The following is a 547,307-nucleotide window of genomic DNA, read 5'->3' as shown; positions in this document are numbered from 1 at the left end:
AGTTTGAACTCCCAAAGTTTGATCATAGGGCTTACCATCAGACTTCGAATCCAGACTGGAAGTAGCTCCCAGGTAGGTCCATCAGAACTGAACGGTTGCAAGTGGAGGATTACTTATAATTGTTATGCACATTTTGGGGGAAGCTGCTGAATGTCAGGCAGATATGGATAAAATGAAAAGGGGAAACTTGTATCTTAGTCCTCTCTGTGCTACAGAATAATTATGAACGTCAGAGTCATGATCACACCGGAAACTATTCTGTTCCGTATTAATCATCTGCTATGGATAACATATTTTTCTATAAATTCCACCACATTATTCTGCTAGTATTTGTCTAAACCTTTTAAGACTTGTCTTCAGTTGCCTCTTGTAACATGATGTTATACAGAATAACAGCTGGAAAGGACCTTGGAAGTCTTCTCTAGTCCAACCCCATGCTCAGGCAGGAAACCCTACAGCATTTCAGACAGATGCTTATCCAATCTTTTTAAAAAACATCAGTGTCGGAAAAAGAAGGAAGAAAGGAAGGAAGGTAGAATAGCTGAATAACAGTTGGAAGGGACCTTGGAGGTCTTCTAGTCCAACCCCCTGCTCAGGCAGGAAACCCTATATTGTTTCAGCCAAAAGCTCTTGAAGCTACGGAAGAAATTTCCCTTAGGTAAGGCTGTCCCCACAATGGATTTTCTTTCTCCTGGTACCCAGGCCTATTCTGTTGCTGCTGCTGCTGCTGCTCGCTCACCACTGTCACCTATTGCCTTCACCACCACCTATCGGCGGTTGGATCGGCCTCCCAGAATACCGCCACCACCGCTCCAGGCAGCGGGGATTGCAGCCACTGCCTGTTGCAACAGGCAGTGGTGGTGATAGGTGGCGATGCCACAAAGTTTATAGCTTGCCAAGAAGTAGGTTGTGGTCTACTTTATTGAATGCTTTACTGAAATCTAAATATACTATGTCCACAGCATTTCACTGATCCACTAATTTAGTCACTGTCAGAATAAAATAAGATTTGTTTGGCATGATCTGTTTTTGATAAACCCATGTTGACTTCTGGTTATAACTTCGTTTGCTATTAGGTATTCACATATTTGTTGCTTGATTTATCTTTTCTTAGTTCTTCCCAGGTGTTGATATCAGGCTGATTGCTCTGTAATTTCCTGGATCTCTTTCCCCTCTCTTTTTTGACAATGGGAACTACATTATCTCTTTTCCAGTCCTCCTGAAAGATATATTTCAATGTTTCTGAAATCACGTCTGCCAATTCCTTCTGAATGCTGGGATATAGTAGTTCGTCAGAACCTTGTAATTTGAATCCATCCAGAACAGATAGATGTTCTCTTACCTTATGATTACATATTTTAATTTGCATTCCTAACCTGTCATTTATGGTTCTGTTTTTGGTAAGTTGAGTAGTGTTTTCTTTTTGCATGAAGACAGATGCAAAATATGAATTAAGTAGTTCTGTTTTCTCTCTACTGCCTGTTACCTCTTTGCCATCTTCTCCCATTAGTGGACCAATTGTTTCAGGCATTGCTGAGGATAGTCCGAATTTAAACTTCCTCCCAAGATTCCAGGGGAAGAAAGGCTGGTTTGGAGAAGGTTTAATTTTAATCCATTGTCGTGTCCCACTCCTCCGCTGACGGCCGGGTCGGGGAAGTCCGTATCAGACGTGCCTCTGCAGCTCTGCCAAAGTCCTAGCAAAGTTCTCAAGGCAGGCAGGAGACCAGGAAGTACTTCAGCAATATAAGGTAGACTTTGCCTGACTCAGAGAATGCCAGAAAGCAGATCCTTTATATAGGCCATGGGGTGTGGCTCCATGACTCAGCACTTATCCAGGCCTGCCCCACCCTTCCTTCTGTTGACGCCACCTATCAATTCTCCTGAAGCGAGGGTCGCTCCAGGCTCTAGCTGTTGGTAATTGACCTTCCTCAGGCTCACATGCTGTGGGGGAGGGGGAGGGGTCTAGTTGCTCCGTTTGCCTGGGCATGGAGCCAGGGCTGGGGGCTGGAGGCACTTCTTCCTCGGCCTGTCTGGGCATGGTGCCAGGGCTGGGGCCTGGAGGCATGCCAGGACATTCCTCAGCGTTCGGAAGGAGATAAGACGGGCCTGGCTGCGGGGAAAGCAAACAAGACACAACATCCATGGTGATCCAAGAGACTGGTTTCCTATTTCTCTACTAAACATTCTGAATGGTAAGAGGATGATTCTAGTGAACACCCTTCTCATGCTGTAGTAGGTTTTGATAGGCAAAGAAGTGTTGCCATTGCCAGCTGGCGATTAGTCATCTGAAGGCAGGGAAAAGAGACGGATCTTCCTGGAAAGCAAAGCAATAGCAATAGCACTTAGGCTTATATACCACTTCGTAGTGCTTTTACAGCCCTCTCTAAGCAGTTTACAGAGTCGGCATATTGCTCCCAACAATCTGAGTCCTCATCGAAAGAATGTTCAATTGTGCACCCAGGTCATAATGGGCAAGGTATTCGGAAAATGGACTGGAGAAGCAAGACCATGTTGATTATCTGTGAACTTTTCAGCAGTTGAGAAGTCCACATAGTTTGTTAATTTTTTTCTAGGTAGGTTTCCTACACCAGATATTCAGGACAGGATCGTTCAAGGGGCTATTCTATTGGGGAAAGGGAGGGGAGGAGGATCAGGCACTTTCAGAAGGTAAGGTAGAAACCTTGTTTTGTTCAGTATTCAGCATTCATGACAATAGCTGAATGTTTAGTATGTTTAGATATAGCCCTGATTTTTTCACAAGCCTAATGTTAAATTCAAGAAATTGACTCCAGGAGAAGCTCCAAGTCTTTACTGAATCCTTTTCTCATTCCTGCCCAGCATACATTATCAAAATCTGCTGCCGAATCTCCAACCAGGCCTTTCTCTGACCTCTGCAGATCCAATAAGAGCCCAAGACAAGTGTATGGCTATGTATAAATGCCTTCATTGAGCTATTCAACAAATTCCTGCATCTTCACTTGTATTCAGAACTAAAGGTATTAAACAGCCACAGCAACCTATAAACTGATTCACACAAGTTCATAAAAATAGTTTACCAACCCTAGGTAAATGTTTATACCTGGACCCTCAGTTTGCTAACCTTCCTCTCTTTCTTCTTGACAGGTAATACAACACAAGTCCTACATTTGGGTCTGAAATCAGTAATATGCTGGATGAAAGCCAATAAACTTGAATTCAAACAAGATAAAAAGTACTCTTGATGAAACAATAGTTTTGTTCAGAGAGTGTTCAGGTCTTCTGGATGCAGAATAACCCTCTCCCTGAAGGGTCAGTCTTGCAGTCTGAAAATGTACATCCAGCTGGCTTTGCCAATAGGCAACCAAGCATCATTTGGAATATGGAGCCTCTTAGCTGCCGAGGTCACCCCTTCATAGGGATTGGGAAGTGTGAAAGAAAGAAAGGAACAATAAAACATGCATAGTCTCATGCAAATGCCATGACTTATGTATTTATATTAGACATTGAGCTGCAAGTACATTATAGCGGCATTTATGTGATGGTGTCACTGTGCATATCATTTTGGTATTATGATTTGTCGCAGATACTGCTGTTCTCATAGGCAACAATAACTTGGTCGTCTCCAGAAGGAATATTTTGAAGGATACAAAAATGGGCAGGAATTCAAAAGGCAGTACTCTGATTATAAAACAGGCTCTGGGAAAATCTTTGCTTGTCCTTAAACAACATCATTAGCTTCCAAGTGATTACAAAGAGAGTTCTACTGTTCTCTCTAAAGCTTTCCAAGTATTCTGGCAGAAGCAGCTATTCACTCTTCGATTAGGTTGCCTGATAATATAGCCCATTTTCTGAACCCTCTCTCAGGTTTATTTCTGAAATGAGTTGGATAGTAACTTGATCAACAATTTTGTCAGTTGTGAAATTCCTTTAGGCAATTTCCCTTCATCCATCACAGGAGGCCTGCATATTCATCTTTCCTGAGGAAATCAAAGCCTTTTTTTCAATGCATGACTTCAATATCTTTTATTACTCTATTTTCACATGGGTAAGATATCCTGAGGATGGGTCTACGTTAGGCATATACATTTTTAGAACAAAAATACAGCAGAGTGGGAAATCACTTACTCCTTAATGGGAAGCTTACGTAGGGCAGTGAGGTAAACGTATCTCTCTTAATACTAAGGACATTCTGCAAGTAATTGTTGATTCAGCTTGACTGAACAACTCAGTCTCATAAATTTATTGCTCATTACTTTTTAAAAATACCTAATTGAATGCATCTCTCTATTAGAACATTCCGCCCATCAGCATTATCCATTACAGATCCCAACTTAAATCAAATTGAATCAGTTTATAGTTGTTAATGTTTTTCCCCCTCCCACACAGGGAATTACTAAAATGTGCCCTTGCCGAATTTAGTTATACTGAAATCCTTAAAATCATCAACTGTTAGTCTTGAAAGGTAAGCTATTCCTTACTTCATCAACAAGAAACAATGCAAGGACTTTGAAGAAAAATGGAATATAATCAAATGATAAGGGGAAGGGGGAAAGTGACTCGTCTTCCTGTTAAACTTACTGTAGCTGAAACACCTGTTTTTTTAGAAATATAAATTAACCCTGCCAAAGGCAGACTGTAATTAATTAATGTTTTATAATTTGATAAATAAAAACCAGTTCTGTGAACAAATTATTAATCACAGGAGCATGCAGGCTTCCAGTCTTTTGGTTGAACTTCACATATTTCCATCAAAGTGTGGGTTGAAGAAAAATACAGTTTCCATCAAGTTAACTGTAGGAGGTGGCAGAATTATTTTTCCTTCTGTGGGACTGAACTCTTTATTCCTGCGCAACTATTTTCAAACACTGCCGGCCTACCTCAGTCACCATGTCAACTGCAATCCATCTGCTTCTCTGTATAAAACCTCTGCCATCTGTTTGCTTTAATGTAACAAAAAGAACTGAGCCAGCCTATTTTTATTTGCCATCTACAAATACAGGAATACATACTCTGGTGCAGGAAATGCAATAAACAATCCCTTGGCTGTAACTGGCCACTTGAGAGCACCTGAAAACCTCCCCAACCTCCCATACAAACTAATAATAATGCCCATGGAACTTCACAAATATTTAAAGATGATATGTCAACACTCATCAGTAAAGAATATAAAACATGAGGACATCATGTTTTCAAGGCTTCAAGAATACTTCAGCCAATGGATAAAAAGATACGTTTCCAGTAAAATGTTAAATCTGAGATGAGAATCTTTTCATTCTCTCCTCCATTTTCTGTTTGCTTGGGAAATTATTGGAGAATACAGGCTTATAATTAATTACAGAGATACAGAAGAATTATTGAATCTCTCATCTGCACCTCTATAACTGTCTGGTTTGGTTCTGCAACCCAACAAGACAGAAACAGACTTCAGAAGACAATTAGAACTGCAGAAAAAACAATTGCTACCAAACTGCCTTCCATTGAAGACCTGTATTCTGCACGAATCAAAAAGAGGGCTGTGAAAATATTTACAGATCCCTCACATCCTGGACATAAACTGTTTCAACTCCTACCCTCAAAATGACACTATAGAGCACTGCACACCAGAACAACTAGACACAAGAACAGTTTTTCCCCGAACACCATCACTCTACTAAACAAATAATTCCCTCAACACTGTCAAACTATTTACTAAATCTGCACTACTATTAATCTTCTCATCATTCCCATCATCCATCTCCTTCCACTTATGACTGTAACTTTGTTGCTTGTATCCTTACAATTTATACTGATATTGTTTTCTGATTGCTTAATTGTAGCCTTTGACTATCATTAAGAGTTGTATCAAGTGTTAAATTTGTACCCTATGACTATCATTAAGTGTTGTAAGTGTTGTACCTTGATGAAGGTATCTTTTATGTACACTGAGAGCATATGCACCAAGACAAATTCCTTGTGTGTCCAATCACACTTGGCCAATAAAAAATTCTATTCTATTCTATTCTATTCTATTCTATTCTATTCTGTTCTGTTCTGTTCTGTTCTGTTCTGTTCTGTTCTGTTCATCTACAAATTAGATAGGAAAAGGAAAACCTGAAAATAAACCAAATGCCCATCTTTGACAGGCAACAATTTGGTTCAGATGATGAGTCCTTGGTGCTCTCTGAGCTTGGCTGTTTTCTTGCAGACGTTTCATTACTCAAGGAGAGAAGCAACTTGGAGCAAAGGAGAAACTTCCTTTGGTTGGTCATTGCTCCCTCTTTCCCTGCTCGGTGATGGCGGGGGCCGGGTTGGGGCTGCCGTGGCTGGTGTCTGCCTTGCTGGTGCTGAGTGGGGTGTGAGGTGAAACATGCACAAAACCAGTTATTTCTCCATCCTATTATACTACCTCAGATACTGTTATTTCTTCTGAAACCATCTTTGTTGTTGAGATCTCCCTCACCTGTAAAAATGGAGCCCAAAATGTGGCCCTCTATGCAGATGTCAATGGCAAGCAATTCCCTGTTACACGATGTTAGGATGTTGGTCGCTATCAGGTTTCTTGGAGCCTGGAACATAAGCTGGCTCGCTCGGGCACCTATGAGGTGAAGTTTTTTGATGAGGAGTCCTATAGTATCTTGCGCAAGGCTCAGCGCAACAATGAGGATGTCTTGGAGATCAAACCTCTTTTTACAGTCAGTGTGGATCATCGGGGTGCCTGGAGTGGACCATGGGTATTGGCAGCATTAATAGGTATATTATATGGCATTCACTGCTAAGAGCAACATCCAAGCATAAAGCACTTCAATAAACTCTCTATACCAACTAAAAAAAAAGAAAAGAAAAGAAACTTCCTAACAGTGAGGACAATTAACCAGTGGAACAGCTTGCCTTCAGAAGTTGTAGGTGCTTCATCCCTGAAAGTTTTTAAGAAAAGACTGGACAACTACCTATCTGAAATGATATCGGGTCTCCTGCTTGAGCCAGGGGGTTGGACTTGAAGACCTCCAAAGTCCCTTCCAGCTCTATTCTGATTGAAACTAGGTAACATCATCATCATCAAGAACCCTTCCTTTCAACCCCTTGACCTACAAAATTTTCCTTTATTGATTTGGTTCAACTCTGTATGTTGTATATATGAGTAGATATGTATATGACTGCGCTGATGGATTGTGTGAATAAGCTTTCTGTTCTGTTCACCCACCATATATGGTCATAGCCATATATGGTCATAGGGAACCTTCATCCCTTTATCTCGAGCAGACACGGCCAATAAGGGATGTTGATGGATGCTGACAGTTTCTTCCAGTTGTCTCTACTACTAGTGCCCAAATATGTACTTCAGCAATATCTGGAGGCCACAAATTCTTCATCTGAAATTCTTAGATCTACCACCAATGAAAGTAATTATTTAATCTTATAATTTCTAGATGTGAAGGATCCTTGGTGCTCTCTGAGCTTGGTGGTTTTCTTGTAGATGTGTCATTACCCAAACTAGGTTAACATGATCAGTGTTACATCTGCAACATCTGCAGGATGAGGACCCCTCATTTCAACCTTGAGCTACAAATATTCCCCTTTATTGGGGCCTTCTAGATGTTTTGGATGTAACTCCTTTCTTGTTATCAAAACTACTGGTTGATCTGATTGGTGATGGGAATTTCCAGAGAATACCAGATTAGAAAAAAGATATTGGTTTGCCCAGACTCTTTCTATTTCAGTATTATTCCAATATTTAAAAGATAATGTTTCATTTTCTATTTCTTGAAACTAAATTTTTAACCTTAACCAATTTCTGAGTAAGCTTTTATCTGGTGACTAAAAATCAACACCGCAAAGGCAGTCTCTGCAAACATTAAACAGTACTATACAGTACACCTGTTTAGATGGTGAATATTATGTAAACCCATTATGATAAAGACATTCAAAATGAAAGTTTAATCACCCAGGGTTGGGTTCAATAAAAATGCAATTCCAATCCCCACATGACAGAACAAAGTAACTCCTTAGGATATAGAAACTAATTATTATTTCTCTAGTTTATTCTTTCTTGTAAATGATACTATGATAAACAGCCCTCTAATATAAGAGAAAAACATATTCTGACGTTGACAATGATGCAAACAGACCAATTTCTCTGTCAGCATGTGGAAAAAACCCTTGTTTGCTTTTTGAGTTCTAGTAATTTTCATGAACATAGAACAGTCAAATGATTTTTAGGATCTCAATCTCATTTCAATGTTTTAAACTCCCTAAAGGAGAACATCTGAATTTCACTGTCTAAAATTTAAATGATTGCTGAAAAGCTTGATGGAGCAGTATTCAGGATTAATAATAATTCAGGGCAACTTTAAGATCTGTGGATTTCAATTCCCCGAATTCCCCAGCCAGCCATGCTGGGCATTATGACAATTGAACTCCACAGGTCTTAAAATTGTCAAAGTTGAGAAACATCAGTTTATGTTAAAGCATTCTGCAAAGTAAATATTGCAAGGTTCCATAATGAATTCTGGTTAGGCTTCTCATCCTAGGCAACCTCAGGTCAACAAAGCAATGCATATTGAATTGCAAGTAGGCAATTATAATATACCTGTAACCCTTTCAGTGCTACTTTGCACCCTAGACTGTTTCTGTTAATCTGGATTTTAAAACAAGCGATTCATCATATGCTTAAAAGCCATCTGAATGACTGTGCAGATCTGATATTTTTCCTAAACACAAAACTTGCATTTTGCATGGAGGTGCTCAAGATATAACAGAAAGACATGGTTGTCCAGCAAGAACCACTCTCCTATCATGGGAATCAAAGAATAGAATAGAATAGGATAGGATAGGATAGGATAGGATAGGATAGGATAGGATAGAATAGAATAGAATAGAATAGAATAGAATTTTTTATTGGCCAAGTGTGATTGGACACGCAAGGAATTTGTCTTGGTGCATACACTCTCAGTGTACATAAAAGAAAAGAAAAGGAAGATGGCAATCAATGGAGAACATGGTATACATTTTAATAGATAAACGGAATCATACATGTCCTCTAATTAATTTCCAGTATGGCTGTCCAGACACCAAGTAGAATGATTCCTGAAGGCAATTTGGCATGATTTCAAGTGTGGATGGAAAAGCATGGGAAATCAGCGGGATGCCTGGCAGTAGGAACCAATTAAGTGATGGGAAGTAAGAGGCGATCAGTTCAGCGAAGTAATTGAAGAGATAACTGTAATCTTGGTGGACAGTGTCCAGGGGCCACATCAAAGGAAACCCAGAGATTTCCTGAAGGGACTCCCCCTCCTCCTGCATTCAGAAAAGCAGCACCCTCCTCATCTGCAGCAAAAACAAACAAGCCACACGTCTATGGAAATTCTCAGTCCTCCAGGTGATGGTTGTCCCAAAAGTGCTTTTTCCAAAGGCAACTAGACTTTGTTTTTCCTTGAAGACATTTAACTTCTCATCCAAGAAGCTTCTTCAGTTCTGACTTCTTGAATGAGAAGCGAAACGTCTTCAAAGAAAAACAAGTCCAGTTGCCTTTGGAAAAAGCACCTCTGGGATGAGTAAGCCACTTCTTAGGACAGAATGGGATAACTCATCACAGCCAACTCATTGTGGTCAACTTGTTGTGGGACAACTCATCGTGGCCAACTCACCACGGGGCAACTCACTGCAGGAAAATTCAACAATTCAATTTAATTATTTAAAATAATTTTAAAAATATTTTCATTTTTATAATTCACATTTCATTTTGCCCCTCCTTTGGCATCCTTTCTTTAATGATTCTATTCCACTATTTCTTCGAGATTAGGGTAACTCTTGTCCCATGTAGAGTTGTCCCATGGCAAGTTGGCTAGGGCGAGTTGTTGTAGACAAATCTTCTTGCCCAAGACTAAATCCCATTAAATCATGCTCCTTTCTAAATAGGACTTAGGTTACAGGTAGTTCTCAACTTACGACCACAATTGAGCCCAAAATTTATGTTGTTAAGTGAAACATTTGTTAAGTGAGTTTTGCCCCATTTTACAACCTTTCTTGCCACAGTTGTTAAGTGAATCATTGCAGTTAAGTCAGTAACACAGTTGTTAAGTGAATCTGTCTTCCCCATTGATTTTGCTTGTCAAAAGGTTGCAAAAGGAGATCACGTGACCGTGGGACACTACAACTGTCATAAATATGAACCAATTGCCAAGCATCTGGATTTTGGTCACATAATCACAGGGAGGCTACAAAGGTTGTAAGTTTGAAAAATGTTAGTAAGTCATTTTTTTCACTGCTGTTGTATTGCAACTTTGAACGGTCACTAAACGAATTGTTATAAATCGAGGACTAATCCTGTAATCCTCAGTTCAAGGGGTGAGCTCATCATACAAGAATATTTATTTCTACATTGATTGATGTACATACGACTAATGTTTCCTGTCCTTTAAACTTTAGCTTTGTGTTGCAGCCTTAAATATTACAAAAAGTGGTTAAATAGGAGGTGGGCAGCATATACAATCAATCAATCAATCAGATAAGTTACTTTCTCGCTCATTCTAAAAGCTAGTGTGGTAGACTAAGTCAGGGGTCAGCAACCTGCTGCTCTGGAGCCGCATGTGGCTCTTTCACCCCTCTGCTGTGGCTCCCTGTCACTCAAAATATGCATCACAACCGCCAATGTGATGGCACCTGCTAGCATGTGATTTATTGAGCTTTTCAATCCCCGGTAGGCCAACCATGGATAATTCAAGAAAAGAAAAAAGTTTCAGAAGAAAGCAGAATGTTTACTTCAACTACATATGCTAGTTTTGTGGCCGCTGAAGAAATAGTCAGGCACGGGAAGGGTTTTGTGGCTTCTGGTGTTTTCTTTTCTATGGGAAACAGGTCCAAATGGCTCTTTGAGTGTTTAAGGTTGCCGACCCCTGAGCTAAGTTAAGACTACTTGCATTCCCCTGTTGATTCCCCTCTTCTAAAGTTTCCTCGGAGGTTCTCACTTTCACCTTCTCACTTCATAGCCCTGAATTCCCACTTGGTCCCACTGCAGGTCCTCTCTTTTGGGGTGTGGATGGGGATGGGAACTAGAACAGAAATTTTTTTTATTGGCCAAGTGTGATTGGACACACAAGGAATCTGTCTTGGTGCATATGCTCTCAGTGTACATAAAAGAAAAGATACCTTCATCAAGGTACAACACTTTCAACACTTAATGATAGTCCATAGGGTACAAATAAGCAATCAGGAAACAATCAAACAATCAACAAACTATGTCGTCTGGGACGCATTTTCACTTCCCGCTTTTTTTTTCCCTCGACGGCCGGTTCCTAAATCCCATCGTGGGAGGAGGAGGAGGAAGAGGAGGAGGACTTGCAAACGGCAGACGGAAGGCAGCGATGCTTCGCTCCTCCGTGCCACTTACTACTCCTCGTAAAGTACTCGCTTCCCCTCCCTGCGGCGGGACAGGGCTCCAAGCTCTCCTCCGCCTCCCGCCACTTCCTCGTCGCCCCAGCCTCAGCCAACCTCCCAGGTGTTCAGTCCACCCCGAACTCGCTTGGAAGGAAGGAAGGAAGGAGAAGGCCGATCGTGGGGTGAGGGGGGTCCCTATCCGGCTCGGGTGCGGGGCTAACAGGACTGGACCGAAAACTGCTGCTCTTCAGCCCGGCTCGTCCCCCTGATGCCCCGGGCGCTCGCCTCTCCATGCCCGGAGCCGGGGCTGGTGGGAACGACACGCTCTTCCCCTTCTTTTCGGACTTCAAGGACGCGGCCGTCCGCCTGGGGCTGAGCATCGTGGAGACGGTGGTGCTGGCGTCGATCTTCGCCCTGGCTTTGGCGGCCAACGCGGGCGCCATCCGGCTGGTGCTGCGTCGCAAAGGCCGGCCGGGCGCCGCCAGCTGCCTGGTGCTCAACCTCTTCTGCGCCGACCTGCTCTTCATCAGCGCCATCCCCGTCATCGCGGTGGTGCGCTGGACCGAGAGCTGGACGCTGGGCGAGGCCGTCTGCCACCTGCTCTTCTACCTGATGAGCTTGAGCGGCAGCGTCACCATCCTCTCCCTGGCCGCCGTCAGCCTGGAGCGGGTGGTCAGCATCGTCCGGCTCAAGCCCGCCAAGCCTTGGAAGGGACGGCTGGTGGCCGCCTGCCTGCTGTCCGTTTGGGCCTTGGCGGCTCTGGCCACCCTCCCGCTCAGCCTCTTCTTCAGCGTCCAGCCGCTGCCCACCAAGGGCCCGGTGAGTTGATCTTGGTGGTGGCCGGGCGGCCCAGCAACCGACCTGGGGGGGCCGTAGGACCCCGATGGGGCAAGAAATGCGGTGGCAGGTGTACAAAGGCATAACTTTATGACTCGTGTCCTAAGCACCACTTACTTAACGCTCAGGCATTTAACAGATGAACAGAGTTGGAAGGGACCATGGAGATCTTCTAGACCAGGGCTCACCAACCTTTTGGACCTCAGGGACCACTAAATTAATAATTTTAAATCCCGCGGACCACTAATATGACTTTTTAAAAAGATAAATAATATTTAGTGCAATATAAAAATGCAAATAATTTTTCTGTGGCCCACCAAAATTTTCTCACGGACCACCAGTGGTCCACAGACCACCAGTTGGTGACCACTGTTTTAGACCAACCCCCTGCTCAGCCAGGAAACCCTATACCATTTCAGACAAATGGGTTGGCCAAGCTCTTCATTGTTGAAAGTTTTATTTCTTTCTTTCTGATTTTCTCTAGTTATCTTCTCAGCTTCAATAGTGTTGTTTTTCTTGCTCTCCACTGCCTAATATGCAGGCAGCCCAAGTACGAATCCGAGGAAGGGTATGGCTAGCTGATGAAAACTAAAAAGCTTGAAATGATCTATACTAAAAGGTAAAGGTTCCCCTCGAACATACGACTCTAGGGGGGCGGTGCTCATCTCCGTTTCAAAGCTGAAGAACTAGTGCTGTCCGAAGACGTCTCTGTGGTCATGTGGTCGGCATGACTCAACACCAAAGGCGCATGGAACGCTGTTACCTTCCCACCAAAACCAGAAGTGGTCCCTATTTTTTCTACTTGCATTTTTTACATGCTTTCGAACTGCTAGGTTGGCAGAAGCTGGGACAAGTAATGGGAGCTCACCCCGTTACATGGCAGCACCAGGGATTCGAACCGCTGAACTGCTGACCTTTTGATCAACAAGCTCAGAGTCCTAGCCTCTTGAGCCTCCATGTCCCTTAGATCTATACTAGTCTCCCTTTATTAAGGGGGGCGCATAAGTGCACCAGCGTGCCTACCATCCCTGTCCTAATGTTTTCTTTTATTCATACTCTTTATGTGTGTTTATAAAATACATGCTTGAAAAAATACATAAATAAATACTGTTATGTTAATGACAAGTCAAGATTGCTGAGTGAGCTTCAGGACTGAATGTGGGTTAGAACTGGGCTCTAACCCTGTGTTAGGTCAAGCTGTAGCCAAATTTCCAAACAACAACATTCAAATGGCCCAGTGTGAAACTTATAGCAGATTTCACTTAGAGTTCAGGTCCTTCTTAGAGATATTTAAGCAAAGGCTAAGGGACTGTCCATCTGTCAGATGGGCTACAGTGTCATCCTGTGTTGTGGTTCACGAGGCTGACTCAACAACCTCCAATGTCCCTTCTAAATCATTCTATCATTACTAGAATAAGGCTGCCCGGTGAGTGCGCACCACATTTTGCATTACATACGATGTTGCACACAATTCAAAAGATTCTGCGGAGCAAGAACATTCAACAGACTCCAGGATGTTGAATGCTCAGGGTGTACTTTGAGAACAGGCTACAGCTAAATTGGGGTCTCAAGCTGCTTTGCCTGGCTCACTCTGTCCCTACATCACCAACCCGCCATGTGTCTGCCTTAGACCTTGCCAGACGTCCTGCATGTTGAGCACAGAAACCAGGCATCCTGCTTGGCAGGGGGATGATCTTCTTTAGGCATCTACTGCCAATTTATTGTGTTTCTTTGCTGAATGTATAGAAGGTGAAATCCTTTGCATACGCTGCGAAGAAATAAGCAGGAGATAGCCTGAGTTTCTGCATTAGCTATGAAAGGAGATTCATCAGCTTCCATTTATCATCCAACCAAGGGCAGAAAGAAAGGATCTTCTTCTGTTTCATTGCAGGCCTTTTTTGTGTCTTTTCTGGGTATATGACCTCTCATAACTTCTCCATGGGATTCTTGAGCTTCTGAAGGAAGAATAAAATTCTCCATATTTTTTAAAGTAGTCTGCTATATGTTGGCCTTGCTGGGGAAAAGAAGTTTCTTACCCAATTTAGTATAAAGCAGGGGTAGTCAATACCACCCACTTTTGTATCTCTGTTAGTAGTAGAATTTTCTAACCGCCCACCAGTTCCACAGTAATACGCCATGTATCGTCATCTGCGCATGCGTCTCGCGCATCGTGGATTGGGTTTGGGGGGGGCGCCAGCTACCAGCTCTGCTTGTCTGTTACAGCTGGGTGGTGTGGGGGGAGATGCGCGAGCTATTCTGAGACGAGGTTATTTTGTTTGCGGTCGCACTATTAGCGCCATTTAGTTTCACTTATGTAACGTGAACTAAACTTATGCGCAGGCGATACAAATAGTATATTTTCAGAAATTTAAATTGTCACGGGGAATTTTATGAAAACCTAATGAAAATGTTTTTAAATAATGCTATGAAGATTTTTTAAAAAGTCAATTAAATTAAAAAAAAGGAAAGTGCTTCAGCATCGGACAAAACCCCTACCGCCCACCATGAAAGCTGGAATGCCCACTAGTGGGCGGTAGGGACCAGGTTGACTACAACTGGTATAAAGGATAAACTTTATAGCCAAAATTTGCATCTTCTTTTCTTGCAACATCGTCACTTACCTACTAGAAATTCTGAGTTCTCTTCTATGGCAGCCAAAACAATTTTCCCATAATGAACTAGCAGATCACCAGGATGCAGGGGTGACTCTGCGTTTTGATCTTATAGGTTTCCTGCTATGGAGATTCCAGATTCCAATTTTGAACAGGAGAACTCTGTGGAGGATGCCGAAACAGAGTTTAAAAAAAAATCTCAGTTAAAGAACACTTTTAAAACAACATTTATAAATCTCAGCCTTTTCTGTGAGAGTACAAATAACATTATGGATTAGCATGCGTCTCAAGTGAATTGTCACCTGATTGCTTTTCCTTCTGTCTCTTCTTGTGTGGCCAGGATGAGAAAGAAGCCAACTTTATGCGCCAGTCACCAGCTCCAGTCCAAGTTTGATTTTATGATTTCAAAAACAGAGTAACCAGCATGAGAACGACATGCGTGATCGATTTTTATTTTCCAATAGAAGGGGGTGAAATTTGCAGACCCAGACTTGTTACTGAGGGGATAAACTCTGTCTAGGATCTATGACATATATCAGGGGTCTCCAACCTTGGTCCCTTTAAGACTTGTGGACTTCAACTCCCAGAGTTCCTCAGCCAGCTTTGCACGATGGAGGTTTGGAGACAATATGTTAAATTCTGCTTTTTTTATAGTGAGCCTTGTCTTTACCTGTGAGTTTGGGAGAGACTTATATTACATTTGCAGGCACAGATGCTTCTCCTCAGAATTTAACAACTGCCATGCTCCAGGAATGCAAAAAGATAAGTCCCTGCCCCCAGTCCATGTACTTATTTATCTATTTGGTAAATAATATCGACAAATAATGTCAATATTTTCAGGGAGGAAACCTGCCAAATTATAGTTAAAAATTACAAATAGGGATGCAGAGAGCTTGAAGCGAGGTACCTTTCTATGTCTTTTTCTAAGACAGTTAATGCTGTAATTATTGTTTTTGGATAGAATTAGAGAACCACAGGCAAATGCCTTTCTCAAGGTACTGTGATTGGAAAACCTCTGGTAAATCAGTCTGTAAGATTTGAAAGTATACTTGTCAATTGCATAAGTTCAACCATCTTCCTTCCATCTCTTCCCACCTTAGCATTTTAAATGTAATGTCCCCAGAAACCTCTATGATTTTGTGAGGCTCTGAAAATGCCAGTATGTATACAAAAGTGTTCTGGATGTTTTTCTTCAGTTTGGTTTACTTAATAGAGATTCCAATTTATCTCTGGAATGTGATGCAACTGAATTCAATTCAGAGAATTTCATCTCTTTTATCTGTCTTTTACCTATCATCTATCTACATCTATCTGTCTGACTTCTATCTATCTATCTGTCTGTCTGTCTGTCTGTCTGTCTGTCTGTCTGTCTGTCTATCTATCTATCTATCTATCTATCTATCTATCTATCTATCTATCTATTCATCCATCCACCCACCCACCCACCCATCATATATATATTTCAATTGTGCATCCCCTGAAATATAGTAAAAGTTCTGTAGCACAGAGGCCAAAATTGTAAGCTGTTCAGATCCTGCTATAAAACATTGCCAATTACTTAGTTCCATACTCAACTGTATTTGTTTGGAAGGATTGGTGAGATTATTAATTTTAAATACTTTGAAAAGTTTGTGAAGATGAGATACTGTGATCACGAACTGATGGAAACTGGAACAAGACTCCGGAAAGTCCTCTGAGATTGAGTTTGATTTCATTTTTGGAATAGATTAAAAAGCTTTTATATGACAAAGCTATTTGCCATGTGTGTTTGTGCACCCACAGCATGCAATACCGAAACGTTTATCAGCTGCTATGTTACATTTTTTGTTTGTTTATACTTATTGCATTTTATTGTTCTGATCATAATCTGCTTTGATGTGTTGGCTGGAGAGCATTTAAAGAATGATTCAAATTATAAATGCTTTCATTATCATAATGGGGTTAACGATCTTCAAGCAATTACAGCAAATGAAGGAAAGATCTATGACAGAAAGAAGCTTGACAGTTGGGGAGATTCATCCACAGTGAACAAATTCCCTCTGTCTGTTTCTTGTTCAGATCCAAGCAAAATATTACATGTTGGCCAAAAAAAGTAAAACAAAATGTGGCATTGCAAATTGGAGAGCTCAGCTTGGTTCACCCCAAAAGTACAACTGACGTTAGCTGCCTATTACCAGGTTCATGGAGTACTTTACAGTCCTAAGAGTACATAGTGTAGGCGTATCAAAGAGATTGCGTAGGCTTTGATTTAGGGATTTTGAGTTATGCAAGGTATCTTGATCATCTTGCAATGAGTGAGCAAACAAAAACAAAGAAGGAAGAAACTCTCTCTTTGACTTAATAAGTGAGGTATAGAATAAAACTGGAGGAAAGTTGAATATGTTGTCTAGAGCAAGATTTGGGAAGATCCTGCAAGTCCCTTGGATTGCAAGGTGATCAAACCGGTCGGTCCTAGAGGAGATCAACCCAGACTGTGCTTTAGAAGGCCAGATCCTGAAGATGAAACTTCCTAATGAGAAGGAAGGACTCACTGGAGAAGAGCCTAATGCTGGGAAAGATTGAGGGCAAAAGAAGAACGGGATGACAGAGAACGAGGTGGCTGGATGGAGTCACAAAAGCAATAGATGTGAGCTTAAATGGACTCCTAAGGATGGTAAAAGACAGGAAGGCCTTGAGGAACGTTGTCTATGGGGTCGCGATGGGACATGATTCGCAACTAACAAAAACAACAAAGATCATGGATAAGCATTTCCTCAGGAAAAGCAGGATTGAGGTAGACATTCTTTAGCCTCTGAATCTCACCATTTTAAATTGCTGGAGCTCCCATCCACCAGATTGTTAAACAGGCTTCAAATAAAATGGCCCATGAGCTTGATTGCTAATGACTCCAAGGAGACCACCTCACAGTTTTTCTGGCAACAGCTTGGACATAATCTGCCATTTCTTTCCTCTAGGTTTTGTTTATAGACCTGGGCTTAGTTCACAGCCTGCAGTTCTGCAATTTCTTAGTGATCTCCCATTCGGGATCTATCTAGATCCAATCCTGATTAGTTTAATGTGACCGTCTCTCACTCAGCTTTGCAGATACAGTAGGTTTAAGGCAGATCCAAAGCAAATAGTCTCTCCGGACACATTGTTCTTCCTTGAAAACACATGAAATGCCCTCTCCAGACATTCCAAGATGTCCACCTCAGTTGGATACTGAGAGGTGTGGACTTTAAAAAATTAAGTTTTAGAAGCAGAATAAAATTTTATGGGTCCTTCAATACTAGAGTATGCAGAAATATAGCAAGATACAAATAGGGATTGATTTTATATTAAGGAAGAAAAACATTTCCACAGAAAGACTTCTTGCTTTGTGTGGGGGTTGAGTGGGGGAATTCATGCTTCATCATGTTTATAACAGAAAAATTTACATTCCTAACTAATTTGATCAATTGATGTTAGTATATCTACTTTATAGTAAAGGTAAAGGTTCCCCTCGCACATATGTGCTAGTCGTTCCTGACTCTAGGGGGCAGTGTTCATCTCCATTTCAAAGCCAAAGAGCCAGTGCTGTCCGAAGATGTCTCCGTGGTCATGTGGCTGGCATGACTCAACGCCAAAGGCTCACGGAACGCTGTTACCTTCCCACCAAAGGTGGTCCCTATTTTTCTACTTGCATTTTTTACGTGCTTTCAAACTGCTAGGTTGGCAGAAGCTGGGACAAGTAACAGCTGCTCACCCCGTTACGGGGCACTAAGGATTTGAACCGCTGAACTGCCGACCTTTCGATCAACAAGCTCAGCTTCTTAGCCACTGAGCCACCACACCCCTTATCTGCTTTATACTGTCCACTAATGTGATCACCATTTGTGACCTTCTCAGCTGGTTTCCAATGAGGAAGCTGGATTCACCTGAACAATCTCATGATTCACTTAAAAGCTGCAGTGCTTCGCTTCACAACCGTAATTTTGGTCATAACATTGGACATGACAAACTTAACAACTGCCTTGATTAGCAACAGAAATTCTGCTCCCAATTGTGGCTGTAAATCGAGGATTATCTGTAGGGTGATATGGTCTTGATGCTAGTTTACATGGGTAATGCTGGCTGGAGGAACCAGTCCAATAGAAGTGGCCTTTAACTTGTTGATCTTGAAATAGGCTTCTCTGAAATGTTGGGTTGCATTACCCATGAATGCTGCCACTGCCAGTGATCCTATAGATCAGGGGTCCCCAACCCCCAGTCCATGGATAGGCACTGATCTGCGGCATGCCAGAAACCGGGCTGTCCAAACAAGCGAAGCCCCATCCGCAGGATGCAGGCAACACATGACTTAAGTTCGACCTAAGCTTAGTACATAAAATTATCTACCACAATGTCCTACCTGTCAATGACTACTTCAGCTTCAACCACAACAATAAACAAGCAAATAATAGATACAAACCCAAGGGAAACCACTCCAAACTCGATTGCAGAAAATATGACTTCAGTAACAGAGTGGTCAATGCCTGGAATGCACTACCTGACTCTGTAGTTTCTTCTCCAAACCCCCAAAACTGTAAGCTTAAACTGTCTACTGTTGACCTCACCCCATTCCTAAGAGGTCTGTAAGGGGTGTGCCTACCTGTCCTAATATTTCTTTTTACTTACTCCTTTCATGTATCCAAATTATGTTTATACTTTTACTTGTTATCTTATATATGATTGACAAAATAAAATAAAATAAAATAAAATAAAATAAAATAAACATGAACCATGTCCCTTCTGGTCCATGGAAAAAAAATATCTCCTCATAGAACTGGTCCCTGGTGCCCAAAAGGTTAAGGGCCACTGCTATAGATGTTACTGAATCGCATCGTTCATTGTTAACTTAGCTGGTTGGGATTTCTGAGAGTTGTAATTCAGCAATACTTTAACTACACTTTCTTAAAAAAACCCTCCCTCATGTTTTCAACTTTGCCAATTATAAGAAAATATGGCATATAGAAAAATGTGCAGAAATGTACATATTACGATGAATGTATTATTTAGATGTTATAAAAGTCTTTGCTTTCCTGTGCTTGAGCAATATTCCTGCCTGTTATATCATGTCTAGAATGCAAAAATAAGATGAGAAATCACTCGATGGCAACAAAGAGTTAGAGCAGGTGTTGTGACTCCAGCCCCCGAACCTGGTCCCATGCCCGAAAGTGACTCTGAGAGGGAGGGGGAAGGGCCGGTAAGGCTTACCTCGGGAGCACCAATTCCTTTGGCCTGGCTCCAGGAGCCAGAACCAGACCAGTCGGAGGACGTAATGAGGCCGTCATCCCCTGATTCCTCCCTTCCTCAGGCTACGCCTTCAGACCCAGATGATAATAATAATAATCAAACTTGGATCGACCCGCACTTCAGAAGATTAGAGAGGCAGCGTCATCAAAGGGAAGGGTAGGGCAGGAGCCCCACCCCACAGGATATATAAGGAGCTTTGGGACTGCTCTCATTCCACGGGAAGCAAAAATTAGCTGAACCGTTTCAAGAGAGCTGAAAGTCTTACTCTGTGAGTTATTTGTTTGAACTTTGGCAGGCAGCTGCGATTTCTCTGCCAGGACTGATAAGAGCCGTGAATCCACTGGCTGAAGGCCAGCTCGTTGCTCCGAAGTGGGGAAGGAGACAGAACAGCAGGGGTCCCCAACCTCCAGACTGCGGCTCACTACCAGGCCATGGCCTGTCTGGAACTGGGCCATGCGTACGTCTGTGCACATGTAGCTCAACTTGTGCAAGTGGCGGGCCGGTGTGCACATGGGCAGCTCGACTTGGATGATCGGTGGGCCAGCACACACACGCACAGCTTGATTTACGTGAGCAGCAGACCGGTTCCTCTCTTCCCTCCCCCACTGAGCCACCAAGCTGTAAAGATCAGGGACCACTATGTTTTCTGATTCTCTTTGCTGCCATCAAGTGGTCATCTCAATTTTTGCTTGCTGCCAGATACAGTAGCCTTGTTCTTTTGAAAATTTGATCTACTTTCCTAAAGAAATAGGCTTCCCTATAGAACTGCAAGTTGTGTAGACCTGTTGTGTCCCCCTCCCCCTCCGACGACCGGGTCTAGAAAGTCTGTATCAAGCGTGGCAACGAAGCCTCTGCAGCTTGTCAAAGTCCTTCGAGGCTTCTCAGGGCAGGCAGGAGTCCAAGTTGTGACTTTTTTTTTTTTTGCATTTATATCCCGCCCTTCTCCGAAGACTCAGGGCGGCTTACACTATGTCAAGCAATAGTCTTCATCCATTTGTATACTATATACAAAGTCAACTTATTGCCCCCCAACAATCTGGGTCCTCATTTTACCTACCTTATAAAGGATGGAAGGCTGAGTCAACCTTGGGCCTGGTGGGACTTGAACCTGCAATATTGCAAGCAGTTGCTGTTAATAATAGGCTGCATTAGCCTGTTGCGCCACCTTCAGCAAACTAGATGAGACTTTGCTTGACTCAAGGTTGGAATGCCAAAAGCAGGTCCTTTATATAGGCTGTGGGGTGTGGCTCCATGATTCAGCATTTATCCAGGCCTGCCACTCCCTTCCTTTTGCTGGCGTCGCCTCTCAGATCTCCGGAAGCGAGGATCCTCCCACTTTGAATTCTCTTCAGCTGGATCTGCTGTCAGTAATTCTAGCACGTGGCTGGCTTCCTGCTCACACGCTGTAGGAGTGAGGTTTATCAGGTTTGTTTGTTCATACCTGGAATCCTCTCCAGGCATCGGGCCAGGGCCAGGGGCTGGAGGCATGATAGGCCGTTCATCTTCATTATCAGACTCGGAGTCTGATAACAGGCCCGGGTGTAGACGGGAGGGGCCCGGCTGAGGAGAGGAGGGAGGACGAGGCACAACAAGACCATAAGATGAAACAGGAAACAATACAGGTAGTCCTCAACTTATAACAGTTCATTCAGTGACTATTCAAATTTACAACGGCATTGAAAAAAGTGGCATGTTCATTTTTCACATTTATGATCATTGTGGCATCCCCTTGGTCCCATGACTTATATTCAGATGCTTGACAACTGATTCACATTTATGACGGTTGCAATGTCCCCGAAGTCACATGATCCCTTTTTGCAACCTTCTGACAAGCAAAGTCAATGGGGAAACCAGATTCACTTAACAACTGCGTTACTAATTTAAGAATGGCAGTGATTCACTGGTGAGAAAAGTCGTAAAATGGGGCAAACTCACTTAACAAATTTCTCACTTAACATAAATTTTGGGCTCAGTTGTGTGGGCATAAGTTGAGGACTACCTGTGATCATCAGGGAATAAGTACGTATCATCTTTCACTTCTAACTTATAGCTGGTATTAACATAGTAGGATTGAGCTCATAACTTTATTATTTATTTTATTTTATTTTTCGTATTTTTATACTTCTAATGTTTGCCAAGCTATTCAGTTCCACTGATGCGATACTTTGGTTCAATTTTTCCCAGGAGTTGATACACCTTTATTTGGATACACACCATTATTTGCCATAATAAATAATGTAATCATTTGCTGTGTCGTAGCTTATATTTGGTGAGTGATTATGTCACCCGGAAGAGTGAGATGGATTTTTCTGAAAAGCTATGTTGAAAAGCCAATGAAGTACTTACGTAGGTTTTGTTCTTTGCTTACAGGAAGTGTATATCTGCACCTTGGTTTGGCCCAGCATTGCAGGAGAAATCGCTTGGGATGTCTCCTTTGCCACCCTGATCTTCCTTGTACCGGGATTGGTCATTGTAATTAGTTATTCAAAGATCTTACAGGTATTTTCCATAGTTTTTACTTTAAAAAAAAAATACAACACTAAGAGTTGCCAGCTGTTTAAAACGCAGACAGTGGTATTTCAAATGGAATTTCATTTTATAGACCACAAGAATATGCTGGATTTTCATTTTAGCAGACCACAAGAATATTCATCGAAGGAAGTTGAAAGGTTGAACCGCCCTGAGTCCTTAGGGAGATAGGGCGGTATATAAATTTGAAAAATAAATAATAATAATAATAATAATGCAGTAAGCAACACATAACTTAATCATCTCAGTAACATTTATTGATAAAACATAAGAACATAAGCATTGCCCTGCTGAATCAGATCCCATCTAAGCCTAATAACAGAATAACAAGAGTTGGAAGGGACCTTGGATTTCTTCTAATGTTTTGGGTACCAGGGACCAGTTCCATGGAGAGACCAGAGGGGTCTCTTTTCTTTTGGACCAGAGGGGGCGTGGTTCGTGTGCTGTCTGCATCCCGCAGACGGACCTTCGCTTGTTTGCACGGCCCAGTTTCTGGCATGCCGCAGCCCACTCCTGGTCCATGGGGTTCCCTGTTCTAGTCCTGCTCAGGCAAGAAACCCTATACCATTTCAGACAAATGGTTGTCCAATCTCTTCTTAAAAACTTCCAGGGTTGGAGCAGCCACAGTTTCTGGAGGCAAGTCGTTCCACTGATGAATTGCTCTAACTGTCAAGAAATAAGTCTTAACAGTCTGTTCTCACGGTGGCCAACCAATTCCTCAAGGAGGCCTATTAGTCTCCCAGCAGTTGGCCTTCAGAGATGGTCCCATTGCTGTGGAGGCTAATAACGCTTGATCCTCCTGACTTTGTGAATTATCACAATTCTTTTCTGAAGCCAGTGAAGTTGGCACCCAAGTTCACATCTCAGCATAGCAAATTCCAAAGTGATAAATGAGAGTGACATTTATTTATTCAACCTATGGTACAGTGGTGGTATTCAGCCAGTTACATCTGGTTTAGGCGAACTGGTAGCGGCGGTGGCGGTAGGAGGCTCCACCCACCTGCCCAGACGTCATCATGTCCTGTTTTTGACACTCTGCACATGCACAGAAGGTCCTGCGCATGCGCAGAGGTGGCACTCACATTTGTGAACCGGTAAGCGAAAGTAAGTGAATACTACCCCTGCTCTGGTAGCAAGCTTATTGCAATGGAACTAAAAATACAGCATACATTTAAAACTACAATGTACAAAAAAACCCCGCAATGCATGAGCTTATAATATAAAAATCAATATATCAGAACGGAGAGAACATTAGCTAAATCTGGGAGAAGTTAAGTGTTCAGCTTCTACCTCAAAGCGGAAAGAGCAGGAATTAGGTGTGGTTTGGGCAATAAAGGAATTGCTAGGTAGGGAGTGAATTTGAAATGAAGCTGCTCAATCTGTGTTTGTAAGCTAGGTAGATTTATGAGTAAGCAGGAAATCTTTTAACCCATAGTTAAAACAGCTGGTAGATGGCAGCAAAGGGATAAAGAAGACATTCAGATCAAACTTTAATACAATCATAGACCAATGCAGTAGGAAAGTACTTGCTCTCTGCTTGCTGATTTCTGAAATCCTGGATCTGGTGGCCAACATTTGGGCTTTACAGGGCATAATATAAATCTTAAATTAAATCCAAACCAGGCTGGTAATCAATGCAGCCAAATTAATCATTGCTATATGCCTGACCTCTGACATCCAGTTAGGACTGTTGATGGTCCCAACATGTCTGTGAGGTAACAGCTTAAAGAAGGCTATTGTAGCAGAAACTGCTGCTTTTAACAAATGCTTCAAGTAGATTTTTAATTCAAAAATTTAAACACGTCTTTAGGACTTACAAGAGTCGTGGTGGCGCCATGATTAGAATGCAGTACTGCAGGCTACTTCTGCTGACTGCCAGCTGCTGGCTGCCAGCAGTTCAATTCTAACCGGCTCAAGGTTGATTCAGCCTTCCATCCTTCTGAGGTCAGTAAAATGAGGAGCCAGATTGTTGGGGGCAAGATGCTGACTCTGTAAACCACTTAGAGAGTGCTGCAAGGCGCTATGAAGTGGTATATAAGTCTAAGTGCTATTGCTATTGCTATTCTGTTTTTCTGTCCAAATAAAGGAATAGCCAAATGAGAGAACATCCTGGCTGGATTTGCTGGAACTATAGTTCAGCAACTCATAGAACACCAGTTTTCTGACTTATAACGTACAGCATCTTTAGTGATTGCAATATTGAGAAGAAACCTCCTTTCCCTTTTCTGTCATATCAATTATTTTCCTAGACCAGGGGTCTCCAACCTTAACCACTTTAAGACTTGTGGACTTCCAGTGTTCCTCAGCCAGCTTTGCTGGCTGAGGAACTCTTGAAGTCCACAAGTCTTAAAGTGGTCAAGGTTGGAGACCCCTGTCTTAGTCAGTCTAAACATTCTTCAGATGCTTGGAACTTCATGCCCTGTTTAGAACGGAAGTTTTCTTACTCTCTCTGCAGGAAAAAAAATATGACCAGAATCTAACATGACATCATATAGCTAGTCCTCAACTTACCGTCATTTGTTTAACAACCGTTCAAAGTTACAACATCACTGAAAAAAGTGACTTGCAACCAATCCTCACGCTTATGGCTGTTGCAAGGAGCATTCCACGGTCACATGATCACATTTTAGGCAAATGGCAAATGGCATGTATTTACAATGGTTGCAGCATCGTGTGATTGCTGCTTGTAACCTTCCCAGTTGGTTTCTGACAAGCAAAGTCAATGGCGGGGGGGGGGGGAAGCTAGATTTACTTAATGGCAGCATGATTCGCTGAACAACTGCAGTGATTTGACTAACTGTGGCAAAAATGGTCATAAAATCGGGCGCAACTCACTTAACAGCCAACTTGCTTAGCCCCAATTGTGGTTGTAAGTTGACAACTACTTGTAAAGGAATAGACTTCTTTGCTAAGGGCTCTCATATTTGATTGGCACAAACCCAGACAGCCACTAGATGGCAGCAGATATACAGAAAATTAACAATTTGTTGTCAGCTATGGTCACTTGGACAGCGCTGGCTCTTCGGCTTTGAAACGGAGATGAGCACCGCCCCCTAGAGTCGTGAATGACTAGCACATATGTGCAAGGGGAACCTTTACCTTTACCTATGGTCGCTTCGGGTGAGACATGCTGGCTCAGTGGCTAAGATGCTGAGCTTGCAATTGAAAGGTCAGCAGTTCAGCGGTTCAAATCCCTAGTGCTGTGTAATGAGGCGAGCTCCCGTTACTTGTCCCAGCTTCTGCCAACCTGGCAGTTCGAAAGCACATAAAAAATGCAAGTAGAAAAATAGGAACCACCTTTGGTGGGAAAGTAACAGTGTTCCATGCGCCTTTGGCATTTAATCATGCCAGCCACATGACCACGGAGACATCTTCGGACAGCACTGGCTCTTCGGCTTAGAAATGGAGATGAGCACCACCCCCTAGAGTCAGGAACGACTAGCATAGATGTGCGAGGGGAACCTTTACCTTTACCTTTATGGTCAGTTCAGTGTTTGCAACCGAGATATGTTAGCTCTATCAGACTCCCACAAATTCAGGGGGTTCATTCCCATTTAAACATATAAATCTAAACCATCTTTTTTGTTGATAAAGCATAGTATGTCTCAATTCTTTCATATTGACTTTGTCTATATCAGAGACTGGGTCTAAAGTTCACACGTGGAACGAACTTTGCGAACCATTAATACTATGTTGATATAAGTTTGATAGGTGTGATAATACCTATTTAATGCTACATTATTGCCATGCTGCAGTAATAATAGGAACATGAATTCTTTTCTGATCTACATTCCATCGAGATTTCTTGAGCTTCAGGGGTAACAAAAAACAAACAAAATGGGAGTCTGGTCCCTACCCCAGCTATTTATTCTTTGATGCCTCAACAGCGTTTTCTCAATTGTAGTTGTGCTGCTCTATCTATCTCTTCTTTAAATGATCTATTGTAGGGGTCTCCAACCTTAGTAACTTTAAGGCTTGTGGACTTCAACTGCCAGAGTTCCTCAGCCAGCAAAGGTTGGAGACCCCTGATCTATTGTAGGGTCTCCAACCTTAGTAACTTTAAGGCTTGTGGACTTCAACTGCCAGAGTTCCTCAGCCAGCTTTGCTGGCTGAGGAACCTTGAAGTCCACAAGTCTTAAAGTGGTCAAGGTTGAGACCCCTGATCTATTGTAGGGGTCTCCAACCTTAGTAACTTTAAGGCTTGTGGACTTCAACTGCCAGAGTTCCTCAGCCAGCAAAGGTTGGAGACCCCTGATCTATTGTAGGGTCTCCAACCTTAGTAACTTTAAGGCTTGTGGACTTCAACTGCCAGAGTTCCTCAGCCAGCTTTGCTGGCTGAGGAACCTTGAAGTCCACAAGTCTTAAAGTGGTCAAGGTTGAGACCCCTGATCTATTGTAGGGTCTCCAACCTTAGTAACTTTAAGGCTTGTGGACTTCAACTGCCAGAGTTCCTCAGCCAGCAAAGGTTGGAGACCCCTGATCTATTGTAGGGTCTCCAACCTTAGTAACTTTAAGGCTTGTGGACTTCAACTGCCAGAGTTCCTCAGCCAGCAAAGGTTGGAGACCCCTGATCTATTGTAGGGTCTCCAACCTTAGTAACTTTAAGGCTTGTGGACTTCAACTGCCAGAGTTCCTCAGCCAGCTTTGCTGGCTGAGGAACCTTGAAGTCCACAAGTCTTAAAGTGGTCAAGGTTGAGACCCCTGATCTATTGTAGGGTCTCCAACCTTAGTAACTTTAAGGCTTGTGGACTTCAACTGCCAGAGTTCCTCAGCCAGCTTTGCTGGCTGAGGAACCTTGAAGTCCACAAGTCTTAAAGTGGTCAAGGTTGAGACCCCTGATCTATTGTAGGGTCTCCAACCTTGGCAACTTTAAGATTTATGGACTTCAACTCCCAGAGTTCCTCAGCCAGCAAAGTCAAGGTTGGAGACCCCTGATCTATTGTAGGGTCTCCAACCTTAGTAACTTTAAGGCTTGTGGACTTCAACTGCCAGAGTTCCTCAGCCAGCAAAGGTTGGAGACCCCTGATCTATTGTAGGGTCTCCAACCTTAGTAACTTTAAGGCTTGTGGACTTCAACTGCCAGAGTTCCTCAGCCAGCTTTGCTGGCTGAGGAACCTTGAAGTCCACAAGTCTTAAAGTGGTCAAGGTTGAGACCCCTGATCTATTGTAGGGTCTCCAACCTTAGTAACTTTAAGGCTTGTGGACTTCAACTGCCAGAGTTCCTCAGCCAGCTTTGCTGGCTGAGGAACCTTGAAGTCCACAAGTCTTAAAGTGGTCAAGGTTGAGACCCCTGATCTATTGTAGGGTCTCCAACCTTAGTAACTTTAAGGCTTGTGGACTTCAACTGCCAGAGTTCCTCAGCCAGCTTTGCTGGCTGAGGAACCTTTACCTTTACCTTTACCTTTACCTTTACCTTTACCTATGGTCGCTTCGGGTGGGACATGGTGGCTCAGTGGCTAAGATGCTGAGCTTGTCAATCGAAAGGTCGGCAGTTCAGCGGTTCGAATCCCTAGTGCGGTGTAATGAGGCGAGCTCCCGTTACTTGTCCCAGCTTCTGCCAACCTGGCAGTTCGAAAGCACATAAAAAATGCAAGTAGAAAAATAGGGACCACCTTTGGTGGGAAAGTAACAGCATTCCATGCGCCTTTGGCATTTAATCATGCCAGCCACATGACCATGGAGACATCTTTGGACAGCACTGGCTCTTCGGCTTAGAAATGGAGATGAGCACCACCCCCTAGAGTCAGGAACGACTAGCATAGATGTGCGAGGGGAACCTTTACCTTTACCTTTATGGTCAGTTCAGTGTTTGCAACCGAGATATGTTAGCTCTATCAGACTCCCACAAATTCAGGGGGTTCATTCCCATTTAAACGTATAAATCTAAACCATCTTTTTTGTTGATAAAGCATAGTATGTCTCAATTCTTTCATATTGACTTTGTCTATATCAGAGACTGGGTCTATTTGGGAAAACCCGAATCTGAAAGTTCCTGGGTTTTCTCCACCCAAAAGAAAGTCAATGACCCATCCCCTGCACCCACATGTCTGTCACATGATCACATTTTAGGCAAATGGCAAATGGCAAATGGCAAATGGCAAATGGCAAATGGCAAATGGCAAATGGCAAATGGCAAATGGCAAATGGCAAATGGCAAATGGCAAATGGCAAATGGCAAATGGCAAATGGCAAATGGCAAATGGCAAATGGCAAATGGCAAATGGCAAATGGCAAATGGCAAATGGCAAATGGCAAATGGCAAATGGCAAATGGCAAATGGCAAATGGCAAATGGCAAATGGCAAATGGCAAATGGCAAATGGCAAATGGCAAATGGCAAATGGCAAATGGCAAATGGCAAATGGCAAATGGCAAATGGCAAATGGCAAATGGCAAATGGCAAATGGCAAATGGCAAATGGCAAATGGCAAATGGCAAATGGCAAATGGCAAATGGCAAATGGCAAATGGCAAATGGCAAATGGCAAATGGCAAATGGCAAATGGCAAATGGCAAATGGCAAATGGCAAATGGCAAATGGCAAATGGCAAATGGCAAATGGCAAATGGCAAATGGCAAATGGCAAATGGCAAATGGCAAATGGCAAATGGCAAATGGCAAATGGCAAATGGCAAATGGCAAATGGCAAATGGCAAATGGCAAATGGCAAATGGCAAATGGCAAATGGCAAATGGCAAATGGCAAATGGCAAATGGCAAATGGCAAATGGCAAATGGCAAATGGCAAATGGCAAATGGCAAATGGCAAATGGCAAATGGCAAATGGCAAATGGCAAATGGCAAATGGCAAATGGCAAATGGCAAATGGCAAATGGCAAATGGCAAATGGCAAATGGCAAATGGCAAATGGCAAATGGCAAATGGCAAATGGCAAATGGCAAATGGCAAATGGCAAATGGCAAATGGCAAATGGCAAATGGCAAATGGCAAATGGCAAATGGCAAATGGCAAATGGCAAATGGCAAATGGCAAATGGCAAATGGCAAATGGCAAATGGCAAATGGCAAATGGCAAATGGCAAATGGCAAATGGCAAATGGCAAATGGCAAATGGCAAATGGCAAATGGCAAATGGCAAATGGCAAATGGCAAATGGCAAATGGCAAATGGCAAATGGCAAATGGCAAATGGCAAATGGCAAATGGCAAATGGCAAATGGCAAATGGCAAATGGCAAATGGCAAATGGCAAATGGCAAATGGCAAATGGCAAATGGCAAATGGCAAATGGCAAATGGCAAATGGCAAATGGCAAATGGCAAATGGCAAATGGCAAATGGCAAATGGCAAATGGCAAATGGCAAATGGCAAATGGCAAATGGCAAATGGCAAATGGCAAATGGCAAATGGCAAATGGCAAATGGCAAATGGCAAATGGCAAATGGCAAATGGCAAATGGCAAATGGCAAATGGCAAATGGCAAATGGCAAATGGCAAATGGCAAATGGCAAATGGCAAATGGCAAATGGCAAATGGCAAATGGCAAATGGCAAATGGCAAATGGCAAATGGCAAATGGCAAATGGCAAATGGCAAATGGCAAATGGCAAATGGCAAATGGCAAATGGCAAATGGCAAATGGCAAATGGCAAATGGCAAATGGCAAATGGCAAATGGCAAATGGCAAATGGCAAATGGCAAATGGCAAATGGCAAATGGCAAATGGCAAATGGCAAATGGCAAATGGCAAATGGCAAATGGCAAATGGCAAATGGCAAATGGCAAATGGCAAATGGCAAATGGCAAATGGCAAATGGCAAATGGCAAATGGCAAATGGCAAATGGCAAATGGCAAATGGCAAATGGCAAATGGCAAATGGCAAATGGCAAATGGCAAATGGCAAATGGCAAATGGCAAATGGCAAATGGCAAATGGCAAATGGCAAATGGCAAATGGCAAATGGCAAATGGCAAATGGCAAATGGCAAATGGCAAATGGCAAATGGCAAATGGCAAATGGCAAATGGCAAATGGCAAATGGCAAATGGCAAATGGCAAATGGCAAATGGCAAATGGCAAATGGCAAATGGCAAATGGCAAATGGCAAATGGCAAATGGCAAATGGCAAATGGCAAATGGCAAATGGCAAATGGCAAATGGCAAATGGCAAATGGCAAATGGCAAATGGCAAATGGCAAATGGCAAATGGCAAATGGCAAATGGCAAATGGCAAATGGCAAATGGCAAATGGCAAATGGCAAATGGCAAATGGCAAATGGCAAATGGCAAATGGCAAATGGCAAATGGCAAATGGCAAATGGCAAATGGCAAATGGCAAATGGCAAATGGCAAATGGCAAATGGCAAATGGCAAATGGCAAATGGCAAATGGCAAATGGCAAATGGCAAATGGCAAATGGCAAATGGCAAATGGCAAATGGCATTCTTCCTTCAAGGAGGCTTTTCAATTGCAGATCGCCAAGGCCTCAAGGAGACGCCTGCAGGTGGGCATGGCCTACTCAGAGAGGCACCACATTCGCATTTCCCAGCAAGATTTCAAATTATTTCGGACTCTGTTTCTCCTCATGATTTCCTTCTTTGTCATGTGGAGCCCCATCATCATCACCATTCTCCTCATTTTAGTACAGAAGTTCCAACCAGATGTGAACATTGCATCGTTTGTTTTCTTCTGGATAATGGCGTTTACATTTTCCAATTCAATCGTCAATCCGGTTTTATACAACATAGTCCAATTTAGACATGGTTGGAGGCAAATCTTTTTCTGTTGCCAAAATCCCTTTGGGGAAAAAGAGACTACAATGGACACGTCCATGAAGCAGCAGAATGGGAGACATTTCACAATATCTGTTATCACCAGATAACCGTGTGGTATTCCTCGTGAGCAGAAGGTCAACAGTTTTTAAGAACTGGAGTAAGCAGTTGAGAAAACAATTCTGTACAGACAGTGGTGGTTTTGTTTACCTTGGTAAGAAACATGGGTGAATAAATCTGATAGCAATAAACATGCATTAAAACAGTTTAGCTGGGAACCTCTCCATACTATACCATCCTAAACTAATTAAAATAATTATTTCTTCAGGATCTTAAAATCTCCTTTTGTATATCCATGACCTAACAACAGGTTCACACAGGACTGTTGATTTCATAAGAGTGAGAATAAACTTGAAAAAAGGGCCAGCTACTGGGAGTTTTCACCACTTAAGTAGGATTATACCAGGGGTGAAATGCTCCTGGTTCTGACCGGATCTCACGATCTGGTAGCGATTGTAGCCGGTGGTTCGGCGATCCTGTAGCGATTGCTGAACCACTGGCGATACCTGCTGCCCAGGTGTCATTACTTCCTGGTTTTAACCAGGAAGTAATGTGTTTTTTACCTTCTGTGCATGCGCAAAAGGCTTTGCACATGCGCAGAAGGTTTTGCGCACGCACAGAAGGTTTTGTACATGTGCAGAAGGTCTGCGCATGCATGTGATGTGCGCACACAGCGTGTGGACTTCCAAGCCAGTAAGGAAGGTAAGTAGATTCCACCCCTGGTTTATATCAATTTTAACATGCCAGTTTTCCTTTTGAATGGCGTTTGTCATCCTTGACAACTTTAGATTGCATGGATTACAACTGCTAGAATTCCCCAGTTGAAGTCCACACAAGTTAAAGTTACCAACATTGAGAAACACTGTTCTATCGATAGGACAGACACAATCAGAATTTCTGACCACAGACTTATTTTCATTGATGGCTATAGAGAATGAAAGAATCAATTCCTGATTGCTCTGTAATTGAGCCTGGCTGCTGATGGATTCTTCCTTCAAGGAGGCTTTTCAATTGCTCTTTTTTGGAGGAACTAATAGCAGCCTGGCCAATCGGGAACCAGTCCTCTTGGAATGTCTTTAAAATGGACCATTGAGAAGTCTATCTAGAAGAGAAATCAACCAAGAAGCAGCTTTTTTAGACTCCTGTGACATGGGCCAATCAAAGATCAGTTTACAAGCTTCAACTACGAAATCGTGGGCGATGTGTCAGAGTTCCAAGTAACACTCCCAACTAAAGAAGACTCCAAGGCTAGCAAGTCCTCAAAGATCCATTTTATTAGAAATGTCATATTGGCAAATATGGGTATATTTGGGAAAACCCGAATCTGAAAGTTCCTGGGTTTTCTCCACCCAAAAGAAAGTCAATGACCCATCCCCTGCACCCACATGTCTGTCACATGATCCAATCAATCCACTGTCTGAACTGGAGACAGCCCACTCCTACCCAGGTGCATGCTGAACGTCCTTGACTCTCAGAGAAAAGAATGTTGTTATGGCTATATATCTTCACCAAATCCCCCGTCCCGTTTTCCCAGGCACTTAATGTGGCAGCCCTGAAGTTCCAAAGAAAAGATGGCCTCCAGGGCTGACACGATGTCCATTTTTCTGTCTGAATTCATTGTGGCCTAACCCACCATAAGTGGATTTTCCTGCCAATGGGGTTGTCCCATGTATTTTACCAGGAAATGCAAACAGGGCAGACTTGAAAAGTAATTGCCCTCTTAAATATACCCATGCACTCCAAATTCGTGGACAATATCCATTTTTCTGTCCAAATTCATGGTGGCCTAACCCTAACCCTGTGGATTTTCCCACCAACGGGATTTTTCCATGTTTTTTACAATGAAATCCAGAAAAGCCAGACTCGAAAAGTATGTGCACTCCTAAACATACCCATGCAATCTGAATTCCTTGGTGATGTCCATTTTTCCCTCCGAATACATGGTGGCCTAACCCTAAGTGGATTTTCCCAACGAGATTGTCCCATGTATTTTACCAGGAAATGCATATAGGCCAGACTCAAAAAGTAAATGCCCTGCTACACGTATCCATGCGCTTCGAATTTGTTGGCGATGTCAATTTTTCTGTCTGAATTCATGGAAGTCTAATCATAACCTAAAGTGGATTTCCCCCCAATGAGATTTTCCTATTTATTTTATAAGGAAATGCAGAAAAGCCACTCTCGAAAAGTATGTGCCCTCCTAAACATACACATGCCCTCCAACTTTGTTGGAGATGTCCATTTTTCCCTTTGACTTCATGGAGGCCTAACCCTAACCCTACATGGATTTTTCTGCCAATGGGATTTTTTTATTTATTTATTTACATTTATTTTATAAGGAAATGCAGATATGCCTGTCTCGAAATATAGATGGCTTCCTAAATATACCCATGTGCTCCGAATTCATTGGCAATGTCCATTTTCCTTCCAATGGGGGATTTTTCCATGTATTTTACCAGGAAATGCAGATAGGGCAGACTTGAAAAGTAATTGCCCTCCTAAACATACCCATGCGCTCCAAATCCATTGGCGATGTCCATTTTTCCTTCCAAATTCATGGTGGCCTAACACTAAGTGGATTTTCCTGCCAATGTGATTGTCCCATGTATTTTATCAGGAAATGCAGATATGCCTGTCTCGAAATATAGATGGCTTCCTAAATATACCCATGCAATCTGAATTCATGGTGGCTAACCTAACCCTGTGGATTTTTCCATGTATTTTAACAGGTATTAAATGCAGATAGGGCAGACTCGAAAAGTAAATGCCCTCATAAGATAACCGTGTGATCTGAATTCATTGGCAATGTCCATTTTTCTGTCCAAATTCATGGAGGCCAAACCCTAACCCTATGTAGATTTTCCTTCCAATGGGGGATTTTTCCATGTATTTTACCAGGAAATGCAGATAGGGCAGACTTGAAAAGTAATTGCCCTCCTAAACATACCCATGCGCTCCAAATCCATTGGCGATGTCCATTTTTCCTTCCAAATTCATGGTGGCCTAACACTAAGTGGATTTTCCTGCCAATGTGATTGTCCCATGTATTTTATCAGGAAATGCAGATATGCCTGTCTCGAAATATAGATGGCTTCCTAAATATACCCATGTGCTCTGAATTCGTTAGTGATGTCCATTTTTCTATCTGAATTCATGGTGGCGTAAGCGTAACCCTAAGTGGATTTTCCTGCCAATGTGATTGTCCCATTTTATCAGGAAATGCAAATATGCCCGTCTCGAAACATAGATGCCTTCCTAAATATACCCATGTGCTCTGAATTCGTTAGTGATGTCCATTTTTCTATCTGAATTCATGGTGGCGTAAGTGTAACCCTAAGTGGATTTTCATGCCAATGGAATTTTCCCATGTATTATACCAGGAAATGCAGATATACCTCTCCATGTGCTCCGAATTCATTGGTGATGTCCATTTTTCTGTCCAAATTCATGGAGGCTTAACCTACATCCATTTACCCTCCAATGGGATTTTTCTTCCTTGAAGATGCCAGCCACTGCTGCCAGTAAATGTCAAGAAATCAGAAACTATGACCATTCAGCCACAAGAAAAGATTTTCAGCTGGTCAAGATGCGGGTATACTTTCACTATCAATGAGCTGAAGTTCTGCCAGCACAGTAATATTTATGGATCATTTGTAGAATGAGAAGGGACACAACACATAATTAGCTCCGACAATTTGGATTTATAATTTTTAAACACGGCAAAGACAACATGCTAATTACATACCCCAAATGCATAAATACACGTTCACAACACAATCGTGGTGCTATTACACTGATTTCAGTTTATTAACTGGTGGAAGGATAAATGATAAATTACTTATCTGTAATTCAGATAAGTATACTTAAAATCCAAATGAATCCACGAATGAATTGAATTGAAATGAAGGACTTCTCTCGAAACAGTACATTTTAAAAGCTTTTAACTATTGAGAATACGCTTTCCTGCTTTCAATAGAGTATTTTGTCTTTAGTCGCAGAATTCTAAGAAAGAAAAAGAGAAATTAAATCTGCTAAAATTCCCAGAATGCATTACAAAATAAAGAGAACTGGTTTGACTTAATATGGTATAATAAGGTTCTAGAACTGGCAGATGGTACAAACCAGCCTACTAAATTAGAGTATGAATGTCCATTTAATTTCACTCTTGATGTCTCAAAGAATAATACATACGTCTTAAAGCTGAGGAGTCTGAGAAATACTGATCTAGGCAAATCTTCCATGAGTAATATGTTAAAGCTTTTTGCGGGACAGGCAATATTGTGTGAATGAGTATCATGACAGCTGCTATAATGTTAAACGGAGCCTAGGTACTCTGAAGTGGGGGAAAGACATGAATTTCAAGATGGAAAAAGAGATATTCTGTGGATTGCAGAAATGCAGGAAGAGATTTCCTAGCAAAAAGAGAGAACAATCCAAATTTAAATTAAGAAGCCAGATTGCCTTTATTTGCAAAAGGACTGGAGAGGGGAGAATGCACTACCTGACTCTGTGGTTTCTTCCCCAAACCCCCAAAACTTTAACCTTAGACTGTCTATTGTCAACCTCACCCCATTCCTAAGAGATCTGTAAAGGGTGTGCATACGCGCATCAGCGTGCCTACCATCCCTGTCCTAGTGTTCCCTTTTATTTGTATTAATTTCATGTATTCAGAATCATGTTTATACTTATATCTATTATCTAATACATGCTTGACAAAAATAAATAAATTTATTTTATTTTTAATTATTTATTTTATTTATTTATTTTTGTCACACAGTATATATAAGCATAAGCATGAAATAATTATACAATATATAAGCATATATATGAGTATGTAATAACTATATTAATTGGATATAACGAAAGGAAACAATAGGACAGGAACGGTAGGCACGCTTGTGCTCTTATGTACGCCCCTTACAGACCTCTTAGGAATGGGGTGAGGTCAGTGGTAGATAGTTTTTGGTTGAAGCTTTTGGGATTTTGGGAAGAGACCACAGAGTCAGGTAATGTATTCCAAGCATTAACAACTCTGTTACTGAAGTCATATTTTCTGCAATCAAGATTGGAGCAGTTAACATTAAGCTTAAATCTATTGTGTGCTCGTGTATTGTTGCAACTGAAGCTGAAGTAGTCTTTGACAGGAAGAACATTGTAACAGATGATTCTATGAGTTAAACTCAGGTCATGTTGAAGGCGGCATAGATAAAATAAAAAATATAGCAATATCTGAGAAAACTGGTAGATAGCAATGAATTAATATGGAAGAGCAGAAATTCCTCTGGGCTTCCTTTTTTTTCGGTTCCATTATTTATTAAAACCACCCAATGTTTAACTCATGGCCAAGTTTGTTTTATTCCTTTCATGAGCCTTCTCATGCCTAATTTGCTTTCCAATTCCCACTCCTTAGTCCCCTGAGATTCTGGCCTAGGTAGACTTGAGATCACAGCAGCTGACTGGAATTCAGTGTGAAAAACAGTGGCATTCCGGAGGGATAAATAGGTTTGTAAGTTTGTTTCTAGTATGATCCACTCCTCAAAACTGATTGCACCTCTTAAACTTTATGTATTAGGATTTGCCATGAATATAACTTGAACCATATGTAACAGATGTCTTAGACATACAAATTTCTCAGCCACTGGGTTGTACTGGTTAGAAATTCTAAGAGTAATAGCCCCAGCAATCAGATTGGTGAAAGCTAGTCTTAAGGCATATGATGATCCAGACCAGTATTTCTCAACCTCACAACTTTAAGATGTTGCCTGGAGAATTCTGGGAGTTGAAGTCCATGCAACGCAAAGGTTGGGTCAGATTTAACAGATTAACAGAGTTGGAAGGGACCTTGTCGGTCTTCCAGTCCAACAACACCACCATCTGGCCAAGCAGGAGACCCTACACCATTTCTGACAAATAGTAGTCGAATCTCTTCTTGAAAATTTCCAGTGATGAAGCTCTCACAACTCCCAAAAGCAAGCTGTTCCTTTGGTTGATTGTCCTCACTGTCAGAAAATTTCTCCTTATTTCTAGGTTAAATCTCTCTTTGAGAGAGATTTAGAAACACTGATCTAGACAAATGTATTAGGAACTTAAATTTTGCCCATTCAAAGAGATACATAATCTTTCACTCATAGTATTATTTTCTTCCACAATCTCTTTGGAAGAAAGGCCCTGTATTATCAAGGATCTTAAGGTGATTATGTCATCTGTGTGCCACTAAGAATTCTAACTGCCCCAGAACTAGCAGTTTTGTTGTTTCCAATCTATCCCATCCCGAGCCAGATTTCCTGTAAAATTCTAATAAAATGTTCCTTACCATTGTGTACAATACGCCTGTATTGCTTGTCTAGGCAGATTTCCACCTGCTTTTGCCTGACAATTCTTTGTGCTTCTGGTGTTAGCCCATCTGGAGTCCGGGAAAACAAAAACGAGTAGCTATCACCGCAAGTCCCATCTTCAGTAATATTCCGGCAGGAGTAGTGTAGAGCATACGTATCATAATCCGTGGCCATAACCCAGTGATCATCATCTAGGATAAAGCATAATGAAAATTCAGTATCACTTTACATGTAGGCCTCAACATATGATAACTATTGGGACCAGAATTTCCTAAGTAAGGGGGGGCTGTTCAGTGAGTTGTGCCTGATTTTATGATTTCTTTACCAGGATTGTTAAGTGAATCACTGTAGTTGTTAAGTCCAACTTAACAACTTTTCACAAGATCCCAAGATCCTGCAACGGTTGTAGATTCGTGCTGGTTGCCAAGCTCCCAAATTTTGATCACGTCACTGTGGGGATGCTATGATATTTGTAAGTGAGAGGACTGGTTATGGATCACTTTTGTCAGTCCTGTGGTAACTTTGAACGGTCACTAGTTGTAAAACGAGGACTACCTGCATTTTTTATTCCACCAAGCCCATTAGTTCAGGATGACATATTGATCCACCGTTACTCACTTGAAAAGCAATGATTTCACACATTCTTTCTTCGTGAACAAAGCCTGTTTTGTAGGCATCTACTTAGCAATGTAAAAGGTATTGCCGTTCAGGTACTGAACTTTATCAGCGAGGAGATTTAATTTTGTATTAGAAAATGCCAATTATTTAAAACCAATTCTGAAATGTTTAAATCAGGAGTGAAATGCTCCTGGATCAGACCGATCGCGCAATCTGGTAGCGATCGTGGTCGGTAGTTTGGCGATCCGGTAGCAATGGCGGAGCAAAACTCATTGCTTTTCAAGTAACGGTGGATCAATATGTCATCCTGAACTAATTAATTAATTAATTAATTAATTAATTAATTAATTTATTTATTTATTTATTTATTTATTTATTTATTTATTTATTTATTAAATTTATATACCGCCTTCTCCCAAAGGACTCAGGGCAGTTTACAGCCAAATAAAACAGAATTACAAAAATTAAAAACATTTTAAAAATCTAAATTCAAATAGGCTGAAACGAATAAAACTATAATAAAACCAATTAAAACCCCCATTTAAAATACATTAGGCCAGCCCTGCACAATAAAACAAGAAGGTCTTAAGCTCGCGCCTAAAGATCCGGAGGTCGGGGAGTTGCCGTATCCCCGGAGGCAGCACATTCCAGAGGGCAGGAGCCCCCACAGAGAAGGCCCTCCCCCTGGGCGTCGCCAATTGACATTGATTGATTGACGGTACCCTGAGGAGGCCCTCCCTATGGGAGCGCACAGGTCGCTGGGAGGCTATTGGAGGCAGTAGGCGGTCTCGTAAATAACCCGGTCCTATGCCATGGAGTGCTTTAAAGATGGTGACCAACAACTTGAATTGCACCCGGAAGACCACTGGAAGCCAGTGCAGTTTGCGCAGGAGAGGTGTTACATGGGAGGTTCGAGTCACTCCCTCTATTACCCACGCAGCCGCATTCTGGACCAGTTGGAGCCTCTGGGTGCTCTTCAAGGGGAGCCCCATGTAATGGGCTTGGTGGAATAAAAAATGCAGGTAGTCCTCGTTTCACAATTAGTGACTGTTCAAAGTTACCACAGGACTGACAAAAGTGATTCATAACCAGTCCTCTCACTTACAAATATCATAGCATCCCCACAGTGACGTGATCAAAATTTGGGAGTTTGGCAACCAGCACGAATCTACAACCGTTGCAGGAACTTGGGATCACCTGCCTGGGTGTCATTATTTCCTGATTTTAACCAGGAAGTAATGTGTTTTTTACCTTCTGCCCATGCACAGGTTTTGCGCATGTGCAGAAGGTCTGTGTGCGCATGTGACACACACATGTGCACTGCTGAACTGGTAAGGAAGGTAAGTAGATTTCACCCCTGGTTTAAATACACGGGCAATTTGGTTGCTTGCATACATCTTTATGCTGTATGTATAAAAATTATGAATAGAAACCAGATTTAAAACCATTATTTCAGAGGCAAATGGCTTGCGGCTCAACAGGCTAATGCAGTCTGTTATTAACACAGCTGCCTGCAATTACAATTACTGCAGGTTCGAGTCCCACCAGGCCCAAGGTTGACTCAGCCTTCCATCCTTTATAAGATAGGTAAATGAGGACCCAGATTGTTGGGGGGGCGGCAATACAAGTTGACTTTGTATATAATATACAAATGGATGAGACTATTGCTTTACACAATGTAAGCCGCCCTGAGTCTTCGGAGAAGGGCGGGATATAAATGCAAATTTTTAAAAAAAATGGCAAGTCAAACTGGTGGACACAACAGTGAGAATGGTTTTCAGAAATGTTGCTAATGGTATTTTGGTGCTGAAGAAGCCAAACATTTAACATCCCTGAACTGGCCCGGCTTAAGTGATAAAAGTCCTGAAATTTACATAGGAATCAACATTAGGAGTACATTATCTTTAAAGTTATCAAATAACTTGAGGAGGGTTAAGGACTTCTAAGAGCTTCCTTTCTAAAAGAGTGGAGCCGGTTTTTGATAAGATACAATGGAAGGGATGTGCCAGATTTAGTGTTTAACATGACCCAGACAAGTACACCAGCCTTTGGACTCCCGAGTCCTTAGGAAGCAGCCTGTTGTGATTTCGTGGCAGACCAAAGGTTGAATATCTGTTGAAGGTGGAGGTGGGAAAAAAACCAGCCCTGGAGACAAATAGCCTTTCCAATAATTTGATGATTTCTGGAGTTAGTCTGTTCTAGCCAAAAAAGGAGAGAGAGAGAGAGAAAAAACTCTTAAAAAAGCAGGCAGTTCCATCTGCCTTTTTTGAAGACTTCAAGGGAAAGCTAAAACCAGATTTTCAGCAGCTTAAGTAACAAAATCATTCAAACGGTAATTATGTCAGTCTATTCTGAGCAACTTCCTTAAATATAGCTGGAGCTTCAGTGGGCAGGTGTGGGAGATTTTCTTCTCCTTTCATCTACTGTACCTAAGGAGATTTGACCGATATCTCTTCACAAAGTAAAAGAGATTAGCTATATAACCTTCTCCCCCAACCGGGTACTTTCCAGATGTATTGAATTTTGGCTTTGAGAAATCAAAGGTAGCAAGGGCTCTTAGTAACTAGCTCTCCTCCTGGTATACTCACTTCCTTTCTGGAGATACGAGGCCACACCCCAATATTTCATTTTAAACTTGGCAGGATCCTCTGTCTCGGTGAAGGTGCCAATCATATCAGCACACATGTCCCAGTTACTGAAAAGGAGAGATGGATTTAAGGTCATAGTTGTAAATCTGTAGTTATTTGTGCTTACCAGTAAAGAATAAAAGAGTGTGAGCAGGTAGAAGAGAGGCAAAAACTGCAGCAGGCTGGATCACATCATTTTTTGACTTGAGAAATAACAATTTTTCTTCTTCTGTTGAACCTTCCAACACAAGTCAAAGTGTATAATAATCAAGGCCGGATGTGATTTTTGGCATAAGATGGAAACTACTACCACCATCACTATTGGATTGTCCCCTGCCTTGTCCTTCTTTATTGCAATAGTAATAAATTCTAAAATCTACCAGCTTGATGTCCCAAGGTATCTAAGAAAGCAACCTGACCCTCTTGTTGTGGTCCGCCAGCAGCCTGCGGAGCTGGCAGCGGAGTCGGATAGCAATGAGGCTGAGGAAGAACATGGGCCAATCCTGGAGGCTGGAGAAGGCCCGGATTAGGACTCTGCGTCAGAGGCAGAGATGAGGCCAGGGCCACTGGGGAGTGATGTGCGAACTCCAGAGCCTCCAGAGGCTGACCAGAGAGGCAGAGGAACAGGAGGAGCCTGTTCCTAGTGCACACATGAGAAGAGCTGCCAGAAAGTAAGAGCAGCTAAAGCAAAGAGGACGACCCGGGAGTAGGGCCAAGAGATGATCAAAAAATGATCAAAAATCGTATCAAAAATGTTAACAACGACTTAACTCAAATAGACTCAACAGATGATAACAACGACCTATCACATATAGACTTCACAGAAGATAATGTTGAAAAAGCCCTTCGCAACCTGAAACCATCATTATCTATTGGACCAGATGGACTATGTGCATACTTTTTAAAAAAACTTTCAATTAATATAGCTGAACCCCTAAGCATAATCTTCAATATAGCCTTCAAAACTAGTTCCCTTCCAAAACTCTGGTCTCTAGCCACAGTCATCCCTATCTTCAAAAAAGGAGATCCAAGCCTTGTTGAAAATTACAGACCTATCTCTCTATGTTGTGTCTCTTGCAAAGTAATGGAATCCATCATAAACCAATCCATTACACTCCATCTCGAAACAAACAACCTTCTCTCTAATAAACAATTTGGTTTCAGAAAAAAATTGTCTTGTAACCTACAACTCCTCCACTGCAAAAACATATGGACTACCAACCTTGATCAAGGAAAAACAATAGATGCAATCTACATAGACTTCTGCAAAGCTTTTGATTCAGTAGTACATGATAAACTACTCCTCAAACTAAAATCCTACGGCATTTCGGGACCTCTTCACAATTGGATAAATGCCTTCCTGTCAAATAGACAACAAGTTGTCAAAATTGGCAACGCTATATCAAATCCTGTTCCTGTCAAAAGTGGCGCTCCCCAAGGTAGTGTTCTTGGACCAACACTCTTCATACTATACATAAATGATCTCTGTGACCTCATCTCAAGTTATTGTATTCTCTTTGCTGATGATGTCAAACTATTTAATACCACTAATAATACTTCTACCCTTCAAGAAGATCTCGACTTAATTTCCGATTGGTCTAAAACTTGGCAACTCCAAATCTCAACCAGCAAATGCTCAGTCTTACATATTGGAAAAAAGAACCCTAACATCAAGTACAAACTTAATGGACATTACCTAACTGACGACCCCCACCCTGTCAAAGATCTTGGAGTTCTTATATACCTTATACCAACAGACTTGAAATCCTGGGATTAGAAAATTTACAACTCCGTCGACTCCGACATGACCTGTGTTTAACACACAAAATCATCTATTGCAATATCCTTCTATAAAAGACTTCTTCAGCTTCAATCGCAATATTACAAGAGCAAAAAATAGATTCAAGCTGAATGTCAACCGCTTCAAACTTGATTGCAGAAAATATGACTTCTGTAACAGAGTTGTTAATGCTTGGAACTCACTACCTAACTCCATAGTCTCTACTCAAAATCCCAAAATCTTCAACCAAAAACTGTCTACTATTGACCTCACCCCATTCCTAAGAGGACTATAAGGGGCGTGCATAAGAGCACAATAATGCCTACCATTCCTGTCCTATTGTTCCCTTCATTATATCAAATTAATATTATTGATGCATATTTTTACTTATATATTTTCTTCAATACATGTTGTTTTATCTATGACAATTGTTTGTGTATACTGTTGTGACAAATAAAAATACAAATGATTGGCCCCTCCCATAAGGCTTAAAAGATCAGCAACGGCTCTTGGGCTCTTTGTCGGAAAACAATGTTGATAGACTTCTTTCTTGTCTTGCTGCATTTATTTCTTGTTGGAGTCTTCTGCTTCTGAACTTTTGCCAAGAAAAGCCTTTGGCAGTTTGCCTAATTAGACCAAGGTTGATGATAAGACTGAAGAATTGTGTTAAAAAGCATTTGTTTTGAATTAGTTTAGACTTCACTGAGAATGAGTTTAATTCTCAACTGTTCTAATAAAGTCTGTTTGTTTTTGAATGGATTGTGTTTAATGATACCTACTTGGGCCTGGGTCACAACACCCCCCTAATGATAGAGTTGGACCTTCCGTGAAGGAAGCTGGATTTCAAGACTCACCCGAAGAGCACGACTCGGCCTCTGGCAGTGGCAGTCATTTTATCATTCTCATCCACAGTAAAGCTGGCCACAATGTTATCCTGAAGAAACAATCCTTCAGGGTCTTTCTTGGCTATGGCATACCAGTTGCCTGCGTACTGCCAAAAAGAGAAAAAAAATCCTTAGCAGATCTGTCTAAAGAAATAGGTCAATATGAGGAAATGAAATGCCAACAAAGAAAGTTTCAATTACAGCCATGTTCATCTGTCATTAACATCTGCAACAAAAATGAAATTCCAAATATGCTGTGCAAGGATGAACTTCAAGAAACCCTAAAACATTTTGAGGGAAACTGAACAAACCCTGATTCTCAGCAAATGTTGCTTAAAATAAAATTCCATATTAAGTTGGTGAGTGCTACTTATAAGCCATATTTTGGGACTTCTGAGGATAGATGTACAAATTCTGATTATAGGCCTAAACATATCTACCCATGTAGCAGGACTATATTGATATCATTATTCTCATCTTCTTATCTTTCACATCTTCTCATCATTCCTACTACCTTCTTCTATTGAAATCTATGATTTATCATTTGTTGTATCTTGCGATTAATGATTGCAACTATGATTTATGATATATGTCCTATTACTTTGTTGTTGTATGTACACTAAGAGCTTATGTACCAGAGACAAATTCCTTGTGTGTCCAATCACATTTGGCCAATAAAGAATTCTATTCTATTCTATTCTATTCTATTCTATTCTATTCTATTCTATTCCATTCCATTCCATTCCATTCCACTCCACTCCACTCCACTCCACTCTACTCCTTTGAAGAGGGGTAGACTATATACAATAACTATGCCAAACTTAATAATTAACTTTTGTCTTATTTATCAGATAGTTCTTATGTTATTATGAAACCAATGGGAAGGTACAAATATATAGCATTCCAGGGTGACGCAAATTATCCACCGATTATGACCCAATAGTCAAAGGAAAACACTAGATTGTGTACATCCATACCTTTTCCCTACATATCTAAGTTTGATTTCCTTACTAACCAGGAAAAGTGATAGGGAAAGTTGCCTGCCAGTAAGAAACATCCAATGTCAGATTTGTCTTTCCTAGAAAAATCAAGATAGAAGGATTCTCTGCAATCTTACAAAAGGAAGTCTATAATATTTTATGACTGTTGCCTTTCAGAGTCCTAAAAATCTGTGCCTTATATTTCATGAAATATGCTCGTCTGCATCTAAAGTAACTTGTCTCTCTATTTTATTTTTACTTATTTGTTAGGTTTTATCCCACCTTTATCTGGGGTGAAATGCTCCCGGTTTGGACCAGATCGGCCGCTCTGGTAGCGATGGCGGCGGGTGGTTCAGAGAACCGGTAGCAAAAATCCCTGCTCCCCGCCCATGCCCACCCAATCACCCAGTCGCCCACTTGCCGCTTCTTTTAAAAAATGCTTTTAAAAGGTAAAAAAAAAGGCTCTGACGATCGCAGCTGAGCCATGCGATCGTCAGAGCCTCTTTTTTTTACTTTTAAAAGCATTTTTTACAACCTATTTGGCCAAATAGGTTGCAAAAAATGCTTTTAAAAGTTATAAGAGGCTGTGACAATTACAGCTGACCTGCCTGATCGTCAGAGCCTTTTTTTACTTTTAAAAGCATTTTTTTACAACCTATTCGGTCGAAAAAATATAAAAAAATTATTTTAAAAGGTAAAAAAAAAGATCGCGCGCCACAGCTGATCACCCCCCTGCACCCTATTCTACTTACCCCATGCCTCTTTTTGGCATGCACTGTGTGCAGGCATGTACCTCACATTTGGTGCATGCGGCACACTGCGCATGCACAGCCAGAGAACCGGTAGTGAACTGGTTCAGATTGCACCACTGATCTTTATCCAACGTTCAAGGCAGTTTACAGCACTGAAAAAGGCCCATTTCAAAACGTAAGAATAAAAGCTATATCGTTGAAGTCAAGCCAAAATTAAGATCAGTATCAAAAATAATTGCTATCCATTGGAAGTGATCTAGAAAGCTTTTCCTTTTCCTGTCGTCTCTAAGACGGGTAAAGCGAGATAAAGTGGATTAGATAACTCAGCCTTGTGGAAATTACACATAAATGATTTGGATAACGAATTGGAGCCAATTCTCTTCCCCCACCAAAAAACCTGTCTCAGTCTGTCAATAAAAAAACCTTGAAATCTAGCCTTTATAATAGAAGATAACTCACGTTTACACGCAGGTGAAATATCTACATACGTAGGCTGTCTTTGAACAACAATAATTCTCCAAACCACCCGCCGCCATTGCTACTGGATTGGCCGATCCGGTCTGAGCCAGGAGCATTTCACCCCTGCCCTATACAATTTCAGACAAATAACTGGCTGTCCAGTCTCTTCTTAAAAGCTTCCAGTGATGAAGCACCCACAATTTCTGAAGGCAAGCTGTTCCACTGGTTAATTGTTCTCACTGTTAGGAAATTTCTCCTTAATTCCAGGTTGCTTCTCTCCTTGATTAATTTCCATCCGTTGTTTCTTGACTTGCCTTCTCATGCTTTGAAAAATAAGATGACACTCCCCTCTTCTTTGTTGGCAGCCCTTCAAATACTGGAATGCTGCTATCATGTCCCCCCAGCCTTTCTTTTCTCTAGGCTAGCCATACTCTAGAGCCATACTCCAGGTTTACTGTATGGGCAGCTAAGAAGAGAATCTCAGATTCTTTCAAGTATCTGGGGAACATTTTGGAAAGTGGGGAGCAGCAATAAGTGCAGAATGGGCTGTAGGGGAGCAAACTAGAGGAAGGAAAAGATGAGGGCAGGATACTTACTCGATATTTATCAAAGTTTTCCTGAACCGTGAAGCTGCTCACTCGGCAGTCCCGCTGAGCTTGACATCTGCTATCCAATAATGCCAGGAACCCCACCAGCATCAACCAGGCAAGAGTTGGACTCCCGAAAGACATCTTGCTCCTCTGTGCCTGCAACAAAAATCAAATACCAATCATAACATGGGGAAAAAAATGGAAGACTGACCAGAATAACCTAAAGGAAGGATGAAGAACAGGCTCTTTTAAGCATGTGGCAGATGAAATGGGAGGTCTTAGGAAGCCCTCTAAGGAGGGCACTAGAATTCCTCTAAAAGGATCTTTCTGAATCAAGGTAGTATTGGGACTTTTTAAGGTCTTCTGTATATCATAGGCACCAGAGAAAAAGGGGCTCAAATAATTAAAGAAGTTACTTGTCTGCGGAAGAGAAATGCAGACCCAGCTAAGTTCTAAAGCAAACAGGAAGAGGACATGAGCTTTATAACCTTGGATGAGGTTGGCGGAGAAGTTTTTTTTTTTGTAAACCCATGCAGTAGAATTGGGAGGGGGAGGCAAGCAGAGACCAGGTGTTAGATTAATTCCAGCTGCTAGCCAAACTCTCCTAACAAAGATCTTGCATAACTCTGCAGCAGGAGGCTGGGGAAGCAAACAGCAACGATCTTTGATCCCCAGCCACCGGCTAGATGGGGGTGGTGCTGGTTAGAGCACATACTCTTCCCTGGATTCTGGACCAAAAGAGGTCTCTCCAGTTTATGTAACACCATCTGAGCAAAAGCCAAGTCAAGAAAGCAGGATTCATGCAGCAGGCTCAGAAGAGGGCTTGATGGCTGCAGGTGTCTATGAAAACTGTTCTTGTTTTCCTGTTCATTTGGGCATGGTTAGAAATAATTCATGATATTATTGATATTATTGTTAATGCAAAAAAGATTCTCGTTCATTTAATGTTGTTGTCGATTCTTTGGGCCTCCTTAATATTTTTTTTTACAATGGAATTGTGATAGGAAAGAAGACCCAACACAGGGGTGAAATGTTCCCAGTTTGGACCGGATCGGCCAATCCGATAACGATGGCGGCAGGTGGTTCAGAAAACTGGTAGCAAAAATTCCGGATCCCCCCGCTCATGCCCAACAAATCGCCCACTTGCCCGCTTGCCACTTCTTTCGGCTTGCTCGCTTTTCCCGCCCGAATGGTAGGAATAGGTTGTAAAAAATGCTTTTAAAAGGTAAAAAAAGGCTCTGATGATCACAGCTGAGTTGCATGATCGTCAGAGCCTTTTTTTTTACTTTTAAAAGCATTTTTTTACAACCTATTTGCCCAAATAGGTAGTATTTATTTATTTTTCAAATTTTTATACTGCCCTTCTCCGAGGACTCAGTAAAAAAATGCTTTTAAAAAAAGTTTTAAAAAAGGGTCCAACGATCGCGTACCACAGCTGATCACTCCCCCGCGTGCTGTTCTACTTACCTTCCTTCCCATGCCTCCTTTTGGCATGCACTGTGCGTGTGTGTGCACACCCTTGCATTTGGTGCATGGTGTACACCGTGCATGCGCGAGCGCAGCGCACATTTGGCATCAGAGCACATGTGCAGCCACCGAACCAGTAGTAAACTGGTTCAGATTTCACCACTGACCCAACATCCATTGTATGACAATATAGTGATTGGATTGTTTTTCCTCTATAGACCAGCCTAATTATCTTGTTTTTAAAAGGTAGAATATATATCTTACATGAGAATGTGAGACACAGCAGAAAATGGAATTCCTGGGGATGAGCTGCCTTTCACATAAAGTATCTCAGCAACTCGATAGTTCTGGAGAACAATTGATTTTTGGGACTCCATCTTCTCTGTGGTCAACACGTTCTTATAAAGGGTCTAAGAATATGAAGCAGTTGTATCATTAGAGATATCTGCCAAAGCAGTTATAGAAACTGAAGTTGGTTATGGCATTCATTAAATTTTTTTTTTTAAATGTTCAAAATATTTTACATCCAATAATTGAGTAATTCCTCAAGGAAATGTGTCTAAAATCAGGACACTTCCGTATTTTTTTTATTATCAAATTTGTTTGCTACCCAACTTGTATTTCGAAGCGACTCTGAGCAGCTGGAGTTTTCATCTGCAAATCCTTCCTAGCCATTTTATGGACATCCATGTTGGGTTGATGGGGAAGTGGGGCAGGGAAGTAATTCATGCATATTGTGATAGCAAGACGTCACTGACTTATATTATACAGTCCTCCCACTTACAAGCACAACTGAGCCCCAAAATTCTGTTACTAAGCGAGACAATTGTTAAGTGAATTTTGCCCCGTTTTACGACCTTTCTTGCCACACTTGCTAAGTGAATCACTGCAATTGTTAAGTTGGTAACATGGTTGTTAAGTGAATCTGGCTTTCCCCCATTGACTTTGCTCGTCAGAAGGTCCCAAAGGGTGATCATATGATATGACCCAGGACACTAAAACCATCATAAATATGAGTCTGTTGCCAAGCGTCTGAATTTTGATCACATAACCATGGGGTTGCTGCAATAGTTGTAAGTGTAAAAATAGTCATAAGTGACTTTTTTCAGTGCCGTTTGCAAGTTTGTTCATTAAATTAACTGTTGTAAGACGAGGACTACCTATAATTCATGTTGTCCAATGATATCATGGTGCATTAGACTAGCATGGTGGAAGGTGGGGTTTCTGCGAATTGAAATCCACCCATCTTCAAGGTCCGAAGATTGAGAAATACTGGATTAGAAATTGCTACAATTTCTAGCAAAAAGCCTAGGGTAGGCACAGCATGTATACCAGAGGTGAAATGCTCCCGGTTCAGACCGGATCGCCCAATCTGGCAGCAATAGTGGTGGGTGGTTTGGAGAACCAGTAGCAAAAATCTCTCCCCCCTCCACATGCCCAGCTGAGCCACACGATCATCAGAGGGTTTTTTTTTTCTTTACTTTTAAAAGCATTTTTTCTTCGGCTGAAAAAATGCTTTTAAAAGTAAAAAAAAAAAGCCTCTGATGATCACGCAGCTCAGCTGGGATCGTCAGAGCCTTTTAAAAGCAATTTTTCTACAACCTCTTCGGCTGAAGAGGTTTTAAAGGTCTCTGACAATCCCAGCTGAGTTGCCTGATCATCAGAGCCTTTTAAAAGCATTTTTTAACAACCTCTTCGGCCGAAGAGGTTGTAGAAAAATGCTTTTAAAAGTAAAAAAAAAAGTTGGCCATGCCCACCCAGTCACTTTCCCCCCCCCCCACCAAGCCACACCCACAGAACAGGTAGTAATTTTTTTTACATTTCACCACTGATGTATATCATAATGTTTGAAGGTTGCTAAAGTATTTGTATCTGAGCAGCAAGTATAATCTAATGCTAAAAAGCCATCAGCAGAACTTATGCAATCACATAAGGCAGTTTTTGCTCATACCTCTTCCTATGAAAGCTCAAATGTTGAGGTCAGGGCGAAGGGCTTACTCAAAACCAAATGAAGTCTCTCTCTTGTGAACAAAACAACGATCATTGTACCTGATTGTGTACAGATCTTTCCTAACTTGATACACTGAGGTTATATCCAGTCATCTGAGAGGTTACCCAGCAGCAGCCCTTAGAACTGTGATGGCGAACCTATGGCACGCGTGCCACAGGTGGCACATGGAGCCATATTGGTGGGCACATGAGTGTTGCCCTAGCTTAGCTCCGGTGTGCATGACCATGCCAGGCATCTGATTTTCAGGTCTTCTAGGCCCACTGGAAATGTGGAAACAGGCTGTTTCTGGCCTCCGGACGGCCTCCGGATGGGTGTGGAAGGCCGTTTTTGCCCTCCCCAGGCTCCAAGAAAGACTCTAGAGCAGTGGTTCTCAACCTTTATAGTGCTGCGACCCCTTTAATACAATTCCCCACGATGTGGCGACCCCAACCATAAAATTATTTTCGTTTTGAATTTATCAGGCCTGAAGCCGTATTGGCTAGCGATCTGAACTGCTTGCGATTGCCTTGAGGACGGAGGCATTAAAGCGGAGACTCCTCCCCTATTAAGTTTATCGCGCCTGAAGCCAGATGAGGCTAGCGATTGGGAGTGATTGCAGCTGGCTTGAGAGGGAGACATCAGAGCAAAGATTTCTCTCTTTTTTAATTCATCGCGCCTGAAGCCGAATTCGGCTAGCGATTTGAAGAGCCTGCAGCTGGCTTGTGGAGTCAACCATTGCAGCGCGATTCTTCGACTCGCAAGTATACTTCCCATATTTCCGATGGTCTGAGGTGACCCCTGGCAAATCATCATTCGACCCCCAATGGGGTCCCGACCCACAGGTTGAGAACCGCTGCTCTAGAGCCTGGGGAGGGCGAAAAATGAGCCTACCAGGCCCACTGTGCCATTGCATGCTAAAACGGGGGGAGTGCAGGGGCGATGGGGCGCATTGAATTATGGGTGTGGGCACACGCGTGCACGCCCCCCCCGCTCCCCCTGCTTTTGGCACGCGACAGCAAAGAGGTTAGCCATCACTGCCTTAGAACATATGATAACACAATACCAAAAAAACTCTTAAGTGTTTACAATGAATCATATCATTGCGTGTGGAATATATGGATTTTATTTTAAACTGTTTTGTTATATACAGTATGAGATGAATGCCATGTTACCAGCTCTTGATATGCCATACTTTCAAGATGGCACCCATTGCTATGAAGGTGCAATCAGAATACTGCTTTGGGTTTTAGTCAACAAACACAAGAAGGATATTAAAAGGTATGACAAATATAGAAGGTGGTCCCGGAGATCAGCAAATCAAAGTCTTTAGAATTTACCACACACCCCCTTCCCTGTCTCGTTGATAGGTTTGTTTCATTATTATATAAAGATTTTTTCCCCTTCCTTTTCAAACAATTGGCATTTCCTCAGAGTCAATATTTATTCTGAAGTTTCAACATGTCCATACCGTAATCATTTAAAACAGCCTGTTAAATATTCTTTAAAGAGGTAGCCTCAGCTAAACAACACAGAACAAGCTGAAACTAGATGAGGCTCCATATTTGGATGGAATGACAATTCTAGCAACAATGGTGGAAAGGTACTGCAAACAAAAATATCCAGATTATGTTGTTAATCAATTCCTTCCTCTTTCTTTCATTAAAAATCCTAAACCCTGGACCTGGACAGGAAACACATATTTCTTTGTTGCTTGGATCAATATTTTAGTCAAATCAAATAAGTTTAAAGAACAGAAATAAAATCATGAGGAAAGCCCATTTAATTTTTTGAGAAACATGTCAGAACTAGAGGTGCTATTCAGCAGGTTCTGACCAGCTCTGGAGAACCAGTGGCAGAAATTTTGAGTAGTTCAGAGAACCGGTAAATACTACCTCTGGCTGGCCCCACGCCCATCTATTCTCTGCCTCCCAAGTCCCACCTGATCGGAAGGAAACGGGGATTTTGCAGTATTATTCCCCTGGAGTGGGGTGGGAATGGAGATTTTATAGTATCTTTCCCCTGCCATGCCCACCCAGCCACGCCCACAGAACCAGTAGTAAAAAAAATTGAATCCCACCAGTGGTCAGAACTCTTTATAATTGACTTATTCGACATGTGATGCCATGATTTGTTTTAACCATGGTTTCTCAAGCAAGCCAATATGTCTTTATGCACTCATCATTTTAAGCCATGTGGGGTATTATTGAGTGTTCTCAGTGGTTGTATTCAAAAAGAATGCTCACTCAACATGAAGCAAATCATATTAAGTTCAGCACTAAGTGAACCATTAGTTTTCAAATGAGGGTGAAGGACCATATATAAAATCCAAAGCTATTTTTTTTCCCTAAGGGAGAAAAGGTTTTACAGAAGCAACTTGACTTCTGATATGCGGGATTTTATACAGATAGCCCTTGGTTAACAATCACTTTGTTCATTCAAAATTATGACAACATTGAACCAGTTATCCTTATGATTGGTCCTTGAAATTCCATCCATCCCAACACCCTGTCACATGATTGTAATGACAGAAATCCTAGTCCCAGTTTTGGAAGAAATATCCATCTGAGTTCAGTTCCAAGTGGAGACGAAGACACTGGAAACATGGAGACTGCTTGGAAAGATGGTTTAATGGTGGTCAGGATCACATGGCTTGAGTTCCTGAACAGAAAAGGGCTGAGATCCTGTGTGCTCCCTGGCTTTATGCTTTTTCTGAGCTTTGAACTTTCTGGGGCACAGGAAGAGTGTCCTGATTGGTTGTCAAACTCCCAGGTGGTCTAGGGGGTCTTAGCTAACATTGTAGGTTGTCCCTCAAGCTTGCCTGAGCCTTGCCATGTGGTGAGTTTCTGTTGCTAGATGAGTTCTATTATGTTGCAGATGATGATGGCCCATTGTCAAAGGTGGGGAGAATGAGTTTCTACCTCTGACCCATTGACAAAAGTGGGGGGAAATTAGTGAGCTTGGTTGAGGCTTTAATGGCCCATTGACAAAGGTGGGGGGTGACAGAAAGTTGCAGGGAGCTGCTTTGTCTTTAAAACATGTTTCTCCATTTCTCATCCTGGGAAATATATTCTGCCTTTTAAATATTTTCTAAAATATTTCATTCTTCTAGGAGGGGGGGGTGCTAAATTCCTACACCAGTTATCACCCAATTAAGCAAGGACTGTATATCAGGTCTGTAGACATTAAAAAAGCGACAACTATGTGTTTAACTATGGAGGTGCTTAACTATGGAAATCTTCTTGCTGCTTAATTTGAAAAAAAACCACCCATATTTGGAATATGATAAAGGTAAAGGTAAAGGTTCCCCTCGCACATACAGGCTAGTCATTCCCGACTCTAGGGGGTGGTGCTTATCTCTGTTTCAAAGCCGAAGAGCCAGCGCTGTCCAAAGACGTCTCCATGGTCGTGTGGCCGGCATGACTCTACATCAAAGGCGCACGGAACGGTGTTACCTTCCCACCAAAGGTGGTCCCTATTTTTTCTACTTGCATTTTTTATGTGCTTTTGAACCGCTAGGTTGGCAGAAGCTGGGACAAATAACGGGAGTTTACCCCATTACACAGCACCACTAGGGATTCAAACCGCTGAACTGCCGACCTTTCGATTGACAAGCTCAGCATCTTAGCCCCTGAGCCACCGCGCATATATAGCACCATAATTCCAACTAAACTATGGAGTTTATGCCACAATTTCAAATTTTCCTACTTAAATATCACTATTTAAGTAGTGAAATCATAAGGCAATCCTTATGATTTATATTGATATATTGACCATCAATTGTGTTGTAAATGTTGTACCTTGATGAACGTATCTTTTCTTTTATGTACACTGAGAGCATATGCACCAAGACAAATTCCTTGTGTGTCCAATCACACTTGGCCAATAAAAATTCTATTCTATTCTATTCTATTCTATCTGGCAAAAACTGACAAAGTCAGCAGTGGTTGGTTTGCCCCGGATCAGGAGAACCGGTGGCAGCAGTGGGAGGCTCCGCCCACCCGCTCAGATGTCTCTGCGAATGCACAGAATGAACCGGTAGCAGACAAAATTGAAACCCACTACTGAAAGTCAGTCGCTACAAATTTTATTGGAAATAAAATTATATTTGAAGTTGAGCTAGTTCAAGCATTTAAATGGTAAACAAAGATCCTTTTTCAATGCTCTGGATTGGTGTCATTCCTTTTTTAAAAAAAAAAAAAAGTTAGATCTTTTCTTTGTTCAAAATATAAACATTCATACAGCATAAAATGCAAAAGGAAACTTAAGAAGCTCTTCCTTTTCAACCTTGCCGAATGCTGAAAAAGCAGTGAATGAAGTATTCAGCCCTTCTTGGTTGATCAAATTAACCTTAAATATCTTGTCAAAGGTTACACTGATAACATGACAAAACCCGGGTTTTTTTGTCTTTCTCTATTAAAAAAAATGTCGCCATTGGGGATAAGTAGGAGAATGAGTTGCTATCGCTATGGTTACAGTATTTAAATGTAAATACTGGATGAGCAAGTAGAACCTCATAAATACCTTTGGCATTTCCCTGGCACTTGAAGCTATTTAAATAATCACTTGCTCATCTTTTATCCTTCTTAGACTATCCACGTACTACAGAAGCTCAAGGCTGAGGCATCACTAAGAATGATTCCATAAATAGTTGCTTTTGCTATAGTAACCACAAACATCAAAGGCAAAAAAGCAACCTATGTATTAAAATAACATAGCTCTAGTTCATCACTTCTTTAAAATTCAAATTTAATCATGATGGTTGGTGGTAGGGAATGTGCCAAAATGTCTCACCTGAAAACAGAATCAAACACATAAATTTCCATCTTCTCCTTAAGAATGAACTGCTGTCGTTTTGTTTTGTTTTTTGTTTTGCTAAGAAAATTATAAATGGATACAGGGATTTGCACACATTTGGAAGATGACTATTCTGGTAAACATGCTTTTGAGGCTATTTGGAATTAACTGAATAAACAGACCAGAAAAAAAGAGAGAGAATGAACTCCTAATGTTCCTCTTATAATACCATGTTAATAAAATAATTCTTCACTACTGATGTTCACTTAACTTGGTTATTTATTTTCATTGCTGTTATTTATGGATAATTTACTTAAAAAAAAAAATAGATTGTATAGATTTGTTTTGTTATTCGTTGTTTTCCTGAAAAGCGCCCCAATTATCTTGGGCAAAAGGCTGTACAGCTATGCATTAAATAAACTAACAAATATTTGAAATTGGTCTTATTAAATTCTAAGAGACTTAGATCTCCGTAAACATGCATAACTCTTAAGGCTTTTTCCACTGCAGCCTTAAGCAGCTTTTAACTCCCTTGCGTAAATAGGCTGGAAATGAAGTCAGCTTAAGAAACCTCTTTCCAGATTTCAGCCCCTTCTTGCGCTTTGGCCCTTGGGGATAGCCTGAGATTCTGTCTTTACTCCTCCCACTGTTCTAGGAAGGCATCTACCAATTCCATTTCTTTTCATGTATGGGTCTTTGAGGACATGTGGCGCTCATTGATAAACCTTTACGTCAGCCATCCTCCATTGACACTGTCTTCTCCTTGGCACTTCCCCTGTGATGTGTTTTATCGGTGGCATGGTCTAAGCCACAACAAAAACCAAGCATGTTTTATTCTCCTTCCTGTCCCTTGTGTTAGAAAGTGAAAATTAACAGAACTCTTAGTCAATTTCGCCTGATTTTAAAACTGCATCTCATTGAACTTCAGTGAAAATTTAAAGAAAATGAAATTTCAGTGAACTTAACCAAAAGAGAGAGAGAGAGAGAGAGAGGGCGAGCTGATCCTATATTATTATTATTATTATTATTATTTAAAATCTAGTGTTTCACCAATCCAACAGTCCAATTCTTTCTTCTTGGTCTTTGGTTTCTTTTCTATCAAAACTCATAACTGACCACTGATCACCAAATGGAACAGTGTTAGAAGAAATATCCATCTGGGTTCAGTTCCAAGTGGGGACAAAGACACTGGAAACATGGAGACTGCTTGGAAAGATGGTTTAATGGTGGTCAGGATCACATGGCTTGAGTTCCTGAACAGAAATGGGATGAGATCCTGTGCGCTCCCTGGCTTTATGCTTTTTCTGAGCTTTGAACTTTCTGGGGCACAGGAAGAGTATCCTGATTGGTTGTCAAACTCCCAGGTGGTCTAGGGGTCTTAACTAATGTTGTAGGTTGTCTCTCAAGCTTGCTTGAGCCTTGCCATGTGATGAGTTTCTGTTGCTAGATGAGTCCTATTGTGTTGCAAATGATGGTCCATTGACAAAGGTGGGGGGATTGAGTGAGCTTGGCTGAAGCCTTAATTGCCCATTGACAAAGGTGGGGAGAATGAGTTTCTACCTTTGACCCATTGACAAAGGTGGGGGGATTCAGGAAGCTGCTTTGTCTTTAAAACATGTTTCTCCATTTCTCATCCAGGGAAATATATTCTGCCTTTTAAATATTTTCTAAAATATTTCATTCTTCTAGGAGGGGGGTGGGTGCTAAATTCCTACAACAGAAACAAGGGAAAGAAAAAAAAAGCTGACCAGTGCATATCCAGCCATTTTGTTTAGTTTGTTTTCTCCTGTGAAAGAATTACAAGCCCTGAAGATTTACTGATTTAACAGTCTACTGTGAAAACAAAGGAGAAAAGAGAGATTCACTGGTCAAAGTTCCTTGGTCGCTTTGGTTGATGATCTCTGGAGGGCCAGGGATAGGGGTTATTCCTCTGCCCTGGTCCTATTAGACCTCTCAGCGGCTTTTGATACCATCGACCATGGTATCCTGCTGCACCGATTGGAGGGATTGGGAGTGGGAGGCACCGTTTATCGGTGGTTCTCCTCCTATCTCTCCGATCGGTCGCAGACGGTGTTGGCAGGGGGGCAGAGGTCGGCCCCGAGACCTCACTTGTGGGGTGCCACAGGGGTCGATTCTCTCGCCCCTCCTGTTCAACATCTATATGAAGCCGCTGGGTGAGATCATCAGTGGCTTTGGGGTGAGGTACCATCTGTACGCGGATGACACTCAGCTGTACTTTTCCACCCCGGGCCACCCCAACGAAGTCACGTATCTAAAATACTGCAGGTTCTCCTGCTTGAGCAGGGGGCTGGACTAGACGACCTCCATGGTCCCTTAAAGACACAGACTTCAGAGGATAATTAGAACTGCAGAAAAAATAATTGCTACCAACCTGCCTTCCATTGAGGACCTGTATACTGCACGAATCAAGAAGAGGGCCGTGAAAATATTTACAGATCCCTCACATCCTGGACATAAACTGTTTCAACTCCTACCCTCAAAACAACGCTATAGAGCACTGCAAACCGGAACAATTAGACACAAGAACAGTTTCTTCCCAAACGCCATCACTCTGCTATACAAATAATTCCCTCAACACTGTCAAACTATTTACTAAATCTGCACTACTATTAATCTTCTCGTCGTTCCCATCACCCATCTCCTTCCACTTACGACTGTAACTTTGTTGGTTGTATCCTTACGATTTATACTGATATTGATTGTTTCCTGATTGCTTATTTGTAGTCTATGACTATCATTAAGTGTTGTAAGTGTTGATGAACACTTGATGAAGGTATCTTTTCTTTTATGTACACTGAGAGCGTATGCACCAAGACAAATTCCTTGTGTGTCCAATCACACTTGGCCAATAAAAAATTCTATTCTATTCTATTCTATTCTATTCTATTCTATTCTATTCTATTCTATTCGACTTCTCCTGGAACAAACTGATTGTGCGGAGTAACCCTTAGTGTCAATCTATCATGAGAGATACAAGAGAATGTAGAAGAATTTCTCAAATCATGTGCATAGATGAATTTTCCACCTAACTTAAATGGAATCTAGTTTATTTTGATCTTACAGTGACTTTGAATACAAAGTCACATAATACACTTTTAATCGTATGTCCATATTTACGGTACTAAATTTAAAAAAATACAGCTAATTGTACCAATAGAAGAGAATATTTGTAACTCAAGGTTGAACCGTGAGGTTCTTGGTACTCTCTGAGCTTGCTTGTTTTCTTTCAGACATTGCATTACCCACCTAGGTAACATCATCAATACTAGAAGGAAATGAGGTTTGCAAAAAACAAACAAACAAACAAACAAAAAACAACCAAGCTCAGAGAGCACCAAGGACTCTACAGCCAATTTTTAAAAGTTCCCTTAATTCTTTATGTGTTTGTAGAATGATAACCTTTACTTTACTTATATATATATATATATATATATATATATTCTTCATGATATGTTTTTTTACTTTTGACAATGTTTGACAATGTATATTGTTATGACAAAATTAAATAAAAAAAACCTAAAGTACTTTATTGACCCTTCCTATATATTTCAGTTTTTCGGCTGGTAGCAATTCTTCTCTTTTCAGAGCTGGATAGCTGAATGGTTGGTTGGTTGTTGTTGTTGTTGTTTTAATGTTTTGATGCGTTTGAGCATCAGCATTGATTCCTGACTGGACTAGTTCCTACAGTTCTGTTGCCAAAGTTTTTCAAAAATGATTTGTTTCCTTCCCACAGGGTTGAGAGAGAGTGACTGGCACAAGGACATCTAGTTGGCTTCATGCCCAAGGAGGAACTAGAACTCATGACCTCCCACCTTGTAGCCTGATGCCCTAATGCAGGGGTGGGCTTCAAAAATTTTAGCAAGGGGTTCCCAGTTGCTGGGTAAGTGTGGCCATTTTGGGCGTGGCCTAGTCAGCCTCCTGCACCATGGTGGAGGGGCAGTTATTGGCCCGATGGAAAGGTCATTGGGCATTCTCCTGGATGGACGGCTGTCTTTTGAAGATCATTTGACGGCCGTCTCCAGGAGAGCTTTTTACCAGGTTCACCTGGTCCGCCAGTTGCGCCCCTTCCTTGACCAGGATGCCTTATGCATGGTCACTCATGCGCTCGTGACATCTCGCTTGGATTACTGCAACGCTCTCTACGTGGGGCTCCCCTTGAAGGGCATCCGGAGGCTGCAGTTGGTTCAGAATGCAGCTGCGCGGGTAATAGAGGGAGCCCCTCGTGGCTCCCATGTTACACCAATCCTGCGCAGACTGCACTGGCTATCTGTGGCCTTTTGGGTGCGCTTCAAGGTTTTGGTTACCATCTTTAAAGCGCTCCATGGCATAGGGCCGGGTTATTTACAGGACTGCCTACTGCCACCGATTGCCTCCCACCGACCCGTACGCTCTCACAGAGAGGGACTCCTTAGGGTGCCGTCTGCCAGGCAGTGCCGACTGGCGACACCAGAGGAAGGGATTTCTCTGTGGGGGCTCCCACCCTCTGGAACGAGCTTCCCCCAGGGCTGCGCCAACTTCCCGACCTCCGAACCTTCCGCTGCGAGCTTAAGACACATCTATTTATTTGCGCAGGGCTAGCCTAGGGTTTTTAGTTTTAAATTTAGTTTTAATGGGGTTTTATACTATTTTAGTGATATTTTAATTTCAGCCTAATTAATAAGTTTTTTAATTGTTGTTTTACTTGTATTATTTTTATGTTTTTTATTTGGCTGTACACCGCCCTGAGTCCTTCGGGAGATAGGGTGGTATAAAAATTCGAATAAATAAATAAATAAATAAATAAATTCAGAAGAAAACTGGCATCCCAAGACAAAAATAGCTTTGGAAGGCAACATTTAGAGCAGAGGTGGGATTCTGCTGATTCTGTCCGGTTTAGGCGAACTGGTAGTGGCAACTGCAGGAGGCTCCGCCCACCCGCCCGGACCTAATGTGTGAGCACTGCGCATGTGCTGAAGGCCTTGCGCATGTGCAGAGGAGGCACGTGCTCACATTTGCAAACCGGTAGCAAAGGTAAGTGAATCCCACCTCTGATTTAGAGAGGAGGGGAGCATTCCTACCACATTCACATTGGAGTGGAAATAGTCACCTTCAATGAAGTGAAGTGAAGCACTTGAACCAAACAGTGTAATCTCTACCAGCTTCTATACTTATATACTTATAAATAGAGCTGGAAAAGACTAATAGAAGTTGGCCTCCAGGTGGGCTGGAGACAGAAAGAGGGCAATATTGGAGAAATGGCTAATGGCTCTTATGGACCATACTTCACATCCTGGACATAAACTGCTTCAACTCCTACCCTCAAAACAACGCTATAGAGCACTGCAAACCAGAACAACTAGACACAAGAACAGTTCCTTCCCAAACGCCATCACTCTGCTATACAAATAATTCCCTCAACACTGTCAAACTATTTACTAAATCTGCACTACTATTAATCTTCTCGTTATTCCCATCACCCATCTCCTTCCACTTACGACTGTAACTTTGTTGGTTGTATCCTTACGATTTATACTGATATTGATTGTTTCCTGATTGCTTATTTGTAGTCTATGACTATCATTAAGTGTTGTAAGTGTTGATGAACACTTGATGAAGGTATCTTTTCTTTTATGTACACTGAGAGCGTATGCACCAAGACAAATTCCTTGTGTGTCCAATCACACTTGGCCAATAAAAAATTCTATTCTATTCTATTCTATTCTATTCTATTCTATTCTATTCTATTCTATTCTATTCTATTCTATTCTATTCGACTTCTGCTGGAACAAACTGATTGTGCGGAGTAACCCTTAGTGTCAATCTATCATGAGAGATACAAGATAATGTAGAAGAATTTCTCAAATCATGTGCATAGATGAATTTTCCACCTAACTTAAATGGAATCTAGTTTATTTTGATCTTACAGTGACTTTGAATACAAAGTCACATAATACACTTTTAATCGTATGTCCATATTTACGGTACTAAATTAAAAAAAATACAGCTAATTGTACCAATAGAAGAGAATATTTGTAACTCAAGGTTGAACTGTGAGGTTCTTGGTACTCTCTGAGCTTGCTTGTTTTCTTTCAGATATTGCATTACCCACCTAGGTAACATCATCAATACTAGAAGGAAATGAGGTTTGCAAAAAACAAACAAACAAAAAACAAAAAACAATCAAGCTCAGAGAGCACCAAGGACTCTACAGCCAATTTTTAAAAGTTCCCTTAATTCTTTATGTGTTTGTAGAATGATAACCTTTACTTTACTTATATATATATATATATATTCTTCATGATATGGTTTTTTACTTTTGACAATGTTTGACAATGTATATTGTTATGACAAAATTAAATAAAAAAAACCTAAAGTACTTTATTGACCCTTCCTATATATTTCAGTTTTTCGGCTGGTAGCAATTCTTCTCTTTTCAGAGCTGGATAGCTGAATGGTTGGTTGGTTGTTGTTGTTGTTTTAATGTTTTGATGCGTTTGAGCATCAGCATTGATTCCTGACTGGACTAGTTCCTACAGTTCTGTTGCCAAAGTTTTTCAAAAATGATTTGTTTCCTTCCCACAGGGTTGAGAGAGAGTGACTGGCACAAGGACATCTAGTTGGCTTCATGCCCAAGGAGGAACTAGAACTCATGACCTCCCACCTTGTAGCCTGATGCCCTAATGCAGGGGTGGGCTTCAAAAATTTTAGCAAGGGGTTCCCAGTTGCTGGGTAAGTGTGGCCATTTTGGGCGTGGCCTAGTCAGCCTCCTGCACCATGGTGGAGGGGGCATTTTTGCCCTCCCCGGGCTCTGGAGGCTTTCCTCAAGCCTCCAGGAGGATGAAAATGGCCTCCCCAGGCTCTGGAGGCCCTCTGGGGGCTGGAAACGGCCCCGTTTCCAGCCTTCCCAAACTTCTGGTAGGCCCGTTTTTCACCTTTCCTGAGCCTCCGCGCGTGTTCTGCACTTACCTGCATACAAAACAGGCTGCAAGGGGACACCTGGGAAGGGAGGGGCAGGGGAGTGGGGCCAGCCAGGAGTGCGATTTGGGGGTTCTCCGAACTCGATGGAATCTTACCTAGAGATTCTCCCGAACCCTTGCGAACCCCCAGCAGCCCACCTCTGCCCTAAGCCTTGCACAAACTGGCTCTCTTATTTGGTATATGAATTCCGTGCTAGGCTTTTTAGCCCTACATAGTTCCTTCCCAGGAGAAAGCAGCATCAATCCTTTAAAAGCATCCTAGCTTGCTTTGTGTATCCAAGATCGATGAATCGTTTATACTGAAAAGAATCAATGTGGGAGAATACAGTTCTCCAAGAAGCAAAAGATTGTCTATGCAAATCCTCCATGGGAAAATTAATAACAAGACAGAGCAAGCAAAAGCAAGTGAAAATATACACGCACAGCCTTATAGGTATATTTTCTATTCTGTGCGTGAGAATTCTATTTCTCACACTGTGCATGTTGTAGCAACGGCTAGATGGGTTTATCATGCTAAAAGTCTGATTTAGAATAGGCAAGTTAAGAGTGCTGAAGGATTTAGTGTCCTGACATCTCTTTAATTAGCAGTCACTGGATCCTTCACTTAAGAAGGCATAAGCTACTGGACTGCTGTCATACTTCAAGGGTTTTAGAAGGTTGGAAAGCCCACAGAACAAATCTAGAGTCTATAGGTGCTGGAGATATAATGAACAACATACCCTTTTCCTATTAGAAGCAAAATCAGACTTTTGCTGGGTTTTGGTGGGGATGCAAGAGTAAAACAACAACAACAACAACAACAAACAACAATCTGCCAAAGAGAAACCAAGCAAGATGGGTGAAATCAATAAAGAAGATGTTGAAAAATATTTGGACAACAACCCACAATTTGCCAAGGAGTTTTATGATAAAAGACTTCGCCCAGAAGCATTAACGAACCTCTTCAGAGTCAACACTGAGAATTTGAAGGAAGGTATCTCCTTCAAAGAGATGACTAAGATAGAAGAATGTGAGATACTTTTGGAATTGCTTTCTGAAATCCAGGATGACGAAGCTGCTATGGAAAAGATCTCACATAAAGTCTTGCAAAGGTTGGCACAGTTACTAGCAGCCGACAAGTGTAGCATGTTTGTTTGCCGTTCCCGCAATGGTACCCCAGAGTTAGCTAGCAGACTCTTCGATGTCACCCCTACTTCCAGTTATGATAACAATTTGGTGAATCCTGACAGAGAAATTGTTTTTCCTCTGGACATGGGGATAGTGGGTTGGACTGCTCATACTAAGAAATCATTTAATGTTCCGGATGTAAAGAAGGTGAGTAGGAGTTTCTTCTACATTTGGAGAATTGATAAAGTCATTTTATGTTCTGGAATTGTGTAAAAAGGTTTTTGTTTTTTTTATTAGGGGGCTATAGAACTAGAGAGACTTCCTTAAATTTGCCAAGTCTCTGAAACGGCTAGCAGAACGTAAATATTTTTTTCAAACAGGAAACTATTTAACAATTCATATTCTTCAGCTCTTAAATGAGATTATTTTAGAGCGCTATTTAAACTGTAGACAGAAGAAGGAAGGTCTGTTATTTCTAAAGCAAACCCATATCTGAAATAATTGAGGTCTAATCTCCTACCTAATGCCCCTCCTGATTTCAAACTGGGCTGAAATTAGTTTTATTTATTTAATAACACACAGGTATTGGTTTCTGTATAATTTGAGACAATCGCCCTATTTTAATTTGATGGAATTCCCTATATCATGAATATTAGAAGTACCATGCTAAGTCCAATGAGGTAAGATTGTTCTTGATCTCTTTGGTTTATTTTCCTGTAATCTACTTTATGAATTAAAAGGATTATCTACCAAGCTGCCTTGTTGATAGCAACAGGCAATGCATCAAATATCGCTTGATATTTCCCAGGGAGCACCTGGGTTGATTTTTGTGCTGCAGAGAGATATTTGATGAAAACAAACCACCCTCGGTGAATTCTAGTCTGTGACCATAATAAAGATTGATTGAATCACAGTAGGCTTGTGGCTCAATAAATCTAATTCTTGGCTGGGTGGTTATGTTCTCCTGCAATTATTTCTGAACAAGGGGCATAATCCATTAAGAATTTTCTCCTGGAGAAACAGACTGAAATAAATAGGAAGCATAGCATTAAACAAGAATCTAGAATATGATCCGCTTTCTGGGAAACATCCTGAATTGTAGCCAAAGTGAATTCAGCGGTTTTGATTTTCATACTATGTCTGTAATAAATTTGGAAGAAATTTATTGTAGAATTTAAAATCCTGACATCTAGTCCTTTCCTTTCCTCCTTTCCTCCTTTCCTTTCCTTTCCTTTCCTCTTCTCCTCCTTTCCTCCTTTCCTTTTCTTCCCTTTTCTTCCCTTCCCTTCCCTTCTTGTGGGTGCACTGCAGTTCATGCCACTTATGAACTCCATAATCAATCTGATCCTTTTAGTCAGGTATACCTAAAACTAATCCTCAATAGAATTAATCTATGAATTTGATTCACCCTACTATTTTTACATATTTTTTTGTCTTAAAAAGCAGTTAGATGTAATTTTTCATTGATGCAGGGACATTTTTCTATTTTGTTTCTATATCCTCTAATTTAAAGAACATCACTTTGGAAAATTTCCTATGAATTTATTTTTTATTTATTTATTTATTTTTATTTATTTTATTTTGTCACAACAATATATGTAGGTATCAATCTTTTTGTAAAAGATTATATAGTAAATAAACACATATATGAGTAAATATAAGGAGGTATAAGCATATATATAGGAAGAAGAAAAGAAAAACAATAGGACAGGAACGGTAGGCACGTTTGTGCGCTTATGAACGCCCCTTATGGTCCTCTTAGGAATGGGGTGAGGTCAATAGTAGAAAGTTTTTGGATAAAACTTTTAGGATTATGGGAAGAGACCATAGAGTCAGGTAAAGTATTCCAAGCACTGATGATTCTGTTACAGAAGTCATATTTTCTGCAATCTAGATTAAAGCGGTTGACATTAAGTTTAAATCTATTAGTTGCTCTAGTATTATTGCAATTAAAGCTGAAGTAATCTTTGACAGGAAGGACATTGCAATAGATGATTCTGTGAGTTAAACTTAGGTCTTGTCGAAGGCGACGGAGTTCCAAGTTTTCTAAGCCTAGGATTTCAAGTCTGGTGGGATAAGGTATTTTATTGTTTTCAGAGGAATGGAGAACGCTTCTTGTAAAATATTTCTGGACACGTTCAATTGTATTGATGTCAGAGTTGTGGTGAGCGTTCCAAACAGGTGAGCTGTATTCTAGAATTGGTCTAGCAAATGTTTTATATGCTCTGGTTAGTAGTGTGGTGTTTTTGGAAAAGAAGCTATGCAAGATTAGGTTTACAACTCTTAGAGCTTGTTTTGCTATGTAGTTGCAGTGAGCTTTGGCACTTAGATCATTTGACATGAAAACTCCGAGGTCTTTAACGGGATGGGGGTCGTCTGTAAGGTAATGTCCATCTAGTATGTACTTAGTGTTTGGGTTTTTTTTTCCTATATGTAAGACTGAGAATTTGCTGGTTGAAATTTGGAGTTGCCAATTTTTAGACCAAGCGGATAGATGATCAAGGTCGTTTTGAATGATAGAAGTATTGTCTGTGGTGTTAAATAGTTTGACATCATCAGCAAAGAGAACACAATTACTTGAGATGTGGTCACAGAGATCATTAATGTATAGTATAAAGAGTGTTGGTCCAAGGACGCTGCCTTGAGGAACGCCACTCTTGACAGGAACAGGATTTGTTAAAGCATTGCCAATTTTGACCACTTGTTGTTTGTTAGACAGAAAAGCAGATATCCATTTGTGGAGGGGTCCTGAGATGCCATAGGATGTTAGTTTTAGGAGAAGTTTATCGTGTACTACTGAGTCAAAAGCTTTGCAGAAGTCTATGTAGATTGCATCTATTGATTTGCCTTGATCGAGATTTGAAGTCCATATGTTTTTGTTGAAGTCCATATTAAAATGCAATTTTGATTGCATTTTAAAGATTCTTCTACAGAAAGTGTGTATCTGTTGAACTAGCTAAGAGTTGGATTGTTTGATTCTAACGAAAGTAAAAAAGAGGAGTTAGTAATTAATGTAACCTATGAATATTATAGTACCACCCTGTCTGCATATCCAGTCCCCAATACAGATTTTGAATGTAAAATTTCAGACATTTTTAAATTCAATTGTTGTTGTTAGTTGCGAAGTCGTGTCCGACCCATCGCGACCCCATGGACAATGTTCCTCCAGGTCTTCCTGTCCTCTACCATCCTCTGGAGTCCATTTAAACTCATGCCTACTGCTTCAGTGACTCCATCCAGCCACCTCATTCTCTGTCGTCCCCTTCTTCTTTTGCCCTCAATCTTTCCCAGCATTAGGCTGGGAAAGATATTTCATAATCAATATTAGCACCCAATTATTGATCTCTTCCTTCCGATATATCCCTTCCTGTTGATATAATCCTGCACTTCTGAACTGTTTCATTATTATGATTGTGTTATAATTTTGATACCACCACTATTAATACCAATAATGTCCTGTTTCATTCTTCAGTCAAAACTCCCTCTGCCATCATCCTTACATTTACATAAGCAAATTCTGAAAATATACACTCTTAATCAGCATCATCATTGGAAATAAATTTTATTAAGAACTGCTTGATTGAAATCACTTTTAGACTTTTTTCAAAAAAGAATCTCTGTGTAATTCATATGCATATCAGAGATGGGTTTCAGCAGGTTCTGACCAGTTCTGGAGAACCGATAGCGGAAATTTTGAGTAGTTCGGAGAACCAGTAGTAAAAATTCTGACTGGCCCTGCCCCCATTTATTCTCTGCCTCCCAAGTCCCAGCTGATCGGGAGGAAATGGGTATTTTACAGTATTCGTCCCCTGGAATGGGGTGGGAATGGAAATTTTACCGTATCCTTCCCCTGCCATGCCCACCAAGCCACGCCCACCAAGCCACGCCATGCTCACCAAGCCATGCCCACAGAACCGGTAGTAAAAAAATTTGAATCCCTCCACCGATGCATACATATCAAAGAAAGATGTGTTTTTGGTTAAGCACAGAGCATTTCCATGTTTTTCTTGTATCACCGATGATTACACTACAGGTAGTCCTCAACTTACGACCACAATTGAGCCCACAATTTATGTTGCTCAGTGAGGTTTGTTAAGTGAATTTTGCCCCATTTTACAACTTTTCTTGCTGTAATGTTAAGTGAATCCCTGCAGTTGTAAAATTAGTAACCTGGTTGTTAAGTGAAACCTGGGTTCCCCATGGACTTTGCTTGGCAGAAGGTTGCAAAAGATGATCACCTGACATAGGGACGGTGCAGCTGTCATAAATGCGGGTCAGTTGTCAAGGATGCGGCAACAGTCATAAGTGTGAAAAATGGGCATAAGTCGTTTTTTTTCAGTGCCGTTGAAACTTTGAATGGCCACTAAATGTACTGTGGTAAGTTGAGGATTACTTGTATAAACTATTAAAAATACAGCAGAGGCACCAGCCAATTAACTCCATCCCCACTTTTTTCTGGGAGTAGGGGGAGTGGACATACTCTAAAACAGGGGTCTCCAAACATGGCAACCTTAAGACTTGTGGACTTCAACTCCCAGAATCTCTAGTTGAAGATGAAGCCATCTATTATTGTTGTGTCTGGACGGGTAGTCAGTTCCACAGCGATTGATTCAGGTGGGGAAGTGAGACAAAAACCCTTCTCTTCAGTTCCTTTCACCCCTTTTTTGTCCTGCATGCATCAGTGAAATTTGACATGAATAGAGAAATATGTTTTGGCTGATATAAGACTAGAGTTGAAGGCCACCCTATCCAGGTGATCTTCATTCCGAAAGTCCATCTTTTTGCTTTTATTGTTTCCCTGTTCCTTACTGAAGATTATGGAAGCTTGAGAAGAACTCAGGTTCCCTTGGACCCTCATGAAGATATTGGCATTTATCCTTCAACATTTGACATGCCCCGGCCCCCTCTCTGCTTCCGATTCAGAGCCCTGAGTTTTAAGTTTTATTGGGAGGGGTCAATCATCTCCAAGCCTTTCTCCAGAGTCGCCCCTTTTGTTTTAACTGTTCTTGCCTTCTGGCAGCTCTGTGCATGCACGCACTGGGAACAGGCTCCCCTGTTCCTCTGCCTCGCTAAGGTCTGACTCTGGAGGCTTCAGAGGCAGCACATACCTCCCAGATGGCCCGTTCTCTGCCTCCGATGCAGAGGGCTCGCCTGAACCTTCCCCAGACCCCAGTTGAAGTCCACAAGTCTTAAAGTTGTCAAGGTTGGAGACCCCTGCTCTAAAACCAGTGGTAGCTTGGAGAAAAACATTGATTGGATGATGTTCTCTGCGTGTTCCTATTAGTCAGTGGGAGGGAAACAAGATTATCTCTGATTGCATAATCTCTGTAGGTGGTATGTGTCTTCCTCAGTCTTGGGCCTTCTACCAAAGGCCTGGAAGTTTGAGACCTCTGCACAATATCTTAGTTATTTTTAGCACTGCAGTCTTCTGGGCAATAGAGCTCTAATGTTGTTCCTGGGAACTGGTGGGAAAGACTCTCCCAGTTTAGGGGTCACAGCCCCAAGTGCTCCTATCACCAATGGGACCACTTTGGGTTTTACTTTCCACATCCTCTTTAGTGCTTCTTTCAGGCCATGGTGCTTCTCCAGTTGCTCATACTCTTTCGTCCTTTTTTTTTTTTTTTTAAATCCCCATTTTCCAATTTACATAACAATAAACATTTTTTAACAGTGCTGTATCATGTGTCCCTTACAGTTATTTACATTTATTTCTATACATTTTTGTTTCTCTGTTCTAACCAATTATACCACTTATCCTACACCTCATAAAAGTCTGTTTCTTCCTTGCTTTTCATTTCTAATGTGAGCTTATACATCTCGGCACATTCTAATATCTTATGTATAATCATCTCCTTGGCTGGTATATTTTCAAATTTCCAACATTGAACAAAACAATTCATGCTGCTGTTACTATGTGTAAAATGATATATTGGAGTTGCTTCTTTATCCTTTGATTAATTATTTCTAATAAAAATAATTCAGCTTTAAATTCAATTTGTTCTCCTGTTATCTCCTGTAACCATCTCCTTATCTGTTCCCAATATTGCTTTGCTTTGGGGCATTGCCACCACATGTGATAAAATGTTCCATCCTTATATTTACACTTCCAGCAGTCCGGTTTCATATTTGCGTACATTTTGGCCAATCTCGCCGGTGTTAAATGCCACCTATAAAACATTTTATACTGATTTTCATTCTTTATATGCAGTCGACAATGTTAATTTACAGTTTTAATTTACATACTCCTTCTTCCTGATGTTGTTTTCAACAATACTTCTATCATCAGCTCTCTCTCTCTCTCTCTGTTTATGTATGTTAATTGCAAAAAAGTATGCTCTTTCTCGCTCATTAGAATTTAACGTGAAATTACCCAGACAAACAGTAATATTCAACTTTTAGAAAAATCATCTTAGGAGGCTCTCCAGAGACAAAGCCATTCTTCTCCAAAATCAACTAAGCTGTGGACACAGGAATTCATCCTGTGTGTTTATTTAGTTTCTTCTTTGAACATCCAGAAATAAGCAAACATTTAAAAAATAATTGAATTGTATCTTTTACTCTCTGCTTTTATGAAAAAAATTGACATTACACATTGACTTGATAATTTCCTAGTGGAAGAGACCATGCATGGATTCGAAAATTACCCTCAGCTCAATTTTCTATATCGCTTAATGGACATGCAGATTTTTGCAGCCCAGTATAATAATCCTATCTGGAGGAGAACAAGAAGCATTATACTTAACAACCCCTTTTTAATAAAACCAATATTGAAATCTCATAAGAAATCCCCTTTCTTAACAGGGGAAGATTAAATTTATGGCAACTCTAGTTTTACTGCACGTAGAATGACAAGAATTGGACTGTAAAAATTTGCATGACAAATTGATGATAGCAACCCAGAAATTCTAGATCTATCCAAATCAGATCTCATATATGTTAAACTCAGAACAATCTTTTATTTTAAGCAGGTATATCTTGGGAGACCAATTAATGCTTTTCATTGATACTATCCATCCTGGCCTAATTAGTTGCATTTCAAATGAAAATTCCCACCCTGAAGCCTAGGAAGGAGTGGGAAGCATATCAAAAAAAGACAAGATGGTGGTCACTCCACAAATAAAGCCCCTTTTACTACCTGCTTTTTAGCCTCCTGTAAGACGGGCCTCAATGTGTAAACTACAACTTCACTAAGGCTAATACATCATGTGATAACTTCCTTCTGGTTTAGGATTTAAAAATGGCTGTTTGATGAGGTATTCCAGGCTTCACCCAAAGTTTTGCTATAAAAAGTAGGTTATTGTCCTGAGGTAAGTGACTCTTCCTGGAAACAGGAAAGAGAGTGTTCTCATAATAACAGCATTGTATCCACTTCTCGTTTGTGGAGGAAAGCAATAATTCCTCTTCCAAGTGGATGAGGTTTGGCGATTGTCATGTGGGAATCCCTTATGGGTGCTTTTTCCACAGATGACTGGACATGAGAACCAGTCCATTAAGATGAGCTCTAGGGATGAGTTGGGATTGTTACAGTTGTACCAGCTCCTCTGCTACATGGCAACTCCCTGCCTGAACACCTGGATTCCATTTTTGGGTTGGTGGTGGAATTCCCTAGACTTACGGTCTTGGATTATTTCAATCTGTCTTCTTTGGGCATGGGATCTGAGATAGTTTGGGAGCCCATGGCTATCCTGATGCCATGGGCTATTCCTGATCATCCACAATGACACAGGTGTTCTTGTCGGATCTGATCTGAAATGGGGGAGCTCTTAGTGTCTCCCTTCTCATGGTCAAATCACATCCTGATTAGCATTGTATTCTCCAGAGCCACTGACCACTGCAGGGAGGCTGGATGCACTAGATTGATCTGCCCCTGGTGACGCATTGACCCAGATGGGTTTCAGAGGGAGCGGGGAGTAGCACCTGCTAGTTCAGGGGCTGTCAAACTCGATTTCTTTGAGGGCCACATAAGGATTGTGTTTGACCTGGGGGGGGCGGGGTATGTGTGGCCAGAGTAGGTGTGACCTGCTTGATGTCACTCATTTTGGGGGCGTCTGTGGCAGCACAAGTGCTCTGCCAGAGAAAATGGCTCTTGAGCTTCATATCCAGCTGCGAAGGCCTCCTGCAACCCTCTGCCAGCAAAACAGAGCTCCATTTTCGCTGGCAGAGGGTTGCAGGAGGTCATCGCAATTGGAAATGGAGCTCAAGAGCCCATTTTCGCTGGCAGAGGTATCGCAGGCCAGTCCCTCACTGTTTCCAGAGTGGCCCCACAACCCAGATCTAAGCACCTCACCAGCCAGATCCGGCCTGCGGGCCTTGAGTTTGACACCCCGTACTAGTTGCTGCACAGTGCAAGAGGCCTTGGTTTCCACTTGGAGTAGGAGGGCTGCTGAGGCTTTTGATAGGATTGCACCTATCCAATTTCTCCTCTCTTGTGGATCCTGCCACTTGCTGTGGTTCATTGATGAGCTGAGGGAGATGAAAAGATGAGAAGAAACATCTAGTGCTCAACAAAGGGCAAACTTGACCGAGCATGGGTTACAGATGCTATTAAGGCCTACCTTATGATGTTAAGAGTAGCAAAGCATCAATGCTTCTGCATCCTTTTTGCATCCATGGCCTTGTTTAGAGTGAACATGCCATCTTGGGAAGAAAGAGCTCAGAGAACCTCTTGCAGAAATGTGCAGGATAATTTGTTCAGCATCTATTGGACAAAGTTGCTTAAATTTCTTGGACTCCAGCCTTGTTGTAGGTCCAGAGAAGATGCCTAGAGAGGAGCCTTGCCTTGTTATTTGTGATTATTTTGAACCTCTTGGGCCTGAGGAAATGGACAGGGTCCTTAGGACTATTTTCTAGATGCATGCACCTCATAGCTTGTTAAAGTAGCCTGCGGGTGTCATGTGAGTGGACTCATTAGTGGTGAACTGCTATTGGACTTGAATGTCCAATAGCAGAGCGGGTATGTATATGTGGTAAAGGAGAAGTCGAAGATATCTCACATGTCTTATTGTACTGTGAGTTACACAGAGTATGTAGGTCAATATATATTCTCCACTTACTAGCGAGATTGCCAGGGAGGACAGACAACTTTTATGTAGACTTTCTCCTCCAAGACTCAAATCCGGCTATTACATGTGCAGTGGCAAAATTTTGTGTCGCTGCAATGTCCACAAGAAAAAAATTGGTTACCGAATTATAGATGTCAACTGATGCCAACTTTTTGGAGATATATATAATAGTTATGGGAAAAATAAATTTACTCACATACCTGATGGTTCTCCATGCATGTAAATTAGGAAGGGACCCTATTGGTTGAGATCATGTATTTTAATTATAGGAAAGGTACTAGACATGATTGATGTCAGTAGTATTTTAATTTTAAGTTATATAACAGATAACTGGTTTTATCATAGATTTTATTTGATATGTATTATTTTATTCTTGAATTTTTAATTATATATTTACTGAGTGTTTTTTATTTGTTCTGGCCTATGGCTGTAATAAACTTACTTACTTACTGACTTGAATGTTCTTTACCTCTTAAAATGGATTTGGTTTGCCCCCTCCTCAGGATGTCATCACTGGGTTCCACTACGCCGGGCAATTCTCATCCATTATCTAACATCCACTTTTTGGGAAGGTGATTAAGAAGGTGGTTATGCAGAAGTTTTAGAGGGCCTTGGACGAAGTGGGTTATCTGTTTTCCTTTCAGTTGGAATTCAGATCTTGGTATGAAATGGAAGTGGCATTGGTTGCCATTTTAGATGCTCTCTGGCAAAACAGGATGGGAATCATCCATCCATCCATCCTTGCCCTACTTAATCTCTCTGTAGCTTTTGATTCCATTGAACATAGTATCCTTCTGGATTGTCTCAGGGGACTATGAGTATGTAGCACTGTGTTGTTGTCGGATCCAGTTGGGGTGTATTCAGGGAGGAGAGATCCTGCCCAAGAACCAAGTATGTGAGATGTCCCTTATTATTGACTTATTCAATAATCATGTGAAGCTGTTGGGTGACTTTGTCTGTCACCATGAGGTGAAGTATCACAGACCCAGTGCACAATCTGTGGGCCTCCTAGACTCAGGACTGCAGATGGCACATGTGGCTAGAAAGGCCTTTGCACAGCTTTGTGTTGCATACCAGTTCCACCCATTCCTGGATCGGGTATTCTGCTCACAGTTACTAATGCCCTAGTCACCTCCTGATTGGATTACTGTAATGCGCTTTACACAGGGCTGCCCTTGAAGATTATCTGGAAGCTTCAGCTGGTGCAAAATACAGTAGGATGAGCAGTTATATGTGCTAAAACAGCACGTTATGTCTCAGCTCTGCAAGATGTATTAGTTCTCAGTCTGCTTCTGGGTCCAATTCAAAATGCTGGCTTTGATTTCTCAAGCCCTTCATGGCACGAGGCCAGGTTATTTGAGGGACCATGTCCCCCCAATTACATCCGCTTGTTTCATCAGCTCCAACAAGAGAGGCATGCTGTCTCTCGGTAGGCCCAAGGATTGGGGGGAGCCTTCTCTGTTGTGGCATTTGTCTTATGGGACCTTTTCAACCCTGAAGGGAGATCAGCTTCATTCCTCATTTCCCAGAAATCCCTCAACATCTGGCTTTGTCATCAGGCCTGGGGGGAGGGAGGTCTCAGGGAACTGGTGGGATCTTGAGGTGGCTTTATTACTGAGAATCTCGTGTGTGTGTGTGTGTGTGTGTGTGTGTGTGTGTGTGTGTTTAAATATGACTGTGTTCAACGTGTTTATAGTTTGCATACTTTTTTTTTTTTTGCTTAATACCACCTGGAGTCACTTCTCATAAGATCAGGGACTAGACAAATTTGATAAATAAAGAAATATTTTTTCCTTCATAAGATGGTAAAACTGCTTCTATAAGCGGGCCGATATAGAGTTATAGGCCAAAGTATTACTTGCATTATGTATGTTTAGTTTTGTTTTTCAATGACAAAGGATATATTGAAATGTTATCCAATCACTGTTTCATATTGTGAACTGGGCAAAATGTACATATGTTGAAATTCAGTTTATATTCTACATATTTATATTTAAGAAGGTTCAAATAGCTGTAGCATCTATGGGACAAACTGTACTTACAGTGGAGCGGGGCATACATCCTGGTGCTGCCACCACTATATTGCCCATTTTGGGAGAGAGAGAGGGAGGGAGGGAGAGAGAGAGAGAGAGAGAGAGACTCAAACAGACACAGTTGCAGATAAATCTGGTGCAGAGGTAGAGAGACTGGTACCAATCATGCCTCCTAACCAACCATCAGAAGGTTTTATTTATTATATTTATTTATTTATTTTGTCACAACAGTATATATAAGCACTGACATGTAACAACTATATAATATATAAGCATATATATGAACATAAGTATGTAATAACTATATTAATTAGATATAATGAAAGGGAATAATAGGACAGGAACGGTAGGCACGTTTGTGCTCTTATGCACGCCCCTTACAGACTTCTTAGGAATGGGGTGAGGTCAATGGTAGACAGTTTTTGGTTAAAGCTTTTGGGATTTTGAGAAGAGACCACAGAGTCAGGTAGTGAGTTCCAAGTGTTAATAACTCTGTTACAGAAGTCATATTTTCTGCAATCAAGATTGAAGCGGTTTACATTAAGTTTAAATCTGTTGTTTGCTCTTGTATTAATTACATTAATACAATTAATTGTATTAATTACATTAAGTTTAAATCTATTGTTTGCTCTTGTATTGTTGCAACTGATTGTATTGTTACGATTGATTGAATATGGAACATTCCCATACAGATTGTATGGAAATGTTCATATGATCCTCATCCTGAAATTAGAAGTACTTTGTTATGCATGCATGGAGATTCATGGGAAAACAGGTTTAGTTATCTGGGAACTGAAGGTGGGGTTCAGTTGGAATAATTCCATTTGTCTTCTCGATGTCTCCACAAAATAAAAGACCAAAGCAGAATTGAGTACTTTAGTAAAATGTTTTTTTGGGGGGAGTGGTCCATGCAGCACTTTGGTTCTGAAGGTAAAGGCTGATGTGATGAAGTTATCTGGAAGATATCTGGAGAAAACCTGGAATGGAACTAATTAGGATATCGTGCAAAAATGACAAAATATGTTGTTACATTAGAAGATCATCCCTTTCATGCTTGGGTTATGATACCACATGCAAACACAGTATATAGATGACAGAGCTTCTGTTGCAAGAACAGAACAGAACAGAACAGAACAGAATAGAATAGAATAGAATAGAATAGAATAGAATAGAATAGAATAACTTTATTGTCACTTTGAATGTACACTAACTGGCATACATTAAAAATAAAATTTAATTGCATACAACTCTTAAAGGGTCACTACCTCCAATTTTACACTACATGAACATGATAAGATGAATAAATAAATAAATAAATAAATAAATATGTATATACCCATATATATTATATGACACAGAGAAACAACACAGTCTAGTTTGGTTGTATACATGTTTATGGCAAGAAAAATGAATCTTGTGAGTGTACCAGACAGATAGCATAGAGAACAAAACTGTTACAGAATCTGGTAGTACTGCTAGAACTACTTTGAAGCCTCCTCCCAGAGGGAAGCAACAGAAACAGACTGTGAAGTGGGTGTGTGGGGTCTCTAACAATGCTTTGAGCTCTAAGCACATAGCGCTTATAAGCAGCATCCTGAATAAAGGGAAGTGAGATTCCTATAATCTTCTCGGCTGTCCTCACCACTCTCTGTATGGACTTTCTATCTGAAATGCTGCTGCTACCAAACCAAACAGTGATGCAGTTTGTTAAAATGCTCTCAATTGTGCCTCTGTAAAAAGTGGCCAGGACAGAAGGAGAAAAATGTGCTCTCCTTATCCGACACAGGAAATGCAAACACTTCACTGAGGATGACATCTGGAGAAACCAGTTCAGATTGTTAGTTATCTGCACCTCGAAATACTTAATACTGTCGACCACCTCTATAGCTGCATCTTTGATACTGAATGGGGTGTGACTACGCCATCTCTTTCTAAAATCTACAATGATCTCTTTTGTTTTATTAACATTTAGAACCAGGGTACTTTTATTGCACCAGTCCACCATAGCCTTCACCTTTTCCCTATAAACATCTTCATTGTCATCCCGGATAAGACCCACCACTGCCGTGTCATCTGCATGCTTCACAATAAGATTCGTGTGTTTTATCACTTGCCTCCCTATATCCCTCTTGCAGGTGTCATTATATAACTGTGCCATTCCCTCAATACACTTCTCCGTGTTAAGGGATAAATTAGACTTATCTCTCGGGGGTGTCAGAGACAAGCGGTAATAATTCAGTTCTTTGCAGATGAAATGTGTCTTCAGGATTATCCTAACTCATACTTGAAAAGTAAACTAACTGTTCCTGTTTGTTTCAGAATAATCACTTCTCTGACTTTGTGGATAAGCAAACTGGTTATACGACCAACAATATGCTCACCATTCCCATTGTGCAAAATAAGGAAGTTCTCGCTGTTTTCATGGCACTCAATAAACAAAATGCCTCTGAGTTCACTAAAGAGGATGAAGATGTAAGTACGGATTTCTTTTTCCAGAAAACACATTGCTTTGCTTAATCACGCCTCTTTCGGTTAGCAGCTTGAGATCATCTTACATTTTAGTGTTGTTGAAGCCTAACATGGGTTCTCTCCATGGATTTCTTATGCACATCAGAGGAGAAACTTTAAGAAGAAAGAGGTGTATTTCAACTAAATATATTCACAGTAGATGCCACTTGCCTAACAGAAGCATCTGCAAGTGGGAACAGGGGAGTATCCAAACGTTAAGAGGAAGTCTTCAACTGTGTGATTCAAGCCCTGCCAATTAAAATACGTTGTTGTACATACGATGCACATAAACAAGAAACGGGCTTCCATCCGGCTATCGTGGCTGCCATCTTGAATTTTGATTTCACTGTGGACGCCATTGCTCCCTACAATACTGATGGCAAGCAATGATTTATCACATAAACCAGGCAATGTTCAATACTTTTCAAGATAGATATGTTTCTTTCTACATACTTTATGTATTTTATTTGTTTTTGACTATGGTTGTATTTATTACCTTGCCATTCTTTTAGTATTATTTACTTCTACTGTGATTATTTCAAAAGCAGGGTATATGATAGCGCTAGATTTAGCAGGAGCAATTTTTTTACCCTGCTTTTTTTTCCTGAGGCTAAAACTTGACATGCCAAGCAGCATTCCCTCAAGGTGTAATTTATATCTTAAGCGCTTGAGTCCCCCACCCACCCCCAAAAAAGAAAAAGTTGAAAATCCTAATTTGAGTGATGACTTTAAGAGTTGCTGAGAATCAATTTTTTTTTAAAAAAAAAAAGCTTGCCCCCCTCCATCTGGCCCAAGTGTCAGGTGCAAAAGACCACACATGAAGGTTCAATTTAACTGATTTGTTGCTAAAGGCCTATACACAAGAATCTTTTCAACTAATGGTTGTACTTGATATGAGTTAGATAAGGGTCACTGTCACTCAAGTGGGGGAGGGGTCAGACTTAATTCGTTGGGTGCTGCATAGCGATTCTAGGCTGGTCCCTCATTTCACCCCTCCCTCTGGCTCTACCAAGCCTTCTACACCAAGATCCTGATTGCCTTCTGTCTGCAGGCCAAATTTTTCCAGTAAGAGTCAGGCAACCATGAGGTTAACTTCCCTGCTAGCTCATTATCTAGCTCTCTATCATCTATTTATTAAGTTTATTTGCCACCCATCTTTTTCTCATGAAATTGTAATTGCATAAATTTGGTCTCAGCATTGACAATTTAAAAATGTATGGACTTAAACTCCCAGCCAGGTTGGCTAGGAAATTCTGAGAACAACAACAACAACAACAACAATTTATTATTACAGTCTTAGACCAGAGACCATTCTGGGAATTGAAGTTCACATATTTTGAAGTCACCAAGCTTGAGAAAACACTGATAGCGTACAATAATTTGTTGTACATTTATTTCTATTTTTTTTTTGCAGGTCTTTAATAAATATATTCAGTTTCTTGCACTTGCTGTGAAACAATGCCACATAACATACCTGTATAACATTGAACTTAGAAAGAGTCAGGTAAATGATTATCTTCTTTAATAGTCAACTAAATGCTATTATTTTGTACAGACAGTTTGGTTTTATCTTTTCTTTTGCCAAGAGGACATGTTAAGCTGCCATTGCCTATATTTGGTAACTATGTTAGTTCCAAACGTCCTATTATGTCATAGGCCTTATCAGATAATATCACAAATGCCTTGAATGTTTGAACAGGCGTTATCATGTTTTTTTCTATCTCTCATCAGCCACATATTAAAATACTACCATCACCCCCATCCCATCCTACCTTCTTTTCAATAGATACTTTTATGGTCTGCCAACAAAGTATTTGAAGAACTTACAGATATTGAGCGACAGTTTCACAAAGCCATGTACACTGTTCGACAACATTTAAATTGTGAAAGATATTCCATTGGTCTGCTGGATATGACCAAAGAGAAGGTCAGTATAATTTTATTTACCACCAGAAAACAATTTAACTCCTTATCATGCCTTGCTTCCAAGGAAAGCCTCTTGTCATAACTGAGCCATAAACAAAAAAATAAAAATAAAAATGAAAAACACAATCTTTAAAAATGAATTTTATTGAACCGTGGGTTTCTTGATGCTCTCTAAGCTTGAATGTGTCTATAGAGGTTCTCAGCCATCCGGGTCATGGTAGTCCAAAATTGCTTTTTTATATATAAAGGCAGTTGGACTTACTGACTTTTCCTTATGACATTTCTCTTCTCATCCAACAGCGGGTGCAGAGGCAGAAGCCTCTGATCCAGCTACTCTGGAGGCTGAGGCTAGCGGATCGCTTGAGCTCAGGAGTTCTGGGCTGCAGTGGGCTATGCCAATCAGATGTCTGGACTAAGTTCGGCATTGATATGGTGATATGGTGATATATGGTGATCCCTGGGGAGCCGAGGGCCACCAGGTTGCCGAAGGAGCGGGTGAACCAGTCCAGATTGCTTCTCATGCAAAATCTTCTGAACTGAAGAAGTTTATTGGATGAGAAGCGAAATTTCTTAAAGAAAAATCAGAAAATCTCTGAGCTAGGTGGTTTTCTTGTGGACATTTCATTACCAGACTAGTTAACATCATCAGTGCATGATAATATCGGTAGTGCTAAAGTTACTAGACTGGTAATGGAACATCTGCAAAGAAAACCACCAAACTCAGAGAGCACGGAGGCCCCCGCTGTTTTAACCATATTAAGTGTTGTCCTGCCTGGTCCAAATGTTCTGATAAGGGGTTCAAAAATAGACTACAGAATGAGAGAAGCCCTGCCCTCTTTTTACATGCGTTGGGTATACAACGCACAAGAGAAAGGATTTCCATTTCATAATAGCCACAGATATTATTCTCAGTCATTCGACAATAGTCCAGACAGGAAACCAAATCCATGAGTACTAACACTATTTTTATTGTAAGGTTACAGTCATAGAACCTTGCATGTTTGAAAGCATTTCCCTTCTCCCCTGTCTTTACTTTCTAGATAAATAGGGAGGGTCTCTTTTGAGATGCTTTCTGCATCTCCATTCCATGTGCAGATTGAGATTTCTCTTATCTGACCAATGCCCTGGCTATAGCTCTTTGTTCTGACCTAGGCTTCCTGAGACAGTAAAAAGCACACAATTAGTCCCAAAAACCCTATTTTGATTTCAACGGCTGTGAATTATGTTCATTCCCAGCTGTGATGAGTCACAAATAGTTTGTAAAGAGTCCAACAGAAGTCTGCCACAATCCTTCGGGATAAAGCTGATAAGTAACCACCTTTCCCTTGACACACTGCCAAAGACCTAATTGGTAATTAGCTTTGCAAGGCCACATGGAGCACAGAGTCAAAACAGAGCTTCAGAATTTAAACCGACCAGCACGAACAAAGTTGCTTCCTACAAAGGCTCACGTGCCTTTGCTCCTCCTGTATTTCTTATGGGAGGGGCCAATCATCTCCAAGCCTTACTCCCAAGTCGCCCCTTTTGTCTTAACTGTTCTTGCCTTCTGGCAGCTTTGCACATGAGCACACTGGGAACAGGCTCCCCCTGTTCTTCTGCCTCGCTGATGTCAGACTCTGGAGGCTCCAGAGTCAGCACATAACTCCCAGATGGCCCTGGCCCCGTCTCTGCTTCCAACGCAGACCCTGCATCCGAACCTTCCCCAGACCCCAGGACTGGCCTATGTTCCTCCCCAGCCTCCTTACTTTCCAACTCTGCTGCCAGCTCCACAGGCTGCCGGCAGACCACAAAACTCTTCCCCCATCTCCCAAGGTTATTCTTGCCACCCATTGCATCTGTCTTGTCCTTCTCTGTGGATGCTGCTGTGTACTGAGCTTACAGTATACTCAGTTGAGTTTTCTAGGAATTAGGCAACCTTTTGGATACAGATTTTCTCTTATCCAATGGCAGAGGATGAGAATTGAAGTCCAAAATACTGTATATGGAGGACACTAGGTTTTTACAAGCTTCTTTTATTCAGAAGCCCCTTCAATAATATGTAATTATTTCCAGGAATTTTATGATGAATGGCCAATTAAATTGGGAGAAGTAGAGCCTTACAAAGGACCAAAGACCCCTGATGGTCGGGTGAGTAGATACATTTCATCTGTCCAAATTATAATTTGTGGAATGTTGATACATTCTAAGATTCTTGTATTGCTTTTCTCCCTTGTGTTTAGGAAGTTAACTTCTATAAGATTATTGATTATATTCTACATGGAGAAGAACAAATCCAAGTAATTCCGTAAGTGCTTCTTATTAGGTACTCAAATAGTAAATAGCTGTAGGAGTTCATGGTATAATATGAAATGATGGTTTTTATCTTGTTCTCTGTCTTCAGGTCACCTCCTGCAGATCACTGGTGTCTTGTCAGTGGCTTACCAACTTATGTTGCTGTAAATGGATTTGTAAGTTCAGGATGTTACTTCTCTACCATTCTTTCTGGGGCTATATGTGTTTTGTGTGGAAATTCACATAGTTCACATTTGAACTAATCATAAGAATTAAGCAATGTTTCCTTAAAGGAGCAGCTTTACTGGCTGACTGTAACTTTGTTGCTTGAATCCTTATGATTTATATTGATATCGACTGTTTCCTAGTATGTACCCTATGACTATCATTAAGTGTTGTACTTTATGATTCTTGACGAATGTATCTTGTCTTTTTATGTACACTGAGAGCCTATGAACCAAAGACAAATTCCTTGTGTGTCCAATCACACTTGGCCAATAAAGAATTCTATTCTATTCTATTCTATTCTATTCTATTCTATTCTATTCTATTCTATTCTATATGGGAAGGAATAACATTGTGATGCAATTATCTGTGACCCTCTTTTACTTCATTTGTACTTAGGCTGTTTGACTGTGATCAAATTAATTGTGTTCTGTGGCACAAAAATATACCATTTGTCTATTTAGCTTAATGTTCTCCACACTGAATGACAGTAGCTCAAGATTCTAGATCAGGACTTGACTCAGTTCTATTCATGAAAAATTGTGGATTATGCTTAAAGCTGTTGGCTTTCAAAGCCCTACTATCTTACTACAGCCTTCCTGCTCTAGCTTCTAGATCAGGGTTTCCCAAACAATGAAGTTTACCTCCCTTGAGGAGCTGCAAGCCGAGTCCAGAGTGGTCTGTAGTTGTACACTCTTACAATAAATCTACCTTTCCCAAAAAATTCATTGTATAGCTTTTCTCCCTTGTGTTTAGGAAGTTAACTTCTATAAGATTATTGATTATATTCTACATGGAGAAGAACAAATCCAAGTAATTCCGTAAGTGCTTCTTATTAGGTACTCAAATAGTAAATAGCTGTAGGAGTTCATGGTATAATATGAAATGATGGTTTTTATCTTGTTCTCTGTCTTCAGGTCACCTCCTGCAGATCACTGGTGTCTTGTCAGTGGCTTACCAACTTATGTTGCTGTAAATGGATTTGTAAGTTCAGGATGTTACTTCCCTACCATTCTTTCTGGGGCTATATGTGTTTTGTGTGGAAATTCACATAGTTCACATTTGAACTAATCATAAGAATTAAGCAATGTTTCCTTAAAGGAGCAGCTTTACTGGCTGACTGTAACTTTGTTGCTTGAATCCTTATGATTTATATTGATATCGACTGTTTCCTAGTATGTACCCTATGACTATCATTAAGTGTTGTACCTTATGATTCTTGACGAATGTATCTTGTCTTTTTATGTACACTGAGAGCCTATGAACCAAAGACAAATTCCTTGTGTGTCCAATCACACTTGGCCAATAAAGAATTCTATTCTATTCTATTCTATTCTATTCTATTCTATTCTATTCTATTCTATATGGGAAGGAATAACATTGTGATGCAATTATCTGTGACCCTCTTTTACTTCATTTGTACTTAGGCTGTTTGACTGTGATCAAATTAATTGTGTTCTGTGGCATAAAAATATACCATTTGTCTATTTAGCTTAATGTTCTCCACACTGAATGACAGTAGCTCAAGATTCTAGATCAGGACTTGACTCAGTTCTATTCATGAAAAATTGTGGATTATGCTTAAAGCTGTTGGCTTGCAAAGCCCTACTATCTTACTACAGCCTTCCTGCTCTAGCTTCTAGATCAGGGTTTCCCAAACAATGAAGTTTACCTCCCTTGAGGAGCTGCAAGCCGAGTCCAGAGTGGTCTGTAGTTGTACACTCTTACAATAAATCTACCTTTCCCAAAAAATTCATTGTATAGCTTCATTCTTCATGATTTTGGAGTTTAGATTTTTAGAAGCTGATGTGTATATTGAGATTACACTAAAGGGAAGTGGATGGCAAAAAGTTATTTTTTCTAGTTAATGTATTTTATGAGTGGTTAACAATCATCTTCAGCCATTACAGGTAGTCCTCAACTTACAATTGAAATTGAACCTGGAATTATAGTTGCAAGTCATGCTGTTCATTGAGTGGGGCACAATGTAACTGTGCCCAATTGTACAACTTTTAGTTAGTTGTAAGTAAGAAAATACTGGAGTCATTAAGCCAGGGGTGTCCAAACTTGGCAACTTTAAGACTTGTGGACTTCAACTCCCAGAATTCCTGAGCAAAGCTGGCTGAGGAATTCTGGGAGTTGAAGTCCACAAGTCTTAAAGTTGCCAGGTTTGGACACCCCTGCATTAAATGAATCTGTTGTCTGTGGCAGCCTTTTTTTGGCCAGAAACCGGAAGTAAAGACCACTTTCCAGCAAAAAAAACCCATCCTAAATCATGGTCTCGTGTCTGTGGGATACTGCAAACAACTGTAAATGTAGGCCAGCTGTCCAGCACCCAAAGTGTGATCATATGGCTGTGAGAGGAATGGCTGTCAGAAAGGATATTTTCAGGGGGAAAGCCATACCAAGGCATGGAGTGTGGAACTGTGAAGCCACATCGTAAGTACATTTTGGGGAGTCCATTGAACTTCGAATGGTTGCAAAGTAACTAATTGTAAATTGAGGATTATACTGTACTGCTTTGTAGACAGACCATATTGGCAGTAACATTTTCGTTCAAAAACCCTGAAGGACACGAAGGCATTGAAGGCTTATGTAGGCTAAAAGGTAGGTTTGAACATTATTGTACACTATTATTTTTCAAGTACAGGTAGTCCTTGACTAACAACAGTTCGTTTAGTGACCATTTGAAGTTAACAATAGCACTGAAAAAAGTGACATATGGCCATTTTTCAAACAACCCTTTCAGCATCCCCATGGTGAGATGATTGACATTTGGATGCTTGACAAATGACTCACATTTATGACGGTTGCTGTGTCCCGCAGTCCTGGGATTCGCTTTTGCGACCTTCTGACAAACAAAGTCAGTGGGGAAGACAGATTCACTAATTTAACAACTGCAGTGATTCACTTAACATATGTGCAAGAAAAGTCATAAAATGGGGCAAAACTCACTTAACAAATGTCTCACTTAGCAACATAAATGTTGGGCTCAAGTGTGGTCATAAGTTGAGGACTACCTTTTTCATTATCCACTTTCAGGTGAACCCAAAAATGGCAGTTCCAAATAATTTTATTTTTTTTTTCATTTGGAAAGCAGAGTCTCATTCACTGAATTTTATAGGGCGGTCATTAGTTTCCTTTCAGCATTCCCTAAGTTCTCACGACTTCTTCTAACTTTTTTCATATCACAAACTAAGTAATAAATACCTGTTAAGAAAGGTAAGATGGAAAAAGAGTAATGAATGCCAATATTTATAAGTAGGAACTAATCTTTATCGTATATTTTCTCCCCTAGATTTGTAATATGATGAATCCAGCATCAGATGAATACTTCAATTTTCAGGTAATACCATTTTTACTGGGTCATTTTAGTAAGCAAGTAAATAGATAAAAACATTAATTCTTATTTTATATAGATTGACCCTCTGCCTTTTTCCTATGTACATGCACCATGCATGCTGTGCTGGTCTCCTTAAATTACTTTTATAGCCTTTCTTTTCCTTTTCCTTTTGTTTAGAAAGAAGCTTTGGATGACTCAGGCTGGACTGTCAAAAATGTCTTATCTTTACCTATTGTAAACAAAAAAGAAGAGATTGTAGGCGTAGCTACCTTTTACAACAGGAAAGATGGCAAACCCTTTGATGAATATGACGAACAGATCACTGAAGTAAGTTCAAAGTTGGCAGGTTTTATCAGCTTACAGCCGGGCACTGGAGAAAGGAAATTCTCATAGAAACAAATAACTATGTATACTTGTTAATGTGATCTGATCGTCTCTGCTGCAGTCCTTTAAACAGAATTTAGAATCAGTGGCTTACCTTGCAAGGAAGGAGTTAAATATCTTGAGTGTGTCCTTAGGTACAACTCATTGTTATAAACAAGGATAATAAAAATGATAGAATACAGTAGCTGTTAGTATATTGGTAAAAGTACCATGAAAGTTAATGTACCATCCACAACCTCACTATCTGTCAAATCTGCCTCAGCTTGAACCTCCATTTATTGAGCAAGATAGTTTACTGGAAGTCAAGTGAATTATAGCCAGAACTGAAAATCATGCACCAAAATCCCCAAGTCTAACTTTTCCCTCCCTTAGTTGCCTCCCATCATTGGGCCCACGTGTCCAATCAAATTCAAACAAGATGTTTTTAGAACAGTCACATCCGGCATAATTTTGATATGCAGCTGCTTTCCATTCCCAGACGATTGTCCTTGAAACCCATCTCGGGGAAATACAATGAAGTTTCCTTTCCCTCGAAGCATTCCCCCTCCCATCAGTCCAGAGGTTTCAGCAGGTTCTGACCAGTTCTGGAGAACCAGTAGTGGAAATTTTGAGTAGTTTGGAGAACCGATAAATACCACTTCTGACTGGCCCCTCCCCCATCTATTCTCTCCCAAGTCCCAGTTGATCAGGAGGAAATGGGGATTTTGGAGTATCCTTCCCCTGGAGTGGGGAGGGAATGGAGATTTTACAGTATTCTTCTCATGCCACGCCCACCAAGCCAAGCCACACCCACCAAGCCACGCCCACAGAACTGGTAGTAAAAAAAATTGAAATCCACCACTGCGATCAGTCCCCTCAGAATTCATGGAAGCTGATACTGAATGGTTGTGAAGCACAAGTGTGAGGTGACAGCTGATACTATCCATCATTAAGAGATCATTGGAAGTCCACTATATGGCCAAGAACCCTTCATTCTACCCATGGAATGGGCTAGCTTGTTGGGAATCATATAGTAGTAGCAAGTTTCATCTGTTTCCTTTGAGTTGCATTGGTTAAACTAGTTCGTTTTTTAGCTAAATGCATATTGGTGCTCATATTAGGATCATCAGTGTGTGTGTGTGTGTGTGTGTGTGTGTGTGTATGAAAATAGTCAAGATGACAGAAGCAACTGGCAATCAAGGGCCACCCCTTTTGTATATGTAAACATCAGACATATATAAAAGGGTTGAGACATTGATAATAGCAACTGCCATCTTGGGTTTTTTGCCACCTTCTCTCCCAGGCATTACTGGTTATTAACTTTGACAGGGAGGGCATGGCACTCCCTACATATCTTTGCCCATCCTCTACTTACTTCTGCATCTTCCTGAAGGTAGGTAGATAGCTACAAAATTTGGCACTTCCCCTGTAGCTCCACTGACTCTGTGGCATGCTCTCCAACAAATATTTGAAATGTAGTTTTAATGTAATCACATAAACTTTTATTGTATAATTGCTGCAGGCCACCATCCAACCATCCAAAATGGTACAACCTGTCCCTTTTCTCCCAATCTTTCTGTAGTTTCTTCCTCTTAGCCTGCTCCATTAGGATCCCTACCTTTGAAGTCCTAAAACAGATGAGAAGGAGATCCATTCTCCTAATGGTGTTACTTACATGGTATGCCTACAATAGGGCATAGAAATTTCTAAATAGAAATTATGTATAAGCTATACATAACATGCCATAATCAGACAAGACTCTTGTACAGACATGTTGACTTCCTCTCCAGCACACATACATACAGAGAAATGTTCATTGTACATGTGAAAACTTACATATGATAAAACCTGGAGCAGGGGTCTCCAACCTTGGCAACTTTAAGACTTGTGGACTTCAACTCCCAGCTTTGCTGGCTGAGGAACTTTGGGAGATGAAGTCCACAAGTCTAAAAGTTGCCAAGGTTGGAGACCCTGACCTGGAATATATGATGTGTAAAGGTTTCTTGATGTGTAACATACAATATGAAGCCTAAATTGGCGCTATGGAGTCTAACTAATAGAATGGAGTCTTTTATTTCTTGTTAAACATATTTGGATGTGTTTTTAAGAAATCCTAAAGAAAAGCATAAAAGTATTATTGGATATGTGCCTTTCCAAAATTTGAAATACATCGGACAAGTCACACTGAAAACCCTAAACAGTTCTACTTCTTTGTCAATTCAGATGCTCACACAGTTCCTTGGATGGTCTGTTTTAAATCCTGACACGTATGAGAAACTGAATAAGATGGAAAATCGGAAGGATATTGCTCAGGAAATGCTCATGTATCAGACAAAAGCAACAACTACAGAAGTTAAAAGTATACTGGTGAGTGTTCCTTGCACATCCTGGGTGGAAGTGTGAACCTTATTGTTGGATGAACCAAACTTAATTGTTTATTTCATTTGCCCCTTACTTTAAGAAATGCCAAGAAAAATTGAATCAAGAAAATTTTGAAGACTGTGATGAGAAAGAGCTTCTTAAAATTCTGGTAAGTAACCTGTTGTAAGTCAAAGACTGTCTGTTCCTTGATGAACGTATCTTTTCTTTTATGTACACTGAGAGCCTATGCACCAAGACAAATTCCTTGTGTGTCCAATCACGCTTGGCCAATAAAAATTCTATTCTATTCTATTCTATTAAATGTCAACTTTAAGCCTATATACAAACATATATATATATATATATATATGTGTGTGTGTGTGTGTAGGTCTTTGGTTGTTCGGGTTTTCTCCCGTGTAAAATTGGAAGTGTCTTGGCGACGTTTCGACGAAGTCTCATTCGTCATCTTCAGGCTTCAGCTTCGTGCTTCTGGGAACAAGAAGCACGAAGCTGAAGCCTGAAGATGACGAATGAGACTTCGTCGAAACGTCGCCAAGACACTTCCAATTTTACATGGGAGAAAACCCGAACAACCAAAGACCTACATACAAACACCCGTGAAAACCTCAGAAAACAAATATATATATATATATATAAAACAGATTATAGGGAAATGTTGTCAGAACTGCTACATTTTGCACAGTTGAGTAAATTAATCAAGTTTAATTTCTTCTACCTGTCTTAATTAGAACTAACAAGAAACCAGCTACATTTCTGTAACCTCCCAAATAGGAGGATGCACTTTTAACCATATATTTATAATAATAACTTTAAAAATGGTAGGATGGTAACTTGCTTCCCTAGCTCCTATTTTACCCTTTGCTCTGCAGGAAATATTTGAGATTGATTATAAATTATAAATAGTAGCCATACAAATCTTATGAATGAATGAATGAATGAATGAATGAATGAATGAATGAATGAATGAATGAATGCATAACCACATAGGAAACCAGGATGCCATTTGCACCAACTGTACCAATCCTACCATAGTTCTGCCTTGATAAATGGTGGGCCAACAAACATCATTAGAACTTTCTGTCCCCAAGTATTCTTCAGTTTGAATTGCAAAAATTTAAATTTAATGCATTGGATCATTTTTTAAAATTTTTCCTTTCTCGGGTTTAAAAGGCAGGATATGAATCATGGTAAGAAACTTATATGGAATGGACATAAATGTTTTCGTAGCAAGATCTATGGTGCAGTGCCACCAATAAAGGCTTTAATCTCTAAGAAAGTTTGGAATAAATGGAATAAAGCAGGTGTCATTTTATGACTGCCATCTTTCTGAGCAGAACTGATTCGTAGCCCGGAGGTAGCCTCAGAATAAGTATCAGGACCGAGCAGTTGCAAAATGAAACAAGAACCTGGCTTGCTTACACCCATACACTTCTGTTTTCCATCAGCAGATATAGCAGGAATATTAAACCAGCGGTTGAATTTTTAACAGCTTAGGTCAGTGATCGCTAACCTTTTCTGGACCGAGGGCCCAAAGCATGTGCGCGTGCCCGAGCTCCCAAAATGCAATGAGTGCATGGCACCTGCATTCCTTCCACCCCTGGGCTCAGCCCCCCTGCATGTGCCCCGCCCCCTGCACAAGCTTGCGTGGCCCCACACACACCCGCCCCCCCACCCATGTGTGTGTGCTCCCCCCACACCCCATACCCCCCACATGTGCGGCAGAGACCTAAAGACCAGCTGGCTGGTGGCAGGTGTGTGCATATGCGCGGCAGAGCTGAAGTGGGGCGATGGCTCACATGCCCACAGAGAGGGCGCTGCGTGCCACCTCTGGCATACATGCCATAGGTTCGCCATCACGGGCTTAGGTGAAAGGGAATAAATTGAGAATCATTCCAACTCTGGGAGAATAGAATTGCCTACTCGTCTGAATGAGTCGACTTCATTCTGATTTGGATTGGTTTACAAGGATAAGGGTGCTCCTTAAACTATTGTAGTATGGAATAGATTAGCTGTATTCACCAGCTATAATTCTTCCTGGATAGAAATAGTTGGCTTCACTAATCTATGTTAGAGTAACTTCCAGCTTAAAGTAACTTTACCACTTTCTCATGTGGGATGGGAGGATATTATGAGCCTATGGTTCAAACTTGCAGTGATTCCCAATTCCCAATGCACTGCCAGGCCCTCTGTTAAGTACTCTTTTGATTTTTAAAGCTTGAACTCAGCATAGGTAGTAAGTAGACACATACACAAACACTGCTCAAATATATATTCATAATTTATAATCTGCTTCCTGTCCACCTGGTTTCTTTGACATTTAATTCTCCATATAGTTAGTCCTCAATTTACAACTGGTTGCTTAGTGATTGTTCAGTTATGATAGACCCCCCCCACCAAAAAAAAGGTATTTAATATCTGGATTCAAAGTTCTGACCATTCTTCCACCCCCATGTTCATGTAGTCACATTTTGGAGACATTCTTATGGTCCTTTACAGTGTCCTGTAGGCATATGACTGTGATTTTTGATGTTTTCTATAACAAGCGGATATTTATTTCTGATTTCCAGCCAAAAGCATCTCATTGTAGATGATGGTTTTGCTTAATGATTACCTCATTCGTTTAACAGTCACCATGTTTGCTTAACAATCACCACAAAAAAATGTTATAACATCTAGTTGGTCACCTTGACGTAACGACTGTCATGGCATATGACAGAAATTCCAGGCTCCATTATAGTTGCAAGTTGAGGAATATCTGTATACATAACTCTCATTTTACTAGTGGGCTACCTCTATTGCTATATAATGTTCCATTTTATCCTGTTCTTCTCTGCCTAGTATCACATTTCAGTGTGTTTCCTCTCCTTTGGGCTATAAACTATATGTAATTCACAAATGTACCATAAACAATCAGTAAGAAACATGTTCAGTTCCTAACGTTATCAATTACCTGTAATAGCAACCTAGGGATTCTTCTATTGCTGCCTTTACAAAGTAGACTTTATAACATGTGGATGTTTGGTTCCCTCTGCCTCTTTCATGATTGCATGATTTTCAAAGCAGTATTCTAATCTAGCAATAGCATTAGAAATAGCACTTAGACTTATACTGTATACCGCTTCATAGTGCTTTTACAGCTCTCTCTAAGCGGTTTACAGAGTCATCATGTTGCCCTCAACAATTTGGGTCCTAAATTTACCAAGGGTGGGTTCCAAATCCCGTCGCTACCTGTTCGTTCGTGTGCAGAAGCGTCTGGGCAGGTGGGCGGAGCCTTCCACCACTGCCGCTACCATTTTGTCCGATCCGGTGCAAACCGGTTGTAACCCACCACTGGATTTTACCCACTTCGGAAGGATGGCTGAGTCAACCCTGAGCTGGTGAGATTTGAACTGCCGAACTGCAGCTAGCGGTCAGCTGAAGTAGCCTGCAATGGTGCACTCTAACCACTGTGCCACCTTGGCTCATAGTTGAATCTAATTGAATCATTGGGTCCAGAGTATGTCATTCATATTGGACCTTCCTCTCTAACTCTATTTTGGTAAGTCACAGGATTGATATTGCTCAGGTTGTATTGATTATATAGTAAAACCTCTTGAACTTAGGATCCCTCCAAAGAACATATTTAAATGTTTCAGTGTCACTATGAGCTGACTCGATTAAGTCAATTCTAGATGGGCCATTCACTGAATGAAGGTTATACTCCTTCCATTCACAAAGACAACTGGAACAATAGCACCAGTTGAATCTAGAAATCTAGAAATCTTGTCAATAGCACTGTTGAATCTAGAGATCTTGTCAGAATAATGGGCATGCATTTCCTGGAACACAGACTTTCTTAGGTTATTCAAGAACCAACTGTGTCTACACCAAGTTAGCTTGGTGCCTTAGGCTCATGCTTGTGACATCATGACTCATGTATTAAGGCGGCAGAAATTGCATTATGATCTGTGTTTCCTCATTTTATACCCTCTTATTGTCTTCTGCTGGATACATTTTTACATTGCTTTTCCCTTCCTTTGAATTCTCATGGTGTTCTTGTTTTATACTGCACTGGTAACACCACCCTTGGAATACTTCATCCAGTTTTGGTCACCATGAGGGGAAAAAAAGGATATTGAAACTGTAGAAAGATTGCAGAGAAGAGAAACAAAGATATTTTAGGAGGCTGGTGGCTAAATCAAATGATGAATAGTTATGGGAACCAGGAATATCTGGTCTAACAAAGAAAGGGACTAGGGTGACATGATAGCAGTCTTCCAATATTTGAGGAGGACATCAACCTATTTCCCAAAAGCACCTGAGGGTAGGACAAGAAATAATGAATGAAGGTTATTAAAGAGAGGCCCAAACAAAAATTAAGGAGAAATTTCCTAACAGGAGAACAATTAATTAGTGAAATTGTTTGCCTTCAGAAGTTTTGGGTGCTCCATCACTGGAAGAGACTGGAGAGCTGTTTGTCTAGAATGGTATAGGATCTCCTACTTGAATAGGATTAGATTAGAAGACCTTCAAGGTCCCTTCCAGCTCTGTTATTCTGTAATTCCAATTAGCAACATTTGACAGCTGGAGAGCATGACCTGGAAAGTGCCACTAATCCCTTGCTTGTCAGGCTTCTTAAAGCATCAGACTGCTCATTGTAATAAGAAACCAGATTAGGGAGCCCTTTACACTTATACAGAATCATTTGCTCAGGAGGCTAGTCATAATTTTCCATTCTGCCTCTTTTCCTGAAATTGCAGACCTTAGGGCTAAAGGCTCAATCCATGCACAAACAGGGTCTATATTTGATGAGCCAGATTTTATCCGAAGGGGCACTGATTTAGCCAATTTGTTGTAAAACATATCTATCTTACAGCAAATGATCTGGATATTTCAGACGATTTTTTCTTTACGTTATATCTCACAGAAACTACCAGGTAGCAATACATTTCGCTACCATAAAATATTTTCCTTGCAAAAATAAATCATAATTTAAGGACCCAGATTGTTGGGGGGGCAATAAGTTGACTTTGTAAAAATATACAAATAGAATGAGACTATTGCCTTATACACTGTAAGCCGCCCTGAGTCTTCGGAGAAGGGCGGGGTATAAATGTAAACAAAAATAATAATAATAATAATAATTATCAAATAGGTTAGTTTTTTCAGACATGCCTCATGAAACCTGAGAGTTCTCCATAGGTGATCATTCCAAGTGGCCAGTGAGGCACCGCTCCCCCTAATAATAAATACTGAGAAAGATAATAAATAAAAAATACTCACAATCTCTTTTACCTGTCCAACTGAGGTTATTTCGCTTTTTTCTTTCAACAGGCAGAAGAATTGCCAGAGCCAGGCAGCGTTGAACTCTTTGAATTTCGCTTCAGCGACTTCCCCGTTACAGATCATGAATTAATCAAGTGTGGCATACAAATGTTCTTCCAGTTAAAAATTGTAGAGAAGTTCAAAGTACCACCAGAGGTCAGGTTCATTTTGCCTCCCCCCCCCATAAAGATGGTTCAGGATGAAATCCATGACATGTGATCTTTGCCAATGGAGATTGATTTCACAGTAGCACAGTAGGCCTACCTGAGGGGAGAATGTACCAGAAAATACATTCTAGACGTGACATAAAGGGGTCCCTAATGAGACCCCCACTGGGTTTTAGAAGGAATTTGGGGTTATTCCTAAGGCTCTAATGCATGATCCAACGCCCTATTAGTCACGCCTTGGAATGAGGGGATATGACGGCCTTACATGGGAATGTGCCTCAGCAGACTCCTACTGCATGTGGATATAGAAAAATCCCGGGATTTCAAAGGCAGTTGGGGAGATGAATTTTTCAAGAGGCAGCTGGACTTTCTGGTTTTTGTTTGAGGAACTTCTTGGATGAGAAACGAAACGTCTTTAAAGAAAAACCAGAAAGTCTAGCTGCCTCTTGAAAAAAAAATACCTTTGGGACAACCATGACCTGGATGACTGAGAATCTCCATAGACATTTGGGGAGATGAAGCAAAAGATTATCTAGAGTACTGCAAGAGGGAGAACAAAGAGTGAATCCAATCAAACTTTTATTTCCAGTTGTTGGTAGGAGGGGAGAGATATAGCCTTAGACTCTTATTATATGAACTCCCTCATGGTTCTGCGCACTCTCCACTCCTATTTAATATTCACATGAATCTACTGGGTGATGACCTCTATTGGCATGAGGTTAAGTATATCAGTATGCAGAGAATAATCTGCTACACATCTCTGCTCAAGTGATGCTGATGCTGCACAAGTGATGCCACCAAGGCTCTTCCTAGTGTTGGGAGACTGCTAATTCTAGCAAGTCTAAGGTGCATGTGGGGTAATGTGCCCCCAGGATCCTAGGGGCTTTCCATGTTTAATTTTGGATGGCATAGGACTCACCCAGACAGAACTGGTGGGCTTCTCTTGAGCTCTTGGCTCCTGTTCGAGCAACAACTGGTAACACAACCAGGGGACTCTTACACAAATCCATCTTCCCTCTATTGCTGGATTGGGATGTGGCCGTGACCTTAAGAGACAAAAGGAAGAGCTGCAAACTAGGTAACGGATAAGAGGCAGCTGAACCAGCAGAATGAATATGGTGCAGCAAACATCACAGAAGGGATCTTCCTGGGTTTTTTTGGGACTATGAATGTCAGGAGGGAGAGAAGTACTTTCAGACTTGCAAGATGCTATTAATGTAAGCTTAAAATAAAGTCAGAGCTCATACTCCTACGTGTAATTCTTGCCTGGACTATCTGGAAAGGTTGACTCAATTTTGTGAATCTGAAAGTACATCTCTCTCACTTGCCTTATCATTTCACAGTGACCATTAAAGCTGTTATCTTATACAATGTTCACAAGTACCATATAATGATAAGAGAATGGAATGTCTCCATTGTTCACAGGTACTCACTAGATGGATGTACACAATCAGAAAAGGATATCGTGACATCACTTATCACAACTGGCGACATGGATTTAATGTTGGACAGACTATGTTTGCTCTTTTAATGGTATCTGTTGCTTTTTTTGGATCTAAGCCTTAATTTCCTTTTCATTATGATGGATGGATACATAGGTAGACAGATATAGATAGACATAGAGATAAAGATATAGATAGATAGATAGATAGATAGATAGATAGATAGATAGATAGATAGATAGATAGATAGATAGATAGATACGATACGATATACTGTATACGGTAGAGATATAGAGGTAGGTGTGCAGTCAATGTAGATATAGATATATACTATATAGAGATATATACATATACATGTAGATATAAAGAAATGATTTTAAAAGACTCTCTTTTTATAGACCGGTAAATTAAAGAAATATTACACTGACCTAGAAGCCTTTGCCATGGTAGCTGCAGCTTTCTGCCACGATATTGATCATAGAGGAACCAACAACTTATATCAAATGAAGTGAGTGGTACATTTCTTTGTATCTTCGATTAGTAAATAATGTGTTATTTCATGTCATTATAAAACATTTCATGCTTAAACTAGCATTCTTGTGTATCCTTGACTAGAAAGAGTATGCAATGCTCTGGGAAGGCCACAAGTTGGTCCAAACAATTCTGTCCAGTAGAACTCTATAGCCAAACTCAATACGTATTAAGGGTGGAAATCCAGAGCTGCTGAATGTAGAGTTTTACTTAGCTACTGCAGTAGTTGATAGTCAGGGAGTACAAACCCTCACGTGACTTTTTCTCTTTAAGATGGAATGGGGATGGTGAGACAACTTGTTCGTCTCCCTCATTCCTGAAAATGGAATATGAAAACCTACTATACTTCACCAAAGGCTTGATGCTTTTATTTGTGGCCTACTATAATAGTACTGCGGCGCCTGCTTTTAAATGTTGGGTGTAGCATAGAAATAGCTTTGACTACCCTCAATCAATAACTTCTACTAGGAGAGGGACACAATGAGAGCTGGACATTGGGGCAAGCCTAGATGCTGATCCTCTTTGATCCCTCAGTGGTCTTTGAGACCCCTGAGAAGGAGATATTGTTGGACTGTCTTAAGGGTATGTGTGGAACTGTAGGGTAGTTCCATCCTTACCTGCAGAACTGCCCCAAGGTGTGGCAATAGATTTTTACTTGGCCCATGCCAATTTGTGGATCCCACTGGATTCAATTATCTACCCTTTGTTATTTGATTATTTACATCTGTGCATCCTCAGATCTGGAGTTCAATGTCATCAATATGCTGATGATTCTTAGCTCCATCTCTCCTTTCCACCTAAATGAGGAAAGGTTGTGCAGTTCAGTGGTGGGTTTCAAATTTTTTTACTACCGGTTCTGTGGGCATGGCATGGCTTGGTGGGCATGGCAGGGGAAGGATACTGCAAAATCCCCATTCCCTCCCCACTCCAGGGGAAGTTTACTGCAAATTCCCCATTTCCTCCAGATCAGCTGGGACTTGGGAGGTAGAGAATAGATGGGGGCAGGGCCAGTCAGAGGTGGTTTTACCAGTTCTCTGAACTCAAAATTTCCGCTACCGGTTCTCCAGAACTGGTCAGAACCTGCTGAAACCCACCTCTGGTGCAGTTGCTTGACAGTGGTATGAAGACAATGATGGGTGAGGCTCTAGGAACTGAAGCTGAATCCATATCATAGAAGAGATGTATGGATAGATGGAATTTTGAAGTTAATCTGCTTGGATAAGATCATACTCCTTCTGAAGGAACATGGCAAAACTGGGGCTCTCTCCTTTGTATTCTCCAATCCATTCAGCTGGAAAAGCCCTGGGTTTCAGCTTTCTGGTAGCCAGAAGGAGAGATCTCCACAACATCTTTATTATATAACTCTTTCCTGAAAGATGCTTAGCTGGGAATCAATTTTTTTAAAAAAAGTTAAAACTTTTAACCATCCTCTGAGGAATTTGTGAGGTAACCAGTCCAAAGCTGGATGAATTTTAGATTATTTTAAATTTATTTTAAAGAAGGAAGCCACTATTAATTAATTTTCTTGCCTCTCTCTCTCTCTCTCTCTCTCTGTGTGTGTGTGTGTGTGTGTGTGTGTGCACTTATGCCTGTGTAATTTCTATTTTAAAAAATTAAAAGAATAAAAACAATGCAAACTCTGAAAGAGAAAAATAACGAAAGCAAAATAAGTAAAGAAAAAAGGTGGAAAGAAAAAAAAACAGTTATAAAGAAGCCGGTTGCTCTTCTTAACAGCAATCCCATTTATATTTTACCTTATTTCTCTTCAGATTGTAATGCAATTACCTTCTTTCATAGGTTTTTCTAAACATCAAGTTCTTTGATCGCAATCTGGTTTTATTTATTTCTTAAACTTCTCTGAGCTTCTCTGGAAGTGAGAGAGGTAATAATCATGATGAAGGCAATAATAATTTTTAAGGGGACTTTTTATTTGCTGAATTAAAAATAACTGAAATGAAAATAACTTGGTATTAAGGTTGTTAATATAATCTGATACATCAGTTACATCTCAGAGGTTTGCAAATGGTGGAGAACCGGCGAAGGCCAATCTAATAGTCACTGCTGGCCCAAGATAATTGTCTCTGGGGTTTTCAGCGGTAATTGCTGAGATCTTCTGAGCTTTTGGCAATTGTCCATATTGAACTCCTCTGATTACAACAAAATACCTTATGCCACCAGACTTGAAATCCTGGGTTTAGAAAATTTATAACTCCGCCGCCTTCGACATGACCTGAGTTTAACTCATAGAATCATCTGTTACAATGTCCTTCCTGTTGAAGACTACTTCAGCTTCAATCACAACAATACACGAGCACGCAATAGATTTAAGCTTAATGTGAACCACTCCTATTTGATTGCAGAAAATATGACTTCAGTAACAGTGTTGTTAATGCCTGGAATGCACTACCAGACATTGTGGTCTCTTCCCAAAATCCCCAAAGCTTTAACCAAAAACTATCTACTATTGACCTCACCCCATTCCTAAGAAGTCTGTAAGGGGCGTGCGTAAGAGCACCAATGTGCCTACTGTTCCTGTCTTAATGTTCCCTTCGATTGTATCCAATTTCGTATAGTTATTACATACTTATACATATGCTTATACATCGTATAGTTATTTCATGCTTATGCTTATATATACTGATATGACAAATAAATAAATAAAAATAAATAAAAAATAAAATTGCCCATATTGAGCTCAAAAGTTCTGGAGTCAGAGACTGACTAGCAGGAAGATCTGTTGTTGGGACTTCGCTGATAAGAAACCATGAAAAGCTCTATACCAGAAGTGGGGAATTTACATGTAAGCAAGTGTAATATTAAATAAATACATAGATGCTGTTGGACGGGTGTAAATGACCTTTGAAAAATGGGCAAATTGTTTTGCCACATAAAGACCATTGGAAGTCAAGGGACAGAATATAAGTCATGGGCTTTGCAGAACTGAAAGCACCTATTTTGTTCCTCAAAATCTAACAGATCAACTTGCTTGGGGATTAGGTTTCCATGAATTTTAAGAGATAAAATAAGTATGTTAGACAAGGCCTCAATGCAGGGATGTCCAAACTTGGCCCCTTGAAGAGTGGTGGACTTCAACTCCCAGAATTCCCCAGCCAACAACTTGCTCATATTTATAGCTTATGCTGGCTGGGGAATTCTGGGAGTTGAAGTCCACCACTATTCAAGGGGCCAAGTTTCGACACCCCGCCTTAATGCATCTGTTTTGCCCCTAGTCTTCTCAAATAAGGAGATATTCCAAGGACATTCTGGGTATGCAAAATGAGTGGTGTAGTGGCTTAGAGGTAGAGCTCTCGCCTCAGGAGGTTGTGAATTCGATCCTAGGTAGAGACAGATATTTCTCTCTCTGGGAACAATGAGAATGTATCTGTTGAACAAAGCTCTGCGTTGGTGACAGGGAGGGCATCCGGCCAGTAAGTACTCAGATCCATTCAGTTGCCCAGACTCCACCCTGCAAGGGATTATGTGATCGTTAAAAGATGATGATGTTAATTCTGGGTATGCAAAAATAATGCTGCCTCTATTCCACAGGTTGTTCACTACTGTTCTAAAATGTGCAAAGATTTGGGCAAAAAAACAAAACAAAACCCAAAACCTGATAAATTCTCAATCCTCTAATGTTTCACCAGGACAGCAGCTCCATTGGCAAGACTCCATGGCTCTTCCATTTTAGAAAGGCACCATCTAGAGTACAGCAAAACCCTGCTACAAGATGAGGTCCGTGTTTATTTTCATTCATTTGGTACATAAAATATTCCTACTAGCTATAGCCAAACAACAGCATTCCTACATGGAGGAAATGCTATTTTTCTACTTTGGAAGCAATACTGACTTGCAAAAAAATCTTTATTCTGCAGAGTTTAAACATCTTCCAAAATCTAAATAAACGCCAGCATGAAAATGTTTTACATATATTTGAAATTTGCATCATAGCAACTGACTTGGCTCTGTATTTCAAGTAAGTCCCTTATTTCCTATTACCAAACAACGAAGTCTTCTTATGCCCATTACCATTACTGCATTTTTTCATACTCTAATTTTAAAGACCCCTTTTGTTTTGCTCTTATGTGGTTTTAATCATTGTCAAAGGCAAGTTAAAAGATAAAAGACCTTAACAATTGAATTCATCTGTAACTATGTACAGTTTAAATGTTTGCATATCTACTCATCATAAAAACAATTGCATTCCAATTTACTTTCTGTAATATTTCTACTTAAAAACCCAATGTAAATACGATACTGAGATTTAATAAGAAAACTCAGTATGACTCAAGCATCAGGGCACTATATGATACTTAAAATATAGCTTGATAAAACATTATTCCAGGGGTGAAATATAAAATTTGTTACTACCGGTTCTGTGGGTGTGGCTTGGTGGCGGGTGTAATGTGACTGGGTGGGCGTGGCCACCTTTTTTTTTTTTACTTTTAAAAGCATTTTTTGTACAACTTCTTTGGCCGAAAAGTAAAAAAATGCTTTTAAAAGCCTCTGATGATCAGGCAACTCAGTTGGGCTCACCAGAGGAGCCTTTTAAAAGCATTTTAAAAATGTAGAAAAAATGCTTTTAAAAGGTTCTGACGATCCCAGCTGAGCTACACGATCATCAGAGGCTTTTTTAAAAAAACTTTTAAAAGCATTTTTTCGGCCGAAGAAAAAATGCTTTTAAAAATAAAAAATTAAAAAACCTCTGATGATTGCATGGCTCAGCTGGGCATGGGTGGGAGGGGGGGCAGGGATTTTTGCTATCGGTTCTCTGAACCACCTGCCGCTATCACTACCGGATTGAGTGATCCGGTCCGAACTGAGAGCATTTCACCCCTGCATTATTCTTTTCTGCCTTGTCAACTAATCTATTGGCCGGGCTCCTGAAATCTATGAATTAAATTCAGTGGTGCAATTCTGTTGACTGACTTGCATCTATCAGGAGTTTTCACATATCTCTCAATTGTGGACTGGCAGATTTGGATCATCCACAGGGAACTGGAAGGGAGGGAAGGTGAAAGTTTAAACTCTTCACACAGTACTGGATGTTGAAGCTGACCCACAAAAATGTGACATACGTATTACAAAAGTTGCTGTTTTTCTCAGGAAAAGGACTATGTTTCAAAAAATAGTGGATGCCACTGAAAAAATGGAAGATGAGAATGAAGCAATTAAATACATAACTATGGACCCTACCAAAAAAGAAATAATCATGTAAGTAGATTTAATGTTTCTCTTCCTGCAACATGGAATGTGCTGATTTTTTTTAAAAAAAATGTCTAAATCTATTATTTTTATTTAAAGGGCTATGATGATGACCGGTTGTGACCTTTCTGCCATCACTAAGCCTTGGGAGGTGCAAAGTAAGGTGGGCACCATAAGAATCAAGTAAAACTCAGAAAATAATGTTATGCTCTTCAGTCTATTTGTTGTACTTGCAAAGCAATTTAGATATAATGCAACATAGGAGAAATTTGACATGTTTTTTTAAGGAAGCAACATTCCCTTATGAGGCCTTCCAGTTCAGATCAAAGCCCAATCTATCCCTGAGGTACACCATCTATTTCAGACTAAAGGCCATACTGGACTCTAAATGCTGGCAGCTGTATTACGCCAAATCAGATCAAATTTTAATTTGGTGTTAATACAATGTAAGTTAATTGAACTTAATGCAGACAGCATATTACTATTTGTATATTTTAATGATTCCCCCCTTTGGGTCAATTTAAAATTACAAATAAATGGCAAATTTTAGTTGAGCTGAGAGAAGGGAAATGTACACACAAACTTTTAAAGATCTGCCTGTCCGTAGATATCTGTCATCAAACATTTCTGCTAAGCCCATTGTTAAGAAAATCACATCTTTTTTTTATTGCCCCATTAAGTGTCAACTAAGCCTGTCTTTGGCCATTTATCTACCTGTCATGTCCAATCCCCCTTTCGAGCTATTGATCGCACAACTATGACATGCAGCAAATTGTGTGGTGAGGACCACATTACTTATTAATCTGGAACTTGCTTGACAATCATCTGATCATGGTTTACATGGGGACCTATTTTTAGCAGTGGAAACAAGGAACACATTTATTACTTAGATTTACATCCCCTTAACATGTTCTGCTTAAGAAAGACTCTCCACCCATGTTTACCAACCATTTCATCACTTCTACAACTATTTTCTTTTTGTTAACGTTTTCTAAAAATAAAAACAAGGTTCTGAAGCAGCAGTCCCCAATCTTTCCTGAGTGGGTGCCCGGCGCAAGAGCGGTGGGAGCGGGGATGGTTTATGCCTTGCTTATGGGCGAGTGAATGAAGCTTCACATGCGGGTGGAAGCACCTGCCACTTGCATGAGTGGAACAGCTCATGCCCACACTTGCTCAGCTGCCACTTGCGCAGCCCAGTTCTGAACGAGATGCAGCCCGATAGTAGGCTGCAGCCCTGGGTTTGGGGACCCCGGTTTCTAAACAGTTAGCATTTTTCCATAGAAAAAAATCCTTTTCTCTGTCCTTTTCTACAATATCCTTTTACATGGAGCAATGAATGCTTTGATGGAGGGTGTGTCTAATTACTCTACTAGCTGACACCTATTGCGAAAAATATAAAATTAATTGTTATCCATTCTCAGGTTGCTTTGATGGTTGCAAGTGAATTTTGGGAGCAAGGTGACCTTGAACGAACTGTCTTACAGCAACAGCCAATTGTAAGCATCTTACACAGCATGTATTCAATCTTAAAAAATAAGATTACTTGCCGACTAATTACTTTCTTCAACTCTTTCTAGCCTTTGATGGACAGAGCCAAGAAGGATGAATTACCTAAGCTTCAATGTGGTTTCATTGATTTTGTATGTACCTTTGTGTATAAGGTAAGAGATAACTTCATATCATTCCATTCCAATCTTATATTTTGTATTTCTACATACAAAGAAATACAAAATATAAGATTAAATCTGCATAGATCTGCTTTTGATGAAAAGACAAGATGTTAATTAAACAACCAAGCAAATATATTGTACATATACTCATATATTTGTGAATGCCCTGAAATGTTGAGTCTCCGAAGTATTTCTTACAAGTGTTAATACATTTCCCAGTCAAGTGTCAAACCACATGCATTACATTCAGCAGAGCCAAAATATGCTTGCATTAAAATAGAAATAAATATTTAGGAAAACATGCCCAATTTCCAAAGCTACATCTTCCTTTTGACTGGCGAGTTCAGTATTTGATGCAGTTTGAGACTAACTGGCAGTAGAGATACATATTATCTCCTGTATTTTTATATTAGAAATGTTAGCATCATTCTAGCATTGTGTGTGTGGGAATCGACAATAGTACCCAAGAACAGTGAACTATAATAAAGGAAGGAATTCTTTAAGTGCCAAAGGAAAACCTGCTGGTATAAAATGAATGAGCTGGAAGGGACCTTGGAGGTCTTCTAGTCCAGCCCCCTGCTCAAGCAGGAGAACCTATACTATTTCAGATAAGTGACTGTCTAAAATCTTCTTAAAAACCTCCAGTGATGGAATGCCCATGATTTCTGAAGGCAAGCTATTCCACTGATTAATTGTTCTCACTGTTAGGAAGTTTCTCCTTAATTCCAGGTTGCTTCTGTCTTTGATTAGTTTCCAACCATTGTTTCTTGTCCTGTCCTTCAATGCTTTGGAGAATTTGGTATAAAGTTATTTATATAGGTATAGGTATAAAGTTTTTTTTTTGTAATATATGTAAGAAATGCATCCCTGAAGAAAAATATTGGGCTGATAAGATTTTTCAAGCCTCTTCGTTATCCAATAAAGATTTTTCTATGTATAAAAAGGCATGCGTTACTATTGCTAATCTTCTGTTTCAATGGTAAATATATGAAGCTCCACTATTTCTTTAGGAATTCTCAAGGTTCCATAAAGAAATTACACCAATGTTTGATGGTCTTCAAAACAACCGAGTGGAATGGAAAGCTCTAGGTGATATTTATGATGCGAAGATGAAAGCTCTCGAAGAAGAAAAGCAAAAGCTAGAAGGAGATGGCAAGAAAGGTCAGGCATATAGAAATGTGCTGATTTAGGCAATCCATGGGTACATACAAACATTTCCATAACATTGAGAATTTTTGCTGAGTTTGGAACTTAAGGTACCAAATGTAGTTTTAATTAATATAATTTCATGGTCTGCAGTACATTCCATCAGTTCTTTGCTGTAACAGATTAACCCAGCTATCCTTAGGGATTAGTGTAAATAATGACGAATCATAATGAACAAAATCTAAATATCCCAGGAGTCCACTAAATGAAGAGAGTTTAAATTGGTTTAGACAGAAAATTCTGGAACAATATGAAGCAATAAAGCAGAAAATCAGCCAAAATTCACAATCCCTTGTTTTAAAGTCTCTGCTAGATTGCAGAGAAGGAAGGAAGGAAGGAAGGAAGGAAGGAAGGAAGGAAGGAAGGAAGGAAGGAAGGAAGGAAGGAAGGAAGGAAGGAAGGAAGGAAGGAAAATACTAATTCACTTTGGGGAGAATCCATCTGAATGAAATCCTAATATAGTATATTTTAGAGGGACAGTAAAGCAGCAAATTAAAAAAGAGTCCAGAGAAACCAAACTATAGAAATAAGGTATACCAATTTTGAACCACTGTATTTTTACCGATCATATTTAAATAAAACACAGCTGAAAAATGTTATCTGTTAACCATTTTGAATCAGTCAGCTTTCTAAGTTCAAAAAGTTAAAATTCTAAATTAGTCTAGGTTTAAGGTTGTGGAACTTAAACTATGAAAATAGTATAATTTAATGAGAATGAACTTGCTGAATTAGTTTCAATTTGTGATACTACAGTTTTTTTAATATTTCATTTTTAATTATTATTTTTTTACTGTATCTTGCACGCGTTTGAGGCCATAATCAAGACTATCCTGAAAATGCAGTTGGATCTCTATAACAATGGCTGTAATTTACTTTGACATTTTTCATACTGTTAATGACACTCATAAAAAAATCCAATCGCCCCAATCCAACCAAGGCTTTCCCATAAGTAGCCCTATTTGTTTACTTTGGAAGCATAAATCAGCCACCAGTAAGAAATCATCAATTCACTTATCTCTTTTTGTTATGAGTAGATGTTTTTCTGAAGTACATTATTTCCCTGGGCATGATCTCCAATTATATTTCCACTTGGGTGGTATGTAATTGGTGTTAGATTAAAATGGTAGGCTGGTAGCTGAGTTGGAGAATAGAATGGAATAGAACAGAACAGAACAGAATAAAATAGAACAGAATTTTTTTTTTATTGGCCAAGTGTGATTGGACACACAAGGAATATATCTTGGTGCATATGCTCTCATGGTACATAAAAGAAAAGATACGTTCATCAAGAATTTTAAGGAACAACACTTAATGATAGTCATAGGGTACAAATAAGCAACCAGGAAACAATCAATATAAATATAAATCGTAAGGATACAAGAAACAAAGAATATAGAAATTCAACACTAGCATTGTCCAGGGCTCACCATCAAATCCTCCTCCCCCATTTTTGTGGAACATCTAACAATCTTTCTGAGAAAGGCTGATATGTACTATAAGTACTATTTTGATAGCTTCCATACTACATATTCCGTCCTTCAACCACTGAGCAGCAGGTTCTATGCAGCTGCTAAAGTTAATGCCCCGTATATACGTTAGTTATCTAAAGTACAAAGGTTTATTTTCTGGTTGTTGGTTTGAACCCCACAGAATAACCATAGGCTACCCACACCTGATAAGGCCCAAATAGGAGGAAACCAGTAATGTAGTGCTTCTTGCTATTAATGTAATTATGTTCTGCAATGCATACTCTTTAAAAATAAATAAAATACAGCTGAATGGACCATTACAACAGGAAGTTTGGGAGAAAAATAGATAAGTAAAGCACCTCAAAATTCAAGTGAAAATTATACTGTTAATTATACTTCAGCATTTCAGCAGGTAGGTCATGGATCAAGTTTCCATACAGATGAAAAGGAACAAAAATAACATAGTAACATGGTGATCCCCAGTTTTCAAATTTAAGTTTAATTGTAATGTTGGTAATGCTAATGTAAGTAAATCAGAAAAGAACTATTTATCATGAAAAAAAATCATAACAAATACAATCTGGTGTAATCATTTCAAATCAACTAAGAGAAAAGCTTATATTGGTCAAGTACTAAATAGGATTATATTGTCCTATCACTTACTTTTATGTTCCAAAATGTCCGTTGAGACATGTTGCATTATGTTTTATACATCTGATAATTAACCATTGGTTACAGTGGAAAAATTGCACCAGAGTGCATTCAATGTTGTCAGAAGTGAAAATGGGTTGAACTTTCAAATGATAAATGATTCTTTCTGATGCTAAGGTAGATACCAATAAGCCATTTCAAAAATTAAAATGCCTGCATATTTATGCCTATTTTTTTTGCATTTTATTAGAAGATGATGGAAATGCAGAATCAGCAGATGGCAAATCAAAAACATGTGTAATTTTATAATTAAATACAAGAGGATTTCTACTAAAATCAAGAAATCTATCAACATTTTCCGTGAGGTCAAGGATTTCTGTCAATCTAATGGAGCATAAACTGTTCAGTCTTTATTCATCTACAATGGAAGTGGAACATTTCCAGCAAAGGAAAGTGGAACATTTTAAAGAAATGGATAACCTGAGATTACTTTGTCCAAAGTGATTATGGTCTATTCTCAATTAACAGTCTTTATTTAATATATTAAACCCTGTGAACTTTCAGGAAACTATAATTTTACACAACTTTCACTTAATTTCATATGATAAAAATTCTGTATTGCACAATACAGAGCAATGTAATTGTAGCACTGTAATTATTAATGCACAGAAGTAAGTTTTATATTATGTTTAGTTAATTCCCCTGGAATAATTGATGTTCTTATACTTTTACTATTACCAATAAAGTTATAGCTCATGTCATTTTGAAAGTTCTATTTTTGGCATAAGCTTATGGCTAGAAAGAGGCTTACTTCAAAAAATATATCTAAATCCAGCAAAAGGATTCTAATACAGAGTGTTCAATTTACGACCATCATTGAGCCTCGAATTATGGTTGTAAGTCATTGTAGTCGTAAATCGAGGCATCACACAATCAGACCTGATTTTTCAATATTTTTTTCGCAGCGGTTGTTAACAGTGTGATTGTTAAGTGAATCCATTTTTCACAATCGGCATTTTTGCCAAAAACTGGAAGGAATGTCAGAAACTGTTAAAAAACATTGCAAACCATGGTTATGTAAGTGGGGGATGCTGCAAAGAAGCCATAAAAGTATTTTGGGTGATTTTTCAGTTTAGCCTACAAATGTTGTATTGACTCAGGCAAATGAATTAAATCTTTTATAATTATATCTACTGTATATAATTGTCTCTTTGATAGTAACTACACATTATTTCCACATTAAGGGTGTTTAAAACAATCCAAATGGAAAATTACTGGTACAAGCTGGAAGTTTTTCAATGGTAGATTTGTCTTTCCCAAAACTAAAAAGAATGGGAAAACCTGCTAACCGTTATTAGCTGCCTGCTCGTGAAATCTAAGGCCATGAAATCCAATAACGGATTTTTATGTCTCCATATTGATTGAATTCATCACCCAATCTAAATGGATGGATCATTTTCAGAGACAGTTTAAGACAACTTAGGGCAATGGAGAGAAATTCCACTACGATCGGCTCTGTAATAAGTCTCCCAGTATAAACAAGATTACAGAAATGATAAGACTACCCAAGCAAGGTAATACCTAAAAGTTCTGCCATTTTGTTTTTCTATCTTGAAATATAGAACATGTCCTTTAGAATAAGGATGGAAGTATTTCCCCCTTTCATGAAGGTCAGCTAAATGTTTCCTGTATATTTTAAAGATAATGACCATGGGTAACCAAATTCTGTTCCATTAATTTGTTGCTGTTGTAGTTCTATACTTATTTCATTCGTTCATTCCTTTATTTGTAAGCTGCCTCATCTAATGATTCTAGGTGGCTGGGACAAGATAACTGTATAATGTAGAATTAAAATGCAACCAAGATACAAATATCCACGTTTTTCATTACAAAATATAGATACAAGAGGCTATTTGCTCATACATGATTGAATTAGATCAGCAGGTGCAGATCAGAGGTGGGTTTCAGCAGGTTCTGACCACTTCTGGAGAACCGGTAGTGGAAATTTTGAGTAGTTTGGAGAATCGGTAGTAAAAATTCTGACTGGCCCCGCCCCCATCTATTCTCTGCCTCCCAAGTCACAGCTGATTGGGAGGAAATGGGGATTTTCCAGTAACCTTCCCCTGGAGTGGGGAGGGAATAGAGATTTTACAGTATCCTTCCCCTGGAGTGAGGTGGGAATGGAGATTTTACAGTATTCTTCCTCTGCCACGCCAACCAAGCCACACCCACAGAACAGGTAGTAAAAAAAACACTACAAAGTTCTACCAAAAAGTTAGCCTCCAAAACAGACAGATGTTTAATAGGGTTTGGATGAGCAGCTATTGCAAATAGCTCTTGTAAAGCTCTTGAGAGACCAGTTAGATAGATGTAAACAGGCTGCCGCTTATTGGATCTGACTACCATCTTGCAACGTGTCATAGAATTAACCTTTAAATCCATCTTCTTATGTAAAGAATCCCTCAAAGAAGACTACCTTTCTTTGCCATTTGAGGACATCCTAGTATAGCCTTGCTTCACCCTTACTTCTGTATGCATGATCTGTGAAAAATGCAGTTTATTTTAAGTAGCACTTTGAGAGTCAGTCCTTTGAGAATCTGGGTGAGGAAACAAAGTCCGCAATGCCACTTTACTTCTTGTAGGGTATATAACACATCAACCGTTTGCCAGGGTTTCTCTCTGCTCCTTCTTACCCCATACAGAATCAAAGCAAAGTTATTCTCAAGTCTATTTCTCACCCTCACTCCCTTCTTAGGACTAAAATATCATTTACTGGCTTGTTAATCTGCTAAGAGCTCATCAATAGCCAACGTTATCTGTGGTTTTCTCTGCATGGAGTGAGATATTTGAACATTCATCCGCGTTCTGCATTATATAAGAAGGATGGAATCAGGAATCTGATTAGATGGCACATTCAACTGTTAGCTTTTAAAGCAGGGGTAAAATCTAAAAAATTTCCCTACCGGTTCTGTGGGCGTGGCTTAATTGGTGGGCGTGGCTTGGTGGTCAGATGGCTGGGTGGGCGTGGCCAATAACAATAAATAATAAAAATAATAAACAAAGTATAAAAAATAATAAGAGGTACCAAAAACCAACTTTCATACTTTACACACACACAACACAACTGACTCACACACAATGTAAAAGCAGCTGCACTTCACACTTCACAGCCACAAAAAGCTCAAAAACCAACTTTCACACTTTACACACACACAACACAACACAACTGACACACACACACACATACACAAAATACCACATACAGCTTTCTGAGATTTTGTGTATTTGTGTAGTTAGAGTGAAACACTACAGAAACACACCAAATCTCAGAAAGCTGCACAAATATTTTATTTTATTATTAAGGTTTGTGGACTTCAAATCCCAGAGTTCCTCAGCCAGCCAAGCCAGCCAGCATTAGTTACTCAGTGATGAAATAGATTAGCTAAATTTAGATTAGTTCTGTCTGGTGCTGAAAGTGAAACTGGGGCTTTCGGGCTGGAAAAAAAGCCATGAGGTTGATCAGTAATCTTAGTGCCTTAGAATCTCTTAAAAGGAGGTTTTCTACATGTTTTCTACAGAAAACATGTTTTTTAAGGTTTTGCTGATGAGGAACACAAGTGAGATCCCCAGAGTAGCCTTTAATTTTTTTTTCTAAGTTTAAAGGCTCTGCCAATCTCAGCTGAGGGGCGGGATCCTCAAAGGCTTTTTTTTTTACTTTTAAAGGCATGTTTCGGCTGAAGCAAAACCTTCTTTTAAAAACCCTCTGCTGATGGTGCAGCTCAGCGGGGGGGGGGGGGGGCAGGGCCAGGGATTTTTGCTACCGGTCTTCTGAACCAGCAGCAGCCATCGCTACCGGATCACGCGAGTCAGTCCGAACTGGGAGCATTTCATCCATTTTAAAGTGATAGTCACCTTTCTTTTGAATACCATTTTATGTTCACAGATGTGCCCTATGTTGATTTCAAGTGTAATAAAAGCACTTCATCTCACTTTGCTCAAGATACTAGGGCTGTGTGAAACATTCAAAAGATGGGCTTCACATCAAGGAAAGTACCCCTTAGATTTTGCTGCAGTTGTCAGCTCCACTTTTGCCGAGACATCTTCAATTTGCTATTCTCTCCAGGAAGTCACATGTTTCCAAGGTTTATGCTTGGAAAGGTTTCCAAAGTTTCCAGGAAGGAAACAGTTGTGTCAAGGAACTGCAAACAGGGGCTATGTGATTTGTCCCCTAACCTTCCATGAAGCACTGGTTTGCCTTCAAGACTGAAATGCTGGAGTATTAATCACCCTTTAATGGAAAACTCAAGTACAATGACTGCCAGTACAATGATAGCCAACACAGAGTGGCTGAGAAACCAGAGGAAACAATCAAAAGAAAGAAGCATATTCACCTGAAGAAAAGTGAACAGGAAATATGGTGAATACTGGCAAAAAAAGGTACTGGTATTTATACACTTATTTATAGATTTTTTTTAAAAAGGTTGATGAAACTAACTACGATTGTTTATTACTATTATTAGGGAACTGCAGGCTAAAACATATGAAGAACGGTTACAGGAAGTGGGCATGGCTAGTCTAGTGAAGAGAAGGACCAGGGGAGACATGATAGCCATCTTCCAATACTTGAGGGGCTGCCACAGAGAGGAAGGGTTCAAAGCACCTGAAGGCCAGATAAGGAATAATGAATGGAAACTGTTGAAGGAGAGATTCAACCTGGAAATAAGGAGAAATTTTCTGACAGTGAGAACAGTCAACCAATGGAACAGAAGTTGCCTTCAGAAGTTGTGGGAGCTTCATCACTGGAAGCTTTCAAAAAGAGACTGGACTACCATATGTCAGAAATGGTGTAGGGTCTCCTGCTTGGGCAAGGGTTTGGACTACATGATCTATAAGGTCCTGTCCAACTCTGTTATCCTTACTTATTTTGTTATTATAATTCACAACATGAAATTGCAGCTTCCATTTCTGGAATTGCTGGTATTGGCCTTCTTATGCACTGAGTTCTTCCCCAAAACCTAGGGTATCATAATGCAGTGTGGCCTTTTGTAATTCACAGAAAGAAAATTTGCAGTGTGCCTATTTTCTAAAAGCTATTTAAGACTTTTTTAAAAATAATTTTTACTGAGTATTTTACATTTTTAAAACCAAAAACATAATAAAAAAAGACAAAAACCGGGAAAAAAAGGAAATACATACACATACATCAAACATTAAAATACAAAATACAAAACAAATATAACATTATATAATATATTACAATTTTCTGCATCGACAGTTTCCTTGCTATTAAATTCAGTCTTTCTAAATAATCCCTTATTCTTGTATAACCATATTCAGCATTTTTATATGTAATTTTGTTATATATACTTACTTCCTGTATATTGACATAGTCAGTATTTTATCCTTACCAATATTCAATACTCTTAAATTTCAGTTAGTCAAAATTTACATTCTTATTACTCATTTCGATTTCTGTTTTCTAGCCACACATAGAATCTGTTCCACATTTTGTAGTAATCCGAATCATCTTTTTCTTTAATCTCCATTGTCATTTTATTCATTGTAGCACATTCGAGGATTTTTTTAATTACTATTTCTTCCGGTGGTGAGTTAATCTGTTTCCACAATTGTGCCAGAGCAATGCTGGCTGCTGTTAATATGTGCAACGTTATATAATACACTTTTTTTTCTTATCAATCATTCCTAGAAGAAACACCTATGGTTTAAAATCAATCTTTCTCAATCTATTTAAGACTTTTGATATGACACCCAGTGTGCAGATAGCCACTGAGACCATCACAGCTAGTTTATGCAGTAATTTTTCCATTTCAATTTGTAGTTCTCAATTCTTTTTTGTTCTTGTCTAATTCTTTATTTTCTATTCTATCTCCTGGTATTGCCACAACAATTATCCACACTTTCTTCTTTTCAACCAGTTAAATCTGTGTGTTAAGTGTCAAGACTGTATCCGTTTTTATTCAGAAATTTCACAATATTTTAACCTGTTTATCTATGATTACTTTTTCAACTATATGAGCCTACCATTTTTCATTACTGGCACTTGATAATTTTTACAGATAGTGCAAATCAATCAGGTTGGTGACAATATTATAGCGTTATTTATAATTAATCTTCTTAGACAAGCCAAGTATAAGATCTACTGTTTCTTCTGCTACTTTGCACAATCTGCACTTCAAATCACTTGATTTTTCATTTCTAGCTTTGATTGAATTAGTTCAAATAGTTTTGTCTTGAGCTGTTGAATTCAAGGCTGGAGACACTTTTATAAATGTTCTAACTGTAAGCCATTGCCAAGTGTTATCTTTATCCAACTTCTCCTCGATCTTTTGTAGAAATTAATCATGTAATGGCATTCTGCTTATTTTTATTACATCATTTCAACATTCCATGTTTTGTTTCCTGTACGTTCAATAAGTTCCTATTTTTAATTTGCATCAATCATTGTTCCTGGTTGTCTTTTACATAATCAGTCAATGAATGCTTTTTCTTCTATGACAATTTGTTTGCCTTGAAATAAACCTCCACCTCTATTTTTGTGAAGAAGGTATAAAATTTATAAGGAAGTAATTTATAGTCAATATTCATTAGTTTTCTTGTTATTTAGTCCCAAATGTCCATTTCAGTTGGTGTCTAGTTAATTATTCCAGCAGTGTTATCACATCACAGCTATGGCTCAGGTATTAATGGCTTTGATGGCGTTTTCACCATTCAATTCTGTCTTTAGCAGTTTTCTCAATCTTTGCATGCATTCTTTACTATTCACATTTTTAACTTGCCCATGCTTGATATTATTCAGATATAAAATGCCTAGATACTTGTAGGTTTCATCCTATTCCTTCTTGATGGTTTGGTCATTTGGCATTTCAATTCTATTTCTGTTTATGATTTTACCCCAATTTATTGTCCCTGTAGTAGATTTATCTAAACCAATTTCCATTTCTACATCTGTGTTAAAAATGCTGACTGTATTTATTAATGACTGGATTTCAATTTCTGGTTCTTTACTAAGCTTCAGATCATCCTTTTACCTTTTTAGCTAACATCAGCTTCTCTAAACTGATCCTTTTTTCATCATCAGTAATACTGAATCTTACTGAAACTCTGAATTACAACTGATAATCATTTTTAAAACTTGGCATGATTAAAAATAAAAACTCCTACCCAAAGTTTTAATTTAAACTGACACTTACGGGTCGATGTGAAAGAGACACAGGATAATTCCTGTTTCCTATTCAAGTAAAAACATATATATTTTAAAAAACATATTTTAAAAAACATATTGTGAATGAAATGTGAAAACCTGTTTTTTATTTACAGATTTTGAGGAACATGAAGAAACAAATTTCAGATTTGGAGATCTCATTTCAGAGAAACAAGTCTTGAAAGTATTCATCAAATTCTTCTTCCCTATAAAATAAAGGAAATACATGAGTTATTGAATCAGAACAAGACTATAGCAGTTTTTATTTATACATGCAGGGAATGCTTTACAGCAAAAGTTCCACATTTGACAAATATACCAGCAAGGGTGTGCTGACAATATTTATCTGTCTAGGCAACTCAAGCTTTAGGGGTTTCTCATTAGGTAAAAATGTATTCACTGCAACCATCCTTTCTATTTCTAGTAAGTAAGTAAGTAAGTATATCCATGAGCAAAAGCAATCCCTGCTCTGGAGATTAAGTAGCAAGGAAGAAGTTTGACAGAGACTTTTGTTCTTTTGAGTTTTCTAGAATTGTGGAGAACGAAGTAAAGGAATCCTAGCACAAATAATTCTGAGAATAAAAAAATGACCCATCCAATCTTCCAGATACAATGAATAATTATGTAGAGTGGCTATAAGGCTCGGATTTATTTTGTACATTCTCAAGCTAAGTGCCTATCTTCCTTCAAAAGTAGTTTTTCTATGAAATCTAATCATCTTAGACAGGCTTACTAAATCACGAAGAAAAAAATACATGTGTTATCAAAGTAAAGAAAACGCATAGTGTTTTTTTAGATGAAAGAATGCAACAAAAGAAAAGAAAAAGGTATTATAGATCAGTTTAGCTGTAAATAGTTACAATTCTATATATAATTATCTAATGCAATTATTCAAGCACATATGTATTTCTCTCGTATTTTTACTTCTCAAAGACACACACACACACACTGTACAGTACCTACATATCGGTACTTTATGTCTGTGTGTGTATAAAAATAAAAAACAATGCTTTTGCGTCCTAATTAAAATTTCTCTTTAGATAAACTTTTAAGGAAGGTCACAGGACAGACCTTGTTTTTTCTTCTGCATCCTTTGGTGGACCCCTCCAGAAATCTGCCTCGGAGGGACCATCTTCCTGATCATCACCATCTGAGTCTGTTAAACAAGATAACAATGTTTAAAATAAAATGATTTTAAGAGCATTTTCCCATTTTGAGCTAGACTTCCTTAACACATTTTTTTAAAGCATAAAAATAAAATGGGTTTCTTTTGAACTATACCTTGTGTTTATTCTGGGAAGTCCGGGGTGGGGTGGGGGAGGGAGGAGGATGGTTTTGGAGGGAGGGGGGAGGGGTTGGAGGGGAGGGGGAAAAGGGGGGTGAAATGGTTCTATAGCAATAGATTTCTTACTTCTATGATGTTTTTCTCCAGATCATTTTTTCCTGCTTCGCATATTTAGATGATTCTACAAGTTTCTTTACTGAACAGAAATGATTTCCTACAATTTTTTTAATACTAACCTTCACCATTTTTGTTCGATTCTTCCAATGACCCTGGACCTAAAAAAAAAAATCATTTCAGAAATAATGAGTTTACATTTGTGTTCCATCAAGTGCACCTCAATTGATGATAACAATAGAACCCAGGGTTTTATAAATCATTGCGGTCATAAGTTGAGGTACTCCGCATGAGCGGATTCGATTTTACAGCTGTTTCTATGATGGTCAAAAAGCAAGTCATCATGGTTGTTAAGCGAATATGCAGTTGTTAAGCAAATCCAGCATATCCAATGGGAGCTTTTTACTTGTAAAGTTGAGCTGGTTTCCAAGTGCTTGAAATACGATCATGTACCGGGGGGAGGGGGGAAGCAGCAGTCATAACTCTGAGGATGGGTCGTAAGTAGCTCTTTTGAAGTTCATCATAACTCTGAATGGTCATTAAGCAACCAGCTGTAAGTCAAGGACTACCTGTATTGTCTTAAATCTAAATTTAAATTGTAACCTCACAGAGTCAGATATCACTATTTTATAAAATGTAAAATGCACCTGTTATTTAGTTAATTGTGAACCCAAAGGGAATCTTAAATCTTGAAATTTTCTTTTTACCTTCATGGACCTTTTTTTTCTTTGCTTTGTGCCCGTGTGGTGAAGATGCTCTTGACTTTTTACCCTTTAAAATTTCCGAGCTTTGTTCTGTACTGTTTTGCTTCTTTCCTGGTTTGACCTCCCTTTTCCTTTATAAGAAGAAATAAATAACATGTCAGTCCAGCTTCAAAAATGTATAAAAATGGGTTAGAACTATAATAGTTTTAATACATATTTGCATATAATAAATTAACCTTCTCTAGATGATAATTTAAATATGATTTTTTTAAACTGCCCAAATTTTGTTTCTAGCCTACACAAAATTAGAATAAGGAATATATACTTTTTTCTGTTTGTATTACAGATAAATGTGACCCAATCTTTCTGCTTTCAAAAAGTATCTGAATTCAATTGAACTGATATGTGCCGAGTTGATTCTAAGCAGAATTTACTGAATTTTAACCTCAAAAATGTCTGGGAATGTTAGCACTTAGTCTTTTGATTAGGAAACAGGAGTCCTGGTATCTATCAATCTGATACCATGTTGGAAAAAAAAGACTGACAATTTATTAACCACAAAGACTATTGTCCTTATACAATTAGAGATTATACACATACAGGCAAGCTTGTGCACTTGTGTATTTCTAGTTCGTGAGCAAGCAATGGCTACCTACACACAGTTTCTCTGACAAATTGGTATTAAAAATACTAATTTGCTTCTTAAACATGGATGGATGAATGAATTGTAATGGTGTTACCAATCAAGTAATGACGCAATAGAAATAAAGGCTCTGCTTATCTTTCAGGTAAATTCTCTACTAGTTTTCCTTAAATTATGCAGCAATAGGTTGGCAATTATGCAGCAATAGGTTGGCAATACAAAACAGGATATGGTGGAAAATGGGCCAGAGTCAGAGGAGGTAGGAGCTCAGAGAGCCAAGGGACAAAGAAGCTTGGGATGTCTGGGAGGCAGGAAGAGGATGGAGGAAGCAATTTGCAGGGTGTATCTAGTAGTTATGCATATATGCTCTTTAGTCTGGCAAAACTTCTATAGACTAGCAACAATTAAAAAATTATTCTGAAGAAACTCTTCATGTTGTTCTTGGTTCCTTGGACTTGACGTAGGCTTAGCTAATGTGGCGTTTTACAGCTGTGATGATGAAGCTTGTAGGTTGGTTTCTGAACATTACGTTACCAGGCTAAGTAACATCTTCAGCGGAGTTTAGGGGATGCTCCTATTCTTCTGGTTATAAGGGCTTCAGGTGTGGGTGTGTCAAGTGAGGGTCTTGTGATGGGTTTTGTGATGAGTCAGGTATGAGTCATCAGTGTTGTGACGGATCTTGTAATAGGGAGGTTACATCAGGTCAAGGACATTGGGAGGGGAACTGCTGGTGGGGGGGGAGTTGCCTGGGTTGGTTGAGGGTCGGTGCTGCCTCTGGTTGGCTGGGAAGTTGATTTGGATTCTGAGGGGTTCATAGGCTGGTTGTAGGTCAATGTGTCTGTTAGTGGAATGTAGGGTGTCAGGCTTTGATGAACTTATGAGCGTGGCGGGTGGTTTTACAACTGTGTTAAAGTACACTTCTTTTACTCATACTAGCTAGGATTATTAAAGTGGTAATCAAACATATCTGGAAATAAAATTTAAATAGTAAATGGTAAAAGTAATAATAACAAAAGGCCAGGTGGCTGGGAATGGTTCATATACTATGCCAATACCTTACATCATCCAAGGTTCTTGTAAAGGACTAAATGCACATGAAGGCCAAGATCAGCTAAAAATTTGATAGGTGTGATTTCATATTTTTGTATATATAAAAATAATATCAAGATCTAAAAACCAAAGGTTAAAGATTATGGCATAAATCAGCAGTGGTGGTCCCAATGGTTATCAACACACTGGGTGTCCTACCAAAAAGCTTGGATGGCAATTAGAAAATCTGGGCATTGACAGAATTTCTGCTTGTCAATTACAAAAGGCCATGTTCATTTATATACTACACTGATATAGTACAACATACACAATGCACATGAAGGCCAACACTAGCTAAAGAACTGGCAGCTGTGATTTCACATGTTTGTGTACATGATAATAATAAATGCCTTGGGTGCAATCCCAAAACATCAGGAGACCCATTTGTAAACATCGGCACTGATAAAATCGCTATTAGTCAATTGCAAAAGGCAGCCTTATTTGCAACCTGAAACAATTCCTTTAATACCATCAAACAACAGCATCCCCTTATCCCAGGTCCTTGGGAAGCACTTGATAGATAGATCAAAATGCCAAATCTAGTCTAAACATCTGGCTGACTGTGTGACAAACCAAAATAATATTCATTGAAAGGTGCATTACCTGTGATGAAAATTTAATTTGAAAGAGCATTCCGGACAGAGTCCTTTAAAAAAGAAAAACATATTTTATTTATATGCACACAGAGACACACACATAGATTGGAAACTGCCTACAAATAGGAGGGATACCAATAACTGTCATTAAATGCATACCTAATTAAAAATTAATATGATTTTGAGAGCCTATATATAGTAGTTAACAGCACTGGAATAGAAAAACCAGGAAACAGAGTTTTAGTCTTGCCTTGGACACAAAGACAGCTGAGTGACATTGGGCCAGCCTCTCTCATTCAGCCCTAGGAAGCAGGCAAGGGCAAATCACTTCCACTAAGCTGGTCAAGAAAACAGCACTGGCTTGTCCAGGGTGTTTTCAGGAGTCAACATTGACTTATCGGAGCACAGTGGCTCAGTAGGTTAGGATGCTGGGCTGACAATCAATAGGCTCGCGTTCAAGACCCAGTTGCTGCCTCATGATTGAGGTGAGTTCCCATCACATGCTCTAGCTCCTGTTGTCCCAACAGTTTGAAAGTGGGCAATTGCAAGTAGAGGGCAACTGCGAGTACATAGATGTGTACTACTTTGGTGGGCAATTTAATGGGGCCATCAAAGGAGCCCAACTGCGTCCCTGGGCAACGGTGATGTCACCATTCAATCCTTTCAACCCAGAAGCACTTTGGGGCTCTCAATATTAATATAGTAGTAACCCTGACTTGAAGGCACATATATACACATATAAATGTTATTTTATACTTTGGGATTGCCATATATAAAATTTCACTTTGCATTTCTATGGGCTAACTAAATAACTCAAATTGAAATAAATCAATAAATTGAAATAAACAATGCAAATCTCTATAGGAGAAAAAAAATCCCTAATGCTAATTTATAACAAAAGTGCGTAAAATCAAGGCTATGGTTTTCCCGGTTGCAATGTATGGCTATGAAAGTTGGACCATAAGAAAGGCTGAGCGCCAAAGAATTGGGGCCTTTGAACTATGGTGCTGGAGAAGACTCCTGTGAGTGAGTCCCTTGGACTGCAAGGTGAACAAACCGGTCAATCCTAGAGAAGATCAATCCTGACTGCTCTTTAGAAGGCCAGATCCTGAAGATAAAAGTCAAATACTTTGGCCACCTAATGAGAAGGAAGGACTCACTGGAGAAGAACCTAATGCTGGGAAAGATTGAGGGCAAAAGAAGAAGGGGACCATAGAGAAGGTGTGCTGGATGGAGTCACTGAAGCAGTAGATGTGAGCTTACAGTAAATGGACTCCAGAGGATGGTAGAGGGCTGGAGGAACGTTGTCCTTGAGGTTGCAATGGGTCGGATACGACTTCGCAACTAACAGCAACAATTTATAACATGGAATCAAAGTTCTTGGGTCATCTTTGGTCAGAATGATTGTGTATCTACTTAGACTGTGTGATGGCTGAAAGTCAGCTGACTAATTAACCTTCCTGATGCCCTTCATTTTCAAACTTTTCCACAAATAAGGAAAAAGTAGCAGTTTGAGCCACATGGGGGTGCAATTTTATGCACCAGAAATTAACTGTCAATCTATCATGAATGGACCTAACTGTACTTTCTTTTGCATATGTTGTAGTTGAATTTCCCTTCATCTATATTTTTAAAACTCCTAATGTTATTTTTCTACACATTTAAGATCCATTGAAAAGGAGATAAATATTGACTACACGACAGACTTACTTAATTTAACAAGTGCATTTTTCTTTTGCCCATGTTCAATATAACCAAAATTCACCTCCCAGCTCTTTAAGCCTTCTTTTTCATCACAGTGTTTGCTTCCACAAGAAAACTGCCCTGGAGAGAAATTGATCAGAACATTAAATTACCAAGATCATAAGAATTTGGTAATATTCTTATATTACCAATTTTTTGGGTAATATTTGATACAATATTTACAAGTAAATAACTTGCTCAGATTTTAAGGGTATTATATTTAAGGATATTATTTAAGGATATTGTATTTATTAAATGCTACAAAGCATTAATAACAGAGAAAAAACTAACACTGATACACTCATATGCATACACTTTAGTCTGATCTCTTTGGTATTTTGCACAGGTGGGGAAAGAAAAAAGAATTAGAAATAAAAGGCATTATATTATTTACAGTTAGTTATAAAAAATGGGGATGAGCCTGTTCCACAGGTGTTTCTGGATAGCTCCCGGCACTATAAATAAGAATACATTGTCAATTCATTTAACTTTTTCACTTTAACACCTTTTTATCTGTTGTTCCAAGGTTGCTGGCACTGCTGTGAGATGGGATATTTTATACAAAACAAGTCTTGTCTGGAAGCACTCTTAAATTCTCCATAATTATTTCCTTAGAGAAACATAATTGCCATATTTACAATGTAGCTTACAATGTAATTTATCAGAAATTAGCTTATTGAAATGTATACAAAATAATAATTTAGCATTCTACCTGCAGGAACAGGCACTTATGACTATGATCCAGATCAGTGCTTCTCAATCAGCTGGATGTGGTAATAGAGAAATAATCTGTCACGGATAACAGAATACGGCTGTATTCGGGTGTGTGTGTGTGTGTGTGTGTGTGTGTGTGTGTGCGTGTCTCTGTTTGTGTGTGTTCCAGCATAACTCTGGAACGTCTGGGCTGCTAAAATGAAAAGGAATGAATTATATCTATAGTGTCAAATCACAGTACTTTTGATAATGATAGTGTGCATTTTGTATTCAAATTCTGTTAAGATACAGCCTCTTGTGCCTTAAAATGGCTTCTAATGTACATCACAATGGAGTTGCCATGGAAACGGCTTCACAATACTCCACAAGGGGGCTCCCTCTCGTAAGGGGGATTGGTTCTTAAAGAAAGAAAGAAAGAAAGAAAGAAAGAAAGAAAGAAAGAAAGAAAGAAAGAAAGAAAGAACCCCTAGGCCCTCAGCTTCAAGCAAAGAGGGCAAATTGTTGGGGGAGGTGCCTGCTAATGCAGATAATTACCTCAAAGGCTGTTCTCTGTAGAACAGCGGTTCTCAACCTGTGGGTCGGGACCCCATTGGGGGTCTAATGATGATTTGCCAGGGGTCGCCTAAGACCATCGGAAATATGGGAAGTATACTTGCGAGTTGAAGAATCGTGCTCCAATGGTTGACTCCACAAGCCAGCTGCAGGCTCTTCAAATCGCTAGCCGAATTCGGCTTCAGGCGCGATGAATTAAAAAAGAGTGAAATCTTTGCTCTGATGTCTCCCTCTCAAGCCAGCTGCAATCACTCCCAATCGCTAGCCTAATTTGGCTTCAGGCGCGATAATTTTAATAGGGGAGGAGTCTCCGCTTTAATGCCTCCGTTCTAAAGGCAATCGCAAGCAGTTCAGATTGTAGCCAATACGGCTTCAGGCGCGATAAATTCAAAACAAAAATAATTTTATGGTTGGGGTCACCACATCGTGGAGAATTGTATTAAAGGGGTCGCAGCACTATAAAGGTTGAGAACCACTGCGTAGAATTTTTCCCTGGCTGTTGGCCAGGGCAATTAGGTCTCTAATTCTCACCACAGTGAGCGATGGCTTTTCCTGTCTAATATAGGATTGGGATAAATAAATACCTGGGCAACGCTGGGTTATCAGCTAGCGCTACATAAAGTACAAGCGATATGCGGCCTCTTGGAGGGATTCATCTGGATGCCTTCAGAATGATGCTAATTTGTATTAAGAGGCTCACCACCAAGCCTTTTTTTTTTTTTAAAGATTAACCTCAGACTGTCCGGCTTAGCTGGATTGACAATATTCTCAGATACTTCCATTCTGCGGTATAAAACCAATTGTAATCCTAAACCTTACACCAAAAGGTACAGAACTAAATCATTTTCCCCCCCACCAAATAACGTTAAGTTCTTGTTAAAAAGAAAAAAATATTGAATCAAAGTCCTGGGTTTTGAATTTCTCCCCACAACAATAACTACAAAGGAATAGTTTATTTTAAGAACCAACAGCAAATGAGTTGTATTATTAACAGATAGCAACCCATACTAATGTGAAAAGCTGTAAGATACATACAAAGTAGAACAACCACATATATTTATTGGCAAACAGTAAGGAAAGAAATATGAACCAAATGATTTTTAGAAAAATACAGTCTTCCTAATTCTAGCAATGGCTTCAGCTGCAGCTCTAGAAGCAACTTTGGGGAAATTCAGCAGAAAGGATTTATTTATGGGATTAGCTGGTTACATTTTTGAGGTGGGAATGTATGAAGGAATTTTGATCAGCTTAGCTAATATCCCAAAACTGATTAACTTTCACTTATAATTATGCAACGTAACATCAGAATATCACATTAGCACAATAACCAATAATCCACAACTAGACATGTAAATAATGCACGTTAATAAAAAGCCCACCCAATAACCCAGAATTAGACATGTAAATAACTGTCAGGATCTGGCAATTACAAAAATATTTGGTCTTTGTGTCTTATTTTTATTTCCTCTCTGGCTGCTCAGAATATATGAACATTGCTTGTTGCTTTAAACAAGCCAGGATTATTTGCTGCAGAAGTAAATTCAGTATGCATTAATGTATTGTGATGTGTGATTGTGATAACACTATTGTAAATTGGACAGTGTGCATTCATATAAAGAATGGTTGCTGGAATTAGGTATGTCTAGCTTAATGAAAAGAAGGACTAGGGATGACATAACAGCAGTGTTCCAATATCTCAGGGGTTGCCACAAAGAAGAGTTGGTCAACCTATTCTCCAAAGCACCTGAGGGTAGGACAAGAAGCAATGGATGGAAACTAATCAAAAAGACAACCAACCTAGAACGAAGGATAAATTTCCTGACAGTTAGAACAATTAACCAGTGGACTAACTTGCCTCCAGAAGTTGTGAATGCTCCAAAACTGGAAGTTTTTAAGAAAGCGTTGGACAATCATTTGTCTGAAATGGTATACGGCTTCCTACCTGAGTAGGGGGTTGGACTAGAAGACCTCCAAGGTCTTCATTCTCCAGCTCTGTCCTTATGTTAAATAGTGAAGTAGATTGGTTTAAACCAGAGACACTGAGATGCAGGTTACTGTTCAATTGTGAAATCCACTAAATCAGGGGTCTCCAACCTTGGAAACCGTAAGCCTGGTGGACTTCAATTCCCAGAATTCTCCAGCCAGCAGAGCTGGCTGGGGAATTCTGGGAGTTGAATCCACCAGGCTTACAGTTTCAAGGTTGAGACCCACTAAATCAGGGTCTCAACCTTGAAACTGTAAGCCTGGTGGACTTCAATTCCCAGAATTCTCCAGCCAGCAGAGCTGGCTGGGAATTCTGGGAGTTGAATCCACCAGGCTTACAGTTTCAAGGTTGAGACCCACTAAATCAGGGTCTCAACCTTGAAACTGTAAGCCTGGTGGACTTCAATTCCCAGAATTCTCCAGCCAGCAGAGCTGGCTGGGAATTCTGGGAGTTGAATCCACCAGGCTTACAGTTTCAAGGTTGAGACCCACTAAATCAGGGTCTCAACCTTGAAACTGTAAGCCTGGTGGACTTCAATTCCCAGAATTCTCCAGCCAGCAGAGCTGGCTGGGGAATTCTGGGAGTTGAAGTCCACCAGGCTTACAGTTTCCAAGGTTGGAGACCCCTGCACTAAATCACCTTAAGGCCAACACTATTATACAAAAAAGCGCAACACAATCCCCCCATGCACCTCTTTTTTGAGTAGCATACATTACAGGTAATCCTTGATTTACCACAGCTTGCTTAGTGACTGTTCAAAGTTACAACAGCGCTAAAAAAAAAAGTGGCTTATGACTGTTTTTCACACGTGTGACTGTTGCAGCATCCCCATGGTCATGTGATCAAAATCCAGATGCTTGGCGGCCGACTCACATTTAAGATGGTTGCCGCATCCTGGGGTCATGTGATCAAAATCCAGATGCTTGGCGGCCGACTCACATTTAAGATGGTTGCCGCATCCTGGGGTCATGTGATCAAAATCCAGATGCTTGGCGGCCGACTCACATTTAAGATGGTTGCCGCATCCTGGGGTCATGTGATCAAAATCCAGATGCTTGGCGGCCGACTCACATTTAAGATGGTTGCCGCATCCTGGGGTCATGTGATCAAAATCCAGATGCTTGGCGGCCGACTCACATTTAAGATGGTTGCCGCATCCTGGGGTCATGTGATCAAAATCCAGATGCTTGGCGGCCGACTCACATTTAAGATGGTTGCCGCATCCTGGGGTCATGTGATCACCTTTGGCAATGTTCTGACAAGCAAAGTCAATAGGGAAGCCAGATTCATTTAACAACTGAGTTATTAAATTAACAATTGCAGTGATTCGCTTAACAATTGTGTCAAGGAAGGTTGTGAAATGGGACAAAACTCACTTAATAAATGGCTCACTTCACAACAGAAATTTTAAGCTGAGGACCACTGCTGTAGAATTTTTCCCTGGCTGTTGGCCAGGGCAATTAGGTCTCTAATTCTCACCACAATGAGCGATGGCTTTTCCTGTCTAATATGGGATTGGGATAAATAAATACCCGGGCAACGCTGGGTTATCAGCTAGCGCTACATAAAGTACAAGCGATATGCGGCCTCTTGGAGGGATTCATCTGGATGCCTTCAGAGTGATGCTAATTTGTATTAAGAGGCTCACCAGCAAGCCTTTTTTTTTTTTTTAAGATTAACCTCAGACTGTCCGGCTTAGCTGGATTGACAATATTCTCAGATACTTCCATTCTGCGGTATAAAACCAATTGTAATCCTAAACCTTACACCAAAAGGTACAGAACTAAATCATTTTTCCCCCACCAAATAACGTTAAGTTCTTGTTAAAAAGAAAAAAATATTGAATCAAAGTCCTGGGTTTTGAATTTCTCCCCACAACAATAACTACAAAGGAATAGTTTATTTTAAGAACCAACAGCAAATGAGTTGTATTATTAACAGATAGCAACCCATACTAATGTGAAAAGCTGTAAGATACATACAAAGTAGAACAACCACATATATTTATTGGCAAACAGTAAGGAAAGAAATATGAACCAAATGATTTTTAGAAAAATACAGTCTTCCTAATTCTAGCAATGGCTTCAGCTGCAGCTCTAGAAGCAACTTTGGGGAAATTCAGCAGAAAGGATTTATTTATGGGATTAGCTGGTTACATTTTTGAGGTGGGAATGTATGAAGGAATTTTGATCAGCTTAGCTAATATCCCAAAACTGATTAACTTTCACCTATAATTATGCAACGTAACATCAGAATATCACATTAGCACAATAACCAATAATCCACAACTAGACATGTAAATAATGCACATTAATAAAAAGCCCACCCAATAACCCAGAATTAGACATGTAAATAACTGTCAGGATCTGGCAATTACAAAAATATTTGGTCTTTGTGTCTTATTTTTATTTCCTCTCTGGCTGCTCAGAATATATGAACATTGCTTGTTGCTTTAAACAAGCCAGGATTATTTGCTGCAGAAGTAAATTCAGTATGCATTAATGTATTGTGATGTGTGATTGTGATAACACTATTGTAAATTGTACAGTGTGCATTCATATTTATTTATTTATTTATTATTTAAATTTGTATACCGCCCTTCTCCCGAAGGACTCAGGGCGGTTCACAGCCAGATAAAATAGACAATAATATTACAATATAAATACTATTAAAATACAATTAAAAAACTTATTCAATTGGCCGAAATTAAAATTTAGAATAAATAATAAAAAACCCATTAAAAAACCCACAAATTTAAAAACTAATCCAGTCCTGCGCAGATAAATAAGTGCGTTTTAAGCTCGCGACGGAAGGTTCGGAGGTCCGGGAGTTGACGAAGTCCTGGGGGGAGTTCGTTCCAGAGGGCGGGAGCCCCCACAGAGAAGGCCCTTCCTCTGGGTGTCGCCAGATGACACTGTCTCGCTGACGGCACCCTGAGGAGTCCCTCTCTGTGAGAGCGCACGGGTCGGTGAGAGGTATTCGGTAGCAGTAGGCGGTCCCGTAAATATAAAGAATGGTTGCTGGAATTAGGTATGTCTAGCTTAATGAAAAGAAGGACTAGGGATGACATAACAGCAGTGTTCCAATATCTCAGGGGTTGCCACAAAGAAGAGTTGGTCAACCTATTCTCCAAAGCACCTGAGGGTAGGACAAGAAGCAATGGATGGAAACTAATCAAAAAGACAACCAACCTAGAACGAAGGATAAATTTCCTGACAGTTAGAACAATTAACCAGTGGACTAACTTGCCTCCAGAAGTTGTGAATGCTCCAAAACTGGAAGTTTTTAAGAAAGCGTTGGACAATCATTTGTCTGAAATGGTATACGGCTTCCTACCTGAGTAGGGGGTTGGACTAGAAGACCTCCAAGGTCTTCATTCTCCAGCTCTGTCCTTATGTTAAATCGTGTAAACTTAATTTTCTAACAATACTGGATAACTTATATTATTTATAAGTAACCTTTGTTATCATTTAAACCACTCAGTAACTAGAGTTCTTGCAGACATTGCAGGGTGAGGTTTTAGAATTTATAAATAGGCTAGCAAAATTGTGTAACAGCAAAATAATTACATCTGAAATGAAAAATAACAGGGTTGCTTAATGTAAATGATGGCAAATAGTTAAAGTCATAATAGAAGCATATCATATTATATGTTAGGCTGAATGCCACCACGTGTTTACTGGACCCGTGCCCCTCCTGGCTGGTGCTGGCCACTCGGGAGGTGACACGAGGCTGGCTCCAGGCGATTACGATCGCTTCTTTGGTGGAGGGCGTCTTCCCGGCCGCCTTGAAAGAGGCGGTGGTGAGGCCCCTCCTTAAGAAGCCTTCCCTGGACCCGGCTGTTTTAGGTAATTATCGTCCTGTCTCCAACCCGCTCGCGAAGGTTGTAGAAATATGGTGGCATATCAGTTTCCCTTGCACCTGGATGAAACTGTCTATCTAGACCCGTTCCAGTCGGTTTCCGGCCCGGTTACAGCACGGAGACGGCTTTGGTCGCGTTGGTGGATGATCTCTGGAGGGCCAGGGATGAGGTTGTTCCTCTGCCCTGGTCCTATTAGACCTCTCAGCGGCTTTGATACCATCGACCATGGTATCCTGCTGCGCGGTTGGAGGGATTGGGAGTGGGAGGCACCGTTTATCGGTGGTTCTCCTCCTATCTCTCCGACCGGTCGCAGTCGGTGTTGACAGGGGCAGAGGTCGGCCCGGGCGCCTCACTTGTGGGTGCCGCGGGGTCGATCCTCTCGCCTACTGTTTAACATCTACATGAAGCCGCTGGGTGAGATCATCAGTGGTTTCGGTGTGAAGTACCAGCTGTATGCGGATGACACCCAGCTGTACTTTTTCACACCGACCACCCCAACGGTTATCAAGTGCTGTCCCGTGTCTGGAGGCCGTACGGGTCTGGATGGGGAGAAACAGGCTCAAGCTCAATCCCGCCAAGACAGAGTGGCTGTGGATGCCGGCATCCCGGTACAGTCAGCTAAATCCGCGGCTGACCATCGGTGGCGAGTCAGTGGCCCCGATGGAGAGGGTTCGCAACTTAGGCGTCCTCCTGGATGAACGGCTGTCTCTAGAACAGGGGTGTCCAAACTACGGCCCGCGGGCCAACTGCGGCCCGCGGGTCAGTTTTTATTGGCCCGCAGCAAATTCTCGGTGGACAGTGGGGTGCGGCCCCCGTCCTGGCCCCAAGGAAGCCGCCGCTGCCGGTTGCAGATGCGGAGTGGCTCCGAGCGCCGGCGGAGTCCGGCGGCGTGTGGCTGCGGGCAGGAGCCTGCCTCTTGGCCTGGGCGGCCGTTTGCAGCGTCCGGCGGCGTGTGGCTGCGGGCAGGAGCCTGCCTCTTGGCCTGGGCGGCCGTTTGCAGCGTCCGGCGGCGCTTGCCCACACCATGCGCCTGCAGCGCACCACGGTAGACTGTCACGGGCTGGGGCTCCGCGCTATTCCTAAGAACATCCCGAGGAGCGCAGAGGCTGTAAGTGTCGCCCGGACCGAGGCGCGCCGCTGCACCGGGAATGCTTGCGGCTCGGAGGTCGAAGGGCCACTTGGGAGGCGTGTGATTGCAGCGTTTCGCTGGCGCCGCGAATCTCCGCAAATGCTGGTCGTGGCGCTTCCTCCGCCCCTGACAAAGGAGCCCAGGCGCACTCAAAGCCTTAGGACGCCTAGCTCCATGGCCTTCGCCACGGTCCCAGAGGTGGCGAGACAAAGGTCCTCTGGGGAAGTCGGAATGCGGGTGGAAGTTGGGCGAACTCGGGCAGCGTCCGATTCGGCGCTCCTCAGGGGCTTCGGGAACAATCCTCGGTTGCCTTTGTTAGGCAGCCGTGGCGCGCTCCGTGCGGCTATGCCCCCATCTCAAACCTCCGGGTCTGCACGGCGGGAGCCTCCCATCCTCCCTTCTGCATCCGCGGGCAGCGGGTCGGGTCGAATCGGATGAGGAGCAGCGGCTCCAGATGCTTGGCGGCCGACTCACATTTAAGATGGTTGCCGCATCCTGGGGTCATGTGATCACCTTTGGCAATGTTCTGACAAGCAAAGTCAATAGGGAAGCCAGATTCATTTAACAACTGAGTTATTAAATTAACAATTGCAGTGATTCGCTTGACAATTGTGTCAAGAAAGGTTGTGAAATGGGACAAAACTCACTTAATAAATGGCTCACTTCACAACAGAAATTTTAAGCTGAGGACTACCTGTATATTTTAGAATAGAATTAGAATAGAATTTTTTTTTTTATTGGCCAAGTGTGATTGGACACACAAGGAATTTGTCTTGGTGCATATGCTCTCAGTGTACATAAAAGAAAAGATACGTTCATCAAGGTACAACATTTACAACACAATTGATGATCAATATATCAATATAAATCATAAGGATTGCCAGCAACAAGTTATAGTCATACAGTCATAAGTGGAAAGAGATTGGTGATGGGAACTATGAAACGATTAATAGTAGTGCAGATTCAGTAAATAGTCTGACAGTGTTGAGGGAATTATTTGTTTAGCAGAGTGATGGCCTTCGGGAAAAAACTGTTCTTGTGTCTAGTTGTTCTGGTGTGCAGTGCTCTATAGCGTCGTTTTGAGGGTAGGAGTTGAAACAGTTTATGTCCAGGATGCGAGGGATCTGCAAATATTTTCACGGCCCTCTTCTTGATTCGTGCAGTATACAGGTCCTCAATGGAAGGCAGGTTGGTAGCAATTATTTTTCTGCAGTTCTAATTATCCTCTGAAGTCTGTGTTTTTCTTGTTGGGTTGCAGAACCGAACCAGACAGTTATAGAGGTGCAAATGACAGACTCAATAATTCCTCTGTAGAATTGGATCAGCAGCTCCTTGGGCAGTTTGAGCTTACTGAGTTGGCGCAGAAAGAACATTCTTTGTTGTCCTTTTTAATGATGTTTTGATGTTAGCTGTCCATTTGAGATCTTGCGATATGATAGAACCCAGAAATTTGAAGGTTTCTACTGTTGATACTGTGTTGTCAAGTATTGTGAGAGGTGGAAGTATGGAAGGGTTTTTCCTAAAGTCTACCACCATTTCTACGGTTTTGAGTGTGTTCAGTTCCAGATTGTTTTGGTTGCACCACAAGGCTAGTCGTTCGACCTCTCGTCTATATGCGGATTCGTCATTGTCTCGAATGAGACCAATCACTGTTGTGTCATCTGCGAACTTCAGTAGCTTAACAGATGGATCATTGGAGATGCAGTCATTGGTATACAGAGAGAAGAGAAGTGGGGAGAGCACACAGCCTTGGGGGGGCCCTGTGCTAATTGTACAGGTATTTGATGTGATCTTGCTTAGCTTCACCTGCTGCTTCCTGTTTGTTAGGAAGCTTTTTTTAGTTGGCAAAGCTAACTAAATTACATATCACTATCAAAACTGCATTTAGCCCTTGAGAAAATAATTTGAAGTGGCAAAGATACACGCATTTCCTAACAATATAACATCTACTTGGAAAACAAACAAAATACCTGACATTTAGTGTTACTTAATAATGGAAAAGTTCCATTGCTGGTTTCCACCTGTTATTAAAGTGAGACTCTTATCAAAACAAAGACTATTTAGCTTAATGGATTAATATTTCAATCGTGTAAACTTAATTTTCTAACAATACTGGATAACTTATATTATTTATGAGTAACATTTGTTATCATTTAAACCACTCAGTAACTAGAGTTCTTGCAGACATTGCAGGGTGAGGTTTTAGAATTTATAAATAGGCTAGCAAAATTGTGTAACAGCAAAATAATTACATCTGAAATGAAAAATAACAGGGTTGCTTAATGTAAATGATGGCAAATAGTTAAAATCATAATAGAAGCATATCATATTGTAATGATATTAATACAACCATTTACATTACAGGCAGCCCTCAACTTATGTCCACAATTAAGCCCAAATTTTTCATTGCTAAGCAAGGCAGTTGTTAAGTACGTTTTGTACCATTTAACAGCCTTTCTTGTCACAGTTGTTAAGTGAATCACTACTAACTTGTTAAGTCATTAACATGGTTAAGTGAATCTGCCTTCCCATTGACTTTCCTCACCAGAAGGTCTCAAAAGGTGATCATATGATCCTGGGACACTGCAACTGTCATAAATGCTAGTTGACAAGCACCCAAATTTTGATCACATGACCACGGGGATGCTGCAATAGTCGTAAGTGTGAAAATGGTCATAAGTCACTTTTTTCAGTGCTGTTATAACTTTAAATGATCACTAAACGAATGGTTGTAAATTAGAGGTCTTTATATATACACACACACACATAAAAAGAAACTCCAGTAATACATTCAAGAAAACCTACAGCTGCATCTCACAACAATCTTGCATGCTTATGCCTCTTAGTGGTAAACTATATTATTGCTCTGTAACAATGACGTTTGATGACTATAACAATCTTAGCAAGCCTGAGGTCATTAAAATCACAATTTACAAAACAGTAAAAATCAATTATTGTATGACTAAATTATGGTATATCAGAAGGCTACTGTACAATTAACAACAATAAGCTCTGGGGCCTGAAATCAACGCTATAACTGGTAATATAACTAGAAACTGGTTTTTGTAAGTCTGCGAAGATGCTAGATCAACACCTGATGTTAGGAAGGGCCAACAAGCATAAGATGAAACCCATTTTTACTTGCAGTTCTTCAGCCTTCAAAACATCAGATTTTGGGACCCTGAAGTGGCTGCAGTGATAGGTGAGAAAAACCCATTCCATAACAGAATTCTGCCCATGCTCATCTAAGTTAGATTCCAAGACTCAATAAGGAACAAGAAGAAAACTTGCCTTTTCCCGAGACAACTTCTTGCTCGTGTCTCCATCTAAATCCAAACTGTTGGAAAGATTTTACAAATACAGTTAGTATTTTGGTTTTACAAATTCAGCAAGCACAAGGAAAAGTAGCCTCTATATCCGTGATGGCGAACCTATGGCACACATGCCTAAAGTGCGTGGCGTTGCCCGTTCCTCTTCCGGGTTTCTGGCACACATACGCACACGACAATCAGCTGGCCTTTGTGCGTGCAGCAGTGCCAGAAACTGGGAGAGTTGGTCTTCCGTTTCCCAGTGTGAGCATGTGTGCTGGCTAGCTGATTGGCGCGTACGCATGCACTGCACTAACAGGAAGACTTGCTGGCCGGCGCTCATGTGCGCGCCAGAAACCAGAAGTACATTTTCTGGTGCATGCATGCCCCCTGAGCAACTCCTCTTCCTGCTCGTGGCCCAGACGAGCGCTGCACGAAGTGCTCCCTTTTCAGCACTTGGTGCCGCCCGCGCACACACTCCCTTTTCAGCACTCAGTGCTGAAAAGGTTCACCACTGCTCTATATTTAGAAGACTATTTTTTTTAATTAGTGTAAGCAATGAACAGCAATGATCAATTATGAAAATGAATGTCACGTGATTCCATAGGTTGATTTAGGAATGAGGTGCGTGAAATAAAAAATGAATATAACACAGTTGTGCTTTATAGTAGGCTTTTTAAAAATTACTCATGTCTTTTATTAGGCTTTTTTTTAATCAGCTGAATTTTGGATAGTCAATATAAAGCATCAGTAGATCAGATGACTGTGCGAGTTCTATGGCAGCCAGCATTTCAAGGAACGGTCATGAGTACTCCTTGTTCAGTGCCATTGTAATTTTGAATAGTCACTGAATGAGCACCATCAACTGAGGACTACCTGTATATCGACATAGATTCAACAGGCTGGCCATTCAGCTATATTTCCTTTTAATCATCCATCACACTGGAATGGTTTTCCGAAAACGATCAACTGCTAAGAAGCATTGTAACCATTTAAATTCATAGGCAGGGCTATATCTGTTTTCATCTGTGCCAAAGGCTAATTTGAAGTCTCTCTATTGATTTCAAGAGGATGAAAGAGAGGAATGCAGTCATGTCATTCTCCTCCCTGGTTTTGTACTTAAGAAATGTGCTGGATCAAACTAATGCTATATTTCAATGCCTCTTGCCCATTATTTGCTAATCTCTCTGAATTTTAACGGCTGCAGACCATCTGTGAGCAAGAACTACGGCATTCTGACTTTTCTTAAGGACAATCACAAGGAATCTGTGGAGCTACTTTTGGAAACAGAATTTTCTGCTACACGGTTTGCTCCATAGATGTTCATCCAAAGAAAGCATGAGTTTGCCAGTTCCAAGCATAGTACCTACTCATTAACATAGTAGCTGTCTCAAATATTTGCTACGGTTCTGCAACAGCCATTGGGAACAAATAGATCAACATTGCTTTGTTACCTAAACAAAATCTCAAAAAGCAAGGTATAAGTTAAGTCCTCAAATATTTGACTGTCATGCACTGGCCACGAACAATAATGCTTTGGTAAAACAACTCTCTATATTGTCCCATTCCCTGAAGCTATTCGCTAAAGAACTAAAATTATCTTCAAAACTTTTGGCCAGAACCTAATAATTACCTTGTTCTCTTTGTAGTTTCTCAGATCTGCTATACAGTATTCTTTGAATAATTTATCATAGTATTTCTTGCTCAGCCTCTTCTCCCTGAAAGATAGAATTATTGATTGAACAGAAGAAAAAATACAAACGGACAAAAAGAGGAAAGGTATTCTGCTTTTAACAATGGATAGGCAGAAATGCTAACAAGCTTATTTGCCATTAAGTATTAGTTGCAACAGAAAATTTTAAAAATGGTTGGCATTTATTGTTTAAGTAGCTTGCTATTACTTTACCGTTATCATGAGCATGCTTTGTTACAGAGTGTATTATTTCACACTTCCTAAATGTCTGAAGCTATCTTTTCGGGGGAAACAAAGGTCAATATAGTTTAGTGCAGTGTTCTCCAATCCTTCTGGCTTTGCAGATTGGCATGGGGAGGCGGGGTAGAAGAAGGGATGGTTCCACATGAGTGGTGGGTGAGTGCGTGCACGCAGCTCCATTTGTGCAAGCAGCAGGCACATGGAGCTTTGTGCATGCTCATCTGCCACTTCTACAGCACAGTTCTCAACAGGCCATGGCCTGGTAGTGGGCCATGGCTGGAGGGTTAGGGACCCATGGTGTAGTGGTTAAAATATTATTAGGCTAGTCCAGGGGTCGGCAACCTTAAACACTCAAAAGAGCCACAAAGGTCCTAACCAGAAGCACCCGTTCAATTCTGGAGCCAACCGGAAGTTCGGTTCCCCCATCATAGTTTCCTCCTAACGCGGTGTCTTTTTTCCTCTGCTGACCGGAAGTCCGGTTTCCCCACCATACAGTCTCCTCCTAGCATGGCATCCTTTTCCCCCTGCCAACTGGAAGTCAGTTTCCCCACCATAGAGTCTCCTCCTAATGCAGCATCCTTTTTCCTCTACCTGTCCTAACCAAAAGCCCTATCAATTGTGGAGCCGATCAGCAACAGGGAGCCACAGCAAAGGGATGAAAGTGCCACATGCAGCTCCAGAGCCGCGGGTTGCTGACCCCTGGCCTAGTCACTGGGAGAGTCTCAGTTTCAGTCTTTCCTGCCTTAGGGATGAAGACAGCTGGGTGACCTTGGGGCCAGCCACTTTCTCTGTCCTAAGAAGCAGGAAATGGTAAACCACTTCTAAAATCTTGCAAAGAAAACTACAGCGACTTATCCAGACAGTCGCCAGGAGTCAAGAGTAACTCAAAGACACCAAATAAATAAGTAAATAGAAATATTCAGTACAGGAGACTTAAGAATTAAAATGTGAGTGTGAGGCCACATTCACACAGTTTTGACATGCTGCTATCCCATTCAGGCCCCCCTAAATCTTGCTGACCCCATATATTTTTTTTCTCATATACCTGGAATGGGTCTGTGCTATACTGCTACATATACAGTTTTAACAGGCAACACCCTAAGAGCCGTGACTTCTGTTTCCATCGGCAAAACTCCAGCCCCATCCTATGTCATTCAATATATAAAAGGCCTCCTCTATCCGGCCCGCATAATATTATGGCTACGCAATGCACTGCAATTTTTTTCCTTTCCTGTTGCACAGAATATGATGTACATATGGAAATGTATGACTACGTTTTTTTTCTTCTCCTAACTACTTGTATAAGGATTATTCTTTAGATTATTAATGTTGTTTTATATTCTTGTATGGACTGCACCAGTAGAGGCTAAACCAATTTTGTTGTATACATGATGTACACCGACAATAAAGGCTTTGAACTTTGAACACTGAATTAATTTTTTTATTCTTCTACTTCCTTGTAATTATGGCTCAGCTGGTTGACTGTCGACTGCAACCATGAGGTTTCTTTTAAATGTCTTCTTGACTGCCAGCTAGGGGCCACTGGGATTTGCGCAGATGAAATGTAGGCATTATTTAAGTGCTGCTGAACATTAGGAGGGTGACAAAGGTAAGACTTAGTTAGGAGCAGGGGTGAAATCCAGCAGGTTCTGACAGGTTCTGGAGAACCAATAGTGGAAATTTTGAGCAGTTTGGAGAACTGGCAGCAGAAATTTTGAGTAGTTCAGAAAACTGGCAAATACCACCTCTGGCTGGCCCAAGTGGGATGGGAATGGAGATTTTGCAGTATCCTTCCCCCAGAAGTGGGGAGGGAATGGGGATTTTGCAGTATCCTTTCCCTGAAGAGGGGTAGGAATGGAGATTTTGCAGTATCCTTCCCCTGCCACGCCCACCAAGCCACGCCCATAGAACCGCTAGTAAAAAAAATTGGATTTCACCACTGGTTGGGAGAATCTGTAAAATATCCTACAACATAGGGTGATGAGAAGAGACAAGAAGCTAAAGCTTTCTCTGTGGGAGCAGCCGTACTGGAAGGGAATGCCTGCCAGTCAGGTCACAGCAGCTCAGTTAGCATCCTTTCAATTGCATGTCTTAACCTGGAATGAAATTAATCAATTTTAAGGCCTGGAGGCTCCAGTTTACCAACCCATTTTTTTTTAAAGTATCTGCAGAAAGTGGGAACACTGATCTGCCTTTAGGCTGGTCTATAACCATAAGATGATTTGAGTTGATCTAATCTGATCTGCCTTAGAGCCAAAAGAAGACTGAGAAGGTGAGCAAAGAGGTCAGGGATTAGTCTGAAGGAAGTAATCCCAAAGGAAATCAGGAGAACCAACCAGAGTCACAAAACTGCTGGCATCGATCATTTCAGTCAACACACAGAAATTTTATTTCAGATTGCTTCCCCAGTGCACACCAGTGGGCCCTACATCATCTGCTCAGAGCATATGAGGTAGGACAGGGATTTCAAGCTTGATTTCATTGAAGGCCGCAACAGAGTTGTGTTTGATCTCAGGGGGCCAGGGTGGGCGTGGCCAGGGTGGGCGTGGCCAGCTCAATGTCACTCGTGTCGGGGGTGCCTTTGGAGGCCCGAGTGCTCTGCTAGAGAAAACAGGCTCCCGAGCTCCGTTTTGGACTGCGATGGCCTCCTGCAACCCTCTGCCAGCGAAACCTTCCCTGTTTCCAGGGCAGCCCCGCGAGCCAGATCTAAGTACCCCGTGGGCTGGATCTGGCCCCGGGGCCTTGAGTTTGACACCCCTGAGGTAGGACATAATTGAGTGGTTTTATTACTTGTTATTTTAATATTCGGCCTTATGGTTTCAGATTTTTAAATTTCAAATATTGTGTTTTAATTTTTGTATATGTCTTTTTAACTTGGCTGTAAATGTAAACCGCCCTGAGTCTTCGGAGAAGGGTGGTATAGAAATGTAAATAAATAAATAAATAATAAATAAATAAATAAATAAATAAATAAATAAATAAATAAATAAGGAAACACACACCACTTCTAAATGACCACATCTTAAGCCACCTTTGGGGCTTTCACAGGATACTGAGATACAGGGGGAGACAAGCAGACGTGCTTCAGTAAGGGTTAATGGGCTGTCCTTGGGCCAGACCAAAGAGGTTGTGTGAATTGGTTTGCCCCGACAGAGAAATAAAGAAAAATTGAAGTTACCAGCTCATATCAACTTCATCCTCTTCTCTCCACAAGAACCTGTGGTTCTCCCTTATAACATCAAGGTCAGTTTTATCGTTTTCTCTGTTAAAAACAAACAAAAGTTGGGGCTAATGATCAAAAGAGTTGCTTTTAATTAAAACCAGTAATAAAAGCTGTTCATTTTTTTGGTCAAATTCTTTAGCACATCAATTTTTTTTCCTAAAAAGGAGCTCTTTATCAAAAAAACACATCCCTGAGACTCCCTTGCACGGCATCAAACTGCCTCTCAACTGTGCTCAGATTCTTTTATAACTTAGCAATGTTGATTTTAGTAAATATAATGTTTATGCAGAAATACTATCGACTACATTTAATCTAGATGATACAGTTGAAGTGTGCTTTTTAATTCAAAACATAGAATCCAGTTCAACAATATTCTATTTATATATATCAGTAGCTTTCTATTTTTAGTTCTGAATTACACAATTGGCATAATTAAAAGAATTCGTATTTCACAGTTAATTCTTAAATATATGATAGAATGCTCTGCTGAGAATTAGTTTAAGCATTACTACCTCTTATAGAAACTATCATCTCCAGATAGGAAAAGTGTGTGTTTATTTACATAGGAACTTACTGTACTTTTTATCATCAACTTATTCAGCATGAACCAGATAAGTAAAATATAATAAGGAAGTAGTTTTTAATTATCCAAAAATTACTCATGCATAATTTAATCTTATAAATATTTACGTATGCCAAATAAATTTTGATTCTATTTATCTTCCATTATTAATGATTTCAGCCTTTCTATTGTTTAGAAATAAAGTTCTATAAATAAGATGGTACTTACCCTGAACGTCTGAAGTCTTCTTTCTTACCACCGTAGTATAAAATGTAATCATTTACAAACTTCTTATGTCTTGCATACTAACAGAATTAAGAAAATTAATAATGTTTCTCTTTAATGATTGCCTAGTAACAACTTCATCTTAAAATCAATTCATAAAAACTAACCCCAAAACATTTCTATAATACAAGGTGTAAGAAAGATTCTAAAGTGATAATTATTATTAAATGATAAGTTACACAGTTATTACAACAACAACCTCTATCAAAACTGAAGGATACCTGCAGTAGTTGTGAGACCTGGAAAACCCCTACAACTGTTTTAAAGAGTTGCTGACCGGTGCTGTATTTACATTGAGTGTCTTGAATAATTTATTCTAAATCAAAACTGAAACACTGCAGAATTATATAAATGTGCATTTTATAGTGCTGCAGTTGTTATATAGTTGAATACATACACACAGAGATACATAGACATTAATCATAGCTCATACAGTGTAAGTATTACTGATAGCTTCAGAAATGGAGGAACCATAGTTACAATTCTTTGCCTTCTTTTAATTGCTCATCTTAATTAACATTTGGAAAACACAGCCTTATGACTGTACAGGAAAGAGAAGGAACATCTAAGATATATAATTAAATAAATGTATCTGTGTATAGGCGAGTAGCAAAGAGAAAACAGTTTTCTCCTTATTAAATTACATTTTCATATTTTGAAATATTGAAGTCATAGCTTTGAAAATGCATCCTATTTATCTTCCAGACTGATCTTTTGACAATTTTCTAATGTAATTTTAGTGTCCACCAGTTCAGTTTCCTTACTATTTTCTTTTCATTTAAAAAGAAACACCAATCTAACCAGATATCCTGTTTTTCCTCCCTTCCCACAAAATCAAGATAACCAGAAATTGTTCATGCTTGAACTCTGCCTTAAGAAATATAATTTAAACCATACTTGAAGAAAACCACAAAGACAAAAATAAAACTGTACTCAAAAAAAAAGAAAATGCTTGAGTGTTCAGACATAGGGGTTTTTTTAATATTAGAGTACATTTTTGCTTTTAATTAAAATATTAAAGGATACGGCATCCATTGCTATTAAATGGAACCGTCTATTTCTGGCTTCTTCCCTAGAAAAAGGAAAATGTTATTCCAGTAATTAGGATGCTGAGGTGCGATTTTGACAATGTTACACTAGTGTGACAAAGTACCTGTCCCACTCATCCATTGCCACCTGTCTGTGGGCCACTTTGTCCTGCTTCTCCTTCTGGAAGGGCTTTTTGAGAATTGCATCTTCGCTGGTTGGCAGGGAGAAAGGAGAAGAAAAAAGAAAGTATTTCTTAGATATTGCATGTACTGTAATTTTTAAAATCTCTCTTTTGAAAACTACGAACTGGTACATATAGTAATTGTAAAGTAATAATAAAATAAAAATCGGATAATAAGTAGAATCAAGAATGGTAACTAGAATCATAGCTTCCTTGGAACACATATTCGGATGCCGGGGTTCACATACCTACAAAGATCAAAATTGTATAGACTCTGGTTTTTCCCTGGCGCTCTGTGAAAGCAAAAATTGGACTTTGACAAATCAGATAGGAAGATGATTGACCCTTTTGGATCATTGAACAAATCCACCCATAATTCCCACATAAATCACAAATTGAATAGCAGATTCAGATGATCATATTTCAGACCCATTATTCCAGGGATGGGGAACTATGGCCCCTTTGTGACTTGTGGACTTCAAATCCCAGAATTCCTGACCCAGCCATGCTGGGTCAAGAATTCTGGGAGTTGAAGTCCACAAGTCATAAAGGGGCCATAGTTCCCCACCTCTGCATTATGCAAAGACCTAGCTCTCTGGAGAAGGCTCTAATGCTGGGAAAGATGGAAGGGAAAAGACAAAAAGCAGCAAAGTGGACAGACTCAATTACGGCAAACAGTGACTACACACGAATCAATCAGACTCAAGACTTAAATATCCTAGTCAGAAAATCCCAGTGTAATGGCTACTTCTTTTTTCTTTCTTGATTAGCAACTGAGAAGCCAATTGGTGTTCTTCAAACAGCAAGATCTGACCTTAGGACTTCTAGTTGCCAACCCCTAGATTACAGCAAACTTGTTTATTTCATGTAGTCCGTTCATGTGCAAATGGAAGGAATTAGGTTGGGAAGACCAGGTGGGCTTCAAAAATTTTAGCAAGGGATTCTCTGCCTGGTTGCTGGGTAGGTGTGGCCATGGTCTAGTTGGCTTCCTGCCCCATGGCGGGAGGTGGTGGGTGTTTTTGCCCTCCCCAAGCTCCAGAGGCTTTCCTAAAGCCTCTGGAAGGGTGAAAATGGCCTCCCTAGGTTCCAAGACCTTCCCGAACTTCAGGTAGGTCCGTTTTTTCCCCTCCCAAGCCTCCACGCATGCCCTGCACTTACCTGCATCCAAAACAGGCCATGTAGGGACTTCTGGGAGGGGCAGGGTAGGCAGGTGTGGGATTTGGAGATTCTCCGAACTGCACAAAATCTTAGTTAGAGGTTCTCCCGAATCCCTGCGAACTCCCAGTAGCCCATTCCTGGGGAAGACTGCTTGAAATATTTGGGACTATGTTCAAATCCCCATAAGAATCATTCCAATAGGAGCAAGTGCCACAGGAGCAGGAATGCAGTGCTTATCTGCCTCTCTTTAAACCAACTGGCTACTCTAAAGAATTGCATTAAAATGTTATATGTTGCTGAATCCAAAGCACCGCATAGCTTTAATGAATGTTTTTTTTACTCTTCGGGGCAAGTGAAATTCTAATGATATTTTAAAAAGATTGATAACCATAATATTCTCCTAGATAACCATAATATTTTCACAATGAAAATATTATGGCTATCCAGGAGGAGTTGTTTAGATTCCATTTTTTATTTTTTTGCGATTTTCTCATTTCACCATTTTTATAGGTTTTCCCTTTTTTTTTTTTTTTTTGCATTTATATCCCACCCTTCTCCGAAGACTCAGGGCGGCTTACACAATGTCAAGCAATAGTCTTCATCCATTTGTATATTATATACAAAGTCAACTTATTGCCCCCAACAATCTGGGTCCTCATTTTACCTACCTTATAAAGGATGGAAGGCTGAGTCAACCTTGGGCCTGGTGGGACTAGAACCTGCAGTAATTGCAAGCAGCTGCTGTTAATAACAGACTGTCTTACCAGTCTGAGCCACCAGAGACCCTTTTTTGTCTATTTCCTAAGCAATCAAGATAATGGTCCTGAATGCCACGTTCAATACTGGTGTTACCTGAATTTTTAAAAATCAGCATAAATGAATGTACCTTTTTCATAACCTTACTCCCAAACGATGAGCATAGGATTGCAATACATGTCACTTCCCACTCAGGTAGAAAAATCTATCTGTATGGTCACTAGGAGTTGAAAAGGATTTGATGGCTAGTACACTTTAAGGTGTTGGTTTTGACCTTTAAAGCGCTCCATGGCTTAGGACCTGGGTACTTACGGGACCGCCTGCTGTTACCATACGCCTCCCACCGACCCGTACGCTCCCACAGAGAGGGACTTCTCAGGGTGCCGTCCGCCAAACAATGTCGGCTGGCGGCCCCCAGGGGAAGGGCCTTCTCTGTGGGGGCTCCCACACTCTGGAACGAGCTTCCCCCGGGTTTACGCCAAATACCTGACCTTCGGACATTTCGTCGCGAACTCAAGACTCACCTTTTTATCCGCGCGGGGCTGGCTTAAATCGGGATTTTAATCTTAAATTTATTAATTTTAAACGGGGTTTTAGTATGGTAAATTTTAATCATTGGGCTAATTTAAATAAGTTTTTTAAATCGTATTTTAAATCTGTATATTGTATTGTCGGTTTTTTATTATGCCTGTACACCGCCCTGAGTCCTTCGGGAGAAGGGCGGTATAAAAATCAAATCAAATAAATAAATAAAATAAATAAATAGTAATCAATCAGGCCTCCCCCCCCCACCCCAATAAGGACAAGTTGAGAAGAAATAATAAGCAACAGTTACACTTCATTTCTTTCCAGCAAGTATCCTTTCCCTCCACTTCCTGGCCTTGACTTCCTTTGATTTCTTATTCAGTACAGGTAACCTTCGACTTATGACTACAATTGAGACCGCAAAATTTGTTGTTAAGCGATGCGGTCATTAAGCAAGGCGTTACAGGACCGTACCAGATCTTACAACTTTTTTTTTAATGATCATTAAGTGAGAACTGATTCCCCTTATCAAAAGCTGGCTGTAAGATTGCAAGTGGTGATTACACGACACCCCACCCCCCCGGAGGCTGCAACTCTTGTAAATGTGATCCAGTTGCCAAGCCAGACTGCGATCATCTGCAACAGTTGAGTGATGACTGATCGTAAATCACATTTTTCAGCATCGTCATTAACTTTTGTAACTAAATGAACTGTCATAACTTGAGGTCCACCTTTTGCTTGACATAGCAGGGGATCGCTAGCCAGCCTTTAGTGGGGCTCTGCGTCTTCCGAGCTGAAGCTCAGAACTGCAGGTAGTCCTTGACTTACAACAGTTCATTTAGTGTCCGTTCAAAGTGACAACGGCGCTGGAAAAATGTGACTTATGCCCATTTTTCACACTTTATGACCATTGCAATGTCTCGGGGTCATGAATCCCTTTCACGACGTTCTGACAAGCAAAGTTAATGGGGAAACCAGATTCACTTAACAACCATGATTTAACAAGTGCAGTGATTCACTTAACAACTGTGGCAAGAAAAAACAGTAAAATGAGGCAAAACTCACTTAACAAATTTCCCACTTAGCTACGTAAATTCTGGGCTCAATTATAGTCATAACTCAAGGACTACCTGTACAAAAAATGGGATGGCAAACAGCCATAAAATGGATGCCACAGTATTTTTTTTTACTGTTGTTTCGAGACAAGATACTCTGCTCACAAGTTTTTTTAAAAAAGAAAAGTCTGCTATATGCATACATACAAATTATAATGCTACCAGAGCGATATGTTACCTATTTTTCTGCTGGCAAGATTTCTCCACTGTTTCATCATCGCTAAAATCAGAATCATAGTCTCCATGGCCAAGTATCTGGAGGAAAAAACATACAACATGGATTCTGGGAAATTTATGGATTATAAGACACTGGCTTCAAAGGCAATTTCCATACTGAAGTAACCAGAAACATATTTTGCAGGGGGAAAACATGAAATGACAAAAAAAAAGAAGAAGAAGAAAGAAATGAAATTGGCTACTGGCTTCATAAACAAAGACTTGGTCTGAACGACGGGAAACATCAGCAGATTTCGTTCTATCCCGCTTCCCAGATATGCAAAAATCCATGATCTGCAATCATAAACTTCAATGTACAAAACAGCGAAGAATAACAACTTCACAGCAGGAGTGGCCAAGAATCTCTGTCTGCATGTACAAACAGTTCTCGATTTACAACAATTCATTTATGACCTTTCAAAGTTACAACAGCACTGAAAAAAGGGACTTATGACCATTTTTCACACTAACGTCCATTGCAGCATCTCCGTGGTCAGGTGATCTAAATTCGGACGCTTGGCAAACTGACTCATATTTATGCCGCTTCCAGTGTCCCAGGGTCATGTTTTATGACCGTTTGACAAGCAAAGTCAATAGAGAAGCCAGGTTCACTTAACAACTGTGTTACTAATTTAACACCTGCAGTGATTCACTTAACAACAGTGGCAAAAAAAGTTGTAAAATGGGGCAAAATTCACATAACTGTCTCGCTTAGCAACAGAAATTTTGGGCTCAATTGTGGACATAAATTGAGGACTGACTGTACTTCTCCCTCTTCAGGCAATCGTATATCCCTTCAGAGCAAAACGAGAAGAAGGTTCATAGAGTAGACCGAGGTGGGCAACTAGGACAACTTTATAATCTGTGGACTTCAAATGAAGTCCACAGGCCGTAAATTTGCCATAATTGCCCACCTCTGGAGTAGACTAGCAAAGGGTTAGTCTTCTTTTCCAGAGCATAGGGGTGGGGAAAAAAAATCTGGGACCATTGCAATGGCTGTAGGTTTCTGCAATGAGGTGCCCCACTCCAAACAATATGTACAAGTAGTCCTCGACTTATGATTATAAGGAAACCTATTCATTACGGCTCATAAGCCACAATGGTCTTAAAGCAGGTCATCACATGATCAACCCCCATTTTGTGTATTTTGCAGCAATTGTTAAGCAAATCCCCATGGTCATTATGTGACTCTGCGGTCGTTAAATGAATTAATTATTCACTATGGGCATTTTTGCTGAAAACCGGACGTAAATGCCGGTTTTTTTGGGGGGGGAATGTCGTAAATTGTGATCACGACCACAGGACATTGAAAATGGCCATAAATGTGGGCCGGTTGAGCATTCAAAATGGATTGTGAGTGGGGGTGGCCATGGTAACTTTAAACGATCAATAAGCGACTGGTCACAAGTCAAGGGCATGTTATAAAATGACTTCAAGGCAGCCACTCTTTCAAGGCACCTACTCAAATCGCTCACATTTTTGCTCAGGACAAATTGCATGCCCAGATGTATTCTGTGTATTGGGAACAATTTAAAAAGTCCACCCATGACTTCTTCAGATCCTAAGGTCCTAACAGTTGTGTGACTAACCAAAGTTTGTTCAGCAGAAAACTCTAATAAAAAACATAATTGACGAAGCTATATTTTAGCTTTATTTAGCAAAGTATAAAAAAGACCATTCCATGCTATGCATCAGACAACAAGGCACCAAAGGGCAAGATTCTAACATTTATTTCCAATTTCCTCTTTCACCCAAGTAGTTACGGTTCTTTTTTTAGCAAGGCATATAATCCTGATTTAAGTTCACGAGGGGAAAAAAATTTAGCCAGAAAATATGGGATTTATTAAATAGGGTGTTTTTAAGGATTGCATAATATCCCTTTCTTACAAATACTTCAGCATCCAACTTCAGTTTTGTTTATAAGAAAAGGAGCTTTTTTCCTTCTACCAATGTCATTTTCTGTAATTTCAACTTTCAAGAGCGATTTCAAAAATGTCAGACATTCCTTTTACAATTGTAAAAGTATATAATTTTTCCCAACTTACTTTGCAGATTTATGGGTGAAAGTGGCATTTCTAATCACTAACTTTTATTGTTGTGGTCCTCCAGCAGCCTGTGGAGCTGGCAGCGATGAGGCTGAGGTGAGGCCGGGGCCATTCAGGAGTGAGGTGCGGACTCCAAAGACTGATAGTTGTGAGGCAGAGGAACAGGAGGAGCCTGTTCTTAATGCACACGTGAGAAGAACTGCCAGAAGGCAAGAGCAGCTCAAGCAAAAAGGACAACTCGGGAGTAGGGTCAAGAGATGATTGGCCCCTCCCATAAGGCTTAAAACAGACCAGTAACGGCGTTTGGGCTTTGCCAGAAAACAACGTTGGTAGCTTCATCTTCTGCTTCATCTAGGTTTTGCATTTATTTTTGTGACTTCTGAACATTTGCCAAGAAAGGTCTTTGGCAGTTTGCCTAATTGGACCAAGGTTTATGATAGGACTGAGGAATTTGTGTTGGGAGGAATTTGTTTTAATTTGAGTTGAACGCTGGGAATGAAATAATTCTCAGCTGTTCGAATAAAGTTTGTTTGTTTTTTCACGGACTGAGTTTCCTACTACCTACTTGGGCCTGGGTCACAACAATTTATAACTGATTATAGAAAACAGTCATATTAGTTATTCCACGCTGATGTGCTTTGAATACAAGGGTGATATCACAGCAATTGGAATTGGCAACTAGTTTCTAACGGAAGTTTTGGAATGTTGACAACTAACGAAGAACATGGAAGAGCCATGAATGTTTTCTAATCTCTGATTAAAAAATTGTCTTCCTCTTGCAATTTACTTTAGAACAGGTTTTCAACCAACAATGGCAAACTATCGAAATGATACGTTATCTGCAGCACTTATGATACAGGGATATATTTATGATGGGGACAAACACATTTACTAGCCATAAACATTATCTAACGGGTCATTATCACCGTGCATACAACAGATTGCAAAATGGACCAAAATAGACAGTTTCTTCAGCCTTTCAAATTATGCACACAAGTTATTTTCTTATCTGCCTTAATAGTTACAAATTCAAAACCAGACAAAAGAGTTATCTACAGTTAAAAGTAACAAAAAAAACTGTAACTGCTATAAAACTACTTTTCTGACTAAATTGAATAATTTGATGGAGAGCAATCTATTAATTTTATTTTAAAAATTGAAATAAAAAATAAAATAAAAGTAAAATGATAATACATGGGGAAGGACTCTTCGGAAAGAAAAGCAATTTAAGTAAATAATAATGATCTCCCAAAAAGGAAAGCATCAGGCAACTATAGACCAAACGCTTGATTACCAACAACTTTCAAACTGCTAACTGGTGTGTTAGCTAATGCAGAGTAATAGCATCTAACTGAAAACAAGTTCTTTCGATCTGAGCTGAAAGGAAACTGCACATATCAGCTCCTAACTGACAACATTATTTTGAAAAATTTTATAAGAGAAGGAAGACCAACTTCAAAGACCAACTTCGACTAATTACAAGAAGACATTTGATTCCCTGCAACATGATTGGATAATGAAGTGCCTATAAATACGGTAAAAGAAGTGAATAGAAACATCAGAATCTTGGTGCAAAAATGAATGGTACAATGGAAGACATAGCTTTTGGTCAATGGTGATAGACTGAGAGACATTAACATCAAGGGAGGAATCTTTCAAGGAGACTCAATATCACTACTGCTGTTTGTCATTGCACTGATTCCTCCATCAACACTAGTGAACAAGTCAAGTCATGGCTATGAAACATCAAAAACATATGCCAATCTATCCCACCTCCTTCACATGGACAAACGGAAGCTGTATGGAAAAACACCATCTGAAATCGGATCAATGCTGAACGCTGTCCACATATAAAATGAAGATACTGCAATGGTGTTTGGACTGAACAAATGTGTCACCCTTATTATCAACAGGGGAAAAATAATGAAAACTGAAGGAATCAAAATGCTTTATGGAAATAACATCAGGAGTCTGGATGAAGACAATCGCTCCAAATACCTGGGCATCCTTCTTCATACAAGTCAAGAAGAAGATTAATAGTAAATATATCAGAACAGTGAAGAAAAAATTTAGTCCAAATTCAGTGGAAGAAATACCACCAAGGCAATTAACACCTGAGCAGTTCCAATCATTAGATGCACTGCTGTAATAGCAGACTAAACTCAAGCAGACCTAAAACACCTGAATAGGGAGATCAGAAAAATAATGAAAATAAATCATGCCCTTAAATCCATACAATGATATTAACAGACTCTATTTACCAAGGAGTATAAATGGGGGTGGGATGTTGCATGTACACCAGAGAATTGAAAAAGAAAAAAGAGCATTGGAATAATATCTGAAAGACAGTGAAAAAGCTACACTGACTGTATGACCAAAAATAAACTGATTATCAACAGTGACATAACACTGTAGCCAAAATTATTCACTAAAACATCTGTAAAAATGATCATGGGCCAGTAATGAAAAATTGGTGGGCTCAAATAGTTGAAAAAGTAGTCAAAAATGATCAGGTTAAAATGATGCAGGAATTCCAAAAAGAAACTAATAGATTTGGTGCATACATAACACTGTGTTTGAAAAGAAGAATATGTGGATAATTGATGTGGCAATACTAGGGTGTAGTAGGATAGAAAACCAAAAAAAAATAAAAATGAAAAAGATCAAGAAGTATCAAAATCTGAAAATCGAAATTGAAAGATTATGGCATAAACCAGTCATGGAGGTCCCAGTGGTTATTGGTTCACTGGATGTCATACCAAAAAAATCTTGGACAGCGCATAAAAGATCTGCACAAATTTTCCATCTATCCATTACAAAAGGACACACTGTTTGGATCCACACATATATTATGGCACTACATTACGACATCCTAGATTCTTGGGAAGAATTCCACACGTATGAAGGCCAACACCAGCTAAACAACTGGCAGCTGTGATTTCACATAGTTCTGTATATAATAAGTTCATATCACTTTAGTTCTGTATTTGATTGAATGTTGATGTGCTAAAATTATGCAAATTGTATGCCCAATGTTCAAGACAAGCACATCTTTTTTTCTACTTTTAACATAAAGCTTCAGAAAGGATTTATTATGATTAAGCTGCACAATTTTAATATATGAACTATGATCTAGATTGCAACTATCACATTCAGGTGAGGCAGAGTTTTTTCCCTAATTTGTTTCTGAGATTTACTCCCTTATGTGTAAGGTATATTATGAGAAGCAAGTAGTTGGGAGATTCCCTGCACATAATGAGACATTAACTTACTTTGGCATAAAATAAACAGAAAAAGAGAGATTCAGATATGATAGAGCCTGTACAGTGGCTGAATTGACTGTAAATGGAGGGATATGCTCACCTTGGCTATACATTTCTGATATGGTTTTATGATTCATATAAATGCACTTTTAAAAAAATAAAGATGCCAATAAGGGCCATGCCATTTGCAAAATTTCAATACATCGTCTTTAAATAGTTTTGATTCATCTCTAAGCTTGCCTAGGCTTACAAATGACACTATGATAGTCTAAGATGTGGAACCCGTGTAAAACCAAATGCACTTACTGAATTTAATAATCACCTCAGCTTATAGATTATTGATGAGCTACCATCTAGTAAACTCCATTCAAGCACAATACTGTGCTTGAATGGAGTTCCTATTAGTGTACAGTCCTATTCCTGGCCAATGTACACTTCACAATCAAATTATTTATTTATTCATCAAACAAAAATTACAAATTCAAAGTAACAAAATGAAAAAAATAAAATGTGAAAGGGTGGTAGGCATGTTAGTGCCCTTATGCATACCCCATTAGGAATGTGTTCAATATGGGATGAGGTCCACAGAAATCACAGATATGATTTTAACATTGCAATAAACGCTCTGGGGTCCATGGAGATTCTCAGTCATCCAGGTCATGGTTGTCCTAAAGAAGCTTTTTTCAAAAGTCAACTGACTTTGTTTTTCCTTGAAGATGTTTCCCTTCTCATCTGAACTGAAGAATTAGAAGCAAAAATTCTTGAAGGAAAAACGAAGTCCAAGTTACCTTTTGAAAAAAGCACCTTTTTGGAACTATGGGAGTAAAGTCCTCACACTCAATCTTCAGACTCAAGAAACGCAAATACAGGTAGTCCTCGGCTTACAACAGCTCACTGAGTGACCGTTCAAAGTTATGGCACTGAAAAAAGTGACTTACGACCATTTTTTACACTTAACGACCATTGCAGCATTCCCCCACGGTCATGCGATCAAAATTTGGCAACTGACTCATATTTATGGGGGTTGCAGTGTCCCAGGGTCATGTGATCCCCTTTCGCGACTTTCTGACAAACGAAGTCAATGGGAAAGCCAGGTTCACTTAACCACCGTGTTACTAACAACCCCTGCAACGATTCACTTAACAACCTTGGCCTGAAAATGGGGCAAAATTCACTTAACCAACCTCTCGCTTAGCAACAGACATTTTGGGCTCGACTGTGGTTGTAAGTCGAGGACTACCTGTACTATCCCCGCAATTCACCCTCCTCCTATAACCCGATTTTTAAATTCAGCCGAACATTCTGAAAACGCATCCAGCGATGATGCCCGGGAAGGTTTTCCCTGCCGGAACAACCAGCGCAGCGCCGCGCCGGGGCGAAACCTCTCGCTGCCCCCGCTCTCCCTCCAAAGCGGAGGACCGCTACTTACAGCCCTGGGCAGTTTCCTCTCAGGGGCCGCCATGTCACCCCCCCAATCAGTCCGCCTTCCCCGGCTCGGCCTCGTTCGCGACTTCGCCGGTGCGCCTAGAGACCCCTCCGCGGCGGCGTCCCTCAGCAAAAAAGATTCGGTCGGAAACTGCGGCGGAAAAGAAAGGAGCCGTTTCACAGCAAAGCGGCCGCGTCCCTCGCTGATTCTTCAGCCCGGCGCTCCCTGATCGGGGTGGGTGGGAGAGGCGAGCGGACCTTCTTATGCTCCCTTAATAGGGAGAAAACGGGTAGATGGGGAGCACTGCAGAGCCATTCTTTTGCAGTTCCCGAGAAACCGAACCTAATGCTCGATCTCTTGCGTTCTCTTAATTTTTTGGAGAAAGGGATTCAGATTCATAAAACAGGCAGAGACTTTCTGATCGCGTGTGATCTGGAAATGAAAAAAGGGAGGTGGGGTAACTGTGAGATATAAATTTCATTCAATATTGGACGCTAATTGGTTTTTGGTTTTGGCCCTCGAATCGAAACCCAGCCTTTGAGATGGGTTGGGTTGGGGTTGGGTTGTAAATCAAAAGACAGGCTCTGTTGGTGCTGGCTTTTGGGCAGAGTTGGGATCTTGGACACAAAGCAGAGCAAGTATGAAGATCCGCTCCGATCTTGATTGCAGAAAATATGACTTCAGTAACTGAGTTGTTAATGCTTGGAATACACTACCTGACTCTGTGGTCTCTTCCCAAAATCCCCAAAGCTTCAACCAAAAACTGTCTACTATTGACCTCACCCCATTCCTAAGAGGTCTGTAAGAGGCGTGCATAAGAGCACAAGCGTGCCTACCGTTCCTGTCCTATTGTTTCCTTTCGTTATATCCAATTAATATAGTTATTACATACTCATATTTATATATATGCTTATATATTGTATAGTTATTTCATGCTTATGCTTATATATACTATGTGACTAAATAAATAAATAAATAAATAAATAAATAAATAAATAAATAAATAAATAAATAAATAAATAAAATAAAAATCTACTCTAGACTAGCCTAGAGTATTCAGGTGCATGGAAAGCATAATACAGGTAACTCTCAACTTGCAACAGTTCGTTTAGTGACCGTTTGAAGTTACAACATCACTGAAAAAAGTGACATGGCCATTTTTCATGTTTACGACCATTGCAGCATCCCCATGGTCACGTGATTTACATTTGGACAGTTGACAACTGACTCACATTTATGACAGTTGCAGTGTCCTGGAATCATGTGGTCCTCTTTTTGTGACCTGACAAGCGAAGTCAAGGAGGAAACCAGATTCTCTTCACAATCGTGTTACTAATTTAACAACTGCAGTGGTTCACTTAACATGTGGCAAAAAAAGTCATAGAATGGGCAAAAGTCACTTAACAAATTTCTCACTTAGCAACACAAATTTAGGACTCTTCTATGGTTGTAGGTTGAGGATTACCTGTATAAACCAAATTTAAAATAGTAAAGAGGTAGTGAATTTCTGCTGAATCATCATTTGTATCATCATAGATAGATAGGTAGAATGCATTCTTTATTGGCCAAGTGTGATTGGACACACAAGGAATTTGTCTTGGTGGATATGGTCTCAGTGTACATAAAAAGAAAAGATACATTCGTTAAGAATCATAAGGTACAACACTTAATGATAGTCATAGGGTACAAATAAGCAATCAAATCTTAGTACAAATGTATGTAGTCATACTACATACTACACATACAAATCATTTACATGAAACAGGGCTAGTAATGTAGGACACTAGGTGTTGCTGGTGTCTATAGTTTCTTGTGTCCTAGCAAATACAGATAGTCCTCGATTTATGACCACAATGGAGTCCAAATTTTTTGTTCCTAAGTGAGATATTTGGTAAGTGAATTTTATTTATTTATTTATTTATTATTTAAATTTTTATACCAGGCAGATAGATGATCAAGGTCCTTTTGAATTGTGGATGCATTGTCAGTGGTGTTGAAAAGTTTGACATCATCAGCAAAGAGAACACAGTTACTTGAAATATCAATACAAAGATCATTTATGTATATTATAAAGAGAGTAGGTCCAAGAACGCTGCCTTGAGGAACACCACTCTTGACAGGAACAGGATTTGAAAGAGCATTACCAATTTTAACTATTTGTTGTCTGTTTGACAAAAAAGCAGATATCCAGTGGTGTAAGGGTCCTGAAATGCCATAGGATTTTAATTTTAGGAGAAGTTTATCATGTACTACTGAGTCAAAAGCTTTGCAGAAGTCTATGTATATTGCATCTATTGATTTACCTAGATCAAGATTAGTAGTCCATACGGTTTTACAGTAGAAGTTGTAGATTGCATGATAATTTTTCCTGAAGCCAAATTGTTTATTTGAGAGAAGGTTGTGCATTTCTAAGTGTAAGGTAATGGATTGGTTGATGATGGATTCCATAACCTTGCAGGCGACGCAACATAGGGAGATAGGTCTATAATTATCAACTAAGCTGGGGTCGCCTTTTTTGAAAACTGGAATGACTGTGGCTAGCGACCAGAGACTGGGAAGGGAACTGGTTCTAAAGGCTATATTAAAGATTATACTTAGGTTTCTGCTAGATTACTAGAGAGTTTTTTTAAAAAGTAAGCACAAAGACCATCAGGTCCAATGGATAGAGATGGCTTCAATTTACTTAGAGCTTTACCAACATTTTCTTCTGTAAAATCAACAATTGTTAAGTTGTCATGCTCATTGATTGTACAAATTTGGAATGTTGGATGAGTGCCATCACTGTTGACAAAAACTGATGCAAAGAATTTATTAAAGAGGTTTGCTCTAGATTCTTCAGCATTGTATTCATTGCCATCAGGATCTTTTAGAGGTGGCATGCGTCTAGAGTTTTTTAAGCTTGTTGTTGACAAAATTATAGAAGGCACGACTGGAATTTGTGCAGAAGATCCTCTTCTTGCTTGGTGTGGTAATTTGTGCATTCAGTTTTATTTGGTTGCATATAGTTCTGTAGCGTTTTTAAAATTAGCTACATAGCCCTTTGTTTCTTTTCCAGAGGATCTTTTTAGATTGAAGCTTTTTATTGATATGGGTAGTTTGCTTTTCCTAATCTTGATGGTAGTTAGTGGTACATATAGTTCGATGACTCTGTTGATTTCAGTAGAAAAACTCTATAGTGGTCTTCAGCAGTTATACAGGTTGAGAACAGATTTTGCCAGTCTAGAAATGAAAGATCATTGTTTATAGAGTCATAATTGGCTTTTTTGAAGTTGTAAATGGGAATGCTATTGATATGATGGTTTAAGTCACAACGTATATTAAGATGGAAGTCAATCATGCAATGATCACTGTTGGAAAAGGGTTCTCTTATTTGTAGTCCATAAATGGTATTGTTATTGTTGCAGAAGATGAGGTCAAGGCAGTTGTTTAGTCTTGTATTATTGGTTACAAGTTGTTCAAGACCTAGGTTAGTAACAGCGTTGTATATTGTTGTGTGGATTGGATCAGTTGTACTTTCGTTAGTTATCCAGTTGATGAGAGGTAAATTTAGGTCACCCAGGAAGATGAGTGGATATGGGCAAGAGGCAGCCCAAGTTAGTAATGAGGTTAAAATATTAGCATGAGTAATATCGTAGTCGGGGGCTCTGTAGCATAGAATGAATCGAAGTGCGGTATTAGATGATAGATCACATACAATAGTTTCAGGAAGAGAAAGTTTGTGGGCAACTTGTATGTTTTTTAGATTAAGTGACTTTTTATAGAAAATAGCCACTCCACCACCTCTTGGTTTTCACGATCTGAGCAGTGAACTTGATATTCTTTGTTTAAAATGATGGAATCAGGGATGGAAGAGATTAGCCATGTTTCAAATAAATATAATGTCAAATGTACCACTGTTTAGCAGGAGGATAAATTCAGGTAATTTGTTAAGAATACTTCTTGCATTCATCAATTTACATTTAAAATCTGTAGAAAGAGGTGTTAAAGAGGTAAGAGGCGTGCATACCTAGTTTTGAATGTTAGTTGGTTGAGGGATATGTATAACTGGTGGTTGTATTGGAGGTTGGATGGGTGGATGGAAGTTTTGGGTAGTGAGTGCTTGGATGTTGGGTACTAGACTGTTTGTTGATAAGGTTTGTTGGATGGATGGTTGAAAGGCTGGTTGGAAGGTTGGTTGGATGGATGAACGGATGGCTGGTTGAATAGTTTGTTGGATAGCTGTACGGATGGCTGGTTGAATGGTTTGTTCGATGGCTGATTGGATGACAGTTTCGATGGATGGTTGGCTGATGGGTACTTGATTGGTTGTTGGGATGGCTGGTTGGATGTTATGGGTGATGGGGGGTTTGGTGGTGAATTTTTGATTGAAGGATTTAATTTTAATGCAATTGCACGGTAATCAATATATAGGTTTGATTCACCATTATCTTGTCTTCGTTTAAGCTCAGTGCGGAGTTCACGAGCGTATCCGCTGCAGGAAAGATAGATCAGGCGTGATCTAAGTTTACTGTAGGCAGGATTAGATTTAGCAATAGAGTTGATGGTATATATGAACTTCGTTTGCTGTTCTCGTTTATGCAGATGACTCTGCAGAATCTTGGTGCTATTGATCCGTCACTGTTTTTATATTCAGGACCATCTCTGGAGACTGAAATAATTTCATTTGGGGAGATGGATGATGAATTATAATTTCCAATTAAGTTTTGAATTTTGGTGATATCGGATTCATTTGTGTTATCTAGACCAAATAATATTGCATTATTTATTTTTTGGCCTCTCTCTAAGGCATCTCTAATTAGTTGGTCAGTAGTAAATTGTTGTTTAGGTAGGGTTGAAGGATCAGTATTATGTAAAGGTAGATGAGTTGGGAAGAGATTTAGATCAGTCGAGAAATCATTTTTTTGTGTTGTAATTTGTTTTATCAGATTGGTGAAGCTTTGTTCTATAACTGATAGGATTTTTTTTTCTAAGTTTTGTTCAATGGCTAGTATTCTTTTTTCTAGGTTTTGTTCAATAGCAAGTATTCTTTTTTCCAAGTTTAGTTCAATTGTAGCTATTATTCTTGCTTCTAAGTTTTTATCAGAGTTGGATTTTTTGGCTGGCATAGTGATAGATAGATAGATATATTTAATATTATTATTTTAAATAAATTATGTGATAAGTAATGAAGAAGTATCTTTCTTATTATTTCTATTTTAATTATTGAATAATTTTATAATTATTTTAATTATTGAATAATTTTTATAATTATTCGATAATTGAGGAAGTATCTTTTCTAAAACAATCTTTCTCAATTACTATTTCACTCTCTTTCACTTACACTGGAATAAATTTGGAGTAGGGATACTGGAGGTGCAGAGAAGGAAGTGATGTGAAAATGGAGTAAGCAGGGATAGCAATTGTGGATGCTGTGATCCACTATGTTTATGGTGGAGATTGGTGGGAGATTTAAAAAGACCTTTGGGTATGGAGGAGGAAGTAGAGTGGGCGGTGGCGGCGGCTGTTAGAATCGCTGCTTGAATAGCTGTTTGCCGGTCGTGTGTACACCGGCAGCTGAGGCGGCGGCGGCAGCAGCCTCTCTAATCAGGATCTCCTGAGTCCACTGGGCCACCAGAGAAGAATCAGCGGGGCCAGGGGGTGGTCTGACGGCTGTCAGAATGCGGATGCGGCGTGGGTCAGCGGCGGGCGGCGGCAGCGGCTGTTTGAATCAGCTGTTTGGCGGTCGTGTGCCCACCGGCAGCGGAGGGGGCGGCTGCAGCAGCAGCCCCTCAAATCCAGATCTTCTGAGTTCACCGGGCCACCAGAGAAGAATCAGCGGGGCCAGGCGGTGGTCCGACGGCTGTCAGAATGCGGATGCGGCGTGGGTCAGCGGTGGGCGGCGGCGGTTGTTTGAATCAGCTGTTTGGCGGTCGTGTGCCCACCGGCAGCGGAGGGGGCGGCTGCAGCAGCAGCCCCTCAAATCCGGATCTTCTGAGTTCACCGGGCCACCAGAGGTGAAACAGCGGGGCCGGCGGTTGACCAACGGTCGTCCGTATCCCGGCAGCAGTGAGGGATGGGGCGGCAGACGCTCAAATCAGGATCTACTGAATCCACTAAGGTCGTCTGAGTCCTGGTAGCGGTGAGGGGGGCGGCGGCAGTGGCAGCCGCACAGATCAGGTCTCCTGAATCCACTCGGTCAATTATTTAAGCGGTTATTTGATCACTCAGATTTAGGTTAGATTTCTGAGAGCAGCCGTTACAAGATGGAAGTGGTAACGGCAGTTGAGTGGTAGTTGCCGGTGGTTTTGGAGGAGCGGTAAGCTAAAATTATCACTCTTGAAATATATCGTAGGGATCCTCAGGACCTCGTTTAATTGGGGATACCTGTTTATCCTGGTAGCGAGGGATATTTAAGCAAAAGATGTCATTTGACAATAGGTCTCAGAGGAGCTTCCCTCTTTATCAGCTGCTCTCGTGCTCACCGGAACCGGAACCCTTTTTGGAGAAAGGGATTCAGATTCATAAAACAGGCAGAGACTTTCTGATTGCGTGTGACTGGAAATGTGGGGTAACTGAGAGATATAAATTTCATTCAATATTGGACGCTAATTGGTTTTTGGTTTTGGCCCTCGAATCGAAACCCAGCCTTTGGGATGGGTTGGGTTGGGGTTGGGTTGTAAATCAAAAGACAGGCTCTGTTGGTGCTGACTTTTGGGCAGAGTTGGGATCTTGGACACAAAGCAGAGCAAGTATGAAGATCCGCTCCGATCTTGATTGCAGAAAATATGACTTCAGTAACTGAGTTGTTAATGCTTGGAATACACTACCTGACTCTGTGGTCTCTTCCCAAAATCCCCAAAGCTTCAACCAAAAACTGTCTACTATTGACCTCACCCCATTCCTAAGAGGTCTGTAAGGGGCGTGCATAAGAGCACAAGCGTGCCTACCATTCCTGTCCTATTGTTTCCTTTCGTTATATCCAATTAATATAGTTATTACATACTCATACTTATATATATGCTTATATATTGTATAGTTATTTCATGCTTATGCTTATATATACTGTGTGACAAAATAAATAAATAAATAAATAAATAAATAAATCAAATAAAAATCTACTCTAGACTAGCCTAGAGTATTCAGGTGCATGGAAAGCATAATACAGGTAACTCTCAACTTGCAACAGTTCGTTTAGTGACCGTTTGAAGTTACAACATCACTGAAAAAAGTGACATGGCCATTTTTCATGTTTACCACCATTGCAGCATCCCCATGGTCACGTGATTTACATTTGGACAGTTGACAACTGACTCACATTTATGACAGTTGCAGTGTCCTGGAATCATGTGGTCCTCTTTTTGTGACCTTCTGACAAGCGAAGTCAAGGAGGAAACCAGATTCTCTTCACAATCATGTTACTAATTTAACAACTGCAGTGGTTCACTTAACATTCCGCAAAAAAAGTCATAGAATGGGCAAAAGTCACTTAACAAATTTCTCACTTAGCAACACAAATTTAGGACTCTTCTGTGGTTGTAGGTTGAGGATTACCTGTATAAACCAAATTTAAAATAGTAAAGAGGTAGTGAATTTCTGCTGAATCATCATTTGTATCATCATAGATAGATAGATAGAATGCATTCTTTATTGGCCAAGTGTGATTGGACACACAAGGAATTTGTCTTGGTGGATATGGTCTCAGTGTACATAAAAAGAAAAGATACATTCGTTAAGAATCATAAGGTACAACACTTAATGATAGTCATAGGGTACAAATAAGCAATCAAATCTTAGTACAAATGTATGTAGTCATACTACATACTACACATACAAATCATTTACATGAAACGGGGCTAGTAATGTAGGACACAAGGTGTTGCTGGTGTCTATAGTTTCTTGTGTCCTAGCAAATACAGATAGTCCTCGATTTATGACCACAATGGAGTCCAAATTTTTTGTTCCTAAGTGAGATATTTGGTAAGTTAATTTTGCCCATTTCGTGACCTTTCCTGCCATAGCTGTCAAGTGAATCGCTGAACTGTTCAATTAGTGACACAGTTGTTAAATGAATCTGGATTCCCCCTTAACTTTGTCAGAAAAAGGTCACATGACAGTGCATGTGGGACACTGCAACCATAAATATAAGTCAGTTGTCAATCATCTGAATTTTGAAACCAGGGGATTATGAATTCTAATTCCATTTTGGGCATGAAAGCCAGCTGGGTGACTTTAGGCCAGTCAATCTCACTCAGTTCAACCTACCAGGGTTGTTGTTGTGGAGAAATAAGAGAAAGAAGCAGAAGAGGTATTGCGTTTGTTCATTGCCTTGAGTTACTATTTATAAAAATAAAAAGTGAGATATAAATAAATAAAAATATAAAAACATTTAGTGACAAGAACAGATTTCAGAATATAGATTTGCTCAAAACACAGCAATTTAAAAAGGGTCTCCGGGAGAAAAATGATAAACACTGTATGCATGACTCTGGATAAATCTCAAGATTGTATTGTTGGATCCCCAATTTAGAGGAACTTTGATATAGAATGATCAATTGATAGATTATTTGCCATCAAGTCATTTTTGACTCTTAGCGACCACATAGATAAATTTTCTCCATTATGATTTATCCTTAACCTAGTCTTTCAGGTCTTCCAACATTGATGGCGGTATAGGAATACAGTATTGCCAAAGATTATTGATATCTCAGGGATAGCCAAGATGGTGGTATTGTTGGAAAAGCTCTGTAGACACACCTGTTTTCAGAAATTGATAGTTTTTTATGTATTGCGAAAGCCACTTTTCTGTAATACTGTATAGCTGCCTGTATCCTTTCCTATGCTGATACCATCACATATCTAACGATCTAAACTGGTTGGCAAGAACCTCCGGAAGGCATGAGGATTGAGAAAGTTTGAGTTTATACAGGGCCTCTGGTGGCTCACGGGACCGCCTACTGCTACCGAATACCTCTCACCGACCCGTGCGCTCTCACAGAGAGGGACTCCTCAGGGTGCCGTCGGCGCGACAGTGTCGTCTGGCGACGCAATTACTGTAGGTTCTAGTCCCACCAGGCCAAGGTTGACTCAGCCTTCCATCCTTTATAAGGTAGGTAAAATGAGGACCCAGATTGTTGGGGGCAATAAGTTGACTTTGTATAAATATACAAATAGGATGAAGACTATTGCTAACATAGTGTAAGCCGCCCTGAGTCTTCGGAGAAGGGCGGGATATAAATGCAAATAATAAAATAAAATAAAATAAAATAAAATAAAATAAATAAAAAGAGAAAAACAGCTGTGTTTTTCTTTGAATATTTTCCATTGGTCAGGTTCTACAGATTTCAGAAGGAAAAAAAAAAGTAAGAGCTTGTCCATTCTTGTTTGAAATTCTCAGCAGCCTAAAAATCAGGGTTTCCAATTCTCTGTGATATTTCAGTACTACTGCTTTATATAACCAGAACAGTTAATCAATGACATCAACTGCATCTTGCCTCCAGCCTATTGGTTGCCTGACCGAATCTTGGAATCTGTTTTGCTACTCCTGGCATGACACTAGTAGAAAATGTGTGATTATGAGCATCTCCTTTTTGTTCAGCAGGATAATTATTTGCAGAATTGATGTTGCAATGTTAATAGCTAAAAATCCCAGCCAAGACCTACCGCCAGATAAACAGCTACAATAGGGTTTGACTTATACTAAATGGGAAATTACACTATAATTAATACATGCATACCGATATACACCTTATAGCAGTGGTTCTCAATCTTAAGATATGTGGACTTTGATTCACAGAAATCCCCAGCCAGCATGCTGGCTGGGAAATTCTGAGAACTGAAATGTATGTGTCTTAAAGTTTTCTAAAGTTGAGAAACACTGCCTTATAGAAATGTGCATATTATTCAGCATGGTGCTTTGCTTACATAGAACACACACACAAAAGAAATTGGGAAAGCCTACAAGCTGTATCAGACATGTAAGCTGTGATTACTTCTTGTTTTCAAAAGAATCTCATTCAAAAATAAAGCCCCCTTTCAAATAATTGGTAGAAGTCCAATATAGGTAGTCCTCTACTTACAATTTAGCAACCATTCAACATTAGAGTATAGGTAGTCCTTGACTTACAGCTATTCATTTAGTGACAGTTCAAAGTTACAATGGCAATGAAAAAAGTGACATGACTGTTTTTCACACTTATGACCATTGCAGCTTCCCCATGATTATATGATCAAGATTCAGATGCTTGGCAAATGATTCATATTTATGACGGTAGCAGTGTCCTGGGATCATGTGATCCTCTTTTGTGACCTTTTGACCAGCAAAGTCATTGGGGAATCCAGATTCATTTAACAACCATGCTACTAATTTAGGAAATGCAATTATTCACTTAACAACTGGAGCAAAAAAAAAAGGCCATAAAATTCACTTAACAAATGTTTCACTTAGCAACATAAACGTTGGGCTCCATTGTGGTTGTAACTCGAGGACTGCCTCTACAAAAAATGGTATTGGAAAAAATGACTTACAACTGTTTTTTACACTTAAGACTGTTACACCATCCCCACAGTCATGTGATCATAATTTGGTGGTTTGGCAACTGGCATGTATTTACAACCTTGCACAAATGGGGGAGTGTGATATCTGAATCCACAACTTTTCATTAAAGAAGGCAGGCAACCGAGGTATAAAAACTTCATCTGAAAATATGCACAGGAAGACATGGCCAGAGGAAAACTTTTTTTTTTTAAAGTCACTGATAATTTTGCACAAATTTGCTCTAAATTAACATGGCTGAATAATTTCAGCATTGCATTGTTGTTCTCTGTATGTCTCTAAAATCTAAACCAAGTAAGAATTGGTGGGAAGTAAAATACGTTGCATTTCAGATTTCCAAATTTTGTAGTTCATAATTTCTGGGGACTCTTCCTGCCATCTTTTCCTGATGTCTAGTAATCTTCGTAATCTCAGCAGAACTTGCTGGAGTTTTAAAAGGGGTTAGTTTGTTTATTGTGGCTGAGATTAAACAGAGCCTCAGTTAAACTGAGTCTGATGTTTGTTATAAAAGTATTGGCAAGAATGTGAACTCTTAATCCTGATTGAGGTTCTTGAAGGAATTTCTGGTTTCAGAGTTCTCGTTTTAAAACCAGATTTGCCAAAGAACACAGCAATCGGGTCATAATTGTAATAAGTAACGATTAACTCTAAATAAGGTAAAGATCAGTTTCTACATCAGTTTCTACCATTTAATACAGTTTCTCATTTCTCATCATGTACTGTTAATCTCTGATGTAGCTTTTTGGGTTCTGTGTGACCTGTGATTCAGATAGAAGATCCCTTACACAACTAACTTCTCTTCTAGATTTCTTTCTAGGAAGTTGTCTTTGTTTGCCTTTCCCAAAGTTTTGCTCAGCTTTCAGTATTATTTCCTAACTTATTGGCATTTCTTGAGCGTCTAAATGTTTTATGGCTGAGATGACCATTTTAGTTTCCCTGGCAGAGTTACTTGATTTGACACCATATATCTGATCCAATAGTTTGTTTCCCCTGGAAGATTTCTTTGGGTGTGGCTTTTAGCTCAGTCCCTAAAATTCTCTTTCAGGCATGCCAAAAAAGAAAAAAAAGAAAAACCCATAAAAGTAAGTTGAATGCAACAAGGGAGGAGCATTACGAAATTAAAAGAAGTGTAGTACAGATAGTGCTTGACTTACAACCACAATTGAGCCCAAAATGTCTGTTGTTAAGCAAGGCAGTTGCCCCATTTTACAACCTTTTTTTGCCACAGTTGTTAAGCAAATTACTGCAGTTGTTAAGTGAATCATGCGGTCATTAAGTGAATCTGGCTTCTCCCTTTGACTTTGCTTGTCAGCTGGGAAGATTACGAATGGTGGTAACACAGTGCATCTATCATAAATACAGTATATGCCAGTGGCCAAGTATCCAAATTTTGATCTTGGGACCCTAGGGATGCTGCAATGGGATAGTGTCGAAGAGGGTATTTCAATAGTCTCAATTCTCTAGATGAGATAACTCATAGGAATGTGAGGGAAAGCAATTAGTTATTTCAGCACTGTGTTACAGTAAAGAAGTATTTCTATAAGCTATGAGCCATTGTAACTTCCAACAGTCACTAAACAAATGGTTGTAAGTTGAGCACTACTGGTAAAACAAGAGGACAAGACTGAACTGGTACTGGATAAATGCAGATTGGAAGTAACAGGTCCCCCTAAAATATGTTGGTTATATACAAAGAATGAGGCCAAAAAACTATGAAGCAAGAGGGAGCAGATCAGGGATATCAAACTCAATTTCACTGAGAGTTGCATCAGGTTGTGTTTGATCTCAGAGTGTGTGTGTGAGGCCAGGGTGGGTATGGGCAGCTCGATGTCACTCGTGTTGGGGGCACTTGTAGTGGCCTGAGTGCTCTGCCAGTGAAAACCAGCTCCCAAGCTCCATTTTCGGCTGTGACGGCCTCCTGCAACCCTCTGCCAGCGAAAACAGAGCTTGGGAGGGCCATGTGTGGTCATCGTGAGCTCCATTTTCAGCTGTGACGGCTTCCTGCAACCCTCTGCCAGCGAAAACAGAGCTTCGGAGGGCCATGTGTGGCCCTCATGAGCTCCATTTTCAGCTGTGACGGCCTCCTGCAACCCTCTGCCAGCGAAAACAGAGCTTGGGAGGGCCGCCCGCAGCCCTTGCAAGCTCAGTTTTCGCTGGCAGAGGTACCGCGGGCCAGGGCGCTGTTCCAGGGCGACTTTTGCTATTTCCAGGGTGACCCCATGGGCCAGATCTGAGCAACCCACAGGCCAGATTGCCTTGAGTTTGACACCCCTGGAGTAGATCAAGAGCAAGGGGAAGATACAGATGAACATTTTATAAAACCCAATATATGAGTAAATACATTTATTTATTTGTTTGTTTGTTTGTTTGCTTGCTTGCTTGCTTATTTAACTGCCCATCTCCCTCCAAAGGGGACTCCAGCAGCGCACAACAATAAATAAAATAGATAAAAGTCTGAAAGCCACAGTAATAAATAGCATAAAACCAATGTATGTTGTTAAAATGCATTAAAATGTATTTTAGATTGAAAATAAAAACAATGTATGGACATATTACAGTACAAGCAAGGGCACATAACCCTGCAACAATGCAACTGTCATAAATACATGCCAGTTGCCAAGTGCCTGCATTTTGATCGTGACCATTATTATTATTATTATTATTATTATTATTATTATTATTATTATTATTATTATTATTTCAATTTTTATACCGCCCTTCTCCCGAAGGACTCAGGGCGGTGTACAGCCAAGATAAAACAAAGCGATACAAAAATATACAATTAAAATACAAATTAAAAAACTTATTATATAGTTGGCCTAAAAACTTTAAAAGTATATAAAACTAAAAACCCCATTAAAATTAGTAATAAATTTAAAACCAATAAAATTTAGGCCAGCCCCGCGCGAATAAATAGATGTGTTTTCAATTCGCGGCGGAAGGTCTGAAGGTCAGGTATTTGGCGTAAACCCGGGGAAGTTCGTTCCAGAGGGTGGGAGCCCCCACAGAGAAGGATCTTCCCCTGGGGGCCGCCAGCCGACATTGCTTGGCAGACGGCACCCTGAGAAGTCCTTCTCTGTGAGAGCGCACAGGTCGGTGGGGGGCATGAGGTAACAGCAGGCGGTCCCGTAAGTACCCAGGCCCTAAGCCATGGGGATGCTGCAAGTTGTAAGTGTGAAAAATGGTCATAAGTCAAAATTTTCAGAGCTGTTGTAACTTCAAACAGTCAGTAAATGAATGGTTGTAAATTGATAACTATCTATAAAAAATAATCCTCTATACAAGACTAAAGCTATAGTGGAGAGCTATAGTGAATGGTATTGCTGTAAATGAATTTTAGCAAAGCTTCATTTTTATTTTCTTTCATATGCTTTTAATTTCTTTAGTTTACTATGTTCTGCTCCTTTTCTGCACTCTGCAAACCATAAGTTACCATTAAAGTGAATAATGTAATGGCTGTAAAAAAAATAAATGACAAATCAGCAAGGTTTCAAAAATCTATTGAAAATCCTAGGAAATCTTTCTAATGAAAATATTCCTTTGTATAGAGGAAGTGTTTCTCAATCTTGGCAACTTTAAGAACTTTGGACTTTTAGCTCCCAGAATTCCCCAGCCAGGCTGTGCTAGCCAAGGAATTCTGGGAGTTGAAATCCACCCATCTTAAAATTGCTAAGGTTGAATATCACCAGTACAAAGTATAGTATAAGGATAATGTTTGATTGGTGCTCTTGTTTCAATAGACTGATTCCTTCTTCATGTATGGCAAATAGTTCAGTTGGCAGATATTCAGAATCAACTGCCAAAAACAATTTTGTAAGTACATAAAGGCTAATTCCAAACAGCATGGCAATCTAGCAAAAAAAAAGGTCACAAATATAATTGATCAGAATCTTCTAATGTCTACAAGAAGCTACTCATAATTTAACTGAAGACTTACAGCTTCTGACAAATGGGAACTAACTAAACATGTTTTAAATAATAGAAGCACAGTGATTATTGCTGAAACGGAACCATCACTTCAATGAGACAAGAGGAAGGCCTAAACCTTGAATAATACAAACTGGGATATGAAAACAGCTTCATGAGGTTTTCTTTTCAGTTTTGAGCAAGTATATTTGAAAGGCAGTAAATGAAAAGCCATATGTCAGCTTGTTAGGAAGCTTAGGGGAACCAGAAGGCCTGGCAGAATGGAAGTTTTTCATTGGATTTCTGCCTTCCGCCTCAAAAAACATTCCAGAACTCTGTTGGTTGGGAAGGAGGAACCTGGAGACGGGTAATTCTGTCCAGCTACTGCTGATTTGTAGCAACAAGCCAACATTTTACTACCCAGCTTCTCGGTGGTCTCACCTTAAAGCAACTTCTCCTTGCTGTAAGGATTTCCAGTGTTGACTTCAAGAAAACCAGGATGGTGTAATAGTTAAGGGAGTGTTTCTCAACTTTGGCAAGTTTAAGATCTGTGGACTTTTAACTCCCAGAATCCCCCCAGTCAGCCATACATACAGCTTTTCATCCATGCTGGGCTGGGATCCTGGGAGTTGAAGTCCATAGATCTTAAATTTTCCAAGACTGAGAAATACTGAGTTAAGAAATGGCACAGGCGCTGTCTAATGTCAGGCATAGGAACTCACAGTGGTATTCGTCCTAGTCAGTTCCTGTCAGCCCAACCAAAGGGATATGAGGGACAGAAGGATTGCTAAATTGGTCAGCTGAAGGAAAGGCAGGATGTAGTTTAATAAATATACAGGTAAAAGAATTCAAGTCCTTTGATTTAGCGCAGACTTTACTCAAAATTTCCCAACTGGATAGTCGCACCTCCCCTCTTATACATTCAGATGGACTAGGGCCAGAAGCGAATGGAAAATTGGAAATCTGCCCCTGGCATAGATATTACACATTTTTGTTCTTGGGTTGCCTTCCAGGCAGAAGAGGTTTAACTGAAATGCAGAGAGAAGCAAGTCTATTTCTCTAAGGAATAAAGTAGTCTATCTTACTCTTTTTATTTCTAATGGATGTTTCAGGACATAGTAGTGCAACTGGGGGTGGGGAGATAGGGAGGAGGAGAGGGTAAGCAACCGAAGTGTGCTTGCCAAAATTTTGCTCTTCAAAAAGCAAAGGCTAACATTCATAAGGAGAGGTGATAGCCTAAATGTTAATAGGATTTGCAGAATTTACGTGACTGCATATTTCTGGTTGCCAGGTTACAGTGATTACCTAGCTGCCACAGAGAGAGAAACTAAAATGTAGGCGGGGGTGGGGGGAATCAAATATAACGAATTCAGGATATAAAATTAATATTCACTTCCAAGGGTCCTGTATTAAGATGCTCATGTGTTCTGTTATTCTAAGCTTACCTGTCAGGTGATTCTGATGCTGTCCATTGACTGGCCTTAACCCACAACAGCAGAAGAGGCTGATAAGACTAGTTTTAGATTTTCTGTGTTCTGTGGGAATCCTGTGCAGCTTGCCTTTCCGCAAAACAAAAACTCCACAACTCTTCTTCCCTAATCACTGTGTTATCCACCAACACCTTCTTTGTCACTAATTACAAATAAATGGATAGAAAGCAGGAATGCATCACTCGAGTCTTGGAAGAACCTTGGTTCCAAGAATGCTTCTGAGCCCCAGATGTTACTTGAAGGCATTGGTAGAAGGCATTTGATAGGGTCCAAAATCTTGCTTGGAACTACTGTACACATGCCAGATCAAAAGAGAGGTAGTACTGTAGAATATTCTGGGAAGTGAGTTTTCTTCCTAGTAGCAGAGTACATTGGCTAGATTCACCATGGCGGTCATTCTGTAAATGTGCTTATGACAAGCTCTCAAAATGCCAAATTTGCTAGTGATCTATTAAGATCTCCTGTCCTAATTCACGCAGAGATTCCTACAGTAGAGTTCAGCTCAGTCTAGAAGTTATTCCTGTGCATACACATTCTGAACCTTCGCAGCTATATCTGAAACTACTAACCAAAGAAGAGAATGTAACAAATTGAACTGGTTACTGAAAAGACATTAATGCAAGAAATGCCTTATACATTGTAAGCCGCCCTGAGTCTTCGGAGAAGGGCGGGGTATAAATGGGCCTCTGGTGGCGCAACAGGCTAATGCAGCCTATTATTAACATCAACTGCTTGCAATATTGCAGGTTCAAGTCCCACCAGGCCCAAGGTTGACTCAGCCTTCCATCCTTTATAAGGTAGGTAAAATGAGGACCCAGATTGTTGGGGGGCAATAAGTTGACTTTGTATATAGTATACAAATGGATGAAGACTATTGCCTGACATAGTGTAAGCCGCCCTGAGTCTTCGGAGAAGGGCGGGATATAAATCCAAACAAAACAAAAAAATGTAAACAAAAAAAAAATCCTTCTCTATCATAATTGGCATCATGCCAGAAAAGATCTCCATCCCATCCTTAGATGGATTCAACCTCATCAGGCAATTCAGTTTAGATCTCATCAAAGTACAATAAATGGCTAAACTTTTTATTTCTCTATATTGTATATATACTGCTGCCTCTATTGCTTGTCTTGGAAATGACTTCTTGATAAGATGGAGGTAAAATGCTATTAATCCTGTTCTTTTAACACAAAAGTTCCCTTCAATGGTAAGATGGGCAGGAAAGGAAGGAAGGAAGGAAGGAAGGAAAAGAAAGAAAGAAAGAAAGAAAAAGAAAGAAAGAAAGAATGAAGAAAAAACAGTATTTGACAATCCTGATCAAAAGGGAGTTTTGTTACGGGAGTGCTGGGCAAGTTTCAATCTTTGGCCTAATTCAAAAATTGGAGGTTCACATCACTTTCTATACTAGGTTTTATCAATGGATTTATTTCTCTCTATAGGTAGTCCTTGACTTACGACCACAATTAAGCCCAAAATTTCAGTTCTAAGTGAAACATTTGTTAAGTGAATTTTGCCCCATTTTATGATTTTTCTTGCCACAGTCCTAATTAAGACCCCACCCACTCCAGGGTGTACAAGTAAAAATTAAGCTAGGGTGGGTATGGGGGTCTGTCCTACTACTTGCCTTCGGATAGTTGCAGGCAGGCCTCGGACACCTCAGCCCATTCATATACAAGACAGGGTGTTATTTTCTGGGAAACATGGTAGTTCTCTTCTGAATTCCCAAAAATGCATCAGGGTTTTTTAAACGATCCTCGGTAAAGCCTCTGCCTTCAGCAGAATTCTGAGTGTAAGTGGACTTTCTTAAAACACCCACATTTTTATCTTGTATCTGAAAAATTGCTGGGGCAGAGAAATAGCCAGAGAATTCTGAGCATAAAAACTTCTAGCCAGGCTTCAGTCAATTTGTTATAAACAAATCTAATCTGTTCCAGTTCCTGTCATATTATCCTGACTGCTCAGTTCTTGGAATTTCACATCATTCTTCTGACTATTTTTAATTTGAAGTACATTTTTATTGAACGACAATTGATTTGCATTTTCTTATTTTTCTGTTATGTACCCTGAAAGTCAACACATAATCTACCAAAACTGAATTATCTTGCTGTCTGTCATCTCCAAATGAAGGTTTCTTCTCTGTATATACCAGATAATGGTACTGGACAATCTAGTTTATAATAACTATACTATAGTTCACTCGCTCCCTAATGTAAACTACAGAGCCTTGCAGAGTTTTAGAAAAGAGGTCATGAGAAAGGTCATATGAATGACTTTAAGGAGTGACTTTCTTTCTTAAAATAAACTCTGAAGACAACCACTTTTCAATAATGTAAAGTGATAACTAAAACTTTAAGATTAGATCCTAAAGTTAGATCAGCTTCAGAGCACATTCAGCTATATGAAGGATGAAAATTACAAATATAATTTCTTTGGGAGGAGGATATACTTTGGGGAAACAGCCATAATATGCTACTCAATGATCCATAAAACTCATTCTTGATCTGGGTTTAAGACATCAGAACAGATCCTCAATCTGATTTATCTGGATGTTGGACATATCAATGTATGAGCCCTCTTTAATTTGAGCTAGGAATTGTGTCTTCTATTTACAGTAGGATTAAGAAATTTCTATAGTTATGGATGAACCGCAGAATGTCAAGTATAATGAATCCTGTTTCAAGAAAATCAACTAGGTACCTTTACATTGGTATTAATAGAAAAGTTATGCAAATTGAAGCTGAAGATTTCTACCATTTCATCAGATTTCTAGCAATAAAGCTTAAATAAGCCACTAACAATCTCCACAATTCCTAAAATTGTATAATCAGATTAATACTAGAACAGAATTCTACTCAGCAGAAATGATGATGCAAGATCAAATTTATTAAGAATAATAAATTGCAACATTGATTTGTGGTTAAACCTGATTGTATAAGCCATCTCTTCAACTCTGAAGTTCCAGGATAGAGAATATTAGCATTCTGTTTTCTCAAGCATAAACACAGACATATTTAATAAAGACACGTGGGTGTATTTTCTTATACATACTCAGGCACATGCATAGGGATACTAAATGTGGAAAATTCATGTGGTGGTGGAAAATGTGGAAAAAAAATCTCATCATTAAAGTGACTATGAACTACATAATTGACTCCTAATTCTCTCAATCAAAAATATATTCCATCTTTTCCTCCTTAATGGACCTTCTGATCAGAATAAAGAGAAAGGGGGAAGAGGATGTTGTTTAAACCTTTAAACATACCATGAACAGAGGTAATTCAGGTAATCCTTGACTTATAACAGCATTTTGTGACCATTCAAAGTTACAACAGCTCTGAAAAATGTGACTTATGACTGTTTTTCACTTATGACTGTTGTATCTTCTCCATCATCACATGATCATAATTCAGATGCTTGGCAACTGACTCATATTTATGACGGTTGCAGTGTCCCAGAATCACATGGTCACCTTCTGAGACCTTCTGATAAAGTCAACAGGGAAAACTAATTCACTTAACAACCATGTTGCTCACTTAACCACTATAGTGATTCAACTGTGGCAAGATAAAATGGGGCAAAACTCACTTAACAAATGTCTCAGCAACATAAATTTGGGGCTCAATTGTGGTCGTAAGTGGAGGACTTGAAAAAATCTTATTGTTGACTTCTGCAATCGATTTTTGAAATTGGTTCTTCCTATGGTTATTTGAGCTTTTCATTTACGGCCAATTGCAGTGAGCTGTGGTCACATGATTGCAATTTTAAGTGTTTTTTCGGCTGGTTTCTGGTCTTTTCTTCCAGTTTCTGGCAAAAAAACCTACCCATTGAAAAAAATGGATTCATTTAACAACTGCTGTGTTTTCTTAACACTCCACTATAGAAAAGGTTGTAAAATCAATTAGAGTCACATTGTGACACTCTTAACAACTATCATGACTGAAAACTATAAGTATGGGCTCAATTATTCTCTGTGGGGGCTCCCACACTCTGGAATGAGCTTCCCCCGGGTTTATGCCAAATACCTGACCTTCGGACCTTCCGCCGCGAACTGAAGACACATCTTTTCATTCGTGCGGGGCTGGCTTAAATTTTATTGATTTTAAATTTTTTATTATTAATTTTAAGGGGTTTTAGTTTTATATATTTTAAAGTTTTTTTAGGCCAATTATAAAATAAGTTTTTTAATTTGTATTTTAATTGTATATTGTATTGTCTGTTTTTACTTTTGGCTGTACACCGCCCTGAGTCCTTCGGGAGAAGGGCGGTATAAAAATCGAATAAATAATAATAATAATAATAATAATAATAATAATAATAATAATAATAATAATAATAATAATAATAATTACAGTCATAAGTCAAGGACTATCTGCACACCTATGGTAGGAATGACTGTTTTACCTTGAGCTGGGAATGAGATGAGGCTAGTATTGTGCAATCATGGGAAAAGGGTGGGGTTGTTGGAATATGATGGAGTTGTGGTAAACCACAACTGTGGAATGTAGACTAGATTCACAGAGCACATTAAGAAGTGTTTGCCAAGTATTTGTGAATGTTGGTAAAATGTGGTAGGCTAGCTTGCGATTCAGTGTTATCAAATGAACCTCACAGCCATTGTTTCTGTGGACACTTCCACACTACCAGCATGAGAACACACACCACACTGCAGTCTCCACAAAGCAATATTTAGTACAGGTAGTCCCTGACTTACAAGAGTTCACTTAATGACCAAAGTTTTAATGGCACTGAAAAAAGTGACTTACGGTCATTTTTCATACTTATGACCGCTGCAACATCTCCATGGTTACATGATTTACATTCAGATGCTTGGCAACTGACTCACATTTATGACGTTGCAGTGTGCCAGGATCAGGTATCCCCTTTTGCGACCTTCTGACAAGCAAAAGTCAATGAGGAAGCCAGAGTCACTTAACAGCTGGGTTATTAATTTCACAATGCAGTGATTCCCTTAACAACTATGACAGGGAAAGTTGTAAAATAAGGCAAAACTGAACAAATGTGTCACTTAGCGACATAAATTTTGGGTTCCATTGTGTTCGTAAGTTGAGGACTACCAGTAAACGGTTTTGACTGCCACTAAGAGAAATTCTAAGAACTGGGTGAGCCAACCAATCCTTCCTTTTGTCAGTGTGACAAACAAGGTTCAGTCAGCTGTAACATCTCCTGTCTACACCTTCATGTTGTGGGAGAGATGCTAAGCAACTAAGACAGGGATCAGCAATCTGCGGCTCTAGAGCCACATGTGGCTCTTTCATCCCTCTGCTGTGGCTCCATCGCTCAAAACAGGCATCATAACTGCCAGTGTGCGACAACTGCCGGCATGCAATTTATTGAGCTTTTCAACCCCCAGTCGAAATCCAAGAAAAGAAAAGTTTCAGAAGAAAACACAATGTTTAATTCAACTACATATGCTAGTTTTGTGGCTGCTCAATAAATAGTCCAGCACAGGAAGGGTTTGTGGCTCCCAGTGTTTTCTTTTCTGTGGGAAACGGGTCCAAATGGCCGACCCCTGAACTAAAATATTACCACTGTGTAGCAGTGTTTCTCAATCTCAGCAACTTGAAGACAGTGGACTTCAATTCCCAGAATACCTCAACCAGGTATGCTCTATCTACAGTATTGCCTGTAGCTGCTGTACCTTTATGAGAAGAAAGGGTTCTGGGGAGGGAGGTGAAGAGATTTGAGAAAACTGAAACAAATGAAACCATTGCTTTCTTTTTTTTTATTTTGCAATTTCAGTGTACATGGCAGCTGAGCCAGAAATAGCCAGACAACGATGGGAGGAATCACAGGTATATGGCCTGAGTGTTCAGGTGAAGGTGCTCCATGTTAAATCTTTGCAAGATACCCAGGGATCTCCTTAGCACATGGAGCATGCTGTTTAGTTGGAATTTTAAAAGAGTCGTAAAATAAGTTATTTACTAGAAGAAATTGGCCCAGCATTTGGAATAAGGAATTTTAATTTTTTAAAATAGCTTTCTTTCGCCGTGATGCAACATTTTTATGTGTCAGATGCACAGTGAAAATATTGGCGGGAGCAAATAACAAATAAACCCTCCAGTGCTTCAAAACATTGTGGCTGCACTTTGCACTTTCCTTGCTTTCGATCTGTCTAAATTACACTGGTTCCTAAAAAGAGGTTTCCAGAATACAGCAGCACGGATTCAGCTGGTCTCGAAGCCCAACTATTGCCCGTTAAGGAAGGGCTTGAGGACGGGAAAGAAGACGAGAGAAGCATTTTCATTTTGCCGGCTGGGTCTGAATGTGGCCGCTTGCAGATACGCTCGGTTGATTTAAAAAGAGGCTGCGTGGTTGGTGCCCGCGGCGTCCGTTTGTTTTTGCAGCGGTTCCCAGCCAGCCTGTGCAATGAAATCGCAGGCCTCACACCTACGCCAACCAGGTTTTTATTCAAATCCCACAACGCACAAACATTTCCATACAGCCCTTTGGATGTTTTCCCTCGCTTTCTGTCCTTCACGCAAAGCCGGCTTTTTCCCCCCTTTCGGCTGTCGCCTGGCAGATGCAAAGCCCCCTAAGGGAACATTGACGCGGGTGGAGAGAGATCCTCCTACAAGCCTGTTTGCTTGCTTCCCTCCTCCTCGTCCTCCTCCTCCCACGGAGCCCCCACTCCACCCACCCCCACCGCCCGCCCACGCAGCCGCCACCACCAGCCAAGCAGAAGGTGGTCCTATTTTTGGCCGCGAGAAGGGGGCCTCCCCTAAGAAAAGTGAAAGCCGTGCCTCGGCTCCGCGGCGTGCGTCACACTTTGCAACCCCGAGCAGCAGCAGAGCAGTAGCAGCCGCCGCCGCGCGCGCCTGTATGTGTGTGTGTGTGTGCGTGCGTGTTTCTGTGTACGCGTTTTCGCGGGGATGCTAGTCTCTCTCTTTATTTTCCTTCTCCTTTTTTTCCTCTCTTTCGCCTCTCCAGCTGGTTGGGTCCCCCCGTTCTCCTCCTCCTCCTCCTCCCCCGTTTTCCCGCAGGTCCCTCTCGCCCCTCACGGCTGCCTGGCGAATCCTCAAACAACCGACGGCTGAACGGCTCGGAGCCTTTCAGCTCTCCTGCCCGACAGCGCGGGGAAAGGAAGAGGAGAGGAGAAGAGAAGGAGGAGGGCTGGCAACGGGGAGAACGAGAGCCAGGGAGGAGGGATGAAAGGGAAGCCGTCTCGTCCGGGGTCTCCGCGCAGATCTTCCTCAGCCCGGTAAAAAAAAACAACAACAACGCGGAGGTTCCCGCCTGTCCGTTCATGATTCGGGCTGCGCTTCTTCCTCTCGTCCTCCTCCTCCTCTTCCTCCTCCTTCCAACCGGCCGGAACCAGAACGGATCCAAAGGATGGGGCAAGCCGGCCGGCAACCCCTTGGAAGACCCTCGGCAGTTGTCCTGTGCCTTTTCTCCGCCCTGTTGCTGACCGAAGGGAGCAGACCGGGGAAGACCGCCTGCCCGGCTTCGTGCACTTGTACCAAAGATAACGCGCTCTGTGAGAACGCCCGGGCGATCCCGCGCACCGTGCCGCCTGACATTACCTCCCTGTAAGGGGGCTGTGAGCACTTGGGAGGGTTGGAGGGTTGCTTATCGGTGGGTCGGCGGGGAGGGAAGCAGCTCCGTCCAGCGGGAAGACCCGCTGGGATTGCAAAGGAGCCGGGCTGGAGAAGGAGAAAGAAGGGGTTAGAAGTTGGATCCCTCTGCGCGTTTCTCTTAACGCGACGCCGTCTGTTTCTCGGCGGTGGCGATCCTTCCCCTCTGGAAATTGTCACCCTTGTTGACGGGAGGTAGGTGGGTGGGTGGGTGGGAAACGGGAGAGGTAACCAGCCCCAGAGCGAGGTTGACAAAACGACTCCCCGACCGGCTCCGGTGCTCTTAACCTCCGCTTTGCTTTCTTTCTCACTCCACCCCCCCCCCATCCCTGTTTTCCTCTTCCAGATCCTTTGTGAGATCTGCTTTCACGAAAATCCCAGAACGGAGTTTCATCTTCTCGTCCAATCTGCAACTTCTGTGAGAACGGTTTATATGGTGATTGCTTGTTACGAAACGGGTGTCTTTTTTTAAAAAAAAAACAACAACACTCCGCTAATGGGCTTTTAAGTACCAGTACTTGTTTTATGTGGAGGAGCTAGTGCAGAACTATTATATAACAAAATGCACCTAGTGTTTCCAGTGGAAGTAATGAAAGGTGTGTCATACCTAGCAGATTATTATAATGACTATTATTTTTCTTCGCTGTGTTGATCTGTTCTTCTAGTGCTGCTTAAGGTCTGCTTTAGCATCATCCCTGCTCTTGTTAGAATGCTTATTTGGTAAATGTGAATTCTAGTTAGGGCAGTGACACCATGTTCCCATACCGTGTACCGCTCTGTCAGGTACTGTCTTTTCTGAGGCTGGATAATGGCTCATCATAAATCATTTCTCCACACTTCCAGAATTAGTGCTGTTGAACGTTAAGAGTTGTGGCTGATTAAACAAACTTGCTTCTCTCGGAAAGGAACCGTGGATTTCAGTGGGGAAAATTTATCAGCGAGCTTCTCGTGCCAATGATAGGAATGGATCTTTCCTATTTGTGATCTGTACAATTGAAAGCTGTTGGTTGCAGTAAACCCAGCTGAGAAATGTTTCTTCGGCTAGCATCCTTTGATCCTGAAGACAAAACCCAAGTTTTGTGGGGAAATGTGATCCATAAATTAAGACACATCTGATTCAGAGACCTGTCAGGAAATACAACTTCTTTTTTTATGAAGAGCCTTAAATATGCAGGCTCACACATGGTGGACTGTATGAGTTGGCCTAGGGCATAATTTTGCTTCAGCGTTAAGCATTATATTTGGCTGCTCATTATCCACTTCTGATGCTGATACTCTTGTCAGTGAGGTGATTTCCTTTTCTTTCTCACCTTGTATGCTTGGAGCTGATCAGGAGGCATGTGCACTCAGCTGGGGTTTGAATCCCAAACAAACGAGTAAATATAGTTACCATGGGAACTATACAGTCTCCCGGATCTTTTGCAGAATAAAAAGAACATAATCGGGAATAGGGCAAGAATCTCACCTTACCATCCAGGGAAGAAAAAAAGATGATGAAAAAAGATACGTTATTCTGTAAAGGGGAAGGCCCTTGGTGGCTATTTAGTCATGAGTATGCCAGTGTGCCATCTCAGAAGACTTTGTCGTGACCTTTTTGTAGATGGAAATGGTACGTTTTAATATGAGTAGATATAAATCGTACCTTTTATATATAGATGTACAATTTGGGTCCAGAGCCTCATTGGGAACTTGAGAAACGCAGATAGGTTGATATTTATGATCTGTAACTATTGATATTCTAGGGCATCTCAGGATACCAATTTTCTCACCTTAGTTTTGTAGATGTTGCCACATTATTTCTGATTCATATTCTCTCTGTTCAATGCAAAATAGTAGCTCCTTTGTGATCTTTGTAAAGTAAGGATGTTATTGAAGGAGAGGTGGGCTTTTGAAGCCATTTTCATATGTGCCTTGTGATGTTATCATTTCTGCATTGGTGAACTACTGCTCCCACTTCCCAAGAATATTTGTTTCAGGAAAGCATGTTCAGAATATTGAAGCTCTGGTGGCAAGGCTAAAAGGCAGAATGTAATTCCCAAGGAATATAGAGTATAGATCAGCTTTCTTTGACTTAGCATCTTCCAGCTTTGTTGGACTACAGCTCCCATATACTCCTAACTGGCATCTTCATATGGCCTAATAGTTTTTTTAATGGGGTTTTTTAATAGTTTTTAGAATTTTCAGCCTATCTAACTTAATCTTTTAAATTTGTTTTTAATTTTTATATTTGTTGTTCTTAGTTGGCTGTAAACCGCCCTGAGTCCTTCGGGAGAAGGGCTGTATATTTATTTTTATTTATTTATTTTATTTATTTTATTAAATTTTTATATCGCCCTTCTCCCGAAGGACTCAGGGCGGTGTACAGCCAAAATAAAATACAGAATATATACAATTAAAAGAATTTAAAATGAACTATTACTAAATGGCCGATAATTTAAAAAATTTAAAAATTTAAAATATTACTAAAACCCCAATTTAAAATCAACTATTTATGCCAGTATAGAAATTGAAATAATAAATAAATAAATAAATAAATAAATAAATAAATAAATAAATAAATAAATAAATATTGCTATAAAACATATAGTCCTAAGATCCCAGGAAGGCATTAGCTTGATGAAGACTGATGACAATTATAACAGGTGGAGCTACTCTTAAGGGAGATGTCAGGAACGCAAAAAATGTGAGCAAAGTTAACATTTGTACAGGTAGTCCTTGAGTTACAACCACAATTGAGGCCAAAATTTATGTTGCTAAGTGAAACATTTGTTAAGTGAGTTTTGCCCCATTTTACGACTTTTCTTGCCACCGTTGTTAAGTGAATCATTGCATTTGTTAAGTTACTAACATGACTAAGTGAATCTGGATTCCCCATTGACTTTACTTGTCAGAAGGTCACAAAAGCTGATCACATAACCCCAGGAACACTGCAACTGTCATATATATGAGTCGGTTGCCAAGCATCTGAATTTTGATCATGTGACAATGGGGATGCTGCAACGGTCATAAGTGTGAAAAATGGTCATAAGTCCCTTTTTTTCAGTGCCATTGTACCTTTGAAGAGGCACTAAATAAACTATTGTTAAGTCAAAGACTACCTGTAGTTAGTTCCTGCTTCCTGATTGAGTCTAAACTATTTTTGAAACCACTAGTATGAAAAAGGTGAGTGGGTTTTCAGGAATCCCCCTCTCCCAATGGAAAGGCTGAAATTAGCCTTGAACACATCAAGAGGCACAATCTGGTCCACAGTAAGTCACAATTAAAAAACAGACACAGAAAAGGACAGAAGATTTGTAATAGCTGTCCACTGAATACACATTGAAGGCTTCAAAATTGGGGGAAAGACCTCTAAAATCAGAAGCCGTGTATATCTTGAAAATTAAAATTTTCAACAGCAGACCCTTAATCATATTCTCCATAATATTCTTGTGATTACTCTGTTTTTATAACCTTTTTATTATCAGGGAGCAGCATGTTTCCTTTTCTGACTCCTCTTACATTTCAAACAGGGAGATGGCTTCTTCAGTGGGTTTTTAAGGAGCACTTGGGGATCTAAAGGCCCTCTGGGCAATGAGTAAAACAGATGTATACAGAACTTCTTTAGAGGGGGAGAGGGAGGATGGGAGGGAGGGAGGGAGGAAGAAGGAAGGAAGGAAGATATCTTGTGATATCTCGTGTTGTCTATCTCCTGAAGAGTCATCTTAATCCTGAGAGCATTACTGCAGGAGGGAATTGCAGAATGGATGACCCAACAATATCCATCCATGGCTGCAATTGATCTATCTATCTTAATTCTCATTGAGAATTGATAGATCTGATGAAACTTTTATTCGACAAAAGTTAAGTGACTAAGATAAAAATCATCAAGCAGGGAGGGAGTGAAGTAAAATTCTACTACCAGGAGCTCTTGGACATCTGGATGATGGCCAGAACCAAATTTTCTTTCCTTTCAGTGATGAAGAAAAAAAATGCAAGACATTAGTAAAATACTGCTCCAATAGTAGAGATTAATGCTTCAAGAAAATTTTAAAATAACAAAACGCTTCTTCAGTATTTTTATTTCTATTGCTGTGTTTTAAATCTAGTCCCATTATACATCCCGACCTTTAGGGTAAATAAAACTATAACAAAAAGTCTTAATATTTATCATTTGGAAGCATATATTTAATTTTTTTAAAAAAGAAACTAAAAACATTGAAACTGTATTTTTTAGGATATCCTTTATAGAAATTCAGTCAGACTTAACAAAATATGCATTTCAGCCTATTTTTAAAAACTACTGATCACAATCTTAAGTTATAAAGACTTTCTTAAGTTTACCTTGCTTACTTTAATTTATTTATTAACTCTTTAAATTATATTTTATTTAGTATAATTTGCTTAAACTTAAGTACAAAAGAAATATCGGAAAAATAATGCTTAAATTTAATATATCACATTTAATTATAAAGAAGATAATAGCTGTAACGGGTACAGAAAACATTAAAATATTACTCCATCAATCATGTAACTTACATTGGTCCAACGGGTTAAGTAGCATGCGTGTTGTAAAAGCCTTTTCAGGTACAAATATCAAGTTGATAGGAGCATTTGCTAAAAATAGAAATGGCTATAACCCTCTCATCCAGTTGAGGTTTCCTTAAGGAATGAAGTTTTGTGCTATGTAGGGCTATATGTTATTGCTTAAATGTGATTAACTACATCTCTAATTTGGCCCCATCATATTTTTGGGAATTTTTCTATAATTCTAAGAAGTATAGAAGAATGTACGATATCATGATAGCGTATGAATTGGGGAGGATTGTACTTTTCCATCTTAGATAGTTACAGAAGTAGGTTGTACCTTTCTCAGTTTTTCACAACTGGAGCAGCCTATAAACTAATGAAATAAATAAAATACAGTACATGTAAGTATTTCCTTTCCATCTCCTTTCTGAGTATTAAAAGATTAAAAAACAATCTGCTAGTGCCTCAGAATTATTTTTTTCTCATTTAAATTCCATGTTTGGTGGGGAGAGGAACATTCTTGAGCCTAAGTGAGAAACAAAGTTTTAACTTTAAAGAATCAGATAAAGAAAAGCAGGGAGCAGATTCTGTTAAGAATTGCAAATATCTAGAGGAGCATAGTATGACCTCCTTGCTGCCTTCTGGTGGTGGTCTGGATTTTTGCAGCCCAAAATAGCAATTCTAAAATCGATATCCTATTCTTTGTATAGGAATACATAGAAATCAGGAATCATACATAGAATACATAGAATACATAGAAATCAGGAATATATAGAAATCAGAAGACCTGAATTCTAGTGCCCCTTTAGACATAAAAGCCAACTGGGTGACTCAGGGCAGATCTCAACCCAACCCACCTCACAGAGACAACATTGGCTTCCTTGGCCAAGAAATAGAGATGAGCACCATGCCCTAGAGTTGGACACAACTGGACAGGGAAATCTTTTATCTTTATTCCACACGTACACATAGATATAGAGTTGATGTTCATCAAAACCACATGGATTTGTGGTTCATTTAAGGAGGGGAAAAAACCACATCATTTTGTGTGTTTGATGTGGGTCTAAATATGTTCCTTTTGTTGGAATGAATAGCAATGCTTATCCTTGCAAAAGTTCCATATGCAGCTGAGAATAGTGTTGGCACTCTCAAATGGGGAGCTATTATGTAAATTGCAGCAATTTGCATTCATCGTCAAGCATTAGAGGAAAATATAATTTTGAAATGATATTTCTGACTGCAGTGCATTTATTTCTTGTAGAGGCAAACTCTAGAACTTTGAAGGAGATATTGTGGAAGTATAGCAAACTACTCAGAAATGCCACTTCTTTAAATTATGGCATATTTAATCAAAACCATTACACTGTCTCATATATATTAAAACATATATTTATGTCTTGAAGAACTAGATCAATGTAGTTCTAACACATCTTGGAGGATGTAAGGTTGGAGAAAGATAATCTAGACTCTATACGTGTATGTGTATTTCATTTTGTTAGGACATAGCAGAGTAGAAAATACAATCTTCATCTCTAAAAATAATCGAGCACTGTGAAAAATAATGTATGTCTAAGACCGTGTCACATTATTATTTGTCTAATATTTCTTTCTACAGATTATTTACTGCAAACACATTTGAGACCATTAGTAGCGATGCTTTCATGGGCCTTCCTCATCTAGAATATTTGTGAGTTGAAATATTTATGGTCCAAGTTTTTTTTTTTTTTGGAGTGAGTTGAATGCCTGAGATTAAGACAGCTTTGACCAGTTGTGTTTGTAACCCCATTACAGGTTTATAGAAAACAACAACATCAAATCACTTTCCAACACTTCTTTTCGCGGGCTGAAGTCCTTAATTCACTTGTAAGTATGTTTGTTTGTTTAAATTTATTGGCCATCCAACTCCAATGTACAAAACCAGGGAAAATATAAAAGTATCTAAAAGCATTAAATTTCAGAGGCCCCCAAACTAAATAGATAGCAAAAGCAAAAAAGAAAACAAAACAGGTACCTTTGAACAAATACTAAACTTCAACCCCAGACTTGGGGCTGATCCAGGTTTTCAAATCTTTCCAGAAGCCCAGGAGTGAGGATGTTTTCCTTATTTCTGGGGGATGCTGCCACAGAGAGGGTGCACTTCCTAGGTTGCACAAGGTGGCAGTGTTTACTGGAGAAGTCCTGGAGAGCACCTTCTCTGTTGGAACATACTGGGTGAGCAGAAATAGTTGTAGATAAGCAGGCTCTCAGATACCTGGGCCCTATTCCATAGAGGACTTCATAGGTAATAATTGCACCTGGAAGCCAGCTGGCGGTCAATGAACCTTGCGTAGCAATGGTGACACATAGGCATACCAACAGGCATCTGTTAATGCTTGCACTGCTGCATTCTGAACCAGCTGGAGCTTCCGGGTGGTTTCCATGTAGAGCGTTTTGTAATAATCCAACCAGGGCATGAATGACTTAAGGAAGGGGTGAAGTGGTGCACAAGAGGAACCCGTGCAAAGCCTCACCTGGCCACAGCTGACATCTGCCCTTTGAGCAGTAGCTGTGAGTCCAGAAGGACCCCCAAGTTACATAACCAATCTTGACTGGGGAAGTGCAGCCAGGTTTGCATCCAAAACCAAAGATGCTGACATCAGCAGAAGCCACAGCCAGTCAGTCTTAGTAGGATTGAACTGAAGTCTGTTCTGTCCCATCTAGACCTTAACAGCCTTCAGACACTGAGTCAATACATTGATAGCCCCTTGGGTTGAGATGTAAAGTAGGGTATTGTCACCATACTGGTGTTACTGCACCATGAATTGGTGGATGTCCTTGCCTAGTGGTTTCATGTAGATATTGAACAGGGATGGGGACAGTTAGTTGTGAGGTACTCTAGTCAAGAGAGGCCATGGAGTTGATCTTCTCCACTCCACTGGCCGCTGAGGAAGGAGATGAACCACTTGAGCATAGAGCCTCCCGCTTCTAACCTCTGCAGCACAAGGATACTGTGCTGATGGTATTGAAAGCTGCTAAGAGATCTTGGAGCTCTAGGATGGATACACCATTCCAGTTCCATCAAGTGCGATCAATGCTGCCTCTGTACTATACTCTGCCCGAAATGGGTCCAGATAATGTGTTTCTTCTAAGATCCTCTTAGCTGTCATCCAACCCACCTTTTCCACAACCTTTGCCAGAAAGGGAAAATTGAAAATTGGCTGATAATTCTCCAGCAGGTAAAGATCCAGCCATGACCTCTTGGAGAGTGGTATACCACTTCCTCCTTCAAGGCTGGTGCGACTACCCCCTCTCTCCTAGAGGTCAAAACCACCACATGAAACCCATCCTGTGTTCACCTCCCAGGCTGCTTTAATAACTCAAGATCTAACAAAGATTTACTCTTTGTCCTGTGTGCACTAATAGCTCACAGTCAAGGCCATCCTACTTGCCTTTGTTTAGAAGTAGACCCCCATTGCATCCAATGGGAGTTGTATAGGAGCATTTGCGGCGTCCTAAAGTTACCATTGTTGCTGACTTGGAGGCTATACATTTATGTGTAATGTGTGTATTTATTGTAATACACACAAAGGCACAGTAAGGGGAGAAACTTCATCACTGTCATTCTTCTAGCTGACCTGGAGCTTGCTGGTCCTCTCTCCACCATTAGCAATGGGAAGCTCTTTAAGTTCTGAGCAGTGACACAGAGAGAGAAGTGACTCCCTGTGGCTTCTTTCTTTGCTCTAGTGACTCTGCTTCAAAGTGCTGCCTAATATTGGCTCAGCAGGTTCCTTTGATCAGATAATTGACAGGAGAAGAGGAGGGCCTTTTTACAATTATATAAAGCACAAAGAGGGTGACCAAGAGCACAGGTGGGCTTCTTAATATGTAGACTCCGAAGGTGAAGGGGATATAATTGACATTTTTAGTTTGAATGTTAATCAAAGTACAGTAAATCTTTTTAGTTTATTAGATGTCTGGTCATTCATCAATGGATCAAACACCTCTGTGGAGCTGAAAAGCATTTTGTAGCCAGGCCCTGCACATTTTTTTAACTCAAGCTTTTTTGTGGGGTGGGGGGAGGGACATGTTGGAGATGCAATCATCAAAAGGGAGCCAGATTGGAATGCTCATCCCTTTTAAAATTAAAATTATTTTGAAAAGTAGCCAAATTATGTTCCGACAGTGGCAACCTCTATTACCAGTTTGTTTCCTAACTGATGACAAAAAAAACCCCACAATTGTGGGCACCTTGTAAGAGCAAGGGAGCAACTATTGTTGCACACATCACCACTTCATCAAAACGATGTAACTTTTGTCCGTAATATGATGAATGCAATAACATCATTTGCACAGTTGCGTTATGATGCATAGAACTTGTCCTGGATACCTGCAATCCTGATATTATTATTCGGCATTTTCCATTGTTCAGATTTCAAGAATATAATGGGCTTGAAGGCCAAAGTGGTCCATAGTCCACAGAATGCTCAGGAATTAGTGATAAATATATTACCCACCAATCCAAGGAATCTTAAATCTAGTTTTGCACTTGGGCAGGTGGTGTTGGGAGTTTTGAAACATCCAACTATTCACCAGCAGTTGAGATAATCTCCAGAGACTTTTTACCATTATTTTCCTGGTTCAAAAAAGTCAAGATGAGACCACAAACTCTTAAAAAGTGGAACTATTACTAGTATTATTATATTTTGCTAATAAAGGGGTAAAAAAAAAATCAAGTCCTTGGAATTGGCTTGTGGACAGACCTTCAGTGATATGTTGGAACTGAGTCAATGTTATACAGGCATTTTTTTTTGCATAATATATTGTTTAGTCATCTTTTCTTCCCATTTAAGACTATGAATAATAAACAGCATGATGACAGCAAATGTATTACTGTTACTGTTTTCTTGGACTATCCTGGAAGGTTTTGATGGGATGGAAACCTTCCATGCTAGTGGAAGGGCATCCATGGGTGGAAAACAATTTGAGGGTAATCATAGATGCCTATGAGACAAGCCATGGCTACAAAGCTATACAACTGATATTCTTGAGCAGTATTTCTCAACATGCCGGCTGAGGAATTCTGGGATTTGAAGTCAACACATGTTAAAGTTGTCAAGGTTCTACTGTTCTGCAGGTAGAACTGCTATTAAGATAGAATTTAAGGAAGAGAATGCATAAAATACCCTGAAATTGTTTTCATTGTTAACAATAACAACAAAAACACAAGGGATCCTTGATGCTCTCTGAGCTTGCTTGTTTCCTGCAGATGTTTCATTACCCAAACTAGGTAACAATCTCAGAGCACTGGTGATGTTACCTAGTTTGGGTAATGAAACATCTACAAGAAAACAAGCAAGCTCAGAGAGCATCAAGGACCTCTCATTTCAACCCTGAGCTACAAATATTCTCCTTTATTGGTAAAAATACAAGGATTATGATCAGCAGAGACCTTAGAACAATACGGAGTGTGTGGATGTAATATTTAAACAGGAATTTTGAGTTATAATAAGTAAATGTATTCCCTATCAATAATATTAGCATTACTGTATTGCAATTATAACTAATTACAATAGTGAATCAAATCATAGCAATGCATGTGCTATTATTTGCCATCCTAGTGATTCATCAAATGAGAAAGAAAGAATGCAAGATTAATCTAACCCTAATTATATTTTTTTACAGGAGTCTTGCAAACAATAACCTCCAAACGCTCCCTAAAGACATATTCAAAGGATTGGATTCACTAACAAATGTGTAAGAAAACCTTTTTGATATTCCCTTTATGAATAAAAAGGAAAAAAAAAGCTCACAGATACTTATTGTGGAACAACTGCTCATACAATGAGCCTGAAGTAATCCATTTTATATCCACTTATCACCAATTATCTCATTCATCTAATAGCATTTTTTTCCCCATTTAGGAGCATTCCTCAAGGCAGTTTTCTGCAAGCTGGCAGCTTCCAAATGTGCCCAGATTGTGGAAAGGTGCCTCAGAACATCTAAAATAAGATTGTCCCGTACAATAATATGTTTTTGTGGCAGCCTTACCTCACAGGCAGATTTTCTTAAAATTATATCTGAGTGCATTTTTAAATAGTTTATCGAATTGCCCTGCAAAAGAGAGAAGGAGGAAGGGAGAGAGAAAGAAAGAAAGAGAAAAAACTACTTCGTATGCTTGGAAATGACAATCTGTGTAAGCTTTCATAGAAATGGGAATGGAATTAATTTCTCAGCCATCTCTACTGAGAACATGAGCTGTTCTCCTTGAGCTCATTTAGCTGCAGCCATTCCCACTGTCAAGAAAGCCAGCTGCTCTAAACAATTTGCTCTGCACCGATAAAAGCTGTGGCAGTGAAATCAGGAAGCCAGGCCCTACCAGGGAGTCCTCTCCCCACCCCCGCCCGTTTGCTTCCTGGACACTGAGAGACATAGAACATATGGCAAACTGTTGGAAGAATTTGCATTTGAAAATTGGAAAATTCTTACAAGAAGTCACATATCTTTTTCTTGCAATTTTTCATGGCACAAGCATGCCTTCCTCTCACATCTTGCCTACCTGAGAATGAAGCAGACTTAACTGGCTCTGGACTATTAATGAATATTAAGTATATTTCCCCTCTTAGAATAAGGCCAAGACCAAGGAATATTTGAGTTGTAGTCCCACATGAGACATGAAGCCAGCTAGGTTACCTTGGGCCAGTCAGTCTCTCTCAACCCTAAGGAGGAAGCAAGGGTGAATCACTTCCTACTGAGAAAACTGCAATGATTAATCCAGGCAGTCACTATTATACCAAACTGGTTCTATTTTCCCTTGGATACTGTTAGAATTAGAGGGAAAATATTCTAAATATACTAAACAGCTAAGGGCCAATTAAGTGTGCTTCATTCACAGGTAGGCAAGATATGGAGTGAAGGCCTATTTGTGCGATGAAAGGCCCCCTGACACCTCATTTTCTCTTTCTGGCACCTGCTTCTCTCTTTCCCAAGGAACTTAGGCCAAGAGCTGCATCTGGATGTAAGACAGCAATTTGTCCATCTAACCTTTATGGTTGTGTATTGAGGGCCTTTGAGTTAATACTGACTCCTGGTAACTCCCTGGACTAATCCCTGCAGTTTTCATGGCAAGGTTTTTTGGAAGTGATTTGTCATTTCCTTCTTCTTAGGGCTGAGAGAGAGTAACTGGCCCAAAGTTACCAAGCTGGTTTCGTGGCTAAGGCAGGACTAGAACTTGCGGCCTCCTGGATTCTAGCCTGGTGCCTTAATTACTAGACCAAACTGGCTCTCTTTATGCATAACAATACTTCCCTTTTATGTATATATTTTCCAAGGGAGGCAAGTGCTAGTCCTATACAGTACTTCCATTTCATGCAAATGTAACTACATGAGAAAAACATCAAAGGATAAAGTTATGTCCATCCACCCCAAATAACTTAATGATTACAAGAAATGTTCAAAATGAGACAGACACCCCCTCACAATAAAGTAATCCAGTGTTCCATCAGAAAATGTGCTGAAATGTGTGCAATAAAATAAAACTACATGGAGAAAAGGCATTTTCTGTAGCATCTGGAAACATATTTATGGTTGCACAAAGCAAAATACGTCTATCAAGATCCAGATAACAACTGAGGAGAATAAAATGAGCTAGGTTTATTAATGAGAAGGATGTGTACCCAAGTATCATCTATCTAAATCAGTTGGATTTAATTTCCTGAACTTGGCTCTTATTTTAGCATGAAAGAGGAACCACAACATTTGAAGGTATTTTTGCTTTTAAAAAGCACATTAATACAATTGATATTATTTATATGACATCTAGAATAATGAGCTGGAACGTCACATGAAAAGTTGTTTTCAATTTGTTTCTTGTAAACTTAAAATGAGTTTTTAACAGAAAAGAAAGTTTTGCTTATTGGACACTACAGCAATTATTTAATAAAAAATTAGTTGCAAGTGCTTTTCTGTTGGATATATATTTTGGACATGGAATATTAATTCATATGATTTGAATTATGAATGATTTGAGCCCTGTTATTATCACATTTGAACTGAAATATACAGAGCTGCTCCTGTGACTCTGGAACAATTATGTGTTTAAAAAAATGCATTATTCTTGGCGATAATTCTGGCCTTTGGAATTTAGCAAGACATCAAAAATTGTGGACCTTGTAGTATGGAGACTGGCTAACAAATACTAAGGCAAGATGGAAAAGAAATATCTACATCTGATATGGGGCAGTGGATTGTTGATAAGCATTGTTGGTCAAATTATGAATAAGAAAGAAGCAAGGAAAAGACTTTTTGGCACCAGTGTTCAAAGTTTTTAGAGTTGTTCTGTGGGAATATTATTTTCCAGACCTTTTTCTTTACTATTTTTAATCTGAATATGTTTTAAGGTAACATATTGTTAATATTATTGTATTCTTCTTCTTTAGTAATTTGTTTCTAAAATCAGTTAAAAGAAGTAATTTTACATTTGCGAAGAGGAAAGCTAGCTTAAAGCTCTTTTGCTGTATTAGAGGATTTTCTTTCCAGATCCAATTTAAGCCTGGAGGAATTACTCAACTAAAATAAGATTTCAGGAAAAAAAGAGGCAGCATTCTCCATACATAATCCAGGCAAAAGCATCTGCAGAATTGGATGCTTTCATCAAAATAACAAAAACAGCATTGCGTTGTCATTCTACAATCTCCACCCTTTTGTACATGGATGTAACACCATAATTCACATACAAAAGAGAAATATAATAGAAGGATGCTTAATTCAGTGTAAGATTTTTACTTTCCTTCCTTCTCTCTCTTAAGAAATTTAATATACAGTTGCTTTTTTAACCACGAAGGTTTTTTTTTTAAAAAAATATAGGCTTGCTTTCTTCCCTAAAGCACATTGTTTTTCATGCAATAGTGATCTCAAAATATTATAAACTGATAACCGGGTTGTTGTTTTTTAAACAAATGATAATATATTTAAAATGTAACATTTCAAAAACGTTGTTTCTGTCCAGAGACCTGAGAGGAAATGCTTTCAAATGTGATTGCAAAATGAAATGGTTAATTGCATGGATAAGCAGAACAAATGCAACAGTGGAAGACATTTATTGTGAAAATCCACCAGAATATAAGAAACGCAAAATCAACAGCCTCTCTCCTAGTGAATTTGATTGCATCATTACACGTAAGTCTTCTGTCTTCTGTTTCTTTCATTCCCTTTCTTTCATTCAAGGGTGATTTCTTTCAGTGGAGCAAATTGTTTTCTACTGGGTTAATCTATACATCTACCTAGCCTGAATATTGCCTGCCTTTATTCACAGCAACTTTCGAGATCTCTTCTCTATCGTGTTGTGATTTTTCTCTCCATTCTTCTCTGTAAGAGAACGAACCTACACAATAGTTGCCCCAAAGGTGCTTTTTCAAAAGGCAATTGGACTTTATTTTTTATAGAATATTATAGAATAGGATAGGATAGGATAGGATAGGATAGGATAGGATAGGATAGAATTTTTTATTGGACAAGTGTGATTGGACACACAAGGAATCTGTCTTGGTGCATATGCTCTCAGTGTACATAAAGGAAAAGATACCTTCATCAAGGTACAACACTTACAACACTTAATGATAGTCATGGGGTACAGATTTAACACTTAATGATACAATACTTAATAATAGTCATAGGGTACAAATAAGCAATCAGGAAACAAGGAGATGGGTGTTGGGATTAACAGTAATGTAGATTTAGTAAATAGTTTGATAGTATTGAGGGAATTATTTGTTTAGCAGAGTGATGGTGTTCAGGAAGAAATTGTTCTTGTGTCTAGTTGTTCTGATGTGCAGTGCTCTATAGGATCGTTTTGAGGATAGGAGTTGAAACAGTTTATGTCCAGGATGCGAGCGGTCTGTAAATATTTTCACAGCCCCCTTTTTGACTCATGCAGTATGCAAGTCCTCAATGGAAGGCAGGTTGGTAGCCGTGTTTTTTTTTGCAATTTTAATTATCCTCTGAAGTCTTGTTGGATTGCAGAACCAAACCAGACAGTTATAGAGGTGCAGATGACAGACTCAATAATTGCTCTGTAGAACTGGATCAGCAGCTCCTTTTGCTTGAAATGAAGAAGCTTCTTGGATGAGAAGCAAAACGAAAACAAGGAAAAACAAAAGTCCAATTACCTTTTGAAAAAAACATCTTTGGGATAACCATGACCTGGATGACTGAGAATCTCCATAGACATCTACACAATAGTTATGTGGCCTGGTTCATTTAAACTGAATGAGATTCCATTGGTTTTGGCTTAGCCTCTTGTGTGATTATCTGTGACTTACTTTCAGAAGCCATAGTGAAGCAAATGATAGTTCAGTGTGAAATTCCTTATGGTGTAGAAGTTAAACAAGCAAAGTTGGGTAGGAAATCTCAACTATATGGGATGGTTTTACTATATACGGTCTAACAGGGCAAAACTGTTCTGTTTGAACGCATGCTTGGAGAAGATCAAGATTTCTCATTCCATATTGACTGAAAGTATCTGATTTGCAGTATTACACCCTAATTACATTTTATGAAAATCAGTGTGACTGCTACATTCATAATTTTCATCCCAAGAAAAAAAAGCCAGTTTGGTCTAGGGGTTAAGCTGCTAAATTAGAACTGGAAGGTCAAATGTTCTAGTCCAGTGGTTCCCAACATGGGGCCCATGCCCCACAGGGGGGCAATTTGGTTTTTAATGGGGCAGTTTGAGCCTTGTTTAAACCAAGTTAATGGCCTTTTAGGCTTCCTCCGCAGTAGAGTTCCCTTTTTGAGTAAAGTAAGAATTATATGTCCACGGGGGGGTGGGGGGTGTCATCATGGATTTTAGAGATGCTTAGGTGGGGCATAAGGGACAAGGTGGCTCAGGGGCTAGGACGTTGAGCTTGTTGATCAAAAGGTCGGCACCTCAGTGGTTCGAATCCCTAGTGCTGCCGTGTAATGGGGTGAGCTCCCGTTTCTTGTCCCAGCTTCTGCCAACCTAGCAGTTTTGAAAGCACGTAAAAATGCAAATAGAAAAGATAGGGACCACCTTTGGTGGGAAGGTAATAGCGTTCCGTGCACCTTTGGCGTTGAGTCATGCCAGCCATATGACCACGGAGACGTCTTTGGACAGCGCTGGCTCTTCGGCTTTGAAACGGAGATGAGCACCACCCCCTAGAGTTGGCAACAACTAGCACGTATGTGCGAGGGGAACCTTTACCTTTAGGTGGGGCATGGCCAAAAAAAGGTTGGGAAGCCCTGTTTTAATCCTACTTTAAGCCTGGACCCCAGCTTGGTGACTCTAGGCCAGTCACTCTCTTTCTCTCTCTGCACTAGGAGAGAGAGAAGGTATTGGCAAGCCACTGCCAAAAATGTTGCCAAGGAAACTACAGGGATTTATCCTTGTAGTCAGCAGGAGTCAGATGTGACTTGATGAACCGTAACAACCACAGTAGGAATTAGGCTAATTAGAATCAGTTATGATTCAAGCATGAGTGCTATTCTCTCTTAATAAACATTTTCATCTTTTTTTCTTGTTGACTAAAGTCTAATAAACAGGAGAAATAGATTTTACAAAATGCCTTGTACAAGCAATCTACTTTTTACAATAACATTCAAAGGAGTAAATACCAACTTTTAGTATGTACTTTTTCAGAATTTGTCGTATTTCGAAAGCTGCCCTATCAGTCCCTGTCAGTGGACACTTTCTCATTCATGAATGATGAATATGTGGTTATCGCTCAGCCTTTTATCGGAAAATGTATCTTTCTGCAGTGGGACCATGTGGAAGGGACATTCAGGAATTTTGATAACATCACAGGTATTAACAGCTCATTTCTCTGAACGTTGTGTTGCCTTATCGTAATGCCAGTTGATGATACGCTTTGTCGATCTTTGTGCAGGGACTTCGGTGGTTGTCTGTAAGCCGATTATTGTTGAGACTCGCTTGTACATCATTGTTGCCCAGCTCTTTGGTGGCTCCCATATATACAAAAGAGACATTCACGCAAATAAATTTATCAAAATTCAGGACATTGAGATCCTTAAGATCAGAAAGCCTAACGACATCGAAACATTCACCATTGTTAAGGATGCATACTTTGCAATAGCGGATAGCTCAAAAGCTGGCATCACCACTATCTACAAATGGAATGGAAATGGATTTTATTCCGACCAGTCTTTGCACGAATGGTACAGAGACACTGATGTGGAATATCTTGAAATAGCCGCCAAGCCTCACCTGATCATCTCAAGCAGTTCTCAACACCCAATCCTGTATCAGTGGAACAGGGGCACAAACAATTTTGCTGACCCTGTTGATATTCCAGATATGGAAGATGTTTACGCTGTCAAACACTTCAAGGTGAAAGAAGATACTTATGTTTGCCTAACAAGATTCATTGGGGATTCCAAAGTAATGAAATGGACAGGCTCCAAATTTCTGGATTTACAAAGAATGCCATCCAGGGGGTCCATGGTATTCCAGCCACTTCAGATAAAGAATTATCAGTATGCTATTCTTGGAAGCGATTATTCTTTCACTCAAGTCTATTTCTGGGATGCAGGAAAAGCCAAGTTTGTTAAGTTTCAAGAATTAAATATTCAAGCGCCAAGATCCTTCACTCATGTTTTTGTTGACAAACAAGATTTTCTCTTTGCATCAAGCTTTAAAGGAACTACAGTGATCTATAAGCACATCATAATTGACTTAAGTGCATGATACATATTTACACACACACACACACACACACACACACACACACACAGTATGGAAGTCTGTTGTGAGACTTCTTCCATTAATAACAACAGAGACCTAACGAACTAGAATGCATGACAATGATTCTCTTTACTTCCAGTCTGCAAAATGCCTTTAACAGCTGAGATTGTTAAAATAAAGTGCTACAACTAATATCTTCAACCATAAATGTCAAGTCTAGTGCTGTTTGAAATTGCAGTTTTAAAAGAAGAACAAATTAAAGCATTAACTATTATTTGCAACAAACGGTGTAAATAGCTAGCAAAGCTCCATCCCTCCTAAATGAGTTGGAAAGCACCAATCAACTGTAATTTTCCATTGTTCACTGATCTGAAGATTGCCAAATAAAATGTTTACGTTTTCTTTCCTATTCTCAAATAGCTTTATTTATATAACCATCCCACAGATAGTTTTTGCTCATTTTGAGTAGTTTCCTAGGGTCATGAAAGTTCAATATTATCAGAAATGTTGTATTGCATTTTGATTCAAGTCTATTGCTTACACTTTTAAACAGAAAGGGACTGTTTGATCCAACACGAGCAGGTAATTTGTATGCATTCACATATATGGAATGCGCAGCTCATTTATTTCCATGACCTTCATAAGGGAAAAAAAAGCAACTGATGTTTTGTTCACAGTATGTAGAGCAGGGGTCTCCAACCTTGGCCATTTTAAGACTTGTGGACTTCAACTCCCAGAATTCTAGGAGTTGAAGTCCACAAGTCTTAAAGTGGCCAAGGTTGGAGACTCCTGGTATAGAATATTGACAATTTCTGTTCTGATGGGAAAGATACCAATTGCCATCTTTCCAAAGCAATTAGAAATATAAGACTCTGTTGGCATATAAATATTAAATATTCGGGGCTTATTTTTCATAGGTATGAGTTAGCCTGCAGTACTGCATTCTAACCACTGCACCATGAGCCATGGTGGGGCAATGGTTCGATTCTGACCGGTTTAAGGTTAACTCAGCTTTCCATCCTTCTGAGATTGGTAAAATGAGGACCCAGATTGTTGGGGGCAATATGCTGACTCTGTAAATTGCTTATCGAGAGCTGTAAAGCACTATGAAGTGATATATAAGTTTAAATGGTATTGCTATTTGTGGATACAAACACGCACACACACGCATCCAGTACCACTAAAATGCCAAACATGGTACTATTACTTTGGTACGAGTTTTTATGCATCACCACATAGGCAACATTTCTCTGACTGGTGTTTTATAATAGAACTTAAGCTTGTATCACCCACACACTCTGATCAGAGCTCTCCTGCTTAGAATAGTTACGGGTTTTAAAATATTATAAAATGGCTAATATGACTTCCTTACCTGGAGGTGGTTTTTTTTCTAAATGCACTTTTTGTAATCATTTTTCAGCAGCAACAGTATTGCATATCTGATCATTCGAGAAGTGCTGCACAGCTACATAATGGTAGATATTGGATAAAAATATTATATTCTAGAAGAATCACCCCTTACATGGCCATATGTATTATATTAGCTTCAGTGCTTATTTTCTCCCATTCTTCTTTTAAAGTCTTGAACAAATAACCAAACTAATTCTCTGTCTGTCTCTCTTGTATCTTATCAATAAGAAAAAGAAAAATCACATGGGCATTTTAAGATTATCATGACAACAGAGATAAAATAAGAGTGCATCTCCTTGGGATAAGCATGTTTATATTTTGTAGGAAACGCTAATATTTTAAAAGTAAAAAATAAAACGAATATCACTAATAATGTCCCAAAAGTTCACTGACCAAGCATACACCTTTCTGCATTTTATGTTTTCATTATAATATTAGTGAAAGGAAATGTTGCGGTAATCATTACCCCACCCTCTAACGCATCGTTTGAGTAGTAATTTGGGAAACTTGGCTAATGTCCATCATCAAAAGCTTCCTTTCATCGATGGAGAGATTTGAGTTATTTTTATGTACAGTAGATCTTTGCAATTTGATCATCGCTAAAAATGTGTCCTTTAGCAATCTGATTGCAAAGCTCATATGATCCCTATGTCTGTTTGAAAGCTGCTCATCTAAACATTAATCGTGAGATCTCTCCAGCATATTCGTGCAGCAGGATTGTATCTGAGTTTACATTTATCTCAATAATAATCAAAGATATTTATTGACCAAAATCCCCCACAACAATGACCTCCATCACTGCAGGCAACTTACAGAAATATAACTTTAATTTAACATGCTTTCACATAGAATATAGAACAAGGCACATTCTAGTTCTAAATTAATTGTTCAAGCATGTTGAAAAACTTGAGAAAATTGATGGGCTGAATATCAATATCCATATATTCAGACATGAATCAGAAGCAAGAAGACTAGTTTCTGACATAGAACAAGGCTTGTTTTTTTCCTAGATAATATTGAGCAGAATGATATTGGCTTGATGTAGCCTCCTTCAACTTGGTACCATCCAGATGTGATGGACAACAGCTCCCAGTTTTCTTAGCCAACATTTGTCTTTCAATGCACCTAGCAGCCAAAGTAGTGGGAGATTGTCATGTCATACATAGAGCTACTTGTATAATTTCAGCAAGCCAAAAAATTATACAGCAGGGGCCTTTATACTAGAGGAATGAAGCAGAATTATCTCCTGTAAGGTTGGTGAGAGTTCTTAATGATTTAACTTTGTATTTAATTAAAAAAAAAAAAGAAATACGGTACATTGCAATATCGGGGACAATAGGATCAAACAGGCCTTTTTCTGAAAGAAATGTTCTTGCCATTCTCTGGTGATAACTAACCAAGCATCCTTGGAAACTGCTTTTGAATAGCTTGAATATCAGAATGTATTGTTCTGCCACAAGATGATGTAGCACCACAAGAAGCGTTATGTCTTTGGATTCTGCATTAGCAAGACCAAAGTTCGGGGTAACCCTGATGATTTGACTAGCTGAGAGCAGCTGGAATGATAATGCATGCATTTCCTACTTAAGTCTAGTTACATATTTAGATAGGCTCAATAAAATAGGTCTGTGCTTCTGCTTAGTCAATCCTGTTTTAGCTTCCTCCCAAAGCAAGGAACTAGCCTTTGGTCCTTGCACAGCATAAGCCTCTCCCATCCCCATCCCCCAAGTTCCCTGGGACCTCGTTTGTTTTTTCCCAAGGGAAAGCAAGCAATCTGGAGATATTCTTGTATTATAGATAGAATACAAGAAAGTAGTCAGTTTGAATCCTTCATATGTGAATCTGGTTGCTTGCACCTGACAGCCCATCACTTCCTAAGGTAGCCTCTTCTATAGTTGAGCAACTCTTACTTAGAGACTTTTTCTGATCATTCAACCATACCGACTTGCTTATTATTTAAATTCCTTCTTTCCTCTTCTGTAGCAACTCTGAAGAATTCCACTCCATTTTTAAAAACATGGCAGCCCTAGATAGACTTGGACAGTTACTACTAGTACAGGTCTCCTTGCGTGAGCAGGGAGTTGAACCAGATGACCTCCAAAGTCCCTTCCAACTCTGTTACTGTTACTTCTCCCTACTTTCTTCTCTTCTTCAGACTAAAATGTATGCCATATCTCCAATCGTTCCCATTAAGCTTACCTTCCAGACTTTTTACAACGTTGGTTGCTATCCTCTGGATACAGCCCAACAGTTTAATCTAGAGAGGCAGCCCTTGGTGGGACACTTGTCTCAAGCTGCCAACGGGCCTTGGGAAGCCAGAGTTGGGTGGAGCCCGTTCAATAGTTAATGTGAGCGTGTGTTGTCACTGAGTGGAGTGGGGGGGTTATTATTTTATTATTTTGTATTTTTTTTTTATTCCTTCCACATTGTGTTTTTATTTTCTGTAAGCTGCCTAGAGTCATGAGTGAGTGGTGGATATATATATACCTCCTTATATTTACCCATATATGTGTTTATATATTATATAATCTTTTTGTATGATACCTACATATATTGTTATGACAAAATAAATAAATAAATAAATAAATAAATAAATATAAATTTTCCTAAATAAATTAATAAGTAAGTAAGTAAATGCCAGAAAAAAACTGCCCACAACCTCTTCAAAGCTATAATGGTTCAAAGAAGCATTTGCTCCATTTGCAAAGAATTGCAGTAGTGTTGTAAAAATTTGATCCAGCTCTCCAAAATAATCCACGTTGTGCAATAAGGGAGGACCAGATCTGTTTTCAAACTGGTGTAAAGTTCTTGTGCAGTATTAGAAGAAAGCTTGAATAGAATATTTCTCCATGCTTGTTCTGAACAGTTAGTTCTTTAATTTAATATGTTGTATGGGCAGAACAAATAAATTTTATAGATGTAATACTTCCATGGAATTATTTTTGATTTCAGGCCAAGGATCATGTTTGAAGACATCAATGTTAATATTACTTTTGTATGGCCTTCGGGACGCGGTGGCTCAGGGTCTAGGACATTGAGCTTGTCGAATGAAAGGTCGGCAGCTCAGCGGTTTGAATCCCTAGTGCTGCCGTGTAACAGGGTGAGCTCCCGTTACTTGTCCCAGCTTCTGCCAACTTAGCAGTTTCGAAATCATGTAAAAATGCAAGTAGAAAAAATAGGGACCATCTTTGGTGGGAAGGTAACAGCGTTCCGTGCGCCTTTGGCGTTGAGTCATGCCGGCCACATGATCACGGAGACGTCTTTGGACAGCGCTGGCTCTTCGGCTTTGAAACGGAGATGAGCACTGCCCCCTAGAGTCGGCAACGACTAGCACGTATGTGCGAGGGGAACCTTTACCTTTTACCTTATGGCCTTCTATCAGTATGAAACACTGCTCACACTTGAAATAAATGCTTTTTTTCCTCCCGTTACTGAAATATGGACCATTTCTTTGCTTCAAAGGATGATATGTTGAAGTAGGAATGGTGTCTTGAGGTTCCAAAGTGAGTTTGCTTTACAGCGATATATTACTTAGAAGTTGCAAAGGTTCATGGTACAATAAGCAAAGCAGAAAGTTATTAATGGATAAGACTGCAGACCAATTTTCTTATTCAAAAATTTCTCTTTGCTATATTGTACTTTAATGTATTGGCTGTAAGAGGCATTAATTCATATACCATTAGCTTTCTTACCTAGTAGAGTATTAATTTTTAAATAACGTCTATTTATAAATTGCACAAACTTTGTTTTCCTCCATCAGTTAACAGTGGAGCCAGAATTTTTATTTATTTATTTGTGTGTGTAGTATGCTTATGTATGTGTTGGTATTGACACATTCCTACATTTACCTTTTGAAGACCCTGCTCAATAAAACTGGATCACTTCTTAGGTAAAATATGAAAGAGAGAAAAATGGATGGAGCTTGAGGTTTGAGTATGTTCAACCTATAATTTGGGGAAGTTGTGTCAATTTCCGAGAGAATACGTCCAGTGGCTCAGATTGCCTTAATTCTAAGGGCCAAAATACATAGCACACAACAATTTATATCATTTTGATTATGTAACTTGTAGGAAGGAACAATAACTATAAATGCTACGTGCAGGGAAGGGAGACTTATGTTATTACTGCCCAGAAGAATATTCTCTGTCTATTCAATTGGAAGGCAAGAAATGTTGCAAAGAAACCCATGGTGTATAAAACTGGGCTATTTTTAGATCTACTTTTGCATTTAGAGTTTCCATTTTCTCCGGAAGCATTCACTGTGTGTAATTCGGAGCTTTTGATCTGAAAGGAATTGCTGCGAGAAAGAAAGGTCTGTTGCTTTCTTGTCCTCCGAGTCCATCCCAAAGCATTGTTTCCCCAGTACTATTAATAGAATTAGGAGAAATGGGCTATCTCCCCAATGCCCTGTAGTACTCTAAAAGTTTAAAAATAGCTCAGCCCCTGTCTGGAATTCCTTGTCTGTCAATGCTTGTCTTTTCATGGCAATGCCTGAAGGCATACGCTACTGCATAATTTTACTTAAGGGCACACTGATGCTCTTGAAAGAACTGATACTGCAGAATGTACTCATTAGCCAGGAGAGCAGCAGTGGGTGTCATAACCAAGCCATCCCTTTGTGTCATCTCTGCAGAGATACTACGAATGAGATGACATTCCTGTTCAGAATAAATGGCTGAATAAAAGGAGAGGAAAAGCTATTTGAGGTTCTTAACAAATAGGCTATTTGAGGTTCTCTTCTTTGTGGCAACCCCTTCCAATATCTAAGGAGCTGCCACAAAGAAGAGCGGGATCACCCTATTCTCCAAAGCACCTGAAGGTTAGACAAGAATAGAACAGAACAGAACAACAGAAGAGTTGGAAGGGACTTGGAGCTCTTCTAGTCCAACCCCCTACTCAGGCAGGAAACCCTATACTATTTCAGACAAAAGGTTGTCCTATCTCTTCTTAAAAACTTCCAGTGTTGGAGCATTCAAAACTTCTGCAGGCAACTTGTTCCACTGATAAATTGTTCTGTCAGGAAATTTCTCCTTAGTTCTAGGTTGCTTCTCTTCTTGATTAGTTTCCACCCATTGCTTCTTGTCCTGCCCTCAGGTGCTTTGGACAACAGCTTGACTCCCTCTTCTTTGTGGCAGCCCCTGAGATATTGGAACACTGCCTAATGTCACCCCTAGTCCTTTTTTTCACTAGACTAGACATACCCAGTTTCTGCAACTGTTCTTTATATGATTTAGCCTCCAATGGATGGATAGAAACTATATATCCTAATGGATAACCAAGGCGAGAACCAACCTTGAACTAAGGAGAAATTTCCTGACAGAACAATAAACCAGTGGAACAAATTGTCTCCAGAAATTGTGGGTGCTGCAACACTAGAGCTTTTTAAGAAGAGATTGGATAGCAATTTGTCTGAAATGGTATAGGGTTTCCTGCTTGAGCAGGGGGTTGGACTAGAAGACCTCCAAGGTCCCTTCCAATTCTGTTATTCTATTGTTCTCTTATTATTCTGATAACATAGGGAATTTTTTGCCAAAAATTCTCTTTCTTCCAAACCACTTGAAGCTGTCTTTTATAATGATCATCTTAAGAAATCATGTTCAAATTCCCTTAATACTCTTCAAGCAGTACTGTCTCCAATCAATACGCTTAATGAAGAATAAATTCTGCAGATCTCATAGCACAATAATCTGGTGTGGCAAGAGAATGCTCACATTTGAAATAGTTATTAGTCTGTCTTTCCTAACTTGTTATTTTCCAGATGTATTCAATTACGACTTCCATTACTGACAGTCAATATGGCCCTTTGGCCTTGCCAACTGGTAATTTTGAGCGCTACGCTCCATCACATTTCGAGGGCATCAGTTGGCGGATGCTGAAGTGCTATGAATATAAAATGCACATCTGTTCCACTTATGTCCATATTATACATGTGCCATTGCACAATCCTCAAGCCACAACAAACTTTGAAAAAAAAAAAGAAAAAGCAGCCAGAGGAGACTGGGAGAAGCCAAAGACATGTTCTAAAGTGCCAGGAACCTAAGCCTTTTGGCAAACTTGCTTCAACATAGTTTAAGCCAAGTTAAACAAGAACTTCAGCTAAATCCAGCTATAGAACTTTGGAGAGACAAAACATTCCAGTGAAAAAAACCAAGAAGGCGTCTTTTATTGTGTATAACTCTTGAGAGTATTTTCAAGGGTCTTGAAAGATATAGATAGCTTGATCTTTCAAGGAAGTAAATATTTGCTTGTGGCAACAATAATAAGGAGAAACAGGGAAAAAGGTAAACAGTGGGAACTATGTTAACAAAGAACAGGTTCTTCATAAGGTGTCAGTGACACCCTTTGTCCCAAAGCACCAAGTATTCATTTTTTAAATTAGCCATGAAACAGAAAGAAACAATTTCAAGGTATTCGTGGAAAATGTATCTGCTACTCTAATTTGGAGTTCCTTAGGTTTTTCTGCTTCTCCAGTCTACCTTCTATTAATACTGTTAACAGAGAGAACTGCAAAGTTTTTAAAATCTTTCCCGAAGAAAAATTGTTGCGGTGGTGAAAAGGTACAGGAAGTCTTCGATTTACAATAGTTCATTTAGTGAATGTTCAAAGTTACAATGGCATTGAAAAAAATGACGTATGACCATTGTTCACACTTACGACCGTTGCAACATCTCCTTTGGCCATGGGATCAAAATTCAGATGCCATTTATGACAGTTGCAGTATCCTGGGATCATGTGATTCACCTTTTGCGAGCTTCTGACCAGCAAAGTCAATGGGGAAGCTGGATTCACTTAATGACCGTGTTACTAATTGAACGACTGCAGCAATTCACTTAACGACTGTGGCAAAACTCACTTAAAAACTCACTTAGTGGATGACTCACTTAGCAACATAAATTTGGGGATTAATTGTGGTTGTGAGTTGAGACTACCTGTAGTTTTTATAACACGTCAACTGATTTTTATTTTGCCTAATGAGATTGCAGAAAAGAAATATCAATGAAAGGTACCATACTGATGCTTAAGGTGGAACAGCAAATACGGGAGGGGGGGACATTCCAGTGATGGGTTGTAGCAGCAGTGGTGGGAGGCTCCGCCCACCCACCCGGACATCATCAAATGCGCTCTGCGCATGTGCAGAAGTGGTGCACGTGCGAGCAAAGCAAGCATGCATGTGCAAGCGAACCAATAGCAAAAGTAAGTGAAACCCACCACTGGAACATTCCCAATCTCATCTGAAAGAGAAAGGTGGATGAGAGAACATAGGAGAAGGAGGCAAAGCAGGATAAGAATATGCCCAACAACTAAGAATTAAATGTTACTGAAAAACCTGATCTCCAATTCCACTTTTTAAATGTAAGAATGCTAAGGTTGTGTGCCCTGTATTTACACTTCATTGGATGCATATAAAGTTAACGCAAATGTTCACTGTTTTAAAAGTGCTAAAAACGTCCTTTCAATTGGACAAAACATTGCAACAAACACTGTTCTTCCCAGTTTTAGGTGCATAAACCTCTATTGGCAGGTCCCCAAGTATAAACCAACAATGATGGCCCATTGGTCCTTCCACTATTTAATTGAAGAGGCATCAAAACTAAGTGCTGAAGGTGAAGCAAGAGTTTAAAAATTTAGTTTTCTTTTAGGCTATCCTCCAGGCTGGGTCTCACAACTACATAAAATATAAACTTTTTATTTACGTATTAAATAGCCATAAACGAATTATTTGCTTATAATTAGGGCAATAGAAAAAATGCAAATTTTCAACACTTTTTAATACAATTGTTATAGGAGGAAAATACAAAACAAAAAAATGGAAAACTAAAAAGTGTTTATCGAAATGTATTGAGAAAAGTGAAAAGAGTAGCAGTGAAAGAGTTAAGGGTGTGGTAACTAGGGGTACTCCCTTTGGGGGGAGGGGGATATGCACATGCTGATTTTACTTAATGGTTAAAACACAGCACCTGGCAACCATGCTTCTTTTCACCAGTCAGCACTGCTCATGACATGAGGGCAGCATGGCAGAAAATAGAGGCTGCTGGAGTGTGTTTTTGTCATGGTTAGGTGCAAAATGAATACAGCTGTTAAGCTTTGTGCTTTGTAGTTCTTAATGTGAGCAGCAGATGGCGCCAGCTATTTTTTAAGTTCTTTGTGCAGCTTTGTTCTGTGAAAAAATATTCTCTAGTGAAGATACCAACTAAGTTTATCTTCATCAAAAGATATTTTGTCTGTTCCCATATACATGCATATCCCATATTGCAAATACCTGGCATATTGCATAACTGTCATTCATATCGTAATTCCATCAGTATCAACATACAATAATAGAATAGAATAGAATAGAATTTTATTGGCCAAGTGTGATTGGACACACAAGGAATTTGTCTTGGTGCATATGCTCTCAGTGTACATAAAAGAAAAGATACCTTCATCAAGGTACAACATTTACAACACAATTGATGATCAATATATCAATATAAATCATAAGGATTGCCAGCAACAAGTTATAGTCATACAGTCATAAGTGGAAAGAGATTGGTGATGGGAACTATGAAACGATTAATAGTAGTGCAGATTCAGTAAATAGTCTGACAGTGTTGAGGGAATTATTTGTTTAGCAGAGTGATGGCCTTCGGAAAAAAACTGTTCTTGTGTCTAGTTGTTCTGGTGTGCAGTGCTCTATAGCGTCGTTTTGAGGGTAGGAGTTGAAACAGTTTATGTCCAGGATGCGAGGGATCTGCAAATATTTTCACGGCCCTCTTCTTGATTCGTGCAGTATACAGGTCCTCAATGGAAGGCAAGTTGGTAGCAATTATTTTTCTGCAGTTCTAATTATCCTCTGAAGTCTGTGTTTTTCTTGTTGGGTTGCAGAACCGAACCAGACAGTTATAGAGGTGCAAAATGACAGACTCAATAATTCCTCTGTAGAACTGGATCAGCAGCTCCTTGGGCAGTTTGAGCTTACTGAGTTGGCAGAAAGAACATTCTTTGTTGTCCTTTTTAATGATGTTTTGATGTTAGCTGTCCATTTGAGATCTTGCGATATGATAGAACCCAGAAATTTGAAGGTTTCTACTGTTGATACTGTGTTGTCAAGTATTGTGAGAGGTGGAAGTATGGAAGGGTTTTCCTAAAGTCTACCACCATTTCTACGGTTTTGAGTGTGTTCAGTTCCAGATTGTTTTGGTTGCACCACAAGGCTAGTCGTTCGACCTCTCGTCTATATCGGATTCGTCATTGTCTCGAATGAGACCAATCACTGTTGTGTCATCTGCGAACTTCAGTAGCTTAACAAATGGATCATTGGAGATGCAGTCATTGGTATACAGAGAGAGAGAAGTGGGAGAGCACACAGCCTTGGGGGCCCCTGTGCTAATTGTACAGGTATTTGATGTGATCTTGCTTAGCTTCACCTGCTGCTTCCTGTTTGTTAGGAAGCTTGTGATCCACTTACAAGTCTGTTCCGGTACCTGTAGCTGGTTTAGCTTAGTTAGAAGAATGTCTGGAATGATGGTATTGAATGCTGAACTAAAGTCTACAAAAAGGACCCTTGCATAGGTCTTTGGAGACTCAAGATGTTGTAGGATGTAGTGCAGAGCCATATTGACAGCATCATCTGTTGATCTATTTGCTCGGTATGCAAATTGCAAGGGGTCTAAAGCGGATTCGTGATGGTTTTCAGGTAGGAAAGCACTAGCCTTTCAAAGGTTTTCATGACTACAGATGTTAGAGCAACTGGTCTGTAGTCATTCAGTTCCTTGATGGTGGGCTTCTTGGCACTGGGATGATGGTAGGCGTTTGAAGCAAGAAGGAACATAGCACATCTCTAGTGATTTATTGAAAATATGGGTGAAGATGGGGCCAATTGGTCAGCACAGACTTTTAAGCAAGAAGGAGTTATCTTGTCTGGGCCTGGAGCTTTTCCTGGCTTTTGTCTGTGAAATAGGTCCTGCACTTCCTTTTCTGTGATCACTAGGGTTGTGAACCCAATGAAATGGGGTCAGTTGTAGGAGGCTTGGCTGTTGTTGGTGTGTCTGAGATGGGGTTGTGGAGATAGGTGGCTGTAGTTTCCTTTCAAACCTGCAGTAAAACTCATTCAGGTCATCTGCCAGTTGTTGATTACCTTCAGCCTGGGAAGGAGGTTTGCCATAGCCGGTGATATTTTAAGAGTTTTCCACATGTTTGCTGGTTCATTTGCTGAAAATTGATTCTTTAGCTTTTCAGAGTAGCTTCTTTTGCTGCTCTTATCTCCCTTGTTAGTGCATTTCTGGCCTGATTGTACAGCATTTTATCACCTTTTCTGTAGGCTTCCTCTTTGGAATGTCGTAGCTGCTTAAGTTTAGGTGTAAACCAAGGTTTGTTATTACTGTGTATTCGCAAGTTCCTTGTAGGTACACATAGGTCTTCACAGAAGCTGACATATGATGTTACAGTATCTGTGAGTTCATCCAGGTCTGCAGAGGTATCTTTAAAATATTCCAATCAGTGCAGTCAAAACATGCCTGTAGCTTTAATTCTGATTCCTCCGTCCAGGTTTTCACTGATTTAATTATTGGTTTTATGGCTTTAAGTCTTTGCCTGTAAGCAGGTACAAGGTGAATCATGCAATGATCAGAGTGTCCTACAGCTGCACGTGGTAAAGACCGATAGGCATCTTTTAGTGTTGTGTAGCAGTGGTCTAGAGTATTCTTGCCTCTGGTGGGACAATTGACATGCTGAAAGTATTTTGGTAGTTCTTTCCTTAAGTTTGCCTTGTTTAGATCTCCCAAAACAATGGCCAGTGAATCAGGGTGTTTGGCTTCAGCCTCCATGATTTGGTCAGCTAGAGTTCGTAATGCCTCGTTTACACAGGCTTGTGGTGGGACATAAACAGCAATTAGAAGAAATGAGGAAAATTCACGAGGCGAATAGTAAGGTTTGCAGTTGATAATTAGAGTCTCTAAATTGTTGTCACAGAATTTGTAAATTATGTTAAAATCTTGACACCAGGTTGAATTAATATATAGGCATAAGCCTCCTCCTTTCTTTTACCAGATGTTTCTGGAATCCTGTCTGATCGTTCAATTTGAAATCCTGGAATGTTCAGGCTGCTATTTTCAATTGATTCATTTAACCAGGTTTCAGAGAAGCATAGGACTGCTGAATTGCGAAAATCAGAATAGTATTTGTTTAAGAGGAGTATTTCATCCATCTTATTTGCAAGTGAGCGTATATTTGTTAGGAAAATTGAAGGCAGAGGAGTTTTAGTGCGAGTTCTTAGCTTGATTAAGATCCCAGATCGTTTACCTCGTTTCCTTCGTTTCCGTCGTTTGGTTTTTTTAGTAATCCATGGCTCCGTGGGAATTGCCTCCTCCTGTGTTAGAATCTCCTCCGTGTTTGTAAAGACAGGCGGGGGTGAGATTAAAGAAAGCTGCTCCTTAAAGAAATGTTCCTTAATTTTTAGCAGATGGTCTCGTGAGTAGGAAATCCGTGGTGAGTCACAGAGAACAATTAGAAATAAAGAAACAATTAGAGAGCATTTCACCGAGGCAGCCTTCGTCGGCGCCATCTTAGGTTAATATGTTGTAATATGCTGATAGATAGATAGATAGATAGATAGATAGATAGATAGATAGATAGATAGATAGATAGATAGGTAGATATAGATAGGTAGGTAGGTAGGTATAGATAGGTAGGTAGGTAGGTAGGTAGATATAGATAGGTAGGTAGGCAGGTAGGTAGGCAGGTAGGTAGGCAGGTAGGTAGGCAGGTAGGTAGGCAGGTAGGTAGGTAGAGATAGATAGATAGATAGATGATAGATAGATGATAGATAGATAGATAGGTAGTTAGGTAGGTAGGCAGGTAGGTAGGTAGAGATAGATAGATAGATGATAGATAGATAGTGCCGTGTATCGGGTGAACTCCAGTTACTTGTCCCAGCTTCTGCCAACATAGCCGTTGCAGGTAAAAATGCAAGTAGAAAATAGGACCACCTTTGGTGGAAGGTAACAGTACTCTGTGTGCCTTTGGCGTTTAGTCATGCTGGGCACATGACCATGGAGACGTCTTCGGACAGCGCTGGCTCTTTGGCTTTGAAATGGAGATGAGCACCGCCCCCTAGAGTGGAGAACAGCTAGCACATTTGTGCGAGGGGAACCTTTACCTTTAATATGTTCATGCTTTTGTAGAGATGAATTTCTTACATTAAATTAACATACCTTAAATCGGGGACAGTATTTGGCTAATACAGGACATACATACATACATACATACATACATACATACATACATAGATACATACATACATACATAGGCCTACATACATAGGCCTACATACATACATACATACATACATACATATACATACATATTCATATAGTATAGGTTAAGTGGAATTGCACATCTGGCTGACTGGGAAATGTCGCAGAATTCTGGGAGATAAAGTCCACATATCTTAAAATTTACCAATTTACCAAGTTTGAAAAATGCTGGCATGCTTTATGAGGGTATCCTGATGAAGAAAGAACAGTGCTAAGGAGGATGGCTGGGTCTGAGTGCCCTATTGGAAGGTTCCCTCTACTGGGAAAGGCAGAAGAATAGAATAGAATAGAATTTTTTATTGGACAAGTGTGATTGGACACACAAGGAATTTGTCTTGGTGCATATGCTCTCAGTGTACATAAAAGAAAAGATACCTTCATCAAGGTACAACCCTTACAACACTTATTGATAGTCATAGGGTACAAATAAGCAATCAGGAAACAATATCAATATAAATCATAAAGATATAAGCAACAAAGTTAAAGTCATAAGTGAAAGAAGATGGGTGATGGGAATGATGAGAAGATTAATAGTAGTGCAGATTTCGTAAATAGCTTGACAGTGTTGAGGGAAATATTTGTTTAGCAGAGTGATGGCGTTCGGGGAAAAACTGTTCTTGTGTCTAATTGTTCTGGTGTGCAGTGTTCTGTAGCATCATTTTGAGGGTAGGAGTTGAAACAGTGTATGTCAAAGATGTGAGGGGTCTGTAAATATTTTCACAGCCCTCTTTTGACTATCCAATCTTCTGATGCGAGGGTCACACCAATCAGCAGCTGTTGGGAATAAACCTCCTCAGGCTCACATGCTGTGGAGGAGGGGGAGGGGTCTAGCTGCTCCGTTTGCCTGGGCATGGAGTCAGGGCTGGGGCAGGAGATGCTCCTTCTTCTGCAGTTTGTGTGGGCATGGAGCCAGGACTTGGGCCGGGAGGCATACATTCCTCCGTGTTTGTAAAGACAGGCGGGGTGAGATTAAAGAAAGCTGCTCAAAGAAATGTTCCTTAATTTTAGCAGATGGTCTGAGTAGGAAATCCGTGGTGAGTCACAGAGAACAATTAGAAATAAAGAAACAATTAGAGAGCATTTCACCGAGGCAGCCTTCGTCGGCGCCATCTTAGGTTAATATGTTGTAATATGCTGATAGATAGATAGATAGATAGATAGATAGATAGATAGATAGATAGATAGATAGGTAGATATAGATAGATAGATAGGTAGGTAGGTAGGTAGAGATAGATAGATAGATAGGTAGGTAGGTAGGTAGGTAGGTAGGTAGGTAGGTAGGTAGATATAGATAGGTAGATAGGTAGGTAGGTAGGTAGAGATAGATAGATAGATAGATAGATAGATAGATAGATAGATAGATAGATAGATAGATAGATAGATAGATAGATAGATAGATAGATAGATAGTGCCGTGTATCGGGGTGAACTCCAGTTACTTGTCCCAGCTTCTGCCAACATAGCCGTTCGAAAGCAGGTAAAAAATGCAAGTAGAAAAATAGGGACCACCTTTGGTGGGAAGGTAACAGTACTCTGTGTGCCTTTGGCGTTTAGTCATGCTGGGCACATGACCATGGAGACGTCTTCGGACAGCGCTGGCTCTTTGGCTTTGAAATGGAGATGAGCACCGCCCCCTAGAGTGGGGAACAGCTAGCACATTTGTGCGAGGGGAACCTTTACCTTTAATATGTTTATGCTTTTGTAGAGATGAATTTTTTACATTAAATTAACATACCTTAAATCGGGGACAGTATTTGGCTAATACAGGACATACATACATACATACATAGATACATACATACATACATATTCATATAGTATAGGTTAAGTGGAATTGCACATCTGACTGACTGGGAAATGTCGCAGAATTCTGGGAGATAAAGTCCACATATCTTAAAATTTACCAATTTACCAAGTTTGAAAAATGCTGGCATGCTTTATGAGGGTATCCTGATGAAGAAAGAACAGTGCTAAGGAGGATGGCTGGGTCTGAGTGCCCTATTGGAAGGTTCCCTCTACTGGGAAAGGCAGAAGAATAGAATAGAATAGAATAGAATAGAATAGAATAGAATAGAATAGAATAGAATAGAATAGAATAGAATAGAATAGAATAGAATTTTTTATTGGACAAGTGTGATTGGACACACAAGGAATTTGTCTTGGTGCATATGCTCTCAGTGTACATAAAAGAAAAGATACCTTCATCAAGGTACAACCCTTACAACACTTATTGATAGTCATAGGGTACAAATAAGCAATCAGGAAACAATATCAATATAAATCATAAAGATATAAGCAACAAAGTTAAAGTCATAAGTGAAAGAAGATGGGTGATGGGAACGATGAGAAGATTAATAGTAGTGCAGATTTAGTAAATAGTTTGACAGTATTAAGGGAATTATTTGTTTAGCAGAGTGATGGCGTTCGGGAAAAAACTGTTCTTGTGTCTAGTTGTTCTGGTGTGCAGTGCTCTGTAGCGTCATTTTGAGGGTAGGAGTTGAAACAGTTTATGTCCAAGATGTGAGGGATCTGTAAATATTTTCACAGCCCTCTTTTTGACTCGTGCAGTATACAGGTCCTCAAAGGAAGGCAGGTTGGTAGTAATTGTTTTTTCTGCAGTTCTAATTATCCTCTGAAGTCTGTGTCTGTCTTGTTGGGTTGCAGAACAAGACTGTCTTGCTAAAGCAAAGGAAGGAAATAAACATCCTAAGAAAGGTGGGATTTGCGCAGTTTGTTTACCACTCCCCTTTTTATGACTTTTTTCCCTTAAGTAATTCAGGGTAAGGTCGGGGTGACTGAATGGAGCTGAGCATTTACTTGCCGGATGCCCTTCTTGATGCCACGTGGAGTTCACAGCAGATTTTTTTTTCTTTGCGCCCAGGGAGAGAAATATCTGCTGCTACTTAGGATTGAACAACCTTCTGAACAGGAGGCGATTAGCTTCATCACTAGGTCACCATGATGTTCAAACTTCCCCTTTAAATACCTTTTGTGGCCATGGACCATGGCCACAGACCATCAAGACTTAACTCAAGATTTAAATCATAACATTTCTTCAAGCCTTTGTGGGATCCCCTTATGATGACATCACAGCCCCTCAGAGGTCTGTGGACCACAGGTTGAGAACCACTGATTTAGTAGATAAAACCACTTTAGATAAAGTGTTAAAAATATTACATAGGCTTCTAGAGATAAACCACATTTATACACCATTCAGAAGAGGTAATTAAAAACCTAGGAACAAAATGAAAGATTGCAACACATTCCCTTTAGTAGCCAAAATTCAGATAAGCAGAGATCAACATTAAGCAATTTGGAAGAAAACAATATTATGATTAAGGAACCATCAAGAAGGAAGCCACAATCCCATCAAAACAGGCAGGGCAGTTTACCAGGCATGAACAGGCAGCAAACTCACACTGACAATGTTATCTAGTTGGGTAATAAAATGTCACAAGCATTTCATGTCAGAAGCAAATAACCAAGCTCAGAGAGCACCAAAACTCAGCAGTTCGACCCTGAACTACAGATATTCTTTTTTATTACATTTTATAATAAAACGGAGTGATGTTGATATTCGAATTAACAAAAAGCACTGCCACTAAGTGATCAAAATGGAACGGCTGGATTTTACCAGTCTTGCCAGTAGCTTTTGTTTTGAAATATTTGGGCTGCCCCATCCAGATTTTCTACCATTTTAATGTTTATTCCCACAACTCATGTCACACTCAGGCAGCGGAACATTTCATTTCTCCATGCTGCTTTTCAAATTAATGCACAAAGATTCTGCCTTATTAATTTCTATACAGAAAACTTTCCAAGGCTGAGTCATATGTACTTATGATGTCAAGAAGTTCAAATTACAATTTTCCTAGACACTAATCTTGAATACAGTTATACAACAAAGTAGAAACAACAAAATAGAAAAAATACTGGTGTTTCAAGCACAGGCATGCTCTGCTGATTGGGATGATGCCAAGTCACAGAAGAAAATAGACTTGAAACTTTTGAAAACAGGAAGTTGACAGAGTTAAAAGTAATAAAAGTAATAAAAATTTACATGTCCTATTAACAAATCAAATATGCATTGCAATTTCATTACGCAACAGTTCAAATGTGTATGTGTGTGTATATATGTATACACACACACCAGGGGCGGGTTCTAGTTACCGTATATACTCGAGTATAAGCCGAGTTTTTCAGCACGTTTTTTGTGCTGAAAAGCGCCCCCTCGGCTTATACTCGAGTCTACGTCTCGATGTACTTCGGGAACCCCGCACAGGAGACGCCAAAGAGGCGGCAGATCGTCCGCGGATTTGCCCAAGGCTGAGCAGTTCGCGCGGACCTGAGCCAAGCCGGTCCCAGTCCAGCCGAACGGTGAAAGCGACATGCGGCGCGCTCGCTTTCACCGCTCGCTGGACTGGGACCGGCTTCCAGTCCGCAGTAACTCCGCCAGGCTGTGCCAAGAAACCATTTAAAAGCCCGCCAGCTTTCTTTCTTCTCCTCCGTGCTTCAGAAGTTGGGCTTTTAAATGGTTTCTTGGCACAGCCTGGCGGGAGTTACTGCGGACCGAGCCAAGCCGGTCCCAGTCCAGCCGAACGGTGAAAGCGGAGCGCGCCGCATGTCGCCGCCACCGCTCGCTGGACTGGGACCGCTTGCTCGGTCCCGCGGGGCGGGGAGCCGACTTTGGCCCTTTAGCAAGGAGGAAGGTGGGAGGAAGCGGAGCTGCCGGCTGTGGCGCTCGCCGAGCCGCCGCCGCCGCCTGGAAGAGGAGGAGGTGACCTTCACGCGGAGAGGGTGGGGATGGGGGTTGAGGCGTGCAAGAGGAGCGAGCGTGGAGGAAGAGGAGGAGGCGACGGCCCCGCTGACAGCGGCTTCTAAGACCAGCCCACGCTCCAAGAGGGAAAGGGAGCGAGTGGGTGGGTGGCTGGGACGACCCCACCACAAACACACACACAGCCGGTCGGACGGCGCGGTTCCTTTCTCTCTCTCTCGCTCTGCGTCAAGGCGCTGGAAGGGGCGGAGAGCGAAACAGCAGCAGGAGCAGCCGGCGCTCGCCTTCGCTTCCTCCTCCTCCTCCTCCTCCTTTCGTGGCGGGCTGCTTCCAAGTCTGGAAATCTGTTTTGGGAAGTGGTGGTGCAGCGCGGCAGTTCAGCCCTGTCGGCCGGGGGAAGGAGGCGGTGGATCGGATTCTCGCGCCACAATCAAGTCGGCTGGAAAGCTTGCTGCTTCTTCTTTTTTGCTTCTCCCCCCCCACCCACTCTTTTCTGCCCTCTTGCACCGTTGCTGCAGCTCCTCGGCTCCTTTTCCCGGCGCCCCAGAAGGCTCGAGCCTCTGCTGCCGATTGAATACTAAAATAAAATAAAAGAGCGGAGAAGAGCAGGCGCCGCTTTTGGTGTCCGCGTCCTGTCGCCGCCCGGCAGGACGCTAAAAAAGGGGCGGGGGAGTTGAAAAGAGGCTGCCTCTTCGGGTTACCTCAACATCCATTCCAGAGCCGCTAAAAGAGCGGCTGCTTGGCCCGCCCTGGTTGGGGAACGGGCACAAAAAAAGGGTCCCTGGTGACCCAGAATTCATCCTAGCCCCATTGACTGGCCCCTTTGACTCGATAGGATTTAGCTGACGGGATTGTTAAACAGCGCTCGCACCTTTCTTCTGGGGAGAGAAGTCACTCTAATAAATATTGGGAGGTGTTTTCAAGGAAACATAGGGTCCACCTTCTGCCCACAAGAAATGTAGGGAAATGCCACCATTCCCAGCCTTCTGAGCACATCAGCTTATCCTGGCAGAGGATGAGGAAAGTCGCATTTCAAAGCCTTTGGAAATCACCAGCTTGGAAAAAGCTAAATTATGTAGGGCTATTCAGCTACAACTTCGTGTTTAGGTTTTGTCTTTGAAGCGAGATAATGATAGCTAGCTAGCTAGCTAATTAGATAGATAGATAGATAGATAGATAGATAGATAGATAGATAGATAGATAGATAGATAGATAGATAGATAGATAGATAGATTAGAAAGAAAACAGAACAAAAAAACAGAATAATAGAGTTGGAAGGGACCTTGGAGGTCTTCTAGTCTAACCCCTGCTTACGCAGGAAACCTTATACCACTTCAAATGCTTATCCAATATCTTCTTAAAAACTTCCAGTGTTAGAGCATTCACAACTTCTGGAGGCAAGTTGTTCCACTGGTTAATTGTTCTAACTGTCAGGAAATTTCTCCTTAGTTCTAGGTTGCTTCTCTCCTTGATTAGTTTCCACCCATGCTTCTTGTCCTGCCCTCAGGTGCTTTGGAGAATAGTTTGATTCCCCCTTCTTGTGGCAGCCCCTGAGATATTGGAATGTTCCTATCATGTCACCCCTAAACTAGACATACCCAGTTCCCATGCTCCGTGAGACGCCTTGCTTGCATGTCACCCACACGCACCGCTCGCTGGGAAAAAAAAAAAGGATGGATGGATGGATGGAAGGAAGGAAGGAAGGATGGATTGATGGATGGAGGCGACCGCTTTGAAGCGCAACCCTTCTCCCGCAACTAAGGGGGTCAATGTTTTCCCCAATCCTAGGGTGTGGGAAACAGTCATTCTTTCTTCCCCTAGTCTCTCCCGAGATCGCACTGCAGCGCCCATCATCCCCAGCCGGCAATCTGAGCTCGTGCCATCGATGTGGTCCTTGAACTTCCCCTCCTTGTTTCTAACCCAGCCTAGGATGGCCGGGCGTGGAGGGTATGGTGGTGGTAAACGACCAGGAGAAAGCTTTCGCTCTTTTCGAGAGGTCCTCTTGGAAGGCTGCCTTGGAAAGGGAAAGTGGGAGGGGCAGAGATTTCTCCTCAAAGGTCCCCTTGGAAGGCTGGGTTGGAAAGGGAAAGTGGGAGGGGCAGAGATTTCTTCCTCGGGTCCCCTTGGAAGGCTGGGTTGGAAAGGAAAGTGGGAGGGGCAGAGATTTCTTCCTCGGGTCCTTCTAGAGTCCTTGAGAAACTGATATCATACAAGGTTAATAAATTATACTCCTCCTCCTCATTGATGAGTTTTCATCCTGAAATTGATTGAAACATTGTACCATCATATGCTGCCATAGTATAGTGTTAACAACATCTGTAAAGATGATATATGAGCATGACACTAAGTTTTTCTATATTTCCCCTTTATTGAAAAACTTCCATCATGCTTCTTTCTGAAAACAAAGGTCATTATAATATACCTCATTATATATTTGATTTGATGATATTTCAGTTAATAAATACCATTTAAGGTGTTAAGCTTCTTTTCTTTTTCAGCAGCAAAGTGAATTACAACTTTAAAGAACTTTATTACTTTATATTCATTTATTTTAAGTATAGATTTTAGATTTTTAAACAAATATGTTTAGAGCTTTTATATCTTTCAAGTTATTCAAATTATCCCCTCAGCAGGTATATAATGGCATCCAATTCCAATATCATGTTGGGGCTTTTGAGCAAGGGAGGAGGAACACGAGCACTCCGGGATTCCGGGATTTCCCTTTGTTTAGAGCTGGGAATCCTCCTTCCCCCTTTTGCACTTTTATTGTTTTTCGTTCAAATAAATATTCATGTTATTTTACTTGGCTCTATCTTTATTTTTTACATTGACCAGTAGCTGCCTCATTTCCCACCCTCGGCTTATACTCGAGTCAATAGTTTTTCCCAGTTTTTTGTGGTAAAATTAGGTGCCTTGGCTTATATTCGGGTCGGCTTATACTCGAGTATATACGGTACCTTTACTACTGGTTCGCAACTGGAGCATGTGTGCGCATTCTCAAATCATCAATTATGACATCCGGGTGGGTGGGCGGAGCGTCCTGCTGCTTTTACTATCAGTTTTATAGAACCGGACAGAACCGGGAGCAACTCACTGACACACACATAGATATATTACATACAGACAAAGAGATGGAGAGACACACATTTATAGTGTAGGACTTGTCATTTAATGGGATGAAAATTAATTTTTGCAATTTTTTTTCAGTGAGCAGTTCTAAAAATACGGGTTTTTACACCAAGAATTCAAATCTGCTGTTATTTTTGCAATTGCACAATGTTTAGTTTGGCATGGTAAATCCACATCTGATCATATATCCCACAAAAGTCTCTTGTAACCCAAATACTGTTAACTTTATCTTCTCAAAATTACACCTTGTGCTTCAAAAATTAAAGCTTTTTTCCCCTGCCTGAATCTTATCTAGCGAAGCGAAAAATAATCCATGCAATTATAAACTAACATCAGAAACCAATTATCTGAGTTCCAAAAATGTTTCAGTGACTTTCATCAAGTCTTGCTTCGATTCGTACTTTGACATCAGCCGCCAACTTGCTTCTTGGCCTCTGATAATAACCCTCACATTTCTCATGGGTATACACTCTACTTGTTGCCTCTCTGACCTATTTCACACGTCTCTCTATTGATTGAACATGACAGGGCCACTGTGATACTTGCACTGGTTCGTCAATGAACTTTATTTCCACCGTAGTCAGTTTCATGTCAAAGGTGGCTCATATATATCTTCAGATCAGTCAATCAACACGAACAGAGTGGATGCTCTGGCTTGACCTCTACCCAGTGCATGACACCATCTTCACAGCCAGTATTAATATTTCTAGAGTCTCCTCCAATGGCCTTCAGGTTTTGGCAATGCCTTTCTTCTTCATGTAATACACCAAATTATCTGCAGGTTTTCCTGTTTTTGAGCCTTTCTCTGGCGTGAAATGATAAAGTTATCTTCTACCCGGCTCACTGTGCACAGAATAATGTTCTTCTTTAGTACTGGGGAATTGCTGGTCTGAAAAGTTATGATATTTATGTAGTTATTTACCAAGCACATCTAAATTATGTTAAAGTAAAATATCTTTACAATCCCTAAGGCCTGTTACAACTTTGGAGCATCACGAACATTTGGAAATTGAAAGCTGAAAAATTTGACCCGCCCTATATACAGGTAGCCCTTAAAACCACAACTGGTACCATTGCTAAACAAGGCAATTGTTACGTGACTGACACCGAATTTTACAACTTTCTTTGCCACAGTTGTTAAGTAAATCATGTGGTCATTAAGCAAATCCAGCTTCCCCCCCATTGACTTTGCTTGTTGGAAACTGGCTGGGAAATTCGCAGGTGGTGTTTCACACAATCCCAGGATGATGCAACTGTATAAATACATGCTTCACAAGTGCCTGAATTTTGGCTAATCTTTGGCTTTGTGTTGCAGCCCTAAACATTACATAGACTTGTTAAATAGGAGATGGGCAGCATATAAAATCAATCAATCAATCAATCAGACAAGTTACTTTCTTGTTCATTCTAAGTCAGCATGGTAGACTAGATAAGCTGTTGGCCTACTTGGGAGGCCTGCGTTGAAGTTCACTTCCATTCATGGAAACTATCAATTTCATCCCTGATCCAGGGGTGGGTTCTACTTACCTTTACTACCAGTTCGCATTGTGCCTGTGCGTGTGCTCTCGTGCGCTCTTCTGCGCAGATCACTTTTGATGATGTTTGGGTCAGTGGGTGGAGCTTCCCACCAGTTTTACTACCGGTTCCATAGAACTGGTCCGAACCGGGGGCAACCCACTTCTGCCCTGATCTACCCCAAAAATTCAGTTATCATAGAAAAATTAGAGGAGAGAGTTCTAGGAAGCTACCATGAAGCAGTAAGTGGTATTTTTACTGGCATTTATTTGTATATAATATTTGCAATATAATACATTTTCTTTTTTTGTCGGCCCCCCTCTTGGCAAGCATCATGATCCCTTACATTTTTTCACCTAGGCACCCCCCAGGGGCCCATAAGGGCTCCAATTGAGAAATCACTGCTTTGTATTACTATTGTCTTCCTCTCTTTACAAAAATGGCAAACAAACACAGCTGAATGAGATGCCTGTGGGGGCCTAGTGGTTTTCATAGCAGAGGCAACTCTTTAAAGTGGTCCACAATTCTGGGTGGCCATATGCCTGCCTGCCTGCCTGCCTATCTACCTACCTACCTACCTACCTACCTACCTACCTATCTATCTAATTTGCCAACAAATACAAGAAAACAAGTAACAGAGTAGACACAGACATGGACACATGAAAAAATTTTGGCACAAAAAAAAGGATATAAATTGACAAAACATAGCCATAAACACATAGAATGATTACATATAATTGGGAACAGTAGGACAGGGATGGTAGGCATGCTGGTGCACTTATGCACGCCCCCTTTTCCACAAGGTATTATTTAATGCAGTGTTTTTCAAACATGGCAACGCTAAGATATGTGGGCTTCAGCTGGTAGGATTTTTCCAGTCAGCGTTAAGGGGCGTGCATAAGAGCACAACCGCGCCTACCATTCCTGTCCTATTGTTTCCTTTCGTTATATCCAATTAATATAGTTATTACATACTCATGCTTATATATTGTATAGTTATTTCATGCTTATGCTTATATATACTGTGTGACAAAATAAATAAAAACATGTTGGCTGGGGAATTCTGGGAGTTTAAAGTCCGTCCAGCTTTAACTGGCTATGGGATTCTGGGACTTGAAGTCCATCCACCTTAAGAATAGAATAGAATAGAATAGAATAGAATTTTATTGGCCAAGTGTGATTGGACACACAAGGAATTTGTCTTGGTGCATATGCTCTCAGTGTACATAAAAGAAAAGATACCTTCATCAAGGTAAGAGCGGCCCAATTCGAAAAAAGGCTGATTTAATAACCGATATTCTCAAATATTCGCTTTCAAATTTAACTCCAGATTCCACCTTTCCACTCTCGGAGCTGCAAAGCAGCAGGGAAGCCTCCCATTCAAGGGGCGACCCCGTGGTGAAAACACCCTGCCAAGGGCCCCACCCGCCCGCCAATAAACTCCCCGTGGGAACCAGCCAAGGGAGGCGGAGCCAAAGCGGCCTTGCCGCATGCGCACTAAAGTTGCCGGCTCCTCGCCGGACGGAGCCGGCAGGCAGTTTGAACCGATCCTGATGGTGCAGCATCAGGGCGGCAGGGAAGAAACGGCCGGTCCCACCGCCGGAGGGTCAGAGGCAGCGGAGCGATGGGAGCGATGGGAGGAAGAAGCCGGGACTCGGGAGGAGGAAGAGGAGGAGGACGGAGGTGCCCCGGAGCAGCCTTGCCCTTTTCAGGTTCACGACATGGAAGCGACGGGCGCTGCCAAGCCGGGCGACGGGAGCTCCTGTCTCGGGACCTGCTGCAGGATGCCCGGTGGGTGAGGAGGCAAAGTGCCGCTGGCTTTTCGGGTGACCCGGTTTAAACGGCGCGCCCATCCCTGCGCTCTTCTGCCGCTTCTGCCCTTGACCTCCGCCGGGGGGGGTGCCGAGAAACGGCGTTCTTTTTTTTAAGCTGCCCTCCGGCTAAGGCGAGGCTGAGCCGGCGCCGCTTCTGCCCGGGCGACGGGCGAGTTGCAGCCCGTGCCCGAAGAAATGCCCCCCGCCCACCCGCCTCCTTCTTAGGTTTCCTCCAACTTTGGAAAACTCCCGTTAAACATTTCGGACGGGGCTCCCCCAAAAGGAGTAAAACGAGGATGGCGGATCTTAAACGTTGAGTTTAAAAAAAAAAAAAAAGAGGTTTCTCTTTAGTTCCTTGAGAATAACAACCACCACAAAACAACAACAACAACACATTATTTCTGAGTGGATCGACCAGACTGGTAGGATTAGAGTGCCACGAAACGGAATGATTCCCAGCGTTTTGTAGCACTTTCCTCCTAAAAGCCTGGCAAAAGCTGTGCATTTTTTAGATTTTCATTTTTCATTCTTATCTAATTTTATAACATGTGCTGTCCTTTTTGTTCTGGAAATATGCAGGAGGAGGGGGTCTATCTGTTCTGTATTTATTTATTTATTTGTCAATCATATATAAGATAACAGGTAAAAGTATAAACATAATTTGGATACATGAAAAGAGTAAATAAGTAAGTATTGTAATCCATTTATTCAGCACTCTTATGCCCAGAACTACAGTAGTTTAAACAGAGTTTAGTGTCCCTTCTTCACACAAAGTGGTAAAGGAAAACAGAAACCTCCCTTTAACTGTGTAACAACTCATGCAACTTAATTTAACACGTGCCTGACCTTATTCCCTAATGTTTCTCATCCTTCTAATGGAAAAAATAATGATGTTTGTTTGGAATCAGAAAACTTTAGTTCCAGATTGATTACTGTAAAAGTTACGATTACTATTATTTAATTTGTAAACTAAGTTTACACATGTTATCTTATTTAACAGATTTGGAAACTACTCAGAGTCACTTTGGTGGGATCTACAGTAATATGGAATATGTTACAGAATAATGGTATTAAGTAGCCTGTTTTCTCATTCCTTGTAAATATAATTATTTGTATACATTTATATTAATATACATACATATATATGTACATATATATGCACATATATGTACATATCCATGCAAATTCACATAAACATATTTTAATTGATATTCAACCTAAGCATATTACTATAGAAAAGCAGAAACTAATATTTTACATTCAATTAGCTTTGTATAAATAATATATTAAATCATTTTTAAATAATTCTAAGTCACAGGCAAAGAACAAATTATAACATTTTATATTAGAGCAGATCAACTTCTACTTTTTTTTTAGGAAATGCAATTATATTGTGTAAACTTTAACACCAAATAAATCCTCATAGAACCTTCAGGTTTTGTAAAGCATCTCAGTATATACATACCCTGTTTCTCCCAAAATAAGACATCCCCTGATAATAAGCCCAATCGGGCTTTTGAGGGCATGGCAATAAGGCCAAGCACTTATTTCAGGGTTCAAAAAACATATAAGACAGGGTCATATTTTCGGGGAAACACGGTAGTTCCTGAAGCCTCTTGGCAGATAGTTCTTGCGGACACAATTATCCTTTGATTAAAAAAAAACCAGAGGCACCATTTTCATTGTTCTCTAAGATTAGAATTTAAGAAATAGCATCTTTCTATATGCATCTGGCATATAGCATCTTTTTTTTAACCTTGTGTGATACCTTTGAATAGCTTGGCTTCATTTTCAAATAGTAAACAAAATATCTGGATTGTACCATTTCAGATTGCAAGTGGAGACCGAGAGCAAAAATGGCACCAACCTTCCTAATCCCATAACTGACAGTTTAATCTTGTTTGATAGTGACTGAGGACTATATCTGGTTTAAGCCTGACATATAAAGTAGTCCTTACTTAACTACAATTGAGCCCAGAATTTTGGCCATAAGTCATTGCAATTGTTAAGTGGATCACAGTGTGAACTGACTTGATTTTTATGATCATTTATACAATGCTCATAAGGCAAATCACCATGGTCATTAAGCAAAGCACATGGTTGTTACGCAAAGCCATTCTCTTGAATGGATAGTTTTTGCTGGAAACTGGCAATTTGTAGTGATTGTGGGATCAGCGTGGGATGCTGCAACTAGTTGTAAATGCGAGCCAATTGCCAAGTGCCCAAAATACAACCATGTAACTGTGTAGATCTCTCTCTCCCTCTCCCTTTCCCTCTCTGTGTGTGTTGTAACATTGAGGATGGGTTGTAGTAACTTTTAGGGGAGTTCACTGTAACTTTGAACACTCATTAAGCGACCAATCATTAAACAAGAACTACTATTTGTAGTTTTGTTCACTATTACCTGACACTGCTCTCTACTATGTAATACCTATAAGAGGTAGTTTTATGTTTATACATAGACTTATATTAAATCTCTGCTGGTCTGTGACCATGCTAAAGATTTGACTTAACATCAAACCTTTCTATAAAATATGTATAGGTTGGAGTGTGAATTGAATGCATTTCCTATGTGAAGAAAACATATTTTGGATGCAGGCCTATGATGTTAGCATTTTGTGCTTTTATGTATAATAATGTATTCTTTCACACACAAAAATATGTTAACTTCTGTCAGTCTCTAGTCAGACTTCTTCCTAAGTAAAAATGACACCTCTGTTCCTCAAGTCAACTTGAATTTAAAATTCCTATCAAGGGTATAATGTTGTCTTTTCAATGCTGTGTTGAAAGTATGATTATATTTTAAGATCCAATGTCAGTAGAACATTGTGCTTGAAAAATATTCTTACTCCATTCTTAAAGTTTACATTGAAAAGACAGATGAAGGAAAAAGTGTAGCAATTTTCTGAGCTAGATTAAAAAACAGCTGAATGAGAAGCTCCTTTATTTTATTGTTTATTTTGGCAGTGTGAAGCAATAGCATAGTCTTTCATCTGAGAAAATATTAGCAGATAGATTAATCTCCTGGCAGAATGAATAAAAAGAGCATGCAGATGCTGCATGGAGCTGAGTGAAAGGAATTCTGGGAACTGAAGTTCACACATTTTCAAATGCCCGAAGTTGAGAAACATTGCTATAGAATACGACAGAAGTGTGTAGGAATCATGCTATTGGGAAGGATGAAGAAGGAAACTTTGTGGAATGGTGAAGTGGAAGAGACTGTGGATGAAGAAAAGTGCAGATAAAAGAATGACTGCTGCAAAAAAATGAGGATTAGAGGAAGATGTATGATGTGTATACAGAGATAGTTTAGAACAGAGTTCCTGAACTACCGCGTTTCTCGGAAAATAAGCCCCCCCAAAATAAAGCATCCCCCAAAAATAAGCCCTCCCCCAAAAATAAGGCCTTCCAGAAAATATTTAACCACATGCGCAGCCGGTCCCTACCATTTCCTCTGGTTAGAGTTAGGGAGACAGAGCTGGAAATCAGGTAAGATGGCAAGAGGAGCCTCGTCTTGCTCCACACACCCCAAAATAATAACTCCCCAAAAATAAGGCCAAGCTCTTATTTCAGGGTTCAAAAAATATAAGAAAGGGTCTTATTTTCAGGGAAAGAAAGTATTCTCGCTTTGTAAACTGGCAGGGCTGGTGTGGGGGGAAAGAGGGGATGGTTCTGTGTGAGCAACTGGTAAGCATGCACATTAAAATAGATTTAAACTTAATGTTAACCGCTTTAATCTAGATTGCAGAAAATATGACTTCTGTAACAGAATCATCAGTGCTTGGAATACTTTACCTGACTCTGTGGTCTCTTCCCATAATCCTAAAAGCTTTAACCAAAAACTTTCTACTATTGACCTCACCCCATTCCTAAGAGGACCATAAGGGGCGTGCATAAGAGCACAAACGTGCCTACCGTTCCTGTCCTATTGTTTTTCTTTTCTTCTTCCTATATATATATATATATGCTTATACCTCCTAATATTTACTCATATATATGTTTATATACTATATAATCTTTTTGTATGATACTTTTATATATTGTTGTGACAAAATAAACAAACAAACAAACAAACAAACATGCACAACTCCATTTGCACGAGTGGCAGGCACATGCTTGCCCGCTGCTCATGCAAGTGGAGAAATGAGTGCATGCTTGCCTGCCCGCCACATCCACAGCCCAGTTCTGAACAGGTCAGTAGTGGGCTGTAGTCCGTGGGTTGGGGACCCCGTGGTTTAGAAGAACATTCAATGAGAACAGAGAGGGATTAAGATTAAAAGAGGTGCAAAAATTGAGCAACTTTAATGGAAAACATGTTTTGGAAGTAAGTGAAGCAACTTCCAGAAAATGGAAACACTGGCTGATCTCCATTGTGCCCCCATCTTCTCAGCCCTGGATCTGGAGGAGAGGCAGTTCTTCCTCACCTCCACTGGCCAGCTGCAGCTGTGTGCACTCTGTGTCCCTTCTGTCCCTAGCTCAGCCAACCGCTTGTCCGGTCTTTTTTTTTTTTTTTTTTGAATTTCTATCCCGCCTTTCTCCGAAGACTCAGGGCAGCTTACAATGTGTTAAGCAGTAGTCTTCATCCATTCGTATATTATATACAAAGTCAACTTAATTGCCCCCAACAATCTGGGTCCTCCTTTTACCTACCTTATAAAGGATGGAAGGCTGAGTCAACCTTGGGCCTGGTGGGACTTGAACTTGCAGTAATTGTAAGTAGCTGTGTTAATAACAGACAGACTTAGTTTGTTGAGCCACCAGAGGCCCCTTTCCTCCTGTGATTGCTCCGCAGCACTCGGCTTTACTACTCCTTTCTCAGAACATCTGTCAACCTCCTGATGTTCCTCCACATCCCTGTTTGATGTGCCTGGAACTGGTTCTTCCTCATCCGAACGTGCGTCTGGGGAGGCGTCCAGGGAAGGCATTGCATTGACTGCCTGCAAACAACAGTGAAGTATGGTGTTTCCTTGCAAGTTTGGGGCAGCATTTCTGACATTTAGGATCAATTATTTCCTCGCTGAGAAATACAGGCAGATACTTATCCATCAGGCCATACCATCAGAGAAGCACATGACTTGGTCCAAATTTACTCTACAGCAGGGCAATAGCCCCAAACATACATCCAATGTCATTAAGCATAAAGAAGTACAAGAAATCCTGGAAGTGATGGTTTGCCCCCCCCTCCCCAGCCTTGATCTCAACATCATAGAGACTATTTGGGATTACATGAAGAGTCAGAAGGATTTGAGGCAGCCTACATCCACAGAAGATCGATGGTTCTCCAAGATGTTTGGAACAACTTTGACGGAAACTTGCTGAGTTCCTTCAAAAAGTGGGTGCAGGTCAGTAGTGGGCTGTGAAGAATTGATGCAATTTTGAAAGCAATTAGGCAAAGGGCAACCACCCCAAATATTGATTTGATTTGGATTTCTCTTCTGTTTATTTACTTTCTGTTTTGTTAATTGATAAAAAATAAAACTATTAACACTTCTATTTCTGAAAGCATTTATAATCTACATCATTTTTGCATAACTGCCTAATACTTTTGCACAGTACTGGATCTGCTGATAATGTAAGGGTTTTCTCTTTGTTAATTGTAGTAACAGGTACTCAAGGCTTTTGATAGAGAAGGAAGTTTCAAAGGCTTTTACCATATGGCAGAGTTTTCTGACACTGGCAGTTTAAGATGCATGCAGTTTGGGGAATTCTGGGAGTTGAAGTCCATGTGTCCTAAAATTGCCAAGGTCAGGAAACCCTGCCATATTGTGCTTCGGAGAAAGAGGCTTGGACTTGCAGTTCCTTGGATTGTGATCCACTTTAACTATTCCACTATTGATTTTGGCATCTTGTTTTTCCGATAATCAGGTAGTCTGGCTAAACATTAACCTGATGTTTTATTCTTCAAGGTCAACCTGATTTGTATTTCTTTCATAAGCTGTAGTTCATTTTGAGCATCCCTGCTTTAATATAATGTGAAAATAAACAGTACCCATTAACGTGGGCCTTTATTGTATAATGAGAAAACTAGGAAAATAATGCAATTGAGATCAAAACAAGTTTGCAGTGGGTATAATTAATCAGATGTCAAATGGTCTATCTGTTCCTGTATGAACAATCCAGATTGAAATGACTGTGATTAAACTGAGATGTGCACATGCAATTCCAGTTGTAATATGCTGGAGATTCAAGATGTCTTGAAAAATCAATCAATCAGCTCTTTATATATGCTATATATATGCTGTGTGTGTGTGTGTTGTGCATGGCTTTGATTTTGTTTTTGTATTAGAGAGTGAGCTGCCCTGAGTGTAGGACAGAGAGATGACTGGTGGTTGGAAGAATTCTGAATTTATTACGGAGAAGGTACAGTCTGTGTAAGTAGGTTAAGGGCCAAACTGTTTGCAACTACAGCATTTTAAATAAAAAGAAACATGCATGTGAGTGGGAGCTCACTGCTTCTTTTTCCCAACTGAATATAGTTGAAATGCAGGGTGACTGCATGTATGTGTGTGTATGTATGTATGTGATTTATTTTCTATCCATCTTGTTTTGAAACGACTCTGTGCGGCTTACAGCATTAAAAGGCATTAAAACCATGAAATACAAATATAAATGAAATATAAACATTTCTAAAATGATAAAAATGGAATTACAATTAAGATAGAATTACAGTTAAAAGAGAGGGAGGGAAGGAGCAGGATGTCTAGGCAGGGAGGTAATTGCCCACCCCTGGTTTAGAGGATTAGATGTTTCTTTTGCAAACCATTTCTTTCTATATGTTCCAATAGAATAGAATAGAATAGAATAGAATAGAATAGAATTTTATTGGCCAAGTGTGATTGGACACACAAGGAATTTGTCTTGGTGCATATGCTCTCAGTGTACATAAAAGAAAAGATACGTTCATCAAGGTACAACATTTACAACACAATTGATGATCAATATAGTGACTCCTTATCATATCAATGTTAAGATTTTATTTTAAAACAATTTTAAATACTGTTCAAATGCAAGACATAACTCTGCTAATTAAAATTTCTAATTCTAATTCAAAGTTTTCCAGTGGGGGTTAAGCTTGGGGTGGGTAAAACGATGGTAAATAAAGGCTAATGTTTTAATAGTGATACAAGTAGCCCTTGACCTATGACCACAACTGAGCCTGAAATTTTGGCCATAAGTCAAGACACAGCATGATTGGACTTTTATGCCCATTTTTATGATGATCATAAAGCAAGTCACTGTGATCATTAAGCAAACTACACAGTTGTTAAGTGAATCGATCATAGCCAGTGGGTGTTTTTCAGCTGGAAAAGGGCAAAAAAAAGGTCACAAATCCAGTCACATGACTGCGGAACCCAACAACTGGTCACAAGTGTGAGCTGGTTGCTGAGCACTCAAAATGCAATCACATGACCATGGGGGGTGCAGTTATAACTTCGAGGACAGGTCATACATACTGTACCTTTTAAGAATCAATTGTAACTATGAACAGTTGTTAATCGTAAGTCAAGAACTTCCTGTATCAGGTCTTTCAAACATTAAATTTCTCTTAAAGAAAAACTAGGTTCATTTTAAACAATTCAGATGTAAATTTATTATCCAATAAGTCTCCAAATGCAACGGTCTTCTAAGATAGACAAAAAAGTAGCTTGTTAAGCTCACCTCTTAGTGACTTCATACGGTAGACACCTTCGGGTATGGAACTGATTTGCCCTTGCCTGCTTCTTCAATGTTTTTTTTTTACTTCCTAGATTGATAAAATTCAAGTAATTATTTTTAATGGGAATCAGTCCTGCGTAAACTATTGTCAGCATAAGATCTCCCTCAATCCATATTTGTGGTCAAAGGAGAAATGCTGCTAAAACATGCCAACTAGTTGTCAATTTTCTGTAGCATGCGTTATCTTTTTTTTAAAAAGATGAAAATAGGTGGTGGTGTCCTCTGCTAATCTCAATGCTTTTATTTACATTAACTGCTGCATCTTCATTAACTGAATAAACTTAACTGAATCTCTCCAATCCTACCACCCAAATAGACTGAACCTTTCAATCCATCATCCTCTGTAAGGATAATAACACCATCCCTCCTGCAATTTTCAGATGTTGGAAAAGAAACAGGCTCTGGTTTCCAAAAGGATTTCTCAAATGTAAATATTTGCACTTTACTAGCAAACATAATCATTTACTTTCAATTTATTAAAAAGTGTCACTGATCTACCTGATAATTATGAGATTTTACATCTTAACTCTCTATGTATTCAGAAGAACCCTAACCCTGGCAAGATTTAATGTTCCAACCACAATTTTTGAATGGAAAGTACAGAGTATCATATTGTGGGAAAGGAGTTCCTGAAACATGAACCCACATTTTGCTGTATTACCCTTATTATAAAGATGCCTGGATACAGTTATCAAGGAGAGAAGCCTCCTAGAACTAAGGAGAAATTCCCTTACAGTTAGAACAATCACTTAGTGGAACAAGTTGCCTCCAGAAGTTGTGGGTACTCCAATAGTGGAAGTTTTAAAACAGAGATTGGACAACCATTTGTCTGAAATGATACTGTATAGGGTTTCTTGTCTGAGCAGAACTAGACTTCCAAGAAGACTAGAACAGGGGTCTTCAACCTTGGCAACTTTAAGCCTGGCAGACTTCAACTCCCAGAATTCTGGGAGTTGAAGTCCACCAGGCTTACAGTTGCCAAGGTTGGAGACCCCTGGACTAGAAGACCTCCAAGATCCCTACCAACTCTGTTTTTCTGTTATTCTGTCAGTTAACCCATTTAGTCTGATTTCCAGGTTAGCCAGATTCAGTTTATATAACATATAAGGGCCTCTGGTGGCTCAACAGGCTAATGCAGTCTGTTATTAACAGCAGCAGCTTGCAATTACTGCAGGTTCAAGACCCACCAGGCCCAAGGTTGACTCAGCCTTCCATCCTTTATAAGGTAGGTAAAATGAGGACCCAGATTGTTGCGGGCAATAAGTTGACTTTGTATATAATATACAAATGGATGAAGACTATTGCTTGACATAGTGTAAGCCGCCCTGAGTCATCGGAGAAGGGCAGGATATAAATGCAAAATAAAATAAAATAAAAAAAACATGGTCTCTGTCTGATCAATGTGATTTTATTTCTCTGAACATCGCTAAGTTTTGTTTTGCTATTTGTATAGTAGACCACATTTTGGCCATACTGGTTTTTATTATTATGCTTTACTGTGGTTTTTGTTTGCTGCTCAGAATGTGTTTTTGTTTTTGAATTGGTCAGTGACTGTAGTATGACTGCCTGTCATTTTTGTCTTCTGTTTTGTTTCTTGAGATTTGGACTAGTGACAATGCATTGATTAAAAAAAGAACACAATATTTATTTATTATATTTGGCTATCTAGCTATCTATTGTATGGCACATTCACATCATATTTCAGTAAAAAGGAACATGGGGTAAAATACAAAACATAGAATATAAAACCTACAGACATGTGTCTAAGTTGCAAATGTAATTTTTTACTTCATTTGTCACAGACAGGAAATCAATGAAATCTCCATAATAACCTCTGTTTTGACACTCTGTCACTATGTGTTGGATAGTTGTTGTTGTTTTTTCTTGCCCCACAGTCACAATTTGGTGACGGTATTTTGCTGCACTTATAGAGGGGCTTCTGCACATCTATCACAACCAGTGTAAATTTCGTTCAGTGTTGTCCATATCACCTGGGGCTGCTCAAATACAGGTGGTTTTTCTGAGATGCAGAGAAAGCTTCAACACTGGGGGGGGCAATCTTTTATCCACTGTTGTTTGCACATGTGTCGGTCAAAATAATCTTTACAAGTTCTAGATAGCTGGATGTCTAGATCTCAGCCCATTTTCCTCCAAGCAGGCCAAGTCGCTCAGTATTGGCAACTGGGAATTATCAATAATCTTCAGACTTCAGTTATTAATGAAAAGGGCCTTTTTTGAATGCTGGAAAAAGGAGAGGAAATAGTTGAATGTGCCTATTTTTATATTCCAATTATATCATTTGGCAGTTTGTGTGTCTCTGATGAGAAAACCAAAATAAAACACAACGTATGAAGACCTCTCCTAATCAGACTAAAGAAATTATCAATGCAGGGCAGCATTTTATTGTCAGATTACTTAAATCTTCAAGTTGCCTCTCACAAAACCTCTAAACAATTGCTTTTTCTGAACCACTAGTTTTTGACATAAATGGATATAAATGGCAAAAGTACTAAGCTAATGTATAACACAATATTTTTACTCTTTTTACAGTAGGAAGACTTCAAAGACTTTATCCCCAGCTTTATTTAATTGAATATATAAGAACTCAGGGACATTTGTAAAAAAAAGAGATCAAGAGTCCCATCCCCATATATAAAATCGATGATATACAAAAGGGGTGGAACTTGTCATTGACATCTTGACTTTTTTGACTTTTCCACATACCACCTGTAAGAGATACAGTACTTGTTTTTCATTTGTTTGTATTGGAATACATGCTAGCTCTATTGAATCATGTTACTGAAAAAACCCATGTTTGATTTCTCATATCAAGCACAGTCATTTATCTTAAACACATTAGTGTCACCAGTGATTCGAGATTCAGTCTTTTCAAAATGGAAAGTTCCCTGCTGGTTGAAAGCTGATTTTAGCACTGATCTCCATGATCTGAAATGGCTAGGTCATGACCTTCTATATTTTGTCACCTTAGAGTCACAGCTGTTCAGTATTAGAAAACAGCGATTCTCAAGTTTCAGGTTTAAATCCTCATTGCCTAGCAACTGATAGAAGCACCTCATCATGCTTTGTTTCAGTCACTAAATCCTGAGACATATCTTTGGCTTATTTAATCACCTTAGATGAACTAACCCAGAATAGGGGAGAAAAAAATAATAATAATCGCAAAGCAATTTAAATCCTAAGAGTACTGTATGCAGTTCCTGGAAGCATCCAGGTCCCAAGAAAATTCTTGATTATCTTTTCTGTCATCAGCAAATTCTTTAGAAAGAAGAAAAAGATGCATGAGCTGTCCCAGAATTCTTGTTTCTTTTTACTGTTGGGTGTTGGGCATGTATTAATTTCTTGGTCCTGACCACCTTGGGTCCTTGAGAATCTTGCAAGATTCTGTTAATGGAGCCTTGCAATAAAGTAGAATTAGTTCATCTATTTGTATTTCCTGACCGGTTTATTTGGGAGGTCTGACATCAGTTTTGCAAAACTAAGGTACAGACTTATACAAGTTTCAAGGTACAGCTTGATCAATTAAGGTGGGTCCTTTCTAAGTTTCTTTCTCTGACCCTTAAGTCACTGGAGGTTCCTCCCTCTGTTATCTGACGGCTTCCTAGGCAGCATCACTTCCCATCCTCCCCCAAGGTCATCCACACATTCCATTACAGTTAGCCAGAAAAGATGCTAACTCCTGAATTTTTGTTGCCGCTATAAATAAGCAAGCTCTCTTCCTATATAGTTCTGAGCCTATGCCTCCTGAAGTTACCTCATATCAATTCTTTTAAATTATCCATTAGCAACCTTGAAGTAAAGCTCTTAGTATTTCTCTTGTAATCATTCTAAATGACTCTGGTGGCATTTTTCTTCTGTTTTTCCTTTCTAATTATTTTAGACCAGGAGAATATTATAGTGATTAACGTATTGAGGAAGGAAAAGGGAGAGTCAAGTTTAAGTCTACCCTTGGTGGAGATTCAGGCCAGTCACTCTTTGTGCTCAATTTATCTCACAGGATTATTGTTGTGGGAAAATGATGGGGGAAGAGGAAATGCTACATATCTCACCTTGAACTATGGGATATAAATTTAACAAAATATACTTTGTGTTTCTGTGCTTCATTTGGCTCACATAACTATTTGGACCTTAGTATTTAGTATTAGTGTGTATGTAACTCTGTATTAGTGTTTCTCAGCTTTGGCAACTTGAAGATGTGTGGACTTCAACTCCCAGAATTCCACTGTCAGCACATGCTGGCTCAGAAATTCTGGGACTTGAAGGCCACACATTTTCAAATTGCCAAGGTTGAGAAACACTGGCCTATATATTGAAGGCGGGGTGTTATAAGACAACCATTTTCCTTGGTATATAGTGAATAATTGGGTTTTTTCCTTTTTATTGTTTATTTTATGAATATGAAAATATTGGTTGACTGAGTTATTTTCTTCTGTATGAAGGTCATGACATTAACTGGCCTTCAACATTTTTGACTCAATATTATCAATCTAACAAATTTTCCCCAAACGTATAAGCCAGAAGTAATTATTTTTCATAATAGTGTATAAATCCACTATGTATGCTCCTTATTTCAATTTTAAAAATATCTATACTAATAATATATGTGTATGTATTAACATTTGCATGTCTATAGAGATAGGAGCTCTCAGGCAATATAGAACTGCAATGTATTCTCCCTGAGTATTACTTGTTCAGATGTCAGCCTGCATGTAAAAGAAGACTTTTTAATTTTTTAATTATTCATTGCTAACTGGAAATTACAATTATTCCATTCTAGGAATAGAGAGGAAAAATGAATGTCAAGGGCTTGGATTGTTCTATACATTATTATCTGCCTTCCTGTTCTCTGTTGCTTCTTTATTTCTAAAGAAAATCGAAGATGTTCATTCAGTGGAAATCAGTGCTATTAGATGTGTTTTTCAAATAATATTTGTACTTCCTGGATTAATATACGTCAAGTGAGTATTCTCTTTCTTTTGCATTAAAAAAAAACCATCATAGAAGATTAAGATGCACAAAAGATGTATGGGATGGATATAAGTATGTCTGTGGAGATTCTCAATCATTCAGATCATGGTTGTCCCAAAGGTGCTTTTGAAAAGGCAATTGGATTTTCTTGGTGTTTTTTTTCCCTTGAAAATGTTTTACTTCTCATCTAAGAAGCTTCTTAGTCAGAACCGAGGACACTTCTTGAATGAGAAGTGAAATGTTTTCAAGAAAAAAACCAAGAAAATCCAGTTGCCTTTTCAAAAGCACCTTTGGGATATGTGGGATGGATAAATATAACTAGAATAGAATAGAATAGAATTTTTTATTGGCCAAGTGTGATTGGACACACAAGGAATTTGTCTTGGTGCATATATAGTACCATAATTATATAGTATGTTGAGTTTTAATCAGAATATTATACAATTGTATACTTTTTGCAGTTAACATGACTTAATTCCATAATATTTTAAATCGATAGAGGGATGCATGACATGCATTTTACAAATCTGGAGCAAAGCTAATGTGATGATAGCAGAGTTAAATCCAATTAAGGTGCTGTCAGATCTGTGTAAAACAGGATTGGGGGGAAAGAAGATTAATATTGTAGCTTAAGCAGGCAGAACCAGAATCCTGACTTCTCCCAGGGTTGGCTTATTTATCATTTTTATATATTTATACATTATTTATATTACTGTATAATTTATCTTGATGGGATTGAGTGCCTTATTACAATGCAGCGGTCACCAACTGGTGGTCCGTGGACCACTGGTGGTCTGTGAGAAAATTTTGGTGGTCCGCAGAAAAAATATTTGCATTTTTTATATTACACTAAATCAGGGATAGGGGACACGGTGGCTCAGGGGCTAGGACGTTGAGCTCAGTGGTTCGAATCCCTAGTACTGCCATGTAACAGGGTGAGCTCCCGTTACTTGTCCCAGTTTCTGCCAACCTAGCAGTTTCGAAAGCACCTAAAAATGCAAGTAGAAAAAATAGGGACCACCTTGGTGGGAAGGTAACAGCGTTCCGTGTGCCTTTGGCGTTTAGTCATGCTGGCCACATGACCACGGAGACGCCTTCGGACAGCGCTGGCTCTTCGGCTTTGAAATGGAGATGAGCACCGCCCCAATGACTAACACATATGTGCGAGGGGAACCTTTACCTTTACCTTTAAATCAGGGGTTCTCAAACTACGGCCCCTGGGCCGGATAAGTGCAATGAACTTTTGTGTTGCTGCAGAGAGTCTCTCCCTTTGGGGTCTTTTTGTGTGTTGGTCGGATGGGGGGAGAAATTCCGACTTGGGGTCTGCTTCAGCCTCCTGGTGCGGGGCTTTGGGCGAAGGCTGGAGGGAAGTGCCACTGGTGGTGAAGGGTGGAGGGCCTTGTTCCAGTGGGACTGCATCATGGCCTGGAACTGGCTGACCATTTCAGCCCGCTGAGCCTCCAGGCACCAGTACCTGGCCTTGCACTCCCATTGGTCTTCCCTCGGTTTGGAAAGCCTATGCTCATAGTCCTCAGTGAAGTGCTTCTGCTGAGCCTCCTTGGTCAGATCCAATTTGAATTGAGCCAGCTATTTTGCCATCTCTTTCTCATGATGGCTGCTTAGCTCCAGCAACTGCTTCCTGATGGGACGCTAAGGAGCCTGGGTGGGCAGGCAATGAATGGGTGGGAGGGGTGGGATGAGTAGAGGCTGGCAAGGCACCCCTTGAGTGACATTGAGTTGGCCACACCCATCCAGTTATATGACCACCTAGCCATGCCCACCCAGCCGGTCATTAGGAAGATCATATTAGTGGTTCGTGGAATTTAAAATTATGAATTTATTGGTCCCTGAGGTCCGAAAGGTTGGCGACCCCTGGCTTAATGTATAATGCATTTGCCCATATGATAGACAAGGACCTCACTAATGTGTGAGGTTGCTATTGAGTTTGCAGTTGGGAGACAGTTTGCTTCAGGAGATGACGGCAGTAAATCAAGAGAACTGACAATTATACAGATGTATGATGGTGAAAGCATCTGGCTCATCTCTTCCAAGATGTGAGACTACCAGGGAATAAGAGATTCCATTTTATGATTATTTTAAATATTGATCTTTGTTGTTGTTTTTCCCTGCCTGATATTTACATTATTTATAATTTTGTAATATTGTTTTTATTCTGTTTTTAAGTATTGTTAGCTGCCCAGTATTGTGTATTGGTGATGGGTAGCTGTATACATACATATATACCAGGGTTGTAGACCAGACTGGGAAATTTGAATTTGTAGTATTTGTTTTAAAATTCATAGTGTGATGTTAGGGGTACTGAAGTATGATTATTGACTCTCAGGCATAAGGTACATATGTTCTCTCTCTCTCTCTGTTTTTTCTTTCATTTCAGAACAGGATTCCTAGGACCAAAGGACAAGCGAATAGTTCTTTTCCTCCGAGGATTCCTTGGCTCCAGTGCAATGATCCTTGTTTATTACTCTTTCCAAGTGATGCCTCTTGCTGACGCTACCGTCATTACATTCAGCAGCCCAGTTTTTACATCCTTCTTTGCCTGGATCTTCCTCAAAGAGAAATACAGTCTCTGGGACCTTCTTTTCACCCTGATTACAATCACCGGAGTAGTGTTTATAGCAAGGCCCCCTTTTTTATTTGGATCCAATGTTCTTGACATGGAAGAAAGTTACTCAGATCACCTTAAAGGAACCATAGCAGCCATTGCAAGTGCAGTAGCCGCTGCCTTAACTTTTGTAATCCTAAGGAAAGTGGGGAAATCGGTCCATTACTTTTTGTCCGTTTGGTATTATGCAATAATTGGGTTAATTGTGTGTATAATCACGCTTTTTATAATCGATGCGTGGAGTTTGCCCAATTGTGGTATAGACAGATTTCTCCTAATCTTAATTGGATTGTTAGGACTTGGTGGTCAGATATTTCTTACTAAAGCACTACAGATTGAAAAAGCTGGCCCCGTTGCTATAATGAAAACCATGGATGTGGTGTTTGCTTTTATTTTTCAAGTCCTTTTTCTTAATCATATACCAAGATGGTGGACAGTGGGAGGTGCTCTTTGTGTGGTAGCCAGTAGTTCTGGAACAGTTTTCCGCAAGTGGTATCAAAATTCCAAAAGAAGCACAGAACAAAAAATTTAAACCGCTAGGCGTTCTGTCATTGTTAAATAGAACAAAGTATTATGATACTTATTTTAAATAATTCATCAATTGGCCAATTCTTTTGACTCTGCGTTCATTATCTAGGTAAGAATCCTAACCATAACCAGCTTCTTTTATATCAGGGATGAATCTAAACAAGAAGAAAGATTGTTTTTGTGTGCCAAATTTGCCTTGTTGGTAGCAGCCTTTGTGCCTTGCAAATACAGCAATTACATGACAGGTTATGAGTATTTATTCTTTAGGTAAAAAATGTTGCAAAACCAAAGCGCCACAAGGTTTGCCTAAGTATTTAGAAAATAGGTTTTGCAACCTAACTCTAACTTCTTATGTAAGGCATCCCTGTTACATGTTTTCATAAAGTTGATTGATCTCTTGGCGCCAATGTATGCACTATAAAAACTATGAAAAAGGAAGCACTGTGAAGTTGCATATCCTCCTTCTCCATCTCTCTTATAACTTGAAAAGTGTAACCAAACTCTTAACTTCTAAACCATTCCAAAAGTGGGATTTGTGAAGTATAGAATTATGTCTTATTTCACAATTTAAATAGAAATGGATGCAATTTTGGTTTCACAGTGGAACTGGGGAAAAGTCAGTTATTTATGCTGTGTTTCCCAATTTTCATTCAACTTGAAATGTTTGTTGCAACAGCTGAACATTGTTTTTAGTCCATTGACTTCTACAGGGTAAATATAATTGGCTGTAATATGCCAATTGCAGCAGATAATGAACTGTAAGTGCTTTGGATATAAACATGAGGTGCTTCCACTGTGCCCACTTTGAATTTTAATTTAGGTCACTTTACATTTATATAAACTAATTTGATTGCATATGATATTGTATCACTGAATCACTGCATTGCAGCCTCATAAACTTTTAAAACATAAAGTAGAATTACATAAGACTGTACAAAAACTTCTTTTTACAATATTCAAAGCAGTTTTACTATTTTAATGTAGTACATTAACTAAATTCAGATTGGTCTCTTTTGAGCTGCAAAATGAATTCTTGTTTCTTTTTGTCCAATAAGTCTCTAAAGAGCAGATTTTTTTTTATTTAAAAAATTATGAATACTACTTTTTATATAATTATGTCTTGTATTTTGTTTAAATAGATTTTATTGTATTTGCAGAAATGTAAACTATTTTTGTGTCTTAAATATATTATTTCTGAGTAGAAGGAGTAGAAGCCATATTGTGCTTGGGTTGTGTACAACATTCTGTGCCTGGAACAGTTGCTTTTGAGAGGCTCATGCCTGAGCTGACCCACTTTGAGTAACCCATTTTGGGGTCTGTACATGGAAGACATAAAAGGCCATTTTGATTCTGGGAAAAGGAATTGTGGGTGGGGATGGGGAGGCCTGGGGAGGAGGCCAAGAATGGAGGCAACTAAACAACGGGAAATGGGAAGCACAGATTGGACCAGCAGAAAGAGAAAACCCTTGATAGGGCAGGAGGGCTAATCAGATATTCTATGCTAGAAGCTGATGAAAAAGGGAGAGAGGAAAGGACACTGGCTTCCCTATTTACCTTCAATTTCATCTAAGTCAATCAAAGTGGCCCAGGGTTTGGTTCTACTCAAAATGGTCCAGAATAGTTCAGTGGAAATTCCAGAATGTGGAAGTTTGTTCTGAGTTTGAAAGCAAGCATTTCCTTCTTTTCATGCATACCTTTCTACTAGTATTCAACTACTAAAATTCAAGTCAAAGAATAAATTGAATGAAATCCTTCAGCATCTATTCGCCAACAGTAGGGTCACCCTTAATAGAGCATTCTCTCTGTCCTATTACAACTCCCTCTTCTATCCCCCAAAGTTGCACTACAGATAGGTACTGAATAGGGGGAAAAGATAGAAGAAATTACTTGGTCAGGAAGATGTCTGCTGGCTCAGTGCATAGTGGAACCCAACAATTACTTGTATAAGGCCAATTCTTTTCAGAGAAACGAACTGTAGCTGCTGCCTTCTGCAATACTATGCATTTTTTAATATTTTAGTAGTATTCCTGTATACTTAAAGCATTGTCTGTTTATCAAATGTTCCATTTAAGATGGTAATTTTGTTACATATTAAAAATAAATACAATATTAAAAATATGAACCAAAAGCTTACAGCCTGAAAAAAATAAATATTATCCTCAAATCATATTAAAATTGCTGCATGACGTAGTATGCAGATATGCTATTGAATATTATTAGGATTGTTGTATGTGTGGATTGAAATCCAGTTATTCTAATTGATTGATTAAATGATTGATTTAGGCTCAGTTTATGTTTCCTGATAACTCCAGGAGGGTAATTGTAATCTAGTAGTAAAAGTGTCCCATTTCAGTTATTATTCTGAAGATGTGAGTTTGTATAAGGATCCCTTTCAAAAAAGAAGAAAATGTTGATAAAGGTGTTATTCGGACTGAGTATTTTGTATACATACATAAATTAAAACCTGGGCTTAGATTAAATGGGCCATATCCGCAGAGCTAGGACCAAGAAGTTATACTGAACTTTATTGCAAAAGACATCGTCTTTACTGTGGGGCTCTGTTGCGTGACCAGCCCACATCTGAGGAGGATTGAAGCTGGATCCTGATGGGGTTTTCCATGTGACTGTGTTCCACGGAGGAGTTTTCAGAGGATTGGCAACCTGCTGGGCTGTGCCCACCTGGCCTCCTTCAAGAGCATCCGGCCATAGCAACCTGTGCCTCCATGGGCAATTTTGCTTTGGCTGCCAGAAGGATGGGTCACCTCATCAGCAAAGCTGATAGAATGAGACTATTGCCTTATACACTGTAAGCCGCCCTGAGTCTTCGGAGAAGGGCGGGATATAAATGTAAAAAAAAAAAAAAGCCTGTGTCTCTTACAGGTAGTCCTCATTTAGTGACTGCAATGGGTCATGGCAAAATGGTTGTTAAGCAAACCACATGATACAGAGAACTGAAGAAGCTTCTTGAATGAGAACCTTTGAAATATTTTGAAAGGGGGGAAAAACCCCCAAGAAAGTCCAGTTATCTTTTGGAAAAAGCACCTTTGGGACAACCATGACTTGGATGATTGAGAATCTCTTTAGACATTCTGTCTCATTCAGCTAAAGTTCTCCCCTATAGTATCCTGTGCCTGGCCCCCCCCCACTTTTTTTTTCCCCATTGCAGGGTGTGGAAATTATTCAAACAAGCAATCTCTTCCTGAGCTGCTTTTTTCCATAGTGCCCTCCTCCTTCAAACCTGGGAGTTAATAAGCTCAGCCCTGTGACCTTGTTTAGTTGAGTAGAATCTTCTTCCCAGCTGGCAATGCAGCCTTAAACCGAGTAATCGGTTTCACATGATGCCTTTTGTTGTGCTAAATGCCTGCATTGGTTATATTTGTACAGGGTTACTTGCTTGTACTTGTTGGTCTGTTCATTTGCTTGCTTGCTTGTTAGAAGGCTGGCTGTACACGGAAGAGTGATTGCACATAGCAGGGGTTTCCAACCTTGACAACTTTAAGACTTGTGGACTTCAACTCCCAGAATTCCTCAGCCAGCTTTGCTGGCTGAGGTATTCTGGGAGTTGAAGTCCACAAGTCTTAAAGTTGCCAAGGTTGGAGATCCCTGGCACATGGAACAGGAGGAAGCCAGGAATTCCATCCGCACACAAAACGGCACTCCTGCTAAAGGTATTACAGGATTTCAGTAAAGAAATTGAAGTTGGCTGAGGTGCACATTAAAAAGAAAAAACTTTCTTTTTAATTTAGGAATATCAGGCACTGTGGGAAGCATTTAAATAGCAATAGCACTTAGATTTATATTTCGCTTCATAGTGCTTTTACAGCCCTCTCTAAGCGGTTTACAGAGTCAGCATATTGCCTCCAACAATCTGGGTCCTCATTTTACCTTATTTCCACACCCTCCCAATTCTTGTCTTTTTCTTTCCCACTTTTGCTATCAGAGAATCACCCAGGAAGGAAAGCAGGAAGTTTTCTGGCCTTTTATGCTATGATTGCAGAAGAGCCGGTTTGCTCTGCCCACCGTTTTCTCTCAACTCCTGATATTTGACAAGAGTCCTCTCATCCATTTGCTCTAAAAGATAAGCAAGAATTCATTCACAGGGATTTCATAGTTCAGTTCTTATTCTACATAGGTTGATTGTACAGGTAGGCCTTGACTTAACAATCATTCATTTGCTGACCAAAGTTACAAAGGAAATGAAAAAAGTGATATTTTTTTTATGGCTTTAAGGCTGGTAGCATCCTCATGGTGATCAAAATTTGGATGCTTGGCAATTGGTTCATATTTGTTCCAGGATCATGTGGTCATCTTTTGCAACTTTCTGACAAGCAAAGTCAATGGGGAAGCCAGATTCACTTAACAATCATGTTACTATTGTAACAACTGCAGTGATTCACTTAACAACTGTGGCAAGACAGGTTGTAAAATGGGGCAAAATTCACTTAACTGTCCCAGCAACAGAAATGTTGGCCTCAATTGTCATAAGTTGAAGACTACCTGTTTTCAAGTTTCACTGTAAACATTAGTAACATGTAGTCAGGCTGGGGCTTTATTTCAAAATTCAGATATTCCCCAATGCAGCATAATAAAACCAGTCTAGTTTATTTATTTATTTATTTACTTGTTTCAATTTCTATACCGCCCTTCTCCCGAAGGACTCGGGGCGGTTTACAGCCAATTTAAAACAACATGAATATACACAAAGAATTAAAACATAATTAAAAACTAATTTTGAAATTTGGCCCAACAAATTAAAACAATCCTAAAAACTTCATAAAACCCCCACTAAAATTTCATTAGGCTAGCCCCGCACGATGGAATAAGAAAGTCTTAAGCTCGCGTTTAAAGGTCGGGAGGTCGGGGAGTTGACGCAACCCCGGAGGCAGCTCATTCCAAAGGGCAGGAGCCCCCACAGAGAAGGACCTCCCCCTGGGGGCCACCAGTCGACATTGTTTGACTGACGGCACCCTAAGGAGGCCCTCCCTGTGGGAGCGCACAGGTCGATGGGAGGCAATTGGTGGCAGTAGGCGGTCTCGTAAATAACCTGGTCCTATGCCATGGAGCGCTTTAAAGCCAACACCTTGAATTGCACCCGGAAGACCACCGGCAGCCAGTGCAGCCTGCGCAGAAGAGGTGTTACATGGGAGCATCGTGGTGCTCCCTCTATCACCCGCACAGCCGCATTCTGGAACAGCTGGAGTCTTCTGGTGCTCTTCAAGGGGAGCCCCATGTAGAGAGCATTGCGGGAAGTCCAGGCGGGAAGTGACAAGGGCATGAGTGACCGTACATAGGGAATCCCGGTCCAAGAAGGGACGCAACTGGTGAATCAGGCTCACCTGATAAAAAGCTCCCCTGGCGACGGCTGTCAAATGATCTTCTAAAGACAGCCGATCATCCAGGAGAACGCCTAAGTTGCGAACCCTCTCCCTGGGGGCCAATGATTCGCCCCCAACAGCCAGCGATGGAATCAGCTGGCTGTACCGGGATGCCAGCATCCACAGCCACTCCGTCTTGGAGAGGTTGAGCTGAAGCCTGTTCTTCCCCATCCAGACCCGCTGTCGTGTCCCACTCCTCCTCCGATGGCCGGGTCTGGGAAGTCTGTATCAAGCGTGGCCACGAAGCCTCTGAAGTTTTGCCAAATTCCTGCCAGAGTTCTCAGGACAGGCAGGAATCCAAGGTGTGACTTCAGCAACCAGATGAGACTTTGCTTGACTCAAAGAATGCCAAAAAGCAGATCCTTTATATAGGCCATGGGGTGTGGCTCCATGACTCATCACTTATCCAGGCCTGCCCCTCCCTTCCTTTTGCTGATGTCGCCTCTCCATTCTCCGGAAGCGGGGATCCGTCCACTGTGTCTTTCCATCCTCCTGGTCTGCTGCCGGCAATTCTAGCACGTGGCTGGCTTCGTGCTCACACGCTGTAGGAGGGAGGTTTGTTTGCTCATTCTGTCCGGGCATGGTGCCAGGACTGGGGGCTGGAAGCATGCCAGGCCGTTCTTCATTATCAGACTCTGGCTCAGATAGCAGGAGATGGGAGGGGCCCGGCTGCGGAGAGGAGGGTGGGCAAGGCACAACACCCGCACGGCTTCCAGACACCGGGATATCACTTCGACGGCTTCGTTGGGGTGGTTAGGGATGGAAATGTACAGCTGAGTGTCATCAGCATACAGATGGCATCTCACCCCAAAACCACGGATGATCTCACCCAGCGGCTTCATATAGATGTTGAACAGGAGAGGCGAGAGAACCGACCCCTGTGGCACCCCACACATGAGGCACCTCTAGTTGTGGGAAAGCACAAGTGTTTGACATACGTATTTTAAATATCTATTTTCATAGACATAACCAAATCTTTCTGATTTTGCCACCAGCTCCCTGTTCAGAAATTTTCTGAATAGTAACATGTCTAGGGGCAGTGTTGAAACGATTTGTCTTTCGGTAAAACCGAACTACAAAGTCAGTAATTCATAAGATTTAAAGATCACCAGATTAGATAGATGTAGATTTTATCTAGCTGTCAAGGTCTCTGTTTTTTGCCTGCTTTTTTGCAAACTCAAAATGTCTCTTTTTCAAACTTTGGGTTTCTATTTCAAGGCAATAAAAAAGCTTCAATCAAAAAAAAAATCCCTCTGGAAAAGAAACAAAAAAGGCTATGTTACAAACTTCAGAAACCGCTACAGAAACATATGCAACCAAATAAAAACTGAATGCACAAATTACCACACCAAGCAAGAAGAGAACCTTCTACACACAAATTCTAATCGTGCCTTTTATAATTTTGTCAACAATAAACTTAAAGACTCAAGATCCATCCCACCACTAAAAGATTCTAACAACAAAGAATGCAATGACGAAACAGTCAAAGCAAACCTCTTCAACATTTTCTTTGGCTCAGTTTTTGTTAACTCCGATAACACATATCCAACATTCCACAAACGAACCAGCAATGACTATGATGATTTAACTCATATAGATTTCACAGAAGACAATGTTGGTAAAGCTCTTCACAACTTAAAACCATCGCTTTCTATTGGACCTGATGGACTATGTGCATATTTCTTAAAAAAACTTTCCATTAATATAGCTGAACCCCTAAGTATTATCTTTGATAAAGCTTTCACTACCAGTTCTCTTCCCAAACTATGGTCACTAGCCACAGTCATCCCCATCTTCAAAAAAGGAGACCCCAGCTTAGTCGAAAACTACAGACCGATCTCCCTTTGCTGCGTCACCTGCAAAGTCATGGAATCTATCATCAACCAATCCATTACCTCACACTTAGAAACTAACAACCTACTCTCCAACAAACAATTTGGTTTCAGGAAACAGTTATCATGTAACTTACAACTTCTCCACTGCAAAAACATATGGACTTCAAATCTAGATCAAGGCAAATCAATAGATGCAATCTACATAGACTTCTGCAAAGCTTTTGACTCAGTAGTACACGATAAACTTCTCCTTAAACTAACATCCTATGGCATCTCAGGACTCCTCCACAAATGGATATCTGCTTTTCTGTCTAACAGACAACAAGTGGTCAAAATCGGCAATGCTTTATCAAATCCTGTTCCTGTCAAGAGTGGCGTTCCTCAAGGCAGCGTCCTTGGACCAACACTCTTTATTCTATACATTAATGATCTTTGTGACCATATCTCAAGTAATTGTGTTCTCTTTGCTGACGATGTAAAACTATTTAACACCACAGATAACACTTCTATAATTCAAAACGACCTTGACCATCTAACCGCTTGGTCTAAAAATTGGCAGCTCCAAATTTCAACCAGCAAATGCTCAGTCTTACATATAGGAAAAAAGAACCCTAAAACTAAGTACATACTAGATGGACATTACCTTACAGACGACCCCCATCCCGTTAAAGACCTTGGAGTCTTCATGTCAAATGATCTAAGTGCCAAAGCCCACTGCAACTACATAGCAAAAAAGCTCTAAGAGTTGTAAACCTAATTTTGCGTAGCTTCTTTTCCAAAAACACCACTACTAACCAGAGCATATAAAACATTTGCTAGACCAATTCTAGAATACAGCTCACCTGTTTGGAACCCTCACCACATCTCTGACATCAATACAATTGAACGTGTCCAGAAATATTTTACAAGAAGAGTTCTCCATTCCTCTGAAAACAACAAAATACCTTATCCCACTAGACTTGAAATCCTAGGCTTAGAAAACTTGGAACTCCGTCGCCTTCGACAAGACCTAAGTTTAACTCACAGAATCATCTATTGTAATGTCCTTCCTGTCAAAGACTACTTCAACTTTAATTGCAATAATACAAGAGCAACCAATAGATTTAAACTTAATGTAAACCGCTTTAATCTAGATTGCAGAAAATATGACTTCTGCAACAGAATCATCAGTGCTTGGAATACTTTACCTGACTCTGTGGTCTCTTCCCATAATCCTAAAAGCTTTAACCAAAAACTTTCTACTATTGACCTCACCCCATTCCTAAGAGGACCATAAGGGGCGTGCATAAGCGCACAAACGTGCCTACCGTTCCTGTCCTATTGTTTTTCTTTTCTTCTTCCTATATATGTTTATATGTGTATATACTATATAATCTTTTTGTATGATGTTGTGACAAAATAAATAAAATAAAATAAAATAAATAAAAGGCAGCTAAATTTTCAGGCCTTTAAAGCAGGGGTCTCCAACCTTGGCAACTTTAAGCCTGGAGGACTTCAACTCCCAGAATTCCCTAGATTCTGGGAGTTGAAGTCCTCAAACAAAGATACAAGAGACCCTGCTTTAAGTAAATGTTAAAGTTACTTTAGGCAATGGTAGAGTTTATAAATAAGGATGGATTAATTGACTTGTATAGCCCAATTTTTAGAGACAATTGAGCATTTGTGACTGGATTTGGATTTCTTAACCCATTAGATATTTCCCCTTATTGTTTGTTAACATTTAATGTGTGTGTAATACAGTTATATTATACAAACAGCATTGCTTAATCTTCATTTAATGAGAAATGAAATGAGAGCCAGTTTGGTTAAGGCTAGAAAACAAGAAACCATTTAAGTCCTCTCTTGGTCATGAAAGCCAACTTTGTGATTTTGGGTGAGTCACACACTCTCAGCCCAATTTACCTCAGAGGGTTATTGTAGGGAAAATACGAGGAGGAAGGTGTATCAGAAAGTGTGTTGGATATGTTTGCCTCCTTGAGTTATTTATAAAAATACTATCGGTGGTATATAAATAATAGAAAATTAATAAATTTTCTGAAATTCGCTGCAAAGATAATGTGACTTCAGTTTGGATATGCTACATACCTTTTCAGTTTTGTAGCTTTGTTTTGAAATACTTATTTCAGTATTTTTAAATTTTTAATTCATTATAAGTTCCTATTTTATAAAACATAGCTGTTCTCGATTTGTATTTCTTTTGTTTAAAAGTTTTTCAGAAAAAAAATTAAAAAGAACATTCCTTTTAGATGGAAAGGTGTTTTTTTTCATGTCACATAATATGAAAACAAGTTTTTTATTATTTTTTAAAACAAAACAAAACATACAAATCTTTGTTGAACAAGATATCAGTCGGGTACATACTTTAACATATTTCAGATTTCACCCTCTCATTGTATCATTTATCCAATTTTTTCCCCCTCTTCAAATTTATAATAGCTCTTTTCTTTTAAAACCTTTGTTCCATCCCTTTATCCTGGAAGATATTTAATCAAATCAAATTAGAATAGAATAGAATAGAATAGAATAGAATAGAATAGAATAGAATAGAATAGAATAGAATAGAATAGAATAGAATAGAATAGAATAGAATTTTTTATTGGCCAAGTGTGATTGGACACACAAGGAATTTGTCTTGGTGCATATGTTCTCAATGTACATAAAAGAAAAGATACATTCTTTTACCATATTACATATTTTTGTCCCTTTTGTTGCCCCTCCCTTTTTCAATAAATACAACTCCATTATCTCTAATATTTATCAAAGACCTATAGCCAAAAAATAAAATAAAAACAAGGTCAAATTCTCTCCTGTCTTACATCTCACCTTAATTAAAAGGTCACCCATCACTTATTTATTTCAAAATCCCATTTCACATAGAAAAAAGATTTTTTTTAAAAAGAAAAACGTTGAAAACAAAAATCTTTCCTATCTTAATTCTCACCTTAATCGAAAGGTCACCCATCACTTATTTATTTCAAAAGTCCCAATCCAAATAGTAAAAAGAACATGTCACATAATATGATTGTTACTCAAAAGTGATTCAGTGTCTGGGAAAACTAAGTCATCTGAATGTTTTCATTGCCAAATTGGTCCAAAATTAGTTTTGCACAGCATATGTTTTGTTTTTATGAACCGACATTTTTGTTGGCGTTTATTTACTGTTATTTTAAATATTATCTATTTCCTTCACATAGCATCAAAGTCTCTTGGGAGACAGTAACCGCATTCAACTACCCTTGGTTAAAATCCAATCCACAAAATTAAAATCTGGGGAAGGTTGAGAAACTAGGCTGGCCAGTTGTAGGTCATTCCTCCCTACGCTTCCTGAGTCAACATGAGACAGTGATGGATAGACAGCCAAGTCCTATGTGTAGTCTCTATTAGTAATACCTGAAGAGGGCTTAAATAACAGGCATATTAGTGAGTACTGCAAAATACTTCATGGCAAGTCAACACAGTACAAAAATTATAATAATAAATGAGACATTTTAATCCCTTCTAACGGTGACCTTGCAAACAACAACTTCCATTGAAGTCCTTAAAGTTTTATCATGTTAAAAATGAAAAATAATAGGAAAGCCAAATACTGCCTTGCATTGTTGCACAACTTGGTTGAGAATGTGTTCTGGTTAACCAGCATTTTAATGGAAAGCACCTTCCCTTCTAACTGCACACTTCAGAAACTACACTTTCCCTTATGTTTTCAGTTTCATTTTTACTGCGGTTTTAACTTTTATGTCCTTTCTTTAGATAGAGGTTATGATGAAAAAAAAAAAAAATGTTCAATATCATAGTTTCCAGTAACTTTTAGCACTGAAAAGTTCTTACGTGCACAATACTGTGGCATTCTTGGTACAGCCTATCCAGCATTTCATGCGAATTTGTATGTTCTATATAGCTTTAATTAATATATATGCTATCAGTGAATCACCTTTCAGTGTAATTGTATGTATAAAACAGATATGAATGATAGCTTTTTTATTGTCTCTTCTAATTTTTCTCAGAAATGTGAATAGAAAGAATAGCACTTCTCTGATTTTGTTTTTTCACTGAATTTAATTTAGAGAAATTTTTCCTAATCTATACTGGTTTAATTCCCAGATGAAGAATTCTGGGGGTTGAAGTCCACACATCTTAAAATCCCCAAGGTTAAGGAACACAGAACTAGAAGACTGATGGTCAGGTGAATTAAATAGACAGTTTAAGTTATTTGTAAACATTTCTTTCCAGAGGTAAATAGCCAGCTAGAAATCATTTTCCAGAAACTTGTTTTACTGGACTCTTGTTTGCTATATCCATATGTAGTGATTGGGCCTTGCAGTTTGGCTGTACTGCTGAAGGAGAATAATTACCATTACATATGGTGGCATAACAAAACAACTAGCTATCTCAATGAAAAAGGAACATGGTAGATAGTGAAGAATTTGTCCCAATATATTATAAAATGCTTCTGTGATATAATAAATCTATTACCTACAGATTGGAATATCTCAAAGTTGTATTTTATCTACGCAATATTTAACAGATTAACAGAGTTGGAAGGGACCTTGTAGGTCATCTAATCCAACCCCCAGCCAAAGCAGGAGACCCTACACCATTTCTGATAGATGGCAGTCCAGTCTCTTCTTGAAAGCTGCCAGTGATGAAGTTCTCACAACTTCTGAAGGCAACTTCTGTTCCACTGGTTGATTGCTCTCACTGTCAGGAAATTCCCCTTATTTCCAGGTTGAATCTCTCCTTGTTCAGTTTCCATCCATTACTCCTTTTCTGGCCTTCAGATGCTTTGAAAAATAGCTTGATCCCTTCCTCTCTGTGGCAGCCCCTCAGTATTGGAACAATGCTATCATGTCTCCCTTGTTCCTTCTCTTCACTTTTCATTTTGTGTGTCATTGTATTGCCAGCTGTATTGTTTTATGTGCTGAAGTCAACAGCTAGTAAATTGCTGCCTATCTCTGAAGATATATTACTTACTGGAATTACTGGAAGTCATTTGAGAATCTGAGATTTTGCAATATATCAGGAAATTAAACAAGACAGTCCTTGCCCTAGTTTCAGAATCTTTAGTGCACGTTGTTAAAATATTTTTGTAGTTCCAGGACTTTAAAGTAGATCTGTTTTTAAAATAAACATTAATTCTTGAACCTTAGAAATGGAATAAATATTTTCATATCAGGTTTATATGAAATAAAATAGGTATAAACAAACACAAAACTCTTGTTTCTTTTCATTAATACCCCAAATATTCTCAACAATTTGATGAAAATATTTTTGTTTAAAAAGATTTATTTTAACATTCTTATCCAATAACATATCCAATAACATATTTAATGTACCATCATATACAATTAATCGGATCTGCCCGGTCACCACCCCCTTCCTTTTACTCTCCTTCTCTACCTTTTCTACTTTCCACAACTATCCTCCCCCTCTCTTATCTACATCCTCTCCTCCTTCCTCCCTACTCCTTTCTTCTCCCTCTTCTATCCCTCTTCCTTCCATTCCCCTTCCTCCTCTTCTCTTTCCTACCTCCTTCTCTCTTCTACTTCCTTCTTTCCCATCATTCTGAAGTGGTAGCCGGGCAGCTCCGATCTTACATTAATTATACATCTTCAATCATCTTTGTATATTAACTATCAATCCATTTTCTACCCCTCCCCTCCCTTCCCTTCCTCCCCACCCCCAGGACTTCCGAGAACCGAATACAGGGTATAAAACTAACAACAAAATTAAAATATAGCACAAATCATAATCCATAGTCACTCCTTAAAACCTCACTCCTTCCAGAGACAAAGAAGATACTTTTCTTCCAATCCATTATATATCAGACCATTCCACTCCTAGAGTTCTCAGAAATTTCCGATTGAGTTAGTGTTTGTTCTTGAATAAAGTACATAGTTTTAATATCCAACCTTCATCAATCAATATCAAAACAACGTTCCATCTTCCAATATTCACCAAGGTTCTTCTAAAATGTCTTTCTTCCTTAAGCAGTCTCTCAAGAATAGTTCATATTTCCAACTTAATTTCTTTAATTTTCTGTCCAACCTTCAAGGGTAAACAATAGTCCATCTTTTCACATCTTTAACATTTATATACCACAAATAATATTACAAATATCCAATATATCAATTGTAATAATTAAAATCTTCACTTTACCTTACTTATATCAAATAACATTATTAAAATTACACCTATAACTTATCCAAAATATATCTATTATAACAATTACATTCTAATTAGCCATATAACAACATTACATCCATCTCTTAAATATAATATTTAATCCAAATTCCTAAATTTTACTATCTATCCTCCAAAATTAAACAATATTCCATCTTCCTATTCCTTTATACCTTAAATATATCAAATAGTACCCCTAAAATTACACATTTATATCCACAATAAATCATTTACAAAAATTAACCATAATCATATATAATAAAGTTAAACATTCTCCTCCTTCTTCTATCTTACATTTTCCACCATCTATTCACCATTCAACTTAACATCTATTAATAAAGAATTCCCAATCTTTAATACATTAGTATAAAAATCTCGTGCTTTACAAATTGTATTGAGAAAATACTTTCTTCCTTTATAATTCACTGTTAAACCAGCTGGAACCTCCCATCTAAAATATATCTGATGTTTCTTAAACTCATCCACCAAAAAGGCAAATTCTTTTCTCTTTCTTAACATTTTAGGAGGAATTTCCTTCATCATTATTATATCTTGTCCTAATATTTGAAATTTATTTTTATAAAATGCTTGCAAAATTCCATACCTAATCTTCTTATTTGTAAAATAAATAACCACATCTCTCGGTAAACACTTCTGCCTTGCCCACCAAGAATTAACACGATAAATTTTTCAATATTAACTTCAAAATCTTCTGGTTCCATTCCCTCTATCTGAGCAAAGGCCTGAATAAAATCTCTTTCAAATTTTCTTCCTTACACTCTTTTAATCCTCACACCCTTATAGCATATTCCATTAATTTATATTGTAATATAACCCTTTCTTCATCTGCCTTATCAACCTTAACCTGAATATCATCTATTTTATTTTCTAAATTCAAATTAATTTGAACTTCATCTATTTTCCTTTGCAAATCTAAATTAATTTGGTTAAATTCATCCAGTCTTTCTTCTGTCTGTGTGCTAGATAACAATAATGGGGTAATTGATTCCTTTAATTTTTTCATCTCCCTCCTCTGCTCTTCCACCAAATCTTTAAAATCCAGTATTTCTTTCTCCATTTCATTAAATTTTTGATCTATTTCTGAAAGATGAGCCTCCATAAGCTCCTGTAAAAAATTCCTTAGACTTTCTTTAATATCCTCTCTCAATTTCCGTACCTGAAGTGAAGAAATTTCCAATATTTTAGAAGTGGTTAAATCTCTTTGCTTAAAGGCCATTTTTAAACTAAGTAATATCAAGAAGAAGAAAAAAAAAGGAATAAAAAGAAAAAAAATCAATAAATTTTTCTTCTTAAACACTGTAAGAAAAAGATAATAAAAAAAAAGAAGAGATTAAAAAAAAAGAATTCCATTTAAAAAAAAATCTTGTTATATTCTTCTTAAAGGTTCCACGCCAGCAATTGTAATCAGCATTTCCTTAGCTTTCGCTTATCTTAGCTTTCACTTTCAAGACACAAAACACCATCTTTCATCTTCTCCACTCTTAAATACAAATACCTTCTCTGTCAGGGAGTTAAAATCATCTTACAATCAAATGCCAGCCCTCTTGTTTTCGACTCTTTCCGTGTTGGCAATCTATCAATAATCCTTTTCAGTCATGGAGATGGACGCTGCGTTTTGTTCTGCTTTTGCAGAAGCGTTCTGGATTCTGGAGCTTTTTTCGAGCTATAGAAGGAGCGTTCCCAACAAACCACCAGAAATCATTCTGGGGCTTTTCTTGGGGGCTCTACTTCAGCTCAAATGCTCATCTCCCCCTCTTTGCCCGAGGGCAGAGATAACTTGATGAAAATATTGACCTGCACACAGATTATAACTATATCTCAGATTTCTGTCATGGAGCAGGGACTGTAAGGAGAACAAAATTCATCCTCAGTGAAACTACATGTATTTGGTACATTTCCCCCCCAGATTATGAGCAAGTTGTTCAAGATTTGTGGGAACAGTCTCAGCTAACTACACTAAAATCTGTTATAATAGATCTGGATGCAGCTTGAGGGTGAAGCTGTTCATATTTATTCCAAATAGGATGCTATAATTATATGATCTGGTTATTCATAAAAACACAGATAACTTGAAAATTTTTACTTTAGCCCAAATCCTTAGCCCCTCAGTTTTTGTCTGATATATATGAAACCTGGAGAAGAGACATAATTATTCCAGAGATTTGGAATAATTCATATCCAAGATGTTCTATTGGGAAGCATTCAGTGGTGACACCTAATTAGGTGAGACATTTTTAATCCTTTCCTAAAAATGCTCATTTTGCCCCCATCTGTGAAAAAGAAAAAAAGAAAATGTTGCTATCTAATAACAATCACTGTCTTTGAATGTGTTTTTTTAAAGGAAGGTAAATCATAAACTTGTCCTTTTGATTTATTTCATTCTAACTTTAAAGTTGAACATAATACCAAAATGGCTTTTATTATCATCATTTAAGACTATTGTCAGAAAAAGGATGTTGATTTTCCCACAATTTTAGTGGCTTTTGGCCTTATTCACAATGGTGTCCTCTGAATGAGTCAGGGATTACCAGTAGTTATCTTTTGTCGCAGTAATGCGGTTTTAACTTGATATGGTCATTTCCAGTTATACTGAAAAAATCTCTTTGGCTTTTGATCATAGGGTCTCACGAAGTTCATTCTATCCATCCTCTATCTATCTGTCTGTCTATCTAATCTATCTGTCATCTATTTCTTCATTTGATTTGGGATAAATTGTGCAATTGACAACAGATATCCATTGAAGGAATAGGCAGAGTGAGATATAACTAAATCTGAATTCCAATCATACAATAATGTGATTAGTTTGTACCAAGAATTATATAACTCATTTAGAGATGGTTTTTATTACTCCTGAAGGAGCAGACAGAGAATCTATACCCAATTCTAACATATTCCTCAGTTATGGGTGTTTCTTGAAAATGTATCTTGGCATTAATTATTTAGCCTTCAATTATTTCAGCTGGATTTGTGTGGTTCTTTTAACAAACAACAGCTGATGATCAAATGAAGCAACCAAGTGAAATCACATGATACTGATTCTCAAACCACCCTGTTCCCTGCTTTTGAGCCTGTGGCCAGATTCAGTCACAATTCATTGATGAATAAAGTCCTGGATATGTTGTGAACCAAATATTTAACAAAGCGTACCAGCTGATCCGTGATTTAAAAGCCTCTGGAAAACCTTGCTTATGGACTATTCATGGGAATGGTGGACCGCAGATCCCAGATGAAGTTACTGAAATGGCAGCACCCTGATTATATAATTATAGTCAGTCAGGCTTTATTACTTTAATCTGCTTCAAAGATTTTTCTCATTGGGGGATTATTCGTGCAAATCTTATACATGTGTCTGTAAAACACTGCCCTTTGCTCTTTTATTAATAATTAATTAATTAATTAATTAATAATTGTGATATAAAGTATCATCATCATCTAGAAACATAATTTGGTGTCAGAAAACTTAAATTTGTTAGAATGAAGTTGGAATTCACCTTATGATCTAAGTTCTCTTAGGTTCTGCCAATTACCTTAAAGTGTGCTGCTTTATATATGCCAAGTTATAAAAATGTTGAGACATATTTAAAACAATTTCTGAGTTTCTGTACACCCAAGGACTTTTCTTATCTCAACTGCTGATAAGAACTTCGATTTCTCCAATCTTAAGGACAGAGGTCAAAGCTTAGGGAACAGAGGCCTACTGGAATGGAAGGAAAAGTTGAATTAGGGGAAGGGTTTTTACTGTTTTATTGGATTGTTATATGTGGCCCTGAGTCACTTTCTTTGAGATGGCTGCTATATAAATTTGACTAATAAATAAGGGACACTGTACAGGGGCAGATAATTTCAAGTTCACATATTATGATGTTGCTTTCATCTTTTCCTCAGCCTATGGGTGAGATACACTTAAATTGCTCTTAGATGTCAAAAGTAGCATCTTCTTCTTTGGCCATCATCCAAGTGCAACCTCAAGATGTATACAATCATTTAAGGCTTCATCACTCACTGCCTTGGATGAAATTCAGATGAACGCAGTGACCTGAAATGGAGACAATAAAACTAAAGTGGGTTTGACAATGAGAACAACACATTTGTTACTGCCATAGTTTTTTAGCAACTTAAGAATATGTGAAAATGTTAACTTGGTATTGGGGAAAGGCCTGAGGGATGGCTCAGTCTCAGTGACTTCATAAAAATATCTCAGAGTTTCAAGCTAGGCAGTATTCAAAGCAGAGGCACAATTTGTGATAATGGTACTCTATGCGTCCAGCCATGAAGCCAAGATTGCAGTGGTCCTTCTTCGAATCATAGTAGCTACCAAAAAGAGTTTTCATGTACCCCGAAAGCCACTTCATGCCGGCTGCAGAATTCTGGGAGTTGAAGTCCACATCTTTTGAAGTTGTCAAGTTTGAAAAACACTGCTTTAGTGCCATCCAGTGGTGTAAGTAAACAATAGATGCAATCTACATAGACTTCTGCAAAGCTTTTGACTCAGTAGTACACGATAAACTTCTCCTAAAACTAAAATCCTACGGCATTTCAGGACCCCTTCACAAATGGATATCTGCTTTTCTGTCTAACAGACAACAAGTGGTCAAAATTGGCAATGCTCTATCAAATCCTGTTCCTGTCAAGAGTGGCGTTCCTCAAGGCAGCGTCCTTGGACCAACACTCTTCATACTATACATTAATGATCTTTGTGACCATATCTCAAGTAATTGTGTTCTCTTTGCTGACGATGTCAAACTATTTAACACCACAGACAATACATCTATCATTCAAAAAGACCTTGATCATCTAACCGCTTGGTCTAAAACTTGGCAACTCCAAATCTCAACCAGCAAATGCTCAGTCTTACATATAGGAAAAAAGAACCCAAACACTAAGTACATACTTGATGGACATTACCTTACAGATGACCCCCATCCCGTTAAAGACCTTGGAGTTTTCATGTCAAATGATCTAAGTGCCAAAGCCCACTGCAAATACATAGCAAAAAAGGCTCTAAGAGTTGTAAACCTAATCTTGCGTAGCTTCTTTTCCAAAAACACCACACTACTAACCAGAGCATATAAAACATTTGCTAGACCAATTCTAGAATACAGTTCACCTGTTTGGAACCCTCACCATATCTCTGACATCAATACAATTGAACGTGTCCAGAAATATTTTACAAGAAGAGTTCTCCATTCCTCTGTAAACAAAAAAATACCTTATCCCACTAGACTTGAAATCCTAAGCTTAGAAAACTTAGAACTCCATCGCCTTCGTCAAGACCTAAGTTTAACTCATAGAATCATCTATTGTAATGTCCTTCCTGTTAAAGACTACTTCAGCTTTAATTGCAATAATACTAGAGCAACCAATAGATTTAAACTTAATGTCAACTGCTTTAATCTAGATTGCAGAAAATATGACTTCCGTAACAGAATCAACAGTGCTTGGAATACTTTACCTAACTCTGTGGTCTCTTCTCATAATCCTAAAAGCTTTAACCAAAAACTTTCTACTATTGACCTCACCCCATTCCTAAGAGGACCATAAGGGGCGTGCATAAGCGCACAAACGTGCCTACCGTTCCTGTCTTATTGTTTTTCTTTTCTTCTTCCTATATATATATATATATATATATATATATATATATATATATATATATGCTTATACCTTTATATACTATATAACCTATCTGTATGATAGTTACATATATTGTTGTGACAAAATAAAAAAATAAAAAAATAAATAAGTTGAGAATTTAGAAGATGCTTTTATAGAAGTGATTGGATATTCTAGTTTTTCTTTCTCTCTTCTTCTGTTTCTCTCTCTCTCTTTCCCTCTCTCAGCATACACTGAATAGATTTGCTAGAAATTACTTCGGAAGAATCACATGGCGTGAAATATATTGTTGAAATTACTGGCCTTTAAAAAGCCCAGATCACTTCTGTTTCCTATGATCATTATAAGATGACAGAGTCATGTTAGTCTAAGATGGGGTGGGGGTGGGAGTCAGAAGTCTGCTAGGACCTTTTCCAATCAACATATTTTAATAAAAGGTATAAACTGCAGCTCACGAAGGTTTATGCCTTTAAATAAAAATTGTTAGTTAAAAAAGTGCAAACACATTCCTGATTTATAGATGCTTTGGTAGACTTATCTTTAAGGTATATATTTCCTTTCTGTGGATAGATTCTGTGCAATTTTTCCCAAATTACAACTGCTATGTATATACTACAATATATTGTTCACTTATTGTGATGTTGACTTTAATATGGTTAATCCATATTGCATCAGATCAGGGGTACTCAACCTTTTTATATCTACCACCCACTTTTGTATCTCCGTTAGTAGTAAAATTTTCTGACCGCCCACCGGTTCCACAGTAATGGGCCGTGTATCATCATCTGCACATGCCTCTCGCACATCATGGATTGGGTTTGGGGGTGTGTGCCGGCTACCAGCTCTGCTTGTCTGTTACAGCTGGGTGGTGTGGGGGGAGATGCGCGAGCTATTCTGGGACGAGGCTCTTTTGTTTGCGGTCGCACTATAGTGCCATTTAGTTTCACTTACGTAACGTGAACTAAACTTATGCGCGGGCGATACAAATAGTATATTTTCAGAAATTTAAACTGTCACGGGGAATTTTATGAAAACCTAATGAAAATGTTTTTAAATAACGCTATGAATTTTTTTTTTAAAGTCAAATAATAAAAAAGGAAACTGCTTCAGTATCGGAGAAAACCCCTACCTCCCACCATGAAAGCTAGACGGCCCACTAGTGGGTGGTAGGGACCAGATTGACTACCACTGCATCAGATGAATGAATGTACATAATCCTTTATTTTATGTATATCCTACATTTATTATTTTTATACATAACTCAAGGTGGCAAACATACCCAATACTTCTTCCTCCTCCTATTTTCCCCACAACAACAACCCTGTGAGGTGAATTTGGTTAACTGGACCAAAGTCACCCAGTTGGCTTTCGTGCCTAAGGTAGAACTAGAACTCATGGTCTCCTGGTTTCTAGCCTGGTGTTTTAACCACTAGACCATACTGTTTTTGTTTTGCTTAACAACAACAAAAGATAAAAAGATTGACACTGAAATTACTTGTTTTTCTACTGTATAGATTTTGCCTATTCTTGCTATATCCAGAATAGATATTTGTTATTTTTACCATTTTCAAAAAGATAAAATCAGACACTGTATCTTTTCTTGACCCCAAGTCTATTAGATAATAAAGCTAGCCTTAGAATGTAGTTTGGAAAATTCAAAATAGCTACCTGATGTAAGTTCTGGACTCTGCCATATAACTTTTTAAACTATTTGTATTTTCAGAGAGAGTATGTTTGATTTAAAAAAAAACCTTAGAAAAATTGAAGTCTACATTTTAATTTAAACAATAAATGAATAAAATGTTCATTCTCTTTCTAAAAGTTGTGTACTTTCAGAATTATGAATTCCACAGCTGCAAACATTAACAACAGCAAATTTAATATCTTTAATCACAATTTTAAATGCACTGCATAATTCTATGTCCATGTGCGTACCTCTTTTACCTTTTACCTATAACTTACAAATCAGTCCTTCCCAATCTAATGTCTTTCGGTAAGTAAATAAGTCAGTAAGTAAACCTTTATTATGGTCTTTGACCACCATGTGAACACAAACACATGTAAAAATTATTTAGTATGCATACATTCCATATATACCCATATGTATATACATATTACATACACATACTACTCATACACATGTATATGTATGTATAAATATGTATGTATATATAAAATTCCCTGGGAATTATAAGAGTTCAGGGTGAACATGTTTGAGAGCACCAGTCTGGGAAAAGCTGCAGTTGATTACCCATAATTGGTAAGGGGAAACTATAATTAATATTGTAGCCCATTTTTCTTTCTTTTTAATGGCATATATTCACATATTTTTAAAAACCATACTTTGGCCTAATATACTTCATATCAATATCCATCATACTAGATACAGGAGACTTCAGGACTCCTTAATCTTTAATAAGTAGGTAAAAAAGGAAATTGAAACTCTCATTTCTATCTGACCTTCCAGAGGTAGGGACACCACATTGTTTTTTGGATTTTCCAAATCTTGTAAAACTCGCGCATATACACTCAGGGATGGTGAAAATCAGTTTCTTTTAGTTCACAAGAATGGTAAGACTCATCCATGTTTTCCAAAGAGAGTATGTCAGGCATGAAAGATCAGATCCACAGTTGAAGGTCCAGTTAAACTGATTGATTGTTACTCATGACTATGCACAGGAATCTTCTCTACTGGTTGGCACCAAGGGTGAAATCCAACAGGTTCTGACAGGTTCTGGAAAACCGATAGTGGAAATTTTGAGCAGTTTGAAGAACTGGTAGCTGAAATTTTGAGTAATTTGGAGAATCGGAAAATACCACCTCTAGCTGGCCCCAGAGTGGGGTGGGAATGGAGATTTTGCAATATCCTTCCCCTGCCACGCCCACCAAGCCATGCTCACCAAGCCACACCACACTCACCAAGCCACGCCCATAGAACCAGTAGTAAAAAAATTTGGATTTCACCACTGGTTGGCACCTACTTGGAGTCAGACAAGAGTTAATGAAGTTCAAGGGAGGTTGGACTTAGTCCATTTACCCAGGCTCCTCCTATGTAGTCCACTGGTTACATACTGTAGGGTTTCTAGACTGATTTCTCTTTTAACTCCTCCCCCATGTTCTGCCACTCCTCCTACAGAATATCCCAGGGGAAAAAAATTTCTCTTGCCTTTTTGCTTGGGGAAGGGTAATGCCCATAAATAAGAAGTAGCATTAACCAGACTTTGATTTAAGTTAACCATATAATTTTTGGACTCCCAGATTTTTGAAAATTACTTGGGATACTAAAAATGATTTAATAGAATAAGTACTTTGAATACTCCGCAGGAATAAAAGCTTTACATTTTATTGGAAAGTCCAATGTTTGTACAATTCTTCCAGGAAGAAAGATTTGTTTGTATTTGCAATGTAGAAATCCTGCTTGTTCCAGTTTTAAATAATTTCAGATTTTATATTCAAAAATAAATTGTTTAGATGATGAAATCAAATGTCTGTGGAACAGAAATAATAGCAATAGCACTTAGATTTATATATCTCCCCATTGTGCTTTATTGCACTATCTGAGCAGTTTACAATGTCAGCATGTTGTCCCCAACAATCTGGTTCCTCATTTTCCCAACCTCAGAAGAATGGAAGGCTGAGTCAATCTTGAACTAGTCAGGATCGAACTCCAGGCTATGGGCAGAGTTAGTCTGCAATGCTGCATTCTAACCACTACATCACCACAGCTCCTATTGATGCTATTAACATACCTGAATGGACAAAATTACCTTATCTGCTGCAAGTGCTTCTAGCAATTATTTTTGTGGCCAAGAAATAAAATGTGTTTCAACAAAGATTATTTCCTAGAGTTTTTAAATTTTTGAGCCTGTGCATTGGCAGACAGGGGAAGGTATGACAAATATTGAAATGTGCACTATGATGTTGGGACAGAGACCCTACCCCTTTTTTATTTGTGCTGTGATGTCCAACACATTCAGGCAGGTAAAGAATGGAACTTCCACTGTGGTATCACAACACATTTCATCACTTGTATTATGTTTTGAAAGGGTAACTTTTATGTTTGTTAGAATAGTCCTTTGCCTCAATGTATTAATATTATATTGTAACATTTGACTAAGGTAACGATCCTTCAGATATTTACATTTCACACACATCCATATAATCCTGAAAATTGTTATGAATGTCTTGGATTATAAATAGAACAGGTAATCCAATGCAGATGAAGTAAAGACAGCTAGTTTCATGTAGTGGTTAAGAAGGTATCAAGTTGAAACCAGGAAGGCCATAAGTTTTAGTTCTGCCAGTGGTGTAGAGCCAGTTGGGTGATACTGCACCAGTAATTCTATCTCAACCCTAGAAAGTCGGCAATGACAAATGATTTCTGAAATCTTGCCAAGCAAACTGCAGGGACATATTCAGGCAATCACCAACACTGACTCAAAGAAGCAACAACATCAACAAAAAGTGTCTGTATAGGTGTGTAGGGGTAATTTTAAACCCAATGCTTGGAAAAATCAGAGGCAATTGCAAAGGCAGGCTGGATACAGTAAAGTAATGACAGAAGAATAAGCTCGCAAAAACTGAAAGAAACAGGTGCCGATAGATAATCCTGGTGAAATTACATCTGTTACAAAAACTGAAGTTTTGCGCTAAAATGTCATACACTTTAAATGCAGACACAAAGAAGATAAAACAGGAGAAGCAAATAACGGCAGGTGTAAACATGAACCTGGCTCAAATTTCCCTTCTGTGGACACATTATGCAAAGACCTGTTGTTGTTAGTTGCAAAGTCATGTCCGACCCATCGCAACCCATGGACAATGTTCCTCCAGGCTTTCCTGTCCTCTACCATACTCTGGAGTCCATTTAAGCTCATGCCTACTGCTTCAAGTATTCCATCCAGCCACCTCATTCTCTGTGGTCCCTTTCTTCTTTTGCCCCCAATCTTTCCCAGCATTAAGCTCTTCTCCAGTGAGTCCTTCCTTTTCATTAGGTGGCCGAAGTATTTGAGTTTCATCTTCAGGATCTGGCCTTCTAAAGAGCAGTCAGGGTTGATCTCCTCTAGGACCGACTGGTTTGATTGCCTTGCAGACCAAAGAACTTGCTTCTCCAGTACCATAGTTCAAAGGCCTCAATTCTTTGGCACTCAGCCTTTCTTATGGTCCAACTTTGACAGCCATACATTGCAAATGCAAAAACCTAATGCTCTGGAAAAGACTCAAATGCTGGGAAAGGTAGAAGGGCAGAGAAGAAGAGAACAACTAACAGCATGATGGATGGGGTTGGTTGCAGTGGTGAGGGGTGTACTGTTGAGCCAAGTTGGGGACAAATCCTCCTGGGGAAAGTCCTTTCGTGGTTGCTAAGAGTCAACACTGACTTGATGGCAATAAATCAATCTATGAACAAGTACAGTGGCACACTATGCAAGCAAACATCTTATACAAGGTCTGAAATTAAATATTAGCTGTGCACACAGCTCATTTATTATCCTACCTTTACTTCGTACAACCCATGGTAGTGTATATGGCACTTCCTCCTTCTATTTTCCCACAGCAACAATCTTGTGAGATGGGTTGGGCTGAACTCAAGGTCACTCAACTGACTTCTGTGCCCGAGGGAAGACTAGAAATCAAGTTCTCCCTGTTTTCTAGTCCAGCACCTTAAACTCTGCACCACTGCCCGCATATTCAGCCGGTTTATCCCCACTCTTTTATGGGAAAGTTTTAACAGGGCTTCTAACCTGAACACGAATGAAGTCTTGTGACCAACTGGAGCACTGATAAAGCGGGATTTTCTACCCACATGCAAATGAAAACGGGGAGAATCAATTTTCAATCTTCATTTCCCATAGCGTTGATGGAGGCTTAGCATGGTCTTTTATTCCAACAGTTCTTTAATCTTTCAGATAAGCTGCCTGTGGTTCCTACACGGGAAACTGGCTTGTGTGCAAATACTTGGGATTTTAAAAGGTTGGGAACTGCACCCTCAGGTTGCATAAAACAGCTTAACTACACATAATAACTTTTTAGTTTACTTTATTTTTGCAAAATAGAGAGGGAAAAAGAATGATTAATCTGAATGTCAGATTGAAAGGTTGCATTTTTATTCTAAACCCATACAGGCAATGTATTACTAAAGCTAATAAAGGTATTGTGCCTATGGATTTCGGAATCTTTTTCCCCTCATAGCTCCTGCAACTATTATTTTTTCATCCAATAGGTGTCACTAGCATTCAGTGGTTTAGGAACCGTGGCTCAACATTTTTAAAAACCAAAGCACTTTAAGTCTGGTGATGGATGATGGTGATACATGTTTCATTGGCATATTAATTAAACATACCCTGTAAATTCTTAATGATATTCATCAATGTCAGTTTTTCTGATTTTTGAAGTGCAGAGATGGAACTGTAACGCCTGTTAGTGGTGGTGTAACTTTGAATGGTCATTAAACAAACTATAGTAAGTTGAAGGCTATCTTGTATTTTTTTCTCCAGTTTGTCATTCCTCCTGCCTCTTCATTCCCCTTCCTGAAGTTTCATTTTCTTTTCTTTCTAAACAAAAGAAGGAATAATGGCAGGAGATTTTAAGCCTTTTAATTTAACAATTAAAGGCATTGCAGAGCAAAAGGTGCCACTATACTAGTGTGCCAGTAACTGGAAGCTCTGCAGATGATTGTCTGTAATATGTCCCTGGCAGCATTTCTTGTAAAACTATTGTATTTGACAGGCTTGCACAGATTCAGCTATACCTAATCTGCCTATGGAAGATGAGCTTAGAGAAGGGTTCCCCCCCTTGTGGTTAATCAGTAATCCCCTTTCAACATAATATGAAAACACAAATATGCAATGCCTTGTCTTATCTGCCATTCACAGAAAACTGCTCTGACTAGTCACGAATAGGTTTTTATTTTATATCCGAGGGAATGAAATTCATAAATCCATGTGACCCAGTTAATTCTCAAGGCCACATTCTTCTTTGTTGCTAGACGTGTTTTTGTTAACCCTCATTCTTTCCCAAGAAATGTAACCATACTTTTTGTGGTCAGGCTTAGCTTGCACCACAAGAAAAGCAGGTTGCTGTATCCTGCTCAGGGAACTTATTTCTTCTCGAAAGGCTAAATATTCCCCAAAGTCTTTCGGGCGCTTCTGAGTCTCCTAAAAGAGGTGCTGGTCTCTGGAGAGGAGAGGCCGGTGTTTTTAGATAAATAATTCAAAAATTCAACATGCTGCCTGTCCTACACCTACTTCTCCGGTACATTCTGGGGTCAAACATAGCAACCCTGTGAGGAAAAGGGAGAGTAATTTAAGAGTATGTGACAGGATTCTTAATCTGGATAATGGATCAAGTCAAAGCTGTGGCACTGAATTTGCTACTGATACATCATTCCAGCCTGTTTATTCATTGTCTATATACTATAGAGTCAGAAACATACCCCAATGTTCTTTAAAATTAAAGTAGCCATTAAGTTAATAAAGAAAGCTATGACCTAAAACTCCAAGACCTATGACCAAAGAAAGAATGCAAACGAATATAAAGCATCAATCAAATCACCTCATGTCAGGACACTGCAAGGTGTTTGTCTGGGCCTTTCGTTCAGTTTTCTGACTCCTAGCAACCACCTAAACTAGTCCCTGCAATTTAATTAACAAAGGGGTTTTGTTTTTTTTTGGAAAATGGATTGCTCTTGCCTTCTTCCTAGGGCTGCGAGAGAGTGACTGGCCCAAGGTCACACAGCTGGCTTCGTACCTAAGGCGGGAGTAAAACTCACAGTCTCCCAGTTTCTAGCCTGATGTGTTTAACCACTACACCAGTGGTAGGTTTCAAATTTTTTTACTACCGGTTCTGTGGGTATGGCTTGGTGGGCATGGCATGGCTTGGTGGGCGTGGCTTGGGGTGTGTGGCAGGGGAAGGATACTGTAAAATCTCCATTCCCTCCCCAGTCCAGGGGAAGGATACTGTAAAATCTCCATTCCCTCCCCACTCCAGGGGAAGGATACTGTAAAATCTCCATTTCCTCCTGATCAGCTGGGACGCGGGCGACAGAGAATAGATGGGGGAGGGGGACAGTCAGAATTTTTACTACCGGTTCTCCAAACTATTCAAAATTTCTGCTACCGGTTCTCCAAAACTGGTCAGAACCTGCTGAAACCCACCTCTGCACTACACCAAACTGGCTCTGGACGGCCTACACTGCAAGGTAGGATATAATTAAAAAATAAACAGCACATGTAAAAACGCGAACATATTTATACTATATGCCCTCAAAAGGGCAGACTTGAGAGTCCTAAAGCAACAGGGCTGCAGAAACAAAAAACCCTGATCCTGAAATAAATCATCAGAAAAGGACTTTTTCTTTTTTTAGAATAGAATAGAATAGAATAGAATAGAATAGAATAGAATAGAATAGAATTTTATTGGCCAAGTGTGATTGGACACACAAGGAATTTGTCTTGGTGCATATGCTCTCAGTGTACATAAAAGAAAAGATACCTTCATCAAGGTACAACACTTACAACACTTAATGATGGTCATAGGGTACAATTTAACACTTAATGAAACAACACTTAATGATAATCATAGGGTACAAATAAGCAATCGGGAACAATCAATATCAATATAAATCATAAGGATTACCAGCAACAAAGTTACAGTCATGCAGTCATAAGTGGAAAGAGATTGGTGATGGGAACAATGAGAAGATTAATAGTAGTGCAGATTTAGTAAATAGTTTGACAGTGTTGAGGGAATAATTTGTTTAGCAGAGTGATGGCCTTCGGGAAAAAACTGTTCTTGTGTCTAGTTGTTCTGGTGTGCAGTGCTCTATAGCGTCGTTTTGAGGGTAGGAGTTGAAACAGTTTATGTCCTGGATGTGAGGGATCTGTAAATATTTTCACGGCCCTCTTCTTGATTCGTGCAGTATACAGGTCCTCAATGGAAGGCAGGTTGGTAGCAATTATTTTTTCTTTCCTTTTTTTCTTTTTCTTTTGCTTTCTTTCTTTTTTTTGAGGGAGGGATGGAGGGATGGGAAGGGCAAAAAAATATTCCTTGTCAAAAATCCTTTGTTTGGGAATGTTTTCATGGTCTGTGATGCAAAGATGAACTATAAGAAAGCTCATCGTTTTGTACTATTGTGCTATTATAAGTGTGATTCTGAGTCTCTTCCACCAATATAAAATGAGTGTTTCCTATGCTTCCATGTGAGTCTTAACAATAGCAAATCAGGGAAGTGTTCAGCGTGTGCTAATAGGCAATGCAGGCGAGCAACCTCAACCACATTTCTAGCTGATACCCAACTTTTCAAAACCTGCATCATTGGCAACTAAGATAACTGCAGGTGTGTTGGTTTCAGTTAGAAATACAAGGTACCATTACAGAAGCATTTCTCCAAACATTTAGTAGGGCATATCTTTCTGGAAGGAGCAAATCTTTCTTTTCAGACTTTTATTTTCTTCACAAACACGTGGCATGTTGTTCTGCAAGATTTTTAAAAAAGATTTGTTTTCATTTGTTCCCTTCTCTTTCCTATCAGATTTATCCAGATATATGGATCTGTTAATAAAAGTTATTCTGTAATCCCTATTAACTTCTCCTGAGGCTAGATTTGCATCATAAATGTTATTATTACAATTTCCAAATCACCTGGGTTGGTTTCAGCTTAATAAATTTTGTCAGAAAACAAATAGGCATTTAACTGGGATCTTCTGCAGACCAAAGACTTTTAAATGCTCAGCAGACTGAATTACTAGAATGGGGAAGCAGGAGTATTTTGTGGATTATTATTATTATTTTGGATAGCCCACACACTATGCCATTGCCCAAATACACTTCCAGGAGATAGGAGAAGCTTGTGATAGGGGAGGATGTTATTCTGAGAAAACCTCCACCATATTAATAGAATAGAATAGAATAGAATTTTTTATTGGCCAAGTGTGATTGGACCCACAAGGAATTTGTCTTGGTGCAGAACCTTTGTCATGGTCAGATCACTCTCTCCTTCGCCTAGACTTTCTGACCGCTACCCAACACCGCAGGGAGACGGAACCACTACGTTGGTACCGTCCCAGGCGCCTGATGGACCCGGAGAGGTTCCAGACGGAGCTTGGGCCATTTCCTGAGGGTCTGGCTCACGGCACGGCAGAGGAACTAGCCGCAGCCTGGGAACGGGCTGCGGCTGGGGCTTTAGACCGTGTCGTGCCTCTGCGGCCTCTGACCCGGCGCAGATCCCAACCGGCTCCTTGGTTCTCCGAGGAGCTGAGGGGGATAAAATGCCGGAGAAGACGCCTAGAGAGCTCTTGGAGGTCCAGCCGTTCAGACGCTGATCGGACACTAGTTAGATCCTATACTAGGACCTACCTAGTGGCAGTGAGGGAAGCGAGGCGTTGCTACACCTCCTCCCTCATTGCGTCGGCAGATAACCGCCCAGCTGCCCTGTTTCGGGTGACCCGCTCCCTCCTTCACCAGGGGGAGCGGGATGACCCGTTGCAGGGACATGCTGAGGAGTTTAACGGTTATCTATACGATAAAATCGTTCAGCTTCGGGATGGTCTGGACCAAAATTGTGGCGATTCGGATGGGGCGTCTGAGGGCGGTCTTGGTGATATTGTCTGGGATGAGTTTGACCCTGTGGCTCCCGAGGACATGGACAGGTTGCTGGGTAGATTGAATGCCACCACGTGTTTACTGGACCCGTGCCCCTCCTGGCTGGTGCTGGCCACTCCAGGCTCCAGGCGATTACGAGCGCTTCCTTGCTGGAGGGAGTCTTTCCGGCCGCCTTGAAAGAGGCGGTGGTGAGGCCCCTCCTCAAGAAGCCTTCCCTGGACCCGGCTGTTTTAGGTAATTATCGTCCGTCTCCAACCCGCGGCAAGGTTGTAGAGAGTATGGTGGCATATCAGTTTCCCCTGCACCTGGAGGAAACTGTCTATCTAGACCTGCTCCAGTCCGGCTTCCGCCAGGTTACAGCACTGAGACGGCTTTGGTCGCGTTGGTGGATGATCTCTGGAGGCCAGGATAGGGGTTGTTCCTCTGCCCTGGTCCTATTAGACCTCTCAGCGGCTTTTGATACCATCGACTGGTATCTTGCTGCGCTGGTTGGAGGATTGGGAGTGAGAGGCACCGTTATCGGTGGTTCTCCTCCTATCTCTCCGACTGGTCGCAGACGGTGTTGACGGGCAGAGGTCCCCGCGCCTCACTTGTGGGGTGCCGCAGGGTCCATCTCTCGCCCTTCTGTTCAACATCTATATGAAGCCGCTGGGTGAGATCATCAGTGGCTTCGGTGTGAGGTACCAGCTGTACGCTGATGACACCCAGCTGTACTTTTCCACACCGGGCCACCCCAATGAAGCTATCGAAGTGCTGTCCCGGTGTTTGGAAGCCGTACGGGTCTGGATGGGGAGAAACAGGCTCAAGCTTAATCCCTCCAAGACGGAGTGGCTGTGGATGCCGGCATCCCGGTACAGTCAGCTGAGTCCGCGGCTGACTGTTGGGAGCGAGTCATTGGCCCCGATGGAGAGGGTGCGCAACTTGGGCGTTCTCCTGGATGAACGGCTGTCTTTTGAAGACCACCTGACGGCCGTCTCCAGGAGAGCTTTCCACCAGGTTTGCCTGGTGCGCCAGTTGCGCCCCTTTCTTCTGCGCATGTCCAAGATGGCGCCGCCCTGCTGATCGGGGACGCGGCGACGGGCCTTTCCAGGCTCTTTTTGGGTCTGGGGGGGGGCCTTAATACCATCATAGGCCCCGCCTGATGGAGGAAGATCAGCCACCCGTAAATAGGGTGGCTGGGCGCTGTCGCGACTCAGCGGGCGTTGGGAGAAGCCCGAGTCACGGCGGAGTCACGGCGCCTCAGAGGAATCCTGGCGGCCTAGCGGTTGCCGAGCCGCCGCCAGCCTTTTTCGGCGGTTTGGCGGCGCGCGGCGGGCGCGGGGGTTGGCAGCGCCCCCTGGACCCCTGCCTGGAAGACTTAGCCAGTGGAAGTTGAGGTTTGGAGTTTGGGCGTCTCCGGTGGCGATGGGAGGAGCCGGAGGCTGCGCTAATGAAGATCTGGAGGCCGCCCGGGCTCCATCGGCCTCTTTGAACCTGCGGTGGCGAGGCGGCCTGGCCCTTCCTCTCCGTCGGGCGTTGTCACTGGTGAGCCCTGGGTCTGCTGGATTTGGCGACGGGTGTCCCCTCTCATCTGGGGAGCTCCAGTGGCCTGCTCGCGGTGGCGATGGGGCGTTCCAGTGGCGATGGCCTGGCGGAGGCGGTGGCGGCGGCCTGCCCGGTGCTGAAGTGGCGGATGGCCCGATAGGCCCAGGGTGGCTGTGACCTTGCCCTAGTGGCGCGGATATGTGACAGCGCGGAGGAAGACCAGCGGGTCCAGCGGACACCCTCCACTATTTACCATCTTTATAACATCCCTACCATCGTGCCTCTCCCTTTCTTCCTTAGCCCACCCCAGGTCGTTTGTATGGGGTGGTGAACTGACTGAGTCAGCGGTTTTGTCATCTACCGCACATGGATTATCTCGAACTATTTCCCATCAGGACAGACTGGTCATGGTCATTTTATCATCTGTTATGACTTTTGCTGCCAACTTGACCAGCCCAGGATGGGCCTTGCCGGACCGTCTCAGTGATGCGAACATTTACTGCGGCTGACCTTCTTGCCCTGCGAGATGCCCTCTCTGGGTCTGGCCTCAGATTATCGAGGCCCACCTTGAGGCAGGCTTTGGAGTCCCGAGAGGTGGCATCTGAAAAATAGGAGGCTTAGGGTTTTAATTGGCTGTTTTAATAGATTTTTAAGGGAGTTTAAAGGGATTTTAAGGGGAAGGAAACCGGCGGGCTTGGGTTGGGGGTGGGAGGAAGGGGTGGGTGTTGGGGTAACCCGTCGAGTCAGTTCCTGCACATGCTCGTGGCGGGGGTTGGTGGGTCCGAGGTCATGGGGAGTCGGTGTTCCATTGGTGGAGGTGGTGCTATTTCCACGGTAAGGGGAGGGGCAGATATGGCGGAAGTGGGGGCTCATATCGTGTTAGGTCTTGGCTCGATGCTTACAGGCGATCGCGCCCGAACCTCAAACTTCTCCCGTTCCCGGATGGTCAGGATCCTCAGGGCCCTGGCCTTGGCTGATGTTATGCAATGCGGTCCGTGGCCAATAAGGCCCCCTAATTCACGATCTTATTCAGGGGTGCGCGGACCTTATAGGCGTTCTGGAGACCTGGTTGGGCCCAGAAGGCGTGCCCTTGTTCAGATGTGCCCACGGGTTTCCGAGCATTTCATCAGCCGAGGGCCAGGGTAGGGGTGGTGGGGTGGCGGTTGTGATTAGAGAGTCTAGAGCCGAGGAGACCACTGTACCTCAGATTGCCGGGTGCGAATCCTCTTGTGAGATGGGGTCATAGATGTCAGATGGGCTTGCTGGTCGCTGCACCTGGCTCCTTGTTACGTGACAGCTGCCCTGCCCGAGCTCCTGGAGGTGCTGGGGTGGCAGTTGAGACCCCCAGACTTTTAGTCATGGGGGACTTTAACTTGCCATCTTCCGGCTCGTCATCGACGGCAGCTCGGGAGTTCATGGCTTCCATGACGGCCTTGGACCTGACCCAAGTAGTTGATGGCCCTACTCACATTGGGGGTGGCACTCTGGACCTGATTTTTGTCTCTGGTCAGTGGTTGAGAGATCTGGACTTAAAGGAAATAGTCATTGAACCTTTGTCATGGTCAGATCACTCTTCGCCTGGACTTTCTGACCGCCATTCATCACCGCAGGGAGACGGAGCCGACGCTGGTTCCGGCCCCAGGCGCCTGATGGACCCGGAGGGGTTCCGGACGGAGCTTGGGCCATTTCCTGAGGGTCTGGCTCACGGCTCGGCTGAGGAACTTGTTGCGGCCTGGGAACGGGCGCGGGGCCTTAGACCGTGTCGTGCCTTTGCGCCTCTGACCCGCGCAGGTCCCAACCAGCCCCTTGGTTCTCCGAGGAGCTGAGAGGATGAAGCGCCGGAGAAGACGCCTAGAGAGTTCCTGGAGGTCTAGCCGTTCGGAAGCTGATCGGACACTAGTGAAGTCCTATACTAGGGCTTACCTAGTGGCAATGAGGAAGCGAGGCGCACGCACGCCTCCTCCTCATTGCATCGGCAGATAACCGCCCAGCCGCCCTGTTTGGTGACCCGCTCCCTCCTACATCAGGGGAGCGGGATGACCCGCTGCAGGGACGTGCTGAGGAGTTTAACGTTTATCTATACGATAAAATCGTTCAGCTTCGGATGGTTTGGACCAAGATTGCGGTGATACGGGTGAGACGGCTGAGGGCGGTCTTGGTGACATTGTATGGGATGAGTTTGACCCTGTCGCTCCCGAGGACATGGACAGGTTGTTGGGGAGGCTAAATGCCACCACATGTTTACTGGACCCGTGCCCCTCCTGGTTGGTGCTGGCCACGCAGGAGGTGACACGAGGCTGGCTCCAGGCGATTACGAGCGCCTTTGGTGGAGGGAGTCTTCCGCCGCCTTGAAAGAGGCGGTGGTGAGGCCCTCCTCAAGAAGCCTTCCTGACCCGCTGTTTTAGGTAATTATCGTCGGTCTCAACCTCGCCACGGCGAAGGTTGTAGAGAGTATGGTGGCATATCAGTTTCCCTTGCACCTGGATGAAACTGTCTATCTAGACCCGCTCCAGTCCGGTTTCCGACCCGGTTACAGCACGGAGACGGCTTTGGTCGTTGGTGGATGATCTCTGGAGGGCCAGGATAGGGGTTGTTCCTCTGCCCTGGTCCTATTAGACCTCTCAGCGGCTTCGATACCATCGACCATGGTATCCTGCTGCGCCGTTGAGGGATTGGGAGTGGGAGGCACCGTTTATCGGTGGTTCTCCTCCTATCTCTCCGACCGTCGCAGTCGGTGTTGACAGGGGCAGAGGTCGGCCCGAGGCGCCTCTCACTTGTGGGGTGCCGCAGGGGTCGATTCTCTCGCCTTCTGTTTAACATCTACATGAAGCCGCTGGGTGAGATCATCAGTGGTTTCGTGTGAAGTACCAGCTGTATGCGGATGACACCCAGCTGTACTTTTCACACCGGACCACCCCAACGGTTATCAAGTGCTGTCCCGGTGTCTGGAGGCCGACGGTCTGGATGGGAGAAACAGGCTCAAGCTCAATCCTCCAAGACAGAGTGGCTGTGGATGCCGGCATCCCGGTACAGTCAGCTAAATCCGCGGCTGACCATCGGTGGCGAGTCACTGGCCCCGATGGAGAGGGTGCGCAACTTAGCGTCCTCCTGGATGAACGGCTGTCTCTAGAAGATCATTTGACGGCCGCTCCAGGAGAGCGTTCTACCAGGTTCGCCTGGTGCGCCAGTTGCGCCTTTCTGGACCGGGAGGCCCTATGCACGGTCACTCACGCCCTCGTGACGCCTCGCCTGGATTACTGCAACGCCTCTACATGGGGCTCCTTGAAGGGCATCCGAGGCTACAGTTAGTCCAGAATGCGGCTGCGCGGGTGATAGATGGAGCCCTCGTGGCTCCCCGTGATAACACCCATCCTGCGAGGCTGCACTGGCTACCTGTGGCCTTCCGGTGCGCTTCAAGGTTTTGGTGACCACCTTTAAAGCGCCCATGGCATAGGGCCGGGTTATCTACGGGACCGCCTACTGCGACCAGATACCTCTCACCGACCCGTGCGCTCTCACAGGAGGGACTCCTCAGGGTGCCGTCAGCTAGGCAGTGTCGTCTGGCGCCCAGGAAGGGCCTTCTCTGTGGGGCTCCCGCCCTCTGGAACGAGCTCCCCAGGACTCCGTCAACTTCCGGACCTTCGACCTTCCGTCATGAGCTCAAGACACATTTATTCATCTGTGCAGGACTGGCTTAGATTTTAAATTTTATAGGGGTTTTAAATTGATTTTAATATTTATATTTCTATTTTTAATGATAGGGCATTGGAATAAGTTTTTTAAAGATTATTTTAATTTTGTGTATCGATGTTTTATATGCCTGTGAACCGCCCTGAGTCCTTTGGGAGATAGGGCGGTATATAAATTTAAATAATAAATAATAAATAAATAAATAAATAAATAAATTCTAGACCGGGATGCCTTGTGCACAGTCACTCACGCCCTCGTGACGTCTCGTCTGGATTACTGCAATGCTCTCTACATGGGGCTCCCCTTGAGGGGCATCCGGAGGCTTCAGTTAGTCCAGAATGCGGCTGCGCGGGTGATAGAGGGAGCCCCTCGTGGCTCCCGTGTGACACCTATCCTGCGCAGACTGCACTGGCTACCTGTGGCCTTCCAGGTGCGCTTCAAGGTTTTGGTGAACGTCTTTAAAGCGCTCCATGGCATAGGGCCGGGCTATTTACGGGACCGCCTACTGCTACCGAATACCTCTCACCGACCCGTGCGCTCTCAGAGAGGGACTCCTCAGGGTGCCGTCGGCGCGACAGTGTCATCTGGCGACGCCCAGGGGAAGGGCCTTCTCTGTGGGGGCTCCCGCCCTCTGGAACGAACTCCCCCCAGGACTCCGTCAACTTCCGGACCTCCGAACCTTTCGTCGCGAGCTTAAAACTCACTTATTCATCTGCGCAGGACTGGGTTAGTTTTTTAAATTTATGGGTTTTTAATGGGTTTTTTATTATTTATCCTAAATTTTTAATCTCGGCCAATTGAATAAGTTTTTTAATTGTATTTTAATTGTATTTATATTGTAATATTATTGTGTATTTTTATCTGGCTGTGAACCGCCCTGAGTCCTTCGGGAGAAGGGCGGTATAAAAATTTAAATAATAAATAAAAATAAAATAAAAATAAAATATGCTCTCAGTGTACATAAAAGAAAATATACCTTCATCAAGGTACAACACTTACAACACTTAATGATAGTCATAGGGTACAAATTTAACACTTAATGATACAGCACTTAATGATAGTCATAGGCTACAAATAAGCAATCAGGAAACAATATCAGTATAAATTGTAAGGATACAAGCAACAAAGTTACAGTCATAAATGGGAAGAGATGGGTGATAAGAACGATGAGAAGATTGATAGTAATGCAGACTTAGTAACTAGTTTGACAGTGTTGAGGAAATTATTTGTTTCGCAAAGTGATGGCCTTTGGGAAAAAAACTTTCTTGTGTCTAGTTGTTCTGGTGTGCAGTGCTCTATAGCATCGTTTTCAGGGTAGGAGTTGAAACAGTTTATGTCCAGGATGCGAGGGGTCTGTAAATATTTTCACAGCCCTCTTTTTGACTCATGCAGTATACAGGTCCTCAATGGAAGTCAGGTTGGTAGCAATTGTTTTTCCTGCAGTTCTAATTATCCTCTGAAGTCTGTGTCTGTCTTGTTGGGTTGCAGAACCAAACCAGACAGTTATAGAGGTGCAGATGACAGACTCAATATTTCCTCTGTAGAACCAACCTTCCAGTACTGAAATGTTCTATTAGAACCCACCCATTCCAAAATACTTATTGAACTGGCTTTCAGAAGGACAGGCAACATGGATTCTGAGCTACAATGCATGCCAGCCCATCCAATGTACTCAATGCTAAGGGATGTTGGAAGCTGTAGTTCGGCAATAAAGGTGGGATATAAATTAAATAAATAAATAAATATTTCATTTCATTTTCATTTCATTTCATTTATTGAATGAAGGACTCAGGGTAGTTTACAGCCAATAAAACATAATATATAAACAGATTAAAAAGACAGTATAAAAATCTAATTCTATTAGGCCGATATCAATTAAAATTATGCTAAAACAATAATAAAACCCCATTAAAACGATTATAACTTAGGCCAACCCTGCACGATGGAATAAGAAAGTCTTGAGCTCGCGACGGAAGGTCCGGAGGTTGGGGAGTAATTGTAACCCCGGAGGAAGCTCGTTCCAGAGGGTAGGTGCCCCCACAGAGAAGACTCTCCCCCTGGGGGTTGCCAGCCGGCATTGTTTGGCTGACGGCATCCTAAGGAGACCCTCCCTGTGGGAGCGCACAGGTCTATGGGAGGCTATCGGTGGCAGCAGGTGGTCCCGTAAATAACCCGGTCCCATGCCATGGAGCGCTCTAAAGGTGGTTATACAGGTTATACAGGTGGTTATACAACAAATATACAGGGCACTGTAGCTTTTCCTTGAAAAGCAATGACTCAGAGCTGTATAAAGCTCCCAAAATCTTATCTACTACTATATTACTCTTAAAAAGCCATTATTTGTGTATTTTATATATAGTATTTCCAATTAATCCTCGACTTATGACCACAATTGAGCCCAAAATTTCTGTTGCTAAGTGAGACAGTCGCTTAGTGAATTTTGCTTCATTTTACAACCCTTCTCACCACAGTTGTTAAGTGAGTCATTGCAGTTGTTAAGGTAGAAACACCGTTGTTAAGTGAATCTTGCTTTCTTGTTGACTTTGCTTGTCACAAGGTCGCAAAAGGTGATCCCATGACCCTGGGGCACTTAATGCATTTTATGACTTTTTGCTGAAAAATGGCCTATACCAAAACTTTGGATTGCTTAATGACCACCTTTTTGGTGGTCATAAAATTGGGTCATAAAATTGGGTCAGTGACATGGACTCACTTAAGACCACCACGATTTAGAACCATGATGGGCAGACTCCATTACAGTCATAAGTTAAGGACTATCTATGGTCTGCTATTACCTGCTGACGTTACCACTATATTTATTTTAGCTAAAATATTTTTGACCTTTTAAAAATATTAAATGTATATTTGAAATATCATTGGTGTGCAACTGTAGTATTATATTAATTATTTTTTTAAAAAAATCTCTTTGCTTTTTCAAAATTTTCCCCATTTTTCTTTAGTTGAAATGCTCAATTGCAAGCTGAAAAGCTGCAAGTTGATAGCTATGACTTTGACCTCATATATTGGCTCATAGAAGAAGGTTTGATATGTGATGTGTGGTGGGTTTTTTAGTGAAATAGGTTTCAAAGAAATCGGTATAGTCAGTGGTGAGATTTAAATAATTTAACAACTGATTCTCTGCCCTAATGACCAGCTAGGTAGGCGTGGCTCAGTGGTCATGTGACCGTGTGGATGTGGCAACTCAACATCACTCAAGTCGATGGGCGCTTCACCTTAGCTCTTACAGTGTAATAAGGGTTAACCAGAGAAGCAGTTTCTGTAAGCAGAGCAATAAAGATTAGGCTAGAAACAACACCAGAATGTTTCCTTCCTGCCTTCCTTACAGGATTAGCCCTGTAAAGTGGAAAAAAAAAAATTTCTTCCAACAACCAATGCTCCAAACTGCTTAGAAAGTTAACAACCGGTTCTCCCGAATAGGTGCGAACTGGCTGAATCCCACCACTGGTTATAGTACGAAAATTCTCAGAAATGTTGTGAAGGGTTCCATTAATATAAATATGGGATATGCCTATTTTATTTACAAGTGTTTTCTTAAGTCATGGCTTGCTTCAACTATTTGCAAGATACTTATTACATCAAACTTCAGGCACTGGAAATGAATCAGTTAGTGGCCTGTTCCAAGTTTCTGCTAAGCAAACAGAAATGCAAACAGGTGTTTTTAGAAAATTTGCAATCAATACATACTGAAAATTGTATATACTGATTTACAATATCATGTGCGTACAGTAGGGACATAAACCCTACTATACAGTACGTATGAAATATAAAAGCAAATGCTCTTAACAAACCTGCAAAGCTGAACTTCAAGCCCAACTTGATGCAATGTTGAATTTCTTGCTGTAGTGTGCGTGTTCAGGTTGGAACGGGCCAACTTTCTGTGGCCAACTCACCATGGCCAAATCACTGCAGGTCAACTTGCCACAGCAAACTCACTGCGGGACAATTTTATTTATTTATTTATTTTAGGAAATTCATATTGCCACCTATTCGCATATGGCGACTCAAGGCGGCTTACAAGAATATAAGAACATCATATATAAAACAATAAAACTAATAAAAGAGAATAACCATATAATAAATATAATAAAATAACCCCCGCCCCAGCGACAACACATCCCACGAGCCATTTAATGGGCTCCATCCCGCTCTGGGTTCCCCAGGCTCGCTGGCAGAACCAGGTTTTCAGCACCTTCCGGAAGAGTGTTAGAGTGGGAGGTCATTCTAATCTCTGGGAGAATGATGTTCCAAAGAGAGGGAGCCACCACAGAGAAGGCCATTCTTCTGGGTTCCACCAAGTGTATCTCCCTAGGGGATGGGACCCGCAACATTCTTGCCTCCCTGCTCTGGTAGGTTAGATAGATGTGACCAGCAAGAGACAGTCCCTCAGATAACCTGGTCCCATGCCATGAAGGGCTTTAAAGGTGACAACCAGCCCCCTGAATTGCATCCGGAAGCAAATCATCAACCAATGCAACTCCCGCAAGAGAGGTGAAAAATGTGCATACCGAGATCTGCACAAAATCATGCGGGTCGCTGCATTTTGCACCAACTGGAGCTTCTGGATGCTTTTCAAGGGTAGCCCCATGCAGAATTTAACAATTCTATTTAGTTATTTAAAATAAATTTAAAAATATTTTAATTTTTCCCATTCACATTTCATTCTGTCCCTCCTTTTGCATCCTTTCTATTTCTATTTCATCATTTATTTGATATTAGTGTAACTCTTGTCCCGCAGCAAATTTTTCCTGCAGCGAGTTGACCACGGTGAATTGGCCATGGCGAATAGTAATAGACACCGTACAGGTAGTCCTTGACTTAACAATAGCAACTGGAGCCAAAATTGCCATTACTAGTTGTAAAATACAGTCACATGACCATGTTATTTTTATTTATTTATTTATTTTGTCAAGCTTGTCTAAGATAACAGATATAAGTGTAAATATGATTATGAATACATGAAATGGATACAAATAAATGGCAACATTAGGAGGTAGGCACCTTGGTGCGCTTATGCACGCCCCTTTGCTTAGCAATCCAGATCCAGCAGTTCTGGTTGCATTTGCTAAGTGCAGGTCATGCAGATCATTAAACTAGGACCTCATGTAGGACCTCATGTGATTGCCCCTTTAATCTCTTGCCAGCTTCCCCACTGACTTTGCCTGTGGAAAGCCAGCAGGGAATATCAGAAATTGCAATCATGTGTCTGTGGCTCACTGTGAAGTCATAATCACAGGCCAGGCACCAAATACACAGATCACAAACATGTAGCAAGAGGAACATTTAGCTCATCATTTCACTCTCACCAGAAGTTCAGCAAAATAACAGAAGATTAATGAGTTTCTCAGTTATAAATATCCACTCTGAGCTAACCCAGTAAAACTGATGGGATTACTTCTTGATTCTTGAAGCTATGGGGCTCCATCTGTTTAAATATATCATCTGACAGGGCCCAGGAAGTGTGATTTTTCTGTTGCTGCACTTGTCCTCTAGCACATCATGCTCCCGAACATTTCATTGGCCCTAACCCCAATGGCATTTCATAAAGTTTTTAAAATGTGAATGTTTCTCTGGACCAAACAAGTTGGGTGGTTGATTCAGCCTGTGAGATGGATGTTCATTTACTAATGGTTTGTGTTATCCTCAATTGCCATGATGTGTTTTTGTATCATTGTTGATGTGTATTGATTTTTTAACCCTATGTTAGCTACTGAGATTCACCATTGCAAATAGAATTAAGTAAATTGTCCCAAAAGGAAACTATCCTGAATACAGTGCCTCACTCATATCATGTTAGTCAATATAAGAGGATTACTATATCATATATAGTGCAACTAACCTTTGCTACATGACATTGTTCAATTGATTACACATCTCTGGATCACGTGAAGATCACGTGAAGTCTTAATATCACTTTATAAAGCCTTGGTAAGGCCACACTTGGAGTACTGCATTCAGTTTTGGTCGCCACAATGTAAAAAAGTTGTTGAGACTTTAGAAAGAATGCAGAGAAGAGCAACAAAGTTGATTAGGGGACTGGAGGCTAAAACATATGAAGAATGGTTGCAGGAACTCGGTATGCCTAGTTTAATGAAAAGAAGGACTAGGGGAGACATGATAGCAGTGTTCTGATATCTCAGGGGTTGCCACGAAGAAGAGGGAGTCAAACTGTTCTCCAAAGCACCTGAGGGCAGGACAAGAAGCAATGGGTGGAAACTAATCAAGGAGAGAAGCAACCTAGAACTATGGAGAAATTTCCTGACAGTTAGAACAATTAATCAATGGAACAACTTCAGAAGTTTTGAATGCTCCAACACTGGAAAAATTTAAGAAAATGTTGGATAACCATCTGTCTGAAATGGTGTAGGGTTTCCTGACTGGGCAGGGGGCAGGGGGTTGGACTAGAAGGCCTCCAACATCCCTTCCAACTCTGTTGTTGTTGTTGTTGTTGTTGTTGTTGTTGTTGTTGTTATTATTATTATTATTATTATTTAGCTTCAAAGAAGCAATAATGTGTGCGGTAAATTCTCCGACATTCTAATTTCTCAGCATATCTTGAAACAGAGGTTTCTTTCATCTGCTCTGAGCTACCAGTAGGTGTTAATTTTAATTTTTCCTGTACCTGGGGGTGTCCTTTTTTCGATAGGACAGACTGCCTACGTTTCCTACCTTCAGCTCACATTCCTCAAGCTAAATTTGGACAGTCCTTGTTAAGTTCGGGCAATGAAGAGGCAGGAGACCAGTGAGTGACAACAGCTCTTTAGTTTATTGTGATCCCAGCAAGGACAACCGGCAAAAACCCCTCTTTAAATACTCTTTTGGTTGAGGCTTCAACCAATCAGCAACGTGCAATTTTCCCGCCCAAAATTCCCTCTCAAAGTTCAAAATACATTACACTCCTTCCCTCCCAGAACGCTTTGTACCTCTATTTACATAATATTTGCATGCTATTTCTCTACGTAGTCACGCAGGTAGACAGGGCGTCTCCTAACTCTTTCTGACCTGCGCAGTTCATTCTCTGGGAGAGAGTCGAGCTGGTCGGAGGGACTGTTTGTTCCTCCCAGCTCCTCCTCTAGGCCGTCCGGCCCTGGATTATTGGCTGAGTCGTCCCTGCTGTCTTCAGGAGGAACCGGTTGGCGTCGCTGGACTTCATCGGAATCAGATAAGTCCTCCGCTCGCCTCGGGTTTGAGTCAGCTGCAGATTCAAACAATTGGTAGTCAGGGCCTGGTTGTTTGGTTTCTAGTTTGTTTGGTATACGTTTTCTTAACTGGTCTATGTGGCGTTTCCATACCCGGCCGTCCTCCATGTCTACTACGTATGATTTGGGTCCGGTTATGCCCAGAATTTCCCCCTTTAACCATGTTGGGCCCTCGCTATAGTTGTGTGCCCATACTGGGTCACCCACTGTCATTTCCCTGGTTTTTCCTTGAATACCCTTGTACCCGTCTGGGGTATAAGTTGGGTTTAGTCGGTCTAGTGGGCACCTGAGTTTCCTGCCCATTAAGAGTTCTGCTGGGCTGCGGCCAGTTGTTACACAAGGGGTCCTATGTTGGACGGCCAGGAAGGTGTCTATTTTCGTTTGCCAGTCGCCTGGACTTATCCTAGATAGCGCTTCCTTGGTGCTCTGAACGAAACTTTCTGCAAGTCCGTTCGTCGCCGGGTGGAAAGGCGCCGAGAGGACATGTCTGATGCCCTCTCCCGCTAAATACACCTCAAACTGGTTTGCCGTGAATTGCGGGCCGTTGTCAGAGACTAGGGTGTCGGGCAGGCCATGTGTTACAATAGATGCCTTAGGACTGTGATTACTGCTTCGGCCGTTGTGCTTTTCATGAGGATGATTTCTAACCATTTTGAGTAGGCATCTACTACAATTAAAAAGGTCTGCCCATGGAACGGCCCTGCAAAATCTATGTGAATCCTGGACCATGGCCCCTGGGGTTTCTCCCACTCTCTAATTGGGGCTGTAGGGGGTAGCGGCCTCGACTCTTGGCAGGATTGGCATTTCCCTACCCTGTCGCTGATGTCCTTATCCATTAGGGGCCACCATACATAACTCCTTGCTAAACTCTTCATCCTTACAATCCCAGGGTGGCCCACATGCAACAGTTCCAACACATTTTCGTGCAATTTTTCTGGGATAACCACCCTATCCCCCATAACAGACACCCCCTTGAACCGACAGTTCTGATTGTTTTTCATAAAGTCTTTGAAATGCTCGCCGCGAGCGGCCTGCACCCAACCGATTACAGTCCGTATTGTAATGTCCTGTATGATGCCTAGCCACTGCTTGGATGTGACTGGGCCAGAGTCCAAAGAGTCAATTAGCAAGACGGGTGTCCCCGGGGTTGGGTCTTCAATTGTCTCTGGTAAAGGGCATCTGCTCAGAGCGTCCGCATGCCCTAAGTCTTTTCCTGGGCGGTGGAGCAATTTGTAGGAGTATGCCGCTAGGAAAATAGTCCATCGGGTCAGCCTGGGAGAAAGTGCCACGGGTGTTGGGCGGTCACCCGCTAAGAGTCCTAGAAGGGGTCTGTGGTCCGTGACTATCTCGAAATCTCGCCCGAACAAGTATTCGTGGAATTTCTTAACCCCGGAGACTATGGCCAATGCCTCCCTATCTAGCTGGCTGTAGTTCCTTTCCGCAGAGGACATTGTCCGGGAATAATACGCTATAGGGGCTTCTGTTCCATTCGGTAACCTATGGCTGAGCACAGCCCCCACCCCATATGGTGAAGCATCGCAAACTAGTACTAGTGGCAATGTGCCATTGTACTGGATGAGGAGGCTATCGCTGGACAAAAGGTTTTTTACCCCCTCAAATGCCCTAGTCTCTTCTCTTCCCCAGGACCACACTGCTTTCTTTGCTAGCAACTTATGTAGCAGTTCGGCTACTGTTGCTTTATTCTTCAAGAATGCCGCATAGAAATTAACAAGCCCCAAGAATGCCTGTAATTCTGTTTTATTTTTGGGGGCTGGGGCCTTTCTAATGGCCCGTATCTTGCTCTCCGTGGGGTGGATCCCTTCCCTGTCTATTCGGTATCCTAGGAATTCTACAGATTTCACCCCAATGTGGCATTTGTTGAGCTTAACTTTAAGCCCAGCAGACCAACACCTTCCTTAGTTTTACCCCGAGTTCCTCTAAGTTTACAGCTGATACCAATACATCGTCGAAGTATGGTACCACTCCTGGTAGGCCCTGTAATAATCGCTCCATTAGGTTCTGGAAGAGCCCTGGGGCCACGCTAACTCCGAACTGGAGTTGCGTACATTTGAAAGCCCCGCGGTGCGTGACAATTGTCTGCGCCTCGGCTGTGCTGCTATCTACTGGTAGCTGCTGGTAGGCTTGAGCCAAATCGAGTTTGGCGAAGACCTGCCCTTGCCCTAATGAGTGCAGCAAATGTTGCACCACTGGAACGGGGTATGCACTTTTCTGCAATGCTTTGTTAAGCGTTGCTTTGTAGTCAGCGCAAATCCGGACCGATCCGTCCGGTTTGACTGGGGTCACTATGGGTGTCTCCCATTTTGCATGATCGACGGGGACTAGTATTCCCTGGCTTACTAGCTTGTCTAATTCTCGGTCAATTTTGGGCTTTAGGGCGAATGGAACCCTCCTAGCCTTTAACCGGATGGGGGCGACTTGGGGGTCAAGGTTGAAAGAAATAGGGGTCCCCACGTACTTGCCCAGGCAATCCTTGAAAATGTCCTCGAACTCCTTCAGCAGTTCATCTTTGAGGATGACGTCATTCCTGTGGACCCCGGTCACTCCCATGCCCAAAGCTCGGAACCAGTCCAGCCCTAGCAAGCTCGGTAGAGTTCCATTTACTATGGTGATTGGCAGGGTCTTTTTGAATTGTCCATATTTGACTTGGACGGATGTGACTCCTCGAACAGGGATCCGATTCCCTTGGTAGTCTTGCACTCTCAGCTTCTGGGTTTGTAGCTGGCGTTTTGCGATGGCTGGCAAGTCTCTCACGATGGTGTCCCAGGACATAATTGTGATTGACGACCCAGTGTCTACTTCCATTTGGCACTGCACCCCTTCAATGTAGACTTGGGTAAATATTTTCTTCTCTAGTCGTGTCGATGCGTGGCCCACTCTCACAGTGGTCTGGTTTAACTTCGCGCCCTTTTTAAATGGACCAATCCCGGGCCGCTTCGCTGCTCCCGTGCTCTGATTGGTCGGTTTGAATTTTTGGCGGGAAGGTTGGGGGGCTCGGCAGGCCCGAGCTATGTGTCCTTTTTTTTCACACCGCCGACAAACCGCGTCCTTGAATCTGCAGTTTTGCCGTTGGTGTTGGCCCCCACAACTCACGCATTCGTCCCGGTCACCTCTCTCCAGCCTCCCAGTGTGGAACACCTCTTCCTCTTCCTCACCTTCCGATTCGGCCTGAACTTCCTCGCTGTGGACCGGTGTAGTCTTTGTCCCGTCACCCTGAGCGTTTGGCTTTTGCAAGGTCTCCGCCGCCTTGGTGGACATCTCGTGAGCTCTGGCTTTGTCCAGGGCTATCGCCAAAGTCAGGTTGCTTTTAGACAGCAGCCGCCTTTGTAGTCTGATGTCCCTGACCCCACAAATGAGTTGTTCGAATAAGGAATCCTCCAAATCTCTGTACTCACAGTGGTTTGCGGCTTTCCTCAACGCGGCCATGTACACGCTTATCGATTCGCCCTCTCGCTGTACCCGTTGCCTCAACTCGAACCGTTGGATGGACTTTGAGGGTACCGGTGCGTAGTGCGCTCGAAGTGTTGTTTGTAGTGTTTGCCACGGTACCGATTCTACCGGCGTTGGCTCTGAGAGTGACTCCGCGGTATCGCAGACCTCTGGAACGCAGTGGCTCAGGAAGTACGCTCGCTTCCGATTATCCGAGACTCCCTGTAGTTCGTTTGCTTCGAGGAAACACTCGAAACGAGCCATGTACGACCCCCATTTCTCCTTTGCTGGGTCAAATGGCGCTGGTGGCGTGTAGCTGGACATCGCTATTTTCCGCCCTTGAGAACTGGCTGGGTTCGCGAATTCCTGGTTCCTTCAGCTCTTTAACAATCTCACTGCCTCAACATCCCATCCTCGTCGCCAATGTTAAGTTCGGGCAATGAAGAGGCAGGAGACCAGTGAGTGACAACAGCTCTTTAGTTTATTGTGATCCCAGCAAGGACAACCGGCAAAAACCCCTCTTTAAATACTCTTTTGGTTGAGGCTTCAACCAATCAGCAACGTGCAATTTTCCCACCCAAAATTCCCTCTCAAAGTTTAAATACATTACAGTCCTCATGTGTTAACAATGCTAATATAAAAAAGTCAGCAAACATGTAACACTTGAAAGCTGTGTAAGGTCAACACACTTTGCCAGCAATATTGATATACCATCACCAAAGTGTAGTCATTGTACTGTAGTTCTGAAAAGGAATTAGTTGATTATACTCAAATTCATGAATATATGAAGGAGCCCAGTGACTAGGGAAGTGGGACTGAAACTGCTTTAAAGCTATTTCCCTTTTATTTTACTTTTTTTGTATTATGAATTCACAGAGAAGCAGAGGAGGAGAGTACATTCGAGGGCCTTCCTCAATTGCACCTAACAATAGCACAGCCACAGAGATGGCCAGGCAACATTTGTTTTGTTTGTTTTTGTTCATTGTGATGTTGCCTTCAACAGTGAGAACAATTAACCAATGGAAAAGCTTGCCTTTTTTGTTTTTTTGAATTTATATCCCGCCCTTCTCCGAAGACTCAGGGCAGTTTACATTGTGTTAAGCAATAGTCTCATCCATTTGTATATTATATACAAAGTCAACTTTTATTGCCCCCAACAATCTGGGTCCTCATTTTACCTACCTTATAAAGGATGGAAGGCTGAGTCAACCTTGGGCCTGGTGGGACTAGAACCTGCAGTAATTGCAAGTAGCTGTGTTAATAACAGACTGCATTAGTCTGTAGAGGCCCCTTCAGAGGCTGTAGATGCTCCGTCACTAGAGGCTTTTAAGAAGGGAGTTACTACATCCACATGGAGAGAAGCAAGTAGTGGGGTACCGCAAGGCTCCATCTTAGGCCCAGTACTCTTCAATATCTTAGTAAATGACTTAGATGAGAGAATAGAAGGGGAACTCACCAAATTTGCAGATGACACTAAACTGTCAGGAATAGCCAACACTCCAGAAGACAAGCTCAGTGTTGTGACCCAGGATCCAATAAATAGTAGGAAACTCAGTCAGTGTAAAAATAAACAAACTTTATTCGAACAGCTGAGAATTACTTCATTCTCAGCATAGTTCAACTAAATTAAAGCTAATTCCTCCCAACACAAATTCCTCAGTCCTATCACCAACCTTGGTCCAATTAGGCAAACTACCAAAGGCCTTTCTTGGCAAAAGTTCAGAAGACACCAATACAAAATAAATGCAAGAAGACGAAGCTATCAACGTTGTTTTCCAGCAAAGAAACCAAACACTGTTGCTGGTCCTTTAAGCCTTATGGAAGTGGCCAATCATCTCTTGGCCGTACTCCCGAGTCGTCCTCTTTGCTTGAGCTGCTCTTGCCTTCTGGCAGCTCTTCTCATGCGTGCATTAGGAACAGGCTCCTCCTGTTCCTCTGCCTCACTACTGTAAGTCTCTGAAGGCTCTGGAGTCCGTATCTCATTCCCCGATGGCCCTGGCCCCACCTCAGCCTCTGACGCAGAGCCCTCTCCGGGCCTTCCCCACCTCATTGCTGTCCAACTCCGTTGCCAGCTCTGCAGGCTGCTGGCGGACCACAACACTCAGGATCCAAAAAGGTCTTGACAAACTTGAACAATGAGCCTTATCCAACAAAATGAATTTTAATGTGGAGAAAAGTAAAGTTTTACATTGAGGTAGGAAAAATTAAAGATAAAAGTACAGATCAGGCGAGACCTGGCTCAAAAACTGTAACTGTGAGAGGCACCTTGGAGGCCTAGTGAATGATCACTTGAATATGAGCTAGCAGTGTGCATCAGCAGCTGAAAAAGCTAATACAATCCTGGGTTGTTTAAACAGAGAGGCATAGAATCAAGATCACGTGAAGTATTAATACCGCTTTATAAAACCCTAGTAAAACCTCACCTTGAATACTGCAACCAATTTTGGTCACCAAAGGCAAAAAAGGTGGAAGAAGTTCGGAGAAGAGGAACTAAGATGATCAAAGGCCTGGAGATTAAAACATATGAAGAATGGCTGCAGGATTTTAGTTTGGCTAGTCTAAAGAAAAGAAGAATTAGGGGCAACATGATAGCAGTATTCCAGTATTTTAGGGGCTGCCAGAAAGAAGAGGGGGTCAAATTATTCTACAAAGCACCAGAGGGCAGGACAAGAAACAATGGTTGGAAACTAACCAAAGGGAGAAGCAACCTGGAATTAAGGAGAAACTTTCTAACAGTGAAGACAATTAACAAACGGAAAACTTGCATTCAGAAATCATGGGCGCTCCATCACTGGAAGTTTTTAAGAAGAGACTAGACAGTTACTTATCTGAAATAGTATAGGTTCTCCTGCTTGATCAGAGGGCTGGACTAGAAGACCTCCACGGTCCCTTATTCTGTTATTCATCCCAACCTATAACTGATATAGGTTTAAGTCATCCTTACTGTACCATTCTTCATCTTTCCCCCCTTAACCAATAAGTACCCAATGATATAATGCATCCACCAAGGGTAGAGTTAAAAAAAAGAGTGAGCTCTGGTCTTTTCTAGAGCTTCATCTTTGTCTCAAAAGCGAGAAGGGATGGTGAACAGTCTGGCAAGTAGTTTGCATTTAGTGACTAAATTGGTTAAAGATTCTCATTAATTGTATCCTTATCCAACAGTCTTGCACCCAGAATCTATATCATTCACAAGGCTTCTTTGATTCTAATTCCTGATCTCTATGGTCTGATTTTATATATATTCTTTCCACTTTATCCCAAACCGAAGCTTCAACACTCCACATCTCCTTGATAGGTCTTCATTTTCCATTTTCCATCTTTGTTCTGAAAGTGCTGCCTGACAGAGTGCTGGGTTATCTATCCTACCTTTATAGTAAATTAGATAAAGCACAGAAATTACTGTGTGGGTGTAGGTGTGTTTGTAGATTTTTGATTAACAACTGTGGGAAAGAGATTGCTGTTCACGTAGCTTCAAAACCTTCCCTACAAAAATAAAATTCCTTTCAGATGCACCAGATTATATTTTATGATTCTTACACTTGTCCTGTTCACTTAGGTTTCTTATTGTAAAAATGGAATATGTGAATTTTGTTTCTTTTAACACATTGAACATATTATTGCACTGCATGAGAAGATTAAGATTTTTTTCCCTCATATATTTTCATAGTTTCTGAGACTGTAACAGATTTGGTTACACAGCTAGTCCTCAACCTATGATCACAACTGAGCCAAGACCTATGTTGTTAAGTGAGAAATTTGTTGAGTTTTGCTCCATTTTATGACTTTTCTTGTCACATTTGTTAACTGAATCACTGCAGTTATTAAATTACTCACACGGTTGTTAAGTGAATCTGGCTTTCCCATTGACTTTGCTTGTCAGAAGGTCACAAAAGGGGATCACATGACCTTGGGAGACTGCAACCATAAAGATGAACCAGTTGCCAAGCATCTGAATTTTGATCATATGATCATGGGGATGCTGCAAAGGTTGTAACTGTGAAAAATGATTTCAGTGCCATTGTAACTTTGAACTATCACTAAAGAAACTGTGGTAAATTGAGGACTACCTGTAACTTATTCCACACAACTCTGAAGAGAGTCTTTGCTCCTATCATTTTGAGAGGCATTTGTGGTTATGGGAGCCACAAATTATTAAAGAATCGTTCCTTCTTGGTGCCAGGTTTCTCTGAGGCCTGGTCATTTTGATTTTACAGTAAGGGCTCATGTGACAATGGCATAATGACTTTTATTTACTGTCACTGTTACATCATTCTGGAACATTAATGTGTTGACGTGTTTTTAAATGTTTGCTTATGTTTTATAGTTTAATTAATAATTTTTGCCTGACACCTCCGTGCTTAGCACTCCTCTCTTACATATATGGAGAAACTCTTCATGTTGCAGACAAATACATTTGGGGAATTAAAAAGAAACAAATTTGCATTATACTGTAATTAAACATGTATAAAATGCTCTTTAATATCTTGTTTCTGGAAAATTTGGCCTATTCCTGATGAAGACAAGATTTATGAACCTGATGAAGACAAGATTTATGAAGACATTTATGAATTGTCTTCATAAATCCCCTGGCCGTCTGAAATAAAACCTCTTTTGGGAATGTCACTTTTTATCCATTACAGCATACTCCGGTCTTCCCTTGGAAGAGGCAGAGGCGTCCTGACCTAGGCTGCACTCCTTAATTCCTGATGAGTCATTCTTGTTTTTGAGCTTCTCCTAATCTGGTTGCTATAAACTGATGGAAAATGCTAATCATTTCTCCGTGTTTTGGTACTATAGTAAATCTTTTAAACCGTTTTGGACTTTGGCTTAAATTGAACCATTGTTTGTTGCCAGATATTCCTGATGGTAAAGTTTTCTTAGTGAAAAACCAAGGATGGAAATACTGTTACATCCACAGGCAATATGTGAATGTCTTATATGCAGGTAGTCCTCAACGTACGACAATGGAGACCAGAATTTTGGTTATAAGTTGTGATTGTACATCAAGGCGCCCTGGATCTGGTTTTTCAACCATTTTTACAGTAGTTGTTAAACAAACCAGTCAATAAATGAATCTATTCTCCCAAATGTTTGTTGTTGTGGTGGTTGCTGTTGTTGTTGTTGTTGTTGTTATTATTATTATTATTATTAGTCTACAAGGCTATACAATAAATGCAAAATGGAATACACTAGGATCTGTAGAAAGTCAGTACCTACACCCTCCTAGAGAATGAAATGTATTGGGGAATATTGAAAAGGCAAGATAGAATATTTCTCCTAAAGGAGAAATGAGGAAAACATCTCATTGTTTAAGGGAGGCAGAAATCACCCCCAGTCTTCCTGCCCCAAGCAGAAACTGAGGAGGCCAGCTTTTAGAAACGCAGATTTGGTAATCCATTCAGAAAGACTGGGTCAGAGGGATACTCCAGATAAGCAATACAATTAGGCAAGCCAATGTCGACAAGATTAGCCCAGACAAACATCTAGGATTTGCATTTCCCCTTTTGCCTATAGAGTCAGCCATGAAACCATCAGAATCTGACAACACTCATTGGAATATTAAAGGACATGTTCTTGCACAAGAACAGGAATCTCAAATATCAACCCCACCACCTCTCAATTCCATTTTGTCAGCCATCCCAGAACTACGTGCTGTGTGTGTGTGTTAGTTCTGTTCACCAATATAAAGAACCTTTCTTTCCAATCAACCTCTATTTTATTCCCGGCTTGGAACTGGACCTGGATTTTTCTTCCAACAGATCAAAAGAAAAAGGGCCGATTCAAACATTGCATGAATGGGACTGAAGCCGATTGTGACAATCTGGAAAACATGGTCACACCTGCAGCAACTATTTAAAGCAGCAGTTCTTTCATAAAAATTGTTATGGTAGCATTTGCTAACCTAGCATTGTCCCATGGCTCAACTAGGGGTTTAAAGTCCACAATCAAGTCATTTTATGGGGCAAGCAAGTTATTTTGTTCACAGAAAGACAGCAAACCATGCACAGTATACTGATACCTGTAAAACAACAGCAGGTATTCACAGAAAAGGACACACTCGATATACATAGCATAAATGAGGCTTGTTAAGAAGAGGTAACAGGCTCTCCCTCCTTAAAGGGATAATATCCTTATCCCACAGTTTCAAAACAAACTGAAAACAGAACAAGCAATAGGGGATTATTCAAAGTTTAAGTTCTGGTTAGCTGATTGGGGAAAAGCTGGACTAATGTGATTTTAAAAAAAAGTTCGTTTGAAAAAATGTAATTCCTAACAGATACTGTATATAACATATGTGATGCATTATTGTTATATTATTAGAAGTAGCAGCAGTAATAGCGTTACATTAGCCAAATTCAGCAGAGCTACATTGTTTTTCCTTTTCTCGAATAGTGATTTCTTGGTAAACTTTATAGAAAGAAGCAAGTATTCTTACTTCAAATCAACTACTCAGTTGGCCCGGAATTGAGAAAGGCAATAATGCCTCTGAATGTAAATTAAATATGGCACTTACTGGGGAAAGGGGGGAATCTGAACATGCGTGTGAGCACACATACACACACACATTTAAATGATACTTCTACTTTTTATATAGATTTTGAAATACAAGATGGAATGAACTACATATTAGGGTGACATCCTATAATAGAGTTCCATAATCAGCATGTTGTTATCGTATTGTCAGATTCCAGGTTTTTGGTGGCATCCTCATAGCCTAGTACAGGGGTCTCCAACCTTGGCAACTTTAAGCTTGGTGGACTTCAACTCCCAGAATCCCCCAGCCAGCAAAGCTGGCTAGGGAATTCTGGGAGTTGAAGTCCTCCAGGCTTAAACTTGCCAAGGTTGGAGACCCCTGCCTTAGAACATAACTTGCTCAGAGAAAGATTTTACAAGGAATTGCATTCCACACTAATTCAGCCCTTATTAGAGAAATTTAAATGGGTGAACTTGTGGGCTTCATAGAAAAGCCTGACTCTGATGCCAGATCTTTTGTGTTTTAATATATTTATTTTACAGTATTTATTTACTGTAGATAGATTTTGGGTTTTGAGCAGTGGTGAAATCCAATTTTTTTTACTACTGGTTCTGTGGGTGTGGCTTGGTGGGAGTGGCAGGGGAAGGATACTGCAAAATATCCATTCCCACCCCACTTTGGGGCCAACCAGAGGTGGTATTTGCTAGTTCTCTGAACTACTCAAAATTTCCGCTACCGGTTCTCCAGAACCTGTCAGAACCTGCTGGATTTCACCCCTGGTTTTGAGCCATTCAGAGTTTAATTCAAGATGGGTGGCCATATAAATGTTTTAGAGAGAATGGGAAAGATGGAGGGAGGATAGATAGATAGATAGATAGATAGATAGATAGATAGATAGATAGATAGATAGATAGATAGATAGATAGATAGATAGATAGGTGGATGGATGGACGGATGGACAGACAGACAGACAGACAGACAGACAGACAGACAGACAGAGACAGACCATTCAGACCAACGGGGTTTAAGTTTTTTTCTTAAAAAAAAATAAGTGCCATGAAATCATTTATACAAAATCTAAATCCTGTCCTCCAAGCTGTAAGACTTCCTTATGTTCAGATCCATCCATTGAACTTGATGATTTACTCAATGAATGAGATTTTAATTTATTTTGTTTTAAATTATATTTATTTCATGATCTGGTCTTGGATTGTAATAATAAATGTTCAAATGATTCTTAGTGGAAAGATCTCTGAACGTTATACTTTTCTGTATTATTAAAATAAGTATTATTTCCTAACAACTTGTTCTTGACAATCTGTTTAAGCTCATGTATGCAATGTATTCATCCCATCAAGTTTCGTATTCACACTCAGCTTTCACTCTCCAGTTTGCCCTGTTAATGTTGCTCTAATAGGAGCTCTACTACAGTATCAAATACACACTTACCAGGACATGTGTGCAACACATCTGGTCTACACCACATGCAGATTTAATGTATAATAATAAAAGCTGATGAAAGCAGGTTTTCTTTGGCTTTATCTAGGAAATTGCATTGGCAGTTATATATTTCCTTGGCAGCCTGAATTTTTATTGCTAATTCGTAATAACTCTGCAGTTGGAATAACTTGGAAACCACATTATTTCAGTTGTTTTAATGCGATGCATTCAGTTCTTACTCATCTATACAATGATATAACTCAGATGTTCTTGCATTCATTTGGGGGGGGAAATCTACTGAACTTTTCCAACTTACATTTCTCACTTCAGATCATTATTTTAATAGTTATATACACATTTTCTTGTCTGAGTGATATATATGTTCTGCAGAATATGTTCCAGAGCTCTATACTGTACAGTTTTGTCAAAAACTATACATGAACCAGGAGTATGAGTTTATCTAGTTTTTCTTACTGGGAATGTCAATAAGATATCTGGTAAGCTTATGTTGAATTCAAGAATATTTACATGTTATAGCTGTTTTATTATTTAACAGGATTTTTTTCAGCTTCAGGTAAGATACATTATTAAAGCTCAGTTTCCCCTATTCAGTTTCATATCTAAATCTTTAATATCCCAATTATCATTAAATGGCAATAAAGAAATACCTACAATTCTAGCTTTGTGCTGCCATTAACATAACAACAGAGTTGGAAGGGACCTTGGAGGCCTTCTAGTCCAACCCCCTGCCTAGGCAGGAAACCCTACACCATCTCAGTCAGATGGTTATCCAACATTTTCTTAAAAATTTCCAGTGTTGGAGCATTCACAACTTCTGCAGGCAAGTCGTTCCACTTATTAATTGTTCTAACTGTCAGGAAATTTCTCCTTAGTTCTAAGTTGCTTCTTTCCTTGATCAGTTTCCACCCATTGCTTCTTGTTCTACCCTCAGGTGCTTTGGAGAACAGCCTGACTCCCTCTTCTTTGTGGCAACCCCTGAGATATTGGAACACAGCTATCATGTCTCCCCTAGTCCTTCTTTTTATTAAACTAGACATACCCAGTTCCTGCAACCGTTCTTCATATGTTTTATCCTCCAGTCTCCCAATCATCTTTGTTGCTCTTCTCTGCACTCTTTCTAGAGTCTCAACATCTTTTTTACATCATGGCGACCAAAACTGGATGCAATATTCCAAGTGTGGCCTTACCAAGGCATTATAAAGTGGTACTAACACTTCACATGATCTTGATTCTATCCCTCTGTTTATGCAGCCCAGAACTGTGTTGGCTTTTTTAGCAACTGCTGCACACTGCTGGATCATATCTAAATGGTTATCCACTAGGACTCCAAGATCCCTCTCACAGGTACTACTATTGAGCAAGGTACCACATATACGGTACTGGTGCATTTTGTTTTTTTGGCCTAAATGTAGAACCTTACTTTTTTCACTGTTGAATTTCATTTTGTTAGATAGCGCCCAATGTTCAAGTCTGTCAAGATCTTTCTGTAACTTGAGCCTATCTTCTGGAGTGTTGGCTATTCCTGCCAGTTTGGTGTCATCTGCAAATTTGATGAGTTCCCCATCTATCCCCTCGTCCAAGTCATTGATGAAGATGTTGAAGAGTACTGGGCCTAAAACAGAGCCTTGGGGTATTCCACTGCATACTTCCCTCCATGTGGATGTAGTTCCGTTTTATTTATTTATTTATTTATTTTATTTATTTATTTGATTTTTATACCGCCCTTCTCCCGAAGGACTCAGGGCGGTGTACAGGCAACAATAAAATACAGAACACCACAATATACCATTTAAAATACGAATTAAAAAACTTATTATAATTAGCCTAAAACCTTAAAATTTATAAAACCAAACCCCATTTAAAATTAATAGAGAATTTAAAATCGATAAAATTTATGTAATTTAAAATTTAAAATTTAAAATATAAAATTTAGCCAGCCCGCAATGAAAAGATATGTCTTCAGTTCACGGAAAGTCCAAGGTCAGGTATTTGACGTAAGCTTGGGGAAGCTGCTCCAGTGTGGAGCCCCACAGAGAAGGCCCTTCCTCTGGGGGCCGCCAGCCGACATTGCTTGGCGGACGGCACCTGAGAAGTCCCTCTGTGAGAGCGCACGGGTCGGTGGGAGGCATGTGGTAACAGCAGGCGGTCCCGTAAGTACCCAGGCCCTAAGCCATGGAGCGCTTTAAAGGTCGAACCAACACCTTAGTGCACTCGAAGGCCACAGGTAGCCAGTGCAGTCTGCGCAGGAGGCGGTGTTACGTGGGAGCTACGCAGCTCCTCTATCACCCGCGCAGCTGCATTCTGACTAACTGAAGCCTCCGAGTGCACTTCAAGGGAGCCCCATGTAGAGAGCATTACAATAATCCAAGCGAGAGGTAACGAGCGTGAGTGACTGTGCACAAGGCATCCCGATCAAGGAAGGCGAACTGCCGAACCAGGCGACCTGGTGGAAGGCCCTCCTGAGACGGCGCCAAATGATCTTCAAACGACAGCCGGTCATCCAGGAGGACACCTAAATTATGCACCCTATCCTTTGGGGCCAATAACTGCCCAACAGTCAACCGCGGTTGCAGTTGACTGAATCGGGATGCCGCATCCACAGCCACTCGCCTTGGAGGGATTGAGCTTGAGCCTGTTTCTCCCCATCCAGACCCGCACGGCTTCCAAACACCGGGACAGCACTTCAACAACTTCATTGGGGTGGCCGGGTGAAAAGTACAGCTGGGTGTCATCAGCGTACTGTTGGTATCTCACCCAAGCCACTGATGATCTCACCCAGCGGCTTCATAGATGTTGAACAGCAGGGCGAGAATCGACTCGCGACCCCACAAGTGAGGCACCGCGCGCCGACCTCTGCCCCCTGTCAACACTGTCTGCACATCGTCGGAGAGATAGGAGGAGAACCACCGATACACAGTGCCTCCCACTCCCAATCCCCCCAACCGGCGCAGCAGGATACCATGGTCGATGGTATCAAAAGCCGCTGAGAGATCTAATAGGACCAGGGCAGAGGAGTACCCCCTGTCCCTGGCCCGCCAGAGGTCATCTACCAATGCGACCAAAGCTGTTTCCGTGCTGTATCCGGGTCGGAAGTCCGGACTGGAACGGGTCTAGATAGACAGTTTCATCCAGGTATTGGGGTAGCTGTCGGCCACAGCACTTCTACAACCTTCGCAACAAAGCGAAGGTTGAGACTGGACGATAGTTACCCAAAATAGCTGGGTCCAGGGAGGGCTTCTTGAGGAGGGGTCTCACCACCGCCTCTTTCAAGGCGGCAGGGAAAACCCCTTCCAACAAAGAAGCGTGATAATCCTCTGAGCCAGCCTCGTGTCACCTCCTGAGTGGCCAGTACCAGCCAGGAAGGACACGGGTCCAGTAAACATGTCGTGGCGTGAAGCCTCCCCAACAACCTGTCCACGCCTCGGAGCCACAGGGTCAAACTCATCCCAAACCGTTCAACAAGACGTGTCTCCTCTCTCGCTTGATCATCCCAATTTCGGTCCAGACCGCCCCGGAGCTGAGCGATTTTATCGTATAGATAACCACTAAACTCCTCGGCACGCCCTGCAAAGGGTCATCCCGCACCTCCTGATGAAGGAGGGAGCGGTCACCAAACAGGGCGGCCGGGCGGTTATCTGCCGACGCAATGAGGGTGGAGGCGAGGAACGCCGCCTCCCTCATTGCCACCAGGTAGGTCCTAGAATAGGACCTAACTAGTGTCCGATCAGCTTCGAACGACTGGACCTCCAAGTGCTCTCTAGGCGTCTTCTCCGGCGTTCATCTCCTCAGCCCCTCAGAGAACCAAGGGGCCGGACGAGATCTGCGCCGGGTCAGAGGTCGCAGCGCGCGACACGGTCCAGGGCAGCCGCGCCTGTTCCCAGGCCGCGACCAGTTCTCGGTGCCGCTGGCCAGATCCTCAGGAATGGCCCAAGCTCCGTCAGGAACCTCTCAGGGTCCATCAGGCGCCTGGGACGGAACCAACATAGGCTCCGCCTCCCCGCGGTGGTGAGTGGCGGTCCGGCAGTCTAGGCGAAGGAGAAAATGATCCGACCATGACATACGTTCTGTCACTATATCACCTAACTCCAGATCATTTAGCCACTGTCCAGAGATATAAATGAGATCCAGCGTGCCTCCCCCCATGTGTGTAGGGCCATCATTTACTCGAATCAGGTCCAAGGCCATCATGGAAGTTTGAACTCCCGAGCTGCAGTCGATAACAAGCCGGCTGATGGTAGGTTGAAATCCCCATGACTATAAGTCTGGGGTCTCAACCGCCACTGCGGCAAGTACCTCCAACAGCTCAGGCAGGGCTGTGGTCACGCAGCAAGGAGCCAGGTACGCGATCAACAAGCCCAACTGATTCCTATGGCCCCACCTCACATAGAGGGATTCACAGCCGGCAATCTGAGGAACAGTGACCTCCCTCGGCTCTAGATCTTCCTTAATGACAACCGCCACCCCCCCACCCCTACCTTGGACCCTCGGCTGATGAAATGCTCGGAAACCTGGAGGGCAAAGCTCAACAAGGGGAACCCCCCCCTCTGAGCCCAACCAGGTCTCCGTAATGCCCATAAGGTCCGCGGACTCCCCCTGAATAAGATCGCAGATCAGGGGAGCTTTGTTAGCCACGGACCGGGCATTACATAGCATCAACCGAAGATCCAGGCTCTGAGGATCATGGCCTCCTGAGGAACGGGTAGGAACTGAGGGGCCGGAGCACGTGATCGCCTTCAGACATCGAACACGTGCTCCCAACTCTCGATACGGCCCCCCCCCTCCGCCATATCTGCCTCTCCCACTAACCACACAGATGGGACCACACTTATCGTCAGGAACTTCACCCTCCCCCAAAACCTTCGGACCTAAAACCCCGCAAACACGCGCAGTGACTGGCCCCTCCTCGGTGGGCTACCCCAGCACCCGCCTACCTCCCCTTTAAAATTCCCTATCTAAAATCCCCACAAGTTCTTTCTACGCGATGCCACCTCTGTGGATCCCAAGACCACATTGAGGCCGGCCCTTGGTAACATAGAGGGCCATTCCTGCGAGGCGGGGGCACCTCGCAGGCGCAAGAGTTCAATTGAGGAATATCGCATAATAAAATCGGCGAAAAAAAAAACTAGCTCCATCTCGGAATTGGCTAAGATGGTGATATAAAATAGTCCTCAGTTAAGGACAGACGTATAATAGTCCGGTCAATGGACAGTCATGATGAACCTCCTGGTCTGTATCCAGGACCCAGATCTTAGTTTGGTCCAATAAATATAAGTTCTTAAATCCAGGATAGGTAGTCCAAAGCCAAAGTCCTAAACCTGAGAAAACAGGGTGGGGTTGGTGTTTCGCGTCCACTCGATGAAATTTGCTGATCCTGGACAAGTCTCCTCTCAGTTCAGTTCCTGATAACCCATGAAAACATGGTATATGGCCATAAGGATCGCAAAAAGGCCAGGGAACTGTCAATGATATCCCAGTATCAGGGAGAAGAACAAGCCAGGAAACAGGCCATGATACCTCCATTGTCTCACTCTCTCTGCCGGCCTCAGGCAATCCTCCAATAACCGGCTCCAGACCCATCCAGTCCAGGCCCACCAGGGGTTACTCCATCTCCACCACCAACACCCCTGGGAAGTCCAGGTCCGGATCGCTCCAGAAGCCAGGTCTCTCCCGGTCTCTCCAAGATCCCTCCAAGAGGCCTCACAAAAAAGCAAGGCCTCCCGAGGCCGAGAGGAGGAAACAAGGACGCCCAGATGAAAATAGCGGCCGCAACAGGCCATAGCAGGCCGCAAAAGGCCCCCAGGATGAAGAAAGGCCGCAGAGAAATGAGTCAACGAAGCCTTCATGGCCGAAGCCTTCATGGCCAAAGCCACATAGGGAAGCGACAGCAGCGAAGATGGAAAAAAGAGGCAGAAGCTGTCCAAACGCCAAATAAAACCGCTGCTGTTCCAATTCGCCACTTCCCCTCCGCTGCAGTTCGCATTCACAGCCGAGGGAAAGGGCCCAACGTCCCGACCAAGGTAGAAACAGGCCGGCTCACCACCCTCCCGGCGCCACAAACATGGCCGCCGCCATCCGCCGCTCACCTTCCCGGGTCCGTTCCTGGCAGCCGTGGGGCTTAAGAGGCCCGAAAACCTCTCTCATGGCTGCCTGAAACTCCAGATCTTCACATCGGGGGATGAGCGGTTAAGCAGGCGGCCAGGAGCGCTGCCATCCTGTCGGAGATAAGAAAACCGCCGACGCCGATCCTCAGGGCGTCGCCATCTTGCGCATGCGCAGAACTTCCGTTGAAGACTACACGTTGAGTGCGGTTGGTCAGCCAGTTACGAATCCATCTGGTGGTGGTGCTGTCTAACCCACATTTTTCTACTTTATCTAGTAGTAGGTTATGGTCTACTTTATCAAATGCTTTACTGAAGTCCAAGTAAATTATTCATTCATTGATTCCTTTTAAATGTATTTTTGGCTTTTAATGACATAGTATAGGGAAGTACTCAAAAAAGAGAACTGGAACCAAAATTATATCGTATTTACAATGAAGCTGGTTAAAAATAAATCCATTGAATATGTTTCTTATGAAATTTCAATTGGTTGCAATTTTAGAGGGGATCCAAGGAATGCAATTAAAACTTTTGGAAACTGCTATACAGTATGGTTGAGGCTGCTGGTTGCACGGCCTTGAAATACCGTATATACTCGAATATAAGCCGATCCGAGTATAAGCCGAGGTCCCCAATTTTACCCCAAAAAACTGGGGTAAACTGGGGACTCGAGTATAAGCCGAGGGTGGGAAATGAGGCAGCTACCGGTCGGGGAAACCCTCCCTCCCTCAGCCGAGAAGGCTGGCGGCTCCCCCGCCCCGCCCTCTCACTGCACCGGCAGGGCTTCCCCGCGCTAATGCAAAAGCCCGCCAAGTTTGCGCCATCCGGTATAATGTGAAAAAAAGAAGGAAAAAAAACTCGAGTATAAGCCGTATATACTCGAGTATAAACCGAGGGGACGTTTTTCAGCACAAAAAACGTGCTGAAAAACTCGGCTTATACTCGAGTATATACGGTAATTCATTTTATAGCAATGGGTGTTGTCATGATGAATTTGTAGTATATACCACAAGATAAAATTGATGATACTATTTCTTTAAAAAAAATTGCAGTGGTGCAATTTTTAAAAATAAATAATTCTTTGTTTGGTAAAGAAGCTGAGTTAAATAGTAGGACAGTGTTCTGCTTGGAAGGTAGAAATGTGACTCTAGTCCAATTTAGAGACAGCAACCTGCTACAGATAGTCCTCAACTTACAACCATTCATTTTGTGACCATTCAAAGTTAGAACAGCACTGAAAAAAGCAACTTATGATAGTTTTTCACAGTTACCACCTTTGCAGCATCCCCATGATCATGTGATCAAAATTCAGATGCTTGGCAACTGGTTCATCTTTATGACTTTATGCAGTCTCCCAAGGTTATGTGATCCCCTTTTGTGACCTTCTGACAAGCAAAGTCAATGGGAAGGCCAGATTTACTTAACAACCGTGTGACTAATTTAATAACTGCAGTGATTCAGTTAGTGACAAGAAAAGTCATAAAATGGGGCAAAACTCAGCAAATTTCTCACTTAACAATATAGGTTTTGGGCTCAATTGTGGTCATAGGTTGAGGACTACCCTGTGTAATCAAATCTGTTACAGTCTCAGAAACTATGAATATATATGAGAAACAAAATCTTAATCTGATGCAGCGCAATAATGTGTTCAATGTGTTAAAAGAAACAAAATTCACATATTCCATTTTTACAATAAGAAACCCATTCTAAGTGATCAGGACAAGTGTAAGAATTTCACACTTAACATCATTGTGTCCCCAGGGTCATGTAATCAAAATTTGAATTGGCAACTGGCCCATACTTATGGCGGTTGCAGCATCCCAGAATCATGTAATTAACTTTTGCAACCTTCTGACAAGCAAAGTTGACGGGGGAGCCAAATTGACACTGCAGTGATTCACTTAACAACTGTGGCAAGGCCATAAAATGGGATATATCTAACTGAACAAATGTCTCACTTGGCAGCAGAAATTTTGGGCTCACTTGTGATCGTAAGTTGAGGACTATATGCATTCAAATTCACCATTACTTTTAAGCATCAACATTTGGTTATGCATGCACATCAGTGGTGGGTTGCTCCCGGTTCTATAGAACCAGTAGTAAAATCAGCGGGAGGCTCCGCCCACCTGCCCCGATGTCATCAAGGGGCTTCTGTGCATATGCAGAAGTGAGCATGCTCCCATTGCAAACCGGTAGTAAATGGTAAGTAGAACCCACCCCGATGCACATGTATCTCTTCCATTTCCATGCGCTATCATGTTGTTATCAAGTTGATATAAAATGTGTCTGAATTCAAGTTGATATAAAATGGGTCTGATCAAAAAACATATTCATGTTGCCACAGACATATCTCCATGCTGAAATTTCAAGGAGTGGGTATCTGCTTAATGTTTATCAAGTCTTTAATTTTAAACAATGTTTGAAATTCTGAAAAAAAATATGCAAGAGATGAAAATAACTGCTTAATTTCTTTAGAATTTTCAACTAAATATTAGTTCCATTTGTTGATTTTAATATGTATTTGTATAAGACAAGTGTGAATATGCCTTTCATTAGACCAGTTAGAAACTTTTAATTTAGATAGATTTATTCTATAAATAAATATAGAACATAATATCCAATAGGGGATATGGTGGCCTAATGGTTAAGCAGCTGGGCTTGTTGACCAGAAGATTGGCAATTCCAGTCCCAAGCACTGTTCTTGTCCCAGCTCCTGCCAACCTAGCTGTTCAAAAACATGCAAATGCAAGTAGACAAATAGGTACCACTTTTGTGGGATGGTAACAGCATTCTGTGCCCCTTTGGCATATAATCATGCCGGCCACATGAGGACAGAAATCATGCCTTCAGATAACGCTAGCTCTCTTAGCTGTGAATAGGAAATGAGCACTGCCTCTTAGGGGAAATCTTTACCTTATTCTATTGGAATACAGATATGTAATTAATTTTGACTGTCGTATTATTTTAAGAATGATGAATTTATTTATTGGACTCACAAGGCCACCCAACTCCAACAGTTGTAAAATGTAAATCACTAACAAGAGATTATACCATATTTTTTGGTGCACAATATCGTATTTATTAATTGTTCCTGGCAACAGATACTATACATGGCACACAACTGTTCGTGTTTGGGCTAGCATACACAACAAGATGGCACAGGCTATGAGAACTATTTAGGAAATGACATGCTTCAGATACCGAGTGAACAGAACAATGAATGAGCCTAAAAACATAGTGGTTGAATTTAAATGTTTGACTAATTTATTTGTATCGTGCCTGTATTATTGTTATAAATAACTTGTGGTGGGGAACATATCCAATATATCTTACTCCTCCTATTTTTGATGACAACAATGCTCTGAAATGAATTGGGCTGCATGAAAGTGATTGGCCCAAGGTAGTAATAGCAATAGATTTATATACCGCTTCACAATGCTTTGTAGCCCTCTCTAAGCGGTTTACAGAGTCAGTATATTGCCCCCAACAATCCAGGACCTTGTTTTACCCACCTCGGACGGATGGAAGGTTGAGTCAACCAAGGTGTCCCAATTTCTAGCATGGGATGTTAAATGCTAGACCAAACTGGCTCTAATTAATTAATTGATTATAATTAGTGGTTCTTAAAGCAACATCATCCTTTTTCTCATTTTTCTTTCTTTCCTTCCATCTTCTTTTTGCTTTAAAAACATTGGCAGTTCATGCCATCTAGTCAGTGTATCCCTTTATGATTCAGCAGTTTCTTGATGTTCTATTAACAAAAGCAAGCAGAAACAGTTTGTTACATTGGTTCATACATACCATCAATTTGCTAGAGTTATCTCTGTTTCTCAACCTCATCAACTTTGAGATGTGTGAACTTCAACTACCAAAATGATGGCTAGGGAATTCTGGGAGTTAAAGGTTACACATCTTATCATTGTTGAGAGTGAAAAACACTATTACAAGAAGCCTTCAGGATACAGCAAGTTTCCCACTTTTCATTTCTGGAAATGAAATGGGTTATTATATAATAATATTATAAGGGGCGTGCATAAGCGCACAAACGTGCCTACCGTTCCTGTCCTATTGTTTTTCTTTTCTTCTTCCTATATATGTTTATATGTGTATATACTATATAATCTTTTTGTATGATGTTGTGACAAAATAAATAAATAAATAAATAAATTATCACAGGTTTTCCTAAAACTCCACAAGATACCAAGCTAATTAGAGTATCTGGAAGTTGCTGCTAAAGAATGCCAAATCACAATGTGAAATCAGATAGGTCACTAGAAGTTTGATATCACAAGATCCAAAATGGATGTGGCTAAAGAGCTTAAAGGAGGCCAGCAAACATTCTGTCACATCCTGGCTACCCCACTGGTGACAGCTGTCAAACTGATCCTCATGCAGAAATGGAAAGCAGCAGTCCACTAGAAATAGCACAGTGGTATGCAAACTTTTAGGAAATCATAATGATGAACCAATCAAAGCATACAATTAGAAATAAAGACTACAGTCTTTTATACTTACCACACCAGATTTATTTCAAAAATGTGTGGGGTTGTGCAGTAAAACATTAAATCAGCATCAAGTTAGATGATGTAAGACCATTAATTCAGTAATGAAAATAACGAGGAAGGGGCATTATAATATTTTAATTAGTCAGTATGAACAACTTGCTTCACTCTAATGTAGTTAAATATCTTGCCATCTAGTAGCTCCTACTGAAATTAATTCAAGTGGAGAATTAAATGCAGTCTCACATTCTTTAATTAATAATATTTGAAAGTGCTTCACTGTAAAAGGCCCAGTTCTGCTCATTTTTTAAAAAATTACATTGTTTTTGTAAAGGTAATTATATCTCATTGATTTATAACCTACCTGTTCATCAAACCTAAGGTGGTGGTGGTTGTTAGTCTGACCCATCGCGACCCGATGGACAATGTTCCTCCAATCCTAAGGTACAAAAATGAAATTGCTTTCACAAAACAGACAATAATTATCATTTGATCAGCTGTAGACTAAGGCAGTCTCACTTCACAATTAATTTGTTAATATTTATTAATCATCTACATTGTAGAAATGCTGTTTACCTGTAACATTGAAGTAGAACTTTACAAATTCAGATCCCCTTCATGGGTTTTTTTTAATGTTGGAGGAGAATATCATAAATTAAATGTACAGTCCAAGGGCAGCGAAGGAGGCTATGTTAGCACATATTCAGGACAAAACACCGTTTGCATCTCTCTGTAAAATATTCCGAATTCAATGTTTATCAAAATAAAATGACTTTTTTTTTGTTGCCTGCAGCCAGCGTTAACATTTCTGAAATCCAAGTTCCAAAACTGCTGTAACATGCGCGCTCTCTCTCTCTTTCTCTCATTCTCCCTCCTCTTATTTAACGGGAGGTGGGGCCGGTCTTTTAGATGCAAAGATGCTCCGTTCCGCCAACTCCTAGTTTTCCATTAAACAGATGGAAACTTGACAATATCCCCTCGCTCTGCCCCCTGAGTTCTTCTCACACAAGCCTTTCTTCTCCGGGTTGGCAAGGGCGCGCACCATAGTGGCGCGCTTGTGCGTGCTCCACTTTTCAACCCGGTCCCTGAATCGAGCCATTGTTTTCTGCTGCGATAGCCTGCTTATTTTTTTCATTTTTTTTCCTTCCCCAGAGAAAACAGGGGGGTAAAAAAGGCACCTTGTTGAAAAAAAGTTGCTGGCAAGGCTCGGAAGGAAAGGGAAAGAGAAGGCGAAGGAAGCCCCACCAAAACTGCGCAGCGCTGCAAGCCCCGCTTGGTCGCTGAGCGCGCAAGGACGCCGAGTTTGAGTTACCTCAGACATTCCAATGGAATGAGGCAGCGGCCGGCCGCGCGGCTCTGTGCACCAGTCGCCGTTTCTCTTCTGCAGCCGCCGCCGCCGAGCCAAGGGAGGAGGCGGCCGGCTCTCGTTCTGCAGGCGACAGGTCAGTCTACGGATCTTCTTCCTTCGCTGGCCCACTTCCACTCGCGACGGTGGGATGCAACGCCCGAGGAGCAGCTTGCTTTCCTGGCAAAGATTGCGGGCGTTTTGATCACTGGTGGAGGGGGAAAAAAACAACCCATCGATCCCACTGAGACCGACCTCCTAAGAGCTTCAGGAGGGCTACCCCAAGAAAAACGTGGGGTTTTCCTTTTTTCCCCCCTTCCTCTCTTCATATTTAAACACCCCCCCTTCAATTTATCCTTTCTGCGCCCTAAAAACGTGGGGAGAGGGGAGTTGCTGCTCTTAAAATGAAAAGGCGTCCACGCGTCTTTTGCATTTGATCGGCGGCTGTTGCGGGGTGCAAAGGCGAGCGAGAACGAACTCCGATCTTGCAAGATGTAACTTTTCAGGATCGCGGTTAGGTTTGCAGATGGAGCGCCGGAATGCAAAGCGGCGGCGGAGGGGGGGGGGAGAGAGAGGGAGGTTTTCCAGGAATCCCTGTTCTTTCTGCAGCGGGAGAGCTTGGGGTTGAAATTGAGATTGTAAAAAGGGGGAGTAGTGGCGGGTGGAGGTGGCAGACCGGGGGAATTCCTTGGCGCGGCGCGTTATCTGGAAACGGGTACTTTCAGAAACAGCGGGAGATGCGACTCCAATCCTCCTCATTTCGTGGAAACGAGCCCTGCGGGGGCGTGGGAGGGGACGCGTCTGTAAGCCAGTGTTTGGCCGGGACAGGGGAACTCCCAAAGGAGCGATGCTTTGAGGAAACGCTATATAAGATAACCAGTCCCGCTTTAACTTTAGGATTTCCACCATCTTGCAGGTGCCTAGCCTGGAGTAGAGAAGTCCCTCCCTCCTCACTGTAGTAAATAAGGGGCTGTATTAGGGGCGGGGTCTGATGGGCTTCAGGACAGTAAACGGAGGGAGATCTTTACAGTTTCTGCTCCCTGTCATTGAAAGCCAGAGTAAGGAAGAAGCCTTTGAAAATTCCACCTCCCTTCGCCCCGTTGGATGATTGCTAAGTCGTTGCGGAGAAAGAAAATCAGATTTGGGGGGGGGGTCCAGACACGTAATGCGGGGGTTGACGCAGGGTCTGCATAAGGACAATGGGCACTTCCCGAAGAGGTAGGCGTTTGTGAACTTACTCAGCGTCTGGCACCCTAATGCTAATGCCCTGGGATGGCTTTTGAAGCTCTCTTGTTGGGAAGGGAAAGCATTTCTTGGGCAGCTTTTTTAAATAAATAAATAAATGTACCTTCTTTTACCTGGATGAAAAGTTAAAGCAGGAGGGATGTTGATCTTAAGGGGTTCTTTCTCAGAAGTAGCTTGCAGGGGGGGCACTGTTCTTGTGGGTTTACAACTCTTCTTTACAATTGCTGTTTTTCTGCCGGGGATATATAAATATTTTTAGTGGGCAGTTTTTGACATCTAGGCATCCTTTTTCCAATATGATGCATTTTTTTTTTTTTTGGTTTTCAGATTGAGGGTGGAAAAATATTGTGGACTATGATAACCTTCGTGATGAACGGTCTACAGCTCTCCCCCATCAGTGGTCCTTTGCCTAAGCCAGTGAATATTCAGTCAGTATCAGCTCACCAAAATATTCTGGTCTACTGATAAATTAAAATCAAAGTTCATGGTAGAATATTGATTTATAATTAATCACACAGTGTTCTTGCTTGAACTGGATAGTCAAGAAAAGGATAATAATCCATTGAATTGAAATTTGATGGAGAATTTTGGGAAAAGTTATGTTTTAAGGGGTCCAGGCTAGGGCAGACTGTATTAAGCTATTGTTTGCCAAATATTTTAGCCTTAACAATGAGAATGAACTGAAAAAATGTTTACAGCGATGTGGCCTGTTTGCCCTGCTGTTAAACTACCCCAAAGAGCCATTTTTTTTCCTAACTGAAAGATAACAATAGCTGAAGCTTCAGCTGATATCACTGTAAATATAAATTGTAGACAATCAATCTCACTCAGGGGAAATGTACTGTGACTAAAACTGCTGCTTGTGCAATCCAGATAATCCTCATAGAGAAAAGAATGTCCGTGTGCTTGAATTATAGGGAGCTGAAGGGGATTGGAGTTCTTATGAATTATGCTGGAATCCCACTAACTGGCATAAACATGCTGTAGTAATCATTTGTTTTGTGATATCATGTGCTCATGCAGTGGCCTTCATCAAAATGATCTCTGACTGTTCCAGGGCTTTCCCTTTTCTCCTGTTACAATGTTTGGGATGGATGTGATCTAGCAATCCTTCAGAGACAATGTGATTGCTGACATGGTATTATGAGGGGTCTATCTTGCTTCTGTTCCCGCTATAGAACGCTGTGGGCACAGCCTCTTCTGTTCAATTGCTGTGATCTGCTCCAGAGGGCCAGAGGGCCATTGGCTTGGGTTAGAAAACACCAAACCCCTAATTTCTCTAGGGACATCAGAAAGTGCTAGCTAGCAATACATATGCTCCTTACTATATACTCAGCGCTGTTTAGAGGGTTTTTTTCTCTTTCTCATTTTATTGTATTTTTGAAAGAAATAAGAAATAAAGGATAGAAAGATAGAAGAATCAAATACAGGTAACAAAATATGAACAGATAAACTACCAAACTAAAATCAGAAAGAATTAGTATTGGAAGCTTATGTTGTTACAGGAACTTTTATATCCATTTTACATTGTTAAATGTGAGTTCAAATGTTTGGTTAATATCATTCAAGACTGTAAATAGTAAATTGTAAATTGTACATAGAATTAAAATATAAAATCCAACTTTTGGAAGTGCCATGCTTTCTACATAGAATTATAATCCAAGAATGGTTTCCAATTAGAATTAAATTCTGTGTCCCATTTACCTTACTTTTAAATATAAAATTAATCTAGCCATTGAGGCATACTCCCGCATCCTTCTGAAGGGTTTTTCCCCCCAATAAAAGACATATAAAATCCCTGCAGTTATTTAGCATATACGACACTAATTTGCTGGATCTTAAAAGGGTTATGTGAAATTGAGTAAGACTATCTCAGGTTGCAGTGGGATTTCAAAATCACTGTCCAGTAGGAAGACTGAGCTTTTACAACATTGCCACTACTGTACATTTGAAAAAAACAAAAAGCACCAGATTTATGCTTCAAAAACCAGGACAAAAAGAAAACAGATTCTAAATTTGGAAAGAGAACTGGGTTTTTTCGGATGTGGGTTGTAGCTTCTGCCAACAAGGGGTCTTATACGGCTGTACTTTTTAGTGTCTTTATAATGGGAGGAAGTGTTCCATTTGCCTGCTCCAGACAGGCTGTCCACAGTCAATAGCTGACAATGGAACTTCCTTGTTATTGATGATTTATTTCATTTTGCCCTGTTCCCTTCCTCTGTACCTGTGAGCCATCAGGTGGGCTATTTTGGGATAAGGGCTTAGCATTCCTTTGGAAGAATGCTAGTGCTAGAGGCAGTGTTCAGAAATAGCACGACTGATAGAGGTCATACAACAGGTGGCCAAACACCCCATTCCAAGCACCCACCCACTCATCTCTGCTCCACACCAGGCATATAGTGATGGATGGTTGTTTGCCTGCTGGCAGGCCACCCTTAATGAGGAAGGGAAATGAAGCCAGAGAAATCTGCTAATTGTTTCCCTTCATTTATCCTGCCACAAAGCATTAAAGAGTTACTGACCTGTTACGGTGCCAGGGTAGCAAGGAGTGCTGTAGGGATTGCATATTTCAACACACCTTCTGGCTGTGCATATACTGTAGCTGCCATCCTTTGCAAAGTCACAGGACAACTTGTTTTGATTAAAAACAGGGTTGCCAGGGCATAGGCTTGTTTATTGAAGGGCTTTTTTTACATGATCCTTCCTAATTTTAACATAATCAAATCAAACCAAATCAAATCTTTATTATGATCAAAGTTCAGCACAAAGTGGGTGAGGTACAAGAAATTAAAAAGCATAAAAGATAGGACAGAATAAAAGTACATATAAAAACATAATTTTTTTAAAAAAATCCAAAAAAATATTTTATTTATTTTATTTTATTTTAGGAAATTTATATTGCCACCTACTTGCACTTGGCGACTCAAAAATAGTCTAAAAGGGGGCATCAGAGTAATAGATGTGCTTAGGGGAACATGGCAAACTAAATCCATCTTAATGCAGAGCACTGTATATGACATATGTTGTAGCAAGATTGGTATCTGAGAGCAATAGGGAGGTGTACAGTTGGCCTGTGTACCCTGGGGATCTATGCAATAGTAGTGAAATGAGGCTAGTATGAATGTCTGTAGTACAGGCACTGGAAAAGTACATGCTCTATTGTTTCTGTGTGTCCAGAGTCACAGGTGCATTGTCTTTCTGGGTAGGAGAATCTTCTTATATCAATCTTCAAAGACAACTGAGGGCAGGGCCTCCAATGGTTGTGCCTCCAGTATTGTGCCTCCAATGGTTTGGTACTTCAAGATTAGTTAAGTATGCCATAGAGGAGGCAGAATGCCTATTGGGTTCACTGGCAATAAAGGTTGAGGACCTCTGTGTCTTCTACACACTGTTTAATGAGTGCTGTAGCCTGATTGTATCCCATGCTGAGTAGAAGACCTGTAGAGAAGCCAAAGGTTTTAGTTGTCAGAGGCTTTTCCCATGTAGACTGAAAATTGTCTGCCATAGTTAGTGGGGTGAGGCCAGAGGGAAAACAGGATAGTCTGAGCCAGTAGTTGACTATGGACACTCACATTCTAGGATGTACTCTCATGAGATTTGTCTCTAGTCTCAGGATGGCACTAGTCACATAATTTGGAGTTTGAAGGCCAGTCTTAGAATTTGAAAAAGTTCTAATAGTACAAAATTGGAGAAGGGATCCAGCTGGGTGCCACAGAGAAGTTGTGTTATTTGTTGTGGCTTCAAATAATTTGAGTGCTGCATGAATGTAGTGGTCACCTCTTACCCTGAGGAATTTAAGGATGGCAGTGATCTTTGTGAATTTTCAATGACGTTGTTCCCCTGGGGTTTCATATTTTTGACAGAGTATAGGAATATTCCCAGATATTTGAAACTGGAAACTTGATTGATTTTGGTTTTCTGATAATTGAGCTCTTGCTAGTCTTCTGTAACTTTGTTGCTGGCAATCCTTATGATTTATATTGATATATTGACCATCATTTGTGTTGTAAATGTTGTACCTTGATGAACATATCTTTTCTTTTATGTACACTGAGAGCATATGCACCAAGACAAATTCCTTGTGTGTCCAATCACACTTGGCCAATAAAAAAATTCTATTCTATTCTATTCTATTCAATAGCGTGTTAATGCTCCCACTGCTCTTTTAAGAAGTATTCTTATTACTGCATCGTCTGAATAGAGTACAATAGAGATGTGGCTTCCAACTAGTTTTGGGGAGTGAAAGTTCATGTTGAGGAGATGGGTCACAATGGAGTTTCAGTATATAAAAACTTAATAGGGATGATGCCAGTATGCAGCCTTGCTTTAGTTCTTTCTCAGTTCCAGTGGCACTAGTGAGAAGGTGGGATTGCAACTTACTTGGAGTGATGATGTCTCTTCATATGTATTGAATGAAGTAAATATTGGTCAGTCAAAGAGTTCTCCAATTTTTCCCATAGTTTGGCTCACATATGGTAACAAAAATTGCTTTGAAGTCCACGAAGGAAGTGTAAAGGGAAGTAATATTGCAGAAGGAGTATTTTTCAATGAGAAAGTATAGCACTAAACATTGATGAATAATGGATTGTCCTTCCCTAAGTCTGGCTTGGTCTTCTGTAAGTATGTTTTCTTGTTCCAGCCAATTCTGGTATTTCCGTTACTGATCTTGCATAAAGTTTTCTGATATTATTGAGGAGGCTGATCAGTTTATTACTGGCATGGTTATCTTTTTTCCTTGTTTTATATAGAAGGAGTGATTGCAAGCCCCTAATCCTTGGGTACTCGGTCTTAGGTGTTGAAGCAGGTAAAGATTGAGACTAAGATGGAGTAATACCTTGATAAGAATATTCTAGATGTATCAGACCACTATGTGATTTAAACTTATTGGGCTAATTTGTAATTAATGTATACAGGTAGTCCTCAACATACCACAATCGAGCCCAAAAATTTATATTGTTAAGAGAGAAATTTGTTATGTGAATTTTTCCCATTTTATGACTTTTCTTGCCACATTTGTTAAGTGAATCACTGCCATGGTTAAATTAATAACATGGTTTTTAAGTGAATTGGGTTTCTCCATTGACTTCGCTTGTCAGAAGATCGCAAATCGGGGTCACATGATTCTGGGACACTGCAACTTTCATAAATGTGAGTCAATAACTGAATATCTACCGTTGCTATTCAGGAAATTTTCAGGAAAATTATCCTAAATAATTGTTATTGGATGGGAGGTTAAGAAGTCCAGCATTAAGGTGTTCATCATACTTGTGTCCACAGAAGCAAGCAGTTGACAGTTACAAGAACAAGGTTGGCACAACCCTGACGAAAATAAACCTTGTGGACAATATTAGATTGGGAGACTAAAATTGAAGAATACGCTGCAACAGCAAAATTGAAAATACATATCCATCTTAGAAGTTTAATCAAATTCAAACAGCAATGGCTGTCTTGTACAGAACACATGGAAAATTAGACATTTGGAATGTGATTTCTAGGGCTAAAATAGAAACCAGCAATAATCTGTAGGATACAATCAATCAATCATTTGCAGGATCCAATCTGGGTCCATCACCGGGACCAGTGGTTTAGTCTTTTGAGTTTTCGGACTTGTGCTGGAGCCCATCCTCAGGGAACTTTTCTCTGCCAGAACGTGTAGATCAATATTTACTGTATTACAGTCACACAGCAAGATCTATAGGTACAGTATAGATGCCCAAATTCAGCAGTTGGGGATATGAAGCGGAAAATGTGTTACTACCACAACTTTTAAGCACTTTTAATCTTGTGTATGTATGTGTGTGCGTGCATGCGTGTTTTTGAATCATTTTTGACTCTCAATGAGTGCCTGGACTGCAGATTTTAGGGAAGTGGTATGCCCTTGCCTGCTTCCTAAGGCTGAGAAAGAGGGACTGGCCCAAGTCACCCAGCTAGCTTGATACCTAAGACAAAAGGTCTCCCAGACCCTAAGTATTGTTTTACCTTGTTTCCTTTTCTTTTTCTCTTCTGCATTTCACCCATCCAACAATAAAATACATGAAAGTGGATTAGCATTTGCTTCTAATTTTTTTTACAGGAATGGCCCCACTTCCTTTCCAACCCAACTATATTGCCTTCAAGAATTATTTATTTTGATGAACGGGGTGTGCATAACAGCATCAGCGTGCCTACCGTCCCTGTCCTAATGTTCCCTTTAATTGTATTCATTTTATGTATTCAATTCATGCTTATACTTACATATATTATCTAATACAGGGGTCTCCAACCTTGGCAACTTCAAGCCTGGAGGACTTCAACTCCCAGAATTCCCCAGCCAGCAAAACTGGCTGGGGGATTCTGGGAGTTGAAGTCCTCCAGGCTTAAAGTTGCCAAGGTTGGAGACCCCTGATCTAATATGTACCCGACTGACTAACTAACTAACTAACTAACTAACTAAATAACAAAGATCTGCCCATCCTGGGAATGGAAACTTAAGGTTGATTCTTCCTCACGGAGGGGTGTGTGGCAAAACAAACCTTTGCCAGATAGTCTTAAACTTTCCTTCCACACCCTCTTATGTTCTCAGATATATATATATATTTGTTCTTTTTCCCGCCCAACGAGGCGTTGTTAGCCCGACCCGTCGCGTCCTCCTCCCGGTTGGCGAACAAGCTTTTTTCCTCCTCCTCCTAGCGGAGTTCCTGGGAACTTAGAAGGGGAGCCGCGCGGGTCTCCCCGCGTTTGCCGAGGAGGACAGCGACGTGGTTTTAGGGCCCCTCCTTCCAATGGTGATTGGCGGCCAGCGGCGAGCGCCGAATGGAGGAGCTGAGGAATTTGCTAGGGGTGAGATTTTATTTTATTTTATCGGGGGTGGGGTGGGGAGTCCCGGTCTTGCAGCCTCCGCTTAGAGGACCTCCTTAGCGGCGGTTGCGGTGTTGCGTTTCTGCAAGGACGGAGCATCCCGGAGAGTTCGCCTGGCGCTCGGCTTGAAGGCAGGGAAAAAAAAGCCCCCGCTCTAAGCGGAGCTCTCGCTGCCCGGCATGAGAGACGCCCAGTTTGATGGTGAACCTATGAGAGGACCTAAAAGGGCGCGCTTTGTGACACGGCTCTGCTCTTCGGGGTTTAGTTCCGACATTAAAGCCTAACCGTGCAAAACTATTTGTACCCTCGTTTTGGGGACATCAGTACCGACAGATTGTGACGACCCGATGAATCTGGCTGCCAGATTGGCGTCTCTCTACCTATGACAACTTTTAAAAGAGGTGGCTTTCCACTCCCAGGATTCCCCCATGTTGGCTGGGGCAGGGGTCTCCAACCTTGGCAACTGTTAAGACTTGTGGACTGCAACTCCCAGAATTCTGGGAGTTGAAGTCCACAAGTCTTAAAAGTTGCCAAGGTTGGAGACCCCTGGGCTGGGGAACTGTAGGAGTTGAAGTCTAGGTGTCTTTAAAAGTAGCCAAGGCTGGGAAATACTGCTCCAAATGTAAAATATATTTTGCAGAGTTCAGAATTAGAAAGCTAAGGTGGGAAAAGTAGGGTGTGTTTGCCAACGGTTATTTCATAGTATTTCAGAAGGACTGCTTTGCATAAAGCTGTTAAAATACCTTTAATACTTTATTATTTATTTATTTATTTATTTATTTAATCAAATTTTTATACCGCCCTATCTCCCGAAGGACTCAGGGCAGTTTACAGCCCGATAAAAATACAAATATAATACAAGGTAAAACACTAAACTAAAAAACTTATTTAAATAGGCCAAAATTTAAAATTACAATTAAAATGATACAAACCCCATTAAAATTAAATTTGAAATTAAAATTCTAGTCCAGTCCTGCACAGATAAATAGATGTGTTTTAAGCTCGCGGCAAAAGATTTACAGGCATCGTATTAGGGTCAAATTATTTTCTGTGAACATGGTGTGTGTAAACTAAGTTTTATAGCTTAATGGTAGGGAGCCACGTTTATTCAACCAACCAGTGTTAAAACAATTTATGGCATAGTAGGAAATCGCCTAGCCATAAATATTTCCTGTGCTACCAATGTTTCATAAAAAAAATCCCAACAAATTCACATTAATTAAGTTTATCTTTATTTGGCTGTAGAGAATATTTAATGCTCACTGATTTTTTACACTATTCCTTTGTTTCTCTAATGAGTAAACCTTTAGTATTTTTCATGTCAGTGATAAAAATCTAACCTGGGAGGGTGAAAGCAATTTTCTATGTCATGTCATCAGGAATCAAGATCAACTTGAAACAGAGTCCCTAAAGAAGGCGCTTTTACATAAAACTTTTATTGTGCAATTGGCCAATCAGCTGTGGGATATATGGAATGGCTGGACCCTTCTCTCACTGTTTTTATTTAAATTAATTAATTAATTTAATCATATTGACATTTTTATTTTATCTCAAGCATCTGATAAAGAATGATGAAATAGCTGCACAATACATTCTGATTGATACTTTTGTTTGGATGTACCCTTAGTTATTGGGCTTTTAAGTACAGGCAGTCCTCGACTTGAAACAGTTCATTTAGTGACCATTCAGAGTTATGTCAGTGAAAAATTGACATGATCGTTTTTCACACTTATGATCATTGCAACATCCCTATGGTCACGTGATCAAAATTTGGATGCCTGGCAACTGGTTCATATTTATGTCCCAGGGTCACGTGATCCCCTTTTGCAATCTTCTGGCAAGAAGTCAACGGGGAAGCCAGGTTCACATAACATCTGGATTACTAACTTAACAACTGCAATGATTCACTTAACAACTGTGTCAAGAAAAGTCATAAAATGGGGCAAAACTCACTTAACAAATGTCTCAGCAAACATGAATTTTGGCCTCAATTGTGATCGTAAGTTGAGGACTACCTGTATTGGCTTTGCTGCCTTTTATAAGAGAACTAAAATACAGTTTTGGTATGCTTTTTAAAAAGCTGTCAAAATAATCAGAAATAGGGAGACAAAATAACAGCTTAGGTAAATAGACTTGGTTTTTGTGAGCTTGGGTTGTTTACCAGCTATGATCCCATCTAGTGGAAAAAGTTTGTGACATTCACACATATTTGCTAGCCTCTAGAGTAGACTCTTATGCTTCTCATGTGCTTCATGTGGGCCTGTCTTTAAAGATAGGTTGGTATGTTCAACAGGTGCAGAATTCAGCAGCCTGGATGCTTATGGCAAAGGAAAATGATCAAAGCATGAACAACTATTTCATATCAGCTGCAGTAGCTGCCACTTTGCTTCTAAATTCAGTTTAAAGTGCTGGTGATCTCCTTTAAAGGCCTAAGCAATTTGAGACACTGGGATTTGAAGGTTTGATGGCATCTGTATAAACCTATTTGGATCTTAACTTCAGTGTCTGCTATTACAGTAGAAAGCATTAGATTTATTTTATTAATGCAATTATTTTTATACTGTAGTTTTTCTCAGTGGGGCCTATACTGTTACAGTATACAAGAGAACAGTGAGGTAAAAAATAATTTAGTTTATAAGAAATTGTATCCCACGTTTTACCCAACTTAAAATGTTAGCTGTCCCAATACCAGCCATGCCATTGATTAAAATCAGATGGGGAAGTCCAAGTTAATGTAATTGTAACTTGTATTATTTTTTTTCCTTATTGTTTTGAAACATTGATTGTTATTTATTTGGTTTATATCCCACTCTTTATGTTCAGGAGCATAAGGCTTTATGTAGAAAATTCCTCTTGTTTTTCTCCACAACAGTAAGGTAGGTTGTGCTGAGAATGGGATAGAACCAGAATTTTGAATCTTCCAAATCCAGTGCTTTAACTATTATACCACACTGGTTTTAATACATTTTTTTCATTATTCTGTTTTCAAATTGCAGTGCTTGTAAGAAAGGTACTATTTTTAAAAATTGAAAGCTAAAGACTGTTGAACATCTAACTGTGCTGGGAATCAGGGGGGCGACAAATTCTTGTCCTCTCTCTTGCTGACAATTTTGTTTGTCAGATTGTAGGAAAATGAAGAGGACTTCTGCTCTTCTGGACTTTAGCCCTATTAACAGGATGTTCTGACCCACCTCCCAAAAACGACAAACCGTCTGTAATCAATCAAGGATTCCTTTAGGAGCGCCAGCAGCCCCGCAAAAAGTCTCTCTCTCACAGCGGGCTAACAAGTCTGACCAGCAGGGAAATGAATAGTTGTCTGCCGCCTTTTATTCCCACAGCTAGGTTGGAGCTTCACTAGCAGTGGTGGCACTTCCGGCCCAAGGATCGGCCCAAAGATTTCCACTGCTCTCCTCTCCTCAGCCTTCTGCACATCTGTGCGTCAGGCACTGGGCCCAGCGGTCCCTCCTCTTCCTCATCAGCCACCTCCAGACCTGGGGGCTGTTGACTTTCCATCTGAGGGCTGACGGATGGCCCAGTCTCCGCCCCTACCCCCTCTCTGACAGTTCTATTCCCTCTTCCCCCTCGGAGCTCTTAGGTTGTCTTGATGCTGATCCTGACTCCCACACCTCCTCATCTGATTTGGCTGCTGGAGGGGCTGGCGGCTGACAGTCCACAACACTGGACAAAATAGGCTGAAAGTGCAAAGTTGACTGGAACCTTGGGAGGAAGTAACCTTGTTCTTGAATTCATTATATCCAAAGGAGGAGAAATTGAGGAGAGTCAGACACTGATTCAGCTGCTACCAGCTTAAATGCTATTTTGGGATGTAGTATATTAATTGGAGCAGAGGATCTAGATTACAGCAGGGAATTGTCCCATTCTATTCTGCCTTTGTTAAGGACTTGTAATATAGGTTTGTTTAATGATCGCTCAAAGTTACAATGGCGTGGAAAAAAATGACTTAGGACTGTTTTTAACTTGTGAAAAACGATGACCATTATAGTATCCTCATGGTCAAATGATCAAAATTCAGTTGCTTGGCAACTGGCTCATATTTATGACAGTTGCAATATCCTGGGGTCATGTGATCCTCTGCGACTTTTCTGACAAGCAAACTCAACAGGGAAGCTGGATTCGGTTACCAATCATGTTACTAACTTAACAACTACAGTGATCCACTTAATAACTATGGCAAGAAAGTTCGTAAAATGAGGCAAAACTCACTTAGCTCGCTTAGCAACAGAAATATTGGGCTCAATTGTGGTTGTAAATCAAGGATTACCTATAGTGTGCCCTCTACAGGTGGTCCTTGACTTATGATAGATGCTTAGTGACTACGACGAACCCCCCCCTCCCCCAAGCTATTTAAGACCCAGATTTCAAATTACGATAACCACCCCCTGCCTTGGCCAAATGTCTGATTGTGGCCTTTTGCCAGCAGCCCTCATTTATGTCAGTTTGTCGCATTCTACAGTTTTTTATTTTTTATTTTATTATTTATTTTTCGTATTTTTATACCGCCCTATCTCCCTAGGGACTCAGGGCGGTTAACAACCAGATAAAAATATACATATAAATACAAATAAAAACATCCATTAAAAAACTTATTATAATTGGCCGAATAATTAAAATGATGATAATAAAATAATAAAATCCCCATTAAAACCAATTTGAATTTAAAATCTAGTCCAGTCCTGCGCAAATAAATAGATATGTCTTAAGCTCGCGGCGAAAGGTTCGGAGGTCAGGAAGTTGGCGAAGTCCTGGGGGAAGCTCGTTCCAGAGGGTGGGAGCCCCACAGAGAAGGCCCTTCCCCTGGGTGTCGCCAGCCGGCACTGTTTGGCCGACGGCACCCTGAGGAGTCCCTCTCTGTGAGAGCGCACGGGTCGGTGAGAGGTATCCGGTAGCAGCAGTTCTATGATACAACAATGCTTTTGCTGGAAACTGGTGTTTGCTTCCACTTTAAAGCAAAAAAGCAAAGCAAACAAGGGGTTTGCTTAATGACATGGCATGGCATTTGCTTACCATACTTGCTTTATGATCAGCATGTTCACTTAACAACCACCACAAAAATGCTTGTCAAATTTGGGCTGGCCAAATGGTGAGCCACTTAATGACCATCAGCTCAATTACGTCTGTAAATCGAGGATTACTTGTAGTGTGCAGTCTAAAAAGGACGGCAGGAGTGAGTTCACTGAAAGGCTAACAAAAGTTGGTGAGGACAGTGGAAGCCAGGTCCTGTGAGATACGACAAAATGAACTGAGTGTATTTAATATGTAGAACAAGGCGTGGGTTTTTTCTCTGTCCTCTAAGAGAATTAGAGTGAATGGATGAAACTACAGTAATTCAAGTTTAGATATTAGGATCAATGATAGAAACAGTCTTGGTAACCCTTTTGATCCTCAACTCATTTGATTTTGGATAAGAAAATTGAATGAACCAGTTATTTTATGGTTGATACGATGTATGAATGTGCCACAGTTGGGCACAGCATTCAATGAATAATATATTGGCTGAGTATAGCATGTGATTCCAGTCACTGTTTTAAGGAAATCATTCATTCATTATTTTGAACTTTATTGATGTGCAATCTCATTTATTTTCAGTATACGTTTTGCCACTTGTTCCTAATAATTTTATTAAACATTATAAACAGGTAGTCCTCAAATTACAAGTTTGTATAGAGACCGTTCAAAGTTACAACAGAACTGAAATAAGTGACTTATGACCATTTTTCACAATTATAACCTTTGTAGCATCCTCGTGCTCATGTGATCAAAATTCAGGTGCTTGGCAGCTGGTTCATACTTATGATTGTTGCTGAGTCCCAAGGTCATGTGATCTTCTTTTGCAGCCTTTTGCCGAGCAAAATCAATGGGGAAGCCAGATTCATTTAACAACCAGATTACTAATTTATCAACTGCAGTGATTCGCTTAACAACTGTCGTAAAGATCGCAAAATGGGACAAAACTCACTTAACAAATGTCTCACTTAGTGACAGAATTTTTGGGCTCAATTGTGATCGTAAGTCGAGGACTACCTGTAATTAAAAAAGATAAAAGCTAGTACAAAGTAAAAAATTAACAAACAAAAGAAAAAGTGAAAAAAAGAAGAAATAGGAAAGGAATAAAATACAAGAATATAGTAAAGAAAAAGAAAAGAAATATATAAAGAAGTGACTTACCTTTTCATCACAACAAGTATAAACAAAGTTAGTAACTTACAGATAGTCTTTGACTTACAACCACTCATTTAGTGACTGCTCAAAGTTACAGTGGCGCTGAAAAAAATGACTTATGACTGTTTTTCACATTTAAGATCGTTGCCGCACCCCCCTATGGTCATGTGATCAAAATTTGGGCGCTTGGCAACTGGCATATATTTGGGGCAGTTGCACTGTCCTGGGGTCACATCACCATTTGTAACCTCCTTAGCTGGCTTTTGACAAGCAAAGTCAATGGGAGGGAGAAGCCCGATTTGCTTAATGACCACATAATCCACTTAACAACTGCAGTGATTCACTTAACAACTGTGGCACGAATATCATAAAATGGGGCAAAATCATTTAATCACTGCCTTGCTTAGCAACAGAAATTTTGAGCTCAATTTTGGTCGTAAGTTGAAGTCTACCTGTATTATCTTTTCTTAAAGTGCAACGAATGATCTTCCTCCCTTCTCTAATCTATAGAAAATTAATAAAACCTTGTGATTCAGTTCTGGTCTGTAAAACTCCCATCAGATATTGCATGAGCTAGCAACCATGTAGAGGTCTGGTCTAGTAGTTAAGACACCAGGCAAGAAACCAGAAGGGTTAGCCACCTTTAGCTATATGCTGACTAGGTGGCTCAGTGGCTAAGACACTGAGCTTGTCGATTAGGAAGGTCAGCAGTTCGAATCCCTAGTACAAGTCTGCTGCAGGAGCAGGGGGTTGGATTAGATGACCTCCAAGGATCTTTCCAACTCTGTTACTGTATTGCTAATACATTACCACACGAAACATAACTTCCATTTTTACATTATTTTCAACCGATGCTCAGCCCAAACAGTTTCTCAGCCTAACTAAATTTAAGGAGGATAAATAGAACGAGTAGAACTTTGGAATTTTGAACTGCTGTAAGAGCAGTTGTGCTAAAGGCAGTTGCTTAATAGATTTGTTAAGCATTTTAATGCATTTTACTGAAAACAGAGTAAAGCATGTTGTTGTTTTTCAGTGTAAAGAAAAATTAGTAAAGTATGGCTGAGGAATTCTGGGAGTTGAAGTCCACAGGTCTTAAAGTTGCCAAGTTTGGAGACCCTTATATCTACATGTACATGCTTGTAGTGCTTTTAAATCACAGTAGCAGCAATAATACATTATGTTTGCAAATGCTTTGAGGTTCTCAAAATGCTTCACCTGAATTATCTAGCTACACTCTTTATGTCAGGGGTTCCCAACCCTGGTCTGTGGATCAGCACCGATCCGTGGCATGCCAACAATCAGTTAGTTAGAGCAAACAAATGAAGCCCCATCCACGGGATGCAGGCAGCACACAAAACCACGGTCCTTACGGTTCGTGGAAAAAGCTTTCTCCACGGAACTGGTCCCTGGTCCCCGAAAGGTTGGGGGCCACTGCTCTATGTAACAAATCAAAAAAGTAAGTCTGAATTGTTCTCAATGTTGCAGAAGGGAGTGGTTCAATGGGAAGGATAGGATAGGATAGGATAGAAATAGAAATTTTATTGTCACTTTAAATGTACGCTAATCAGCATCAATTTTGTTGCATTCAGCTCTCAAACGATAACCATTATGCTATACACACAAGTACACGCACACATATGACACAGAGAAACATCACAATTTAGTTCGAATGTTATACATGGCGAAAACATCTTTCTTAATACAGTGTTCAGAGTAGGGATGTAATGCAATTAGAAATTTAGATCTTACAAAGAAGAAAAGAGCCTACTTTGAAAAAAAACCCACACCAAATGAAAAAGCAACAGGCAAAACAGTGCCAAACCTGGATATTAAGAATGAATGAAAGAGGATACAATCAATCAGTCTTTGATAATTAAAGAAGTGATCATCAGGAAATAGAAACTCACATGTGTTGGCCATATGATTGATAAGCTATCAGACTTGTAATACTTGGCAAGATTAAGGGACATAGAAGGAAGGGAAAGCAATGGATAGGATGAAAGATATTAGAGGAATATCCTTATAATTCAGATAAATCAAGACAAAAACATTTTATCATAAAAGTAAAACTCAGTTTGATGGCTCCTAACTGTCTTGGAGTATAATGAAAGCCTAGTTAAAATTAAGCCCCAGAAAGATACCATTATTTCTTGATATATCTATATAGGATTGTAACCTTGACCTTGAAATATAAATCCTCAAAATTCTCAGCCAAATAACTGGTGAATATTTGGCTAAAGTAAATACATCTTTGATGACAGGTATCATCTTTCTGATTCCTCCAAACAGTCTAGTTATATGACACAGCTCACGTGAGGAAACATTGAGAAGCATGCACCAAGACGTAGCCACTGCTGCTATTTTCAGAGAAAGAATATTATTTTCACAGCTGTTATACTTTGGTAGGGGCTGCAATCAAGAGCTTTTCTTTCATCCAAACAGTAGTTGCAAGATGCTCTGACAAAATTAATTTTGCTACTCATTTCTTTTAATGCCAATTTATCGGATGCTGACTTAACAGCATCTGTTTTCATGGAACTTCATTTTACTTTAGAAATTTATGTTAAATATTCTGAGCAGAAACATCGACCTGTTTGCTTTATTACATATGTCTTGTTTATACTTCATTAGCAGTGATTTCATTGCAAAAGGTAAATAGTTCGCCAAAAGGCTTCACGTTTCTGCAGGTAGTCCTTGACTTATGATGACCATTGGGCCCAAAATTTCTATTGCTAAGTGAGACCGTTAATTGAGTTTTGCCCCATTTTATGACCTTTCTTGCCACGGTTGTTAAGTGAATCACTGCAGTTGTTCAGTTAGTAACATGGTTGTTAATCTGGCTTCCCCATTGACTTTGCTTGTCAGAAGGTCACAAAAGGGGATCACACAACCTCTAGGACAGTGGTGGCGAACCTTTTACTCACCGAGTGCCGAACAGGTCCGTGCTTTGCGTGTGCCATCCATGTGCCATCCGTGCTAGCATGTGGCTCTCCATGCATTGCGTGCGCAACTGCACCATCTGTGTATGTGCACAGCTTTTGTGCACGCCCCCACTGCATGCGCAAACACACTATCTGTGCATGCACATAGCTTTTGCATATGCATTCCACGATGCGCTGCATGTGCAATTGCACCATCTGCGCATGCACATGGTTTTCATGTGAGCAATGCACGCATGCAAATGCAATCTGCACATGCATGTGTTGTGCACCAGTATAATAATAATAATAATAATAATAATAATAATAATAATAATAAAAGACCAGCTGGGTCCCCTGAATTGTGTGCATGCACACTGGAGGCCCAAACACCAGCTGGGGCGTACCCGCATGCGCAGCTGAAGGTGAGTTGGGCAACAGCTCGTGTGCCCGGAAAAATGGCTCTGCGTGCCACTTCCGGCACACGAGCCACAGGTTCGCCATCACGGCTCTTGGACATTGCAACTGTCATAAATAAATACCTCCCAATCTGGGATTGGCACGGGACTGTTGCTGTGGAGATGTGAGTTTAGATAGACGGCTAGACTGGCAGGTTTAACCAAGTCTCAAAAATCATTCCATCGTGATGCTCCCTCCCAGCCAAAGCCCTGTAAAGGATGAGGTAAAGTGTGGGTTGTACATGGAGAGATGGGATGAGTTAGGCAACTCCACCTAGTGCCACTTAATACAGATGGATTTCTATTAAAACTCACCTAACCTTATATCACATGATATCATTATGGATAAGACAACAGACCTGGCATACATCACCAAGACCTGGATAAACACTGAAAAGTGATGGGATTCCCCTTTGTGCCCAGTCTACTTTCAGGTTTGACATCAGCTAGGACCCCAAAAAGGAGGGGAGCTGTTATTGTTTGGAGGGGGGTGGATTGTCACGGGTGCTGCCTTGTAATTAAGCAAATGTGAGACCATACTTTTGAGGCCAATCCTGAGAGGTCAGTTGCTGCTACTGTACCAGTTGTGTTGTGTAGCAGTTTCTCTGCCTGTGCTGCTTGATGCCATCTTTGAGCTGATGGGTGAAGTTCCTTGGGGATGTCAGCTTACATGTTTAAAAAGGTAAAGGTTCCCCTGCACATGTGTGCTAGTCGTTTCTGGCTCTAGGGGAGGTGCTCATCTCCGTTTCTAAGCCAAAGAGCCAGCACTGTCCGAAGACGTCTCTGTGGTCATGTGACCGGCATGACCCAATGCTGAAGGCCCACAGAACGCTGTTACCTTCCCACCAAAGGTGGTCCCTATTTTTCTACTTGCATTTTTTACGTGCTTTCGAACTGCTAGGTTGGCAGAAACTGAGACAAGTAACGGGAGCTCACCCTGTTATACAGCACTAGGGATTTGAACTGCTGAACTGCCGACCTTCTGATCGACAAGCTCAGTGTCTTAGCCACTGAGCCACTGGGTCCCCTCTTACATGTATGTAATTTAATACCATTAACACTGTGTTGTTGTTTTTTCTTACAGAAAAGAAACTGGAAGCTGCATGACGTAAGAAGGAAGGGCCTTGTCCTGTTCTGTTCTATGAAATGAACAAGAGGAAAAACACCACTATATTCTATGACAGAAGTATCAAATCGTTGGGAGAAAACAAGTTTAAATACTGTAATGCTACAAACAAATACTGACTAACATATATTGTGCGCCAGCCAAGTGCTTGGAATTTTGGGGAGACTCTTAATTACAGAACTATATGTTTTGTAATGGTAGCATTCATTATACCAGCTTTGGAGGAAAAATACATACACATTTTAAAAATGTTATGGGGTCAGCTTGTTTTCCAAAGAAATAGGCTTACAATTGATTCGGGGCCAATATTTGCCATTCAGAATTGAAATAATGAAGATAAGCTCTGTAGGTGCCAGTTATGAAATGACAAATCAGATGTATGGATCTTTTTTATAACTTGAATAAGAAGACCTGCTAGAGAACATTGCTTGGCATTTTTATTTTAACAGATACAAAAGAAATGACTGATGGAGAAAATGCCTGGCAGGGTAGCACATTTATTCCTGCTTCTTTGGAATTTCTTAACATAAATTATGATATGCAGAAAAACTGTAAGAGTAATGCCATACGTAACCAATTATATAAACCGTATGATTCTTTTTCAAAGAAAGAGAAATATTCAGAAACTGGAATTTCTTCTTCGCTGCAAAGTGTCATGTATTCCGAAAATCAGTTAAACATGGATGAATCTCAAATGAAGTTGAAGTCGTTAAGAAGCCAGTCCTCACTCAACAAAAAAGAAAGTGAAAATACAGATGCCAGTTATGTTAAAGAGGCCAATAGTATCTCAAAAAGTGGACATACTTTGCATAATAATTTAATTTGGAATGACTGTGTGTCTTGCACTAATGATTCCATAACCTGCACTTGTAATTATCTGGAACTGCCATCTTGTGGGAGTAAAACTGGACAACTTCATGATTCTTCTGATACGTCAGTGGATAAATTGTCATGTTTCAAAAAAGGAACTCCAAAACTTAGTGTGGGAGGCTCAGGTCACGGTTTCTCATGTGGCAATTTAACTGGAAGAATGCCTTCCAAGTCTCTTCTGGGCCATTTTGAAAACTTCACTGCCAACAACATGATGGAGGAAACTTTTTCCCGAAGTAAGAAGGAGCGTTCCACCTTATTAATAAGAAGATTTTGCAAAAATGATAAGGAAATTAAGAAATCAGTCTACACTGGAACCAGAGCGATTGTAAGGACTTTACCATCAGGGCACATAGGGGCTGTTGCTTGGGATTATGTTGCTCAATGGAAGATTCATACTGAGCTAAGGAACACTGGGATTATATCAGAGCAGCTAAAAATCCCGGAAGTTTCAATAAACCAAGCATTATATTATTACCTTTTCCAAGCTATATGGCATGAGGTAAGTGTCTTTTTAAAATCCAATTTTGGAATATGGTGGCTGAGAGATGCAGAATTTAAATTTTAAATTGCTCTTTGTGGCAGTTAAAGTTCAGTGATGTAGCCAAGTAAAATAGGGAAATACAGTGTTTTTTAACCAGTTTATTAGAAATCAAAGGAACACATTCTTAATTGTTAAAAATCAATTTATGATGTTATTTTACCAAAGTCTACTGTTATCCAAATATTTAGCTTGTTCTTAGGCTAAAAATATCAGTAGTCCTCAATTTATGACCACAGTTGAGCCAAACATTTCCTTTGCTAAGCAAAATAGTTGCTAAGTGAGTTTTGTTCCATTTTCTTACCTTTTGCCACAGTTGTTAAGTGAATCATGTGGTCATTAAATGAATCTCGCTCCCCCAGGGAATTTGTTGGGAAGATTACAAATGGTGATCACAAGATCCTGGAACATAAATACATGCCAGTTGCTAAGCACCCACGTTTTGATCTGGTCACCATGGGGATGAAGCAATGGCCATAAGTGTGAAAACTGGCCATAATTCACTTTTGTCAATGCAATTGTAACTTTGAACAGTCACTAAATGAATGGTTGTAAGTTGAGGACTACTTGTAATGAGTAGAAAGAATGATTTGGGCTTGCATATTCAATAGTAAGTTGGTTTGATGCAATATACTTTTAATTGCTTAGGATAGAGAAGAAGTAATCTATGTGGAATAGATTTCGGGAGGATTTTGGGATGGGACTCAGTATCTTGGACTTATTTGAATATTACAATATAATTTAAAACATGTTATGGAATCCTTGGTTCTCTCTGAATTTCTTTGTACGCTTGCCAACGTTTCATTGCTCAAGTTAACATAATCACTGCTAGTGAGTGTGGAGTTTGCTCCCTCTTGAGATATAGTAATTTATCCTGCCAGTGTTAGTGGAGATAGGGTTTTCTCCTTGGAATTCCTTGTTAAAGGTTTTGTTTTTTTCTTGGTTGTTTGTCTGGTATTGATCCCCGTTTACTTGGGCGTTTGCTCCTGGAGAGGATATGTTGTAGTCTTTTTGTTTCCTTTTTAGATTTTTTACTGTAACTTTTTTTTTTTATAAAAAAGTTTTATTTTTACAATCATATCAAATAATTCATCCAATGTACAGTTATATACAATTAGTCGGGCCTGCCCAGTCACCACCCCCCTTTTTAACACTCTTCCCTCTTCTACCTTCTTTTACTTTCCAAACCTTCCTCTCCTTCTTTTATCTACCTCCTCTCCTCCCTCCACCCTACACTCCTTCTCCCTCTTCTACCCTTCTTCCTTCCTCTTCTCCTCTTTCCTACCTCCTACTCTCTCTTTTTTCCCTCCCCACCGTTCTAAAATGGCAACTGGGCAGACCCGACCCTACATTAATTATATTTATACATCTTCAATAATCCCTGTACATTAACCATCACTCCATCACTAGCCTCAACCCCCCAATTCCCTCCCCTTACCCCCACCCCCACCCCGACTTCCCAGAACAAAATGCAGGGTATCAAAACTAACAATCATAATCTAAAATAATTCCTAAATTATAATCTCTAGTCTCTCCACACTTAGTCACACTCTCAATTCCCCTCTCCTTCAGAAATATGTCTAATACAAATTATTTCCTAAATTTACTCATATGCTATTCGATATTTTTTTATCTGATACTTATTTTGAATATAATCAATCCACATTTTCCATTCTAAAATATATTTTTCTTGTGTATAGTCTTTCAAGTAATTGATTGCTACTTGATCTGCCATCAACATATTAAACTGACCTCTTAATATATTTATTGATTCTTTTATTTTACTATTTCCTGGGCTATTTATCAATAATTGTTCTTTCTTTTTAATTTCCTCTTCCAGTTCCTTTTTCTTTTTCTGCAATTTATTTTTGTATTTAATATTCATTTGTATAAGATTTCCTCTCATATAAGCCTTGCTGGAGTCCCAAATCATCTCTATAGATGTCTCTTTTTTCATATTCATAATAAAAAATTCTTTCATTTGTTTTTTACATTCATTTACATTTTGTTCATATTTAAACAAATTCTCATTCAACCTCCATGATCTCCTAGCCTCCTTTTCGATCAAATTCAATCCAAATCGGACTATGATCAGATAGAGCTCTTGAACAAATCTTAGTCTTCTTCACTCTAGAATACAAATCATTAGTAATCAAAATAAAATCAATCCTCGAAAATGATTGGTGCCTGTCAGAAAAGAAGGTAAAATCCTCTCTTCTGTATTATGTTCTCTCCAAATATCTCTTAATTCCAAGTCCTCCATCATTTCAAAAAGCCTTTGGTAATTTTGCCCGGCTTGATATCTTCCTTAAACTTTTTTGTCTTTTGAGTATCCAACACATGAACTCTTGCGCCTGCGAGGTGCCCCCGCCTCGCAGGAATGGCCCATATCGCTACCAAGGGCCGGCCTCAATGACGGGTCTTGGGACCCACAGAGGTGGCATGCGAGAAGAAAGAGCCTTTGGGGGTTTTTAGACAGGGCAATTTTAAGGGGTGGGAGGGGTAGGGCGGGTGATGGGGGTAGCCCGTCGGGAGGGAAACCAGTTCCAGCGCATGCTCGTGGCGACTGTCAAATGGGTTCGGAGGTTATGGGGGGGGAGTGTGTTCCTTTGTGTGAGGGTGAGTCTATTTGCACGGTAAGTGGGAGGGGCAGATATGGCGGAAGGGGGGGATCGTATCGATGCAAGGGGTCACGCGTTCGATGTATGCAGGCGATCGCGTGCCCCGATCCCCCTGACTTCACCCGTTTCCCGGATGGTCAAGACTCTCAGAGCCTGGGCCTTCGTCTGATGTTATGCAACGCACGGTCCGTGGCCAATAAGGCCCCCCTAATATATGATCTGATTCAGGGGGGTGCCACGGATATTATAGGCGTTACGGAGACCTGGTTGGGTACTGAAGGGGGCGTGCCCCTGGTCGAGATGTGCCCACCGGGTTTCCGTGCATTCCATCAGCCGAGGGCCCAGGGTAGGGGTGGAGGGGTGGCGGTTGTTATTAAAGAGAGTCTAGAGCCGAGGGAGACCACTGTACCTCAGATTGCCGGGTGTGAATCCCTCTTTGTGAGGTGGGGTCGTAGATGTCAGTTGGGCTTGCTGGTCGCGTACCTGGCTCCTTGCTGCGTGACAGCTGCCCTGCCCGAGCTTCTAGAGGTGCTTGCCGGGGTGGCAGTGGAGACCCCCAGACTTTTAGTCATGGGGGACTTTAATCTGCCATCTGCTGGCTCGTCATCGACGGTAGCTCGGGAGTTCTTGGCTTCCATGACGGCCTTGGACCTGACTCAAGTAGTGGATGGCCCCACTCACATCGGGGGAGGCACACTGGACCTGATTTTTGTCTCTGGTCAGTGGTTGAGAGATCTGGACTTAAAGGAAATAGTCATTGAACCTTTGTCATGGTCAGATCACTCTCTCCTTCGCCTGGACTTTCTGACCGCTACCCAACACCGCAGGGAGACGGAACCATTACGTTGGTACCGTCCCAGGCGCCTAATGGACCCAGAGAGGTTTCAGACGGAGCTTGGGCCACTTCCTGAGGGTCTGGCTCACGGCACGGCAGAGGAACTAGCTGCAGCCTGGGAACGGGCTGCGGCTGGGGCCTTAGACCGTGTCGTGCCTTTGCGGCCTCTGACCCGGCGCAGATCCCAACCGGCTCCTTGGTTCTCCGAGGAGCTGAGGGGGATGAAACGCCGGAGAAGACGCCTAGAGAGTTCCTGGAGGTCCAGCCGTTCAGAGGCTGATCGGACACTAGTTAGATCCTATACTAGGACCTACCTAGTGGCACTGAGGAAGCGGCGTTGCTCGCCTCCTCCCTCATTGCGTCGGCAGATAACCGCCCAGCTGCCCTGTTTGGGTGACCGCTCCCTCCTTCACCAGGGGAGCGGGATGACCCGCTGCAGGACGTGCTATGGAGTTTACCGGTTATCTATACGATAAAATCGTCCAGCGAAAGGACGGCCTGGACCAAAATTGTGGCGATTCGGATGGGGCGTCCGAGGGCGGTCTTGGTGATGTTGTCTGGGATGAGTTTGACCCTGTGACTCCCGAGGACATGGACAGGTTGCTGGAGGAACTTAACCCTTCAAACCCCTTTTTCCTCAGGGGCTTTAGGGAAATTCAACCTCTGCCCTCAGCTCACCGTCTCTTCTTCTCCCGAAGAGAGGGTTTTTCGAACCGCTGGACAGCAGATTTAAGCTGTCCTAGCGATTCCATATAATCCAGAGGTTGGTGATCGTAAAGATCACCGCCATCACCTACGGTGCCAAACAGGAAGTCCCTTTACTGTAACTTTTAAATGGTGTGTAAATGTAGTTTATCTCTGCATTTGTTGAAGGTTGATTTGTCTGAGTGCCAAGTTTCCAGGATTTCCCTAGTTAGTTTGGTCTAGGAAGCTCAAAATTTCCCAGTTGAAACTGTAGTGGTTGCATTGGCCATGTGTTATGAGATTAAGGAGTTATGTCTTACTTTTTAAAATTATCTTTGGCTATAATTATTGGCAAAGCCTTAATTTAGATCTCCTGTAACTATTACTGAGATAAGAGTTTACTGCAGTGCTGGAATCATTGGGTTCTAATTAGCTGGAGGTAATCCTTGACAAGTGATTGGCCGGAACATTATATGAAGAAACATTTACTGCTGAGAACAAATGTATATAGTATAGAATAACAGAGTTGGAAGGGATCTTCGAGGTCTTCTAGTCCAACCCCCTGCTTAGGCAAGAAACCCTACACCACTTCAAATGGTTATCCAACCTCTTCTTAAAAAGTTCCAGTGTTGGAGCATTCACAATTTCTGGAGGCAAGTTGTTCCACTGATTAATTATTCTAACTGTCAGGAAATTTCTCCTTAGTTCTAAGTTGCTTCTCTCCTTGATTAGTTTCCACCCATTGCTTCTTGTCCTGCCCTCAGGTGCTTTGGAGAATAGCTTGACTCCCTCTTCTTTGTGGCAGCCCCTGAGATATTGGAACACTGCTATCATGTCTCCCCTAGTCCTTCTTTTCATTAAACTGGACATACACACATAGTATTCTGTCAAACATTTCATTTGTGACTGAATATAAAGCATCCTCCCTCTTCAGTATGGGGCTGTCCAGCTATATTGAAATTCAAGATCCAGCATTCTTAATACCTTCCTAACACATTGGAAAGTGTCAAGTTTGACAAAGCTGAATTAATGAAATTGGGTAATTGGTTCTTTAGCCACAGCTATAATTGTAAAATAATAATTGTACATAGTTATGTACTGTAGTTACTATTTGCCAAATGGTATCACATGTATATACTTGAAGTTGATATAGCAATACATTTTTGGAGTACTTGGATGGCACTCATTACGGTCAGAGATTTTAATATTAGATTCGGCTCAAATTCGGCTATATATCGTATCTTTTTAACAATTATCAGACTTTGATTAAAGGATCACCATTTTAAACATTGGAGATGCTAACCTTTTAGTTCATAGCAATTCATACTAGTAGTATAATGCAGCTGAAGATGACACTAGAACAGGAGTGTCAAACTCCAGGCCTACAGGCCGGATGTGTGATGTGATGGTCACACCCATGCCCAGTTTAGCAAAAGAGGAAAAAGTCCCGATACATCACTCATGACGACATGAGTTTGACACCCCTGCTCTAGAGAATACCTTTCTTTGCAAGGATTTTGAGTTAGTAGTGTTAATTGTACTGTAGTTTAAGAAAAGTGATATATAAAATTAGCCATTTTAAGTATTTCACTGAATTTATCTTATCTTCAGTGAGGAAATTCTTTGTCTAAATTTCTTAGTGAACTTACTTAGAGAGATTTATGGGTCATATAGAGGAAGCAAAGAACATTATTATTTAACACAGTCTTACTAAGTGTGTACAAATAAATAGTACACAGCATACTGGAGATATTGTACTAGAATTCTAGTCCCAAAATAAGAACAAAAGGAAAACCATTAATGTTTCAAAGCAAAGCCACTTGAATTGGAGATTTAAAGTTAATAATTTACCCTTTTTTGGTCCAATGTGAACTGAACAAATTCTGTGAAGCTTTAAGAAAAAGAATATACTGTACTCAGAAACACTGATGACAGTGTTTAATTTGGGCTATTATTACTAACTAATTATTATTTCTAACTAACTTCTTCTTCTTCTTCTTCTTCTTATTATTATTACTCTACTTTTCTTCTGTGTATAATATCTAGTTCTACTTAAGACATTTGATGGAATAAGAGCTCTAAATATATGGGAAGAATGTTATCAATCTTTTTTTAGTAGTGATTCTATTCATTCATTTACTTTAACCAAGACTAGGCTATGCTCCAAATAGGTTTTAGTTTCCCACTTTAGAAAATACTAAATTAATTTTATAGTTGAAGGATAGGAATGTGCCCGTGGGGAGCAATACAGTTTTTGTTCACATATACAGTAGAAAGTCAATATTGGTGATTTAATTTATCATACAGATTGTGGTGTTGCAGATTTCCAGGAAATGGAGTTGCTCTTTCCTTTCCTTGTACGAATGGGGATAGAAATGGTTCAGCCTAATTAATGCCTAATCAGTTTGCTAAACATAGTTAGAAAACTGTCCACTGTATGTGGATATTTTTATTGGAAGTATGCAGAATACAATATGATAGTATTCTTTGGACACTAAAGTTGTGTTCAGTGAAGAGAATCCTAGATTGATCATTCATTCATTCATTCATTCATTCATTCATTCATTCATTCATTCATTCATTCATTCATTTTGCCACCTATCTCATCGGTGGCTTTCAACATTAAAAGCAATAAAACCATGCAAACATACAAACATATATATCTAATAACAATAAAAATATAAATTATGGCTACTGGTAATAGATAATTTATGTCGCATCCTGGACATAAACTGTTTCAACTCCTACCCTCAAAACGATGCTATAGAGCACTGCACACCAGAACAACTAGACACAAGAACAGTTTTTTCCCGAAGGCCATCACTCTGCTAAACAAATAATTCCCTCAACACTGTCAAACTATGTACTGAATCTGCACTACTATTAATCGTCTCATAGTTCCCATCACCCATCTCTTTCCACTTATGACTGTATGACTATAACTTGTTGCTGGCAATCCTTATGATTTATATTGATATATTGACCATCAATTGTGTTGTAAATGTTGTACCTTGATGAACGTATCTTTTCTTTTATGTACACTGAGAGCATATGCACCAAGACAAATTCCTTGTGTGTCCAATCACACTTGGCCAATAAAATTCTATTCTATTCTATTCTATTCTATTCTATTCTATTCTATTCTATTCTATTCTATTCTATTCTATTCTATTCTATTCTAGATGTAGAGGCAGGGAGGGAGCAGGATGTGCAGGGGGGGGGAAGAGGGGATCTACTATTGATCCATTACTCTCAGCGTGAAACTCCCCAAGGTAAATGGCTGAACCACATCTTCAGGCCCTTATGGAAGGTCAGGCAGGTGGAAATAGCACTCACCCCGGGGGGGCGGGTTCGGGGTGTGTGTGGCGGCGCGGCGCAGGGAAGATGTTCCAAAGTAAAGAAGCCACAGCAGAGAAAACTCTTCTGGACCCTGCCAGGTGGAAATCACTGGCTAAAAGACCTGCTGTCATCGGTGAAGCGGGCCAGTCCCATTGAGATGAGATGTTTCCTCAAGTAACCTGGACTTCATATCATGTTAAAAGTGACATCTAACACCTTTAATTGCAACCAGAAGCAAACTAGCACCCTGTGCAGCTCACAGAGCAATGATATAACATAGGCCATTCTAGAGGTCCCTAAAATTTCCCACGTTGCTGAACTCTGCATCAGTTGTAGCTTCCAAATGCTCTTCAAGGGTAGCCCTAGGTAGAGCGCATTGGAGTAGTCCAAATATGAGATGACTAGGGCTTGAATGATTGAGTGCAGGGACTCCTGATCCAGGAAAGGCTGCAACTGGTGCACAATTCAAAGTTGTGCAAAGGCTCTTTTGCTGTACCAGTTGGTAGAGAAATATAGGTAGACCTCAAGTTACGAGCACAATTGACACCAAAATTTATGTTGCTAAGTGCAACATGTGTTAAGTGAATTTGCTCCTTTTTGTAACTTTCCTTGCCACTGTTGTTAAGTGAATCTGGATTTCTCATTGACTTTGCTTATCAGGAGGTTGCAAAAAAAAGGATCACATGACCTCAGGACATTGCAACGGTCGTAAATATGAACTAGTTGCCAAGCATCTGAATTTTTTTTGTGTGACCATGGGAACCTGCAATGGTTGTGAAAAATGATCATAAGTTCTTCAGTGCCATTGTAATTTTGAATGATCAGTAAATGAACTGTTGTAAGTCGAGGACTACCTGTAGTATTTTCTCCTTATATGGCTGTGATGGCGAACCTATGGCACACGTGTCCAAAGTGGTACACAAAGCCATGTTGCCCTGCTCACGCGACCTTGCCTGTTTGTCTTCCGGGTTTCTGGTGCACATGCGCACACGACGATCATCTGTCTGCCCATGCAGCAGTGCCAAAACCCGGTGTGCACATGCACGCCAGCCAGCTGATCGTCGGGCATGCATGCACGCTAGAACTTGAAAGTTCAGCTTTTTCGGAGCGTGGCCGCAACGAGTGTACACATATGCACGTGACGTTTCCGTGCAACCTTTTCGGCACTCGGTGCCAAAAAGGTTCGCCATCACTGTTATATGGCATTCATTGCCCAAAATATCAGCAATGATTGACATGGGAGCCTAAGACAAGCAGCTTTGAAGAATTCCATTTAGGTTTAGATATTTTTCTTTTTTTTTCAGTGTAATGGACCATATACTGGAAGTCCCAAAATCCAATCTCTGCTCCATTGTATTAGCATTTGTTTCTTAAATTTTCATGTGAGCAAGATATATATGTGATGGGATAGGTAATAGGACCAATGGTTTTCAGCAGTTCTTATATGTTTCATCCCTTCTTGTACAGTAGTAGCTGTACTCAACTGTTTTGAAACTCACTGAATTTGGTACTCAAGTGCATTTTGACCTGAAAATTTTGTCCTGGTACTCATTGTTTGTTTGGTATTCAGCACACAAGCTAGAACTTGTCATTGTCAGCTGCCTTGTGACTCACTACATTATTCCTTATTGGGAAAAAATGTTAGGTATTCATCATTTTTGGTACTCATCGCAGATCTTGGAACCAATTAATGATGACCAATGAGGTACCATTGTATTTCTAATATGCGGTTCCATTTTGAGGTATTCTCTGTCCTTGCAAATTCTGTTGCTCCCATCACTTCTGGAAAATGCTTGATGTACTTCTCACTTTTATAATTCTCACTTTTATAATGAATCACATCAACTCCAAATCCTAACTATCTCCACCTTTCCCTTCCTTTTGACCCATTCACACTTCCCTATATTTCCTTTAAAGATTCATCCTCATTCATTTTCTCTATATAAATAAACCATATCAAGATACTTCTGGATCTGTTTGCTTTTTTTGTATTCAATTAACTGTCAGTCAACACTGCTCTTATTTTTTTTTTAACTACACATTATTCTATTTCCAAGGCATTCAACCTCTGTGTTTTTCCTGACATATCCAAGTGTTACTTTCCAATATTAAAATGGTCAAAATCTCAGTCTTTTGAATTGCCATTTTCATTCCTTTCAGCATTACAGGTAGTCCTCGAGTTATGAACACAACTGAGCCTAAAATTTATGTTGCTAAGTGAAACATTCGTTAAGTGAGCTTGCCCCATTTTACAAACTTTCTTGCCACAGTTGTTAAGTGAATCACTGCAGTTGATAACCTGGTTGTTAAGTGAATCTGGCTTCTCTATTGACTTGGCTTGTCAGAAGGTCGCAAAAGGGGATCACATGACCCACTGCAACTGTCATAAAATTGAGTCAGTTTGAATTTTGATCACATGATCATGGGAATGCTACAAAGGTCATCACTGTGAAAAACAGTCATAAGTCACTTCTTTCACTGCCATTGTAACTTTGAATGGTCACTAAATGAATTGTTGTAAATCAGGGACTGCCTGTATTTTCCTCTCAAAAGAGACATACTACCCACTTTTCTGCCAGTGTTGGCAAATCTTAAAATTCTTTCATCGGTTTTCCTATTCCCCAAGGAACACAGATCCAGTTCTGTGCTCTTGTTTTTCACCATTTATTATTCCCCTGGCAACATACTGTGAGTTCCATACTCCTTGCTGCATTGTACAATCTGTCTAACATTTCTTGCAAATTATTTTCATATAATAATGCATGCTTTTACCAAAGTGCAGTAAAAACAAACACAATAATTACGAATATAATAAAATTAACCCAGACTGTACCAGCAACTGAGGAATCCAATATTAACGCTGTCCAGGGCTGCGGAACTGGGTCGTCGGTGGGGATGTCCTGCCACCCCAACGGAGACCAGCGGGGCAGGTAGGGGGGTGGGTAGGGAGGCGCAAGGACCCCCCAAAGCCCAAAGGGAGCTGGCCCATGTGCACCTGACAGCTGGTCTTTGCGCACGCATGTGTGCCAGAAACTGAAAGATCATCTGCTTTTCCGGTTTCCGGCATGTGCGCGCGCTTGCTCCGATTTCGGCTCTTGGTGCCGAAAAGGTTAGCTGTCACTGTCCTATAAGATTGCGGTGGATTGTGTTCACCTGTGCAATTCTGTACACAAATAGTGTAGGGGCTGTGAATTTCCATTACAGCATTATCCCAGGGATGTTATGTAACAACAATAAGAGAAAATGCTCTGATAATATATCAATTGCAGAATTCTCTGCTGATCTGTAGGATTTCAGTTTTCATAAGTATAATGGTTGCACATTGTTGATGAAATAAAGATTCGCCATCACTGTTCTATAAGATGATACGGTATTATAAAAAAGAATATAATGAAATGTATAAGCCATCCGTGTAAATTGGTCTCATGTTACTAATCCACAAAATAGCTTATTAGTTCACATATCCACACTAATCTTAGAACTGGCCTACAGTTAATAATTAGTCAAAATTTTGCTATGAGAAATATAATCTAGTTTTTATCTTTTCCTCTTAGTGTCTAAAAACTTCTACTCTATTTTTTTTTGGGGGGGAGCTTTAATTATCATAGACAACTAATGAAAATCCTGTGATTATAAGTTTAAGAGTGGAAAAATATTTTGGCTATAGTTTGGTAAGCATAGCTATAAATAATATAAATAAAATTATATCTGAAGACCTTAAACTGCAGTGCAAAGAAATAATTTATGTTTTTAATGGAATGGACGCACCATCTAGTGGCAACACTGATAAATGCAGGTTTATTCTCTGAGATCATAGATATTTGATACTCTGAAGTGTATATTTTAAGAGAGATTTGGAAAGAAATTATTGTAAGCATAATTGCAGAATTACATAAATTGTTCTGTATTTCCCTTTTTAATATTCTTAATAATCCCCATTTTTTCTTTGTTTGGAAGACTAAGTGCAAAGAGAGAGACTAAGAGCGGTTACTTTATACTAAGATATTCATAATTGTTTACATATTAAAAATAACGCCTACGTGTTTTAGACAAGAAGAGAGATAAGATAAACCATCCAACTTCTAGGGGAACATAGAATATGGAACTTTCTAAGTAGGGCAATCTTGCATTCTCTGAAAGTTAGTTTGAACATTGACTTGACACTTGAATGTAATGTGATTTGATATAAACATAAATTGCCTTCTGTATAAATATGCTTTCCTCTATTTCCTAGACCTGGCCTGAATCCAAGGAGATCAGAAGCATCTGTTTCTATTTAAAGTAAACAATTTCTTATTTCCATCCAAACCAGCCGGGATCAGGAATCACTATGCTTTATGTTGTAGTGTAATCAAAATACTATTTAAACCCATCTCTTTGTCCAGTTCATTTAAGAATCCATTTCCTTCTTGCAGCCACAACAGTTTTGCATTGTAATGTAAATATATGAGTACTTTTCATAGTGTTGGAAATTTAGGCATTGGAAGAATGGACACTTTACACCTAAAGTAAAAAAAACAACCACATATTGGCTACAAGAGCCCTTTTGCAAGTCAAGGATTGAGTATGGCACAATAATGGAATACTAAAGAGGCATCTTAACACAATGTTTTTCAAATTTGACAACTTTAAGACACGTAGATTTCAACCCAGAATACCACAGCCAGCATTTTCAAGTTTGAAAGCCACCGTCCTCGCCCAATCAAATCTCTCATTCAGTATAGTAATTTAGAAAAAGTTTGTGGGACCTGAAAAAATAGAAGAATAATGAAATATCATCATTAGAGAATTAGATTGTAAAATTGAAGAAGCTTGTGGAAATGGCAGTCATCAGGGAAAAAACAAGGCTTTTTAAAAAAGACTGGAAGCTTTAAAGAAAAAAGACTTTTTGCTGACAGAAGAAAAGATAAACTGAGAATTTATGGATTTGGGGATTTGATTGCAAGATTGATGCCAGCCTAATGAGGTAGTCCAGATAGGAAGCACAACTTTGAGTCCTTTGGACTCAAATTTCATTTATCATACTGATGCCTAGACTGCAGGTATACCAAGGTCATCTCCCCATATCGCTATAAGAAGGTAGATACTAGTTTATAATCAAGGGGTGGTGGTGGTAGCAAAACGATTTCGTTTTCCAGTTTCTGCTGTCTGGGCCAGTTTTCTTCAGAACCGATGTACCTCTGAGTTAGGGGCTGGTTCTCTTCTAGGGAAGAAAGGATGAACTGAAGACAACTGCAGCAGAATGAAGAGCCAATGAGTAGACCAGCTTTTGTAATTCCTCTCTGGACAAGGAGAAGACTTGAGATCACCCATGGGTGCTCCAGACAATTGTTCCTCATAAGGAGAACATGCAGCAGCAATGTCTGGCAGATTTACAGCTCTAGAAGACCAGGGAATACCTATCTTGCTCAAATTGCATTCAAAGAGGACATCTGGTTTGCATACTTCCTTTTCTCCGTTATAGTGGAGAAACCACTGCAACCACCATTTGCCGAGATAGCGCCAGGCTATTAGGCAAGTCTGAAACTGTCAGACTGACAGCCGGCGATCAGAAGCCACAGCCCTGAGCTATTTGAGACCCTGCCCGTTCATGGGCATACTCAGAAAGCTCAGATCCGCCGCAGTCTCAGCAGCAGTGCCCTTGTTGGGAGAGTCTTCTAGGCGGCAACTTTAAAATGGAGGCAGTGGCAGCCGCTGTTAGTGGAGAAGCTGCATTGATGGAGGCTACCCTTGCACTCTAACCAGGGCACCAGAGCTGCAGGTACCTTGGGGCAGAGACCTGCAAGCAAGAGGGCCACAGCTAAGATCTTCAAGGGCCTCTGGTGGCTCAGTAGACTAATGCAGTCTGTTACTAACACAGCTGCTTGCAATTACTGCAAGTTCAAGTCCCACCAGGCCCAAGGTTGACTCAGCCTTCCATCCTTTATAAGGTAGGTAAAATGAGTACCCAGATTGTTGGGGGCAATAAAAGTTGACTTTGTATATAATATACAAATGGATGGAGACTATTGCTTAACACAATGTAAGCAGCCAGTCTTCGGAGAAGGGCGGGATATAAATTCAAATAATAATTTTAAAAAGTGCTCATAGTCCTGCAGCAAGGGCTCCAAAACGAGAAGCGGCATGCAGCCAAAAGGCTTTTGATTGTGAAGTGGCCAGGGTGCAGAAAGAGGCTGATCGCCAAAAGGAAGCCTTTCAGACCCAACATTACCCAGCAACAGCTCCCTATCAGATCCCTTTGCAACTGTGGCTGCCTGCAACAGCCCTTAAGGCAGAAGGCTTCATCCATGGAAGCAACCTTCACCCCAACTGCTCCACCCCAAGAGCTTCCATTGCCTTCAGAGGTGGGAGCCTTAATATCTGAGGCTGTGAAGCAGGGAATAGCAGCCAGCTTGCACTAAAGCCAGAGAACTGCTTTGGTTCACTCTGAGCTTCCCTTGCCTTCAGAATTTCATCACCAGGCTCAGGCTGCAGGGGACTTTTTGTCCACGCAGGAACCATACTCCCCTGCTTCCTCCAGTTGGTCTCCTACTGAGGAAGAGATTCCCAGGGACTTAGAATTGTCAGAGGACGAAGGCTTAATGCCTGATCAGCCAGCCTTTGCTGGTCTTTTTCGTCCAGCTTTATTCAAATCCTTGCTTTTCAAGGCTAGAAATACTGCACACATGAGAGGCCATTTACCAGCTCCTGATTAGTGGTGCAATGTAAAATTTGTTACTACTGGTTCCGTGGGCATGGCTTGGTGGTGGTGGGGTAATGTGACAGGGTGGGCATGGCCAACTTTTTCTTTTTTTACTTTTAACAGCATTTTTTTGGCCGAAGAGGTTGTAGAAAAATTTATTTTAAGAGGCTCCTCTGACGATCCCAGCTGAGTTGCCTGATCATCAGAGACTTTTCTTTTCTTTTAAAAGCATTTTTTGGTCTTTAAAAGAAAAGAAAAGCCTTTGATGATCTGGCAACTCTTCGGCTGAAGAGGTTGTAGAAAAAAAATGCTTTTAAAAGGCTCTGATGAACCCAACTGAGCCGCGCGATCATCAGAGGCCTTTTTTTAACTTTTAAAAGCATTTTTTCGGCCAAAGAAAAAATGCTTTTAAAAGTAAAAAAAACAAAAAACAACTCTGATGATTGTGCTGCTCAGCTGGGCGGGGGGGGGGGGCAGGGATTTTTGCTACCGGTTCTCTGAACCACCTGCCGCCATCGCTACTGGATCGAGCAATCTGGTCCGAACCAGGAGCATTTCAGCCCTGCCCCTGATCCAACACCAGACACAGCAGAGGCTATGGGCTTGCTGTTTTCTGAACCAACCTCAGAGGCTGAGGTAGTCCCTTCACCCGGACTACTTTTGGATGGTATGCAGAGACAGTGGGCCTCTCCAGGGGCGGGACAAAAGATTTTACAACATGGGTTCAGACTTGTCCAAGGCACTTAAGGTGCCTGCGATGGATGCTCCGGTGGCAGCGTTAGCTACACCCTCTGTGATGGCAGATTCTCTAGAGGATGCCCTCCGGCCTGAAGACAAAAGAGTGGAACAATCGCTTAGGAAAGTCCATCAGGCAGCTGCTTGGGTGATTAAAGCCTCCATAGCAGCCTCCTTTTTAAATGGGCTTCACTAATTTGGTTGAGACAATTGCAGGATAGGATTCCAGCTGGGGACACAAGGTCCCATCAGGATCTTAACAAATTAGCAGCAGCTATGGAATTCTCTGCAGACGCCATGCTCAATGCAGCAAAGTTTGCGTCTAAGGCAATTGCCTCTTTCATGGCTACCCGAAGGCTCCTGTGGCTTCGCCAGTGGCAAGTGGATGCCAAACATAAGTGGAAACTGGCCTCCGCCCCGTTCAGAGGGAGAGACTATTCATGAAATCCTTGGATCCTATTCTCATGGAGTCCAGAGATAAACGTAAGACCCTTCCATTCCTGTCCCAGCGAGGGGAGTCCCGCCTGCCACCTTATGTTCATCGCCAGTCCTTTGGGGGGGGGTGTTGGACAGTGGGTTTGGACCACTTTGTTCACAATGCCCCTTCTTTCAAAGGCAAGAACAACAGGATAGGGTGGGGAGGAATAGACAGTTTCTATCTGAACGGTCCTTTCGTGAGGGAGGAAGTCGTTCTTTCCGTCGCCAGAACTATAACCAACCCTTCCATTGGTGGCCGACTGGCCCTTTTTGCCAGGCATTGGGAGAACATCACCACTGATGCCTGGGTCCTGGAGACAGTCCGATTGGGCCTCTCCCTAGAAATCCTCTCCACACCCCGAGGTTTTTCACTCTATGCCCTGTTTCAGGAGACAAGGCGAAATGGGCCCTCATGGAAACCACTATTCAGCATCTATTGGACATCCAAGCGATCCAACCGGTTCCAGAGGGCCAACGGGATGGAAGTCTATTCCATCCTCTTTGTGTTTCCAAAATCCTGCGGGGGTGGTGGTACAGGGCAATTCTCGACCTAAAAAGGCTGAACCGCCTGAACTGCCAAAAGCGGGGTGAGCACAGATAATTCAATGCGCCCTGCCTCCCCACACATGCACCTGTGACCCCCCCCCGCTGACCCCCGCTTTTGGCATGTGATGGCCCGGTGGGCCCGGTAGGCCCGTTTTTTGCCCTCCCCAGGCTCCAGAGGCTTTCTTGGAGCCTGAGGAGAGTGAAAACGGCCTCCCCCCCCCCGAGACTTTCTGGAGGCCGGAAATGGCCCGTTTCCTGACTTCTAGTGGGCCCGGAAGGCTCGGAAATCAGCTGGACAGCGTGTGCATGTGCGTTGGAGCTGAGCTGGGGCAACGCTTGCGTGCCTACAGATATGGCTACACGTGCCACCTGTGGCACACGTGCCATAGGTTCTGTTGTGACTCCAGCCCCTGAACCTGGCCCCATGCCCGGAAGTGACTTGGAGCCGGGCCTGCTGCCAGAAAGTGACTTGGACAGTGAGGGGGAAGGGCCATCAGGACTTACCTCAGGAGCACCGGCTTCCCTGGCTCAGCTCCAGGAGCCAGAAGCAGGCCAGGTGAAAGAGATAATGAGGCCTCCTTCCCCTGACTCTTTCCCCCCCCCAGGCGACGCCTGCAGACCCAGCTGACGGCAATCAGGCTTGGTTTTGTAGGCAGGAGAGGAGGGAACAACAGAAGCAAAGGTGGGTCAGGCCTAGGAAGTGCTGAGTCATGGAGCCACACCCCACAGGATATAAAAGGCAGCAAGAGCTGCTGTGTCTCTTTGTAACAGGCAAATCCACTGATTGACTAGAGCTGAAGTTTGTGACTCACCAGCGTCGTGGAAGATAACGAGGGCTCTTAGCAGACAGTGGCTCTTTTGTCTCCAGAGCTGATAGTGCTGGCTAATTAAGCCATCATTCGGACGGAGGCGGAGGAGGACAGAACAGGTTCGCCATCACGGACCTAAAGGCTACCATATGCAGTCTTTTCATGACCACCTCTGCAACCGTTTGTTTTATTTATATGAATGCAACATCAATTAATGAAGAAGAATTTACAAGGCCGAATCAGGGAACACATGGCCTTCTTGTGTGCTGAGGACTCTGAAAAGTGTTCTGACCCATTTCTCAGTAACTAAAACTGTCCTCCAAATGATGGTGAGCTATATCAGTTTTTCTTAATCTTAGCAATTTATAAAGATGCAGGGACTTCAATTCCAGCCAGCGTGAGGAATTCTGGGAGTTGAAGTCTACACATATTAAAGTTGTCAAGGATGCAAAACACTGACCTATATAATTCCAGACACCTGAGATACAGTATGTTGTCTTAGTCCTTGGGAAGATGCAATTTCAGCTCTTTGTGTCTGCTGTGCTGAATATTGATTCCCATTGCTGGCAGAAGGACCCCTTCTGCATAGCTTTTTTTTAAAGTAAGGGGCATGCATAAGAGCACCAGCGTGCCTACCGTTCCTGTCCTAATGTTCCCTTTAGTTCAGGGGTGAAATGCTCCCGGTTCGCACCGGCTCTCCCGATTAGGTAGCGATGGCAGCTGCTGGTTCAGAGGACCGGTAGCAAAAATCCCTGGCCCCGCCCTTTTGTCTCTGCTGAGCCACACCATCAGCAGAGGTTTTTTTTTTACTTTTAAAAGTTTTTCTTCAGCCGAAAACATACCTTTAAAAGTAAAAAAAATAAACCTCTGATGATCGTGGGGCTGAGCAGAGATCATCAGAACACTTTAAAAGTTTTTTTTAAAAAAACCTCTTCAGCTGAAGGGGAAAAAAAGGAAAAGGGAGGGGGCTTTAAAAGGCTCCTCTGGCCATCCCAGCTGAGTTCCTCATCACCAGAACCTTAAAAAACATGTTTTCTACATGTTAAAACAATTATTTTAAGAGGTTCTGGGCTGCTATGAGGGAACTTCAGCTGAGATCGTCAGAGGAGCTGACTTTAAAACTTTTTTTCCTCTGGTGATCCCAGAGGAGTTTCCTGATCCTAGCAGGCTTTTAAACTCACTTTTTAACAGCTCCCACTTACAAGAGCCCCCACCCATGCCCAGCCAATTCCCCCTCCTCACTTACCTATAATTACTGCTCTTTTGGGCTGGCAACGCAATGCTTACTTCAGCTACTGAAGAAAAGAAAAAAAGCTTGCTTTGACTTCCTGCTTTGCTGGCTGAGGAACTCTGGGATTTGAAGTCCACAATAAAATAAAATAAAATAAAATAAAATAAAATAAAATAAAATAAAATAATAAAATATTGGTGCAGCTTTCTGAGATTTGGTGTGTTCCTGTAGTGTTTCACTCTAACTACACAAACACACAAAATCTCACAAAGCTGTATGTGGCATTTTGTGTGTGTGTGAGTCAGTTGTGTTGTGTTGTGTGTGTGTAAAATGTGAAAGTGTGAGGTTCCTGCTTGTTGCAGGGGCCATTTTGGGTGAAGTGCAGCTGCTTTTACATTGTGTATGAGTCAGTTGTGTTGTGTGTGTGTAAAGTGTGAAAGTTGGTTTTTGGTACCTCTTATTGTTTTGTATACTTCGTTAATTATTTTTATTATTTATTGTTATTGGCCACGCCCACCCAGTCATCTGACCACCAAGCCACGCCCACCAATTAAGCCACACCCACAGAACCGGTAGGGAAAATTTTTAGATTTCACCCCTGCTTTAGTTGTATTCATTTTATGTTTTTAATTTATGCTTATATATATTATTTAATATGTATTTGACAAAATAAATAAATAGCTTTTTTTTCTGGAATATGTACCTTTATTACTATACAGCTTTTGTCAAAGTGTCAGAGAATTGGAAACTTTTATTACTATATAACTTTTGTCAAAGTGTCAGAGAACTGGAAACAGATCCCATGTCTCTCTATATTTCATGTTTAAGCAATAGAGAATGGAACCACAAAATACTTCAGCATTTTAATAATCAAATTAGGATATAAGGTATAGTCAGATTTTATTTTTTCATATTTTTTCATATGCAATAGACTATACCATTCCTTGATTCTCAACATATTTATAGTTTTCCTGTTTGCCTTTTATAAAAGGGGAACACAGAAGAAATTATCAGAGGAGAAAAAATATATAATTGTGTCTAATTAAAAGACAGAAGCAAATCTTATCTGATACCCTATAAATAAAAGTTTGTTCAAATAATCACTCTAAAATGTTGTCCATGTATCCTAGAACAAATCGTGTGGAGTTTATTGGATGTGTAGGTTAATATGTTCAGAAGTGCAATCAGGGTAGTTTCTAAAATTAAATTTAAAGTAATGAAATTAAATTTGAAGTAATAATAAGAAATCGGCATACATTTTTCCTTTGCTCCTGAAGAACGTTTGAAGCTTTCTCCATTTGTGCATTCATTTTTATTTTTAAAATTAAAATTCATTAGACTTTTTCTGTATTTCATTTCCCATGTATTTTAATAATTATAGGGTTTTTTAAAAAAGGTTTTTATTCTGTATCTTGCATTACTGAAATCAGACATGATGACCAGCAGGTGGAGACTTGATTTAAACTTTCAGATATCTACTTTGAAGCTAAATTTATATAGGGAAGCATTAGCATTTCCTTAAAATAAGAATATAGAAATCATATTAGTGAAAATAAAAGAAATACTCACCTCTCTGTGATATCCCCTCACTGTATTATATTGTACCACTAGAAACATTCTGTGGTTTATTATCCCATCCTAGTTATTTTTCTATCCTTAGTTGCATAAGTGAGGTATCTTTAATTTGCCAAACAATCTTTTAATTTAATATAGCAATTTAAAATACCCCTCACTTCCATATGAGGGGGAAGCATTTTCAATGCTTTAATTTTTGTTACTATACATATTAGCTCTATTCCATATACTTTTGGGAGAGGAAGAGCAGGAGAAAAAATATCCATTCTATAACTTGCTACGTTCCAAACATTTTTAGTATTTTATTAATGTTTTGCACTTTGTGTATAAAATAGATACCTTCTATGCCAATATACCTTCAAGACAGTTTACTGAAAAAGAAAATGATATAACGGTATAATAAAACTCAAATATATTGTAACAGCAATAGCAGCTAGAGCAATCAATCAACAGTATGACTGGATTTGTAAACTGAATAAAGCAGTCTAAAAGGTGGATCGAAAGTTGTCAGGCAGTGGTGAAATGTAAAATTTGTTACTACCGGTTCTGTGGGCGTGGCTTGGTGGTGGTGGGGTAATGTGACTGGGTGGGCATGGCCAACTTTTTTTTTTTTTTTACTTTTAAAAGCATTTTTTCTACAACCTCTTCAGCTGAAGAGGTTGTAAAAAAATGCTTTTAAAAGGCTCCTCGGACGATCCCAGCTGAGTTGCCTGATCGTCAGAGGCTTTTCTTTTCTTTCAAAAGCATTTTTTTTGCCTTTAAAAGAAAAAAAGCCTCTGACGACCAGGCAACTCAGCTGGGATCGGCAGAGAAGCCTTTTAAAAGCATTTTTCCTACAACCTCTTCGGCCGAAGAGGATGTAGAAAAAGTGCTTTTAAAAGCCTCTGACGATCCCAGCTGAGTTGCACGATCATCAGAGGCTTTTTTTTCTTTTAAAAGCATTTTTTCAGCCGAAGAAAAAATGCTTTTAAAAGTTAAAAAAAACCTCTGATGATCGCGCGGCTCAGCTGGGCATGGAGGGGGGGAGGGATTTTTGCTACCGGTTTTCTAAACCACCCGCCGCCGTCACTACCGGATCGGATGATCCGGTCTGAACTGGGAGCATTTCACCCCTGGTGTCAGGCTTGCTAGGTAGACCATGCCGGGAAATGAACTGGTTGTGCTGTACCTCTCTACCATCTTATACTCCAGTGAATAGGGAAGGCTTCTGCCTGAATTGCTTCCAAATGTTACCTGGCAGCTTTGGGCTTAAAGAATGCATCAGCCCCTTTCGTCTCGGTAAGGGTTCCTGCCTATCTCCACCAAAGTCCTTTTCCTTATTCTGTACCAAAGGTAATCAAACATATCTCATTGTTTTGGTAGTCCATAGATAGTCTTTGCTGAACAACAGTAATCCGGATCGGTTTTAAGCACCGTAATTGTAAAGTGCAAGGTCACATGATAATTTTGGTAGCTGTTCTTAAGCAAATCCTGCATGTCATTAAGTGTGACATCTTGTAGTCGCCATTTGTGATCTTCTGTCTACTTTTCCAATGGACAGTTGTCAGCTGGCAGTGAAGGTTGCAGATTATGATCTGCATGGGATGCTGCTACTGTCATAATTGTGAACCAATTGCTAAGCACCTGAATTGTCATCACATGATCACCAGCCCGCTGTGACAACCGCAACTACAAGAATGAATCCCAAAGTCATCTTGTTCAGCACCATCGTAAATTTGAATGGTTTCTGAGCAGGTTGGTGTTAAAGAGGATTACCTGTAGTTGAAAAAAAATTCCATCATTTAGGAATTGCTAGGAATAACTCTTACTCTATGTAGGATTCTGCTGGTGGGTCCCCAAATTACCTTACATTAAAAAGAGAAGACAGTCTTTCCAAGACCAATGTATTTTTCAGCCCAGTGATAAATAATTCTTCCAGCTGCATATAAAATAAATGTGTGTTAAATTGTGTGTTTTCTATTTGTACCTTTTTGCGGACTGAAGAATTTGTTTTTATTTGGTGAGAAGAAAGTGATTGGAAGTTGGCAGTGGAAGAAGACTGCTCCAAATCCATGTTCTTAATCTTATTTCATCTGTTTTAGTTTCTGTTGTCTAGAAGCTGTTTAAACTTTATTATGTTTATAAAATTTGTATGAGCATTTTTTTTATATCCCTGATCTTAGCTTGAATTTCTTTCACATTACTGGCTTTTAATATTTTTGATATTTTCCAAGAGCCAGCATATTAACAAAAGTGAAAATTGTTCTACATATTTTTGAAGCTGAGGATGAAATGTCTTAGTATGTACATAGCTTATAATTTTAAAAGAAGCTTCCCTCTGTAAGTGTATGGAAATTTTTACCTCTATCACTGATTTTGTCTTTCACCTATACCTGTGATTCAGCCTTGCAAAATTCACAGGGTTACTTACTCAGTTTTTAATAACTGTATTAGAAAAGCTTACTTCCCCCCCAGCTCAGATATAGCTCATGTAGCTTTTCTATGTGGTTGCTGAGGTTTCCGCTTCTTCTAGGTTTGGTTTGGGATTTGGATGCTTTAGAAAAAAAACTGTTGGGTGTCAACATTCCAGAAAACCCCTCCTGCAGAAAAGACTCCGAAGCCAACATCTTTCAAAGTTCTTTTACTAGCATAGGTAAACTGGCACAGTTGGATGAAAACTGAAACTGGGGATTTCGGTTCATCCCTCAGTAATACAACCCCTAAGATCTCCACCCTCATGACCCCTCTGCCGGTCACATTCTCCAATCCTCAACCGTCCCATGTCGAAGCATCACTCCAACCACTCCTTCTCCAGATGCGAACTCAGCCTGACCTTAAAACCGGCAAGGAAAATGTTGTTATGTCTAATCATCCCTTGCACTACCATCCTCCTCCCCTCCTTTCTCACAGAGGAGAATGTGGCGGCGTGTGGAAGCCTTCGGCCTACTATGGCTTCCAAAGCTGACATTGGGGTTGTTACAAAATGTCAGCCATGTTACTAGTAACTTACTACCCACAAGATTCTCAAAAGGTGAACTTCTAAGGCTCAAAGAGGATATGCTGGCCAAGAAAACGTATACAAAGCAGAGACAGCATATCAATCCACCTGGTAAATCATTTCTATATGCTAGGAATCTATAGGAATCTATAGGAATCTTTAGGAGATGAGCAGACTGAACTGGAAGGTGGGATTAAATATGTCATCAGCAACCACAAGAGATCCAAGTCCAGCCTCCTGTGAATTCCATTGACTCTTATCTAGCGCCAATTTAGCTTTGACAATTAGTTGACCAGATTCTTCTGTATAGGTAGTAATAATAAACTCTTTGAACTCAGTGAGTGTTCCTAGTTCTTTGCGCCTGACAGAAGCAAAATAAATACTCATTTGCATAAGGAATGCTGGGAGAAACCATTACTTGCAATCATGCACACATACACATACACAAAATAAGGGTAAAAAATATAAAAATAAAACGTATGCTTCAACTAACACAATGCAAGCAGGAAGATCAAATTTCTCCCCCTCAGACCCTACTACTCAGTAGTGGGATTCAAATAATTTAATAACTGGTTCTCTGCCCTAATTATTTCTTCCAACAACCAGTACACCAAACTGCTCAAAAAGTTAACAACCAGTTCTCCCGAAATGGTGTGCACTTGCTGAATTCCACCACTGCTACAGCCCCAAAAACTTTTATTTTATGCCTCCCTCCTGCTTTTCCCTTCAATGGTAACCCGTGAAATAAGTTACATAACCTGGCTGGGGAATTCTGGGAGTTGAATTCCATACAGCTTAAAGTTGCCAAGGTTAGACAAAAGAAAGTTTTCCAGTGTGCTCTCATAGCTGAGGGTGGACTTGAATCTGGGTCTCCCTACCAGTCTAACACTTAACTATTCCACATGAATATGTTCTGCATTTAGCTAGAAATACGTTCCCCTGAATTTAGTGAGTTTTTTTTCTGTACACCTATATAAGACTTTAAATGATTAGCTCTAAAATTTTAGGAAATAGCATCTAAGTTGGGCATAGTTAAAATGCTTAAGATCATTGCTTTTCTTTATAACTATACTTGGTCACTTTCGATACAAGGAATGCGCATCTCTCTCTTTTTGTCATTCCAATAACGCAGCCAAAAGTTACTGACTGCAAGGTCATTTTTAATTAACTAATTTTATATTCCTAAATATCTTGGAATCAACTTGCTGGGGGAAATAAGCAGAAAGAGAGTGTTCTAAAAGATATCTCCTGAGAGTCTTAGATGTTATGAATAATGAGATGTTTCTATCTTCCTGAAATGGAAGGTTTTATTTTTCTATTACCTGCTCAAATTCACTCCCTGCCCCTATCAATTTTTTGATGAGATATATATACATACTGCTAGGTTTGCATGGTTTTGCACGGGAATTTTTCTTTCTTTCATTAGGCTAATTGGGATAACAAGTCTTTGCACAGTTTTAACCATATTTAATTCTTTGAACCATGCTAAAATTAGAATTAATATATATATAATAATTCAACCAAACTCTGAAGATCAGAAACTCAAGTTTCTTGAGAAGACAGTGCTCTGCAGAATTCACAGCATATACCAGTAAATCTGAATCAATGTATTCAACTCTTTAAATTTCTACACTGAATTTGCCCAAGAGTAAATACGTAAGCTCCAGAAAACATGCTAACGTATTTGAATATGTAAACGTATCAGTAAACATGTAACATTCAGCAAAAAAATATATGTTAAAAAGTGTTGAGTTTTAGTTCCATGAGGCTTTAAAAATTTTTTAATGTGCTTTTAAAAGAAATGACCATTAGCAAAATGGGTTTTGCAGGAACTGCAAGTGAGGCTGGACCATGTGAAATTCAGCAAAGGGATTAAGATTTGGCACTACATTACTAGTTTCTGCACAGGCTTTTTAGGCACAACTTCTTGAGACGGGAACAAACTCATCCCGGAGAGCTGAGTATAGTTGGCTTGTCTGGACTTTGTGTGTGTGTGTGTGTGTGTGTGTGTGTGTGTGTGTGTGTGTGTGTGTGTGTGTAGTATGCTTTTCTGCATTCCATCTTTCAATGTAGCTTTTGGTTCAAGTTGATATGATCTGGATAAGTGCGCTCTGGATCCTTAAGTGGAAAAGGTATGGCATATTCACTAAAAAAGATTTTAATTTAAGTTTTCTTTTTACCAAGCGTGTTCTTCAAAGACTATTTACAATTAACAGCAGAACGATTTCACAGAAACCATGCTTTTAGTGCTGCAAACAACATTTGTTAGATATGTTTATAATTATTGTTAGCTTCCCATTAATTATTATGTATTGACTTTTTTAGCAGTTGGTCATGGATTTTAAAAGCCAGTTTATTGTTTATAATCAGATTAATGCTATTTGTTTATAGATGCTTGCTGGAAAGTAACTTCATTACAGTACTCCAATTTTGGAATTTACTGTCTTGTTTTTGAAATTTTAGATGAGGCATTGTTTAATAATTCTAGAAATGTAGAAAACATTAGGTGGAATTAAATGTACAGTTGTGGGTTTACTCTTGCACTAATGTTGAACATTTTTATCTGTTCAGAATAAAGCTGCTTTTAGAAGTATTTATTAATTCAGTATTGTATGTTTCTGATAAAATGAAAAAATGCTTTCTATAAGGAGGACCAATTATTTTTTATTGTAGTTTATTATTATAAAGTTTTATTTCACTGTACTTATATGGATCTATGAAATATATACTGGAATTTTAACAGTGTATTGTACTGCTTGCTATTTTAAATGCAATTGACAGTTCTCAAGCAGTGCATAATAAAACAAGTTCTTACATTTTTTAAATGGAGAAAACTTTCTTTGTCACATATGTTTCACTAGATGTCAGCTTTGAATGAGAGCTCTGCTAAAGTTGCTGTTGCTTTGATCTAAGCTAGTGGCAGTGACGATATAAATGAATATTAAAATTATTGACAAATATCACCGTGAAAGATCAAAAGGATGAATAGCGCATACTATTTGAAAACTTTTTAAATTTAATTTGTCCACAGCTACATTGCTGGAAATTGTAGATTACCAAGGGAGAAGGAGGTGTTAATGAGATAAATGGATAAATAGATTGTAAAGTACACCTTATTTACTATCGGAATATATTAACTGTGCTTTTAATGTGAATTTTTGTTCCTGAATTTGAGTTTTTCTCAGTAAACTAGACTGAGATTTTCTAAAGACTTCGCCAACTGTCCTGTGAAACTTTATCTATGAAGTGAAGGGAGCAAGGCAATAACTTACGTTTCAGTAATTGCATAGGTTTCTGGTTATTTAAAAATAAAAGATAGGGATGGATGAATACAGTATCTCTACTCAGTTCCCCTCTGCTGTCTTTGAGTGTTTTATACTTTATTTCAAGGGGTCTGTTAGAATGAACATATAAACTTGTTAGAATTAGGGTTTGATTTTTTTTTAAGATAGCAAAACTCCCCCTTGAATATGTAAGTAAAGACTCACGTGATTAAATGCCCTTCAATTTATATGCACAGTGGAAATCAATAATGATTTAAAAGGTTTAAACTTAGCCTACTCTCTGATATGCCAGGTTTTTGTTAATAGTATTCCATTTCTACTTCTGTTCTTCTACTGAAGAGACTTCAGTCACAAAAGCCTCATGTCAGAAATGATACCTACAATCTAAATATTGTATTTTTCTACCTGCTTAGTGAGTGCTACAACTTAAAATTCTCAGAAGAAAGAATAGTCTCTCTGTGTGTGCTTGTGTATGTGTGTTTGTATATGTGTGTATGTGGCATGTATTTATACATAATAGCATATGGTATATCATAAGCTTATTATAATACCATATAAAGTAACACACATAATAGATAATAAAACAGGTTTTTTTACATTTGTAATTTGATAAATTCAACAAAAAGTTTCTTGAGATAATTAAAATTGCCAGGATTTTGATTAGAATGAGAAAAGCTACCTTTGATTGGAAGTTTAAAATTTCTAAAAGAGGCCCAGAGAAAAAGGGAGGTTGGTTGTGAAATTAAAAAGAAAGATCCAGATATCCAGAATAGATTGATGCCAGAAGCCTGCACTAGAGTGAAATGCCCTAATATGAAAACAAAATAAGGTATCTAGTTATGGAAAAATAAATTTTTCTTCTTTTGAGCAAGTTAGCATGAATAAAATGGTGTTAAGGATCAACAATAGGAGAATAGTTTAGCTCTCCAGAGCAGGTCTGTAAATAGGTTTTATTTCACTGCTAAGGCTCCAATGTTAAGTAATGTTGCCCTTTTATTTGGACTGTATAAATATTTTAGCACTACTTTGCAGCTACAATTAGTCCAATAAAGGAGAAAATCATACAAAGTGGAAGAGGATGCAGAAACTTAGAATCATTACCAAATTTGAGGACAAAAGGAACTAATAGTGTAAAAAGTAAACTGCCTAATGCTGTCTCTATCATTCAGAAGTAGTACACTACTGATCTATAACAGGTTTGTTTAAATTTCTTAAACAGCAAGAACTTTCTTCAGCTTCCGCAGCCCTCTTTAATTTCCCTCTGGAAATAAAGTCACATATATAAAGTCACTCCATTCCTAAGAGGTCTGTAAGGGGCGTGCATAAGAGCACAAACGTGCCTACCGTTCCTGTCCTATTGTTTCTTTTCATTATATCCAATTAATATAATTATTACATATATATATATATACTTATATATTATATAGTTACTTTCATGCTTATGCTTATATATACTGTTGTGACAAAATAAATAAATAAAATAAAATTATTGTATTCATTACACATCCTGTTATTCGATAAGAAATAAGAAGGCTAGTGGTAAAGTAGTTAATAGTTTTCTTTTTGACCTTTTAAGGGCATTGGCTCCATAGTCCTACAAGTAGATTAAGTCTCCTTTATGTGTATGTCTGATTAGGTCCCCAAGCCTATATTTTGCCTGCACTGATATCTGTTAAAATGGAAGAGAGTCAGTTTAAATAAGCAATTCCTTATTTTAAAAAGCTGTTTAACAACTTCATCCCATGTTTCCCTGAAGTTCAGTTTTATGTTTCTGAAGAGTTGTCATAGTAGTGGTGTACCCCCAATATCAATATGTCTTAGAGAAATAGAAGTGTCTATGAAGTTTTGCAAGCAAGTTATAATATATACAAAAGTTTCAGTTGAAACTAACACTTATAAAGCAAAATAAATCTCATAGATGTCTCAGTTGCAGCTCCTGGCTCTGTAATAGTCTCCAGAGGATAAGAGAAGTTAATATAAAGTATTTTTGTTCTCCTGGCCCTAAGCCAGATGTTTTAAATTCAGAGAGTGATGCCTCATATGACATTGAACTCCAGTTGGGAAACTCAGAAAAGCTTTCTTATAAACCTTTGATATGTTACTGGCCATAGCAGAAACTATCTGTAGTATTTTAACTCTATTAGTGTCTAATTACACTTTTTAAGCATATTTTATTTGTTGCGTGAGAACAAATTCAGATATAGTCTAAAATTTTAATATATTTATAAAGCTATAATCACATATGTACCAATGCTGTGAAATTCCTTTTATTTTAGTAAAATAGAGTATTTTAACTTTATTAGTGTCTAATTACACTTTTTAAGATATTTTATTTGTTGCGTGAGAACAAATTCAGATATAGTCTAAAATTTTAATATATTTATAAAGCTATAATCACATATGTACCAATGCTGAAATTCCTTTTATTTTAGTGAAATAGAAATGTGCTTCTATTAGGGATTAGATATTGAATATAATATATGTATGAATGATTCTAGTGATACCAAATTATTATTCCATTTTAAATTCAAATTGTGAATGTTACATCTTTCTCTAGCCGATAGTTCAATTGAGGGCAAACAAACTGAATCTGCCAACTCATTATATATCTGGTTGCTTCACACTATCTGTGCGTGCAGAGAAAGAGCTTGAAATATTTTAAAAAATTCAATATTTAAAAAAAGAACTTGTCATAGAAGAACCTTCCTCTTCTCATTCCCCAACCCGTCATTAAGTGCTATAATTGTATTACTTTTGGTGTTAGTGGCTTCAATCCACCATCTTTCACAGAATTAACTATATACATCTTTACAAAGCTACAAATGATTGAAATTAAGAATATGTTAAGCAATGCAGATGACCTTCAGTGGGAACACTTTTATCTTGCTGAGGAAGGGTTCATCTAGCTTGAGTGGAAACTTTGAAAACAATGTTTTTTGCCCATGTATGGAAGCGCCTGTTATTAAATAGATTGCCATTGCTCTGACACTTAGAAACAGGACTTCATTTTGTTCTTGGGTTGCAAGTTCCAGGGAAAGAAAGCAAACTTTGAAGATCTGCAAATATAAAGTATATATTAGTAGCCAGCATGGAATCTTTGCATGCTAATTTATTTATGCAAACCTGTATGTCAGATAAAGTTTTAATTTGTGGGGTCCTCCTCCCTCAATTTACTCTCTGCAACTGACTTCCATTGGCTTCAGGTGATCAGGAATGGTCCTGCTTTGAAATTTGCTCTAAGATCTAAAAGACAATAGATATTCAAGGATAAAGGATCACATCCTGGACATAAACTGTTTCAACTCCTACCCTCAAAACGACGCTATAGAGCACTGCACACCAGAACAACCAGACACAAGAACAGTTTTCCCCCGAAGGCCATCACACTGCTAAACAAATAATTCCCTCAACACTGTCAAACTATTTACTAAATCTGCACTACTATTAATCTTCTCATCGTTCCCATCACCAATCTCTTTCCACTTATGACTGTGACTGTAACTTTGTTGCTGGTAATTCTTATGATTTATATTGATATTGATTGTTCCTGATTGGTTATTTGTACCCTATCATTATCATTAAGTGTTGTATCATTAAGTGTTAATTTTGTACCCTATGACCATCATTTGTGTTGTAAATGTTGTACCTTGATGAAGGTATCTTTTCTTTTATGTACACTGAGAGCATATGCACCAAGACAAATTCCTTGTGTGTCCAATCACACTTGGCCAATAAAAAAAAATTCTATTCTATTCTAAAATGCTGAGTAAAAAAGAGTGAAAGGGCTTCTTGGTAATGTTTAGTTTTCCTTTAAAAAACTGGATTGGATTTTGCTTTGTTTGGAAGAAACAATAAGTTGGAAAGATGTTACATTTCCACTCTGCTTTGTCAGAAATTCAGCACATTTCAAGAAAACATCTTACAGGAGATTCTCAAAAATTCTAAAGGAATTTGCAAAGTTATGATAAAAAAAAATCTGGCTGCTTTAGGTGTATATATAGGTAACTGTGTCCCGAAAAACTAGTGATGATTTACACAAAATAGATATTTTGTAAAGAAATGTGTCATGCAATCCACTAATTGATTATGTGTAATAGCAAGAAGTGAAACATTTCAGTTGTGTAACCCACCCTATTTACCACCCATAAAATGGATGGTTGCACTCAGGAAATAGTTTTAAATCTTAGTGGGTTCACTATTAATCACATCATTTTATATTATGTAATGATAGGCAGACTTCTTAGTGAGGCCCAGACCGTAGTGGGTTTCAAATCCTGGCGCTACCAATTCACTATTGGTAGCGCACGTGCATGTGTGCTTGCTTTGTGAGCACGCGGAGCTTCTGCGCATGCGCAGAGCATTTTTGATGACGTCCGGTCGCTCGAACCGGGGGGAATCTAGAGCAACCCACCACTGGGCCCAGAGTCAGGAGCAAAACAGTTTACAAAAGTTGTCAAGTTTTTAAATTGTATATCTTAAATTATCTCTTCTTTGGGACTATACTTTTAATGGTGAGTAGGGCATGAAATTCTTACTCGGGTTTCAAAGAGGGAGAGAAGAGCAGAAACAGCAGGAGAAAATAGAAAATATCTATGACTTTGTGTGTGTCTGGCTGATTTAACACATATTGGCTTTGATATTTCCTTTTGGCAATTATGATCAGCTACAGATTCAAGCAGAAGGTCTGTGAAATTTGACGTGTAAACTGGGTTGCTTTATTAGCAGAAATAATTAGAATAGCAATAATAATTTGCAACTCTAAACACAGGCTGTAATGGACTAGGATTATCTCTGTGCAGAACATCTGAAAAGACTTCCTCAACATGATTTTAAGTTGAAAATTATGACAGAAGACCCCCTAGGAGGCATTGAAACAATAATTCTTACTTGGGTTGGCTACAAATAAAAGGAAGCATGTCCTTTAACTGGAGATGTTGATATGCTTATTAAATCTCAAAAACAATCAATCATTATAGCCTTCTTTAGAAGTGTGACTCTAATAAATGTTTGTGAGCAAATTACTGATACGAAGGAAAAAGGTACAAAAAATAATATGCTAAATTAAATGGAGCCTTGTTACACTTGGACAGACATTACTGGTATTTATAGTTAAAGGGATGTGCCACATTGGAATTGAAATAACCATTGCTTAGAGTCAATTAAATCTTAGGAACACAAAAATATTAATTAATTAATATGAATAATAATTATGAATTAATTATGAGTAATAGTGCACAAACAATACCACCATGTGCTTCAATGTAAAGAAAAACCAACTGGTAACAAAGCCTTAAACAATCCCATTATACATATGATTTGTGATTCATTATCAGCGCATGATTTAAAGGATTCCTATCTCCATAATAGAAATATGGGAGAATAACAGCAATAATGTTCCTTTGAAGTAGTCATCCGATAATGCAAATGAAATAAATCACCTAAAGTGATTTATTGACCATATTTGCCAAATGATCAGACCTCAGAAAGAAAAACATATGATAATAATAAATCATTTCATAACCATTCTCAAATTCAGATTCTATCTAATACCAACAAGAGGACAAAGAAAGTAAACACACACATTTTAGTATAGGGAAAAGGGGGCATAAAAGGAAACTTAAATAAGGAAAACCAAAAATAGGAAGTATGGACCTAAGTTTCATTATAAAAATCTTCATAAACCTTTGTGGGAAGATAACAGCAAAGAGAACATATACAACCAAAAAGTCATCAAAGATGAAGATGGGTAAATAAAGTACTTAATAAAGAAGTAAGGTTTGTAAAAAGATTAAAATGTCTAATATTGGTAAATGAAATTAATTCTGACAATACATCAAATAAAATAAATGATCAAAATTAACTTGCAAAAACCTTCACTCTTTTGAGGGGAAAGAGAGAAGATGTCCCATGTAGCAGGTGCTATTTCCGACTTGTGAAAGCCAAACTTAAATGTATTAACTTTTCAAAACCCAGGGGCTGATTTTTGTAGATGGAACTAAGCTATAATTTTGTGCAGCTACTTCAAACATTTAGTCCTCTTAGATTCACTGCAGATGATAAATGAAGGTGGAATACTTGCATTATAATGGTGTTACAAGTGCATTAGGAATTTTTCATTGTGGTGATGGCTATCAGTGTACGCAGTATTTCCTTCTGATAAAGAGTTTGGAGTAACTAGATATTACTTACACCTTCGTAAATACTTTTCTAATTCCTTTAGATACATTTAATTTCTATAATTCAATAATTCTTAGGAATTTTGGTATTACAGCCAAATTGTTTTGGTGAAAAGAAGAGCTGAAACACTAACAGAGAGTTATCAGCTTCAATTCTCTCCTAAAAGGTCTGAGAAGAAGATGACCCCAAAAGATTCATGCCTACCGTAATGTAAGAAGTGGAGATCAAAGCAAGTTTAGCATTACTGGCCAAAAACACCTTAATGCAATCAATCTACTGAAAAGACCAAGAAGATTCTATAACTTTGATTGAGAAGAGTAGTAGTGGAGATTAACCTTCTGAATTTCCACTTTTCAAGCGATAGAGCCTTTTATCCCATTAAAGATACAGGAACCCAAAACTACTTGCAAATATCTCCCCATAATCACTTCCAATGCAATTCAGTCTGTAGGATACCTACAGTTGCCTTCTAATTTTAGAAGACAAATCAATGTGATTAAACTAAACATGTTTGGATGAAGTTGTTTTAGGTTCTCTTCAGTCCAGGTCATGAAATAATTCGCACTAAAAAAAAAAAGGTCCCCATGTGCCAAACTAAACTGAGTCTATTAAAACGCATAAGTTATAAATGTAATTTGTCTTGTTAGATTTATAATTGGAAGGAAAATCTCACATAACAAATTACAATTAAGCTGTGAACTTCAGGTTCATATCCTGGTTTGGAATGCAGCAGAATGGAATGCTCAGACTGCTGATAAGAGTTCCTCATAGTTATTAAAATCCCATGATATAGTATGTTTTTAAAAAAATCTGGATCCCAGACAGTCATACTGACATAATTTATTTAGCAGGATTTAGATTATGAATTATTTGACCATGGAAATTACACTCTGACTGCTCTTTAGGGGTGTCTGTGTCTGTTTTAAAGGGGACGCGGTGGCTCAGGGGCTAGGACGTTGAGCTTGTCGATCGAAAGGTCGGCAGCTCAGCAGTTCAAATCCCTAGTGCTGCCGTGTAATGGGGTGAGCTCCCATTATTTGTCCCAGTTTCTGCCAACCTAGCAGTTTCTAGCAGTAAAAATGCAAGTAGAAAAAATAGGGACCACCTTTGGTGGGAAGGTAACAGCGTTCCGTGTGCCTTTAGCGTTGAGTCATGCTGGCCACATGACCATGGAGACGTCTTCGGACAGCGCTGGCTCTTCGGCTTTGAAATGGAGATGAGCACCGCCCCCTAGAGTCGGCAACGACTAGTGCGTATGTGCGAGGGGAACCTTTACCTTTACCTTTTATGTCTGTTTTGTTAAATAGGAAGTGGAATCTGGAGACAGCTCAGATAAATCTGAATTCTGATCCCTTCCTTATGATAGTGAAATTGATGATAATAAATGACTACTAAATGTTTACATGCCTACTAAAAGTGCCAAATTTCAAATCAGGACTAGGTTTGCAAAGGATGTATTAAAAGATAAATTTCTGGTGGATATTATGATAATGGTAGGAGATTTTCATTTAAATTCTATTACATCTATTATTATTTTTTTACACATTCCATTTTTTGATAACAACAACTCTTCAGACCCTTTCGGGTTTTCTCCCGCGTAAAATTGGAAGTGTCTTGGCGACATTTCGACGAAGTCTCATTCGTCATCTTCAGGCTTCAGCTTCATGCTTCTGGGAGCAATGTGTGACTGCAGCTGTTTCTTCCTTTTTAACTGCTAGTGGGGGTTTGAACTGATTGGGTGGGAGCTTGGCTGTGCTCTGATTGGATGGGGTTTTTTTGTGCTCTGATTGGCTGGGGGTGTGTCCTGTTTGGGTGGGGGCTTGGTTGTGCTCAGATTAGTCTGAGTTGCAGGGGGATTTGAGCTGGTGAGCTGCATTGCTGTTGTTTGGCTTCGTGTTCGTGGTCGTGCTACATCTTCATAGTGGGTGTCAGTCTGCTGCATGTATGGATTGGAGGGGTTTGAAATGGCTAATGTTGCAGCTGCGGTCTGGCTTCTGGTCCTTGGTCGTGCTTCATGATCAGTGTGGGTTTGGGTCTGCTTTCTGGGTGGATGTGTGGTGGTGACATCCTGTGTGGACCTCGTGAGTGTGGGTCTGGTGTCATTCCTCGTGTTAGGGACTCATTTGTCAATAAGGGCGGGTTTCCAAATGGCTGGTAGGCGGGAGGTATCATCTCGTTTGTTCATGCTGTGTGGGCGTTTTTCTATCTTGATAGCTTCTCTGATTATTCTGTTGTTAAAGTGTTCAGTCCGGCTTCCGACCCGGTTACAGCACGGAGACAGCTTTGGTCGCATTGGTGGATGATCTCTGGAGGGCCAGGGACAGGGGTTATTCCTCTGCCCTGGTCCTATTAGACCTCTCAGCGGCTTTTGATACTATCGACCATGGTATCTTGCTGCGCCGGCTGGGGGGATTGGGAGTGGGAGGCACCGTTTATCGGTGGTTCTCCTCCTATCTCTCCGACCGATGCATGAGCGGTGTTGACAGGGGGCAGAGGTCGACCGCGAGGCCCTCACTTGTGGGGTGCCGCGGGGTCGATTCTCGCCCCTTCTGTTCAACATCTACATGAAGCCGTTGGGTGAGATCATCAGTGGCTTTGGGGTGAAGTACCATCAGTACGCTGATGACACTCAGCTGTACTTCTCCACCCCAGGTCACCCCAATGAAGTTGTCGAAGTGCTGTCCCGGTGCTTGGAAGCCGTACGGGTCTGGATGGGGAGAAACAGGCTCAAGCTCAATCCCTCCAAGACGGAGTGGCTGTGGATGCCGGCATCTCGATTCAGTCAGCTGCAGCTGCAGCTGACTGTTGGAGGCGAGTTATTGGCCCCAAAGGATAGGGTGCGCAACTTAGGTGTCCTCCTGGATGAGCGGCTGTCGTTTGAAGACCATTTGACAGCCGTCTCCAGGGGGGCCTTCCACCAGGTCCGCCTGGTTCGGCAGTTGCGCCCCTTCCTTGATCGGGATGCCTTGTGCACAGTCACTCATGCACTCGTTACCTCTCGCTTGGATTATTGTAATGCTCTCTACATGGGGCTCCCCTTAAGGTGCACCCGAAGGCTTCAGCTAGTCCAGAATGCAGCTGCGCGGGTGATAGAGGGAGGATCTCGTACCTCCCACGTAACACCCCTCCTGCGCAGACTGCACTGGCTACCTGTCGCTTTTCGGGTGCACTTTAAGGTTTTGGTTATGACCTTTAAAGCGCTCCATGGCTTAGGGCCTGGGTACTTACGGGACTGCCTACTGTTACCATATGCCTCCCACCGACCCGTACGCTCTCACAGAGAGGGACTTCTCAGGGTGCCGTCCGCCAAGCAATGTCGGCTGGCGGCCCCCAGGGGAAGGTCCTTCTCTGTGGGGGCTCCCACACTCTGGAACGAACTTCCCCCGGGTTTACGCCAAATACCCGACCTTCGGACCTTTCGCCGCGAACTGAAGACGCATCTTTTTATTCGCGCGGGGCTGGCTTAAATTTTATGGATTGTATAGTTTTATTATTAATTTTAAACGGGGTTTTAATTTCTATATATTTTAAAATTTTTAGGCAAATTATAATAAGTTTTTTAATTTTGCATTTTATAGATTATTGTCTTGTCTGTTTTTATTTGCCTGTACACCGCCCTGAGTCCTTCGGGAGAAGGGCGGTATAAAAATCAAATAAATGAAATGAAATGAATGAATGGCGATAGTTCTGGTCTTTTTAAAGTCAATATCGTGTCCTGTGGCTTTAAGGTGTTGGACTAGGGAAGAAGTTGGTTCCTCTTTTTTGACTGAGTTCTTGTGTTCTTCAATGCGTGCACTTATTCTTCTGTTGGTTTGTCCGATGTATGTGGTGGGGCAGGCGGTGCATGGGATTTCATATACTCCTTGATTTTCTAACTCAGTTTTGTCTTTGGGGTTTCCTAGGATGGTAGATATTTTTTGGTTTGTGCAGAATGCTGTCTTGATGTTATGTTTGTGGAGGATCTTGCTGATTCTGTCTGTGGTGCCTTTTATATATGGGAGGAGGGCTGTGCCGTTTTCTTGTTCTCTGTCTTGGATTTTAGTGGGGGGTTCTTTTTGGATTAGTTTGGTAATCTTATTTCTCTGGAATCCATTGGATGTTAGTACGTTTGTGAGAGTGTGTAGTTCGGTTTTTAGGTGTTGTTCGTCAGCTTAGCATTTTGTTCTAGAGATGAGTGTCTTGGCTACGGAGTTGATCTGTGCTGGGTGGTGGTGTGAGAGTGCGTGCAGATAGCGGTTTGTGTGTGTTTTTTCTGGTAGATGGTGTGTCCTAGGGAGCCATATATATGGTAATTGAGACTTTACAGAAAATTTGTTAGAATCACAACCATGCAAAATTTATGCCAGATATTTAGTTAACATATTAGAGAATTGGTTTATCATAATATGAATTCAGAGGAACAGGCTGAATTTAGAGTCAATAATTGATCACTCTTGAATCATTTGATAAACAAGTCAATGTAAAATATACCATAAAGAAATTGGTTAATGCCTGTGTTGATTGAACTCTACAACTAGAAGAAAGTTGCTGATTAAATTAGAACAGCTTGAACGAATTATTGATATTAATTACCTATATGGCATTATACCCAAATACTCAAATTCAAGTTAGATATATTCCTGTTGGGCCATTTAACACACACTATTCTGATCTTTAAAAGGATGAAATGGTGTATGCTAGCACTGTCTTTATTCATCTTGTTCATCAATCACATTGTTTCAGCCATTTTCTTGTTTTTCCTGAAAAGTAGGGAAATAGGAAATTGCTGATACTTCTTTATTCAAATGATAAAATTCAATAAGGTATTGTTCATGTCATTCTGTTAGGCCATTATAGATATGGGCACTAGAATGTTTTACACATTCCTTAATTTTAAATGCTGAAAAGACAAGTTGGTGGTATTTGAGGGGGAAAAAATCATAAAGGTCAGTTACAGGAAGTAAGAAAAATCAATGGGCGAAGCTAGATTGCTTAATGACTGCAATGATTTACTTAACAACCATGGGAAAAACAATCCGAAAATCGAGTTTAACAACCACCTTGCTTTTCAATAGAAATTCTGGTCCAAGTTGTGGACATAAGTCGAGAATTACCCATATTCCATTACTATAGCTTGGGTTGTGTTAGTTTGAAGTGGTCTTATGGATGCATGATTTCCATGTAAAAATATTCTGGAGGATTAGGATAACTGTAGCCTATGAATGTGAAAAATAGAAGCATATTGTCTATTCAGTTTTCCAAATTATGATACTGTGTCTCTTTTGCCTATTAGATAGTCTGATTGAATTGCTTTTTCACGTTATCTCTGAACTCTTGTAAGTTTCAGAAAAGTTTGAGGAATAAAGGCTAGAACTATAACTGTTGTGTCTTCGGCTCCCGAGCCTGGCCTCTTGGCAGAGAGTGACTCAGAGAGTGAGGGGGAAGAGCCAACAAGGCTTCCCTCTTGTTGGAAGGCAGGACCTTCCTCTCTGGATCCGCTCCAGGTTCCAGAGGCAGGCCAGGTGGAGGAGATGATGAGGTCCCAGGAAACGCCTCAAGACTCAGCTGCTGACAATCAGTCCTGGTTAAATCCCAGACATCGCAGAAAGGAGAGGTGGGAACAACAAAAGAAGAGGTGGGGCAGGCCTAGAGAGTGCTGAGTCACGGAGCCACACCCCACAGGGTATAAAAGCAGGAGGAGCTGCTCTATAGCTTCTTGTGACAGACAAAAACTGACCCTTGGAAACTTTGGCTGCAATATTTTGAGACTAAGACTTTGGCTTCTGGATTTCTGTTTATTTCTGAACTGCAGTTACGCTGGTCTGAGGAGATAAGAGAACTTGGCAGGCAATTGCAGGTTCGTTGCCAGAACTGATATCTATCGTAGGAGTAAATTGCTGGCTGATATAGTCAGCTCGCGTGTCTTCCTGGTTGTGGCTGGGGGGGCGGGGGGCGGGACAGAACAATAACCCAGAGAAGAACTGGAAGTATCTGTGGGCTATATATAGTAAAGTCAAAATCTGTCCCACTAATCAGATAGCAATACAGTCCCATTGAGAAAAGGAAACTACAATGAAAAGACTGTATAGATTTTGGGCAGACATTAACTTTCTGCTGCTCAGTATGAAATAATTAGAAATAATTCTCCTTTAAAGTTATCAATCTCTTTTTACGTAATTTATGTTAACATAGTAACAGAATTTCGTGATGTGAATTATGTTTAGGGCAAATACTCCTCTTTGGAGAAATGCTTAGTAGTGAATAGTTGGCATTGCTAGAGTTACAAATCTAGCTCTTCTTTATATTTTTGTAATTTTGCCTCTTTTTATACACAAGCTTCATGTGGTTTCTACACCCCCCCCACACACACAAATACATACACACACACATTCTATGCACTTGAAGATTATCTAATTGATTTTAACTGATACTGAAATTGAAGAATAAAGAAATTCTTACAAGAGATTCTTCTGTTTCGAAAACTTAAGGCAAATAAATACACACTGTTGTATTACTAAGAAATACTTATGAACTTGTAAAAATCTAATGACGTTTAGGACAATATGCAAACTTCTCTTTGGAGTCCTTCAGATATTTCAGGGAAATACAAGCATAACTGGCTGAGGTTTTTCAAATATATTTTAAGTCTCAGATAGTACTTGGCTTAATAATGAAAACTCAGAAAAATAAACACTAAGTACAGAAGTCAGAAGAGATTTTTAAAAAATAGTTATGTTAAAAACTCCTGAGCTTTGTGTGGTAGAAGCATCACCTAATGCCAACAACTATAGCATTTATCTGGTTTTCTCTCTGATGTGAAAAAGCAGTGAACTAAAATACATTTAAAGTACAAACTGAGGAAATACAAGTAGTCCTTGACTTACAATAGTGACTATTCAAAGTTACAGTGGCACTGAAAAAAGTGACTTGTGACTGTTTTTCACATTTACAACCTTTGTAGCACCCCCATGATTACGTGATCAAAATTCATATATTTGGCTACTGGTTCATACTTATGAGCATTGCTGTTTACCAAGGTCATGTGATCCCCTTTTGCTACCTTTTCACAAGCAAAATCAATGGAAAAGTAAGGTTCAGTTAACAACTGTATTACCAACTTATCAACTGCAGTGACTCACTTAACAACTGTGGCAATAAAGGTCATAAAATGGAACAAAATCCACTTAACAGATGTCTCACTTAACAACAGAAATTTTGGGCTCAGTTGTGGTCGTACATCGAGGACTATCTGTATTCTAGTTGTAAGAATATTTTTAAAAATTTTTTGTAAATGTTGTTAAGTAGGCCAAGCTGATTTTGTTTTAATGATGTGCTAAATAACTTAACTTTAAATCCATCTAGTAAGAAGAACACTTCGAGTAGATTACACGTAGTCCTCAACTTACGAACACAATTGAGCCCAAAATTTAAGTTGCAAAATGAGAAATTTGTTAAGTGAGTTTTGCTCACTTTGGGGGAGAGCGGAACCAGGCAACGCGAGTGACGGGTCAGCACGCACACGCAGCTCAACTTACGTGGGCTGGGACACATGTGCATGTGCACCCAGCTCAACTGGTGCAAGTTGAGTTGTGGACATATGTGCGCATGTGCTGGCCTGCTGCTTGTGGAAGTCGAGCTGCATGCGCATGCATGTGCACTGGCCTGCCACTTGCATGGCCCGGTTTCAAATAGTCCATGGCCTGGGGGGGGTTGGCCAAATAAATTATTCAGTTCAGTTCATATCCTTAGTTTAATTGTAGGCATGCAAATCAGAAGTAAGCTCCATTGAATATATAGATCACTGCCATCTTCAGCTGCATATCAAGTTGTGGATAAATATTTTGGGATAAAGAGATAAAGATGAAATAATAATACAGTACAATATACAATAAAATACTGAAGCACACATCTCTTAAACCTTAGACTCTAGAAGGAAATATGCTTTATTTATCTTTCTCTGACCTAAATTTAATCAAATTCCTTTCCCATGTAAAAAGCAAACACTGGTTTTTTGTTTTGTTTTTTTAAAAAGGTGAGATACATTTTTTAGAGACAGTTGGAGAAATTCCTGTGTTCTGGAGACAGGTGCCTGATTGTCTCCTTTTATGATTGCAAGCTACTGTCTCCTGCTTCTGCAGACAAGATTTGCATCAGTAGGGGTTTTTGGGGGGTGGTTTTTTTTTTGAATCAGAAACTGAATGCAAGAAAGCAAGAGCCATCAACTTCTTAGGTTGCATAATATTAATATTTTTAAAAGTATAGCAATTTGAAATCACTTTTGTTATCCAAATATTTTAACAAACAATAGAAAATAAAACTGAGGCCAGCCCAAGAGATATTCTGGGAATGATTAATTAAATATAAATTTAGGAAATAAAAAATGTGAAATGCAGTTCAAGAATGCTTCACCATACTTACATGTGGAGCAGTTTGAATAAATTCAGCCTCCAAATTTTGTGGCTTAGTTACCGTTACAGAATTGCAATCTTCCCCTTTTGCTATTACTACAGTTTTATATTTTTTTAATGTGATCAAAACAGTTCTGATACAAATATAGTCAATAACACTGTATTAATTAGTATACATTTCGGAACTTTTTTATTTTTTCATCTTAAACTCTTCCCGATTAAAGATAATACAGCAAAGGCCCTGGAAAAGCATGGAACAGTTAAAAATGGAAAATATTTGAACCCTCTATAAAATCCCATAACTGAAACTATGCTGTTATACAATTAAACTCTTACAAATGCATGTTCCATAGTTAAAACCAGCTCCTGGTTTCTCCTTCACTTCTGTTTCCCCAAATACAATGGCAAAAGGAGAGTAAAAAAAGACGCAGCTTCAGCACAAGAAATGAGATGTCAGTTTCCTCTATTGGGAATATTCTCAATATTGTCTGGGAGGCTATATATTAGTAGTGAAGTAAGCTTGGTCAAATTCCTGTGGTCCGGTAAAGATGCTCTGTTTTGAGGAAGTGCAGTGTTTTGACATTGAGGCCTAGAGACCAAGGCACCAGGCTAGAAACCAAGAGCCTATGGCCGTGATGGCAAGTCTATGGCACACATGCCACAGGTGGCATGCGTAGCCATATCAGTAGGCACGTGAACTCAGTTCCTGATTTTCAGGCCTTCTGGGCCCACCAGAGGTAGGGAAACAGGCTTTTTCCTGCCTCCGGAGGGCCGTGGGATGGGGTGTGGAAGGCCTGTTTTTCTCTCTCACCTGGATCCAGAACCTTTCTAGGAGTCTGGGGAGAATGAAAACAGGCTTCCCTACCCCCTGGAGGCCCTCCAGAGGCCATAAATGGCCCATTTGCCAACTTCCAGTGGGACCGGAAGGCCCATTTTTTGCTATCCCCAGCCTCCAGGGCCTCTCTAGGAATCTGGGGAGGGTGAAAACGGCCTTCCCTCCCGCCCCCGGAGGTCCTCCGGAGGCTGAAAATAGTCTGTTTGCCAACTTCTGGTCCCAGTTTCAGTCCCACCGGAAGTTGGCAAATGGGACGTTTCTGGCCTCCAGAGGGCCTCTGGGGGTGGATGGGGAAGGCCATTTTTGCCCTCGCCAGACTCCTAGAAAGGCTCTGGAGCCAGGTGAGAGAGAAAAACAGGCCTTCCCCACCAGGAGCAAGGGGAGTGGGGGGGGGTCATGCATGCATGTGCAGGGGCGGGGTTCATAGAATTATGGGTGTGGGCACGTGTGCGTGCAACCCCGCTGCCCCCCCTCTCCTGTCACGTGATGGCTAAAAAGTTAGCCATCACTGGCCTATAGGTTCTAGTCCTGCCTTAGGCATGAAGGCCGGCTGGGTGACTTTGGACCATATTTATTCATAAATCACAATAAGCTATTGTTAAAATATGATTGGCTAGTTTTTTGCAACATGTTAAGCCATATCCAAGGAAGTCACACTGTAGTTGTGTAATGTGTAAAACTAGCCCATAGGAAACCCTTTTTAAAATCCTTTTACAATTTGTTTTCTCTTCTGCAGTATAAAGCTCTCGGTAGCCGTGTCATATCTTCATTTTTTCTGACATTACAGTACTATTTATAATGTCTTGATTATTTCCAGAAGAGTTTCTATATAAATGCCTCTTAGTGCTAATAATCCATTCTGGAGTCTTTCCTGAACAGATTATTTTCCCAATAAGAAAAAAAGAACAGTAATGTTGGAGGGGTGAGTAAGGGGAAACAGGGAAAAGACAAATGGCTGACAGTCTTTATCTGGAGTCCAAAATTATGTAAGTAACACAGCATAATGAAAGTCAGTGAAAGCCTTGTATGAAAGCTTCCTGAAAGAGTACTTTCTTAAATTAGATTTATTTCTTTTTTATTTTTATGTTTGAAGAATAAATTCAACACGGAACTCAGTTTATTCACTCTGATACTGTTTTTCAGTTCTACAGGCCAACGCAAGGAGCTCAAGATTCTTTGGACTGCTTTTCCCATCCAGAGAGGATTTTGTTAACGCCATGCCACCATGCAAGTTGCGTGACCCCATGTCCGCAAAGAAGTCCTGAGTACCGGGCTACTTTAAGTAGAACTTCTCTTTCAGACTTTATCAGTGGAGTCTTACTCGAAGCTACTATATCTCTGGGAGCAAGAAGTGGCACCTTAAACGTTTCCGGAGGATCAACTGGAAAGACCATGTTAAAAGGTAATGAAGCTATATGATTTCTGATGGTCTGCTTGTGAAAGTTGTTATGTGTGCAATCTTTCTCCAAAGGGCCATAGGTAAGCCAAATGTTGTGTGCGTGTTCACGCACGTGTGTATAGGACAGAAGCAACCTAGAACTAAGGAGAAATTTCCTGACACTTAGAACAATTAATCAGTGGAACAACTTGCCTCCAGAAATTATGACTACTCCAACACTGGAAGTTTTTAAAAACTGATTGGATAACTATTTTTCTGAAATGATATAGGGTTTCCTGTCTGAGTGGGGAGTTGGACTAGAAGACCTCCAAGGTCCCTTCTAACTCTGTTGTTGTTATTGTTATTGTGTGTCTATGTGTGTGTACACATACATTTATATTGTACATACATAGGCATACATATATATACACACACAAACACATATATACTGTACATACATACATATCGTTACATACATACACAGATGTTGCATATATACATATACACACATACAGCCCACATTTTTAGAGTTCAAATGTTGGATATTTTAAGTTTTCCATACATATTATTTTGAAAAAAAGAAACCCAGAGCCTCTGATTTTTCTCTTCAGAATGCAGAGAAGCTGTTCACAACATATTTAATCAATAATTTAAAGGCAAGTAAATTACCAGATTAAGATTGCTCATAAATATACGTTAAGATTGCCCATAAATGGATGTGTAGTGATATAACATTTTCCTACTAAAAATGATCAAAATATAAATACAGAATTTGCAGATTATGATCAAGCTGACCTAATCAGCATCTATTCATTAGGTCTGGGAAGTTGACATGGTATTCTTGGAAAAAGCTGTTTTTATTTTCTTTTGTATCTTTAGGTTCTATAGCCAATATGTTTAATCTCATCATGGATTATATATTCTTTGACATTTTTTTTAAAAAAGAATCCCTCTTCCTAGATATGCCATTCCACCAGGGATGGTAAAGTTCAGTGTCCATAAATATATTATTTTCTGGAGTCTCTCCTATTTCATGCTTTTAGGAATGTTAACTGCTTTAGATTATAATGTCTCAAAGCTCTGGGTAAAGATACTTAAGTGTGTTTTTATTGCAGTTTATAGTGAAGTAAGATTCCATGTCAAAGTGGTTTTTAATGAAAGTACAGTCCTCATTGTTTTGGATAAGTTCAGAATACATGTTTCTTTCGGTGTTAAATAATTAGGTGTTCATTATGTTCTTGAAAACTGATGGTCAAAAGATTTATAAAATGAGGAATTAAATAAATTCATTGTTCAGTTTTAGAATGTAGTCGATTAACATAAAACTTCAGTGAATAAACATTGCTATATTTTAGTGTCATTGTTATATTTTAGTGTCTTGATTTGTACAACGTTGTCAATCTAGTATGTTCTTGCTATAATAAATGCTGTAACGTTTATTGGAAAACTAATGTATGTATCTCTACAAATGTACAATACGTTACTAAATCAGATTCTAGATCCTAATGGTTGCTTCTCAGTAGCAAATTGGGAGATTGCAGAATACAGAGAAGAGTGCAGGGTAAGGATATATTTAAAACACTCCATTCCCTACATTCCAATCACATCATCCTCAAACACAGGGAAAATACTTTTACGAAAGTCATGATTTCTGCCGTGTATTGTGATGTCATGTTCTTAAAACATTACTTTTTTTTGCTATTTTTCTTCTATACTGTTTTGTTAGGTACCGTTTACCCGAAAATACAATCTACCCTGAAAGTAAGTCCTAGCGCCCAATATAAGCCCTACCCCCAAAATAAGCCCTAAATAAGTTCCTGAAGGCGCCTGACAGCAAAAAAGGAGACCGTGTATGTCTGTGTGTGAGACGCGCGCAAGTGAAGTTAGTCAGTGGATGACATCCCCTGGTGCCTTTTTGGTGGCAAAAAAATATAAGACAGGATCTTATTTTCAGGGAAACACGGTAATATATAATGGGCATATAAAGAGTCATTCCTGCCATGGTCCTCTGTTTCTAAGATTATTTAGCACTCCTAATCATTTGATTAATCTATACAAATTTCTTTTTAATGGGCAGTACAGTAAAGAAACGTGATTTGTTTGTGTACTTATGCACATCAAACACTTTAGGGAATAATTTAAAATATTAAACAATTTGTTTGCCAGTGTTCTGCTTCCTGATACTATAATCATGCTATCCTTGTTACTCTTTCGTTCCACTAGAACCAAAGTATTATATTGTTATTTTTTGTGAATCATGTCATATATGTCAAAATTATTGAACTCATTTGAATATCTTGCACTAAAGTTCAAAAGATGTATCATATTGCCACATGATAAAAACAATGGTGTTTGTTTTTCCATGAAGAGATAAATACTCATGTAGACCAGAATTAATGCAAGTAAATATCTTGATATGTGAGGTATTAAAATGAACAAAATGTGTATTCATTTATACTTCATTAGATAATCAACCTCTTAGGTGGAAATCTTTACAGTTCTTCATTTTGAAAATGTTTTTTTCATCTAAATAGTTTAATTTTAACCTTTTCCTCTGGAAAAAATAATTAGTTCAAAATAAATTTGGAATTTTGATAATATAAACAAAAACAAACCCGTACCTAAATATCATGTACTAATTAGGAACACGTTTGAATTTTTAGAAATAATCATGATTATGATTTCTGATATATTTTGACAATTTAAAAGGATATAATTTATTGCCTATTGCTATGTATAAACACTAACATAGCACAGTATTGATTATTAGAACACTTTGACCTCACTGAGTCTGTTCCAGGTGTATTGATTTCCATGTAGCATAAATGTGTTTGTTTTTTTCTTGTAATTAAATCAAATGCTAGTCTTCTTAATTTTTAAAAAAGTATAATTTATCTTGTTGTAGTCATAGTGTTTCCGCTTTTATCTGGCAAGTAGGTAACTTGACCGATACGCCTCTTGTCTTTGTGACTTACACATTGTATTCTAATTGTGTATTTTGATAGTTCTTAGTTTCAGCTGTTGCACAACAGTGAATGCAAGTAAATGTAGCATGTTATATTTCTCTGCTTTGGAAAGCATCTGTACACACTGACATTTTATAAGAAAATGAATAGAAAAATCCAGTTTACTGGTAAGCTTGATGACTTATATATCTTGTGTCTTTTTAACATAAAATGTTTTTTGAGATAGAAATAATGGTATGGATTTCAGAGTCAGTCGCTGTAAATTACTTGTGGAAAGCTTATCTAACACATGTATTTTTTTATCATTTTTTGACAGATTTTGGCTATATTTCTGAATATTTTAAATGCTGTAAAAATTTAATTGTAATGAATTTAGATTAGTCTGTTTTAATACTAATGTATTTTATTTAATACATGTGACTACATGTTCAGTATTATAACCATGGTCCGTGTTGGTAATGTTACTGGATATTAGGAATTTTGTATTGGGAATTATTGTTTTCATTTAGATGGCACTTGTTGCTTTTTCCTTCTCCAATAACAGATAATTTCAAGTTCTCTTGAATCCTTATTTGCCCTGTTTGAATATCAGAGTCAGTGATAGCTGTGCAAATTGCAATACTGAGGAAAAAATATATTTACCAGAGAAAGTTTAGAGTTATGATGTGGGGAACAGATAATCCTGAAACATTTTTTTTCTGTCCTTCAAACCAAATTTTGGAAAATCAGAACAAAATGTCTACTGGTTGTTTTCTCACAGTATGGTAACCAAGATTTTAACGAGCCACTGGGTAAGCTTAATTACACAGCTATTTTTCATCTAGAATTCTTGGCACTGTCTTGAGGATTCCAGAAAGTTAGATAATAATAGCTGCCCAGATTTAATATTAGAATGTCATATAGCATTCTTATACAATATTGCAAACAAGAGCTGTGGTGACTGGGGATTGTAGAAAGGATATTAATTTTTACGGGTTTCCCATGGTTTACAAGATTATTACTCATTTATTTGCATGAGAAAAAAAATAGTGGTAATAACTTATTTCATTGACAAAATTAATAATGATTTAATCAGTGGTAACTTAATTCATTGAAAAAAGAATTTAAATACAGGTAGTCCTCGACTTGACCACAGTTGAGCCCAAAACTTTGGTTGTTTGTTTGAGACATTTGTTAAGTGAGTTTGCCCCGTTTTACGACCTTTCTAGGTCGTTGGTAACATAGCTGTTAAGTGAATCTGGCTTCCCCATTGATTTTACTTGTCAAAAGTTTGCGAAATGTCATCACATGACCTTGGGATATTGCAATCTTCATAAATATGAACCAGTTGCCAAGCATCTGAATTTTGATCACATGGTCATGGGAATGCTACAAAGGTGGTAAACGTGAAAAATTGTCATAAATCACTTTTTCAGTGCCGTTGTAACTTTGAATGGTCAGTAAATGAATTGTCATACGTCGAGGACTACCTGTAATGTGTGTTCACCAGAAGAAGAATATGTTTCACCAGGATTTATGTTGTTGTACGTATTTTTATTTCAATACAATCTGATTAATAATTAAACAGTTTCATGTTATTTGTAGTAATGAACTAGCTATGATTTTCACTTTAGTCATTGATGAGCAAATTTATATTATAGTTGACTATAAAAAATCATGCTTTGTAAAGACTTGGAAAGAGGACACTTTGGAGCAGAAATATGGCAAAAAAGCAGGGTTTGTATAAATAATTTCCTGTTGATTTTTTTGCTTTTGGTTCAATTAACACTCACATAGCTTATTCTTTCACAAACAGGTGGAGGCTAATCTTCTTTAATATAGAAGTGCAAATTTTGTTTCCAGTCAGACAGCAGGAATAAGTCGGCTATAACTAATAGCAAATTGGATGAATAGAGTATACATAGTTTCCTCCCCTCCTATATTTCTTATAGAATGTATTGCTTATAAAAGAGGCGTAAAGAAATCACCAATGCGTTTTTCTTTTTGTACCTAAAAATATCAGAATTAAGCCCTGTATTATTAGCTTTTAATAAATTATTTGGCAGAAATAAATTTCTGGCTCCTGTAGATATGTAGTTCTAATACAGTTAGTTCACAATTGGCCACAATTGAGCCTGAAATTTCTATTGCTAAGTGAGACAGATGTTAAGTGAGGTTTGCTCCATTTTACAATCTTTCTGGCACAGTTGTTAAGTGAATCACTTCAGTTGTGAAGTTAGTAACACAATTGTTAAGTGAATTTGGCTTCCCCATTGACTTTGCTTGTCAGGTGACCACTTGGTCCTGGGAGACTGCAACTGTCATAAATATGAGTCAGTTGACAAATGTTTGAATTGCGATTACATGACCATAGAGATGCTGCAATGGTTGTAAGTGTGAAAAATAGTCATAAGTCACTTTTTTCAGTGCATTGTAACTTCAAACAGTCACTAAATGAATTGTTGTAAGACAGGGACTACCCATAGTTGAGAAGTAAAGAGTAGAAGCAGATGATACAATTATTTAAAGGTATAACCGTTATAAAGGTGCCCAGAGTGTGGTCTCATGAATGCAGGTGGGATCTGTATTATAGGTTCCCTTTTTCAGGTCAGTTGTAACTTTGAAGAATTGCTAAGCGACAAGTCATAAGTCAAGAACTACCTGTAGTATTGGTACTTCCTCAGTGCCATTGCTTGTGTACTGTATTGCTACCACTACTTTTTTCTAATGGGTAATGATAGCAATAGCAATAGCACTTAGACTTATATACCGCTTCACAGTGCTTTACAGCCCTCTCTTAAGTGATTTACAAAGTCAGCCTATTGCCCCCAACAATCTGGGTCCTCATTTTACCCACCTCGGAAGGATGGAAGGCTGAGTCAACCTTGAACCTGGTGACATTTGAACTGCCAAATTGCAGGCAGCCAGAAGTAGCCTGCAGTACCCACTGCACCACCACAGCTCCATAATACTTTTAGTGGTGCAGTACCACTGTTGGACTCTAATATCCAGTAAAGATTCAAGTGCTAGAATATGTTTTCGGATTTTGGGGTTTTGTACTGCAGTGCTCAACTTTTTTCAATATGTTTTGTTCAATGTAATATTCACTGCAGTACATTGTTTATAATATGAAATGTCAAAGCAATTTTGCCAAAGCAATTTACATCTCTGCGGGGAGGAACTTGACTTCACTAGTAGTGTTGTTTTTTTTTTACTGTACAATTACTATTAATACCCTACTGTGTCTCATTATTTTTGGATATTTGTTGAACTTTTGTAAATATTCAGATTGAAAATAGCTGAATCTGAGCTATGACTACATATTAATCTTTATTATTTTAATTGTTATTTATTAAAGAATTAACCTAATAAATAGCATTTTTGAAACTATTAGACTAAATTCTTATTTGAAAAAGTCTGAAAATGTCACTACAATTCTAAAAATGCCCTTATCACATGGTTGAGCAATATACTTAAAGCTGAATAGAACATTGATATAATTTGATCTAAGCAAAAAACCATCTGATGAACTTGATTTTTAATATGAAAATGGCAACAAATCACATTGCTTTTTCTATAAATATATAAAAATTAAAACCTCCAATGACGGCACAAACATGAAAATGGCAAAATAGGTGCTAGGGAGAAACTTCACTACTTTTAAAAAAAATATGTATTGCCTCATGTTTTAAAACTAAGCTTGAAACAATCTGTATAAATTCCATATACATGTTTTTCCAAGGACAAAAAAATGTTGTTTTTCCTTAATGGATTTCTGAAATGGTAGTGGACTATTGTAAATATGACCTCTCCCCTATGGGCTGTCTTTAATGCCTTTTGATTTTTTATGTATTCAGTATGAAAAAATCCTTTCTTTTTAATAGTTAGGAAATGCATGAACAAAACGTACATTTGGCGACAGATTCATAAAAATCCTAAAGAGAATATATCTGAGACAAATTTATTTTTAGATGTCATGATTAGGCTAATAGTTGAGACCAAGTATATCTTTCCTTGTCTGAGGATTTTTTATTTTTGTTGTTGACAACATACTAGATTGGATCAAAAGATTTCTTGTTAATGCTAGCTTTCTTAAAATAGAAGAAACTTTTTAAAAAATCCTCTTATATTTGTCTTTTTTGTTTGTTTGTTTGTTTGTTTGTTTGTTTGTTTGTTTGTAGTTTGGGAATTGTCCATAGCTTACCAGCATTTCCTTTTTGGTAATGTTTGTAAAAGGGTGTCATGGGGTCCCCTTTTTGATTATAAATTTGTTACAGTTAATAAATTATAGGTGCTGAATTTAGTATTAAAGAAAATTATAACTTCACCATGTAATTTGCAGTTCTGCTTTTTCTTTGCCCCCTTTTTATTCTGCTTGTGGTGTGCATTGTGCAAAACAAACAAACTAAAACCAGGAAAAACAACAACTCTGCAATAAAAATATTTTAAAAATCTGATAGCTAAGACCCAAATCTTTTGGTATGCTTGTATGCATGACTTGTTAAGGTCAGAAATTACATTAATCAAATATTAAGTTCAGAAGCTGGTTTTCATAAATAGCAACATCATCCTGAAACAACATTATTAGACTGTATGCATATTCATCATCACAATCTTGCCAAACAGTGAAGAAGTTGTACATGGTTTTGTTGATCCATTAGGAAAAAAAGTCACTTTAATGGTCACAGAATGGAAATATCTTAATTACATGTTGGGTAACACTGCAAGCAACTCACAGCAATCCTTTTGCATTTCTACAGTAGAGAGTTGCCAAACATTCTGTTCATAGATGGAACATTTGTAAAAGTTGAGATTGTTTCATTCCTCTTCTGGTTCATACCATTCAAATATTTTTTTTTTTTTTATTCAAAAAGTTTTTATTAGTCAAAAAAGGTTTATACAAATACATATCAGGTATGGTAAATTTTCATTTTTCTTATCTAAAATAAGAATTTTACTCAAATTTTTTAACACATACAACAGCCATAAGGCAAGCAGGTGACACGAAGTAGCTAAGTTTGCAAATTTTAAATACGTAATAAAGAAGAGTCAAGAATAAACAGAATATCATACAAAAGAGAATAAGGAAAACCAACACAATCCCAAATATCTTTATCACTTCCTAGTTTTGGATCTCAGAACTCTGGGTTCAGCCTGACCCAACTCCAGGGCCGCAACAGCGGCAGCCGCTTCAGCCCCATGATCTATAACCTCCCCTTCTTCAATTCCTGGGTCATCTGATTCCAGGAAGGCTTTGTGTTCCTCCACATAGGCCATAGCCTCCGCAATTGTACTGATTTTTTTCGTAATGCCCTCCCGGAAAATCATCAATCCCTCTGGCATCAGCCATCTGAAGCCCACTCCCTTCTGGTACAATTTGCTTGACAAAAAATAATATTTCTTTCTTTTTTCACGTACCTGTCTGGGAATCTGCCTCAGAATGGCTATCTCCCTGCCCCTGTAAATCAGTGCCCCACTCCTATGTTTTCTAAGAATTTCATCTCGTCTCTCTTCTCACAAATTTGACATGAACCTCTCTGGGAACTGCATGCGTGCGTGCATATTGCGAATTAACTCTATAAACTCGATCCACATCCCAATTCATGAAATCAACACCTCTCCCAAGAAATTCTCCCAACAATTTAGTCACAACATCTCTCAAGTCTTCTTGGTCCACTTCTTCCAAATTTTGAAACCTAAGGAAATAAGACATTTTATCCATCTGTGGTCAAGCACAGCATTGCCTGTCGTCTCCTCTCTTTTCTGCACTGCCCGCATCTCTCCTCAGACCTTCCACTTTCTGCTTGTTTTCTGCTGAAACTTGTTGAGTATCCTTTAAATCCTTTTGGATAGTCACAATTTCTGCTCTTATTTCCGTTTGGCCTCTTTGCAAATCATCCAGTTTCTTGTCCATATTGGATAACTTTTCCAGAATTCTCTCCATCTCTCCAGCAGTTGGTCTCTGACCTTTGCCATTTGAAAAAAAAAAATCAAAATCCTCAGGCAAGCACAGTATCCTTGTACTTTCCTCCGGATCCACCAGGGGCACTCACAGGAGCAACGAGTCCAGAGTACAGTTAGTCAACCAGGAAGCCGAAGGAAGTGATGTCATCAAAATTCTCATAGTGAAGGCGGAAGCTGGGCGCCACCACTGTTCCCCAGAAGGAGGGGCCTCAAACCTTCCCTCCTAAATTTCTCCATCACCTCTTCTCTCCAGAGCTCCACAAAACCGGTAATCTTCTTATTTTAAGTTCTCCTCTCTCCAAAATAACTCGTGCTCCTTCCAACCGCAGGGAGAAAACCCCCGCACTCCGGGCACTCCACTCACGTTACGATATTCCCTTCCTTCTCCTCCTCAATTCTTCTCCGTGCCTGTTCACCACCAGGCTGCTGCAGTTATAAATCCAATGCCCGGTGTCACGGGCACAGCGGCAAGCGGCGACCAAAATAATGGCGCGGCCTGTGGCCTCGAACCCCGCCAAGCCTAGGGCGCCAGCATCGGTCCCCACAGTCCTGTATGTCGGCTGGGAGACCCCTGGCGAGCCGTCCGTACGGCAGGTGTCCTTTTCGGAACACCTGGCCCCTGAGGGCCTCGGCGGCGGCCGGATTCGGGCGCTGGAGGCAGGAGAAACCTTCCAGACGTCCGTTGCCGCTGGATACCGGAAGTCGTCTCTCCATACCATTCAAATATTATAGGAGGGATCCTGTAGCTTTCCAGAAGTCTTTTGGAAAAGGAAGTGGTTTATGGTTTATGGTGTTCCAAAGGTGAGTCAGCGTCAGGTGGTACATTCCAGACATGATCCTCAAAGGCTAAAATAATTTTTTTTAAAAAAATATGCTTCTTCTGTAATGTAAACTGGTGTATAAAACTGGTATGTAATAGTATAAACTGGTGTATTAACACTTCACGTGAATAAAGATCATTATAAAGATTTTATAATACCTTAGTAAGACCGCACTTGGAATATTGCATCCAATTTTGGTGGCCACGATATAAAAAAAATGTTGAGACTCCAGAAAGAGTGCAGAGAAGAGCAACCAAAGAAGAGGGAGTCAATCTGTTCTTCAAAGAACTTGAAGGCTGGACAAGAATCAATGGATGGAAACTAATCAAGGAGAGAACCAAACTAGAACAAAGGAGAAATGTCCTGACAATTAGAACAATTAATCAGTGGAACAAGTTGCCTTCAGATGTTGTGGGTGCTCCATCACTGGAAATTTTTAAGAGGAGATTGGACAATCATTTGTCGGAAATGGCATAGTGTTTCCTGCTTGAGCAAGGGGTTGGGTCAGAAGACCTCCAACATCCCTTCCAACTCTGTTATTCTGTTATCACAAAGCCTTGGAAGGATGGTTTATCAGGCTTTATCAGTACTGAGCAAAAAATAGGTGAATAGTGAAGGCATCATGATGTTAACATCATATAGCAAAATACAGGAATTGTAGTGCCAGTGCATATATAGTTATATTAAGTTATATTAGCTTCCTTCCTTCCTTAACTTTATGCTATTTCTATTCAGTACTTGGTGCATTAAAGGAGATGGAACATAAACCTTGAAATTTGTGTTGTAAATATCAGAAGTCATGAAAAGACTACCCTTTTTTTAGGTATTCTGTAGATCAGCGGTTCTCAACCTGTGGGTTGCGACCCCATTGGGGGTCGAATGACGATTTGCCAGGGGTCGCCTAAGACCATTGGAAATATGGGAAGTATACTTTCGAGTCGACTTAATATGGGAGGAGTCTCCGCTTTAATGCCTCCGTCCTCAAGGCAATTGCAAGCAGTTCAGATCGCTAGCCAATATGGCTTCAGGCGTGATAAATTCAAAAAACCAGTTTGCCACTTTTTTCCCCCTTCTGCGGCTGCTGAGGCGCGCTGAGATCGCTGCGAAAATAATTTTACGGTTGGGGTTGCCACATCATGGGGAATTGTATTAAAGAGGTCGCAGCACTATAAAGGTTGAGAACCACTGCTGTAGATGAATTTTGTTTCAGAATTATTTAATTCTGGGAAAGATTTTAAATTGCTTCTGCTGTACTTTCTTAAAACTTTATCTCTTTAAACACATTTGTTTCGTTAAAAAAAAATCCAAGGTGAGACCAGTTAGTGTTCCAGATATAATAATATATTCATCTTCACCAACTCTGAGAACAGAAATGGGCCAATACCACCTTCTGTTGGCATAGGAGAGCTGCAGTGCTGGCTATTGTCTGTTATGTTACAGAGACAAGACTATATAACTTCTCTTCCAATGTTATGATTTTCATCATAAGAATGACTTGAAGGTGCAGTGAGGACAAACAGTACCTTTTGGAGACCATGGTAAAACAAATAGTTTTTAATGTTCTTCACAATTTTTGGGCCTGTTTGTTCTCAGGCATTAGAGATTTACTGTTATCTTCACAACAACGTGTGAGGTAAGATAGGTTGGGAGATAACGATTAGCTCAGGAGGAAGTATTTACATTTTTAGTAACGGGTAGTTTTGGAAGAAGCCAAACATGGATAAAATAAATGGATTTTTCTGGAATTAAACTGGATGTCACGTTGTTGTTGGCAGTTGTGAAAAAGTGTAGTACAATCCCTCTTCATTTCTGAAGACAAATTTTTGAATGTTATATAGGTAATTCTTTCAAATTGAAAGACCTTTGAAAAGAGAAACAGAAGCATCATATCTAAATCACACTGCCTGAGATCATTGCCCTCAAGGTATCCTTGTTTTCTGAATTTTGGCATTGCAAAATTAGTTTTCACCGGCAAAGTGTTGAGAATATCTAAATTTTGGGGAAAATGTGCTGGGTATCTTTGGTTTTTTGGAAGAACCAAAGATCACTACTGAGAAACTGTAGAACAATATAAATGTGATCCAGGAAAAATTATTCATCAAGGTAACTGAAAAGATGGGTGGGAACAAGACAAGAAAAAGTAATTGGATAATTCAGACATATGGCTTATGTTAGTACTATCTTAATGACTTGCATTTTTTCAGCCAAAATGGCTTATTATTTAAATGAAGCTTTTTAACATTTATTTTTTTGTACTTACCCTGCAATTTATTTTAATCCTTTTAGTTTCAACCTGGAACTATCTTAGGATCGCTTTGTGCTGGTTAATATTCTCAGTGAGAATTGATTTGAAAAAAATGTGTTATGGAAAGCCAATGAAATATGTGGGATTAAGTTAATAGACTGTGTGGGAAAATGCTTAGTGAAATTATGAAATGAAAAAAACTGTTAATGAAGAAAAAAAGGGTGTATAAGAGATTTATTACTATAACAAAATAGAATGAAGAAAATATATTGTATATTATATAGAAAGGAAGAATTAGATAAAGACACAGTTAAGACTAAAACAGGAACAGACTGCAAGATAATCTTGATGGAAATAAACATTTGTCATGGAAGTTAGCGATTAGAGATAAGCAAGGAAAGAAAATGGAATTAAAAATAAACTATGTAACAATTTAAGATGAAAATGAACTGACGGGAAGGCTAGAAGAAATACTTTATATATTTGTATGGGACTGGGAATGATATGTTGAAGGGAGGAATTGTGAATGGGTAAAGAAATCATTAAAAAAACATTAAATTTATTTGTCACTCATCTCGCCATGAGACTATTCTGTGGGAATAAATGCTGTTTCATAGTGCTTTACAGCATTTTCTGGGTGGTTTACAGAATCCACATATTGTCCCCAACAATCTGGGTCCTCATTTTACTGATCTTGGAAAGATGGAAGGCTGAGTCAGTCAGGATCAAACACCTGGCTATAGGCGGAGTCAATCTGCAATACTGCAACATTGCATTCTAACCACTGGGTTCAGTGACCAGCAACAAGATGGAGGGACACAACTATACTTGTGATGGATGAACAGTTGGAAGACCTGAAGGTGCAGGTTGTGGGGGAGAATTTTCCTGGAAAGTATCTATTTATGTGGTTGCTAAGAGTAGACACCAACATAATGGAGCATAACCATTATGAGCATTTCAGCTGATGAAAGGCGTCTTGTGCTCCTGATATTTTGATTGTGTGGGTAAGATGGAGTACTTCTTGGATATGCATTATGAAGATCTTGCCTGGTCATAGTAAATTTTTGATCACACACCTGAAGTTTCACAGAACCATAATGGACACTAATAACGAAAATTCTTTAAAGTATGGTCCCGTTCACTTCATGTTGTCACTAAATGAGAATAAATGATCATGAACTGAATGGAGTTTAGAACTGAGGAAGTAATTATTGTCCCAGCAGAGCATTTAAATCAGGGGTGTCCAAACTTGGTCCCTTTAAGACTTGTGGACTTCAACTCCCAGAGTCCCTCAGCCAGCAAAGCTGGCTAAGGAACTCTGGGAGTTGAAGTCCACAAGTCTTAAAGGGACCAAGTTTGGACACCCCTGATTTAAATGAATACAAATTACTTCTATCTTTGGTACAGAAGATGACATAACGCATCCACCTATGCAGATATTTATGTATGATTGTCCACATTATAATTTAATGTATTTAATAATGTTTTATAGAAATCAAAAAGGAACTTCAGTTGCCATCTGTGTGAAATCGCTCAGGATTTAAGCATTTGCAGAAGATATGATAAATTTCTTGTAAAATGTTAATTAAACCTGATGATAAAAGAGAAAATACTGGCTACTTTTTACTTTTATTTCTTTTAGAACGACAGTTGGGTTCGTCCATGGCCGCATCCAATTCCCTCACTTCCACCGTCAGTAAAGAACTTGTAGAACTGCAGCATCTCATTCAATTCCCGGAGGAAGTTGCTAGTATCCTGATGGAGCAGGAGGAGGATCTTTACAGAAAAGTATTGCCCATTGACTATCTCTGTTTCTTAACCAGAGATTTGGGAAATGCAGAATGTCGGAACAAACTTGCATCCATCAAAGCAACTTTTCTCTCTGTCCCAGATGGGGAACAGAGTGCTGTTGAAAATTTGGTGACACGGTTCAATGAGGTAGGTGCAGGATTTTGATTATTTTCTGTATGTTGTTTTATATGGTTTTTGTTGTATATTTTTTAAGGACAGATTGAAGTGAGCGCTGCTGGGGCCTTTGCCCTTTTGATGACTTTATACCAGCACACATTTGTGAAGCAGTGAAGTAGCTAGATGTAGCTGCCACTGTCATACCTCACAGTGCCTCTGCTATAGCCATTGCATTAGGGCATTATGGGAAACTATTTTGGAGCCACTGATGAACTGTGGTGGAATGTAGCCTGGATTCCCAGGTGGGAGGGCTATATTCCAGAGAAGTAAGAGACAGCAAAAGTTAGCTAGTTTGTTTGGAATGAACATTAAGCTCCTCCCTAGAAGTTCTCAGAGTATATCTTTAGTAATGCAATAGTTTAGCAATAGGACCTAGACTTACCGTATTTTTCGGCGTATCAGACACACCTTTTTCCCCCAAAAAAGAGGGTGAAAATCTGGGTGCGTCTTATACTCTGAATGTAGCCCCGCTCAGCTTCTCAAAGGGAGGTTTGAGGCTGAAAGAAGCATCAGAAAAGAAGCTTCAGAAAAGAAGCCCCCAAACAGAGCTTCGGAGGCTTTTTTTCTGAAGCTGTTTCAGAGGCTTTCAGAGGCAGAAAAAAGTTTTTTTCTGAAACAGAGTTTCAGAAGTTTCACAGGCAAAAAAAAAAAAAAAGCAAGGCACAGAGCTCACAACCAAGGAACCTGTTGCTAAAATTCACCTCTGGGAACAGCTGATTAGGGGTATTCCGGGAGGCCAATCCACCTGCCAATCAGCTTTTTTCTTATTTTCCTCCCCAAAAACTAAGGTGCGTGTTATACTCCAGTGCGTCTTATACTCTGAAAAATATGGTACCGCTCCATGGTGCTTTACAGCCCTCTCTAAGTGATTTATAGAGTCAGCATCTTGCCCCCAACAATCTGGGTCCTCATTTTACCCACCTTGGAAGGATGGAAGGCTGAGGTTTTTTTTTTGTTTTTGTTTACATTTATATCCCGCCCTTCTCCGAAGACTCAGGGCGGCTTACAGTGTATAAGGCAATAGTCTCATTCTATTTGTATATTTTTTACAAAGTCAACTTATTGCCCCCCCAACAATCTGGGTCCTCATTTTACCTACCTTATAAAGGATGGAAGGCTGAGTCAACCTTGGGCCGGGCTTGAACCTGCAGTAATTGCAGGCTCTGTGTTCTAATAACAGGCTTCTTAACGGCCTGAGCTATCCCGGCCCAGAGTCAGCCTTAAGTCGGTCAGGATTGAACTCCTGGCAGTGGGCAATACTGCATTCTAACCACTGTGCACCAGGGCTCATCGTGGTGGCATAAAGCATAGTTTGCTTTAGTTTGGCAAGATTTCTATCTACAAGTGAGGAACAATAAAAGAAACTACTTTGACGTAACATAGCATGTCTTTCTTGGTTTTTGAAGCCTGACATAAACTGTATGTTGAGTATTGGGTTGAATATTTTTTTAGAGAACGAAGGACAGATTTTAATGGTGGGCTTTCTATTTCACTAGACCATGGTTCTTGCCCAAGGAAGTATATAATTGCCAATACTGGTCTTCTGACAAAGAGATTAATTGTAACGATGGATTGGATTGTTGCAGAGAGTTTATAATTTAATTTCTGGACCGTTTTGTTAAAGAGTAAACATAATTTTCCTAATAATCTGAAAGGAATATGAAACAAGCATTTCTAAACTCTTAACAGGTTCTAAGTATTCATTTATAATCCAACATCCAAAGCACTTTGATGCTATGGTTGTTCTTAAGGAAATGATGCTGTTTGTCTTTTGAAGCAAACTTTTAACTTATTTTCTGTCTAATTTATTTGAGTGTGACTGAAATCCAACAGTGCAATTAGCAAGTGTAGCATACACTGCTGTGCAGTTTTCCTGAGCTGAGTCAGGATGTCATTATAGTGTAGTGACAGCAGTAATGAGAGCCAGATAATTTAGTCACATAATAGGTACATGATTCAATGCACGATGGAACTGGCATTGTTGCTCAAAATGGCTAAATGTGTATTTTGTTCTATTCTAACTGTGATGGTGAACCTATGGCATGTATGCCACAGGTGAGCCATCACCCAGTTCAGTTCCACTGCACATGTGTGTGTGTGCCTCCCGCTGGCCAGCTGATTTTCGGGATGTGCATGGTGCAGGGCGCTTGCTCGAGACACACACACATGTGCGGGGGTCGGATGTGCAGAAGGTGGGGGGTGAGCATGGTATGGTGTGTGGCACGGCCACTTGCAGCCCGTTTTTGGTCCCAAAATGGGCCTACTGGGCCCAAAATGGGGGCGGGGGACACATGTGTGCGGGGGGTGGGGGAGGGAGGTTGTGTGCACGTGTGGGGTCATGTGGGTCCTGCACACATGCACAGGGCTCCCACATTGCATTATGGGTGCCGGCACGCGCGTGCGCTGTCTTGCACACACACACGCTCGCTTTTGGCACACAAGGAGAAAAAGATTAGCCATCACTGTATTATAATAATCACAGAATCATGTATATTATTAGAATTATTGGCTATGTAGTTTATATCAGTTTTATATAAATCTATGTTGTATGGCAATATAGTGCTCAAGATTTGTTTTGTATTTAAACCTACAAAATCATCATCAAACAGTATATCAAAAAGATTCTGATGGAAATATGAGTAAACGAGAAGGTAGAACAAGAAAGGAAAAAAATGAGAAATACCTATATAACAAGATCAGAAAATTAGTGGCTTGCCTAGAATTCTCTTCAAAATATCCATATACCCTTATGCAGATATTATTGTATCTGGAAAAAAAAATTCCAGAGGGAAGAGTCATGTTTTGGTTGGCCAAAAAATGTAACTGCTTTCTGGCATTGCCTGTAAAAATAATTCACTATATTTATATTGTGGGAGCCAGAATGAATTTTTAGATGACAGACTCTTGATACTTAATGGACGAAAACTATTTCATACCTCTGTCCTACCCACCCTCACCCCCAATCATTTCTTGCAAATTCTCTACTATGTAACAGTATTTCTTATGTGCATTAGCACTTAATAGTTTTTATTCTCTGAGAAAAGAACTTTTGGCTTTATGTAGTTACCCATTCATCTTACAAGTTGGCTCTTTGGGTTTGTGTAATTTAACTTTATTATCAAATCAATGTATAAAGGCCTAAAGTCCTAGTGTGGTTGACCATGAAATATAAAAAAAAGAAACATTGGAAGACAGTTTTACGTGTTAAATGAAACTGGCTTGTAAAAAAAAATTTGCTTAGATTAAAAAGGAATAGTCAATATTTTCAGTCCCTTTTAGAGGGAAATAATATCTAAGAATATAGAGATGGGATTTTTACAACTGTCTAATTTTGTATACCTGTGTTGAAAGAGTATCAATTGATTTTATTTTAAAGCCATAAATAGCCATTGATCACAAAGTGAAAAGGGATAAACTTTTGGAGTAATTTAATCACTTAAAGATCATTCAATTATTTAAACACTACAGTTAACATTTTAAATACATTCACAATGTATCTAGCTGTCAAATTTCTAAGTTACACCAAAAGTAAATTAACTTGCTCTTGGATCCTTTTACTTTTTAAAAAATAATTTTAAATTGTTTTTCCATTCTCTTATAACATTATGTTTACCTATTTATATGTCTATTGCAACCCTATAGGGCAGGGTTAAATCCAGCAGGTTCTGGAGAATCGGTAGCAGAAATTTTGAGTTGTTTGGAGAACCGGCAAATACCACCTCTGGCTGGCCCCAGAGTGGGATGGGAATAGAGATTTTGCAGTATCCTTCCCTCAGGAGTGGGGAGGGAATGGGGATTTTGCAGTATCCTTCCCCTGGAGTAGAGTGGGAATGGAGATTTTGCAGTATCCTTCACCCAGGAGTGGGGAGGTTATGCAGATTTTGCAGTATCCATCCCCTGCCACGTCCACCAAGCCATGCACACCAAGCCACATCACGCCCACCAAGCCATGCCCACAGAACCGGTAGTAAAAAAATGTGGATTTCACCACTGCTATAGAGGTAAATGACTGTTATGTAATGAATGTGTGTAGGACAGCTTAACCCTCTTAGCAGTTCAAAAAGAGATGGCTTAAAAGTATAAATTTGCTTCAGCAGTGGAATGTAAATAAATATTTCGTTCCCCAGTTCAGAACTATTGAAAACTTAAATGAGCTTGCAGAAACCCTTAGAAAATATTATGTTTGTATAAATAGCTAAATGTTTCCAGTCCTTGTTTGGAACAGTACGTTTGAATTAGTATATAATCGGATTAAACTGGTGAAAGTACTCTGTTGGTCTGTTTTACTGCTTTCAAGCAGACCCGTTAATTCATCATGTTTTATTAAAGATTCACAGGTTTTGCAGAAGGAAGCAGAGTGGGTTTTGTTTGTTTGTTTGTTTATGTGTTTTCTTGCTGCCTGGTAGCACTTCCAAACACAAAACCAAAAACATTTCTAAATCTGTCTTTCTATAGTTGTAGCTGGAAAATGTTTTCCACTGTACTTGAATGCATGGGTCCAGTTTAGGAAGTGAAAATTAGCTATGTAGAATACAGAATCTTTTTTTTAACCTTAAGTAATCAACCAGTAATCAAATTAAAAGACGCTTGCTCCTGGGGAGGAAAGCTATGGCAAATCTAGACAGTGTACTAAAAAGCAGAGACATCACCCTGCCAACAAAAGTGCATATAGTTAAGGCTGTGGTTTTCCCAGTTACAATGTGTGGTTGTGAAAGTTGGACTATATAAAAGGCTGAGCGCCAAAGAATTGAGGCCTTTGAACTCTGATGCTGGAGAAGACTCCTGCGAGTCCCTTGGACTGCAAAGCGATCAAACCGGTCAGTCCTAGAGGAGATCAACCTGACAGCTCTTTAGAAGGCCAGATCCTGAAGATGAAATTCAAATACTTTGGCCACCTAATGAGAAGGAAGGACTCACTGGAGAAGAACCTAATGCTGGGAAAGATTGAGGGCAAAAGAAGAATGGGACAACAGAGAATGAGGTGGCTGTATGGAGTCACTGAAGCAGTCGGCGTGAGCTTAGATGGACTCCAGAGGATGGTAGAGGACAGGAAGGCCTGGAGGAACATTGTCCATGGGGTTGCGATGGGTCGGACATGAGTTCGCAACTAACAACAACAAATGATGCCTGAGATGGGTGGATCATTCTGATTAAGATTTAATTTACAAGCACCAACCTAGTGATTTAAGGAGCCAAGGAAAATATTTAGCAAATGCTTACAAATAACTAAGAACAAGTGAGAACAAATGCTAATACCAGCATGGTACCTTGAGCGATGAAATTTGAAGCTGTTGCATTTTATATATTTGATGTTAGTTTCTTTGTTCAACATTGCAATTGGTTCTGGTAGAGCTGCGTAAGCTAGTGTCTCTTAACTTTTCATACTTTTAAGTCCCTCTGGTCATACTAGCAATGAACTTTGATCCAGTCACAATAGAAACAAACTACTACTTTTTTGAGGACATATATATATTTATAACCTTACTTTAATTAAAATTTTAAATTACTGTGAATTTTAAGGATATAAAATTCTATTAGTAATGTTGACCATAGCTAAAACTGTAAAGTATTGAGTTACAGCTAATTGGGGGTTGAAATACTGGTGATCGCTGGGGCAGTCTTCCCTTGAATACAAATCAAGTACTGTCGTATTTTGAAATAAGGAGAATAACTGGTACAAAGTGAGATTTTATTCTGACTTCAAAGCCAAATAATTCAGATTTCTGGACTCCAGTAAATATTTGTATGTACCTGAGAAGTATAATATCTCATTTCAAGTCAAAATCTATAGACGTGGATACTTCTCTGAACATAGTCCTTGATTTACAACCTTAATGGAGCCTGCCCATAATGGTAATTTGTTATGATGGTTGTTAAGGGGTTATCATTTGACTGATACAATTTTATGATTCTTTTGTAGTAGCCATTAAGTGAACCTGTAGTCATTAACTGAACCCTGTGGTCATTAATTTTTTGTGAAAAATCAGAAGTTAATGCCAGTTCTGGCACATGACCACAGAATGGTGCAAACTCCCGTAAATGCAGACCAACTGCCAAGTGCCAAAATGCAATCATGTGATTATGGGGTGCGGCCCTCAAAACTTCAGAACTGGGTTGTAAATATCTTTTAGGGAGTTGTAACTTCCGCCATAAGTCAAAGACTACCTGTATAGTTGACATGGAGAGATATTAAGTAGGAGTGTCCGTTACATGCCGTCAAAGGCAAATAGATATTATGGAATGTGCCTGCAATTTAAACCATATGGCAGCAAGATTTAGTATTGAATAGCTCATGTATAAATTTAGCAGACAGGCTTGGGATTAAGCATTTGACAGTTTTTAAAAGTGGATGGCTTATGAGATTTCCTATTTGATTCTAGCCACAGAAGAGGTATGATCAAAATTCTTTTCTGGTGATTGGCTTTATATTTTAAAGATATTATACTCTTATTTTGGTTTGTGATCACAATTATAAAGAGTTAAAATGCATTACACATCATTTTTAGCATTGTTCACCCAGAAAGACACAGTGCTTAAGTAAAGTTGGAGACAGATAAACAGATAAAAACTATAGATAGAGCAGGGGTCCCCAATTTCTGGTCCATGGCATGCCAGAAACCGGTCCGTGCAACCAAGCAAAGCCCCTTCTGCAGATTGCAAGCAGCACACAAAACCATGCCCCCTCTGGTCAACGAACCTCTCCATGGAACCGGTCCCTGGTGCCCAAAAGGTTGGGGGCCTCTGTTAAAGAGCATAGAATTCATCTGATTGACTAAGGAGAGTTTGAATGTGGAACATTTTAAATTTGTTTTAAGCTTCAGTGTAAAAAAAGTCAACATAAAAGGAAATAAATAGTGTACTATTTTAGGCCTAGGGGTAGAGATTTATATCCACATGGTTCTTGAGAAGAGCTGAAGGTACAGTATAATATCAAAGCACACAGAGATTAAGGGCTCTGTGATATTTAGAGGTTGATTAAATGCCCAGCTAGTTTTGAAGCATTCGTACAATTCCAAAATGGATGGACCATAGAGATTTCATTTTGATGGTCCATGTCTACAGTCCTTCCTTCAAGCTCTGTCCTACTCAGCCATAAATCTACATACTTCAAATGTTTGGCTTCTTGAATGTTTATTCAGAAGGACTAATATTATCCAACAGTTTAAAAGGCAGCCATATAGTATTTTGCTCAAATTGGCTATTCTGAACCAAGTATATTCTTATTTTTTCTCTTGGAATATTTAAAAGGAAAGTAAAAGAATTGTAAAGTTCATTGCTGCTGGTGAAAAAAAGAGCTGCCAATTTATTAAATACCAAGCAATCTGGCTTTATGTTTGGAATATTTGTCTTCAGTTTTGTTTCTTTTCCAATCCAGATAGTACCATTAGTTTCTTGCACTTTTTAAGGGCTGAGAACATATTTATTTTTCACTTTATTCATAATTTGATCGACAATTTTGGAGAGATTACAGTCATTTGTGCTCCTCTAAAGAATTTTCCCTTTTGCTAGTTGCAGATTTTTTTCTAAGAGAGGTGTTTTAGTGACATAACTACTAAGTTCACAAACATGTGTTAAAACTGTTCTCCATAATTAATTTTTATTAAACCATAGAGCTATAATTATAATTCATTAGAAATTCTAGATGTCAACGAAAATCTCAATCATCCAGACAGAGTTGCCTGGAAGTTGAGTCAGGGCAACTGGGCTTCTAGAAATTCTAGAATTCTATAGAAAATCTCAACTTCTAATCTTAAAAATCTAATGTAATTTTGTTGTTATACTTAAAAATAAGCTTATATTAATTACTTTGGTAGGAACTCAGTGTTTTAAGTTTATTAGATTTTATAAAAATGTTTATTTATTTAGATTTATATGGCCACCCATCTCACTGATTTTGGGCAGCTACGAAGAATGAAAATACAATATGTATTTGTAATTAAAAAAAACCCATTCCAACCAGTTAATACAGTACAAGTGGCTCCCAGTGAAACTGAGTTTATCAGAGAAGCGTCTATAACAGGGGTGTCAAACTCGCATCGTCACGTTGTTGTCACGTGACGTATTGTGATTTCTCCGCTAAAATGGGTGGGCGTGGCCAGCACGTAATGCATACGGCCTGTGGCCCGCGAGTTTGATACCCCTGGTCTAAAACATCCTCCAACCAACCAAGCTAGTATTTGGGTAGGAAGTACATGATTTTTTTCCCTGTACCACAGGAGTTTTGATTGCAGGGAGATATGAAAGCAATACGTAACTAAAGCATTATGTGCCTCTGTGTGTATGAATATATGTATACCTAATGCTTAATCTACTATTTAAGATTATTTATGGCTCTTAAGGCCACAAGTTCATCTCCTGTGCTGTGAAGATGTGATCAGAACACAGTCCCATGTTGCCACACATAACGAACACAAAAAGGATTTGTGTTTTTTATTACACAGTCACAGTTGCCATTTTGATTTTTCTTTCACCCTTCCTGCAAAGATTTCAGATTTTAGGATACAATCATATGCATGGTTAAATTTCTGGAATATGCCTCATGGACCATGTTCAGAGCAGCTTCTGCATCCAAAATCAATACGCTGTTCAATCATATTTGAAAGTCTAAAGAAATGGGAATTTTAGAATAACTTATCATGGGTTTAGAAACTTCTGTAATGAGGATCTGCTTATTTACAGAGTCTTCTTTCGCTTTAATTTCCCAAATAAAGTGGATTCTGCTTAATCACATTTCTTGATATTAATTGCTTAGTCATTCAGATGTAAAAGTGTAAAATATTGCTTTTCCATGCTCTCTATTGTTACTTTTCAAACATTCTGAAAGTTCTTAATGGTTCTGTATGGCCTTTCCTGCTGGAAGCCAGACAAGCTTCTGTTTATGTTACCAGGACAACTGTCAAAAACTATGTTGTATAGAGTTTAATCTCTGAATAATTCTGTAGCTATGTGTTACTTGTACTAGGGATGAAATATGACACAAACCTCTCAACTCTGTTTAGGCTGATACTGCTTAATAATCTGTTTTATTGTATTTGTTAAATTACATTTGTTTCCAATTAAGATCTGTTTGGAAATTGTGTATGTTTTCTAATTATTATGCTGTGCAGTATTTCAAATTCACTATCCAGAGGTATTTTGGAGTGTATGAGAGAACAGACACAGCGCCTGTCTGCAACATTTTAAGGCAGCTTTGACTTTTCTGATTTCCAGGATTTTGTGACTGCCCTCTGAAGCTACTACGAACTTCTGACAAAGGGCACAATTGCTTGAGTATCTCAGAGAGGTGCCATATATGAACTGTGTACAGTCTGAAGCGCTTTTTTGAAACTGAACCCAAAACACTGCAAAACTCTATTACAATGGCCCCCTTTTGGGCCCCAGGGACCGGTTCCATGGAGAAAGGTTTTTATGTGGATCAGAAGGGGCGTGGTTTCACATGCTGCCTGCATCCCGTGGATGGGGGCTTCGCTTGTGTGCATAGCCCAGTTGCTGACATGCCGTGGCCCAGTGCCGGTCCATGGGGACCTCTGCTCTTTTACATTGAATGCAGGGGTGGTGTGATGGTTGTAAGTGTGAGTCTAGGCTGCAAATTCCTTTTTTCCAAGGCTTTTGTAACTTTCACCCAGAGTTAAACGGATGGTCGTAAGTTAAAGTCCATCTGTGGGTAACCAGTTCACTTGATCGTTTTGCTTTTATGTGTTGGCAAGGCATTTATGGATATGTCCTAATGATTTTGGAGAGATTTCTTATCAGATAATGATATTTGTGGGGGAATTACAAACTACAGTTAATTGATTCACATGTCAATAAGGCAGTTGCTCGATTCTATTTTCTCTTTGAAAAACATTCTGCTCTCCAGGTTGGTGAGAATCGAGTGATCCAACCTTGGGTCTCCAACCTTGGCAACTTTAAGCCTGGAGGACTTCAACTCCCGGAATTCCCCAGTCACCCAATCAGTATTCTCTCCTTCCAGCCATTCAAAAGGAGTTCGAAAAACTCAGTGAAACCCACCCAAATTACCTCATTTCCTTTTTTTCTAGTCCGTTCTCCATTCACATCACACAACCAAGTATGTGAGTTTCTGCTTTCTGGTCATCACTTGAAGCCCTTATGTAGCTTAGGACTGCTTGATTGTTGTTGTTTTTTTCCCTAGTCCCTGATACTCTAATGCTGTCTTGTTTTGGGTTTTTAGCTTACACAATAACGCATTACCAGTGGACAGAGGATTATTTAACTATTCTAGTCTTTTGCCAATTAAATGTTCTTATCCTACACAGTCTTGTCAGTGTTTGTCATTGCCTTCTTCATTCATTCTCTTTCTTTCTCTAGCACATTGAATATTTTGTTTATTTTTGAGCCCCAAACTTCTTGTATATTAAGGGAAGTGTTTTACTTTTAAAATTGCTTTTAGTTATAATTATTTTATATTTACACTGTCACATGTCTTTCCCTTTTAGATTTATCTTTAGAGTTCTATTTATTTTGTATTAGTTATTGACTGTGATAAGTATTGATTTGATGCAAAAAGTAGATGAAAATGTAGTGTGATTTCCTATCCTTCTACTTCGCTGCAAACGTGTCTGATTTTTTGTGCGTGCGTTTCTGTTTCCCTATATAGCTCTAACTTTCCTTTTAAGATTGTAAGCAAACCATTGCCTGCATAAGAAATTAGTTTAGTGTTTTTTCTTGTACGAAACTTTGAAGGACTGCTTGGTTTTGCTGAAATATCATGCAGTGTGCCCATTTAAGCAGATTTTCGAAGCAACCTATCTCCTTGCTTCTAAATGTGAAATGGCCACATTGCCTCTCTTCGCAGTGCCCTGGACTTCCTCTGCAACCTCTGTTGACACTTCCAGTAGCAGAAGATTTTGTGATTTGATTTAATTCAAATAATTTAATTTAATTGATTTGATTTAAACGCAGGGCACAGCAGCATAACAAAAAAAAAAAATAGAATACCACAACACCAGGGAGGAAAAAACCCAAATATTGTAAGTAAAGAACAAAATGATTATGCTGTGTTATGTGCAGGACCTTCTTCTGATGTGTCTTCTGATGCAATTCAGTAGAATTGCTGTTGAAGATCCTGATAGAACAATCCTCAGATAAACAACGTGGACAGGTCATCCTCAACTTACAACCATTCATTTGAAGTTACAATGGCATTGTTAAAAGTGACTTATAATGGATCCTTGCACTTACGAGGAGTCGCAACATCCCCACAGTCAAGCGATCAAAAATCCGGTCGCTTAGCAACTTGCACCTTCCTAATTGTCTTGCAACAAGCAAAGTCAATGGAGGAAGAAGCTGAATTCCCTAAACAACCGCATGATTCACTTAACTTAAATGCTTGGTTAATTAATGTGCGTTGTCGCCGAGGTGGGGTGGGGTGTTATTATTTTATTATTTTTATTTTTTATTATTTTTATTTCTTTTATATTGTGCTTTTATGTCCTATAAGCTGCCTTGAGTCGCCATGTGTAAGTAGGCGGCAGTATAAATTTTCTAGATAAATAAATAAACAGCAGTTACTCGCTTAGTAACTGTGGGGGAAAAGCCATAAAATCAAAAACAACCCATTTAACAACCACCTTGCTGGTCCTAAAGTGGCCATAAGTCGAGGATTATCAGTTGTGAGAAGTGATAGAGTTGCAATATGAAGCCTTTCGATAAACGATCACATCATCTCTGTCTTGTAGTAGTGACTTGTGGGTGCTGTCTACTCCTGTATACCGAAGTAGGAGTATTGCAATTCCTAACAATAATGTTAATATTAATGCTCATAATATCCCCTCTGCGGCAAGTTTGTCTAGTAGTGCCTATACAATTTGGTCTATACAGGTAGCCTTCAACATATGATCACAATTGAGTTCCAAATTTCCACTGCTAAGCAAAATTTGTTAAGTGAGTTTTGCTCCATTTTAAAACTTTTCTTGCCATACTTGTTAAGTGAACCACTATAGTTGTTAAGCTAGTAACACGGCTGTGAAGTGAATCTGGCTTCCCCATTGACTTTTTTTGTCAAAAATATGCAAAATGTCATCACATGACCCTGGGACGCTGCAACCATCATTTGTTGTTAGTTGCGAAGTCGTGTCTGACCCATCAGAACCCCATGGACAACGTTCCTCCAGGCCTTCCTGTCCTCTACCATACTCTGGAGTCCATTTAAGCTCATGCCTACTGCTTCAGTGACTCCATCCAGCCACCTCGTTCTCTGCCATCCCCTTCTTCTTTTGCCCTCAATCTTTCCCAGCATTGGGCTCTTCTCCAGTGAGTCCTTCCTTCTCATTAGGTGGCCAAAGTATTTGAATTTCATCTTCAGGATCTGGCCTTCTAGAGAGCCGGTTGATCTCCTCTAGGACTGACCGGTTTGATCGTTTTGCAGTCTAAGGGACTCGCAGGAGTCTTCTCCAGCATCAGAGTTCAAAGGCCTCAATTCTTTGGCGCTCAGCCTTTTTTATGGTCCAACTTTCACAACCACACATTGTAACTGGGAAAACCACAGCCTTAACTATATGCACTTTTGTTGGCAGGATGATGTCTCTGTTTTTTAGTACGCTGTCTAGATTTGCCATAGCTTTCCTTCCCAGGAGCAAGCGTCTTTTAATTTCTTGCCTGCAGTTCCCATCTGCAGTGATCTTGGAGCCCAGGAAAATAAAATCTGTCACTACCTCTATTTCTTCCCCATCTATTTGCCAGGAATTGAGAGGACCGAATGCCATGATCTTAGTTTTCTTAATGTTGAGTTTCAAGCCAACTTTTGCACTCTCCTTCTTCACCTGCATCATGCAACTGTCATAAATAAGAGCCAATTGCAAAGCATCTGAATTTTGATCATATGACCATGGGATTGCTGCAATGGTCATAAGTGTGAAAAAAGATCATAAGTCACTTTTGGTGCCATTGTAACTTCGAATGGTCACTAAATGAATGGTTGTAAGTCAAGGATTTCTTGTACAGTTATCTTATCAACAATAAAAAAGTGTCATTTTTCCAAGATGGTATTCAAAAATGCAGTTTAATCTCGTGCCCTAGTATTCCCTTGGAATTTCCTTAATCTGGCCCAAGTTTGCTTCTGTTCCAAGACCAGAAAGACCATTTGTTGCAAATACAATTTTTGATTTTTTTTACAGGGTAATTTTCTCCCTTTATAAATAGCTTTTAGTTACTTTAGTACTTTCTTGTAGCCAAGTTTGCTATATGTCTTTAAATCTTAACTGTTAAAAGATGATGAAATTCATGTGAAGCTCTCATTCTTACTGAAAGAATGTCAGTAAACATAAATTATAAATCCTTCAGGAGCCAAGAAGAAGAAAACTTAATGGAGGAGGGAAAAAAGATTGCATTTATTATCTCATGTTGATAAGTGTTTATACAATGGGAAAAAACAAAACTCTTGGGAATCTCACTATAAAATAGTCCAGTTGGTTTGAATTATGTTTCCATGTGAAATATGGTGTTTCTATATTTCTGTTTTTCTTTTTCTTTCAATTAATGTTGTGGGAAAGTGAACTGCATTTTCTAAGTGTTAGATAATTGTTCAGGTTTGAACCCTCAAACAAATTATGTTGAAATGAGTACTCTCAATGAACCTAATATGGAATTTACCAATGAAGTCATATTGGGAATACAAGTTAGACCAAATTAAAGTAGATGTGTTTACATGTTTGGCAACATAGGAAGCGTTCTGAGAGTTTTAATTATTTAAAATTATTTCTGGAATTTATTTTTAAAAATATTTATAGCGATAAATGATATGTACCGTATATAAAATGATGGTGGTGAGGGGAAATTACATTCATACTTTTCTTACAAATGATGTGAAGTAAAATTCCATTTTAAAATATGGTTTAAAGAAAGAACATGACTTTGTAATAGAAAAAAGTTTTATTATTTAAAAACTTTATAGTTATAAAATTTTACTAAACATTCGGCTTTAGTGTTTTTCTTTAAAATTAGCAATCTATCATTGTGTTTCCACATTGTATAAAAAGGTTTTTATTTATTTATTTATTTTATTTGTCACAACAGTATATGTAAGCATAAGCATGAAATAACTATACGATATATAAGCATATATATAAGCATAAGTATAAAAAACTATATGAATTGGATACAATCAAAGGGAACGTTGGGACAGGAACGGTAGGCACGCTGGTGCTCTTATGCACGCCCCTTACAGACCTCTTAGGAATGGGGTGAGGTCAATAGTAGATAGTTTTTGGTTAAAGCTTTGGGGATTTTGGGAAGATTTAGGAAGGTTAGTTTTAAGGTTAGTTTTAAGTCAGTCATAGCTAGTGTAGGAAGTTAGCACCCACCCCTCTCCTAGAAGAATGAAATATTTTAGGAAATATTAAAAAGGCAGAATATTACATTTCCCTGGATGAGAAATGGAGAAACATATTTTAAAGACAAAGCAGCTCCCTGCCTCCCCCCACCTTTATCAGTGGGCCAGAGGCAGAAACTCATTCCCCCACACCTTCATCAATGGGCCATCATCTGCAACACAATAGGACCCATCTAGCAACAGAAACTCACCACATGGCAAGACTCAAGCGAGCTTCAGAGACAACCTACAAAGTTAGCTAAGACCCCTAGACCACTTGGGAGTTTGACAATCAATCAGGATACATTTCTTATACAGAAACAGAAAACACTAAGGTGGGTATAAACTCAGGCACTCTTGGATCTCTTCTTTTTCTTTCCTCACTTTGATTCTTCACCCAACACCTTGAAGCATGTGAACACCCTTTCTGTTCAGGAAATCAAGTCATGTGATTCCTGTCCACCATTAAACCATCTTTTCAGGCAATCTCCATGTTTCCAATGTCTTTTTCCCCACCTGGAACTGAACCCAGAAGGATATTTCTTCCAACACTAGTTTTACATATATTGACCATGACAGTAAAATTACTTAGGAACAGCTAAAATATTGATTTCTGGATTCTGTACACAAATATATTACATGGTGTTATGCACCCCAATAATAATGTTATCGTGATTATATAAAAAGTTCATACACCCCTATTAAAATGTCAGGTTTTTGAGATGTAAAAAAAAATCAGACCAAGATAAATTATTTCAGAATTTTTTCCACCTTTAATATGACATATGAGTTATACAATTCACTTGAAAAACAAAATGAAACTTTTTTTGGGGAGGGAGGGGGAATAACAATTTAAAAAATACAATAATGTTTCCTGCTTTTTTCCTGTTTTTAATAAGGTAAGCTCTTGGGTGACATGGCTGATTCTGACCGCAGGTTCTATGGAGGAAAAGCGAGAAGTTTTTTCTCATGTAATACATGTGGCAAAATGCTGCTGGAACATGGGCAACTACAATGGTGTAATGGAATTCTTGGCAGGCCTCAGGTACTTGAAGCTCATTCTTGAAATGATGGCAACTCAGGGATAGATTACGTTACAGCATCTGTTATATACCACTTGTCCATTTAAAAATAAATAAATGGTGAACATCACTCCATCAGTCATTGTGTTGAATGTTCTGTTAAATTGCATCCTTTATCCTCATCCCCTGAGTTTATGATTATAAATGTTTTGACAGAATTGAATAAGATGGATGACAGAGGTTATATTGTTTAAAAGACAGGTCTTTTTTCAGAAAACTCAAGGGACCTCATTTATCTTACGGAAAAATAAACAAGGAAAACGGGTGGGAGGGGTGGGGGGGTGGGATGAGACGACTTTTCAATCTCTTAGTACCACATTTAAACGTAGTTAAGAAAAAGTACAAGATACCACCCTGAAGGAAAAGCATACTTTAGATAAATTTAGAATATATCTTATCAAATCTATCATGTTAAAAATCCTTGCTCCATTTTTCACTATTATTCATGATTTCTCATGCATCCATATCTTCTCTCATTTGTACTCAATAAAATAAGCACCTTGGAAAATAAAAGTAGCTTGATGTGACAGGGCAGAGGCAAGATCTAAGCTGTATGGCCGTGTACAAAGAAAGCCTTCTATTTGAAAATATTTGTAGTTTCTTCATTCTATCCATTTATCATAATACTTCATAGCATTTTGATCACGTGTTCTCTATTTGAAGAGGATTTTTTCCTTCTGGTTTGTAATAATGATGCATATGATTTAATGAAATTATGTGCTGATGAATCTAATCTGACATGCTTACAGTACATAGTCTACATTAAACACAGTCTTCCTTCTGCTGTTGGCTTATCGGTTTTTACTTTTAGCACATATTTAATTCAAGTGTCCTTGTACATAGAATTAACTGAGTAAGATGAGAGTAAATCAGGAATTATCTACTCATTCTCCTTATATACAGGTAATCCTCAGCTTATGATTACAATGGAACGGATTTCTGTTGTTAAGTGAGACAATTTTAAGTGAATTTTGCCTCATTTTATGATCTTCCTTGCCACAGTTATTAAGTGAATCACTGCAGTTGCTAAGTTAGTAACAAGTTGTCCAATGAATCTGACTTCCCCATTGAGTTTGCTTGCCAGAAGGTTGCAAAAGGTGACCGTCATAAATAAAGTCAGTTGCTAAGTGTCTGAATTTTGATCACATGACCATGGAGATGCTGCAACTATCTTAAGTTTGGAAATTAGTCATGTGTCACTTTTTTAGTGCCCTTGTAACTTTGAACGGTGACTAAATGAACTGTTGTAAGTCAAGAACTACCTGTATATAGAGCAAGGGTCCCCAACCTGTGGACCAGGCAATGGCAACTAGGCCATGGAAACGACCAGCAAGTGAGCACACGATCAGTAAGCAAGTATGGCCGTGCGTGCTCCATTTGCGTGAGTGGCAGCCTTGCGGGAGCCATCCTCTTCCCCCTATGGTCCACAAAGCTGGTCTGCAAAATTTTGAGGAACTCTGATTTAGAACATGTACATCGGGTGTCAAACCCAATCACATCATGGGCTGTATCGTGATGTTCTTTGTCTTTGCGGAGCCGGGGTGGGCATGGCCTACAAAGATTGTATCCGGCCTGTGGGCCACCAGTTTGACAGGCCTGATGTACATCTAAATGATTGTGAGGGACTTATATTACCAGACCACACTAAGACTAAATCAAAGCACACATGTCCCAGGCAGAACCCTGTCCTCAAAGAAATAAAACAGGCATATCCTTTGGGAATTTAACATGGCTAACATGATTAATTGTGCAATTGTAATTGTACAACAGCAATGATACTTTCATACCTGCATTGTGACATTATTTGTTATTGCTGCTAACAAGATATGTACAAACAAGCTAGTAAACTTTCTTATATTTTCCAAATAGGTCAAGAAAAGTTTTAAAAATGTGGCAGTTCATGGACCAATCTGATATTGAAACAATGCGCAGCTTGAAAGATGCTATGGCACAACATGAATCATCTTTTGAATATAGAAAAGTTGTCAACAGGGCTCTCAATATCCCTGGCTGTAAAGTAGTTCCTTTTTGTGGTGTATTTTTAAAAGAGCTCTATGAAGTTTTGGATGGGGCTGCAAGCCTCATCAGACTTTGTCCTCAATATAATTCTCAGGATGAAACACTGGAGGTAATTTAATCTGTGAGCAATCTTATCTAAGAGAGTTGTTATATTTCCTTATAAGTGTGTGTGTGTGTAATTGCAAAGATTGATTGATTGAAGCATTTACAATTGCAATAATATTTTATCTGATAAGTATTCAAGTCATCTGCTAGATAAATTGCCCAGGTTCTCTCCAACCTGAACTAAGGCAGATTCCATGGAATGACCAAAGCACACTGGTTATAATTGGGGCAGTTTGATTAGGATGGTCCTGATGAAGTGGAGAGAGTTCAGTCACCTCTGCGTTGGACCCTTGTTTTTTCTCCTGGTTAACTAAGGGTATTCTAGGAGACCATCTGTGGTTTGATCCTGGTGGATCATCCTTGATAAAGGAGGTTGTCTCACTGCTGCTTTCTCATAGGCTCTGGTCTACCCATCCCTCAAGAAGCCATCAACTATTTTGGATAATTTTTGTGCCATCACCAATCTTCACTTCTTAGAGATGTTTGTTGAGAATGTGGTTGTGTTACAGTCTCAGGGAATCCTGGACATTCTCATCAACTAGGTTTCGTGCTTAGGTATGCAACTGAAACAGCGTTGATTGCACTTGTGGATGACCTCTGGCAGAGGTGGGATGGGAGAGATCCAGCACATGACCCATTGTCTGTGGAGTCCACCAGGACATAACATTCTCCACTGTCCTATTTAACATCTACAGTACATGAAGGACATGGTCATACAACTTAATTTTGTGTGCCAGCTACATTCCTTCCTGGACTGAGTTGCACTGCTCATCATCCCTCACACTTCAGTTACTTCCCAACTGCAATGTACTCTATATGGGTCTTCCCTTAAATACTATATATGGAGCTGCAAGCTTTTCACAAAGCATTAAAACTGGAGGTGCTCCAGAGCATGGGAGTTGGAAGATTAAGTGGCCTGTGCATTGTTGCAACAACAATGGTGTTTTATGTTGATATTCTTTTTAATGCTAAGGTGTTGTGAGCTAACCTGAGTTGCAATTACAAGATTGGTGGCCCTATAAATAGCTTTAATTAATAAATAAAAGGAATACTTGGGTTATCCTGTTCTAGAATTACTGAGGTTAAATGGCAAAAACCATCCTTTCTTCTATGTAAGTCTGTGGAAATTCACATTGCCAAACAAGAATTAATTAGTAAGGTTATTAAATGTCTCTCTCACATGCACATACTCACACATTCAATGTAATCCTTAAGATCTGCTTAAGTTCTTATACACAACAGTTTCCTACTAGATTTTTTAAATACTTCGTTGGATGGCTTAGGTAACAATGTGTCTCCTTAAAGAATACAGTTAATGGGAGAAAAAAAAAACACCAGCCAAACTCCTTTAGGCTTATGGATTTGCTGCTGTAGTTTCTTGGATCCTTCCTTGGTTTCTAAATTAGCAAAAATGCAATAAATACATTCCCGTGTTCCACAGTGAAATACTCTGCTTTTGTCATTATTTCCAAATAAATGCCCTTTCAAATTTACCATAACAGCAATATCAGTGTTATCAAGAACAGAGACTGTTCTGTGAGCTGAATTGAAGTGGCAAAGCAAAATTAATGGTAGACATTCCAGGCATGCAAGTACATTTTGGTATGAGGCAAAATGTATTCCCATTGAAAGTCTATCCCTATTTATAGAATAGAATAGACCCCATTCATTTCCAATAGCATTTAGACTTATATACCGCTCCACAGTGCTTTATAGCACTCTCTGAGCAGTTTACAGTATCAACATATTGCCCTCAACAATCTGTGTCCTCATTTTACCGACCTCGGAAGAATGGAAGGGTGAGTGAACTTTGAGCTGGTAGTAGATTTAATGGGATTCCAGTTGTCCAGAAACATTACTGGATAATCTATGTTACCTGGTTTAGGAAGTAGCCCTAAGATGTTTAAAATATATATTTTTGTATAATAATCTTTAGCTCTGAATAATTATAAAGTCAATACTTAGTACTGTATCTTCTTTTTTTTAGTTTGTTGCAGAATACAGTGGTCAAGATAATTATTTGCAAAGGATAGGGCAAGATGGTCTACATGATATAGAAAAAGAATCTATGGCTAATTACATATTTCAAACAATTCGAAGCTGTAACCGAAGCTTGGAGTCAGAAGATGGAGAAGATAACTTTATTGAATATGAAGGTGGAAATTCCAGAAAAAATTCTTTGAAGGACAAAACTCGCTATCAGTAAGGTTTTTTTTAAAAAAAAAAGTAATTTATTTATATCTTTAAATTATAGCATTTAAAAATTTATTGTAAATTTTAAATATAAAGCATAGCTCGAATAATTGTCTAAAAATGTCCAGTCAGTCATGACCCTGAGGTACTCAAAATGGCATCATCCTTATACAATATAGAAAAATTGAAAGAAGGGGAACCCTTGAAATTTGTAAGAATATATATACCCACAAAATTCAACTCGATAAGGATGAATTTCATAGACATGAAGCGTTGTTACAACTCCCATTTGTACTTTTCTTATATTTCTACTTATCTTTTTTCCTACAGCGATATCATCATTAAGTAATGACATCTTAAATTTTTAAATGTGATTATATTGTCAACCATCATCAGAAATCTCTCTAAATCATGACTGAGCATGGAGGTATTTGAGGCCTGAGAAGGCATGTGGACAAAATTCTTAGCTGTGAACTTCAGATCCCTCTAAAAGATGATGCCCACTTCTGTCTCCTAGTTTGTCTACTTTTAGACACGGGAATAGAGTATCCCAGTATTTTAAAGGACTGATCAAATCATGATGCTCATGATGTTCAACTACTTCAAGGTTGAGTGTTTTTCTGCTTCCAGTTGTAGCTTTCCTTGTGTGGTTCCAGTTCTTGTTATTTGGGGAAATTTACAGGGAATATTAATGGCATTCTCTCCTTTTCTAAAACTCTTGCATATTTTTTCATCTTTTTTTGTTATTAAGAAAGAGCCCTTTGGAAGGGGAAGATATAACTAATTCCTTGTTTAGAACCATCAAGGCTCAGAAAATAATAGGTTTCTACCTTTCTTCCTCGGCTCTAGCAGAGCCATAAAGCAACTGAATTAAGTATATGATGAGAGATCACTAAGAAATGCCTCTATCTCTCTTAGATGAGAGACCACTAAGAAATACCAGGGCTGTGGGCTAATTTAGGAAACAGAGAGAACAGCCCAGAACAAAGCAATGGGAGACCAGAGTCACCTAGATAGTAGGATGGGTGATATCTAAATTTGATAAAGAAAGAAGAAATAAATAAATAAATTTGTATTGTTGCCATGAAAACTGCATGTCCCTTCAATCACAAGTTGAGCTCAAGGACATTAATGTAGCTTTTATTTTTGAAGCCTGGATATTATACCGGTAGTAAATTACAGTTACTTTAAAATGAAAGCAAAAAAATTCTGAACTTAGCCTCAGAAGAGGAAAAGAGATGGTATGAATAGGGAGGCATTTTTAAAACACTAAATTATACTTTGATCTTTAGCATTACATTCAGCTGAGCTGAATATGTCATTTAAAAATGTATATTCCCAGTTGTAATTTGAGAATACGTAACTTAAAAAAAGGGTGTACTTGAACTTCTTCTAGATCCAGTCCTTTTTTTTTTTTGTTTACATTTATACCCCGCCCTTCTCCGAAGACTCAGGGCGGCTTACAATGTATAAGGCAATAGTCTCATTCTATTTGTATATTTTTTACAAAGTCAACTTATTGCCCCCCCAACAATCTGGGTCCTCATTTTACCTACCTTATAAAGGGTAGAAGGCTGAGTCAACCTTGGGCCGGGCTCGAACCTGCAGTAATTGCAGGCTTTGTGTTCTAATAACAGGCTTCTCTATTGCCTGAGCTATCCCGGCCCCCTTTTGTCAAGAATTATGTGTGGAATTGTGGTTCTAAGATTCTTGGAATCTTTCTCTTTAAGTTTTATATTTCCTCATGATGCAATTACTTTCAGGCAAAATTATTTCATCTTGTACATGAAACTTTAAGCAGCCTACAGATGCAGCTAGGACATAAGTCAGCGATGCCAGGAATAACATCATGCCACCTCTGTTGATCTTAGCTTAGAACATTGTATCCTGCTGGAATTGCATTCTAACTCAGTCAAAATAAAGGGTATTTATTATTGTTCCTAATCCCATTACTTTTAAGGACATGTTATCTGAGATTCTCGAATTATTTTAGGAAGCGCTTATCAGAGCTAGTAAACTCTTTGAATATTCACACTAGAGCACAGCCATTCAGCACAGGTGTTGTTTTCATTGTGACATATGGGAAGGTTGTTATTCTCTGTTCTCGGATCTCCCAATTCTCTGTGTGTGGTGAGAAAACAGCTGAGTCCAGAACACCATGCACTTAAATGAACGTTCTGAGAGAGCAATGAAAACTTTTTTAGACTACACTGCTTCAACTATATCCCCAAGAAAAGTTATAACCGCTATTATTTCTCTTTTCCTGGTGAATTGAGAGTTGACAGCTGTGATATAGAGAGATAACATTTCTCCTAGGCGTATGACCCAAGAACAACAGTTCTGTGAAATCCACTGGGTGGTCTGCGCAAGTTACTATCTGTCAGCCTAACTTTATTCTAAATCCATAAAGTGCTACTGATGTTATGATCTTCTTTGAACAGGAATCATTGTCTGTCTGTCTGTCTGTCTGTCTGCCTGCCTGCCTGCCTGCCTCTCTCTCTCTCTCTCTCTCTCTCTCTCTCTCTCTCTCTCTCTCTCTCTCTCTCTATCTCAGGTAACATTAAACATCTAGGTAACATCTAATGTTATCTATCCCAGGTAGCATTAAATTCCAAGGGTTATGGGTATCAAAGCGCACAGCTATCAAATTATTTCATGAAATGCATTTATTCATTTATTGACTTTATTTGCTGCCCATCTTGTAGTGAACAACTAAAATAAACCTTCTGGTGTTCTTGCAAGGCAATTCTGCCATATAATTATAATCAAATTATAAAATAATTACATTTACAAAAGAGAAAGATTGCTTCCAGGGGACCTTTTTATGTGCTTATTCATCCAAGTTCACAGAGCAGGCAGATGTCACCATCTCTGAATCATCAGTTCATGTTTCATCCTCTTTTCTGTTGTTGTTCCTGTTAACAGGGATAATCTATTTAGACAGAAATACTCACAGCAATAATTTTGTCAGGTTTTTGGTTGTGGCTTTGAAGTTGGCGGAGGCAGTCTCCATCTTTCCTTCTCCCTGCCATTGCCCTAGAAATGTGACTTGTGAGCATGTAGACATGGCAATTTTAATGCAATTTTAAAATTAACTTTTCTCCTTGATTCTGTCTATATTTCCTTACAATGTAGAAGGGACACATTGCGTATAGATGGGTGATCTATCTGCAGGTAACCAGTTTTTTTTAAAAAAAAATACATGTACAACAGTTGGTACTCAACTGCTTTGAAACGCATTGAATTTGGCCCTCAACCACAGTTTGATGTGAAAATTTTGTCCCAGCACACATTGTTTGGTACTGGACAAGCCAGAACTTGTTAGTGGCAGTTGCCTTGTGACTCACTATATTATTCCTTATGGGAAAAATTTGTTTGGTACTCATTTTTGGTACTCATCCCACCTGCTGGAACCAATTAACGATGAGTTCTGAGCTACGACTGTATATGGTAATATGTGAACAATAAATTGTTCACCCAAAGAAATTGTCAACCTTTTAACAAATAATACCCAAATTATTGCTCTAGGAGGGAAAAATAGTTTAGTTCACAGATAGAAAGGAATTATATTATCATAGGAAAGTCAGCAACAAGTGTGGTAGTTTTTGGAGTATATTGTGTAGGCCCGCAATCTTTGGGGGAGGAGTTGTATAGTTTTATAGTCCTTGTAGCTCTTGGTGTGTGAAACTCTTGCATTCCTGTTCATAACTATCATTGTATTCAGGAAAGGGATTGGGATGGGAGAGATGAAACACTACTTTAATATGATCAGTCCAGTGAAACCGACGGTATACATCAGACGTCTTCAAAATAAAGCATAAGAACTGCAGAAAGTATGTTTATATTTGGAGATGGCCAAAATCAGAGTAAAATCTCGGTAACCTCAACACTGAAAAGAAGCATTATAAGCAAGCAGTAACAAATTAATCATTAGAAGTGGCTGTAAAGGCAAACCCTTTTAAAGCTACTAAAAACATATAAAGAAAGACCATTTGACTGGTATAAACTACCATGTGGCATTAATGACATCTGGCTCAGAGACAGACCAGTCAGAACCAGTACTGTTGGAATTGTCTTCAAAACGGACCAACGGAAGAACTGACTAGAAATCAGCTTTATTACATTGTTTTACATGTAAATCATGCATCATTTTACTTGTTTGCTTTGATTAGGGATTTTTTTTTTTTGAGATTTCAAGCCCAGAGTTTTATCGCTTTTTTTTTTTTAAAAAAAGGTTTGTTTTATGGTGGTATAAGTTCTATATTTTGCTTGAAATACTCTTACTTCTGGATGGGTTCTTTGCAGTGCTGTATTTTACAACTTAAATGGACTAATAAGTCCATTGGAGTTGGGCAGCTACAATGAATTTGAATAAATAAATAACTTAAGGTAAACAATTATTCCCTCGTAGGTTGGTGCAAAGAGTTTATGAAGGCTAACAGCGATTACTTGCCACAAACTCTTGTGGATTGTTTTGAATGGTCATCTGGTCCTTCACATACTTTCTCCACCTTCTCTTTAGTAAAGTGGTAGTTTTTCCTTTATTTGAAGTAGGTATGGAATGGTTCTAGGAACTGGAGGACAAATGATTTTGAACATAAATAAAAAGTGGTGACTTGCACAGTTTGAAGTCGTTTTTAGCAAAAATTTGTAGACATGCTAAGCCATGGATATAAATACATAAATGAAGAAAACTTGAAGAACACTAATTACAAGTAATCATCCTATGTTTCTTGATTACTAGAGGCAATAAAAGGAGGAAGAGGAAATGATGGTGAAGCATTGTAAAGACTATAGTTCATCTTTGTCTATATTTACAGGGCATCCCAGCTGTGAAAAGAAACATAAACAACCTGTCCTCATATAATTCTAAACAATGTAGATTATATTAATATTCAGTTAATCTACATTTGTGCAGAAAACACAAATGCCTTTTTCTAAATGTGCTCATTCCCTTAATATGTATGTGAGGTCATCTTTGCTTCCTGACAAAAGAGCTTCTAATATAATTATCATCTGGCATCAGTTCTTTCTGGGCATATGAACAATATCTGATGTTTGTTTGCCTAATCATCTTCTGTTCCTTTCATCTCACCTCTTGACATCTAAAAAGTGTTTGAAAATCCTTGGATTTGTTGTTATAATAATTTACAGCTTTTTTGGGGGGTTGAATCAGCTTATTATTAATGGAAGCTTATGGGTTTTTTTAAAAAAACATATTTTTTGGGTATTAAACTTGAAAGGCTTTTCCTAAAATAAATAGATGTTTTCATGCATTGGAATGCAGAAAAATGGAGGCAGTATACTATATCTCTTAACATCAGAAGCTGGATTTTGCTAATAACATTCCTGTTGGCTGATTTTTTTTCTTATACATTTTTCTTTGTTTCGGTAGAATTCCACTTAAAAACAAGTGCTACTAAACAGCACTTCATTCATCTGAGTCCCTAGGGAGATAGGGCGGTATAAAAATATGAAAAATAAATAAATAAAATAAATAAATAAATCTTTTTCTCTTTATTCATACTTGTTCTTCTGTCTCAATCATAGCCGTTTTTCGTAAAATGAAGCGGCAAAACACATTCATTTTGATTGTATTGAAAATATTATTTGCCTAAAATTTCATTCTCCAGCATTATTTTATGGTAAACTAAAGACTTTTTAACAATTCTCAAAATGAGAGAATTGTTGGAAATCAAAGCAGTGATGTGTTCCAGTGGAATAAAAAAAAAATAACCATGTCATTCTCTGTTGTAACTAATGAAACATGTTGATTTCTATAGTTGTACATTTTTACAGCAATATACTTGGAATAATTTCTCCATATCGTTAAAATGTTTAGTCATGAGTCTTTGAAAAAACCTGCAATATTTCTTTATTTCCAATCCATAATGAAATAGTGCTTTCTGAAATCTATTTTCCAGAATGATGCTTTGGGCTTATAAATGTATGAAGCATGTAATCATATTACAGATTTGTCAATCACTTACATGATATAGGCCGGACATTGTGGCCTTGGCATCAGTGAATAATTTTAATTTTTAATTTGAATAATTTTGAACTGTTTTAAGTATGCTTGTTAGATATTTTCCATGTTTGCATTCTTTAAGCCACAGCAGGGAAGACTTGATACTGCGTGTGCGAATTTTTCACTTTTTTAAAATGATCAAGAGTTATACAAGAAAAACAAAATGTTATGCATACATTTTGAGTACAAGTAGTCCTCAGCTTATGACCAAAATTGAGCCCAAAATTTCTGCTGCTAAGTTAGACATTTGTTAAGTGAGTTTTAGCCCATTTTACAACTTTTCTTGCCACAGATGTTAAGTGAATCACTGCAGTTGATAAGTTAGTAACCTGGTTGTTAAATGAATCTGGCTTCCCCATTGATTTTGTTTGTCAGAAGGTTGCAAAAACATGAATCGTATGACCCTGGGACACAGCAATGGTCATAAATATGAAACAGTTGCCAAACATCTGAATTTTGATCACATGATCATGGGGATACTGCAAAGGTCGTAACTATGAAAAACAGTCATAAGTCACATTTTTCAGGACCACTGTAACTCTGAATGGTCACTAAACAAACTGTTGTAAGTTGAGGACTACCTGTATTTATATCTAATCAGACCTTATTTTTTAAATATACTTTTAATTTGCTTGAAATAACAAACATTTATTAACTCTATTATATTTTTATTTTTTTTAAAAAAGCAAAACCAACATTGGGGACATGAGGATTTATTCATAAGAACGCTTTGGAAAATATGCAGAACATAAATGTTTAAATAAATGCAATAATTTTACCATTTTATATATTTTTTTATAAAATAACACTTTTGTTACAAATGAAGCTCATTGAGCTTTAACATTAATTAACGTTAAAATATTTTACTTGTAACACATTGCAAGGACATCATGCACAACTGTATATTACTTCACAGAATTGCATGATGAAATAACAAGTCACATGCTGATCTTTGCAAATGAAGGCTTATTGTATCTTGGTTTCCACTCAGCTTAACCATTGGAGAGCTGTCAGATTCTGAAAATGACATATTCGAGCAGTCCAAAGAATGGGCTACGCAGGCTGCTGAAGAACAGCAAGAAGCTTTCAGCCATGGAATAGAGCTGATTCCCTGGTATGTCTTGTCAATCAGAGCTGACGTCCATCAGTTCATGTTGCAAGGTGCAACTGTTATACGTTACGATCAAGAAACTCATTTATCAGCTCGTTGTTTCCTTCAGCTTCAACCTGATAATAGCACACTGATATGGACAAAGCCAACCATTACTTGCTGCGCAAATTCTAAAATTAAACTTAGCACACTAGGTAGCAACACTGAACTTGGAAAATTTCAGTTTCTTGGCAGTACTGGATTAAATGGACTGGTCGAGGGTTGCTTAGATCTTGTGTCAGCGAAAGCTGTGTATATGGGACACTCCGGCATTGATATGCATGCAGTATGCATCCAGAATAACCTTTTAAACATGGCCCTTGAAGAGAATGGTATAACATTATTATATGGACTTCAAACTACTGAAAACAAATTGCTGCACTTTGTGGCTCCAAAATATACTGCTAAAATGTTGTTTCATGGACTACTGGAATTAATTAATGCGATAAGGAAGATGAAGAGATTTCCTGATCAAAGATTACAGTGGCTGCGGAAACAGTATGTCAGCCTCTATCAGGTAAAGTGAACTATAAATGTCCTTTTCCTATCAAATACCATGTTTCCCCAAAATAAGATCCTGTCATATATTTTTTTCCACCAAAAAAGACACCAGGTCTTATTTTCAGGGAGGGGGGAATGTTGTCCACTGACTCACCTCACTTGCGCATGTCACCCCTGGCCTCTTTTTCACTATCAGAGGCCTTCAGGAACTTCTTCGTTCAGCAAGGCTTTCCTGAAGGCCACTGCAGCCGATAAAAGAGCTCCGGATCGATTCAGAGCTCTGTTATCAGCTAGGGAGGCCTTCAGGAAAGACCTTTAGGAAAGGCCTCTGTAGCCGATAACAGAGCTCTGGATCGATCCGAAGTTCTGTTATCGGCTACAGAGGCCTTCAGGAAAGCCTTAGCAACATAAAAATTAAAAAAAATTCTTTTTTTTTAAAAAGGAAAGCCATAGCAACAGAAAAAATGGGCCGAGGTGTGCGAGGCTTGGCTACAACTGTCTGAAGATAAGTAGTAGGGCAGCTCCACTCTCCCATCCCCACCCTAGCTTAATTTTTACCTGTGCACCTTTTTTTTTTTAAATTTACATTTATATCCCGCCCTTCTCCGAAGACTCAGGGCGGCTTACATTGTGTAAGGCAATAGTCTCATCCTATTTGTATATTTATATACAAAGTCAACTTATTGCCCCCCCAACAATCTGGGTCCTCATTTTACCTACCTTATAAAGGATGGAAGGCTGAGTCAACCTTGGGCCTGGTGGGACTCGAGCCTGCAGTAATTGCAGGCAGCTGTGTTTAATAACAGGCTGTCTTACAGCCTGAGCCACACCGCGGCCCTTGAGTGGGTGGGGTCTTAATTAGGACTTATTTTGGTGGGTAGGGCTTATGTTGGGCGCACATGTAAAAATCAATCTAGGACTTGCTTTCTGAGTAGGTCATATTTTCGGGGAAATGCGATATATATAAACGGGTGTTTGTATATAGGTCTTTGGTTGTTCGGGTTTTCTCCCGTGTAAAATTGGAAGTGTCTTGGCGACGTTTCGACGAAGTCTCATTCGTCATCTTCAGGCTTCAGCTTCGTGCTTCTGGGAGCAATGTGTGATCGCAGCTGTTTCTTCCTTTTAACTGCTTTTTAACTTTAATAAAGTTAAACTTTAATAAAGAACTATCGCCAAAACTGAACACTTTAACAACAGAATAATCAGAGAAGCCATTGAGATAGAAAAACGCCCACACAGCATGAACAAACGAGATGACACCTCCCGCCTACCAGCCATTTGGAAACCCGCCCTTATTGACAAACGAGTCCCTAACGCGAGGAATGACACCAGACCCACACTCACGAGGTCCACACAGGATGTCACCACCGCACATCCACCCAGAAAGCAGACCCAAACCCACACTGATCATGAAGCACGACCAAGGACCAGAAGCCAGACCGCAGCTGCAACATTAGCCATTTCAAACCCCTCCAATCCATACATGCAGCAGACTGACACCCACTATGAAGATGTAGCATGACCACAAAGCCAAACAACAGCTATGCAGCTCACCAGCTCAAATCCCCCTGCAACACAGACTAAACTGAGCACAACCAAGCCCCCACCAACACAGGACACACCCCCATCCAATCAGAGCACAACCCCCCTCCCATCCAATCAGAGCACAGCCAAGCTCCCACCCAATCAGTTCAAACCCCACTAGCAGTTAAAAGGAAGAAACAGCTGCGATCACACATTGCTCCCAGAAGCACGAAGCTGAAGCCTGAAGATGACAAATGAGACTTCAAACGTCGCCAAGACACTTCCAATTTTACACGGAGAAAACCCGAACAACCAAAGACATATACATATATACATATATATATATATATACATATATACATACATATATATATATATATATATATATATATATATATATACACACACACACACATACATACATACATACATTTATATATTCCTGTTATTGCATTGTTGAATTCTGTAATCATCTATTTTCCATTCCTACACTGTGTTTTTATCTAATATGTCTCCACACAATTAAAAGAATATGAACTATTTCTCTTTAATTATGTGAGATTGTATATTTTAATAAAGTTAAATATATTTATTAGGAGGATGGCCGATACGAGGGTCCAACCTTGGCTCAAGCGGTTGAGTTATTTGGAGGGAGACGCTGGAGTACAAGAAATGCAAGCTCGGGAACTTTGACAAAAAGCATAGAGAAGCCAGGTGTGCAAAGAAACAACACTTTAGGAATCAGTGCAGCGAAGAAGAAAAAAAAAGTGCTTATGAGGGTAGGAGTCTTGTTAGTTAATATTATTACATGGTTTATTTGAGATATATTATGTTTTCACCCCTCAGGGTGAATTTTTACCATAAATAAACCTTAGTTCTTTAAATTTCATTTTTTTGGAAGCAATGCAATTTGATGGCAGCCTGGCGTAAAATGGGGGCAGGGGATACATACAGTTAGGGAAAAATAACAAAACAATGTTTTGGGCTCAATTGCAGTCTTAAATTGAGGACTACCGGTACTTGCAATTTGAACCTTATTGGACACTTCATTCCTGGAGGGTTTTTAAAGAACAGACTGGACAATCCTTTGTCTGAAACAGTATAGGATCTCTTGCTTGAGGAGTGGGGACTGGACTAGAAGATCACTGTTAGTTTGGGATATGTTCAGAGCCCACACATCTGATGACATAAAAAAATTGGCAAAGTCATCTCAAGTCACTTTGGCCGTTATTCCAGGTGGGCTTACATCTGTATTGCAGCCCCTAGATGTCAGTTTAAATAAACCTTTCAAGGACCATGTGCGAAGGATGTGGCATGAATGGATGACATCTGGTCAAGCTCGTCTGACAAAAGTTGGAAATCTGAGAAAGCCAGACATAGAACTAATAGCACAGTGGGTTCGTGATGCATGGGAAGATATTCCAGAGGACATGGTGCAACGTGCCTTCAAGAAATGTGGCATTAGTAATGCTATGGATGGCAGTGAAGACAGCGCATTGTATGAGAGTGACAGCAGTGATGATGACGACTGTGAACTCAGTGATGACGACAACGTATATCGGATAACATCACAGAAGCTGAAGTAGCTGAAGCTCTGTTTGGACAAACAGATGATGAGGAGGAGAACTCCAGTTTTGAGGGATTTTAGCTCTCGTTAGCTTGGTTGCTGTTACTTTTAAAGATACTGTATTTTTGATACCATATTCTTTTTGGGGACCCCCTTTTGCACTTTTATTGTTTTTCGTTCAAATAAATATTCATGTTATTTTACTTGGCTCTATCTTTATTTTTTACATTGACCAGTAGCTGCCTCATTTCCCACCCTCGGCTTATACTCGAGTCAATAGTTTTTCCCAGTTTTTGTGGTAAAATTAGGTACCTCGGCTTATATTCGGATCGGCTTATACTCGAGTATATACGGGTATATCAGGTTTTATTATCATTCTTCCTTCAGTCATGCAGTCCAGTTAAAATCATTGTTCGCTTTTCCAAAGTTATTTTATTTTTAACAATGCCTAGCTCGACACGCCAATGAATATTATTATTATTCATTCTGTTCCATATGCAACTTTCATAGCCTTTTGGTTCACCGACTGGTTTGATTAGCTGTTCATAGAGCTGTGTGACTTACAAAATAGAAAGTGGTTGAAATATGTACTGTTTTCTAAGATGTTTATTGACAAAATTGCTGTTTCAAGGGTGAAAGTGGAGATGGCACTGATGATGAGATGGCAAGTCGAAAAGCAAAACCTCTGAAGGAAAATCGGAATAGAAGTGGTTCAGACCCTCCGGATATTGATGAACAAGAAGAACCAGGTAAAAATAATTTCTTAAACCTTTATGACACTCAACTCTCAATGTCACGGCAATCAAAGACATTATAATTAAGTAAATAAAAAGATAAAAGATGGTGACTAGTACATCATCAACAGCTGTATGTGACATACATATACAGCCTTCAAGATTAACACTGTGAAAAATTGTGTTGAATATCTAACTTTGGTTAGTTTCAACTAAGAAAACTTCAGCCAAGAATTCCAAAACTGACTAAGTAAAAAAAAATCATAATTATAGTTAGTCATGGCTGCAGATTTGGAAAGTCAGCGAATTGGTCACTAAAAGTGGGCTATAATATAGAATTCAAATGATTATTTTAATCAACTGCTGCTTATCATTTCATCCAAACTGCTTAATTTTAATTACAGTTTGTTAGAAACAAACCAGCTTCAAACTGTGGGCTAAGCTGATTGCTTATTGGAATATATGGTTATTAAGGTCTACTATAGTTGAATAAAAAATGCAATCAAAGGCTTATGATCTCCCACCTGCAGCCAGAATGATGACTCGAGAAGAGAGAAAACATGCAAACTTAAGTCATGTACAGATTAATAATAATGGATAATGAAACATCTTCAAGAAAACAAGCTTAGAAAACTTCCCCATTGGGAACATTATGTGATTAAATACATTATAAAGTTAATTTCATCTCTCTCAGGATTCCTATATAATGACAGTTAATCAAAATTCCATTTGCCTGTGGAGATTCTCAGTCATCCAGGTCATGGTTGTCCCAAAAGTGCTTTTTCAAGAGGCTACTGGACTTTCTGGTTTTTCTTTGAAGACGTTTTGCTTCTCATCCAAGAAGCAGAGTTGAAGAAGCTTCTTGGATGAGACATGAAACGTTTTCAAAGAAAAAAAGAAAGAAAGTCCATTTGCCTCCTGAAAAAGCACCTTTGGGACAACCATGACCTAGATGACTTGAGAATCTCCACAGACTTTTAGCTATGCAATTTGGGATAAACACGCTTTGAATGGTGTAGGAGTATCAATGGATTTCCAGAAAAATTGTAGAATACAGGAAGCAGGAGTACTACTCCGGTGACCCTGAAGACACAGATAAATCTCCAAGTGCTTCCACGACCCTCTAAAAGGGTGTAAATGACCAGCAAGGTATATAAATCCTTCCATTCTCCACCTTCCGGTCAGAGCTGAAGAAGCTTCTTGGATAAGAAGTGAAACATCTTCAAAGAAAAAACAGAAAGTCCAGTTGCCTCTTGAAAAAGCACCTTTGGGACAAAATTCCATTTGTGTTCAATTTGTTATCATAATGACAAAAAAAATTTCTAAGCCAAACATTCAAAAAATAATTGTTGTCAGTGTTTTAATTCTATGCTTAGTAGTTACTACCTAGTGGTTTTATTTTGCTTTGCCTGAATGAAATTATTTCCTCTAATGAATATTAGAAAGATGAACATTTCTCTTTTTCTTTAAATAGAAGTAAAACACTCCCAAATGGGAAACAGAATGTGGGACACTGGTGATATAAGTTCTAGATACCGTATTTTTCAGAGTATCAGATGCATCTTTTTTCCCCAAAAAAGAGGGTGAAAATCTGGGCTTATACTCCGAATGTAACCCCGTCCAGCTTCTCAAACGGAGGTTTCAGAGGCTGAAAAAAGCATCAAAAATGAAGCTTCAGAAAAAAAGCCCCCAAACAGAGCTTCAGAGGCTTTTTTTCCTGAAGCTGTTTCAGAGGCTTTCAGAGACATAAAAAAAAGCAAAAAAACCACACCTTTTTTCTTATTTTCCTCCCCAAAAACTAAGGTTCATCTTATACTCTGGTGCATCTTATACTCCCAAAAATACGGTATTTCCTAAAGCATTTTGAACAGTTGTTTTCAGCACTTTTTGTCTGACCAATGCGTATAACACAGAGCTGGGTTTCAGCAGGTTCTGACCAGTTCTGGAGAACCGGTAGTGGAAATTTTGAGTAGTTCAGAGAACCGGTAGTAAAAGTTCTGACTGGCCCCGGCCCCATCTATTCTCTGCCTCCCAATTCCCAGCTGATCAAGGAAATGGGGATTTTGCAATATCCTTCCCCTGGAGTGGGGTGGGAATGGAGATTTTACAGTATCCTTCCCCTGCCACGCTCACCAAACCACGGCTACCAAGCCATGCCCATAGAACCAGTAGTAAAAAAATTTGAAACCCACCACTGGTATAACATGCAATTTTGTACAATGTTTCAGAAACTGGACATCAGACATGGGTCAGGTAGGACTTATACATAAATAAAAGTCATTGATAAAATTACTTTTATTGTTAGATCCAACTCTTTTGGTTACTTTTACTGGTGCAAATACTCTGCCTTCAAGAAGAACACAGTCACTGACTACTTCAGAGCCACCTAGTTTAATGCCTGGTGTCTCTTCACCTGTAAGACCACAGTCTTCTCCCGTGATATTACCATCAATAAAAAGCCCACCAAGGTAAGAAGAAAGCAGTTTTTTTTTAGCCTGTTATGAGTGTTGAGTATAAGTTTGGCTTTTTCTTTGAAGTGTATCATCCATGCTTTTAAAAAAGGCTTTTATTATCTGAGAAACTGATTGTTGGCAGCTTTCTTAAATTATCACTTGTAATAAAATTGTATTCATGGGTGTACAGAAACTTAGATTTTGGGGATCATGGGAATTCGCCATAAAAATATCTTTTATACAACATTAGAATTGATTTCTATTAAAATATATAATCTGTTCTACAAGTAAAGGAACTAATTGTCTGGTTTCATTCTAAGAATAGGATGTCATTTTTATAGCATTTCAAGTTTAGTTGTTCGATTGAATTATCTATTCAGCCATATAACTTGATCATCTTTGAACAAATCATTGCCTACCTTACCACATAAGATATAGTAAAAAATAAAAATGGAGTAGTCTATGTGCACCAAGCTGAGTCTTCTAAAATAAAGGGAGAGGAGAGAAGAGGATGAGATGAGATAAGATAAGCTTTATTGTCACTTTTTATATTATATCACTGTATTAAAGATTAAATAAATCAATATAGTTTCCTTCTTTAATCAGGTCATTAAAATTGGCTTTGTAAAGATGATATGTCTAGAGTACAATATTATTGCATTTTACAATATTATAATAATTATACAACTGCTTTTACATAAACTTATAATCCAATATACTCAATTCAATTTTTTTAGCACCTGGAGCAGTAGTAGCTGGCATGGAAGAAGTAAAGGAGGATTGAAAGGCTTCCAGACCTGCATGGCTTCTGATAGCAATATGAGTTTTGTTGAATTTGTAGAGCTCTTCAAGTCTTTCAGGTAACAACTACTGTTTTTTTCCACACAGGCAGATTCAGTTTACATAACTGAAAAAAAATACATAATAAAAATATTCCATATATTACAGCGTTCGAAGCCGCAAAGATCTCAAGGATCTTTTCGATACCTATGCCATACCGTGCAATCGTCTGAGTCCTGATTCAGCTCCACTGTATACTTCCCTGAAGATTGATGAAAATACAAATGGCCTCCAGCCTGATTTAGGTAAAAGTGAACAATGTGATAGCAGACTGGCTTTACATCTGCGTTGCCTGTGACAGTTGTAATTCCAATGCAGATAGTCCTCGCTTAATGATGTGGTTGTAATGTGCAATGACATGTGACCACATCACTTAGCGATAATAAAACTGGCAGCCTTGTTGTCATCATTAAGCAAGGATTGTGGATCGTTATGTGAGGGCCTTACATGCCCAGGATTTGAAACTTCCTGGTTACTTCCAACAAACACTGGGGAAGCTGGCAGGAAGCTGGAAGTCCCAGCCATGAGAAGCCTTTCTTTACGTGGTTGGCAAGCAGTATGGAAGGCAGGATGAGTGTGAGTGCACTTGCCCTGCTGGTTGGGAGCTCCTCGAGAGAAAAATTGACAGGAGCAAGAGTAATTTACTGGAATGACTTACGACCTCCTGCTGGCTTCCCCATTGACTTTGCTTGTGGAAGCTGGTAGTGAAGGTTGCAAATGACAATCGTGTGACCACAGGGATGTTGCAGCATCATAACTGTGAACTGGTTGCCAAGTGCCTAGATTTGTGATCATGACCATGGGAACACTGCTGTGGCTGCAATTGCGAGGACTCATCATAAATTCCCCTTGCTCAGTGCCACTGTAACTTTGAGCAGTTGCTGAACAAGTGGTCGTTCAGTGAGGATTATCTGTAATAAAAATGTATTCTTGTTGGCCAAATATTTCTTTTTTTATATATAAAAATATATATAGTACAATGCATTGAGAGGTAAATCACATTATAACATTTCAATATTACTAATATATTTCCAAATCATGTAAATCATGGACTTAGTAATTTTCTTCAAATCATGGATTCAGCAAACTATTCTCCAAATATTATTGACTGTTTAAAGACTTGGAGGAAAAAAAGACTTAACTATTCTATGAATGTTCTGATTGTGCTTTTAACCTTTCAGATTTATTAACGAGGAACATATCAGATTTGGGCTTGTTCATTAAGAATAGGCAGCAATTGTCAGACAACCAGCGACAAATATCGGCTGCTATTGCTGCCGCAAGCATTGTTACTAATGGCACCGGAGTAGAGAGCACATCTTTGGGAGTATTTGGTGTGGGAATACAGCAGCTGAATGATTTCTTAGTCAATTGCCAAGGAGAGCACTATACTTATGACGAAATCCTCAGTGTTATTCAGGTAGGTAATGCAGGCTTTTTAAAGTGCATATGTTTAATTTTTTTTCACATTGCTTTTTAAGCCCTCCTTACTAAGTCTCTATGTGTATGGCAAATGAAGCTTGACTAAACAAAAGTCAGTTAACATGTCAACTTTCTAACCCAAACTTGGTGTTTTTAATAATTTAACTGATTATTATGGTGGAATTATTATTATGATTATTATGGTGAGGCAGTGGCAAACCATTTCTGAAAACGTGGCCATAAACCTTCCAGAACTCATCCATGTCGCAATAGCACTTAGACTTATATACCTCTTCATAGTGCTTCACAGCCCTCTCTAAGCAGTTTACAGCAGTTTGCCCTCAACAATCTGGGTCCTCATTTTACTGACCTCGGAAGGATAGAAGGCTGAGTCAACCTTCAGCCAGTGAGAATTGAACTGCAGGCAGTCAACAGAATTAGCCTGCAATGCTGCATTCTAACCACTGCGCTCCTAGTCACCTAGTGTTAAAATTGCCTTGAAGGCATCTAATACCACCCCCAGTGTTCATATCACTTGATGGCATGGAAGTAGGTTAACATAGAATATAGATAAAGGTAAAAGTTCCCCTCGCACATATATGCTAGTCATTCCCGACTCTAGGGGGTGGTGCTCATCTCCGTTTCAAAGCTGAAGAGCCAGCGCTGTCAGAAGACATCTCCGTGGTCATGTGGCTGGCATGACTAAATGCCAAAGGTGCACGGAACACTGTTACCTTCCCACCAAAGGTGGTCCCTATTTTTCTACTTGCATTTTTTACATGCTTTCGAACTGCTAGGTTGGCAGAAGCTGGGACTAGTAACGGGAGCTTACCCCATTATGCAGCACTAGGGATTCGAACCGCTGAACTGCCCACCTTTCGATCAACAAGCTCAGCATCTTAGCCATTAAGCCACCACGTCCCCTAACATAGAACATACAGGGGACTAAAAGTAGTGATGTACAAAAATGTAATACTGATTCCTTGTTTAATGTTTTCATCCTCCAGCACCTTCCCCTCCACCAGTTTTCTTCTGGCTAGGTTTGAAGGCCAGACATGGCTAAGATGAATTTTGTGGGAAGGGAAATATTGATCTCTGCATGGTTGGAAATGGACAAATAAGAGTTGTATTATTCTCTTCTAGTCTCTGCTTTTCCACTTGATGTTTATGTCCAGTGCTGCCTTTCCTTTTTAGATGCCATGCTAATATACAGCTTAATTTGAAAAACCTATTTATAACAGTAACAGAGTTGGAAGGGACCTTGGAGGTCATCTAGTCCAACCCCCTTCTCACGCAGGAGACCTATACTAGGGATTCGAACCGCCGAACTGACAAGCTCAGCATCTTAGCCACTGAGCCACCACGTCCCCTAACATAGAACATACAGGGGACTAAAAGTAGTGATGTACAAAAATGTAATACTGATTCCTTGTTTAATGTTTTCATCCTCCAGCACCTTCCCCTCCACCAGTTTTCTTCTGGCTAGGTTTGAAGGCCAGACATGGCTAAGATGAATTTTGTGGGAAGGGAAATATTGATCTCTGCATGGTTGGAAATGGACAAATAAGAGTTGTATTATTCTCTTCTAGTCTCTGCTTTTCCACTTGATGTTTATGTCCAGTGCTGCCTTTCCTTTTTAGATGCCATGCTAATATACAGCTTAATTTGAAAAACCTATTTATAACAGTAACAGATTTGGAAGGGAACTTGGAGGTCATCTAGTCCAACCTCCTTCTCACGCAGGAGACCTATACTAGGGATTCGAACCGCCGAATTGCCGACCTTTCTGATCGACAAGCTCAGCGTCTTAGCCACTGAGCCACCTAGCCACATCTAATTAGCTGTGTCAATTGTGTATTGCATTTATTTATATGTAAAAACTGAATCAAAATGAATGATTGTTACATCTATTAATTTTCACCATTTCTCATTCTACCATTATAGAAGTTTGAACCAAGCATCAGTATGTGTCAGCAGGGATTAATGTCATTTGAAGGATTCACACGGTAATTATCTTTGGATATTCCAACATACAGTCCAGATGCTTTATGCAACTGTTATAAATCTTAAAAATCTATATCTTAGGTTTCTGATGGATAAAGATAATTTTGCCTGCATGAATAATGAATCTCAAGAGAACATAGAAGATTTGCAGTTTCCATTGTCATATTATTACATTGAATCTTCACACAATACATATCTCACGGGACATCAGCTTAAAGGAGAATCTTCAGTAGAACTTTACAGCCAGGTATACAAAGTCAATCTGCTGTCTCCTTTTTTTTCAAAAAGTATTTGTTTATTAAGTCAAAGAAGCTTGACCTTTCACATGTTCCTAGTCGTGACTTGTAAAACATAGGAAAATAAGATGTGTGGGAAAGCAGTTTGTATGCACAGTTGTGCTCCGATGCTTTTTTTATATTTATATATTTATGCTTTGTTCTGAGTTTTCATTTGAGAGTCATAGAATTTAGACACTAGCCAGTCTGATCTAAACTGCTAAAATTAGACTTTCCCACAGGAAAGACTGAGCTAATATGTTGTTTCATTTAGATGTCAAGGCACCATTCAGAATAATGTAAGTTGTGCTGAAAAGATGATGAGTTTGTAGCAAAATTATTACTCGAGAGAATGCAGCTTCTAAGAATATTATATAATATTTTAGACACACTTTCCAGAGATTCAGCTTGATTTAGGTGCATGTTGAAGGTCCATGAAATTTAAAAGAACTCCAGAACCATCTCACTTATTCTGTGTAGCTATTAATAAACACTTTGCTAGCATTGAATAAAATGCTTCCTGGTTTAGCTGCAATAGATACTTCAGAGTATAGGTAGTCCTTGCTGAATGACTGGTCGCTTAGTGACTATTCAAAGTTATGACAGATCTACTTATGATCTGTTTTTGAAGTTCTGGAGTGCCACATCTCCCCCATGGTCATGGGGTTGTATTTTGGGCATTTGGCAATCACTTCACATTTACAGCCGTTTGCCGTGTCCTCTGGTCACATGACTGCAATTTTCAGCAAGTTTTACTGATTTCCAGGATTTATTTCCAGTTTCCAGCAAAAAAAAAAATCCAATTGGAGAAAATGTACTAACAACCCCAGGGTTCACTTAAAGACTACAATATTCTCTTAAACATTGTGATGTTTAATGACCACAGTGTTCGCTTAATGACCACTGCAAAAAAGCTTGTAAAATTAGATATGTGACAGATTGTAACTTGCTTAATTTTTTTTTTCTTTTAAACATTTATATCCCACCCTTCTCCAAAGACTCAGGGCGGCTTACAGTGTATAAGGCAATAGTCTCATTCTATTTGTATATTTTTTACAAAGTCAACTTATTGCCCCCCCAACAATCTGGGTCCTCATTTATATAATAATAATTTATATAATAATTTATGATCAGGCTCAGTTATGATCATAAATTGAGGATTAGCCATAGCAGTTTTTAGAATTGCCAATCAAATGGCATTGCACAATGATTCTATCTTTCTCTTCCTTTCTCTCTCTCCCATTAATGGATTTTTGTCCTAAAATAAAAGATAGAATTAGTTCTGGGGAATCAGCTAGATCCTCAGTCCAATTTGCATAAAAAGAGCCCAATAAAATTTCATTTGGAAACTTTCTTGACGTGCATGCCAAAAGAAGATCCATGCATCCCAAACCAAAGTTAATTTCTACATTTATTTTTCCAGATGTACTTAAAATCTATAATATGTGAATTTGTTTCTAAAATAGAAGAAGCTCATAAAAGTCTGTATCTGCTTTACATTTTGTTTGTGTGCAAACCAGGATCTGTAATGGGAAAGTTTTGAATATTATAGTAAAATAAATCCTGCATAAATTTTTAAAAAGGAATAACCATCTCCTTGTTGTACTTTTAACAGCTTCTTTTGTTCAGAAAACACAAGCATGCTCTTTGGGGAATTCTGGGAGTTGAAGCAACATCTTCGAGTTGCTAACACTCTTTATAGGATCAATACATTATCGTGCTTTTCTGTATTACAGATTTTATTACAAGGTTGTCGGAGTGTGGAATTAGACTGCTGGGATGGTGATGATGGCATGCCTGTAATTTATCACGGACATACACTCACTACCAAAATAGCTTTTAAGGTATATGCAATTTATAATAGTATCTTCCAGAATATAAGTTAATTTGACAGAAGAGTATATTGTTGACTAGGCAAATGACTATACTAAGCTTCTTCAGGCATATGAGATCAAAAACATTGAAATTGTGATTATGACTGCGCCTTAATCAGAAGACTTTCAAACTCATTTAAGTTTCCCTAAAATTTGCGTTCCTCTTTTGGTTTAGAGCAGGGGTGTCAAACATGCATTGTCACGTTGTCATCACATGACGTATCGTGATTTTTTTCCCTTTGCTAAAATGGGTGTGGGTGTGGCCAGCATGTGATGCATCTGGCCCGCAGATCGCGAGTTTGACGCCCCTGGTTTAGAGACAACATACTAAGACTTCCCTTAGTAATTTGTGGGACAAAGTATTGTGCTTGTTAACTGTGATCGGGGAATGCTATAATTCTGATTGTTTTTTTTTTATTATTACAGGAAGTAGTTGAAGCTATTGATCGCAATGCTTTCATCACTTCAGATATGCCAGTCATCATATCTATTGAGAACCATTGTTCTTTGCCACAGCAACGAAAGATGGCTGACATTTTCAAGGTGGGTTACAAGACTATTATATTCACATCAGATTTAACAAGCCAAGCTATTAATGTAATCATTAATACATGCTCTGGTTTCTCTTCAGATCGTATAAATCTTTCGCCTTTTACTATTAACATAATCATTAATACATATGTATAATTCCTTTTCTCCTACTCTGTTTCTCTTAAGTTAGAAATTGAAGTTAATTATTTTTTTAAATGTATCCTAACAAGGACACTATGAATAATAGCTTCCCGATAAGAGAAGATTTGAAATTAACTTTTAAAACATAGCTTTAAATGTCGCCATGGCTCTGTGGTTAAAGACACTTGAGCTTGTCAGCTGGAAAGTTTAAGACCTGAGCATGTGTGATGGGGTGAGTTCCCGTTACTTGCTCCATCTACTGCCTACTTAGCAGTTCGAAAACATGCAAATGCAAGTAGATAAATAGATACCACCTCAGTGGGAAGGTAATAGTGTTCTGTGCACTCAGTGTATAGTCATGCTGGCCACATGACCACGGAAATGTCTTCAGACAATGCTGGCTCCCTCGGCTAAGAAACAGATATGAGCACCGCCCTCTATCTAGGGTCAGGCACAACTGAAAAGGAGAAATTTTTACCTATTCCTTTTGGCTTCTTTGCTTGCTAGGAAGCTAATAATAATAATAATAATAATAATAATTTTTATGGTTTTGACAAAAACAAAACCATCCTTACTGCATTTTCAGGAAGCCATAAACTACATATTCTGTCTCAATCAGTTCAATTGATTATAATTGGATGAATTGATTTGTATTTTTAATCTTACTATATTAATGCTGTATGCTATTCAGAGCATATCTATTTTCATAACAAACTGTATAGAAATAATCATAGCATGTTATTATTAACTGCAGAATCCTAACTTTATAGCCATGAGTCATTGAATATGATAAGGGTAGCAAATAAATTTAATAGTAAATAAATACTCAAGCAAAAAAAAAAGGAGCTAAATGCAGGTATATAAAGCTTGTATGTAACCTGGTTTATTAAAATCAAAATTGGATTGTCTGAAGGGGGATTAACAACATCATTCATAACTAATATATTTTATTATGTTGATATTCCAGAATACATTTGGGGATAAACTGGTAACTAAATTTTTATTTGAAAGTGACTTTTCTGATGACCCATTGCTACCTTCTCCCCATCAATTAAGAAGAAAAATTCTGCTTAAAAATAAGAAGCTCAAAGCACATCAAACTCCAGTGGATATATTAAAGCAAAAGGTAAGATTTAAATTAACCACAGACACTCCACTTTGGGCCACTGCAATGTTTTAAGAATAAAATTTGAATTTAAAGAATAAAAGGCAGTTTTATTTGGAGCCACTAACTTCTTGCAACTCTACCTTTAACACCATCAAACAACAATTTCTACTATTCCAGTTCCTTGAGAAGGACATGATAGGTGGAAAACCCAGTCTAAACATCTGGCTGACTGTGGACCAGCTATAATAATAATTCGAAGAAGAAAAAAAAAATTGGAAGAATATCTGAAAGGCAGTGAAGAAGTTGTTTTGAAGCTAGTACACCATGAAGGTTTACTGAGTACCGAAGAGACCAAATGTTCTGCAATAAAGACCAAATGAAGAATAGAAAAGAGACATCGCAAGACAAAATATTACGTGGCCAGTACATAAATAAAATAACAGGCAAAGCAGATAACAACAAGACCTGGCAATGGATAAGAGCAGGAAGATTGAAGAAAGAGACAGAGTGGCTAATTCTGGCTGTAAAAGACTAAGCTTTAAGAACAAATACATATAAACCAGAATTGAGAAAACCGTAACAGTTAGCAAGCCTCTGCAAATAAGCTTATGAAAAGGTAGACTCCCTTCCTTGTCTGGTGTAGCCAAGAGGAAGATTTTAAAAGCTTTTCCACTGAGCAGCCACAATTTGACATATCTAAACTTAACAAAACTGTGATTAATTTTAACATCAGTTCCAAAGAAGATATCTTAAAGCCACGATGTATGAAAATGGTTTAAAGAATAGAATAGAACAGAACAGAAAAGAACAGAAAAGAATAGAATAGAATAGAATAGAATTTTTTATTGGCCAAGTGTGATTGGACACACAAGGAATTTGTCTTGATGCGTATGCTCTCAGTGTACATAAAAGAAAAGATACCTTCATCAAGATGAGCTACAGATCTGAGCTTTATAACTTAGTAAAATGTTCTTTGAAAACAAAAACAAAACTCCCTCACTCCTTTAAGTTATAGTGGATGAAAAGTATTTCAAACCACATGTGCTTAAAATATAGCCAGTGATCAGTGCAAATGTGTATCTTATGTAATGAAGATTATTTTGCATGAAGACTGGAATACATAGATGCCCAATGGGAGGTTTTTATATATATAAATACCACATCTTGGCATGGAATATTTTGTTCTAGTGTTGTTGTGGTCTGTAAGCAGCCTACAGAGCTGGCAACGGAGTCAGACAGTGATGAGGCTGAGGTAAGGTCAGGGCCATTAGGAAGTGAGGTGCGGACTCCAGAGCCTCCAGAGACTGATAGTAGTGAGGCAGAGGAAGAGGAGGAGCCTGTTCCTAATGCACGCATGAGAAGAGCTGCCAGAAGGCAAGAGCAGCTCAAGCAGAGAGGACAACTCGGGAGTAGGGCCAAGAGACAATTAGCTCCTCCCATAAGGCTTAAAACAGACCAGCACCGGCATTTCAGCTTTGCCAGAAAACAAAGTTGTAGCTGCATCTTCTGCTTCGTCTTCGTCTTCTGCTTTGTCTACGTCTTTGTTTTTGTGGCTTCTGGACATTTGCCAGGAAGGGCCTTTGGCAGTTTGCCTAATTGGACCAAGATTTGTGAGATAACTGAGGGATTTGTGTTGGGAGGCACTTGTTTTACTTTGAGTTGAACGATGCTGGGAATGAAGCAATTCCCAGCTGTTCGAATAAAATTTGTTTGTTTTTCCACGGACTAAGTTTATTATTTCCTACTTGGGCCTGGGTCACAACAAGCGTTTCTTTAATGACAAAAAAGATGTGTTTACTGCTGCAGTAAAAGATTCAAGCTATATAAATGGCTTACATTCATGTCATTAGAGGCAGCTAGTCTACGCATGCAATAGCAATAGCAATAGCACTTAGACTTATATACAGTTTCATAGTGCTTTACAGCCCTCTCTAAGTGGTTTACAGAGAGTCAGCATATTTTCTCCCACAATTTGGGTCCTCATTTTACCAACCTCAGAAGGATGGAAGGCTGAGTCAACCCTGAATGGTGAAGATCAAACTATTGGCAGTGGGCAAAGTTAGCCTGCAATACTGCATTCTAACCACTGCACCACCACGGAACCAATATTTGTGCAGCTGACCTCCTCTGTTAAATAAATGTAAGTGTTATTCCAAGTGTACGGAGGCTTATATGTCTACTAAGACCTTATTGATAGTTCAGTGGAAAGAGTAATGCAGTAGGAAGTGCGAGGTGGTGTGGATTTCCATGGATAAATGGGAATATAAAAAAAGATTGCATATAACTAGGTGGTGGAGGATGAAGATAGAGGACCTGTTGCTATTTTCTAACTGTGTATCCTGTCACACTTTAAAAATCTTATTTGATGCTGCAGGCTCATCAGCTGGCATACATGCAGGCTCAGGCAACCAATGGTAACCACGCTGGAAATCTTTCCACTGCTAATGAAGAAGAGGAAGATGAAGAAGATGAATACGATTATGACTATGAGTCCTTGTCTGATGGTAAATGAACACACTTGCATGTAATGTTGCATTTTTCAGATTTATGACAGGTTCAAAGTTTTGGTCATAGCTATTCTTGAAATTCCTGGGTCAAGGAATAAATAAAATATACCTATGTCAAAATACAGTACAATCAATAATAGTATTAGTAGTAGTAGTAATCCAGGTTCTTGGAAAGGACTTGGTAGGTGGACAAAAAATGCCAAAGCTAGTCTGAACATCTATCTGGCTGACCATAATTCACAGAATCTCTTCAGACCACCACCACCACAGGACTGGTATGTTCTGATACAGTGAATGCAAATCTTTAAATAAAGCTGAATTGGTGACTTCATGGATACCTCTCAAGCTCCATTTTTTTGCTGCGATGGCCTCCTCCAGCCCTCTGCCAAGTGAAAACGCATGCGGCCCTCCTGGGCTCCATTTTAGCTGGCAGCGGGCTGTAGGACATCAAGCTGGCCATGCCTACCTCAGCCACACTCACTCAGCCCCCGAGGTCAAACACAACAGTGTTGCGGCCCTCAATGAAATCGAGTTTGACATCCCTGCTCTATTGTTTTCTTGACAACATTATGGACTTTTTTTCTAGTTTTCTCCAAGTTAAGTACTAACCCAAGTTATCTTTTTGAAATTAATCTGTCAAGTTTTCTGTAATTCCTAGAAGTTTGCTGGTTAAGGTAGAGTGATTTAAATCAGGGATCTCCAACCTTGGCAACTTGAAGACTTGTGGATTCCAACTCAGCTTTGCTGGCTGAGGAATTCTGGGAGTTGGAGTCCACAGGTCTTAAGTTGCCAAGATTGGAGACCCCTGATTTAAAGCATTTCCTAATATTCGCTTCTGGTAATAGAAACCACTTTGTGTAAAGTACTGGGAAAATAATGGTATGAAATGTCAGTCTGTCTAGAGTTCATCTAAATCTTAGTTAAATCTTAGTTAAATAAACCTTTAGTATTGAAAGCTCTTCAGTTTAACGTTTTCAGACCTTTGCGTATATTACATTGAAGGCTTTAATTTTAATGAGTCCTTCGGGAGAAGGGCGGTATAAAAATCAAATAAATAAAATAAAATAAATTTAAATGATAATGACAAGGCAGTGAACAAATATCTCAGAAGGTGTCCTATGATTAAAACAAAATGATCAATCATTTCTAATTTCAGTGTTCTGCTATGCAAAGCAGCTCAGTGCTTAGATAACTTACTGCCTATCTTACACCTCATTGAGAGCTGATTGAGCAGTTGAATATAATTAAAAAAGTTAAATTAGAATGCACAATATACAACATAACTAATGAGTTACAGAAGCAAATATTAATATGCTGTTGGTTATTTTCTTGCATGATGTAAAGAATTTGCTGATTCATCCCCGGTGTAGACTCTTCTGTAGCTAATATGATGAAATTACCTGCCTGATAAGTTAACATCACAATCTCTATGCATTTTTACGAAATAAGCTCCATTGCATCTAGTCATTGTCATAAAAGTGTGTTATAAGACTGTCTCTTACCTGATTCCCATCTTTGCTAAATACTCATACTAAGAAGTCCGTTCTTCTCTGATTTTCCAACAACTTTGGATACAAAGGCCAATTGCTTGCCTTTGTGTTCCCTTTTATAAAATATTTCTACTGAGGTTTCCTTGAAGCAGTTCTTTAAATGTTTGCGTTAACATGATAATTCTACCTAGTCTGAATGTTATGTTCATTTATCTTTCAATTCCTTTTACTTTTATTTCTTTTCTGACTGTTTTCATAGCTGATGTCCTTAATGCTTCCCCTGCTGCTAACAGCCAGGAAGGTAAAAACCCCTCGATCAAACATTTTAACTGCATGAATGACATCATTGCATTTCTGAGCAATTTAGAATGTGTGCTTTGAATGCATTTTTTCACTGATTAGTTAAATTCAACTGTATATTTCCTTAATTTTCTTTTCCTGCTTTGGAGCTTATAGTATTTGCAGATACTGCACTTTTCTTATTCATACATGTTGAGAGTGAAAGAGGCTTTTGGGCACCTATATGGTTTAAAGTATGCAATATAGTTTGCTATTTGAGTAAGTGAATGAATGAATGAATGAATGAATGAATGAATGAATGAATGTTAATAGGCACCTCAGTTCCTTGTCACACGCCTGCTTGAGTATGTGCAACAAGAGTGCTGTGCAACAAGTATTTAAAACATGTAAGTTTTTGGAAAATTGCATCAGATTGCTTTTGCCCATACACAGTAATTTGTAATAATTTATAACATATTACAGGTAGTCCTGAACTTACTATAGTTCACTTAGTGACTGTTCAAAGTTACAACGGCACTGAAAACAGTGACTTTCACATTCACAACTCCTGCAAATGCTATATAAGCCCCAACCTTCCCCCTGATCATGTACCTTCAAAATTCAGAGGCTTGGCAACTGGTTCATACTCATGACCATTGCTGTGTCCCAAGGTCATGTGATCCCCTTTTGCAACCGCCTGACAATCAAAGTTAATGGGGAAGCCAGGTTCACTTAACAACCATGTTACTAACTTAACAACAACAACATTTAACAACTGTGGCAAGAAAGATTGTAAAAATGGGACAAAACTCATTTAACAAATGTCTAATTTAACCACAGATATTTTGGGCCCAATTGTGGCCATAAGTTGAGGACTACCTGTAATGCACAGATGCATAACTGGAAAAATCTGCTTTCTTTCTTTAAGGAAATGTTTGTTGCTGAACTCGGTTAGAATAGGAGATTATTCTGACTCACAGAATAGTAGTAGGGAACTAAACATTATTTGGCTGGTTAATCTCCATTCAGATAATATCCCATAACATTCACTTGAAATAAAAAAATTCCCTTTCAGAAACTTCAATCAGATATTACTTGCTTTCCAGATAACATTTTGGAAGACCGACCTGAGAATAAATTAACCATTGATAAACTTCAGTTTGAATTTGGTGAAGAAAGCGCCAAGAGAATTAAAAAGACTGATAGCACTGTGTGCAACGCTAAAGGAAAGGTAGTATTTAGTTTTTTCCTCCAAACTTATATCTATCCTAAAAGAGGCTTAGGTTCACTTAACAATCATGGGAGCAGAAATTTATTAAGAAACTACTTTTTAAAAAAAGCTTTTTAAAGATGTCAATATATTATAACTTTTGTGATTAGCAAATAACTGTGACTTCGATAATATGGTTATTTATATTCTTAAATTTTCAACACAACGATAAAGGTGGTTAAAATAAAACATAGAAAAAATGGCTAGTTGTAATATCTTCATCATAATATATGAAGTCCTCTTTTTATTTGTGATGTGTTTTTCTCGGTTTGTCTCATTCAGAAGGAAATTTAAATATTTTGACCTGCCATTATTTCTAGTTGCCCCTAATAAAGGATGTTTCAGGATGTAAAATGATAACCATTGATTCTAGACATAAACTTCAAATGTCCGATTTTAGAATTCCAAGGTTCTAAGATGTTATGTATAAACTTGCACTTTTGATCTGTTTAAGATGCTGATTCTCAGGCTTTTGTTGCTGCTGGTTGATCTTTAACCCAAATTAGTTGTATTAAGTTTAGCTAAATCACTTTTGATCAATTGAACTCAAAAGTGGGTTGCAGCAGCACTCAAAATTTGGGGTGGGTGAGTGATGACTTCTGTCTCTTACTTGGGTATCAATTTAATAAACTACATCTGGTGTGCACCTAGTTGTCACATTAGGGTGCTTTGTAATTTGATAGATATGGTCTGCCATATGTTAACTTTTTATACTCTTCTATACCCGTGTAATCTTTTTACCTTGCCTTTTCAGATTCTCAGTTTTTATTTTTAATATGAGTGTGTGTATGTGAATATGTGTATACAGTATATAATATATGTATGTACATGTGTACACATTATATAATATATATATGTGAGTGTGAAATGTAAGTATATTTTGTATCTTCCAGCTTTTAGATGTTCATCTTTTATTCAGATAGATAGATAGATAGATAGATCATTCTAAAATATTTCTGCTTCTTTTAAATGATTGTATCCCAAGACTTTATGCTGATCTACTACTATAATGAAAGTTTATTTGATTTGATGTAGGTTTATGATATGGAACTGAGTGAAGAATTTTATCTTTCCCAAAATAAAAAAGAAAGTAGACAGATAGCACCAGAACTCTCTGATCTTGTCATCTACTGTCAGGCTGTGAAATTCCCTGGTAAGTACATTGTCCTGACTGGCTTTGGCTGTTTAAATTCATTTGCATCGATTTGATTTTATTGTATTTTTTTAAATTGTTTGATTTTATATGATGGGACTATTAGAACTCAACTGTTGTTTTTTGAACAAAGAGTAAGTTTCAGTTCTAATTCTGTGGGACATTAGGCCTGTCAGGTTTTTCAAAGGTGATCCCCTTCCTTCCTTCCTTCCTTCCTTCCTTCCTCCCCTCCCTCCCTCCCTCCCTCTTTCTCTTTTCCTTTCCAAGAAGCATTCTTTCTAGGCATTGCTTTTTCCACTCTCTACCCACCAGTTCATGTACAGAAAGGCATCACAGACAAGTCTTCCTTTCAGTAGAGATTTGGCTGTAGTCCAACAGGGGAACTAAAAAAGAGGGGTTATCTTGGGATAGGAGCACAAACAGGAAATTGGAGCAGAGAAAGAATAGACAAGTTGCAATAAATGGACCAGCAGGCATTCCATAATAAATAGGGTGGGAGGGGAAAAAGGGGCCTATGGCAAGAATAACATTGTTGAAGTTTTAAAAGATATGATGAATGATCTAATAATGCTGTGCATGGAAATGAAGATTATTTTGTATCTTAGTAGTACAGTAGATTTTAAAATACTGCCTAGGACGTACTATTAGCTTATAAAAAGTTTCTCTACCTGTTTCCTTTTTGTCATTTTGTTTTCCTTTGGCGAAGTTGATCGTCCCAAAATTATTTATAACCAGTTACCTCACAATATGTCAAGCGTATATTTGTGCCCTAGAACAGAATAGTTCACAGTGAAATAAGGAAAAATGATGAAATAATCTGTATTTTGTTCAGTGATCTTGCAACTTAAATAAATCTGATACATAAAGGTATTTTACATATTTGCATTGAAAAGCTCCCTTTTGAGCAAAAAGACATTTTCAGTTGTGCTAGGATCAATTTAGATCAATTTCCCGGTACTATTGTATTTCTCTTCCCCAAATTAAATCTTCACTATTTTTGTTCCAGAGAATTTCAGAATCTTACAGAATTCGATTTTGATGCTATTTATCAAAGAGGGGTATGGAAATGTAGATAATGCAGTTTCGCAAGCAGAAATCCCCAAATGGAACTTAGAATCCAAGCCATAAGATTTCTGAAAGCATAACTAATACACTAATTAGCAGAGCAGTTGATAAATCATTACGAGCAGTGGTGAAATCCAATTTTTTCTCCTGTACGCTGCTTAGAGAGTCCAAAGCAATGGGTTGTTAACTTCAGCTGATTGGCCAGAGACTGAGTTGATTTTGTTTAAACACGCCTCCTCTTCCTGCTTAGCTCCAGTTTATTAACTCAGTCGGCCATAGAGAGACTACCTCCTTTAGCTCCATTGCTTTGACTCTTCAGTCAGCATATTTGGACCTTAAATTAAAAGAAAAAAATTCTCAAACCTCTACAAAAAAAAACCCAAAAACAAACAAAAACGTTTTCTTTATTATTCCTTGCTGCTGGGAGCCTGAAATGAGCTGAGCTGCTAGAGCAACGGCGGCCATTTTTTGGGGTCATTTTGCCGAATCCAAGCCTCGCAGGATTGTCCGGACTGCCTGGGACATTGCTGGACCTTCAAAATTGTGAGTTGCAGCCAGCAGAGCGCAGGAGAAGCCGTGGTATCGGCTTCGCGCTTGCAGGGGTGGAGAAAGATCCGTGTTGTCGGATGCAAGCTCCCCCTGCCAATGCTGCGGTGACTAGGTGCCTGAGAAGCAGTGGTGTCTGCTTCGCGCCATAAATTTTGGGACCCCCCCCCTTGCACCCCTCCATGCATCTTAAAGGCACTTTTGAAGCCGTGGTGTTGGCTTGGTGCTAATCAGCCCTTTTCCTCTCATCTCATTCCAGGATTCTTGAATCGGGCCTATAGTGACTTGAAAATTTATTTGAGGCTTCCACTGACTCCAGGCCTCTATTCCAAAATGGCGGACCACAGCAGGTCTTCTTCCCAGGCTTCTTGCTCACCCTCCCAGGGACACCATTCCAATGTGGCCCCAGCCCCTCATAGAAGCAGATCCAAATCTAGGGTACCTTCTACCAAAACCAAATCTTCTGCCTCATCATACCTCTGCTGCTGCAGAAAGGGATGCCTTAAGAAGGCAGCGTGCCCTGGATAGGCAATTTGATAAGGCCAAACAAAAATTAGCAGAGGATTGCAGGGAACATCCTGTCCCCCCAGTGGGCATCAGAGAATCTACCTCACCTCAGCAGACTGAGGCTTTTCATCAGCCCCTGTTAAACCAGCCTGGATGGTCCCCCACTCTCCCAAGTGGTTCAGGAGAAAACCAGGAGACAGTCACTGCAGTATTTGGGGACACTTCCAGACCCATGCCAGAACCACCTCATCAGCTACCTTCTGCCACCTTTACCCCCACAGCAGCGGGGACCCTTCAGAGAGAGGGCAGCAATCCTAGTATTCCTCAGGACATACGCCATCTTATTATTCAAACTATTTCTCAAGGCATTGATTCAGCCTTTACTCAGAGAGGTTTTCCAGCCCCTTTTCCAACTGGATCTTCAGGCCAGAGATCCCACTCTGAAAACCATCATACCAGACAACGCGTTCAACGCACACGTTCTCCCACCCCTTCCCACCACAGTGAAGATTCCTTTTTGGGGGAAAAAGAAGACATGGCAGATTTTAACTTATCAGAGGATGAGGAATCTGCCCCAGACAAGCCTGCACCCATTGGGCTTTTTCGCCATGAACTTTTTTATACCTTATTACACAAGGCCAAAATCACAGCCAACATGGGGGTTGCTTCACGCCAATTGGAAGGTGTTTCAGATCTGACCCCACCAAATTCCTTTTCACTGAACCAGTTTCAGAGCAACGGGTAATTCCATCACCTAAGCTCTTCTTAGACATCATTCAGCGTCAATGGGGTCACCCAGGTACCATTCCCACCCCTAGTGGTTCAGACAAGAAAATGTACACAACAGATCAGGAGCTCGAGGACCTTCTTAAGGTTCCAACCATAGATACCCCCGTAGCCACCTTGGCCTCCTCCTCCAACATAATTCCTTCAGATGCAGCAGAGGGACTTCGAACCGAGGATCGCAGGGCGGAATTCTCCACCCGTAAGACCCACCAAGCGGCTGCATGGGCCATTAGATCAGCCACAGCAGCCTCATTCTTCGCAAGGACCTCTTTACTCTGGCTTAGGCAAATGCAAGCAAGAATTCCTCAAGAGGATTCCATATTGCATCAGGACATAAATAAATTGGTAGCAGCTGCTGAATTCACTGCTGATGCCACCCTTAATTCGGCAAAATTTGCATCTCGAGCCCTTGCCTCCAACATCACTTCCAGAAGATTGCTTTGGCTCAGACAATGGCAAGCCGACATGAAAACCAAGTGGCGGTTGGCAGCTGCCCCATTCAAGGGCGGTTCCCTCTTTGGGGAGGCCCTAGACCCAATTTTAGTCGAAGGGAAGGACAAGCGGAAGGTCCTCCCTTATATGTCCAGAAGATTCGACAGACGGGCTCCTCTCCCCTATCGCAGGCAGCCCTTTCGTTCCCAGGATCCCAGGTTTCAATCTCCGGCTTACCAACAATCCTTCCAGTTGCCCCCCGATAGAGCACCTGACAGACAGTCTTTCTGAGACAGGTCCAGACAAACACAGGCCAGACGCCCCTTCCGTGGATCCGGTTTCCGGCCTTATCGCAGAAACAAATGACTATACCAATCAGGATCCTATCGGCGGTCGCCTCGCCAAATTCGCTTCCATTTGGCACAACACGACCACCGACGCCTGGGTGCTCCAGACACTCACACTAGGCCAAACTCTCGAATTCAATTCCGAACCCCCAAGGAGGTTCATCCAGTGCTCCATTCCCAAGGAGTCCACCAAAAGGGCTCAAATGGAAGCAGAGATTCAGCACCTGCTGTCCATCAGGGCCATAGAACCGGTATCCCTACCTCATCAGGGGACCAGCTTCTATTCCATTCTATTCTTAGTAGAGAAGAAATCAGGAGGAAGCAGAGCCATCCTGGACCTAAAACAACTATTTGCACATCAAGTATCGCAGATTCAAGATGCACTCCCTCAGTTCAATTTTGGGAAGCATTCAGAAAGGGAGATTATCTAACATCCATCGACCTCAAAGAGGCCTATTTACATGTGCCCATCAGGCCAGCCCACAGACACTTTCTCAGGTTCAGCTATGCAGGGGCCCATTTTCAATACAGGGCTCTTCCCTTCGGCCTCTCATCTGCTCCTCGCACCTTCACCAAGATTTTGGATGCAGTGGCGGCCCACCTACGGTCAATTCCCATCCGAATACAGTGTTACCTGGACAATATATTAATCCAGTCGTTTTCCTTCCAACAGGCACTACTGGACTAACAGGTAACGATTCAAACCCTACAGGGTCACGGATTCTCTGTGAACAGAGAAAAGAGCCATCTGGTGCCATCACTCGACATAGTCCATCTGGGGGCGAGAATCAACACCAGATCTTGCCAGGTGTTCCTCTCTCGAGACAGTTTCAACAACATCAGAGACTTGATAAAGAAGGTAAGGGCACTCAGACAGGTCCCACTATCCTTGCTATCCCAGTTACTGGGAAAGATGGTGTCTTGTCTTGCAATCGTTCCCTGGGCACACCTCCACTCACGACCCTTACAATGGTTACTTCTGCCAAACCAAAGGGCAGGCACCAGTCATACAGAAACCAGGATCCTCCTGCCCCCAAAGGTCAGGAAATCCCTGCAGTGGTGGATGTCCCCAGAAACTAGCAAAAGGCTGCTCGTTTCTGGAACATCACCGCCTCGTCCTTACCACGGACGCAAGTCTCTACGGCTGGGGTGCTCATCTCCTAGATCAGATGACCCAGGGTTGCTGGACTCCCAACGAGCTCAAAAACGACATAAATTGGTTGGAACTGAGGGAAGCCCATCTGGCTCTAAGACACTTCCGAGCACAGTTAGCGGGCCATCATGTGTTGTTATTGATGGACAACATAACCACAAAGGTTCATGTAAACCGTCAGGGGGGAACCCGCTCTCGCCTCCTGATGAATGAGGCAGCAGCGATGGGCCTGTGGGCAGAAAGGCATCTTCTATCACTACAGGCAGCACACATATCTGGAGTCGCCAACACACAAGCGGATTGGCTGAGCAGGACCACCATCGACCAATCAGAGTGGCAACTAAATCCGGATCTGTTTCTTTCCATCACGAACAAATTCGGCCTGCCCATAATAGATCTTTTTGCCAGCCTGACCAACAACCAACTGCCCAGATTCTTCTCCAGGTTCCACACCCCAGGAGCAGAAGGAACAGATGCCCTACGATGTCAGTGGCCCTGGGGTCTTCTTTATGCCTTTCCTCCGACTCCCCTTCTGCCAAGGGTCATTCAGAAGATCTTGGAACAGAAGGCGGAGGTCCTCCTCATAGCCCCTTACTGGCCTTGTCGGAGTTGGTTTGCGAATCTGATGAGCCTATCCATCACTCCACATTGGCGAATTCCATCAGATCAGATTTCACTACGCCAAGGAGCCATTCTTCATCCAGAGCCTCAATGTTATCAACTAGCTGCCTGGCACTTGGCCGGGAGATCCTAAGGAAGGAAAAGCATTCCGTGGGGGTCATCTCCACCCTCCTGGCTTCTAGATGCCCATCCACAACGCGTATTTATGAGACCACGTGGTCATCCTTCCACCACTGGTGTCTTAGACATCAAATAGTCCCCACTTCTGCTTCTATTCAGCAGATCCTCCAATTCCTCCAGGATGGATTGGACAAAGGCTTGGCCACCAACACTATCCGTCAGCAGGTTGCAGCTCTTGCCACTGTCCTTTTCTGTGACGGGACCTCCACACTTTCTCAACATCCCTGTATCCGCCGTTTCTTAAGGGGAGCCTATAATCTGCGTCCCCCTCCGGTCCACAGGTATCCGACCTGGGATCTAACCCTGGTCCTTCAGATGCTTACTTCATCCCCTTTCGAACCCTTGAGCTCCTCCAGCCTCAAGATCTTAACCTTTAAAGTAGCTTTTCTCATAGCCATAACCTCTGCCCGCAGGATCTCCGAAATGGCTGCTCTATCAGTCAGGAAGGACTTATGCATTTTTCACCCTAACAAAGTCATTCTCCGTTTAGACCCTACATTCCTTCTAAAAATAAACACGTGGTTCCATAGGTCTCAGGAGGTCATCTTGCCGGACTTCTGCCCTCATCCCAAACATCCTTCAGAGCGTCGATGGCACACGCTGGATGTACGCAGGGCCTTACGTATCTACCTCGACAGAACAGCTCCATTTAGGAAGACAGAATCCTTGTTTGTTTCATTTCAACCAAGGGTTCTGGGCACCAAAGTATCTCCATCCACCATAGGCAGGTGGATAAAAGCCTGTATTTCCATGGTCTACGACCAGCAGAAACACCATCTTCCAGGCCGCATCGCGGCTCATTCCACCTCCAGTGCAGCTACCACAGCCGCCTGGGCCACTCAAGCCTCTATCTTGGACATCTGCAGAGCGGCCACATGGGCCTCTCCCTCGCCCTTTATCAAAAACTACAAGATGGACCAATTTGCCTCAGCCAAGGCCTCATTCGGACGGAGGGTCCTGCAGCGAGTTCTTCCTGCCGCTGACAATTTGGATTCCTCTGTTCCCCACCCTAGGGATATTTAGCTTGGGTATATCCCATTGCTTTGGACTCTCTAAGCAGCGTACAGGAGAAGGAACATTGGCTTACCTGAAGGTTCCTTCTAAGTACGCTGTGTGAGAGTCCAACCCAGCCCTATGTTCCTTTATTGTTTTCTTTGTTCTATGCAGGGGTCTGGAGGTTCTTGGTCCATTTCCAGTTCCCAATTGAGTTCATCTTCTCAAGTACCGGTTCTTCATTAATAAACTGGAGCTAAGCAGGAAGAGGAGGCGTGTTTAAACAAAATCAACTCAGTCTCTGGCCAATCAGCTGAAGTTAACAACCCATTGCTTTGGACTCTCACACAGCGTACTTAGAAGGAACCTTCAGGTAAGCCAATGTTCCTTTTACTACCGGTTCTGTGGGCATGGCTTGATGGGCATGGTGTGGCTTGGTGGGTGTGGCAGGGGAAGGATACTGCAAAATCTCAATTCCCACCCCACCCCAGAGGAAGGATATTGCAAAATCCCCATTCCCACCCCACTCCAGGGTGAAGGATATTGCAAAATCCCCATTCCCACCCCACTTGGGCCAGCCAGAGGTAGTATTTGCCAGTTCTCCAAAGTGCTCAAAATTTCCGCTACCGGTTCTCCAGAACCTGTCAGAACCTGCTAGATTTCACCCCTGATTAAGAGCCCATAGGGCCCCTTTGGTATGTGAACTGACAAAACTCAGGAAGCTGTTGACAGTTTCAAAAGCTGAGAAATGATAAAAACATGTCCACACTAATTTTTTACCATCTATCTATTATATTTTTATGGGAAAAGGCTTATCAACTCTAAATCCATCTGGTTCTAGCCGAGGGAAGGAAAGAAAGAGCCGGAAATCCATTTTTGGTAACAGTCCAGGAAGACTGAGCCCAGGAGAGCCACCCATACTTGGAAAAGCATCTGGAAAAGGTACTGTCAGAATTCCTTGATCAATTCCACAGGAGGCTCCATAACTCAACATGCATGCCTCAATTGCTTATTAAAAAATTAAATGTGAGACTCTGTATGGGCAGTGCTCATCCTATGGAAGGACCTGGTATAAGATTAGAAGTAATTTCCTACAAATTAACAAACTTTTTTTATTATTCAAAAGGCAATTGGACTTTTTCTTTTAACCTTTTGAGAAAAAGCACCTTTGGTACAACCATGACCTGGATGATTGAAAATCTCCAAAGATATTTAACAAACTGGAATTAGATCCCTGTATTGGGCCACTGGAAATATCAGTACCATCATCTTTTAACGACCTCATAATCCCTTGCGCAACTGAATGGAGCTGAGTGTTTACTGGCTGGATGCCCTTCGTGTCGCCAATGCGGAGGTTCATGTCAGCAGATGTAATCTCAATAAGCCCAGAGAGAGAAATATCTGCCTCTATCTAGGATCCAACTCACAGTCTCCCGATTGTGAGGTGAGAGTTCCACCTCTAGGCTACCGCACCACTCACTGGAAATATCAGTATGATTATTTTTAATTAATTTACATCCCACTTTTATTATTTTTAGAAGAAGGTGGCAAACCTATCTAATATTCCTTCCTCCTCCTGTTTTCCCCACAACAATAATACTGGGAGGTGAGTTGGGCTGAGAGAGAGTAACATCTAAAATCAGAGGTAGGCTGCTGGGGGTTTGGAAGAACCTCTAGCTAAGATTTTGTGCAGTTCGGAGAAACCCCAAATCCCACTCCTGGCTTATCCTGCCCACCTGGCCCCTCACCTCACCTTGCCACCCCTCCCAGGAGTCCCCACACGGCCTGTTTTGGATGCGCGGCAGAGGTTCAGGGAGGGCAAAAAATGGGCCGCTGGAAGTTCAGGAAGGCCGGAAATGGGCCCATTTCCAGCCTCTAAAAGGCCTCTGGAGCCTGGGTAGGTGGTTCACCCTCTCGGAGGCTCAAGGAAAGCCTCCGGAACCTGGGGAGGGTAAAAACGGCCCACCCTGCCGTGGCGCAGGAGGCTGACTAGGCCATGCCTACCATGGCCTCACCCACCCAGCAACCGGAGAGAGAACCCCTTGCTAAAAATGTTGAAGCTCACCCCTGCCTAAAATGAGACTAGAATTCACAGTCTCCTGGTTTCTAGTCTAGCACCTTAAAGCTATCTTTCCAGGCAAAGGAAGTTTTCTTATAAAAATGTTTTAAAAACTAACGATGAATGTGCTGTTCTTAAAAAGCAGTAGCAGCAGTTATTTAAATAGGAGGATCGATTCTGAGAATATGACAGTGAAAATACAATATGGAGTAAATTTAAACAGATGTTGTTCTTATTTACTTTAAATTTCTAACATCTTTTCATAAAGGGAATGGTAATATTGGAAAAAAGCTTTCTAGTTATATCTAAAGTTATTATTTGTAAGGAAATGACAAGGTAGTTAGAAAGATTTAATTTCCAAGAGGGAGCCAAAATGCTGATATAACTCTGCCAGTTTTTTAGCCATAAGAGATTGGTCATAACTGTTCCTTGGATTTCAGCCTTCCTTTTTTGTTTCCTTCCTGTATAATCAAATAGTTTTTTCTGATCTAATACTAGCTGTATTTAAGGAGGAAGCTTAATGTTTAATATTAAGTGTACTGTAACTATGTGTAGTAGCAGTTCAGGTATAATTTGCTCCAACGTAAAGTAAAAAGATATGGTAATATTTGTTTTCTGTTTTTTAAATTAAATTTATGAATTTTAAAGTGTTAATTACACTGGGATTTATGTATGTGCCAGGGTTCATTCTTTATTAGGCTGTTGAAATGTCTGATTATACATGCATTGCTACTGCTTTTAATTTATGAGATCATAAATCAGCCACAAATCAGATTATTTTTAACACAAATATTTAAGAATAGAAAATGCATAAGGTTGGGTATGTTTTTTTAAAATATATTCTGCAGCATTTATCATTTCTCAAGAGTTAAACTACAATTTTATTTTTTAAAATGTTGTTTCCTTTCGGGAAGAAAGTTTTCAGGAAAAGTGGTCATGACAGACAAGAATTCCTTATTGTCCTGCCAATTATGCTTTGCTATTATAATCATGATTTTTAAGAATTATGCATTTATTTCCGATTATTATATATTTTCTACATGAAGGCCAATATAAGTTATTTAAACACAAATTTAAATAACTTAAAATTTGGAAAATGTCATTTGAAAGTACCATTTGTTTTCTAGGAACCTCTGATAGCGTACGGCAGACCTTGGAAGAAACTTCTTCGCCTCTTCCCACAACTTCTCTGAGTTACATAATAAGGACACCTAGGTGTTACCACATTTCCTCCTTGAATGAAAATGCCGCCAAACGCTTGTGCAGGCGATATTCTCAGAAACTGATCCAGCATACCACCTGCCAGCTGCTGAGGACCTATCCAGCTGCCACCCGCATTGACTCATCCAATCCTCATCCCCTTCTCTTCTGGCTCCACGGAGTACAGCTAGTGGCACTGAACTACCAAACGGATGGTATGGGCATTCTTGAGTCTTCCTAGATGTGTACTGAAGTGTCTTCTGGGTTTATGTGATTGTACAGGGAATCCTCGACTTAACTACTACAATGGAGCCCAAAATTTATGTTATTATGTTATGTATTTGTTAAGTGAGTTTTGCCCTATATTGCAACCTTTCTTGCCTCTGTTGGTAAGTGAATCACTTCAGCTGATAAGTTAGTAACCCGGCTGTTAAGTGAATCTGGCTTCCCCATTGACTTTGCTTGTCAGAAAAGTCACAAAGGGGGATCACATGACCGTAGGACCCAGCAATGGCCATAAATATGAACCAGTTGCCAAGGATCTGAATTTCGATCACGCTGTCAGTGTTCCGAGTAATGCATCTGCCAAAAGCAGAACTCCGAGGCAGGTAGATTCCTTCAAGAACATGTTTATTGGATACATCATATCAGCACGGCTAGTGAAAACCAACCCTAAAGGTTCCCACAGTTTTCCCCCTAATTAAAATAGCAAATAATTCCCTCCCCAGGTGTCACTGATCACATTATCCAATCAAGGTAGCTGGGAGGGCTGTTTGGTCACTCCTCTCCTTCTCTTGCCATCTGTTGAGATGACCTTGGTTCTCACAAGAAAACTTTTTGCTTTGACTGGCAGCCATTCTATTTCTACCCCCCTCCCTTCCCCCTTCCAAAGTTCGTGGCAGCTATGAGGCCAGAATTGAAACACACAATCATGGGGATGCTGCAAAGGTTGTAACTATGATAAAAGGTTTTTTTTATCAGGGCTGTTCTAACTTTGAACAGTCACTAAATGAATTGTTGCAAGTCGAGCACTACCTGTACCATGTAGTTAAAACAAAAGCCATCGAGTTTAATGAAAGAAAAAAAAAATGGTTTCATGTGTTCCTCTTCTTCCTGCTGTGGCTGCAGCTGAATCCTGCCAGCTTGTGTCTAATGGGTGAGCTATTTTCAATGCACTGTAAGCCCAGTTTACTTTTCCCTGTTGCAAGTGCTTTCTGAAGCTTGCTATTGCTAGCTCAATGTTAAATGGGAGTTGGGAGGCAGGAAGCATGGAGGGCGGCCAAAGTATCCAATGGAAAAATACACCACTAAAGAAACAAGTTAGGATGTGTGTTCTGTGCCCAGAATGAGTGGGGGGAGTTCATTTTCCATATGTGCAGTGAAGCACTATGACATTTATGAGAAAAACATATTTCTGTATTGTCACTCAACATAGAAATGTATATATTCCTGTGCACATGTCACCATACCTTAGCACCAAACAAATCCTTTGGAATTTGCAAAAATATATTCAATAGAACAGCTATTACTGTTTTTACTTATCATCAGTTTTATCTTGCATATTATTAAAGAAGAATCATCTCGGTAAAATGAGTGCTAGGGCTGGCTTTTGATTAAGTAGTTTGCAATTTTGCATGCAAACTGGTAGAAAGGCTAGGATAATCAAGACACTGTGCAGATTAGCACTTCCTAGATAAATTCTTCTTAATTCGGCCAGTCATTTTAAGGTGAAGATATTGGTTTTTAAAGATTTGTTAAATAACTGCTTTCACCTGCACAAATTGTTTTTATTCTAAAATCAGCATTTCATTTCTCTTCTTAGCCTTGTTTTTGTTTTGTGTTTTTTAAGTTTTGTTATAAGCTACGTGGTGGTTGAACCTTAAGGGAGCTTTTGAGATTTTAAAATAACTAAATAAAAATCACAATGTTTATTCAGACATACAGTATATACTGTATTTTTATAGAGTTTCCAGACTTCTTACACTATTGTATATTTTATGACAGTCTTAAGTCCTCAAATTAATGTTTGGGTTCAAACCAATTTAAAATTTTGAAGAAAAACCAGTTTTGAGAAAGTTGTCATAAGTTAGCTTTTGTTATTTTTGTTTCTTCAAGAAGGAATTCTCCTATAAACGTGATAATCATTTTTTTTTCAATAAACAGATCTATGAATGGATCTGTAATAAATTTCATGGGACCATTAAAGTGTATAACATATACAGTTCCTACATAGATTAATAAAATATGTTGGTTTTAATTTTCCTTTTATTGTGTGTGTGTGTGTGTGTGTGTTAAATGAGCTATCACATTGGAAGGAATCAAGATTAATGTGCTTGTTTTACAGTTGCAATTTTGCAGAAATATTCTTCCAATCTGTTTTAAATATGCTTTATTTTCAAATCAGGTCATAGTAATTTGTAATATTTTGAATGCTGTATCCATAGATCTTCCTCTCCATCTGAATGCAGCAATGTTCGAAGCAAATGGAGGCTGTGGATTTGTTCGGAAGCCACCTGTTTATTGGAATAAGAACTGCCCCAAATATCAGCAATTTTGTCCTTTAGAACGAGATTTTGACAATATAGAACCGGCTATTTATTCACTGACAGTAAGTGCATCTTATCCATAATCTCTCTTTGAAAATAAAAGGTACAATTGAGCGCAGGAGCAAATGACGTCATAAATCTTTCACAGCGTTGATGTGGTAAGAACCACATATGTGTAGGAACCATTTCCAGAAAAACATTTTTCTTTAATATTTGGTGGGGAAGACATTGTATCTTTGGGCTCCTGGCTTTGGCAATTTTCCACTTGGATGTTTTCCCAGAAGCAGATACTGTTCTCCATCAGAATAAGCAAGCAGTAAATGACTGTTATTATAGTTGTGTTTATTGTATAAATGTATTTCTGCTTCCTCTTAATAATTCTCTGAAATCAAGCTTTAATCATTGTAGTTGGAAGGTCGTTGGGGTTTTTTCGTTTTTTTTTTAAAGTTCCTGGACTCTTTAGTTCATGAATAAAAAAAACCCTATGAAAATCACTCATATCAATTTAATTTTTTTTATGTGTCAGATTGTGTCCGGGCAGAACGTTTGCCCTAGCAACAGCACAGGAAGCCCATGCATTGAACTGGATGTACTTGGGATGCCGCTGGATAGCTGTCATTTCCGCACCAAACCGATTCATCGCAATACTCTAAACCCCATGTGGAACGAACAGTTCCTTTTCCGGATTCACTTTGAGGATCTAGTATTCCTTCGTTTTGCCGTTGTTGAAAACAATTCCTCAACTGTGATGGCTCAGAGAATAATTCCTCTGAAGGCTTTAAGAAGAGGTAAGGTAATGAAAGTGTCAGGGTTCCAAGAAATACCCCAAATGAAATAAAGCTCTGAGGCTTGAGGTTCCTCAAAGTTCCAATTTATTAGAGATATCATGTTGGCACAGCTGGGAAAACCCGAAACTGAAAGCTTCCAGGTTTTCCACACCCAGTTGACAGTTCACAGCCCTGCCCCACACCTGCAAGTTCATCACTTTGTCCAATCAACTCTTTACACTCAATTGGATACAATCTTCAGGCAGCCTCCATCAGACGCAGGATGTCCTTGAATAAGGAATGTTGTTATGACTAACTTTCTACCGCTCCAACAACAACCCCCTCCCAACTTCCCCAACTAAAATATGTGGCATTTAAGAAGCAAAAAAGAAAATTGCCTTCCAAAACTGACAGAAAGCTTGGCAAAGCCCAGACTGTGTTGCTTAGTAGTTCTGACCTAACGGTGAAGAAGAAAATATATGCAGATACTACTGGCTGGACTCTACCCTCTTTGCATACAGGTGGTCCTTTACTTACAACATTTCATTTAGTGACTATTCGAAGTCACAACGGCACTGAAAAAAGTGACTTAGGACCATTTTTCACACTTACAACGTTGTGGCATTCCCCATGGTCACATGATTTACATTCAGATGTTTGACAACTGACTCACCTTTATGACAGTTGCAGTGTCCCAGGGTCATGTGAACTCCTTTTGCTACCTTCTGACAAGCAAAGTCAATGGGAAAACCAAATTCGCTTAGCAATCATGTTACTAATTTAACAACTGCAATGATTCGCTTAGCAAATGTGGCAAGGAAAGTCATAAAACGGAGCAAAACTCACTCAATAGATTCCTCACTTGGCAACAGAAATTTTGGGCTCGATTGTGGTCGTACGTTGAGGACTGCCTGTACTTTGCTCAGATATTTTATTAAAAATAGGTGACATGCCTTCAGCATTTTCCTGCCCTATAATTCTACTTGTAGGGGAAATAACGTTTGATCACAAATTCAGATTGTCGTCCACACTAAAAATGTTGGTGCAGCACACACAGCTTTTATTCCATGTAATTAATGCTTCCTGAGGGAGGATAATAAATAGCGATATCTCTTGACGTGTGGGAAATGGCTTTTGATTTGGACTTCATGTGTATTCTTTACATATAAAATATATTTAAAGGAGATTTTTTAATTATCTAATTGATAAGATTAAAGTGGTAAGGTAAGTCTTTGGTTCATTCCTGACTTCATAGCTGCCTCTACTACATATTGAAGTTAACAAAGAAAGAGGATGTTTAGCTATTCTGAGATTAATTGATTAAAAGGTGTTCCGTTTCAGATGTGGTGTGCTGCTGATGTGCTGGCAATTCTTAGACTGTAGAAAAGTTTCTTCCTTTCTAGTACAGGTGTCCCAAACTTCTGGTCCATGGCCCACTAGTTGGCCATGAGGTGTTTCCAATCAGGCCGTGAATGGAGCTGCGCACCCTTGCCGGCTGTTCATGCGGAACCATCCCCCCCCACCAGCCCACACAGCTGGATGTACACCAGTTAATTTGTGTGCATCAGTGGTGGGTTGCTACCGGTGTGCCCCGGATTAGGCAAACCGGTAGTGGCGACAGCAGGAGGCTCCGCCCACCCGCCTGGACGCTTCTGCACATGCTCAGAAATGGTGTGTGAGCGCCCACGAACGAACCGTTAACAACGGGTTTTGAAACCCACCCCTGGTGTGCATGTAACATGTTGACCCTCTTAATTGTACTGCATATTGAAATAGCCTATTTCCAAAATATCCTAACAATTCTAAAATACCTTAACAGATGCCATGTGTGATCGCTCAACTCTGTTTTAGAGGAATCTACTCAGCATAGTCCCCACAGTATATGTGCAATTTTTAGCTAAGTTATGTCATGCAAGTGAATAGGCAATTTAACTTAATTTCCAGGGCAGCCATTGATTCCTCCCTGGAATTCTTTATATTTGTCTTTGATAGGAGAATACTCCTATATGTTTTATAATGAATCTTTTTCAAGATCAGTTCTTTGAAAAACAACTTTGATAGAGTAGAGACTATTAGTTGTTTTTTCATTTACCTGATTGTGGTTTTGGCCACATACCACAGAAAGATTTAATGTGTTCAGATATCTACGAAGCAGCCCGTTGCTAAACAGCTATCATTCATTTTCCACTGCTGTTATTCATTTAATTCTTTCCACCCAAGAAAAAGCCCACTATATTTTTAAAAGATTCTGGAAAGGCAAGCTAAGAAATGGCACATTTTAGTGGGAACTTTGAAAAGTTCCAGTTTAATTTGTAGGCCTTGAGAAGTGCCATTTGAGAACTGCTTGAAGAATTATGTTTCATGCTCCATATATGCCAGAAATTCTTGCTAAGTCACACAAGATGACACACAGCACTGATGATGTTACCTAGTTTGGTAATGAAACATCTGCAAGAAAACAGCCAAGCTCAGAGAACATCAAGAACACCTAAACAAGACTTCTCTAAACTCTAGTCAAAATATTGTTTATCAAATAAATGGCCTTAAAGTATTTGTACTTCTTAAGCACAATAAGCCTCAGTTTTACTTTGCAAAACTTGTATATTTAAAGATGCACTCTATTTCATTGTTTTTTTCCCTGCAATTTCCAATTATATATTCTTTAAGGTTACAGACATCTCCAATTGCGAAACCTGCATAATGAAGCACTAGAAATCTCCAGTTTGTTTATTAACAGCCGAAGAATGGAAGAAAATTCTTTTTTGAATGCTGTACCTACTTCTACGGTAATTAACCAAAATATATTCAGCAGTATATTTCTAGTTAAAATTGTAGCAGTTTTATAAAGCTAGATATGAGCTGCAAAAAGGTTCCCTTCGCACATATAAGCTAGTCCTTCCCAACTCTAGGGGGCGGTGCTCACCTCCGTTTCAAAGCCGAAGAGCCAGCGCTGTCTGAAGATGTCTCCGTGGTCATGTGACCAGCATGACTAAATGCCAAAGGCTCACGGAACGCTGTTACCTTCCCACCAAAGGTGGTCCCTATTTTTCTACTTGCATTTTTTACTTTCGAACTGCACGGTTGGCAGAATCTGGGACAAGTAATGGGAGCTCACCCTGTTAAGCGGGACTAGAGATTCGAACTGCTGAACTGCCGATCTTTTGATTGACAAGCTCAGCATCTTATCCACTGAGCCTAATAGATATGAGCTGTAGCTGGTACCAATTGAGTAAGCAATTAAAATCTTTATTATCATGTTCAGTCTATTCCTATACAAGCAGCAGAATAGCCTTGGCATCTATGGAGCTTTCTTTTTTGCCAAAGTTAATCTTAATTGATTACTAATGACATTGACACAAACTGTACTTCCATTATACATACTCAGTGTTGCTCTCTTTCTTCTAGAACTGTGGCTTTTAGCCTATTTGAATATCAGTTACTAATATCGGAGGTTCATCAACCTTCTATCAGCCTTTCTAGTCTTGCATATATATTTTTTCTTTGCAAGAATATATTTGATCATTTTTCATTTAAAAATTCAACTATATCAGATAGTACTGGACCATAAAATTCCATGAAGTGCCTTGGAATTGTAGTTTGTGATTCCATAAAGACCTAAGATGGCGCCGACGAAGGCTGCCTCGGTGAAATGCTCTCTAATTGTTTCTTTATTTCTAATTATTCTCTGTGACTCACTACGGATTTCCTACTCACGAGACCATAAATTATTTTTTTGTTTAGGAGGTAGAATATGACTATATTATGATTCTAGATGTAATTCTTCTGTATGACTTGCTGGATAACTAAGTTAAAATCTGGGTATATAAAGTGTATCTCGATTTTATTGCCTTTTTTTGGAAAAATAGAGATAGATGCCAGCCGACGTGAAGTAGGATTAACTCTGACTTTTTTCGGCTTGAGAGATAAGCACTTGCTTACAATCTAATAATCAAATTAATTCTTAACACTGGTTTTGATCATGCCCTCAGTCCATAAGAAACTACAGCAATTATAGTTTGTTTTTTTCTAGTGTTTTATGCAGGAAGTTGTATTTCAACAATTTTCTAAGCTTTATCTGATTCTCCATAGGACAAATTGCTCAGTTTTACTCGTTCGAATTAATTTGGTTAATTTCTGACTATTCTTTATCCTTCCTTATTTTTAATGATGTTGAATCGTAGCTTCCTTTATTATGAATTCTGACTCACACGACCAACTCGCCTCAGGATAACTCGCCACAGCACAATGCAATAATTCAATTTTTTCCAGTCACATTTCGTTTTGTCCTTCCTTTGGCATCCTTTCTTTAATGATTCTATTCCATCATTTCTTCAATATTAGTGTAGCTCTTGTCCCATGGATGGTGAGGTGTCTCGTGGTGAGTTGGCCATGGTGAGTTGTCCAAGACCCATTCTTGAGTCTTTCTCACTCTGTCTCTCTCTCTCTCTCTCTCTGCATTGTACCTAGAATTTGCCTGTCCTGATATATGAATTGTGCCTTGTGAAATTAGAACGTGCTATTAAGCAATGTCTAGCACTGATATTAGTTTTTTTTTTATTTGCATTTATATCCCGCCCTTCTCCGAAGACTCAGGGCGGCTTACACAGTGTTAAGCAATAGTCTTCATCCATTTGTATATTATATACAAAGTCAACTTATTGCCCCCAACAATCTGGGTCCTCATTTTACCTACCTTATAAGGAAGGCTGAGTCAACCTTGGGCCTGGTGGGACTTGAACCTGCAGTAATTGCAAGCAGCTGTGTTAATAACAGACTGTCTTAGTAGTCTGAGCCACCAGAAGCCCAGTTGAGTGCAATATATTGCAATATACAGAAGCATTTACTGTTTACTGAGAACAATTAACCAGTGGAAGAGCTTGCCTTCAGGAGTTGTGGGTGCGTCATCCCTGGATGTTTTTAAGAAAACACTGGATAGCCACCTGTCTGAAATGGTATAGGGTTTCCTACCTGAGCAGAGGGTTGGACTAGAAGACCTCCAAGGTCCCTTCCAGCTCTATTCTGATTGATAACTGTTTTGATATGTGTGTTTTGGACAGCAATTCAGCACAGCAGAATGGAGAGCAGCCGCAGTGCATAGAGTCACCATACATGGAGTTCCAGGTCCAGAACCATTCACAATTTTTCCTGTAAGGCAAGGAACTACAGTAGCTCAGCTTTTGCATGAGGTAGGTTTTGCATAAAATAAGTCACTTGAATTCTGAAAACCTTAAGATATACATAACCAATACCACAGACAGTTCTCAGCCGACTATCATTCGTTCAGTGAGCATTCGAAGTTACAACAGTTCTGAACAAATGGTGGTTATGACAGTCTATGGAGTTCTGATCGGTATGCTGGTTTGAGCTCCTCCTGTTCCTCTGCCTCACTACTGTCAGCCTCTGGAGGCTCCGGAGTCTGCACATCACTCCCAGATGTCCCTGGCCCTATCTCTGCCTCCGACGCAGAGTCCTCATCCAGGCCTTCCCCAGCCTCCAGGGCTGCCCCATGTTCTTCCTCAGCCTCATCGCTGTCCGACTCCGTTGCCAGCTCTGCAGACTGCCGGCGGACCACAACACTTAGCAGTTGTAATTCTTCTATCTTTTCCAGTAACATCCTCCAATCTCCAGGCAGAAAAATGTTTTTGCATACATTCTCTCCCACCCTCTTCAGCATAAAATTATTATCTTGACATAGAGAAATTCTCAGCCCTGAAGTTCATTAGGTAAAAATGTACCTGGAACACATCATGGTCAATTTCACAGAGCTGACATGCTGCAGAGCTGCCTGGCTAGTGAGGAAAAAGATAAATCGAATAAATTTATATTCAGTTCAATATGTTTCAACCAGATCTTTTCCTGTCCCCACCCCCTGCCCATTAGAACTGCAGTCATTGTAATCTATTTAGAAATGATTATGAATCGAATCATATAGCTCTAAAATACGGACTATGAAACATCTATGGGGAACGGCCTGTGCTACAGAGCTGCCAAAAAGGTTTTGAAGATGTTTGTTTGTCAATTATTCTGTGATGCTAAAAAGTCACGCAAGCTTTTAGGGCAACAGAAAGACTAAGATCCTAAAGTTAAAAAAAAAACTGGTGGTGATGCAGTACTATAATTCTTGCTATCCTTTTAAGTGTGCTTGGATGATTTGTTTGGTGCGAAGAAATGAAATGCCTCTCACTGCCAGGCAAATTGGCTTGATCGTAAAGTTTTTGTTTGTCATGTATTTTCCCATCTGGAGCAAAAGCCTAAAAGCGCCAAATTCACAAGCAGAAAATCCTTCAACTGATTAAGAGATTGTCCTTCCATTCTACTATCTTGGGAAGCAGAATAAATATCCTGGCAAGCCCGACTGAACAAAAAATAAGATGAAAAAGCATTTGTCTCTTTTAAAATAATCAGTTGCTCAAATTGTAGACAACTCTTAAGAAAGTCCCTCTGAGGAATGCGTTGATACGTTTTGGTAGACGCCAGCTAAATAATAAAATGATTGTTTGTTATTGAACGTTCATTCCTTTGCCATTCTAATGACCACCATGGTTCTGTTGTAGATTTTGGCAAATACAAATGGTATTGGAAACTATCCCACTGACTACTTTTTGATGGAGGAGAAATGCTTTATCTCTAAAGACAGAAATGAGTATAGGAAGCCACCGTTCCAGAGAGTACTTGGCCCCGAGGAAGAGCTCGTCCAGCTCTTGAACAGCTGGTTCCCAGAGGAAGGATACGTCGGAAGAATTATCTTTAAAATGCGCGAGGAAGTGAGTCTATTTGCCTTGATATCTATTGCTTGCTGATGTTATCGGGGGGGAGTGACAAAGACAACATGTGCAGCTGGCTGGAATTTTATTCTTGGAATTTGAACAGAAGACTCCAGCCTGAAGTTGTTCGCTCTTCATAAGAGTGATGTTATGCGCTCTTAATGAATCTTAAATTAAATGTGTGAAGTTGCCCCGAAGATGTTATTTGACATTCTTAAGGCCTTTTATTTTCTGCCCTGGAGATGTGCATTAGTACAGCATGGAATAAATACTAAAAGCATTTTTGCTGTGATCTGATCGCTTCCAGTTATTTAAAAACATCCCATGTCGATATATAATTGGCCACAACTGAAGAGAGAAGAGTACTCTCAAATTTCCCTTTTAATCTTATCGTAATCTCAATAAGGACATGGTTGATTTTGCACTTTTACTTTCTATTTTAATATATGCCCTGAATACTTGTTTTATAATTACTGCTTATATTTAATTATTGCAGTTGGAAATTGTGTATTCACATAGACCCATAGACACTCTTCACTGTTTATTAGGATCTATGATGCTTCTTTATGGGGATGGTGGGGAGTCCTTGGTGCTCTCCGGGCTTGGCTGCTTTCTTGCAGATGTTTCATTATCCAAACTGGATCTAGTTTGCTCTAGCACTGATGATGTTACCTAGTTTCTGTAATGAAACACCTGCAAAAAAACAGCCAAGCTGATAAAACACTAAAGACCCCATAGGTTCACTCCTGAGCTACAAATACTCTCCTTTAAAAGGTAGAGGTAAAGGTTCCCCTCGCACATACGTGCTAGTCATTCCTGACTCTAGGGGGCGGTGCTCATCTTCATTTCAAAGCCGAAGAGCCAGCGCTGTCTGAAGACGTCTCCGTAGTCATGTGGCTGGCATGACTAAATGCCAAAGGTGCATGGAACGCTGTTACCTTCCCACCAAAGATGGTCTCTATTTTTCTACTTTAATTTTTTATGTGCTTTCGAACTGCTAGGTTGGCAGAAGCTGGGACAAGTAACGGGAGCTCACCCTGTTACATGGCAGCACTTGGGATTCGAACCGCTGAGCTGCCGACCTTTTGATCGACAAGCTCAGCATCTTACCCTTTATTGATGCCTTTTTATACTTTAATATGTGATTTCACTTTTATATGTATCTTACATGCTGAATTTTTGCAGGCTCTTATAATATATAAAAGTATAGCCAGAAAAATAAAAGTGACATAAGTCACACTTGAGCATCCATAAAATTATACAGCCACGGTTGCTGATTTGAATTGTGGGAAATGGACCACATAGATCCATTTTAAGTAAGATAAGATTTTTTTAAAAAAATAAGCATCTAACTCTTCAGTTGATAGCAAAACACTTTTCTAGCTTACCTTCTACAAACATCCCCTAGCAACTCTGTATTTGGCCATGTTCCTATGATGTTGCTTTGATCTCATCCTATACCAAAGTCTCAGACAATCTCAAGTCATGATTAGGTGTAACAGTAAGTGTGGTTTTTCTCCAACCAATGAATGTTAGTTCAAAGTTACAGACAATCCCACTACCACAGATAGTGGTGAAGTCAGGCAACCCACTGGCTGCATGATGAAAACATCACCTGTTGAGGCTCCAAAATGCCTAACTCTGGCATCCATGGCACCCTCCTCTGGATCTCTGTCCCTGTCTCTGTCTCTCTCTCTCTCTTTCTCTCTCTCCCCCCCCCATGGTATATTTTTTTGTGTGTGTGTGCCATGTCCTCAACCTTCAAATGATATAGTGCTTAATTGTATTTCTCCCTCTATTTTGACATTATTCAAAAGTTACATCAAACTGTAGGTTGCCTTAGAAGAGCTTGACTTGAAGCTGATGCAATACTGGTAGGACAGGCAAAAAAAGAAAAAAAAGGCAGATTTAATGCCACCATCGCTTTCTGTCAACAACATAAAGAAGTGCTCTTCTTGTCTATTTTTTTTCTAAATTCTCCAATCGGTTTCATTGGATGGCCATTCTAGCGTTTAGAGACAGAGAGGAAGAAAATCCTTGTCCCATTTCTCCAAGGTTGTCATCTTTGAGGTATTTCTTTGCTAAGCAAAAGAGTCCCAAATGCTCCAATTATTAAGAGAGGTGTTTGAACCCACCCACCCACCCACCCCCGATCATTTCCGTTGCTACTGCCTGAACTTTTCCCAGTTCTACGGTGTCCTTTTTCAAATGGGGCAAAGCGGAGCTGTACACAATATTCCAGATGCAGTACAATAAAAAAGTGCCCCCCCCCCAAACCTTCTGGGCACCATGGACCAGTTCCATGGAGAGTTGTTCTTTTTTTGCAGACAGAAGGGGGCGTGGTTTCACATGCTGCTTGCATCCCACGGATGGGGCTTCACTTGTTTGCACAGCCCGGTTTCTAGCATACCACAGCCTGATGCCAGTCCACAAACCAGAGGGCAGGGGTTGGGGACCCCTGCAATAAAGTAGCTTTGTGTAGTGATGAATTCTGAACTGGTTTGCTTTCTAGCAAAGCTAAACCATGCAGCCTAGCTGATCATCGGAAATACCGGTTGAACCAAGCCAGTAGCTAACTACTGGTTCGCTTGAACTGGTAGCTTTTTATCACTACCGGTTCGCCCAAACCGGTAGCATTTCACCCCTGGCTTTGTGTAAGGATATTACAGGGCCAGCAGTTTTGTTACTAAATCCTTCCCCAATAGGAAATTTGCCATCGCCACAGCTGCTGTGCAGAACCAGCCTCTTTACTGGGATATCCACTAGGATTCCAAATGGAATTAATCTGCAGGATATTGTATAAAAAGCCAGAGTGCAGCCACTATATATTTTTGGCTATATCCTTGTGGATAACTCTCACCCCAAAATTTTTAAAAATAAATAAACATTACAGATAGCTCAGATTCCACAAAATACACGTGAAGTCAGGATTTTTGAAATGCATTTGCCATTTGATTGACCTTATTCACCCAGTTAAAGGATTTTCAGCTGAATGTTATGGCAAACTTGGCAAACTTTCTGCTTATCCCTAAGCGAAGTTGATTTGTGAACAAGTTTAAATAAAAGAACCACAATCCTTGAGGGACTCTATTCATGTTTTTCCCCATTGAAAAATATTGCCCACTTATCCCCACTGTTTGCTTTCTGTTTTGTTTTTTTAAAACAGCTAGCAGTCCATAAAAGGACAGGCCCTCTTAACCAAATCCCACTAAATTTAGTCAAGAGCCTTTGATGAGAAAGTTTATCAAGAGCTGTTTGAAAATTCAAACATACAATGTTAACGTGGCCTCCTCTATCCATATCCCAGGGCCTATGAATAAACTTGCTCTTACTAGCAAAAGGAAGGAAAATGGAATTAGAAGTAACAAATGTATTTTGCCAGCTGATTCATGAGCACTGATGTAGTCTGCAATATAACTGGTATATCTGTTAAAGAGGGCAGAGAAAAGCAACCAAGATGATTAGGAGACTGGAGGCTAAAACATCTAAAGAACGGTTGCTGGAATTGGGTATGTCGAGTTTGATGAAAAGAAGGACTAGGGGTGACATGATAGCAGTGTTCCAATATTTGAAGGGCTGCCACAAAGAAGAAGGGGGTCAACTTATTTACTAGACAGGAAGCAATGGATCGAAACTTATCAGGGAGAGAAGCAACTTAGACCTAAGGAGAAATTACCTGACAGAACAATTAATAAGTGGAAAAACTTGACTCCAGAAATTGTGAATGTTCCAACTTTTAAAGAAGAGATTAGACAACCATTTGTCTGAAACAGTATAATGTTTCCTGCCTTAGCAGGGGGTTGGACTAGAAGACCACCAAAGTCCCTTCCAACTCTGTTATTCTGTTCTATTAACTGGCTATTTGTAAATGCTTTCTTGATAATATGCAGGTTGGGCTATGAGATTGATCTGAACAAGTGACATCGCGCCCTAGTGTCATAGACGAATACCAATGTTCCTATGAGTGTGCGTAAATCATTTTGGCTATCTGGGCTAAAAGAAATGAAAATAAATATATGGATTCTTTGCACTACTTTTTATTTTTAATAAAGGTAAAGGCTTCCCTTTTCGAGTTGTATCTGACTCTAGGGAGCACTGTTCATCTCTGTTTTTTAACCGAGGGAGCCAGCATTTCGCTGAACATGTGGCTATATACCAAGGAATAGAATCAAATAGAATTCTTTATTGGCCAAGTGTGATTGGACCCACAAGGAATTTGCCTTTGCTGCATATGCTCTCAGTGTACATAAAAAGACAAGATACATTTATCAAGAATCATAAGGTACAACACTTAATGATAGTCATAGGATACAAATAAGCAATCAAATCATACTAGGAAACAATCAATATCAATATAAATCGTAAGGATACAAGCAACAAAGTTGCTTGTACAGTCCTACAGTCATAAGTGGGAGGAGGTGCACAGAATGCTGTTACCTTCCCACCAAAGTGGTACCTATTTATATACTCGCATTTGCATGCTTTTGAACTGCTAGGAGGGCAGATGCTCAGGCAAGTAATGGGAACTCACCCATTCCACAGCCCTGGGTCTCAAACCCAAAAGCTGTCTGCTTTTCCCACTGACAAACTCAGTGTCTTTAACTGCTGAGCCATTGGACCTCCTTATTCGTTTAATAATATTGCAAAAGGGGTATAATCGATTGTTGGCGGCCAATGTCATGTTGATCTTATTTTTCAAAAACAAATACTTTACTGCCAATTTTATACTTTACTGCCAATTTTAATTTTCAAGATAGGAGAAGAGATTTGAGGGAGCAACCTTTGTGATATGGCTCTACTTTGAAAACCTGGAAACTCTTAATATTTAACTTTTTTTTTTAAAAGAGTTTAAATGTAAAGAATCTCTGTCAGGAGGAAAAAGACAATGCGGTTGCAGTCTCTGAAGATGATAGTTTCTTTGTTCAAGTTCATGATGTTTCTCCTGAGCAACCCCGGACAGTCATCAAGGCTCCTTGTTTCAGCACAGCCCAGGATGTAATCCAGCAGGTAGAACAAATTGCTTTTATCTTGCTTGCTCCTATCTAAGATTCGCACTGATGTTCAGTGGACCGATTGAATATCATTCAAAGGAATGTTTAATGGGTATTTGTTAACATCCAGCTGGAGAATCCAAATGAAACTCCAGGATCATTTCCATTTCCGAAAATCTTACTGTTTATTGAATACACTGCATGGTAACGTCGAGACAAAACTAACTCTGAGGTTCCCAAACACCAGTTCATAGAATTAAACAACAAATTTCCCAGCCAAACCCCCAGGGTCTCACGTAGTCCATGTAGATAAGTTCTCTTTGTTATGAGAACTTTCTGCTTAAAACTCCATACCTGTTAGGATGTCCTTGAAAAGTGTCCAGGCTCTTACACTCTTCAGCGGAATCGTAGAAGTTTCATTTCTGCAACTAACCCATTCGAAAGCAACACCTCCCCACCTCCCCTAACTCTGATGGCAAGTTGAAACACAGTGGCACGTAGCTGCGAAAGTTTCATCCTTGACAGTCCTATGAAAGTGTCTAATCCAGATCACCAGGGTACAGTTGGTTGAGTGTTGACCTGCTCCGTGGTGATTGTATGTTAGAAGGACAAAAAACACTGCCAAGAAAATGGTTAGATTAGAGACAAAATGGCCTGCAGGTAGACCAGGGGTGAAATGCTACCGGGTCACATTTTTTTTACTATTGGTTCCGGTGAATAGGTAGTAAAAAATGCTTTAAAAAAGTTTAAAAAAAAAAGAGGTTCCGACAATCACGCGGCACAGCTGATTGTCACAGTTGATGATCGGAACTATTTAAAAACTTTTTTTAGTTAAAAAATTCAAAAAAAAAAAGTTAGCCACGCCCACCCAATCACATGATCCCCCACAAAGCCACGCCCACATAACCGGTTTGGAAAATTTTTGCATTTCACCACTGAAATAGACGATGGGTGAGACAAGAGGCTCGGAAGAGACCTTCCCTAGTTTCTCAGGGTATAAAAGAGACGGAAGCAGGTTTGTTTTTTCAGACATGCATGATTCTGTCCACATTGCTTTACAACAAAGTAGAATTAGCTCATCTGGTTATGAGTCCAACCTGCACTCATAAGACCGGCACTCATAAATTGAGAGATGCTTATTGGCTTCTAATTTGTTTTCTTTAACAGACTTTATGCAAAGCCAAATACTCCTACAGTATTTTGAGCAATCCTAACCCAAGCGACTACGTCCTTTTGGAAGAAATAGCAAAAGAGCCAGGAAACAAAAGATCTTCCACACCAAAAACATGTCAGAGGATTCTTTTGGACCAAGAATGTGTGTTTCAGGCCCAGAACAAATGGAAAGGAGTCGGGAAATTTATTCTTAAACGTAAGGAACAAGTCCAAGTAAGTAAATGTTTAAAGAGTTTGCAGTTTGGGTTGAGTAATAGTATATAACAGTGGTAGTCAACCTGGTCCCTACCGCCCACTAGTGGGCGTTCCAGCTTTCATGGTGGGCGGTAGGGGTTTTGTCAAATTATCAAATTATAAATTTTATAAAGTAAAGTTACTTCCCTATTTTATAAATCACCATTACTGTGGAGCTGATGGGCGGTTAGAAATTTTTACTGCTAACAGAGATACAAAAGTGGGCGGTAGGTATAAAAAGGTTGACTACCCCTGGTATATAACATGATGCACATCTCTGAAAATGTTTTGCTATTTCACAATTATGCATCGTTAGAGGGGGATTAAAATAGAAGAAATCCAAGGTATAATGGATATGCGAAAATAAAATTGGCAGATTTGTCCATATATATTTCTTTGTTTGGTTTAAGAATTCATTATTCATTATATGGATGGTTCATAGGCATGAATTGGGTTCATTATGTGTCTTACAGAAACCTTTGTTAGGGAATGAGAAAAGGAAATTAAGTACATGGTTTCATATTATTATTAATAACGTATCAAGTCATGCTCTTCGTGAAGGTATTGCTTCCAATATTTATGTGAATAAATCACATTTGATCATTTCTTTTGAGAGCCTCCTTTCTTTCCTTTTTTTCTTCTGGGCAGGCAGGCCGAGATGATAAAAGAAAAGGCATTTCCTTTGCTAATGAATTTAAGAAATTAACCAAGTCAAGTAAGCAGTACAGAGGCTTTATAACTCCTCCTCTACAAACTTCTTCAGAAGGTCTTCAGAATAAAGATGACAAGGCCGCTTGCCCCTTGACCTTTAGCGATGCTATGGAATAACTTTTAACAGCTTTCAATTCAGGTAGGGCGATACCAATGTCTAAACCTTAAATAATTAAAAAGTTGTTTTTTAGTTAAAAATGGGTTTCAGTACAGGTGGAAGCTTTTAGGTTCAGTCTCAAAGATGTAACACAGGTAAATGGTTGGGCAGAAAGAAAAAAGAAAGCAAGTCCAGAGTATCAAAGAGGGACTGAAGGCAGCTGGTAATTTAGAGCAGGGTCTCCAACCTTGGTCCCTTTAAGACTTGTGGACTTCAACTCCCAGAGTCCCTCAGCCAGCAAAGCTGGCTGAGGAACTCTGGGAGTTGAAGTCCACAAGTCTTAAAGGGATCAAGGTTGGAGACCCCTGATTTAGAGAACTATTGCAGTAGTTTAATTTTCTATGCCTCTCAACTATTTCTTATTTCATGGACAGGCTATTTCATTCAGGTGAGCTTCGTGAAATATGGGAAATTTCATGTGGTAGGACAGTGTTTCCCAACCTTTCCAGGTTGACCGTCCAGCGGGGGTGGAAGTGAGGGTAGAGGGGATGGTTTTGTGCGAGGGGCAGGCAGCGGCAGGTGTGCCCACTAGCGCGAATGGGACTGTGAGAGCTGGTGCCCACTGCTCACGTGGCCCGGTTGCAAATAGGCCACAGCCCAGTAGTAAGCTGCAGCCGACAGGTTGGGGACCCTGTGGTAGGAGAATTTGATTCTTCTGTCTAGGGTAGGAAGTTATTGAGAGCTTTGTATGAAGGAAGTCATTGAAGGAAGTCTTTGTTTACTATCAGTGACATCCTAAAGATGAATACACAAATTGCATAAATATTGCTGAGCTTTGGCTGTATAATGTAACAAATCTCTGTTGACTAAGAGACCCACAAAGAACTGTACTGAACTGATCACGAGCTTCTACTATGTGTTTCCATTATTACCAATTTGGTTTATTGCTCTAATAACAGATAGCAGGAAAAGCAAAGCCAGCAGATTATTCTTTCCACTGAGTTAAATTTAGGATTCCCTCGACATGGTAGTTTCTCATGCTCTCATGCAGTGCCCCCAAAACATCTTTCCCAGAAATCTAAGATAAAGCGCATCATAGATTCAAGACATCTCCCCTTCTCAGTAGGAGACAGTGTGACTTGCTGGTACACAAAGCAAATCATATTTTCGCAGGCCTTTGTTAGTGCATGTGAAAAGTTCTCTCCTAAATAGAAATACTATTTTTGGGACCCCACCACAAAGCTACAGAGGAATAGTATAGGAGACGAGGTTTAAAAGAAATGTGAGAAACATGCCAGCTTCAGAACATAGCTTGATCTAAAGAAGCCTCAGAAATCGCTCCTCAGCTGGAGCGGAGAGAACAGAAATCGCCACTTCTTCCCATCTTGAGTGGTTAGCTTGTTTTTTTTTCCTTAGAATTTAAAAGAAAAGAAAAGAAAGAGAACATGGATCATGAGTTGCAACACATGAAGTGACAAGCATAACAAGCATAACAAACAGCAGAATGTCTGCAAAATGTAGAATGCTCTGACTAATAGTTGTTTTTCCTCTCTCTTTCATTGGTCCCCTGCAATTTAGTACAACCCATAATACTTGTTCAGTCTTTTGCTGGGGATGAACATGATGTCTGAATGAGACATAGGGACCATTCTGCATAATGGCCTGTTGAGGTCATCAAAACAACACAGCTTCTTTCCACAGCTTATTTATGAATGAGATCCCGGCATATTGAGTACTCTGCTATAATACGGTTTTATTGTCAGTGAAATAAAGGTTGACACTACAAAGCCACTACAACATTCACCTGTCAGTTTTTGTATTTGCTTTAAATGTCTTTTTGTACATATTTCATATTTCAAGTATGCTTACTTAGTCTGTTTATGTTTAAAAGAGAAAATTATTTAGAAGAGTTATAGATTTATAGCCAGCATCTTTTCTGCTTTGTTTACTGATAACAGTACCATAGTACTGAGGGACCACTTATCTCCAATTATTCTGCCTGGCCAGTTCACTCTGGCACACTCAATGTGCTCCAGATCTCCTCTGTTAAATATTGTCATCTTGTACAACCAGGGAAGTGGGCCTTTTTTGTGGTGGCCCCCAACCCTCTGGACAGACATTCTCCCAGACATACTGATGTTGCCCTTTATTCTGGAGTTCTGGAAAGTTCTGGAAACCAAGCTTTGATCCCAAACCTGGGGTTAATATACTTTTATGATGGGCGGCGGGTGTTATTTAGTTTGATTTTTATCATTTTTAGATCATGTTAGTCTTGGCCAGGAGTTGGCACTTATGGTCCCTTTACGACCTGTGAACCTCAACTCTTCATGCTGGCTCATGGAAGTCGTCCACCCTAGTTTGGGCTGTCTGTATGGTTGAGGGTTTATCTGTTTTTATAATTTGGACTGAGGGTCTGTCTCAGAGGTGGGTTTTAACAGGTTCTGACCAGTTTTTGAGAACCGGTAGCAGAAATTTTGAATAGTTCAGAGAACCGGTAGCGGAAACTTTGAGTAGTTCGTAGAACCGATAAATACCACCTCTGATTGGCCCCACCCCATCTATTCTCTGCCTCCCAAGTCCCAGCTGATCAGAAGGAAATGGGGATTTTGCAGTAACCTTCCCCTGGAGTAGGGTGGGAATTGAGATTTTCCAGTATCCTTCCCCTGCTACGTCCACCAATCCACACCCACAGAACCGGTAGTAAAAAATTTTGAAACCCACCACTGGTCTGTATGCTATCCAGAGTCCCTTGGAGTTGGGTAGCTATAATATCATTAAATAAATAAATCAGATTTCAGTCTGGACTATTTTTTCTCTTCACTATTTTTTTTTAATCTGAACTACTTTAACCCTGATGTCAGCTGAAGTATTATTTTTGTCCATTGATTTTTCATGAGGGAGAAAAATTAAATAATGGAATTTAAATACTTTCAATATATTGTGCCCATTCATGCGTATCATAAGGTCATTTGTTACTTTCAGGTAGTCAGATTTATCAGGCTTATAGTTTATCTGTTGTTTTTTTTCCCCTGATTCCAAGATATTCTAAATACAAGAGATCAGAACCACAGTGAAGATGAGGAAAAGTAAAAACGAATCCTTCAGCATCTTATTTGTGCAATCTTTTTTCTGTAACTGGAATATGCCTCTGAAAGAGAGAAAAAATCTTTGGCGAATGGAAGAAATTACCACAGAGGCCCTGGAAGGGCCACTGAGGTTGGCTGACAAGGCAGGTTTAATGGAGATGAGAGGCTGATGGATTTCTGCAAAGGAAAAGTTGAAAAGCTGAACTTTGAAAGAATCCCATATAGAAGAATTTGGAAATCGCTTTCTTCTTCATAATTAGCACCTTGGTTTGGGAGAGCAAAGCATGCACCTTATGTAGTCCCTTGCAAACAGAAGTCTGGTTTTTAAAAAAAAAAAGATTTTAATTAAGTTTCTTAAGGGAAAATGGAGGTTCGTAACATTTCATAGTTTGCTGTATAATTGTAATGCACCTTTAAGAATTCCTCTTCACACTCATGTGATCAAAAGGCAGATGTATGTAGTCCATTGCAGTTCACAAATTTTAGTAGATTATTGTGAATATATCATTTGTCTTAATGTCAGTGTACAATAGATGGTATATATATTGACTAGAAGAGAAATTTTTCAGGTAATGTATCCTAGTTTCCCTGTTTTGAAATACAGTAATTTATTTTAATATTTTAAAATATGTGCCACTGTAATATATTTATCATGTCTTGCTTTAGAGAATTCTACTTATCTTTATAGAAAGTGTTACTTGTTTCTCAATTTAAAGGGGGGGTAAATGTTTAATTTTAATGAAAAATATCTGTATGTTGAATATCTCAGTAAGTAATATTAAATTTTTTTGAAAAAAAAGCCATTTAAGTAAAGATTTTTTTTCCTGGATTCTTTATTCAGCACACAATAACATAAGACCCGAGTACAATTTATACTTTTTGTATAAAGTTTAATTTTTATAAACTTGCTTTGCATAAATAGTATTTAAAGAAAGGAGGAAAACTTTCCTTTTAACTAGAATGTATGGACAGTGGTATAAAATTTGAGGCTTCTTTTTATCTAGAAGTCTTGTAAAATAATTACCTATTTTTATAAAAATTACCTATTTTGAATTTATTTTATAAAGCTGCTAACATTGATTAGAGCAGGGGTCTCCAACCTTGGCCACTTGAAGCCTGGCGGACTTCAACTCCCAGAATTCCCCAGCCAGATAAGCTGGCTGGGGAATTCTGGGAGTTGAAGTCCGCCAGACTTCAAGTGGCCAAGGTTGGAGACATCTGGATTAGAGCTTTTCCTTTTGCCACTATATTATAACTACAGGTAGTCCTCAACTTACAACTGTTCATTTAGTGATTGTTCAAAATCACAACGGCACTGAAAAAAGAGACTTATGACCATTTTTCACATTTATGACCATTATAACATCCCCATGGTCACATGATCAAAATTCTGATGCTTGGCAGCTGACTCATATTTATGACGATTGCAGTGTCCCAGAGTGTTATGATCACCTTTGGGGGAAGTTTGATTCACTTAACAGCCATGTCACTAACTTAACAACCACAGTGATTCACTTAACAACTGTGACAAGAAAGGTTGTAAAAACGGAGCAAAATTCATTTAACAAGTAGCAATAGCAGTTAGACTTATATACCGCTTCATAGTGCTTTATAGCCCTCTCTAAGCAGTTTACAGAGCCAGCCTCTCGCCCCCAATGATCTGGGTCCCCATTTTACCAACCTCGGAAGGATGGAAGGCTGAGTCAACCTTGAGCCTGGTGAGATTTGAACTGTCAAACTGCTGGCAGCCGGTGATCAGCAGTAGTAGTCTGCAGTACTGCACTCTAACCACTGTGCCACCGAGGCTCATGTCTCACTTAACGTAAATATATGTTAAATGTCTCGCTTAACATAAATTTTGGGGTCAATTGTGGGCATATGCCGAGGGAACACCTGAGTAGGCAGAGGTATGAATGCCCCTCCCTCCTTCATGTCTTTTTAATGTAGCATTGCTTTTAGAATGGCTGCTTTGTACAGTCTCAGGAAAAGAGGCAGGAGCTACTATATGCTCTTGCCTGATTTGTTCTCCCCCCTTCCCACCCCCCCCTTTGAATCTGAAACTTTGTGCCACCTGATATAAAACAGATTAAAAGTGGTAGCAAATGTGCTTTACATTTTGGAACCATAACACATCTGAAGGCCGTGATCGCATATTCCACTCCGTGGGTTTCATTTCCTTTGTGTTTAACCAGGCTTAATTTGTTTTTTTTAAAATGTGTCTTAAGATTGAGGTGTAAACCTGTCAAAATAGGTGATGTGAAACTTTTGAGCCACGCAGTTATACACCTGCAGTTGGGCGGATTGAAGTTGAAGGAATAAATCAAGAACTGAGCCTTTTAACTTAACTGGAGTTAAAAGGACGCAAAATACCCAACAACAATTTGTACCTGAATGGAATGTAAAGTTATAATCAGATTGGACCTGCTATAAAGCTTTGTTTTCATGTTTGCAAAACATATTGTTCACCTCTGGGACAAAAAGACTTCTAAAGACTTCTCCATGTCAATGAAGAAACACCAGAGAGTTTTCTTTGAAGGGAAGAAACATAGCTAATAACTATATACTAACTTTTTGTACTTAATGTGGAAAAGATGAATATTTAAATCCAGAGAAGACTTTTGTTTATTTTTCTCTAGACTAAACATATTTGTCCCTGGGAGAGAAAGTGAATGCATTATTGTGGGGGGGGGGAATCTGACGCAGAAACATATTTGCCTTTGTGCATTTAGGGGTTCACAAATAAATACTTGTTTTGGACGGAGCAGTGATTAATAGCTTGGCTGCTCAGTACATACTGGATGTAGGCACAAAGTTTGCATTTTATTTACTCTTTTTTTCCTCTTTAAAATATCTGCCGGGGCTATTTCCAACCACTGCGAAATAGAATTGTGGCTTCGGGCCAATGGACGTTTATGGAGAGAGCGAGCAGGGCAGGGCAGGAATTATGAAGCCTGCATTGTGATGAGACCTCTGACCTTTTCGGTGGGTCATTGCCATATCAATAGGTACACAAGGGACTCTGTATATTCATTGCAATGTTGTGTTGCCCCTCTTGTCATCTGAATAAAAGATGTAATGGCATGTGGGAATGGCCTTGGGAGTCAGGAGGGAGAGCTGCAGACTAGACAACCATCACGCAAAAGGTATAGAACAGGGGCGTCAAACTCAAGGCCCAGAGGCCGGATCTGGCCCACAGTGTGCTTAGATCTGGCCCACAGGGCTGCCCTCGAAACAGTAAAGGACTGGCCCGCAGTGCCTGCCAGCGAAAACAGAGCTCGGAAGGGCCGCATGTTTTCGTTGGCAGAGCACTCAGACCACCACAGGGCCCCCAACATGAGTGATGTCAAGCTGGCCAAACCCACCCTGGCCATGCCCACTCCAGCCCCCCGAGGGCAAACACAACCCTGATATTTTTACTTTGGGATTAGGTATGCCAAATGTGGCACCTAACTGGCTTTATGTGTTCCTCAACATGTCTAGTGAACTGAGTTTTTGTCTATGCAAGGTTGGTTACCTGGGATTACATTTTCATCTGTAAGACTTAATTGGCAGGATCAAGTCATCATTTTTTTGGTGTTTCCACAGCACACCACCTTCCTTCACTTCATCGGTTAAGCATGTGGTAGAAACAGAGCTTAAGCCTTATGCTCAAAGCCACCTTAGATACCTGGCCAGCAGGTATTGTGTCTATTCTGAAGTTACCCAAAATGTGCTTTTAACCCTGTAAATGTATCCTGATACATGAATACTGTATTTGACTCCGCCTTCTGCCAAATCAAGTACATGGCCGGATAATATTTTATTTTATAGATTTTTTTTCTTAGCAGATGATATGCATCTATCTAAATGAATATAATGATGAAAAAAATGAATATAGTGTGTACGAGTGGAAAACTCTACATTTTTGTTTTTAAACATCTGTTCAAGCTCTGCTTACACCCTCAAATGATGAGTTAGAACAAACTAGTCCAGAATTATTATTTTTTTTGAAAAAGAAAGTTCTGTATTTATCATTAAAAAATTCTAGGAATCAACCATTTTTATACAGTCATGGAAAAAGGCATTATTTTGCACTGAGAATACTGTACAATTGGTTTTTACAAATACAAATCTGAATAAATTAGAAATTCTAAACTTTAGCCATCAGTGTGAAGTCATCATTTCTGAATTTTTAAAGAATTTAGCTCAAATATTCTAGGAATTACAAAAACGCTCTTCTAACATGTTTCTGCAGTCTGGAAATGTAGACTTCAATGGAACAAGTCACTTTTTCATAGGTCTGGTATTTTCAAACAGGTTGAATTAGCTTGCAATATAGTTACGATGCCGGAAATATCTTTATGTCTTCAGCAAAATCCAGGGGTACTTGTAAACCAGGCTTTTCAAGATGAAGCTTAACCAATTTAGTCACGTCCTCATTCAGAAATAAATCACCTTGTAAAAATTTACCCTGAAACAAAGAAGCATACGATCATAAAAAATTGAAAGTAAACAGTTATAAACCTTACGGTAACGTCCCATATTTTAAGAAACAAATTTCTGCAGAAGTACCTTTTTCCTACGTGCAACTGATGGAATAGAAGGATCAAATGTCATATCTTTCATACTGTAGGCCTCAAAAAGTTCACCAGGCGACCTATGATGCAGAGCAATATTTAATTTCCATTATTTTCAAACAATTTCTTAACATGCAAACAAGTTTTGAAAAAGCAAAGCAATAACAGGCCTTAATAATGAAAGAATCTAGGCCAGAAATGTAGAGAGCTCGCTAGACTGAAACCAGAAGGAACGTTTGGCCTTCGGATACTGCAGAAGTACAATTCCAGAGACTGAGATGTAAGGTAATTTCTGAATCTTTTATTTACCACTAAGGGTAACAATGAATTAAGAGATTATTTTCTTCTTGAAATTAATATAGAAAACATCTTTCATGACCAGTCATTGGTCACAACAGCCACATAAAGCCTGCAAGCTTAGAGGTAGTTATCCCACTGGATGTAATTTGATGATAAAACAGATGCTGGCTTGTTTGTGGACACTGCACCATGGTGGATAAAAATCGATTTTAAAAAAATATATCAATTTTTTAGTTTAAATTTGATTGTTTTGATAAAATTTTAATAAAATGCTTTTGGAGTAAAAATCAATCTAAAGATAGTTTTCCATTTAAGATACATTAATAATTTAGTTTATTCAGCATGAGATGGAGCTTAGTTATGTAGCATGAGGCTGTATATTCTGCAATATTGGGACTGTCGGTGAGTCAACAGCAGGTCAGAAGAGGAGCCGCTGCGAGACAGAGATGACAGTTGTTCTTTAAAAATTATGATTTAAACCAACTTGATTTAAATCTACCCCACCGTGCACTGCACAGAATGTTCTCTCACCTCCGGCCAAGGTCATGCCCAAGAGCTTCTGATCCTTCAGCTGGAGCTCCTGCCAAGAGATGAGCTGCAAATTTCTGAACAACCGGATGATAGTGTCTCTGAAAACAAGAGATACTTGACATTTTCCTGTATCAGTACACTTAACCCCGATTCAATTCTCTGAAGAGTTCACCATAAACATTATTTAACTGTTAAAAGCAACTGATTAAAACAGTAAGGCTAGGTAATCTTAAATCACTGTTCAACTTCAAATAAGTTACTTGGCCAAGGTAATCTGAAAACAGGCCGTTGTTGGAAAATAACAAAGCAATCACGAAAGTTTTAATTTAAAAAAGACTGGTGAAGTGGAGTAAACATGTATGTAAGCCAGTGGTGGGTTCTAACCGATGTTACCACCAGTTTGCTTTGTGCACCCGCTTTGCGCAAGCTCATTAAGTGGCTGAACAGCTGAGGCACTGCAATCCGCTCTGCCACGCCTTTCAGCTGGGCTAAAAATGGAGGAATAAAGGTAAGTATAGCGCAGCAGTGAGCGGGAAGGCCCAGATGACGGTCGGAGTGAACCAGTTTGCTGCCACTTCAACATCTCCGCTACTGGCTGTCCTGAACCGGGGAGAACCGGTAGCAACCGACCACTGATGTAAGCTAATCAGAATTATGAAAACTAAAAAAACCCCAAACATTACTAGAGGAGTATTCATATTAGACGTTGAAAATAGTACATAAAATTCCTAAACTCATTCCTAGACATTCTAGCTCAGGAGGAAAATAAAACTCTTCAGAAGGAAAGAAAATAGGATTCCTACACTAGAAATCAAGAGCAAAGCTACAAAATGTGAGCCTCCATGGTTCTCACCAAGAGGGAATGCAATTCCCAGAGGGCCGAGTTCTGAGCATTGCAGTATTCTGGCTGATCCAGTTCAGGTAAGTAGACACCACTCCCTTGCGATTCATTGTCTAAAAGAAGATCCGTCTTTGGGAAAACCTTTAAGGAAGTTTGTTGGGGGGGAAAAAAGAGTCCCACAAAAAAAAATTACAAGATAACATGTTCATCTCAAAGAATAAAGCAATTTCTCCCCCAAGTGAGTATTTAATTCTTAATATGGAATCTCAATTTACATATGGTCCACAGTAGGACTAACCAATCTTGGCAACTTTAAGACTTGTGGACTTCAACTCCCAGAATTCCCCAGTCATGAATTCTGGGAGTTGAGGTCCACAGGTCTTAAAGTTGTCCAGATTGGATATCCTGATTTACAGTATCTTAACTATTGAAATGGATTCTTCTACATCATAAAGACTAAAAGAGCTTTGGATTATTTTGTTCATTGCAGGGTTATTTCTTTATATCTTATCAATACAAAACATTGTGCAGCTATGAAGATGCAACAAGTAAGAACATGAAATTAGAAGGACAATTTAAAGCAGAACCACCATCTATCAACTGCAGCTATTAAAATATATCAAACTCGGTTTATAACCGGTAATGTATTTTGCCTTCCAAGAATAAATGTACCCTCACTTTTCTCCTCACTGCAATCCCATCTAACACATACTGTATTACAATAGTTATCTGAGTTGGGAATATAATATTGAGACCGGCATTTTGTTACAGCAGCCCCAGGAGGCAGGCCTCAGCCCAAGCAAGTAAGAGACACAATCTTCCAGGAGCAACAGTGGATGGGTATACTACTTCCATGTTTTATTTATTCATTTGAGAAAATTTATATGGCCGCCCAACTCACTCGCAATGACTCGGGGCAGCTTACAAGGATAAAAACTCAATGTAAAAATAGTAAAAAGCAATAACCCTCCAGGCCCTATAGATCTTGCTGCTAAAGGAAAGCATGAAAACTAATTCCAAGATTAGGGTAGCTCCTTCATTAACATCTCTGTTGTCTCCTAGGGATTTCAAGGGGGCATTCTTATTTACTCTTCCCTAAATCCCTTCGGATGGTGAGATCCAGTGGAAAGGAGCTCATGGGCTGAATATTGACGATGACCAGCAGATTGATTTTCAAATTCCCCATTTCATAATTTTTGGAGGCGTCGGCATTATAAAAGCCATTGCATGTTCATACCGGGCCCTCTATCACTTGTTGGTGACATGAGCGATTATATAAATTTGATTAATAACTAAATAAAATATATAATTTCTTCGCTGGGAAGATATGGCCTGCTTCCTTAAATAAGAGAGTGATCCGATGAGAGTATTTTCTCTACACATTTAAATTAGATATAATTAATACTTAAGGTATAAACATAGTTACCCAAAGGACTAAGAAAAACTAAAAAAAATAAATAGGGAAACTGGGATAACTACATAATAGCAATACAACTTAGACAACACCAATACCACTTTCATAGTGCTTTCCAGCCCTCTCTAAGCAGTTTACAGAGTCAGCAACGATCTGGCTTCTCATTTTACCCACCTCGGAAGGATGGAATATTGAATCAACCTTGAGTCGGTCAGGATCAAACTCCTGGCAGTGAGCTGAATTAGCTTGCAATACTACATTCTAGCCAGCTCATAATGATGAGGTTGTGTCTCTTGGCAAGAAAGTGAATGCAACAGCAGTTTGCACCCCATAACTTGTGAGATATCAGCCAGGCTATTATGAACTTACATGCATTAATGTTCTGTTGGTTGCCAAGATTCCAATACTGGAGTTCGGAAGGACCTGGAGCGCCATGGTGGAAAGACGCTTAATGAAAGCAAGCGCCCTCTGTTGAGTCACCTGTTTTCTACGCTTGGCGAGCATTATATCCAGACATTGCAACACTATTGCTGCATCTTCATTTGTAGCTCCTTGAACACAAAATGAAACCCTCAGTAATAGCTCAAAAAGATGAAAAGCCACAGTTCTACTACCCTCTCTTTAATCAGTTAAGGATCACTTGGCTAAAGATGTAGAATCCAATGTGGATTTACACGGAGATTTAGTTTCTTTGTTGACGAGCTGCAAAAATGTCTCAAAGCTATTGAGACACCCAAGCCATCTGCTGTAAAAGGGGACAGATGTCCCTCAAAGATGTCACTCAAACTTTGGTGTCCCCAAACAGCTTTAAATATTAGAAGACAATCAGTGAAACAAATCTGGGCAGTTAGAAAGTATCCATTTCTATATATTCAGATATTATTATATGTTAATATTCAATACATTGAAATCAGGGATTACCTGCATGTATTTTAAATAATGTCTTGTAAAGATGAGTGTAGAACTTCAAGGGATCAATGTTAAGGACATCACCTATGGAAAAGAATTCCAGTTAAGTAGGTTTCTATATCTGAAAATCCAGTAATACTTTTGGATTCTCAGGTGTTAAGATTAAAAGCCTTACCTTCTATGAGAATTAATTTCTTTTTGATATACAGGTAGTCATCATTCAGTGGCCACTAAACTATTTGAAATTATGACGGCAATGAATGAGGGGAGCTTATGATGGGTCCCTGTAGTTATAGCTATCACAGTCTCCCCGTAAACATGTGATCACAATTTGGGTACTTGGCAATTGCTGCACAATTCTGCCAATCACGTGAAAGCTGTTTGTTATCTTTACTACAAGCTTCCAACAAGATCAATGGAGAAACTGACAGGAAGTTGCAAGTCGCGGTGACGTGATGTTGTGCTTAATGATTGTGTGTGATTTGCCTAACCACAACCTGAACTGCTGCTGTAAGTTGGCAAAGTTATGTGATATTTTGGTTTACAACCGTGTCACTTAGCGACAAAGTTGCCTGTCCCAATTACGGTAGTTTTAATTGAGGAGTATCTCTAAATGCATCTTGGAAATTGATCAAGCTCTTGCTATATTGTTTTAGTTACAAATGCAAAAGCAGATAAGAGGGGAAAAAACCCCACAGGAACAAAAAACGGAACAAAATCAGTGATCCTATCTTAGTTCCAGATGAAAACAGTCTCCTTGCTGTCTTCTTACAAACTGTCTTAAGGAGATTTCTGATGCAAAATTAACAACTTTCTAATTTCTCAGGCTGAACTATGGAATTGTATCACTTCAAGCTGATCATAACCTGACACAATACGAAATCAAATCCCGACACAATACAAAATCAAATCCCTTACCTTGCCCGGACAAAATATGAAACGCTGACAGGATACAGTGCAGGCTCTCTCTATGGCTTAACACCTAAAAAGATCAAAGGCAAATTGTAAGGGCATAGACTCCAAGGGTCTGTAAGGAGTGGGATGGGCATTTCCCATTTACATACATTCCCATTTATGTAACTGGTTTCGTTCATCCACATGTATAAGAACACACAATTTTTCTATGCCCAACACCCACCCCCGATCTGATCTATGCATCATTTTTTTCCCTCTGAGTTGAGGGAGAGGGGAGAAAATTCCTAATCTTAGATTAGTGTAAGGTTTAGCTCAACCTGTTGACTTGTAAAAGGGGAGGATAATTTATTGCTTTTTTTTCCCCCCAGTCCTCAGCCAGGGTGGATCCTACATGTTAAATGTTAAATCCAACAGACCATTTTTGCGTCCTTTTTTGTACACTATTTTTCCCCTTTTTTATTGTTGTTAGGATTGAATGTGTGTTTTTCCTTTGTTTCATTTTGTTCGTTGCTTTTGCTGTTCTGTATTTTATTCTCTATAATGAAACAATAAATTAAAAAAAAAAGAAGAGAGAAAATCCCACTTTGAACACTGTTTTTATTTTCTTACTGCTGGGGCAGTGTTCTGTCCCCTTCCGGCCTCAGCCACACGAGCTGGCTAAACGAGCCAGTAATTGAGTTCACAGCTGCTATCAGTCCTGGCAGGGAATCTACAGCTGCCTGCCACAGTCTCCCTTATCTTGGGGTTGCCGGGCAACCAGGAAGTCAGCAATCCAGGCCGAATGTTCAGCTCAATTCTCCACGAGTCAGAGTTCAGCTCAATTTTTGCTCGTCACAGAGCAGAAGAGCAGCCAGGGCTGCTTTTATACTCTGTGGGGTGTGGCTCCGTGACTCAGCACTCTTTAGGCCTGCCCCACCCCTTCTTTTGTTGTAGCTGCCTCTCGTATCTCCGAAACATGGGATCCAACCAGGTCAGTTGCCATCAGCCGGGTCTGGAGGCATGGCCTGGGGGGGAAGAGTCAGGGGACAGAGGCCTTGTTATCTCCTCCACTGGCCTGCCTCTGGCTCCTGGAACTGAGCCAGGGAAGCTGGTACTCCAGAGGTAAGTCCTGATGGCCATTCCCTCTCACTTTCCAAGTCACTTTCTGGCAGGGGCCCCGGGTCGGCGGGCACAGACACAACAGGTAGTGAGAAAAGGGGAAATCTGAGAATGGAGCCTTATAAAGCAATTGTGGGCCTAAACAGGCCATTACAAGTGGCAATTTGCAGATTCCTTACTTCTGACACAGAATAAGGGCCCTCATTTAATCAGAACTTACCCCCGACACAATAAGGGAATGGAGAACCATCAGAAGATCATCAAAAAATTCCAAGTTTATGAGATGGGCAAATCTAAATGAAAGAAACATGATTTTACACAGGATTCATCCACAAAACTCTATGTTATTGGTTTCTTTTGTTATTTAATTTGGAGAGGTCGTAGTTTAAGATTGTCCCTTCGTCCTGTTTTTGTAGCATTGTTTTCATTCCTAAATAAATGCACATAGCAAGGAACAAGGCTTCACTTACTAGGAGGAATTTTGAAAACCCCAAAATTCATATTGATAACAAAAGATAAAGCATAAAGCAGATAAAGAACAGTTAATCAACTGAATATTTCAATTGTCGCTTTTTATATTATGATATTTAATTCTGAAGAATGCTGTAAACAATGACTCATATGTATATAATGTAAGCATAGACCCTGGATTTATTTATTTATTTTAAAGAAATCTCAAAATTATTCTGAAATACTTACTTTGCAAGACCTTCCAGTACAGCAGGCACAAGAGGAGATTTCTGGGCTTTTTTCAAAATTCGGAAGTAAGTCAAAAATACGATATTCAATGTTTCTGTATGCTATAGCAAAAAAGGCATAAAATGATACATGATCCTAAATGATTTCATTTTAATCAAATGGTTTTTTTTCCTTCATGCATCACTTTAGAAGTTATTAATCCTAAATTACTATTAAAAATTCTTGGTTTTTCAATAAACTGACTAATTATAATTTTGGCAGCCAGAAACATTACAGCTTTATACCATTCTGAGTTAACAGCAACTGTAGCTGTGTTGTTGTTAGTTGCGAAGTTGTGTACGACCCATCGCAACCCAATGGACAACGTTCCTCCAGGCCAGTGGTGTACCTACTGCCCACTTTTGTATCTCTGTTAGTAGTAAAATTTTCTAACCGCCCACCGGTTCCACAGTAAAGTGCCATGTATTGTCGTCTGCGCATGCCTCTCGCGCATCGTGGATTGGGTTTGGGGGGGGGGGGGTGCCGGTTACCAGCTCTGCTTGTCTGTTACAGCTGGGTGGTGTGGGGGAGATGTGTGAGCTATTCTGGGACGAGGCTCTTTTGTTCGCAGTCGCACTATAGCGCCATTTAGTTTCACTTACGTAACGTGAACTAAACTTATGTGTGGGTGATACAAATAGTATATTTTCAGAAATTTAAATTGTCACGGGGAATTTTATGAAAACCTAATGAAAATGTTTTTAAATAATGTGATGAATTTTTTAAAAAAAGTTAATTAAATTAAAAAAAAGGAAAGTGCTTCAGTATCGGACAAAACACCTACTGCCCACCATGAAAGCTGGAACACCCACTAGTCGGCGGTATAGACCAGATTGACTACCAATGCTCCAGGCCTTCCTGTCCTCTACCATCCTCTGGAGTCTATTTAAGCTCACGCCTACTGCTTCAGTGACTCCATCCAGCCACCTCGTTCTCTGCCGTCCCCTTCTTCTTTTGCCCTCAATCGTTCCCAGTATTAGATTGTTCTCCAGTAAGTCCTTCTTTCTCATTAGATGGCCAAAATATTTGAGTTTCATCTTCAGGATCTGACCTTCTAAAGCACAGTCTGGGTTGATCTCCTCTAGGACTGACCTGGAATTCTACATTCAACTGGGTGTATCTTTCTCTTTCTCCCTTGCCTTTCATTTCCCTTCTTTCCTCAGCTATTTGCAAACCTTCCTCAGACAACCATGTAGCACAACCTCTATTAATGCAATCACATTAGTAAACAAAAAGCTAATTATTAGCTCAAAGTAACAGTCTATTGCTGTTGAATTCGCTCAACTTCTGAAGAATGCCAATGGCACGAGATATGAACCTATGGCTATAGGTAGCCCTCACTTACTGACCGCTTCATTTAGTGATCATTCAACAGTTCTGTGAGCAGTCTTCACATTTATCACCACTGCAGTGCCCAAAGGTCATGTAATCACCAGAGGCATTTTGCAACTGGCTTCCAACAAACAAAAAATAGAGAAGTAAAATAGCAAATTGTAGTCACGTGATGGCCACCATTGTGGTCATTAACGACTGAAGGGGAAGTTATGTGGTAAGCCTGTCACGATCACACAATTTTCCACTTAGTGACCACAAACTTTAGTGACAGTGTTGCTGGCCCCAATTGTGGTCATTAAACAAGGACTATCTGTATAATATCAGGCTTTAAATCTTCATGGCCCCCCACTTCTATCTGAATCTGCTATTTCTGATGAGCCACAGTGGAAAAAGAATTTGGAAGAAACACGTTGCGTGATCCAGTCCTAATTCATGTGCAATACAGAAGGACACCCAGAAAATATAAAATGTATGAAGAATGTAGATACCAGTTTCAGTTTTTTCTCTGTATTTTCAGAGGCTTCAGCTTCCAACAGTTCTCGTTCCAATTTTTCTTCTGCTTTCTTCCACTGAAAAGGAAGAAGTGATTTAGAACAGGGATCTCCAAGCTTGACAACTTTAAGCCTGGCGAGCTTCAACTCCCAGAATTCAGAAGCTAATTTCTGAATTCAGAAACTAATCATTCAGAAGCTAACCAAATTTGGCAATTGGAACACAAATGATTTTGAATCCCTGAACTTCCAATCCACAATGGCATTTTTTCCTGAATTATTCATCACAACACTGAATTCCTCCATGACCAAGTCAGCCAACACTTGGCTGGGGGAGAATAAGGGCCCATCTCTACTTGAAATTCGCCTGTTCAGTTTTTCTTTCTCTCCCCCACCCCCCTACACACACACATACACACCAGTCAGGAAGGCAGGGACAATATGGCTGTCATCAGGCTCTGTGTCAGAGGAGACTGGATGAAAGTGTCTATATCTAAGACCAGGGGTGGGCTGCTGGGGGTTCGGGAGAACCTCTAGCTAAGATTCTGTGCAGTTTGGATCCCACTCCTGGCTACCCAAATCCCACTCCTGGCTAGCCCTGTCCACCTCAGGAGTCTCTTCGCGGTCCGTTTTGGATGCAGATAAGTGGAGGGCACAAACGGAGACTCAGGGAGGATGAAAAATGGGCCTACCAGAAGTTCAGGCCTGTTTCTGGCCTCCAGAGGGTCTCCTGAGCCTGGAGAGGCCATTTTCTCCCTCCCAGGGGCTCAAGGAAAGCCTCCGGAGGCCAGGGAAGGCAAAAATGCCCCCCCCCGCCATGGTGCAGGAGGCCAACTAGGCCACGCTCACAATGGCCATGTCCACCCAGCAACCAGGGAGAGAATCCCTGCTCAAATTTTTGAAGCCCACCACTGTCTAAGACCCTCAGTGATTCTTTCCCTGAATTCTTGGGTTGCATTATGATAGTTTTATCCATGTGATTATTATTATTATTATTCTCTGATGATGTTTTATTGAATGCTACCCAACCAGAGCTTCTAAAGCTGAATGGGTATCAATATTATAAACAAAGAAGTTAACAGATTACTCCCCAAATATCTGACAGGTTTCCCCTTCTGTCATGATTTATGGAAATGGCAGAAGTGCTTAAGGATGCACGTTGCCCTTGGACGTCAAATTGTTATGCGCATGTTTGAGTCAGAATGAAAGAATTCTGACCTATTTGGGGTTTTAGTACCAAACATGCCTATGGTGCTTCCATGTAAATACTGACTCATGGTAATTCATGCTTTATTCACATGTGTGTGTATGTGTGCGTGTTTGTGTACGTGTGCATTTTGTGCTTATATCTTGAACAACTGAGAATCAGAATCTTGTTGAGCTTTTCCAATCACCAGTAGATTCGGATCTACTTTCTATCCACCCCTGATCTGGAGAATCCCCCACATAGAGTTTACAATAATACTGACATTTTCAAAAATAGACAAGAATATTTGGGGGGGGGGGGGAAATAAGGGCAGGGCAATGTTACTACAATGTGCAAGGCTAAACCACCAAAGATTGGTACATTTCATATATTGGGCCAACAATATCATCAGATCCAAAACAGGATTATGGTACATGTAAACATGCCCAGTCTTCTCAATCAGCCACTGTTCCCTTGGAACCCAATGGAACCTGGGTCTGAATCCAGGACATATTATTAGTTTCGAATTCTAGTTCACATTTTTGCTCACCGTAGCAAAAATAAATAAAAAAAAGGTACCTTTCTTTGCATCCTGGATAGATTTTTCCTTTTGTCTTTGTAGGTCATGAATTTGCTCTTTGGCGTAATGTCTTCTGCATCTTTTTTTACTTCTACTTCTTTAATTCTTAAATGAAGTAGTGCCATTAAAACCTAAATAGAATCCGCATGCATTTATTTCTCATCAAAAGTGTACAGGAAGTCTTTGACTTACAATACTTGTTTAATAATGGTTCAAAGTTATGATAGCGCCAAAAAAAGTGACATATGACCTGCCCTCAAAATTATGATTGTATCACTCCCATGTTCATATGACTATAATTCAGGCACTTGGTAAACAGCTCACATTTATGATAGACACAGCATCTTGCAAAAACGTGATTTGGGACCTCAGTTGGCTTCTGACAAGCAAAGTTAGAACGAACTGTGATATGATTTGCTTAATGACCACAGTAATGTGAAGTTGGGTCTAGTCACATGATGACTTGTTTAATGACTTGCATCACCTGGTGACCAAAATTCCGGTCCAAATTATGGAGTTGAGTCAAGACTTTACAAAAATAAATTATGAAAAATTAAAACAATTTCTTTCAGATAGAGCAGCATGACGTACTGGCAAGGATGGTTGAGTGGGGAATTCTGGGAGTTGAAGTCCACAAGTATTAAAGTGGTCAAGGTTACCACTTTAATACTTAGGGACAAAGGTTCCCAGTACTGAGACAGAGGTTCCCAGCTGTCATTCTTGCCAGTCGTTCATGAAGGACAGAAACAAATATATCCAAACCTTCAATCGAAGCACTGAATTGAAGAAGATCTGATGCCATTTCAACAGAAACAAGAGAATCCATCTTCAATGCTTTCTCAAAAACAAGCGAACATACCAACAAACTCACCTCAGGTCTCACGTCATAATTCCGACTTTTCACCAGGCCAGAAATGACCTTCACCACACCAAGTGAAGCAACACCTAACTTATCTTGCTTGAAGAGGCTCCTTATCGCATCACAACACGGTTCAGAAATCTGTGAGGTTTAAAAACCCCAGTTTAGAGGATTTGCTTTGGAAATCAACATGTAAAATATAAAATTAAGCCGAGCAGGTGGTACTGGAAGGCCTACCTTTTTTGAATCATCGTTCATAAGTGGTACAAGAAGTGCAATGATGTTATTGTGGAAGTTGAAGTGAGGCAGGGCCACCAGGAGCTCACAAAGGCACTTCACAGCAATCTCGGCAAGGCCTTTGTAGGCCTTCACTGAAATCACGTTGCTTTTCTTCAGCTTCCTTTGCTTCCAATCTAAAGGAAACATGACGCAAAGCTTCAGTATTTCCAGATTCCTTCATTACTAATAGTATGATTTCAAAACCTGAATGGAATAGTTTGTAATGCAGGGGGGAAGAATGCCTGACAATCAGGCACTGAACTGCGTCACTGGATGATAATTTTCCTGAGAGGCTCTAACTGGAATATTGGAAAAATGGAGCTTTCCTCTGTTTCAATTATTAATCTTTAAAAATTTTCTTGAAACATTTTAGTTCTTTCAACTAAGTAAGTTCCTTAACCATAAATAATGAGGCACGGTGGCACAGTGGTCACAGTGCAGGACTGCAGGCTACATCTGCTGACTGCCGGCTGACTGCAATTTAGCAGTTTGAATCTCACCGGCTCAAGGTTGACTCAGCCTTCCATCCTTCCAAGGTCGGTAAAATGAGGAGCCAGACTGTTGGAGGCAAGATGCTGACTCTCTAAACCACTTAGAGAGGGTCCACTGTGAAGAGGTATATACCTAAGTCTAAGTGCTATTGCTATTGTTACTTTCTAACACTATCAAATCTACACAGGCACAGGGAGAAATTGAGAAAAATTAGGGCTGTGCAAAAATTTTGAAGAGTGATTGGGAAATTTATTTCTCCTCTGAGCATTAAAGCAGCTGCATCCTCTTGAACAGTTGGTGTGACTACTTTGAAGCCTTTCCTCAGCCTATACATGCATACACAGGCCCTTTGCTGGCAGTCTTATCGCAAATCCCACTATTGTCTTATTGACAAATCCCACTATTGACTTCAGTAAATTTTTAGCAAAGATCTGAAGCTACCAACTATGCTTTTTCTTGGTGATCTTTCACAGTTAAAATGAAAAAGTTATTTTGTGACCAGTCATTGCAATTATGACCCTCACAGGCTTGTAAAGTAGAGAAAAGCTGAAGTAAGATTGTAAAACTGTGGTGTTTCACTTAGTGACCATTTTGTTAACAACCAAATTTCCAATCCCAATTGTAGTCGCTAACAGCATATAGCAAAAGATCAAAAAAAGGCCTGTGGCTTTTCATGTAATGGTAAGAGTATTTTTGTTCTTATATCTAATTTGCATAAGATCAAAGGCGAGACACTTCCTGAAGCTAGTTTTTTTTACTCAGGTTTTTTAAAAATTTTCTTCACAGATATCATAAAAGCAAAGCAGATTTAAATCTTGAATGTAAATTGACCTGTACGTTATTATATTCTTCTGAAAAAGTTCTCTCTTTTCTCATATAGTCCTCTCAAAATGTATATTTAACATATTTAACAGTAAAATCTTGAATAAAACCAATGGAGAAAAAGAAGTGACAGACTAAAAATGGAAAAGAATCAGGAGCACATAGGTAACAATTCTAAAATTAGATTCCATTAAATATTATGGTTTTTAATTTACAGAAAGGGTGATTCCTTTTCCTTCTCTGTGATGCAAAAAATACCCAATATTGTAGAGGGGAGAAGACTCATTCAAATATAATTTTATACTACTTATTCACTGGCTTAGTAAGACTAATCTTTTATAAGAATTGGTATGCTTCCTAACTGGACATTCTATTAAAAAAAGATTCTATTACACATTTATTTGTATCTTAATCCATCCTGCAGGTTATACCTTTTATACATTGTTCCAGATTTTCTAAATAAAACTTGTATTGGCTCACAAGGCCTTCTTCAAATTCTCTCAATTTCTGAGTTTCTTTTTTAACCTGCAGATAAAAAGGAAACTTTGTAAAAAATATTTTGCCATGTATCCACCGTATTACTCAATCATTTACATTTAAAACTCAGCAGTAGGTATTCTACTTAGTGTAATGCACAAGTCTGAAGGGATTAATGTACAAGATTTCAGACAAGCATTTATTTCACTGGGACTATGCCAAATATAAAACACTGATATTAAAAATACTGAATTCTATGCTGAAAAGCTCTCTGAAACTTAGATTCCCTTTTCTGACATGTTGTACAACTTTAAAAGTTCCAGTAAAAAAACATTCTGAGCTTAATGTCTATGGAGATTCTCAGTCATCCAGTTCATGGTTGTTCCAAAGGTGGTTTTTCAAGAGGCAACTGGACTTTCTGGTTTTTCTTTGAAGACGTTTCGCTTCTCATTTAAGAAGCTTCTTCAGTTCTGATTTCCCCACCATCCAATCAGAGCTGAAGAAGTTTCTTGGATGAGAAGCAAAACGTCTTCAAAGAAAAACAGAAAGTCCAGTTGCCTCTTGAAAAAGCACCTTTGGGACATTCTGAGCTTAAATCCATTTATTGTAAGAGCAACCTACAATAGGATTTCTAAATCAAGTAGCTAACTCATGGGGCAAATTCTAAAAAAAACCCCAGGATTTAATTTCAATTCCATTTTCATCAATAAGTATAGCTAGTCTTCCACTTACAACAGTTCATTTAATGACTGTTCAAAGTTACAATGGCATTAAAAAGCGACTTATTACCATTTTTCACACGACCTTTGTAGCATCCCCATGATCATGTGATCAAAATTAGACCCCTGACAATGGGTCATACTTATGAACATTGCTGTGTCCCAAGGTCATGTGATCACCTTTTGTGATCTTCTGACAAGCAAAGTCAATGGGGAAGCCAGAGTCACTTAACTGTGTTACTAATTTCACTAATTAGGGGTTCACTTAATAACTGTGGCAGAAAAGGTCGTAAAATAGGGCAAAACCAACTTAATGAATGTCTAACTTAACAACAGAAATTTTAGGGCTCAACTGTGATCATAAGCCAAGAACTATTTGTAGAACTCCCATTTTTTTATTCTCTAGGAAACTATGCAATCTCTGCAAATTTGGTATTTGACAAACATTTGACTTTCTTTCAATAAATCAGCAGGGATGAGTGATGATACCAAGATCAAGATAAAATTATTCAAATGACTATTAAAACCCAAATTGCAAACTTCTAACAAAAAGTTTTTTCCCCCAAAGTATTTTTAAACCTTCCCAGTTTTAATATTAAGCCCCTGTTATTGTATAACTTCACCTTTGTGTTTTTCTCTCTTTCCGTCAAAGGTCTGATTTTGTAGGATGGAGTAATATCTTTGAAGAGCTCCATCAAAGAAATCATCACCAATTTTCGCACAATCACAGCCACATTGGGATCTTGTTCCATCAACATGGCACGCAGCTCTTTCAGTTTCTTTATCTGCTCAAAAATGACACGCCTTTGAGAACATACCTGTCACTGTGTAAGCTAAAGTGCAGATGTTCAGATAGGTTGTTATTAAAAATTAGAAATCCAATTTTCTGCTAAATCTGGGAATCCCATCACCAACTCTACCAACCAAAGCAATTCAAGATATCTTTGGTGCTATTCCTGTCATCTCTGATATTTGGCTTTTCAAACTGAAGTGGGTAGAAATGATAAAATCCAAATTACGGAAAGAACTAGCACTGCTGCTCCAGTTAACTCACCTAGGTATAATTTTAGCAAAATTGAGCTTTGACATAAAAATGCTGCATACGCCTATCATAAAAATTAGCGTATGTAAATTTTACCCATTTCCCAAATTAGAATTTTTTTTTTACCAAAGAAGGAACAGAACAAAAAAAGAGGCTTGGAACTGAGCAACGTGTCATTTTTAACTTCATGACATTTTCAAATTAGCCAACTCAAGTCTTTCCGAAATTGTGTGATTGATAAACTTATATTTACCCCTGAACTCTGATGCTTGGGAGGGAGATATAGGTGGTTCAACCTATAGTGATGATATTTCCACAATAAAATGAAACCTTCATGCCTACTCCTCCCTTAGTATATTCCAAGTGGCATTTCAGACAAGTAACCAAGAATTATCTTTTGTCATACAAAATCTCTAAAGCAGGGGTCTCCAAACTTGGCAACTTTAAGACTTGTGGACGTCAACTCCCAAAGCTGGCTGAGGGATTCTGGGAGTTGAAGTCCTCAAGTCTTAAAGTTGCCAAGTTTGGAGACCCCTGCTCTAAAATATCCCAGAATCTTTCAGCTCTGCTCACCAGTTTTAAACCTCTCACTATAAAGCTTTTTTTAAATCTCTGATTAGTAGCTAAAAATATTTTTTTATTAGACATCTTTTGAAAAGAGGACAGTATTTTTTAAAAAAATATTTTTAAATAATTTTTAATCAAAATTAATAATATTAATTTAAAATGTGCATGTGTGACCAAGAATAAGATCATGAATACTGTTTGAGCAGGAGTTTCCAATCCCGGGACTTTAAGATATGTGGACTTCAACTCCACATTCAACTTCACAGTTCTTAAAGGAGTTGAAATCCACAGATCTTAACATTGCCAAGGTCATACACCCCTGATTTAGAGAAAGAAAACTGTCCTTTCATCTAAAAGGTAACTTCCACAAAGTTTAGGATGGTAGCATGGAAAACAATGTAAATCATTGGGAGACCTGATTATGCCAAGCCATTAAACCCAAAACTTCTCTCTGCTTAACTTTGAGATGTCCATTATTTTAACTTATTTCCAAAACCAGAGTTACTTACAGTATTTTCTGGATCAGACAAAATTGCAGATGCTAAAGCAGCTATTTGCATCTTCTTCTCCTGTAACTTTTTTTTCCGATGGACTAATAATTCTTCAACAGTAAGACCAGATAAGGGGTTTTCAAGGGCTGGTAATAAAGAAAACAACTAACTGTTTAAAAAACATATAAGCGAGCCAGAGTGGAAACATTTAACTTAGAAATGGCAAAGACAGCATTTGGAAGAAACATTCTAACTGTTATTGAACTGTTAATCTAAGGATCTTTATTTAGACCTTTTTGAACTCTCTGCTTCCATCTTATGATTTTCTGAAATTTTGTGCCCCAGGCTCAGTGCCGCTAGTAAAGATAAACTTATAATGTTATATTGGGGGGATGGTTGAATTTTTTTTTGCATCTTATCTACTTTCAAGCAACAGTTCAGATATCTTCCTCATTTTGAAAACAGTGTCAATTTTCTGATCAGAGCTGGCCTGACATTTGGAGCAGTTTAACAGCCGTGGATAAAGTCCAGCTACAGGTAGTCCTCACTGAATGACAATTTGTTCAGTGACCACTTCAAGTTACAAGGTCACTTACAACCGGTTCTCATAGTTGCACCCATTACAGTGTTCCCATGGTAACGTGATTGCAATCCAGGTGCTTGGCAACTAGCTTGCAATTATCATGATCAGAGCATCTCGCGGCTATGTGGTTGCTACTTGTGACCTTCACTGCCAGCTTCCAACGGACGTCAATGGGAAAGCTGGCAGGAGGTCGCAAGTGGGATTGTGCTAAGCAGGATTTGCTTAATGAAGTAACCAGAACTGCTGCAAAGTATTATTGTAAGTTGGCAGTCACATGTTGTCAAGCCTTATAACCATATTGTTTGGGAGAGAGTTGCTGGTTGCAATTACTGTCATTGAGCAAGGACTACCTGTGTTTATTTATTTATTTATTTATTTATTTATTTATTTATTAAATTTCTACACCGTCCTTCTCCCGAAGGACTCAGGGCGGTGTACAGCCAGAATAAAAACACAAAATATATACAATTAAAAGAATTTAAAATGAACTATTACTATGCGGCCGATAATTAAAACAATTAAAAATTTAAAATATTATTAAAACCCCAATTTAAAATCAACTATTTATGCCAGTCCTGCTTGAATGAATAAATATGTTTTAAGCTCACGACGGAAGGTCCGAAGATCAGGCAGTTGACGTAAGCCAGGGGGGAGTTCGTTCCAGAGTGTTGGTGCTCCCACAGAGAAGGCCCTACTCCTGGGGGCCGCCAGCCGACATTGTTTGGCGGACGGCACCCTGAGAAGGCCCTCTCTGTGAGAGCATACGGGTCGATGGGAGGCATAAGGTAACAGCAGGCGGTCTCGTAAGTACCCGGGTCCTAAGCCATGGAGCGCTTTAAAGGTGGTAACCAGGATCTTGAAGCGCAGATCTTTAGCTTCCTTCCCAAGAAATACCAATTCAACTGTTTACACCACCGGCCCAGTAATATTCACAGCATTTGGGGGAAAAAATCAATACTTCAACTATTTAAATTATTATTTTCCAAGCATTAATTACCTTCTGTCACTTCTTTTTCTTCAACTACTTCTTCTTTCTCTTCTGTTTCCTCTTCAGTACATATAACTGCAAGAAAGAGCATGCCCTTTAAGAAAAAACACCCTAAGATTCCACATTTTATTATTGACACAAATTTATTATTTGTGAGGCAATGCTAACTGTATCTGACCTGGCTTTTCCATGGTCTGTGGAATAAGTCTATGCTTATCTTTGATTGGAAGCAGATGAATCAGTTCCTTTTCAGGTTCAGATTGTAGGCGCCTTGGCATCTTCTCATATTTGTCAATCACACTTTCATTCTTGCGTTTCTTGGCATGAATTGGTTCACTACGGAATGAAATTCACATATGAATCATTTTTATCTATTCAAACGACTTGGGTCATTGATTTGACTATGAAGGACCATCTACATAATGCTACCATTAAAAATTAAAATGGCCAAGGGCCCTGTCAGTGGCAGCTTTGCCAAATTGTGTGATGTATTCATGAGGACCAAGCAGTTATTATAATTAATGCTGCACTGACATTTTCTAATAATTTCTGTTATTTCACATGTTAACTACCCAAAAGCAAAATACAGTCAAGCTCTTAGCCCTTGAAACCTAAATTAGAAAGATCAACAAATAAAACGTTAGTTATATTTTAGACCTTGGTAACATCAGTGAATGTGAAATGAAAGCATAATAAACAAGAAACTGTTGAAAGGTTTTCTATTAAGTTTTGGTTTTGCCAGCACCTACTTGGAAGACAAGTCCCTTGTTATAAAAGATGCCTTTTGAGCCAACTCTTCCATTAATTTCAGATCATCTTCATCCATCATATCTAGAGGGAGTGCTTCTTCCTCTTTCTCTTCTTCTTTCTCCATCCTCTCTGTTGAGACAAGTGAAAATAAAACCAGAGGCACAGAAATATACATACATAAGTCTGCTATAGATAAGTGGAAATATATTGATTTTCCATTTGTACACCTGCCTGAGAACATGAACAAATAATTCAACAATAAGACTCTATTTGACAAGAACATGAGAAATAAGTCTCAAGAATAGAATGAACAACCTTTGTTATATTGCATTTGGTCCCTGTTTGCATGTTGTTATATCTATACAGCAGAATGAGAACATGCAAAATTAAACTTGATTTATCCTACTATGATTTAGATACTTCTCTTCAAGTTACTATTCTCTAGAGCAGGGGTATCAAACTCGATTTGAGAACTGCATCAGAGTTTTGTTTGACCTCAGGGGCTGGGATGGGCGTGGCCAGGTGGGCATGGCCAGCATGATGTCACTCATGCCAGGGGGCACCTGTAGTGGCCTGAGCACTCTGTCAGAAAAATTGGGCTCCCAAGCTCCGTTTTCAGCTGGGATGGGCTCCTGCGACCCTCTGCCAGCGAAAACGGAATTCGGGAGGGCCATGCACAGAGGCCCTGTGGGCCGGTCGTTCGCTTTTCCCAGGGCAGCCCCGCGGGCTAAATCTAAGCACCCCGCGGGCTGGATCTGGCCCTGGGACTTGAGTTTCACATCCATGCTCTAGAGAAGCTGGCTTTCTTTTTTATAATCTATAAGTAAAGGTTTCCCTCGCACTCACGTGCTAGTCATTGCCGACTCTAGGGGGCGGTGCTGATCTCTGTTTCAAAGCCGAAGAGCCAGCGCTGTCCGAAGACGTCTCCGTGGTCATGTGGCCGGCATGACTCAATGCCAAAGGCGCACGGAACGCTGTTACCTTCCCACCAAAGATGGTCCCTATTTTTTCTACTTGCATTTTTACATGCTTTCGAAACTGCTAGGTTGGCAGAAGCTGGGACTAGTAATAGGAGCTCATCCCATTACACGGCAGCACTAGGGATTCGAACCGCTGAACTGCCGACCTTTCGATCAACAAGCTCAGCTGTCTTAGCCCCTGAGCCACCGCGTCCCTCATTTATAATCTATACTAAGATCCTATTAAGATAAGAAAGGACTAAACGTCTATGGAGACATTTCCATCCAAGTTATGGTTGTCCCAAAGATGGTTTTCCAAAAGGCAGTTGGACTTTCTTAAGTCTTTTTCCTTGAAAATGTTTTGCTTCTCATTTAAGAAGCTTTTTCGGTTTGAACTGAAGAACACCTCTGGGATAGGAGTGGGATATTTGCTAGTTATTTGATCCCTAGAAGCTTTTATGTCGCCTACAGAGACGACCTCCAAGTTGCCTTTCTCTAGGTGATATAAACGCTTCTAAAGATCAAACAGCCTGCAAATAAGTCACTCCTATGTTAATCAACAATCTGATTATTAAACAATCTTTAGAGTCACTAATATAAAATAGTGACATTTAACAAGCTCTCAATAGCTTATATATTTACCCACACACACACAGAGAGCTTACTTGGAGGTTTTCTGTGATCTTCCAAAGGCACTGGCCTCCGAGATACAGCATCTTTTACAGCTTGTCTGAGTTTCCTTTGTTCTTTTCGATATTTCTTGACAGCACTTTCCTGTTTGAACTGCTTGTTTTTTAACTTGTTTTCAAGTTTTATTTTACTTGTTTTCAATAACTTCCGAAAACTTGGAACTCTTTTTTTATTTCTCCTCTGGAGACAATAAGAATCAAATTAGTATGCCTTTTAAATTAATCTGTGGTTTATATATTTTTGTATAAGATTATAATCACACACACACACACATATCCATGAAACATTAAGGAATATGTGTAATGATAGATTATTTGTTAAATTTTGCTTTTCTCCCATGAACTCATATTTAGCTCTTCTTTATCTGAGTTTCCTCACAGTAACCATGGCTCTGGGTGAACCTGAACCTGCTCCTAAACTGACATCTTACTCATTACAATACATTTTTAAACAATAAAACCAATTCAATAGCAACATTATGTTAGTATTATACAAAGCAAAAGCATTAAGACAAATGGAAAATTCTTACTAGAAATTTTTTAACAATGCAACTATCCAATATAAGTGAAGAAAAAAAGGCAAATTTTATACATCCATTTCCCAACCTTCTGTTGTGCCCATGCATACACTTAATGTATGTTTTGGAGACTGAGTCCTACAGAGGATTCTGGAGTGTAGCATTATTTCAAAAATGTTTTAAAAATCTCTTGAATTGAGATGTACCTTGGGTCTTAGGAGTTACAATGGTGGCTCTCTATAAGTTAGTGGGATAAAATGCTGGTTGGGCTAAATATAATTGTTTAATTAAGATTACATTGAATTAATCAACTGCAGTTAACGTTATTCATCCTGCATACAAAAATTATCCCCTTTTATTACATTCAAAATTAAAATATGGAGCCAACTCTTGTGGGCATTCTCAAGTTTTTTAGTGCTGGAATGCAGTCCTAGGGACACTTTTGTGGCAATGAAATGAAATCCCCTGGCCGTATAACAAATACCACATGGCAATGTTTTATCAGCCGTGGCAACTTTTTAAGATGGGTGAACTTCTATCTCCCAGAATTCCCCAACCAGCATAGGAAATGGCCAGCTGAAGAATTCTGGGAGATGGAATTGGCACATCTTAAAGTTGCCAAGGTTGACAAAACACTGCCATATCCATATCTTCCTCCTGGGGTCATTTTACTTTTTAATACAAGTATCCATTTAATACTCTCAAAACAACACTATATAGAGCACTGCACACCAGAACAACTAGACACAAGAACAGTTTTTCCCCGAACGTCACCACTCTGCTAAACAAATTCCCTCAACACCGTCAACTAGTTACTAAGTCTACATTACTGTATTACTATTAATCTTCTCATCGTTCCCATCACCCATCTCCTTCCACTTACGACTGTAACTTTGTTGCTTTATACTGATTTATACTGACTTTACGATTTATACTGATATTGTTTCCCGATTGCTTATTTGTAGCCTATGACTATCATTAAGTGTTGTATCATTAAGTGTTAAATTTGTACCCTATGACTATCATTAAGTAAGGGTAGGTGTTGTACCTTCATGAAGGTATCTTTTCTTTTATGTACACTGAGAGCATATGCACCAAGACTCCTTGTGTGTCCAATTACACTTGGCCAATAAAAAATTCTATTCTATTCTATTGGGGCAAGTCGCTTTAACTGATAAAAGGAAGAAAAGGAGTCCTATATCTACATCCCCATCCTACAAAAAAACAAAAAAATACCCTCAGCCATGGTTAGGAAACATCTACCTATCCAACGTGGACGCCCACTGCTTAAAATCCAAGCCCCAAGCCCATCTGTCTTCTTCTACTTCTCCTTCCCCAATCTGGTGCCCTCCAAGAGCGCTGGATTCTCATTCCCATAAATCCTTGCAGCTGCATCTAGGGCAGAAGTCTTCAAACCTGGCCGCTTTAAGACATGTGGACTTCAACTCCCAGAATTCTCCAGCCAGCTTAGCTGGCTGGAGAATTCTGGGAGTTGAAGTCCATACGTCTTAAAGCGGCCAAGTTTGAAGACCTCTGCCCTAGGGATTCTGGGAATGGAAGTCCAGCGCTCCTGGACGACCCGCCGAGCGAGCAGGGAGCTTTACTTAAACGCCCTTAAAACCCGCGCACAGCACGCCTGGTTGTCAGGGCTACGCTTCCCCCGGCTCACGGCCTACCCTCTCCCCCGACTTCCGGCTGGGCTCAGGCCACGCTATTTATCCCGGCAGCGACCCTTCGTACTCTTACCGGCTTCATGGCAGCTGCCAAGTATGGAAAACCGACACTCTCCCTACCGGCTCCCCCAGCGCTCGATTTCAGGCACGCGAGAAGCAGCGGAAGTGGGATCTCGTCGCTAGTCGGGCCGGAAATGCCTCGTCCACAGCGCACTCTGGCGGAAAGGAGGATCCGACGCCAGTTCCAGAGCCTGAAGGAACCGGCACCGACGAGCCAGGAGCAGCAGCACCACCAGCTAAGTCAGTGATGAAATCCATTTTTTTTACTACCGGTTCTGTGGGCGTTGGTTCATGGGCGTGGCTTGGTGGGCGTGACAGGAGAAGGATACTGCAACATCTCCATTCCCACCTCACTCCAGGGGAAGGATATTGCAAAATCCCCATTCCCACCCCACTCCTAGGAGAAGGATATTGCAAAATCTCCATTCCCACCCCACTCCTAGGAGAAGGATATTGCAAAATCCCCATTCTAACCCCACTCCTGGGAGAAGGATATTGCAAAATCTCCATTCCCACCCCACTCCAGGGGGAAGAATACTGCAAAATCTCCATTTCCACCCCACTCTGGGGCCAGCCAGAGGTGGTATTTGCCGGTTCTCCGAACTGCTCAAAATTTCCACTACTGGTTCTCCAGAACCTGTGAGAACTTGCTGGATTTCACCCCTGAGGTGAGCTCATGGGGTGGAAGGCTGGGGGCCCGAGAAGCCTTTGGCTGTTCGCATCCTGGTGTCAACTCCTCCTTAGGGGATGCTAGCGTGGCAAGACCAGGTGCCCCCTTTCTGGCAATTAAAATATAAAAATGGAGGAGGAAATCATCAATCAATCAATAAAAATAGACTTGGAATCCCATGGAATCCCAGGAATCCCTTCAATCTTTTTCTGGAAGCCAAAAAAATCGAAGAGAAAGAATAGTAATTATTGAAACTTTTTAAGTCTCAAAATGCCAGCCTGCGCTGACTGAGGTAGACACAGTTGTTCAAGATGAACACATCTGAAAGGGGAATCATAATCAAGTGCTCCAGACAGATCACAAGATTTTAGTAAAACATTTATAGGGGTAGTCCTCAACTTACAACTATTTATTGACTATTCAAAGTTACAACGGCACTAAAAAAACCAAGACTTAGGAGCATTGTTTACACTTATGATTGTTGTGGTGTCCACATGATCACGTGATCAAAATTCGGATGCTTGCAAACTCATATTTATGACGGTTGCAGTGATTTATGTAAAACATTTATATGGGTAGTCCTCAATTTACCATTTAGAATCCTAGAATAGAATTTATTGGCCAAGTATGATTGGACACACAAGGAATTTGTCTTGGTGCATATGCTCTCAGTGTACATAAAAGAAAAGATACGTTCATCAAGGTACTTAGTGACTATTCAAAGTTACTATGGTGCTAAAAAAAAGTGACTTATGAGCATGATTGTTGCAATGTCTGCATGGTTGCATGATCAAAATTCGGATAAGTGGAAACTGATTCATATTTATGACGGTTGCAGTGTCCTGGGGTCATGTGATCACCTTTTGTGACTTTCTGACAAGCAGTCAATGGGGAAGTGAGATTCACTTAACAACCATGTTACTAACTTACCAACTGCTGTGATTCACTTAATAACTGGCAAGAAAGATTGTAAAAGGGGGGGGGGGAAACTCACAACTATCTCACCAATAGAAATTTGGGGATCTATTGTGGTCATAAGTCATTACCTATATAACCGTCCATCCTATAACCAACTCTGGTGCTGGTCTGCTCCAAATCACAGAAGCTTCCAAAGAAATTATTTCCTCATGCACAATCTGACGTGTGCAAAAAATGCTGACTATGCACAATTTCTGAGCTTGCTCAGAATAATACAAACTTTAGCATGGCTCAGACAATACAGATAGTCCTCAAGTTACCAGAGCTCATTTAGTGACGGCACAGCTCAGACAATGTAGATAGTCTGCAAGTCGATTTACAACTCTTTAAAATACAGTGTAGTGATTAAAAGAAGTAAAGCTTTTTGCTTCATTATGCTGACATGCAGTGATAATGGTTGATTTCAGGTCAGGGGAAGGATAAACATGGGAATGGGCACTATTCCCTTGCATCGAACTGAATAATTTGTACCCATCTTTGAAGCGGCTGTTAAGGCTGCCTTATCTAAGAAACCCAAACTGTGCTATTGTTTTGACGCTGCAAAATGATAACCGTCAGTTAAAAACAGAAGACGGCATCTCCTGATGTAGAACTTCTGTTCATTTACTATGATAAGGACATTGCAAGTATGCCGGTCGATTGTTCTCCCTCCCTTAGGTTTATAATCAGCTTAAGGGACAGCTAAGATTGGTATACTGAATTCTTCGTATCTAGCTCCGTTTCATATATAAAGGAATGGGGATTATATGTGAGGATGCTGCTGAATCACAACTCCCATTGCTTCAACCAGTATGGCCGATGGCTGCAGTTCAGCAATCTGTATAGCATCATAGGATCCCCATCCATTTGGAGACGAAGATGTGACAGCCAGTGGCAATTCTTTGAGAAGATACAAACCATAATCTTTCATTAAAAAGCCTAACTTTGAAAAAGATTTTAGCGCTCATGTCTGGATGGGCCTAGGAATGACTACTGAAGCAGTTCATTGGGGAAGCTACAGAAGATTCTCCTATATACATGAAGACTGAACAAACTGAAATGAAGACAGTGTTCATTCTGCTTACAAGTTTATTTACACAAGAATTGTTACTAGTAGTTTTGAATGAAGGCTAAATTCCTTCTATTTACAAGTTATATACATGTGTATACTGTACTTGAAAAGTAAGAAAACTGTACAAGAGAACCCAAGTAAAGGACATACACCGGAGCAAGTAAATACATAAGAAAAAAAAGAAAGCAGACATTTGAACTTCAACTTGAATGTTGTAATAAGTAATATTGAAGTGTGGTTTACATTTGATAGCAACATAAATATTACAATATACTGTAACCAAATCTTTAAAATAGGCTCTGCAACTTTTTAAACACTTGACAACCGAAGCAGTCTCGCTTACTTTTTAATGCAATGATAAATTTTGACTTCATTTGCACATACAAGAACCAGGTACAAAGAAAAAAAAAGGAAAGGCAATTTTATTTACATTAATACTATCAAAACGGACTTAGAAAGAACAAGCATTAGCTGCTCGGAGAGATTAAGAGGTATCCTTTCCATCCCCCTCAGTTCAAAAGCCATTTTAAAACGTTTTGGAGTGTGAAGGAAGCTCAACCTTCCACATGTTGTCTTTACAGTATTTGATGCTGACATTAAAAGAGAAGATATGGACTAACAATATGCGTTTTGGGTACTCATTATTGTACACACTGCAGTAATCAACTTTAAATTTAAATGAGAAAACACCTTAATATACAGGGACTCAAAACTTTCAACATTAACATTGCGTAAAATGTGCAAAAGGGTTATCACTAGCTTATTAATTATACTAGTGTTTATCAAGTATAAGTCACTTTGATTAAAAAAAAAATTCATATGATTTTTATGGATTAGAAACCAATTTTCCTGTAAGCAAAGTACTTCAAAATGTAAAACGCTGAACACCGCCTTGGCTGCTTACCTAAGCCCACAGTTACTGCCACCTTTCAGCCAAGAGACTTAATTGCCAAAGGCTCCATAGCAAAATTGCATGCAGTTTCCTCGGTATTCACTGACATGCGTTCCCTTAGTTGGAAAGTGAAACTGCGCTTTAAAAGGAATTTCGTAAGACGCGCGTAAAAGCCTCCTGTTCCTGGGCAAGCCTGTACACCAAAACAAAACCTGATTTGGTCCTAAGGATTTCATCTGTAATTTTGGAGGTATTTGTACCAAAACGTTTGGTTCAGGTAGCAGTTTCTGGGGCCTTACTTTAAAACACCAGCCCTGCCCCCAAAAGTGCCTCTGTGGTAATCATAAAAAAGGTATCCCTCAAAATTTTAAGTACCAACAAAAGTTATTACAAATGTTATTGCGTTCAACTTTAAATATTAAATATGCGATAGCCACTTTCTCAGTTTCATACTTTATTGTTCTGCTTCCTGTGAAAAGGAATCTTCTCACAAAAGAGGTCTTTAATACTGGCAGCAGGATAAGGACCGTCAAATTCCACCACTCGTTCAGTCAATACTGTTTCTTCTTCGGTCTCTGAAGCCATTTTTAGTGGTTTTCACTGAGAAGATGTTTTAGAAGAATTCTTTCACAACCAAGTGGTTTTTCCAATTGAACTTGGAAGTTAGCTTTTTAGTGCTGGACTATGGTTCCTGTCTCCTTCTTTGCTATCCTTCATTAATGAGGCAAACACCTGAAAACCAGTTTTTAAAATAAAACTTAAAAATGGGCCACAATTTCACTTCTTTTCAACATTTATAAAAACTAGCCATTTCTGCAAGGTTTTCTCATCTGTCATGGATCATAACCGTTTACTTACCATCATTCCTCTACCCCTATTTTTCAACCGGTCAATATTAGTTTTATAATAACTGATTATAAACAGAGAACCAAATAACAAGCCTTTATGTGATAGATTAAGGAACCCACTCAACCCAGTCAGTCATGATTCAGTTAATTACGAGTAACTTAAGACCCAAATCCAACTGATTTCAACATATGCTAGTGTAAGGAGGGTTTAAAGACTATATCAATGCTCTCTACATGGGGCTCCCCTTGAGGTGCACCCGGAGACTTCAGTTGGTTCAGAATGCAGCCGCGCGGGTGATAGAGGGAGCCACTCGTGGCTCCCATATAACACCGATCCTGCGCAGGCTGCACTGGCTACTTGTGGTTTTCCGATGCTGGTTGCCATCTTTAAAGCGCTCCATGGCATAGGACCGGGATACCTTCGGGACCGCCTTCTGCTACCACATGCCTCCCACCGGCCGGTACACTCCCATAGAGAGGGTCTTCTCAGGGTGCCGTCAGCCAAACAGTGTAGGCTGGCGACCCCCAGGGGGAGAGCCTTCTCTGTGGGGGCACCTACCCTCTGGAATGAGCTTCCCCCAGGACTTTGACAACTTCCTGACCTCCGGACCTTTCGCCGCGAGCTGAAGATGTATCTATTCTTCTGAGCAGGACTGGCTTAAATAGGGTTTTTTATATATGGATTTTATTGGGGTTTATTTTATATTTTGTATTGTATTTTAAATTTTAGGCCATATTGAGTAAGTTTTTTAAAGAGTGTTTTTATTGTAATATATGGTATTATTTTATCTGCCTGTTCACCGCCCTGAGTCCTTCGGGAGAAGGGCGGTATAAACATTAAATAATAATAATAATAATAATAATAATAATAATAATAATAATAATAATAATAATAATAATAATAATAATAATAATAATAATAATAATAATAATAATAATAATATCCTAATATAAGAATAATCAACTCTAATATATCCAAAGTAATAACAATTTCAATTAAATTTCAGTAAGCCATCTAGGAAGCTTTATAATTAGTAGTATCATGATCATAGCATATTCTTTGGAAAAATGCAACTATGATAAATTGTTAAATTTCTGAAAGTTAGTTAGAAAATCCCTGACAGCAGGGATGCAGGGACTGCATCTAACATATTTATTTCTGTATTCCTGTTGAAATAATTTTCATATTGTTTTTACATCTGGTTCTGGAAAAGATAGATCAGTCAACAAGGAGACACAATCTACTCAATCTAGACCAGTGGCACCCAAACCTCCCGGCTAGGAACCCTGGGGGATGGTTCTGTGTGAGCGGCAGGAGCGTGCACCAGCACACAGCTCCATTTGCACTTGCACAAATGGAGCTTTGCCCATGAGCAGTAGCCACTTGCACAAGTAAAGTCCCTCCCGCGCACACACACTCTCCCACCACTTGCATGGGCCACGGTGGCCCAGCAGGGTGAGAGAAGGGATGGCTCTGCGTGAGTGCCTACCATGAGCACAAGTGAACCTTCGCATGTGAGTGCCTGCTACTTGTGGAAGTGCAGGTGCGCATGCACTGGCCCACCACTTGTGCAGCCTGGTTTTGAACAGGCATGGCCAAGCAGTAGACCATAGCCCAAGGGTTGGGGAAGCCTGGTCTAGAGAAATGATTCTTGGGGGATGGTTCATTGGCACTTCTTATCCAGGACTGCAGCTCCCCTAACTTAAGTACACAGCCTTTGAGTGTTCATTCTATCATCTAAGACACAAGTAATCTCTTACACACTTCTTTCTAGAGTGTGTTTCTAGGACAATGAAAGTCTACTGTCACCAATTTGCTGATAATTTTCAGATTAAGCTGATGTGTCATATACAAACAGTCTTCCAAATTACAGTTCTTAAACTATCTGGGACTCATATTGAAAATCATATTGCCTCAACTATAGCAACTGAATTCACAGTGCAGGTTTTAATCATCAAAGTCCTTCATGGCTTCAGCAGTTCTTAAAACGCTATCTGCATGTCCCTGTCCATAGGCAATATTTTCAATAAATGCTGTTCAGATGTCCTGGCAATCTAGTACAGATAATCCTTGACTTACAAACAGTCACTTAGCAACTCTTCAAAGTTACAATGGCACTGAAAAAAACTTCCTTACAACCACTTCTCCCACTTACAACCACTGCCCATTCCCACAGACAAGTGATCAAAATTCGGGCACCTGGCAACTGCTAGGCACTTAGGATGGTTGCAGCATGCCAGGGTTATCACCATGTGTGTCCCTCCCAGCTGGCTTCTGACAAGCAAAGTCAATGGAGGGAAGCTGGATTCTCTTAACGACTGCATGATTCACTTAATAACTGCAGTGGTTCACTTAACCATAGCAAAAAAAAAAAAGTCATAAAATTGGCTGTGACTCACTTAACAGCTGCCTTGCCTAGAAACAGAAATTCTGGTCCAAATTGTAGTTGTAAATCAAGGACTACATGTATGTGGCAGGTGGCCAGAGAGTTCAAGGCCTTGACAGTGGTGGTGCCCATTCCAAGAATGCTATTCCTAAGGCAACCACCTTCATTCAGCAACAGGTAAAGCCTTATTTCCCTAGAGAAGGTTAATCTCCCATCTCTGCTCGTGGCTGCATCTCTCTTTTAAATTGAGAGTTGCTTTCTGATAAAATTAAAACATTTGATCAGTTACATACAGTTAGTACTTACCTGAGCCCATTTTTTGTTACTATTCTGCATCTGAATAGATGTAATGCACGAGAAGAGCTTCTCCGATGTGATATCTTCTGGCAGCTTTGTTAGAAACTGTGCTATATGAATAAAGTCCATCTGCAGGAGAATATCTTCATATAACCTAAGGATTCCTAATCCAGTTCTGAACAAAAATTCTTCTCCATCTCTACAAAAGACATCCCAAACTCGACAGGCCAAATCAAGGGGTAGTGACTTGCTGTACAGGGTGAAGATCCTGCATTTTGAAATTTAAAAGAATCAGGCAGGTGAGAGCAAAACACCACATCCTCTAATTTCTCTTGTACTATCAGTGATTATTTAATCTAGATAAACCATCATGCTTTGGGTTAAGGAACGAAACACCAGTAGACATTTCATTTGCAACAACCGTCTCTCCGCTTCCAAGTGTTACCTCCTATATTCCAAGCGAAGAGTTGTAATCTGAAGATTAGAAAGCCAGTTTGGTGTAGCGGTTAAGGTACCAGGCTACAAAGCAGGAAATAGTTCTAGGCCTGCCGTCAGCACAAAGGCAACCAAGTGATTGTGGGCCAGTCTCTCTCAGCCCTATGAAGAAGGCACTGACAAACTATGGTACCTCTGAAATCTTGTCAAGAAAACTGCAGGGACTTGTCCAATTGCCTAAAGTCAACACTGACTCTGAGATTCCCCAAAAAAGAAAAGCCAATTAAATAAGTGGATATGTAGCTATATTTAGATAAAAACCCATTGCATCCATTGACTAGATTTCCGTACTGCATTTTTTAAAAATCTGCCTGCTGTGTTTGGTGCTACAATAGTGTTCATGAGGACAGCAGAATGGGAATACATAATATTATAATAAGCAGATTTTTCTCTGAGATGCAGGTCAATCCAGGAATTTGTTTTTAGTGACAAAATTTAACTCAGAAGCTAGTTAGGTGAATTTGTCACTAAAAACAAATTCCTGGATTGACCTGCATCTCAGTACTGCATTTTTTAAAAATCTGCCTGCTGTGTTTGGTGCTACAATAGTGTTCATGAGGACAGCAGAATGGGAATACATAATTAACTAAATGTTTGGAAACCAACCCACAAGTTTGGAGAACGAACCTTCACCCTCAATCACAAGGAATCCTAGAATGCCTGTTAAAATCTGGCTTGCATTTAACTTCACCTGAAAGTCTATTACTGTGGCATGATGTGACCATTAAGTTTTCAACGTACCAATCTATCAAGTATATGTCGGGGGTAAGATTATAGGATTTAAAATGATGAAACAGTTTAGGCAGGTTTTCCTCAAAAAATACTTCAAATGCTGCAAAGTACTTCAGCATCTGTAAAGAAAGGAGAGAAAAATATATAATTCAGGAAAACATTCAAAACGTCACAAATTTTGAAACTTCTGCAGAATTATACGTTAGCTTACAGAATAGAGTATGCCTTATTTAAACAGTAAATCTAAAAATGAAAATTGCGGTTACTGTACAACAGAGTATGCAGTTGAGAAATAATTTCGCTGATATTCAAACAGTCAGGGTTAATGATTCCAGCTTTTAATTACCCTTGCAATGTAGGCCAGTGTTTCTCATCCTTGACAAGACTGCTTGCTGGGGAATTTTGGAAATTGAAGTCCGCGTTTTAAAGTTGCCAAAGTTGAGAAACACTTATATAGATACAGGCAGTCCTCTACTTAAGACCACAACTGAGCCCAGAATTTATGTTGCCAAGTGAGAAATTTGTTAAGTCAGTTTTATCCCTTTTTTACATTAAAAATACAGTAAAAATAAAAATACACAAAGATGACTTAGCAACAAACTTTAGCACAATAGATTAAATGAAGCCTCCCCAGACAACACGATCTTCACTAAGGGCAAAACATAACCAGAGGCCAGACCACCAGTGTGTCACCAGGTGCAATGTCGTACAATACTGGTGCAAACACCAAAAATACTCTTAATTTCGTCACCCTTTCTACTCTATATGAGTGGGTAGACAGGGAAGGTTCTAAGACCGTGTTTCTCAATCTTGGCAACTTTACAATGAGTGGACTTCAACTCCCAGAATTCCCCACCAGCATGTAATTCAGCAACAACTAGAAAGGCAGAAGTACCCCCACTTCTGGTATAGGAGGAAACATTAGATATTCTGGACCAAACATATTGGCAACTAGTGGAACAATGCAAGAATATGCCCAATATTTTCCTGCCAGCAACATTCTTTAGAAGAACTGCAGCTTCTGAAGTGTTTTCTGAAAGGTAACCCAATGAGGACTTTGTTACAGTAATCCAACCCTAGTGTATCTAAGGCATGTGTTACTAGGCATAAGTAATCAGAGTATTATTTTCTTCTTGCTATCTCTTTGTCCAAAAGGCAAAAAGACTGCAGGGATTATCATTATGTCACAGAAAAGTAGGGAAAACTGAAAATAGAATGTGCAAATTCTGAAAAATGCAACACTTCTGCAACAGGACAACACATTCTACTGATGTATTTGCTGCTGGCACAGTTCCTTGGGTGCAAATACCTGTTAGCTATAAGGATGCATGCAAAGCTTTGATGTTTTGAAAACTAGGAATGCCACTGATTTTAACAGGAACATCTACTTATTTGCCCATGAACACTTTGCGGTAAGAAGAAATCAAGTCAGATAATAGTAAAAAGTCATAATATGGGCACATACCATGCTATGATCCACACGAAAAAAGGCTAGCTGGCATGGCTTGTTCAAAAGATTTGCAAAGGCAATAAAAGCATCTGCCTCCTCCAGATTAAGTATGAGAACCGCAGCAATGAAAGACATTCCCTGGACCTTTAACACACAAACAGACAAACAAACAGACAAGTTTTGAGTGTACCAAGTAAAAGACTCGTTTTTATGCTATGGCTGAAGTTTTAGTATTTTTGAAAACTAGGATATTACCAAATTATGACAATAAGATGGGCAGCTTATTCTGAACCAGATGCTCCTTTTTTCATTCATTTACTTGCTGAATTATACTTTAGTCTAAAAATAACCATGATTATGCATATAGAAAAAAATATGCCCATTGTGAGTTAAAGATGCTCAATATTTTACTTTAGACAGCTAACATTTGGCAATGTTTCTAAGCAAGTAAGAAGGATGGAAGAAAAATATATGTGGGTGAATGAATACGTTCTATAGATACAATGATTCTCAGCAATTTCTTCCTACTTTCCGTTTGTCTAGAGCAGTGACAGCTAACCTTTTTGCCATCGTATGCCAGGAGCAGGGTGCGGGGCGGTCACACGTGAGTATGCCCACACCCATAATTCTAACTGTTCCACCCTGTGCATGTGTGCACGACTCCCCCTCCCCTCGTTCCTGGCACGTGAGAGCCCGGTAGGCCCATTTTTCTCTCTCACCTGGCTCCAGAGCCTTTCTAGGAGTCCGGGGGGGTGGAGGTGTTTGAAAACAGCCTTCCTCAACCCCCCAGAGGTCCTCCTGAGGCCAAAAACGGCCCATTTGCCAACTTCTGATGGGACCGAATGGCCTGTTTTTTGCTGTCCCCAGCCTCCAGGGCCGCTCTAGGAGTCTGAGGAGGGCAAAAACGGGCCTTCCCCACCACCCCAAGGTCCTCTGGAGGTAGGAAACATCATGTTTCCCTACTTCTGGTGGGCCCAGAAGGCCCAAAAATCAGCTGGCCGGCGCACGGATGCGCACCAAAGTTGAGCTTGTGTGCCCACTGATATGACTACGTGTGCCACAAGTTCGCCATCATGGGTCTAGAGCATGGGTGTCAAACTCAAGGCCCGCGGGCTGGATCCATCCCACAGGGTGTTTAGATCTGGCCCATGGGGCTGCCCTGGAAACAGTGAAGGATGGCCTACGGTGCTCTGCCAGTGAAAATGGAGCTCGCAAGGGCCGCATGAGGGCTGCAGGATGTCGAGCTGGCCATGCACAGCCTGGTCATGCCCGCTAGGCCACCCCCCCAAGTTCAAACACAACCCTGATGTGGCCCTCAATGAAATTGAGTTTGACACCCGTGGTCTAGAGCAGGCCTGTCAAACTTTTGGCCCATGGGCCAGATGCATCATGCACTGGCCACGCCCATGCCTGGTTTAGCGAAGTCATGTGATGCCGCCATGGCGATGTGAGTTTGACACCCCTGGTCTACAGTGTCACTTTAAAGTAATGCAATCCTGTGCATGTTTACTGAGAAGTACCTCGAGATATCTAGGACATCTCTAGATATCTTTGACATATTTGTATTTGCTAGGGATATCTCTTCTGTATTCCTAGTGACTATATACAAGGAGTTATAGTATTAGGAAGATCACCCTTTGATATGAAATACCTTACAGCAGAATAGTTACACCAGTTTCTCAAATTCAGCAACTTTAAGAGGAGTGGACTTCAACTCCCAGAATTCCCTAGACAGCAACAGAATTGAATTTCAACTATGGAAACAAAGTGTAGCAGAACATGTTTTCTCTTTTGGGGTCAAAAGGCTAAGTTTGTGATAACTGACTTAGTTTATAAAGCGTATGTTTATAATGATATCAATGATCAGATATATCAATGTAATAAATTACAGAAGCTTTGATTTTATTGTAATTCCTATTTTATTGTTGTGAAATACCCAGGCTGTTGAGAGTTGGAAGGCATATGAATTTAATACCTTATTATTACATTATTATGGTTGGTCGCACAGTCAGCCAAATGTTTAGACTGGTTTTGGCATTTTTATCCACCTATCAAATCCTTCCTAGGGATTTGAGATAGGAAGATGTTGCTTGATGGTGTTAGAAGTATAGTCACAGGATATAAACTGATCCAATATAAAGCTGCCTTTTGCAACTGACTGATTTTTGTCAATGCCCATACTACTCAAGTTGTGCTCCAGATAGCTTGGGATTGCATCAAGAACCTTGATTATTATTAATACTACCTTTGTTTTCTTTTCCACAGAAATTCTACTTTATTATTGTCACTGTTGTTGAAAGATTGACAACACTGTACAAATACTTACATATCCTACATCAGGTCTGTAACATGTATATGCTCCCAAGACACTGTGCAAGAGGTCATGATAAGGGCCACCCTAAAATAGAAACAGTAGATCAAAAAGTGAAGGTTAAAAACTGAAATTTAAAAATGGAGATATATGGTAAAGGTTATTTTAAATCAAGAAAAAAAACACCTGCTATGATAGAATAATCATACTGAATGTATAGAGAGAGTCTTTGGTTATTCGTTTTCTCACAGAAATTGGAAGTGTCTTGGCGGCGTTGACGAAGTCTCATTCGTCATCTTCAGGCTTCAGCCGTGCTTCTGGGAGCAATGTGATTGCAGCTGTTTACACATTGCTCCCAGAAGCACGAAGCTGAAGCCTGAAGATGACAAATGAGACTTCGTCGAAACGTCGCCAAGACACTTCCAATTTTACGCGGGAGAAAACCCGAATAACCAAAGACCTACATACAAACACCCGCGAAAACCTCAGGAAAAAAAAAAGTATATATATGTACATATAAACACAGGCACACACACATATATTATATAACTATTAATACCAACTTTTTATTAACCAGCAATCGTGTTACCAAAATTACTTCTAAAATCTCATTATAACTCTTATGTGTATGAATTAATGATCTTGAATGTCGATCACTGTTATTTTTCAAGAAAAATGCATACTAGGTTCAACTTCAGCAAAGACAGGAATGCTTTATACTCTCCTTTTGTGACAGGACATTCCATTTTCTAAATTTTGTATTGTAAAGCTGGTATTCCTGCCTAGACAGATCTATGAATATAATATATTCTATATGAAAATGCTCAAAAATTTCAATTAATATAAATGTGACGGTCAGGATGCTAACCAGTGCACAATGAATGACATGTAAGGTATGTCAGAAAAAGCTACCCACTGCCAGAAGCTTGGCGATTAGCATCTATGTGAGGAAGGATTGTTTTGTATAACAAAATTTATTCCTTATGGAGGCATTTTACCCATTAATTTGGGCAATTTATCTACCTACCTAGTAGACTCCAGGTACTTTACAAATATTAAAATAGAAAATAATTGTAATTACATTAGGTCATTAGAGCTATTGGTCCAGGATAATACATTCAATAATCTGTTCTCCTCTCATCATTTTCACTGGAAGGCTAAAACTGCATTTAAAAAGCAGTTTTATTAAAAAGAAGAAACCCAATATTTATTTTTGTCACAACAGTATACACAAACATCGTCATAAATAAAAACAGCATGTCATGAAAGAAAATATGTATATATAAGTAAAAGTATGCAACAGCTATGTTAATTTGATATAATGAAGGGAACAACAGGACAGGAACGGTAGGCACTTTTGTGCTCTTATGCATGCCCCTTATAGTCCTCTTATGTCCATTCTCTTGTGACATATTTAATTTAGGGACAAGGCAGTGATAATTACAAGCAATAAACATGATTGAAATAATTTGCAATTTAATAAAAGTGATGCAGCCATAATGGTATGTGTTTAGTAATGATGAAACAAAGACAGTTTCAAATCCAAAGGTTATGTTTTAGCATTTTGTAATCCAAACAGGAAGGGGAAATGAGCTTTCATATTGATAAATATTTGTTTCCAAGTACAGGCTGACTGAACATGAAGGGAAATACTGAGGTTCAGAACTGCCTTCTGCCTGAGCAAGATATGGCAACCTTGTTCCCCCACTAGTTGTAGGACTTCACTGCAAAACTGTTTCCCAACATCAGCAACTTTAAAGTGTGTAGACTCCAATTATCAAAATTTCCTAGTCAAAACAGACATTGTCAAGGCTGAGTCGTAATGCGCCTCTACTCACAACTTGACAACAGAAACGAAGGGAGGGGGGAGAGAATGCTTGGAGTGTATGGGGAGCTGGGAGAAAGGTAAGAAATGTATGTCAGCCATTTGCAACCTGATAAAATCCCGATACATCAAGGCTGTGCGATGGGAACCTTCCAAAGGCGCAGACTCTTTTCCCAAAATAAAAAAAAAATGTGTTGGATTGGTGGGCAATATTGGACAAATGGGGAAAAGGGGAAATTAACTATGCTGATTTTCGCACAAAAACCTCAGTGCTAGATTCACTTCTGTGCCCATATGGATCTATCAGTAAAGTTATACTTTTGGTAAAATAATGTTGCTGCAATGGGACGGTTGACAGTCATTGCTAAGGATTTTGTTGAGCTGAAGCCCACATACATTTTAAAGTTGTCAAGGTTGGGAAACACTATTGTAAAACATAGAGCAGCTTCAATTTCACACCGAGACACTAATCAGATGAACCTACTATTTTATTTATTACTCTGTAATAAAGAGATGGAACTGTAGTATCAACACTTTGAGGTGCATAATACCAGTACCAGTACCAGAACACTAAGTTATGTACAAATAAAAAGAGAATATATATGCTTTTAAAAAATGATTTTATAACATGTACACACTGGAGTTGAATTCTTTCCTTCACGCAACTTTGAAAATAAAAATGTGAATTCCCCCTCAACTGTATTTTGATTGAAAAATACAACACAGATGTTGTACTCCTGAACAATTTGTAATTTGCTTGCTTTGTTCTTTTTGTATATGTTTTTAAAACGCTCAACACATAACAGCTGCAGTTGTACAGAAATGCAAACATCAATCTTTCTGCCATACTTCAGCTTGCAAGAGTGTTTATAATATATACAAACTGTACATATTTTATAACTATCATTATTTTATTTAAGCCCTTCTTAATGGAGATGGAACTTATCGACTGCATTAAACCATAACAGAAAAGTCTTCCAACAATAGAATTCTTGCTTTTAGCAACCATTATTTTAAAAGCAGTCTAATCTCAAAGCATAATCAATAAATGTTACCTTCTGAAAAATATAAAGGGATGGAAATGTGCGGGATATATCCAATTTTATTAGCTCCAAGCTAGCTTCTCGATCAGCAAGTGATGCTCCAGCATCTAGAGAGAGTAAACGTACAGATTTATACATGTCTGTAGACTGATTCCCAGTAATACAAGATTATGTTACTTTGATACACAGTTTGCAAGTTTCCTTAAATGAATCACAGACATATGGGTAGTCCTTGGGTTACGTAATAGGTCCTGCCATCACAGTTGGAAGTTGTAATAGTCATAAACTGGGTCATTCACATGTTCAATCCATGTTAAAAATATTAAGTAAATCACCATGGTCGTTAAAATAAATCAATAGCAATAGCACTTAAGACTTATATACCACTTCACAGTGCTTTACAGCCCTCTCCAAGTGGTTTACAGAGTCAGCACATTGCCCCCAACAATCTGGGTCCTCATTTTACCGACCTCAGAAGGATGGAGGGCTTGAGCCAGTCAGGATTGCAATACTGCATTCTAAGCACTGCACCACCCCACAGCTCTTGGCTCAAAACCATAGTTGTGGTTTTGCCAAAAACTGGACATAGATGCTGGTTTTCAGCAGATCCATTGTAAAACACAGTCATGTGACTGGGATGCTGCTAACAGTCATAAATGTGGCCAGTTGCTCAGTGCATAAAGTAGTCGTGACTACAGCCTCCAATTGTCAGAACTGCAAATCTAAGTCATAACTATAACCAGGGAGACATCTGTTGTAATTCTGATCGCTCACAAGTTGAGGAATACCTGTATTCCAAAGGGAATGTTAATTAAAAAAAACAAAAGAAGGAACAGGGCAGCAATTTCATCACAAGCTACTTCAATATTCAAGTAAAAGCATTCACAGCATTTCAACTGTTTCAATATTTCTGTTACATTACATCTACTTTAAGCTCAAACTGCCCAAGGAGCTGCTGATTCAGTTCTACAGAGGAATTATTGAGTCTGTCATTTGCACCTCTATAACTGTCTGGTTTGGTTCTGCAACCCAACAAGACAGACACAGACTTCAGAGGATAATTAGAACTGCAGAAAAAATAATTGCTACCAACCTGCCTTCCATTGAGGACCTGTATACTGCACGAATCAAGAAGAGGGCCGTGAAAGTATTTACAGATCCCTCACATCCTGGACATAAACTGTTTCAACTCCTACCCTCAAAACGACGCTATAGAGCACTGCACACCAGAACAACTAGACACAAGAACATTTTTTTCCTGAAGGCCATCACTCTGTTAAACAAATAATTCCATCAACACTGTCAAACTATTTACTGAATCTGCACTACTATTAATCTTCTCATAGTTCCCATCAACAATCTCTTTTCATTTATGACTGTATGACTATAACTTGTTGCTGGCAATCCTTATGATTTATATTGATATATTGACCATCAATTGTGTTGTAAATGTTGTACCTTGATGAACGTATCTTTTCTTTTATGTACACTGAGAGCATATGCACCAAGACAAATTCCTTGTGTGTCCAATCACACTTGGCCAATAAAAATTCTATTCTATTCTATTCTATTCTATTCTATTCTATTCTATTCTATTCTATTCTATTCTATTCTAACTTTTGTAATGACTGACAATACCATTGTACAGAAGAAAATGATTTCCACAGCAAAATACAAGGAATATTATCAGAATTGTCCCAATTCCCCGCTTCCTCCAAACCTCCATTTTGTGTGACTCCATTCTTCCCATTCTACATTAAGCAGTAGTCACCCTTTCCTAACATGGAGAACGCTGTCCTAAACCTGAATTTCCAGAGGCCCCATAGATCATGCTTATTCAAACTTCTCCACAACATAATTTAATTAGGACTACAGCCTGCCTCTCCTCTGCTGACAAAACCAAACACCTTGAATCTTTTGTGTCCCACCTAAAACCAAATTTAGCCATTTTTGCTTTCCACCTGAAGGGAGCCTTTTTTAAAAAACTTCTTTTTTAAGCTGCTGTGAAAATATTTTTAAACTGACACTTTTTAAATATTTTATAACACTAAATTTTGGAACTCCGTATTAGGTGTATTTTCCAAGAGCAGACCTAAACTTCTAGCTTCATTCATGTTCTTATGAATCCATAATCTTGTGTTCGTGAAATAATGTATTATACACATTTGTCATTTTCACTAGCTTTCCTCTGAATTTTTGGCTCAATGTTTTTTCCGTATTTATCTCTCATTCTTTTTTTATTTTTGTCTTTTCGCCTATCTCTTACCCCTTCTTGACTGCCCACCCCCTCCTTCCTTCTCCAGACTAAACTTTAGCGTGACACCAGGGAGGCATTTTACTTTAATTAATTAAACCATTTTTTTCTGCATAACCAGCTATGACTCAGCTCTGTTGCTTTTTTATATGGACTCTTCTCCCTACACCAAATATACAAGCTGTTCATTATGAGGTTTCCATTAACAGCACACTTAATTTTCCTACCCTGGCACTGTTTTTGAAAAATATCTTCAGATGATCCTTGATTAACGATGGTTAATTGGAACTCAGTTGTTGAGTGATATGACTATAAAGTGCAATGTGATGTGGCTGCACCGACTTATGATGGCAGTTCTGGTTCCTATTGTTAGATTTAGCCTGCAAGGCCATTAGGAGTAACATCATGAGATTGCCATTGGTGACCTCCTGCTGGCTCCCCCCATTGACTCTGCTCATTGGAAGCCAGCAGTAAAGGCTGCAGATGATGGATTGTATGACCAAAGGATGCTGCAATGTTATAATTGCAAGCCGGCTGCCAAGTGTCCAAATTGTGATCACGCGAGCTGAGGGAATGCTACAACTATGAGGACCTATCACAAGCTTCCTCATTCAGCAGTGTAATAACTTTGAATAGCTGCTGAATGAGGACTGCATGTAATTAGGATTCATAAGTGTGTTAGGAATATGTATACTATACAGCCATTTAGCGGATGACAGGGTTACTTAGGATCTTATCAAAAAAAGTATAATCTTTTCCCTCAATTTGTAATAGTCAGAAGAAGAAAGGAGCAAAACTGACTGGACATAAAAAATAGCAGAAAAAAATAGCATAGCTTATAAAACCAGAATCTTACTAAGTTATATAGTTAGGCTGTTATTTCAGGGCATTATGAAGCTTATAACAGCAATAGCTATGAAGTTGTAATGTAAAATGAAGATCTTCTAACGCAGGGTTGACGGCATCCAGTTTCACATGACACTGATAATTCAGAATTGTACTACTACAGAGACTAGAGCAGGGGTCTCCAACCTTGGTCCCTTAAGACTTGTGAACTTCAACACCAAGAGTTCCTCAGCCAGCTTTGCTGGCTGAGAGACTCTGGGAGTTGAGGTCCACAAGTCTTAAAGGGACCAAGGTTGGAGACCCCTGGACTAGAGTCCCAAATGTGACCTTCTACATAACATTTCTAGAATTTTTCTCTCTGACTTTCCCTTTAAGTAAGTATGAAGCACAGAATTGTCTGCTAAATGATTCTGTTGGGAAATGATATTGTTAAAATCCCTGAAAGTGTCTTTACAGTATAATAAACACTACGAACAGTATATCATGTATTGTGAAACGATACGAGCAGCCATTTCAAAATACCTTCTGTATCATTTTCAGTGCCAGTCTCTCCAAAAATCTTCCATCGTTCCTTGGCTCTAGATAAGAAGATTTCATAGAGTTCTGCAAAACACAGCAAAATGTAGCCAAAAATCAAATTTATGATTTTGCAAATTGAACTGTATAATTTCCATTCCAGTATTAATTTACAGATTTTTTTTAAAAATCAGAACTTTTATAAATTGACTAGTGGCAGTCTCAGTTTATTGATTTAGGAACTTCTAACCTCAGTAATTAGATTCAAGCTCTACTCGCCAAAGGGTAAAAAGAGAATACAAAGTGACAAATACATGCTTTCATTACCATGAATATGCATATACGTACAGGCAATCATGTGATTGCCATTTGTGACCTCCTGCTTAACAACCCTAACTGGGACTGAAATTTCTATCCCTAAGCAAAGTGATGGTTAGGCGAAATGTCACCTGTTTGTACCACTTAGTGATGGCAGTTCCGGTAGTCCTAGTTGCAGTTGTTAGGCAACGACCCTACTGAGACTGGGTTGCACTACCCCATCTCAACCTAGGGGTTCTCCTCGACTCACATCTCCTGCCCAAAGAGCAGGTGGCAGGCATGACCAGGAGAGCTTTTGCATTGCTCCAGTTTGTACACCAGTTGTGATCTTTCCTGGACCATAACTCCCTGCGCTCAGTTATTCAAATCCTGGTCATTTTTCAGCTGGACTACTGGATTGGGGTGTACAGGAGGCTACCCTTGCCGTTCATTCAGAAGCTTTAGGTGGTACAAAGTGCAGCACTGAGAGCAGTCTTTGGGGCCCCTAGGATGGCCAGTGACGTAGAAAATGAGCAGACTGAAGGGGTCAAGTGTGTAATTTGGAGCTCTCTGCAACTGTAAGAGACCTACCATAAGTCGAGCCAATTTGCCTTGACTGTTACTAATTCTAATTCTAATAATACTAATGTAGAGAGCTAGCATGGACTAATGTTGTACTCATTGAAACAAACTTAATTCCTGGTTTCTTGCACCTGACACATATTACAACTCTGCCCTGCGAACTTCTGGTCTACTAGTCTGCTTACAAGTACAGTTCAAGGTATTGGTTATGACCGTTAAAGCCTAGGTCCAGGCTACCTGATGAACCATTTTGTCCTCCTATGATAAGCCTATCCTACCCATGCCAACAGAAAAGGTTGAACAATCCAAAACTAAATGGAATGATTGCTTCGCTTCTCATGATTTTGAAAGTAGATTTGTAGACCCTAAAATTGAATTTGTCTCCTTAGAAGTATTGTTACAGTGCTGATTCACATTCATTTTACAATCAACTACATTCAAATATTCTGTTCTCATTTATCATGTCAGATAACCCTCATTTCTTACACATTTGATTCTATTTCCTAACTGGAAAACTTTGCATCTATCTCCATTAAATATTATTCTGTTACTTCTAGTTCATCTTTCTGATCAGTCAAGAACATTTTGAATTTTGCTCTTGTGAGCTACAGTATTAACTTTACCATCAAGTTTTGTATTAACTGCAAATGTGATATATCTAAGTCATTAATAAAAATGAAGAGTAGAAAGCCCAGAATCTAATTCAATGGTACACCATTTGACACCTAATTAAAGTTTGATGAGAAACTGTTGATTATCATTGTTTGGCTCAAACAACCTGGTCATCACCTTTCTAGTCACTGAATCACAACTGCAGCTACTGAAAATAAGATCCCCCTCCCTCCCTCCCTCTTTCCCACTCACACCATTTAATGTCCTTTTAGTAGTTTCTTCCTTCTGGGGAAAATATGTCTACATTTACTTAATTACAATGATATTGATTAGGTCAGCAATATCATAAACCAGAAGTGGTGGGAGGGACCACTAATATAGAAAAACATTTGATAATCTATTCAGAAATTAACCATTCAAACTATAAAGAAAATTAGTTTGTTAAGGCTTTACAAATGAATTCACACTTCTATTAACCTTGCATTATTTCTAAGTTGTTTACAGCTAACATTTAAAATTTTATAGATTATTACTAGCTAAATATATATCATAAGAACTGTTAGTCACCACCACGTAAGTTTAACTTGTAGAATAGTTCAAAAACTCTGGGGTTTTTTTTTCATTCAGCCTTATTATCCTTAAAGAAAGGGCTTCAATTTAAGACAGGGATCTGAGTGCCGCATAATCGCATCATTTATAAGGGAAGCACTAGGTTACTGAAGTGTGACACCTAATAATACAATTATTCCTGGGTAAAATGCATACCATCATATACTCAAAACAACCAAGATATTGCAGAATATCACTTGAAGCTATTATATGTTTCAAACATACCAGGAGTGATATTCAATTCATTTCCTACAGCAAGACTCCAAACCCTTCCACGAACGCTTGGAGGTAATCCTTGCCACCATAATTCTCGCACACGCCTTGTAGAACGCCTATAATGACAGAGAAGTAAAAATAAGGTAAATGTAATTGTTTGAGCACTGCTAGAAATATCCTAGCATCATATACAGCAGTAAACTTTAGCTTCATATGAGAAGCCAGAGATGATCTATTGGAATTTACTAGTAGTGCTTCCTACGAGTATAATATTGCCTGATCTTATAAGACGGCACTGCTCTCTTAATATGTGATTTCTGAATTAAAAAATAGAATAGCAGATACAAGTGAAAGTAATTCTATGTTGTGATGAATTAAAAGTACAGCGGAGAACAGAAAGGAAAACACGCAGAAGTTTGCATCAATCTCGTTTTACCAAGTATTCTACACTTACATGCTCTCCCAATTAGGCAGAATTTCATTGACCCAAATCACCATAGCACTAGCAATATTCTCCTCTTGTTTGAAGCGTTCTTTCATTATTTTCTTCCTTCGGTGAGCTTCTTTAATTTCTATTAAATTCAGAATTTTAATTGCAATGTGACATCAAAAAGCCATGTTTAAAACATATATTAGATAATTAAAGGATACGGGTCTCTTAAATATAAATGCTTATAAAATATATATCTGCTGTGTAAAGCAGCTCATAGCAGAGATAATTCTGATTACAGGAATGAATGTATTTGGTACACTGTTGCAACCCTTTTTTCAACATCAGAAAAAGTAAACAGGTATGTGCAAAGTCTTTCATCTCCAGAAAAGGAACATTCTGAGGAATGTTATGGTTTTTTTCCCCCCTATTGGGCAGTCCCAAGAGTGGTGTCCAGCTATTTTCTAGAAGTAGATTTGGAACACTATAAATCACTTCGTTATTTTGGAATATTTGATGGGGAGGGAATAGCTCCATAACACCTGGAATGGTCAGGTGGCATGATCTGGAATAAAATGAGAACATTTCCAAGAATGTTACATTTCTAAGGATGAAGTGCTTTTACTCATATCTTACAATCACCATTTTGTGACTTTGAAAATCTACATAGTCATAGTAAATTCTGATGTCACTTTTTTACGCATCAAGACACAGAGTCTGGCAGATGTCAAGGAAAACTGCTATGGGCGCTGGTGTCCTTGGACAGCAATACTGCTTTTATTTAAAACAAATTTTCTTAGATTAGACTAGGATCTACTTCAGGAATGTCCAAACTTGGCCCCTTGAAGAGTGGTGGACTTCAACTCCCAAAATTCCCCAGCCAGCAACTTGCTCATATTTATAGCTCATGCTATCTGGGGAATTCTGGGAATTGAAGTCCACCACTCTTCAAGGGGCCAGGTTTGGACACCCCTGATCTACTTCATATTATGAGGCACTGTCCTAACAAAATAATTGTAAGTAAGTATAGGGATACAAAAGGAGAAAAAACATAGAAGAAGGATCTAATGATTTTAAAGAATGGGACAATTGCCATGGTCCCCATCCCTCATCCGTAACTTAATTTAGTATTTCTCCCAGCCATGATGTCAACAAACAAAAAAGGCAAAATCAAAATAAAATGCTGTTACTTGGTCTCTCAGAATCTTAAAAACGCCCTCAAAGGTACATTAAAAAATAATTTACAACTTTGTTTCTTGACCCATCAGAATAATACTATACTCAGAACCACAACTGTACTTAAATATAAAGATTGAAATTGAATAATCGCAATCTTGGAAACTTCCACCTGAAAATATGTGGCAATCAACAATAGTTTTTTTTTTAATTTGAATTTATATCCCGCCCTTCTCTGAAGACTCAGGGCGGCTTACATTGTGTTAAGCAATAGTCTTCATCCTATTTGTATATTTATATAAAAAGTCAACTTATTGCCCCCAACAATCTGGGTCCTCATTTTACCTACCTTATAAAGGATGGAAGGCTGAGTCAACCTTGGGCCTGGTGGGACTTGAACTTGCAGTAATTGTAAGCAGCTGTGTTAATAACAGACTGCTTAGTCTGTTGAGCCACCAGAGGCCCTTGTGTTGTTTTATGTTGTGTTTTACAATTGTTCAAATATTTGTGGTATTAAAGATAAGAATTCTCTGCATGATTAAATAAAGTATAATTTTCTACAGATCAAGCCCACTAAAATAAGGGATGGAATGAATCTGGTTTAGTAGCATACTTGGGACTGAAATACTCATTATAGGTGTTTAACATAATAGCATGTGCCAAATGTGCTATATTTTGTATGACGGTTTATGCTGCTTTCATGGAGCAAACATCTTGCTGCTAGAAAGAATCATTCATTCATTCATTCATTCATTCATGTATTCATTTAATTTCTATAGTTTCTCCATTTCAGCCAAATGAGTTTAAGCGGTTCTGGGAAGCATGTATAATAAACAATTTCTTTCATATATATAAAGATGTGTGTGTGTGTGTGTGTGTTTTAATTAGCACTTTTGGTTTGTCATCAAAGATGATCAGTTTGACAGAGAGTCAAAGATCAAATCATAATTTAACACTTACTTTTATAATACCAGTATATCAAACAAACATTTCAGGTATATAAATAATGCACACTGTGCAAAAGATATAAATATGGTCCATTCATGGAAGGAGATGTCTATTTTTTGGCTAGGATCTATTGAATGCTATTCTGAGAAAGATTACTGTGGAAAGAAAAATGGGGACTTCTTCATGTCCATATTCATACACTGCATAATTTATTTTTCAATTTGTGTGTGTGTGTGTGTGTGTGTGTGTGTGTGTGTGTGCATGTGTATAAATTTATAAAAGTCATGTTACAAATTCTCCAAGGATAATCTGCAAATAGATATGATTTATCTAGTTATTTGTGTGACCTTAGACTAGCCCAACTCACCACGCAGGGTTGTCATTGTGGGGAAAAGAGGAGGAAGAAGGTGTACTAGATATGTTTGCTGTCTTGAGTTATTTGTAAAAATAATAAAGGCAGGATGCAAATAAATAATGATATATTGTGTCTATGTATGCACATGTGAGAAAACACAAGTTTTAAAAAGCTTTACCTATAATTTAGTTTATGAATGTTTATACTCACTAATGAGTAATTATTATTCAAGTTTTAGATTAAATATGAAACAATCAATCATGAAAATTAAATTTTCTGGTTTATAAATTTTCCTTTGTAGCATACACATGGTTTTGAACTAGTAAAAATATCCTTTAAGACTTGGAAGAATGCTGTTTTAACTTTATCTGAAGAATATAAACAGGAGAGTGCCTCTGTAACAAGCCAGTTTTTATAGTTTGGTTAAATCTGATAAATTACATAATGGACTAAATATATTAGATCAGACATACCTCTCTTTTTTGCTTCTGCCACCATTTCATCGTATTCTTGTCTGTGACGTAAAGCCTCCTCTGTAGATTTTGCAGGAAGGTTCCTGAAAAGAATTTTAAGCACTGTATATAGATTAATCAAATAAAAGTTTTGTTAAATGTTCCATACGTTTAAAAAATGGAATGCTTGAAGTGGTATATTTTCCACACAGATCCTTTCTTTTACAGATTATCACAAATAATTTACATAAGAACATATAACTAATATATGTTAGGAGCAAGTCTAATTAAAAATAATGGAACAAATTATAATCTGAACTAAATAGTTTTACGATAAAACAGTTCAGTTTCTAGATTCAGTGCAAGGTGCCCATCAAACCAATTTGTTCTCTGACAAATTTGGACCAAGAATATTTGAAGGATAATCTGAAATAATATCGGATTATTATTGCTCTATCTGAAAGAAACCTAAAATTACTGAATTAGAGTGCTGAAAATTGTTTAAAGTATAAACATATCCCATCATCGTTTCTGAGGAGAACATGGGAAAAATATACCAATGCAAGTATGTGCTGAAATAAGGCCAAAAAGATAATGGTTCCATGAAACCCAAAGGAATAGACCTCCTGAGATATAATATAATTAGTCTCCAGTGTACTATGCAACGTCACTGTTTTCATTATTCAACTGTTCATCTATATTTGAGAAATGTGCCTATTCCAAAGCATTAAAAAAAATAGGCCATACCTCTTCCACACAAACTTTATATATCTATTCTGACATCCTTCTCTCCTTCCTTGCTATAAAATAATTCACTACCCAAGCCCTGCAGCTCCAATAAGTTGCTTTTCATCTAACTCCTACTCCAATCACTCAAATAATTGACTCCTTCCCTGAAGTCATAATATCCTCCCAAACCAAACTTAAAAGAAACGTTCAAGGATTTTAGAAAGTGTTTTGTTGCTACTCTAATTAGCGATAGGAATGATTTGAGAAAAAAGCTGATTAGAGGATAAAAAAATGCTCAGTACAAGAGGAGATGTGACAGCATTACATATGTGGACAAGTAGTACTTGCGTCATGCAAATAAGACAGCTGCAAATTTGCATGCTCTGGTCCCTAAAAAAATCTTTCCAAGTATGTTACCCTCATTAATGCGAAACAGCAAAGTATAAATCACCCGTCTATTTCTACTCTTACTAGCAGCTTCATGCTTCACTAAGTGTTATTCTATAAACGTTTCATTGTTTACTTCCTTATCAACCCAAGTAGTATAACCTTCACACTTGACTTTAGCCAAAAGGACTCTTGATATATGCAAAATATCAAACACTCTGAATCCTTAACATATAGACCTTCAACATGTAAATCTTCTAAATAAATTAAAAATAAACAAGCAACAAGTTACTTCACCAAATCAGATTGAATTATCAACCCCATGCACCCTAATTATTTTAAAGTGATAAAAAAGCCGGTTCTATTATTTAATCTTAGTATTATATTTCAAAGCTTTGCTTCAAAATCAGAGTTCCAAAGAAAGCATTTACCAGTTGCTTTAGAAACAGGATTATTCTCAACAGCATGGTCAATTGTACAAAGTACAGTTCCTCAGATATATGCTAACATTAAAGCCTAAATTCTTATGTGATAAAGTTGTACCCACTTAATTTTTAAATGGTTTAAGTTTAAAAGTAAAGCAGTATCAGATTTTACTTAAACCGACTATAGATTAGAACATGATGGTTAGCTAAAAAGTTTTTTTTCAATTGATACTTATTAAAGTTAAGATACTTTTTTGCAGTTCCTACTAAGATAGGTTTTAGTTTTCCTAACGTGAACTATGGAATGGCTTTATTGTATGTATATATGTATGCATGTATGTAATTATTCCCACTGCATATACCTTTATATTATATTCATAAAAAAACAAGTTTTATTATTTTTGGAAAGGGCAGGCACTGTGTGCTACAATCCAAGTATAATATACCTGAGTATCTACCTCAGCTTACTTTTTGATCTGACAATGAAACACTTGTAAAAAGAATCCACAGGGACTTACGATGGTCGATCCTCCAGAATAAGAGCAGTGGTTGAAAGTGGCTCAAATTCAAAATGTCTACGCCTTGTTGCTTGGGGTGGTTTACACAATTTTCCTATCCGTGCTTCATATTCCTAAACAAAATTAAATAATATACTTTTACAGATTTGTAAATATAATAACCTGCACAGTTCATATTCTACTCCCTATCTATGGAGATCAAGTGATTTAAAGTTATGTCAGGTTCGTTTTAGATAAACAGTGTTTGCCACAAAGCAGGGCTAATTTAAGATTAAAAGAGAAACATTGCATCAGTGTCACAGAAAAATGTAGTTTCTGACACTCACAACCTACAACAATATTATACAAGCTGAAAGTTACAAGCAAAGAGAAGGAAAGACACCAGGGAAATAATACTTTCCTAGTTCAAATAAAATAAGAGTACAAGGACCTTGGATTCACACGCACACCACTTCCTCCTCCAGCTTCACTGAAGATGGAATGAGAATCTTTTCCTTCCATTTTAAAGCAATTGGACTGAAATATAATATCTGATCTTAAATTCTGATTAAACAAGATAACAATCAAGCTGCATGCCAGAACAGCATTACTAGAAAATGCTACACCATAAACAATGGTCCACCAAAAAGGTCTTCTGAATATGCTTATGTTGCTACAGGTAGTTGTTGACTTACAACCGTTTAACTACAGTTCAAAGTTACCATGGCCTAGGAAAACTTAAGACCCATCCTTGAAGTTACGGCTCTTGTGCTACCCCCTATGGTCACATGATTGCAATTTGGACACTTCGTGTGTCCAAGCCAGCTCACATTTATGACAGCTGCAGTGCCTTGTGGTCATGTGATTGCAACCTTCTCAACTGGCTTCTGACAAGAACAGTCAAGTGAGGAAGCTGGATTTATTTAACCACCACCTGAGTCGCTTAACAACTGTTGTAAAAGTGGTTTTAGAATCAACTCCGGTCACATAATGAGACTTAACAACTGCATTGCTTAGTGACCAAAATTCCAGTCCAATTGTGGTAATAAGTCAAAGACTGCCTGTATCTCTTCTACATTTTGTTTGACATGATACTTCAGTCTAAAATAAACACAGGTAGTGCTCAACTTATAAACAGTTCATTTAGCGACCAAAGTTACAATGGCACTGAAAAATGTGACTTACGACCATTTTTCACTGTTATGACCTTGCAGCATCCCCATGATCATGTGATCAAAATTCAGAGGCTTGGCAACTGGTTTATACTTATGACCGTTGCTGTGTCCCGAAGTCATGTGATCCCCCTTTGTGACCTTCTGACAAGCAAAGTCAATTGGGAAGCCAGATTCACTTAACAGCCGGGTTACTAACTTATCAACTGCGGTGATTCACTTAACAACTGTAGCAAGAAAGATCATAAAACGGAGCAAAACTCACTTAACAACTGTCTCGCTTAGCAACAGAAATTTTGGGCTCAACTGTGGTCGTAAATCGAGGACTACCTGTTCTTGTTTTATAATTTATGTATATCAGCCATGAAAAATATCATTACTTATACTTATCTGGTGGAATCAGCAATTTCTTTTTACTAAGCAAGTTTGAACTGACCCTTACACAACACTGTTTGACTAATACATTTCAAATCTTTATTAATATCCTAAAATTTTTTATCTTAAATAATTGTCAATGGAAGTCCAAATTATTGCACCTCCCCCCAATTCTGAATTTAAATTTATTTCCACCTCATGGGTCCACTGGGAAGAATCAGTAGCTTAGATCAGGGGTCTCCAACCTTGGCAACTTTAAGCCTGGCGGACTTCAACTCCCAGAATTCCCCAGCCAGCTTTGCTGGGAGTTGAAGTCCACCAGGCTTAAAGTTGCCAAGGTTGGAGACCCCTGGCTTAGATAACGGACATAGAATATACACAGATACACTTCAAAGAACAAATCAGCAGAAGCAGTACAGTTGTGCAAATGGTGCAACAAAATGCAACAGAAAAGGTGTCAGTGAACACACAGATGCAAAGGTTTTCATGCTTTATTAGCAGGCAGCACACTCAAAAGAATACTCAAAACATGTTGTGCTAATGTACTGTAGTTCTTCAGCTTCTTGCACAGATTTTATTTGCTTGTCCTGTTAAAACTTATGTATTAACCTAGGATACAGACTGAAAGTGAAATAATAAAATAATTACCCAGGTGTTGTCTATTAGTACTTTTATACCAGCCTTCAAAATTTAAGGATTAGAAAACTGTTCTTCAAAAGAACATAAAAATATGAATGCTGAAATTATTAAACTACTGAATTCTGTACCAATGCAAATGTTATGCTGTACAGTGAAACCACTGATGATTTATATCTTTTAATAAACGAATCAATGTTTAAATAGAATTTTAAGGACAGCTAAGGTAAATAACAATTTATTGATTAAAAAACTGAAACTCAATTAAAAATGTAGTTTGGGCACTGTGGGATCAAAGGAAGGAAAAAAAATTTAAAGCCTAAGTTACTTATGTAGACTTTGGTACATGTGACAAAATGAAAAACAATCCACTATATGCTTTGTAATAAAATAGTGCTGCATATTTTAGATAAAATAATGCTTTAAACTAATATTGTTATCTCATGACTTCTTTTAACTGTAACACCTGCTAAAAACAGACTAAGTAATGTTCACAAACTTCAGTTATATACGCAGCACAGTCTCAGGGAATTCAAATATATGAACCAAGAGGAAAAATATACAATATTGCTCCAGACTGTGATATATTGATTTTCTTATATGGCATTTTGTTTTCAAGAAGAAAAATCAAGCAGTTCCAAAGCAATGGTTGCACTCATACATTGTATAATCCAGTTTTAAATGATAATTTTCCAGAAGAAGCTGCAGAAGCTAGTAATTATACAGATTATACTACAGTGTACACCATCATTTTCAAACCACAGTGGCTAAGAGTGCATAGTACATGAATCCAAACCAAGGAAACCACAGGTAAATAAACTTGGTCCTTTATATAAATCAAGTCTATGACTAATACAAGATGATAGAGCAGTAAAGAGCTCCCAATCTGAAGGTGAAGCAATATAAATGCATAAAAGGACCTGCTGGGAATACATTAAAGCAGCTGCAGCTTTATCTGGGTTTGCACAACCTCCCTCTACAACTCATCTAGAATCCCCAGAAAATGTTATGGGTACCCACCTATACTCCAAATCATGTTTTGCCCTTTGAATTCAGATTGCTGCACATTTGGTAAACTGTCTTAAACATTTCTAAGAACTAATAAGTCTGTATTAAAATAATAAAACTAATCCACATTATATTCCTTAAATTCTGTTGCATTATGTCAGTCAGATATTTGAAATGTGGTTGATTGCTCAACTGTCCATGGAGATGCTATAAGCAGGATGGGAAGTCATCCATTTCCTGAAGGTACTTAGTCGGCAAGATACGCTGCAGAGAATCATGTTTGCACATCACAGCTGAACCTTTGCTACAGCTTTTAATTTGTACACTGTAAGCATTTCAGGTCATATGCTTCGTGTCTACCGCAACGGGGGAAATGCCAAGGGTAACAGCTGCACAGCCTCAGCAAGCACCATTGCTGTAGATATGTAGCAGCATCTAAGGTTCTCCTAATTCCACTGAGATTTACTTAGTTTGGATTTTTTGCTCAAAGAAACTTGGCAATCTGTTTCCTCCCACTGCCTTTTCTACTTGGGCAGAAAACTATACTATAAGTATTCAGGCAGGAAATATTTTGTTTTTTTAATCTCTGTATGTCTTTTATGCTCTTAGAATTCTTAAAGTTGTTAGTCCTTAAACAGACATATTGGATTCCTTAGATTAAAAAAAACCCTCTATTTTTATGATCCTGTAATCCCTTAATTGGGGTAGAGTTGACTGGATGAAGCTGAGCGTTTACTGGCCGGGTACCCTTCCTGATGCCACATGGAGTTCACAGCAGATATCTTTTCTTTGTTCCCTAGAAGAGAAATATCTGCCGCTACCTAGGATTGAACTCTCAACCTTCCGAATGGGAGGCTAGTGGTCTTCACTACTAAGCCGCCACATCGCTCAACTGGATTTCTTATATCAGGGGTGTCAAAACTCAAGGCCGGTGGGACAGATCCGACCCACGGGGTGCTTACATCTGGCCTGCGGGGCCACCTTGAAAACAGCGAAGGTTCGGCCCACAATGCCTCTGCCAGCAAAAATAGAGCCCCGGGGCTCTGTTTTCACTGGCAGAAGGATAGCAAAACAAACTAAAACCAAAACAAAACAAAAGATGAAATATTTCCCCTTTTGCATTTGAGCATCCAAGACAGGAAAGGAGAAAGGAAAAGAGGAAAGATAAAGAAAAAAGAAGGGAAGATGGGAAGAGAGCAAGGAAGGAAAAAGAAAGGAAAGAAGGAAGGAAGGATCCCCCAATCCTGCCTGGGCCATCACAGGTGCCCCCGACATAAGTGATGTCAAGCTGGCCACGCCCCCTGTCCACGCCTCCTCCCAGGACAAACACAATCCTGATGCAGCCCTCAATGAAATTGAGTTTGACAGCCCTGCCATAGGAAATAGACAGTTTGCTAATTCTGCCTTGTTTCATCAAAAGCTTTTCTTCTATCCATTACCTGCTGAAAACAGACATGTTCAGGAGAACTGACAGAAGTCCGAAAGTTTTTGTTATGTAAACCATTAAAAAATACAGTTTAGAAGAATTCTGAGTCACATACTAATCCAATTTCTTCCACCACAGATCCCATTCTGTATGATGCTTTCTTGAAAAACTGAAACTTGAGTTCGAATTCAAATGAGGAATTCTAAATTTATTAAGTATTCTATTTAATATACCAAATCACGATATGCCATTCTTCCCAGAGAAGAACACAAGGAAATTTCTGTCTGGACTTAAATGAATAATCAAAACCAAAATCAGGCCTTCCTAAAAACGAGGCGTTTAATTTCAAAATTTGCACTTCAGAGAGAAAATGCTGGCATTAGCAAAGAGACTTTGGTGGATATTAAACAGGAAGCCTCATAAAAAAAAATAATCAGAACAAAAGCAGGCTGCATTGCCGTGGATATGGCAACATACCTCTAAAAAGAGGAAGTAAAGATAACTAAATGGAGTAACAAAGCAATCAACATGTCTCTTTTTTTTTGTAAACAATAGAATGTTTCAGATTCATTGAGGTCTTCAGATAGTGCAGGCACATCTTTCCTTGCAATGTGCATGCAAAATAACTTTATTCCTTTGAATCCAAAGCAATAAGCAGTCCTAAGAAGAAGCATCTGATTTAAACCATCTGATAAAAGAGAGATGCCCTCAAGTCAAATTCAATTCTTGGCAGCTACACAGCGTATGTATAAAAAAGTTTGTCATCTTCTGGTTTTGTTTTGTTTTTAGCTTTCCAATCTAATCTACACTCTATGACCTCTCCATAGTCTTCAATTCAAGTCAGGCATCTTATAAAGATGTTTTTTTTTAAAAAAATCCCAAGTATTAGGACCCCAACTAAATGCCATCTTCACCCCACAAATGCCATCTTGTTACCAGGATTATTATTTTGGCTTCACGGAGTCACAAAATACGAAAAGCCACTCAAATATATACAGGATTGAAAAATCAGCTCAAACAGAGGCAAAGCAGAGAGTGAGAAAAGGAAAATATCATGGCAAACCTGAGCTCTCTTCCCTTTGTAAATATATGTTGAACTCGACCCAATTTATTTCTAATTCTGATATATATTAAATGGAATAGAATACATAATCTTTTTCTCAAACACAATGTGGTGCCAGTAACTCTTACATAATGGGAGGGACAAAAGATATCAAACAACAGTTGAGAAAATCTAAACACTGAATTCACTGAGAATTCAAAACAAAACTCCTCAATAGGCTAGACTGGTGTGTGGTTTAATATGGATATATCATTGGTTCAGGTTTTCTTAGGCCTCACAGCCGGGAGAACTTGACTTGACTTTTTTCAGTGCTACATGACAGACATGATTAATAGTCTTTCCCTGAATTAGGTTTCTATTCCGCCTAACCTTCCCTGAGTTAGATGCATAGTTTTGCTCTCCCTGATTTGGACCCCTTTTTAAGAACTCTTTCTACAACCCCTTTCTTCGTGCTCTCTCTCTCTTGAAGAACTCCTGGTGTGGTGTCTTTTATTTGGCTTCTTTCGTCCTTGCGAGGACCCACTAAATTGTCTCAGCGAGGGCTGAGACCCGTTCCTGCGGGAACCCAGGACAACATCAACAGGGAACCTTGGACTACAAATAAGTGTTGCAGACCAACAGCAACAGTTTAAGACATTAATAATATTTTAAGACACTAGTAAAAATTAAGACAGTAGGAAAATTTTGCTTAATTTGCTGCCTAACTGCCTCTGAAGAGGGCAGGATCAGGTTTCTAAATAAAAAGCTAAGTCTAGTTATTCACAATCCCATTTGCCATCACATCCCCAACTGTGATGTGTGCATCACAGTTATTAGTTGTCACTCATTCTTTGTAATTAAAGGATTTATTTTGTAATTAGTTACTGTATGATTTTTTAAACAAATAAACCACTTTCTTCTGAACCTCTGAACCTTACGGAGGGAACAATTATAGAGCTGAGCTGGAAGGAGTAAACAGTTTATATAGGAGTATTTTGTATGAGCCCAGGTGATCAAAGAAACAACTATTCTTTTAGCATTTTTCTTCAAATTACAAGAATATAACTGAAGCCTTTAACAAGTTCAAGTCTAACATTCTTTTTTTTAACAACTCGTTTAAATTTGTTGCTGGAAGATTTCAACACTCAATTGTATTTAAAGTAACAACTTTCATAAAGCAATGAGATATTAAAGCTACTGAAAATGTCTATACATTTACACCAACAAAATAAGTTGGCCAAATGTATTATGCAGCACAATCAACTGAATATAAATGAAATTTATATATTAAATTTCAATTGAACAGTAAAATTATGTAAACTTAAAGAAAAACAAGGCAGTTAATATCAATATTTAATATTAAACAAAAGCAGTTAATATAATTCCCCCCTTTTTGTTAATGGCATTTAATGACTTGATGTGTTAGTACTGTTCACTCATACTACAATTATGTAATGTACCTTGTATTTCAATGAATGCTACGAAGATCCTAAATGGCATAGAATGTGAAAGAAAAATATTAAATTTCATACCCCAGTGTTTAATAGACTGAGTGTAGATACTGATGCAACAGAGCCAGAACTTCCTTCCTAATGAGAAAAACAGAAGTAGATCCTTAGAGAAACATTTGACAATCATTAACATACAGCATTACGCATGCAAATTTTAGCTTTTCTTTTATAACCTAGATACTGGTAAAGAAGATTAATGGCTCAAATTTTAGTCAAAAAAGCAACTGAACTCTAACACTGACAATTGTTATAAAAAGTTATAGATGATTCAAGAGTTTATGCAAAGAGACATATATGCCGAAGAAGAGCCATACTATACTAGAATTCTAAGTTCTAGTTAGATATAGAGCAGGGGGGTCAAACTCGTGTCGTCACGGCGTTGTCACATGACGTATTGGGACTTTTTTTCCTTCGCTAAACCGGGCGGGGGTGGGGCCAGCATGTGACGCAACGGGCCGCAAGTGACACCCTGATAAAGAGTTTTATCTTTGAATGCTGAAGATTTACCAAACCCAACTATTATCTTTAATTCTTTCAGGGATTTGGCATTTGCTACTGCATAGCTAAACCTTTCTTGTTTAATTTAGGAGTCAGTAAGATTTATGTTTTTTTTAAAAAAATAAATTTGACAGGTTTAAATTTAAATTTGACAGTGTCTTACAATTTCGAAAATTTCAATTACTTCAAAATGTAGGAAAAACATTCACAGGCAGTCTCAAAGTTATCTGGCATTTGGTCATGTAGCTCTCCCATTTTCATTCTCCGAAACTGAAAATCCATTCTAGTCTAAAATAACAGCCAACTGCCATTGTTAAAAAGTCTCTTATCATTAATTACCTTTATTTCCCATATCACAGGCTCTACCAAAATGATTTTCTGTAAGTCACAAATATTTAATTATGTAGAGAAGTTCAGCAGGGATACATAACTGAAATGTCATTTCACAGTCTTTTTTTTTTAACCCTTATTGAATTTAAAAGTTCACTCTAAAATATTTACATTTGTTAAATCTATTTTAGATTTATAATTGAAGATTTATAACTGAAATTTGAGAATTGAAAAGAAAGAGGCCTTCTCAGCTACAGTGCCCTCATTTACAAAATATCTCCTCAAAGAAAGTGTCTGGAACCACCAGTTATCTGTTTGTGCCATCTTCCGTCTCCCAACCATTTTATACATGCACACTTGCATTTTATGGAAAAATTCAAACTGTTCTCCTATTTCCTGTGTTACTGGTTGGTTTGGTTTTGTGCGGGACATTTTTTGGGGGGTTAATGAGTAGATAAAATGTACATTAAATATCTATTAAGTAATTATTAAATTGCTTTAGTGGTATGATTAATTTATGCAGAGTTCATCATGGAAGAGACATAACAAACTGTTTAAATTGCCAAACTTGTATGTGATGCGGCAGGATAGATATATTGATATGCTGATAATGGACGGAAATACTGTAAACCTTGCCAGTCTGGTGCGAGGAGGTATGAGCCACAATTTTTATTTATTTAAAATATTTTTTCTAACTCCCCATCTTCTAACCACCTCTAGTTAATGACTCTCCCTCCTGTGGACAGCCCTTTCCAATCAAAATGCTGACATATTTCTAGACGTCACAAGAAGCCAACAATTTTTTTTACTTCTTGGAAACTGAGAAATAATCCCAAAAATCCTAGACGACCGGTTGAACTGAGATACCTGTCATAAAAAAACCCGTTAAACTCCAAGTAAAAACTCTGAAGAAAACTTAATAGCAAATAGCCACTTTTATGGATTATTTGCTCATAGCTTTGAAAGCCCATCATGTGGAACTAAGCATTTCTTCTGTACTGCATCAATATATTTGCAAATTAGGAAAAAAGCTTCGCTTATTTATAAGTAACATTACTGCACAAAATCCCTTTTGGTAGTAAAAATAACCTGACCAAAATATACTTATTGACTCCAATTTAACTGAGGTAATTTAAAATCCAGAACCTGGGTATACAAAAGACAGATTTTATTTTACATTGTTTTCCATGGACCGCCACAGTGACCTTAATACACTGGTTTTGAAAATGTCTTGATTTCAGAAATGATTGGCCATGAACCTAGAAAGTTAATCTCAAAAACCTTGAGCCCCCAAATTAGATTATACTGCCCCATGTTAGAACACTTCTCAGCTATTCTAACATTACTTTCCCAAAATTAAGCAAAAAAACCTGTTTAAACATCATCAAAAAAATTGAACTGTATACAGTGTATTAAGAGAAATAAAAGTGTGACAAAGGAGACAAGTAGACATATTTAAAAGGGAAGCAGAAAAGCTGATATCAGGGATTTTCAGTTTCACCCACTCAAGAAGAATTTAGAAGCTCTGGAAAATATACCATATTGATTGTAATTCTAGGGCCCCTTTAAAAAAAGAAAGTTTTCTTTTCAATCATGCTTCAGTGCTCAGAGGTGACTTGTATTTTAATGCAGTTAATACGTACCTATGGAATGTTTGCTTCCTTTCTATAGGAGAGATTAGAAGAAATGATTGGATGAAAATATCTCTGTTCTGGCATAAAAGACCTTCACTGCTAGATTAAAAAAGAACATTTGCGGACGATTATAAGCAAACATGAGCTTAAATGGACTCCAGAGGATGGTAGAGGACAGGAAGGCCTGGAGGAACATTGTCCATGGGGTTGAGATGGATCGGACACGACTTCACAACTAACAACAACAATAACAAATAAGCAAACAATTCTGTTGTTTATGTTCTTGCTAATAGTAACCAGAAGAGATGATAGATCAGAGATATCAAGCCAAAGCACTTCATTTCGATCCTAAGACTTTTCCAAACAACTTTTGTAATATCAAGAGTTAGCAGAAAGGGAGGGAGAGAGAGTTAGAAACACCTCTTCCCAGCAGGAATAACCTTACCTTCTACCCCACCCACTTTCACATAGACCGATACTTCCTGACTCATGCAAAAAGCTTGAGTCTGGGGATTTTTCTTTTCCTTCAGAGCAACTGCCATATTGAGGCTTGCCCATTTCTAACACAGAACAGGCAAGAAGAAAAATATGGAACAAAGCTTTACTGTTAAAGAAGAAAGCCTCAAGTTTGCTGATGATCACAAAACTATTTTTGCAACTGTTTGGATTCTGCCCATTATCCTGATGCAACGTGATCAAAAACTGCCCTATTAGCACTACTGAGTTGCTAGCTTCATTGGTAACTGATATGCATAAATCTGGTCTGCTTTCTGCTCTACTGATAACCACACCATTTAGAGATAATTCATATTTTTAAAGAGACTTCTTGTTTTCTGATTTTTCTCCAAAACAGAACAAAAAACCCTCACCCTATTTGCAGACAACACTGAATATAATCCTGGCTGTATATACAGTCCTTGACTTACAACCGTTCGGTCAGTGATTGTTTAAAATTACAATGGTGTTAAAAAAAATGGACTTATGACCTGTGCCTGAAGGCATGACCCCTGCAGTCAAGTAATCAATATTCAGGCATATGGCATCCCACCAGCACATGACCACAGGGGATGTTTCAACTCCTCTCACCCACCTCTTCGCCCCCCATCATTGATCTTTTGGCCACCTTGTATCCTGACTTGTGGGGCCAGGTAGTCCTCAGAACTACCTGGCCATGCATCCCAAAAGCTTCAGCAACTGCCAGCAAGCATTCTGCCTTTTCTCCCAAGTCTCCATATCAACCTTTCTCTTTTACATTCAGCACCTTCCTTGTGGTCTTTGCTGTCTCATGTATGGACCCACTTCTGTTCCTGCCAAAGCCGCACGGTCTTTGGAAAGGTTTCCAAATGCAGGGTGCAGCCTTAGTCGTTTTGGAAATTGGGAGGGAGGATGGTTACTGGAGAAGCTGGGACTGAAAAAGGACACAGCAAAGAAAGGCTGGGCGCAAAAGGCTAAAGGTTGGTGCAGAGAACAGGGAGAGAAGGCAGTTGGCTTCATGTACGGCTACTGGTGCTTGCTGGATATTGAAGGAATGTTTGCTGGTTTGCTTGCTGGATCAGGCTTGCCACTCACAAGGGTGAGTGCAGGGTGCCCAAAAGAACCGAGGTGGGGACGGAGATAGACAAGTGGGGGGAGTTGGAAGCTGTCCCTGACCCTACTAAGGCTTGGGATGGGAGGGACCAGACTTAGAATGATTGGGATGGGTAGTCACTTAACAACCCATGATTCTCAATGACAGCATAAAAGAGAGGCAGGGTTGCCATTGTAAATCAGTGCAGTCAGAATGTGCACTGACTTACAATAGAAATTTCAGTCTCAATTATGTTCATAAATTGAGAACTACCTGTAGTCTACTGAACATTTCTACGCCTCATTAAGCATATGCTGAAAGAAAAAAGTTGCTAAGAACAATTTCTCTGCCTTAAAACATCAGAACTGTCTGTGAGCTTGGAATGAAGGCAGTTCAAGAAATACCCACATGCTACGAGGTCACACATTAGAAGATACAGGATTTAAAGATAAATGTGAAACTAGCACAAAACTGATGTGGAAGACTAATTGAGTGTTGCTGCTTAACTATGCAAAATTCAAGTTTGATCTTCATGAAAAGTTACCTTTTACAGTATTTTAACTACTGCATCAATGAGTCCGAAGGTACCATCTACATGGAGTGATCAAAGGCTTTAACATGTTGGACCCAGGCTTACTAGGTGATCAAAGTGATCAAGAGTCAGTATGGCTGTCAGCTGCCATCTTTGCTTTCTTTGAAGCTCTCTAGCAACTGCCATAACCAGGGGGGAGGGGGCATTTGGGAGGGGAAGCATGCTGGAGGTGTGAAAGGAAAACTATGGGAAATTGGGGAGTATGGAGACTGACAGAAATCAGATGGGCCAAACCGAGCTATCTTCCTGCCGTCAAGGACAACGGCCCTAGGAAAGGAATTTACTGTGCCGTGAGGCACCAGGTTCCTAAAACATCGGAAAGAGACCTGATTGGACTATTCTCCCAGGGGGGCAGAGTTTTGGCCATTGGGGATTGCTTTCAATATATGTTTTTTATGTTGTTTTTCTTCAGAACTTGCCTTGCTCACGCTGCACTCAGCCTCTCTAGTAAAAATACCTTTTCCCTAACACCAATGGAGTCAAGGGTCATTTTTTCCTAGGAAACAAGCTAGGACCAGTCTGACAATGGCCTAACAACACTTAAGGAAAGGAAATCACTTTCAGATTTTTAGGATCTACATCATTCTTTCTTTCTCAGCCTAAACCCAAAATTCCCTTCACAAATTGGTTTTATCAGGCATATCATGCTTCTTTCATTCTGAATTTTGTGTTTGTGAATGTGTTATGCACTTCCCTACTTGCTTAACAACCTGAAGGTCTTCCTGAACTCAGAGCTGTTCAATTAATAGCTCTGGCTGTTATAGCCAAGGAGGCTTTTGCACAGCTTCATCTGATGTACCAATTGCATCCTTTCCTGGATGAGGGGCGTTCATGCTCTGATCACCTCAGGGCTTAACTTTTGCAATGTGCTCCACATGGGGCTGACCTTGAAGACCACCCAGAAACTTCAACTGGTTCAGAATGCCACGGTATGTCCATATCACACCTCTGTTTTACAACCTGCACTGGTTGCCAGTTTGCATCTGGGTGTGATTCAAGGTGCTAATTGTTACTTATAAAGCCCTATATGGCACAGAGTCTGGTTATTTGAGGGAACATCTGTTTCCTATACCATTTAAAGGTACATGGCAGGTTCCTTCCATTAAACAATGATATCCACTGGAAAGCATACCTGCCCTGTGGAATGAGCTTTTCTCCAAGATCTGAATGGCCCCAATGCTACTGGTATTTCAAACGCCCTGAAAATGTAGCTCTTCACCTAGGCCTTTGTTGAGGATTCCTTTTAATCTCGGTTGCTTCCTTTGTTTCCATCATCTCTGTCCCTCTTTTGCTTTTCTTTATTTTTGTCTTGTTTTTCACATTTTAAATCATTCGTAAACTGTCCAATCAGTGGGAATCAGGCAGTGTACAAATTAAATAATAAATAAACAAATGCATCTTTCAATGTAGACCTGTATTCGTGCACAAATCAAACAACAGGATTCCTGGCTGACAAATCCTTTAGTCTCCTGGGAGATCAATAAGGCAATCAAAAGAATAAAAGACAAAAGGGCCATGGGAAGCAATGACCTGTGACTCGTCAGAAACGGGTGTTTTGTTTGTGCAGCAGAGCTTCCAGAGCAACCTAGAGTGTTGGCCTGGGAAAGCAAACTACTTCAAAATGGAAACAACTAAAGATGGCCTCGGCAGCAAGCTGGCTATAAAATGGAGGCAACAATATCATGACATGTCCCTCAAAATACAGTCAAGTCAAGCATCTTCGTGCTGCAGCAAGCCTGTTGTTCCAATAGCTTAAGGAAGCAGCACAGCATAGAATCAGCAGAAATTATTTTCCTTCTCTGCTCTAGTGAATATTGGTGATCCATTCTCCCCCCCTCCCCCCAAAAAATCAGTTCATTAAATATGGAGGTTTTAACAAGTTCATAATAAATAGAAAACTAACTTCAATCACTGGAATAATGTATAAAACTCATCTAAACCGATTCCACAATAAACAATTCCTCAGCTTTTATCTTTGTATTATCAGAGCGTGCATATTTACTAAATAGCTACAGATTTGTTTAATCACCAAACCAGAATTACGGGTAGATTATAATTTTATGAGTCCAAAAGCAACAAGAAGAACTTCAATCCATTTAAGTTGAAAATTAAGTTGATATCATGTTCAGGAAATGTGTCATTCAGTCTACTTTGTTCTACAGAATTTCTGCAATATTCAAATAAATCATTTTGTTTTATATCTGTGTCTTTATCTAGTTCAGTATAATTCTGCAGCGTACGAAAGTTAATGGCTCCAATTGTTTCAATATATTTTAGTGCTAATATTTTTTTATATACCCATCTCAAAACAGCAAGTTGAATGTAAAATATTTTTTCTCTATTTGAACTGATTAACCTTAAAAGATAGAATGTTCACCTTGAAAAGTACTGCTTGAAAACCAATGTAAAAAGCTTAAAGCGGAGTTGCCAATTATATAACAGTAAGTAGAAAAACATAGCAAATGTATCTTATATTACAGCCACAGTTTTCAATAGCCAGTAAAGCAGTACTACAGAAGTAGAAGACAACCAAGGAGCCCATGAGACAAATTTCTTGGAAACATATGATCCAATGTTGCATTTCTGTACTGCTTAGGTCAACCATCTGCCAGGAGGAGACCACACTGCCTATCAGCTGTGAATCCTGGAAGAATCAAGCAACCAGCTACTGGCTGAATCTCTTTGGGATTGCTGCATTTAAGGCTGGTTAGGATGGATAGCAATGGAAGTTATCCCTTTGATAAATGCCACTTTGGAATAACATAAAAATGAGGTCTGTAACCTTACTGCTGTGGTGTGGGTGTTTGTGCGAAAATATAAAAAGCCTGAAGCTGTCCCTGGGAAATAATCAGGATCAGCAAAAACATGGTTAAGTCCAACCAGCTCAACTGGTGTTAAGAGAAGGAACTCACTGGGAGTGATGGTATAAGCTTGGTTGATACTTTAGGGAATATACTCTATCTTTGGGGTGAGTTACAATGTACTGGATTTTCCTAATAGTCCTGATACGATTCAGATTTGAAAGATTCACCATTTTTAAAAAAGGTATCCTCTTTCAATACTTGGTTTCCCCAGTTAAATAGCTACTGGTACTTTTTAATTCAGCATTTCATCAGGGGTGGGGAGTATATGTATTGTGTATCTATTTAATCCACAGCAGCAATTACAGTAGTAATGAGGAACAGCAGTCTTGGTGTTGACAAGTTAGCAATCCGTTACAGGGGAAAAGAGATTAAAAATGGAAGTGCTATTTCCCCCTTTTATCTTTCAGGCTTTGAGCCCAGTAAAGTCTTGGTCTTTTGTAATAGCAGATGAGCTCAATATAAATCAAAGATAAGGAAGCTAATTGGGTCTGTGTAACGGAAGAACGACTGATGGAAATAGATGGGCCAGTATGGATTCAGCTTATTCCAACTGATAGTAAAGCAAGGAAAATGGTATTGCTAAGATCTACAAGAACAGCTGAAAGCCAATGGATTTATACTGAGTGTGTGTACTTCAGTTTTGGAAGTAGGGATAGGTTGAGGATTCTGTTGCTCTATGCACTGCTTAATGAAATCTGTGACTGAGCTGGTGTTGGAATCTCCCAGGTTCATAGTGTTAGATAATTACATGATCTATTTTGTGGTTTGTTTCTTCTGATAATATAAATTTCTGGCAACCATAACAATATTGAGCCTATCCGAATCAGTTACAGGCACTTCTGCACATAGCCAATTTGGTTCTTGATCTGAAATTTCAAATGGAGAAGTCAGTTCTTTGAAATGTACTCAGCTAGGTTGAAGGGCTTAATCTTTGCTGCCCTTTTTATAAGCTCCTAAAACCTAGCCTTCTCAAACGGATTTTTAATTGTTTTTAGTAGCTTCAGATTTAATTGTAGTTTTATGGTTTTACTGAAAAAATGCTGAAATAGCTTGGCAATAAATGTAGTTTAGTAAATATTTATTTATTTTATTTATTTATTAATTTAATTTATATACCGCCCTTCTCCCAAAGGACTCAGGGCGATTTACAGCCCGATAAAAACAAAGTTACAAAAAATTAAAAACATTTTAAAAATCTAATTCAAATTAGGCCGAAACGAATAAAAACAGTGATAAAACCATAATAAAACTCACATTTAAAATACGTTAGGCCAGCCCTACGCAATAAAACAAAAAGGTCTTTAGCTCGCGTCGAAAGGTCCGGAGGTCGGGGAGTTGTCGTTATCCCCGGAGGCAGCTCATTCCAGAGGGCAGGAGCCCCCACAGAGAAGGCCCTCCCCCTGGGTGTTGCCAGTCGACATTGTTTGACTGACGGTACCCTGAGGAGGCCCTCTCTATGGGAGCGCACAGGTCGCTGGGAGGCTATTCTGTCCCAGCATAAATAATAGTAAAATAATCTGTTTCTGTCTTGTATTAAGTATTTTTATTTGTATTATTTATTAAAATTTGACTGTTCCCGTTCATAAAACTGGGTGAAATGCAAAAATGGTCTTCTTATCCTAACGGGGTTCTTTCTTCTATGCAGTCCAAATGCATTCTTAAATCTGTTCTAGACTTAGCAGATCTCCTAAAATAAGCAAAGGAGACAAGAAGCGATGGGGATTTCCCACCTCCAAATTTGAAGGATGAAATTTATACCGTTACTGGAAAAAGCTCATATGGCTTTAAGCTACTAGATCTTTAGAATTCTAACTACACTATTTATGTTTGTACATAAACCTTCAGTTTAATTGTTTACTACTTAGGGGACATTAGGAGTTCAGGTATAATGCCCTGAAATAATGGAGTTGTCCATTATGTGGGGAAACAATCTGGAAAGTGGTTTCTGCTTCCCCTTAAAAAAATAGGTTTCTTCTGTGCATGGATCAGGTTTGAGTCCCAGGTGAGAGAAGAAAAGTTGATATGCTGGGACAGAGTTGAGAAAGGAAGGCTGGAAAATGGTTGGAAAGATTGGAAACGTGAACATGTAATGAATTAGAGCACTGGTTAAGTGGGGAGGGAGGGAAGCTACTGGGAAGACTGACCAGGTAGGCAAGATAAAAGTCCATCATCTTTATCACTCTAGCAAAGTTTGAATCAGGCTCACTCCTGAGGACTACATGAACATAACCATCCAGGTTCCTTAGCACTTACAGTAGGAAGTAAGTTTGCCCATGTCTTCTTCCAGCACATTTTTCAATTTCCCTGGTGGTCTCCCACCTAGATACTAAGTAGCTCCAGACCCACTTAGATCAGCCAGCTGCTGCTAAGGAAAGTGAGTGGATGACTGGAGGTGTCACTGAAGTCAATATGAGTTTAGTTCAACTGAAGCTCATTAAAGCAAACTAAATCTATTTGATGTGTGTTGTATTCCATACAAGATTCTTTTTAAAGGGTTAATCACTCTGAGAAATACTTGAAATGGAAGAACAGTTTAAAAATGAAGCTAAAAGCTTATGATACCATTCTAGAATGCTAACCTGTTGAATGATTTTGGAGTCTTTCTGCAGGTTTTCTTTTGGTGGAACTTTCCCAAATAACTTCCAGCCTGGAGCACTATGGATGCCAGGCTTGAGTTCCTTTGTTCTTTTGGTAAAGAAGTTCCTGTAAAAAAAATTAAAATAAATGTAGATGTTTTCATTACATTAACAGACTGAAACAGAAAGCTGTTTCATCTAAAAGTGAGCATTATATATAACTAATTTTACAACAATTGGAAAATCTTTCATTTATTCCGACTAGAATGGAGTGAAATAAACCTGTTTTCCCAGTCTCAATATTTAAAAGAACAAGGATTAAATTAATGTAGATGTATCACTGACATTAAAAATAAGACTTTCAGATGCTACATAGTACAAACATCACTGAAATCAAGTAAAAGAAACACTTAATATCCCAATAAAAAATATTTCCCTTGATGTTTTATGATAGAAAGTCTTAAATTACTCACAATATATAATATAAAACAGTAAACAAAATTAACTTAGACGTTTAGAGGAAATAGCTTGTTTTGTGTTATAATTACATTGTTGTATAACAATCAGTTATATACTTCTGATCCAGATATCCATTCTCCCTGTTGAACATCGCATTATTGTTTCCTTCTATGAAATCTATGAAATAAATGGTGTTTTTTTTCTATCTTCATGGAATAACATAAGGAAAAAGCTAGAAAAATGCGCACATGCCACAATTGACATTTTGGACAGATTATCTATAAATATATATTTTGTGTGGGTGGCAAGGTAGAGTCAACTCCAAAAATTTGGTAACGTTTTACCAGTTTCAAATATGCATACATGACAAGAAACTAAACTGACACCTGGGAGGGAAGATAGGCTTTAGGAGAAGCAGAAATCTAATTTTGGGAAGTGTTTGGTACCTACAATATATTGCCATGCTGACTTCGAAATAACATGAAATTTGTCTCACATTATCAATATGTGTGCTTATTCAGAGGAATTAGCTACATGGTTTATAGCAAGCATTGAAGTCATTTGTGAAAGTCACCATTCTTCTTTGTTGAATCGTGGCACTTTCCCTGTCCTATCCAGTTTTTGCTACTTCTAGGAAGAAATAACAATCTCTCTTGTCTTCTGTATTTCAGCATGAAGATTTAAAATGGAAGTTCTTTCAAATGTTGTTGAACAGCCAGCAAAGATTTAACACACACACAAAAACCCAGGCATTTTTGTGGATGTACTGCATTCAACTGAAAATGCACAGTTTGTATTGCCGATTGAACAAATATTCAAGCATAGCAAGGAATACTACCAGACACACACAATTCTATGGAAACACACCATTTCATCGTATGGCTCTCCTCTGGGAAGACAACACACAAATCCTAATATTTAGGCCATACATTATGACACTGCAGGTGAACAAATGGCTTACAACCATTCATTTAGTGCCTGTTCCAACATTAAAAAGTGACTTATGACAAGTCCTCACATTGTCACCATTTGTAACTTCCCAGTCAGTTTCCAACAAGCAGTCAATGGCAAAGCCAGCAGGGAAGGTTGCAAATTAGTTACATGATGCCTCGTTTAACGACTGCACAGCTTAACAACCAATTTTCTGATCCTAATTGTGATTGTAAATCAAGAACTACCTGTATGCATCTACGGTACAATCCAACTAAGAAATTCATAGTTTATGAATTTAGTTTAATAACACATTAAGGAATATTTATGTGCAGTTGTTTACAGATTAAATTATGAAAAAAAGAATGAATAAGTCATTGTAGAAATTCAGACTGCCTTTTGGTCATTAAGATTTTTTTTGGAAAAACAATAGCTTCCAAATATTTCCTACTGACAGTTAAAGAGTCTTCCTGTTTGTTTAGAATACTTTCCACTCTTCCTTGCAGAACTCTGCTAGTCCAGAAATATTCTCAGATATATTGCTATTTAGTTGAATCTATACTTTGGCTTGGCCACATAGTATTTCCTGTACTGTTGGCTGTCACACAACCCCAGAGCATAATAGAGCCACTCCTGTGCTTAATGGTTGTCAGGGGGCTCTTTTCTTGAAACTCCTGCTATACTCCTTTTCTCTGACTGTATCTTGCATAGTTTCAGCCAAACAGTTTTTTTCCCCCCCTCTTTGATCTTAATCCAAAATATCTCAGGCTACTCAAGGTTTTCTTTTGTATACAAATAATCCTTGCTTAATCCTCACCTACTCCCCACCCTACCATGCCTGGGAGGTCACAGCCACTTACAGGAGTCAGCAGTGCATGTAAAGTTGCCATGGACTAGGTAGCCTGGGCCAGCTACTGCAGCCCCCACTGGTATACATATAAAACCACTACAGGCTGGGAGGGCCAGGACAGCTATATGGCCTAGCAATGGACATCAATTGCTCCACTTATCTTTGCATTTTTCTGCAGCTACTGACAGGCACACCTAATCAATGTGAGGCATGGCCTTCCTACGAAGACTCCCTCATACCATTCTGCAAGCGGATGCCATTCTCACAATTGTTCAGAAGGCTCCGTATAACTTTCCACACGCTGGTGGGCCCTGTAGTCTGCAAAGAGCCTCCTCTACCCCAGGACCCACCGTGCTTTGCTGAACAGCCCATATGATTACTTAATGACCACACTGGGAGAGCCAGGACTGTGATCATCGAGTGAAGCAGTCACGCGATGCCTTGCTTAACAACTGCTTCATTCAATGATGGAAGATTCCAAGCTCAATTTTGGTTATAAGCTGAGGTTATATAAGGTTATATGTACTGTACAACTGGCTTTTGTTGTTGAGATCCAGAAAAAAAAAATTCTGACAACTCTCACATGAAGATCACTGTTATATAAGCAATCCTATACTATAAGACTGCAGAAAACTGCTCCAGTGTCAGCTAAACTTTTCAGCAGTTATCTGGAGTGACCAGGGGTTCTGTTTTTGTCTGGAGTGACCAGGGGTTCTGTTTTACAGATCTAACCAGTTTTGGAGACAGTTGTAACAGAGATTTTTCTTGGCCTTGAGGCTGATGTCCCAGTCAGTGAATAAGCTGAAGCTGAACACAAGGTTGATATTTCAGCAAGACAACAATCCAAAACATCCCTCCAAAGTGGCCATGAAATACTTCCAGGAACAAAAAAGACAAAAATCTTGGAATAGCCTTTGCATTCCTCAGACTTGAATATTATTGAAAAATCTATGAGGAAATTTCAGACATGTAGTGTAGTCAAGAAAGCCCAAGAATATTTCTGAGTTAGAAGAATTCTGCTAGGAACATTATTGTGGGGAGATTGTGCTAGTTTTTGTTCACTTAAAACATTCAATGAAATCTATTTTCTGAGTAGGAATACCTACACCTTTACATCTCGTTGTAACCAATTCCAGCTCCTTGTTCCTGTGCTGAAAAAATGAAGATGGAGTAGATTTTTAAAGAAAAGTATGTGATGTATGGGCAACATGCATTCCTACTTTCTTTGTACTTTACACAAGAATAGAGTAGAGTAGAGTAGAGTAGAGTAGAGTAGAGTAGAGTAGAGTAGAATAGAATAGAATAGAATAGAATAGAATAGAATAGAATAGAATAGAATAGAATAGAATAGAATAGAATAGAATAGAAATAACAGAGTCGGAAGGGACCTTGGAGGTCTTCCAGTCCAAGCCTCTGCTCAGGCAGGAACCCTATACCATTTCAGACAAATGGTTGTCCAATCTTTTATTAAAAACTTCCAGTGTTGAAGCATTCACATCACAGAATTATTTTGTATTTGCAGTTTGGAAGTCTTTTCCCAAGTTCTTAGTTCCTACTGGTTCAAACAAATTGCAAGTATGATGTCATATGAATGTATACACTCCCTAAATACACTCCCTAATCTGCATAGGGAAGGGAGAAAAGGTTGTTGCCTGGACATTTTCATTGACACCTTATTTTCGTTTTGTTTGGAGGGACATACAGTCATTCATGTGGCATATCCAACTGCAGCCAGATGCATTCACATCTAAATGACAACTACATTTTTACAGTAACATGGCATCCAGAGAAACTGAGGATTGCCATTGCTTAGGTTGCATCCAGCAACTTTGGAAATATTAGGTTGGTTTTTAAAAAAATTCCACCTTTATTACTTTGTAAGTAACAGATGAATAATCAGAGGAGAAGATCCTAACCAAAAGTGTGTATCTCACCTATTGGTAACAACTAGTATGGTATTCCTTCCAGGGAGGTGACAGCTCTCCCAAAAAGATGGATTATAGTCAAGCAGCCAAACCTGTATATACCTGTATCCTTCTATCAATATGGATACAAGCAAAAAGTATAAACGGTGACTCCATGTGGGAGGAATCCTCTCAGAATACCATCAAAACAAAGCCTTGCTCTAGAAAAGGTGACAAAAGCTTAAGTCCTTTCAGCTTCTAATGTGAATTCTGATGGCCAGTTTCAGAATGTACTTGAGGCACAATGGACATTTAGTCACTTAGTTTTTTTCCTTCTTTACCCAAGGTTTGTGAGAAGACAGGTTGCAGGAACCATCATGATTAAACGCACCAAAGACATAACAATATGGTGCATTGTCCAGAATCGTATTTTCTGACCAACACACACAATTCTGTTTTAAAAACAAATGTCTTTCTTTTGCTTGCCCTCTTGGCACATCTTTATTTTAAATGGAATACAGAAGTCCCCACCCACTCACTGCCCCAAAAGAAGATAATTTACCTTCCAGTCGCATTACATTCTCATGAAGGATTTGCAGAAATAAATCTTTCAACATTTAACAAATTTAAAGTATGAAAGCAATTTTGAATTGGTTCATCTAGCAGTCTAATTGTGTGAGTTCAATTAGCCTGTCATAATTACAAGCTGGTTGCCAAGTGCTTGAATTGTGATCACGTGACTGTGAGAATGCTGCAACAGGTGCAATTTTGAGGACCGGCTGCTAGTCTCCTTGTTCAGTACTGTCGTAACTTTGAACAGTTGCTGAATGAATGGTCATTACCCGAAGTCTAACTGTACAGGTAGTTGTCATCTTACAACCACAACTGAGCCCAATTTTTCTGTTGTTAAGTGAATTTTGCCCCATTTTACCACTTTTCTTGCCACAGTTTTTAAGCGAATCACTGCAGTTCATAAGTTAGTAACCCAGTTGTTAAGTGAATCCAGTTTCCCCATTGACTTTGCTTGTGAGAAGGTCACAAAAGGTGATCACATGTTCCTGGGACACAGCAAAAATCATAAATAAGTATAAACCGGTTGTCAAGCATCCGAATTTTTGTCACATGATCATAGGGATGCTGCAAAGGTTGTAACTGTGAAAAACGGTCATAACTCACATTTTTTCAGTGCTGTTGTAACTTTGAACAGACATACGAACTGTTGTATGTTGAGGACTACGTGTATTACATTATACCTATAACTGTTTGATATTTTCTTTTGGAAGTTTGCTTATATCTACCGGTAATTTAACAGAAAAATGAAATATTCTTATAATTAAATTATATTTTAACCTTATGACTGAGAAGTGCAAGATGTGATATTTTTTTTAAAGCTACAGCAGCATATAAACCAGGAAAAAAAAAAGATTTAACCTTTAAAGGTGTCAGGATCCAATTTATGGGGTGGGGGTTGTTGAGCAATTTTAACTATTAATAAATACCTATTCAACCCTAATATTATACAAGCTCTCTAGGTGGTGAATGTGACTATACCCACATTTACTGACTGTAATGTAGCTCATGTGGTTAAATTATATAGAAATGGGCATATAATGCAAATTTTCCCATTTTAGAATCCATTTTTCAACTTAAATGTTAATGTCTTATGATTATTGAGGAAAGAGGTAAAAAGAAATTCTGAGTTGATATTTGGGTCACTTAACTTTAGAAATAAAATCCCAATCCTACGAACAAAAATTAGAATGCTAATCACAATGGGATATAAAACAGGCTTTTACTCACAAAGCAAAACGGTTTTCTTCCATGTTCTACAGTTTTATATGACAGTGCTACAACATATATATATATTATTTCTTTGTAAAAGTTTGATCAATAGCATATTGCTTTCCCTTTTTTATAACAATCTTTATTTTCTTTTTACTGTTTGTAAATGTCTAAAATGGTAAAGGTTCCCCTCACACATATGTGCTAGTTGTTCCCGACTCTAGGGGGCAGTGCTCATTTCCGTTTCAAAGCCAAAGAGCCAGTGCTGTCCGAAGATGTCTCCATGGTCATGTGGCCAGCATGACTAAATGGCAAAGGCGCCCGGAACGCTGTTACCTTCCCACCTATAGTGGTCCCTATTTTTCTATTTGCATTTTTTACGTGCTTTTGAACTGCTAGGTTGGCAGAAACTGGGAGCTCACCCTGTTACGCGGCACTAGGGATTCGATCCGCTGAACTGCCGACCTTCTGATCAATAGGCTCAGCATCTTAGCCACTGAGCCACTGATTAAAAAAATGTGCAAAACATGGTATTTCCTGTGACACTCTGGATGCTAAAGTTGGACTTTGGAGAAACAAGCTAGGAGAAGTATTGATGCTTTTGAACTTTGGTGTTGCAGAAGATTCCCGAGAACATTGTGGAGAGTCAAGAAAACAAATAAATGGAACATCAAGCAAATCTCTTTTAGGCACAAGTGACCGGGCTGAAATTATCCTACTTAGGACACATTATGAAAAGACCTACTGGTAGTCCTTGACGTACGACCAATCACTTGGCAACCTGTTGTATCTCGCCCAATCTCACCACAGCCGGGGCCTTCTTATCTGCTTCCGAACACGGAGGAATGTTCTAGTATGCCTCCCGGCCCCAGCCCTGGCTCCATGCCCAGACAGGCTGAAGAGGAGGAAATATCTCCAGCCCCCAGCTCTGGCTCCATGCCCAGGCAAACGGAGCAACTAGACCCCTCCCCCTCCTCCACAGCATGTGAGCCTGAGGGAGGTCTATTGCCAACAGCTGCCGACTGGAGTGACCCTCGCGTCAGAAGACTTGATAGGCGGAGGCAACAGAAGGAAGGGAGGGGCAGGCCTGGATAAATGCTGAGTCATGGAGCCACACCCCATGGCCTATATAAAGGATCTGCTTTCTGGCATTCCCTGAGTCAGGCAAAGTCTAAACATATCTTGCTGAAGTCACTTTCTAGTCTCCTGCCTGCCCTGAGGACTTTGCTAGGACTTTGGCAGAGCTGCAGAGGCACGCCTGATTTGGATTTCCCTGACCCGGCCGTCAGCGGAGGAGTGGGACACGACACAACCATTTAAAATTACAATGGATCCCCTCCCCAAAATGTACTTATGACTCAGTTCTGACGTTCTGATGGCTGGGTCCCCTCCATGGTCGCATGACCATATTTCAGGCACACAGTACCCAATCTGCATTAGTAGATTGTATGATCGCACAACCATGATTTACGTTTTTGCAGAAAACAGGTTTACTTCTGGTTTTCAGCAAAATGCGCCCTAGTGAACAATGAATGGAACGGAACAGAATGGATTGGAACGGAGCAGAACAGAACAGCAGAATTGGAAGGGACCTTGGAAGTTTTCTAGTCCAACCCCCTGCTCAGGCAGGAAACCCTATACCATTTTGGACAAATGGTTGTCCAATCTCTTCTTAAAAACTTCCAGTGCTGGAGAATTCACAACTTTTAGAAGCAAGTTGTTCCACTGGATAATTGTTCTGTCAAGAAAATGAGTTCGCTTAAAGATTGCAATGTTTACTTCATGACTGCAATTCATTTAACGACTATGGCAATTCATTTAACAAGCACCAAGGAAAAAGGGTCATAAAATCGGGTTGATCATGCAATGACCTGCTTTATGGTTCTTTTATGATCTTAAGTTAAGGACTATTATAATGCTGGGAAAGTGGAAGGAAAATAAAGAGGACAATCAGCAGCAAGGTGAATAGATTAAAATTACGTTAGCGATGAGCGTACCCACTGAAAGACCTGAAGGCCCAGGTTACGCAAAGACCATCATGGATAAATCTATGTGATTGCTAAAAGTCACCAACGACTTGATGGCATGTAATCATCATCATCAAACAAATAAAAAAGTGACACAAGCATTATGAGCAGCATTATGTAACATTCTGCAGTTCTACAATACAATTTATCTATTAGTGAACTTTATTATATGTTTGACATATATCCAGAAAATCAGTTTAATTTTTTTGCAGTTAATATCAAATTAGGAAATAGTAGCTGACTTAGATGAAAATTTTATAGATGGGTATCTTATAGGTAGTCCTCAACTTAAAACCACAACTGAGCCCAAAATTTTGCTAAGCAAGCCAATTGTTAAGTGAGTTTTGCCCCATTTCACAATCTATTTTGTCACAGTTGTTAGGTGAATCACTGCAGTTGTTAAGTTAGTAACACTGCAGTTGTTAAGTGAATCTAGCTTCCCTGTTGACTCTGTTTGTCAGAAAGCTGCAAAAAGTGATTACATGACCTGGGGACGCTGCAACCGTCATAAATACATGCCAGTTGCCAAGCTTCTGAATTTTGATCACATGACCACGGGAATGCTGCAACAAGCATAGGTGTTAAAAACGATCATAAGTCATTTCAGTGCCACTGTAACAGTTACTAAATGAATGGTTTTAAGTCAAAGGCTACCTGTATTTAATTATATATGCATAAACTAAATATCTAACAGCAGTTTTGTAAACACTGTGGATTGAGACAAAGGTGAAACTGATACCTGTGAAAGTCAGTTAGTACACTGATAAGTATTACCCACATAAATATGAAAAAGAAAAAAGAATGAAATCACAACCTGAAAAACAAGTTTACAATCAAAGTGAAACATTCAGTTTCAGCTAAGTTATTAGGAGAACTTAAAATTAAAATGACAGCTAACAGGTACTCTTTGCCTATATTTGTTCCAGTTTCAATTTGTGTTTATTAAAACATTAGATTTCTGAAACATCACAGCTGGCATAAAACATGCCACAGCACATTGCAGCCCTGCAACATTCAAGTTTATCAACTTTTTAAGCAGGTTACTTATAGCCCTATCTCAGTATAAACTTAAGAGTAGAATGGAGATGTGTCTTTATAGAATTTCTTCTCTACTCATTTTTAGGCAAGTAATTCCTAAAACACTTTTCTCTTATAGTACCAATAATGAAAGCATTGAAGGGCTGAATTATACTACTGCATTGCATTAACTTAGAAATAAACTCTCCTTGGTAAATGACTTTAACTTTACAGTTTTAGCAGCATATTTTACAATACTGCATATAAAACATGTAATAAAAAGTATAACAATGTATGAAATGTGTGTCTGGATATGTATATAAATTGTATTCAGCTGTTTGTTTTCCTTTACTCATTGGTCATTTTTTTCCAAATTTCACATGCAGCTTACACTGAAGAGGTTACCTAGTCTGGTAATGAAATGTCAGCAAGCAAGCAACCAAGCTCAGAGAGCATCTAGGTCTCCACAATTCAGACACTGCTATATCAAATACATTTCTTCTAATAGGTATTTACGTGGCATAAGTATTTAAATACAATTTCAATTTTCAGACATGGTGTTACTGTGAAATGATTACCATTCTAACCCTTTATTCATGTTGCTCAGAGATACAAACTTCAAAAGAAATTCTAGACTGTAGCCTTAGCAGAAATTAAGCATTTGCTGTTCAATATAAACTTGACATTTCATGTTACTACCAGATACAGCAACAAGTAACAACTAACACAGGAAGACTTCAGATTTTGTGGGACTTTAAAATGTATAACTGTATGAAAGAAAAGTGATAAACCAAGCAAATGTGCCAAGATGCGATTTAATCGGTTCTCAGAATGAACAGTGGGATCAGATTGAATCCTTGGGATGCACTGACAGCAACGTCCATAGTTTACATACCCTTTTAACAATATTGTGGAGGCAATTTCACATACCTTCTGAATTTCCTAAATGACTCTAGAAAGGATACGCAACCAATTTTCCCCAGGAGATATTATACCAGATACCACTGGCGTTGTTTTTTTGCTTGCAGCTTGTCAAAGCAAAAAGTGATGAATTGAGACAATTATCACAGAATCATAAAATTGGAAAGGATTCCTTATACCCTTAAATCAAACTACCTTCACAGTGCAGGAACCCAAATGTAAGCATCAGATGGCTGCCTGAAACATTCACTTCTACCATCTTAAATTTTAAGTCTAACTTCACATTCAGCCAAAATCTGTGTTAGTCTGTATCCTTCTCTCTGAGGCAATAGAAAACAGGTCTTGACTTTTGTGATCCCCCTTCAGATACTTGATAAATGCTAGCTGACAGTTCCCTACCAGCTCTCTTTTCACAAAACATATAAATTTATTCTTTATAGTGTCCAGTGCCTTCATCATCTGTACTGCACCCCATTTTTTGCACCTGTGCCAGTTGTCTGAACCTTCCTTAAAATGTCATATTTGGAAGTGGACATGTTCTATCTGGTCTCTGATTAATGAAAAAGAAAATGGAATTATTTACTTCATGTGACTGTAATGTTATACATCTACTGAGGCAATTCAAATTTGCATTTTGCCTTTTTTAAAAGCCAAGTCATACTACTGACTCATATTTGATCAATGATCAAGCATGATTTCAAAATACTTTTTATATGAACATAGGGGATACACTAAGTAATTCAGGCTTTAGTCTCTGCTGTCATACTATGAACCTCACAAGACAAGACACAGAACCAGGATGGTGCCATGGTTAAATGACCCATAGTCTATGCCTTCTTCATCCTTGGGTGACTTTGGCCATTCACTCTCTCTCAGCCTAATCTACCGATACTTCACAAAGTTGCTGTAGGGTAAACGAGAAAGAAGATTGGAAATTAAACTTGAATGCAGAAACAAGAATTCTGCTCAAGAAATACAAATAGCTTTCACATGATTATCTGAATCTTTAAAACTTAGGAACTCAAGTTTTACAGATATTGTAATTACCGTATATACTCGAGTATAAGCCGAGTTTTTCAGCACGTTTTTTGTGCTGAAAACGTCTCGCTTATACTCGAGTATAAGCCGAGTTTTTCAGCACGCTTTTGTGCTGAAAACGTCTCGCTTATACTCAGTTTTTTTCTTCTTTTTCACATTATACCGGATGGTGCAAACTTGGCGGCTTTTGCATTAGTGCGGGAAGCCCTGCCGGTGCAGTGAGAGGCGGGCGGGACCCCCCAGCCTTCTCGGCGGAGGGAGGGAGCCTTTCCCTGACCGGTAGCTGCCTCATTTCCCTCCCTCGGCTTATACTCGAGTCCCCAGTTTACCCCAGTTTTTTGGGGTAAAATTGGGGACCTCGGCTTATACTCGGATCGGCTTATATTCGAGTATATACGGTAAATGATTTTATTACTCTATTGATCATGATTTGATGATGTTTAGGAAATGAAGTTAGAAAACCCCCAGATGATTTTGAAATGGTGAAAAAAATTGGATGTTAGAAAAAGCACTGGTATAATTCTTCAGTCTCTTATATCACTCCGGATAAATGGCACATTTTTGTAAATAGGATTAATATTTCTCTATTGATACATTTTCTAGATTAAACTATATTATGAGATAATGAGCATTTCTGATGGAGACGTGTTTCTAGATAATTGTTAAAGGAGCAACTGGCAACAAACCATCTATTCATGAATACTGAGACATGAAATACTTCCTCAATACAGGAATCACAATTCTGACAAGTATTGTAAATTACATCAGATGTTTCAGCAGGATATTTTGCAAAGTATCAATTGGGTACTTCAAAAGGATCCGTCCATTGTCATTTCCCTTTCTCCTCTTTTCTCCACACCTTCACCAGGCAGAAGTTGAAGAAATAGATGATTTTAAGTTTATTAGGTATGCTAAAACATATATCAACAACATAGTGGAAAAACTTAAAACACCCTACCATCCTACCTTTTAGCACAAAAAGGTCTGTCAGCATTAAAGTTCCTACTCTAAATAACTGCCATAATCCAGAAGCCAATCCACTGCACTGTGTCAGAGGGAGAGAAGGAAAGCAGGACCACCATCTATATTCTTCAAAAAATTAAATTTCTTCTTTGATTCTCCTACACTAGTGACCTAAGAGCCTCTCCAGTGAGCTATTACAGGTGAGATTAGAATCCCTGTAACATTAAGAGCTGCCGCTATAATGATCTTATTTTCTTTTACAAGTTCCATCTTGTTTTCCTTTTGTATCATAACTTTATAGTAATTTATTTAATTTGACTCTGACTCTCAATGACTCTGGGTGGTTCATAATTACAACATTACAATAAAATCACTAAAACATAACAATAACAAACGGCAAGCCATAATGAAGAGTTTTACTCTCCCTCTCTGAAGATGTGGATGAAAAGCCAGGTCTTCATGGCTTATACATTGTAAACATCAAGGTTTACAACTCAAAAACTACCTATTTTTACTGTTTTTTTCCATAAACTTGGGAGCATAAATTTATATATTTGTTAAATTTGTTGCCTATTTTGCTATAAGGCTACTCTAGACAGTTAACATAACAAACATAATGTACCATAACATAACATAAATGGCTTCAATGTCCAGAACACTAAATACTGTATCAGTGTGTGATAGAATAAAATCCCTTTAGAAAAATAATTTAAAGTGGCTAATTTTTACTCCACCATTTCCAGTACTCATTAAGTCTTCCAGCATTATTGAAGCTAAGAACAAATAAGAATGCATTAGTCCTTCATAAAACTGAAAACAGAGCCAAATAATGATGTAAGGTTTCATTCTTGAAAACTGCTCAATTTGAAGTATGTCATGCGTACCTAAAGAACAATGTAACAGTGCAACACTAGCCTATAATAGATTTTTTTTCTTTCCTATTAGCTTAAATAGTGTAAAGCCTTTAATTACTCTTAGTAAAGAATATGAAAATATTTTGTAATACAGCAAAACATGCAAGAGGAGAATGATTAGGAAACATTAGCGTTTCAAATGGTAGGTCTCATTCTAACAGATATTCTAATGTGCTTGTGCAGCTACTTCAGAGGCCTCAGAAGCTAATGATTTATCAAGGTATGTTCTTCCACATGTCACAAAAAACAGCTCCCTGCTTCAAAAAGGATGTATCACTGAGAGATAATAGATGCTTCCGATTAAAAGGTCTGCCAATATTTCCTGGTATAGGCTTCTAAGGAAATGTAGAGGTCAAATTCCCTAAATTCAATAAAAGCACCTTTTGCTTTCAAAAGTAACCAAATGTGTAGCAATGCAAGATGCAGCTATTGTAACAAGATATTTGATACAAAACATTACCCCCATTCTCCATCAATATGGCATTTGGTGCAGAAGTAGAAAAATGCTATCCAAAGCATGAACTGCAATTGCACCTCATTTACAGGTAGAAATCTCTTTGAGTGGAACAGAGTGAGAACATTTTTAAAATACGTTAAGCATTAAATGAAGCAATGAATGCATTAGAGTTGAGCGTGCTTTAGGGGAATGACACTCTCAATAAAAGTTAAGGACACCTCTCTGAAGGTTGCACACATCCCATACGTGTAATTTTCTTTGCCTGGTTCATCAGTAATAAAGGGGCTGTGCTTAAGACATCCCTAAACATTACCTATGATTTTTCCTTCCTTTCACAAGGAATTTCTTAGCCTAAGGTCTATAGCAGGCCATCCCCTCATTCCAGATCCTTTGCAATAGGTCAGGATATCCAGAAAGCAATACCTGCTTGGGAGGTGGGGGGGGGGGAGTGCAAATAAGCAACCTCACACCATCCATAATTCAGAGCCTTATTCAGCTCTTGCAAAGCCAAGGCTTTGAAGTGAAGTGAAGACGCTCCTTCCGCTGCAAGCCTATCTAACGAGGGGAAGGCAGGCCACCAAGAATGGGAGCCGCTGGGAAGATCGATGCTACTTGAGGATTGACGGCGGGAGAAGGCCAGAATCACGCAGGATCCAATCTGAGTCGGTCACCAGGGGACCAGGGGGTTTGGGTTTTCCCTGGAGCCCATCTCCCAGATCGGATCCTGCACCCTCGTCCCGGGACGCGTAGATTCCAATCCATTATTCGCCTTCCTTTGTGGCCAGCCCGGAATTGCACAACTCGGGTCTGCGGCACCCGCGCGCACCGTACCTTTCCTTCTCTGCCCGCGCAAGGGAGGGGCCCGATGAGTCATTTTTTTAAAATTATTATTATTATTATCATTATTTTGTTACCTCGTGAAAAATTCCGCAAAACTGGACCCGGCGATCCCACTCAACCGTTTGGCCCGATCCCCCTGCTCCGAGCCGGTCCCCGCTGCGTGAGCGCCGGCCGAGGGGTCGTCCGGAGGCTCCGGGGGTGGCAAGTGTTCCGGGGCGCTGCGGCGACGGTTCACCTCGAAAGTGTTTCGGGAGTTGAGGCTGATGTCCATGAAGGCCAAGGCCGGCAGGCAAGGGAGAGCCCTGGCCGGGGAAGACAGGCTGCCCTCCGCCTCCTCGGGAGTCCCCGAGGAGCTGGAAGAGGCGGAGGAGGAAGAGGAGGAAGAAGAGGCCGAGGCGGAGGAGGTGGGCGAAGGGGCCGAAGCCACGGCAGCCCCCGCCAGGCTGTTCCCGCTCGGCGGCTCAGCCCCGGCCACGCCGCTCAGGAACAAGGCGCAGCCGCCGTTGTGGAGCTGCTGCTGCTGCTTCTTGTTCTTCTCCTCGCCGCGCTGCGGAGCTGCGGCCGCCGCGGAAGCCGGCGGCGAGAGGAGCAAAAAACCGGCGTCACCGTTGGTCATCCTCCCTCCGCCGCAGGCGTCCCCGTTGGGCGGCCTCTTGCCGGCCAGGTAGCGATGCAGTCGGTCCCGGGAGCCCCCTCGGCTCCCATCCCGCTCGCCGTCCGCTTCCGCGTCCTCCCCGTCTGCCTCCTCCTCCTCCGCCGCCGCCGCCTCCTCCGCCTCCTTGTCCCGGCCCGAGGCAAGCAAAGCTGCGCCGCCCTGAGCTCCGGCATCCTCCGGCCCCACCATTTGCCGTGGCGGAACTCCAGGGGAGCCAGCGGCCCGGCCGAGAGCAAGAGGACGCGGGGAGGAGAGCCGGCTCCTCACGGCGGCGCAGCGGGGCCCACCGGAGGGGAGAGGGCGGGGCGGCTGCTGCTGCTGTGGCCGCTGCCGAGCCCGCGCGTCTCCTCCGCTCAACGCATACAGTTCGGTGGATGATCGTGGCGGCGGGAGCGGCCTAAAGGGGCCCGGCTCGCGCAGGCGCATCCGGCCCCCTCAGCGGTCCCAGGGGCGGCCGATCATAGAGACGATTTCGTTGGTGCGGAAATGCAGCTTGTAAACATCCGGTGCGGTCTGGGGCCGCCCCGAGTAAGATTGACGGAAGCCTTCGGCTTTAACCGTATGTGCTCTAAAAGCGCCGCCTACGAAACGGAGTTCTTACGGAGGCGTTACGGCGGCTGTGAGAGCGCGTCACCTTTGTCTTATTTTGAAGAAGCGTCTCGCGGTGGAAGTGGGGCGTCTGGTTTTGAGACATCGCCTCTTTTTGCCCCTATTCTCAACCTTCCCATGCTGAACTGGGGGATTTTGGGAGTTGAAGTCCATAAATTCCGAAGTTGTCAAGTTTGAAAACACTGAACGCTGTCCGAAGTACTTTCGATTTAAGTTTCTGTGTGCACTCCTCAGATTAAGCTTCATTAAGCATGAAATTATCTTGTGAATAGGCATGTATAAAACTCTTAAGTTAGTTTGAGTTGAAAAGTTGCCTATAATTACAGACCCCATTCCTAAGAGGTCTGTAAGGGGCATGCATAAGTGCACCTATGTACCTACCGTCCCTGTCCTAATATTCCTTTTTTACTTGCTCTTTTCATGTATCCAAATTATGTTTATACTTTTATCTGTTATCTTATATATGATTGACAAAATAAATAAATAAATAAAATAAAAGAACGTGGCCTGACAAAACAGGATTTGATTTTGAGCCAGAGATGCACACCTTTCCTTGGGCTTTTTTCATTTCATTTAGGATTTGAAAAGCCCACCAGCCAGGGGTGAAATCCAGCAGGTTCTGACAGGTTCTGGAGAACTGGTAGCGGACATTTTGAGCAGTTCAGAGAACCGGTAGTGCAAATTTTGAGTAGGTCAGAGAACCAGCAAATACCACCTCTGGCTGGCCCCAGAGTGGGGTGGGAATGGAGATTTTGCAATATCCTTCCCCCAGGAGTGGGGAGGGAATGGAGATTTTGCAGTATCCTTCTCCTGCCATGCCCACCAAGCCACACCATGCCCACCCAGCCACAGAACTGGTAATAAAGAAATCTGGATTTCACCACTGCCACCAGCCAATATACAGACTAGGCTTAGATATAATTTAGATTTAGTATGATATATGTCTCCAGCCCATTGATAATCACATTTCTTCCAACAAATAAAAAGGACTTAGACTTCGTCTATATCCAGGTAAGTGCTAATATGCACTATCATGGCGCTACTACTTCAGACTGCAGACCATCCTCACCAGCAAATGGCATTTCAGTATTTCTCACATTAAACAACACAACATGCTAAATAATTTTTTAAAATATCAAAAGTGGAGAGGGAAAAAAACCTGATTAACCTTTCCCCTATATTCCAATTTTCTATTTGCAAGGATAAAAAAAATCATATAAATGAAAGAAAAATAATAAAATAATAACCCCACCTCATCCCAGTGACGGCACACATATATAACTAAATAGTGGCAGGCCATTGCTTAACAACCATTTGTTCAGCAACTGTTCAAAGAGTTACAATGGCACTGAACAAATACTAGTTATGGCCTCTAGTTGAATTTGATCTGTTTTTGTGTATCAGAAGTCAAATAGACAACACATGTACAATGCCAAAGCAGAATAGAATATTGCCTTGAAGATCAAGTACAAATAGCTTACTTATTTCAGGATCAACTCTGCACCACTGTGATTCTTCTCACGGTGTACTTGATACTGCTGTGAAACTTTATTTTAGTTGAACCATTTCCCATAGCCAAGATGGTAAACTTTTCCAGGGGAAAATGGTATTTTGATTTCCTTTCAGCTTTCCCTGTCCCTCATCCCCAGGCATAGTTACGATGCCAAACAAAGAAATACAATGTAAGGTCAAGGTAACCTAATGATCTTCACTTTCCTTTGAGTTTTTGAACCAACTGATTGAAAATCATCTTCAATTCTTTTTTGGGTATGTGTGTTAGAAAATAGAAAAGGGGATAAAAGAGATTATCAACTGTTTGATGCCAGTGATTGAATTAAGATTTATCTTCTTTGTCTGTGCAGTCAAGGATTCTCCTAGTAAAAGCTTTTCCTGCTAATCTGATTAAAAACCAAATGTTTCACATTAGCAAGTGCATGCTTGCTGCTTCAAGGACTCTTAAAGCTACTACAGTATAAAATTGCTTTATCTAGCAACACCCTATGAACCTGCCCATAATAGAGCTCTATAAATATTTAGAAAGATATAGGTAGTCCTTGACTTACAAACACAATTTTTGTTGTTAAGTGAGAGATTTGTTAAGTGAGTTTTATGGCCCATTTTATGACCTGTCTTGCCATAGTTGTTAAATGAATCACTGCAGTTGATAAGTTAGTAACACGGTTGTTAAGTGAATCATTGACTTTGCTTGTCAAAAGGCCGCAAAAGGTGATCATATGACCTTGGGACACAGCAACGGTCTTAAGTATGAGTCAGTTGCCAAGCATCTGAATTTTGATCATGTGATCATGGGGGATACTACAAAGGTTGCAAGTGTGGAAAAAAGGTCATAAGCAGGGGTGAAATGCTCCCGCTTTGGACTGGATCGGGCGATCCGGTAGCGATGGGGGCAGGTAGTTTGGAGAACTGGTAGCAAAAATCCCTGTCAAGAGTGAAAATTAATATAGGTAATCCTTGGTTTACGATCACAACTGAGCCAAGAATTTCTGCTGTTAAGTGAGACATTTGTTCTGCTGTTAAGTGAGACATTTGTTAAGTCAGATTTGCCCTGCTTTTACAACATTTCATGCCACAGTTGTTAAGTGAATCACTGAAGGTGTTAAGTTAGTCACCCGGTTATTAAGTGAATCTGGCTTCCCCATTAACTTTGCTTGTCAGAAGGTCGCAAAAGGGGATCACATGACCAGACCAACCGTCATAAATATGAACCAGTTGCCCTGTGAATTTTCATCATGAGGATGCTACAAAAAGTTGTAACTGTGAAAAATTCAGTGCTGTTGTAACTTTGAGTGGTAACTAAATGAACTGTTGTAAGTCAAGAACTACCTGTATGCATGACATTTATTATTTAATTTTTATAGCCTCCCATCTCAGCAAACAACTCTGGGCAGCTCACAACTCAGAAACAAATATTACAATTAAAATCTTAAAAACATTTTAAAACAATAAAAACAGTAAAAAAATTAAAACACTAAAAAATATTAAAATGTTTAATTCAAGTACATACAACCAAGACATCTGCCTGTTGTTTCATAAAGTAACCCTTGGAAACATTTGAAAATAGTATTATATGAGGCAAAGATTTCAGAGAAAAGGATATTAGATCAGCTCAAAGTTTCAAGTTTACATTTATTTAAAATCCAGCAAAAAATAAATGAAAAAACTACTCTTTTCTCACACATAAACATGACAGAATTTGAGTTGCTGAATTTTTTAAAGTATAAAGTCAAACTTTTATCAGAACTTTCCTTAAGGCAATTTTCTACAGAATGCACATTATTTGAATATGCATATGTATTACTGTATTCAAGCTATGAGACCAAATATTTCCTCATAACATTTTACATTGCAGGGTGTATCCCAATGTAGAGATCAAAACAAGTTTATCCTGTCCTAAGCCAATCTTGTGTGACAAACTCAATGTCACCCTTATTATTTTGTTTATCCTTCATCAAATATTTTTTGTCCTTCATTTGCTTTTTTACCTTGTCATTTTGGATCTGTTTGGTTTAATATTACTAAGTTCTTTTTCCACAGGTTTATAACTCAACTATAAAAGTACAGTCTAGAAACTTGGCATACAATATCTCCATCTGGAAGTTAAATATTTCAAAGCAAATTTGGAAACATTCAGTTGCTTACAGGATAATACTTAGAGGTTTCAAGATTTATGTTTTTGTTCCATTATTGTGCCTTTCATAACTCACTGTGATTTATTTCTGGAGGTCCCTGTTAGAAGATGTAGCATTAAATATATAAATATATTAAGCCAGGTACTTTAGGAGTCTGAAGAGATCTGTAAGTGGAACCAGCACTCAGCAGTAGAGCTCCTGGGTTCACATGTAAAAGGTCTACATTTCAATTAGTGTAATTTCCAAGGTGGTTTAGTTTAGTTTAGTTTACTTTATTGTCATTGCACATGGTACAACGAAATTAAATGCCGTCTTCAGTGTACATTTTAACTATAAAAATAAAAACACAAACATACATCCTTTACATTCTATACAACTGAAATTGAAAACCCGATATTGCACTATACCATAGAATTCAATATGGTTATTGCCCTGGGATAGAAGCTGTTTTTCAGCCTATTTGTCCTTGGTTTTTATTGACCTGTACCGTCTGCCTGATGGTAATAGTTCAAAAAAAGGGTGCCCAGTATGAGATGGATCTTTAAGAATGTTTTGAATTTTCTTAAGGCAGCGGGAGCTATAAAGCTCTTCCAAAGAGGGGAGAGGGCAGCCAATGATCCTCTGGGCAATGACGTTGACCCTCTGGAGTGCTGTCCTATCTGCCACTGTGCAATTGGCAAACCATACACAGATGCAATAAGTTAAAATACTCTGGTGGTAAGAAGATGCACATGTAATCTAATTTATGATGGTTACCAGCTTCCACATTGCTTGCAGAATGAGGTAGTGGCTTCAGGACATGGAATATCAGTACATGGAAAATAAAATCAAAGTTTTCCTGTTGTTTTTTAAACTTTTTCTCATGTAGAGAGTTGTTTAAGATTTTCTTCCCTAGCTGGGAACTTCAGGGATACTGGTTTGCAGAATTTCTTAATTAATTATTTTAGTACTTTTAACAAGTAAAGTAACTACAGACCAGCACCTGGTAGGGTAGAAATACAGGATTTGGAAAAAGATATCTGGACACCATGATTTGTCTGTAGTCACAATCATGAAACCAATATTTTTCCCTGAGAAAGAGAAACTGAATGTTGAAGAAGCAGGCTAGAAAGAGTGTTGACTCTTTTGAAGTTTGGTGTGGGAGAAGAATCCTGCAGAATACCCTAGTTAACCAAGAAACAAGCAAATGATCCATCCAGAGTTCTTATTTGAGATCAAAATGACCTGGTTTTAAATGATCACATTTTAGTCCATTATGTGAAGACCTAGCTCCCCTGTGAAATCCATAATAATGGAAAAGGTATAAAAGAAGAAGAGGGTGGCTACCAGCCTGGTAGCAGCTATGGATGCACTACTAGGAATGCTGACGTTTGGGGATAGATATATAGGGAAAATCTATCAATGTTGTCACTAAGATTTGATATTGACTTGACAGCAATTATTTTTTAACAAATATTTCAAGTGTTTGAAAACTCAATAGAATGGACCAAAATAAAATTAGTAGAATTAACACAGTGGAATAATAAAGATGGAACTAAAATATAGTTAATAGCAGCAGATATATACTTAATGATTAAGGAAATATAATGATTAAGGAATAGATATTAGGCACATATATTTCCTTAATCATTAAGAAGGCTACCTTTCTAATAGCTATGAGGCTACCTCCCTATTTAGTTTCTATTATGTTTGTTCATAACCAACAAGGCAGGGCATTGTAGCTATGTTTAGCTTCCACAACAGCATCTGAATTACACAGTTACACAATCTGGGAATGATCACGGAAAGGAATCTAATGATTACAACAGTGGCAGTTTTCACTTTTTTACTTCACTTCTGCTTCAAGGGAAGCATTCTTCCTCAGAGAGTGGTTCTTAGAAAAGAGGAAGAGGAAAAATATATGGCTGGAGAAGAAAGAGAAGGTGCATGGATGCCTGTAGATACTATGACAAATTTGCTTATAAACAATGATAAATATGCCTGATCACACTAACTGGCTCACCTCTTCTCGTCAACATACCCTACCAATGGCAACCACTGTTCATGTCATCTGCCTATGAAACTTTCACTCTCACTAACCAGACAAACACAAAAATAAGTCTCTTCCTGAGGTTGTGGTGGATAGAAATATTTAACCAACTACAGTGGTAGCTCATGTTGCTGATATGACATTTATTGGAAAGGCACGTGGAGTGGTGCAGAAAGGGTCACTACTAGGGTCAGATATTACTAATTAAGATAGGCCATTTTACCCTTGTTGTATCCTTCCATTCATGCTCTCCTAAATACATATGGCTTCCAGATCAGTGGTGGGTTGACCCCGGTTTGGACTGGTTCGCAAGAACCGATAGTAAAACCGGCAGGAGGCTCTGTCCATTGACCCGGACATCATTTATTTATTTATTTATTTATTTATTTATTTATTTATTTATTTATTTATTTATTTATTTATTTATTTTGTCACAACAATATATGTAGGTATCATACAAAAAGATTATATAGTATATAAACACTTATATGAGTAAATATAAGGAGGTATAAGCATATATATATATAGGAAGAAGAAAAGAAAAACAATAGGACAGGAACGGTAGGCACGTTTGTGCGCTTATGCACGCCCCTTATGGTCCTCTTAGGAATGGGGTGAGGTCAATAGTAGAAAGTTTTTGGTTAAAGCTTTTAGGATTATGAGAAGAGACCACAGAGTCAGGTAAAGTATTCCAAGCACTGATGATTCTGTTACAGAAGTCATATTTTCTGCAATCTAGATTAAAGCGGTTGACATTAAGTTTAAATCTATTGGTTGCTCTTGTATTATTGCAATTAAAGCTGAAGTAGTCTTTGACAGGAAGGACATTACAATAGATGATTCTGTGAGTTAAACTTAGGTCTTGTCGAAGGACACGGAGTTCCAAGTTTTCTAAGCCTAGGATTTCAAGTCTGGTGGGATAAGGTATTTTGTTGTTTTCAGAGGAATGGAGAACTCTTCTTGTAAAATATTTCTGGACACGTTCAATTGTGTTGATGTCAGAGATGTGGTGAGGGTTCCAAACAGGTGAGCTGTATTCTAGAATTGGTCTAGCAAATGTTTTATATGCTCTGGTTAGTAGTGTGGTGTTTTTGGAAAAGAAGCTACGCAAGATTAGGTTTACAACTCTTAGAGCTTTTTTTGCTATGTAGTTGCAGTGGGCTTTGGCACTTAGATCATTTGACATGAAAACTCGAAGGTCTTTAACGGGATGGGGGTCGTCTGTAAGGTAATGTCCATCTAGTATGTACTTAGTGTTTGGGTTCTTTTTTCCTATATGTAAGACTGAGCATTTGCTGGTTGAAATTTGGAGCTGCCAATTTTTAGACCAAGCGGTTAGATGGTCAAGGTCGTTTTGAATGATAGGAGTATTGTCTGTGGTGTTAAATAGTTTGACATCGTCAGCAAAGAGAACACAATTACTTGAGATATGGTCACAAAGATTAATTATGTATAGTATAAAGAGTGTTGGTCGCTGCCTTGAGGAACGCCACTCTTGACAGGAACAGGATTTGATAAAGCATTGCCAATTTTGACCACTTTTTGATCCTCAGGAAGCTTCTGCACATACGCAGAAGTGCATGTGTGCGCATGAGCGAAGCAAGCACGCGCGGCCCCGTTGCAAACCCGTAGTAAAGGTAAGTAGAACCCACCCCTGTTCCAAATGTCTCCTATTTTGAGCTCAAAGAAACCCATTGTGTGGCCTATGTTTATAAAGTGTCCTAAAAAACTTTCTACAGCTCTGTTAAACAAACTCATTAGTTATACAGTTATCAAAGTTCAACACTTGGGATTATTCCAAGTCTGTAGTCAGAGCGAAAGACCAAGACAACCTCATAACATAAGACACTGATTAATCTAATGTAGAACAAAGAGGGGGGAAAAACACTCTTCAAACAAGTGCATTGCCTTCCTTAACCACATTTGAGGTTGTATGAAGAACACTATATTTTTATCGATTTGTTTGTACCCTGTGATGTTTATAGTTTGCAAGTCCTTGCATGAGTTATTATATAACTAAGTAGGCCAAATCCAGACAAAAGATAGTTGTGGCTGTTTTGGTTTCACTTGACCTTATGTAGAGATTTCATGCTGGAAGTTTAAAAACTGAAAAGGAAGAATTCAGCTGGTGGCTAATTGCCAGTTGATAGAAGAAAGTGCCTCAGAGTTGAAGGAAACAAGGCTGAGGGGGAGGAAAGAGTGAATCTTCTAATGTAAGGACACTTCTACACGGTCAGTTTCGTCTCTCCAAGTTCTTTAACTCTTGAAAATTGCTACCAGTCTAGAAATATGGGGAATGTGCTGAAATTGCCGTCGGTCCTGGACTCTGTGGTTGATCAATGGAGCATAAAAAGTTTATTCAATTGGTACCAATCTCTGGCCTGATGTAAATCTTGGAATCAAAACTTCCTTTACCCCACTCGATAGAAAAGGAGATTAATCACTATCTCCACCATTGCCCTTTCCCACTCACCCATGTTAATCTGAAGAGAAGCTATACAGGTAGTCCTCAATGTATAACCCCAATTGAGTCCAAAATATATGTGGTTAAGTGAGAAATTTGCTGAATAGAATAGAATAGAATAGAATAGAATAGAATAGAATAGAATACAATAGAATAGAATAGAATACAATAGAATAGAATAGGAATAGTTCTTTATTGGCCAAGTGTGATCACACACACACACAAGGAATTTGTCTCCAGTGCATATGCTTATAGTCTACATATAAGCAGCAAGGAATAGGTCATAGGTCATAAAGTTAAGTGAGTTTTGCCCCATTTTATGACTTTTCTTGCCATATTTGTTAAGGGAATGACTTAAGTTGTTAAATTAATAACATGGTTTTTAAGTGACTCTGGCTTCCCCATTTTCATTGCTTGTCAGAAAGCAGCAAAAGGTGATCACATGACCCCGGGACACTGCAACTGTCATAAATATGAACCAGTTGTCCGGCGTCAAAATGTAAAGCACATGACCATGGGGATGCTGCCACAGTCATATAGTGTGAACAACGATTATAAGCCACTTTTCCCACTGCCGTTGTAACTTCGAACAGTCATTAAATGAACTGATGTAACCTGTAGTAGATAGCGGTTTCTGAAAAGGAAAAAGAAATGTTTATGTTGCTCACTATTACCGTTGCATTGCAGAGAAAAGAAGGACATGCAAAATGATTTGCCTATCAACTATTTCAGGCGTGGAAGAGCTGGTCAAATTGTTTATGTACAAAGCAAAGAGTACACGACAGAAGTACTGAGTCCTGAGTGCTGTGAATTCCTAGGATTGATCAAGGATTGTCAGAGTCAGATTGACTCTGACAAGAAGCATGGAAATCAACGTTGCTTTCCTACAAGGAACCCAACAGCTCATTGCTGCTCTTTTAAGCCTTATGGGAGTGGCCAATCATCTTCTAGCCTTACTCCCAAGTCGTCCTTTTTGCTTTAGCTGCTCTTGCCTTCTGGCAGCTCTTCACATGTGAGCACTAGGAACAGGCTCCTCCTGTTCTTCTGCCTCTCTATTGTCAGCCTCTGGAGACTCCGGAGTCCACGCATCACTCCCAGGTGGGCCCTGGCCCTATCTCTGCTTCCGATGCAGAGCCCTCCTCTGGGCCTTCCCCTGACTCCAGGACTGGCCCATTGTCCTCCCCAGTCTCCTCATTGTCTGACTCCATTGCCAGGTCCCCAGGCTGCTGGCAGACCACAACATGATCAGACATTCTAGATATAAACAATAATAACTTCTTCCTTTACTCTTAGCACAACAAGTATAGAAAGGCCTCCATTTAGGAAGTTGACTTGTCCAGTCTAAGCAAGATCGGCTTTATTTTATGCAGATAAGTAGATCTCCAGTTCTGCCCCTTTGACTCTCTGAAGACAGCCTTCAAAGGAGGATGGAAGATAAGCAGTTTTTTTGGGGCTGAATGTTTTCACCATTCCAAGATCTATGATGTATGACATTAGCCACGATGACTGAGACTGTTGGAAATGGTAGCTCCTCCACATTGAGAAGGTCGCAGTTTCCCCACCTCTATGAAATTTGAGAGCTGGGGTGGGGGAGGGGAGAGAATCAGACTGTAACTTTGAAAACAAGGTTATAAAAGAACATATACTGTATGTTTCTATTTTCTTCTATGAAATATTGGGGTTGAATATAATGAAGTCAGCAACACTGGATAACTTTTATAAGTTAGAGAGTGAAATACAAGTTTTCAAGGTCATCATATTTTACCCCAAATTCCAGTAAAATGCATCCCTACCCTAATTATTTAGATCTTATGCAATATAATAATTGGCAATTATTAAAAAAATTGAACACATATTCAGGCTATAGGTTATCTTGGGAGAATTATCCACTGAATGGCAGCGTGGCTTAGGGCCAGGGAGAGGGAGAGGGGAGTTCCAGTTTGAGCTGCAGAAGCTTCTTGAGTGAATTTAGAAGAATCACTTTCTCAGCTCAACTTGTTTCACAGGAATAGGAGGAAGAAAATTATATATGGTGCCTCAAGCTCCCTAACAACAAGAAGAAAAATAAAGGATATAAATTTAATAGATAAATCTCAACAGGGAGCGGCAGGTTGGGAGTTGAATCCTAGGCATCAACATGTTTCTGTATCAAGGCACAAAGAGAAAATATATGCTGCAAACTCCATGCAGGCGTCAGGAAGGGCATCCAGGCAGTAAACGCTCAGTTCCATTCAGTTGCCCTGACCCAGTAGTGGGTTTCAATTTCGTTTGCTACCGGTTCATTCGTGGGTGCATGCATGCACGTTTGACACTTCTGTGCATGCGCAGAAGCTTCTACACATGCGCAGAGACATTCGGGTGGGTGGGCGGAGCCTCCCGCCACGGCGGCTATTGGTTCGCCTGATCTGGGGTGAACCAGTAGCAACCCACCACTGCCCTGACCCCCACCCCACTCGGAAGCAAGGAACTATAGGGTTGTAAAAAGAAAAAAATAAATCTCAATAGGATTCATCCCTGAACAAACATGCTAAGGATTAAAGTGTCCTGTTAATCTCTGCTGCAAATGTCCCTGTTGGGCGGCCTCTTTCACACTAGATGGTACAATTGCTATTGTACAACTCAGTCAATATGGATCGTACTGGACTGATGCAAAGGGAGCTATGTACAGTATGTACATCTAGACTAAAAAGCCGCTAGTGATTGCATACAAAGAACCGTTGGTGACTAATACTGGACCAACTTCCTTTCACAAAGCCTTCTTTTCAAATCACCAGAAAGGAACTTAACATTTATCAATGTTATTTAAGTCTACAGAATATCATTTCAGCAAAATCAGGGGAGATAGTACCCCCTGAATTACTCTTCCTTGTTCAATCCATTCATTATTCATTGTTCTAATTACAACAAGGCCTTTGTATCCAATCTAGTCCTCTTCTTTTTTTTTCCTGTTACGAAAATACAAGGGAGGTCCAGTTCCTATTTCAAGACTGGTAAGACAAAGGTATTAATTACATTTCACTTCCCTACTCACTTGTCTTTTCATAGTGTTCTCTTATGTCAGGGTTGGGCAATTGATTTTCCCAAGGTGCCACATAAGAAACTGGGATTGTTGTAGAGGGCCAACCAATTTCACCTGATTTGATGTCCTCAAACTCTATCACCTCAACTCTCAGGCTGCTCTAGCTGAGGGGTGAGCGCTGCATAGGTACAAAAAAGTGACTTTTCCCTCATCTTCCAGCTGATAGATGGAACACATGACAACTGGAGTGGAGATGGGTTTCAGTAGGTTCTGACCAGTTCTGGAGAACCAGTAGTGGAAATTTTGAGTAGTTCGGAGAACTGGTAGTAAAAATTCTGATTGGTTCTGCCCCCATCTATTCTCTGCCTCCCGAGTCCCAGCTGATTGGGAGGAAATGGGGATTTTGCAGTAACCTTCCCCCGGATTGGGGAGGGAATGGATATTTTATAGCATCCTTCCCCTAGAGTTTGTTGGGAATGGAGATTTTACAGTATCCTTGCCATGCCACGCCCACCAAGCCACACCCACAGAACCAGTAGTAAAAAAATTTGAAACCCACCACTGAACTGGACAGGCCCAGATCTGATTCGGCTTCTTCTTGTGTGCCTGTGGCACACTTATTTACATTGGATTTATAATTTCTGATTGACCTCACTCAGGCTGGGCAAGGATAGCCAAAGGGCTGGATCTGGTCTGTCTTATGGGGATATTTTTCCTCATACATCCATTAAATTGTGATGAATCAAAACGGAAACCAAATATTGTTTAGATAAGTATCTTAGCCATTTTGCTTGAAGTTGATTCTAGAGTTTTTTCAAATTGTCTGCTCCCTCTGGAAAA

The 547,307-nt window shown here is 39.8% G+C and overlaps 9 protein-coding genes, 1 long non-coding RNA gene and 1 pseudogene across 18 annotated transcripts; 6 read left to right on the top strand and 5 right to left on the bottom strand.

Moving 5' to 3' along the window:
- Positions 1-6,251: 6,251 nt before the first annotated feature.
- LOC131200968 (translocon-associated protein subunit delta-like) lies at positions 6,252-6,753 on the top strand (annotated as a pseudogene).
- Positions 6,754-11,299: 4,546 nt separating this feature from the next.
- On the top strand, positions 11,300-31,534 carry FFAR4 (free fatty acid receptor 4). The gene is made up of 3 exons (XM_058188523.1): positions 11,300-12,150; positions 22,404-22,532; positions 30,990-31,534. The coding sequence occupies exons 1-3, from the start codon at positions 11,623-11,625 to the stop codon at positions 31,395-31,397; spliced, it is 1,065 nt and encodes a 354-aa protein (XP_058044506.1). The 5' UTR covers positions 11,300-11,622; the 3' UTR covers positions 31,398-31,534.
- Positions 31,535-35,039: 3,505 nt separating this feature from the next.
- Positions 35,040-46,833, bottom strand: RBP4 (retinol binding protein 4). Of its 2 annotated transcripts, XM_058187824.1 has the most exons (6): positions 46,789-46,833; positions 46,379-46,528; positions 43,562-43,698; positions 40,889-40,995; positions 37,661-37,873; positions 35,040-35,349 (listed from the first exon to the last, which is right to left on the bottom strand). In XM_058187824.1, exons 2-6 carry the CDS (start codon positions 46,511-46,513, stop codon positions 35,336-35,338), a joined length of 606 nt encoding a protein of 201 aa, XP_058043807.1. In that variant the 5' UTR covers positions 46,514-46,528; positions 46,789-46,833; the 3' UTR covers positions 35,040-35,335. The 2 variants fall into 2 exon arrangements, with proteins under 2 accessions (XP_058043807.1, XP_058043808.1); XM_058187825.1 differs by lacking the exon at positions 46,789-46,833 and having other exon boundaries at positions 46,379-46,759.
- Positions 46,834-62,434: 15,601 nt separating this feature from the next.
- Positions 62,435-104,771, top strand: PDE6C (phosphodiesterase 6C). The gene is made up of 22 exons (XM_058187826.1): positions 62,435-62,914; positions 76,122-76,274; positions 77,725-77,814; positions 78,097-78,237; positions 80,289-80,363; positions 80,456-80,520; positions 80,617-80,683; positions 84,031-84,078; positions 84,253-84,402; positions 86,662-86,805; positions 86,900-86,968; positions 92,134-92,280; positions 93,717-93,824; positions 94,132-94,241; positions 97,909-97,996; positions 98,137-98,237; positions 99,368-99,475; positions 99,566-99,629; positions 100,888-100,962; positions 101,044-101,127; positions 102,147-102,297; positions 104,713-104,771. Exons 1-22 carry the CDS (start codon positions 62,435-62,437, stop codon positions 104,769-104,771), a joined length of 2,577 nt encoding a protein of 858 aa, XP_058043809.1.
- Positions 103,526-147,562, bottom strand: LOC131200684 (protein FRA10AC1). Of its 2 annotated transcripts, XM_058187822.1 has the most exons (14): positions 147,128-147,549; positions 140,353-140,429; positions 136,564-136,650; positions 136,437-136,482; positions 135,354-135,430; positions 134,519-134,602; positions 131,041-131,125; positions 129,391-129,436; positions 117,826-117,939; positions 116,123-116,165; positions 113,791-113,918; positions 113,206-113,244; positions 112,756-112,840; positions 103,526-111,890 (listed from the first exon to the last, which is right to left on the bottom strand). In XM_058187822.1, the coding sequence occupies exons 1-14, from the start codon at positions 147,158-147,160 to the stop codon at positions 111,848-111,850; spliced, it is 987 nt and encodes a 328-aa protein (XP_058043805.1). In that variant the 5' UTR covers positions 147,161-147,549; the 3' UTR covers positions 103,526-111,847. The 2 variants fall into 2 exon arrangements, with proteins under 2 accessions (XP_058043805.1, XP_058043806.1); XM_058187823.1 differs by lacking the exons at positions 103,526-111,890; positions 112,756-112,840; positions 113,206-113,244; ... (1 more) ...; positions 116,123-116,165; positions 117,826-117,939 and adding an exon at positions 122,570-124,246 and having other exon boundaries at positions 147,128-147,562.
- Positions 147,563-169,794: 22,232 nt separating this feature from the next.
- Positions 169,795-188,254, top strand: LGI1 (leucine rich glioma inactivated 1). Of its 4 annotated transcripts, none has more exons than XM_058188684.1 (8): positions 169,795-170,598; positions 170,990-171,061; positions 176,765-176,836; positions 176,941-177,012; positions 180,811-180,882; positions 184,133-184,302; positions 186,782-186,946; positions 187,029-188,254. In XM_058188684.1, exons 1-8 carry the CDS (start codon positions 170,402-170,404, stop codon positions 187,844-187,846), a joined length of 1,638 nt encoding a protein of 545 aa, XP_058044667.1. In that variant the 5' UTR covers positions 169,795-170,401; the 3' UTR covers positions 187,847-188,254. The 4 variants fall into 4 exon arrangements, with proteins under 4 accessions (XP_058044667.1, XP_058044668.1, XP_058044670.1 ...); XM_058188685.1 differs by having other exon boundaries at positions 170,551-170,598; positions 170,990-171,079; XM_058188687.1 differs by lacking the exons at positions 169,795-170,598; positions 170,990-171,061 and adding an exon at positions 171,151-171,239.
- Positions 188,255-212,466: 24,212 nt separating this feature from the next.
- SLC35G1 (solute carrier family 35 member G1) lies at positions 212,467-231,058 on the top strand. Its single transcript, XM_058188804.1, has 3 exons — positions 212,467-212,754; positions 225,289-225,469; positions 227,875-231,058. Exons 1-3 carry the CDS (start codon positions 212,517-212,519, stop codon positions 228,632-228,634), a joined length of 1,179 nt encoding a protein of 392 aa, XP_058044787.1. The 5' UTR covers positions 212,467-212,516; the 3' UTR covers positions 228,635-231,058.
- A 60,174-nt stretch (positions 231,059-291,232) lies between these two features.
- LOC131201483 (uncharacterized) lies at positions 291,233-294,086 on the bottom strand. The gene is made up of 3 exons (XR_009155864.1): positions 293,977-294,086; positions 293,029-293,103; positions 291,233-291,913 (listed from the first exon to the last, which is right to left on the bottom strand). It is a non-coding gene; the product is annotated as an uncharacterized LOC131201483 (long non-coding RNA).
- Positions 294,074-450,299, top strand: PLCE1 (phospholipase C epsilon 1). The gene is made up of 36 exons (XM_058189459.1): positions 294,074-294,106; positions 295,582-295,682; positions 312,732-312,869; positions 313,381-314,145; positions 356,522-356,780; positions 370,374-370,669; positions 385,928-386,073; positions 387,980-388,238; positions 390,222-390,436; positions 397,447-398,122; positions 400,227-400,409; positions 401,829-401,946; positions 404,237-404,399; positions 405,122-405,244; positions 405,333-405,469; positions 406,406-406,644; positions 408,591-408,652; positions 408,732-408,897; positions 410,662-410,769; positions 411,226-411,342; positions 412,439-412,597; positions 414,954-415,083; positions 416,836-416,877; positions 417,962-418,086; positions 419,161-419,278; positions 426,719-426,850; positions 429,095-429,382; positions 431,612-431,775; positions 432,240-432,501; positions 435,148-435,266; positions 437,538-437,666; positions 439,035-439,244; positions 444,090-444,251; positions 445,403-445,621; positions 446,291-446,492; positions 449,491-450,299. Exons 3-35 carry the CDS (start codon positions 312,825-312,827, stop codon positions 446,468-446,470), a joined length of 6,516 nt encoding a protein of 2,171 aa, XP_058045442.1. The 5' UTR covers positions 294,074-294,106; positions 295,582-295,682; positions 312,732-312,824; the 3' UTR covers positions 446,471-446,492; positions 449,491-450,299.
- A 3,110-nt stretch (positions 450,300-453,409) lies between these two features.
- NOC3L (NOC3 like DNA replication regulator) lies at positions 453,410-476,541 on the bottom strand. Of its 2 annotated transcripts, XM_058189465.1 has the most exons (21): positions 476,412-476,435; positions 474,124-474,328; positions 472,499-472,628; positions 471,928-472,085; positions 471,759-471,824; positions 470,197-470,324; positions 468,702-468,863; positions 467,314-467,407; positions 465,527-465,702; positions 465,302-465,430; positions 464,430-464,561; positions 462,662-462,742; positions 460,800-460,900; positions 460,321-460,393; positions 459,006-459,069; positions 458,100-458,171; positions 457,548-457,729; positions 455,777-455,905; positions 454,924-455,021; positions 454,088-454,172; positions 453,411-453,986 (listed from the first exon to the last, which is right to left on the bottom strand). In XM_058189465.1, the coding sequence occupies exons 1-21, from the start codon at positions 476,418-476,420 to the stop codon at positions 453,855-453,857; spliced, it is 2,406 nt and encodes an 801-aa protein (XP_058045448.1). In that variant the 5' UTR covers positions 476,421-476,435; the 3' UTR covers positions 453,411-453,854. The 2 variants fall into 2 exon arrangements, with proteins under 2 accessions (XP_058045447.1, XP_058045448.1); XM_058189464.1 differs by lacking the exon at positions 468,702-468,863 and having other exon boundaries at positions 453,410-453,986; positions 476,412-476,541.
- A 2,561-nt stretch (positions 476,542-479,102) lies between these two features.
- TBC1D12 (TBC1 domain family member 12) lies at positions 479,103-535,705 on the bottom strand. 3 transcript variants are annotated; one of them, XM_058189461.1, is made up of 15 exons: positions 534,116-535,445; positions 519,943-520,066; positions 510,716-510,754; positions 509,900-509,956; positions 502,730-502,842; positions 500,692-500,774; positions 497,764-497,881; positions 497,319-497,425; positions 495,000-495,080; positions 491,390-491,484; positions 488,525-488,596; positions 486,214-486,342; positions 484,758-484,867; positions 483,531-483,789; positions 479,103-480,721 (listed from the first exon to the last, which is right to left on the bottom strand). In XM_058189461.1, exons 1-15 carry the CDS (start codon positions 535,120-535,122, stop codon positions 480,653-480,655), a joined length of 2,463 nt encoding a protein of 820 aa, XP_058045444.1. In that variant the 5' UTR covers positions 535,123-535,445; the 3' UTR covers positions 479,103-480,652. The 3 variants fall into 3 exon arrangements, with proteins under 3 accessions (XP_058045444.1, XP_058045445.1, XP_058045446.1); XM_058189462.1 differs by lacking the exon at positions 510,716-510,754 and having other exon boundaries at positions 534,116-535,704; XM_058189463.1 differs by lacking the exons at positions 509,900-509,956; positions 510,716-510,754 and having other exon boundaries at positions 534,116-535,705.
- Positions 535,706-547,307: the final 11,602 nt, after the last annotated feature.

The sequence above is a fragment of the Ahaetulla prasina genome, chromosome 6 (assembly GCF_028640845.1).
Source record: "Ahaetulla prasina isolate Xishuangbanna chromosome 6, ASM2864084v1, whole genome shotgun sequence".
Classification (NCBI taxonomy): domain Eukaryota; kingdom Metazoa; phylum Chordata; class Lepidosauria; order Squamata; family Colubridae; genus Ahaetulla; species Ahaetulla prasina.
This window is presented reverse-complemented; position numbering and strand designations above follow the sequence as displayed.

Bases quoted from the DNA above. Each gene is read 5' to 3' on its own strand.
- LOC131200684 (XM_058187822.1), bottom strand. From the start codon at position 147,160: ATGGCGGCCCCTGAGAGGAAACTGCCCAGGGCT. The intron at 113,245-113,790 runs GTAAAAAGAAAA...TTTTTTTTTTAG, and splicing joins GAAAAAAAAGGTCCATGAAG to GTCCAGGGTCATTGGAAGAA. The intron at 112,841-113,205 runs GTTAGTATTAAA...CTTGTTTAACAG, and splicing joins ATCGAACAAAAATGGTGAAG to ACTCAGATGGTGATGATCAG.
- PDE6C (XM_058187826.1), top strand. From the start codon at position 62,435: ATGGGTGAAATCAATAAAGAAGATGTTGAAAAATATTTGGACAACAAC. The intron at 80,364-80,455 runs GTGAGTAGATAC...CCTTGTGTTTAG, and splicing joins CAAAGACCCCTGATGGTCGG to GAAGTTAACTTCTATAAGAT. The intron at 86,969-92,133 runs GTAAGTAACCTG...TTCTTTCAACAG, and splicing joins AAGAGCTTCTTAAAATTCTG to GCAGAAGAATTGCCAGAGCC.
- PLCE1 (XM_058189459.1), top strand. From the start codon at position 312,825: ATGACAGAAGTATCAAATCGTTGGGAGAAAACAAGTTTAAATACT. The intron at 312,870-313,380 runs GTAATGCTACAA...TCTTTTTCAAAG, and splicing joins AGAAAACAAGTTTAAATACT to AAAGAGAAATATTCAGAAAC. The intron at 435,267-437,537 runs GTAATTAACCAA...TGTTTTGGACAG, and splicing joins ATGCTGTACCTACTTCTACG to CAATTCAGCACAGCAGAATG.
- RBP4 (XM_058187824.1), bottom strand. From the start codon at position 46,513: ATGTCTTTCGGGAGTCCAACTCTTGCCTGGTTGATGCTGGTGGGGTTC. The intron at 43,699-46,378 runs GTAAGTATCCTG...TCTTTTTGGCAG, and splicing joins AAAACTTTGATAAATATCGA to TACGCAGGCAACTGGTATGC. The intron at 40,996-43,561 runs GTGAGTCTTGAA...TCTCCTTTTCAG, and splicing joins GGCCGAGTCGTGCTCTTCGG to TAACTGGGACATGTGTGCTG.
- FFAR4 (XM_058188523.1), top strand. From the start codon at position 11,623: ATGCCCGGAGCCGGGGCTGGTGGGAACGACACGCTCTTCCCCTTCTTT. The intron at 12,151-22,403 runs GTGAGTTGATCT...CTTTGCTTACAG, and splicing joins CGCTGCCCACCAAGGGCCCG to GAAGTGTATATCTGCACCTT. The intron at 22,533-30,989 runs GTATTTTCCATA...TTTCAATTGCAG, and splicing joins GTTATTCAAAGATCTTACAG to ATCGCCAAGGCCTCAAGGAG.
- TBC1D12 (XM_058189461.1), bottom strand. From the start codon at position 535,122: ATGCGCCTGCGCGAGCCGGGCCCCTTTAGGCCGCTCCCGCCGCCACGA. The intron at 497,426-497,763 runs GTAAGTGTAGAA...CTGTCATTATAG, and splicing joins CTGCCTAATTGGGAGAGCAT to GCGTTCTACAAGGCGTGTGC. The intron at 491,485-494,999 runs GTATTTTGAAAT...TACTCTCTCTAG, and splicing joins CACTGAAAATGATACAGAAG to ATGCTGGAGCATCACTTGCT.
- SLC35G1 (XM_058188804.1), top strand. From the start codon at position 212,517: ATGGTGCAGCATCAGGGCGGCAGGGAAGAAACGGCCGGTCCCACCGCC. The intron at 212,755-225,288 runs GTGGGTGAGGAG...ATTCCATTCTAG, and splicing joins GACCTGCTGCAGGATGCCCG to GAATAGAGAGGAAAAATGAA. The intron at 225,470-227,874 runs GTGAGTATTCTC...CTTTCATTTCAG, and splicing joins CCTGGATTAATATACGTCAA to AACAGGATTCCTAGGACCAA.
- NOC3L (XM_058189465.1), bottom strand. The intron at 468,864-470,196 runs GTAAGTAACTCT...ATTTTTGAGCAG, and splicing joins TGTCTGATCCAGAAAATACT to ATAAAGAAACTGAAAGAGCT. The intron at 455,906-457,547 runs GTAAGTTCATAA...ACTTCCTTAAAG, and splicing joins CCAACAGAACATTAATGCAT to GTTTTCCCAAAGACGGATCT.
- LGI1 (XM_058188684.1), top strand. From the start codon at position 170,402: ATGGGGCAAGCCGGCCGGCAACCCCTTGGAAGACCCTCGGCAGTTGTC. The intron at 170,599-170,989 runs GTAAGGGGGCTG...TTCCTCTTCCAG, and splicing joins CCGCCTGACATTACCTCCCT to ATCCTTTGTGAGATCTGCTT. The intron at 180,883-184,132 runs GTAAGAAAACCT...GTTTCTGTCCAG, and splicing joins TTGGATTCACTAACAAATGT to AGACCTGAGAGGAAATGCTT.